The sequence below is a fragment of the Eleutherodactylus coqui genome, chromosome 8 (assembly GCF_035609145.1).
Source record: "Eleutherodactylus coqui strain aEleCoq1 chromosome 8, aEleCoq1.hap1, whole genome shotgun sequence".
Classification (NCBI taxonomy): domain Eukaryota; kingdom Metazoa; phylum Chordata; class Amphibia; order Anura; family Eleutherodactylidae; genus Eleutherodactylus; species Eleutherodactylus coqui.
The window spans coordinates 91,104,699-91,681,414 of NC_089844.1; the positions used below are offsets into that span (position 1 = coordinate 91,104,699).

Consider the following 576,716-nt stretch of genomic DNA (forward strand, 5'->3'; position numbering starts at 1 on the left):
TCCCTATATAACCCTTTATTCAGATGTAGTAAATGGTGGTTATTCACCACTCAAGGAGAGGAGAGCGTTAAGTGTCAAAGAAAGGACCAGCTGAGACAGCCAAAAACTGATATTAATAAGAGTGGGGTAATGGAGAGCCTCCACTTTAAATAACAGTATAGATGTGTAATATAAGGCCCAATGAAGGTTCAGAAGGTCCAGTTAGCAAAGGGTTAAATAGTGCCAAGAAAAAGTGGATAGGAAGAACCAGTGATAAATACAGAGAATGAACTGGTTTTTCTCTCCTAGTTATATATGCTCCTCATTCAAGCAACTTCAAATTATAATCAACCGAAATAGGTAGATCAAAAAGAGGAGAGGAGAGGGTTAACTAGTATATAGAGAGCCCTTCCACTCAAGAAATATATGGCACCAGTTCAAAACTACTACCCTGAATATTAATACACAATTCAGGGAGTAGTTGCTAACTTTTGCACCAAACCAGCACTTAAAGGGTTAAAAGTGCCTGAAAGTCTGCAGTGCTAAAGAGTGCTGTTCCTATAGTACAGATCACTTTAAATACTAATGAGGATGCAGGACTCTGGGTGAAAAAACCCTGTACTTGTACACAGCAGCGCTGTGAATAGGGAGAAGCTAAGTCGGCACCGATGTAGCTGCCCGACAGAGGGTATCGGGCAGCCGTCTAGTTCTAACACCTGAACTAACTATCTGGAAGGTTACTGACTCACTAAAACCACGTCATCGACAAGTTTCTACAGTGCTCTTTGGTGTATGCACTGTTTCATCAGGATGCATTAGTACGTAACAGAGGGAGCAGCCGTGATATTTGGCGGCATCCCTGTAGTGGTGTTATAACTAGTGGGCTGCCTGAGTATGTGGATCGCTATCTGCCAAGATTTGTTAATAATCTTCCAACATACCTTATAGATACTCAACATCTCTTGTCTCTGATTGAGAGTTTTGTGTGGAGGGAGTCGTTTGTCTGGGAGTCTCTTGATGTACACTAATATCCCTTCCATTCTGTGGGTGTTCAAGCGATTAAACACTTTTTAGACCAGGGCCCTCTTATACCACAACACCAAGGAACGTTTATTTTAGAAGCAATTGATTTTATGAATCCTACATTAAGCATTGGGTTGGACCCGATGACCCTGGAGGTCCCTTCCATCTCAACCATTCTATGATTTCACATAACAATTATTTTGTTTGCAATAATCAGCTTTAACTACAGAGAAAATGTACTGCTATGGGGACAAAATTTACCCCACATTTTACATCTCTCTCACTCTCCGCCCTGCTCCCCTCAGCTCTCCCCCGCCCCACGTTGCTCCCCCCCCAAGCACACTTGGAGGAGAAGGCAGTTACTTGGGATGAGCGAGGCTCGCTCGAGTAACTGACCTTACCGAGCGTGCTCGCTCATCTCTACATATGACCTGACAAGTATTGTCTTCTTGGACCTGGAATTCTATATTGTAGACAAGAGCATCCACACGAGAATGCACTTTAGAACTGCTGACTCAAACAGTTATCTTAACTTCTCAAATTGCCATGCTAAAAAATGGAAAGTTAACATTCCATACGGACAGTTCACATCCAGTGAGGTTTTTAATAAACAATCAGATATTTTAAAACGACATTCTTATTCTAGTGTTTTATAACAAGAACGAAACACATGCCTGCAGAGATCTGCCACTATTAAAGAAGAGAAAAAAGCCCAAAAGCCCTATTCATCACTCATTTTAACTCATTACCTTCACAACTAAAAAACATTATTTCAAGACATTGCAAAACCTTGAGGTGGTGACTAGAGATGAGCAAGCGTACTCGGATAAGCACTACTCGCTCGAGTAATTGGCTTTATCCGAGTATCGCTGTGCTCGGGGCTAAAGATTCGGGTGCCGCTGCGGCTGACAGGTGAGTCGCAGCGGGGAGCAGGGGAGAGCGGGTGGGAGAGAAGGAGAGAAAGATCTTACCTCCGTTCCTCCCCGCTCTCCCCTGCAGCTCCCCGCTCCGTGCCGGCACCCGAATCTTTAGCCCCGAGCACAGCGGTACTCGGATAAAGCCAATTACTCGAGCGAGTAGTGCTTATCCGAGTACGCTCGCTCATCTCTAGTGGTGACCATTTTACCACCAATAAATCTGTAAACAACCAACAGTTAATACAACTTTGAAGAACATTCTAGCCCTTTCTCGTCCCCGTAATCAAAGAACCTCTCTTGTTCCATTAATAGTGTCGTATGTTGGAATTTTAAAAGGCTCTTTTAAATGTGGGATTCGGAACTGTAAGTATTGTTATAATATTCACCATGGATGGAAGGAGATTTTTCTGGAGAACGAGAAAAGACCCATCCATCTGAAACAATTTTTCAATTGCAGTGCAAGCTATATAATCTATCATTTTAGAATGTCAGTGTGGTCTCAAGCATATTGGGAGGACTGTAAATGCCCTTAGGACCAGAATAAACAAACATAATTTTAACCCTTTCCGATCCACTGTCTGATGTCTAAAGCCATTATGATTTAAAGCTGTACAGCTCTGATGTTGGAAGACATCTGTTGGGGTTCTCTTACTGTATATTGCCAGCCTCTCTGCTGTCAAAGCCTATCCAACATGTCACCTCATGCAGTACTGGCTTTAGCCAGCATATAGCACGATTGTATAACAGCAGAAAAAGAGTAAGCCCCCTAGGAAAACCAGGATACAAATTGGATTGAAAAGGGTTAATAGCTTGAATGGATTTCAACAACACAGCGTATCCCAACACTTCTCCAGTGAGCACAATAAGGATCCCTCTTTGATGTGAATCACTCCACTGGAGAAGGTAACACAAGGTTACTTTTCAAGACTCAAATCTAAAGAAATGTATTGGATATTTCAGCTCAATACACTGCTGCTAAATGTCTTGTACGAAGTGTTGGAGAAATCTAATAACAGTAATATTTCATGATTTTATACTTTTACTCCACTCACTTTTTATCCTTCTGTTTTCCATTTTTAGTCTTATTTGCTCATTTTTTATTTTTTATTATTTTAAAGTTCCCAACAATCATTTTCCAGTACTATTCCCTACACTCTTCTGGAACATTATTCAATTATGTTTTTAATATATTATTTTTAAAATATATTAATTCATAATTTTTCATATATTTGTTTCTATATTTTGTATATCATTTTCATATATGCAGAGGCATTTTATTCATATTTTTATTCATAATCGTAAAACTTTCCCTTCATGATCACTCCCTGTTTGTCCATATCTTTATTTTACCTCATCCATCATCTCAGGTATTTAGCACCGCTTTTAACTCCAATATTAAATCTTTATGTTTTGATACAAAGTCTATAATTTTTATTATTTTTAATTTACTTTATATTCCATAGTCTTATTATGTTGGTCCCAAATCTCATCCCCACAGCTTTTAAAACATCTGCTGGCTTTTTCTTGTTTTTATTAATGACTTCTTATTACTCTGCATACTTTTTGTTTATGTTTTTTAGATACAGTGATCTATATTTTCTCTAACATGTTTTAATTCATTTTTGTTTCTCTACATATTTGAAAACTTTATGTGAATTATTCCACTTTTGGTATTTGGCACGCACGCCATACGATAGCCTGCCATTGGAACGTATGTCCAGATTTGGCGCCTTTGCGTTCGAGCGCATGCCCGGGTGCCATGTTTACTTATAAGCAGTATGTCCACTGTACGAATGTAGTTACATTCATTCTGAACCCATGTTACTGCCAAATCGAGAATAGGTCTGTTAAGTTGTGCTTCCGGGAACCAGTAGTTCTATGACTTTCCAGGAGCTCCCTTCCACAGCTGTGGGATGTTTGAGCTGGCCAGGTGTGGAGTTGTCCAGTCAGCCAACCTCCACCAGTCTGCTGTGGAGGGTGCTAGCTAGAGGGTGCTCATTTCCTCATTCCCCTCCCAGTACCCTTGTGTTTGCATCCATGGATGCCCAGCGAGCTAGAGTCGGCAGATGTAACTCAAGCAGTTTGTTCTAACTCAGGTCTGGTGACGGTGGTGGTTACTCTGCGTACAATGAAGGCCCACAGAGCAGACAGATTACACAAAGATAGACGTTAACCACAGTAGCAAAAGTTGTATGTGACGCCAGTGCCTCAGAATATGATGTAACGATGAAATAAAGAATTCAGACTCAAAGAACGTTAGTAAAAATGGAGGCACACGGTTTACTCTGTAATCGCAGAATTCACAAACAGTTCAGACTTTGCAGTTTCTCTAATAATGACAACTTCAGCAGATTTCCTGATAGGAAGAATAACAAAAGTTGATTATTTAACTCCCTCTCTTTCTCTCTCTCTTTTGGGGAAGAAGAATCCGCCAGTCTCAATTTTCTGGGGGTTGCTCCGGGTAGTTATTTCTGGAGAAGTGAAGAGAAGCAAACGGTCTCTCTCTCTCTCTAAGACACGCTGAGTTCTGACCTAGCCGGGTTAATTTACACTCACTAGACCAAGGCCTGTCTTTCTTCCAGATTCTGCGGGGTCCGCCCTGACTTATATTTCCATTTATGCAGGGAGGAAAAAGACTCTCCGATGCTTGTCTCCACAGCTTGCAACCCACTTTTTCCCTGGAGGGGTTTCAACCTAGGATTAGGCTGACTTTGACTTGCGTTTGGCTTGGACTGGCTGGTCTGAGCCTTAGCTTTGCCTCTTGCATCCTTCCTCTTTGACTACATTTTTACTTTTCTTTCTCTCTGGCTAACCTAACTCCACCCCCTAACCAATCCTAACCCAGACATGGACAACTGACAAGACACAGAGCAGGTTAGGGTGACAGGGGTACATATATATACAAGTTTGTTGACACTGACACCAGACAATGACCTTTTGGCAACCTGGGCAGACCAATACACACACTTCCATCACAATCAACAACACAGAGATACACACATAGACGTTCCACATGAGGTAGCCAACCAAGTACTGTGGGGGCCCTATCTATGGGCCTCTACACATGTTGTTCTGTATGTCTGAACAGCGACGTGTTTTGTGTGTCTGTGTAGGTGGACAGACATGTGGTGTGAACAGTACTGTACAGTGTGTATTGGTGTGAACAGCGACGTGTTCTGTGTCTCTGTGCAGGTGGCTGGACATGTGGTGTGAACAGTTTTGTACCATATGGTATGCATTCCCTTCTGTGCTGCTACAAATTGTATCCTGTGCTGCTTGGATTGTTTTACCTCTAAGGCAAACCAGGTCCTTAGGCTGCAGGGTGGGACTGTCCCTACTGAGATGATCGCCCCACTTGCAGGCAATACTCATGGGGTATGTTGTCTTGTGAGAGTAGGGACCCACGAGACAACAAGGACCCTTGTCATGGGCTCGTGGGCTTAAAGATATTGGCCAAAAGTACAAACCAATATCTCCTAGCAATTCCATCTGTTTATGTCTGCAGATGTGTTAGGTAAGTGTTCTGGGCATTTGTCAGTCATTGTGTCATGTCTGCTTATGAGTCCCGTCCACAGTCCACTAGTTCACTTTCTTTTGGTGTTTAGTATGTGTGCATTTCTGTGAGTATTTAAGGTTGCAGATCCAGCACATCCTGTTTGGATGTGACAACGTCACTATGTTAATCCTGCTTGACATCCCACCTGTAATAATCCTGTGCTTGAAAAAAGAGATATAACTCTCTGAAACATATTGCATTACCGCTTTACTTATCTTGTTTTGCAGTTAATAAATCTCTTAAAGTTTATACAACGTTGCATTGAGCCTTGTGTTAACTGAGAACATTTTTATCAGTTTGGCATTTCTGGGCACCAAGGGGAAGTGTTTCTTTGATTTCTGGAACCCATCCCCCTCCACTGAATGAGAACCTTAAGTTTGCCAATAAGGATTTTAGCACTTATTTTAACACTCTGAATGCAGGATTTTATTTGTTTCTGCATTATTTTCCCAAGGGTCAGGAGTTGTAGTGGTTTGGATATCGCATGCAATTTTGCATTAAAGTAGTCGTATTTTTAGAAACAAAGGTATATGGTAGATTCATAGGAGCCATTTTGTCAGACCTTGAATAACAGCATTGCGTAGGAAATATAGTGTGGTGTTATGTAAGATTTATATAGTAGTATTCAAGCATAGGAGAACAAATGTCTACAAATGCTGGTGCACAGATATAGCAGACAGTAACTTGACATTTAATGCATTGTGAAAACTGTAATGTACTGCAACGCTGTAAACTGAGTTTTCATGATGTCTTAGTCATGTTAATGATTTCTACATCTGTAGGCACACCCTACTTTACTTGCCACCCTGAGTCCTGTTTTCTATGGATAGCAGATACCCATCCATCCACACACCCATTTTCACCAATGGGCCACACATGTGGCCCATGTCCATTCTAATGTATGTAATCCCTTTAAAGGGCTCCAGCAGTCAATTGCCCCCCAGCCAAGTTCCACACAAAACCAAAATAGATAATATCAAATTAGCCAATGACTTCAAAAACACTTTTAGCAAAGGTTACTGTTCTCTGCTGATGTTTTAAGCTTCTCTTGTGCTATATTTGTCTAATAATTATGAAGAGATCTAATGAAATGCAGTTAATGGAGTTATTACTGTTAATGAATTGCTATCTTTAACTTGATTTAATAGATATGAGTTTGATTTCAAAATTGGTTCGATGCGTTTCCCTAAAAATGTTACGGTAATTACCATAGGATACAGAACGGAGGTAAAAACCTTCTTCTTGCAGCCGTTTTGGAGATGCTGTCTTCTTATTCTATACAAGTACATGTACAGAGCTTGTATGGAAGTGACATACGGAAATCACGGTAGAATTCTTCCCTTACAAAGCCACCAGGTTATTTTATTTAAAGATCAATGCAGTGAAATATGCTCGGTGTAGAGGCAGCTGCCGGGATTGATTTCTTGTCTACAAGACTGGAAACTGTAATTCTCTTTGGATTAGCCACACGCAACCTGTGACTTTCCAGCTGCTGTTGAACAACATATATTGGTTTGATCTACCTGTCAACACAACAAATAATATGATGCCAACATGCACACAGTGATGTGATCTGCTTCCTTCCGGACTTATTACAACTAAAAAAGTATCATCATTCTGTTGCGAGAAATGGTACTGCGATGCAGATTCAGGAACACGGAGTGGACGAAAGACTTACAAACACACAAACTATTGATTGTAGAACAAAGGATGTCAGAGGGGAAATATGATAATGGGAAATAAACAGTTGAACAATTATCATAAAATTGCCTCCCGCTAGCTACAGCTAACTAACTTTCTTTAGAACACATTTCAAACTCAAGGTCCACAGGCTGAACCCGGCCTGTCACGTCATTTTATGTGGCCCATTCGGTCTGGATGCAGAAGAGCCTCTTCCAGATCGAAGAACCCTGAGTTGTGCTGAGAAGACCCTTTGGCATACTTTGGACTCGTTTGCGTCCTGCTACCGGGTCCCAAAATTACGGCCAAAATTATCTTGGTCCTGCACTTTGATGTCTGGTGTATGTAGACTAAGTGCTGTGGCTGTTATTGCTATTTGGTGTTCATTGCCCTGTCTGCTCCTCCTGTTGAACCTATCTTGCAGTACAGCGCTGTTTGCCAGGGCTCAGACTGTGAGGTGGCTTGTACATCCTGGCTACTCTTCACTACCATCCTATAGAGGACAGTATGTACCAGCCTGCCTATCCATATCCTACATGGATCCATAAGGATGTTGAGTTATACTGCTGCTTAACCTGGTCAAGAAGGTCTATAATCATGGAAAGCAATGCTTCGCTGTACTTGTTATAATAAATGTCTCAACTCAGTCTCTTGAAAAAGCTAGTTGAGAGATACTCAGCAAAGTTCCTTTTAATGTTGCAGTCTCTCACCAGGTAAGAGGGCTTGTAATCAGTTTAGTGTGCAAGATATATCAGTTCAGTGTCAGTGTTGTCGTTACTATTTTACTTGCTGGCCTGCTACAACTGCCCATTCCGATGAGTACTTGTGTCAGCTTTTATTGAGGCTGACCTAACTTACAGTTTCATAGCGCAGTCTACTCACTGAATCCTTTTCTGTCAGTCAGTCCCAGTTTCCACAGTACTGTGTTCCAGAGTTTCCAGTGTTGGCTCTTTGACCTTTCATACTGTATCTGCAGCTTTTCACAACCCAGCTCCTCTGGTTCACTCTTGGCCTTCTGCGCTCTCATTGACCTCCACGTGTCTTCTGTGTCTGGGTCCTGGTTTTCATGAAGAGTACAGCATCTTTCCTGAATTAGTCCATCTGATGCATTCTGGCCTTCTGTAAGTCTCAGGCAGAACCTCTCCCCACTGTCCCCACAGTCTGTGCTCCTTTCTACTGTCCTGCGGTACCTCGGTTGTCTTTTATGGCACATATCCTGCTTTTTATAGGGTGCCTGAGGCACCAAGAATGTTCCCCTTGTTCAAAACGGTGAGCAGGACTTACTCCCAGCGGTTATTAGTCATGCATATAATGAATGGTACATGACTGGACTTAATCAGTGCTGCACCTAGGAGGAATGAACATTTGCAATTTACATGGTGTTAAAAACAACCAATCTAGAGTAAGTCAATAGGGTCTCTCAAGATCCCTTGTACCAGTGTAAGGCAAGCCTGTCGGATGCAGATGCCCAACAGGTCATCCAGTGATGATCAATTCTATGTAAAAGGGCCCTAAGTCAATTGTGTCTCACAGCAACTGTCAGGATCCATTGTTTGGCTGTTCTGAACAGAAGCCACAACGTAGACATGAAGAAAACCTTCTATAACAAATGATGTGTAATATTAATATAATACAGTTTTATTGCTGGTACAGCTACTGATGACATCCCTCAAAGACTCCTTTATGACTTTACCTCTTCAAGACAGCTCAGGAAGAGAAAGAAGTAACATGACAAGTGACTTTGTATGTTGCTGATTTCTTGTGTTCTCTCATATGCAAAGGAACTAATTAAAGTTTCCCTTCCCTTTCAGACTCTTTACTTTTGGGAATAGAATTATTTTTGAAGAATTGAACCAGATACTGGCACTTATTATAGATTGTTTGCATCTTGAGTCTTTGACAAGGGCAACAAAAGTTTAGTGCATTCAGGGACAAAAAGAGGAGTTTTTATGTTCTTACATATAATGAGGCAGTGATAGCTCAGGTCACTAACAGACTGCAAAGGCGGCGTATCTGCGAAATATGGTGGAGTTTTCTGGTATCATGTGCGTAATATACACAGTACACAGCAAATTCACATGTGCATGCATATTAGTTGTGTATCTTAAATCTCTGTAGCCTATATTGGAGTGTAATACCCACCAAAATAGGACAAAAAAATGCAGGTGTGAGTGGCCCAATGGAAATCAATGGGCTTTTAGCACTATGTATTGTGGGCGACATACATCCATATGAGTGAGCCCTTTCTCATTTTTGAAAAAGTTAATGTGGCTGTTCACAGTTAAGTGATCACAGTCAATAAAACATCCACCCTGGCCAGGGGTAATAACACATGCTGAATCCATATTAACACTGAAGGGTCACTGCTTTGGTTTATAGAGAGTATATTTTACAGTCTCTGGTGACACTTTAAAGCAGTTTTCCCATGACTTAAAATTGCTTCCCAGCCACTGTGTCCTTCCTGGTTGCTGCTGATCAGGACATGTGACTGCTGCAGCCAATCACTGGCTCTAGGAGGTCACTGCCATGGCTAGTGATTGGCTGCAGCAGTCACATGACCCGGTCAGCAGCAACCAGGAAGGACAGAGTGGTTGTGAAGCAATTTTAAAAACCCTTTAAGCAAATCTTGATTAATGCTATCCGTACAGTAGTTTCTTATCTTTTAACAGCTATATGTGATGTCCTTAGGGATAGTCCACATCCAGATGTAGGGGTATGTCTAGATGGCTTCGTAAGTAACAGGCTCACAGTATTTTTTGCAGTGTTTTGTATAGTGACTGTTATGTTCTTTCAGGATTCCTGATTATGATTGTGGTTCTGTTATTTGTTGTATGACTGTGACTTCTAGTGGTCTTTGTAATGTAATTGTGTTAAGTCTCCCCATAAAGTGTAATGATCTGGGCTATAATTGAGTCAGATGGGGTGTGCGGATGTGTGGGGCACAGAGGGACCATAGAGAGGTGCACTGGCTCTAGATGTGGCATAGTTAATTTCAAAAGTTGTTGCTGAGAGGATATGGCTGCCGCTTGGGTGCTGTATCAGGTCCTCTGGCATGGCCCTTAAAGGGTCCTTTTCTATCACAATTGATGACCTTTCTGCCTCATGAGACCCTCACTGATCAGCTGTTTGCCAGGCTGCTATGGCAGATGGTTCCATACACACTGAATGGTGTTCCAGGCTCTGCAGTGCATATGGAGCTATGTGTTTCTAGCTCCATACATTGACACAGCGCCTTGGCAAGCAGCAGATTGGCTGGGGTCCATTCCTGGAAGCCATGCCCATCAAGGATTGATGAGCTATCCTGAGGATAAGTTACAAATTGTCCAGCTCTGGAAGATCCCTTTAACACACAATATAAACTAGACAGTTGTAGAATAGTTCGGATATGCAAGGCCTCATTCTCTGTACACTGCTGTATTTCTGATCCAAATACCTTCCTACTATATAACAATGGAACCAAGCAAAATATAACACAACGATCTTTAAATGATCACATTTTTTATCATCTGCTCTGATATATTCCCTTTTGGCGCTGACAGATTTTCCGGTAATAAATCAATGTCTGCTCTGTTTCCACAAGGAGATTTGTGCTTAATATCCAGGTAATCATAAAGGTAGAGGAGTGTTTGAAGTCAGCGACTAAGTCATTGCCTTATTATATTCTTCAACATTCTTGTCTGGTTTTGCTGCATTTTTGCTACAATATTTTACTGAAATGCTGTGAAATGGCTTAAATGCTCTTACATATATAGATAGAAAATTTATATTGAAATCAATGGAAAACCCTTGCCGATCCTCCGACATGTGTGAAGCAAGCATCAGAGGATCACAGTTACCCAGAAATGATACAAGGTGTTTTTGGAAGAAAAACGCCTTGCATCTGTGGGTAAAACAAACGTTGACAAGTGCGATATCGGGCCGAATTTCTTGGCCTGAGATCATGCTGGCCCAAGTGAGGGTAACACAATTTATTTTTTTCCATTTTTGCACAGTAAAAACACTTTGTTTTTGGAAACTATTATTTTTTTACATAATTGCTTTCAAACTCCAATACCTTTTTTTATTTGCATGGACGGAGCTCTAGGAGGGCTTGTTTTTTGTGTGGCAAGCTGTAGTTTTTATTGTTACCATTTGTGGTCCATACAGCGTTTTTGATCATTTTTATTGCATTTTTTGGGGAGTTTTTCTGGGGAGGGGAGTTTACCATTTTTTACTGTACAGGATAAATAGCATGTTCAATTTCTTGCACAGATCGTTACAGATATGATGATACTAAATATTTGGGATTTTTAAACATTTTTTATCTTTTATTATACAGACAGGAAAATGTGCAAAATAGGTGTTTTTTGCATGTTTTTTTACTATTTTTAGTCTACATTTTTTATGTCCCTGTCGGGGTCTCAAAGCATAAAACCTATGATCAGTATGATTGTGCATTGCACTACTTTTGTACTGCAATGCCTTATCACATGCAATAGCGATCATAGGCTATGGCAGACCAGGACACCAGTGTCTGGTTGTCATCGCAACCCATCGGCTCTCTGCACTCCCTCTGTGAATCCTTTACATATAAATCGATCAAAACTTTTCTCTCGTGGCATTGAGGGGTTAAAGGTTCTGTCCAGGGGGAGAAAAACTTACCCAATCCAGTTCAGGTGAACATGACTTGTTTTTTTTCTTTGCAGGATATTCTGTAGTTTCTTTTTGTACCATTTTGGAATACATATGATGTTTTAGTCGCTTTTTATTACATTTTTTTCCTGGAGGCTGGGTGACCAAAAAAGCCAATTCTGGCTTTGCGTATTTTTTTTATTCTGATGACGTTGACCGTGCAGGATAACTAATACACTGACTTGATATATCAGACTTTGGCCGCCTGCACACGAGCGGGTCGGATCCGGCAACGAGAATTCTCGCCGCGGGACCCGACCCGAGAGCCTGCAGGGACGAGCACGTACTCACCCGCGCCTGGCAGCCCCGGCTCTTTCATGTGCCGGCTGCGGCGCAGCCGGCGCAAGCGCAGACCGGAGCCGGCGGCCGGGTGAGTGCGTGCCCCGCACAAAAATAGGACATGCCGCGGTTTGTTTGCCACGCGAGATTTCGCGCGGCCAAACCGCGGCCGTCTGCATAGGAGTGCGTATTGTAATGCACAACTATGCAAACTTTCAGTGGCGGAAATCCCGCGGGAAATCCCGCGGCGGGATTTCCGCCCGTGTGCAGGCGGCCTTTTACAGATGCAGCGATATTAAATATGTTTTTGTGTTTATTCTTTGTTTGTTGTTTTGATTTTTTGTTATAAATATGAGACCTTGAGCACCAATTAGGACATTTAAATGCCGCTGTCAGAATTGCGGAAGGATGTTAATTGCCAAAGATAGCCAGCACACGCTGTATTGAGTGAGATCAACTCCCGATCCTGCTCCATGCAAACACCATATGCCCAGAGTATAAATGTACGCCCTAGGGCGTGAGTGGATTAAAAATCTTTTAACATATCAGAGCAACATGTTTTGATCAGTGGGGATCCATATGCTAAGACCCTCCCTTAGTCGCAGAAATGAAGGGGCTGCTGTGTGTACCTGAGCACTGTGCCCCTTTGGCTGTCTTGTCTGCCTGTTGTTCCTCTCTGCAACTGAAGAAGGCCGTATAGATTTAAGAGGTTCAGAGCAGTGCAAAGGGACCAAGCAGCTAGATGCTCTGAGCCCTGACAGCGATGGAGAGGTGAGTATATATATTGCCGGCAGCCCATTGCTTTCAATGGGGTAGCCCACTGGCAGCAGCCGCGGCTCCATTGCAAGCAATGAGAGAACATCGTGATCCTCTGCCACAGCTGTCACAGTGTTCAGTGATGAGGTGACTCCCTGCAGGAAATACTTACACGCACCACGGACCTTTGGTGCAAGCATGTCCTATCTTTTGCAGGTGCGTGCGTTTGCACACCTGTAAAACACGGACATGTGAAACCAATGATTCTAATAGACACGCGGTTTTGTGCGCATGTATGTACGCACATAAACATGCTCGTCTGAAAGAGCCCTAAAAGTGTATTCGGCCATCTGCAACCGAGAGAAGCCAACAAACAATGATGACAGCCAAAGTGGCACAGAGCTCAGGTGAGAGCTGCAGCCCCTTCATTTCTGTAAGCAGCGGGGTCTTAGCACCTGGACCCAAAATAATCAAAACTTTTGACATGTAAAACAGTTTTTAAAAATGCAGTTATTCTTTGAATTTAAGAAGCAAATGATTAATTATTGTGTCCCACAACAGATTATACATTATTTTGGAAAAAAATGCACCAGAAAAAGGTGCACATACATTGATAAATGTGGGCTTATCTTTTTAAGATCATTGTCACACAAGCATGTTACGAACACATAGATATTTTTGATGCTCAAAGTTTGTCAGTAGACCCGTGGTTGGGCCGTGGCACTCATCCTTATTACAGGCACATAAATGCACCCGTGGTACTTTTCTTTGAAACTGACCCAAAAGGGTTGCACAGAATTAGAAACGATGTATGCTTTCTTCCTGAAACAGCACAACACCTGTCTATGGGTTGCATTTGGTATTGCAGCTCAGCTCTGGTGAAGTAAATGGATCTCAGCTGGAATATCACACACAATCTGAGCGGCACGGTGCACTGCCACCACTCACCTGTCCTTGGGACCGCAATCAGATGTTGTCATCCTCCACAACCTGCATGCTGTTCTCATGCCTCTGCTGCCTCCCTGCTTTCAGCTTCTTGGGGGCGTGCATGCTTGCTGTCCTTCCTCTTAAAAGGCCAGTGCACACATCCCTATCAGTTCCCCAGCAACCAACACCAACTTCTTGCTCTATTAGGTATCCTTCCTCCATAGAGGATGACTAAGCAATTTTTCTCCTACAACCATTGTAATAGCCATTGTTTGTTTTCCTGATCATTCTCACTTCTGTGCTCCTTGACCTCAGCTCTGTATTCTGGACTTTGTTATTCCTTACTGCCCTGATCTTTAACTAGGACCTTGTTATTGCAACTGTGCTGCCAGACCTGACCACAGCTAGTCTTCTAGATACTCACCTCAGTCCAGTATAGCATCAGCAGCCAGGCTACCAGGACTACCCGCTTCGGGACTCTTCCTTCGAAGGGTCAAGGGTAAAATCTAGGACTTCTCAGGTGCTGCCTCCCCAGATAACCCAAAGTCAAACCGATGTGTGGCAAGACAGATCCACATCCACCTGCATTACACTGAGTTTATGTGTGATGCCGTTTTTGGAACAAACCAGCCACATTTTCCTAGTCCTGTTCAACTCCTTTAATTAAAGTTAACATCCCGCTCAACTCTGAGTGATCATTTTCTAAGTTTTCTCAATAATTATACATTTCAATGAGGTGATTGCAATTGAACCTCCATCAAAATGACTGAATGCTGAGGGATTGATTGAGGTACAGTAACCTAAATTGTTGGGAGCGGTAGTTTAATAGCAGAGTAAGTGTCAGGCAGGAGTCAAATAATAGTACAGTGGCAGTAGTTTAAGTATATGCAATTAGCATAGTATGTGCTCCCTTGTCTTTTAGTACCATTTAATGGATTACACCCCAATTACAGCTCAACACACAAAACATATCTGACATACTTAAATGGTAACCTGCATGATCCCTGGGTTTTTGTGTATAATTATATCTCTCTTCTCCGTATTTCTAGGAGGGTTTTATAAACCAGGTTTCCAGTGTTGGGGGTTGTGATGAGACCTCAGCTGCTAAAACATTGTATTCATTATCGTTAAGCGTCCCAAGACATTTTATTAATTTCCTATGATTTGTTTTTTTCAAAACAGAATTGGCAGCTGTCCTTGCCATTAGGGCTTTGTATAAACTCAAGAGGTCTAAGGCCAAAATGACTGCTGAACAGTATTTGTAATCAGAAAATGTGATATTAATGAGACGCGCAGGTCTGGGAAGTGAGTTTGGCGATAATGGAGGCAAAAGTTAAGAAAATGAATATTTCATTAGTCAATAGTTACGTAAGGATGCAGTTCGCTCATGAAAGTTGCAGATGGAGCAAATTCATTTGCATTTTTCTTTGTTTTATTTATCTAAGTTAATGCTGAGTTGAGCTTTTGTTCTCTTTCCGCGTGTCGCATTTGCATATAAGAGAAAATAAGTGACAATCGTGATGACTTGGGTATTGAGTTATCATACATGTTGTAATACAGGACCTATATCTATGGTTTCCCAGGTTGATCTAGTGTATGAGTGTATATTAAAAGGTTTTGTAAACTCTCTATTATACTTTATGGTTCAATGCCTTTCCATTTTCAAGATATGTGCTTGATGTCAATAAATGAATACGGTCTTTTACAGAGGCTGTTAACCTGTGTAGATCTCAAGCTATGTCCGGTCTGTTGAAAATGGACCCAGAAAGATCACTACATAATAATAATTTTTAAAATTTTGTGAACTATGAATCATATGTGTTCAAATGTGTTACATACTGTGTTTTGTGTTCTGTCTTGAAAGTGGTGGCTTGAGCAAAGTATAGTTTAGGCACTCTTCCCCACGAGCTGCCGGAGAAGGGAGGTGGGAGGGAGTTTAGGGCGTGACTGCTAAACTCCCTCCCTCTTTTCTCCTCCCCTCCGGTGGATTGCAATAGGAGGGGGATGAACAGGGGCAGAACTAAGTGTCATCCTGTCCTGCCCCTCTCATTGCTGGCGGTGGGCAAGGGGCAGGATGGGGTGGTGCTTAGCTTGGCCTCCCCCATTGCAGTCCGCTGGAGGGGAGGAGAGAGGAGGGAAGCCAGCGAGGGGGAGGGAAGGCAAAGGGGAGACGGCATGGTAGCCGTGGCATATGTGCGTCGGGGCCCATGCTGTCTGAACAGGCACACAAATGTTTGATTTGTGCCCCTGTTCACGAGTCTTAATTATCAGATCATAGCGTATATTGTCCGGCCTTGAAAATGGCAGCCGATATACACTTGTGGGAACAAGGCCTTAGGAGGGATTAAACAGCCCAGGGACTCAGCTGCTTTTCAGACACCTATCCATCAGCCAAACAGCATTGGCCAGATGGGGGAAGCGAACATTATATAAGTTATTGTAAGGTTGTAGAAATTTCAGAATATAAAGAGAGTAGATAATAGTTTAGCGCAGTTCCAACTAAGTTAGCTGGTTTGAGGGAGGAGTTGCGAACAGCCCTTTCTGGATCTGACGTCTAAAAAAGAAAGTGTGCATAGTTCAGCCTGAAGATTCCAGGGTCCTGGTGAAAAATCCACATCACCATTATAGACCAGAAAAGCAGCACTTTCAGCCACCACCTTCAAGACTGGAATGTAAAGGACTTTAGCCTTCATTATCTGGATGCTGTTGGACTGAATTAAAATGAGTTAACTGTTAATCTTCCATTTTCCCTGACCTTTCTTTCACAGGGAGCATCATGCTACACCAAGATATCACACAAGGAAGCAGGGATGAGCCCTCTCAATCAAACACCTGTCTTTTACTGGAGTGCAGTCATTTGACCTACATTAAACTGGCCACTATGGGGTTAACACCAACAGCCCACACTATCACCCTCATTCCGTCTCACTACACTATGAAGCCATGACTGATTCACTCTAGTTCCTTCTAGAATGAAATGCTAATTTCTTGAGTTATCCACTTCTATCATGTTGGTAATAACTCAGTTCAGCCATTCTTTAGTTACATCTGTTCTTCAAACAGCTTGGTAAAAACCATTATGGAGATGGTGAGCGGGCACTGCATAAACAACTGCAGCCCTAACTAGTTGTAGTTCCCGACATGATAGCTTGGGGGCCCAATTGAAGTATGCTTATTTTTATTGTGCATCAAAGCATTTGTTGTGTAAGCCTCGGGCAGACTTTACCCTGACAAATTCTGACTTCTTTCTAGAACACTTTAAATTGCTTTTAGCCATTATTATTCCTCCTGGAGGATTTAAAGAAAATGTATGGAAATCTATTTGTTGGAAATTATCATATAATTACTCATTTTTTCCATAGATAAATCCCAGTTGGTAGCCTTTAGTGTGAAAGTAATTTGCATGGCAAAATACTAATATGGCACCATCACATCCCAAACCCCTCGGTAAATTGGGAACTAAAAATTTCAATTCTCGAAAAACAGAATCCAAAGATATGCAAATGGATCCACAATTAATTGTCAAGAGGGCAAGAAAATACACAGTAGATATTAGCCTTTGTTTTAACTGAAAGCAGAGTCACAGAATACAATTCTACTGAGAAATATGCTATAAGTACAATGAGCAAGTTGTAATAAAAAACAGTAAGGGTTCCGCATTTGGTTATTAGCGAAATGAGTAATACTATCGTACATCATTCTACTGTATACTTCACTGCATAATGTATATCGTAAAGAGCAAAGGCTTCTAAGTTATGACTCCCCAGTCGTTGTAAAGCTACGCTTCACAGCTGGAGAGCCACAGGTTTGGGACAACTTGTATATAGTACAGTTTATTATATACTGCTTACTATACATACAGTATATATACACTCCCCAACATTGAAATTGCAACACCAAGAAAGATAAGTCATGGGCTTATGGAAATGGCAGGATTGATAGACATGTTAATGATATGCAAATTATGCAAAAAGGAAACAAAATATTCAAATCATCTCAATTTATTCAGTATTGAGTTTGAGCGCCACACACAAAAATACACGCACCTACATGACTTGGCATGTTATCAATGAGGTTATTAATGGTTATCTGAAGAATGTTTTGGCACACTGAATGCACTTGAGTAGCTCCTTTTGCATTTACAGATCAATGACACTCAACAACATGTGGCCTGGTGTTGTCGTGTTCAAAAATGGCTCCTGGGACACTTAAGAGAAATGGCTATGCCAGTGGTTACATGACCAAATCAACATAATGCTGAGCTGTTAGTGTACCTGGAATGAAGGCTATTGGGGACTGGCTCTGTACATTATACCAACCCACACCAAAATCTCCTAAGAAGGAACAGTGTGCCACTGGTAGTTGTCCACGTAGTCTCCAGACCAATCTCTGGCTATCATTGTGTTTGAGACAAAAGCTTGACTCATTGCTAAAGAGGTTAGACTTCTATTTCTGCCTCCATTGCCATCTTGCTCTGCCACATGCTAGCCTTTGAGAGTGGTGACATGAGGTCAATAAAACACCTGTTGCTGGACGTCTGGGTTGTAGCTTTATATTATGCAAGTGCCTTCTGATGGTTTGTGTAGAGACTGGTATTCCCCTAGGCTTGGGATGTAATGTCCGATTTCACTTTCAATACAACATGGATCACACCATTCTTCTTCTAATCAGATAATCTGTCTGGGCAGAATTTCTCCTCTGTGCACCTATTGCTGAAATTCGAGTTCATTATTGCTCTCCCAACCACCGGGACATGCAAGGTTGAACAGTGCTAACATCTCAGCCTACATGCACAGCGATCTGCGGGAGTGATAAACCAAGGTCTCAGTTAAAGAATTCTGTTCCTTTCTGTTTGCAACAAGTGATGATAACTGGCATTTTAATGAACAGAAGACATCGCACAATCATATCAAAAGACTTTATTCGATTTTGAGGTTTCATGTGGCTGAAAAAACTTGCTATTTGGCTTTTATCCCATTGACGCTCCTTCCACATACCACAGATTGGAGCTAATGTGCTTGGAAATTTGATTATCTGCATAGTCTTCTAGCGACACCTTCAACTACCTCAATTTTCATAACCTTACGATTTTTCCTTGTTGGTGTTGCAATTTCAATGCTGAGAAGTGTGTGTATATTTTTATACTGTGTACTATATTATATATTTCGAACAATCACTGCATCAGAAACAGATTGTGTGTGAAAACGTTTAAAGGGGTTCTGACATCAAAAAAAAAAAATTGTACTCACCTTGCCTGGCCTGGCCCAATCGCCAGGCATGTCCCCTCCAGCCGGCATCTTCTTCTGTGCCTTTAAAGCAGAGCAGGAGCGGTCAAAAAGACCACTTCCTGCTCTGGTCCGTCCGTCAGGCACTTCCGAGGTGAACGGACGGACCGCCCACAGCAAGCACGTCACAAGCAGTGCTTGCTGTGGGCGGCCCGTCCGTCCTGCTGAACTCCGGAGTGCTGCGCATGCACAGTGGAGACGCAGCCCGTCCTGACTCCTGTCAGAGGGCACCTCTCCACTGCGCATGCGCGCGATCCCGGAGCGGCGCGGCTCGTGCAGACAGAAGAGGAGGAACAGCGCCTGCTGGGAGATGACCCCCCCCCCGATGTCAACAACAACAGAAGAACAGGTAAGTATTATCTTTTTATGCTTTAGCAGCCATTAAACTGTGGGTTCCCTGGGTCCCTTAGGCAGACCAGGGAACAATGGCTGCTAAAGCATAAAAACATTATTTGTGTCAGAACCCCTTTAATCTTGTAGTACCACATGATGGGCTTAGAACAATCTACTCTCAGATAATGTGCTGACCTCTTCTCTATGTCGCAGAAGGCAACATTTGGCAGTCATTGGTAAACATGATGACTTCAGTAACTTTGGCCATGGGTGAATTGTTGCTGCCCATAGGCGTGGTATTTCTGAAACAATTACACTTATCGGCTGTTCCCAAACCACAATATCAAGAGTGTACCAAGATGGTTGAACCATGGACAGACATGTGATAGAAGATCACACAATGGCAGGTCCTGTGTGGTTGATCCTGGAGGCAAGCCTTAGGTGTTACATCTGGTATCTCAGCATCAACATGTCAAAGTGGTCCAACTGACCCAGGGGTATAATAGTGGGGAAGTTATATAAATTTGCACAATGACTATGTGTCGTACGTTGTGTTGACTGGTGTTAAACAGCCAAAGACCGACGAAGGTGCCCCTGATGAACCAATGTTATCGCAAACAACGCCTCCCATGGTTCCAGTAAAGATGCCATTGGACCATGGACATATGGCAGAAGGTTATCTAGAGTGTTGAGTCCTGTTTTCTGCTAAACTATACAGATGTCCTATATGATGGACTGCTTACCTAGAGATGGGTTGCACCTTACAAAAACAGATAAGCATATATTTGACAGGTGCCTTGCTACACTCATCAAAAGAGCTTTAAACTAGAACAATATGGGAAGGGAAGTAAAAGGCCAGGTAAAAATATACAGCTAACGAATACATTTGAGAACCTTGCTATTAGAAGTGGAAAGAAAGAACAAAGACAAAATATTCCGAAGAAAAGTAGAGGAGCAAGAGACACAGAGCATGGAAAACAAACAAGGGGAATTGGAGCTCCTAACACAGGAAAGAAATATAATGTCATAGGCATCACGGAAATTTGGTGGGATGATACACATGATTGGAATACAAGGCTTGAAGGATACAATGTATTTATAAGAAACAGACCAAAAAAAAGAGTAGGAGGTATTGCGTTGTATGTTGGGAAAACATTAATCTCCACCGAACTTCAAGCTTCAGAGCATGGGAGCTCTGTAGAAATTGTTTGGGTAAGAATACAAGGAGAGAACAACAGAAAGGACAACATTGTAGGCGTTTACCATGGGCCACCTGGACAAGCAGAAGATATTGATGAACTCTTTCTACATCAGAGGGCCAAGCTTCTAAAAAAGCATGACATAGTGATCATGGGAGATTTTAACTATCCAGACATTTGTTGGGAATCTCTCTCAAGAAAAAAGTAATGGATCCAACAAATTCTTATCTGCCCTTGCTGACAACTTTATCTTCCAAAAGGTAGAAGAGAAAACAAAGGGATCTGCTATCTTGGACCTAATTCTTACCAACAGGGAGGGAATGGTTGAGGAAGTAAGTGTGGCTAGGACCTTAGGAGGCAGTGATCATGCTATCCTTGAATATTCTATAACAAGAGGAGAAAGACCTGGGAAGTCTCAGACCTCAAGGTTGGATTTCAGAAAGGCAAATTTTAATGGACTCAGAAAGAGGGCAGAAGAATCCAATAGCTGGATATTCTTAAGGACAGAAATGTCCAAGAAGGAAATATTACAAAATGAAATTCTCAAAGCACAATCGTTAACAATCCCTTAAAGAAGGAAGAATGGGAAGTATTTAAAGGGACCAGGAGAGATAAACACAGAACTTGCACACATGTTAAAAAGGAAGAAAATATGTTTATCAAATGGAAAGGGGGGGGGGGGGATATCTAAAGAAAAATCTAATGTGGTCTGCAGAAACTGTAGGGCAAGTGTCAGAAAAGCTAACACTAATAGTAAATTGAGGCTTGCAACAGAGGCCAAAAGCAATAAAAAAGGATTTGGGGGTATGTCAAAAGTAAAAGAAAAGTCAAAGATGCTATAGGATGTTTACAGGATGAAAATGGTGAATTGTTTAAGAATGATGTTGAGAAGACTGAACTTTTAAATTTCTATTTTGTATCTGTTTTCTCTCAGAAAGTAGATGGAACATCAACCAATCTTCCATGTGTTATTGGGGGAATAAAAGAATGTAGGCTATCTATAAACAGAGATCTCATACGATACTTACTGACCAAATATAGGATCGACAGGACCACTTTTAGGTGTCAAGTGGGGTACCACAAGGCTCTGTTCTAGGCCCAATGTTGTTCAACATTTTTATAAATGATCTGGAGGAAGGTATTGAGGGGAAACTGATCAAATTTGCTAACGACGCAAAGCTAGGAGGGATAGCTAACACTATAGAAGAGAAAGAGAGGATTCAAAAAGATCTGGATAAGCTTGAACAGTGGACAGTGACTAACAGAATGGTATTTAACAAGGAAAAATGCAAGGTCCTACATCTGAGCAAGAAATATGAAAAAAGCACATACAGAATGAGAGAAAATGGACTGAGCAGTAGCACATGTGAAAAATATGTGGATATACTAATAGATCTCATACTGAACATGAGTCAACAGTGTGATGCAGCAGCAAAAAAGGGCAAACACAATTGTGGCATGTATTAAGAGAAGCACAGAGTCTAGATCATGGAAGATAATTATCCCCCTCTTCTCTTCCTTGATCAGACCTCATTTGGAATACTGTGTCCAGTTCTGTGCACCCCAATTTAAAAAGGACATTGACAAGCTGGAGCGAGTTCAAAGATGAATTTCCAGGATGGTGAGTGGTCTGCAAATCTTGTCCTATGAGAAACAGTTAAAGGATCTGGGAATGTATAGTTTGCAAAAAAAAAAAAAAAAGACTGAGAGGAGACTTAATAACAGTCTACAAATATCTGAATGGCTGTCACAGTGCAGAGGGATCAGTCCTATTCTCATTTGCACAAGGAAAGATTAGAACCAATGGGATGAAACTGGAAGGGAGGAGACTCAGATTAGATATTAGAAAAAACGTGAGGTGGTGAGTTCTCCTTCAATGGAAGTCTTCAAACAGAGGCTGGACAAACATTTGTCTGGAGTAACCAGAAGAGTGTGATCAGCAGCACTCACCAAAAATCAATATAATTGGTAGGCGATATATACTTAGTGCACGTCTCAAGGAACCGAAGCCCAAGTTCCAAACGTAGTCCAATGATAGCATGTAAAGGGCACTCCAAACAGAGGGATGATATAGTCAACAGACTTTTATTTGCAGTTTATGGCATGAGCCAAGCAGCAATGTTTCGACCCAAAGGGTCTTTGTAAAGCTGACATTTGTCTGGAATTATTTAATGAATCTTGAATTGAGCAGAGGCTTGGACCAGATGACCCTGGAGGTTCCTTCCAACTCTACTGTTCTGTGATTCTACAAGATTTCCAAATGTGACATAAACCGCATGAAGCTCTATGGTTACATCATTGAGCTTGAACAGACAGTGGAGGTGGTGTCATCGTCTGGAGAAAGTTTTTCTGGCATGGCCTAGGACTATTGGCCTTCATACCGAAAACCTTGAATAGTGAAAGTTACAGGTCCTTTTAGCTGATCATCTGCACCCATATCTTCAGGAAGTCTTTTCCAAGCACACTGCAATTTTTTAACATGACAATGCTCAATGTCATCAAGCTTGGATCACTAGGGAGTTGGCGGAGTAACACTATAATGAATTATCCACCTTGTCTTGGACTCTGAACTCACTGGACTGTAACCCTATTAAGTATGATTGGGATATGCTGCAAAGGTCTGTGATCTCCTCCCACTTATCCTCAAAATGTGTACCAACTGTCGGAACTGATGCAGTGAGCATGGGTCAATTTAAGTATGGGGAATGTTTGCCACCTTTTGGAATCTGTTTCCTGAAGTCTGTAAGTCATAATCAACTAAAAAGGTGGAACAACTCGTTACTGAGTAGGTGGACTAAATGCAGTGATCATTCAATATATGTAGCATAGTACAAATCAAACTGCAGAGCAGATTTTATACATCATCTTACTTTAATTAATAATTAACCATTTTATGAACAAAATATTTTTGGGATTATACGTGTTTTTCACAATTCTTAGTATCTGTCACTCTTTGTTGAGTTATAATGAATGTTATATTACAATATATATAATATGTTACAGTATGAGTTAAATGAAGTTTCTTATATGTTTAGTGTTCCATTGAGCCATTTATCAAGAAATATTACCAAGGAGTGAATAAGTCTAAGGGGTTTGCCTGTCTCTAAATGAGTCTAAAGGCTGAAACTTCTCAAACATCATAATTTTACAGTACAAATGCTTCTGTTATAACACGAAATTATAAACTGTGAACAGACTGGAATATCCAACATAAAAACCTGTAAGCAATGCCCTTGGCAAAGAATTTCAGGCTATTTCATTGTTTTGTGCTCTCGGATGTCAGCAGGTTCCCTCCTGCCTAGTGTTACTCCTAGCAACACGGTCTCTTCTATAGGAGGCATTTCATTAAAAAAAAGTTAAAGAATAGAAATCAGCAACAATTATGGAGCTGTTATGTCTGTCTTGGAAATTTAGCAGCTAGAGGAATGGAGAGAAAGAAGAGGAAAAAGAGGAATAAGAAAGAGAAGGAAGGAAAGAGACAGGTGGGGAGGAATGGAGAGAAATGGAGGGAAAGAGAGAGTGAATGAGGAAGAGAGACAAAAAGAGGGAGGGAGAGAAAATGTGGGAGAAAGAAAAGGAGGAAATAGAGGACGGGAAATAGAGAAAAAGAAATTAAAAGTTAAGGAGTGAGAGGAAGGGAGAGAGAAATCGAAATAAGGATAGAGAAAAGCAAGGAAAAAGAAAAGCAGACAGAGTGTTAAGAAGGGAAAAGGAGTAAAGAGGGAGAAAGAAGGAGGGAATAAATAGGATAGGAGAGAGGGAGGAAAAGAGAGAAAACGAGGGAGAGAGTTGAAGAAAGAGGAGAAAGGAGGAAGGAAAAGAGAGAGAGTGAAAAAAGAGCAATAGAAGAAGGGAGGATTAAAGAGAGGGAGGAAGAGAGTAAGAGAGGGACAGTGAGATAAATAAGGAGGAAAAGAGGGAAGGGAGGAAAAAAGGTTAAAGGGCGGAAAAAGGAGAAGGAGGAGGGAAGAGATAAAGAGGAGAAGGGAGGGACAGAGAGGGGGGAAAGCAAGAGGGAGAAGAGAAAATGAGAGAGAAAGAGCCTTTTTACATGGAACAATTATCGCTAAAAAAATTGTTGAGTTATGGTAATTTGAATGAACATTGTTCAGTGCAAAAACGGTCAATGGTTGAATGATGAATGAAAAATTCATTCACTTCTCATTCATCATTCATTTTATACAAGCTTAAAAATCATTGTTTGCACATTTGATAAATAGCTGTAACTGGCTGAGCGCTTAGCCAATCCGCACAGCCCTTTCAGGAGGCGGGGATTTTTAAATCCTCGCCTCCTCAAAGTGCTGGACAGCAGTGCAGGGGAGCCAGCCGTAGAACCCGCTTGAGTGGCGAAGAGGTGAGTAAAGATTTTTTTTTTTAACCAGTTATATTTTAAGCCCTTCCCCGAAAATCATGCTGCGGGGGTTGCCACAAAATCACTGCTTTCAATAGGGCCAGCAGCTGTGGCAGAAGTCCATGATATAATTCATGTTTTCGATGGGGCTAGCGCTGCTGCCACTGGCCCCATTGAAAACACTGCCGATATTGCGTTTTTTTGCACTGCGAGGCAAGTATTTTCACTCGCTCTCGCAGCACAAGAAATAAAAACACCAGTGGGTGTGAGCCCTTAGGTGTTAATATGCTTAGCAAGGTAACCTAGGAGGGCTATTGATTTCATGGACCATTTATAGTGAATGATTTTTGACACCAAGTATCCTAGAAGTCTGTTTTTGCATGCTGTATTACCATCTCTTTAAATTAAATGAATCCCAATTTGTTGATAATAATTGAAACTGCATCATGACATTAGCTTGAAAGTGTCAAATGGTAAAATGTAAGTGGTCCGGTAAGAGGGTGGATGAGCGCCAGGTGATGGATCAAGGACAATGACTATAATTGTAAATTGATGTGTTAATATAGCTCCATTAAAATTATTAATGGTTTTGTACATTACCTGCAGTACAACAGATTTATTACTTTCATGTATTGTACAGCAATGATTAAAGAATAGCTCATCATCCGATACTAGATAACTGCCTAATATGCGAGTTCTTAACAGAGTGATTCTCTCACTAGGAAACCCAAACATTCCTTAATAACTTTGGAATTTCTGTATCGTTTCCTATGAAAATTGGCCTGGACGAAGATTATGGAGCAGATTTATGAAGACATGCGCCACATGCCCAAGGATTGTGATGCTGCCCAGTCAGTGTTGCATGGAATTTAAGTCAATGCAGTTGCAAATTGCCTGGTTGCAAACCAACAGTTGCAAAAAATTGAAACCTGCTTGATTTCTTGCAATAGTTGAGTTGTGACAACCTGCCAGTTGTAACGCGACCGTGCTCCTTAGAGACTTCTAGTATTCTTAGAATTTACAGCATGGCGAGTGTTGTGGTCCCGGCTCAGATTTACGTGCTTTAGTTTGTAATTATGTTTACCACTTACCATTACACACCAGACTTGCCGCTTGTTTCTGTGTGTCGGTTTCCACACTTTCAGAAAAGTTGAGTCTCAGCTTCTTTTCACACTGCATTAATGGCTTCCATTGAACACATGTGTTAAGAAAAGAGCCGACATATATATTTAACAAAGGTTGTGACGGATCCTTAATAGTGGCATCTATCACCTATAGGATATAATGGTTTACTGTAAAAAATATATGCATTGCAGATGCAGATAGCGCCAATTGAATGTTCAGCGTGCTAGACTGTTTGTCTGATACGCCGAGCATTTGTTCCTTCAGTGACCTACGCAAAGCTCAGTGTAGTCCAATGGCTTTTGGGCTATGCAAATAGAGCACCACGACACATAAGATCAAGCGTATTTCATCGGTAACTAGATTCCATTATGAGTGAAGGATGCCACTGTTAAAGGGCATACCAAGCAACATCCCTTTCATATGCCTATGTGTAGTAAAATAATAAAGAGAGCTGTACTGACCCCACCGCTGTGATCCAGCGATACAGTCCCGCCGTGATCTCTGTGTTTGTTGTGACAGCAGCTTTCACCAGAAGTCAGGTGATCGCTGCAGCATCAACGCTCATTCTCCTGGAATCAGCACTCACATCCTGAGCGCCATGATGCCATGAGTTTGAGAACGTGACGCTGCAGACTCTGATTGACTTCTCGTGACACAACAAATGCCGGTGCCACAGCGGGACTGCAGTGCTGGATCGTGGCGGAGGGGTAAGTAGAGCTCTCTTTATTATTTTACTACAGATAGGCATATTAAAGGGATGTTGTTCGGTAACTGGATAACTCCTTCAATGTATGTTCAGCAATTGAAATTTTGTTGGTAAAATTAGATGCAGATTTCAATGAAAACCGTGTCAAAAATCCATGCGTGTAATGGCGGATTTCTGCCGTGGATTTACAATTGTGGAGCTGTGGATTACATGCAGATCAGCCTCAACTCCATGGGAGTCATATGCATGCAGAAAATCCATTGTGGAATCTGCATCAAGAAGCGACATGTCTTTTTTTTCTGTATAAGGAAAGAAAACATTTTATAGGCTATGACATGGATACGGTATCAGATCTTCATCCCATCAGTCATATATAGGCAGTTTAATGGATACTTAATGAAAAGCTATTGAAAAGCTCATAAAATAACTGTTGAATAAATGCCTTGGATGGTTGCCATACTGCGACATCTGCCACCCATAGACTACTGTGATATCTACTGGGCTATTACAAATCATCTTCCTAATTTGAAACCCTCATAACTCCCGTTTTATGGCACTCAAATACAGATATTTAATATAAATGGAAATAGAAGCTCAAAAAGTTTTGTTGTAGATCATCAAAAATGTTTTCCACATCAGATGTGATCAGTGTGACCCCCTTTGTCACTAGACACACATGGAGTATGTAGTAAAGTTGTAGCGGATCACGACTGACTGATGCAACGGCTTCTGTGATGCCGCAGATCATATGTAGTGGGTGGTATTGGGGGCATGTAGAATAACACTCCCACATAGGAAATAATCACAAGGTGTAAAGTCCAGGAATGTGGAGGAAGGAAGAAATTCATCTGCACGGCCAATCCATCTGTATGGTAGTTGCCTATTGAGCTCACTTCTGACTTCATTGTAAAAAGGGGGGGTGTCCCATCCTATTGGAAGATGAAACCTGGGATTTCCTGTTCTGGCTGTAGCAGAAGTCGTATCTGTAGAGTCCAGTATGCTGTCCATATAATTTCATGGATAACATACAGTCTCCTTATGGTCTACTGGGCTATATACATGGGCATTTTTTTCCACATGGACTGATGATTTGCAGGAGAAAACTTATGTCATGTCCTGTTGCAGATTGTTTCACTGACGACGAATAGTACATGCCAATGCATGTGAATGGGCTGTGCCCATGTATATCGACAGCACACGGACTGGTGTTTATGTCCCATCCAATGTGAGTTGTGCTCAAGTTTCTTGGAGCCAAGTCATAGTCCTGGCTAGTGTGAACCTGGCCTAATGGATATGTTTTTTACAGGATGTGCCTGACTGGAATTGCGCAGTCTATTGCTTCCATACAGTGAATGGGGCCTGTAGATCCGTTTGACATATGCACCCTGAGCCTAACCCGCATATACATGGAAATCGATCACAAAAACACTGTAAAAATAGCCGCATTTATCAGAACTTTCTGCGAGGACAACTGGACCTCTTGCTTATAGCCGCCAGTGAAATTTCAACCCCATTCTTCAGATGCCCTTTGTAAAATGAAAGAAGCAACCTGATTGGTTGCTATAAGCAACTTGGATATTTTTCTTCTGGACTACTTTTGGTAGTGACCAATCACAACACAGCTTTCCTTATTCCAAAGCAGCTTAGGAAATAAAAGCTTAGCTCAGATTGGTTGTTGTGGGCAAAAAGGTCAGTTTTAATAAATAAGGATCAATCTACTTGTCCAATTTTGATAATTTCGCAATAAATGACTCACAGAATGCAAGGAAATATGGAAAACACAAAACTCATTATCTTTGTTTAATTCAAATCAATGTTGTTGGTCCAGAAATAGCAAGCAGAACATTAAACTGAGTGGACTGACGCGTTCCAGGGACCAAACTAAACTCTAGATTTCACTGAACTGTTTCTATATAGAAATCTTTTCAACAATGTTTTGGGGGTCATGTATCAATGTAAATATGATAGAAAATGGTGGAAATTAATCAAAATTTAGGTCAGAAAGATTTCCATATTACTAAGGTAAGCACCATCCTTCACCAATATTTCGGCCTCCTTGACAGTTTCTCTTTTCTAAATTTGTTCCTTGTTCAGTAATCACATAGACCTCATCAAGCAGATTGGGACTTAGGATCTCGTTCATCTAGATAATGTCCTTGTATCTAAATTTACTGGTTCAGGCAAAGTGGCTTGTTAGTATCTACCCTATCACCCACCTATGGTTTCCAAATTTTCCAATGAAATATACTGACTGGATTTGTATGAGTAACAATGGGGTGCAATTTTCGAGGCACTGCTTCACGCTGAGCTTGATATGCAACTTACAGATGTAGCAAGCACTAGCCGTATGGCTGCTGCGCTCCACAAGTACAATAGCATAGTCATGCACGATCTCTACACTGTTAGCATAGCACAACTGTTGCCATTCACTTTCAATGGCTGGTACTCCATATACAAATAGCATAGGCAAACTACACAACTGCCATACCACGCCAGCGTTATACGCATTAGTGCTGCTACATCCGTAGGATTATTGAAATATATAATTCCCTTAGGCTTCCTTGGTACCAACATGACTTTTTCTGACTCTGTGATGCTGTTTCACTGTGCCGCTAATTCTAACCTTAAAGTGCCAAAAACACAATCCCTGTTCATATACCCTATTAGGGCACATGAGTGTTATAGAGTTCCTATGACCTCTACAAGAGCTGTTCCCCTTCTGGCAGACTTTGAGACATTTTTGTAACACAAGGATGTTCATTCATCTGAGTGGTAATACCGCATTTTTCTGCAGTTGCCATAACTGGGGAAATATCTGGCAAGTAAAGGCTTCACCCATCAAGATTAGCTGTTTGTTGAAGGTGTCACGAGCAGGACCTGAAGAAATCAATTGTTCATTCTGGGGAAATATTCTGAAAGGGGTTGTCTATGATTTTACAAGCTCTGGGCATACTTATTTTGTGAGTTTTAAAAAACTGTAAAATAAGGACATCCTGGTTAGCCTACTAATTTCAAACCACACAGAGTTCTTTCTAATAGTCCACCCTGCATAGTTTGAAACTAGTTGGCTAACTGTGATGTTCTGATTTTACAATTTTTTAAATGCCTGCATGAAATAGAGCTTTGGTTTTATATTTTTCACAGAACCAGATGCTTGACTTTTCTCCTTGGAGTCTAGTGCTACGACCTGTTCCTGACACTGTATCATCTAGCACAACCAGTTTTTTCAGAGACCTTCAGAGATTTGATGGATTCAAGTTTGGTGAGCGGTATGCTGTGTTTGAATTGCTAGAAACATGCCACTAACAGCACTGGCCTTTTAGTGTTACCAGCTAGGCTGGTAGCTTACCAAACTGGTGACAGCCCTACACACAGCACCGAGGGAACATGGCATTCCATTCCATCCACCATCCTACCATCATTGCTCCTCTGATTTTAGGCCAATGTAACAGGTTACACCATTTCCAATAGGGCTTCATAGAGCAACAACTTTTTGAATTGACGTAAAAGACTTTAGATTTAGGGCATTGGGACTATAAGAAATATGTCATACACAGGACGCTCTTTATACATGAGCCCTTTCATGTCATAATGTATCCCAAAAAGCCCTCAGACACAATAAAAATTGGACTTGTGAAGACATCACAGTTGTCTATGCCCATTCCTGCATGTAGCTGGCTGTAGTTCATATCCTTAGTTTTTGTAATAAAATATTCTTTTGCACTACAATATATCCAATCTTCTCTCATGTAACATCTCTGACAAATATAGTAGATCCTGGGGTGTCTCGTTATATACAGCCTCCAGAGTACCCTTCTTATTCCTCCGGTAAATAGACACAATTTGCAGCTGGGCATGTAGAATCAGGTATCGGTAACGGAAGAATAATTAGAAAAAGTCCTATTTATGTCCTCCCAGGTGGATTCAAAGAGGTTTTTCAATTATTTCATTTCAGTTAGAGTGAAGAAAGTGTCATTTTTCATTCGAGTGTTCTTATAGCTGCTAATTAAGGTCCTCAGACTTTGCATTGGGGACTGATTTGTCAACCATCGTGGAGCTTTATGCGCTTAAGGTCATGTTACGTAACAGCCACTGCTGGGATCTGCTTCCGTTGCACTCTTTCATGGTGGGCACCATTTTATCATCATCTGTCGGCTCGTCCAAGCACTGGTTGCTGTTTATATGTCTCAGTACAAAATGCTGCCAAAAGAAATCAACAGATGTCTGTTAAATATTGCATGATATTAAATGCAGCGGGCTCAGAACAGTCATCATCTCTCATATCTATCAACGAATCTTAAATCTATCAACAGTAAATAAACCACAAATTAGAAAAAGAAAAGAGGGTTCAATTAATGTTCATAGAAATGAGCATAGTGTATATATGGAGTGTCTGTGCTGCATTTTGGGGGTGTAAAAAGTATAGCGTGTTCATCCATGATCTATGCTCATTTTATCTAGTCCAACAGAAAGCAAATGGGAAAATGTATTCTTGAGCCAGAATAATGTATAATAATTAGAGATGAGCGAGCACTCAAATGCTTGGGTCCTCGTTATTCGAGTCGAGCTTTTCATAAAATTCGAGAGCTCTACTCGAGTAACGAACCCCATTGACTAGAATGGGATTCTCAAGCATTTTTGTATGTGGGATCCCGGGTCCCGAGCTTTTTTTTTTTTATTGGGGTCTCTCTCTCTCCCCTGCCAGCCAAAAAATGTGCCATTGACAGGCACGTCACAGCGGGGAGGAGCCAAAAACTGGGGCGGGGTAGAACACGGAGTGATGCTCGTTCGAGTAACGAGCACCATCAAGTGTGCTAGTACTTGAATGAGCATCAAGCTCGGCAGAGTACGTTCGCTCAACTCTAATAATTATGTATCAACCTTGTAAATAGAAGCACAAAAACACAACAAATGCAGAAAATTTTACCTCTAGTCTAGTGTTGAGCGAACTGAACTGGTAGAGCCCTGTTTTAGGTTGAACTTTGCTAAGAATTCAGTTTGGCACAAATTTGAACCGAGGTTTTAGCCAAGTTCTACCCGAAAGAGGGCTCTACTGGTTTGGGTCCCTCAATACTAGTCCTGAACACTGTCTAAGAGCTATAAAAAACCCGTATAACACTATTAAACTCTATCAGAGTTTTACGGATTTTGGTGAACTTCTGGTTCAGTTCAAACTAATTTGCTCTGACCCAACTTTTTGCAAAAGTTTGGCGCACTCACTGAACTGAACTTTTCAAGTTAGCTCATCAAGTAAAACAGAATGTTTATTCCTGGAAAATAGAAACCTATGACAGCACCTACACCTACTTTCCTTATTAATTAAAGTGCATTTCCACATAAAAGCAAACATAATGTTTTCCGAAAGTGACAACTCTTGATGTCTCCATGACCTAATGAGTAAGCATTTTCTTGTCTGCATAAAAGATCCAATCAGCAGACGAATGGATGTGCCTGAATATTGCCCATGTAAAGGGGTCTTAAGACTAAAGTCACACTAATCAGTTTAGCCCAGTGCCAGGTAATGTTCCAACTGCCAGGAAATGCTGTTTTCTGTTCATCTTTATAGTAAATGTACTTATTTTTTCTCACTGACTTCTTATAACAAAGTTTCTGATAGAGCTAAAGTACTATCTGTGCCTATATCATTTACATGGAGAGATTAGGAGATGGTACAATCTGTACTTACATCATTTACACAGAAAGATTAAAAGGCAGTACTATATGTGCTTACATCACTTAGGAACCTTTTACATAGGACTTCCATTTTCATGATTAGTGGAGGGCCCAGTAATCAGATTCCCATTGATCAGTTATCAATATGATGGGAGATAACTTTCAATATTGGAAAACCCTCTTAACAATACTGATACATAGGCTTTTATCATGTCTGTTCGAAGTCAATCAGCCTCCCTCAGTTGTTAAACTTTAAGGGCTCAGTGTTTCTGCAGGATAAGACCGCTGCACTGCCGGTGCGGACGACTCTCCACACCGGACGGCAGATAGAACACATGGCCAGCAATGGAGCCGGTCATGCAGAGAGACGTCCGCACCCGGCGCGGCTGTTTTATCGTGCAGTAACACGGGCGCATCGGCGCCCGTGTCACTGAGCCGTAACAGGCTACAGTACATTTGCTCACTATGAAATATATCTTGTCCTTGTGACATTCAACCGGAATCTGCTATCAGATTTCTCCGAAATAGTTGCAAAAGTTTTCACCATTGCAATAAAACAAATTAAAATAGTGTTTTTGTTGCCGTTTTGGAAGTTATCATTTGGATCCATTCACAGAGTATACTGTATTTTTTGAAATTGCAACTGAATTTACAGAATTTCTGACTTATTACCCCACCCATACTTGGACTTCTGGGATGTTTTACAGAATGCATTATATTATGAACAAGATGTCATACCAACCTCATATAGCTTTCATAGAAAGTAATCAGTGGGACTGTAAAAAATATTTCTAAAAACCTCCAGTCTGGTATAATTCCTCAGTATCCAGGCTTGCCGGCTGTTGCCGTTACAGTATTCCACAGTAGGGCCAAATGTGCCATCCTCTATTTGGCTTAAAGTCAAGCATGATTGGGTTATGATATGGAGAAATGAATGGGTCTGTGCAACAGAAAAAGACAAGTGAAAGCAAAAACTCATAGCATGAATAATAAATGGTGTAGTAAAATAATGTTAACAAACACAAGGAGATGTAACACGTGCAGATGGGGGGATCGGATCCACGCAAACACATACAAAGCTCAATTAGCAGAACAACCACAAAATACAATGCAGGTTGTAGATACAGATGCAACAAATGTTACCTTGATTATGATTGGGTTATCTTAACCCATTAACAGTTATTGTTCTCTTACCTTAGCTTTTCTCCATAGGCCTCCTGCAGACGGCCGGGTCGGATCCTGCTGCGAGGATTCTTGCAGCGGGATCCAACCCGTTCCCCTGCAGTGACCACTGCAGTTCACCCGTTCCTGCCATCTCCCCTCTCTGCTATATGCCGACTGCCGCCCAGCCGGCACATGCTCAGAGTGGAGCTGGCGCGTCACTAGTGCGGAGACTCAAAAGGCCATTCATGCTCCCAGTCATTGTTACAAGGCTTGTATAAGGAGTCTAACTTTGGCTTGAAGGAATGCTGCCTTCCAATAGGTGGCACTGTGGAGGTAATATTCCATCTCCCTTATTTGCATAATACCCAGAGGAGCATGCATAGCCTTTTGAGTCTCCTCACTTACTGTCTAGGTGCTCCTCCTAAGGAGAAAAGATAGCGATTCTGACCCCCTATCCGAGGCCTCTCGCTAGCAAAGCCAGTCTCCTACTGTACACTGATGAAGGGCACATACCCTGAAACAGCTGTCTGTACATGGAGTCTGGCTTTGCTTTTAATTCCCAGTCATTGTTACAAGGCTTGTATGAAAAGTCTAACTTTGGCTTGAAGGAATGCTGCCTTCCAATAGGAAGTGGAGATACTATTCTATCTCCCTTATTTGTTCTCTTACCTTAGCACAACAAAACCCATTGTAAAGTAACTCAAGGTATAAATGAGCCATCCTGATAGCACAGCACACCGAGATATCACATCGCACTTAAGCGACGCTCCGGGAATGGAGAAACTAAGATGGTCACGCCAGCTTCTCTGACTACCTGATGCATACTGTAAAGGGTTTGTCTGCTTTCTCTTCACAGACTACCTATCCTCTGGATAGGTCATCAGTAGTTGATGGACGGGAATCCGCAGCTCAGGTCCCATGTCCATCATCTGTTCATCCGGGGTTACGTTGTCATTAGCCATCAGCACAAGAAGTGCAGGTGCCGGATTCGCTCCCATTGAAATCAATGGGAAAGCCGCCTGCTGCGATATTTCCTGCTCCTCTGCTAGTCAAGAAGTTATATCCAGTAATGACCAGGAGAGGAGCAGAAAATGCCGTGACAACAAGGCCCTTATTGATTTCAATGTGAGTGATGCCTGTGCACACACTTCCTCCCCTGGATAGTGGGCCAGACAATCAGTTGACAGACGGGGATCCGAGGTAAATCCCTGTCCATTGAGTATGGATGACTTACTGTAACTAGAGGATACGTCATCAATGACAAAATGGGCAGACAACCCCTTTAACCAGTGTTGCCCATATGAGCAGTGCTGGCCAGTCACAGCAGCATGTTATGTCTACCAATTCATACTATCCACAGTGTGCATCAGGTAGTCAGGGAAGCGCCTCGGCCATCATTGTTTCTTAAGGCCCCGAGGGTCGCTTTAAAAGTTAAAGAAAAAGACTTCTGTATGTCTGTAGTTTTTGAACATTTTTGTTCTTCATTACTCATAAACATATTAGGAACTTTCAATGATAATGACATGTAATGCACAATTTTCTATAAGGGTTCTTTGACATGGAGCAATTCGCTCTGGTAGACGAGTAACAATTAATGAGATCGGTGCTCATTTACTGGGCCTTTATACAAACCAATTCAGAGTCCATTAGGGGACGAATGATCATTAATATGATTGTTGGTCCTCATAGAGCTGTCATAAGTCGGCTGCATATTTCCCAATTTACACATGTCTAGCAAGCATTTTTTATGCTCACATAAACAAGGCAATCAGCTGAAGAAATGGTGTTAGCTTGTTTGGTAGCTGATTGTTTGCACGATTACATGGCAATGCTTCTTGCACTATTGTAGACTCATCTTCTTTGAGAGAACTCACCAGACATTTGCAAGATAGATTCAGGGAAATACCAGCTGAAGTGAAACAGAAGTTAGTAGAAAGTATACCATGGAGAGTATCTGATGTCATTAGGGCCAAAGGAGCCCCACTAAGTATTAACAGATGAAAATAAATACTAAAGTGTCAAATGACTTTTGGTAGGATAGAGTATTACTGATCCATTTAATACAGACGAGTAATTATTAGGAAATTATAGTACCAGTGTTTCTGGTGGCGCAATGCTCCACACAACTCTGCTACATGCACGTCACACACACAGCTCTGATACATGGGTGTTTGACAGACACACACAGCTCTGCTACATGACATGCGCGGCACAGAAACAGCTCTGCTACATGACCTGCGCGGCACAGAAACAGCTCTGCTACATGACCTGTGCATGAGAAACACATCTCTGCTACATGCCATCACAGACACAGCTCTGCTACATGACACGTGCAGCACAGAAACAGCTCTGCTACATGACCTGCGTGTCATAGACACAGCTCTGCTACATGACAGGCGTGTCACAGACACAGTTCTGCTACATGACATGCGTGTCTCAGACACAGCTCTGCTACATTACATACATCCATGTTGACTATACACATTACACACACAGCTCCACTACATCCATCCTGATTCCCACACATGACACACACAGCTCCTGGATACAGTGATCCACCCCTAGTCATGTGTTCCCTGACTCCACCTACACAGGTGATCACATGACAGTGATGTCATGACAGGTTCTGGTAGTTTCTGTCGGCTTATCCAGTATACAGTACTTTTTACCAAACTCCAGAATGGCTCCTCCCACATCAGTGACATCACCACAGGTCCTTCAGCCCACGTGATCTCTGTGGTGGAGGTAGGTCAGTGTCTCCTGTCAGGACCACTGTGTTGTGTCTGACATAATAACGGCTTAGTTGTTGTTACGATCGTGTGGGCAAAACTAAACACGGGGCCCACACGATCGTGACCAAGGAGAGGACTGGGTACGCACACAGGTTTCTGGCAAACTGACCCTTTGCTACTGGGAGGAATGGCAAGGCCCTACCTAAGCGGGGACATTGCCCCAACAAGGGCAGCCCAGCCGTCTTCGGATCTGGGCCCTAGCTGATCCTAGGAGCCACGCACCAGAAGAGGATACATTCACATGCCACATGACAGACACTGAACAACAGGACACACAGAGCCTAAATACACAGCATACAGCAGCCACAATGCAAGCACTAATAGCAGATGATAAGCTGAATATAAATGCGAGGTGTTAGTTCGTACATTGGCCAATGAACTTAGGCTGCAGGCCCCGGCAAGGCCCCTCATATCTTGTAGCCCCTACACTAGCATGACACATCTATTAGAGGGCCCTAGGGGCCAACCTAGCGCAGACATAGCAAACAAATTCAGCAGACCAAACTGACACAAAATAAACAGACATGAACCACAAGGCATAGATCACACAGCAAGCTGCAACAGAACACATTGCAGGTAACAGGACACATGTAACAGATACATCCAAACAGTACAAGACCAGCTTCAGACTGACCAGGAGCTGGCTTTATATGTGAGCACAGACCCAGGGGATTGGCTAGCAGGAAGTACCACACCCAGCCAGCTCAATCAATTAACCCTGTGAGGGCTGTGCTGCTAGGAAGCTTAGAACTACAGATTCCAGCAGCACACGTAACAGTTGTATTCTTAGTGTGTTATTTTTGTCCTTCCCTTTCAAGATAACTAACTTTGCTCTTTCTTCTGTCAGTCAGGCTCTGTGTTTTATATATACTGTAGGACCTGTGATGACGCCACTGGGGGGCGAAGTGATGATGTCACCATGAGTAACACAGACACGCACAAGGGGGCGGAGCATGAGAAGCACACACGCACAAACACACATACAGACAAACAGACAAGTAGTCGTTAGTAGTTTAATCTGTAATACCCTGAAGGTCCTTTTATACTGTCTGATTCTCAGCTGCTTCTATGTATGCTGGTTAAGAAATAGCATGTAATAGGTGTTCATTACTGCTGTTCACACTTAACAGAAGATCACTGGTATGGGGATGAGCAATCGTTACCAAATTGAATAGCGTTCATCAGTGGCATAGGGGATTATGCTGCTGACAAACAGGCATTTTTTTGCCCACATGAAAGATTGAATCAGCTCATTTGTTGGCTGATTGCTGGCATCTTTAGGGGGTCCGATGATTGGGAAAACAAATGTTCACGTCCTGTCATCAGCCTGTGTAAAAGGTACTTAAAGGGACTATATCACCACATGTTTTTTGTATTGAATCAAACCAGATAGTGAAACATTTTCAATTTTTCTAATCAGTTTTTATTTTCTGAATGTAGAATTTTTCTATTATATTCATGACTATGGGGGCAGCCATCTTTAGTGATATGTTTTACAGTAGCTTCGTGGGCCATCCACACAATGGACAGGAGAGAACCCATTGACTTGTATGGAAGACTGGTCTAGAGATGCTCTGCGACGTGTGCAGTGGTGATTGTGCAAAGGGGGGGGGGGTAGTCACAGCTGATCACCTCTTGTGAATGGTGGATCCTGTGTTATCTACATATCGGTGTTATCTGTCAGTGTAATCCTGCCTGTGATGTCAGTGAGAAGACTGCTGCAAAGCTTTCTTTGCAAATCAGAAAATGGCATATATTATTAGGCTCTGTGGTCAGTGTGAAAAATGCAGGATTTGGACTTTTTTTTTTCAATCATTTTTATTGGGTTTTATAATAAACAAAAAAATAACAATTTCTGTACTGTGATTTGGGAATTTTTTAAACCATAGATTGTGACTGAAAATGTAAACAAAAAAATCACAAAAATCATCAAAATTTAAAAAAAAAAAATTTGTTTAACACAAAAATGTTACTTATATAATACGTAATTTTCTTATAACACATTCCTTTTAAAGCTAAAGTCATACTATCAGTCCCAGGCCAAAAAAGTGACCACCATGTGGGTCCTGAAGCTCATATAACCCCACGTCCAAGACTGTAAATTAGCTGAACAGGATGCTACTTTGCTGTACATCTGAGGAAAAGAAGTGTTAATGATAAAATGATGATAGTATGAAAATAAAATTTGTACACGACTGCATTTCCTGCACTGTAAAAAGATAATCCCAATTATATCCCCCGAAGCTCTGCACAAAAAAAGACTGAAAGAAATCCACCAACCTCTTGATGTTATCTATGTTTTATATTATCTCCTGGAGCACTAGAGAGGGGATTTGTGGCTTAAAAGTTTTAGAAACCATTACAATATATTTTAAGCATAAAACTTTACTTTTGCCTTATTAGGACCCTACTGAAAACGATAGTTATATACAAAAGAAGACGTATAAAATATGTACTGTATCTATACATAGTATCCAACATCCAGAAATTAAAAACGGGTACGAAAACTGTAAGAAAGCAAGCCACTGGTGGATAATACCCCATACAGCCAGGTCCCAGAGCAATTAAATATGTGCTGGGGAAACTATCAGCAAGTGTTTAACCTCCCCAGCTGTTATGGATGAGCCCTCTTGGTTCTGAGGAAAAAGAACATTACAGTTTTGGATGAACAGAGCTTTAAAAAAGCTGTACCTCCGATTCGTGGCTTTAAAATTACACTAAATGCATGTCTGTAGCCTTTACAGAACCAGAGCTACAACTGCTTAAGAGACTAAGGCCAACAGATATCTGTGATGTGACATTAATTTTTGTTCATGTTATCAACCCTCGCATGACTCAGAGAGCATATGTGCTCTCTGATTGTCACATATAGGGTTTTCCCCAGAAAAGAAGTGAAAGGATGAGGATTTGCTGATAAAATCACTACTCCCCACCAATTAACCCTGCAGATGTTGTAATTTGTAGTCATTGCTGACTGTGGCATCTAAATGTTTTTACAGAAAAAAATTCCCCTTACACAAGGTTTTAATATTGGGAAAAAAAGAACTAAAAGAAAAATTACATACACTCGTTGTAGCAAAAAGATCCCCACACTCCAGAGTACAGTGCAAAAAATTGCTGACACGCTGAAACGCGTTGCATTAAAAATTTTTTAACCCTATGTAATACAGGTATACGGCTGCTTCACTCTGCACTCCGGAGCACGGGGATCTTTTTGCTACAACAAGTGGATCTTTCTTGGCCCTTAGTGGGTACATTCCCCAAGACGTCTCTCCAAGAAGTTGGATTGTGAGTCAGAGATTTATATTCAAGGAGATCCTGGATTTGGGTGCTGGTGGTTTCTCTTGCCAGAGAAGTCCACCGGGCACCAGGTTAGTGCATACCGTTCATTCACTCCAAGCTATCCTTTTCTTCTGATTTATGTTTTGTGATAGCGAGGCGCTTATCTAATGTTGTTTAAGAAATATTACATATAATTTGTAACACTAAATCCATATCAACTCCATATGTACTAAAAAATGGTACATTCTTTATCTAGAATCATAAATTCCACCAAAAATAACAAAGAAAAGACAAAATAGTAGTTTTCTAATCATCTTACTTCCCCAAAATAGGAATACAAATAATTAAAAAGTCATATGTACCTCAAAATAGTACCAATAACAACAGTCTGATACAGCTCTGTTGACTGAAAAATAAAAAATGCTCTGGTCTTAGAATGTGGCGTCACACAAAAACTCTTTGTGTAAAAAAAAGCAAAAAAAAACAAAAAACAAGCTTTCATATTGTGCAAAAGTGATAAAACCTCTATGAATTTGTGTTGTTAAAATCGTAATGTAACGTAGAATAAAGGTAACTGTGAACGCCATTGAAATAAATCCCAAAAAACAATGTTGAAATTGCTTTTTTTATATTGCCCCCTAGCAAAAAGCATTAATAAAAGTGATTTGATACATTATATGTACCCGAAATTGGTTACTATAAAAACTAGAACTCATCCAGCAAAATAATTGGTGTCATACAGCTACACTGACAAAACAATAAAAACGTTATGACTACTGGAAGACAAAGGGGATACAATTTACTGGTTCTTTAGGCTTAAATTCGTTATGTCACCAAGGGGTTAAAAAGGCACTTAAGGCAACGGAGTTCTGCATCAAATATTTTTAAATTCAAAAATCTACAATTAAAAAAGTAACATTTTTTGGAAGGGTATTTCCAATTGTAATGGGACTGTTGGGGGTTGATTTCTCTGCAGCGCCACCACAGGGGAAAGGATGCATTACACAGCTTCCATTGAAATCAATAAACTTTCATGCTGGGTCCTCCGAACAGAAGGATGCTGTTCCTAGTCATTTTACCCGATTAATAGAGGCCATGAATGACAATTTTTTCTGTATTTAATCAGAATTTCCAACTAGGGTATTTAAAAATGTTTTTTTTTTATATATAGATCAGAAAACCCTTTTATTAAAGGCATATAAACTGTTCCCAGCACAAGTGTAAACTCTTCTTAAACTTCTGACTATGAGTTTAGTGTATAGCTACATATCTCACACAATGAAGTTCTAAAAACATTTGAGCCTTAATTACTCCCAGTAATTAGGGATGTAATGTCCTCTGCATCTGCCTGAATCAAGTGCAATCCAGCCTATCTTTCAGCTGATGGACATGGATTACGCCAACTAAAGTACATCATCCACCTCTCCAAATGTAATTTAGCGTGTGCACAGAATAAAAATGAATCCTCTGCCCATAGAGGGAGATTTACAATGTACTTGTATGATAATTCAATGACTTAGTGTAAGCACATTGTGAATGGAACTACTGTGGACAGAGCATTAACATTCATTCTGTACATCTCCCGAACTACATTTGGTGAGTCTTGTGGATGATGTGAGGAATTGATATAGGAAGTAGATTAGAAAATTATATAATAACTAACTAAATTGTTATACAATAACTAACCTGAACTAAGTTGAGATACCCCTTTAGACAAGCTTTATTTGGCCATGTGAGAGTTGCACCCGAAACACTTAACACAACTTGCATCAGACAGTGTACACACACCTGTCCATGTGCTGTCTGAGCTCTGCGAATACTTCACGTTTTATGGCCTACAGTGATGAGTGAACTTTTGAAAATTTGGTTTGGCAGGTTGGCCAAACTTGGGTAAAGAGTTTGGTTCAGTCCGAATTTTCTTCTAACTGAAACAGGACTTCACCGATACCATCAAAACTAGTGTATTACACCATCTAAGTACCCTAAGAGCCCAGCATAACAGGCTTTCATCAACTAGGAGGGTATCGAAGTACTTCAAAGCTGTTTTTAAGGCCAAGTTAATAAAGAAAAAGAAGAAAAAAAAGGCGAATAAGAAGAGGGAAAAGGGAAAAAATCCTGAAGTTTGGATTCACACCAAACTGAACTTTTAGCAAAGTTTGACCTGAAATAGAATTCGACTATTTCGGTTCACTTAGCATTAATGATCTATTTTAATACGTGAAAACATACGTCCATGTGAAAAATTGTTCATGTAAGCTGCGTCATATGCTACCATGGGGCCGTGTGCTGTCCATGGAATACACGGATAACGCATGGCCCGAAAACATGGCTGTGTGAATTGGACTTAGGAGAACTACTTTGATGGCCAATCTTCATACAAAACTTTGAAGTCCCCTTGCGATACAGAGGCGCATTACTTATGTTGCCTTTGCTGAATATTTTACACTTAGTTTGTTCTCCTTTTTTAACACTAAATACAGGATAAAAAATATCAAAATCTAGACGTGAGCAGATGCCTCATCTTCACGAACAAGGATCAAATGCTCTAATGTGGCTGGTTCAATGACACACTATACATTAGTCTAGATACGTATTTCAGAACGCTGCAGATAAGTGGTAGAGATGTAAAGTTTTACAACATATTATAGCCCTGGCACATTAAGCTTGGAGGAGAACACTCTGAAAGTACAGAAGCATTAATGTTAGTCAGCCAGAAGCCTCATCGTCAGATCCATTACACTTGTTTTAATTCTATTACAGTCAAAAATGGAATAGAAGCATTCTGTTATGTAAACTGGATGTGGAGACAAGGACATTCAAAGGGCCCTATAGCAACTCTCAGACTGAGCTCCATTCACAGCAGGAGAGTATAGTACAGTACAATGTAATATATAGGTATGTATTGTGCCATCTCAAAGTTTAGGGTCTGTCTTCAAGGGTCTGTCCATCACTTTAGGCATTTTATTCAATAGATGATCGACAGGGATCTACCACTCCCTACCAATCAGCTGATTCCCGGTCCTGCTATCAGTATAGACATCGCAGGAAGCAGACTGAACTGTCCATAGTGCAGCAGCCTGGCCTGGTATTGCAGGCACAGCTCCCATTACATTCAATGGGAGCTGTGCTTGCAGTACCAAACCGGGCCGCTGAAATGTTCTCAGCACTATCTGCTTCTAGCACTGACTACGTTGACAGCAGCACTGAGAAATCAACTGATCACCACAGATACTAAGTGGAGGACCCCCAATAATCGTCTATTGATGACATCCCAAGGATAGGTCATCAATAGAAAAAATGCTCAAAGTCCCGGACAACCCCTTTAACAACTGAACTTCTGGGTAGGCAGTTACTGAAAGCTCATAGCCTACTATGAGCTCATTAACCAGCTTGAGAAGCTCCATATAATTCAATATGGCAAAGATCTATAAAACATGGCCGTCCAGCCCTCCACAGGCTAAAGGATGCATGTACTAAGTTGTCCTGTAGACATCTAAGCAGAATCAAAAATATTCATGAACAGTTCAACACATTGTAAGAAGTCGGGTAACATTAATGCAGATTATAAGAAAAGTCATTTTTTAAGCAGCATGAGAGATTTTGATACCAAAGGCCAAAGATGAAGAGTGCCTAAAAGTGTCACTAGGAAAAAGCAGTCATCTGGCCCACGCCCTAATGTTTTGGGTAGATTAGTGTAAATCTGCTCAGGTGTAGACAAAACAGCATTGCAGTATACACTGTAATTTCCAAATCTACCGTTTGGGCAGAGACTGTGTAGGTGCGGCAATCTCTGATTGTAGAGGTCGTTGTGCAGGGGTTAGTCCAGGGGAGATAGGAAACCCATATATTATTGGTTGGGTGGGATCAGGCTAAGTTAGACTAGTTAGGTAACTTCCTTCTGTATTATTTCTCTTTCCCTGGAAATTCTTCATAGCAGCCAAACCAGAGACTCCACAACACAGAAAAGTGACCCATCTGTACACAGCTGTTTTGGGCTTGTTGCCTCTCACCAGAACAGAGCAGATCACTGATTGGCTGGATGAGATGTTGCATAGGACAATTGTTTACTGGTTCTCATTGAAGAGAGCCAGTGGTTGTGTGGACACATATTTTAAGGGCAATGCACCATGGGAAAATTATGCAAATGAAATGATGTCAGCAAAACCAGAGATTCTTTTAAATAGAACAGAACTCTTCGGCTGACAGACCTTCTAAGTGTTCTTGCTCCTCATCAATATAGAGGAAGGTGCTAGTTGACTAGATGAGATGCCTCAAATTGAGCAAAAGGGATATACTTTTTGTCATAGAAGAGACACAGCGGGAAGACTTATTTTTAGGCAATAATTTGCATACTTTTTTTCCATGAAGCATTACCTGAAATTAAGTCTCTATACACCCACGAGATCTTTTCAATGAAAGCCACTACCTCCCAAGTGTCTTGATTTCCTGGAAGACATAGCATTTTTGCATTCCACCCACAATAAGTTTTTGCACTTATTTTGTTTTTCAGTTTTTGTTGTTATGATAAAAGTCACGAATTTAAACACAAAGTTTGTGTTCCCTATGTATTTGTTACTCTCATGTGGTGTTAAACCACAGCTGGTGGCAAAGATGGTTCAAGTATTGGGTGCGGCCAGCAGGTTTCCATCTATAGTTATATGACATTGTTACAGTTCTGTGCTTGGTTAATGGAGTTGTTCAGGATTAGAAAAACATGGATACTTACTTATAGAATTAACGCAACACTGCCTATAGATTGTCTCTGGTATTGCAGCTCAGCTACACTATCACTCACAACCCATGGACAGGTGTGGCTCTGTTTGTAAAATAATGCAGCCATGTTTTCTTAACTTCTTTAGTGGCACGGCTGGAAAATCTCCGGGACTTGCTGCATTGACCATGCAGTTAAAACCTGGAAGATTTCCGTGGACAGCTCTAGTGCTGAAATGTGCAGAGCACTGAGCTGTCATCTGGGATCTTCCGGGGTTTTTACTGCATACTCAGCGCAGCAAGCCCCGGAGATTTCCCTGCCATAATATCAACTGTCAAAGTAGTACAGTACTTTCAAATACTTGTGAGATTAAATTGCATTGTTGACTCATTTAAAAAACCTGCCCTGTGAGGCATAACATGGTAATAACAAACCTGCCACTGAAGGGGTTAATCTTGTACAACCTTTTACAGTGTTACAAATAAACACTGTGGCCGAGCCCGTGCATTAAGGGCAGTTTCACTCAGGCTGCATGCCACCGCCCTTTCAAACAATATGTGTGATCAGCAGCATAGGAGCCTATGGCAGTTTGGTACAGTGTGTTCCGTGTGCAAAACCTGCACACAGGAGCCCTAAAAGACTAGTTTTGTGCTGTTACAGAAATATAATAAAGGGTGTTGCCCAATATTGAATGCTGTTTCTACTTATGCTGCTATATAACTAGTGGAATCTACCACACATGTACCTTTCCAGGTGCATACCATAACTAGAGCTGCCATTCTGCCAGTTACTCACGTCCAAAAGCCGGTGCTGGTATTTACTTTTTACCAGTACATATTAATGGCCGGTAAAAAATAATTGTCAATCAAGAGCAGAGCCAAGCAGCAACCCGACAGCATCTAGCATGTCACTCAACCTCTCTCTCTCTCTTTAGCTCCCAGCTGCTGTAATCAGAGCTGTGACCCCTGATCTCCCTTCCTGGTGTTGGGGTCCTGCACCACAAACATCGGGAGGAGAGATCGGGGTTCACAACTGATTACAGTGGCTGGATGGGAGCTAAAACGCGAGAAGGTGAGTGAGATACTAGATATTGTGGGGTTGCTGCATGGCCACAGCTGCAGGGCATGGAGGGCACAGAAGGGGCCCTAATAATTTTGAGTCTGCTAACAGAAGCACTATTATTATTTGGATTACAACTGGGGGTGTATTACTACTGAGGGGCACTATAACCTTTGTGGCTACTACTGTGGACTCTATTACTATATTGAGGCCACTACTAAGGGTATTACTATTATTGGTGTCAATATTAAGTGCACTATTACTATTGGGAGCACTACTAATAACACTGCTAATACTGGGGCCACTACTAAGGGACACTATTACTATTGGGGCCACTAATGGAAGCACTTTTACTGTTATTGCTTTTACTGGGTGCACTTTTACTATTGGGGGTACAACTTGGAGCACTATTACTACTGGAGGCACTGTTAATATTGGGGGCCACAACTGGGGATACTATCACTATTGGGGCCACAAATGTGTCACTACTACTATTGCGGCTACTGCTAATCGCACTATTACAATTGGGGCCACAACTGGGGATGCTATTACTATTGGTGCCACAACTGGGGGTACTACTGCTATTGGGGCCACTACTGGAGCACTGTTACTTTTGGGCCCACTACTGGGGCACAGTTATTTGTTGTGGCCACTAGAATAACTGAGGTAATAACATACATTGTGATAAACCATGACCCTAACCACACCCTCTTTTACCCTGGCCAGTATCTTTTTGTGACAAAGGTGGCAACCCTAACCACAACACATCAAACAGAATACAGGAACAAGTGCAAAAGAAAGCAACTCTCTAGTGTTTGTAATCACCACTTTTCACCACCCAGCAACGTGTAGTATTTTTTTTGTTTGCTGCAGCCTGCCAGGTGACATTACCGAGGACCCACGTGGGACAAGTGCAAGAGAAAATGTTAGCGGATGGAGCATTTTGCGCTTTCTGTTCTCGTTCCCTGATGTCTCACCTTGCTCGCTTTTTGGTTGGACACTAACAGAGTTTATATGTGAGGACGATATGGATGCTTGTGGCTCTGTATGAGCGCTTGTTCTGCCGCTACTCTGTATGTGACGGGCTTAAGCCCAGAGCTATGCACAATGGGGCTTATTTCTGAAGCCATTTCCACCAGATTTGCACCAAAAATAACGGTCTATTGTTATGACATACTGACAACTGATTTGCGCCAAAAAGAATGAAAAGTTCCGAATGGTATTACCACATTATTTTTTCTTATGATTGTGGTCATAACAACAAATATTTACTTGGTCTAAACTGCGCTTACTTTTTGCACCTGTTTCTTGACATTCAGCTTCATAAATGTGTTGGAAGCATCCATCACAGAAGTCACACCCGTATTCGTAAGAAAAAAAGAAGGCAAAGCCATTCAGAACTTTTCATTATTTTTGGCGCAAATGAATTGTAAATATGTAAAAAATAGTATTCTAATTTTCTGGGGAAAATAGGCCCCAGACTAGACAGTCCTAAAATTTCATCATAGCCATTCTGATAAATCTGGTATACCTTTACACAGTATTAGTAAATAAGCCCCAATAAGTTTGAATATGCGCTTGACTCTGATTTGCTGGCTGGGGAACTGATTTGTCTGTACTTACTGGGGTGGTATTTTTGCGATGAGCACTAGAAGTGGTGATAATAAACAGTAGAGAATTGCTATCTTTTGTACTTAGACCTTTAGTTTTGAGCTGTATTATCAGGGGGTGAGGAGCTATCCTGTTTGGAGAATTGGTTGGGGAGGTTGCCTGTTCCCTGTAGTCTAGAAATGTTTCTGTTGGTCAATAGTGAAAAAACAGGGTATAGGCGCGACAGTCTTGGAGAAGCACAAGACATCTGGAGATCAGCTCAACTTCTCTGTTTTATTAAAACCAGCATAAGTAGACACGTTTCGAGGCTACAGCACCCCTTCCTTAGTATTTGCTGGTAACAAACTACATCAAAACAAGTGACAAGGGGACATTTTTACCAATACAAATATCAGGGTACAATTTCATGTGAAATAAGTTTAGGCAGAAAATAAAGTATTAGCAGGTAATAGGAAAAAATAGGGCTAAAACAACAACAAAAAAAGTAAATCAACATAAAAAAATAACAAAAATTAGTACATATACTCAATTTTTAAGGGGAAGGAGTTACCCTTGTACAATCTGATGCAAAGTCTGAAGTTGATAGTCCTTCTTTAAAACGTGGAGCGAATTTTGATAAAATGGCGCAATTGGAAAGATACTTTATTCACTCTATAGTTAAAATCATACTCCTCTAATAAAAACACACATTAAACAATATTAATAGTAATGGTAGAATAAAATCCGCCCAGAAGGATTACATTATTAGTTTGGTTCTCCCTTTTATTTAAAGCTGTTTCTGACTGGCCTTAATTACAACGCTGACTACTTTTTTACGTCCAGTATATTAGTTATTTAGGTATTTCTCAAGTCTTCAGAATGCATAGATTGCTGTTTGTTCTAGTGCGGTTTTAAGCCTAATTATGGATTTTATGGGGTCTGTGTTCTATCTATTATCACTGGAGGTTGGCTATAACACTTCTGGGTGGATTTTATCTGATTCTCCCAATACTATCCATATTTTTAATGCGTACTTTTAATATACCTTTCACAGTTTAGACAAAATAAAATAAAAATCAATAAACTTTATTTATTATATTTAAAACCATAAAACACAAATAGGGCACTACAGGAAGAACCTCTACGTGTAGAGAGGTGTACGAGTCTCTTATAGAAGAGACTACTACCACTTCTTGTCAATATCAGATGACCCCTAGTTTAGATACGGGCACTGATAAAGTGGTAGAAAAAAGGGGGAGAGGGAACGCGGGAACTAATAATAGAAAAAAATCCCTTTCTTAATTAACCTTCCCCATCCTTATATTATTCTTCTGAACATGTTAGTGTGTGGTAAGATTGTTTCACTGGGATATATTGAGTGTCACCGTTAGTACCCCAGTGTCTATTTTACTTCATGTTCCAGAAAAATCTAGTTGGGGGACAGGTATATCATCCCTTTATTCTGGGATTCTGGGAGTACACAGAAGGCATATATTCTTGATGTTAAACAGCATCCGGTTGTCACGGTATTGCTAGCCTCTATGTTCCCATAATAGAAATGGAAATCCCATAATAAAAGTAGCAAAGGAACAAATGGTAGCCCTCTTTCAAAAGAATAGATCTTGGGGCGACCACTTTTTATTTTCTAATAGCGATTGAACTTGGTTTCATCACCTATCAAATATGTGATACTTTCAGTTTATTTCTCAAGATACAGTATGGATATATTCTTTCTTCAACTTTTAGTACTATGTACAATCTCGATCTTGGTCTCTTGGTCTCAACGCGTTTCACCGTTCATAGAACGGATCATCAGGAGATCACATTGATTAGTACCATCTATATAGAGTTATAACTGTTCCAGCGTTTTTAGGACAGTAGCACATAGATTATGTATAACTCATATATTGTTCCGATTAGTAAATGGCAGAATTGCTTAATATCAGGTACTCTGAATATGCTATGACTATCAGCAAGTGAACACTCAGTACATAGGTAAATTCCTAGCTTGTCAGAGTGTATTCAGAGTTTAGAAAGTATTATATCAGGTGCAATTTTAATCAGAATCTATGATGCTGTGCACGTGATATCGATTTCACTTTCTTTTATTGTAGCTCTCATTTTGCGCTAGTGTCAAGCAAGAGAGTACCCGCATGCTATAATGATAAGCATATGTGGCTCTTTGAATATTCACCTAGCTAGCAAAGATAAAAGTACTTTGCAATAGATATAATTGATACATCAAATAGGGAGTATAACCAAGATATTGGACTTTGCACCAGACTGTACAAGGGTAACTCCCCTTTCCCTTTGAAAACTAAATATAAGTAGTCCTTTTTGCAATTATTTTAATTTTACATTTATTTTATTCATATGTTGATTTACCTTTTTTTCATTTGGGTTTTTTATCCTTATTTTTTCTGTGAATACTTTATTCTCTGCCTATACTTATTTCATGTGAAATTGTACCCTGATTTTTGTATTGGTAAAAATGCGTCCTTTCCTCTGGTTTTATTCATGTCACATATTCTGATATGATGTTTCACCAGGAAATACTGAGAAAGAGTTTGCCATAGTGTAAAACATGTCTACTTATGCTGGTGTGAAAGTAATCCAGAATAATGCTGTATTACATCATTCCTTCTCATCACAGTTCACAAAGCAACAAGTCACCACCTTGTAATGAACTCTTCTTTTGAACTAGACAAATGTAGTCATGTAGTCCAGATATACTGACACTATTCCTAGTTTATGTACTAGCCAAACCCTTTCAAGGCTTCATCTTCCCACTTTAATTGTTTTATGTTACATCACTGACAAAAAAAATCTCTCTCCAATGCTTATTGATGTGCTCACCTCATAACTTTAGTATGAGTCGCTATGAAATGCTTATTGTATTGTGATTGGATGCTGAGGGGTTGAGGTGAGCTCGTGATCAGCTCCTAGAAGTACAAAGTTTACTATTAGAGATGAGCGAGCACCAAAATGCTCAGGTGCTCGTTACTCGGGACGAAATTATCGCGATGCTCGAGGGTTCGTTTCGAGTAACGAACCCCATTGAAGTCAATGGGCGACTCGAGCATTTTTGTATATCGCTGATGCTCGCTAAGGTTTCCATTTGTGAAAATCGGGGCAATTCAAGAAAGTGATGGGAACGACACAGCAACGGATAGGGCAGGCGAGGGGCTACATGTTGGGCTGCATCTCAAGTTCGCAGGCCCCACTATTAAGCCACAATAGCGGCAAGAGTGCCCCCCCCAACAACTTTTACTTCTGAAAAGCCCTCATTAGCAATGCATACCTTAGCTAAGCACCACACTACCTCCAACAAAGCACAATCACTGCCTGCATGACACTCCGCTGCCACTTCTCCTGGGTTACATGCTGCCCAACCCCCCCCCCCCCTGCACGACCCAGTGTCCACAGCGCACACCAAATTGTCCCTGCGCAGCCTTCAGCTGCCCTCATGCCACGCCACACTCATGTCTATTTATAAGTGCGTCTGCCATAAGGAGGAACCGCAGGCACACACTGCAGAGGGTTGGCACGGCTAGGCAGCGACCCTCTTTAAAAGGGGCGGGGCGATAGCCCACAATGCTGTACAGAAGCAACGAGAAATATAATCCTGTGCCACCGCCATCAGGAGCTGCACACGTGGGCATAGCAATGGGGAACCTATGTGCCACACACTATTCATTCTGTCAAGGTGTCTGCATGCCCCAGTCAGACCGCGGCTTTTTATAAATAGTCACAGGCAGGTACAACTCCGCAATGCGAATTCCGTGTGCACCCACAGCATTGGTGGCTCCCTGGAACCCACCGGCTGTACATTAATGTATCCCATTGCAGTGCCCATCACAGCTGAGGTAACGTCCGATTAAATGCAGGTGGGCTTCGGCCCACACTGCATACCCCAGTCAGACTGGGGTTCTTTAGAAGTGGACACATGCAGTTACAACTCCGTGTGGACCGACAGCATGGGTGGCTCCCTGGAACCCACCGGCGGTACATAAATATATCCCATTGCAGTGCCCAACACAGCTGATGTAACGTCAGCTGTAATGCAGGTGGGCTAAAAATTAATTGGATTACACTGTAGGTGAGGGCCCCCAAAAATTGGTGTACCAACAGTACTAATGTACCTCAGAAAAATTGCCCATGCCCAACCAAGAGGGCAGGTGAAACCCATTAATCGCTTTGGTTAATGTGGCTTAATTGGTAACTAGGCCTGGAGGCAGCCCAGTTAAAATAAAAATTGGTTCAGGCGCAAGTTTCAACGCTTTAATGAGCATTGAAACGTATAAAAATTGTTTAGAAAAATTATATGACTGAGCCTTGTGGGCCTAAGAAAAATTGCCTGTTCGGCGTGATTATGTGAGGTTTCAGGAGGAGGAGCAGGAGGAGGAGGAGGAATATTATACACAGATTGATGAAGCAAAAATGTCCCCGTTTTTGATGGTGATAGAGAACGATGCTTCCATCCGCGGGTGCAGCCTACGTATTGCTTAGGTATCGCTGCTGTCCGCTGGTGAAGAAGAGAAGTCTGGGGAAATCCAGGCTTTGTTCATCTTGATGAGTGTAAGCCTGTCGGCACGGTCGGTTGACAGGCGGGTACGCTTATCCGTGATGATTCCCCCAGCCGCACTAAACACCCTCTCTGACAAGACGCTAGCCGCAGGACAAGCAAGCACCTCCAGGGCATACAGCGCGAGTTCAGGCCACATGTCCAGCTTCGACACCCAGTAGTTGTAGGGGGCAGAGGCGTCACGGAGGACGGTCGTGCGATCGGCTACGTACTCCCTCACCATCCTTTTACAGTGCTCCCGCCGAGTCAGCGTTGACTGGGGAGCGGTGACACAGTCTTGCTGGGGAGCCAGAAAGCTGTCAAAGGCCTTAGAGAGTGTTCCCCTGCTTGTGCTGTACATGCTGCCTGATCTCCGCGCCTCCCCTGCTACCTGGCCCTCGGAACTGCGCCTTCTGCCACTAGCGCTGTCGGATCGGAATTTTAGCATCAGCTTGTCCGCCAGGGTCCTGTGGTATAGCATCACTCTCGAACCCCTTTCCTCTTCGGGAATGAGAGTGGAAAGGTTCTCCTTATACCGTGGGTCGAGCAGTGTGTACACCCAGTAATCCGTAGTGGCCAGAATGCGTGTAACGCGAGGGTCACGAGAAAGGCATCCTAACATGAAGTCAGCCATGTGTGCCAGGGTACCTGTACGTAACACATGGCTGTCCTCACTAGGAAGATCACTTTCAGGATCCTCCTCCTCCTCCTCCTCCTCCTCCTCTGGCCATACACGCTGAAAGGATGACAGGCAGGCAGCATGTGTACCCTCAGCAGTGGCCCAAGCTGTCTCTTCCCCCTCCTCCTCATGCTCCTCCCCCTCCTCCTCCTCCTCAACGCGCTGAGATATAGACATGAGGGTGCTCTGACTATCCAGCGACATACTGTCTTCCCACGCCTCCGTTTCCGAGTGCAAAGCGTCTGCCTTTATGCTTTGCAGGGAACTTCTCAAGAGGCATAGCAGAGGAATGGTGAAGCTAATGATTGCAGCATCCCCGCTCACCATTTGGGTTGACTCCTCAAAGTTTCCAAGGACCTGGCAGATGTCTACCAACCAGGCCCACTCTTCTGTAAAGAATTGAGTAGGCTGACTCCCACTACGCCGCCCATGTTGGAGTTGGTATTCCACTATAGCCCTACGCTGCTCATAGAGCATGGCCAACATGTGGAGCATAGAGTTCCACCGTGTGGGCACGTCGCACAGCAGTCGGTGCACTGGCAGATTAAACCGATGTTGCAGGGTCCGCAGGGTGGCAGTGTCCGTCCTGGAGTTGCGGAAATGTGCGCAGAGCCGGCGCACCTTTCCGAGCAGGTATGACAAGTGTGGGTAGCTTTTCAGAAAGCGCTGAACCACCAAATTAAAGACATGGGCCAGGCATGGCACGTGCGTGAGGCTGCCGAGCTGCAGAGCCTCCACCAGGTTATGGCCGTTGTCACACACGACCATGCCCGGTTGGAGGCTCAGCGGCGCAAGCCAGCGGTCGGTCTGCTCTGTCAGACCCTGCAGCAGTTCGTGGGCCGTGTGCCTCTTCTCTCCTAAGCTGAGAAGTTTCAGCACGGCCTGCTGACGCTTGCCCACCGCTGTGCTGCCACGCCGCGCGACACCGACTGCTGGCGACGTGCTGCTGCTGCTGACACATCTTGATTGCGAGACAGAGGTTGCGTTGGAGGAGGAGGAGGAGGGTGGTTTAGTGAAGGAAGCATACACCGCCACAGATACCAGCACCGAGCTGGGGCCCACAATTCTGGGGGTGGGTAGGACGTGAGCGGTCCCAGGCTCTGACTCTGTCCCAGCCTCCACTAAATTCACCCAATGTGCCATCAGGGAGATATAGTGGCCCTGCCCGCCTGTGCTTGTCCACGTGTCCGTTGTTAAGTGGACCTTGGCAGTAACCGCGTTGGTGAGGGCGCGTACAATGTTGCGGGAGACGTGGTCGTGCAGGGCTGGGACGGCACATCGGGAAAAGTAGTGGGAACTGGGAACCGAGTAGCGCGGGGCCGCCACCGCCATCATGCTTTTGAAAGCCTCCGTTTCCACAAGCCTATACAGCAGCATCTCCAGGCTGATCAATTTGGCAATGTGCACGTTTAACGCGGGTGCGTGGAGGCATACTTGCGCTTGCGCTCAAACAGTGGCGCTAGCGACGTCTGGACGCTGCGCTGAGAGACATTGCTGGATGGGGCCGAGGACAGCGGAGGTGAGGGTGTGGGTGCAGGCCAGGAGACAGTAGTGCCTGTGTCCTCAGAGGGGGGTTGGATCTCAGTGGCAGGTTGGGGCACAGGGGGAGAGGCAGTGGTGCAAACCGGAGGTGGTGAACGGCCTTCGTCCCACCTTGTGGGGTGCTTGGTCATCATATCCCTGCGCATGCTGGTGGTGGTGGCTCCCCAGCTGATCTTGGCGTGACAAAGGTTGCACACCACTGTTCGTCGGTCGTCAGGCGTCTCTGTGAAAAACTGCCACACCGTAGAGCACCTTGACCTCTGCAGGGTGGCATGGCGCGAGGGGGCGCTTTGGGAAACAGTTGGTGGATTATTCGGTCTGGCCCTGCCTCTACCCCTGGCCACCGCACTGGCTCGGCCTGTGCCCACACCCTGACTTGGGCCTCCGCGTCCTCGTCCTCTAGGCCTACCCCTACCCCTCAGCATGGTGTATTACCAGTAGTGCAGAAACAGAACGCTGTAATTAAATGTGCCGCTTATTGGCCTGTGGTTGGAGGCTGACTTCGCTTACCGAACGCACAGCAGAGCCAGGAAATAATTTTGGGCAAGCCTGCTGTAACACTTAGCTGGCTGCGTATGAATTAGGAGGACAACTACACCCAGCACAGACCCAGTACACTGAGGACAGTCACAGGCAGCCCAAATAGATTTTTTTCCCCAAATGTTTTTGGAAAGGCCCACTGACTATATTCAATAAATATGTCTTCTGTCCCTGCGTCACCCCTACTGGCCCTGGAGTATGTAAAATAACTGCAGACTGTTGCACTGTGAACAGGAATACAGCGGTGATGTAACAGCCAACACAGAGCCAGGAAATAATTTTGCGCAAGCCTGCTGTAACACTTAGCTGGCTGCGTATGAATTAGGAGGACAACTACACCCAGCACAGACCCAGTACGCTGAGGATAGTCACAGGCAGCCCAAATAGATTTTTTTCCCCAAATGTTTTTGGAAAGGCCCACTGCCTATATTCAATAAATATATGTCTTCTGTCCCTGCCTCACCACCACTACTGGCCCTGGAGTATGTATAATTACTGCAGGGCGCAATGCTCTGCACGGCCGATATACAAAAAAAAAAAAATGTGCAACACTGCAAAAAGCAGCCTCCACACTACTGCACACGGTTAGATGTGGCCCTAAGAAGGACCGTTGGGGTTCTTGAAGCCTAAACACTCCTAACACTCTCCCTATAGCAGCTCCGGCACCAACAGCACTTTCCCTCCTCTATGTCAGAATAAATCTGTGGCGAGCCGCGGGAGGGGCCGATTTTTATACTCGGGTGACACCTGATCTCGCCAGCCACTCACTGCAGGGGGGTGGTATAGGGCTTGAATGTTGCAGGGGGAAGTTGTAATGCCTTCCCTGTCTTTCTATTGGCCAGAAAAGCGCACTAACGTCTCAGAGATGAAAGTGAAAGTAACTCGAACATCGCGTGGTACTCGTCACAAGTAACGAGCATCTCGAACACGCTAATACTCGAACGAGTATCAAGCTCGGACGAGTACGTTCGCTCATCTCTATTTACTATGTATTGCTTCAGAAGAAGAGCTTGGAAACATCACTTGAGTGTTTCTCATTGTTTTCTTCTCCAATACATCAACTAACAATTAGGCACACCTGATAAGGCTACAATACCCATTTAGCATCACCTGAATCAAGTGAGTACTTTAACAGTGGTTTTAATAAAATAGAGAGGTTGAGCTAGTCCCCTGATGTCTTGTGCTCTTCTAAGGCAGTCGCGCCTATACTCAGCTTTTTTTACGATTGACTATATACGTCTTCCTTGGAAGTCGAAATGTGATTTGGGTTGACTGCACATGTTCAAAAAATTTTAACCCCATTGGGGACTATATATAAAAAAAAATTTCACAGAGAAACCTGCTAGTTTTTTCCTGAGGGTGGCTCCACCCCTTCCTTTTTCTCTGCAGTCTAGAAAGATATTGGCAATTGGATGGCTTGTCATATTAAAATGTATCATAGAGCAGAAGGCAACAAACATACAACTATTGTCGAAGCAGCAACGGAAGAAATCGATTATTTACTAATCTAGGTTTAGAAATGTTGCAAAAATGTCTTACCTCAAAATTATATTCCCATTTCCCTGCGTACTGACAAAAGGAAAAACATACATAAATGAATCACAGAAGGTGTAAGATAACAATGTACTAGACTACAGCTGCTTACTTCCACTACAGGCTTAGCAACCAATCAGCTTCTAGTGCGTTTTTATTGCAATTTGGTATGCATTGTAATTGTGTTGACCCAATACATCCACTATTGTTGTAACTCTAGTACTTTGGGGCACTCTAAAACCACCGGACTTTCTGTTGTATTAAAGCCATGTTCGCACACGGTGGATTCGCCATGGATTTTTGCAGATTTTATGCAGCATTTCTCTGGTTAATATCGGCTTTAGAAATTCATTGCATCCGGGGTAGGTCTACATGGTGTGGATTTGCTGTGAATTTTCCATGTGGACCCTCTGCATTAAAAATCTGCAGCGTTTATAGGAGTAGCTAAGTGGATGAGATTTTCCAAATCTCATCCACACATTGTAGAAAAATTGACCTGCGGAACAGATTTTAGAATCGCAGTATGTCAATTATTGCAACAGATTGATGAAGGGTGGAATTCCGCACCAAAGTCTGCAGAAAATTCCATCCTATTTGGACATAACTCTGTTGTGGATTTTCAATGCAGAGAATCTGCTACAGAAATTTGCACTCCATATCTGCAGCTTTGGTTGCATATTTGTTGTGGATTTTGGTGCAGATTTCAGCCTCTCCATCGAAGTCTATGAAAGAAATCCACAAGTTTTCTGTACCAACTCTGCTACTTAAATTTAATTAACATGAATTTAAATTGGAAACCACAGGTGAATGCACACGGACGGATTTGAATTGCGGAATCCAGAGAGGGCGACTGCTTCCGGATTCCGCAGCAAATACCGCCCACAGCATGCAGTGCAAAAATGATTCTTTATGCACACAAGTGGAAACCAATTGCGGTTTCCACTCCGTGGATGAAAAATTGCAGCATGCTCCATTTTCCTGTGTATTCCGTATGGATGGCTTCCATTGAAGTCAATGGTGGCCATCTGACCTGCGGCCCGACCACATTTGACATTGCAGATGGGCCGCGGATTCCGTGGGAAAAGCAGGAGTTAAAAAAAAAAATCCGTACTGCGCATGTCCGATGGCGAGTCATGCGGACCATACTCAGTACAGAAAAGAAGAAAATACAAGTATGCACAGTCGCTGCCTGGGCACAGGGTCTGATTCTGCTGTGGGCTCCCTGATACAGAATCCAATCCACCTGTGTGCATATGGCCTTAGGGCTCAGTCACACAGGCGCATCAGCGCCCGTGTTACTGCAGCCAGCAGACGGCTGTACCTGAAGATGGCCGTCTCTCTGCAGCACCGGGAGGAAGAACATGTGACCGGCTCCATTGCCGGTCATGTGTTCTTTCATCAGCGGTGGAGAGAGACGGCCGTCTTTAGGTATGGCCGTCTTCTGTCAGTCACAGGGGTGCATCGGCGCCGGTGTATGGGTGCCGATGCGCCCTTGTGACTGAGCCCTTAGAGCGGATTTTTTCCGCAGTTTGTGGATGACATTTATAAATTGCTGCTACCGTAAAGGCTGCAGAGTTTCCATGAAGACATCTGCACAGAAATTCCAGAATAAATCCATGTGAACAAGGCCTTGAAGTCTAGGTTTTTTTCTGTCACTCGCTGCCAGTATTCTGTAGTATGGACTTATGTTGTTATTGGGCCGCAATGAGGTTTTATCCATAGTATTAACACTACATTGCCCAATGGCTCTTAGAGTGAGCACAATTTCGACGATTAAGATTTAATGTCTTTAGAGTAAAATTGGACAACACGGTCACACTATAGTTCATGTGGTTGAGAAGCCACTACAACTTAGTCATAGCAATAGATAGAGGCATACTGATGGCGGAGGTTGTTTTACTCCTGTCCACTATCACTTTACTTGATTTTCTGTAATGAAAGAATGTCCTCAGATTCAAAACTGTAAACTTAAAGGGGTTTTCCCATTAAAAACATTTTTCCCTGTTCACAGACTACTAATGTCTGATCACTGGAGCACAAACCACGGTGACCCCTGTGATCCCTTAGTGGTGGTGCGCACGCTTGACCACCACTCCATTTGCTTTTGCAGAAGAACATTGCTACGTAGATCGATCTCTCTCCAACCCATACAAGTGAAGAGAGCAGAGGTCGAGCATGCCAACCACTGCTCCATTCACATAAGTGCACATCTCGAGATAGCTTTGAGCCCAATTGTCTGACCCCGAGAAATTAGTCACATTTCTAATCAGTCAATCCACAGGATAGGGGATAAACTTTTTTAAGGGGAAAACCCCTTAAAGACTATGCTCCAGTTGTATATACTAAATAGGGCCCAGTTTACGCTAAAGAAGTGTCCTATTAGCATACTTATGGGTGGCATGCTTCAGCAAACCTTTATTCCTGACATATCACTTCTTCATGCGGATCCGCACTGAAACGTATTAGAAATTCCGCACATGGATTTTGCCCATTGACTGGATGAAATCTGCATGCAGATCTACAGCGAAAACTACAACAGTATTACAAAAGTTTTACAGATAGCAGAATCTGCCATGTGAACATGCACTAAATGCTTCACACCCTTAAGAGCAAAAACTCATGGCCGCATGCACAACTACGTTCTCCACTACGGAGCGTAGTGGCGCATGATGGAGTTTTTGGTTTTTTTTTCCTCTGAGTATTCAAACTCTATGCCATAATGTGCGGGTTTCAATAAAACAGTGGCACCTGTACTACTAATGGGCGAAAATACCGCTAATGAAAATGAAGATGGATAGGATAAATAGATAGATTAGATAGGAAACATACAAGAGGGAAACATGGAACATTTCTATACAAATTATAGCAATTGGGGTGCTTTCTAGACAAAGAAGAAAAAGAAAGAGAGAGAGTGAATGAATGAAATTGAAAGAAAGAGTGAAAGAGAGAAAGCAAAAGCAAAAACAAAAAAAGGGAAAAGAGCAAAACAAAGAGAGAGCAAAAGAAAGAAAATAAAGTGAAAGAAGGAAAAAGAAAGAAGGTGAAAAAAGAGAGAGAAAAAGAGCCAAAGAATGAAAAAAGAGTAAAAGAAGGGAAAAGAAAGAAAAGGAGTTTGAGAGAGAAAGAGAGAGAGAGAGAGAGGCTAAAAGAGAATGAAAGAAAGAAAAAGAAAGGAATAGAAAGAGAAAGAAAAAGAAAAAGAGAGTAGAAGAGAGGAAGTAAGAAGGAAAAAGAAAAGGGTGAAACAAAGAAATAAAAAGAGTGAAAGAGAGACCAAAAGAGAGAGAAAAACTTAAAGAAAAAGTGGAAGAAGAAAAAAAAGAACGAAACAAAGACAGACAAAGAGATTGAAAGAAAGAAATAAAGGGAGAAAAAGAGTGAAAGAAAGAAAATAGAGTAAAAGAAGGGAAAAGAAAGAAAAAGAGTTTGAGAAAGAGAGACTAAAAGAGAGAGTGAAAGAAAGAGCGAAAGAAAGAGAGAGAAAAAGAGTGAGAGCATAAGAAAGAAAAAACGAGAGTGGAAGAGACGGAGAAAGAAGGAAAAAGAAAAAGGGTGAAACAAAGAAATAAAAAGAGTGAAAGAAAGAGACCGAAAGAGAGAAAGAGAAAAGCTGAATGAAAAAGTGAAAGCAAAAAAAAAAAGAGCGAAACAAAGACAGAAAAAGAGAGTGAAAGAGATAGAAAAAGAGTGAAAGAAAGATGAGATTGATGCTATAGATATTGTGATTTCTAGCAGTGTACAGATAGATAGATAATAGAGATGATATACATACATGCAATAGACAGACATGGAACATACATATAGAGGTTGTAGAATAATTGTAGCACTAAGCAGATACTGCAGGATAGATAAATAAATAGATAATCAACTCATTAAGGCTGGGTTCACACAGGGCGGATTTGCCACGGAAACTCCGTCCGGAATTTTGCAGTGGCAAATCCGCCTGCGGCCACTAATCCCGGGATTAGCCAGCCATGTTGACGAGATTTCTCAGAAATCTAGTCCACACAGGACGACGAATCCGCTGCGGCAAAGCCGGCGCTGCGGAGTGGATTCGCAGGCTGCAGCATGTTCATTTATTTCCTTCTTCCGCTGCGTCCGCTCGCTCTCCTCTCCTCGGTTTTTCGCTGCGGCCAAACCGCGAGATTTCCTCCGGGATTCTGGTGTGTGTGAACCCAGCCTTAATGTGATTTCCGTTGTTCATCCCCTGCAGATTACTGCGTTTTTGAACTGCAGCGGAAAAAAAAAAAGAAAACACATCAAAAAAATTGCATGTGGTTTCAAAAACTGCCTTTTTACAAACTGCATGTGTTTGAAATAAACTTGTGTTTTTCTTTTCTGCTGCAGTTCAGAACTGCAGCAACAAGCGGCCAGTGTGAGCGCAGCCTTAAAGGATCGCGGGAGAGCCAGGACTTTACCGGCAGCTTTAACCATACAGTCATGGAAAATAACATGAACCCTGCAGATCCTCCAGCATTCAGGACATTGTCATATAAATGAGCCCCCTTCTTGCTTGGTCTACAGTTTCAGATCCTTTCCTTGTATAACCAGACAGCCCGGGGGTTGTCGTCGACCCGCGTATCATATGAAGCTTGTGTGTAATTCAGTGACTGCTGCAATTACTAGAGTTCATTAATATAATCTGCAGAATAATGAATAATTAATGCTGAAATGTTAATTAAATATTAACGTGTACCTGTCCTTCCCTAATGTGCTGAGCTTACTGTCGCTATACCGCTGCACTGGGATTTGTAAAAAGGCATTAGGAAAGTTTTTACCCCTGTTTCAAAGAGAAACATGCCCCGTGACTCACAGTGGTAGACAGAGGGGTCAGCTGTCTACCCAGGACTCTACATGTGCCAAACTCCATTGTATACTATTACTTATACGACCGATGTTATAAATGTATGGGACTGAAAAAAATCCAACCCGTCACATTGGCTTTGTTCCCAAACTGAAACATTATGTGATATTGCAGAATCCACTATTGATGTGGCGGGCTACTTTTCCATGGCCCAACCTGTATAAGTTAGTGCATTACAAAGACTATGGGACTGTGAAAGGATCAAGAACATGAGAGTTATTTTAACCCTTTACTACAAAAATTATATTCTATATAATCTGAAGTTGAACAGATTGCCATTTAGTGGCTGTTTTGAGAATCACATAGTAATACCATGAAGTGTCTCATATCTGTTACACCATGCAATAGAGAGGCAGAACCATTCCTTTTAGAAATTTACGGAAATATGTGTATCATATACGATACAAAATGCAGTGAAGGGTCAAAGAGGTTCTGTTAGCTTTCCTAACATGTGTGCTTAAGTAAATTCTTGTCACAGCGTCCTTCTGTTGCCACCACTGCAGATGGCTACTGTTCACACTCATCTGTTCCATGTGGCATGTCTTAGTGTCCGCCTCATACTTAAAGGGCCAGTGCGCACTCACTCTTTTAATGCTTCCCCAACCTAATTCTTGACAGTCCAGGCTATATTAGGCACCCTCATTCTAAGGGCAGCTTCACATGGGCGTATGCGCAATTGTGCACACTTCAGCTACCAATGAGGTTGATTTGCACGCATAGTTTGTCTGCATAGTTTACTGTACTTTTTTTGTGCACGTTGGGCATGTTCATATGCACATAGAACACACCCACGCTTAGATTTAAATACGTGAAAAAAGCGTACACAAAAATAATGTGTATGAACTCAATAATAATGATAATAATGACTCAATAATATCAATGGGTTTTATTCTCTGCATATTGCACATGCAAATTTGGCAAGTGCAAATACGCCTGTGTGAATCCACCCTAAGGTGAATGCCTAAGCAACTTGGTTCCACCTCATTGCACCAGTCGGATCAGTAGTTAGTGTGCTCTCCTGACTACTACTTGTTCCTGACTATTCTGACTTCTCCATCCGTGGCCTCAGCTACATTTCTTGGACTACTCTTTCTCCCAGCTGCCTCCCCACAGTTCCACTGTTTCTGGTATTGCACCTGTTCTGCCAGCTTTGACCTTTTGCCTGACTCCTGAACAGAAGTTTATGCTGCCTTCCTTGACCTCGGCTAAGTCTGCTCATTAAGGCCGCATGCACACGGGCGGGTCAGATTCCGCACATGGAAACTTGCAGTGGAATCTGGCCCTAGCAGCAGTGGTATCCATGCGTACCTGCTTTCTTTTTCTCTTCCCTGTGCTGCAGATGGTCTACATGGCTCACCGTCGGACATGCTCAGTACAGATTTTTTTTTTTACTTCTGCTTTTCCCGCACAATCCACAACCTTTCCACAATATCAAGTGAGGTAGGGCCGCGAATCGCATGGCTTCCATTGACTTCAATGGAAGCAGTCTATACGGAATCCGCGCAAAAATGGAGCATGCTGCAATTTTTCATCCGCGAGCAGAAGCCGCAATTGGTTTCCGTTTGTGTGCATGAAGAATCATTTTTCCATAGCGTGCTGTGGATGGTATTTGCTGTGGAATCCAGTGGCAGATGCCCCTCCGGATTCCACAATGCAAATCAGCCAGCGCACATGCGCCCTCAGTCTGTGTTCACACCCTTAGGTACCACTCCTTGGACTCGCATAGGATCAACTGCCACATAACTTAGACTACTTCTGTGACTAATGACCTGCTCACCCTCACCAAAACATGGACACAGTAGTCCAATTTTACCTCCCCTACTGCATTGTCCTATGATGGCCTGCAGTTCTCCCACACCCCTAGATCAGACAACAGGTGCGGCGGAGGAGTAGGCATTCTCCTCTAGCCAAGCTGCACCTTTTAGGCCATTCTCTTCGGTACCCTCACTCACCTTCATTCGAAGTCCACACCCTACGACTCTTCTGTCCATTGTCCCTAAGGGTCGCTTTTATCTACTGGCCTCTGGGTCCCACCCGCCTTTTCCTAGATCATTTTGCTGTCTGGCTCCCTCACTTCCTATCCTGTGAAATCCCAACCTTCATCCTTGGTGACTTCAACATCCTCACTAAAGACCCCATCTTCCTCCCAGCTTTTAATGCCCACCTCCTCCCTTGGCCTATCACAACTCTCAGACTCCACCATTCACAAAGATGGCAACACTCGCAAACTAATTTTCCTTGGCCTCTGCTCTGCTTCCCACTTCACAAACTCCACCCTGCCGCTCTTCGATCACAACCTGCTCTTCTTCTTCATCACACACCCTAGCATCTTCCCGGACTCTCCCACCTATCGTACCTCTAGGAACCTCAAGACTGTCCACACCCAACAGTTCGCCGAGACCCTACAGTCCTCTCTGTTCCCCATCTCTCTCCTCTCATGCCCAAATCTGTCTGCCAAACACTACTCCACCACCCTCAGACATGCCATGGATAAAGTGGCACCCCCAGTGACCCAGCCACTTCTCAGATGCCCCTGCACTATGCCAGTCACTGCACTGGCTACCCATCCATTACAGAACTAAATTCATAGAATCATAGAATGGTAGAGTTGGAAGGGACCTCCAGGGTCATCTGGTCCAACCCCCTGCTCACTAAATCATCCCAGACAGATATTTGTCCAGCCTTTGTTTAAACACTTCCATTGAAGGAGAACTCACCACCTCCCGTGGTAACCTGTTCCACTCATTGATCACCCTCACTGTCTGATATCTAATTTGTGTCTTCTCCCTTTCAGTTTCATCCCATTGCTTCTAGTCTTTCCTTGTACAAAAGAGAATAGGGCTGATCCCTCTGCACTGTGACAGCCCTTCAGATATTTGTAGACAGCTATTAAGTCTCCTCTCAGCCTTCTTTTTTTGTAAGCTAAACATTCCAAGATCCTTTAACCGTTCCTCATAAAACATGATTTGTAGACCGCTCACCATCTTGGTAACTCTTCTCGGAACTTGCTCCAGTTTGTCTATGTCTTTTTTAAAGTGGGGTGCCCAGAACTGGACACAGTATTCCAGATGAGGTCTGGCTAAGGAAGAGTAAAGGGGGATAATTACCTCACATAATCTAGACTCTATGCTTCTCTTGAAACATCCCTTTATTGCTACTGCATCACAGTGTTGGCTCATATTCAGTCTATGATCTATTAGTATATCCAAGTCTTTTTCTACATTTGCTGCTGCTTAGCACAATTCCTCCCAGTTTGTATGTACTTTTTTCATTTTTTTGCCCAGATGTAGGACTTTGCATTTCTGCTTGTTAAATACCATTATGTTAGTCACCGCACACTGTTCAAGCTTTTCTAGATATTTTGGAATACTCTCTCTCTTTTCCCTAGTGTTAGTTATCACTGCCGATGCAAGTACAGCCAAGGAGGTTGATTTGTGCTTGTATCAGCACAATCTTCTGTGCTTTTTTGCACACAAAGAGCCTGTTCATATATGTGCAATACCACCCCCCCCCCACCCCCCCGATTGAAAAGACTATTTAGCCTAGTGAGATACAGATACGTTCTTTTCCCTGTGGTTTTGTGCAGTGTATTGCGCACACATTTGGGTACCTTCCATAGACTTCTCTGAGGACCTTTCCTGTGCAAATACGCAGAAAGATAGAGCAGGTCCTATTTTACTGTACTTTTTGTGCACGCAGGGCATGGCCATTCGCACGCGGCAGACAAACGCATCCTGATTTAAATAACGATTTAGCCTCGTTGAGTTCCAAATGTGTTCTTTCTTTCATGGAAATGTACAGCGTATTGCGCATCTGTGTGCATTGCCCATGTATTTGCATACCTCCCATAGACTTCTATGGGGACCCTTGGTGCACAAATGTGCACAAAATAGAGCATGTTCTATTTTTCTTGAATGCGTACATAAAAAACAGAAATGGGAATGAACCCATAGAAATCAATGGGTTTCATTCTCTGTGTATTGCACAGGCAATTTTTGTGTGCGTAACTATGCCCCGTGTGAATGAGTTCTGAGAGAAGAAGATCTGGTTGGAGATGAAATACAAAACCAGACAGTCCATGAAGAAGAGAGGCGGTGCCGAGAACTGGACACTGTATTTCAGATGAGGTCTGACTAAGGAAGAGTAGAGAGGGATAATAACCTCACGTGATCTAGACTCTATGCTTCTCTTAATACATCCCAGAATTGTGTTTGCCTTTTGGGCTACTCCATCACACTGTTGACTCATGTTCAGTCTATGATCTATTAGTATACCCAAGCCTTTTTCACATGTGCTGCTGCTTAGCCCAATTCCTCCCATTTTGTATGAGGTTTTTTTTTCATTTTTCTTGCCCAGATGTAGTACTTTGCATTTTCCTTGGTAAATACCATTCTGTTAGTCACCCTACGGGGTGCATTGAGGCCGTGTTGGTAGTGCCATGCCGTGGACATCCTTACGTAAAGGATGCAGGACTCAATGAGCATAAAGGATGCAGGACCCAATGAGCATTAAGAGGATGTACCTGTCACCCAGGTGCACCGAGTTCGCATACACGGAGCTCTAAGAGTGTAATATGGAGATCAATATTTAAAAAAGCGTGAGTGTGAGTTCCGATCAAAGTTAGGCTTGGTTCACACGAGCAGGTCGGGTCTTGTGCATGTAATTCGCTGTAGTAATCAACCATATAGACGGCCATGTTGACGCCCACACGACTTGCGTGCGCAAGAAAGACCACAGCATGTCCTATATTGCAGCATATTACACGAGCCTACACGCCAAGATAGTACATGGCGATGAGCAGCATGCAGCCAGTTCACAAGGCCATTGCGTACTGCCTGCATGCCACATACTTATATCTCAGATCCTGCATGCTGCGAGTAATGCTTGTGCGAGCCTGACTTTAACATTAAACCACAAAGAGTCCTCCCATGGAGCGATATAAAATAAGTTCTGTTAAGTAAAGTTTGCTTTATAAAATGTGCCGCCTCCATTTGTGACCGCCGCGCCATACAGAACACCACAGTAAAGTTTTATTGTGTGCTGCAAAAACTTTTATCCATCTACTGCCGCACCATCACAACTCTGGCCCTGGGTGTGGATGTACTATTCTGCCATTCCAGGTCATATTATTTCCGTATAGATGGCTTTTGGGTGTGATTCCTCCTTTTTCTCACTTTCTATTGTCTGACTATCGCTAATAAATCACCTTCTCCGCCGCATATATACAAGCAAAGTCATTTATGAGCCCAAATCTCAGTATAAACTGCACTCCGCTCTCACTGTGGGTTTAACCAGAAAGGACGCCCTCGCTCTAGCAGGATAAAGGCTCCCGCTTATTGCCAGCAAACAGTCGGGGATCATCAGAGAATGGCCAATTAGGACAGGTACAAAGAGGGAGACTAGAACTGCTGGGTGTTTTTTTTTGCAGCATTTATCTCCTGTGGAAATTCTCCCTCTGTAGCATTGTTGATGAATGGACATTTCAGATGTCATGTCACTTTTCACATCTCAATGCGTACTGCTGAGTAAGGATCGTCTGCAACTAAATTCGCCACTTACATAAAACTATTTCCTACAGGAACGCTAATAAAAAGCTTTCATAATAGCGCCATCTAATGGTCGTATGGATTATTGCGGGTCACAATTAAACAGAGGGATAGACTGGCCTCCCTGTGACACACAAATGCTGTTGACTCAGACTACATACGGTAAGGCCGGATTCTCACGGACATATTTGCGTGCTTACTATGCAGAGAATAGAACCCATTGGGGTTCATTCCCATGCGTGTATTTTGTGTGCGCATTTTGGTCACGCGAAAAAAAACACAGCGCGGTCTATTTTCCTGTGCGTTTGCCAGGGAAGAGAACCTAATAAACTCATTAAACTAAGGGCTTCTTCACACGAGTATAGGTGCAATAATGCATGCGATAGCGCGGCTTTTTGCGTAGTGAAGGATGCAGTATTGCGCATGTACACCTGCGTTTTTTACTGTATGTTTTGCGCTGCTGGGCACCATTCACATCTGTGCAGGACACAACCACGCTATGATTTAAAAGGCTGTGCAGCCTTAAAAGTCCCCGTAAAATTACGCAGTTCATTGCGCAATTTGTGAGGGTAGCGGGTGACTACTATGGCGCTCCCTGGTGCGCAAATGCACACCAAAATAGAGCATGTTGCATTTCATTTTTGCAGGTGCGCAAAAGCGGGCGTGAGAATGAGCCCATTCTGTGTGCATTGCATGTGCAAATTTTGTGCATGCAAATGTGCGCACAAACACGCTCATTTCTAAAAGCCATAACTGGTCATCTCAATGGCTGAGATTACGCATGCATAGAGTAAGGTAAAAAATATGTAACACCCATTGTGTTAAAACTTGGGCAAATGCATGCATAAGTACGCATAGACTTGTGTGAATCCGGCCTAAGGGCGGCTTCACACAAACGTATTTGCACTCAATACGCAGAGAGTAGAACCCATTGGTTTCAATGGATGCATTCACATTACTCTGTTTTCTACGCACAAAAGAAAAGCACATCATGCTCTATTCTTGTGCGCATTTGATCACCAAAGTTTTCTATAGAAGTCTATGAGAGGTGCACAAATGCAGTTGATGAAATTCCATTTGCTGATCGTTCTGTTGTTCACATTCACCGTAGCAGTGACTGAGCGATCGCACTTTACAAGTAACGAGTGAATGATGATTTGTATGCCTGCTTGAAATGAGCATTAAGAGAAGGAATTACCATTTGTTGTTCATTCGTTGTCTGCGTTTACAGTGAACGGTTATTAATCTAGCCATCTGATACAAAGAAGCTTTATTATCACATTAGTGTATCCAAGGCAAGCGGGGGATAAGGACATGGGGGCACGTCCGGGAAGGGGGTATAAGAGTCCCTGGCATCTGACACTGCCCGCAGTCTGCAGGCACTGGCAGATTGTGCCGTTTTCTGCTTCTCCCAGCAGAATGCAGAGTTTCTCTTCCTCCTCCGTAGAGATGAAGTCTGGGAAGTGTTCAGAGAGTCTCCTGCTGAGTATCTGGGGCATCGCAGCAGGACGTGCGCCTTCCCCTCCACTGCCACCTTTGGCACAGTCTGCTTCTAGCTCTGTCTGTGCCGCCCTCATTTGATGACCAGGCTGTAGGCACTCAATCTGCAATCTCAGAAATCTGTCAGTCTCCAGCTTCAGTACTATATGTGGAACATCTATATAATTATCTATCTAAGGCCGGCTGCACATGACCGGATTTGCATTGCGAAATCTGGAGAGGGCGTCCACCTCCGGATTCCACAGCAAATATCTTCCCTACCATGCAATGGAAAAACCCTTTTTCCTGCACACAAGGCGCAATAAATTGCAATTTTTTAAAGGTTTCTATTTTTACGTGGATTCCATGTGGACAATGGAAGCCATCCGACCTGTGGTCCTTCTGCAATTGAAATGCAGGAGTTTAAGAAAAAAAAATCAGTAGTGCTCATGTCCAACGGCAAGCCGTGCGGATGAACTGCAGTGCAGAAGAGTGGAAGTAATGACAGGTATACGCAGACGCCAGGAGGGCACCGGGTCTGATTCTGCTGCAGGCTCCCACATGCGGAATCCGACCCAGTCATGTGCAGTCAACCTCATTCAAAAATAGGTTATTGGCAGGAAGTTACATGTAACATTTGATTTATTGCTGAAACATATACAGTAGCTGCAAAATGTGTTTGGTAACACAGGCATATTGTCAATACCTGCCGCACGCAATTTTCCCATGTGCAACATGCAGTGCCAGTAGCCCATTGATTTTAATTGGCCACTCACACCTGTGTTTTACCTGCGCATAAAAAATTGCAGACTGTTCATCTATCTATTTTATATTGTATCTCATATCTATCGATCTGTCTTTTTTATATCTATCTCATATCTATCTATCCATCTATATCATATCTATCTATCCATCTATATCATATCTATCTATCCGTCTATCTCATATCTATCTAGCTCATATCCATCTAGCTCATATCCATCTAGCTCATATCTATGTATCTATCTATCTTATATCTATCTATCTAATTTCTATCTAGCTCATATCTATCTATCTATCTCATATCTATCTATCTATCTATCTATCTATCTATCTATCCATCTCATATCTATCCATCTCATATCTATCTATCCATCTCATATCTATCTATCTCATATCCATCTAGCTCATATCTATCTTATATCTATCTATCTATCTATCTCATTTCTATCTATCTATCTAATATCTATCTCATATTTAGCTATCCATCTCATATTTATCTATCCATCTCATATCTATCTATCTATCTATCTATCTATCTATCTATCTATCTATCTATCTATCTATCTATCTATCTATCTATCTAATCTGTTATCTATACAAACATTTCCGGATGTTTTATAATTAGAGTAGCAGCATATCCAACTACTGGCAGACTCTAATGAGCTGTTGATTAGATCTTGTTACAGTAGAAAAATATCCTTCCACATGCACTAAATCTATATTGATGAGGCTACAACATAATGAGCAGCATGCATCTTTATGTAATAATTGATTTGCCTTAAATGAGTCATGTGGGATTCGGCTTGTAGTGATCCGTCTCCTGAGTGTTCCTCTCGTGGGGAGGGAGTTGACACTGACTGCTAGAGTATCTATTTACCATAGGGAATATATATTTTCCCTACATGTGTGATCTCTTGTTAAGGTTGTGCGTTCTGGGACCTGTGGTTCTACAGGTATCCTTGTGCACACCTTCACAGGTAGGGGTTAATGGAGCTGGCTGGGTGCGGTATTCTCCACCAGCCAATCCTCCTTGTCTGCTACAGATAAATACCAGCAAACTCTTGGGAGAGATTGCTGGTCATTTTAGTGCTTTACTGTTGTGCCCTGTGTTGAGCCCACTCAGATCTGGTGGTGCATGATTGTCTGTAGTATCCCTCTCTCCTCCCCTGAAGATGGCCTGGGCACCTGCTGTCCCGCCCCTCCTGGCTGTTTCTGGGGTACATGCATTGTCTAGTGTGTGGTACGGTGATCACACAGGTGCAGGCGACTTGCAGGTTTCTCTCTATCCCTGGGCAGGTGTGGCCTCCAAACGTCTGATGTCATATGTGTGTGTCAGATGGGTGATGCCTGACACTGTTCCCTATCTCAGCACACAGTTAATTTTCTATTCCCCTGGTGTGAGGACGCTTGGACTAGCTATGATTTATCATCTGTATGCATGTGAGCTCTGGGTGGGGTTTGTGTTATATGTTGCATACACAATCATGTTTGTTGGTGTGAATAGTGATGTGTCCTATGCGTGTCTAGTGCATCTCTCCAGGTTCCTGATTAGGGATAGCTAGGTCCCAGATGGGACTGACCTTATCAGGATGACTACCCAGCTTTTAGGCAGGTGTTCCCCACTTTCCCTGATTATTAAGGGACAGGGGTCCTTCCATCTATGCCTGGAGAGGTGCAATTGGTCTATGCAAAACTGTGTGAGTGATTACGGTTTTAAAAGGACACAATCCTGCGTTCACACGGAGGGCGTGGTGCTTTAGTGCGCCAAGCGGGCATAACATCTCTGTTCTATGTAATACAGCACTTCTATTCATCAATCCAACTACTGATGAGTAAAACTTTGAAGTCCTAAAGAATTCCACTTTAGACAGTCCAATTTTATTAGAAGGGTCCCTCAATGATAAGTTAATTATGGGGCTTTCTGCCTCTGTGAGCCCCAGCGATTATTTATTGGGAAACCTGCCAGCAAGTGTTTAGTTCTTCTACAGCGCCTCCGCAGGTAAAATTAAGAAATACTCTATTCCCATTGAAATTTAAGGACTATTAATGTAATGTACTAACATAATGAGACCTCCAGAATAAGAGACTGTTCATGTAGTTACTCTCCACTGACTAAAGCTATATTCACACGGGCAAGCGCAATTACTGACCCAAAACATTTGGGCCAATATGGCACTTGCCAGTATGCAATTTTCACGGCATTGTGAAGCGTTTTTCACCTGCGTAATAGTATCACAAGTGTTTTTTCATTGACTTCAATGGGAAACATTGCACCGCACTGGCATGCACATTGCACAGTGCCATGGGATGTCTTTTAAGGTCCTATTGAAAACAATGGGCAAGGCTTTCCGAAGCAACTCTGAAAGATAGAAGGTGCTGCAATTGTTTTTCCTTACAGTGAATTTACTCAGAAACACACTGCGAGTGTCAGTTTTACCCTATCTTTAATTGTTTTGCAGTTAGGAGAGGACAAAGTTTCACAAAGTGCTCCACATGACGTGTTCGATGTGTCCACCACTCTGCTGAAGTCCAAAGGCATTAAGTCCAGAGACCTTGGTGGCCATTCTACTGGATCTTTACACTCAATCTAGACATTTGTGTATAGCTACAGGAAAGAACTGGACACAGTTTTCCAGAGGGGGTCTGATCTAGACTCTATGCTTCTCTTAATATGTCTCAAAATTATGTTTCCTTTTTTGCTGCTGCATCACATTGTTGACTCATATACTTATGGTTTAAAGCTGCTTTAGATTAATATAAAATAGTGATAATTGCTGTTTCTTCCCTGCAGGCAGAGATTGTACAGTCTCTAGCTGCTTATGTGATGTTGTGCTGATGCATCACTGGATTGATAGCACACAACAGAGGCAGAGAAGGCAGGGAGAAATCTCAACATCAAGATGGCATCTGATAAGCATCACACTGGAGGCTGTGCTGCATGGAAGTGATTGCAATATACATAGGAGATGTCCAGACTGTGACATCAGGTGAGGGGGGTATGGAAGGAAAAAGGTCTTTTTACTAGAGTGACCCTTTAATCTTTCAGGTCAGAAAGCTATGCCCAAGTCAAAATGGCAAAAAAGTCACTTTTTTTGTGCAAAAACCTGTTTGCAGCGAAATTGGGAATTTTTGCCACCATAATTCTGGCAAAATTGGGTTAATAAATAACTGCCGTTGAGTTTTAAAACAGTACTCTTTTTTGATGGACGTGTCCCTTACCTGCTTTTATATGGGATGAGATGTGTCTGTCTGACAGTATCTCAGGAGGGGATCACAAATTCTTGCAGGTTTTTGTGTCATGTCATGTAAATGCAAATCTGATATTCCGATGTGTTCCGGATTCTACCGCAGACCCCCAGAAATGTACAGTTCACAGAAAGTATCACAGCAGCTGATGAAATAATGTTGTGCTTCAATCATAGACACTTGGCAGCCGAAATGAGATCAGCTGTGACTTTCATTCCGCTCTCTGTGTCAGTAAATCTAAAGATCTATTTCCATGGGACATCTTTCGTCTTCTTAAATGCTATCTAAAATGTTGAAAGGGGAGAGTGGGCGACCTTACATTAGGGTCAGCTTTAATCTATAAAACCATGACAACAGAAAAGAGAACAATACAACGGAAAACATGAAATTACAGCCTTGTGCTGGGGGACCACGAAAGTGAGCGAGGCTTTCATTTTCTGCTAACACCGCTATATTGTAACAATCTTTTTGGCAGTTTTTAAATACTTGTTACGGTATAAATTCATTGCTAATGCCTTGGGTTTCTATATATTATTAAAACTATGAGAAATGTTGGACTGGAGAAGTGATTCACCAACCAGGTCCGTGGCGCCCTGGTGGGCTGTGATAACCTGCCAGGGGTGCCACAGAACTCAGGAAGAAATCAGCTGTCCACATTTTCCTATTTCCCTTCTTTATACTAAGTGGCAATTGGAGAAAAGACGAGCCATAACTGGTTGCCTCCAATAACATCCAAACGTGCAGAAGGCACTTAGCTGAGGTCCAGTGATGGGCAGGACTGTAGAAGGCACCTAGATGTCCTACAATCACACGCGATTCTGTAGAAGGCGCCAGGGAAAAGGACCACCCGTGAAGTTTTCTGATGCACTTTGTAAAGAGGAACTATGAGAGAGGCAGCACATGCATCCATCTGGGTGCAGAATGGGAGGTATCGGCAGTGGGTGCTGAGCGGGGGGGAGGGGGCAGAGAGAAATAATGGTGCTTGCAAATTGTTATTTGGGGAGGAGGGCCAGTGATATTTGGGAAGCACAGGGGAGAAACCTTTACCCGGAAATTGCTGTTTTGGGGAGTTTCAGTGACAGTTGCACTTTCCTGTTTTGGAGGAAGGAGCAGTGAGGCCCGCACATTAATGTTGGGAAGTGTGAGAGGGGCAGTGAGACCAGCATATTAATGTTGGGGGAATTGAAGAGGGGCAATGAGGCACTCTTGGGGAGTAGGAGAGGGAGAGTGAGGCTGGCACTTTGCAGTTGGGAGAGAGGAAGAGGGGTAGTGAGGCACATTTATTGCTGTTGGAGGAGTGGGAGAGGGACAGTGAGGCCCGCGTATTAATGTTGGGCGTATGGAAGAGGGGCAATGAGGTGCTGTTGGGGAGTGGGAGAGGGGCAGTGAGGCTGGCACTCTGCTGTTGGGAGAGTGGGAGAGGGGAAGTGGACTGCATTTTGCGGAACATTTTGTAGAATTTCTTGCATTTTTTCCCCATAGAGTTTAATTGTGGAAACCTGCAAAAACAATTCTGCAAGATGTTGTTAACTCCACAGCAGAAAGCTTTTCCACTGGGGAATTTAATCCTGTGGTTTGCAAATAAAGATGCACAGATTTTAACAGATGTGGAATTCAAGTCTCATAGGGATACCATCATGATGCACAAATGTCCACGTGGACTAACTGTGCCCCATATAAAAGCACCCTTAAAGGGGTTTTCCAGGGAAATACTATTAATGACCTATCCTTAGGATAAGTCATCAAGACCTCGGCTGATCAGAAGCCCACTGACAGCACTGCTACACACAGGGGTATGGAGTAGAGCCAGTTGGCTCTAATACCTATGTAGTGGCCAGCACTTGTAACTACAGTTACAACTCCCGCTGATTTTAATGAGACCCCAACCTGCTGTTACAAGTAGCAGCCACTACACAGGGTTCAGATTCCTTCTCCCTACCCCTTGTGTTGTGGCGCTGACAACGGGCACCAGAGCAACCAGGATCCTGAGTGGCGGACCCCAGACTATCAACTATTGATGATCTATCCTGAGGTTAAAAACAATCACAGAAAAATGGCCGTTACTTACTGACTGAGGAGTGCATATAGATGCATCCTCTCACCGTGCAGGTATCTTGGCCAACATCCAACCAATGCCTTGCATTTATTATCTATCATTCACATGCAGTGTGGCATTAAGACTCCAGGGGGAGCCCAGGTTGGCAGTACCAATGTGGTTCACTGATGGATATGCAGGGCAACCCGCTGAATTATCATGGCGTCATTAATAGGTTGCTGGTCTGCATGGTGAACTACATATATCAGAATGGTCTGGCACCCTGTATCCACTGTGTGTGGGAGTATACACCAAGCAGCCACCCCCCTCATTATCAGGAGGCAGTGTGAGTGGGGGCTTTATCGGTGTCCTGCACAGATGTTATTGGCTCCTCCATTTGGTAGTCAGCTACCTGCAAGGTGAGAGGAGGATGCATCTATATGCACTTCTCAGTCAGTAAGTAACGGCCATTTTCTGTGATTGTTTTTAATTTTTGATTTCTCCTTCTGTGATACATCTATCCTGAGGTTAGTTCATCCGTAGTATTTCCCTGGAAAACCCCTTTAATAACTCATAGACAGTAAAAGAGGGTGCAGAATGAAGTAGCACATGACTTTAGGATCTGACTGAACATAGGAAATGCATTGGTCTGCACAGGAGCTGTGCACACAAAGCGGTGGATATTTTCAATCAAAATTATTTTCAGATTTGCTTATTAGGTGCATTGGAGCATTTTAAAAAGTTGCATATACTGTACAAGTCCATGATATTCACTGCTCACAGTCATGGGATGACGTGAGATTTGACAAGCAGGGAAGAGCAGCGAGCAATGGAGACCACCTACTTTACAGATTCAAAGTGCTAGGAGCCAAATCTAATAGAGACTGATGTTGGAGAACAGGGGGAAGGAGGGGAGTAGAGACAGACAGTAGGCTGCACTTGAGTCAGCAGATTCACAGCTGCAAAGCTATGCTGCCAATCCCATTGACCCAAAGACCTCATTGGTCTTTAATCTTTAATAGGACTCTAAATCTTATGGACCCCCATTAACCAGACATTGGTGCCATATTCAATATATTCCATATATAACTCATGTCTTGAATCAACCGCTTTAATATATTTCACAGATGTGAGCTTGCAAGAATTGTACCGAATTGGCAATCCACCATGAATTCAAGAGTAACTGCACTTTAAAAAAATTTTGAGTGGGGTCCGGGTGCTCAGACTCTCACTGATCACTGAAACGAAGGGGCTGCTGCGCTTACTCAAGCACTGTGCTCTTTGGCCATCTTTGCTTCCTGCTGGCTCCTCTCGGCAGCTGAAGACGGTCACATAGATGTCTATTGAAGTCTATGCATCCATCTTCAGCTGCCAAGAGGAGCCAGAAAGCAACAATGACAGCCAAAGAGGCACAGCATTCGGGTGAGAGATGCAGCCCCTTTTTTCAGCCACGATCTGAAGATCTCAGCACCCACATCCTTACTGGTCAAAACGTTTGCCGTGCGCCAAATTTCTAACAATGGTGGACACTGGCGCCTATTTACTTAGGCTAGCATTTCATATACTAGGCTTTCATATTAAGAGGCTTTTGCATATGGCGTCATCTCCATGCCCCAGATGGAAACCTAGGCCAAATATGAGCCGAAGTGGGTTTCTGCTATAATGCACAACAGTTTCTGCTGTACATTATAAAAAAATGTGACGGGCTCCACTAACTTTTAGAAAATTGGCAGGGCCCGGCATCAGAGTGCAAAAAGATGTCATTTTGTCATGTGCACCAAAATTGAAAGTTTTTGTATACCAAAAATATTAGCATACAAAGGATAATAAATATCCCCCACTGTATGATAAATTTGGCGCAGCATGGTACACACATTAGACACTTTTCTCTTCCTTGCGCCACCCCTTAGTTTACACCAATATTTTGCACAATAATAATGGCGCACACCATTAATAGAACCTGTGAATTTTTGGCCTCAGCCATGTCTCCTTGTCTAGATACTTTTCGAAACTGTCAACTGAGGCAAAAAAGTTGTCTAATACACCATAAATCTAGCCCACGGCTTATATACCAGTTCATTTGCGCAATTTGAGCTAGATCTCTGCCACATTTTGCATAGTAAATCTACGCCAGTATTCGCAGTGAACAGAGATGTCGAAAATGGTGAAGAATATAAGTCAGTAGGAAGAATGGGATGGGTGGGAGCAAAAGTGACTACAAGACCAGACTAATGTGATCATGCAGAGCTGAGTCTGCCTGGAAGTTAGATGTCTCCTATAGGAAATGTGAAGACGGTTGGAGTAGTAGTACATAGTAGTAGAACATGGGGTTAATTCTTAGTTCAGTATTTAAACAGATCAATACAATCATCGATTTGGTGTCACATACTGTACATGACCAGCGGCAGACCTACCTCAGCGTCATATTCCCAGAGTTGGTTACCTCTCATGTGGTGACACTTCAGCATGATGACTGGGCCATTCAGTCGAGATACATCCAGGCATAAATCATCTGTACGAATTTCTTTATCGGCCGTGTAAGAAAAGACCTGAAAAATAGGTAGAAATAAACAAATGTTTTTGTGACCCTAGAACCAATTTCATTATAGGTAACCACCATCCTTTGTATCTTGCATCACCTCCCATAGATTAGAAGGGATCCTTCATCGCTTTGGCGTCCTTAAACTTGTCTACATCGGTAAAACAATAAAGTAATGTACTTTTCAAAACATATTTTGTTATACTTTTTGATCAATGCAGGGGTTGTAAGCAGGCCAGATTGTTTCTATTGTAAGGGGGGTGAGCAGTGCACCTACCCCCATTACACCTGACATCAAGAATTCCCACTTTCCTATTAGAGCAGCAGTGAAAGGGAGATGAATAGGCGCAGTGAGGTGTCATGATTGAAGCGCTAGGAAATGCTGGTAATAGAGAAGGGAGGCACCACCCACTAGCATGTCACCGCCTGGAAGATCCGGCCACAGTAGGGCAAAGTGTGTGAGACTGAGTCTCGTCCCTCTTGTGATAGTTGCCAATGGCTATTTAAGATATAAAAAGGATTAGTGTTGTGCCACTAGGAAGAGTAAGAGTGATGCAGCTGCTGAGTGCATGCAGCAGGGAAACAGCAGAAGCCTCTTTGTGTGTGATGCAACCAAGCAAGGTATGTGGAGTAGCCAGCAGAGCTGTGGAAGTAGTGGAGGCCATCCGTAAGGAGCTGGCAGGGCCAAATAGGGATGCTTAAAGAGCCTGATGACCTGGGGGCCAAAAATTACATCATGCCATGTAGAAGAAGAGAACGTCCCCATTCCCACAGGGATTCAATCACTGAAGAAGCAGACAGTGCAATGGAACTGGATTTCATGACAGTGCCATTGATCCAGGTGCGACCAAGCTAGGGAGCATGTAAGAGCAGTCCAATTACTATTTTGTATGAGTACACTAGGGACTATCACAGAGTAATATGGGTTATAGTAATGCGGGAATCATGATGCAATGTTTATGAACTCCCGGTTTACAAGAGGGTTTGACATTTATTAGTAGAAAATGATATGTTATGAAGGCATTGTGTGATGTACTGATGCCTTGTACCTATGTTATATGTAGAAATTGTACTGGGGATAACAATGCATTTTGGAAGTTGTGATGTTAGATGCCAACAAGAGATTACATGAGGCGAAAATGTTTGGGAGAGGTATTTTTACACAAACGGTGCGTTGAGTCCGCAATAACGCATGACTCCTAAATCGTTAATGTACTCTGCACCTAAAGTGCGTGAGCTGCAATGTTTACCGGCTTCAGACCTTAGAGGATGTAGTATGGAGTATGAGGACAACTATGGAGTACTACGAAGACAGTGATTATTCATGATTCATAGTGGCCATTATAAAAAATGTGACGGGACACGCGTGGTCACACCTGCTAACGTTAGGCTCCACTAACTGTTAGAAAATTTGCGAGGCCCGGCATCAGAGTGCCAAAAGATGTAATTTTGGCATGTGCACTAAATTGAAAGTTTTTGTATACCAGAAATTTTGGCGTACAAAAGCTAATAAAGATCTTTTGTAGAGCTTTGTCTTGATAAAGTGATCCCCTGATATGGATACGCGATCTATATATGTTGTGAGTGTGAATTTTGGTTAAAAATACATAATCTTTAAAAAACTAGTGCCCTCCTATGGAGTAAAACCAATTAACCTTTATATTCGTTAAATTAAGTTTATTTTAGATTTTAAAAAATGTATGCTGCTGCTGCAGCCCAGTATCATCCTTGGCGCTGGGGAAGATGGCGGCATAGAATACTTACTTTAGTCACGGGTGATTCTACTTTCCCCTTCAACGCCCCAAAGTGTAGTTAAACCAGCTGCTCACAGGTCCCTTAAATAACACCTGCATAGTGAACCATTTAATACTGGATTGTCTTCGTGACGCCAGTGCCCCTTTCCAATGTTGGGTGTACAGATAAAGGAATAATTTTTCTAAAACCAAAGGCACACAGTTTTTTTCTTTACTCTTAATTCAAACAGTGTGGTTTCATTACACAATTTCAACAGTCTTAAGCAAAAGTATGCAAACACGTATTCTTAAATTCTTCTGTCACCAAGTTTATATCCAGAAGTCACTCTCTCTTTTGATGCATCTCCTGTCTAAGTTATCTAATGGACTCTTGTTGGAGTGCCCCCATTGCAAAACTAGGCACACATTTCAGTACAGTTCTTCACTCAAATAACTCCATACTCCTCAACTCCAGTTATACAGTCTCCCTCACGTGCACTCCTTAGTAAAACAGATGTATGGAGGAACCATGTACACGCCACCACTGACTCCAGGAAAACAGAAGCCTTATATTGCTATTGGAGGATGCCTGGGACACGGCATAGGTAAGCTCCAAGATTCCTGCCTTCTCAAACAGCTCCTTTTCGTCATCGCATCCCCACTCTCCTCCCACTTCCTTTCATGTGTTTTTCCCGACTACTACTCCACAGACTAACTCCTCCTCCAATCAACTGACTCACTCCACATCATGGGCACACACAGAAGGTTATGAAGGACAATATACAGAACCTGACTAGACTGATACAATACCAGACACCATACATTAACCTTTTTGTGACCTGTCTGAGTCAATATACATCACACTACACAATTCACAACTCTGAGCAGTAACATGAGACAAACATAAATACACCACAGGAATAAATACAAATACACTCTCACTTTGGGCCACTACACTGCCTCCATCTGTCACGCCATCATGTGCCATCCACCTGCTTCACTATGGCCCTTTAACACCACCCCTCTCTGACACTGTAATGTGGTGACATCATCCATGCTCTGCTCAAAATCTGGATCTGCTGAAGCGCCACTGATCATAGATCTCAAAGTGCGGGTTTAGCAGCCTGTGTGCAGTTCAGTCTAGCAGATCTTCCCACGAAAGGGCCAGATGAACCACGCAGGCATGAGTCTGGTATCTCCTAACGTGGACACGATACTTTGAGCTCTTCGTGGGTGATTCCTACACTATCAATGACACAGTGCCAGAGAAAGGTGATGTTAGGGGACATAGTCCAGCCAGGTGAAATGGTCCGGCCCGCCCAACGGACTGCTTGGCGGGAATTTCCATGCAAAAGTTTTCATGTTCTTTTTAAAGGTATGCATTGATTAAAAAGTCTAACAAAACACATATACAACTTCACTGTTTTACCGATGTAGGAAGGTTTAAGGATGCAAAAGTGATGACAGATTCCCTTTAGCATTAGCGGTATTAATGCAGAACACAACTGTGACATCCTCCATCTACACTGCCACCTCTTGTCTTAGACAAGTAATGCATTATTCTGTTCTAACACTTTTGTTGTAAAAGTTAGCTGTAACTCTTTATGTAAGGATAATTGCAATGCCATACTTGATGGGGGCTGTCACGTTTTTTGTCAACTTTGCAGTACTTTTGACAAGAGGAACAGTACTTCTTGTTCAGGAAGGAGAAGGTGAACGTTGTCCGAAAAAAAATTAAGAACCCCAGAAATGTGCTTTTTTGGTCATTCTGTCCCCCCCCCAAAAAAATACAATAAAAATTGATCAAAAAATCATATGTATTCCAAAACGGTACTAACGCAAACTACAGGACCACAGCACAACTATGTGGATAGAAAAATAAAAAAGTTATTGTGCGCAAAAGATGGCGGCAGAAAATAATAAAAAAAATATAAAATGTCTTTGAAAAAAAAATAAAAGTAGTACAGCAAAAAAAACACTACATAAGTTTGGTATCTTAGTAATCGTACTGACCCATGGAATAAAGTTATCATGTCATTATGTTGCAGTTTGTGGGCCATATAAACAAGACGCACCGAAAGATGGCAGAATGTCATTTTTTTCCATTTTACTCCACTTAAAACTTTTTAAAAGTTTTTCAGTACATTAAATAGCACCATTGAAAAATACAACTCGTCCCGCAAAAAACAAGCCCTCATACAGCGACGTCAATGGATAAATAAAGGGGTTTTGATTTTTTTAAACGAAAAAAAAAAAAAAGCTTGGTCACTGAGGGGTTAAATAACTTCAAAGTGAGACGTGCGGTTATTATTCAGTTTTACCAGTCTAATCAGCAGGTTTTACAGAAACGTATCAATCACTTTCTGTTAATGACACTCAGATACAGACATTTGATATTAATGGAATAAGGAAAACAAAAAGGTTTTGTTGCGCAACATCAGAAATGTTATTCCTATCAGAGGTGATCAATGTGACCCCCTTTGACACCGGACACACATGGAGCCTGTAGTCAGGACTGACGCAATAGCTTCTGGGATTACGCAGATCATACATGATTTCAATGCGTTCATTCATACTTTAGTTTTTTTTTTGCACGCACATTTCTCTCGCATGCAAAAAAAAAAAAGAACATGGTCCCCATAGAAGTCTATGGGAGGTACGCAAATGCATTTGCAATGAGAACATAAGTGTGCAATATGCTGCACCATTCCGTGAAAACAAGATCACATATGAACCTTATAAGGCTACATAGCCATTTAATTTTGCACCATGCGTGCGCAAATAATACAGTAAAATGCGCCAAGACGAGCGCAAATCAGACTTAAGCAGAGACTCACACAGACAGGCTGCTGGAGTTAAGTGATTTACTGTCCCGCTGCTACTAAAATCACATCTACACTGTTCAGTGCTGCTCTACAAAGTCCTCCATGAGGCTATTATTTATGTATGTGTGCTACTGGCAGTTAGGGAGTACAATCTGCTGCTTTCTCCATATGCTGTGTATAGAAGACATCATAACAGCTATCTTCTCTCAGCAGTTAGGAGAACTGAGAATTAGAGATGCAGCCAAAAGAGAAAACTGGATATAAATACAGGATATGGTGTTATTCCTCATGTACACATGGCAGCTTATTTTGAAGTCACCTGAAAATGTAGGTACTCTTAAAGTGGAATCCTCTTATGTATGGAGTTAAAGGGGTTCTTCCATACACGGATCTACAAGCAACAATCTAGTCTCTCTGGAATATACGCTAGGCCGGCACCTACATGGGGAATAGAGCGGCACTTCCTATTTAGGTCTTATCCCAGAGAGACCAAATTGTTTACTGTGTGGCTGCATAGCGGGCAGTCATTAATGAAGAAGCGCTTTAATTGCTCTGTACAAGTGAAAACAATCAATGGGACTTGTGGTTGCCATGGAAACACCGTACACTCCGATAGTGATAGTATGGAGACGCGTTTTTGAATTACTAAACATAGAAATGTCTTAAAAATAACTCGGCAGGCTTCACGGTGTTATACAAACACGTACATTACTATTCACTGCTAAAAATACAAGAGCTGCAAGTTATAAACGTACCACAACGTAAGCGATCACAGATGTGCCAATACATAATATGGTACTGCTTAACACCCTTAGTGATGGGCCCTGCCATGCCTTATCACAGCGATCATCAGGGCAGTGTTGTAAGTCCCACACAGGGACACAAATTGTGTAAAAAAAAAAAAAAAGATTAAAAAAATGAATTAAAAGAAAATGTAAAAAAAAACCCTTTTTTATGCTTTTTCTCATATTAGCATAAAAAAAGGTTAACAAAAAATTAAAACCCCACATATTTGGTATTGTCGCGTCCGTAACGATGCGTACAATAAGCTGCACATGCTTTTGACTGTGCACGGAAAAAAGCGTTTAAAAAAACGCTTAAAAAACTGAGCCAAAATACTAATTTTTAGCATTTTGCCTCTCTAAAAACGCAATAAAAGTGATCAAAAAAGCCTTATGTACCCCAAAATGGTACCAATCAAAAAAACAGCTCATCTTGCAAAAAATAAGCCCTCATAGAGCTCCATACATTAGCAAAATAAGAAAGTTATAGGACTTTGAATGCAGCGATTTAGAAAAAAAAAGATTTCCAAAAAAAGGGTTTTTATTGCAGAATAGTGGAAAAACCTAAAAAAAATGTAAGAATTTTGGTATCGTTGTAACCGTACCGACCCGCAGAAAAAATGGATTGTGTCATTTATGCTGCATGATTAACGCTGTAAAAAAAAAATTTAAAAAATCTATGGCAGAATTGATGCGTTTTCTCTCCCTGCTATCATAAAAAAAAAAAAAAAAGTTTTACAATATAGCCAATGTGCCCAAAAGTGGCACCGATAAAAAACTACAGTTCACCACGCAAAAAACAAGCCCTTATACGGCCGTGTCGACAGAAAAATAAAAAAGTTATGACTTTTGATAAATGGAGAAGAAAATTCGCCAAAAATCGTTGCATCCTTAAAGGGGTTGTCTCGCGGCAGCAAGTGGGGTTATACACTTCTGTATGGCCATATTAATGCACTTTGTAATATACATCGTGCATTAAATATGAGCCATACAGAAGTTATTCACTTACCTGCTCCGTTGCTAGCGTCCCCGTCGCCATGGTTCCGTCTAATTTCGGTGTCTTCTTGCCTTTTTAGACGCGCTTGCGCAGATCCGTCTTCTCCCTTCTTCTCCCTTCGGCTCCGCTCGGCAGCATCGGCATTTTGGCTCCGCCCCCTTGTACGCATCATCGCGTAGCTCCGCCCCCGTCACGTGCCGATTCCAGCCAATCAGGAGGCTGGAACCGGCACACATCATGGGGCGGAGCTACGCGATAATGCGTACAAGGGGGCGGAGCCAAAATGCTGATGCTGCCGAGCGGAGCCGAAGGGAGAAGAAGGGAGAAGACGGATCTGCGCAAGCGCGTCTAAAAAGGCAAGAAGACACCGAAATTAGACGGAACCATGGCGACGGGGACGCTAGCAATGGAGCAGGTAAGTGAATAACTTCTGTATGGCTCATATTTAATGCACGATGTATATTACAAAGTGCATTAATATGGCCATACAGAAGTGTATGACCCCACTTGATTTCGCGAGACCACCCCTTTAAGCCCAAAAGAGGCCATGTCCTTAAGGGGTTAAAGGGAATGATGTATTGCCGCTAGAGATGAGCGAGCACCAAAATGCTCAGGTGCTCGTTACTCGAGACGAATTTTTCGCGATGCTCGAGGGTTCGTTTCGAGTAACGAACCCCATTGAAGTCAATGGGCGACCCGAACATTTTTGTATTTCGCCGATGCTCGCTAAGGTTTTCATTTGGGAAAATCTGGGCAATTCAAGAAAGTGATGGGAACGACACAGCAACGGATAGGGCAGGCGAGGGGCTACATGTTGGGTTGCATCTCAAGTTCACAGGTCCCACTATTAAGCCACAATAGCAGCAAGAGTGGGCCCCCCCCCCCAACAACTTTAACATCTGAAAAGCCCTCATTAGCAATGCATACCTTAACTAAGCACCACACTACCTCCAACAAAGCACAATCACTGCCTGCATGACACTCCGCTGCCACTTCTCCTGGGTTACATGCTCCCAATTCCCCCCCCCCCACGACCCAGTGTCCACAGCGCACACCAAACTGTCCCTGCCCAGCCTTCAGCTGCCCTCATGCCACGCCACCCTCATGTCTATTTATAAGTGCGTCTGCCACAGGAAAAGCAGGCACACACTGCAGAGGGTTGGCACGGCTAGGCAGCGACCCTCTTTAAAAGGGGCGGGGCGATAGCCCACAATGCTGTACAGAAGCAATGAGAAATCCAATCCTGTGCCACCTCCATCTGGAGCTGCACACGTGGGCATAGCAATGGGGAACCTATGTGCCACACACTATTCATTCTGTCAAGGTGTCTGCATGCCCCAGTCAGACTGCGTTTTTTTATATATAGTCACAGGCAGGTACAACTCCGCAATGGGAATTCCGTGTGCACCCACAGCATGGGTGGCTCCCTGGAACCCACCGGCGGTACATAAAAATATCCCATTGCATTGCCCAACACAGCTGAGGTAGTAATGTCATGTTTAATGCAGGTGGGCTTCGGCCCACACTGCATGCCCCAGTCAGACCGGGGTTCTTTAGAAGTGGAAACAGATGCATTTACAACTCCCTGTGGACCCACAGCATGGGTGGGTGCCAGGAAGCCACCGGCGGTACATAAAAATATCCCATTGCATTGCCCAACACAGCTGAGGTAGTAATGTCGTGCTTAATGCAGGTGGGCTTCTGCCCACACTGCATGCCCCAGTCAGACTGGGGTTCTTTAGAAGTGGAAACAGTTGCATTTACAACTCCCTGTGGACCCACAGCATGGCTGGCTCCCTGGAACCCACCGGCGGTACATAAATATATCCCATTGCATTGCCCAACACAGCTGAGGTAGTAATGTCATGTTTAATGTAGGTGGGCTTCGGCCCACACTGCATGCCCCAGTCAGACTGGGGTTCTTTAGAAGTGGACACATGTAGTTACAACTCCCTGTGGACCCACAACATGGGTGGGTGCCAAGAAGCCACCGGCGGTACATAAATATATCCCATTGCATTGCCCAACACAGCTGAGGTAGTAATGTCATGTTTAATGCAGGTGGGCTTCGGCCCACACTGCATGCCCCAGTCAGACTGGGGTTCTTTTGAAGTGGACACATGTAGTTACAACTCCCTTTGCACCCACAGCATGGGTGGCTCCCTGGAACCCACCGGCGGTACATAAATATATCCCATTGCAGTGCCCAACACAGCTGAGGTAGTAATGTCGTGCTTAATGCAGGTGGGCTTCGGCCCACACTGCATGCCCCAGTCAGACTGGGGTTCTTTTGAAGTGGAAACAGTTGCATTTACAACTTCCTGTGGACCCACAGCATGGGTGGGTGCCAGGAAGCCACCGGCGGTACATAACAATATCCCATTGCATTGCCCATCACAGCTGATGTAGTAATGTCGTGCTTAATGCAGGTGGGCTTCGGCCCACACTGCATGCCCCAGTCAGACCGGGGTTCTTTAGAAGTGGAAACAGATGCATTTACAACTCCCTGTGGACCCACAGCATGGGTGGGTGCCAGGAAGCCACCGGGGGTACATAAAAATATCCCATTGCATTGCCCAACACAGCGGATGTAACGTCAGCTGTAATGCAGGTGGGCTAAAAATTCCTTTGATTACACTGTAGGCGAGGGCCCACAAAAATTGCTGTATCAACAGTACTAATGTACATCAGAAAAATTGCCTATGGCCAACCAAGAGGGCAGGTGAAACCCATTAATCGCTTTGGTTAATGTGGCTTAATTGGTAACTAGGCCAGGAGGCAGCCCAGTTAAAATAAAAATTGGTGGAGGTGAAAGTTTCAACGCTTTAATGAGCATTGAAACGTATAAAAAGTGTTTAGAAAAATTATATGACTGAGCCTTGTGGGCCTCAGAAAAATTGCCCGTTCGGCGTGATTATGTGAGGTTTCAGGAGGAGGAGCAGGAGGAGGAGGAGGAATATTATACACAGATTGATGAAGCAAAAAGGTCCCCGTTTTTATGGGGATATAGAACGATGCTTCCATCCGCGGGTGCAGCCTACGTATTGCTTAGGTATCGCTGCTGTCCGCTGGTGGAGAAGAGAAGTCTGGGGAAATCCAGGCTTTGTTCATCTTGATGAGTGTTAGCCTGTCGGCACTGTCGGTTGACAGGCGGATACTAGAGATGAGCGAACGTACTCGTCCGAGCTTGATATTCGTGCGAATATTAGGGTGTTCGGGATGCTCGTTACTCTTAACGAGCACCACGCGGTGTTCCGGTTACTTTCAGTTTCCTCTCTTAGCGTGCTTTTCTGGCCAATTGAAAGACAGGGAAGGCATTACAACTTCCCCCTGTGACGTTCAAGCCCTATACCACCCCCTGCTGTGAGTGGCTGGGGCGATCAGATGTCACCCGAGTATAAAAGTCGGCCCCTCCCGCGGCTCGCCTCAGATGTCTTGTGAGTTAGCTGAGGGAAAGTGCTGCTGGTGCCGGAGCTGCTGTAGGGAGAGTGTTAGTAGTGAGTGTACTCTTCAAGAACCCCAACGGTCCTTCTCAGGGCCACATCTATCCGTGTGCAGTACTGTGGAGGGTGCTGTTACCAGTGTTGCACAAATTTTTTTTTTTTTAAATCGGCAGTCTGCAGAGCATTGCGCCTTGCAGTAATACTACAGGGACAGAAGTGGTGCTTAGGTAGGGAGAGTGTTAGGAGTGAGTGTAGGCTTCAAGAACCCCAACGGTCCTTCTTAGGGCCACATCTATCCGTGTGCAGTACTGTGCAGGCTGCTGTTAGCAGTGTTGCATATTTTTTTCTTTTCAAAATCGGCTGTCTGCAGAGCATTGCGCCTTGCAGTAATACTACAGGGAGAGAATTGTGTAGGCAGGGCCTGAAGACAGATATTATTGATTGAATATAGTCAGTGGGCCCTCCGTTTCCCAAAAAGGGAAAAATTGTATTTGTCCTGCAGTCTTGCGCCAATTTATTTCCTGCCTGGGAAAAGTAACCGCTGTGCTGCACTTCATATAACTGCATTTCTGTGCAACACATATCTTATCTGATTGAATATAGTCAGTGGGCCCTCCGTTTCCCAAAAAGGGAAACATTCTATTTGTCCTGCAGGCTTGCGCCAATTTATTTGCTGCCTGTGAAAAGTCTCCACTGTGCTGCACTTCATATAACTGCATTTCTGTGCAACACATATCTTATCTGATTGAATATAGTCAGTGGGCCCTCCGTTTCCCAAATAGGGAAACATTCTATTTGTCCTGCAGGCTTGCGCCAATTTATTTGCTGCCTGTGAAAAGTAACTGCTCTGCTGCACTTCATATAACTGCATTTCTGTGCAACACATATCTTATCTGATTGAATATAGTCAGTGGGTCCTCCGTTTCCCAAAAAGGGAAAAATTGTATTTGTCCTGCAGTCTTGCGCCAATTTATTTTCTGCCTGGGAAAAGTAACCGCTGTGCTGCACTTCATATAACTGCATTTCTGTGCAACACATATCTTATCTGATTGAATATAGTCAGTGGGCCCTCCGTTTCCCAAAAAGGGAAACATTCTATTTGTCCTGCAGGCTTGCGCCAATTTATTTGCTGCCTGTGAAAAGTCTCCACTGTGCTGCACTTCATATAACTGCATTTCTGTGCAACACATATCTTATCTGATTGAATATAGTCAGTGGGCCCTCCGTTTCCCAAAAAGGGAAACATTCTATTTGTCCTGCAGGCTTGCGCCAATTTATTTGCTGCCTGTGAAAAGTCTCCGCTGTGCTGCACTTCATATAACTGCATTTCTGTGCGACACATATCTTATCTGATTGAATATAGTCAGTGGGCCCTCCGTTTCCCAAATAGGGAAACATTCTATTTGTCCTGCAGGCTTGCGCCAATTTATTTGCTGCCTGTGAAAAGTAACTGCTCTGCTGCACTTCATATAACTGCATTTCTGTGCAACACATATCTTATCTGATTGAATATAGTCAGTGGGCCCTCCGTTTCCCAAAAAGGGAAACATTCTATTTGTCCTGCAGGCTTGCGCCAATTTATTTCCTGCCTGGGAAATCACTGGTAATACAGCATGCTGAGGGGTAGGGGTAAGCCTAGAGGACGTGGACGTGGCCGAGGACGCGTAGGCCCAAGTGAGGGTGTGGGCACAGGGCGAGCTCCTGATCAAGGTGTATCGCAGCCGACTGCTGCACGATTAGGAGAGAGGCACGTTTCTGGCGTCCCCACATTCATCGCCCAATTAATGGGTCCACGCGGGAGACCTTTATTAGAAAATGAGCAGTGTGAACAGGTCCTGTCGTGGATGGCAGAAAGTGCTTCGAGCAAGCTATCATCCACCCACAGTTCTGCGCCGTCCAGTGCTGCAAATCCAAATCCTCTGGCTGCTACTCCTCCTTCCTCCCAGCCTCCTCACTCCACTACAATGACACATGCTCAGGCAGACTCCCAGGAACTGTTCTCGGGCCCCTGCTCAGATTGGGCAGCAGTGGTTCCTCTCCCACCAGAGGAGTTTATCGTCACTGATGCCCAACCATTGGAAAGTTCCCGGGGTCCGGGGGATGAGGCTGGGGACTTCCGGCAACTGTCTCAAGACCTTTCAGTGGGTGAGGAGGACGATGACGATGAGACACAGTTGTCTTGCAGTGAGGTAGTAGTAAGGGCAGTAAGTCCGAGGGAGGAGCGCACAGAGGATTCGGAGGAAGAGCAGCAGGACGATGAGGTGACTGACCCCACCTGGTGTGCAACGCCTACACAGGACAGGTCTTCAGAGGGGGAGGCACGGGCAGCAGCAGGGCAGGTTGCAAGAGGCAGTGCGGTGTCCAGGGGTAGAGGCAGGGCCAGACCAAATAATCCACCAACTGTTTCCCAAAGCACACCCTCGCGCCATGCCACCCTGCAGAGGCCGAGGTGCTCTAAGGTCTGGCAGTTTTTCACAGAGACGCCTGACGACCAACGAACAGTGGTGTGCAACCTTTGTCGCGCCAATATCAGCCGGGGAGCCACCACCAACAGCCTCACCACCACCAGCATGCGCAGACATATGATGGCCAAGCACCCCACAAGGTGGGACGAAGGCCATTCACCGCCTCCGGTTTGCACCGCTGCCTCTCCCCCTGTGCCCCAACCTGCCACTGAGATCCAACCCCGCTCTGAGGACACAGGCACTACCGTCTCCTGGCCTGCACCCACACCCTCACCTCCGCTGTCCTCGGCCCCATCCACCAATGTCTCGCACCGCACCGTCCAGCCGTCGCTAGCGCAAGTGTTTGAGCGCAAGCGCAAGTACGCCGCCACGCACCCGCACGCTCAAGCGTTAACCATCCACATAGCCAAATTTATCAGCCTTGAGATGCTGCCGTATAGGGTTGTGGAAACGGAGTCCTTCAAAAGTATGATGGAGGCGGCGGCCCCGCGCTACTCAGTTCCCAGTCGCCACTACTTTTCCCGATGGGCCGTCCCAGCCCTGCACGACCACGTCTCCCGCAACATTGTACGCGCCCTCACCAACGCGGTTACTGCCAAGGTCCACTTAACAACGGACACGTGGACAAGCACAGGCAACCAGGGCCACTACATCTCCCTGACGGCACATTGGGTGAATTTAGTGGAGGCTGGGACAGAGTCAGAGCCTGGGACCGCTCACGTCCTACCCACCCCCAGAATTGCGGGCCCCAGCTCGGTGCTGGTATCTGCGGCGGTGTATGCTTCCTCCACTAAAGCACCCTCCTCCTCCGCAACCTCTGTCTCGCAATCAAGATGTGTCAGCAGCAGCACGTCGCCAGCAGTCTGTGTCGCGCGTCGTGGCAGCACAGCGGTGGGCAAGCGTTAGCAGGCCATGCTGAAACTACTCAGCTTAGGAGATAAGAGGCACACGGCCCACGAACTGCTGCAGGGTCTGACAGAGCAGACCGACCGCTGGTTTGCGCCGCTGAGCCTCCAACCGGGCATGGTCGTGTGTGACAACGGCCGTAACCTGGTGGCGGCTCTGCAGCTCGGCAGCCTCACGCATGTGCCATGCCTGGCCCACGTCTTTAATTTGGTGGTTCAGCGCTTTCTGAAAAGCTACCCACGCTTGTCAGACCTGCTTGTAAAGGTGCGCCGGCTCTGCGCACATTTTCGCAAGTCCCACACGGACGCTGCCACCCTGCGGACACTGCAACATCGGTTTAATCTGCCAGTGCACCGACTGCTGTGCGACGTGCCCACACGGTGGAACTCTACGCTCCACATGTTGGCCAGGCTCTATGAGCAGCGTAGAGCTATAGTGGAATACCAACTTCAACATGGGCGGCGCAGTGGGAGTCAGCCTCCTCAATTATTTTCAGAAGAGTGGGCCTGGTTGGCAGACATCTGCCAGGTCCTTGGAAACTTTGAGCAGTCTACCCAGGTGGTGAGCGGCGATGCTGCAATCATTAGCGTCACCATTCCTCTGCTATGCATCTTGAGAAGTGCCCTGCAAACCATAAAGGCAGCCGCTTTGCGCTCGGAAACAGAGCCGGGGGAAGACAGTATGTCGCTGGATAGTCAGAGCACCCTCCTGTCTATATCTCAGCACGTTCAGGAGGAGGAGGAGGAGCATGAGGAGGATGAGGAGGAGGGGGAAGAGACAGCTTGGCCCACTGCTGACGGTACCCATGCTGCTTGCCTCTCATCATTTCAGCGTGTATGGCCTGAGAAGGAGGAGGAGGAGGATCCTGAAAGTGATCTTCCTAGTGCGGACAGCCATGTTTTGCGTACAGGTACCCTGGCACACATGGCTGACTTCATGTTAGGATGCCTTTCTCGTGACCCTCGCGTTACACGCATTCTGGCCACTACGGATTACTGGGTGTACACACTGCTCGACCCACGCTATAAGGAGAACCTTCCCACTCTCATTCCCGAAGAGGAAAGGGGTTCGAGAGTGTTGCTATACCACAGGACCCTGGCGGCCAAGCTGATGGTAAAATTCCCATCCGACAGCGCTAGTGGCAGAAGGCGCAGTTCCGAGGGCCAGGTAGCAGGGGAGGTGCGGAGATCGAGCAGCATGTACAGCCCAGGCAGTGCAACAGTCTTTAAGGGCCTGGACAGCTTTATGGCTCCCCAGCAAGACTGTGTCACCGCTCCCCAGTCAAGGCTGAGTCGGCGGGAGCACTGTAAAAGGATGGTGAGGGAGTACGTAGCCGATCGCACGACCGTCCTCCGTGACGCCTCTGCCCCCTACAACTACTGGGTGTCGAAGCTGGACACGTGGCCTGAACTCGCGCTGTATGCCCTGGAGGTGCTTGCTTGTCCTGCGGCTAGCGTCTTGTCAGAGAGTGTGTTTAGTGTGGCTGGGGGAATCATCACGGATAAGCGTACCCACCTGTCAACCGACAGTGCCGACAGGCTTACACTCATCAAGATGAACAAAGGCTGGATTTCCCCAGACTTCTCTTCTCCACCAGCGGACAGCAGCGATACGTAAGCAATACGTAGGCTGCACCCGCGGATGGAAGCTACGTTCTCTCTCACCATCCAAAACGGGGACATTTCTGCTTCATCAATCTGTGTATAATATTCCTCCTCCTCCTCCTCCTCCTGCTCCTCCTCCTGAAACCTCACGTAATCACGCCGAACGGGCAATTTTTCTTAGGGCCACAAGGCTCACTCATATAATTTTTCTAAACAATTTTTATACGTTTCAATGCTCTTAAAAGCGTTGGAACTTTAACTTGAAACAATTTTTCGTTAAACTGGGCTGCCTCCAGGCCTAGTTACCACTTAAGCCACATTAACCAAAGCGATTAATGGGTTTCACCTGCCATCTTGGTTGGGCATGGCCAATTTTTACTGAGGTACATTAGTACTGTTGGTACACCAATTTTTTTGGGCCCTCACCTACAGTGTAATCATAGCAATTTCTATGTTGTTCGCCTGCACTCATGGTACAGAAAGGTGTGTGGGGTTGGCCTACACTTTAGCTACATAAATGTAACTTGGGCCTTGGCTATACTGCAGCTACTGAAATGGAACTAAGACTGCGCTCCCACTATACTGCTGCTTCGGAATTGTTCCTGGGGCCTGTGTAGGCTTCTACTATTACTTAAATGGAACTTAGACTATGCTCCTCCTATACTGCTGCTTCGGAATTGTTACTGGGGCCTGTCTTGAGTGCTACTATTACTGAAATGGAACGAAGACTGCGCTCCCACTATACTGCTGCTTCGGAATTGTTACTGGGGCCTGTCTTGAGTGCTACTATTACTGGAATGGAACTAATACTGTGCTCCCCCTATAATGCTGCTAGTGATATGTTAGTGGGGCCTGTCCTAATGCTACGGCTGAAATGTTACGAATTATGGGCTCTGCCTATACCGCTGCTAATGGTATGTCTCTGGGGTGTGGAAACAGAGGCTTCCCAAAGACATGATGGCGGCGAGGCCATTTCCCACCAACGTGGTTACTGTTAAGGTGCATATAACCACGGACACGTGGAGAGGACACGTAGTGCCTCAAAAACATCCCCCTCCTCCTCCAACAATGAAAACATTCTTGGCAAATGCCTTTGCATTGGTTCGTCTGGTGGCAGTCCAAGAATTTCACCTTTACCGACACAACAAGAGAGCCCCCCCACCATCCCCCCGCCACGGCCCACTTAATCCTGGCCACATTCCGAAAACCAACAAAATAAAACCGCGCTACTAGGTCCGCAGTCACCACCACATTACCACCAACGCGGTTACTGTTACGGTGCATATAACCACGGACACATGGAGAGGACACGTAGTGCCTCAAAAACATCCCCCTCCTCCTCCAACAATGAAAACATTCTTGGCAAATGCCTTTGCATTGGTTCGTCTGGTGGCAGTCCAAGAATTTCACCTTTACCGACACAACAAGAGAGCCCCCCCACCATCCCCCCGCCACGGCCCACTTAATCCTGGCCACTTTCCGAAAACCAACAAAATACAACCGCGCTACTAGGTCCGCAGTCACCACCACATTACCACCAACGCGGTTACTGTTAAGGTGCATATAACCACGGACACGTGGAGAGGACACGTAGTGCCTCAAAAACATCCCCCGCCACGGCCAACTTAATCCTGGCCACATTCCGAAAACCAACAAAATACAACCGCGCTACTAGGTCCGCAGTCACCACCACATTACCACCAACGCGGTTACTGTTAAGGTACATATTACCAGTCTGACTGGGGCATGCAGACACCTTGACAGAATGAATAGTGTGTGGCACATAGGTTCCCCATTGCTATGCCCACGTGTGCAGCTCCTGATGGCGGTGGCACAGGATTATATTTCTCATTGCTTCTGTACAGCATTGTGGGCTATCGCCCCACCACTTTTAAAGAGGGTCGCTGCCTAGCCGTGCCAACCCTCTGCAGTGTGTGCCTGCAGTTCCTCCTCATGGCAGACGCACTTATAAATAGACATGAGGGTGGTGTGGCATGAGGGCAGCTGAAGGCTGCGCAGGGACAGTTTGGTGTGCGCTGTGGACACTGCGTCGTGCAGGGGGGAGGGGGGTTGGGCAGCATGTAACCCAGGAGAAGTGGCAGCAGAGTGTCATGCAGGCAGTGATTGTGCTTTGTTGTAGGTAGTGTGGTGCTTAGCTAAGGTATGCCATGCTAATGAGGGCTTTTCAGAAGTAAAAGTTGTTGGGAGGGGGGGGGGGGGCAATCTTGCCGGTATTGTGGCTTAATAGTGGGACCTGTGAACTTGAGATGCAGCCCAACATGTAGCCCCTCGCCTGCCCTATCCGTTGCTGTGTCGTTCCCATCACTTTCTTGAATTGCCCAAATTCGGCGAAATACAAAAATGCTCGGGTCGCCCATTGACTTCAATGGGGTTCGTTACTCGAAACGAACCCTCGAGCATTGTGAAAATTTCGTCCCGAGTAACGAGCACCCGAGCATTTTGGTGCTCGCTCATCTCTAGCGGGTACGCTTATCTGTGATGATTCCCCCAGCCGCACTAAACACCCTCTCTGACAAGACGCTAGCCGCAGGACAAGCAAGCACCTCCAGGGCATACAGCGCGAGTTCAGGCCACGTGTCCAGCTTCGACACCCAGTAGTTGTAGGGGGCAGAGGCGTCACGGAGGACGGTCATGCGATCGGCTACGTATTCCCTCACCATCTTTTTACAGTGCTCCCGCCGACTCAGCTGTGACTGGGGAGCGGTGACACAGTCTTGCTGGGGAGCCATAAAGCTGTCAAGGGCCTTAAAGAGTTTTGGCCTGTGCTGTACATGCTGCCTGATCTCCGCGCCTCCCCTGCTACCTGGCCCTCGGAACTGCGCCTTCGGCCACTAGCGCTGTCGTATGGGAATTTTACCATCAGTTTGTCCGCCAGGGTCCTGTGGTATAGCTACACTCTCGAACCCCTTTCCTCTTCGGGTATGAGAGTGGAAAGGTTCTCCTTATACCGTGGGTCGAGCAGTGTGTACACCCAGTAATCCGTAGTGGCCAGAATGCGTGTAACGCGAGGGTCACGAGAAAGGCATCCTAACATGAAGTCAGCCATGTGTGCCAGGGTACCTGTACGCAACACATGGCTGTTCTCACTAGGAAGATCACTTTCAGGATCCTCCTCCTCCTCCTCCTCCTCAGGCCATACACGCTGAAAGGATGACAGGCCAGCAGCATGTGTACCCTCACCAGTGGGCCAAGCTGTGTCTTGCCCCTCCTCCTCATCTTCCTCCTCCTCCTCCTCCTCCTGAACGCGCTGAGATATAGACAGGAGGGTGCTCTGACTATCCCGCAACATACTGTCTTCCCCCGACTCTGTTTCCGAGTGCAAAGCGTCTGCCTTTATGCTTTGCAGGGAACTTCTCAAGAGGCATAGCAGAGGAATGGTGACGCTAATGATTGCAGCATCGCCGCTCACCACCTGGGTAGACTCCTCAAAGTTTCGAAGGACCTGGCAGATGTCTGCCAACCAGGCCCACTCTTCTGAAAATAATTGAGGGGGCTGACTCCCACTGCGCCGCCCATGTTGGAGTTGGTATTCCACTATAGCTCTACGCTGCTCATAGAGCCTGGCCAACATGTGGAGCGTAGAGTTCCACCGTGTGGGCACGTCGCACAGCAGTCGGTGCACTGGCAGATTAAAGCGATGTTGCAGGGTGCGCAGGGTGGCAGCGTCCGTGTGGGACTTGCGGAAATGTGCGCAGAGCCGGTGCACCTTTCCGAGCAGGTCTGACAAGCGTGGGTAGCTTTTCAGAAAGCTCTGAACCACCAAATTAAAGACGTGGGCCAGGCATGGCACGTGCGTGAGGCTGCCGAGCTGCAGAGCCGCCACCAGGTTACGGCCGTTGTCACACACGACCATGCCCGGTTGGAGGCTCAGCGGCGCAAGCCAGCGGTCGGTCTGCTCTGTCAGACCCTGCAGCAGTTCGTGGGCCGTGTGCCTCCTATCTCCTAAGCTGAGTAGTTTCAGCACGGCCTGCTGACGCTTGCCCACCGCTGTGCTGCCACGACGCGCGACACCGACTGCTGGCGACGTGCTACTGCTGACACATCTTGATTGCGAGACAGAGGTCGCGTTGGAGGAGGAGGAGTGTGGTTTAGTGGAGGAAGCATACACCGCCGCAGATACCACCACCGAGCTGGGGCCCGCAATTCTGGGGGTGGGTAGGACGTGAGCGGTCCCAGGCTCTGACTCTGTCCCAGCCTCCACTAAATTCACCTAATGTGCCGTCAGGGAGATATAGTGGCCCTGCCCGCCTGTGCTTGTCCACGTGTCCGTTGTTAAGTGGACCTTGGCAGTAACCGCGTTGGTGAGGGCACGTACAATGTTGCGGGAGACGTGGTCGTGCAGGGCTGGGACGGCACATCGGGAAAAGTAGTGGCGACTGGGAACTGAGTAGCGCGGGGCCGCCGCCTCCATCATACTTTTGAAGGACTCCGTTTCCACAACCCTATACGGCAGCATCTCCAGGCTGATAAATTTGGCTACGTGCACGTTTAACGCTTGAGCGTGTGGGTGCGTGGCGGCGTACTTGCGCTTGCGCTCAAACACTTGCGCTAGCGACGGCTGGACGGTGCGCTGAGAGACATTGGTGGATGGGGCCGAGGACAGCGGAGGTGAGGGTGTGGGTGCAGGCCAGGAGACGGTAGTGCCTGTGTCCTCAGAGCGGGGTTGGATCTCAGTGGCAGGTTGGGGCACAGGGGGAGAGGCAGCGGTGCAAACCGGAGGCGGTGAACGGCCTTCTTCCCACCTTGTGGGGTGCTTGGCCATCATATGCCTGCGCATGCTGGTGGTGGTGAGGCTGGTGGTGGTGGCTCCCCGGCTGATCTTGGCGCGACAAAGGTTGCACACCACTGTTCGTCGGTCGTCTGCACTCTCAGTGAAAAACTGCCAGACCTTTGAGCACCTCGGCCTCTGCAGGGTGGCATGGCGCGAGGGGGCGCTTTGGGAAACAGTTGGTGGATTATTCGGTCTGGCCCTGCCTCTACCCCTGGCCACCGCACTGCCTCTTGCAACCTGCCCTGCTGCTGCCCCTGCCTCCCCCGCTGAAGACCTGTCCTCAGTAGGCATAGCAAACCAGGTGGGGTCAGTCACCTCATCGTCCTCCTGCTGCTCTTCCTCAGAATCCTCGGTGCGCTCCTCCCTCGGACTTAATGCCCTTACTACTACCTCACTGAGAGACAACTGTGTCTCATCGTCATCGGCCTCCTCACCCACTGAAAGGTCTTGAGACAGTTGCCGGAAGTCCCCATCCTCATCCCCTGGACCCCGGGAACTTTCCAATGGTTGGGCATCAGTGACGATAAACTCCTCTGGTGGGAGAGGAACCACTGCTGCCCAATCTGAGCAGGGGCCCGAGAACAGTTCCTGGGAGTCTGCCCGCTCGTCAGAATGTGTCATTTTCATGGAGTGAGGAGGCTGGGAGGAAGGAGGAGCAGCAGCCAGAGGATTCTGAGTTGCAGCAGTGGACGGCACAGAACTGTGGGTGGACGATAAGTTGCTGGAAGCACTTTCTGCCATCCACGACAGGACCTGTTCACACTGCTCATTTTCTAATAAAGGTCTACCGCGTGGACCCATTAAATGTGCTATGAATTTGGGGACGCCAGAAACGTGCCTCTCTCCTAATCCCGCAGCAGTCGGCTGCGATACACCTGCATCAGAAGCTCGGCCTGTGCCCACACCCGGACTAGGGCCTCCGCGTCCTCGGCCGCGCCCACGTCCTCTAGGCCTACCCCTACCCCTCAGCATGCTGTATTACCAGGAATGCAGAAACAGAACACTGTAATTAAATGTGCCGCTTATTGGCCTGTGGTTTGAGGCTGAGTTCGCTTACGGAACGCCAGGAAATAATTTGGCGCAAGCCTGCTGTAACACTTAGCTGGCTGCGTATTTATTTGGAGAAATTTTACACCCAGCAGACACGGACCCACAACACTGAGCAGAGTGACAGGCAGGCCAAATAGATTTTTTTCAAATCTTTTTTTGCAAAAGGACCACTGCGTATATTCAATCTATAAGATGTCTTCTGGCCCTGCCTACACAATTCTGTCCCTGTAGTATTACTGCAGGGCGCAATGCTCTGCACGGCCGATATACCAAAAAAAAAAAAAAGTGCAACACTGCTAACACCAGCCTCCACACTCCTGCACACGGTTAGATGTGGCCCTAAGAAGGACCGTTGGGGTTCTTGAAGCCTACATTAACTCCTAACACTCTCCCTACAGCAGCTCCAACACGATACCACTGTCCCTCAGCTAAGTCACAACGCATCTGAGGCGAGCCGCGGGAGGGGCCGACTTTTATACTCGGGTGACACCTGATCTCCCCAGCCACTCACTGCAGGGGGGTGGTATAGGGCTTAAACGTCGCAGGGGGAAGTTGTAATGCCTTCCCTGTCTTTCAATTGGCCAGAAAAGCGCGCTAACGTCTCAGAGAGGAAAGTGAAAGTAACTCGAACATCGCGTGGTACTCATTACGAGTAACGAGCATCTCGAACGCGCTAATACTCGAACGAGTATCAAGCTCGGACGAGTACGTTGGCTCATCTCTAATTGCCGCATACAATACTTCTGTTCAGACGCCCTAAAAACTGCCCCAGGGAGGAGCCATACTTTATTGCTTTTCTGGTTGAACAATTTTGACAGATGGGGACAGAGTTATCTAAAAAAGTTTTGTGGACCAGTTTTGGTCCTGTTTTGTTACTGCAGCAGTAGTTCTTCATTGTAATATTTCCGCTATTCTTACTTTTTCTTCCAAAAATAAAATAAATGAGAGCTCAGCTACAATCCAACACTAGACAGTACTAGATTTATGGAGTCTATTACAGTCTATCCCTGCTCAGTGTATATTAGATCATCTGCTTATCACAAATGACTAAGAATCAATATTCAAATCTTGCAGGGTCAAGGAGCAAGGAGACCGCAGATAACCAGAAAGGCTTGTTATCCACCCCATCCATTTGAGGAGTCGGCACTGAGTCATCCATTCCTAGCTGAAAGCTCCGATAGTGTATACATTGTTCCAGAACAGATGGGTTACAAGAATCAAATCTGATCACAGAGCGGGAAGCTTCATTACATACACAAAGCACTCAATATTCCCTTAATATAGATAACCCAAACATAGCCACATTTACGGGTTATGTGCATGCAAAATAGCTTTCCTCCAGAAATACTTCTATCTCTCTAGTCCTACCTGCAGGTAGCTAACTTCTAAGTCAACATCCAAATTTTTGTTGACCTTTGAAACATAACTAGAAATATCATCCAAATCAGAGACACACATCTGTACAGATGTGTACGCTGTTGGTTGAGATGCCTTCATTGCAGCTTTTGGAAGGTATCCAACAGGCAGATGTGGATCTGTCTTGCCACACACTGGTTTGGCTTTGGCTTCACTGAGGTGGCAGCACCAGGAGAAACCTGATCTTCATGCTTTTGACCCCTCCAAGTTGGATACCGGCTTTGCTGCTGGGTCATTACATAACAGAACTGAGGTCAGGGAGCACAGAAGTAATCGAGGTCAGGGAGCACAGAAGTAACCGAGGTCAGGGAGCATAGAAGTCGGGAATAGCAGGCTTCAGAACCACTAACACACAAAGAAGGGCTTTGTCATAAAGGAGGAGGATACCTAATACAGCAGGTGCTGGCTGATGATTGGTGGAGCACATACTAGCCCCTTAAAAGGATGGCAGGCTTCCGCTTATAGGGTCCACATGCTCTAAGAGTGGAGGTTGAGGAGAAGCTCAAGCAATGGCAACCAACCACTCGCTCAGGAGCAGGTGAGCAGCGGATCCTCACAAGTTGATCCCAGAAATAGCTGAGGTGGTCAAGTGCTGTTCATTGTGCATGTGACTGATCAGCCAATCTCAGGCTTCAGATGTGATTATGCCATAAAGAACATGTGAATACAGAAGCCTGTGATTAGCTGAGCAATCATGTACACAATGAATGGCACATCACCATCTCAACTTCTTCCAAAATCAGAATGCAGACACTGCAGTTCCTATGTTGGATCAATGAACAATAAACAGAGGTGAGAATGATTATCTTTTTAACCTTTCTCTGCCAATATATTTTTTTACTCTCACAAAGCCATTTTAAAAGGGAATGATTCCTGGGAAATAATATGCAAAATAGATTTCCTTACAGTTTGCCTAACTTTTCAGGTGACTTTTCAGAATAGGCTACTATGTGTTCACATGCGAAATGACACTTTATATCCCCTCCCTTCCCTGTAGGGTATACATCTGATGCATTCTCAATGCCCCCAGGAGTCTTCTAGACTGTGCACAGAGAACTTCATATCCTGTTCTCTAACTGTCTGTAACATACACATAGATACATGCTATCATTTTGTAGGGCATTGTACAGCAGTACTGAGCAGTGGAGAAGTGATTTCAGTTGCTAACACATGGTAACAAGTGGTTTACTATTTGCTACAGACATAGTCTATACAAGTCTCTAATTCCCTCCTTCCCCTTTGCTCTCTAGACATTTCAGTGAGAATGATGACTCATTTCTCTCCTTTTCTTCTTCATCTGTCATCTACTGTCACTCATTTAAGAGCATGCTGTACATTGCAGGAAGGGTGACCTCTAGTGGTCAGAGCTTTAGAACACTTTTGCAGAACTAAAACATCCTTTCAGTTAAACAAAGTAACATTTTTCTAGTTATCACACTGGCTACTATATAAGCACAAGTTGTTTGATAAGTTAGTAACAATTTAAGGCTATATGCATTGTTTATAGCACCAGTGCAACTGAAATAAAACAGTGAAGCAATTTTCTAAATAGTCTTGTTTAAAAATCTATTCTTTGGTGTCTGTTAAGCTGCTTCTCCACAAGAGTTGCGATATCCTGCGCCGCGGGAGCTGTCACCAGGGACCAGGGGCCAGCTGACGAATCTCTGCGGTGAGCCTATCTGACAGAGGAGAATCGGGGCAATTCGCAGCATACTACGATTTGCCGGCAGCGAGCAGAGAATCGCTATGATTCTCCCCTTGTGGACAGGGGGGGCTGCGTTCCTCGCCATCGGATTATCGCTGCGGGAAACGCAGTGAAAATTTGCCCATGGACAGCAGCCCTTAGACAGCAGTACCCAAAGTGAGCTATAGCTTCTTTTATTCAGCTACTGGTTGGCTGTATCTACGACTATTTCTTAAAGAAAAACCACTGGTGGGTCTTTTTCTTAAAGGGGTTGTCTAGTTGTAAACTACTGATGGCATATCCTCAGGTTAGGCTATCAATAGTAGATCGTCAGGGGTCTGTCTCAAGGTACCCCTGCCGATCAGCTGTTCTCTGAGTCAGTGTGCTTTTGCACTGAGCTGATTTATGCAGGAAGCAGACAGATTTCTTCCAACTGTAGTGACTAGGCTTGGTATTACAGGTCAAGCTCCCATTCATTTCAATAGGTATTTTACCTGCAGTACCAAGCCTGGCCACTGCAGAGAGAACAGAGCTGTTTACTTGCTGCAAAAAATCAGCTCAGTGCATTGATCCAGAAATTAGCTGATCAATGGGGATCCTGGGCTATGGACGCCCGACAATCTACTATTAACGGTTTATCCTGAGGATACACCATCAATAATTTACAGTGTTTGAAGCTTCAGATGTAAAACATACTCCTGACCATGAAGTGACTTATCTTGTGTATTATAAGAGCTTCTCATGAGCCATGGTTTCCTCAGACCTAGTTTATACAGAGGTCTAGAAGTGCCATAGTACACTAGGGTGAAATATATCGTTAATGGTTTAAATTAAGCTGTCACTTCCTCTACATCCTCTACTGCAAGTCGCGTACAACAGCCATCAGTGACAAAAGTGCTCTGACTAGAAATCTGCACACAACGAGAAATGAAAATTGCACCAGAAAGCCATTCCAGAGAATAATCCAGCTGCGCTTTTCCAGCGGGATGTCAGAATAAGGTCAGTAACCCCGTGCACTTACCAAAGACATATCACCATCCTGACATGTCTGTTTTAGAAAGGGGGATTCAAAAGTCAGGGCCACCCGGAAAATCTTATAAAAGAAAAGAGATACAAGTAGGAAACTTCGTAGAACACTAAGAGCTTCTTCAGACGACCATATGCCTAATTGTGCATGCTTCATTGCAACGCATTTGTGCAGTGAATGAAGCTTGATGAGATAGTTGTATGCAGAATTGGGTGCGGTTTTTGTTGTGGATTTTGTATATGTAGTCACGTTTTCATTTTTAACTTGTCCTCAGGATAAGCCATCAATAGTAGATTCCTTAGTATCCATTGCCCAGGCCCCTTGCCGATCTGCTGGGCTGGTGAATTTGTGTGCTGAACCGAATTCTTCAGAAAGCCGACAGCTCCGTTTTTATTGTAGTGGTCAAGCTTGATATTGTTGGCCAAGTTTCCATCAAAATGAATGGGAACTTTGCCTGCAATACCAAGCCTGACCACTACAGTAATAATGGAGTTGTCTGCTTCCTGCAGAAATCAGCTCAGTGCACAAGCACGCCGGCCTGGCAAACAGCTAATTAGCAAGGGGCCCCTGCAACGGACTCCTACAAATCTACTAATCCTGAGGATGAGCCATCAATAGCTTACAACTAGACATCCCCTTTGTCTTGCCTTGTATTGTAAACACTGCAGAATTTCAGCACCGATTCCTCAAGAGAATATTGCACAATGTAGCTCCCTGTTTTAGGCACCGTGATAATGCCTGTCAGACATCGTGGATTCAGTCCAATAAACTTCAATGGAAAAGGTTGCATGAGATATGTAATTTAACCCTTTCTAATCCACTGTCTGACATCTTTCTACATTCTGATTGAAGCTTGTACAGCTCCAATGTCAGAAGACGTCCGACAAGGTATTCTTACCATCTATTGCCAGCCACTTCGCTGTCGGAACCTCTCTGGCACACACACATTGGCTTTAGCCAGCAGATGGCACCGTTGTATTACAGCAAAAAGAGAAAGCCTTTTAGGAAACCCTGAATCCAAAATTGGATTGGAAAGGGTTAAGGGTAGAATTTTATCAGAAATTGATAGGTGGCATCATTTTTTCAATACCTACAATCATTTTCAAGTTATTAATGTCAAATTGAGTATTAATAAAGTCGTTGTGTTGTATTTCTTATTCACTTATTACTCTGTAACTCCTCTAAACTTATGAATAAATTGGCCACAGGATGTTACTAGTTGGTAATTAGAGGGGAGGGGGGTGGCTTTCTTGCCCAGTCTGACAATAACCAATAAGTGCTCACAGTATCAAGCAGTGTAGAACACACCTCTTTGACAAGGGGAAAGATAACACCTAGTTGTCAATTTATTCATTGAAGCTCAGAAGGGAAAGCATTGGAACAACACAACACAGACTATGATAAAAGATTTTGTTTTGCTTTTCTTAGTATAAATATGGGAGGGGGTAGACTTCTATTACCTCTTATTTTTCTAATCATTAACAGGACTTTTTTTTAAACCCACTTTTACATTTTTTTAGTCCCTATAGGGAGATTGAACTTGCGATACCATAGTATTGCATTATAACCTATCAAGCCACACCAACACAGGCTTATGAGACCCCTCAGAAGGGCTCAGGCTATCATGGCAACCCTCGGACCCTTCAGAAGGGCCCAGGCTATCATGGCAACCAAACAGCACATTGTGATCTTATAGTGGGGGTGGGCCATTAAGGCCCCCTAAATACTGATTGGGGCATTTAAATGTTGTTGCCAGAATTAAATTGACAGCAGCATTTAAAGGGCTAACAGACACAATCAGTGTCCATGGTGATCATGGCTGTTGTGGGTGGCTGGCAGCTGTCATTGGTTTACTACATTATTAGCATACGTATTGAGTGGCTGTCAACTGAGATCTGAATGCAGTAACTGTCTGGGTGTGCAGGTCTTGGGCACTGGAAAAGTTTGGAGAAGACAAAAACTAGGATGGTGGTGAAGTCTGGTGAAGTCTGCAGAAAATATTCAGAAACTCTCAGATAAAACGTTGTTCCATATGATACCACAATGAGCTGTGTCAAATTCCAACTTTTGCTCTGCCCAAGATCATTTCCAGGTGTATGCCGACCTTTGGGTGACACTGTGGGCTTCAATAGTATAGACCCTACTAACCTACTGAATGTTACCAAAATCTAGTGGGCCCTAGCATCTATGTAGGTTTACCTGGGTCTGCTGCATCAGTTAGGGCCAGTATAGTGCAGGCCCATCAAGACAGTGTTTGTTGGGGGCTAGGACAAATCTTAAATGGTTAAAGATTAGTGAGGTAAGGTTAGAGAGTGGTTTGAATGTGGGGTTTAATTTGATTGACAGAGAGGGGACAAATAGGGGGAGGCTGGGAGTAGTACCTACTCAACGCCTGGAAGGAATTCGCCATTCCGGCAGGGAGCCTGGGACAGAAAGCAGCCTGCCCCTCCTGTTTATGTGAATAATCCTTGGTAGTAGTGTACAGATTGTGGCGGGAAGGAGGTCATGGATGGTGATCTGTGAGGCGGTTTAGGGGCCCATTGGAGGTATGGCAACCCGTCTTTAATAAGTTATTTGAACAAGTGTTGGGTCTTGGTTCCGCAGGGGCGGTTCCAAAGAAGTACCTCCAGATGAGCCAGGTAGTACTTAAGGCAGATTTGTAATCCCTTGGGTTGGCATAGTACAACTGGGGACCATGATTTGGGTATTGCAGTTTAGACGGACCTCCTCCATACCTGACAGTTCTTCTTAACTACATTATGAGTTTTTTGAGTTATTTCTATATGAAAAATATTTGCTAATTTTTGTATTTGTCCAATAAAGAGGCTACTGTGGCAGCTCAATTTTTCCATCATCACAAGTCTTTACTTATTGGAGTGCATGAAAGAAAGGGTTGGGGTATCGGCTGGTATGGGTAGGAAGCACATTCACAATACCCTACTCATGTTCTTCCCCTTTGTTCTCTACAAGGCTGAACAATCATTTATTTAAAATCCTTCCCTTTTTGCCGCACATCAAACGCTCGCATCTAAGGGAAAATTCGTGCCAAAGACAAACTTGGGAGAGTTTGATCTCACAGGAAGAATAAAGAACATCAGTTGAAGTGCTGTAACTTCTCCTCATACAGCCCGGCAAAGCTGAAGTGATTAAACGACCTTTCTTGTTCTACGGAGTATTATGTTGTCAGAAGCGTCTGCAGGAAAATACGACAGAACTATTTCTTTTATTGCAAGTCTCTGGGAATAGCCGTCACCTGAGTCTTACAATTCCTTCTCTTCTAATTATGATAGAAATGTCAGACTGATTTAATTATCTGTCATGACATTACTGGTGGATGTCTCTACTGCAGATCAGAACTAGAACTCACAGGAGAAGGGAGTAGAGAAATGTCTCTGCAGATCTACCAGAAGCTGCTATTAGCTTTTGGGATGAAATGTTTTTCTATGAAGTCTGTAAAGCTTAAAGTTTGGAACCACGAAGACAAGAACCTTTGCATGGGTTTTATTTCCATGCACATATTTCAAGTGCGAGGAAAAAAAACGCGACATCCTGCATTTTTGGGTGCAATTGCACGTCAAAGGCCACAGTCTCCCTGAAATCGGACATGGAACTGCACAATTTCACAAGTTTAAATGTTACCACCTGGACCTACTAGGTCAGCTAACACGCATACCGAGTCATCTGACCCGCTTACTGAATCAGCTAACCCGCCTACTAAGTAGGCTGTCCCGTCTACTCAAACATGGTACTCCTGGGACTGCCCCAATGTGAGCAATCTCTGCAGTGTAATAAAGAGCAGTAAACTGCGCCGATATGGGCGCAATAGCCCACGCACGTGCGCCCTGCATAGCATATCTCGCACAAAATCCGTGTGAGAATATCGCCCATGTGAATAAGAGCTTACTCCCCAATTTTTTAAAAAAGTATGTGGGCTTACTCACATAGGCGATATTCTCAGGCGAGTTTTGGGCGATGCGATGGGCAAAAAACTCACACAAATCGAAAATTTATGCTTTTGAATGGATTCACTTGAATCAAACATTAGCGATCCTAGCTCACACAGAAGCCATCAATTTTTAATCAAAAAAAACTTTGCAGCGTTGTGAAAATCATTCGTTGGCCTAACGTTTTTATTTTTCCGGTGACAGCTACATGACAGCTTGTTTTTTGCGGGACGAGTTGTATTTTTTAACTGTATCATTTAATTTACCTTATAATTAGAGATGAGCGAGCACCAAAATGCTCGAGTGCTCGTTACTCGAGTCGAACTTTCAGTGATGCTCGAGGGTTCGTTTCGAGTAACGAACCCCATTGAAGTCAATGGGCGACTCGAGCATTTTTGTATATCGCCGATGCTCGCTAAGGTTTTCATTTGTGAAAATCTGCAAAACCCAAGAAAGTGATGGAAACAACACAGAAACTGATAGGGCAGGCGAGGAGCAACATGCAGGGCTGCATTTCGGGCTCCGAGGTCTCACTATTAAGCCACAATAGTGGCAAGAGTGAGACCCCCCTTCCCCGCACTGTCAGCATAAAGATCGTTCTCCTCTGCCACAGCTGTAACAGCTGTGGCAGAGAAGAACGATGTTAGCCCATTGAATTCAATGGAGCCGGCAATACAGCCGGCTCCATTGAAAGCAATGGGCTGCCGGCGAGCGCGGGATGAATTTTCGGGAAGGGCTTAAAAATATAAGCCCTTACCTGAAAATCATCCTAAAATGTGTAAAAATTAAAAAAAATGTATACTCACCTTTCCGCTGCAGCCGGAGTTCAGCTGCGTCTGGCCGGCAGTTCTCCTGAACTGCTCTGTGTAGTATTCAGCAGCCGGGGATTTAAAATCCCCGCCTGCTGAATGAGCTGCCTCTGATTGGTCACAGCCTCACCAATCAGAGGCAGCTCTCACACCCATTCATGAATTCATGAATGGGTGAGTGCTGCCTCTGATTGGCTCAGTGCAGGGACCAATCAGGGGCAGCTCTCAGCTGTCATTCATGAATTCATGAATGGGTGTGAGTGAGAGCTGCCTCTGATTGGTGAGGCTGTGACCAATCAGAGGCAGCTCGTTCAGCAGGCGGGGATTTTAAAGCCCCGGCTGCTGAATACTACTCAGAGCAGTTCAGGAGAACTGCCGGCCGCCGCGGCTGAACTCCGTCTGCCGGGACCAGGTGAGTATATGTTTTTTTTCTATTTTTACACATTTCTGGATGAATTTCCGGGAAGGGCTTATATTTTTAAGCCCTTCCCGAAAATTCATCCCGCACTCGCCGGCAGCCCATTGCTTTCAATGGAGCTGGCTGTATTGCCGGCTCCATTGAGTTCAATGGTCAGTGCTCGTTTAATCGAGACGAGTACCGTGTGGTGCTCGTCCCGAGTAACGGGCATCCCGAGCACCCTAATACTCGAACGAGCATCAAGCTCGGACGAGTATGCTCGCTCATCTCTACTTATAATGTATTGGAAAAGTATTAAAAAAAATTCTAAGTGAGGCAAAGTGAAAAAAAGGCAATTGTGGCATTTTTGAAGTGGCTGTTTTTATGGCGTTCATGGTGCGGCAAAAATCACATTATTTTTAAGGGCTTATTTACATGAGCGTATATCGGCAGGCGTTTTCACAGCCGGCCAATATAAGCTACCATGTGATGCATGGGCTCGGCTAAGTTGTCTGCCCCTTCCCTCCCCAGCTCACCTCCTCTCCCCTTCCCTACGGCTGTTTGCAATGGGAGAGAGTGGGATGGGGCGGAGTCACGCTGCTAAACTCCCTCCCACCTCCCTTCTCCGGCAGCTGTGTTTGGCTCCCACAGGAGTCCATAGCAGTGGCCGTAGTCCAGACAGGAAGATAGTACCAGGACTATCCTTTCTGCCAGGTGTAATTATGCTGCGGAAATGCACCTGTGTGATCTGATGCAATGGAATCCAATGCATCAGGTTGTAGCGTGTATCAGCCGGCCGTGAAAACGGCTGGCCAATATACGCTCGTGTGAATAAGCCCTAATCCTGTAGTACAGCCATGTTTATATAGTTTTTTTTATGTAGGATTACTTAAAAAAAATACTTTTTTAAAAAATATATTTTTTCTGTCACAATTTTTTGACCTTGTAACTTTTTAATTTTTTTTGTTGATGCAGTTGTGTGAGGGCTCATTTTGTTGTGAGGTGACCTGTAGCACATCTTTTGGACTACATACAACTTTTTGGTTCCTTTTTTTTGTGCAAATTTTTTATTGGGAGACAGAGCGAACAAAACAGTCCAAATCTAGCGTTGCATTTTTTTTTTCCAACGGATGTGATATTCTAATGAATTGGACTTTTATGGCTACAGCAATATTAACTTTTATATAGTTTTTTTTTGTAACCCTTGATGCTAAAACTGGTAAGATTTTTTTTTAATATTTTTAATAATAATAAAAAAAATATTTTACTTACATTTACTTTTTTTTTAAACTCCCCATAAGGACAAAATAGGCAGACATTCATGGCAGCCTAGGAGGCCCCAGGATGCTATGACACTTAGGGGGCATCTAGTGATGGCATCGAGCTGACAACTGCTGTTTATTGTGCAGGCTTGGCTCCTATATCTCTTCCATACAATGACACCTGATGCAGTATTTACCCGTCCTCTACCAAGGGGATCCAGGAAAGTAGACCCTGGAGTCCTCCTGGTGCTTGTTGTAGAAAATTAGGAAATTACCTGAGCGCTGCGGCCAATCAGAGGCCCGGCTGTCACCGGTCTAAATTCCTCGGATTATGGTGCCCAGGATGTGAGCACTAATGCTAGGAGAACGGCTGGGGATGCTGCAGCCTGTGATTGGCTGCAGCAGTCAGGTGATGACATCTTCCACAACAAACACCAGTGGGGTCAACTGCGCTGGATCCCCATGGCAAAGTATGTGTAAGTTCTGCTCTATATGCTATTTTAACACAGTTGCAGCTATCGGTGAAATGTTGTACGGTAGCCGTACAACCCCTTTAAGGATAGACCATAAATGGTGTATTTTTCTCTTCTGACATGCGCCATACACATCAAGTGTCATTGTATGGAAGAGATTTGGGTGCGAAAAACGGTGCCTGGTCCACTAGTACTCTCTAAGTCATGCAGTAAGAAGTGGTGACCCATTACAGCCGGGTAGGTTCAGTAGATAAAGATGTAGAATAAAAAAATCCCCACTCACCTTTCCAATGGTCTCCCGGGGTCCTGCGCCGCGAGTCTGATACCAGAAGCAACTGTAGTGATCATGTGCCATCCAAGGCTCTTGTGATTGCTCTGCCAATCACTGGCCTCAGAGGGCATCTCTATATGTATAGCAAGTGACCGCCAAGACCAATGGTTGGCTGAGCAATCACAGGAGTAATGAATGGCACAGGATCACGGCAGGCATCAGACTGGCTGGGAACAGAGGGGCAGTTGTGGACTAGGGTGGGGGGCACTGGAGGGGTGAGTAATTTTTTTAACTTTATTTTACACTTGTATCTGTTTCTTTAAAGGGCCATTCTAACTAATGTCTGTCCCCCTCACCTGATTACCTGACACACTCTGTATATTCCAGTCACTTCCCTGCAGTGCAGCCCCCTGTCTGATACAGATCAGGCACCATCCTGATGGTGAGATTCTTTATTTTCAGTTTCAAGTCTATCCTATCATACATCAGCAGTCACACCGTTAGTTAAGGTTATGCCATTCTTGCCTCTGGAGGGCAGTTTAATTATTGTTACATTCAGCTAAATAAGCTACAGCCCATAAGTATATAGTCAGGAGAATGGACTGTGATCTCCTCTATTACACCTGTGTGACAGGAGCTGTGTGATCATCATTAGTAACTTTGACAGGAGTGTCTGTGGCCCCCTGTAGCTAATTTTTGTGGAAAATTGAATAGAAAATGAATCCATAAGGCCAATGTGATCTGAGCTGGTCAGAAATGAGTTCACAGGAGAAAAAAGAAAATTAATGAGATTTTCATACAGAAAGAAACAAGTAGCAAGGTAACACTAGCTCACTTATATATACTGGGGGGATAGCGGCATAATGAATGAATTTTTAAAAAATCATCGGAGTGGCCTTTTAACATTTGAGAATCCTTTAACATTTGGTGGCCCAGATCTGTCTCACTCAACCCCTTGGAAGAAGTAATGTTTTTCCGTATAAAATTGCACATTTGCAGCCAGTTGAGGGCCTGGAGAAGGGTAGGTAACAAAAATGGGTGCTGCAATGGCAATTGTTAGTAGCTGTCACTTCAGCTTCCATAGAATACAAAAACTCAGGAAACAGAAACTTATGTTATAAGAAAACTTTTTCTAAAAGCTCCAGTTTCAACTCTGCAAAATGGAAATTCAGTTTGTGTCTGTAATGCAGATGCTATAAGGGAGCAAAGCCTCTTCCTAGCGACTCCTGTAGAACCAAACTCCCTACGGGATGAGCATGGAAGAAGAATGACAGCAACACAGAGCCCATCGTTGCCACAAGGAGATGGATCAGCGGATCTCCCCGGTGGCTGCTGTAAATCACAGCGGCTGCAAGAGATCAGGGAGAGAGAATTCTCAGCAACCATGCCGAATAATTAAAACGGAAATACATGTTAACCCGCTAACAGTCCCGGTAAAATTGGAGAACTTTCCCAATAATGTAACTTTTTTTATTGTAGATTTTGAAATTATGCCTCATGTCAATATATTTGGCACAGAACTCAAGTCGTTTTAAGCGCATTTTTAACCCTCTAGGGCACCTTCACACAAGCAGAAGCCCAACTGCACGTGCCTCAGTGCAACAAGGCTTTTTTTGTGTATCAGCGTATGTTATTGTACTTTTTCTGCCTGCAGGACATGTTCATTTGCGCTCACCGCTTGAAATAGCTCATTTACGCCGAATGCACGCGGGCTAAAATGCATTGCGGAATCCGGAGCAATCGTCTGCCTCCGGATTCCGCAGTAAATACCGTCCATAGCATGCAATGGCAAAATACAATTTCCTCTATACGAGCGGGAACCGATTGTGATTTTCTGCTCATAGAGTAGAAATCGCAGCATACTGCGATTCTATGCGGATTCCACACAGCCGGCTTCCATTTAAGTCAATGGAAGGCATCCGCCCAGCGGCCCTTCCACAATCATCATTGCAGAAAGGTCGCGGGATCCACGTCATTGCCTAGCGATGGCGTGGCATTATCTGTACTGCGCATGTGCGCCGGCCGGGACACATACGCAATACAGAAAAGAAGAATCCGGACAGGTACGCGGGGGTCACCGGCCGAGCACAAGGTGGGATGCTGCTGCGGGATCTCACATGCGGAATCCGACCTGGTCTAGTGAGTTCCAGATGTGTTCTTTTTCCAGTATAATTGCACAATGTATTACGCATCTCCTTGCGTATTGTGCATGCATTTGCGCACCCTCATTTACTTCTATGGAGACCTTTTGGTGCGGAAGTGGGCAGGTAAATAGAGCATGCTACGATTTTTTTTTGTGTAACCAAAGTACACACAAAATTCAGAAATCAATGGGTTCTATTCTCTGCGTATTGCGTGTGTAAAATTGCGCCAATACGAGCGCAAATACATCCTTGTGAAGGAGCACTAAGTGACAAACTAATTTTAGTCTTAAGAACCAATATGTTGGTTCCCCTTTTGTATTCCATCAGTCATAAGTTTTTGTTTTTTTGTCTGTGTACTGCATGACACCTTGTATTTTGGGGGACGAGTTCTAGTTCTTGTAAGAACCAATTTCGGGTACATATAATGTAATGAATAAATTTTATTCAATTTTTTTTTTTTTGCAGTAGGATAATGAAGTAAAGCAATTTTACCATAGTTTTTGCTATTCATTTTGATGGTGTTTACAGTGTGTATAGCGCTGATCGCATTAAAGTGTAAAAAGGTTTTTAAAAAGTTAAATATTCAGCTTCCCTGATGGATCAGGTTCATGGGGTCAGCTGAGAGAACTCACCCCCATCTTCCTTGATGTCTCAGAGTGATCTGGTCCTTCAGGATCTGACGCCAGTCTTCTGCGCATCCGCGACAGGTGGCATTACATCAGCCGCATGTGCAGAAGACCGGGAACCCCAGCAGATTTGAAATCTCCTGGCTCCTGGCTCTTGAAGGCTCCTCCAATGGATAACGGCGATCACAGAAAAGTTTAAAAAAAGTTGTACCTCCCCTCATGAATTGGATCCATGAGGGGAGGTGACAATACTCACCTGTGTCCTCTGTGATGTACCGCGATTATCCTCAACGGACCTTACCCGGCTCCTGTGCATGCGCCCGCCGACAAAATGCCGGACACCTGCGCAGGAGTCGGGGAGCCCAGAAAATGTTAAATCTTCTTGCTCCCGGCTACCAACGGTTGCCGGGAGCCTGGAGCAGTGACCGGTGGCCTCGTTGAGCGGTCCTCTGTCACGTTATAAAAAGGTAGCGCTCTACCTTAGGCCGGTCTCACACAACTGGATAGAAATTGTAGATTTTGCATGCATTTGATCAGCGGTAATACGCGGATCAATCAAATACATTGGATTACAGAATTCTGCTAACACTAGCTAATTAAGTAATCCACTTGCAGGAAACAGAACGCAGCATGTTCTATTTTACTGTGGATATCCTCAACATAGAGCCCATTGTACTTTATGGTCGTTGATATACCCGCAGCCCATATGCAACTACAATATGTACGGGCTGCGAGTACCCGGTTCATCGCTAAGCGACTGTGCGGGAAATACAAACAAAAAAAGGTGTACTGTGCATGACTGCCTGTATGAGTACACAGTTATGCACGGTACATTACGTGACCGGGCTCACGGCTGGGATCCGCTGCGGGCCTCTGCAAGCTGATTCCACATATGGCCGTGTGAGCCCGGCGTTATTGTGATTGCTACTTGTAATATGTAATTTATAAGAAGCTCCGGGAACGCACAACATCCTGCAGTTCCAGGAGCAGCTTGTTGAGCGTCTTCTGTGTGAGACCGCCACACCTCAGCGAGCTTACAAAGCCTCAAAAAGCACCACTTTTTACACCCCATCCCTGCCACTGGGGTCAAGAAATTACCCCCAAAGAAGCATGGGAGGAGGAGGGATACCCAGTTTTATTGCCCCATGTACCCATCCCAACCAGGCCTCCATAATTACCCCCGTCTTCAGACATACCACACAGTTTACATTATTACTTTTATCTAAGATTTAGGGAACGCCAAAAAGGGCGCATGGGGGGGGGAGTATTTTAAGGGAGTCAATTTTTTTTCTGCACAAGTGGGTAATGGGGCCTGGAATTTATTCAGTTGTGCCTTAAAATCCAACAGGTGTTCCCTCCATTATAGGCCTAGTCACGTGTCCTGTAAGTAGATAAGGGCCATAATGGGTATGTGTCTGAACACGGGACAAACAGGGGGATCTATTTTGGGGTGTAAATTCCTTTTTTAATGTGCACAATAGAAAAAAATCCTGTCTTTAAAATGACATATTTGCAAAAATATGAAATTTTATTTTTTCTCCTCTAAATTGCATTAACTCCTAAAAACAAACTGTGTGGTCAAAATACTCCTGATACCCCTCAGTGAATAGATTAAGGGGTGTAGTTTTTAAAATGGGGTCATTTATGGGGGTATCTATCATTCTGACACCTATGAACCTTTGCAATCTTGGCTTGGTGTAAGAAAACAAAGTGTTCCTCAAAATTTTGATAATGTTAAATGGTTAAAAAAAGACGAACGTTTTTCAAATGTGCTTCCAGAATAAAGTAAAGAGATGGAAATATATATCTTATCAAAAATTTGAACAGTATGTTTGCACATATTTGAGATATTGCAATTGAAAATGTGAATAAAATGACCATTTTTAAAAATTTTTCCCAATTTTGGCGCTTTTAATAAATATACACTAATTCTATCAGACTCTTTTTACCACCTAAATGAAGTACATGTGGCAAAATATCAGAACATTTGGATATGCAAAACCTTTACGGAGTTATTCTATGTTAAAGTGACACATGTCAGATTTTTAAAATTTGGCTCGGTTATTAAGGCGCAAACAGGCTTGATCACTAAGGGGTTAAAGTAGGGTGGCGGTGAATTGAACTTTTGCACTTTTAATCGCATAAGTTTAAATGTATGTAAACACGAAGTTGGTGTTTACGAGTGAATATACATGTCAAGTATAGAATATTGATCCACAAAGTGACCGAAGGTCAGATGCGACTAAACGTATAATCATCATCATCATACATGTCAAGGCAGCTTCTAGGTAGACTTTTTGCCTGGATTATTGTTTTCAAGGATCCCCATATTTTGGCTCACTATAACTGACCTGATTTCCTCCCATGCCGTGACAATTGAAGATGCCGACTTTTTCATTCTCTTTCCGACCCATATTATCCAGACATTGGTTGGTTTCCACATTTCTGATCTGTGAAGTAAAGCAGAACAGAATTATGTAGCGGCTTCACTGTATACAATGTAACATAGTAAGGTTGGAAGAAGACTCAAGTTCATCTAGTTCATCCTATTATCCTGCAGAGCTGATCGGGAGAAAGAGAAAAACAACCACCGGGAGGAAGGAGCCGACTGATCTCATTGTAGCTAGAGAAGTTAAAGGGAACTTGTCACGTCCCCATATAAACTAAGTTCTGGCGCTGTTAAGGAATGTCCCTATGAGCCGGATGATCTATTTTTTATATTTACCCACCCGGCACAAAAATCTTACTCATTTAAGTTTCTTGCATTCATCGTGCATTCTCCTATGCAAGTCTATGGGGGAGCATGCGCATGGGATTCTGAAGAGAGTCAGATTCTGCAGCGCCACAAACAAAGACGCACCGACTGAAATAGCTAATTAGTCTTAATGAGTTCCAAATGTGTTCTTTTTCCAGCGGGATCACGCAGTGTTTCACGCATCTCTTTGCATATTGGGCACGCATCTGTGCACTCCACCATTGACTTCTATGGTTCACAAATACACAGAGCAATAGAGCATGCTGTGTTTATTTTTGCGCAACCGAAATGTGCAGGAATATTGAAAGCAATGGGTTCTGTTCTCTATGTATTGAATGCACAAATATTGTGCACGCAAATACGCTTGTGTGAAGCCGGCCTAAATGACACATCCCATACAGTACAATCATCACAGATAACTTGTGGCATCACTAACAATGGAGATTTGGGGTATATGCCTGGAGCCTCTAGTCCAGTGCCCCACATCCCCAGGCAAACACTGTTCTCCAGTGTATCAGCGTTCAATGGACACCGCTGCAGTTGATAAGTCATAAGCTCCCTGCTCTACAGTGACCAGAGCGGCACATAAAGGGGTATTCCAGTTAACGGCCATTAATTTCGAGTTTTCACCAATTTATTGGTTGAGTGAAAACTGATAGATTGTTTGGGATATGACCACTTGTCCCCAACGATTCAAAGAACAGGGGTCTCACACCCCCAGCCTCCATACCTCCTGTTTTCTTTTTTCACAGCAATGAAGGGACAGCAGGTCGTGCAAGCGCACCGCTGCTCCATTCAGGGCCAATGGGACTACTGGAAACAGGCGAAAGTTGTATGGGGTTTGTATGTTCTCTCTCGGTGCTGGGGTGGGTTTCCTCTCACACTCCAAAATCATACAGATAGGTGAATATACAGTAGATTATGAGCCACAACTGGGGCAGAATATTTCAAGAGATGTAAAGTGCTGCGTAACATGTATGTGCTATATAATAGTGTTATTATTATAAATCCAAACATATCTATCTATCTATCTATCTATCTCATATCTACAGTATCTCTTTCTATCTATCTATCTATTTATCTATCTCATATCTATTTTATATCTATCAAAGTTGAGAGGTGACTACTCCCTACTAATCCTCCTTGACCTGTCTGCTGCATTTGAAACTGTCGACCATAACCTCCTTCTCACTATGCTCCGCTCTATTGGTGTAAATCAGGATTCCCCAACTCCAGTCCTCAGGGACCCCAACAGGTCATGTTTTCAGGATATCCCATAGTAAGAACAACTGTAGCAATGCCTGAGGCACCGACAATAATTACATCATCTGTGCAATACTGAGGAAATCCTGAAAACATGACCTATTGGTGGTCCCTGAGGACTGGAGTTGGGGAACACTGGTCTAAAGGACACTGCTCTCTCCTGGTTCTCTTACTACCTCTCTGACCGCTCTTTCAGTGTCTCCTTTGCTGGTTCTATCTCCTCTCCACTTCCTCTCGCTGTTGGGGTAACCCAGGGCTTGGTCCTTGCTCCCCTTCTCTTCTCTATCTATACTGCCCCAATCGGACAAATCATCCACATATTCGGCCTCCAATACCATCTCTACGCTGACTACACCCAACTATACACCTCCTCTCGTGAGATCTCTGGACCATTCCTCCAAAATATCACCGACTGTCTGTCCGCTGTCTCTAACACTATGTCCTCCCTTTTTCTCTAACTAAACTTCTCTAAAACTGACCTCCTTGTCTTTCCACCTTCCAACCGACCTCCCCTCAACATCTCCATTCCAGTGTCTGGCACCATCATAACCCCCAGACGGCATGCCCGCTACCTTGGGGTCACACTAGACTCTGACCTCTCCCTCACCCCCCATATCTAATCTCTGGCCCAAACATGCCACATGCACCTCAGAAATATTGCTAAAATACAGCCATTCGTCACCACGGACACGCTAAAGACACTCGTGGTTGCACTCATCCACTCCCGACTTGACTACTACAACTCGCTACTCATCGGCCTCCCCCGAACCAGACTTGCTCCACTCCAATCCATACTAAATGCAGCAGCTTGGCTCATTTTTCTATCTAGCCGTTACTCAGACGCCTCTGCACTATGCCAGTCGCTGCATTGGCTGCACATCCACTGCAGAACTAAATTTAAACTTCTCAACCTCACCCACAAAGCTCTGCATGGCGCCGCGTCTACCTCCTGTCAGTACACCACCCAGTCCGCTCACTCCGATCTGCTAACACACTCAGACTAAACACCCCTGTAATACGAACCTCACATGCTTGTCTCCAGGACTTCACCAAAGCAGCACCCATCCTCTGGAACCCTCTACCCCAAGGCATCCGGACAATTCCCGATGCACGAAATTTCAGACGTGCCTTAAAAACGCACTTCTTCAGGGAAGCATACCAAATCTCCTGACCTCCCTATGGCGCCCCACCCCGTTTGCCTTCTAATAACTGATTTCCACATGAAATCCCCTATTGCCTGTGTTCCCCATGCCTTTCCCCTTCCCCCCTGCACCTCCTGTACCACCCCCAACCCATTTGTGTCAAACTGAATGTACCTCACATTGTAATTGTTGTAATTGTTGTATTGTTTTGCATTTATCCATGCCTGAAAGCGCTGCGAAATAAGTTGGTGCTATACAAATAAAGATTATTGTTATTATCTATCTAATATCTATTTCATATCTATCTATCTATCTATCTATCTATCTATCTATCTATCTATCTATCTATCTATCTATCTATCTCATATCAGTCTATCTACCTATCTATCTAATATTTATCTATATCATATCTATCTATCTATCTATCTCATATGTATCTATCTCATATCTATCTATCTATCTATCTATCTATCTATCTATCTATCTAATATATATCTATCAATCTCCTATCTGTCTAATATTTATCTACCCCATATCTATCTATCTCTCTCTATCTCCTATCTATCTAATATCTATCTATCAATCTCCTATCTATCTAATATTTATCTACCCCATATCTATCTATCTATCTATCTATCTATCTATCTTTCTATCTCTCTATCTCAGATCTATCTATCTATCTATCTATCTATCTATCTATCTCACATCTATCTATCTCATATCTATCTAATATCTATCTATCAATCTCCTATCTAACATCTATCTAGTCCATATCTCTATCTATCTATCTATCTATCTATCTATCTATCTATCTATCTATCTATCTATCTATCTCAGATCTATCTATCCCAGATCAATCTATATCAGATTTATCTATCTATCTCATATCAATCTATCTCAGATCTATTTATCTATCTCATATCTATCTCAGATCTATCTATCTCAGATCTATCTATCTCAGATCTAATATCTATCTATCAATCTCCTATCTATCTAACATTTATCTACCCCATATCTATATCTATCTATCTCATATCAATCTATCTCAGATTTATCTATCTCATATCAATCTATCTCATATCAATCTATCTCATATCAATCTATCTCATATCAATCTATCTCATATCAATCTATCTCATAACTATCTATCTCATAACTATCTATCTCATAACTATCTATCAATCTCCTATCTATCTAACATTTATCTACCCCATATCTATCTATCTATCTATCTATCTATCTATCTATCTATCTATCTATCTATCTATCTATCTATCTATCTATCTATCTACTTACTGTTCATCTCTGGCAGTAAACAGATTATTTTCTACAAGCTACTCTCATCTCACTCAAGCAAACACATTTTTGATGTTGTAGTTCCTGTAAGGCATTTCCACCATGCTCTTTTGATGCCATGAGACTTGTTTTCCGTCTGCGGATCTCTCACAGTGTTATATTCCTGGCAGAATACTGTCATTTCGGTGTATAAAACACACATGCCGTTTTCTGAGAAAATGTTAAATCACATCCTCCAACACAGTCACTGTACTAAATTAGGAACAAATACAACATAATTAAACACCAGGGGCCTTGTTTGCTGGAGATGCCGAGATGTTTGAGCTAGCACAAATGAGTTTGCAAGCTCTATTCATTATATGCAATTGTGAAATCTTCAAATAGCCTCACAGAGAACGATTTGTGGCTATGGGGGCAAATCATGTATTCATACATAAAGGGCTAAAAATCAATAGTGTTCTATGCTGTATCATCTGTGCATATATGCTATGTAGTTAATGTAGTTGCTCATGGGTGGGGATATTTGACAATTTAAAGGGCAAGTGTACCAAAAATTATAATTAGGCCATTGAGTCATCCAGTATTTAGCACCTTCACCACTTCACCTGTTGTCATCCAGCTCTTCAGTGGTTAATCTGCATAGTCATGCCATCATGTTGGGATGGGGTATTTTTAGTGCATTCTAAGACTCATGTGCATGGGTATATTATGGCTCTGTACAATTCCCAAGTTCTATAGAAGTCTATTGGCCTAGACTGTATTTCTTAATTTCATATCATGTGCCATCAGATATCGTATTATGGAGATATTCTCTTATTGAAACACTAATAAGAGAGAATACCTTTGCAATATGGTATCCTTCAGAGGCAACATGGAGTACCAAATAGGCGGTAGTAAAAATCTGCCTAGTTATGACATAATACTCCCATTTAGTGATGAGTGAAAGTTTTAAAAATTCGGTTTGGTTGGTTTGCCGAATTTGGTCAAAAAGCCCCGTATAACATTCTTGGGTCACCTAGAAGTGTATCCACTGTAAGGAATTTAGAGCTGTCTTTAAGGCAAAGTTGAGGAAGGAAAAAAAGAAAGAGGAAAAAAAGAAAATGAAAGAAAAAGAAGAAGAATCAAAATGGGGGCAATGGAAACAGAAGAAGGAAAAAGAAAAAGGAAGAAAAGGAAAATTAAGGAAAATTATTTTTTTCCCTCTTTTTTCTTTATTTTCTCTTACTCTTTTGAAAGGAGAAAACAAAACAGAGAAAAAAGAAGAAACACGAAAATGAAGAAGGACAAAGAAGATGAAGGAAGAGGAAGTATGAAGAAGAATGAGAAGGAGAAGAATAGGAAAGAGAAGACGGAGGAGAAGATTTTTTTGGCTCAGCCAAGACTAACTGCCAGTGGTTCAGGTTCGTGCCAAACTGAACTTTTAGCAAGATCGACCGAAAACAGGGTTCAACTCCCACTGACCCTAGAGTATTATGCTTCTTCCTCCTACCCTGCCTTCTGAGTTCCACTGTTGGTTCAGGATGTAAAACTCCTGGCTGTGCTTCACAACAGCATCTGATTCCTCTGTCGGTGCTGTCAGTCCTCATAGCCTATTTAAAGAGGCCTTACTTACCATGCTTTGGCAGATTGTTAATTTACTGTACACCCTTTTCCTAGCTCCTGTTCTTGTACATTGCTACTGATTACTGCTTCTCCCTGATCCTGACCTCTTTTGTATTGTCTTCCTGGCACCTGTTGTCTGCGTTTGTCTCCTTTACTGGCCTGTTGCATTCTGAGTGCATTTCTGATGACATCCACACATCCTTGTTGGGGTTTAAGGAAGATTAAAAGTTATCCGTTATCCACAGGATAAGTGACGACTATCTGTTGGTGGGGTCCAACTGCTGGGACCCCCAGAGATTCCCTATTACGGAGATACCATCTCCCCTGTATGAATGGAGTATGCGCTCCATTCATTTCAATGGGACTACCAGAAATAGAGGAGTGCTTCAACTTGGTTATCTTTGGCAGTTCCATTGAAATGAACTGAGCAGCAGTGTCCATGTTTGACCACTATTCCAACCTTTCAAGGACCTTCGAGTTCAAGGCTGCTGTTCTGATGATTGGTGGGGTCTCAGTGGTCAGACCACCACCACTCAGAGTTTTCCACTTACCTCCCTAATCTTGACACAACCCCGTTAACCTCTTCCTGACATGCACTGTACATGTATGGTGCATGCCACATGTACAGTGCACATCATGTGTAATTGTATAGAGAGTGTGTAGAAGCTAAGCTGGCTGCATACACGCCTGGTGTCAGCTGTCACAATTGGAGTTAACTCCAATTACAGCTGCTAGCCATTTAAATGTCACTGTCAACTATGACAATAGCATTTAAATGTTGCAATTAAAATGTCCTGAATGGAAACCCTTATGATGAGATTGTGGGGTGTCATCCAGGTGTCACTGTAGCCTTGGGCCTTCTGAAGACCCCCAGGGCGGATGTGCTCAATTGCCTATTAGCACGTGCCTGTGGCACGTCTTAATAGAACACTCGTCAAAATACAGTATAAGCAATCCAATGATCGCAAGTTCAAGTCTCCTATGGAGACTAAAAAATAAGTAAAATAAACGATATTTTAAATGCATTTTATTTTATTTTTAAGCGCCATTATATAAATTTGGTATTGCAATAATCATATTGACCCACGGAATAAAGATAACATGTCATTTTTACTGCAGCTTGAATAAGGTAAAAACAAACCCCCCAAAAATGGTACAATTGCATTTTTTTCAATTTCGTTCCACTTAGAAAATGTTGAAAAGTTTCACAATACATTGTATGGTATGTTAAATTGTACCATTGAAAAATACAACGTATCCCACAAAAAAGCCCTCATGTAAATATGCCACTTGGAAAATAATAAAGGTATGATTTTTTTGAAAACGGGGATGTTAAAATGGGCTGCAGGTGGAAGGGCTAGTGGATGAAAAACAAAGGATTGCTTAGACCTGGGACAACTTCAGTCCTCAAGGCAGCTCAACAAGTCATGCTTTCTGGATTTACTCAGTATTGCAGAGGTGATGTAATTATTGTTGGTACGTCAGACATTGCCACAGGTTTATCTTACTATAGGATCGTGGTGGCGAACCTATGGCATGCGTGCCAGCGGCTGCTCACCTCGGTAGTGAATACCAGCCAGGGTGCCCCGGCTCCCCGTCTGGTAATCACTTAGTTGCACTGATCCTGGGTGCACCCTGTGACATCAGTGTGCACCCGGGGAACCTCCTCCACTGACCTCTCCTCCTTAGCTCCACGAGAGCAGAAGGGAGGAGGTGTCCAGATGCACACACTGACGTCCACAGCAACACCAAGCAGAGGAGCAGCGGCACTTCAACGAGGAGCTGGCGGTAAGTACATGGGTCTTGGGGGCACTATTACTACTGGAGCTAATATAGGGGATACTATTAGAAAATGTGTCTTTTATAACATCTCCAGTAATAATAGTATTACTACTAGGGCCGCTGTGGGGGTCACTATTACTGCTGGCGCTACTGTGGGGGTCACTATTACTGTTGAGACCACTGTAGAGGTCACAATTACTACTGGAGCCGCTTTGAGAGACACTATTACTTCTGAGGCTGCTGTGGGGGGTCCATAATTCTGCTGGGGCTACTGTGGGGGTCACTATTACAACTGAGACTACTTTGGGGGGTCACTTTTACTACTAGGGCTACTGTAGGAATCACTACTACTACTGAGGCTACTATGGGGGACACTATTACTGTTGGGGCTACTATGGGGGTCACTATTACTACTGAGGATACTCTGGGGATCACTATTACTACTGGGGCTACTGTTGTAGTCACTATTACTACCCGGGCCACTGTGGGAGTCACTATTGCTACTGGGGCCACTGTGGGGATCACTATTACTGCTGAGGCTACCGTGGGAGTCACTATTACTACTGGGGCCACTGTGGAGGTCACTATTACTACTGAGGCTACTTTAGGGGTCAATATTCCTACTAGGGCTACTGCAGGAGACACTGTTACTACTAGGGCTACTATGGGGGGTCACTATTACTACTGAGGACACTGTGGGGGTCACTAGTACTGCTGGGGCTACTGGGGGTGACTAGTACTACTGCAGCCATGGTGGGGGTCACCATGATTGCTGGGACTACTGTGGGGGTCACTATTTCTACTGAGGCCACTGTGGGGGACACTATTACTACTGAAACCACTGTAGGGGTTACTATTTCCGCTTTGGCCACTGTAGAGGTTACTATCACTACTGGGGTATGTACACACGTAGCAAAAAGATTCTGCAGAATGTCCTTAGCTGAAATTTCAGCAAAGTCTGCAGCATTTCTGCATCCAAAAAACAGTCTAAATCTGCACCCTGTCTACTTTTTTAAAATAACAGCCCTGTCATTTTTATAATGATGGAGGTAAAATCATACGTTGTGATAAGCCCCACCCCCTGCTGTGTTGGCACTTTGTGATGAATAAGTGGGCTTTGGGTTACAGTTTGGACACTTGGTCTCTAAAAGGTTCACCATCACTGCTATAGGATATCCTGAAAATTTGACCTGTTGGGCCCCTTGATGACTGGAGTTGAGCACCCCTGCCTGAGGCCTCGGTCACACGGGCGATTTTTCGCGTGATTTGCGCATGCAATCTGCGATTTCATAGAACCATTGCTTTGCAATGGAATTGGACACATAAGCGCTTTTTATGCGCTTGTCCGATAAATTATAGGACAAGAAATTCCTTGTGTTCTCTATATGCGCTCAATGGGGCCGGCGGCAGCAGCGCCGACCCCATTGAGAACATATACTACACAAATCATTCTCCTCTGCCACAGCTGTAACAGCTGTGGCAGAGAAGAATGATGTTTGCCCATTGAATTCAATGGAGCCGGCAATGGGCTGTCGGCGAGCGCGGGATATATTTTCGGGAAGGGCTTAAAAATATAAGCCCTTCCCTGAAAATCATCCAAAAATGTGTAAAAATAAAAAAATATATATACTCACCTTGTCCCTGCAGACGGAGTTCAGCCACGGCCGGCCGGCAGTTCTCCTGAACTGCTCTGAGTAGTATTCAGCAGGAATTTAAAATCCGCGCCTGCTGAATGGGCTACCTCTGATTGGTCACAGCCCTCACCAATCAGAGGCAGCTCTCACTCACCCATTCATGAATGGGACAAGGTGAGTATATATATATTTTTTATTTTTACACATTTTTGGATGATTTTCAGGGAAGGGCTTATATTTTTAAACCCTTCCCGAAAATTCATCCTGCGCTCGCCGGCAGCCCATTGCTTTCAATGGAGCCGGCTGTATTGCCGGCTCCATTGAATTCAATGGGCTGGAGAGCGCTCCTGTGCTCGGGCCCGTTTTAAAGGAAACGCGGCTAGGAGCAGATTTTTCCAGCGATTTTTCGGCCCCGGTCACACGATTTGCGGATGCGCATCCGTCATGCGATCCGCAAATCGCGGCAAAAAACGCCCGTCTGACCGAAGCCTTAGAGTCTGCACACTAGTGTAGCCAGCAATAAATGGATTGCGGCTTTGAGAATACATACCTTTGATACAAGACCACCACACTTCTACAGCGATTTTTTTTGCATTGTCCAGTAGTATGCTGCCAGTGTTAGCAAACCCTGTGTCTACTATGGGGCCCGCGGGACAGAAGGGCCCGGGGCTGAATGGTGCAATCCTCTATCCCACTACTGACTCACTTCCCCCTTCCCCTGAATGTAGAACAGCACACATCTCACTTAGAATGAAGCTGCTCAGGATGCTGCTTTTCCACTCAGGGCAGGCAGTTCCTTGCTGGCCAGACATTCAGAAGAAGGGAAGGACATAGTGAGTGGGATAAAAACTTCAAGGGCAACAGAGGGTACACTAGGACTTTGCAGGGCCACAAAGAGGACCCATGGGCTTTGAGGGTCCACGAAAAGAACCAGAGGACTTTGCGGTGCCACAGATGGAACCTCAAGAGTTTGTGGGGCTACAGGAGGGAACCCAGGACTTTGTGGGGCACAGAGGGAATACTAGAATTTTGTGGGGCTACAAAGAGGATTCCAGGACTTTCTAGCGCCACAGAGGGGACCTCAGAATTTTCCAGAGATGGTTCATTGAGGGTATTGGTAGGATGGGGAGACAAGCTATAGCTGGAAGGCACCTTCATGGTGGTCTTGGCCCAGTTAAAGAATGAAAATGAAAGTCACCAATCAAAGAAGACACTACCCATTATCACTGTAAGTAACTGCACTGTAATCAGTATCACTGTGTGGAGTTGGTATCTGATTATTAGTGCACCCACCCACTGGCGTTTTTTTTCACTGCGAAATTCGCAGGTTTTTTTTTCTGCAGGTGGTCTATGGGACTTGTAATGTAAAAATCGCGATCACGCAAAATCGCGATTTTGCGCGATCGCGATTTTAGCTTTGTATGTCCCATAGCCCAAAGACCCCTGCAGAAAAAAAAAAAAACGCTGCGAATTTCGCAGTAAAAAAACGCTAGTGGGTGGGCACCCTAATGTGGTAACTACTTTATTTAGAGATATTCTAGGATTGAGCTGTTGTATATGTCTGCCACGTTATAAATATGCTTTCGCTAATATATATATTTTTTAGGGGGGGGGGGCTCAATTCTGAGTTTTGCTACGGGGTGCCATGAGTTCTGGGATTGACCACTGTATTATATGGCAACCATTCAAACGAAAGGCAGAGCATGTAACTCATGGCTATGTCAAGTGTATCACCGCAAGAGCTGATCCTTGTAGAAGCTCTGGGCAACAGAGGGGCTCCAGAATGGGTGACTCCCTCTGTGATATACATATGCACTAATAGGACCTATAGGCATACATCCCAATTGGACAACCTTTTTAAGTAAGCCATTTTTGGAAGACGACTGAGTTGTTTTCTGCCCGAGGACTCTATTCAGTGTATTCACAGTTTATGTGACTTCTGTATATTAACCTGACTGAAGTCTTCAAATTTCCTCCATCCTATGTAAATTGGTAATTTACATCCACAGGTGTCCAAGGAATAACAACATTAAGCTCCAAGTCTATTTCCCAAATATGAATTAATCATAATTCTGTAAATCTGTCAAGTGCAACATAATCCGTGGAGAGCTGAAATAACTAACAAGCTGCACATTAACTAGCAAAACGAGACAAAATAGTACAAAGAAAAAAACGTACCTCACCGAGAGAAAAGTAACGCCTTGGAATCTGGGAATCCGGGTAGACCGTTTCTAGATACCAAGAAAACGGTTTACATTTTAGCTTTTCTCGAAGGAATTTCCTCTCTGTTACATCCCCATAATCAACCTTGACAACACCTGGAACATCGAAAAAAAATGACTGTTTCATTTAGTGTTTTCACAAACCCAATGCGAATGTCAGATAAATGTTATCACATGATTCACCTCAGATGGTAAGATAAGTAAACTATTCACGGAAAGTTGGGTGACAACCAATATGTTTACTGTTTCAGTACCTACAAGAGTTGTCAGTTGTTAGAATCTATTCATATCAGTGCCATAGTTTGTATAACAACCAACAGTCTGGCTGTGTCGTCTGGAGCGCCCCCTGTAGTTAAGTAGTTACACCGAATGGTCACTTTATTAGAGACCCCCATCTAGTAGCGCGTTGGACCACCTTTGGTCTTCAGAACTGCAGCAATATGTCATGATGTTCATCCGCAGGTATCTGAGGACCCGGGATGTGCCAACAAAATATTTCCTGCACCATGACGGCACCCACACAAGCCTGACAGGAAGGGGTCATAGATTTGTGCTACTTGCGCAAAAGTCTGAAATCTGGAGTCATCTGACCAGGTAGTTTTTCCACAGCTCAGTGATGCAATTTTTGCACTCTTCTATTTCTCTTAGGGCTCTTTCACACAAGCATATTTGGGTTGTGTAATAAGTGCACAAATTTGCGCGCGTATTAGGCAATGAATAGAACCCATTGATTTCAAAGGGTTCATTCACATAAGTATAAAAAAAATGTGACACGACCCATATTGTGCCCATTTGTAAGAGCCCATTGAAATCAATGGGCTTGTGTAAATGCACATAACATATGCAGAAAAGTTGCGTATTCGCTATACATAAATGCACAAAATCAATGTGTGCAGACAAATACACACAGGAGTGGGCGGAAGTGCATTTAGTCGTAAACACGTAGCGTATTTGCATGGCTGAAGTGTGCTTACGTCCATGTGTGATTCCAGGCCTAGGGAATCCGAATGATTCTTGACATCCTTCTCTGACCCCTTTTGGCAATGAGTTGTTTCTGTTCACAGGATCCCCTTTCGCTGGATGTTTTTCCTCGATCACATCATTCTCAGTATATTCTCCACACTGTCACACAATAAAACCCCAAGTGGTTGGCAGTGACATCCGGGCCCCGGCTGGTCTAGCAGCGATGACCAGACCTAGTTGAAAGTTGCTCAGATCACTGGATTTTCCCCCTTAATGTGGATTTACTCTGAGGGCTCTTTCACGTGGGGGAATTCATATAGCTAACTTACATGCACAAAAAATGGTGAATATTAGAACCAATTGTTTCCTATGGAAACGTTCAGATGAAGGAATTTTAGCTGCGCAAAATACTCACACCTAAAAAGAGAGGACATCAGTGACTGAAATTCACACAACTCAAATTCCCTGCGGCATTAAAAGATAGGACCTGACTTATGTGTGGTGCAGGATGCGCAGGAGTTTCCATAGACTCCTATGGGAGCTGGACAAAAGGAAGGGGAGACAGAGTGGTGCCATACTGCTAAACGCAGAAGTACGTTTCAAATTTCCCACTGTATGCTCCTGTTAGTCCCCACGGGGATGAGAGGACTCCCCAGGACTTCCCTTCATCTCCACGGGGCTAGAGGGATTTCCCTGCAGCAGAGAGAGAGAGATGAAGGGAGTCCCTGGGGAACCCCCTTTATGGCTGGTGACTCCCTTTATCTGTGCAGGGCTGGATGGATTTCCCTGCATGAGAGCTGGAGGGATATCACTGCTGTGGGGAGAGAGGGATTTCCCTGCAATGGGGAAATGGGAGAATTTCCTCACAGCGGAGATATCCCTCCACCTCCCCGGCAGGGAGATCTCTCTCCACAGCGGGATTATCCCTTATTATTATTAATAATCCCTCCAGTCCCGTAGAAATGAAGGGAGTCCCCAGCGATGAAGGAAAACCATGCGGGGCTTTCCTTCATTTCTCTCTCTTTCTCCTCCTGGAGCAGCAGCACATTTTTTCAGCAAACTCAGCTCCCAATCGCGTAATGGGCAATTAAACTGCTAATTAACCTTGCGACTTAGTGTCTCATTCACACGATTTTCTCGTGAGTTAGACGCATTTTTTTGTGAGGCTAACTCCAGCATGATTTTCATGCTCATGTGAATGAGCCCTGAAACTGATCCATGAAAAACCTACTGCTTGATTTTATGCTGCACTTAGGGGTCATTCATATACAATGAAGAACCAATCGTGAGAGGGGTGTAAGGTCCACTACTCACGTCTTCCACCCTCATGCGGTTCTGGGCAGCTGCAAGCGTCACTCTGCTCTCTCTGTGTGTATGGATCCTATATGTCTGCTTTCATCCAGCATTGAGAGGGTTAATCAGATCTCTGTCTCTCAGCTCACCTGTGGGGTTAATAGATGTAACTTCTCTATTTAAGCTGGGCTGTGGCACTTCTCCTTGGCCGCAGAATTGGTATGTGTTAGGTTCTGATCCTCAGCTGTCTTAGGTTGCCTACTCCTGTGTGCTCAGTCTGCTCTGTGTCTTGTAAGTCTTCTTCAGCCTCCCTTTGTAGGCTTCTGGTATATCTTTCTTTGTATACGTTTGTTTTCTATCAGTTCCCATTCCTGTCTATGGTTTGCTCTGTCTTGCATCTGTGTACTCCTCGGTCTACTACCAGTCCCTGTGTTTATTACCCCATTACGGATAGTCAGACCTGAGGTTCCAGCGCAGGGCCGCCCTTATTGGGGCGATCGCCTTGCTGGTAGGTAGAGGCTTTCTATTCCCTCTGCAGCCAAGGGTCAGTCACGCCTTTCCTGGCATCAGCCCCCCCTTGTGAGGAGTCAGCTGCCAACCACACCAAGACCTGTATAGGCTTGGTCGGTTGGTCCAGTGGATCCACACTCTTATATCTGTAATACAGCGTCTCTAATAAAGTGGCCATTCAATGCGCAGTACCCAGTAAATATGGGGCCATGCAGTATACTACTATTTTAGAAGCCAGATAATTATGTTACAATGTAGTCTGTACTCCGATATTTAAAGATCTTTACTCCACATTTATCTTCATCGCTCAGTAATCCCTAATGACACCCTGAATATGTTGTCTACAACAACCTAAACAAACACTTCATTAAACATGGAAGGGTTTGATGTTCAGCAATGGCAAATGCAATTTTAATGAAATCCACTGATACAAGAGAGCGGTAAACTGCAGACATGACGGGCGCTCTCTCTAATTGCATTGTCCATGGATTTGTGTTTGCCATTCTAATCCATACGTCTTTGTTCTCGTTAATCTTTTTTGATGTTGCATTCTTTTAGATCCTTCTATTTATCTCTTAGAAGACAGAAGTAGGATGAAAACGAGTCAATTTCCATTAACAAGCTTATGTTTTCTGCTTTCTCGCTGCTAGGTTATGAAAGCGTACCGAAAAATATAACAGCAAAGAGACAGAATACGACGCAACCGGCCCCTATCTCTGTAGGATCTCAATTGATTTCTGCCTTAGAAGAGACTATCCATATGGTCGACATAGAAGAAGCCGTATTGAAGTGTTTCCTATAAGTGCAAATATTTCTTAAATCACTTAGCTGAGGTCTTAGATATCCTATTTTGAAGATCCTTGGTGAAGTGACTGCCCCCTTCTGGTAGTCCATATGATAGCACGTCCAATTCTCAAAACTGCAGATCAGTGATGTCATTGAGGACATTAATGGGAGTTGTTATTGAAGGGTTTTTCTGGGCAAATCTTATTGATGACCTATGCTCAGGATAGGTCATCAATAGTTGATCACGGGGAACCGTTCGCTTGGGATCCCCAGAGATGAGCTGATTGCTCAACCTGCTATCAGTGCAGCGGGGTTGGATGCTGTCATCGGGGTCGGAGATGGAAGTGTCAGGGGGCTTAGAAGAGATGGAAGTATAGTAGAAGACTTAAGCTCCCATTGAATTCAAGAGAGAGAAGCCTTCTATGATACTTTGTGAAACAAGTTATAACAATATGTTACAAAATTACATGTTATCGCTTTATGAAGCATATAAACTTTCACTTTCAATCACCTGGATACCCCTTTAAATGCCTTAAGAACCAAGCATGGTAAATATATGGTGCTTGGCCCTGGGCTCTAATCCGGATACAGTATTTAAGTCAGATCCAGCTGAGGACCCAAAGGAGAAAAGAGAAGTGTTTTTTTAACCTCTTCTGCCTTCCCCTTTCCAAGCTAAAAAGTGACAGTGGAAGTATTACTTGCACTATGCGACCCAGCGATCACGTGAACGCCAGGTGCCATCTGTTACATAAGAGCTGCAGGGTCCTAGCAAAGCCATATCAGCTCTTTTAGCAACTGATGCCAATATGAGGGGCTGCTTTCTCCTGTAACCTGGGCTCCTGTGTATGCCCTAGCTACAGTGGAAATAAATGGGGGGAAAAAAAACCAATGTCAATGACGCCCGGAGGCCTTACATGATGTCATTTGGGACATAGATGGCAGAAAAAGTTACAAAAATAAGTTAAAACATTTACAGAATAAAATAAAAATATATACAAGAAAATGACCCACCGCAAACACCAACCTAAATCATTGCTGTGTGCACCCTGTAATCCCAAACCATACATATTATATATCAAAACATCCAAAACAAAACAAGGAACCGTCCCTGGACTATATTTTAACATAAATATACTAATTTTAAAAATAAACTATAAAATAAAAAAAAAATTTTTACACCCAATAAAACAAAAATAATGGGAAAAACGTCAAAGAAAAAAGATATAAAAAATAGCCCTATATGTCATAGGAAAAAAAGCTGCAAAAATAATTTTGGCAGTTGAAGGAATAAAAATTCGTCAGTAAAACCCCACATGGGTAAAATCCCCAAAAAGTGTCTGGTCCTTTAGGTACAAAATAGCCTGGTCCTTTTGTGGTTGTAGTGGCCCAATACATCTATTCCTGGCCATCTCCATAAATGTCATACATGTAATGTCTTGTGTTGGTGCACTGTGCAAAAGTGTCTAGTCATTCTGTTATGTGTATTGCACAGCTGCAGCAAGTGAGGAGTTAAAGGGGTTGTCCCGCGCCGAAACGTTTTTTTTTTTTTTTTTAACACCCCCCCCCCCCCCCCCCCCGTTCGGCGCGAGACAACCCCGATGCAGGGGTTAAAAAAACAAACCAGGTAGTACTTACCCGAATCCCGGCGGTCCGGCGTCTTCATACTCACCTGCTGAAGATGGCCGCTGGGATCCTCTCTCTCTGTGGACCGCAGGGCTTCTGTGCGGTCCATTGCCGATTCCAGCCTCCTGATTGGCTGGAATCGGCACGTAACGGGGCGGAGCTACACGGAGCCGGCATTCTGCACGAGCGGCCCCATTGAAGACAGCAGAAGACCCGGACTACGCAAGCGCGGCTAATTTGGCCATTAGAGGCCGAAAATTAGTCGGCTCCATGGGAACGAGGACGCCAGCAACGGAGCAGGTAAGTATAAAACTTTTGATAACTTCTGTATGGCTCATAATTAATGCACAATGTACATTACAAAGTGCATTAATATGGCCATACAGAAGTGTATAGACCCACTTGCTGCCGCGGGACAACCCCTTTAAGTGTTTGCATGAGCCTGGGAGATGCTTGCAATGTATGCTTGTATTTGTGTTGTCATGTGGTGTAAGTGAGAATATAAATAGGATTGTCCGAGTGCTGGAAAGCACTGGAGTTGAGTTCTGAGGTCCATTTTTCTGTGTTCTTTAGTCTTCCGAGTGCCAGCCACATGGGAGTACCTTCAACTCCCATGTAGTGAAGAATGGAGAAAGAAGAGAGGTTCCTGACTACCTGTGTGACAGCAACCGTGGCAGAGTAATTCGCTTACGGGAGAGAGAGAGAGCGTGAGCAAGAGAAGGTACATACGGCCAGGCCTAGTGCAGAGGTACGACGTGATTATTTTTCTAACGCGGCCGTCCTGAAGTTTGGGATCACCGGGTGAAGGTACTCCTAAATCTACGTCTTTACCTGCACTGCCAATTCTGTGTAACCTGTACCATCATCTGGAACTTCTGTCTAGTAAAGTTTTGCCAGGCCCTGATGACCGTTCACAGGGACCTGAGGTACGTTACTGCGGCTCCATTATTTACCGGCAAGGGTCATACCGGTGGGTAACAGAACGGTGGCATCACCCGTGACATCTGCTATCCCTGTTTTACAGTTTATTGGCCATCCCTGTCCTAGGGGTGTCCGGGAGAGGCCCAGCGCTGCTCTGGCTGAGGCTATGTGTGTCCCTCCGGGAGGGAGCCTGGTAAGTGCCACCGTGACAAGTAACCCCTCTACCCTCCCAACTCCTCAACATGTGCCTTGTGTCTGGGGTCACACTACTGGACGCTGCAGGGTTATGTCTATGTAATAACATATCATAGCCAGCTGCGTTAAATTCTGCAGAAAGCTGCTTGTACATACGATTAAATTAAATGACGGCCATGTTGGACAGTCAGCGTCTGAAAAATTAACGCGGACGATCGTTCATGATGTCTCACAGCAGACTTCTATGTTCCAAAAATGTAATCGTCCAGTCGAAAACTTTGGCTATGGTTGGTCAAAAGTTCAAGATTATTGAATGATCATTTGCGCAAGCCAGTGGGTTTTTTCATCTAAACTGGACGTCTCTTTACATTTCTGTCTCTGGAGGGGATTCGGAGCGCCATAGCAGAAAGACAGAGCACTAATCAGCACAGGAGGTTGGAACTAATAACATGCTATCATAAACTGAACCCCCAAATGGTTAACCAGGAGCCGACTCACCCACCGATGTTGACTTATTAGATGCCAACTGGAGAGAATTAATTCTGCGCACCATTCAAGCATTTCTGTCAGTTAATTGAAATTTAATTTTCTCCCCAATATGTAGATTTGTATTAAACCATTGACAAGTAAAGTTGAAGGAAAATTGCTTTCAGTCCCCCATGCCCCGACGTAGAAGCCCCTAGCAATGAAAGCAGCTCGCTGGCGGCGCGCCGTATACATAATTGGAACTCAGCAGGAGGTCAAACCAGTACAAGACATGGTGGAGCGCTAGTCTACGGCGGAGACGCTTCCTGACAACATACAAGTTACTGCCTTCATGTCTGAGCAGAACCATCTATTAGTACATAGACAAGAATGTCAGGAGGAGGAGGCTGAAGCAAGTAGCAACTGATTGTGAAACGCGTCGAGCCATGAAGTTTCACCAGCACTTTCCTGAAGGGTGCACAGTCCAGGGTAACGAGGGGTCAGGCACCCCAGAAATAATAACCTATTGGCAGTCATGGAAAAAGGCCGAGACTCTGTAAGACGTGTATACAGGTCACAGGGAACCAAAGGGACTCCCAGAGTTCTTTAACAGTCATAGTATGGTTTTTTTTGTTTTTTTTTTAATAATATATGCAGCTGCTGGAGAACCTCTTTTTGAAAAGTAAAGAGGAGCTTTCAGTCCACAGTTGATTGATATGAAACTCCTTCATCTTTTTTATAAAGAGCTGCAGTAGCTAAAGTATCTGTTCTGTGGTTCTGCAGCAGCTTAGGTGTGTAATAAAGAGGTTCCGCAGCAGCTGAGATGAGCATTATGATGTTCCCTAGCAGTTTAAGGTTGCTTTTCACACAACCATTCAATTCGATGGCTGTGATTAGTTCATCGAGTGCTGCAGTGATTTGCTGAGCCGCGGCGCTGGAGAACCTATCAGAGCCAGCGCTTCCTAGAGGCGGGGATTTTAAACCTCCAAACCAGGAAGCGCTGGCTGAAAACTACAAGCAAGTGCCGGAGCTGCAAAGAAGAAGTGCGGCTGAGTGGACAGCGTCTAATAGGTGATGTATTGTTCTCTTTTTAGTTTTTAAAGGTAGATAGGACTTATTTTGGGGTAGGGCTTATATAAGCTCCCCCAAAAATCCTGGCATAAAAGTGCTACAAAGTTGCGTGACTTTGTAGCGACACAAAATTGCGATATTTCTTCGAGAAAATGGAGCGATATCGCACAGAACACAGATTTTCCCGCGGCGATATCGCTGTGAAATGTGTCCTATGGCCTAAATGTGTCTTATGATGTTCTGCAGCAGCTTAGGCACAAAAATTTATGTTTCCCACTGAAGCAAATGTTAACTTGACATTGAACTGCAATATCTTGCAATACTGTACATTGGCGTTATCGCGATGCGTCCGTGTTGGCGACGATTGCTACAACTGAGATGCAAAGCTTTCATAAACGTTTACAAATAAATAACAGAACCGTCTTCACAGCCCATCGATATAAACAAGGACTCCCAAAACTGCGCACTTCCATGACGCTTCACAGCCAGCATTTGTCCAGCAGGTGGCACTGTTGATCTATTCTTCTAGGTGGCGTGAGCAGCTCCTGCTGAGATCCTAATGTCTTCCCTCGCTGTCAATCAATCTTCTCTTTAGTTAGATTTAGGGATTTCTCTTTTCTGCAGTAGATCTTCCATTTCTAAGACAGCAGACATGAATATAAGAATGCGACTGCCAGACCGCGCCGGATGAGCGCTATTCAAGACACAAGCAAAGCTCACAGCACAGGAGGGAGAAGCGGCGAGGACGCTGCTCTCCACTGGCAGCTTAATAAAGAGATTGGATTAACAGCAGGACATAATATGAATCCATTGTGAATGAGAAGTGGGTGCCGCATTCTTCCCCGGCTCCATGACCTTCTTACTATATGCAGCGCTGAGTACACAGCAATTATACGTACACTGCTCGTATCATTTAACCCCTAACAGTCACATTAACTCTCTAAGGGCCAGGGTGTTTGGGTCCTAAAGGACCAGGCACTCTTTAGGGATTTTACGGCCCTATTTATTTTTTATTCAGGTACCAAAATAATTTTAGCAGTTTGTTTTTCTGTGACATATATTTCTTTTTGCACACATCTTTTACTCAGTTTTTTTTTTGTTTGTTTGTTTTATTAAGGGTAAAAAGTAGAGCTGAGCGAACGTACTTGTCCGAGCTTGATATTCGTGCGAATATTAGGGTGTTCGGGATGCTCGTTACTCGTAACGAGTACCACGCGGTGTTCCGGTTACTTTCAGTTTCCTTTCTGAGACGTTAGCGCGCTTTTCTGGCCAATTGAAAGACAGGGAAGGCATTACAACTTCCCCCTGTGATGTTCAAGCCCTATACCACCCCCCTGCTGTGAGTGGCTGGGGCGATCAGATGTCACCCAAGTATAAAAATCGGCCCCTCCCGCGGCTCGGCTCAGATGCCTTGTGAGTTAGCTGAGGGACAGTGGTATCGTGCTGGAGCTGCTGTAGGGAGAGCGTTAGGAGTTAGTGTAGGCTTCAAGAACCCCAACGGTCCTTCTCAGGGCCACATCTACTAGTGTGCAGTACTGTGTTAGCACTGTATTTTTTTTTTTTTTTCAAAATTGGATCTGCAGAGCATTGCGCCCTGCAATAGGGACAGAAGTGGGGGTTAGGCAGGGAGAGTGTTAGCAGTGAGTGTAGGCTTCAAGAACCCCAACGGTCCTTTCTAGGGCTACATCTATCTGTGTGCAGTACTGTCCAGGCTGCTGTTAGCAGTGTTGCATTTTTTTTTTTCTTCTCAAAACCGGCTGTGCAGACCATTGCACCCGGCATTAATACTACAGGGATAGAATTGTGTAGGCAGGGCCAGAAGACATACATTATTCATTGAATAGACGCAGTGTGGCTTTTCCTTTGAAAAACAAGGGAAAAAATTCTATTTCGCCTGCCTCTGACAGTCCTCAGGGCTCTGGGTACGTGTGTGCTGTGTGCAGAACGTTAAAAAAAATCAGACGCAGTCAGCTACGTTTTACTGCAGGCTTGCGCCAATTTTTTTCCTGCATGGGAAATCCCTGATCTGCTGTAGCGAATAACTTTGCATCACTGCAGTTCTCTGACACATTTGCAGGGCCACAACACAGTTATTAAACTTAGTAGTATTCATTGAATACACGCAGTGTGGCTTGTCCTTTGAAAAACAAGGGAAAAAATTGTATTTTGGCTGCAGGCTTGCGCCACTTTCTTTCCTGCCTGGGAAATCAAATCACTGGTAATACACCATGCTGAGGGGTAGGGGTAGGCCTATAGGACGTAGACGCGGGCGAGGACGCGGAGGCCCAAGTCAGGGTGTGGGCACAGGCCGAGCCAGTGCGGTGGCCAGGGGTAGAGGCAGGGCCAGACCGAATAATCCACCAACTGTTTCCCAAAGCGCCCCCTCGTGCCATGCCACCCTGCACAGGTCAAGGTGCTCTACGGTGTGGCAGTTTTTCACAGAGACGCCTGACGACCGACGAACAGTGGTGTGCAACCTTTGTCGCGCCAAGATCAGCTGGGGAGGCACCACCAACAGCATGCGCAGGCATATGATGGCCAAGCACCCCACAAGGTGGGACGATGCCCGTTCACCGCCTCCGGTTTGCACCACTGCCTCTCCCCCTGTGCCCCAACCTGCCACTGAGATCCAACCCCCCTCTGAGGACACAGGCACTACCATCTCCTGGCCTGCACCCACACCCTCACCTCCGCTGTCCTCGGCCCCATCCAGCAATGTCTCTCAGCGTAGCGTCCAGACGTCGCTTGCGCCACAGTTTGAGCGCAAGCACAAGTACGACGCCACGCACCCGCACGCTCAAGCGTTAAACGTGCACATTGCAAAATTGATCAGCCTAGAGATGCTGCCGTATAGGCTTGTGGAAACTGAGGCTTTCAAAAGCATGATGGCGGCGGCGGCCCCGCGCTACTCAGTTCCCAGTCGCCACTACTTTTCCCGATGTGCCGTCCCAGCCCTGCACGACCACGTCTCCCGCAACATTGTACGCGCCCTCACCAACGCGGTTACTGCCAAGGTCCACTTAACAACAGACACGTGGAGAAGCACAGGCGGGCAGGGCCACTATATCTCCCTGACGGCACATTGGGTGAATTTAGTGGAGGCTGGGACAGAGTCAGAGCCTGGGACCGCTCACGTCCTACCCACCCCCAGAATTGCGGGCCACAGCTCGGTGGTGGTATCTGCGGCGGTGTATGCTTCCTCCACTAAAGCACCTTCCTCCTCCAGCGCAACCTCTGTCTCACAATCAAGATGTGTCAGCAGCACGTCGCCAGCAGTCGGTGTCATGCGGCGTGGCAGCACAGCGGTGGGCAAGCGTCAGCAGGCCGTGCTGAAACTACTCAGCTTAGGAGAGAAGAGGCACACGGCCCATGAACTGCTGCAGGGTCTGACAGAGCAGACCGACCGCTGGCTTGCGCCGCTGAGCCTCCAACCGGGCATGGTCGTGTGTGACAACGGCCGTAAGCTGGTGGCGGCTCTGCAGCTCGGCAGCCTCACGCACGTGCCATGCCTGGCCCATGTCTTTAATTTGGTGGTTCAGCGCTTTCTGAAAAGCTACCCCCACTTGTCATACCTGCTCGGAAAGGTGCGCCAGCTCTGCGCACGTTTCCGCAAATCCCACACGCACGCTGCCACCCTGCGGACACTGCAACATCGGTTTAATCTGCCAGTGCACCGACTGCTGTGCGACGTGCCCACACAGTGGAACTCTACGCTCCACATGTTGGCCAGACTCTATGAGCAGCGTAGAGCTATAGTGGAATACCAACTCCAACTTGCGCGGCGCAGTGTGAGTCAGCCTCCTCAATTATTTACAGAAGAGTGGCCCTGGTTGGCAGCCATCTGCCAGGTCCTTGGAAAATTTGAGGAGTCTACCCAGGTGGTGAGCGGCGATGCTGTAATCATTAGCGTCACCATTCCTCTGCTATGCATCTTGAGAAGTTCCCTGCAAAGCATAAAGGCAGACGCTTTGCGCTCGGAAACAGAGCCGGGGGAAGACAGTATGTCGCTGGATAGTCAGAGCACCCTCCTGTCTATATCTCAGCGCGTTCAGGAGGAGGAGGAGGAGCATGAGGAGGATGAGGAGGAGGGGGAAGAGACAGCTTGGCCCACTGCTGACGGTACCCATGCTGCTTGCCTGTCATCCTTTCAGCGTGTATGGCCTGAGGAAGAGGAAGAGGAGGAGGAGGAGGATCCTGAAAGTGATCTTCCTAGTGAAGACAGCCATGTGTTGCGTACAGGTACCCTGGCACACATGGCTGACTTCATGTTAGGATGCCTTTCTCGTGACCCTCGCGTTACACGCATTCTGGCCACTACGGATTACTGGGTGTACACACTGCTCGACCCACGGTATAAGGAGAGCCTTTGCACTCTCATTCCCGAAGAGGAAAGGGGTTCGAGAATGATGCAATACCACAGGGCGCTGGTGGACAAACTGATGGTAAACTTCCCATCCGACAGCGCTAGTGGCAGAAGGCGCAGTTCCGAGGGCCAGGTAGCAGGGGAGGCGCAGAGATCATGCAGCATGTACAGCGCAGGCAGGGGAACATTCTCCAAGGCCTTTGCCAGCTTTATGGCTCCCCAGCAAGACTGTATCACCACTCCCCAGTCACGGCTGAGTCGGCGGGAGCACTGTAAAAGGATGGTGAGGGAGTACGTAGCCGATCGCACGACCGTCCTCCGTAACGCCTCTGCCCCCTACAACTACTGGGTGTCGAAGCTGGACACGTGGCCTGAACTCGCGCTGTATGCCCTGGAGGTGCTTGCTTGTCCTGCGGCTAGCGTCTTGTCAGAGAGTGTGTTTAGTGTGGCTGGGGGAATCATCACGGATAAGCGTACCCACCTGTCAACCGACAGTGCCGACAGGCTAACACTCATCAAGATGAACAAAGCGTGGATTTCCCCAGACTTCTCTTCTGTACCAGCGGACAGCAGCGATACCTAAGCAATACGTATTATGCACCCGCGGATGGAAGCATCGTTCTCTATCACCATCCAAAACGGGGACATTTCTGCTTCATCAATCTGTGTATAATATTCCTCCTCCTGCTCCTCCTCCTGAAACCTCACGTAATCACGCCGAACGGGCAATTTTTCTTAGGGCCACAAGGCTCACTCATATAATTTTTCTAAACAATTTTTATACGTTTCAATGCTCTTAAAAGCGTTGAAACTTTAACTTGAACCAATTTTTCGTTAAACTGGGCTGCCTCCAGGCCTAGTTACCACTTAAGCCACATTAACCAAAGCGATTAATAGGTTTCACCTGCCCTCTTGGTTGGCCATGGCCAATTTTTTGGATGTACATTAGTACTGTTGATACAGCAATTTTTGTGGCCCCTCGCCTACAGTGTAATCGTAGCAATTTCTATGTTCTTCGCCTGCACTCATGATACAGAAAGGTGTGTGGGGTTGGCCTACACTTTAGCTACATAAATGTAACTTGTGCCTTGTCTATACTGCAGCTACTGAAATGGAACGAAGACTGCGCTCCCACTATACTGCTGCTTCGGAATTGTTACTGGGGCCTGTCTTGAGTGCTACTATTACTGAAATGGAACGCATACTGTGCTCCCCCTATAATGCTGCTAGTGATATGTTAGTGGGGCCTGTCCTAATGCTACGGCTGAAATGTTACTAATTATGGGCTCTGCCTATACCGCTGCTAATGGTATGTCTCTGGGGTGTGGAAACAGAGGCTTCCCAAAGACATGATGGCGGCGAGGCCATTTCCCACCAACGCTGTTACTGTTAAGGTGCATATAACCACGGACACGTGGAGAGGACACGTAGTGCCTCAAAAACATCCCCCGCCACAGCCCACTTAATCCTGGCCACATTCCGAAAACCAACAAAATAAAACCGCGCTACTAGGTCCGCAGTCACCAACACATTACCACCAACGCGGTTACTGTTAAGGTACATATTACCAGTCTGACTGGGGCATGCAGTGTGGGCCGAAGCCCACCTGCATTAAGCACGACATTACTACCTCAGCTGTGTTGGGCAATGCAATGGGATATTTTTGTGTATCGCCGGTGGGTTCCAGGGAACTTCCCATGCTGTAGGTGCACACTGAGTTTAACCTACATGTGTCCACTTGTAAAGAACCCCAGTCTGACTGGGGCATGCAGTGTGGGCCGAAGCCCACCTGCATTAAGCACGACATTACTACCTCAGCTGTGTTGGGCAATGCAATGGGATATTTTTGTGTATCGCCGGTGGGTTCCAGGGAGCCACCCATGCTGTAGGTGCACACGGAGTTTAACCTACATGTGTCCACTTGTAAAGAACCCCAGTCTGACTGGGGCATGCAGTGTGGGCCGAAGCCCACCTGCATTAAGCACGACATTACTACCTCAGCTGTGTTGGGCAATGCAATGGGATATTTTTGTGTATCGCCGGTGGGTTCCAGGGAGCCACCCATGCTGTCGGTCCACAGGGACTTCACATTAGGGAGTTGTACCTGCCTGTGTCTATGAATTAAAAAGTCCGGTCTGACTGGGGCATGCAGAGACACCTTGACAGAATGAATAGTGTGTGGCACATAGGTTCCCCATTGCTATGCCCACGTGTGCAGCTCCTGATGGCGGTGGCACAGGATTCTATTTCTCATTGCTTCTGTACAGCATTGTGGGCTATCGCCCCGCCCCTTTTAAAGAGGGTCGCTGCCTAGCCGTGCCAACCCTCTGCAGTGTGTGCCTGCGGTTCCTCCTCATGGCAGACGCACTTCTAAATAGACATGAGGGTGGTGTGGCATGAGGGCAGCTGAAGGCTGCGCAGGGACACTTTGGTGTGCGCTGTGGGGGGAGGGGGGGGGGCGGTTGGGCAGCATGTAACCCAGGAGAAGTGGCAGTGGAGTGTCATGCAGGCAGTGATTGTGCTTTGTTGGAGGTAGTGTGGTGCTTAGCAAAGGTATGCCATGCTAATGAGGGCTTTTCAGAAGTAAAAGTTTTTGGAGGGGGGGGGGCCCTCTCTTGCCGCTATTGTGGCTTAATAGTGGGACCTGGGAACTTGAGATGCAGCCCAACATGTAGCCCCTCGCCTGCCCTATCCGTTGCTGTGTCGTCCCATCACTTTCTTGAATTGCCCAGATTTTCACACAAGGAAACCTTAGCGAGCATCGGCGAAATACAAAAATGCTCGGGTCGCCCATTGACTTCAATGGGGTTCGTTACTCGAAACGAACCCTCGAGCATCGCGAAAAGTTCGTCCCGAGTAACGAGCACCCGAGCATTTTGGTGCTCGCTCATCTCTGGTAAAAAGTTAAAAGGAAAAACTGATTTATTAAAATGTATAGTTCTTTATTTTTTAAATTAGTATATTTACGCTAAAATAAATTACATGAATGGGCTTTGAACATTTCGATCTAGTGTTGGATTACAGGTCATTTTATATATACATATATATAATGACGAAAGCCCTCACTGACTCGCCACTAATTCTCCAACTTGCTGATGTCATAGAAACATGGCACAAGCATAGCTTATGTGCAAAATAGGAAAAGTAAAGGGGTCCCAACTTGATTATTCAATTCTAGCGCAAAAGAATTAGCGTCCAAATTTTACGTACGGAATCTAATTCTCTCACTTCCCGATGTCATAGAAACATGAAATTTGGCATGAACATTGATTATGTCATAATTAGGAAAAGCGAATGGGTCCCAACTCGATTGTTCAATTCTAAGCGCAACAGACTTAGCGTCCAAATTTTACATACATAATCTAATTCTCTCACTTCCTGATGTCATTTTATATAAAGGAAACGTCACATGGTTACATCCACATGGTGTTTCCTGGGTATCGCAGAGAACCATGCAAAATAGTGAACATATTTTTTTCCTCGGTATCTCTAAAGACTTCATAAGATTTTCCGTGTGAACACCAGATAAACACCAGTACCAAATTAACTCGGGCGAAGCCGGGTATATCAGCTAGTGTATACATATATATATGAAAAGTTATACAATTTTCCAATATACTTTCTATGCCAGTTATTTGCCTTTTTTAAGATCCCTACTTGTTGGCATCCAATAGAAACCTTCATTTACTTGCGGTGGATACAAATCTGTCCCGGTCATGTGATGGAGGAGGTCCAGCTCCTTACAAGGCACCGCTCGGATAACAGTAATGAACTCACCTCTGTTTCCACAAATTTTCATCCTTTGAAATTACGCAATGGTTGTCATCCAATAACTGCAGGAGTGATAGGGAACAGGGACACGCCGCTGAAACGTAGGAGGACAGAAGTATCCAAGTCTTCACATTTTAGGTCGTCAGCGGTCTCTTCCTCAGGCGACTCGTTGTTATTCACAGGAGAATAAGTCCGGCATTTTGCAGAGAATAGTACCCACCGATTTAAATGGGTTCATTCGCATTTCTGTATTTTGTGTGCATATTTCAGTAGCAAAAAAAAGAGCTTGCTCCATTATTCTGCATATTTGTGCGCCAAAGTTACCATAGAAGTCAATGGGGGACGCAAATGGTCGCAAATAGGATGCGTGAAATGCTGCGTAATTGTAAAGGAAAAAGAAGATATCTGGAACTTATTAGCCATTTCAATCAGTGCGTCTTTGTTTGCCGCGTGCAAATGAACGTGTCCTGCGGGCCGAAAAAGTACCGCAAAATATGCCAATACACGTGCGCAAAAAAGCAACAAGAAGGTACAGCAAATGTGGCGAAAACAGCATGTTCTATTTCCCTAATTACCGCGTATTACATGCGTAAAAAATAAGCCCATAATCAGCCAAAATATGCTAATTTGCGTGAGCCCAGAGTTTGCGCCTCAATCGGTTGCTGTTCACTGGTTGATACCTGGAAAGTGTTAACTGAGTATCAGGAGTCACAAGATGTTTGGTGGGTCACATGACTGATTCCAATGTTTGTTATATAAACAAATACATTTAAAAAACCACCTGGAATATCCCTTTAACTCAATAAATAAATCAGCTCTGCATCACCACCTGCTGGCCACAGCTGGTATTACAAGTGTGTTGGGTTCCTTTTAATAAAGAGCTGCGGGAGTTTCTTGTAGTCCGCAGCGTGCGGTTCGGGGACGATTCAGTGAACATTATCTTAGAGGGATGAATAAGGTTGTTTAGTAACAAACACTCCTTCGCTGAGAGCGTTTCCATCGTGTTTTCTAATCTTGTGCCAAACGCACTCAACGCTGATTCACAAGAGCGAGCTAATCTCAGCCGCGCAATTACGTACAACAGATCTTTATATCTTCCGTGGCTCTTTGTAGCTGCGCCAATCTTGTAAGGATAAATCAGATTTCAATTGAAATGTTGAGAATAAAAAATGTTTAATTTCAAGCTCTTGAAAACAGATTTAGATTTAAAGGAGAAGCGACCCCACTGCATGGCCCGAGAAGATCTAAGATCCGTAATCAAGTCTTCTGAGACTATTTTAGAATAGGTTGAAGTTAGACATTTCTGCATTTAACATTCAAACATTTCTGCTTTTGTGCTTCTGTCCCCATGAGAACACTTCCTGTCAATGTGCTTTGAAAACTCATTGCTATCCAATCTTTTCTATATGTGTGATTTATTGTGCAACTGTTACTTTAATTTTTAGATTTTGTGCCCTCAGGTTGCCAAAGAGTGAAGGCATGAGATACAGGGAAGGAAGAAGAGCTGGGTTGCGACTATGAGAGAAGGTTGAAGGGACTCCATGTGGCTCCTGTGTATTCCGGGATCGTGGTCTACCGGTGGCCAAGTAGCTGTCTGTTAATTGAGGAAGTCTGTTGAGGTTTCGGGGTTTTGGAAGGACTCCAGTGTGGTGTGATGTATCGCCAAAGTGTCTACCAAGGATCGTGTTAGGGTGCTTTCACAGTTGCGTTGGGGATTCCGCTTTCCTGCTCTGTTTGGAGAGCTGGAAGGGGGAATCCCCACGTTTGAATGGCTGAGGACGGAACCAAACAGTGTTGGGCAAACCCCACTGACTATAAAGGGGTCTGCCCGCTTTACGCCCAGCTGCGCAAATACACATACATATATATATACACACACAAATACCCATTGCGCGTGCATAAAAGTGTTTACGCCCGTGAGACACCGGCCTCAGAATAGAGAACTGTTAAGGTAGAGCAATTTTCACTCACGTGGATGCAACTCATGATTTGACTATTTCAATATTTGGCATGTAATACTACATTCCGCCTGCAGAGGCCACTGCAGAGTGATAACATTTTTTAACTATTAGTAAATTTAAAAAAGATTAAAAGTTTTAATAAAACTCTTTAGCTAATTGTCACATTAAAAAAAGAATTGGTATCACTGCGTCCGTAAAAGTTCAGTTTATAAAAAGCTCACATAATTTATCCTGCACAGTGAATACTAGCATAATAATAAAAAAGAAATGCAACACCAGAACTGCAGTTTTTGGGTCAATTTGTAAAGAAAAAAGTAAATAAATAAAAAGGATCAAAAAGCCATTTGTATCATTAAAATCAGCAGGCCACTCTGCAAAAATTAGCCCTCACACAGCTGCACTGATAGAAAAATTTTAAAAATAGTTGTGCAGATCAAATAACGGTGACGGAAAGCATTTTTTAAGGTTTTTTTGTGTGGTTCATTATAAAAATTATGTAAAATTTGTATTACCGTAATTGTACTGACTTAAAGAGGAAAGATAACAAGTCATTTTTACTGTACCATGAACACCACAAAAAACAACTGACCCCCCTCTCGCAAAAAAATGGCAAAATTGCATTATTTTACCTTTCACCCACACTACGAATTTTTTTAAGTTCTTGAATACATTAGATGGTACGTTAAAGGGCCACTCTGGCAAAAACATTTTTCCCTCCCTGCGCCCTCGCCTGATCGCCTGTTACACTCTGGAGGTCTTCTCTGTGTATTCCAGTCACTTCCCTGCAGTGCAGCCCTCTGCCTGATTCCTTAGAGGCATTGTCTTGAGGCGTTATTCACACGAGCGTATATCGTACGCCATTTTTAGGGTTGGACGATATATGCTACTATCAGATGCATTGGATTCCAATGCATCAGATCAGACAGGTGTATTCCTGCGGCATAAAAGCGCTCAGCTGGCCAACATAGTGCCGGCCAGGGAAGATAGTCCTGAAACTATCTTCTGGATGGAATACGGCGGCTGCATAGAGTCCTATGGGAGCCAATGACAGCAACAAGAGAAGGGAGGTGGGAGGGTGTTTAGCAGCATGACTGCTAAACTCCCACCCCCTTCTCTCCTCCTCTCCGCCCCTTGCCAGCTGTTTGCAATGGAAGGGGGTGGGACAGAGGCGGGGCTAGTTACTAAGCTCCTGTCCCACCCCACTCCCTCCCATTGCCGGCTGCCGACAAGGGGTGGAGAGGAGGCGGGGGCTTAGCACACTAGCTCCTGCTCCATCCCGCCTCCTCCCCTTGCCAAGAGCTGGTGACGGGGAAGGAAGGGGGTGACAGCTTAGCAGAGCTAAACTGTCTGCCCCCAACCAACCGCATTATGGGCTTGGCGTTAATGCGCCGGGCCTGTGCCGTCTGAACAGGTGCACAAACGTTAGCTTTTTGTGCCCATTCACGCATTTTTACTCCGGCGGCGAGCAAATGTAAAAATGCCAACACCCATGTGAATGGCCCTGAGGCTGAGATTTTTTTACTGTCAGTTTCACATCTATCCCATGATGCACCAGCACTGCATTAGCTGAGTCTAAATTCATGCTGGGGACAGTTTAATTAACATTACCTCCTATATTCACCTATATAAGCTTCAGCCCATAAGTATACAGGAAGGAAGATGAGCTGTGATCTCCTCTATTATAACTGTGTGATCATCATCAGTAACTGTGAGAGGAGTGTCTGTGGCCCACTGTTTTCAATTTCTGTTATAGAACCACGTCACAGCATCACACAGACTGTGAAATTGACTAGAAAATTATTCATAATGCCAAATTGATCTGAGATGGTCAGAACTGAGAGCACATGACCATCTGAGGAGAAGGAGGCCGAGAGATTCAGACAGAAAGAAATAACTGACCTAGGTAACACTAGCCGACATATTGGAGGAATCGCTACATAATGAATGAAGAAAAAAAAATCACTGGAGTGGCCCTTTAAATGGTACCAATAAAACATTAAAAGAAACAAGCCCTCATGTAGCTATTTAACCAGAGAAATTAAAAATTTTATATATATATATATATATATATATATATATATATATATATATATATAATTTTTTTTTTTTAAGTAGGACTGCAGCAGGAAGGGGTTAAGGGGAACCTGTCGCTGGGTTCATGATGCCCAAACTTCAAAGTGTATTTGTTTTAAAACAGCGCAGAACCACTCACACACAGGGAAAATGAGTAAATCTGACCCGGCTTCCTGCTACCTCTGGTAACCTTTAACCCTTTAATGATACGGCCCGTCTTTTTTGAATTTCATTTTCGTTTTTTTTACCTCCTCATATTTTGCACAGATCAACTGTCACATCTGCTTCATGCGTGCAACAAGTGCCTGACCGGTCACAGCCACACCAGAGGATCGGGGAGTACTCCTATTGCTTTCAATGGGGCGGGGCTGCTGCAATCAGCCCCATTGGAATCAATAAGAGATCTGGCAGCTAGATAGGACATGCTGCGATTTGTTTGTGAATGGGGTTCATATTTGTGCGAAAAAATCGTGCACAAATCACGTGCGATTTTCTCAGCCACGTAAAACCATTCTGAGATGCAACTGCAGGTTTGCAATTAAATGACGACTTCCTCTAAAGGCTGGAATTTTTTTTTTACAAAGAGTGTATATTCCAAAAATAAGAATATGAACATAAATTCAGGCAAAAAAAATTTTAATTAAAAGAAAATGCGATTTCTTCTGTATCTGACAGGCAGATATTTAGAAAGCGAAGACAAATTGGAAACTGCAACTTGTTTGTGGCGGTCTATTAGTGCGCCGCGTGCGACTGCAGAAACAAGCCATCACATGAGTGATTGTAATGAAAAAGCCTCCGGCGCCTATTTATCTGCAGAATATCTTTTATAAGGAAGTTATTTGATAGTCGGGGTGTTCGCTGGGATACAGATATATGAAGACTGACAAAGGAGCAGCAAAAAAGATGAATCAGCACCGCAAAACCTTATGGAGCCATTCTGGAGAAAAAGACATTCTGTAAAACCTCATTTATCAAAACTGCTTTACAATAAGACTCTCCTTGTTGTGCATAGCCACCAATCAGAGCGCAGGTTTCACTTCCTATAGTTCTCTGGGAAAATTAAAGCTGAGCTCTGATTGGTTGCGATGGGCAACGAGGAGAGTCTTATTGTTAGGTAGTTTTGATAAATGAAGCTCATTATATATAGTTGCCTACTGTGACTGTAAGGGGATCTTATGCTTATACAGGTCTCATTGAACTCAGTAATAAAATGGTATACAGTAAGCGCCCTCTAGAGGTGACTTCTGGTAGCCATAATTATGGCAATTATAATTATGGTTTCCTTTAAAAAATAAAAATAACAAGGTATTGACATGCTTACAAATGTAATTTATTTAGTTGTGCCAACATAGAAAATTATCTTCTATCCACAGAATAGGGGAAACCATTCTAGGGGGGGATTCAGATGACCGTATCGGTTGGGTTTTTATGCATGGCCGATATACGGTGTCCCTCTGTGCAGAAGGGGGAGGCTGGAAGAGTCGGGAGCAGTACACTGAGCTCCCGCCCCCTGCCACTATTTACAATGGGAAGGGTGGGGCTAAGTCACGGAATTTAGCTTCGCCCCCTCCCATTGCAAAGAAAGCTGAGGGGTGGAGAGGGGGCAGGACCTCAGTGCACTGCTCCCGGCTCTTCCAGCCTCCTCCCCCTGCACAGAGGGACACCGTATATCAGCCGGGCGTGAAAATCCAGCTGATATACGGTCATCTGAATAATCCCTAATCCTGAGAATGGGGCTTCCAAATGTCCTGGCATGAATGGAGCAGGGATTTCTTTGGCCATAATGACATCAGATACTCTTCATGACATATTTTGTACTAACGTCTCATACACTTCAGCAGGGATTTCCCTTCATTCATCCTGCAAATGTCTGGCTAGTTCTCTCACAGAAGATGGATACTGTTCATATTTCCTGAGCCGACGTTCCAATTTGTCGCAAAGATGTTCAGCAGGGTTCAGGTTGGGATTCTGTACAGGCGGTCCAATCGTAGAACACCAACGTAAAACATTGTTGGATATGAGACAAGGCGCGTTGTCTTGTTGGAAGTATGGCTAATCATTCCCAGAGTATTGCCACATTGTCAGCAGCACATTATTGTCTAGGATGCCAAGGTACACCTCCATGTTCACGGTTCTTGTCACTACAACCAATGGACCTACACCATGCTACATAAAACATCCCAGGCCATAACGGAATCTCTGCTGTACTTAACTGTTGGCACAGCACAGTGTTCCCAGAATCCTCCACACCCAGGTACATCCATCTGATGTGAAGATGGAGCAGTGTGATTCATCACTCCATAGAACATTCTTCCATCGCTTAACTGTCCAATGATGATGCTCCTTGCACCATTGTAGATGGGCCAAGGCATCTTCTTTGAGAGCACTTGGCAGACATTTACAGGCGAATGGACGAATAAACAGCTGATGTGTATCAGACATTAGTAGAAAGTATGCCATGGAGAGAATCCGATGTCATTAAAAGTACTACAATGCATTTTCATAGCAATCAGAGCTTTTCTGGTTTAAGTTCACTACAGGGACATAAGGAAAACAAAAATATCAATAAAAAAACACAAAAAGATTATTAACAAAAAAAAAAATGTGATGCTCCACTTTCCCCTCTGTGTATAAAAAAAATAAAAATTAAAAGCATAAATATGTTTGTTATCGTTGTATCTGTGATGACCTGTACAGTAGATTGAACACACTATTTATCCTTCACCGCAAAAACTGTAAAAGAAAACTAAAAGTTTTGCCATATGTACCCCAAAATGGGGAAATAATAATTTCCAAAAAGGAGTTTTATTGTGCAAAAGCGGAAAACCTAAAATAAGAAAAAGTGTCCGTTTCGCACGCATAACATTTTCTCATGTGAGTGCTTCTTTAAAAACCTATTGTTTCCTAGCAGAAGCACATTCTGTGCGCTGCTAGCAGAGTGAAAAAAACGCTCGTCTGAATGAGGCCTAAAAAGAAAGAATAAATAATGGCAGAATTGATGTTTTTTCTCTCCCTCCTCTCCAAAAAAAGATTAATAAAAGTTTTACAACAGATTTTATGTACCCAAAAATGGTACCAATAAAAACTGCAGTTTGCCACGCAAAGAACAAGCCCTTATACAGCTGGTCGACGGAAAAATAAGAAATGTTATGGCTTATGAAAATTATAGATGTAAATCCCCCCAAAATCGTTGTGTCCTTATAGCCAAAATAGGCTGTGTCATTAAGGGGTTAAAATGGAGTCCAATAAAAGGCCATATAGCATACGCAGGCAGCCTGCTGTGTAATACGAACTGTAATACGTCTCTTAATTACATTTGCATCGTCATTATGTCTCATTTTTCTTCTGCATATTTCATTGATACAAGAGTAATTTTAAGTTTGGGCGCACACAATTACACTGGACAGAAGCGATTTAATTTCTATTGATCGCAGATGAGCATTCAGTCTGCGTTCCCTGTGGCGTTAATCAATTGGCGCTTAGTTGCAGAAGGAGTGAGCTGATCAATAAAGACAGAAAAATAAATCAGTTTTTAATGTGTTTTTAATAATTCCCTGAATTGATGCCAGTTATTGCTTTTATTAAGTAACCATGAGATGAGCAAAATGTAATCACTGATACAAGAAGGCTGTATGAATATACAGGGCGAGCCTTAGCTGGTCTGGTGTTCTTTGCAGTGCCTTATGTTGAGGTCTCCTCTTATGGTGTACCATACACTACCATGCCAAAAGTCATGGGCCGTGAACTAACATTGTGTAGGACCCCCTCTAGCCGTGTGGAATACAGCAACTCTATATGACATTGAGTCAACAAGTGGATGGAAGACATCTGGGGGGATGTTAGGTCTAGATAGCCACCTACAGCTCTGTGGAATTTATAGGAACAGGATGTATGGAGTGAATGGACCTCTCCACCACATCCCATAAATGCTTGCTTGGGCTAATGTTGGGTAAATGTGCAAGCCACACCATTGGTATGAACACTCCAGAATGCTCCTTGAATCAATTCGACTTGGACTCTATGGCATGGTGCATTATCCTGCTGGAATATGCCATCATTTGGGGAGTACAAGAAGTCTATAAAGGGCTGTACATGGTCATCAAGCAGTGAAACAAAGCAGGCAGCGGTCAATCATGTGTTTAGGTGGTCAAGTGGACCCAACCCATGCCATGAGAACACACCAGTATGGAACCACCACCAGCCTGCACAGTGCCTTCTTGACAGCTGGCTTCATAGGGTCTGTGCCACACAAGAACCCTACCATCAGCCTGGACCAAATGGTGCCATGACTCTATAAATTTTTCTAGTCCTATAGGGTCCAATTAGCAACCTCACAAGCCCAAGTGAGGCACTGTGTTTGGTTTCAACAAAGTCACTCTGGTGGATCTTCCTCTCTTATATCACTTGAAGCTAAACAACACTGAACCAACATGTAGGACATGTGTCTGGGGGCTCAACTATCGAATATGGATATGATTTCTGATAGAGTTGTCAGTCGTGATCATCAAGCACCCTTGGGCACCCACTGCACTGTCCACTGTAGTGTTAATGCCTTCAATGATGTATTCCCAGTATACATGTGACACTATGAAACAAGAAATGTTAAGTGACCACCCAACTTTGGAAATGAAGTGCCTCATCCGTCTGGCATCCACTATCATACCTCGTTCAAAGTCCAATAAGTCGCCTTGCCATGAGCAGTGTTCAACCCCACTCACAAGATAATGCTCCACAACTTATACTGGTGTGGGCGTTCCCAAGTGTCACCTGAGGTAACACCACTTCATAATCAATTTATATACTGCTATCCCATGACTTTTGGCACATCAATGTATTGTGCCAAAATAACACAATGATACAGCATACAAGACTCCACAACAATACAGTACCTAAATAGCACTGCCATAGTTAGCCAATGTTGTCCAGTCAATAAACTAGGCGCAATTCACACTTACACCTATTGTGTGGCTAGCCAAGTACATTTGGTAGGTTAGTAAGGAGTTAAGAACAGATAGAGACAACTATGACTGCAAGATCAGACTACACAGAGTATGTAGTCTGTAACCATGGCAGCACATACAGTATAGTAGATCTACATGGGAGCTGCAGACACAAAGTGATGGGACATTTTTAATTAAGATTATATGCAAGGTTGTTTCATTTTTCCTTAACTTAAGGTGCATTGGAACAATGAAAGTTTTTGGTTGCAAGGGTGAACTTTTCTTTTCAGCATAAACATCTAGAACATGTCCATGAAGGGTTAAACTATATGACTGCACATTGCTTCCACCAACTGACTGAATTGGTCTATTGGGCTTTACATTATTCAGAAATCAATGCCCAAAGTCATAGTAAGATTTTCCTTCACCAAAGGTAAAGGTTCAGTTCACTGCCCTATCTCTGCATCTAAGTACCCTGCCACCTGGCACACTCGCTGTCCCCAAGCCCCCGTTTAGCTGCACCCTGGCCCTACCTATCAATTTTAGGTTCTTCTTCACATTTGTGTCATGGTTTTTGCTATAAAAAAACCCCATCATGTTGTGCTGGAAGCACTGCAGGCTGATACCAACGGTGCCAGAAGAAATACAAAGGCCATGCATCGGGTGTGCTGAGTAGCCCTTGTTGACCCTTAATGGTCCATTTTCAGCTATTTAAAGTACATAAGTCTCAAAAAATCACTTAGGGCAGCAAAATACACTATCCTACCAAGAGTGATTGGAAACCTGAGCAAGAATCAAAAGTCATATTAATTTCCACATGTTAATACTTAGTGGGACTCCTTTGGTCCTAATGCCATTGGATACTCTCCGTGGCAAACTTTCTACTAATGTCTGATACACTTCAGCTGGTATTGCCTTCCATTCATCCTGCAAATGTCTGGCGAATTCATATTTCCTGACTAGAGATGAGCGAGCACCAAAATGCTCGGGTGCTCCTTACTCGAGTCGAACTTTCAGTGATGCTCGAGAGTTCGTTTCGAGTAACGAACCCCATTGAAGTCAATGGGTGACTCGAGCATTTTTGTATATTGCCGATGCTCGCTAAGGTTTTCATTTGTGAAAATCTGCAAAACACAAGAAAGTGATGGAAACGACATAGAAACGAATAGGGCAGGCGAGGAGCTACATTTTGGGCTGTATCTCAAGTTCCCAGGTCCCACTATTAAGCCACAATAGCGGCAAGAGTGAGACCCCCCCCCCCCCCCCACTGTCAGCGTAAAGATCGTTCTCCTCTGCCACAGCTGTAACAGCTGTGGCAGAGAAGAACGATGTTAGTCCATTGAATTCAATGGAGCCGGCAATACAGCCGGCTCTATGGAAAGCAATGGGCTGCCGGCGTACGCGGGATGAATTTTCGGGAAGGGCTTAAATATATAAGCCCTTTCCTACAATTTATCCAGAAATGTGTAAAAATAAAAAATATATATATACTTACCTGGTCCCGGCAGAACGATGTTAGCCCATTGAATTCAATGGAGCCGGCAGTACAGCCGACTCCATTGAAAGCAATGGGCTGCCGGCGATCGCGGGATGAATTGTCGGGAAGGGGTTAAATATATAAGCCCTTCCCTGCAATTCATCCAGAAATGTGTAAAAATAAAAAATATATATATACTTACCTGGTCCCGGTAGACGGAGTTCAGCGCGGCAGGCTGCAGTTCTCCTGAACTGCTCTGAACAGCTGTGAGTAGTATTCAGCAGCCGGGGATTTAAAATCCCCGCCAGCTGAATGAGATGCCTCTGATTGGTCACAGCCTGACCAATCAGAGGCATCCCTCACTCACACCCATTCATGAATTCATGAATGGGTGAGTGAGGGCTGCCTCTGATTGGCTTAACGCAGGGACAGCTGAGAGCTGCCCCTGAGCCAATCAGAGGCAGCCCTCACTCACCCATTCATGAATTCATGAATGGGTGTGAGTGAGGGATGCCTCTGATTGGTCAGGCTGTGACCAATCAGAGGCATCTCATTCAGCTGGCGGGGATTTTAAATCCCCGGCTGCTGAATACTACTCACAGCTGTTCAGAGCAGTTCAGGAGAACTGCAGCCTGCCGCGCTGAACTCCGTCTGCCGGGACCTGGTAAGTATATATATATTTTTTATTTTTACACATTTCTGGATGAATTGCAGGGAAGGGCTTATATATTTAACCCCTTCCCGACAATTCATCCCGCGATCGCCGGCAGCCCATTGCTTTCAATGGAGTCGGCTGTATTGCCGGCTCCATTGAATTCAATGGGCTAACATCGTTCTGCCGGGACCAGGTGAGTATATATATATTTTTTATTTTTACACATTTCTAGATGAATTGCAGGGAAGGGCTTATATATTTAAGCTCTTCCCGACAATTCATCCCGCGTACGCCGGCAGCCCATTGCTTTCAATAGAGCTGGCTGTATTGCCGGCTCCATTGAATTCAATGGTCAGCGCTCATTTAATCGAGACGAGTACCGCGTGGTGCTCGTCTCGAGTAACGAGCATATCGAGCACCCTAATACTCCAACGAGCATCAAGCTCGGACGAGTATGCTCGCTCATCTCTATTCCTGACCCAATGTTCCAGTTAATACCAAAGATATTCAGTAGGGTTCAGGTCGGGAATCTGTGCAGCCCATCCACATCCTTGGACCAACATAAAACAGTGTTGAATTTGTGACAAGGCGTGTTGTCTTGTTGGAAATATGGCCGACCATTCCCAGAGTATTATTACATTGTCAGCAGCACGTTATTGTCTAGAATGTCAAGGTACACCTCCGTGTTCATGGTTCTTGTCACTACAACCAACAGACCAAGACCATGCCACGTAACACATCCCCAGACCATAACGGAACCTCAGCTGTACGTAACTGTTGGCACAACACACTCAGGCGAAAGGCGTTCCCCAAGCTCCTCCACACCCAGGTACATCCATCAGAGCTGAAGATGTAGTAGCGTGATTTGTCACTCCATAGAACGTTCTTCCATTAATCAACTGTCCAATGACGACACTCCTTGCACAACTGTAGATGGGCTGATGCATCTTCTTTGATAGAACTCACCAGGCGTTTGCAGGATGAATGGAGGGAAATACCAGCTGAAGCGTATCAGACATTATTAGAAAGTATGCCACGGAGAGTATCCGATGTCATTAGTGCCAAAGGAGCCTCACTAAGTATTACCATATGCAAATAAATACTACTTATGATTCTTGCCCAGGCATCCAATTACATTTGGTAGGTTAGTGTATAGAGTTAATGTACCTCATAGAGGCGCAAAGTAATGTCTATAGGAAAAGTTTTTGAAAAGTTCTAACTAAAGAATTGTTTATGCATTTAACACCCGGGGAAATCAGCTTCTGCCTGACTAAATACTGAATTGTACATGTATTTGTATTCAAATATTTCCCCCTTGCTTCACACTAATTAATACCATCTCTCCTGTAACCTACTTGAAAAGGCTTAAACTCTCCTTAACCTGCAGTAATTAAAATGCAATTAAACTGAAAATTATGTAAAAACTGCCACAAGGTAATGGAGATTCCCACTTTGAATATAACTGTAGGGAACAGTGAATATTAGGTGAAAAAGTTTCTTCTGTAGTGGAAAGTGATGATGGGGCCTATTAGTCATCACTGTGTCAGTGGAGTATGAATACTTATCCTGTAATGTACCAAGAATCTCAGATCAGTCATTTAACATGGCAGACATTGCAGCAATATGGGGCGCCACCCAACTGACCCCTTACAAAAGGGCCCTGAAGTTTCGTCATACGCACCTATTACTAATATATCTTACATCCTGTTCTAGTAGATAATAAATAAGACCATTTACCTGGAGATATAATATAGAAGAAATCTTTAAAGTCATCCATCCACACCTCTGCGAGCCGTCGATTGTTTTTGTTGATCACATGACCCGTTCCACCAGGAAATGTATAAGGAGTTGCTTTCCGAAACACATGGCCAACATGGGAACAAGTTACAATTTCAAGTGATCCACCGCATTGCCAAATCTAAAGAAGTAAATATAAAACAAAACATATATTAGGTGACTTTTGTTGAAGCTATTGTTTATGTCCACTTTATAGATTTACTATTGTTATACTTGTTTTATTGCACATCTTAACTATATTGGTTAAGATTAGTATTTCTCCATAGGTATAACAATTCAGATATTCAGTGAATGGCACCCATATCTAGCAGTGCCTTGGACCTCCTTTGGCCTTCAGAATCCCAGCAGTTTATTGTGACATCCATACACAAGTATTGGAAGACCTTGGGTGTGCCAAGAAAACATTCCCCACTCCATGACTCCACAACCAGCATAAACTGTTGAAACTTGACAGGAAGGATTCATCAACTCATGCTGTTTGCGCCAAATTCTGACCTCCCATTGGCATAGTGTTGTCACATTTGTGCGTCACACGAGCTTCACGCTCAGCACAGACGCAGAGTGACGTTCTAACTACCGCAGTTGTAACACTATGCACCGCACCAGAAATCTGAAAGCCGGTGTATAAAGCCCATGCGGCACAAGAGCCCCACGTGCAGCACGGCGCAGAATATTATACACACTGGGGGAAAATAAGAAAACAGCATTCTATGCAGATCAGTAGCACCACTCCAGGGGGACAGGAAGCCTGGCCCTAACCTAGCAGGGAGGTGATGGGTCCCTGCCTAAAGCGGAGTCATTGCCTCGATAGGGGCAGCCCCACGGTCTTCTTCCTGGGCCCTGATTGTCCCTATCGGAGCCCCTGGGGAGATGAACCAACACAGCAAAGCAATAACAATAAGGAAAACCAAAATACAACTGATGGCAAACAACAGCACTTATCTGTATAAGAAGCAATTCACCTAGCCTAGAGGAACACCAAACTCCAGCCCTTCCTCTAGGGAACTAAATAAGCAGCATTGAGCAAAGGGAGCAGTGAGAATATAAAGCTACTTCACACCTGAGGACTGGCCAAGCAATTAGAGAACCCCACCTCCAACCTTCTCCCAGGCATAACTAATCCAACATGCATCCATGCAGCAAAGAGAGACAGCACCAGCAGTCTCTGCACATGGTGCAGTAACCCTTGTCATGCCATGATGCTGTCATGACCGACAAGCCATGCCAGGTGCACCAGAAATCTTCATTCATATGACCAGTGATCCAGTTTAGTTGGAGCACCAGTATTGTATTCTGTTCCAATTTCCTTGATTATGCACCACCTGTTCTTCAAAACAATTCCTGATATCCTCGTTTGACCACTTTCATTGACGAGTTGTTTCTCTCTACAGAATCCCCTTTCTCTGGATGTTTTTTCTTGATCGCGCCATTATTGGTATACTCTACACACCGTTACACAATACAGCCTGACAAGGTTGGCAGTGAAATCCGTACTCCACTGGTCTAGCTGATGACCGGACCTCATTGGAAGTCACTCACATTGCTGGATTTTCCATTCTAATCCATTCTAGTATAGATTCACATTAAGAATGTGTTTAATTCTCGTTCGTCATTCAATTTCTGCATGCGTAAAACTGAACGATGTTCGGCCTGCGTGAACAGGCAGTCGTTCACTTATGAACAACTGCCTGTTTGCTGTGAATGTAGGTGGGTGGGCTACAACATCTGGGCCCAATAGATGGTCCCATGTAAAAAGGCCCTAAGATTCAGATTTGCCTTGAACCAGACAAACTGAGTATATTCCAAGGCCCACTGTGTTTGTGAGGTCTATGGGGATCTGGGTAAACATCCTTTATATCCAGTGGGCCTGTTGGTGAACCAAGGGCCACATACTGTATACTTGGATTGAATGTAGAATTGTACCTCAACGTACTGCATTAGGTTGGCACATATAATACATATGATTGCTTCGTGCATCTCATCTTAGGAAAGGTCAGTCACATGCACATGCATATTTGTTGTGTATGTAGCGCGCCATAATTGTGGTATGCGTGTGTGATATTTGGACAGAAGGTAAAGAAAGCTTTTTAATGGTCTGTGATACAAATGTTCTATCCAACAAGATTAGAATGAAACTCCTTAAATTATCACAACAAATATCCAATTAACCTAACACGTTCCCTCTGAATATTTATGAGGTGCTACTTGATGAATGGTAAATGGCAATTTCTTCAGCCAAGCTGCTTGCGAGCGTTCTCTTGTATACTTAGATAAATTAAGACTTCATAAGAAATTACATGAAATAGGTTCATAATACAGCAGTGCTAGCTGGGAGCATCTGCCTGCGATGCTCATACATAACAGGGTTTTCCTCTTTCACCAAACCATATGAAGTTAAAGCAGTTGTCCAGTTGTAAACTATTTATGGCCTATCCCCAGGACAAGTTATTAATAAGAAATCAACAGGGTTCCTTGCCCAGGAGCCCACCAAATCAGCTGTCCATCAAGTAGTTGCATTTGTATACTGAGCTGATTTCTGCAAATAATTGCTAGCTCTGTTCTTACTCTAGTGGCCAGGCTTGGTATTCCAGGCCAAGCGCCCATTAATATCAATGCCTGCAATACCAAGCCTGGCCACTGCAGTAAAATGAAGCTGTTTGCTTCCTACAGATATCAGCTCAGTGCACAAGTATATCAGCCCAACTAACAGTTGATCAACAGGGGTTCTGTGTGACAGATACTCAATAATCGACTATTAATGACCTGTCCTGAGGATAGGCTATGAAGAATTTACAACTGGACAACCTTATTAAGATGATCACATGGAATCCTTTTGCTCGGACTCCTGGTGAGCATCTGTAAGGAACCCTGACACCAAACGTTCAATTTTCCTGTAGGGCCAACACAGAGGAAATAAAATATAGCTCTGCTCCTACTAAAACCACCGGAGCGGTTTAATACATGAGAATGACGGGTCCTCCAGAGCAAGAAACACTCTTTATAACTGCTTCCCAGCTCCCATTATTTACCTGTTGTAACGATTTGCGACCACCATTTTACCTCATCAGTCTACTGAAGGCCACGATGCTCACTCTCCTCCTGTCTTTGGAAGATGCCATTCACTGGCTTCCTGTCAGTCTCTCTTTGCAGCCAAAAGGGCATGCACTTGATGCCCACAGGCTTAAAGGGCCATGACATCTACCCTAATTCTATCTCTTGTCAATTCTGAAAAAACTCCAGTTATATCAGACATCCCTTCGAAAGCAGCTGTTAGCCTCCTCATGCAGCTGAAGGTTCTGCTTGTTTGTTCTGACTTCCTGGTTAATGGCCATACCTTGACTCCATTCTCCACTCATGACCTCGGCTTGTTTATCAACCATTCTCCTGTCTGCGGCCTGTCCTGGGTCCTGACTTTTTTGTATCATGCTAAACCTAACCTGACCTCTGGACTGTCTTGTGCTGAAGTATTCCCTGCTTGCCTTGATTCTGGACTCCTCTGACTAGGCCTCTTTCTACACGCCCAGATACCGCACCTCGGTCTTCGTTGCATTCGCACCCATATTACTGGAATTTTTTTCCAGTGTAACAGCATGAGGACTCCGCAGCAAAGCCCAGATCCTGATGGGTGGGATAAAAGAGTGAAGATTCGGATTCCTTATGTGTCAACCCTAGATTTGGCCCAAAGTCAAACTGGTGTATGGCACATAGTATCCACACCTATGATATCTAAACTGCAAAATGTTCAAGAATGAAGATTTCTGTAGCTATAACTTCTAGTCATATTCAAAGGGTCTCATTCTGTGTCATCCTTGAAATATCTTGGATGCTAGAGACTATAATTGTAACGATGTGGTGCAGGTTCAGAGCCTCTTGTTGTAACCCGAGTGGACAGATAGAGTAGTCAGTAAAGCAAGAGGTTGGTAAAAGGTAGATATTTGTCGCAGTACAGAGGCGCAGGCAGGTAGTGTAGTCAGGGAAAGCCAGTCAGAGGTCAGTAATGGGCAGGTATCTGTTGCAGTATAGAGGAGCAGGCAGGTAGCATAGTCAAGGGAAGCCAGAGGTTAGTACACAGTAGTAGCAGTTCAATTCAAAGGAGCAGGTAGGTGGTGAAGCTTGACTATGGGCTGGCTTAAATAGTGTGCCTACTCAAGAAAGCGGGGTGGAGCCAGACAGGGAAACAGGAACTGGATTGCAGGGGCAAGGAACATAAAGCCAGGTTTATGCAGGGAAGCTGGAGTACAGGAGCTCCTGGGTTCAAGACCTGACACTGAGAGGCTGCTCTGCATAGGGTCAGACTACAACCAGCAGCCTTCACAAGGAGAAGCCAAAGGACAATCCAACTAATCCTTTGGCTTCTCCAACTGTAACTTTCCAAGACGGCCTTGCAATTGGAGAGGCTGTTCTCCTGGAAGGAATTCCAGACATAAAGGGTATTGTGTTCCTGAGAGACACATATATGTGGAGAACAGAAGGGGAGAACTCTAGGGTTTGCAGAATGCCGTGGCGTGATCCGACCACTGAGTGTTCAGAGCAGAAACACCACAGGTGTGTCACCAGCAAAACAATTGCCAGTGTAGTGTAGCACAGGAATAGGCAGCCAACGTACAAAGTGCTAACACAGACAATGAGCCAGGCTGATACCAGAGTCCTCATCAGTGACCAGAACCAGCATGAATACAGCACCAGAACAAAGATGAAGTGTAAAATGTCCCCAAAGTCTGCTGGGATAAGGATAAGGGCACCTGGTGTATGTCCCCAGTGATTTAGAGAGATACACAGACTATTGAAAGACTGTTGACTTCCCATGGAACTACAATATAGATAACAGTGATAGAAAGGTGAATTCTATTCAGTTACATCCATGTTGTACCCCGAGTGTTGTATATCTCTTAGGAACATAGCCATTTAATATAACCCCTGCTTCAGTGTGATTATTGCCATCCACCAGCACCTTACTAGACAACACAGAGGATATTGTACTGTCAGGACAGGGAGGGTTTTAGGTGGATTAGTGTCCTGTGCAGTATTTTCTATTGACGCCTATACAGCTTATTATACAGTCATCCAATAATAAAATCGCACAGATAACAGGGCCAGACAGTTCCTGAAATAACACTTTCCAGCCCCAAATTATAGACTGTTACTGGATCAAATGCAGCTAACTTTCCATAGATTCTGCCCCAACGTGTGGGACCGGGGATGAAAGCCCTGGGTGCATCCTGCCGTAGTGGCAGGTGATACACCTGTATATGATGGTTGCACACCCCTAATTCTGTCCCTGTGTCAGCGCCGCCATAGAAGCTAACAGAAGTAAAATATACATTATAGTATGTTTTCTATTTCTATATGCTAATGACCTTCTAATTTTTTATTTAAGGTTTAATTTTCCGTTGGCCCCAATATCTGCCATACATGTTCAGCGGATGCATGCAGGGATTGTATAAAGCGGGGGGTTGGCTGCCTTTGACAGTTGACACCCAGTTGCAGCCATGATCAGAGATAATGCTGATCACATCAATTCTGATAGTAGCATTTAAATGTCCTGGTAGGCATTGAAATGGCCTAAGCAGCCTTCCGTGTGATGAGTTCACAGGGTGTCGCTCAGGTGTCATGCCAGCCTGGGGCCTTGTGAAGGCCCCCAAGATTGCCATGGATTTTTTGTCTGCAGTGTTCTGCAAAACTGAAGTATTGCAGTATATTATGAAAGCAAACAAATGATCGCAAGTTGAAGTTCCCTTAGGAGATGTAAAAATAGGTGGGAAAAAATTGTATTATTATTAGAAAAAAATAATACAAATTAAGTTTAAAGCCCCTCCATTTCCAATATTCCTACTTAAAAGAATTAAACCATTTGGAATCATTGCATCCATAAAAGTGTGATCTACTAAAATAACGTATTATTTTTACCGCCACACAGCCAGCATGATCAGAAATATACACAATGCCATAATTGCGTTTTCTTGGATAACCCATCTCCAAGAGTAAATATAATGAAAAGCGATCAAAAACTTGTCTGTACCCCAAAATGCTACCCATGTGAACCGCAGGTTGTCACAAAAAAACAAGCCTTCACGCAGCTGCAGCAAAAGTCAAAAGTGAAGGCAAAATTTTAAAGTTATAGCGCTCAGACAAGTTTTTTTTTTTAATATTTAGTTTTTTTTAAGTAGTACAACAAAAAATAAACTATATAAATTTGGTATTGTTCTAATTGTAGTGACCCGCAGAACAACGCTATCATGTCACTTTTTCTACCGTGTATACACAGTTAAAAACTAGACATTGTGAATTTTTTTTTCCATTGTACTACACTTAGAAATTTTTCTTTCAAGTTTTCCAGTACATTATATGGTATATTAAATAGTAGCATTGAAAAATAAAACTTGTCCTGCAAAAAAGAAGCCCTCAGACCAATACATACATAGAAAAATAAAAGTTATGATTTTTTGACAGTGAGGATGAAAAATCAAAAATAAAGAAAAAAAACAATATGGCCGCATTCCCAAGGAGTTAAAATGACCAAAATATTCCACCTTGGCTCATATGCACATTGCAGGTCCAAGTCAAACCGCTAGCTACCATTCCATTGGTTTCCCTAGACTTCCACCCCATCAGGGGGTAATAAAATTTGACTCATAGATCACTAGTTTTTCAATGTTTTGCAATGTGATGATCATTCCTCCCAATAGCGGTTTTACACTTGATGAGAGTTGAAAAAAAAAAAAACAAATTACCTAAGTGCAGTTCATGCAGCAGAACTAAGGTCATGTTCACATCTGTGGGGGAGGATCCATTTGGGGCCTCTTGCGCGGATTGGTATATGTACAGTTGACACAGCTGAGCTAAGGCTGTGTTTGCATCTGTGTAAGAGCCTCTGTTCGGAGCATCTGGGAAAAGGCCAGTTGGTATGCTGGAAGGTGGTCAGACACCATTTTAGTCAATGGAGTGCGTTTGGTGTCATTTGGGTTTGGAGTGTGCCAAATCTGGTGGGCCTGATATTTTCACTGTTTGGCTCCAAGTGCAGAGCTAATCAATGGAAATACACTAGACCGGAACTGCGGGTGCAGGTGTGAACGTGCCCTAAGTTCTCTCATTACCTATTGCAGAATGCAGTCCTAAGCTCTCGCTCACGACCTGAAAGTTGCGAGTTCAATACCCTCATGGCTCAAGGTTGACTCAGCCTTCCATCCTTCCAAAGTCGGTAAAATGAGTACCCAGCTTGGTGGGGGGTAATAAATAAATTACCTAAAAGTCCTGCGGAATAAGTTGGAGCTATACAAATAACAAGTCCCTCCCTTCCCTTCCTTTCCCACTTTATTGACATAGTAGCAGGACCCTACCTCATTGTGATGCCCAACCCCCTTTATGTTGTGACCTAAGTTTGTCAATACAGTTCAATTTGCACTAATTGACAAAATCCGCATTTCTGCCCCGACTCGTGTGAAAGGTCCCTATAGCAACTCATCCGGACAGCTTGATGCACATGAACTGCAGATAATCCACCTTAATTATCACGTTGCACGAAAGAATCGGTTCAATCCCAGTCTCAGCTCTACTGCATTTGTATATACACACCAACAGCCAGATCTGAATCCATAAGGAAACACATACTTACTCTAAAAGACATTTCTAGATTTTCTCCTCCCCAGATGTCCATTCCTGAGTCGTAAGTCCCCAGTTCTTCAAAGTAGTTTTTATCAATAGAGAACAAGCCGCCAGCCATTGTAGGTGTCCTGGAGAAAGTAGACAAAGCATGTGAAATAAAAATAATGTAATAATAATAATCAAAAAGTAACAAAAAAGAATAAAACTTTGAAACCTTCTTCTATTCCAGCAGAGGGCGCCAGTGTTCAACATATCCTAGGCATCTGCAGGCTGCATCTATAAACTACCATTATGTCTGACGTTGGAGATTCATAAACAAAGCAGCGTAGATAAACAACAACTGGCACGCAATGAAAGATGATACAGACTCCGGTGAGATGTATTGACATGTGAAGATAAATGACTGACACTTTCCAAAACCGAAAAGTGACGTCTGAAGGAGCACAATACTGAACGCTGCTTTCTAAAGTTTTCAAAACAACGGGATGGGAGAAAATATATGTTTTTTTTTTACATTTCACACTCGATTTGCTGCACAAAACAAAGTATTATTCACATCTCAGATCTTATACATTCCTTGGCAGCAGAGAAATCCTTGAAGACAATCTGATATCTTTTTATTTTTATCCCCTGTTCTATATTTACAGTAATTTGTACTTTATCATACTGTATATAAAAAACACAAAAGCTAGAGGAGTTGCACAAGATTATAGTCGCTTTTTTTTTGCAGACACAGCGCCACACTTGTCTGAAGGTTGTGTGTGTTATTGCAACTCAGATCCATTGATTCCAATAAGCAATACCAGACACAGCCTGAGGACAAGAGTGGTGCTATTTCTGGAAGAAGCCTTGTTTTTCTTATTGCCTTCCTTTGGCTGTTTACAATTTAAATACCGCTGTCATAGTGTCATTTAAATGTCCTGATCGGGACTGTGACGTCCCAAACAGGCTTCTGCCCTCACAATGGTAGGCAATGGCCTGCTATGACTGATTGCCTATGAAAAGAACTATAGTATAAGGCTATATTCACAATTGCAATTTGTTAAAATTGTATAAATGTACAGGCTCTTCACTTATTGGTTCTCCTAAGTTTTTGTTTATGGTCTCTTTGGTTACAATATATTTTTTTAATGCACCCTTTTGGAAAAAAAATGTGAGCTCCTCCTACCAGCTATACCCCTCCTGCAGGCACCAAGCAAACCCGTTTTATAGCTTAGTGTCCGTAGGAGGCAGACCTCATTATTCAACAGTCATCAGCTGTTACTTTTCTGGACTTCTGAATGCAGGGTTGGCACTGGACTCACCTTGTTACCCCAATGAAGGGGGGCAAACAGACCTCAGAAGACATGGAGGCATAGTAAACCATTAGTTTGACCGTAACCTGCCAGTCAAAGTGGCCTTGCCCATATTGGACCATTGTTTTCCTCTCCAAAGGCAGGCGAGCACACTGCTGGAGTCCCAAAACTATGTGATGTATAGTGTAAAGGTGAGTATTTCCACTGAGCAGTATTCACCTCCCTAAACCTTTTCTCCTGTTCCTTTTCTCTTCCACGGGCAGTGGATGCCTTCATAATTACCTGCTCTGACTTCCCATTTCCATACGTCTTCACTCCTTTCAACTCATTTCGTGACTTCTTAAGAAGATCAAGATAGAAGGCCTCCCAGTGAGTCTCATGGCTTCAATGCACATAGTACGTAGATCTTGTCAACACTCCGTGGTACATTGCTTCTCAAGAAGGTCTTCTCTTACAGCGAAACCTCTTCCACTACAGTTTGTCCACATTTCATTTAACTGGGAGCCCGTGGATTTACAGAACTCGTCATTCAGACTATGAGGACAGCTAGAAGGCCCTTCTCTTCCAGGGTTTACGATTGTGTCTGGAAGACTTTCTTCCTCTAGTGTGAACAAAAAACTTCCATCCTATGCATTTCTCACTATCCTGCCTTCTGTCCTTCCTTCAGGAGGGTCTGGACATGGGCTTGCCCTCAGCTCCCTTAAGGATTAGGTATCATTCTGTTTCAATGCCCTCTAGCTTCAAAGTCAGCCATTCACACCTTTCTACAAGGGCTTGCTCCCACTGCACCTCCATACCGTTTTTCTGTTCTACTTTAGCACCTCAATTTGGTACTGGAAATGTTGCAGTCTCATTCCTTTGAGCTTCTGTGCAACATCTCAGCATCTCTTCTGTCCTGGTGATCACTTCTATCTTTTTGGTGGTGATCAGTTCCATCTGCCAGGTTTATGAGCTTGCAGCCTTGGCAGCCAAACCGCTGTTCACCATCTTTTTTTTTCAGAACAAGGTGGTCCACCTTCCTAAACAAGTGGGTGTCAGCCTACCATATCAATAAAGCCATCATCTTACCTTCATTCTGCCCCTTTGCAAATCATCCAAGGGATGTGCTCTTCAGAAATTCGACTTGGTTCATGCCTTGTAAATATACCTCTCACAGACGTCTTCTTTCAGGCACTTGACTCTCTTTTTGTGATCCCAGATGGTCCAAGATGTTGCCTTCTGGCTTCCAAAACCATCATATCAAATGCAGGGAGTCTCCCTTCCGTGTTACTGCACATTTGACTCTGCCAGTGGGTGCTTTTTAGTGGTATGCAATGGTTCTTCCACCTTTCAAGTGTGTAAGGCCGTCACATGAGCCTCTGTACATACCCTGTTTCCCCGAAAATAAGACGCATCTTATATAAATTTTTGCTCCCAAATATGCGCTACGTCTTATTTTCAGGGGGTGTCTTATTTTGCCGCGGCAAATCCGTCTGTGGCTGCTAATCCCTCAATTGGCCAGCTTTGTGGACGAAATTTCTCAGAAATCTCATCCACATGGGACAGCAAATCTGTCACGGCAAAGCTGGGAGAAGCCGGTGTTGTGGTGCGGATTCACCGGCCACAGAAACGGAAAAGCGTGCAGCCAGGTCGCTTCAAAACAAGAGGCTGAGTGCTGTGGGTTTTGAAGCAGCGCTTTCCCGGCGGAAATCTCGCTGTTTATCGCTGTGGCCAAACTGCGAGATTTCCACTGGAAATACGCTCTTTGAGAACCCAGCCTTAAGAATCACACACAGGTTGCCTGACTCACACACAGAGCCATAAAAAAATAAGGGCTGTAAAGTAACGTACCTGTCTGCAGACAGAAGTTCCTGTACTATTTGTAAGCAGGGATGGTATTGCAGCTTCCGGCCACCAGGGGGAGCTCATCACAGCAGACATGTACAGCAGGAACAGAACGTACAGTATGGACTTTTCCAGCCAGCACACTCGTATAGCACAGCAGGGACAGGATAACAGCAGACTGTCTGCAGATCTACATATACATCTGGAGGTAGGAGACAACGGGGATGGCAGCAGGGGACAGGCCTCTTGACTGGCCTGCACACTTTACTATGCCTTACTATCGGGGGGTGTCTTATATTTGGGACTTCTGCAAATTTCAGGGGGTGCCTTATTTTCAGGGGGTGCCTTATTTTCGGGGAAACACGGTACTTTCTCAAAGTTCTACTGGGTGTATATTTCTGCATCTGCTGATGCGTCTTGTGGTCAAAGAGTTTTGCAGACAGCCATAAACTGACCGCATGTATCTTATATACTTTTCCTCAGCCCCTGGTGATCGGCTCTGAAATATCCCACTGTCTTTCGTATGGTCCATCATTTCAACAGATGAGAAAAGATTTTTATATTTACCAGAAAATCTTTTTCTTGTCACGTTCATTGGGGGGACAGAGCCCCCCCCCCCCCCCCCTCCCCCCCTAGGACTTTTAAAGAACTTTTCAATATCAATCTCCATTTTCCACGGAGTTGCACACGGTTCTAAACTGTCTTACGGGTTTAATGTTTTACTGTTTGACTTTAACTGTTTTAGTCTTTCCAGATCCTACTTGGCTGCTTGCATACAAGCTGGTTGGCATGGTGCCTGCAGGAGGGGTATAGATAATAGGAGAAGCTAACACTTTTTTCCCTAGTGTCCACCTCCTATTAGCAGTAGCTATACCCATGGTCTTCAGTTGTGTTCCAAATGAATATGATGAGAAAGAGATTTTATGGCAAGTACCTAACTCTTATTTTCTGTCTGATTTTTTTGGTCTGAAAATCGCTTGGAGAACTTGCCTGCGTGAATCCAGCCTCATGTAATACTATGGTATAGCATTAAACTGTATAAATGATTAGACAATCGCAAGTAAAAGACTAATAAAATATAAACATTTGTAAAATAAGGATTTTTTTAATTGTTAGAAAAAGTTTAAAAATATTCAAAAATTCCTTAACCAATCACTGTATAAAAAAAAAAAAAAGAAAGAAAAATTGGTATTACTGTAACTTATTAAAATACTACATTATTAATCCTACATGGTGAATGCATTCAGAAAAAAACGTAATGCCAGTATTTGCACCCCACCTCCAAGGAAAAATTTAATAAAAAGCAATCAAAAAGTCATATGTGCCACTGGTGGAGTAACAAAGTTATGGAGGTCAAAAAATGGCAATGGAAAACTAACTTTAAAAAACTGTAAAAATATTGGTATTACCATAATCATACTGACCCACAAAATAAAGATAATGTCTTTTACTGCACCGTAAATTCAACACCCAGACGATAAATGGCGCAATTGAGGGCTTTTTTCACTTTGCCGTACTTAGAAATTTTTAACGTTTAAGCATTTTCCAATACCCTATGTGGTACGTTAAATTGTACCATTGAAAAATATAACTAGTCCCATAAAAAAAACCCGTCATGTAGCAATGTCACTGGAAAAATAAAAAAAAGTATCATTTTTTGAAAGTAGGGACGAAAAATGAAAAAAGAAAATGTCTGCAGCGGGAAGCGGTTGACCCAACATGATCTATGATTTATGGGATGGGATTATTAGTACTTCCCGCCTGCCTCGGAGAACATTATTTTGCCGCCTGATGTAGGAGCCAGTAGAATATCGCTCGCCGTCTTTTCACTTTTGTTATTTTGTTTCCTTTTTACGGATTGTTTAGTCCTTGCTTTTTTATATCTATTGACTCCACTGTAAATATATGTGCGCAGGCCGCCGCGCATCTAATGGAGTATATTCCATTTACCTTACTGGTAATGTTCGGTCTCCTTTTCTTCTGTCCATTTCTCTCTGGGGAACAGGATACCAGCGAAAATTCAATTTCCAATTAAATCCACCGTAAGTCATGTCTGAGCCGGCCATGTACTCAAATGTGTCATCGCTTATTACATCGATTATTGGACAAACCACTGTTTTCCTGGAGTTAGAAATATGAAACAGAACAAAACAAAATGTGAGCTTTCTATACGTGCACATTACTGCAGGGTGCGACGACTCCCGTGTTTGTAAATACTGGTCAATAACACCAGATTATTCACCGGAAAATCACCTGTGCTGCTTTTGGGTAATTTTCAAAAAGGCTTGAAATATAAGCCCTACCCTGAAAATAAGCCCTAGCTGCATTACATTAAAAAAGCAATACATTACCTGGCAGGTCCACATCCCTCCCGCTGCTCCCTGGAGCTCCCCAAGCTACCTGCAATCCTCGGCTGCCCACAGAAGATCGCTTCCTAGATAAGGGATTCATAAATCCCACCTCCAGAAAGCAATGACTTTGATTGGTTCACAAGCGCTGTTTAGCCAATCAATACAGCACTCAATGAACCAATGAGATGGCTGTTATTGGTTCATCACAGCCATTGCATTGTTGGCCAATTCATGAATCCTGCCTCCACAATGCTCCGGAGAGCAACGGGAGGGAGGGAAAAATTGTATAGGAAAGGGTCTTATTTTCAGGGAAACATGGTAGTAACTTCTGTTAAGCTGTCAACCAGGTCTGAGGGCAAAAACACATGGGCGCTGTGTAAGGCATTGGCGCAGGAACCGTTTTTTTTTTTTGGACTATTCAAACTCTGTGCTATAGCACATGAGTTTGAAAAAAAAAAGCGGTGAAATAGGTCCTACCTTATCTTTCTTACATGTAATATTAACTACGTGCGCGAACATAAGGGCCAGTCCTATATTTTTTGTGCGTAACATTAATGTGTGAGAATCCCAATAGTGAAAAAGAAACAATTGAAATCATAACTGGACTAAAAAAGCTTATCTGTATAAGGCTAAGTTCACACAGCCGAGTGCAGTGCTGACCCCGTGTGAAATCAATGGGCTCACTTAGCCACTTTTTGTAGGTTTCACACGTGCAAAAATGGGCACATACACGTCTGTCTGTGTAAGCCCTAAGGGCTCCTTACCACAAGCGTAGGTGCAGATACGCTCGCGATAGCAGGACACTGTAAAGGTTGCACTATCACACGCGTATCTGTGCTTTTTACTGTACTTTCTGCACTGATGTGAACCATTCACACTGGCGCGGATACACTAACACCGTCATTGAAAAGGAATGATGTTACTGATTTCCCCATGAACTTGGGCAGTTTATTGTGCAATTTCACGGTTATCGTGTGAGCATTTGCGCACCCCATAGACTCCTATGGTGTCTTAGGTGTGCCAATGCACACAAAAATAGAGCATGTCACTGTTTTTTTTGTTTTTTTTTGCGTGCACTTGAAATGTGATATTGTGAATTAACCTATTGAAAACATGTTGTATTTTTCAGTACTTTTTGAGCTCACAGGGCAGCTTTTTTTGTGCACGTGACACAACCGCAGGCTATTTAGAGCAGCCCCACACAAGCACATTTGCGGCCCCAAGATCTGCACCCATAATGCGCAGCAAATAGAACCCATTGGCCTTAACAGGTTCCTGAACATGTGTTTTTTTTCCGGTGCATTTCGAATGCGGGGAAAAAAACACTTATACTCTATTTTTGGGTGCAATGGTGCACCAAAGGCACAAAATTGCACGCTGAACTGCACAATTTCGTGGGGTTAAACGATGCCACCTGGGCCTACTAGGTCAGCTGACTCACCTACTAAGGCTGACCTGCCTACTCAAACGTGGCGCTCCTGCTGTGAGCGGTCTCGGCAATTGCAATAAAGTGTGCCCTGCATAACGCATATACTCCTCACAATAGCGAGTGTATTTATGCTTACGCCCGTGTGCGGCCGCCGTTAGTCTAATGAGGTTCAGATTTTTCTTTTTTTCATGGAATAGCACAGCGTATAGTGTATTTGCGCACCTACCATAGACTTCTATGGGGAACTTTGGTGCGCAAATGTGCACAAAAATATAGCATGGGGTGTTTTTTTCTGTCTGCAAAAAAGAGAAATTTTAAAAAAAAGTTGAAATCAATGGGTTCTATTCTCTGCGTATTGTATGTGCAAATATGTCCGTGTGAAGCCGCCCTTATAGTGACTTGTGTATTTATGATCATCATCTGTGTGAAAATAAAAAAAAGATTCACTGACAGCAAGCAAATAGCCTAAAAACTAGGAGGAATTTTTTGAAAAAGTATTTTAAAAAATGCCTAACTTTATACTGTAAACTTCATTATTGTATTTATGAATATTAAAGCTTTATTGGATGAACGCCCATTTCAGACATCATGTCCCCTCCAAAGTCAAAACTTCTGTGCTGAGTTATACTTATTTGTTTCAGAGCTCCAGTCCCCTAAACAGTCATTTACAGCGGCAAGAAAAAGTAAATTAAACTTTTTTTTTGGAATTCGCTGGATTTCTGTATTGATTACTAATAAAATGTGTTCTGATTGTTATCCAAGTCACCATTATAGACAGACACAATGTAAGGAATAGCACACAGACACTTGGACTGTTCATGTGGTCTCTTGAGCACTTGGAGTAATATTCTGTAAGAGGGTGGTTGATTGCCCCGAGTTTTATGATGGCATTAAATATAATTGATGTACTGTCCTTTTAAGAAAGTGTTTTGTGAATGGGAAGGGCAACGCATTAAAAGTCCTGGAAACTAGGGATTGGTATAAAAGTTATGCCCTCCTCCCGTCAGAGGAGGTGACAACCAGGGTTCAGTAGGTGCCTGAGGAAGCCAAGTCTTAGGTAGTAGCAGCAAGTAAAGTGGGAAGAAGACCCTGCCACCCAATGAGTATGCCATCCCAACGCCTAGGAAGAGAACCTTACTGAGTTTCAATAAAGACCCGTTAAAAGTTACCATAGACGTGAGTGCATTTGCTACCAGTGATGATGAGTGCCGGGATGTAAATCGGTTACAGAGAACGGAGGTCGGAACGTCAAGCTGGGCAGATGAAGTGGATGCTGAGTCCCCCGAGGAGGACACTGCATTGCCTGATGCAAGTAAGCCCCTGACCCCATGAGGACTACAATTACTGTCAGCCAATACCTAACCTGGGGTGGAGGACTCTGTTGTAGCTTCCCATCCTCTACATCCACAGTTCAGGTAGTAAAAGTAAGTGAACCCTTACTCTGCTCTGCCTCCATACAGTGAGCGAATATTGCTCCTGTGTGAATGTACAGGAGCAATAATCAGTGGGATAGCCGTCAAATACCTAAATACCCTTCAGATGAGCATAGGTGCAGATAACTTTGCGATGCATCGACTTTTTAGGGTGTGAAGTTTGCGCTATCGCACACATCAGCACTTTTAACTGTACTTTCAGCGCTGCCAGGGACCATTCACATCAGTGCAGGACACACCTGCTCTGTGATTAAAAAGACTGTGCAATCTAATTAGTTGTTATCGATTTCCTCGTGAAATTGTGCAGTTCATTGCGCAATTTTGCAAAGATCGGGTACGCATTTGTGCACCCTCATAGGACCCTATGGGGCCTTAGGTGTGCAAATATGCACAAAAATAGAGCATGTCGTGTGTTTTTTTGCATGCACGAAATTTATGCGCAAAAGGGGGAATGAACCCATTGAAAACAATGAGTTCTATTCTCTGCGCAATGCGCGACATATTTTACACGTATATAGATGCTCATGTGAATAAGCCCTTTGACACGGGACGATTGCTGGGCACAAAAGCGCCTAATAGCCGTCTTAGTGATGATCGTACCTGTCTTTTCACACAAGAGCAACACCGCTCAGTAAATGGAGGCGGGACACGCCAGGTATCACTTCAGCCACCTTCCTCCAATCACAGCAAACAGGCAATTATTCATATATGAACTATTGCCTGTTTACACGGGACGATCGTCGTTCAGTTTTTAATGCCTGCTTGGACTGATCAAATTATCATTCATCATTCAGTCGCTGGCAACATTTACACTGAACGATTAGCGTTCAGATTCCTGCGATCCAGCGAGATTCTGAACGATTATTATAAAAGGGCCTTTAGTTTAGTTAAACTGTATTTATCTCTAACAATCAGACCACATTGCATTAGTAATCAACCCAGAAATCCAAGTAATCCCAAAAGGTTCACTTAGTTTTTTTTTGCACCTGTAGGTAAATGGCAAAATTCTGGCAGCCCACAGCTTCCACTAGGGGGAGCTTACTGAAGACAGATTGTTATAGAGCCCAGTTTGAGCTGTTATATGAAGTGGTTAAAACAAAACTTAAATTTAGCATCATTTTGAATAGTATATTAGGGCTTTACATAACCGTTAGCAGCAGCAGGGTACGTGAGCCCCTCGCTGCGGTGCGCTGCTTGCTGATGTGTTGGATACATACTGCTATTGTTACATCTATAATGTATTTGCATTCACACAGAGTTTAGAAATTGAAAATCACCAGTTTTATTTTCTGCTTGTGGATCACTATTGATGGAGCCGGATTTATTCATGTGTTCTGGAAGATTAATTGGAGTACTCTGCGGGCAGCAATTATAGCAAATCTGCAAGACATTACTGATGCTTTGATTATTGACCAGGGTACTTATGCAGGGTGCAGTCAAAAAGCCAGACCCAGCGCTATATCTCACTACTAGTGTCCTATATAGAAATAACAATAGTGTGCTTGAATAGGAAGGCATGGATGTGCTACACAATTGTATAGCGCACGGGGGCCTGGAACATGGATTTCAATTTTGTGTTGCGACCCCTTCAGGCATAGTAGGGGTCCCACAGGACTTAGGCCTCCCTCACACAGGCGTTTTTGTACAGCATTTAGTGTGTGTTTTCAGTGCTGCGCTAAACGCTGTACAACGCTCCCATTCATTTCAATGGGGCTGGTCACCAGGGCTGAAAACGCAGCATCTTCAATGCTGCGCTTTGACAGCGTTGCATTTTTTGGCCCTGTGTTGCTCATTGAAATGAATAGGCAGCGGTTTCAGTGCTGCCAAAAATGCGGTACAACTTGTTACTGCGCTTTTGACACTCTAAATGTCCTAGCTACACTGCCTGAGTTAAAAAAAAATAATCAATACTCATCTTGTAGGTGATGTCGTTGTCCCCGGTGGCACTCTCGAGACTTATCAGCCAGCAGGGAAACTTTTTCTCTGGTGACGGGGATTTAAAATTCCCGCCTCCAACGAGAGATTGCTCTGATTGGCTGAGTGCCGCTGATTGACAGCCTACTCAGCCAATCACAGCCAGCACTGGATGCGTCCAATAGCAGCCATTTATTCATTGGATGGCTGTGATTGGATGCATCCATTGCTGGCTCTGATTGGCTCAGCCAGCTGTCACTTAGCAGTGCTTAGCCAATCAGAGCAATCGGCCGTCTTCACAAGGTCCCGACAATGGCGCCGAGGACAGCAACTTCACCAGTTAAGTGATTATTGATTTTTTTTTCTTATATTAGCAGCCTTGGCTGCACTTTTAGCTGTGCTGAAAACGCAGCCAAAACTCTGGCATAACGTATGCCAGCGCTGCTGAAACCGGGCGGAATCTGCAGTAAACGTAGCGTTGAAAAATGCAAACGCCTGTGTGAGGGAGGTCTTATAGAGACACGGGAAGCGGATTACTGCTCATCACATGCTACTCTTCAACTTTGTAATTGGGTTTTACTCTCTATCTCTTATAGGGGCCACAACACTAAATTGAAATCCATGTTCCGGGGCCCGAGGGGTGCACCATACCATTGAGAAGTACATCCACGTTTTCCTATTCAAGTACATCATTGTTATTTCCATATAGGACACCAGTAGTGAGCTATAGCGCTGGATCCGTCTTTTTGACTTCACCCTGTTATCCACTTTTCCCATGTCGGACTAGTTTTCCTCCAGTGTTTCCCACGGTCCAAGAATATACTTCTCAGATAACCGCCTTTCTAAGAAATTCACTTTATTGTATCTCTGTTATGGAAATCAGGCTGTTAGCTCGACCAGAGCAAGGACTGATATGAATGAATACATTGTATATTGTAGTGGGATGTGTCAATGCCATTAGCATAAAACATGGTAATAAATGTTTTCCTGCTGGAGAGAATGATATGACTTCCTGTGACATCTGTATTGTAATGGACTGATTGCACAACAAATCCTGCATCACCAGTTAAAGGGCATTTAAATGGACTTTTGAGAGGTGATTTTCGTCACTATACAGAACTGAAGAATTGCCGTTGACAGGGTCAAAGCTAAAGACTCCAACTATAGCATAATGGTTGTTGTTGCCCCAACCCTGGTATTCAGCATCTGGGGCATATGTGCCATTTGCTTCACCAACCTATGCACTTGCCTATTGGTAACAAAGTGGCTCCTTCGAATACAAGGAAACAGAGGAGTCTGATCAGTTCTACATTTCTATTCCACAAACAGCTGGAGTTTGCATAAAGTGGATGATTTCAAATTGAATGCAGTGAAGAGAAGGATCTGTTGGCTGTCTTGAAGCATACTGTAACAGTAACTGCTAATGCAGAAACCACAATAAATGATTGCAACCCCCTTAAATGCAGTTCTCTTATACATTTTCTGCATTGGAGTTGCTCAAAGTTTGAAGGACCTGAACTGCGAGAAGGAAATATACACTATACAACCAAAAGTAATTGGGCACCTCAGGAAGAATCAAAAGTGGTATTTATTTCCATATGTTAATACTTAGTGGGGCTCCTTTGGCCCTAAAGACATTAGATACTCTCCGTGGTATACTCTCTACTAACGTCTGATACACTTCAGCTGAGTTTTATCAAAGAAGATGGACGCTCTTAATATTTCCTAACCTGATATTCCAGTTCATCCCAGAGATGTTCAGTAGGTTCAGGTTGGGACTCTGTGCTGCCAGTCCAATCTTGAAACATCCTTATCCTCAAACCAACGTAAAACAGGGTTGGATGTGTGACAAGATGCATTGTCTTGTTGGAAGTATAGCCGACCATTCCCAGAGTATTATCACAATGTCAGAAGCATATTATTGTCTAGAATGTCAGAGTATAACTCCGTGTTCATGGTTCTTATCACTACAACCAACAGACTGAGACCATGCCACGTAACACATCCCCAGACCATAACGGAACCTCTGCCATACTTAACTGTTGGCACAACACACAAGGGTGTCAAATTCATTTTCACAAAGGGTCACATCAGCATTTTGGTTGGCTTCAAAGGGCCGTTTGTAATTTTAAGACTGTATTTTTAAGGATATAAGGTTGGAACAGATGGACCAGGGCAAGGTTTTAGTCCAGAAAAATTGGGGCACAAGTGCCCCATCACAGACATAACTAAACAGCCAGGTAGTCAGAGAAAAGAAAGAATTATGGAAGTTAGCTGAGCCTGGTGAAAGGTCCCTCAAAATTTCTCAGGGCAGAGCCTGCATTCACTAGGTTAAGCAGCAGTACAGCACAACGTCCTCTTTGATCTGTGCAGCAGGCTCACAGGATATGGACAGGCAGGCTGGAACAGACTGTCCTCTGCAGGACGGCAGCGGGGAGTAGCCGGGATGTATAAGCTGCCTCATCACTTGAGCCTTGGCAAGTAGTGGTGTACTACAGGATAGGCTCAGTGGAAGAAGCTGACAGGGCAGTGCACACCGAAAGCTCTAGGGGCTGCAGTAACAGCCACAGCATTCAGTCTGCATGCAATCAACATGTGTAGGACCAAGATGGTGACTGTGTTCCGGATAACTAGCGGTATGTCATAAATGAGTCCACAGTGTGCCAGTGAGTCTTCCCCGCACAGTTCAGGACCCTCTGATCTAGAAGAGGCTCTTCTGCATTTGGACCTCATGGGCCACATAAAATGATGTGGCGGGTTGCATCAGCGCACGGGTCTTCAGTTTAATACATGTGGTCTAGAATGTCAAGGTACACATCCATGCTCATGGCTCTTGCCACTACAAATAACGGATGGAGACCATGCCACGTAAAACATCGCCAGACTACAAAGGACCCTCCACCGTACTTAACTGTTGGCTCAACACATTCAGACAAAAGGTGTTTACAGGAGTCCTCCATACCCAGGTACATCCATCTGATTTGAACATAGAGTAGCACAATTTGTCACCGCATAGCTCAACTGTCCAGTGATGTCGTTCCTTGCACCATTGTATGCATGTCACGGCATAACCCATATATCCAATAGCATGCTGTTTCCATCACAAACTATAGCTGACACCTTCAAGGGTCTGCATCTTATGTAGCATGGTTTAGGACACATGACATGCTAATAAAACCCAATCCATTCTACTGATAGGGGGTCCAAATACTTTTGCTGGGATAGTGTAAAGTGCATCAGTAGGTTTCCCACAGTGTATAGAGTGCATTGTACAAGCTGTTATTAAACAAAGTACAGACAATCATAAAGAACCACTTGTAATTAATCAACATGTTTCAGTAATAGTTTTTAGAATGTATTTCAAAGACCAGTCTTTTATCTGCTCTAGAGTGATTCTGTAATAGCATGTAGGCAGCAATGCAGCTATATGGGGTGCAGAGGTAGCAGTTACACCTGGTCCTGGTGCATGAGGGGATCTAATGACATTCTCACGCAGACATTTTTTCCGCGATTACCGTGGTATTTTGAACGCCATGGTAATTGCAGTATAACGCTCCCATTGATTTCAATGGAGCCCCACAGAGGCTGTCTGTTCTATTTTTCATGTTTAGTGCACCTTATCAATGATGGGGTGTGCTAAAGCCACTATTGGAGGCAGGAGCTTTGCTGGGGCCATATATGAGGGTGGCCTAAAGGATTTCATGACACATACGATACCAGTATTATACTGTAAATAGCACATGGTAAGTGGAACCCTGTTGGAGATTTTACAGTGGGGCCAATGTGCTTTTAGTTATGTCCATTGTATGTACAGTATGTAAAAGAAATGAATATTGAATACATAGCTGATTACTGTATCAGCAAGTTTATCTGCACCTTATGTTCAGCAAAGAAGTGTAATATTGGATGGATAAAGTTAAGATATTATACAAACCTGTCTTCTTTTATTCTGGCCAGTAGAGGCTCCAACCATCCAATTGTGCATTCACAATGAGCATCAAGGAAAGTTATCACTTGACCCCTTGAGACATTCGCCCCTCTAAGACGTGCCCGTATCAGTCCTGACCTCTGTTCCATTCGCAGAATTTTGACTGGAACTTCCAACTGTTTGACATAATTTTCCAATGGAGTCTTCAGAAAATCTTAAAAAGAGAAATAAAAAAGAAAATCAACATACCTTGCCTACCAGATCCTCCCACATTTTTTTATGGACACCTCACAATTGACCACCAGTAATAAATGTCCATCCCTGTGTCACTTTGGAGAACTGGTCCTTTCAGTCATGTGGAGGGTATAGGAGGCATAGGGGTGTAAGAAATGGTGTGTTGTACTTTTGATATTTAAACCCATTTCTGTCACCTTAAATGTTTTTTTTTAAGCAATCTTGATGTATCACTATTAGGGCTCCCACCCACTAGCGTTTTTTTCTCCACTGCGCTGCGAGAGTAAGTGAAAACTGTCGCAGAGCAGTGCGAGAAATTGCAGAGATATCGCTGCGACGGTCTTTTCAATGGGGCCAGCGGCAGCAGCGCTACCCCTCATTGAAAAGATATGGGGAATGCCGCGGACTTTTGCCACAGCTGTGACAGCTGTGGCAGAAGTCAGCGGCATGCTATCCCATTGCTTTCAATGGGATCGGCACTGCTGCTGATCCCATTGAAAGCAGTGGTTTCTGACAAGCCCTGCAGAATGATTATCGGAGAAGGGCTTGAAATATAAGCTAAGAGCTATCTGCCATTGGCTGAGCGCTCAGCCAATAGCTAAGCAGTAGCTGCTATTGGCTGAGCCCTCAGCCAATCTGCACAGCCCTTTCAGGAGGCGGGGATTTTTAAATCCCCGTCTGCTGAAAGAGCTCAGTAGCAGTGCCGGGGAGCCAGCTGGAGGACACGGCTGACAGCAGGAGAGGTGAGTAACTTTTTAATTATTTTTTTAACCACTTTTTGATGATTATCGGGGAAGGGCTTATATTTCAAGCCCTTCTCTGATAATCATTCTGCAGGGCTTGTCAGAAACCACTGCTTTCAATGGGATAGCATGCCGCTGACTTCTGCCACAGCTGTGGCAGAAGTCAGCGGCATTCTCCATATCTTTTCAATGAGGCTAGCGCTGCTGCCGCTGGCCCCATTGAAAAGACTGGCGATGTCGCAGCGATATGCCAGCGATTTTGGGATATCTGCCTGCGTTTTTCTTGCACTGCGATGCGAGACTTTAACTTTAGAATTGCATCGCAGTGGAGAAAAAAACGCCAGTGGGTGGGAGCCCTTAGAATTATCTTTATTAGCGATGGGTTCAACCAGTTGCTAAACTTTTGCATGACGTTTGGCTTAGTCTAAATTAGTTTAAATCAAACCATAAGTTCACCAAAACCCCTAGAAGTGGTGTGCAACACTGCCTAAGAGCAGTGAACCTGAACTAAGCATTTAAACAGGGTTCTACTGATATGGTCCGCTCAACGCTAGTCCTGAACACTGGTCTATAACACTGTCTAGGAACCATAAAAGCCCTATATAAGACTGAGAATATTATACAGGGCTTTTGTGGATCTTAGACAGAGTTATACACCAATGTTCAGGACTAGTCTGGAACAAACTGAACAAGTAGAACCCTGTTTCAGAGAGGACTTTGTTAAGAGCTCAGTTTATGTTCATGCTGAGCCAAACTTTTAACAAAGTTTGCCCAGAATCAGGGTTCTACTGGTTTGGTTCACTCAACCCTAATGTTTTTAGACATTTGATGAGCCATAAAAGCCCCGTATAACACTCTTGGCTCTTAGACAGTGTTATACACCATTGTTTAGGACTAGTGTTGAGTGAGCTGCCCAGTAGAACCCTGTTTCATTTAGAACTGTGTTAAGATCTCTATTTGGGTTCATGTTTAACAAAGTTTGACCCAAAGCAGGATTCTACTAGCTTGGTTCGCTCAACCCTAATGTTTTTAGACATTTCAAGAGTCATAAAAGTCCTGTATAATGCTCTTGGATCTTAGACAATGTTGTACACCAGTGTTTAAGTCTAGCCGAACCAGTAGAACCCCGTTTTGGGTACAACTTTGCTAATAGCTCAGTCCAGGGTTGTGCCGAACCAAACGTTTGATAAAGCTCTGCCTGAAACAAGGTTTTATTGACTTAGTTCGCTATACACTAATCTTTATCTTCACATAAAGATGAAACCTTGAAAAGATCTAACCTTAAAAAAAACAGAACTGCATACAAAAAATATACCAAACAGTGATACATGAATATCGATAGTTTTTTGTACCATGGAGTAATAAATTAGGATAACATTATGGCCATTACCTCGCTCACTCGCATCGTCAACCAAAATGATTTCTGATAATAGATGGTGTGGTGATCGGTTGATGACACTGTGGACAGTGCGTAGCAGAGTGCTCCAGGCCTCGTTGTGGAATACGATTACGATGCTTGTGTTGGGAAGCTCATCTGGGTAAACTTTAGTCTTACATCTGGCAAAAACAAACATATTAACAAAAATTTGAATGTCATAACACAGATCCAACTATGTAACACTGTGGTTATTGAAAACCTTTATGGTATAAGCTGATGACACCTTGAAGAGTCATCCCTCTAACTAGACAGAGCCCATGATAAGACAATGTGGTCCGATAAGGCTCCACCTGATGATCTGTTCCATGCATTGTGAATCTTAGGCTAAGTTCATGAAGAGGGGTGTTCATTATCCTTTTTAGTAACGTTGTAAGGTTGAGAAATATGTGCCTGACCCTTTGTGAGTATGTGTGAAACTACTGTAAATTGGGCATATTTTTGTATGTTACAGTCTTATTGCTATTCAATTGGCTTTTTATTGGGGTGCACTATTACATCAGGAAATATAAGATGATAATAGAGCGCTACATGCAAGGAGAGCTACATTCAGTAAGTTGTGTGAAGGAGGGGATTCTGTATCAGGCTCCCCTCATGGCACAGAGATCCTCTTGATGTTCTGCGGAATTGCTTGGTGGAACCCATCAGAAGCCATGTGAAGGAACTGGCTAGGCCAGAAACGCACCTATCCAGCGAATGTATAACGATATAGAAGGACTGTGATACCTGTCATGGGATGACTGTGGTGTGCTCTTGTTGTTACAGCATGGAATGCGAGTCTGGCATTGCATCTTCATGCCCACATCTGTCGCCGAGGTGCAAGGTATATCAGCCCTGTGACCGAGACCTTTCCTGTAAACATCCCCTCTAACCCAACATGTTTACAGCTCATCCACCAGTGTCAGCAGACCACTCCTTCCCCAATAGAATCCCTGCCCAAGGCCCAGAATGCCATCCAGGCAGGATCATGTACTGTCCTTCCATCTAACCGTATTGGCAGATGTAACATGCTGTAAATAATTATATACATATACACTTATATAGATCAGACACCGACTACCATAAAAAATGTATTCTGCATTTTCTATATGGTTGTATTGAAAAGCATATGGCCGAGTGGAGCTTTTAAATATAGATGTGTCTTCAGGGTCCCGATGTACAGTATCCCCGCCAAATGTATGCCAAATGGATACCCTGTTAACATATGCTTGTCACTGAAGCCTATGGGCACATCAGCATGCTAGAAGATTGAATTGTTTAATTATCTGTTATCCTCTAGTGATACCTGCCAAATATATACATCCCCTGTGTTGTGCATAGGATATACTTTACAGTTGCAATCAAAATTATTCAATCCATATGCAAATTAGGTTATTTCAAAATTTACAAACTTTCAGCTGTTGGCAAACAAGAAAAATGTAAATAGCTCAACACAACTAATAAAACAAGTGTTTTCTTCCAATTCGACACAAAATGCCACTTTTAATGACTACAGCAGTCTTAGAATTATTCAAACCCTGAATAAAATTGTTGATATGAGCACATTCCGTGTCTCCCCGAAAATAAGACACTGTCTTATATTATTTTTTGCCCCAAAAGGGCACAGTGTCTTTTTTTTGGGGGGAGGGGCTTATACTTACCTGCTCCGTGGCGTCCCAATGGTCTCCGGCAGCGCTGCGGCAAGTGTCCTCCCCGTCTGCCTGCTCAACTTCTTTCTGGCGACAGGGCTTTGAATACCTCGCCTCCAGCAAAGCGAGCACTGTGATTGGCTAAGCATAGCACCTGTAGCTAATCACAGTGATGTCATCCACTGAATGGCTGTGATTGGCTCATCAAGCACCGGCTGTGATTGGCAGATGGCGCTTATATTAGCCAATCACAAGGCTCGCTCTGCTGGAGGCGGGGTATTCAAAGCCCCATCACCAGCAGAAGCTGAGCAGGCAGATGGGGAGGACTCAGCCATTTGCCGCAGTGCCGCCGGAGACCATCGGGACACCGCGGACCATCCGTACGCTGCGGACCAGGTGAGTTGTTTTTTTTTATTTTTGGGGCACCTCAGCTACGTCCTTGAAATATAAGGCCTCCCCCGAAAACTCGATAGGTCTTACTATCAGGGTAGGACCTATTTTGGGGGAAACATGGTATTTACAAATTGGGTGTTGTGTCAAACACACCTGATGTAACAAATCAACGACTTCATTAGTTGCATCATTGACTGACTACAAAAGCGCTGCAGCAAGATCTGGTGGCAGCAGGCATATCATATGTATGGACGGCAATCGCAGAATCTGCAATTCAAATCAGTTCGTGCAAGACTGGCTTTAGTGTTTTCATTCCTGAACTCCAAGACATAGAGCTCTACTGACCCCAAAGCACAAGAAAAGTTGGCCTAATATGCTCAAAAACTATATAAATAAGCCACAGAAGTTTGGGGATTCTGTTCTGTGGTGTGATGAAACAAAACTGCAATTTTTCAGGCTTATGAATCAGTGATATGTCTGGAGGAGGAAGAATAAAGCACAATCTGAAAAGAACACACTGCCTACAGTGAACCATGGCTGTGATTCTAGGGCTGCTTTACTTCTCCTGACACTGGAAACCTGCACTGTGTGAAGGGTAATATGGATTCAATGAAGTATAAGGAAAATCTAGTGCAGCAAACGGGAGTTAGCGGGGAATAGAACTAGTGGGTGCCGGCAACTCTCACCTGGTCACGGTGGTGGCTCCCCGCCTACGAGGGTCGGATTGTAGGGGTGATTGTAAAGGAGTTTCTGGCCAAACTAATTGGTATCGGTTTATCATGACAACAGTGCCTTAAAGGGGTTTTGTCATTAAAAGAAAAATTCCCTGTCTGTCTCCTTATCACATCTATTCCTGGCTGAGCTTCTCCAGTGCCCCAGGTCAGCTCACTGCAGGCTGGGCCCAGCTTGTTATGAAGGCTGCTTATCACAAACTCCTTCCTGCTGGGTCAGTGAAGGTCACATTCCTGTGCTGTAGCTTCACTGCCTAGGAAGGAATTGTAATCTATTTCAGAGATAGCTCGCATGAGCAATCTCTGAAGAAGATAGGCAGTGCTCCTGCTGTACTGTGAGCTGTGACATAACGTACATTGGCAGACTGCCAACCTAATATACGTAACCTCACAGGAAGAAGAAGAATCAGGTCGCTGGAGCTGAAGTGAGCTCGGGACTGCAGGAGACAGGAGAACATGAGGGAGGTGAAGATCTGGTAAGTAGACTGATGGGGGGAGGAATAGATAAGTAGAGCATTTTTCTTTTTTAGTGACAGAACCCCTTTAATGTAATGTATTCCCTTAGTGGAATAAGGAGACAAGTTGGATGGTGGTAAAGTGAACCTGAAGGCACACAGTTTACTTAGACTGTTGCAAGATGAATTCAATTCACACAACGCTTGCTAAAGCAACCGGTAGAATGCACAATATAATCACACATGACATGGAAGATGACCGTTTAGTTCTCAGCAATGACTGTATAATAAGATTATGTTGAAAAACTGAATGGGACACATGCTGGACTCTGGTGTTATTCTCCCAGCTGAAACTTGCACTTTTAGGAATGGATTAAATTTGGGTGCTGAACTCCTTTGCGAGATGTGATGTATGGTGCAGGCTCTCTTGAGGGTAAACTAACTCCTGACCGTGCAGGGACTTCTGAAAACTCACAGCTGTGGTATCCGGTATCTTTCCGGCTTACACAAGAGTCTTCCCCAACTCAGGTGTATCCTGGCAGGGTTGCAATAGACTCCTCTCCCACTCAGCCAGGCCTTAGCTTCTACTCCTCTCTCCAAAGTGTTTGATACTGTGCCACATAAAAGGTTGGTATATAACGTGAGAATGCTTGGTCTGGGTGAGAATATGTGTAAGGGGGTAAGTAACTGGTCAGTGATAGAAAGCAGAGGGCGGTTATAAATGGTACATACTCTGTTTGGGTCACCGTTACTAGTGAGGTACCACAGGGGGCAGTACTAGAGGGTCACCGTTACTAGTGGAGTACCACAGGGGGCAGTACTCAAAGAGGCACTGATACTAGAGGTATACCACAGGGGGCAGTAATAGAGGGTCACCGTTACTAGTGGAGTACCACAGGGGGCAGTACTGGAGGGGTCACTGTTACTAGTGAGGTACCACAAGGGGCAGTACTAGGGGGTCACAGTTACTAGTGGGGTACCACAGGGGGCAGTACTGGAGGGGTCACTGTTACTAGTGAGGTACCACAGGGGGCAGTACTAGAGGGTCACAGTTACTAGTGGGGTACCACAGGGGGCAGTATTGCAGGAGTCACTGTTACTAATGGGGTACCACAGGGGGCAGTATTGCAGAAGTCACTGTTACTAGTGGGGTACCACAGGGGTTGGTTTTGGGCCTTATTCTTTTTGGTATATTTATTAATGACCTGGTAGAAGGATTGTACAGTAACATAGCAATATTTGCAGATGATTCAAAACCATGTAAAGTAATTAACACAATAGAGGACAGAATGCAGTAGCAAATGAATCTGGATAAGTTAGGGATTTGGGTAGAAAAGTGGGAAATGAGGTTTAACACTGATAAATGTAAGGTTCTGCACATGGGCAAAGGAAATACATGTCACCATTACACACTAAATGGGAAACCACTGGGAAACACTGACATGGAGAAGGATTTGGTGATTTTAGTTAACTGTAAGCTTAACTGGAGCAACCAGTGTCAGGTAGCTGCTGCCAAGGCAAATAGGATCATGGGGTGCATCAAAAGAGGTCTAGGGGTACATGACAAGAACATTGTTCTTCCTCTTTATAAGTAAGACCACACATGGAATATTGGGGACAGTTTTGGGCAGCGGCACTCAAGAAGGACATATCAGAACTTGAGCGGATACAAAGGCGGGCAACTAAAGTAATAAATGGAATGGGTGGACTACAATACCCAGAGAGGTTATCAAGATTGAGATTATTTAGTTTAGAAAGAAGACAGCTGAGGGCCGACCTAATAACTATGTATAAATATATCAGGGACAATACAGAGATCTCTCCCATCATCTATTTATACCCAGGACTGTAACAAGGGGGCGCTCTAATAACTATGTATAAATATATCAGGGGACAATACAGAGATCTCTCCCATCATCTATTTATACCCAGGACCGTGACTGTAACAAGGAGGATCCTCTACGTTTAGAGGAAAGAAGGTTTCTGCACCAACATAGAAAGGGATTCTTTACTGTAAGAGCAGTGAGACGATATACTTTCTTCCTAAGGACGCAGTGATGGCAAATTTGATAAATGAATTTAAGAGGGGCCTGGACATCTTTCCTAAGAGTTACAATATTATATGTTATATCACTGATTACTTCAGAAGAGTCGGTGATCCGGGGATTATTATTATTGGCTCCTACCCCATAGTCTTTTTTTTCCTTCCTCTGGATAAACATTGGAGGAGTAATAGGCTGAACTGGATGAACTGGATGGACATATGTCTTTTTTCAGCCAGCATACTATGTTGCTATGTTGTGATGACACCATCACAGTCACACCGGACTTTTCAGAGTGGATTCAATGGCAACATGTACAACCATCTTTTATCTCATCAGCAAGTCATTAACCGTCTCCATTGATTAATGTTAGTCTGGTCTAGGAAAACTAACATCTAATCCGCCGTCTACAGCAGGTGTTTACTATGTTCGCATTACAAAATGATCTTTAAATGAATATATCCTGTAGAAATTCTTCTACAGATGTAAGCTGATACATAACAAAAGTACGGAGACACAGAGCGTCTGCCAATAAATAGGACATGATAGCAAAATGTGGAGTGCTCAGGCTATACAGATGGCTAATGATTTAATGGAGCCGCTTTGGCGCTGCGGTAATACACTACACAGTGAATGGAAACTTTGCTGATATTACTTTGGCAATAAGTCAAACTATCACATATTTCATTTACCCCTACAGGATATTTTGTGCATCTATTTAGTATAATTGTTATTTGGCTACTAAGTGATGTTTGGTGTTTGTTGGAACTAAAATCATCATTGAATATGTTAGTGGAGTCCTTCATTATGCACAGCTAATTAACAAAATCTTCTGAAAAGAGACCTCGGACCTTCTAATTTGTAAAAAAAAAAACATGTTTCAACAACAACCAACATCAAAATGTAATTGATTTTAAAGGGGCTGTGCCACGTTATAAAGTTGTCCCCTATTCACAGTATTGGGGAAAACTTTATGATCGTGGGGGATCCAACCGCAAGTCTTTGCACTCTTGGCGCTTCCGTCACCGGGCACCCGGCGGCCTCTAATGAGCACAGTGCCACTGGTCAGGTGACGCCGAAGTGAGCAGTGGTGCTGTGCTCACTAGATGTCACACCTGGTGAAGTGCCGGAAGACTTCGTAGTTGAGAAGGAGCGCGGTTTCTTCTGAAATCAGCTGGATTTCTGTTTTGGATGCAGAATTTGCCATGGATTTTCCACTGTGGAAATTACGCAGCATTTCTTCTATGTTAGGCCTATTTAACACGAGCATTTTACCACGCCTATTTTGCTGCCGTAAGATGTTGGCGGAAAATCACGACTATCTGAAGCATTGGATTCCAATGCATTAATTTAGATTGCCATTTTTTAGGCGCATCAAAACATCGCGATAAAAGGGACATTGCGACTGAATATGCCGGGTGATGTTTTGCGCTTTCTTTCGGCCTCAGTCAACTGGCAGCTCCCATACACTTCTATAGGATCTGCCGCAAAGGGAGGGGTAGGGAGTTTAGCAGTGGCTAGTGCTGCTAAACTATGTCAGCTGGGTCTATTGAGCCATTAGAAGTATTTACGCCGGCCAAAGGAATTCCGGGATGTGGTGTCTATACGCTGCACTCGACTGTGTGAATGGGCAAAAAAACACCAGATTTAGCAGCGACATTGTTGCGGCTTTTTCTAGTGCATGTGTTTTTCATCCACCATGTGGCTGGCCAAAAGGCGCATCGCCCGCATGAAAGAGACCATAAAGTGATATATAGCTTACGACATTGTGACACGCATTGGCGCACATTTAGAACAATATATTAGGTAGAGTCCGCTGAGGCTTTCTTGTCGTACACAGTTTGTTATACAAGGTCGGGTATCTATACAAGCTTAGTGCATACCGGTTTTGATTTCCACTGGCGAACCGGGACGATTATAAAGCTATAATCTAAAGTATTAACACCCTTTAAACAATGATAGAGCAAATGCTGTCAGCAGTGAAGGAGGTTTACACCACTGCGATTCCCTGTCAAAATGATACGTTTCACTTTGGCACATTGTAGATTGGTATTTACCTCCAAATGTACATAAAAGCCTTCCCATCACGATAATAGTCCTGAGCATGGTATATTAAGGATGTGTCTGGCAGAGGATTGTCAGGACCAAATGACATGAAATTAAAATTCTTCCACCACAATATAGCAAAAAGCTGATTGATGTGTAGAAAGCGTTCTGTTTCGCTACTGAAACAGTCATGCTAATGCTTCCGTACCAAGCAGACACGGTTTTTCAAGCCTGGTATTACAACAGCAAATTGAATGAAGTCAAAACAATAGTTAATCAGAATGACAACATAAAAGGAGAAGACAAACAAAGAAATTACTTGTTCTATGGAAGAAAACTCATTAATAGCAACAACATTACTTTATGTCCTTTGGAAATGTATCGACTTTCTTTATTTCCTAGCAAAGTGACTTTCCAAAGTGTTTGCAGTTTCAACATTTACATTCGGCCATTTTTAATTGCCAAGTAGCAATCATGTAGAACGGCGATGGGCAGCTGTGTGCCACATGTCATCCCATCATCCGTTTGGCATAGAAAGGTTGGACACTATGGGTGATTAAACAAGATATCGTATAACATATCTTACAAACACTCGCTATAATCAGTGATTTTCTAATGTTGCACTCTGAGGCGGATTGGTTACTTAAAATGACCCTGGAGAAAAAATCAAAAAGTGGCCTTATGGCTGAATGCCCACGGACGGATTATAGCTGCAGATTTCACAGCCAGACGTCCACCGCAAATTCCACAGCAGTGTCCGTCCATAGACATGCAATGGGAAATGATTGTCCCCTGCCCACGAGCGGAAATCAACTGCGATTTTCCACTCGCGCAGGAGAATCGCAGTTTGTTGTAATTTGTGCGTAAAATCAGATGGATAGCTTCCATTGCAGTCAATGAAAACCATCCGCCCTGCCAATATTTCCGCAGCGAGCACTGCGGAAGTATCATGGGAAATCGCGTCACAGCCCTGCGCTGGTGCCTTATGCGCTGCAATGTACAAGCACGCTAGCTCACCGGCCAAGACGCTCGCAGCGGATCCAGAGAGGTGAGTATAGGGTCTCTGGGGGGTGCCGGGTCAGATTCTGCTGCGAGATTTTGCAGTCGGTATCCGACCCAGCTGTGCGCATGAGCCCTTAGTCGTTGGTGGGTCCAAATTACTAGCAGGCCAACACAAATAGGTGGGGTCATCAAAATTTTATGTATAGCCACATTGGTGGTAGGTATGCCTGACAAGATAGTATAGAATGTAGAAGGTCGTGGTACCGGCCACTTATATGATATAGTCTTCCCCCTCCTCATTGTCTGTCTGTCGCTTTCTCATGGGGGAGCGGATCTGTAGCCGGTGCTCCATCTTGCATCAACCTAAATTTAGCCAGTGTGCCCACTGTAGTGCAGTCGGTGCCATCATCTGCCCAAATGCTAATACAAGCCCTGACTAACCAGCTCATCCTTGCCTTGATTGGCCCACCAGGATTTTGCCCTGTAGAGCCTATGGCCAACCCGCAGCTGTCTTCAAAGGTTTCAACACCAAAATAGTAGTTCTTTACTGTAAGCGCAGTGAGACTATGGAACTCTCTGCCTGAGAACGTGGTGATGGTGAATCCGATAAAAGAGTTTAAGAGAGGCCTGGACGCCATTCTTAAGCGTTACTATATTATATGTTATAATCACTAATTAATTCAGAAGGATCGGTGATCCAGGGATTATAACGATTACCAGACTGGAGTGGGGAAAGAATTTTCCCCCTAAATGGGGAAAATTGGTTTCTACCTCATTGGGGTTTTTTGCCTTCCTCTGGATCAACATTGGTGATAATAGGATGCACTGGATGGACATATGTCTTTTTTCAGCCTTAGATACTATGTTACAATCACTTTAAAATATTTTGGATATAAACCGATGAACTATAATATTAAAGCCACTTGGCTAATACTGTGTAGGTCCCCCTCATGCCACCATAACAGCTCTAGCCTCTTGACATATGGACTCCACAAGACTTCTGATGGTTCCTGTGGTATCTAGCACAATATGTTAACAGACTTTGTGCTCTCTATGTTGCTCCAGGCAGCCTCTATTGTTTTCCCATAACACAGATGCTCCATCAGATTGAGATCTAGGGAATTTGGGTGACTATTCATCCCCTTCTTCTCTTTATCATGTTCCTCACCCATTCCTGAATACTTTCTGCAGTGTAACTGGGCACATCATCCTGCTGAAAGAGGGCACCTCTATTAGGTTATCCTGCTGCCATGAAGAGGGAACTTGTCTGTACAATGTTTAGGTAGATGGTAAGTGTCATATCCACATGAGGACCGAAGTACCCAGTAGAACATTGCCCAGAGCATGACACTGCCTCCAGCACCTTCTTACCTCCCATGGTGCCATTGCGTCCTTATATAACATACGCACATGCACCCAACTGTCTACATGATGTAAAAGAAAATCTGATTCATCAAATGCCACCTTCTTCCACTGCTCCATTTCTGATGTTTACGTGCTCATTATTGCTCTCTTGGTGGAGGACCGGGATCAGCGTGGGCACTTTGACTGGTCGATGGCTATGCAACCCCAAACATAGTAAGCTGTGTTGCCCTGTGAGTTCTGGTACCTTTCTATCACAGCCATCATTAACCTTTAGAGCAATTTGTGTTACAGTAGCTCTTCTGTGGGATCAGACCAGGTGAGCTAGCTTTCATTCCTCACACACATCAATGAGCCTTTGTAACAGGTTGGAGATGCAGAATATGAAGCCAGTTATGGAGAGGTTTTTCACCAGCTCAGTTGAACAAACAATGTCTTACTGAATGTGCAACGAAGAATAATATGACAATAACATACAGCAGTATGATTTAGATACAATGCAAACCATTTGACGGATCGCAGCACAGGAAAAAGACGCCTGTGATGTAAATGGGTATCTGTTTTCCTTAAACTGGGTTAGTGAGCTCTCTCTCTGGATGTGACTCACTTCTCTCCCATCCACTCTCCAGACGCTATGGGTAGTCGCTCTTCTTCCTCCATCTTCATCGACATGGAAGCTAAAGGTGCTTCCATGCGACACTGTGTTAGCCCACTGTAGCAGGCAAGATGGTAGCTTAACTCTAAGGCTTCTCTCACACAGGGCGTTTTCAGCAGTGTTTTCAGCCCTGTGCTAAACGCTGTACAAGGCTCCCATTAATTTCAATGGGGCTGCTCACACAAGGCTGAAAACGCTGCTTTGAAAAACGCTGCGTATTGAAAGCGCTGCATGAAGAAGACAGACCTTTTCCCGCTCTCAGACACTCACTTTTATCACCTCACTTGTACCACATGACACTAAGAATAGATACATACAGCATGCAGCAGAGCTGACAGGCAATGATTTTATGGGAGTTAACCCCTCAGACACTGCATCTGTGCAACACACATACAGAAAATGACATGACAACTTTGCACAGTGCATCCACATAGACAATACATGTATGACAATTATGGAGGGGGCCAGGATGTTATTCTGGGACACTACACTAGCCCATTAGCACCACATCATCACCTCCCTGGAGCCGATCAATGGGGTGCAGGACGCGGATGCCCCTCTAGCTAACTGTATAGACTTGCGGTCAATTTTGACTGCAAAATGTAAATCATCAACTGCTGCAATAAGAGTGAACTCTAAACATGGGCTGTCAGCTATCAAAAAATAGCTGAGAGCTGCTGGGTATGGGACCGAGTCTAGATATATGTATATACACATGTATTTATAGTGGTCATAAAGAGGTTAAACTGACAGCGAATCATTGACTCATTGAGCCATGGGAACTCAAACATGTAAGACAAAGTGTAATAACTTATTGCATGTAGTGCACCTGCTGCCTTGCCTGTGTGGTTATTCTTTCTTTGTCTTTTCCCTTTCCTGCAGCTGCATCCCCCTCCTCCTCCCTCTTTTCTATTTACTTCAGTACTCATGACAGATTTTGGGGAACCGATGAACTGAATATTTACCAATAGCCTAGAGACAGTGAAAAAAAAAACTATTGGCTGCTGGAAGTTGAGTAACATGCCGCTTTCTCCTTATAAGATATATGGCAAAATTCCCTAAATTCACATGTATTGCTAATTTATGCAAAATCATTCTAATGATCTGGCATCATCACAATCGCAGATGTGAAAAAAGTCAAAGGACACAGAATATAACTAAAGCACCCAAAGAAATATTTATGAGCCAAGATTATACCAAGAACTGAAGGGCCGCCTGGTAATACGGCAGCGTGGCTGCTCAGATAGCACTATATTTTCCAGCCTAGTAATAGAACAATACCAAAAAGAAGACTTTGGATGTTTTTAAAGCTTCGGAGTGATATGGACAACTGAGGTTACAGTAGAGATGAAGTAACACTGCTGTTCTTTCAGCTGCCAAGGAGAATCCCTGCTGGGTAAAAGCGGCTTTCTTGTCTATCGCAGCATTCTTGCATGCAGAAAAGATATTTCTAAAGAGTCTGCGAACGGTTCTAAATAAAATAATATACAAATGGAAATAATTACACCACTGTAAAGCGTCAGCGCTTCTGTCAAAACAAGTTTAAAGGATTTTTTCGTTTAGAAAACAGCCACAAAAATAAATGGATTTTTTTAAAGAAATTTAATTTTGTTTAATGCATAGACCCTCTTCCCCGATTCCCATAGTGATCTGCTGCAGCCAATAGCTGGCACTGTCTGTATATTGCTGTATATGGATGGCACCTGATGGAGTAGAAAAGGTGAAGATTGTGGTCGGGCAGCCTGCAAGCAAGATGCCACGTCATGTGACAATGAAATGCGCTATTGTCCCTTCTAAGCCTTCCCCTGTGCTATATAGCGCAAACCTGCTCCTCCTCTTCTGGATGCTGGAGATGAGTCCCACCCTCCCTTTACTTTTATAAGATGTTTGAGGCTGACTTCACAGGGGCGTATTTGCGCGCACAATAAGAGGAGAATAGAACCCATTGATTTCAATGGCTTCATTTACAATTCCGTATTGTGCTGGCGCATTTTGGTCATGCAAAGAAAACTAGAACATTATCTATATTTCTGTGTATTTATGCACCAAAAGTCGCCATAGAAGTCAATGTGGAGTGTGCAATTCATAAGGAAACGAGTGAAACACGCAATAATTCTGCTGGAAAAAGAGCTAATAATTAGCCATTGCAATTAGTGCATCTTTGTTTGCTGCAATGCAAATGGACATGTCTTGTGGGCAGAAGAAGTTGAGTAAAACACGCTGATGCATGCGCAAAAAAGCATTAATCATTCTGAAAATAGGAAATGCTCTCACACCCACGTGAAGCCGGCCTGACTGTTATATTATAAGGTGGTCTAACTTCCTTTACTTTTATAGTTATCAAGAAATTTTGGCAGTGTTGAGTTAAGTCACAGTTGGTGGTGTTCTGACAATGTTGGTGAAAACATGATGCTATGAAGCCACTCACTTAGACAAACTGAAACCACAACTGAAACCCTGGCAAAAATGTTCTCCTTGTGCAACCAAAAACTGGTGGCTCGCCACAGCGCTCCACAAATTTTTGAAATCATCAGAAGACCACTGGATGAAAATTTCTCCATCAATTCTTATAGCAGACAGCCAACATAAGAAGACGCATTTCGGGGCAAAACCCCTTCATCAGTTCAGCTGGATTACATACAGTTGGAGACTTGTGGAGGATGGCAACAGGGTGCCAGTGGGAAGTACAGGGACAAAGGGCTGGCAGGAGAAATGTATGTAACTCAGCTGAACTGATGAGGGGTTTTGCCGCGAAACGCGTTTTCTTATGTTGGCTGTCTACTATAATAACTAAAGGAGACATTTTTATCCAGTTGTTTTTTGATTATTCAAATAATTTGTGGAGCTCCGTTTTTGTTTTTTGCACTCCTCCATACACTCACATCCACTTAGGTGGGGTGTTCTCTAGTCAGCAGCACCTCCAGATTCTCTGACACACTGCTAACCATCACAGCCCTTGTCTGCAGTTTTGGGCCATTTATATTCTACCAGTTTTTGCTCCACCCCCTTCTTTCCATTTCGATTGTCTCTCCATACGACCTCCATGGAAATGACCTCATCCCTAGTGCAAGCAACTTGAGTTCATGGGCTTCGATGCAAAATGCGTACCAGGACCACCACCTGCCGTGTGCTATTCATAATACTATCGGCATGGCAAAAGGGCATTTGGGCCCCTCGAACACCAGGGCCCGTTGTGACGGCATCCCCTATTGATACCCTGGTTTAGAAATAGTTACTTAGTGGATGGAGCTCAATGCTGGAAAACTATTCATTACTCTTATAGATCTTCTTCCATTAATTCAGAATTTCAGCCAGTAACTCACATAATACAGAAAATGAGGAAATATTTTTGTCGAATTGAAGCTTTTCTCAGCGATACATAAAATTGTATTAATCTTGTCGCCTCTCCGCTCGGCTTTACATTCCTGATTCATTTCTTTATACATCAGACATTACCGGGTTTATTAGAATGTACATTGGTGACTGAGTCCTTGTATATACAAGAAGCCAGGAGATGTATTGTAGATGGAGCTCTATGGCTCATTGGTTTTTATCTTCGGCATATTTTCCTAAATTATTTGTAGTTTCTTGATCGTGTGACTGCGCAATTGTTAATAATGCTACAAAACTAATATACGTTGTTCTGCCATGAGATGTAAGTTATCCTTGTCTAGAAGATGTCTAGAGAAAGCCAGTAATGGCAGCTATTACCATGCGTAGAGGATGTGACTGTATGCTGTATATCCTCAGTAACGTCTCTCCTTCTGCGCTACGTCTGTCTCTACGGTATTCATGGCGTTAAAATTCATGACCTATGCATTTCAGGGGAAAAAGTGGTATAAGTTATATCCAAGTATTTTCGGAAGGATACAGGATATATTTGTGTAATTAGTGAGCCATGCTTTGGATTATCAGAAGCGCCTCCTGGACCCGCTGTTTTTGAAATTTTTGGACAACTACATCTAGACACAAGAGAGAAAGAGAGTACAGGAAATATTGTTCTAAAGGGTTTGTCGTACATGTGCATTACATTTATGCCCATAGATATAGGGGGTTCGAGTAGTTACAGTGACTACCGTGACCCCATCTATGTTCTTTTTAGGCACTTTAGGACAAGAATTTTTTTTTCTATTTTTGTTTTTTGTCCACCTCTTCCAAGAGCCATAACTTTTTTTAATTTCTCCATTTACATAGCTTGTTTTTTTTCAGGGTAAGTTGTATGATTTTTTTCATGGTGTGATTTAATGTACAGATGCGACACGTTTAACTTAAAGGGGTTGTCTCGCGAAAACAAGTGGGGTTATACACTTCTGTATGGCCATATTAATGCACTTTGTAATGTACATCGTGCATTAAATATGAGCCATACAGAAGTTATTCACTTACCTGCTCCGTTGCTAGCGTCCTCGTCTCCATGGCTCCGTCTAATTTCGCTGGCTCCTTGCTTTTTTAGACGCGCTTGCGCAGTCCGTGCTTCTGGCTGGTGAATGGGGCCGCTCGTGCCGGAGAGCTGGTCACCGCGTCGTCATCGTAGCTCCGCCCCGTCACGTGTGCCGATTCCAGCCAATCAGGAGGCTGGGATCGGCAATGGAACGCACAGAGCCCATGGTGCACCATGGAAGAAGACCCGCGGTGCACCATGGGAGAAAACCCCAGTGCATCCCTGGGAAAGGACCAGCGGCCATCTTTGGGAGAAGATTTTTTAAACTCCTTATTTCGTCGGATCGGTGAGTAGCAAGCGGTTTAAAAACTGCTTTAATTTGCTATTTTATGCCAGGGGGGTGATAGGGGGAATGGAGTAATTTAAAATTTTGATGCTTGCCGCGAGACAACCCCTTTAAATCACAGCGCAGAAAGTTATCATATCTTAACCCATTAAAAATCTATTGTTCTCTTTTAACCCTTTCCAATCCACTTCCTGACGTGTTCAGACATTCTGATTGAAGGCTGTACAGCTCCAATGTCGAAAGATGTCCGGCAGAGTATTCTTACTGTATATTACTGTCAGCTCTGTTGTCGGGAGCTTCTCCAGCATATCCCATGTCGCAGTACTGGCCCTAGCCAGCAGATGTAGCCATTGTATAATGGGAGAAAGAGAAAACCCCATAGGAAACCCTCAATCCAAAATTGGATTGCAAAGAGTTAACACAAAAAACAATTGTAACGAAATTTAAAGTGTAAATAAACCACCCTGATAGCACAGCGCTCCATGATATCATGTCGCATTAAGAGTCAATCTGTACTGTATGATGTAAGTAAAAACTCTTAAATTTTTTTTTAAATGGGCAGAAATGAAAAAAAATTGCAATTGCACCATTTTTGGTGGGTTTAGGTTTTACAGTGTTTACAGTGCAGTTCACATGACATATGAACTTTGTTGTATGGGTCTGTACGGCTACAGTGAAGGCAAATGTGTATAGTTTTTTTTATGTTTTTCTATTTTTTAAAAGTAAATGCAATTTTTTTTTAAACCAAAAATTGCTTTCCGTCACCGTGTTCTGAGACCCATAACTTTAAAATTTTTTCATCGATTGGGTTGTCGGCTCATTTTGTGCGGGGTTAGCTGTACTTTTTATTAGTTCCATTTTGGGCAACATGTCTTTTTGATCACTTTTTATTCAAATTTTGTTGGAGCCGAGATGCGAAAAAAAAGAATTGGCATTCCGTCTTTTTTTTATATTTTTCACTCAGTAGGATAAATATTGTGATATTTTAATAGTACCTGCTTTTATGTATAATGTGATAACAAATATGTGGGTTTCTTTAATTGTTCTGTATTTTTATGGGGAAAATGGGAGGAGTTTTCTTTTTTTAATTTATATTTTAAATTTTTTTTAACTGTTAAAAAAAACTTTTTGAGATTTTTTTAAAAACATTTATTTAGTCCCCACAGGAGACTTAAACTTGCGATCATTTGACTGCTTGTACTATATATTGCAATACTTTGATCATGCCTTTTAAACGCTGCCATAGACAGGGTCTGAAAGGCACTTACACATGGGCCCTGATCGCAATGCTGGAGGTGCTGATGGGGTGTGGGACGATGTCCTTCTGACTGTTTATATGTGTGGCTAGCTTTGACTGTGGCATCTCAACAGTTAACTTCCACGATGAGAGCAAACTCTGTTCATGGCAATTATCATTGGCTGTCAGAAAAAGCTTCCAAGCCCCCTCCATACACACTGCATTACCGCAGGACATTTGTTTGCATATGGCAGTCCTGAAAAGGTTAAGCTGTCCAACATGGCCATGCCTCTTCAAACTATAAATCCATTGGACATCAGGTACTGTACAAAGCTTTAAATTTTCAGTGCCCTAGACCACCAGGGATACTGATATTAGCCACATGAAAAGAAGAGCAGGGGATTCCAGCATTTGTCTTGACAATAAAGATATAATCTGGAAGCTTTATGTCTCGGCAGTGGATGTGGGTCTGTTGTGTCTAAGAACTGATTTGTCTGGGGGCTAGATCCAGGGCCAGTAACTGGGGCTCCCTAGTCATCACCTTTTCCCCCCATCAACTGGAGTATTACGAAGCAACTAACGGACTTAGTCAGGTTTTCCGTAATGCAGTACCGGAGTGTGAAGAGAAGGGCTAGTCATAAAACCGAGCCAAAGTCAGGACAGATTCATGACCTTGGCTTGTTATTTGATCACGCTCTTCTTGTCTGCTGCCTGCACAGACCTGACCTGATCTACATTATCAGGCCAGGGTCAGTGCAGGCAGCAGACAAGAAACGCATCATCAAATAACAAGACAAGGTCAGGAATGGAGAGGTCAGGAAAGCTGGGTGGTTGAGGAACAGATCAAATACCAGGAGAGCAGACAAACACGCTTGCATCTTAACACAGTATGGAGACTGAGGTGTGGGCATGTTGTGGCCCTTTAAAATACTTGAGTGTGTGCTCACACTATATGGGAACCTTGAAACTCACAAAAAATGTGCATTTTCTGCAGACAATATGGAGGACATGGCGCATGGCAGGAGGAGGTAGGACACACCTCTGGCCATGATCAGCAACCAAAATACTTTATTTCATTCCTTTAACCCTTTCCAATCCAATTTGTATTGTGGTTTTCCTAGGGGGCTTACTCTCTTTCTGCCATTATACAACGGCGCTATATGCTGGCTAAAGCCAGTACTGCATGAGGTTGCATTGGATAGGCTCCAACAGCAGAGAGGCTGGCAATATACAGTAAGAGAACCCCGATGGACGTCTTCTAACATTGGAGCTGTACAGCCTTAAAGGGGTTGTCCCGCGCCGAAACGGGTTTTTTTTTTTTCAAACCCCCCCCCCGTTCGGCGCGAGACAACCCCGATGCAGGGGTTAAAAAAGAACACCGCACAGCGCTTACCTGAATCCCCGCGCTCCGGTGACTTCTTACTTACCTGCTGAAGATGGCCGCCGGGATCTTCTCCCTCGGTGGACCGCAGGGCTTCTGTGCGGTCCATTGCCGATTCCAGCCTCCTGATTGGCTGGAATCGGCACGTGACGGAGCGGAGCTACCAGGAGCCGGTCTCCGGCACGGGCGGCCCCATTGAGAAAACAAGAAGACCGGACTGCGCAAGCGCGTCTTATCTGGCGATTAGACGCTGAAAATTAGACGGCTCCATGGAAATGAGGACGCTAGCAACGGAGCAGGTAAGTGAAAAACTTCTGATAACTTCTGTATGGCTCATATTTAATGCACGATGTACATTACAAAGTGCATTAATATGGCCATACAGAAGTGTATAGACCCACTTGCTTTCGTGGGACAACCCCTTTAAATCATAATGTCTTTAGACGTCAGACAGTGGGTTAAGAATATTGCAGTAAAAACATCTCTAGAAGATGCTTACGCGCTTTGTACCTGCCACATGAGCTCTTAGGCCATATTTACATGGGCAAGTGCAATATGGGTCCGAGAAACTCGCACCATTGTTGCACTCATAAACACATGAGAGTGCATTGCAGTACATGCGATTATCATGAGCATTTTTCATGCCTGTGAAAATCATTTGTTATTTCAATAGAAGAATTTAAAAACCTCATCGCACTCAGAAGAAACCTGAATGTACGTGTAAGTGCAATATCATTTTTTTAACTCCACCATAAGAGATAATGTGCAAGTTTAATGCAGCATTGCAGAAAATTTGATATGCTGCAATTTCTCTATATTGCAGCATTGCTGTGAGAGAAAAATTGCACATGTAAAACAGACCCATTTAAAATAAAGGGTTCTATTTCCGTGCACGTTTTGGGCGTCTTGCAGAAAAGAAAAGAAAATCACACATATATATATATATATATATATATCGGGCCTTAGTCATACCAATTCTTTGGGATTATGGTGAGGTGGATTATAAAGAATTACTTTTTATTTATTCATGCTCATAACAAGTCCTTTACTGCTCCGGACCACCAGGGATGTTGATATTAATGCCTTTACTACTCCAGACCACCAGGGATGTTGATATTAATGCCTTAACTACTCCAGACCACCAGGGATGTTGATATTAATGTCTTTACTGCTCCAGACCACCAGGGATGTTGATATTAATGCCTTTACTGCTCCAGACCACCAGGGATGTGGATATTAATTCTCTAAGGCCCTAGACCACCAGGAATGCTGATATTAATTTATTTACTACTCCAGACCACCAGGGATATTGATATTAATTTCTTTACTACTCCAGAGCACCAGGGATATTGATATTAATGCCTTTACTGCTCCAGACAACCAGGGATGTTGATATTAATGTATTTACTGCTCCAGACCACCAGGCATGTTTATATGAATGCCTTTACTGCCCTAGACCACAAGGGATGTTGATATTAATTTCTGTAATGTCCTAGACCACCAGGGATGTTGATATTAATTTCTTTACTACTCCAGACCACCAGGGATATTGATATTAATTTATTTACTACTCCAGATCACCAGGAATATTGATATTAATTCCTTTACTGCTCCAGACCACCAGGGATGTTATCATTGGCAAATTGAATGTTGTAGATCACCAGGAATGTTGGTGTGGAACTTTATAATACTCTAGACCACCATGAATATTGGCACTGCTCCCTTTTATGCCCTAGATGACCAGTGCCTTTGGTAATAATACCTTCAATACTCTAAACCTCCAGAGACATAGGCATTGACATCTTCAATACCCTAATCCACCAGGGTTGTTATCATTAATCCATTGTGTACCCTATACCACCAGAAATTAGAGATGAGCGAACGTACTCGTCCAAACTTGATACTCGTTCGAGTATTAGCGTGTTCGAGATGCTCGTTACTCGTAACGAGCACCACGCGATGTTCGAGTTACTTTCACTTTCCTCTCTGAGACGTTAGCGCGCTTTTCTGGCCAATTGAAAGACAGGGAAGGCATTACAATTTCCCCCTGCGACGTTCAAGCCCTATACCACCCCCCTGCAGTGAGTGGCTGGGGAGATCAGGTGTCACCCGAGTATAAAAATCGGCCCCTCCCGCGGCTCGCCTCAGATGCGTTGTGAGATAGCTGAGGGACAGTGCTGTTGGTGCCGGAGCTGCTGTAGGGAGAGTGTTAGGAGTTAGTGTAGGCTTCAAGAACCCCAACGGTCCTTCTTAGGGCCACATCTAACCGTGTGCAGTAGTGTGGAGGCTGCTTTTAACAGTATAGCACTTTTTTTTTTTTTTTGGTATATCGGCCGTGCAGAGCATTGCGCCCTGCAGTAATAGTCCAGGGACAGAAGTGTGGAGGCAGGGAGAGCGTTAGGAGTTATTGTTGGCTTCAAGAACCCCAACGGTCCTTCTTAGGGCCACATCTAACCGTGTGCAGTAGTGTGGAGGCTGCTTTTAGCAGTGTTGCACATTTTTTTTTTTTTGGTATATCGGCCGTGCAGAGCATTGCGCCCTGCAGTAATACTCCAGGGATAGAATTGTGTAGGCAGGGCCAGAATACATATATTATAGATTGAATATACGCAGTGGTCCTTTAGAAAAAAATATTTGAAAAAAATCTATTTGGCCTGCCTGTCACTCTGCTCAGTGTTCTGGGTCTGTGTCTGCTGGGGGTAGTAGTTCTCCAAATAAATACGCAGCCAGCTAAGTGTTACAGCAGGCTTGCGCCAAATTATTTCCTGGCTCTGAAATCACCGGTCTGTTGCAGTTAATAAAAGTGCAACACTGCAGTTCCGTGACACACACATCAGGGACAGAATTGTGTAGGCAGGGCCAGAAGACATATTATAGATTGAATATACGCAGTGGTCCTTTTGAAAAAAATATTTGGAAAAAATCTATTTGGCCTGCCTGTCACTCTGCTCAGTGTTCTGGGTCTGTGTCTGCTGGGGGTAGTAGTTCTCCAAATAAATACGCAGCCAGCTAAGTGTTACAGCAGGCTTGCGCCAAATTATTTCCTGGCTCTGAAATCACCGGTCTGTTGCAGTTAATAACAGTGCAACACTGCAGTTCCGTGACACACACATCAGGGACAGAATTGTGTAGGCAGGGCCAGAAGACATATTATAGATTGAATATACGCAGTGGTCCTTTTGAAAAAAATATTTGGAAAAAATCTATTTGGCCTGCCTGTCACTCTGCTCAGTGTTCTGGGTCTGTGTCTGCTGGGGGTAGTAGTTCTCCAAATAAATACGCAGCCAGCTAAGTGTTACAGCAGGCTTGCGCCAAATTATTTCCTGGCGTTCCGTAAGTGAACTCAGCCTCCAACCACAGGCCAATAAGCGGCACATTTAATTTCAGTGTTGTGTTTCTGCATTCCTGGTAATACAGCATGCTGAGGGGTAGGGGTAGGTCTAGAGGACGTGGGCGCGGCCGAGGACGCGGAGGCCCTAGTCTGGGTGTGGGCACAGGCCGAGCTCCTGATCCAGGTGTATCGCAGCCGACTGCTGCGGGATTAGGAGAGAGGCACGTTTCTGGCGTCCCCACATTCATAGCACATTTAATGGGTCCACGCGGTAGACCTTTATTAGAAAATGAGCAGTGTGAGCAGGTCCTGTCGTGGATGGCAGAAAGTGCATCCAGCAACCTATCGTCCACCCAGAGTTCTGCGCCGTCCACTGCTGCAACTCAGAATCCTCTGGCTGCTGCTCCTCCTTCCTCCCAGCCTCCTCACTCCATGAAAATGAGACATTCTGAGGAGCGGACAGACTCCCAGGAACTGTTCTCGGGCCCCTGCTCAGATTGGGCAGCAGTGGTTCCTCTCCCACCAGAGGAGTTTATCGTGACTGATGCCCAACCATTCGAAAGTTCCCGTGGTCCGGGGGATGAGGCTGGGGACTTCTGGCAACTGTCTCAAGACCTTTCAGTGGGTGAGGAGGCCGATGACGATGAGACACAGTTGTCTATCAGTGAGGTAGTAGTAAGGGCATTAAGTCCGAGGGAGGAGCGCACCAAGGATTCTGAGGAAGAGCAGCAGGACAATGAGGTGACTGACCCCACCTGGTTTGCTACGCCTACTAAGGACAGGTCTTCAGAGGGGGAGGCAAGGGCAGCAGCAGGGCAGGTTGCAAGAGGCAGTGCGGTGTCCAGGGGTAGAGGCAGGGCCAGACCGAATAATCCACCAACTGTTTCCCAAAGCGCCCCCTCGCACCATGCCATCCTGCAGAGGCCGAGGTGCTCAAAGGTCTGGCAGTTTTTCACTGAGAGTGCAGACGACCGACGAACAGTGGTGTGCAACCTTTGTCGCGCCAAGATCAGCCGGGGAGCCACCACCAGCAGCCTCACCACCACCAGCATGCGCAGACATATGATGGCCAAGTACCCCACAAGGTGGGACGAAGGCCGTTCACCGCCTCCGGTTTGCACCGCTGCCTCTCCCCCTGTGCCCCAACCTGCCACTGAGATCCAACCCCCCTCTGAGGACACAGGTACTACCGTCTCCTGGCCTGCACCCACACCCTCACCTCCGCTGTCCTCGGCCCCATCCACCAATGTCTGTCAGCTCAGCGTCCAGCCGTCGCTAGCACAAGTGTTTGAGCGCAAGCGCAAGTACGCCGCCACGCACCCGCACGCTCAAGCGTTAAACGTGCACGTAGCCAAATTTATCAGCCTGGAGATGCTGCCGTATAGGGTTGTGGAAACGGAGTCCTTCAAAAGTATGATGGCGGCGGCGGCCCCGCGCTACTCAGTTCCCAGTCGCCACTACTTTTCCCGATGTGCCGTCCCAGCCCTGCACGACCACGTCTCCCGCAACATTGTACGCGCCCTCACCAACGCGGTTACTGCCAAGGTCCACTTAACAACGGACACGTGGACAAGCACAGGCGGGCAGGGCCACTATATCTCCCTGACGGCACATTGGGTGAATTTAGTGGAGGCTGGGACAGAGTCAGAGCCTGGGACCGCTCACGTCCTACCCACCCCCAGAATTGCGGGCCACAGCTCGGTGGTGGTATCTGCGGCGGTGTATGCTTCCTCCACTAAACCACCCTCCTCCTCCTCCAACGCAACCTCTGTCTCGCAATCAAGATGTGTCAGCAGCAGCACGTCGGCAGCAGTCGGTGTCGTGCATCGAGGCAGCACAGCGGTGGGCAAGCGTCAGCAGGCCGTGCTGAAACTACTCAGCTTAGGAGATAGGAGGCACACGGCCCACGAACTGCTGCAGGGTCTGAAAGAGCAGACCGACCGCTGGCTTGCGCCGCTGAGCCTCCAACCGGGCATGGTCGTGTGTGACAACGGCCGTAACCTGGTGGCGGCTCTGCAGCTCGGCAGCCTCACGCACGTGCCATGCCTGGCCCACGTCTTTAATTTGGTGGTTCAGCGCTTTCTGAAAAGCTACCCACGCTTGTCAGACCTGCTCGGAAAGGTGCGCCGTCTCTGCGTACATTTCCGCAAGTCCCACACGGACGCTGCCACCATGCGCACCCTGCAACATCGGTTTAATCTGCCAGTGCACCGACTGCTGTGCGACGTGCCCACACGGTGGAACTCTACGCTCCACATGTTGGCCAGGCTCTATGAGCAGCGTAGAGCTATAGTGGAATACCAACTCCAACATGGGCGGCGCAGTGGGAGTCAGCCTCCTCAATTATTTTCAGAAGAGTGGGCCTGGTTGGCAGACATCTGCCAGGTCCTTCAAAACTTTGAGGAGTCTACCCAGGTGGTGAGCGGCGATGCTGCAATCATTAGCGTCACCATTCCTCTTTTATGCCTCTTGAGAAGTTCCCTGCAAAGCATAAAGGCAGACGCTTTGCACTCGGAAACAGAGCTGGGGGAAGACAGTATGTCGCTGGATAGTCAGAGCACCCTCCTTTGTATATCCCAGCGCGGTGAGGAGGAGGAGGAGGAGGAGGAGGAAGATGAGGAGGAGGGGGAAGACACAGCTTGGCCCACTGGTGAGGGTACACATGCTGCTGGCCTGTCATCCTTTCAGCGTGTATGGCCTGAGGAGGAAGAGGAGGAGGAGGATCCTGAAAGTGATCTTCCGAGTGAGGACAGCCATGTGTTGCGTACAGGTACCCTGGCACACATGGCTGACTTCATGTTAGGATGCCTTTCTCGTGACCCTCGCGTTACACGCATTCTGGCCACTACGGATTACTGGGTGTACACATTGCTCGACCCACGGTATAAGGAGAACCTTTCCACTCTCATACCCGAAGAGGAAAGGGGTTCGAGAGTGTTGCTATACTACAGGACACTGGCGGACAAACTGATGGTAAAATTCCCATACGACAGCGCTAGTGGCCGAAGGCGCAGTTCCGAGGGCCAGGTAGCAGGGGAGGCGCAGAGATCAGGCAGCATGTACAGCACAGGCAGGCCAACACTCTTTAAGGCCCTTGACAGCTTTATGGCTCCCCAGCAAGACTGTGTCACCGCTCCCCAGTCACGGCTGAGTCGGCGGGAGCACTATAAAAGGATGGTGAGGGAGTACGTAGCCGATCGCACGACTGTCCTCCGTGACGCCTCTGCCCCCTACAACTACTGGGTGTCGAAGCTGGACACGTGGCCTGAACTCGCGCTGTTTGCCCTGGAGGTGCTTGCTTGTCCTGCGGCTAGCGTCTTGTCAGAGAGGGTGTTTAGTGTGGCTGGGGGAATCATCACAGATAAGCGTACCCGCCTGTCAACCGACAGTGCCGACAGGCTAACACTCATCAAGATGAACAAAGCCTGGATTTCCCCAGACTTCTCTTCTCCACCAGCGGACAGCAGCGATACCTAAGCAATACGTAGGCTGCACCCGCGGATGGAAGCATCGTTCTGTATCCCCATCAAAAACGGGGACCTTTTCGCTTCATCAATCTGTGTATAATATTCCTCCTCCTCCTCCTGCTCCTCCTCCTGAAACCTCACATAATCACGCCGAACGGGCAATTTTTCTTAGGCCCACAAGGCTCAGTCATATAATTTTTCTAAACAATTTTTATACGTTTCAATGCTCATTAAAGCGTTGAAACTTTCACCTGAACCAATTTTTATTTTAACTGGGCTGCCTCCTGGCCTAGTTACCAATTAAGCCACATTAACCAAAGCGATTAATGGGTTTTACCTGCCCTCTTGGTTGGCCATGGCCAATTTTTCTGATGTACATTAGTACTGTTGATACAGCAATTTTTGTGGGCCCTCGCCTACAGTGTAATCAAATGAATTTTTAGCCCACCTGCATTACAGCTGACGTTACATCCGCTGTGTTGGGCAATGCAATGGGATATTTTTATGTACCGCCGGTGGGTTCCAGGGAGCCACCCATGCGGTGGGTCCACAGGGAGTTGTAAATGCATCTGTTTCCACTTCTAAAGAACCCCAGTCTGACTGGGGCATGCAGTGTGGGCCGAAGCCCACCTGCATTAAACATGACATTACTACCTCAGCTGTGTTGGGCAATGCAATGGGATATATTTATGTACCGCCGGTGGGTTCCTGGCACCCACCCATGCTGTGGGTCCACAGGGAATTGTAAATGCATCTGTTTCCACTTCTAAAGAACCCCAGTCTGACTGGGGCATGCAGTGTGGGCCGAAGCCCACCTGCATTAAACATGACATTACTACCTCAGCTGTGTTGGGCAATGCAATGGGATATATTTATGTACCGCCGGTGGGTTCCAGGGAGTCACCCATGCTGTGGGTCCACAGGGAGTTGTAAATGCATCTGTTTCCACTTCTAAAGAACCCCAGTCTGACTGGGGCATGCATTGTGGGCCGAAGCCCACCTGCATTAAACATGACATTACTACCTCAGCTGTGTTGGGCAATGCAATGGGATATATTTATGTACCGCCGGTGGGTTCCAGGGAGCCACCCATGCTGTGGGTCCACAGGGAGTTGTAAATGCATCTGTTTCCACTTCTAAAGAACCCCAGTCTGACTGGGGCATGCAGTGTGGGCCGAAGCCCACCTGCATTAAACATGACATTACTACCTCAGCTGTGTTGGGCAATGCAATGGGATATATTTATGTACCGCCGGTGGGTTCCAGGGAGCCACCCATGCTGTGGGTCCACAGGGAGTTGTAAATGCATCTGTTTCCACTTCTAAAGAACCCCAGTCTGACTGGGGCATGCAGTGTGGGCCGAAGCCCACCTGCATTAAACATGACATTACTACCTCAGCTGTGTTGGACAATGCAATGGGATATATTTATGTACCGCCGGTGGCTTCCTGGCACCCACCCATGCTGTGGGTCCACAGGGAATTGTAAATGCATCTGTTTCCACTTCTAAAGAACCCCAGTCTGACTGGGGCATGCAGTGTGGGCCGAAGCCCACCTGCATTAAACATGACATTACTACCTCAGCTGTGTTGGGCAATGCAATGGGATATATTTATGTACCGCCGGTGGGTTCCAGGGAGCCACCCATGCTGTGGGTGCACACGGAATTCCCATTGCGGAGTTGTACCTGCCTGTGACTATTTATAAAAAAACGCGGTCTGACTGGGGCGTGCAGACACCTTGACAGAATGAATAGTGTGTGGCACATAGGTTCCCCATTGCTATGCCCACGTGTGCAGCTCCAGATGGAGGTGGCACAGGATTGGATTTCTCATTGCTTCTGTACAGCATTGTGGGCTATCGCCCCGCCCCTTTTTAAGAGGGTCGCTGCCTAGCCGTGCCAACCCTCTGCAGTGTGTGCCTGCTTTTCCTGTGGCAGACGCACTTATAAATAGACATGAGGGTGGCGTGGCATGAGGGCAGCTGAAGGCTGGGCAAGGACAGTTTGGTGTGCACTGTGGACACTGGGTCGTGGGGGGGGGGGGGGGAATTGACAGCATGTAACCCAGGAGAAGTGGCAGCGGAGTGTCATGCAGGCAGTGATTGTGCTTTGTTGGAGGTAGTGTGGTGCTTAGCTAAGGTATGCATTGCTAATGAGGGCTTTTCAGAAGTAAAAATTGTTGGGAGGGGGGGGCCCCACTCTTGCCGGTATTGTGGCTTAATAGTGGGACCTGGGAACTTGAGATGCAGCCCAACATGTAGCCCCTCGCCTGCCCTATCCGTTTCTGTGTCGTTCCCATCACTTTCTTGAATTGCCCCGATTTTCACAAATGAAAACCTTAGCGAGCATCGGCGATATACAAAAATGCTCGAGTCGCCCATTGACTTCAATGGGGTTCGTTACTCGAAACGAACCCTCGAGCATTGCGAAAAATTCGTCTCGAGTAACGAGCACCCGAGCATTTTGGTGCTCGCTCATCTCTACCAGAAATATTACTAGCAAACTTTCACTCCCATAAACCATAAGGAAGACAAGGGCCAAACTGATCTTTTTATCCTAGGCCCATGAGCTAGATAATGGAGAATGGTTACCAATTCAGTTCCTTATTATATAGAAAGTCAACGCAGATACATAATAACTCCAGCATAGGCTCTGGCTCTTGGATGATTTTTCTGCTATGAAATATTAGTGGTTGGTATAAAGTGCAGACAAGCGAGGTTGTATCGGAGACGAGACAACAATGCTGTTCTTTCTGCTGACAGAGAGATCCCCTGCTGTCTAGAAAGCTGCTTTCTCGTCTGGCACAGATTCTCCAGGCGTTGATCCGCTATGTCTGACTGTCAGCGTTATGCAGCTTCACACGTGAAAAACCCTATTGCTTCTTTATTAACTGCCTAATGAATATGTTACATTTAAGCAGATCTAGGCCACATATCTCCATTAGTGGCAGAATACAGTAGCTATTAGGTAACCGGTAGCGCTGCAGTAGGCTAAATGACTGGGGTTGTAGTCCTTCTTAGTTCTGCCTAGTAGCTTTACTACAGGTCTCAGAAGTCCAGGATGTCTTCTCATATACATAATAATTTACAGGATGGCGCGCTTCATTGCAAAACATTATTCCTGTAAGCAATACAATGAAAAGTGAAGTAATTCGGCTGAAAATTAATGAGCCGAATAATATACACAAAATAATTGGAGGGCTCTTAAATATGCCGGCTGTGCTCTCTTCACAGGGCTGTGGCAATCTCAACATTAGAAGAAAGCTGCTTCTCTAGATGAGCAGAGAATGTGAGTGTCCGCTAAGTACTATTGAAATCTTCCAGTCTGTGATGATTGTACTGATTAGTTAATAAATGTTAGATTGTGGGGGTCCAACTGCCGGGACCCAATGATCACTAGAATCACGGCGTTGCAATTGGCTGTTTCTACTGCATGCTGCACCATTCAACACCCCTTTGCCATAGTCTAGTGATCAGTGGGGATCACTGAGCTAGACCCCCACTAATCTAACATTTAGTGTCTATCTAGTAGATAGCGATGCATTTAGTGGCTGAAATAACTCTTTAAAGGGTTAAAACATACAGACAGGTGAATTTAGATTGTGAGCCCCAGTGGTAACAGAACCCAATATCTGTACTAGTGATATAAAGTGCTGCACACTATGAATACATTCTTCTTCTTTGTCTTTTTTTTTCCTCTTCCTTTTCTCTCTTTCATTTTCTATTCCTTTTCGTCATCTTTTTCTTCTTCTGTTTGCTTTTTCCTATTTTTTCCTTTTCCTCTTCCTTTTCTTCTCTCCTTTTGTCTTTTTCTTTTTCCTCTTTCTATTATTTTTCCCTTGTCTCTTCATATTCCTATTTCTTTTCCCCTTTCCTTTTCTTCTTTGGTCTCCTCTTCCTTTCCCTTCTTCCTCTTCCTTTTCTTTTTCTTCTTTCTCTTATATCTCCTACTTCCATTTCCATATTCCTCTTTTTCTTTTTCCTATTGTATTCGTTTTTTCCCTCCTCCTCTTCCTATTCCTGTTCCTATTTTTTCCCTCTTCCTTTTCTTCTTTTTCTCCATTTTTTCTTCCTATTTTCCCTCTTCCACTTCCTCTTCCTATTTCTTTTCCCTCTTTCTTTTCTTTTCCTTCTTTTTCCTTTTTTCCTCTTTTCCTTTTTATTCTTTTGCTATACTAAGTATGCCTTAATATCAGCTAAAAAGTTCTTAGTTACATTCCTAGTTGACCTAAGAGTGTTGTATGGGGCTTTTATGGCTTTTAACAGTGTTATACACCAGTGTTAGCGGTATCAGTAAAGTTCTGCTTCATTTTAAACTACTTCAGACTGAAACAAACATTTTGTTGAAATTCAGCAAACTGGCCAAATCAAACTTTTGTAAAGTTTAATCAACAATGCAAGAACGACCTTAGTAGAGATCAGTCCAAAAATTCCAAATCTTAAATCAGAATTCCAAATAATAGCGCAAGAAAAAAATCTCTGTACTAAAACAGGGTTTCAAAACCAGGGTCCCAACACATTCCCCCACATATTATAGGTTCCTCAGAGAACCTTCAGCATAAACAGCACATACAGTGGGGAAAAAAGTATTTAGTCAGATACCAATTGTACAAGTTCTCCCACTTAAAAAGATGAGAGGCCTGTAATTGACATCATAGGTAGACCTCAACTATGAGAGACAACATGAGAAAACACATCCAGAAAATCACAGTCTGATTTTTAACGAATTTATTTGCAAATTATAATGGAAAATAAGTATTTGGTCAATAACAAAAGTTCATCTGAATACTTTGTTATATATCCTTTATTGGCAATGACACAGGTCAAACGTTTTCTGTAAGTCCTCACAAGGTTGGCACACACTGCTGCTGGTATGTTGGCCCATTCCTCCATGCAGATCTCTTCAAGAGCAGTGATATTTTGGGGTTGTCGCTGGGCAACATGGACTTTCAACTCCCTCCAAAGGTTTTCTATAGGGTTGAGATCTGGAAAGCGGCTAGGCCACTCCAGGACCTTGAAATGCTTCTTACGAAGCCACTTCTTCATTGCCCTGGCGGTGTGCTTGGGATCATTGTCATGCTGAAAGACCCAGCCACGTTTCATCTTCAGTGCCCTTGCTGATGGAAGGAGGTTTGCACTCAAAATCTCACAATACATGACCCTATTCATTCTTTCATATATACAGATCAGACATCCTGGTCCCTTTGCAGAGAAACCGCCCTAAAGCATGATGTTGCCACCCCCATGCTTCACAGTAGGTATGGTGTTCTTTGGATGCAACTCAGCATTCTTTCTCCTCCAAACACGACGAGTTGTGTTTCTGCCAAACAGTTCTACTTTGGTTTCATCTGACCATATGACATTCTCCCAATACTCTTCTGGATCATCCAAACTTCAGTCGGCCCCGGACATGTACTGGCTTAAGCAGGGGGACACGTCTGGCACTGCAGGATCTGAGTCCCTGGCGGCGTAGTGTGTTACTGATGTTAGCCTTTGTTACGTTGGTCCCAGCTCTCTGCAGCTCATGCACTAGGTTCCCCCGTGTGGTTCTGGGATTTTTGCTTACCGCTCTTGTGATCATTTTGACCCACAGGGTGAGATCTTGCGTGGAGCCCCAGATCGAGGGAGATTATCAGTGGTCTTGTATCTCTTTCATTTTCTAATTATTGCTCCACAGTTGATTTCTGCACACAAAGCTGCTTGCCTATTGCAGATTCAGTCTTCCCAGTCTGGTGCAGAGCTACAATTTTGTTTCTAGTGTCCTTCGACAGCTCTTTGGTCTTCACCATAGTGGAGTTTGGAGTGTGACTGCTTGAGGTTGTAGACAGGTGTCTTTTATACTGATAGCAAGTTCAAACAGGTGCCATTACTACAGGTAATGAATGGAGGACAGAGGAGCCTCTTAAAGAAGACGTTACAGGTCTGTGAGACCCAGAAATCTTGCGTGTTTGTAGGCGACCAAATACTTATTTTCCACCATAATTTGCAAATAAATTCGTTAAAAATCAGACAATGTGATTTTCTGGATGTGTTTTCTCATGTTGTCTCTCATAGTTGAGGTCTACCTATGATGTCAATTACAGGCCTCTCTCATCTTTGTAAGTGGGAGAACTTGTACAATTGGTATCTGACTAAATACTTTTTTCCCTACTGTATCATCATGATATAGTAGTATTTCTGAAGATTCAAAACCATAGAATACTCCCTCTGTTCTCTACTTAATTTTCATACAGGACAAAAAATCTAGACGAAAAGATATACTGTCAAAAAGTCATACACTGAGCAAATTAGTCATTCACATGTTTACCTAATTGAGGAATAGTCTAGTCCAGACTCAAAAGGTGTTGTGAAGTATTTACTCAATGAAAAATAATCAATCATGAGTGATTCCTCTGTGGTCCGCACCAGACGCAGCTCTCATCCACTATAGCTGGTGTATTTGTATCCATGGAAATCAGGGGTTGGACTATTGTAGCAGGCCGGAGAGACAGTGGGGTAAACCTGATGGTATGTCACGAGTGGCTCTACTGCCTCTTACCCGTGTACCCAAAACTGCAACCTGCCAAATCTTGCTCAGGGCCCGGTATTAACAACCATGTCAATCAGTCGGCTACTTATCTGTCACGTGATGCCAGTGCCTTTACGTGGGTGAGCTGTCACTTGTATCAAAGGCACACGGTTTTCTTTACTCACAATTTCAACTTTGATTTTCCAAGTATAAAACATTTTGACAGTCTTTAGACAAAACACTCCTTGTACATAACTCTTGGCTTACGCTCAACTTGACCCTGCATGATAGGATTTATATATATATATATATATTTATTTATTTTTTTTAAATGATCATTTTAAAAGCTACGTTTTATCAGAATGAAGGGTGACTATTTGATGTATATTTTTTTGGAGATTCCTTACAGACCCTTAGATTTATCTGAAGGATGCAAACTCCAATTATTGTTTTTTTAGTAAAACTATGTTAAACTGATGGATGTGGATCTGAATTGCCACACATCGGTTTGGCTGTAGGCAATCTAATGTGGTAGCACTTGCGGAACCCTATTTTTCTGCCTAACCCCTCCAAATGGGATACCAGATTTGCTGTGTGGTCCCCAAGCCATTACATACACAAATAGTCCCAATAATGTAGCTGCCGGCACTGTACCGAGCCAAGGTGTGGTACCTGTAGGTCTGAACAGGGGTGTGTGAGGAAACAAGCTAAAGTCAGGACTACCAGCACAGGTCACAGCATGAAGAAAACAATAGCAGAGGCCAAAATACAGAGCCGAAGTCAGGGAGCACAGAAGTCAGAATGGCCAAAAAACAGGCAAGGATCAGTACCAGGAATACAAATTAGCTGGGGCTTCATCACAATGTCTAATGAGACTAATTGATTAGGCATTCTCTTTGTTGGAGGATATTTAATAAAGCAAATGATGGCTAGTGATTGGTCAGGGATGGGATTAGGAAGCATGTGCTGGATCTTTAAGAGAGGGACGAAAGTCTGGGCAAACTCTATGGGCAGAGACTTGGGAGCAAACAGAGAAAAACACAGATTCTACGGTAGACATCTCATAAGAACTTTGTGAAAGGACATAAAGTTTGCCAATTTTTTTGATAAAGTGTTGCATTTTCAAGACAAGAGGATCTAAAGTATTACTCATCATTTCCTAATAATGGAGCATACATCACACAATGCCCTCTGGGCTGAAAAATCTGTGAGACACCACGTTGTTTACACTCCATTAATTTTCGCTCTGCATATTGTTCTAATAAATGACTGAATATACAGTATACACCACGCTCGCTTCCAGAGAACGTATTAGAGGTTCAGTATACAAAGCAAAACGCAACTTACTGTAAAACTCACATTAGGAGGTTGACGTAGAACAATGCCAATATGTCAAACTGGAATAAAAATAGGGATTGGATTGAAGAGCAGGTCAGCAGGTTGTAAAACCACCGCCAGCAAATATAATCCCCTTTATTCGCCAACCTGCAATGGATTGATTAAAAATAACTACTGATAAATTAATTTGCTTGGGGTATTGGGAAAAAATAGCACAATTCCTTTGTGGCACACTTTTCAAAAGGCGTATTTAATAGAGATGAGCGAGCACCAAAATGCTCGGGTGCTCGTTACTCGAGTTGAACTTTCAGTGATGCTCGAGAGTTCGTTTCGAGTAACGAACCCCATTGAAGTCAATGGGCTACTCGAGCATTTTTGTATATCGCCGATGGTCGCTAAGGTTTTCATTTGTGAAAACCTGGGAAATTCAAGAAAGTGATGGGAACGACACAGCAATGGGCTGCCGGCGATCGTGGGATGAATTGTCGGGAAGGGCTTAAATATATAAGCCCTTCCCTGCAATTCATCCAGAAATGTGTAAAAATAAATATATACTCACCTTGTCCCAGCAGAACGATGTTAGCCCATTGAATTCAATGGAGCCGGCAATACAGCCGGCTCTATTGAAAGCAATGGGCTGCCGGCGATCGCGGGATGAATTATCGGGAAGGGGTTAAATATATAAGCCCTTCCCTGCAATTCATCCAGAAATGTGTAAAAATAAAAAAATATATATACTCTCCTGGTCCCGGCAGACGGAGTTCAGCGCGGCCAGCGGCAGTCCTCCTGAACTGCTCTGAACAGCTGTGAGTAGTATTCAGCAGCCAGGGATTTAAAATCCCCGCCTGCTGAATGAGCTGCCTCTAATTGGTCACAGCCCGGCCACAGGCCCATAGGGCAGGGGGGCCTGAGGCCAAACGGTCCTGCTTCCTGTCCCACCGCTGACTTGTCTTCCTTGAAAGTTTGGCCAACAGCACAAGTCTCTTTGTAACTTGCAGTACTGCTGATCTGGACCCTGCTTAGTACATAGGCCAACTCTTTCCTCTCTCTCCGGCAGTACTATAATAAGAGCTATGTAACGTAATGACCAACAGTACTTTGAGTGACAAGGAGACTTGGGCAGATGGTTGTACTTTCAGCAAAGTGGTATAGGACACAGAGCAGACCGGGCACTATAAGTTTAAGGTGAAAAAGGATGCACTATAGGTTTCAGTGGCACAAAGAGGGAATTATAAGTTTCAAGGGGCACAGAGGGGGTATTATAAATTTCATGGCTTCTGAGATAACACTCTAGATTTCAGGGGCTACAGAAGAGGCACTATTACTTTGTGGGGCCACAGAGGAGGTACAGTTAGTTTGTAACTGTGCCACCTATGATCACTGGAGGTAATCCTATCGCTGTATAGAACTGATACCTGGTCATTATCTGGTGATTGCATTATTTAGCTGTATACTTGAGCTGAGCTTTTGTATTTAAGCTCTCCGCATTATAGATATGCTTTCTCCAGTTTTTTCTTTTTGTGGGGAGGAAGCAATTTGACTTTTGGTTTGAGGTCCCATGAGCTCTGGTCCCTTTGTCAGATTCTATGAATGCTTAATAAATCCCATCACATTATTTCTACCAACAATACACCAAAAAGTGCTGCACAGGGTTTATATGGGGCCTGTTACAGCCATGACATCACATCATACAAAGTTGGAGTTCAGTTGCCCAGGTGTGTTGTATTACAGTCCAATAGTTCAATGTAAAAATTAAAGTGTCACATCAGTTCTATAGTATTTATTATTGAGTTCTGGCTTAGATTGTTCCTTCTGAGTTGCCCTACCATCTGCTCTCAAAAACTACCACGTAGCCTAAGCCTGTTAATATGTAGTGCAAATGACAATCAATGTGAGTTACTAATGGGAATAGGCCTCTGCTTCTGAAAACTAGGACACGCCGACATCCTACTCACTATAAGAGATGCATTTCAATATTTAAATGAAAGATCATCTGCATCTAATTCTGCGGGATATGTCTGTAGTGACGGAGGCTACGCTCATAACAGCCTCATTCTCCACATTACATTCCCGGTAGCTGTCAGGGGACTCTGTGCCTCTGTGATTACACTATGATGATGGCGACTTAATATTTTCGCATAAGCGGCTGCAGTTTACTAATTAAAGGCTAAGCCCATTAATGTGCTTTGTTTATATAAGGCTGGCAGGACAGGTTTATTCTCCAATTAAACTGCTCATGTCGTGCAAACATCCTCGAACATTAAAGTATCCTCTGTTGAGTTTCAGGCTTTAACAGAAAATACACAATTTCATCATGCTAAATATGAACAGAATTGTTTCCAGTGCATTATGGACTTGTCTCTTCTGTATTCACTGCAGAAAAAAGTACAGTGTCAGCTTAAATTCATTATAAGGACCTCTACACCAAAAGGTGTCACTTGTAGCTCTTGGACTCTAAAGCTAATATTTGCGACAGCCCCCCACCCCCACCGCACCACCTACCATGTGCCATATACATACCACTCAACTTTCCAATTCCAATTCTACCCATTCAGTTGTGTCTAACTCTTGGATACTCTGTAGGCTAGTCCTCTCCATGCTTCTCTAATCTCTATGGCTGCTTTCAATTGCTTGATAATGAAGGATGAGAGGAAAAAAGAGGTAGCAAAACATGTACTTGAGAGTTCCAAAGTCTATAAACCGATTTGGTTTGGGAATTTTTTTTTTTTAAACATTGTTTTTTTATTGTATTTTCAACAGAGGGGAATTTTATTTTGTTTTCTCCTCCCTTATTCTATATATGGGAGTGAGATTGATCGATTCTTGACAAGTCTGAGAGAGTGTCTCGTCAGTCAGTGAAACAGCACACCTTTCAAGGACAACGGGCAAACACATGGAATAAATGTAGGAAAAAAGTGGTTGTAGGCACAATCCCTTTTCTTCAAGAGGCATGAGACATATTTCTAATCTTGACCCAGCAAACAATAATAGACACATTTCGAGGCCGTTGCACCACTTCCTTAGTATTTTAGCTGGGGACACAGCTGCTCTTCAAAGAGAACACACCAGTGCTGGTTGTGTGTGCCCAGCTAAAATACTGAAGAAGGGGCGCAACATCCCCAAAATGCATCTATTATTGTATGCTGGATTAATTCTTAATAAAAATAGAGGAGTCAAGCTTAAAAACACACCTCATGCCTCTTTAACATTTATTCTATTCAATTGCCTGATGTCCATTCCCGTGTCCTTCTTGAGGGTGTCCAGCCAATGTGTCCTTTGTCTTCCCTATTTCCTTTTACACTGACTATTTCTGCAGACGGACCTGATCAACGTGACCAAGTGTGCTGGTACTCCTACCTCCCTCAGTGCTTTCCAAAGCTTATCATGCTTAACGCAGTTAAAAGCCTTGGTGTAATCAATGAAACATAGGTAGAGCTTCACTCCAGGTTTGCAATGTGGTCATGGGTCCCACTGCGCTGGTGAAATCCAGCTTGAACATCAGTTAGTTTCTGGTCAAGGATATTGTCCAAGCTCTTGTGGATGATTTTCAGAAGCACCTTTCTGGTGTGGGGAATCAGAGTGATTGTTCTAAGGTTTCCACTGTCCTTGACATCACCCTTCTTTGGCAGTGGAATGAAAACTGATCTTGTCCAAGGCTTCTTCACCTGTTTTACAGAGGAAAATAACTCCCTTGTGTGACCCTTCTTATAGGCTAATTTAAGGCTCACACATCAGGCATTCAGGAAGTTGTTCGTATCTTTCCTGGCTTCTCTTTGGAATTTGGCATAGTCACCTCCCCCCGTCTAGCCTTCCCTTAGCCTCCCTCCTTTTATCAGCAATGCGGAGAGTGGTTGCAATTAGCCAGCTTCCACTGCAAACTGGCTTCTTGCATGGCACATGTCCTTGAGCAATCTTAGTGATGTTTTCCTTTATCTCTGCCCACAGAAAAGGAAATGAAAGCTGTCCATGCGGAGCCCACATGAAAATGGATGATTCTGCGATTTTTCCTCCACAAGCGGAAAATAGCAGCCACTGTCTGCTCGTGTGAGCGGACATGTGGATGCTCTATTGGTTTGAATTGGTACAGAATGCCGAGGATTGTCCACATGGGAGATGAGTGCCGATTCCACAACTCAAACCCAGTTGTTTGCAGGGGGCCTAAGGGATTCCCAGATTGTTATTCTTGCTCTCCGCAAGCATGTATTTATAAGGGCTTAAAAACTCATGTATTTGTATCTATGTATATTATTTCTGGACTTTATATAAATTATTTCTAGAACTTTCAGAAAGGTAACATGACTATGATTTGTACTCTAAATTTGCTGCTGTGGATTAACAGGGAGTGAGTAGCCCATTATTTTACTGATGGGCTGGATATAAAAGGCAGATCCTGTTCCTGGGCTGTGGTGTGTGATACGGTAGCTTTCACAGAGAGCAGAGAACCTTGCGAGGAGTGAGCTGTCCCACTGCAACTGGACAGCTGTGTTTTCCTGTGCTAGAGTGAGAGCACAACTCGGATTCCTGAGATAGCACTATCCAGCTGTTGCAATTAGAGCGCCACAGGGAAATCTGTCAATTGTCCAAGCAAAGGTTAGCTGCAATTAGCAACTGCAAGTTTCAATCCATCAACAAGAGCAAACAGACCAAACGCCAGTAACTGGATACCATTCCCCATGCTCCTTTCCAGTAAAACAGATTATTTTGACTTTATCACTGCACAGCCTCCCCAAAGCTACTGTGCTCATAAGTTGTTAAGGGGACAGTGATTGCATACTTTAATTAGTGGGTTTAGTTATTTTGTTAACTGAAGTTCCCCAAGAGTAAGTTACTTCAGAGAAGACTCCTATTTTCAAACCACATCTGTGGAGCTATTTGCTCCTGGCTAGAGTAAATCTCTCATTGACTGTAATTTTACTGACTCTCCTGACATTATATTCCACACCTGGAATCCATTTCAGTTTGACTCACTACATAAAGATCTTCAGCCGGACACAGCATTGATGACAGGACAGACACAAGATCATTTGGGGAACATGCCACATCACGGTTACCATGAGCACAGTTACCAAGAACACGGTCACTAAGACAGGACTGGAACATGATCACAAAATCAGTACTGAAATACGTCACAGGAGAAAGACGGGAATGTGGTCATAAGAGCATGGTCTAGAACGGAGGCAGGGGTGATTACTAGGAAGGCATATTAGAAACTAAATGTCATAACCAAGAGTTCAGGTAGAGATTAGTAAAAAATAGCCAGTAGTCAGTTAGAAGTACAAGTATCACTAATAACTTGGGACAGACTTGAGTAGGAATAGAGTGGCTTGAGGCAAAGTCAACAGGATCTGAACAGAACCAGAACAGGGTTTACTACTTGGCAACACTATCTCAGCTTGCTGGCACTTGCGGAATTAAGTTTCAGTCTCTTTATATGTTCACAGTCTCTTAAAGGGGTTGTCCCGCGCCGAAACGGGTTATTTTTTTTTTCAACCCCCCCCCCCCCGGTCGGCGCGAGACAACCCCGATGCAGGGAGGTAAAGAAAGCTTACCGGAGCGCTTACCTTAATCCCCGCGCTCCGGTGACTTCAATACTTACCGCTGAAGATGGCCGCCGAGATCCTCTGTCTCCGTGGACCGCAGCTCTTCTGTGCGGTCCATTGCCGATTCCAGCCTCCTGATTGGCTGGAATCGGCACGTGACGGGGCGGAGCTACACGGAGCCTGCATTCTGCACGAGCGGCTCCATAGAAGACAGGAGAAGACCCGGACTGCGCAAGCGCGGCTAATTTGGCCATCGGAGGGCGAAAATTAGTCGGCACCATGGAGACGAGGACGCCAGCAACGGAGCAGGTAAGTATAAAACTTTTTATAACTTCTGTATGGCTCATAATTAATGCACAATGTACATTACAAAGTGCATTAATATGGCCATACAGAAGTGTATAGACCCACTTGCTGCCGCGGGACAACCCCTTTAAGTACTTAGCAGGCTGGTGTAACTCCATGGACACTCTGAACAGCTTACAATGGTATGCACTGAGTCTTTTAATAGCGGACTTTCACTGTCTCAGCAACACAGTGGGTCCATGATTGGAGCTCCCTTAGCTATGACAAACTGGCTGCTTTCAGTTCTGATTAGAAGGCTCCAGGGCTTCACACAGCTCCCACTTTCAAGCTGTACCCAACTTTTTCCGTAGCAGGTTTTCAGGGCTTATCTTATGGTTCACAACTTGACTAACACCCAACCATCACCGACCTTGAGTACTTGCTGCTCACTTCACCACCGCGACCAGCACAATAATATCTAGCATGCTACTCCCTACTTTTTATACCAAAAGGGGCACCTGATATGTTCCAGCTTTCGTCCATCAGACACACATGACCCACTCACCACAGTATCTAATGGCCAATGGCCACCGTAACGCGGATCAAGATCACATAATGTCTACACAGGGCATGACAGAAACTAGTATAAATTGGTTCCACAATAAACCTTAGCCGTTATGCAATAATCCTGAATACTACTATTTCTCCTCAATCGCTATAGAATTTTCCCTAATGAACATTAGCATTTAGATCACTTTCCCCCAATAAACATTAGCATTCTATATCATCTCGCTAAATAAACTTTAGCATGCACAGTATTTTTCTAACTATATTAGGTGAACTTTTTCAGGCAACAGAATTGGGGGATTAGCTGAGTCTATATTGCAGACCTTGATAACCTTATCATTAGAAACAGCCAAGAGAAGCTTGATGTTGCATGGCAACAGACTCCAGACCCAGGGAAGGGTTAACCATTGCTTTATTGGCATAGCAGGGTGCAGCTGAGTAATGGAGACAGAACCACACAGGAGTAACTTAGAAACAAATGCAGACTTCAATAGACTACCAGGATCTAATGGCACCTTAACATTAGGGGCAAGGAGAGTAACAGCACTAGCAGCATTGTTTATGACACATATACGTGCCTGTTATGGAGTCTTGTTTGTCTGTGAGACAAGGAGACCTGATGAGAGACTGTGTGGAGGTAATGAGGTCTAGTGGCATAGAAGGCTTGGACAAGAGCTGTTAGCCATCTTGGACACATCCCTACCTCCTGGAGGGTTTGTGGTATAGCATGCTTGCCTCCAGGTCTACGACTGCAATGTGTTTTGCAACAGTTCATCTGTGCAAGAGTAATTGACCACCAAGTGTGAGAGAAACTATCAAGCGTACTGTACCACTCTGAAGTGACTGCAACTACTTGTTTTTTTTTTTATTACTGCCTGCTGCCAACTTTTGTGCACAATAACTTTTTAATTTTTCCATTGACATAATTGTGCAAGGGCTCATTTTTGAGGGACATCCCGTAGTTTGTGTAAGTACCATTTTTGAATTCATATGACCTTTTGATTGCTTTTTATTGCAATTTTTTTAGACACAGGGTGACGAAGAAAGCGCATCTCTGGCGTTCTTCATGTTCATCGTGCAGGGTAAATAATGTGTTGATAGATCATACTTTTATGGGCGTAGCAATACCAAATATGTATTTTTGTTTTAATATTTAGATTCAAAAGGGTTTTTTTTTACTTTTAATACGTTTTTTCAACAATTAGTAAAACTTTATTGTTCTTATTTTTACTTTCTTTTTTAGTCCCCCTAGGGGACCACATCTAGTGATGCTTTGATCGCTTCTGCAGCATGATGTAATACTATAGCGGGACGAGTTGTAGTATTCAATGGTTCTATTTAATGTATTATATAATGTACTGAAAAACATTTAAAAAATTCTAAGTGGAGAGAAATGCAAAAAATTAAATTCCGTCATCTTTTTTTTCTGATAACGTTCACTGTGCAGGGAAAATAATGTGTTACTTTGATAGATGTGACTTTTATGAATGCAGGGATACTAAATATGTTTTTTTTATTTAGATTCTTTTGCTATAAATATGGCAAAATGTTTTTTTCTTTTTAATGTTTACATTTTATTTTTTAATAATTAATAAAACTTTTTAAAACTGATTTTTACTTTTTTCCAGTCACCATAAGGGACAAGAACTTGTGATAGTTTGATCACTCCTTCAATATGATGTAATACTATAGTATTATACTGTACAGCGATCTGAAATGCAGTCTATCAAGCCACCCCACGGGGATGGCTTGATAGGCATACTGCCAAGACAGCTGTGGGCTGCCATGACACCCGCTCGGCTCCCTATGGTCACATTGTTCAAGGCATTTAAAGGTTTAACAGCCCCAGTTGGCTGCACGGCCATTCGGAGCTGTTGCCACCGGGTGTCGTCTGTAATAAACAGCTACATGATCTCTCCTCATACATACCCCAACCCCGCAGAATGTAACTGTACATCCTATAGCAGGAAGGGGTTAAACAAAACTCAGCCAACATGCAGAAGCAGTGTGTGAAAAATTAAGTACACCCTTGTTCCTTCCATAGGAATCAAGAGGGCAAGAAGCAGACAGATGCTGCTAATCGAATAGCCTTAACTAATTAATCATTAGCAAGAGTGATCACCACTGCCGTAACTATAGGGGATGCACCCTGGCCCACGAGCCTTATGGGCCCTTAAGGCCTCTGTTCTCCATATAGGGAGCCCAGTACTATGAATAAAGCATTACAGTTGGCGGCCCTGTTACAGGTTTTGCATTGGGGCCCAGGAGCTTCAAGTTACACCTGTGTGTTAAAGGGTTAAGAGAAGTTGACGGCCCCAAAGATAAACTTTTGCACCTGGGCCCATGAGCCTTTAGCTATGCCCCTGGTGACCACCTCTATGAAAGCAGATGTTTTGGCAGTTTGCTGGTTTGGACCATTCGGGTGTGTGTTAACACAATGCCAAGAGGGAAAGACATCAGCAATGATCTTAGAGAAATAATTTTGCTCCCATCAATCTGGAAAGGGTTATATACTTATTCCCAAATAATTTGGAGTTCATCATTCACAAGAGGAAAATATTCAAAACAGCTGACAATATTCCCAGAAGTGGATGTCCCTGCAAATTCATGCATGTTAAATGTTCAAGTTCATTACAGTACAATTAGGAAAATATTAAACAAGTATGGCCTGTGTGGAAGGGTTGCCTGAAGAAAGCCTATTCTTTCTAAAGCATGGCTACCGTCTACAAAGTTGCATCTGAACAAACAAAAGTCTTCTGCTACAATGTCCTTTTAACAGAAAGAGATCAAAGTGGAGACGTTTTACCATAATACCCAGCCAGATCAGAGTGGCAACAAAGAACATTTTGTATTTTCTCATCCATTATCTCAAAAGTCTATTGATTTCAAAGAGAACTGTGTAGAGCTTAATTTCCCCAGTGGTGGCGCTGCAGCAGAACTGCATACTAGCTGTTAAGTTTATCCACCTATTACAGCTTATTCCTGACCATTCTGTGCAAAACGTAAGCCTCCTAAAATCAATGAGATCCTTTCTATTATATCATCTGTTACCAAGTTTTCAAGAGTGAACACAAAACTTTCCGCACATTTCCCTTATGGCGCGCATCTTTGTTTTTATGTAGAACATCAGAACTGGCTTCAATTAGAGTCAGGGGAGAATATGATAATCTGTTTTACAAAGTATCAAGTAAATTGCTGATAGAATTCAGCCACTAGATTTTTCAATTAACGGAATAAATAAACACTTCACATCGAGGTTGAGACTAACAAAGAAATGAAGCGTTTTTCATCATTTCATTTCCCGCTGTGTCACCTGGCGATGCACCGGCTATTTTATCATAATTCTTCCTATCTGATTTCTCCTCTCTGTTAGACACGGTGGTGGTGGTGCCGGAGCATGTCTTTTTATTATTGCCTTCAAGGCCTGTAAGTGACTTTTCCACAGTTCCTTGGCCTCTGGATTGTTTTCTTACCTTTGAACGTTTCATTTGACAATATTCAACAGACACCGCACCAGTCAAGTGACGATCACTTGCTCATAGATACGTATGAAGGTCATCCTTCTCTAGATATTATCCTTGATCTCACAGAAGCGACATACATCAAACACCTTCTACGGAGTGAACTCTCGTGCTCCTAAGCAGCTGGCACCTTAGGGTTCAATTGACACTAACGGAATCTTCTTTTAAAGTCTGAGATTCTTATCGTGTGTTTGTACAAGTACAGTAAGGTGAGAGGATGTCGTACTCTATGGGATCGAAATAGGACTATTTATTTCAGTATGAAGTAAGAAAAGCAAAGTAAGGGCAAACTTAGTCAGTATTTCTGGGAGATTACAACTAGATCTTAAAGGGGTTTTAGGAGATTATAGAAAAAGGGTCTGTAGGGGGTTAAATGCCATGCATACACTGTGTTCGCAAAAGTATTGGGACATACATAGAAGGTGGTGTTGGGCCGCCTTTGGCAGTGATCTTCCTAGGCATGCTTTCCATTAAAGTCTGATAGATGTGTGAAAGGATTTGCCTCCATTGCTCAAGGAAAGCTTCAGATAGTGATGCGGGGGATGATGGGCGTGTTGGGCATGCACGGAAACAGCATTCTAGTTTGTCCCAAAGATGCTTCGTGGGATTGAGATTGGGGCTTTAGTCTTGCCAATGAACTTTTGTCAACATAGTGTACATATTCATGTATATTATTCTTGGACTTTATATGTGTTATCTTTATGACCTTCAAAAGGGTCATATGACTGTGTTCTTTTACTCTAACTTTGCTGCAATGGACCAACAGGGGCTGAGCGGCCCATTGATTTGCTGATGAGCTCATAGGAATAAAAGGCAGGTTCTGCTCCTAGCTATTGCTAAGCATTTTCAGGAAGCAGAGAGCCTTGTGAGGAGTGAGCTGCCCCACTTCTACTGAAGAGATGGGTTTTCCTGTACCAGAGATAGTGAGAGTATGCAACTTGGATTCCTGGAGTGGTGCTACCCAGCTACTGCAATGCAAATGCCGGAGGGAGATCTGCTGATCCTCCAGCAATCGTCAATTACCAACCATAGTGCTGAGCCATCACCCCAGAGATACCACCAGTGAGGAAAGATTAACTGACAGCCAGTATCTAGTTATTCAAGTAATTGTGAATACCATCTCATCAGCATTAAAACAGCTAGTTTTGCCTTCATCACTGTACAGCCTTCCCAAAAGTACTGTGTAAATAAGTTGTTCAGGACACAGTGACTGCAGATTTCAAGTAACAGATTTAGTTGTTTGATACTGCAAGATTAAGTTGCTTCAGAGGAGACTCCTATTTTCAACTAACATCTATAGAGCTTTTTGCCCCTGGCCAGGGTGAACTATTTATTGACTGTAATAACTTTATATTGCGTTCACAATATTAAGGAACCCCTATTTGTAGGGTACGGAGCGAGTGAAGCACTAATTAAATGTTAGGTGACTGTTTGCATTGTAGCCAAATAATACAGCTGATATTACTGCTATATTATTCTTTATCGTACTTTCAGTAAAGCATTGTTTTTTCAACTGGACCGGTGTAAAGCCTCTCCATCACGTTACAAAAGAACTGAAGCTGAAGGTAAACATTTAAAGGTAAGGCAATTGGTAGAGTCCATATCCTGAGTTATGCAACAGCAGGAGCGACTCTGATAAAATCAGGATATGGGTAATCTGTCACCTGCTGCTCCTTCCTTGGGCAGATGATGGACAGTCACCTTCTCTGGCAACTCAATTATGGACCAGAAAAGTATCAACTTTGGATGTGAGCACTGTCGACAATAATTATGCAGGATGCAATGACGTTTGTTTTTAATAAAGGGGTTTTCCAGACTAAAATATTGATGAGCTTAATTCAGGATGGGTCATCAGTATCAGATCAGTTGAAGTCTGACTCCTAGCAGCCACACTAAACAGCCCAGTGAAAAGGCGGGGGTGTCTGGGTGAGCCCTGGGGCCTTTTTTATTGAGTAGCAGGGACATCACTGTACATTCTTGGTTTTGCAGCTCAACCCCATTCACATGAGTGGGACTGAGCTGGATACAGCCAATGTGACCAATAGAAGTGACATTACAGGCTTAAAGAGAAGTGTTACTCACTCACCTAACTGCCAAACCCCATTCAAACAGCTGATCAATGGGGATGCCTGGAGCCGGCCTCTCATGATCTGAAATTGATTATATATCTTGAGTATAGGTCATAAATATTTTAGTCCTGAATTAGAGCAGCTTCAACCATAGGACAAACAGTGCATCTACACAGGGCCCTCTGGTAGCGCCACCACTTTCAATTGTATCTGCATGTATGAGTCATAGACACAGTTAAAATGTATTGCAGAGCATAAGAAAAACAATAAAACAAGTTTGTACTCCTCTCCTCAGTGCCCCTCCAGTTATCGCAGTCTCTGCTCACTTCCAGTTCCAGCAGTCATGGGCCTGTCCAAACCCATGTCCTCTGCAGCCAATCACCAGGTACCATGCCCACTGAGGCTAGTGGTTGACTGTAGTGGTCACGTGCTTGTATGGGCATGTGACTGCTGGACCTATAAGTTAGTGGAGATGTGGGAAAATAGTGCAGCCTGCTAGATTAGGTGAGCATTAGTGGTCTTTTTTTTTTTTTTTCAAGATATAAGTTTAGGGACAGAGAGGGTGGGACAATAGTGGAGGGGGCGTGCTGAGGTAGAGGGGGTGGGTGCAATCTGTTTTAATAGCCATGCACTGGGCTCATTCAGGTATTAAAATGGCCCTATTCCCTTATAACTTGTTTAATAATCTTGGCATCTGTATTGGTATCTTCATCATACTATAATTCACACTTGATGTACACGATCAATAAATAGGGAAGGAAAGAGAGAAAAATTGTACTAAAAACAGAGTCATTTGAGCTATTTAGTATACCAAATAGGAATAAAACATAAACTAGCACACGGGTGTACAACTTGCAGAAGGGGGATCACATGTAGCCCTCAATGGTATTCTGTGTAGCTCCAATCATCCGGACAAAGAAATATCTATGGTGGCTGCTCACATTTAGTTTCCATGTCAGAGTGTAGAGGAGGAGCACATAGCAGAGCAACAGGAATGGGCAGGTACTAAGGGTGCACTGTGTAGCCATGTCTGGGTCTCATATATATTAGGAATATAAAGTATCTTGACTCATTTGGCACTCCAGAAATGAGTATATGAGTTAGATGCATCATATATACATGAGGCTCTCTTCATTGTTGTTTATAGGACTTATGAAATGCCGGGCCATTACCTTGACATCCATCATCTACAATGCAGAGCGCCATGTGTATTGTTTCTTCCTCTCTGGGGTGCTGATTGGGGAGGAAGGTAACGATGGAAGTGGAACTTTCCATAGTTTATTATGGCATATACTTAGAATATACCAGAAATGTCTTGGATGGGAATATCCTTGTGGCCCTTGGAAGTGGTTCAGTATGGCAATGTGGGCCTCAGACCAGAAAACATTGTGTATCCCTAAACTAGCATATAGAAAATGATACACATTTAACTGTATAGCAAACATTTTCTGCTCCACCTCCAAGGGATAAAAATCAGTACTTTAGTTGACTGGTGGTATAAAGATGACCTTAGGTGAATTTAGAGTAACTTGTGTTAGATTAGTGCTTAGGAGCCTATAACCTCTTTTGCCCATAGGCGCAAGTCCCTGGCAACTGGTTTTCATGTGAACTGTTACCAAGCTAAAGAATTAGCAGTTTGTATTGACAGTACAGTATAAATCCAATCCGCCATCAGAATTCTAGAATTGTTGTATTACAAAATCAGGTTGCACAATTTAATTTAAGAATTTTTCGATATTCTGTTTCCAAAATCATGTCAAATAAAATAAAAACTGTTGTAAATAAACTCCCTTGGAAGTAGAAAAGACCTTCGATTAGGTGTTGTGATTTGGTGCTCTTACCTTGAGCTAAGCAATTGACTGAGCATTCCATCCGGCAGACTGTTGCAAGCGGCATCTATTTGGTATTCAGTCTAAGTGAATGTGAGAAGCAGACTCCTGAGTACAGATAGAAGCCTCAATCAGATACAGAGCAGGAGAAGAGGTGAACCGGGTCCAGTTTATTTTATTGTTGTTCTCTACTCATCTCCTATTTAGCAGGTTGTAAAGTCAAAGACTACACTAATCATTTCCTGGGCATTCCATAAGTTATCAGCAGAAGGCAAATGCAATAGCACGGGAAGTCAATTTCATGCTAGACTAACCTTGAAGTCTTAAATCTGCATTCACTTTGCAGGATGATGTATTGCCATTGAGAAACACTAAAGATTATGTACATCATTTGTTATCTAACAGAATGCCCTCAGCAAACCCACGAAAGTGTAAATCTCAAGGAACTGGGCCATTTTCTGCAGTAAACCTTCAACTGTGTAATACTGTAGTTGTGGGCACCCACTGTGAAAGTGGAGCTTTGGAAGTTCTGGAGATTAAAGTACAGTCAGGTCTCTGTGATAGAGTGCAAGAAAGAGCAAAATTGAGGAATACAAGTAGAGATAACGGTGTAAGAACACAATGTTAATAAAACGCAATATCATGATGGTGAGGGACCGTAAAAGGACATAAATTTAATATACAATTTATGAGAGGCATCGGCTCTTTCATGATTGGCACTTCCCTTTGTAGAAATTAGACCCATGACCCCGAAATGCAGCATAAAATCAAGTGAGCAAGTTTCGTGTGGATGAGTTTCAGTGGGAATCCATATTAGATGGAAAAATCCAGAGATCTGAGCAACTTCCAACAAGGTTTGGACATCGGTGCTAGACTAGCCAGGACTAGGATTTCCCTGCCAACCTTGTGGCGTTTTGTCGTGCAGCGATGCGAAGAGTATACTGAGAATGGTATGATCAAGGAAAAACATTGAGGAAAAGGGGCTACTGTGCACAGTCAAGCAAATTACAGCCAATTACAATGCTATGGTTTCAAAAAATGTTGACTATCACAGACACCAAGCGGTCAACCCTTTGGAAGGTCAATATATCCACAGTACATTAGCCTTTAACAGTAGTCACAGAGCAAATCGCTGACAATTAAAAAGATAAAACATAACTTTTATTACATTATAATAAAAAGAAACAGAAAAAGGGGGGAAGCACTAGCATACACTCTATTGCACCCTATTATCGTGATCACTAACAATATGGAGTACAAGCCCCGAAAAGGGCGCACCTGCTGGAATTTCAACCTAGATAATTGTATTTTTGCACTAATTTAAAAGGAAGAAAAGGAAAAGTTTGAGTCCAAAAGAAAGAGGGCTTAAAATTCAATCAATCAATATCACATCAGAGTGTTATACAGTTTTATAAGATCAGTACCAATTGATGTCAAAGTGAGTAAAAACTCAAAGAAATATGCCAAAAACTATCAAAAAAGATGTATATAAAGAGATCAAACAACACTTCCAAAATTCAGTACTTATCAACTTAAAAATTGTCTTGAAAAAATTTATGACATTCAAGCAAGATCATCTATTAAAGAAAGGTGTCATAGAGTGGTGCCTCATTTTGACATCAATTGGTACGGACTTTATAAAACTGTATTATACTCTCTGATGTGATATTGATTGATTGATTTTAATATTGATTGATTTAATTTGCTTTAAGTCCTGTTTCCTTTTGGCTGAAAATGTTCTCTTTAAATTAGGGTAAAAATAGGGTTATTTAGGTTGAGGATCTGACATGGGGTTGCCCTTTTCATGGTGGTTGCAATGTAATGTTAGTGGTCATAATAGGGTGCAATAGGGTGTATGTTAGCGCTCCCCCCTTTTTCTGTTTGTTTTTTGTATTGTGCAATGAAAATTATAGTTAATCTTTATAACAGTGGATTGTTCTGTGGATGGGTGTCACAATCAATTGCTACGGTTCTGAAGGCCAAAAGAGGTCCAAGAAGGTGCTAGTAGATGGGCATCTCTAATAAAGTAACCACTCAATGTATATGCCTAGTACTAAAGAAAATCAGTCACTCATTACAACAGAATAAGGCTCCAATGTATAGGGAAAATAAAACCTAACTGACTTAGGTGCAAGACTCTGCAGTGTCCCTATGCAATTAATGTAGAATGATTATCGGTGACCTCTGCATGGTCGCCAATACTGGAATTTGATAGCTGGAAGTAAGAGGCCATCGAATACACGGAAGGAAAAATTTTAATGAAAAATGTACAGCAGCTTATATCATATTTAGAAGAGCAGCTTTGCTAATGGAATTAGGCTTGAACCAGGTGACCATATGGTCCCGGCATGGATCCAGTGCCCCTTTTAGAATCATTGAATGCAGTCCAGGAATTGATTTAGGGACTGCTTAAATTTTCAACTATAAAACATAATGGACAAAATCTCTGTTGTATCCCACAAGGGCCCTCTTTTCTTACAATTGTTAAGTGAAATGGACCTCAAAGTTTATGCAAATATGGGTGTCTCTTGAAAGTTTTGTGGGTGCTCTTCAGCGTATTAAGAATACGGCGTAATGTCCCAAGAATGGGGATTCGAATGTTGGGAAATAGGAATAGAATGACAGACTTGTAATCTGAAAAAGACTAGGAGACCGGTCTTGAACCCCATGAGATTAATTTAACATATACTTTCTCATTTTTGGGTGAAGGTTTTCATTTCAGACATCTAAAAGGTCATTGAGAAGTGTCAAAAGCTATCATAATACATGTCGGAGTGCTTGAGCTGAGACCACAGCTGGAACACCGGAATAAAGGAGCCTGTGGTTCTCTTCAAACAGCCCATGTCCCTTTGGTCTTTAGTTGCACTGATGGTCATCACATCAAAACCTGCACTGTAGTCCCCATGCTGTGATCAAACTCTTGTAGTCTGGTGTCAATGCTTCTATTAATGATCCATATGCTGGGTTGGTTAGCGACTATGAAGAATTTTTGGATACCGGTCATCCATGCTTTACAAAAATTACAACTGTAACTGGCTTGCTCAAACCATCTGCTATGAATTACTTTGATCTGTTTACAAGAAGAGACCTGGAATAAAAGTTAATTAGGCCATTCTTTAATCGAGCATGGCACCGGTATTACTACACTCCAAGAAATGCTCCTCCGCATGCTGTTTCTGTAATGCACAGTCTGCAGATAAATATTTTAATTTCTTTCTTGATGTTTTTCATTTTTCACATCCTCTAAAACGCTTTATAAATGATTTGTTATTGATAATTTCTCCTAATCTAAGAAATCCATTAGTATCTCCTAATTATAAATATTTACTGCTGCCTTCCTTCCAGGCTGAATTGCAGCAATTACATTAAGAAGTGGGAAGTAAAAATGAAATATGTTTTTCAGCGTTTGCCACGGAAGATTGTTGTACATTTTTTCACATTAGCTCAAATTCAGCCTCAACTTTCTTTTTTTTTTCCTTTTTTTTTTTAATAAAAGAAGCTGACTAAAACTTAACTCGTGACTTAAAAAATCTGTGAGGCATCTTTCCAGCTGCTCAGTTCAATCTGATAAAAGAACCATATCAAACAGTGTGTAGATGGCATTATATAACCGCCAAGGTCATATAAGGGACGCTTACTTCTAAAAACGTTTTAGCTTTCAGCAAGATGATTTTGGCAAAGTAACTGCTATAAAATGTATCTAATTTGATGGTTTCTGCCTAATAAATTCCCTGTGGGCTTCAACAGGCCTGGTCTAGGCAATAGAGTGCAGTAGAGTACTGTTGCTTGGGGCTCTTTTTATTATTCAATAGACCTCACTCAAACAGGAGCCCTACTTACTTATCTGAAGTGTAGTATCATTGCACCTGAGAAGACATGGAAATAACCAGTTGTGATCAAACCCAATATTACCCCTTGAGGACAAAGAGACATTTTTGATTTTGCTTCCTTGTGTTCCATTGACCATAACTTTTTTATCTTACATCAATGAGGCTCTACAAGGCCTTTTTTGTTGCGAATGGAACACTACTTTTATGAGGACTGTCTTTTGGAACATGCACATTATTGTTTAATTTATAGTAATTTTTGTTTTGGGGAAAATACAGAAAAAAAGTTCAGAAATGATCTTCATCCATACATCTCTATGAAACCACCATAGATAGCTGATTATGGTACTCAACGATCTCCAGCAGTCGGATAGAGATGTATGGAGTGGCAGTGTAAAGCAAACAGACCCAACCCCTATCCTGTAGACTGGGGATAAGTTTAAAGATGTTCTATGGAGAACAATACTTACCTAAATTCAATGTGGAGTCAGCAGTACTGGGATTTCCACCTATGGCCCAATTCTAACATCTAGTCACGTAGTATAGATCCCTGGTTGGGTGACATAATCACAGTAGGTGGGTTGTTCGACTTATTTCAATAACTAAGTCAACCACCCTTGTCAGAAACTGAACATGCTGTTGTTTAAACCCTGATCTTCCCCGATCTAGTTTGTAATCTTACCATCATTCTATCTAAGGCCTCGGTCAGACGGGCGTTTTTTCGTGCGATTTGCGCATGCGTATGCGATCTGCGCATATATAGAACCAGTGCTTTGCAATGGGATCGGTCACATGGCCGCTTTTTATGCGGATGTGCGATAAATTATAGGACATGAGGAATCGCAGATCGCGCCTGTCTGTGTTCTGCGATTCCTTGTGTTCCATATATGCGCTCAATGGGGCCGGCGGCAGCAGCGCCGACCCCATTGAGAACATATACTACAAAGATCATTCTCCTCTGCCACAGCTGTAACAGCTGTGGCAGAGAAGAACGATGTCCGCCCATTGAATTCAATGGAGCCGGCAATACAGCCGGCTACATTGAAAGCAATGGGCTGCCGGCGAGCGCGGGATGAATTTTCAGGAAGGGCTTAAAAATATAAGCCCTTCCCTGAAAATCATCCTAAAATGTGTAAAAAAAAAATATATATATATACACTCACCTTTTCCCTGCAGTGGGAGTTCAGCCGCGGCCGGCCGGCAGTTCTCCTGCATCAAAATCCACATGTATAGACTGCTGCAGAGTCTGTGACCGCTGACCTCTCCTCTTGGCGTCTGCACTGCATACAGCATGGTGCACACAGACATGGGGAGAAGGGTTGGCGGTTGCAAACTCTGCATGGACTGTCAGCAAACTGGTGCTGCTGGCTGGGTGAGTGGAATGCCTTTAGGGATGCTGGTCAGCCAGAGGCCAATAGGGAGGTCACTATTACTACTAGGAATACTATGAGGGTAATTTATTACTACCTGGGCCAATATAAGGGACACTTACTACTGAAGCCACTATGGGGTTCACTATTAATACTGGCACTATTATGGATATCACTATGGGAGACCCTATTACTACTGGTCCATTGGGGGGGGTTACTATTACTACTGGGGCCACTCTTACTACTGCAATGACTATGGAAGTCACTATTATTACTGGAGTAACTATGGATGTCACTATTACTACTGCGGCCACTATTGGGGCACCTATTACTACTGGAGACATTAGGGGGGTTACTATTACTACTGCGGCCGCTATGGAGGTCACTATTACTATTGGAAAGACTATGGCAGTCACTATTATTACTGGGGTAACTATCATGGTCACTATTACTACTGGGGCCACTATTGGCAATCCTATTACTACTGGGGTCACTATTACTATTGGAGACACTGTGGGGGACACTATTACTACTTAGGTCACTATTACTACTGAAGCCACAATGGGTGACACTATTACTACTGGGACCACTTTGGGGGTGAGTATTGCTATTTGGGTCACTATGAAGAACCCTATTACTACTGCGGCCGCTATGGGAGTCTCTATTACTATACAGTCTTACAATGACAATCAGCCCTTTGAACACAACCATAATACTAATGTGACCCTTGGTGAAAATGAGTTTGACACCCCTGATCTAAAGAATATTTATGGTGAAAATAAAATTAACATGTTCACCCTGGTGGACATCAACTAGCTGCATGCTAATGCTGAATTCTAGCAGTTTACAGTGTGCATTCCCTTTAATTAAGGAAACGTTTTCTATAATCCTGAGATGAACAGAACAGAGGAAAAAAAATCATTATTTCCATATGTATATAATGCGGGAGAAGAAAATAAATCCTGGAGAGATTATCTTCAGTAAGATACTCACTATCCTAGTAAATAAAGTTTAATAGACGGCGATCATAAAAAGACAAACAAGGATTATGTCCACCGACACATTGTAACTGCTGTAAAATCCCATAAACCACCGTATCACACAGTCTGTAGAGGAGGTTATATAACTAACAAGGTCATACGAGGGACATATGATCCTAAAATCACTTTTAGCTTCCAACTAGATTTGATAATGTGGCTGCTATAATATAATCCAATTTGACGGCATTTCTGCCGCGTAAATGTTTACATCCATCAACATTTGTCTCGCATTGTTTGTTACAGATCTTAAAAGAGAAGAATTTAAAAACAAGTAGCGTTAGTAAGTCTCATAACTTTTTCTTCCACAACTTTTGACTGCCATTAGAAATTCAGTCTCGCCCACAATGGGCCGTTTACAGTGTAAACCATAGAGACCAGTATTCATGTAATACTTCAACATTTCTTCTTTATTAGCTATTAAAAGACATATAAACAGTAATAAAAGCAATCGGAACCACTCCGGTTTACGCATTTCAGATCAGTGTGGTCTTTATAGTCATGAATAAGGACCAAAAAGGTCTGAAACTGAGTATTTCCTATTGTCTTTACATCTGTTCATGTCTTTTAACCCATTAAGGACCAAGTACAGTAAATTTACGGCACTTGGTCCGGTCCTTTAATCCCAGCCGATAGTAAAAATACGGCGGGGATTAAAGCAATCAATTCTTCAATCAATGAGAAGCAGATCGTATTGTCAGCCATTATTCACAGCTGATAACCTGGAGGAGGGAGAAGTGGTTTTCAACCCCTTCTGCCTCCTGCTTTCTTTAGTACACAGCGCTCAATGAGTGCTATGTATTAAAGAGTAAAAGTGGAAGTGTTTCTTCTACTATGTGAGCCAGCAGTCACGTGACCACCGGGATCCCCTGGCACAGCAGAGCTACAGGGTCCCAGCAGACTACATGGGATGTTTTCCCTGTAACTGGGGCTCCTGTGTATCCCCCAGCTACAGTAAAAAAATGTCAATTAAAAAATTGTGAATGTTCCCCAGATATCTTATATGACATCTGGGGGACATAGATAGTAAAAAAAAGTAACTACATAACTAAGTAAAACAAAATTACAGAATAAAATAAAAATATATACATAAGAAAGAAAATAACCCAAAGCCGACACCAACCAAAACCGTAGCCACGACATGCGCCCTGCAAACCACAACCATACATATTATATATCAAAACGTCTGAAACAAAATAAGGAACCCATTCCCATACCATAATTTAGCGTAAATATACTAATTAAAAATGAAAAAAAACGAAAAATGTTTAAAAAAAATAACTTTTTTTAGCGTTTTACCCCCAATAAAACTAAAAAACGAGGAAAGAGTTAGTGAAAAAGATATTTAAAAAATTTGCCCTATATGGCACAGAACAAAATTGCAGCAAAAATAATTTTGGTAGCTGAAGGAAAACAAATAGGGCACTAAAACCACCACATGGGTAAAATCCCTAAAAAGTGTCTGATCCTTAAGGTACAAAACAGCCTGGTCCTTAAGAAATTAATAGCTAATAAAAAACATTTTGACCAGGATTTTTGGAAGTTGTTCAGATAGCTCGACATTTCCCATTCTAATGTGGACTCACACTGAAACTGATATACTTCTAACAAGGCCTGGTCATCGGTGCTATACTAGCTGCGGGCAGAATTTCACTGCCAACCTTATGGAGTTTTATCGTGAAGCAGTGTGAAGAATAAAACAAGAATGGTGTGATCTAGGAAAAGCATCAGCAAAAAGGAGAAGATTCTTATGTTTAAACTAGACGACTAAGTTATGTCATTAAAGGACGAATATACATGCAAAGTATAAAGGCAGATAGCACAAAATTATTACTGTGTTTCCCCGAAATTAAGACCTACCCCCCAAAAACCCAAGCTACATTACATAAAAAAATAAGAATACATTACCTAGCAGGCTCAGTCCTGGTCCCTCCCGCTACTCTGCAGAGCCCCGATGCGGTTACCTTAGTCCTCGGCCGCCCACACAAGATCCCTTCCTGGTTACAGGATTCATAAATCCCGCCTTCACAGCCATCGCTTCGTGGCTCTTCATCGCTTAATTGGATCTTCGAGCGTTGCATTGATTGGCTGAGCCACAGCGCTCGAAAAACCAATCACAACCATCACGTTGTGGAAGTGGGATTTATGAATTGGATGAGCCGCAGGGGAAACATGATACTAAGTAAACATAAAAATAGGGAAACAGAGGAACTGACTTTAACCTGCTGATACGAGTAGACCCTACGTCAAAAGCAGAGCACTTGCCATAATGAAGGCAACCCCACGTCAGGAGCCTGGGGCGAGCCTCGCTTTCCCTAGATAGTGACAGGAAATGTTGCAAAGGCTAGATGTTAGACAATGTTATGAACCACAAATTAATAGGTGAAAAGATGTAATAAAAGTTCGTTCAACCCTATAGGGACCGGCCTATCATTTTTTATGCCCTGCAGCTGCAGGACATGTATCAAGGGAGATCGCAGGGTGATCTCCCTCCATATAACACAGGCGCTGGCTGTTTCTTACAGCCGACAGCCAGCGGCAACAGCTCCAATAAGCTGCGCAGCTGATCAGAGCTGTTAACCCTCTAAATGTTGTCAACTCTGACAGCGGCACTTAAATCCCACCAACAATATTCGAGGGTCTCGTATGGCCTCCCCGCGATGAGATCGCAGGGGAGGGTGTCATGGCAGCTGGGGGCCTTCTGAAAGGCCCCAGGGCTGTCATGGCAAAATGCCTATCAAGCCATGCCCGTGGGGTGGCTTGATAGACTACCTGCCCGATCACAGTATGATGTAAGGCTATGGCATTACAACATATTGCAGGAGCGATCAAAGCATCACAAGTTGTTGTCTCCTCTGGAGACTAAAAAAAAAAAGTAAAATAAGATTAATAAAGTTTTACTTATTATAAAAAAAAGAAATAGAAGTTTAAAATTTTTTTTGCCATATTTATAATAAAAGAACAAAAATAAATATTTGGTATCGCTGCACCCGAAGAAGTCCGATCTATCAAAGTAATGCATTATTTACCCCGCATGATGAACATCGCCAGAAAAAAAAATGGTGCTCCCTTGCCCACAGGAACGTAACACTTGGTCACTAAGGGATTAAGAACCACGTGGGCCAAGACCGAATCCATGGCATCACCCAGTCCCAATTCTTTAACTCAGCCAGCCAGCTTGTGACAGAGATCTTGTGGACAGAAACAACTCGCAGACAAAAGGGGTCAGAGGAGGATGTCAAGAATTGTTCTGATGAACTGGCGGTAAACAGTCAAGCAAATTGCAACCAAATACGATGCTGGTGCTCTAAGCATTGTGTCTGAATGCACATCTCGTTGTTCCTTAGCACGGATGGGCTATAACAGCAGATGTCTAAGTCCATTGCTGTCTAAGAAAAACGGAAAGGTGAAGCTTTATTGCTCAATAGAGCACAAAAACTGGATCACTGAGCAATGGAAAAACATTGGGTGATCTGATAAATCCAGATTTCTATTGCACCGTGCTGATGGGAGGTCACGATGAATTGCTGCGGTTCGGGAGGCCAAAAGAGGTCCAACTTGCTACCAGATGGGGGTCTCTAATAAATTAGTGTATATCAGTGTGTGTTAATTTACTATATACTTTCTATATAATGTCTATTCTCAAGCAGGTAGCATATCATAGTAACTGGCACAGGTTCTACCATGCAAATACAACAGATGTATCTCTTGTGTTCTATGAGAGTGAGTGACAGACACACTGCAGAGTAGAGACATTCATTATTCTCCACTGTCAGCATCAAACCTCAGGCATATGGTCAGAATAAAGGCTTCTATTCTTGGATGGAAAAATAACATGATGTCTTTAGGGGATACTTACATTACTTACCCAACCATTGCCAGTGGGGAGCTAAATGTATGCTCACATTACCACAAAAACAAAAAAACAAAAAAAAACTTGCAATGTTTTTTCTTTAACTAACTTGAGAATAATACCCGCCTGACTGAAGAATAGCGTAGTAAAAGGATTATTTTCCAATGTGCCGTCCGTTTCCCTAGAAACAATATAAAGCCGTCCATCAAGTGAAGAATAGAGCAAGAAATCTATACTTACATATGATACTAATTGTCATGAGACGGTCTTACAGTAAATACTATAAAACGATAGTCACTGGTCCCAGAATATTTGGGTTCTTTTTTTAGCCTCAGGCTGTTGTGTTGCCATCAATGCTTCTTAAAACGCATAGGGGGATCTTCATAAAAGCTTTTACATCAGTAGCTGGCAGTAAAAAAGTAGCGCATTCTTCTGCAAGAGGGGATTTTCACACAAAAATGTGCAACTTTTCAACTTTTTGCCCTGCCCTAACCAGTTCCTAAAAGTGGGCGGGGCTTCTAAGGAGCAGGTATGGTCGCTTTGGACTGACACATCTATATATAAATATAATTTAAAGAAACTGGTGTAAAGTATACCACAAATGTAGGACAGGTGTACATTTCAGTGTAGGCGCACGGATATGCCAAGATACTCTTAAGATATGAAAACGCACGCAATTCTCTATGTATTAGGAGCATCACGCACCCGGGAAATTATATTGAGACTGGCATTTAAAATGCTAGTATTAATAAATTTCCTTCTTCTGCAATTTTTCCTCTCTTGTAGAATACGCAATTTATTTCCGTGGGTGTGAGTGAAAAAGTGATTTAACATGCTTTTTAATGCCTGCGTTTGCCACGAAACCTCCGTGCGGATTCCAATTGCGGATTCCATAATTGGAAGCCGCTTGTGTGAAGCCGGGCTTATACTTGTGTTTTATCATGTGGCACAGAGACCTCAGGGTCCATGTGTGACAGCTACTTCTGTGCCCCATATAGAGATACTAATGATTATTAGGAAATTATAGTACCAGTGTTTCTGGTGGCGCAATGTACCACACAGCTGTGCTACATGGTACATCTATTATGATCCCCACACATCACACACACAGCTCTACTACATCCATCCTGACCCCACATATTACACACAAAACACATTACACACAGCTCTACTACATGCCGCACACAAATGTAGTACATCCATCTTGATTCCCACACCTTACACACACAGCTCTCCTATATTGCACATTCATTATGATTGCCACACATCACACACACAGCTCTACTACATGCATCCTGATCCCCACACATCACACACACAGCACATTACACACACAGCCCTGCTATATGCATCCTGATTCACACACATCACACACACACACAGCTGTGGACATCACCAGCTCAGCAGACTCCTGAATACAGTTATCAGCCCCTGGTCATGTGATCCCTGACTCCACCCACACAGGACGGTCAAATGACGGTGACGTCATCACAGGTCCTGGTGGCTGCTGTCGGCTTATCCCATATACAGTACTTTCTACCAAACTGCACAATGGCTCCTACCACAGAAGTGATTCCACCGCAGGCCCTTCAGCCCACCAGATCTTTGTGGTGGCGGTAGGTCAGTGTCTTCTGTCAGGACCGCTAACTTGTTTCTGAGATAATAACGTATTTTGATTTTGTTATTTTTGTCCTCCCCTTCCAAGAGCCCTAACTTTGTTGTTCTTCTGTCGGTTAGGCTCTGCGTTTTATACATGTTGTAGGACCTGCAATGAGGTCACCGGGGGTCCTAGCAATGACGTCACTGGGGGGAGCGATGACATCACTAGGGGCGGAGTATGAGAAGCACCCACACACAAACATACATACTCACAGACAGGTGGTCTTTAGTAGTTTGATACTTAATTCACTGTATGCCTGTAAAGTTTGAAACATGATTTGGTATCAGAGGCTGTGTATACTGTATATCTGTCCCTCATATTGTTCATACATCACGTATGTGTGCAAGCCAGAATGTTCACCCTAAAGCCATCTTCACACGGGCGTATTTGCAATGCACAGCAAATAGGACCTATTGGTTTCAATGGGTTCATTCACATTCCCTTATTTTGCATGTGCATTTTAATTGTGCAAAATAAATAAAAATAGAGCATATTCTATCATTTCTGTGCAGATAAGGTCCCATTAGAAGTCAGTGGGGGTGTGCAAATGTGTGCGCAATGTGCAAAGACATGCATGAAACACTGTGTAATTGCACAGGATAAAAACACATCTGCAATTCATGAAGACTAATTAGCCATTTAAATTGGTGCTTCTTTGTTTGCCACATTCAATGAAAACGCAAGGCTCGAGTGCGCAGAATACAGGCCTTAGACAGTTATATGCCAGTGTTCAGGACTAGAGGTGAGCGGACTGAACCACTAGAACCCTGCTTCGGGTAGAACTTAGCTACAAGCTCGGTTTGGGTTTGTGCCGAACTTTTAGCATAGGGTTCTACTGAGTCGTTAAACTCAACACTAATTGGCCTTTGTAGATGCCATTTTGTGATCTGGTATCTTTTCCATGATGCACAATTTATATACAGTATTAGATTTCTATAACTGAATAAACCTTACTAGGAAAAATAAAATAAACGTCTATAAAAAATGTAACATGCATTTTGTTTGTGTACAAATCCCATCAATCAGAAAGAGCCCCATAACCAATATGAACTATCGGCTAGTTCAGACCATCAGATGCTACCGACCAAAGAACACTCAGTACATTTTATCCCCCTCTCCAGCTCACTTGTATTTGATTCTAGAAAGAAGAGTTTCATCACCCTTTCTTGCATTCTTTTGTTGCTGTGATTGAGTAAAGGGTGAGCCCTGAGCAACTTCACACAGCCAATAAAGGGCTTTTTACTTGGCCCGATGAACAAACATGAAAGTTTGTAAGAACGTTTGTTTACCCGATTATCAGGCCATGCAAAGCCTGATCAGCCAATTAATGAGCAAATGCTTGTTTATCGGCTGATCTTTTCTGCAGCCAAATATATCATCATTGTTTACAGCATATCTCCCCAAATGAGGGTTTTGTTAACCCATTTAGGACTAAGCACAGTAAATTTACGGCACTTGGTCTGGGGCTTTAAACACAGCCGATAGTAAAAAATATGGCGGGGGTTTAAAGCCCCTGTTTCTGTAATAAATCAGAAGCATGTTGGGTTGTTAGCTGTTAGTCACAGCAGATAACCCGGAGGAGAAGGCAGGAGGGGTTTTTAGACCTTTCTGCCTTCTCCTTTCCTTAGTACACAGCCCTTAATAAGTGCCATGTACTAAAAAGTGAAAGTGAAAATATAACTTCCACTACACGAGCCAGCAGTCACGTGACCGCTGGTGGCCCCTGTTACAGCAGAGCTGCAGGGTCCCAGCAGACCCTGATCAGCTCTGCCAGTGACTATTGTCACTACAGGGGATGTTTTTTCCCTGTAACTGGGGCTCCTATGGATGCCCCAGCTACAGTGGGAAGGTTTCAAATAAAAAAAGAAACAAACATATGAATGACCCCCAGTGGTCTTGTATGACATCACGATGGATATAGATGGTAAAAAAAATGATTACATACACAAATAAAACAAAATTACAGAATAAAATAAAAATATATACATAGAAAAGAAAATAACCCAAAGCCAACGCCAACCAAAACCGTCGCCGCATGCGCCCTGTAATCTAAAACCACTCATATTATATATCAAACCGTCCAAAACAAAATGAGGAACCCATTCCCATACTTTATTTTAGCGTAAATATACTCATTTTAAAACAAATAACCATAAATCTTAAACAAAATCATTTTTTTAGCTTTTTACCCAATAAAACTAAAAACGGAAAAAAAAAGTCAGTGAAAGAAATATAAAAAATATAGCTCTATAGGTCACAGAAAAAAAAATGCTGCAAAAAACATTTTGGTAGTTGAGGGAAGAAATATAGGGCAGTTAAACCACCACATCAGTAAAATCCCTAAAAAGTCTCTGGTCCTTAAGGTACAAAACAGCCTGGTCCTTAGGGGGTTAATCCAGGGATTACTCTGATTGCCAGATTGGGGTCAGGAAGGAATTTGTTTCTCTTAAAATTAGCTTTACCTCAATGCATGTTTTGCCTTCCTCTGGATCAACATTGGGGGGAAGAAATAGGCTGAACTAGGTAGAAATATATATATATTTTTTCGGCCTTATATACTAGGCTATGAAATGTGTGGTGGATGAATAATTGTATGTATGATCGTCCGTCCCCCCATAATCCTAAATCGGCATTTGTGAAGGCCAAATAAAGAAGTGCTGATGATCTTATCGATCGGCGCTCATTGCATAGCTCAGATCAAGCTGCGTGAAAGGACCTTAGAGAAGGGTATAGGGTGAGCCTATGCTGCCTCTATGGCATGTACAGTGTTGACTTAACCAATTGTTATAATCTATAAAATTGAACTTTTTATCACCGCTAGAGTTAAAACAACAAAAAAAAGGTTGAATTTATATAATACTTCTTACCCTTCCAGCCTCACATCCGGCAAACTTCTATTTAAAGCAATTAAGTCACTGGCCATGAGGTTAAACTGATTGATTTTGAATAATTCTTTCATTTTTTCTTGCTCATCTTTCGGAATGAGCACCGCCTTCCCCAACTCTCCGGGTCCTTCTTGGTTTCTTGATATAACAGCTAGAATTGAGACAAAGAAAAGAGAAATGTATCTTAATCTTGCTCTAAGCATCACATTTTGTTATTTATTCTAATATCTTTTTATTGGATTTAAAACGTAATATAGAAACCACAATCATAAGGAAAATATTGTTCTATAAACTGGTAATGCAGCACAATCTATCACACCATACAACAAGCAAATGATACCTAATATAAACCACAGGATAAAAAGAACCCAGGGATGTTGTTCCACTAATGAATACATTATGGGAAGGAGTACTGGTAATCCTAAAGGATAATTAATTTAATCCAGACTTTGAAAATTGATGGCCTATCCTCAACATAGGCCATCAATCTCTGATCAGTGGGGGTCCCACGGATCAGCTGAGTGAAGGAGCCCTGGCACTCATTCTACTCCTGCAGGCTCTTCAGTATTTACAAAACACCATATCATTTATTATGCCCGTTCCAAGTCCTATAGCCTTGTCCCATTGAAGTGAATGGGACAAGACTGTAGTTACCAGAATGAATGCTATACACTGACTTGCCAAAAATGATGGTACAGGAACTAATATCATGAAGGACTCCCTCTAGTCAGGTGTTGTACAGCAACTCAATGTGAGATCAATTCCACAAGTGGAGAAAAGATGTCTGGAAAACTGTTGAGCCATGCTGTCTGGATAGCTAACTACACTTCTGTGATATTTGTAGATGCAAGATCTCAGGGGAGAATGGACCTCTCCACCACATCCCATAAATACTCAATTCAGCTGAAGTTGGCTGAACATGCAGGTCATGCCATTTGTGAGTATGGGTATGGGTATTCCCGATACATCACCTGAGGTAATACCACTTCAAAATCAATTTACATACAGCTATTCCATGACTTTCGGATGTCTGCAAATTTTTGGGCTTTCTGAGCAAGAACTGGATCAAGCTTAGATGTAAAAATAGAAGAGGCATGAGCACCATGGCCACTTCAGTCAGCTGATTGTCAGGGATCTCAAGTGGCGGACCCCAGTCAATCAGATATTGATGGCTTATGGTGAGGATAGGCCATCGATTTGTAATGGTTGGATTCATAATCCTATAATCAACAAAAGAGGTTCCAATGTGTACTGGTTGTTAGGGGGAGCACTAGACCTGAAGGTCCCCGGAATAAAGAGAATCACCTCTTGCTAAAACCTTGAAAGTGATGAAACTCCAAGTGTTATAGTTCTTCAAACCTATTATTAGGGCCGCCTAGGTGCAGAAGACAACACAGTACTCCCCCAGATGTCTCTTCTGCCCATAGGGCGTACACACATACATGCCACATGTCTTAAAGGGCCACTACGCACACCGAGCTTTCCCATTCCCAGCCTATCCAGATGGTCCCCGGGTTTTTTAAATCCCTCTACCCCACTGTAAGGTATCTGAACAATGGATTCCTAGTGATTCTGTTAAAATTTACTTGTATTCTGCTTGATTCTTTATTCTCAACCTTGCCTGTGTACCCTATGTAGGCCATGCTGAATGTGCATGTGTATAAGGGGGTCAGGTGGAAGAGTTATTGGCCATCAGCTATCTAAGGTGTATGGCTATCTTTAGACATTGTCTGCCCCATTTCTCACATAAGCATTATCTATCTTGTAGAGCATGTACTATATGTCAGAGACATGTCATGTCACATTAAAGACCACATGTACCCGAAGTAAAGTCAGAATCTACCATTCCGCCTTGTGTTCTGCTTCCCCGCTGTTCCATTTTCGCTGTATGCCGTGTTAAAACATTTATGTTAAATCAGAAAAAAAGAAAGAAAAATGCTTGCTCTCAATGCTGACTGCGGCAGACTTCTTTGAGAAAGTTGAGTTTGTTTAACGAGTATAACCTTTCTCCTAGCATGAATGGCTACTGTTCTGTGACACAACGGCAGAAGAGTATTTAGTGGTAATAAAGGACAAAAAGAGGATGCAACCAGGATGATCAATAGTGCAGCAGTCCGTGTTCTCCACTTTTGTTTCCTCGTTTTGTATGTAGTTGGTGTTTGAACAGGACTTTGTATAGAGCTTTACTTAGTCACTATGGATTTGGCTGCAAGTTCCATTTTAGGTTCCAGGGTCACAGAGGAGATTTGTGCAGTATTTGCTTAGCCTTACATACAAAATTCTGTATCAGATGTTACATGAGAAAAAAGATGAACGTTCTTGAGCCCTTGTTGTGACCTTTTTTTATATGTATTTTGATCTGTTTGGAGCTGTTTTTCTTCTATTATATTTAACTTACATTTGTACTAAAATTTATGACATTGAAAAAAATTAAAATTAAATCTTGTTATTTGTATAGCGCCGCTGAGTCAACCTTGAGCCATGTGGTGATTGAACTTTCAACCTTCAGGTGTTGAGCAAGAGCTTAGGACTGCATGTCTGCTGTCTTAGCACTCCACGCCACATGGGATTCAATAGTTTATTGTTTGGTTTGGTCTCAAAATAACCCTATTAGGGGATTCTGAATTAATAGAGTGGTTCCCCCATCTAAGTCCTTCATATATAGACCAAAGAGGAGAGCAGCTACAGTACAAAGAGTGTCTCTCACACATCCATGCAATACACTGAAAGCACAGACTGAACATGAGTCAACAATGTGATGCAGCATCTGCAAAAAAAAAAACAAACACAATTCTGGGATGTATTACTAGAAGCATAGAGTCTAGATCACGTGAAGTAATTATTCCCGCCATTCACACGAGCAATTTTACAAGGCTAATCTATCCACAATAAAAATCGTGACCATGTGAAGCACTGGATTCCAATGCATTCATTCACATTAGTGATTATTAGCTATGTAAAAACGTGCAGCCAACGAAGATAAGACATAGGCAGCAAAATACGCTGGCTGATGTTTTGACACGGCTGGAAAAGATAGGTCTTGCCCTATCTTTCAGCCGCAATCAGCTGGCGGCTCCCGTAGACTTCTATGGGAGCTGCTGGCAAAGGAAGGAGTAGGGAGTTTAGCAAAGGTTAGCGCTACTAAAACATGTTAGCTGGCTGTATTTAAATAATAGAAGCCATGCTGAGCATTTATGCCGGCTGAAGGAACTCCAGGCTGCGGCGTATAAATGCCGTACACGGCCGTGTGAATGGGAGAGAAAAAGCAAGATTTAGCCGTGACTTAGTACATAGTATTTTAGGCCACAATGTAACCGAATGAAAGACATCTCCTGTGTGAAAGAGGCCTCAGTCAGACATCATCTGGAATACTATGTCCAGTTCTGGGCACTCCAATTTAAATAAGAAATAGACAAACTGGAGCAAGTTCAGAGAAGAGTTACCAAGATGGTGAGCGGTCTACAGATCATGTCCTATGAGGAACGGTTAAAGGATCTGGGAATGTTTAGCTTGCAAAAAAGAATGCTGATAGGAGACTTAATAGCGGTCTACTAATATCTGAAGGGCTGTCACAGTGCAGAGGGATCAGCCCTAGTCTCATTTGTACAAGGAAAGACTAGAAGCAATTGAATGAAACTGAAAGGGAGGAAACACAAATTAGATATTAGACAGTGAGGGTCATCAATAAGTGGAACAGGTTACCACGGGAGGTGGTGAGTTCCCCTTCAATGGAAGCCTTCAAAGAGAGGCTGGGCAGAGGTTGGACCCGATGAACCTGGATTTCCCTTCCAACTCTACAATTCTATGATTAAAGAGTAACTCCCATTTAATAAAACGTTTGACATGTCATAGTGACATATCAGAAACTTTGATTAGTAGGGTCTGGATGCTTAACCAATGATCAATGAAATGAAGAGGCAGAAACGTACAGTCAAGGGTTTGTTCACCTTTGGCTGTGATCATCACTCCTTGGAAGCTGAAGATGGGCTTATAGATCTCTATGGATTTCTATGAGTCTTTCATTAGCTTCAGAAGAGAGTTAATCCCAGCTGAAAGGGCACATATTTTGGTTTAACGCTTTTGTTTCTTTGAATCAATGATCAATCAGTAGGGGTCGCGGCACTCGGACTCCACTGATTAAAACTTCTGATATGTCACTATGATAAAGCAAATGTTTTATAAAAATGCAGCTACTCTTTAAAGATTTATTCTCCTTTAGGCTACAATTTCACAGTTACTCAGAGTATTCTGTTAAGAAGATGCCGTGGAGTAACAAGTTGGCAATAGAATATCGCTTGACACCAGTATCACACTAGGAATCCTTTGGATTCAATTCTGAATATGATTCAGAGGTCCAACGTTCATCTGTGGAGATCATGCACACATTAGTTCCTTATTTCACAGTGATCCTTTTTTGTTATCATTGTACACTTGTAAGAAGTAAAGTATCCATACATATATATCTATGTACATTATTGCTGAGCTATATATATATTCCTTCTAGACTCTTCATAGAAGTCACATGACTGTTTTTTTTAATCTAACTATGTTGCTGTGGATTTACAAGACCTGAGCTACCGGCTCATTGGCTGATGGTTCGGTATTAGAGATGAGCGAACGTGTTCTTAGCGAACACTTACGCTCCCGGACACCGGCTTTTTCGAGGACTTCAGTGTCCGCGCTTAAAGCTTCGGGGGGCGCCGGGGGGCGGGGAGAGGCGCGGCGGCGCGGGCGGCAGCAGCGGGGAACAGGGGGGAGCCCTCTCTCTCTCCCTCTCCCCCCCACTCCCCGCCGCACCCCCCCGCGCTGCCACGGCGACCCCCGAACTTTTTTCGCCCGAGCACGGAATTGCTCGCAAAGTTCGGTGTTCGGGCGAAAAGGGGCGGAGCCGAACACGTTCGCTCATCTCTATTCGGTATAAAAGACAAGTCCTGTTCCCAGGCTATGGTGTGACTGGGAAGTTTTTTTGCAGAAAGCAGAGAGCCTTGTGAGGAGTGAGCTGCCCAGGTGCTGCTAGAGAGCTGGGTTTTCCTGTACCAAAAAGTGAGAGAGTGCAACTCAGATTCTGGAGTGGGGCTACCCAGCTATTGCAATGCGAGTGCCAGAGGAAGATCTGCCGATCATCCAAGAAAACATCAGCAACAATTACCAACAACAAGTGCAGAGCTGTCACCTGAAGAGAGACAACCCACAAGACCAGATCGTGATGGTCATCACCAGAAAAGTGGATTATTTTGACTTCATTAAAACCTCCCTAAAGGTACATCCCATTGTCTTCAAAGGCACCTCCAAATGGAGTTGTTTTCTGCTGGACCTGTGGGCCCCATTATTTATCAGAGCCTTGGCCCACAGGAGGATCCTCTGGTGGGCAAAATTGTTTATATGCTCTGGAGAAATCTCTGTGCCAGTCGTTGGAATCAAGAGACCATGCCACTGCTAGTGAATGAGTCTGACCCTGCTCAATATAATATATTAGTGACCAATTGGTGTCAATATTGCAGCATCTATGTGCTCAGTTATTAAAGGGGTTATCCATGGTTTAAAAATTGATCACCTAGCTAATATGTCATATCCCCACCATTATGACATATTGATCAATGTCATATCGGTGAGGATCCTAATTGCAGAGGTACCTGAGCTAAGTAGGAAAAGAGCAGGCATTAAAAGTGATTAATTTCTCATCTCTTGCTGACCAGTGAAGTTAGTTGTGGGAGTGAGATGCTGGTGACAGGTTCCCTTTAAGTACTGGATTACGAATTTAAAGGGGTTGTCCAGGACTTTTCCTAAGGATAGGTCATCAGTAGTTGATTGGGGAGGGTCTGTCACTTATGATCCCTACTGATCAGCTGATCCTGGATTGCTATCAGTGCAGACAGCACTGAAAGCAGGTAACACTGTCTGTCTTGCAATGGCCCAGATTTGTACTGCAGCCACAACTCCCATTGAATGCAATACAATACCAACCCAGGCTGCAGAAATGTTGATGGTGCTATCTGCTTGCAGCGCTGTCTGCACCAATAGCTGGCTGGGCAAACAGCTGTGCGTCAGAGATTCTGAGCAGTGGACCCTTGCTGATTAAGTATTAGAGACCTATCCTGAGTATAGGTCATATATTTGTAGAGGAAAGTGAAAAGCATTTTGTTATTAATAGGCTCTTACATGCCTTGATGGTTTCACAGCCAAACTTGGTCCAGATACTCTTCATGATCCAACGTAAAACACTCGGGAAGTTGGGTGTCAACTGTTTGTTGCTTATAGTGACCAATCACAGCACAGTTTTCAATTTACCAGAGCAGCTTAAGGAATGAGGATTGGCTGCTATGTGCACCAAGGATAGTTTTTCTTTTAATACAATTTCAATACATAAGGCCTATTGTATAATCTATGATAAAATAAGATGTAATTCAGTGTGGTGAATAATTTAGATGTGTGATGACCCCAGAATGCTGAAAGCAAAGAAAGTAAGATTACTGCGAGCGAGTGAGACAAGTGAACAACATGACAAACAACTTAAGAATGAGCAGGAAAGAACAAGGACATCAAGGGCTGCAGAGACCCAAGAACAACATCAAGCCCGAATTCAAAAAGCGATGGGAAGATCCAGTGCATCAAAGGCGTCAAAAACCACAGAATGCACCCGACAGACTGCTGGCCTGCCCTGAATGTAACAAGCCACAAACAAATAACTTCCACAGCTTATGGAGCTGTCCCGAAGCTCAAATATATTGGACAGAGATAAGACCACTAATACACAAGGTTAAAAAAATCTTACTACCATGACACCCCAGGGTTTAAATATCCCTTTTTTCCCTGCTGAACTACAAACAAGACATTTGATCCATGCTGCTCTTAAAGTAAGTAAACATGGCCTATTAACACAATGGCTTCAGCCGCTAACTCCAAAACTCACAGACATAACAGAACAATTCAAACAATTTTTGTGTATGGAAAGATTGTAATTAGAACATAGGGTGGAGTCACGAGCTTCATTTTTTTTTTAATGGTGTGTGTTCATTGAAGAACGTTTCACCACACAAGAGATCGTAGGACGTATGAAGCCATTCAAGGATACTTCATGGTACCTTAAACTGCATGGCACAAACCAGTTGGGTAGATTAAGAGTAGACTGAGAGAGGGGAGTAGGAAATCAATGAACATCATTATATAGCTTACTGGAGGTTGTAATACAACCTTCATACCAATAGCAGGCAAAATTTCGATTTAGACGAACCTAGGGAAAAAAAAGCTCGGCACCCGGCGTCCCGCATGCAAAAATGCTCAAGTCTCCCATTGTAGTCAATGGGGTTCATTACTTGAGTAGAGCTCTCGAATTTTACGAAAAGCTGGACTCAAATAACGCGGACCCGAGCATTTGGGTGTTCGCTCATCTCTGTTAGTAGATTTAACTCTATGAATATTTCATAGCAGCATGGGACGATAATGGGAGTGATATAATATAACCTACTTCCATCTACAAGTCTCTATAGTCTAATGCAATGTAGTAGTCCTAGTTGGCTTGATACAATGATGAAGAATTGTATGACTATACAAGAAAGTGATACTGATTGTCACATGCTTTTCTTCAATATGCTGTGAAATGTTTTTGGTTATTGTAATTTGTACTATTTATATAACCTAATAAAAAGAGTTATTAAAAAAAAAACACGCAGAACTGCGTAAGGCCCAACTTTAAGTATTGTAGGAAAGAGCTTCTACTGTACACCAAGGACTCCAGAGACCGCAGAACAGCAAGAGGCCCAAATTCAAAAAGAGCCAGGACATCAAGGGCTGCTGAGAACTTGAAACAGCATCAGGCTCAAATTACAAAAAAAAAGACATAGCCAGTGCATCAAGGGTGGTAAGGCTACCTGGGCAACGCCGGGTATATAAGCTAGTCTATAGTAAAGGTTCTGGACAACCCCTTTAACCTTAGTTTCTGATCACCATCTGCAGAGACCACAGAACAGCAAGAGGCCCAAATTCAAAAAGAGCCAGGACATCAAGGGCTGCTGCAAACTTGGAACAGCATCAGGCTCAAATTCAAAAGACCTAATGACCTAGCTGATGCATCAAGGGTGGTAAGGCTACCTGAGCAACGCCGGGTATTAAGCTAGTCCATAGTAAAGTTCCTGGACATCCTTTTAAGCTTTGTTTCAGCTCACCATCCAAAATTGAAGATTCTAGGTGGATATCCAATCTATTGATGACCCCCAACAGCTTGCATAGGATTGTGTAGGTTGTGTAAATCTGAATTTGTCCGTTTTTTTAAACTTTCCTCTGCATACCATAGTCCAATACATCTATGGAAATGTTCTCTAATAAGAACTGTTTTCTATTAGACATTAATGATCTTTTTATAAAAAAAAAACAAAAGGAGGAAGAACGGTTTACAAAGATTAACAGCCGATGCCAATCAAACAATGATAAATGCAAAACTTTACCCTATTTTCCTGCCAAGCCATTTGACCTAATGGCCACATATTCTATTCCATCTTATCACTCCCAAGCCAAGAAGCACTTACAACATTTTATATACGATTCTGTTTCGGCAGGAAAAAAAAGGGCTGTCATTCATTCGCAACATTACTTAAATTTACAGAGGCTTTGATTAGCTATTTATTATGCACATGAAAGTATCATTAAATAAAATGCCAGAGCCCGTATAAATCATTTGCTGTAATTAGAGTGAATGGTAGAGAAATAGCCATTTATAAATTCAATCTATTCACATTAGTATTTCAGAAGGTTTAGGTCATTATACATCAATACCCCACTGAGCCTACAGGTGGCAGTACTGGAATCTTGCATTTAAAGGGGTTTTCCAGCTCATAAAAATAGATAACCTATCCACAGGATAGGTCATCAATGGCTCATTGGCAGGGGTTTACCGCCCAGGACTCCAGCGGTCAGCCTGTATGGAGCAGGAAGCAGATAGCGCCGTACATTGTACAGTGGCTGACATGGTATTTCAGGCACACCTCCCACTCACTTCCATGGGAGCTGTGCCTATAATACCACGTGGTGAATCTGCTTCAAAATGAGGAACATGGCACTTTTTTCCACAAAGAACACTAGGATCCCATGTTAATAATCTATGTGAAGAAACTCTGTGGACAAGACCTAAATGCCTTGCGCAAAATTATTGTCCTTATGCCACACACCCGCGCCATGATTGAAAAGGCTGCGCAGCCTACTTAGCCCCTGGTCTTATTGATTTCCCCACAAAATTGGGGTGTGCCTTTGATTACTGTGTTGCGCACAAAATAGAGAATGTCGCGGTTTTTTTTTAATACATATGCGCAGTGGAGTGTTTTCTGCGCCTGCGTAAATACTGAGTGTTTTTACGCAGACACCGCTGGCTCACAGGGCAGGTGAATCACCTCCTCCCTGTCGCTTTTTTTTGTGCCCAGACAAAATGCGCAAACTAAAAAGAACCGTGATAATGAAGCCATTAAAATCAATAGGGACTATTCGCTGCGTATTGTGTGTGCAAAAATTGCCCGTGGAAATACGCCCGTGTCCGGGAGGCTGCATTTATATAAATGCATTTTGCGCAGTGTATTACTCACCAGAAATTTGCGCATGCAGTATGCACAGATAATAATTTAGGGCTTAAACAGATGGGAGCATGCGCTAATACACTGACCGCTACAGAGTATGTTAACACATGAACCGGGGGATTTTTTTTTCCTAACTATTCAAACTCAGCACTATTGCGCCTGTATGTAAAAAAAAAAAAAGTATCTTTCTCGCACGTAGAAAAACGAATCCCGATAGTGAAAACGAAACCATTGCAATTAACCCTTTCCAATCCACTGTCTGACGTCTGAAGACATTAGGGTTTAAGGCTGTACAGCTCCAATGTTGGAAGATGTCTGTCGGGGTTCTCTTACTGTATATTGCCAGCCTCTCTGCTGTCGAAGCCTATCCAACGTGTCACCTCATGCAGTACTGGCTTTAGCCAGCATAGAGCGCTGTTGTATAATGGCAGAAAAAGAGTAAGCCCCCTAGGAAAACCAGGATACAAATTGGATTGGAAAATGTTAATGGTTTCATTTTGTCCCGTTTTGCGACCGTGCAGATCATAGTTCGTTCAGTCCATCGTTGGTCGGTCAAGGAACTCCGGGAATGGTTTGTGAATGGCGGACCGATGGTCTTTTACATGCAACGACTGGCAGACTTACAAACGATCTTTTTTATGTCTTCATAAGAAGAACGATGAATGATAAGCAAATTAATTATCGTTTGATCACTGACCCTGTTTAAACTGAACGATTATAGTTCATTTCTGCGCGGTTCAGCGATTATTTGAATGATAATTGTTCCATGTGAAAGGGCCGCAGTCATTGGAATAAATCCATGCGCAGCTGCCCAACATGGTTTCTGTCTATTCTTTTATTAATGGACTTTCTATACTAGTCTATAAAATGCTATAATGGCGCAAATACGACGCAGATGTGTGAACGGCGGCTAAACTTTGATAAGTAACACTACAGCATAGTTTGTTAACAGGTTTGGATTTCATGCCAATTTGCAAATTTCTGGTTATTCTCGAGGTATTATAAATGGGGTTTAAAACGTCAAGTTACAGGGGGTGGACAAAAATATTAAAACGACATCAATCAGGAGGCTGGAATCGGCACATGTGACGGGGCGGAGCTACGCGATGACGCATACAAGGGGCGGAGCCAAAACGCCGCTGCTCCCGAGCCGAGCCGAAGGGAGAAGACCCATCTGCGCAAGCGTGTCTAAAAAAGCAAGAAGACACCGAAATTAGACGGAACCATGGTGACGGGGACGCCAGCAACGGAGCAGGTAAGTGAATAACTTCTGTATGGCTCATATTTAATGCACGATGTATATTACAAAGTGCATTAATATGGCCATACAGAAGTGTATACCCCCACATGCTGCGGCGAGACAACCCCTTTAAGTTACACGGGATTATAATCATACTTCACAAGAATCGCATGAGCATCCCTCCTAATGATCCGGGATCCATACATGTGTATAGCGGATTTAGTTGGCGATGCTGTAGTTGTTGTGTGATGCAATAATCTGTATAACAACACCATTTGTCTTCAAGACAGCGTTCTGCACAGTTATGAGAGAATCATGACAGAGTGGTGATGAAAAAGAAGCAGACTACAGCTTTGGCATTTCCATATTTGTGTCCACCCGTGGTCTATTTTTAACTGAAATATAAATTTTAAAAAATCTCTCCCGTCTTTTTGGCACTTACAGCTTAAAAAAAAACAACAAAAAACTAAAAATTAGGCTGTTAGTAGGACAGATGTCAACAAGGCAAATATTTAATCCCAGACCCACATACGGTGTCTGATCTTGGCCATTGGGGACTTGTCTGTTCAGTTTTAATTGTCGGACTTGGCAGCGGCTGTCCAAGTAGAGATATTGACAAACAATCAAATGATGGAAAGTTGAAGTTACACAAACAGAATTTCATTATCCTGCATGTAATTGTTCAATTGGCACATGTTGTAAAATCAATATAGAAAGTGATACTAGTGTAAATAATTCAAATGCTGCTATAACTTCAAATTGGCATAGAGAAGACTTGCCATGTGGTTGGAAATATATACATGCTTGACATTCGATAATTATTATCTATCTTTCTTTAGGATTGGATTGTTTTTGAGTTTTTTTCCTTTATTATGGCTTGTTATGGATTATGTGTTATGGTGACAGTGGCATACCTTCTATATTGGCATGCCAGCGTACCTATGACCACCAGTAATGGAAAGTCATGTTGCCCCCGCCTACGAGTATCCCTTCGAAACTATTGCCTTCTGTCTTATAATGCTGGCACACAACGTCAGATGTGGATGTGGATATTGGCGCTATGGCAAAGTTGGAACCTTCCCGACAATATCTGTTAAATTTTGTTACCATGTAACAGATGGCAGCAGAGGGGCAATCTGACAAAATGGCATTTGACATGAAAGTGAATATAAAGCAAAAGTATGTAATTGAATTCCTCCATGCAGAAAAAATTGTACTCATTGACATTCATTGACACATACTGAACGTTTGCGGAGACCAAATAGTGGATGCTAGCACAGTGAGGAGGTGGAGGACCCATTTCAATAGTGGGGCAGTGACGTGAAAGATAAACCCTGTTCTAGATGGGCATGCACAGCTGTTAAACTGTGAAATTAAGAGCGTCCAGATCAGCTCACCTGTGCGGATCGGAAGATTATGACCAGGGAACGATGTAAAAAGCTGAATATTGGCTTCAAAAAATAATCTGCTCCTTCACACCGATGAGCTTGCAAATTCAGTATTTTGTCTGGTGAAAAAGCATGTGCCTCGAAACGCATTACCCGTTGGTTTTAAATAAAGCATTCATTCATACCTTACTACCTATATGCTTGTTTGGCTTATCTCACTACCACTGGGTTGTGGCACAGTCCTAGTCGTCAAGAAAATGAGATGTTCTTCTGCGTGGAAAATGACACTATTGGCCAAACATATTTGGACACCCCCATCAGTAGAATGGATTGTGTCTGATTAGCAGGTCACATCTCCTAAATCCTGGTACATACGATGCTAACCCAGGGTGGTGACAGCCATAGTTTGTGACGGAAACTGCATGCTATTGGATATACAGGTTATTGCACTGCACACAATCCATCAATTATGAAGGGCTATGCATTGGCCCATCCACAATGGCGCAAGGCGCATCGTCAATGGACAGTTGAGCAAAGTAAGAATGTTCTATGGAGTGACAAATCACGCTACTCCATCTTCAGATCAGATGGATGTACCTGGGAGTGGAAGATCCTGGGGAATGCCTTTTGCCTGAGTGTGCTGACCAACAGTTAAGTACGGCGAAGGTTCTGTTATGGTCTGGGGATCCTTTACATGGCATGGTCTTGCTCCATTGGTTGTAATGGCAAGAACCATGAACACAGAGGTGACCCTGATATTCTAGGCACTAACAGGCTGCCACCAATGTGACAATACTCTGGGAATGGTCAGCAATACTTCCAGCAAGACAACGTGCCTTGTCACAAATCCAACAATGTTTTACGTTGGTTTGGGGATATGGATGTTCCATGATTGGACCGGCTGCACAGAGTCCCGACCTGAGCCCTACTGAACATCTATGGGATGAACTGGAACGTCAGGTCAGGAAATATGAACAGCGTCCATTTTTTTAGAGAACTCTCCAGAATGAATGGAGGGAAATGCCAGCTGAAGTGTATCAGACGTTAGTAGAAAATATGCCATGGAGAATATCCGATGTCATCAGGGCCAAAGGTGCCCCACTAAGTATTAACAAATGGAGATAAATACTGCTCTTGATTTTATATAATTGGGGATGCATTGCACCAAACTTACCAAAATGGTGCATGTGGCATAATAAGACATTGTCTGCAAAGAAGCTTAGCATAGGGCACAAAAAAGCATATTGTTAGGTTATGCTTCTGGGACTTGTAGTATTATGGGTTTCTAGGAGCACATTTCCACATATGTGGCATGATTGCGCTGTATAGGTGTGGTGGTTCTCGAGCCAGGCAATCATCTCCAGTCTGTTGCATATAAATATCAGCCCTCTGCGTGGAGGGAGCTGTTTTTCCTCATTGCCCTTGTGTTTGCATTCATGCTTGTTGCTCTGTGGGTGTGCACTGCCATGGGTTCTGTGTGTCTGAGCTGTTTGTCAGATATGCAGTGTGGCCTATGTCCTGTTCAGTTGTGTATGCGATCCATGCTGTGTTGGTGTGAACTGTGTCCTATGTCTTGTGATGCTTGGATCGTTTACCATCTCTGGGTGAGTTAGGTTTCAGTGCAGGGCCGTCCATATCAGGATGATCACCCTGCTTGCAGACAGGTTTACGCGTGTGAAAAACGCAACACATATCTGCTGCATCTGTATATGCTTTCAAATATCCAATCATCTATTCCTGCTACTAAGGGCTTCTTCACACAGCCATATGCGCAACTATGCTCGCCACTACGGACCATAGTTGCACATGAACAAGATAAAAACATCTTTTTTTTTACCTTTCAAACTCCGCACTATTCTGTGCAAGTTTGAAAAAAAAAAACAGCGAGAAGATAGATCCTGCCTTATCTTTCTCACAAGTACTATTAACGGGTGAGAATACCACTAGTGAAAACTAAACCATTGAAATCAATGGTTTCGTCCTGCTATGTGGCTGTGATTATCGACAGCCAGTAGAGATCATCGACTGTTCTACCTCCATTCATAGAGCGACTATCACTCCTGTGAAAAAGCACAGGGCCAATAGTCACTGGGATGGCGGTCAGGCGCTTATGCACCCGACAGCTCTACCTTTAGACTGCACCAATTTCTATATGTCTTTTTTTCATGTTTCTGTGACCTTAATTTCCCTCCTCCCCATCGTAAAAAAACAAAAATCAATACATAGGAACATAATGTGGAGACACATTTATATTGGAGAGCAGTAATACACGCTGATTACCTGATGCATCTGTTCTGCTAATTGATTCTATTTAGAGAGCCAGCCAAGTAACACGATTAGCCAAAGTCAAGCAGGGTCACTTTAATGTTCACAATGTATTGCCTCTTTATTTAACTGCAAAAGAGATTTACCTATATCCAATAAGGAGGGGGTCACTAAACTCCAGCAGAGCATTGCAAAACCCGGTATATGCCAGTAGACCATAGCAGACATAGCATGTGTAGCCTTCACTGGTTGTCTATGAGTGCTCAGCAATATAAAGTAGTTTCCGCTGTGGAGCACCATATGACTTTCTATAATGCACAGTGATAATACACGGTACAGGGACAAAGCACACAGTAATATTACAGTACAGGAACAATAAGCCAGTAAAGGCACCATACTGATGATGATGCTCATAGTGACCATTGTCAGATTCCAAAACTATACAGCAATAATGCACCCAGTGAAGTTACAGAACAGGAATAACAAACAGTGATGTCACAGAACAGGGAGAGTAAATGCAGTAAAGGTATATTATAAGAATAATGTATCCAGTGATGTCACAGCACAAGTATAATGCACACAGTGATGTCACACTATAGGAATAACAGGTCATGTCACAGTACAAGGATAATGCACACAGGGATGTCACGCTACTGTCACAGTACAGGAATAATGCACCCAGTGATGTCACAGAACAGGAATAACAAACAGTGATGTCACAGTACAGGGAAAGTAAATGCTGTAATGGTATATTATATTAATAATGCACACAGTAATGTCACAGTATAGGGATAATGCACCCAGTGATGTCACAGGAGAAGGATAATGCATCCAGTGATGTTACAGTAAAGCAATAATACACACAGTGATGTCACAGTGCAGAAATAATGTACCCAGTGATGTCACAGTACAGGAATTATGTACACATTGATGTCACAGTACAGGGATAATACACCCAGTGATGTTACAGTGCAGGGATAATGTACCCACTGATGCCACAGTAGTATAGGGACGATATACACGATGTCACAATACAGGGATAATACACCCAGTGATGTCCCAGTATAGGGATAATGCCCCCAGTGATGTCACAGTATAGGGATAATGCACCCGGTGATGTCACTGAACAAGGATAGTAAACAGTGATGTCATAGTACAGAGAATCTATTTGCTGAAGTTACAGAACAAGAATTATGCAAACATTGACGTCACAGTACAGAGAGATTACATGCAGGGGAAAATTTACAGTATGTATGGAAAAAGTTGCAAATTTGGAGTATGCAACATTCATCCAAAATTTTGCTACTTTTTTCTCCATTTTTATGCCATAATTGCCACTTTTGTGGAAAGTGGATGGGGTTTAGCTGGAGGGGTGTGGGTTACTATAATTCATGCCAGCAATTGGTGTAAATTATAGTGCAAATCTACATCACCTCAAGCTGGCATTCATTCACCTTTCTGAGTAACAGACAAAAAATGTGGTAAACCAACAGAGGTGTCTGCCTTTTGATAAATCTAGTGCATCTTACTGCAGCTCTCTGCTACCGAACTAAGATCTGCTACTTTACTAGTCTTTAGTAAACTTCCCTCAGAGTGATTTCACGGTACATGGATAGTTCACTCCTGAATGATACATCTTATCAAAACAGAAAACAGATTTGTGCTACTTTACATTTGGTTCAAAACAACAAGGGATTGGTAAGGCTGGGCTCACACGAACAGGTTTGAATTGCGGATTCTGTGATTGCTGTCCACACGTATGATACGTGGTCATACACAGGCATTGGAATGCATGGACTTCCGCAAGTTCGCTCACACTTGTGGGTGGGAATTGTGGATTCTGTGAGATGAAGAAAAAATACAGCATACTCTATTATACTGTGGATTCTGCACTTATGAGTTCCATTGATCTCTATGGATGCATTTGATCTGCAGTGCATGCACAATTACATTGTGTATGGACTTGGATTCGTACATATGTTGCTAGGAGACCAGATCCAAATAGAATAAAGAAAGCAGGAATTTGTGGGCAGACAATGCAGGACAGTCTGGGGGAGCAGCACCCATCCAGGCTGTCTCTGTAACCTCCGCAAGTTCTTCTGGGCTCTTCCTCCACAAGAATAAGGCTAATTTCATGCAATGCTGTGCTGGCCACATTAAAAACAATGGCCAATGCGAGGCGTTCCAAGGGACCCCATTCAAAAGAATGGAGTTCATATTTGTCTCGCAGTGCACAAATATTGCGCGATTTTCTCAGCTGTGTGAAAATAGCTTTAGTGGGTTTTTTAACCCCCTTCCCGCTATAGGACGTAAAGTTATATCCTGCAGCATTGGGGTAGGTATGAAGGTAGATCGCGGTGCAACCTCTCCCCATACACCGCAGGCGGTGGCTGTTTATTACAGCTAACACCAGCCAGCAATCGCTGCAATCAGGCACATGGCTGATCGGCACTTTTAACCCTTTAAATGCCATTGTCAATTCTGACAGCGGCATTTAAATCACTTTAACAATATTTGGTGGCCCCGTACGCCCCCCCCTGTGATGAGATCACAGGGAGTCATGTGGATGTCATGGCAGTCGGGGGCCTTCTGAAAGGGTACAGGGCTGTCTTAGCAGACTGCCTATCAAGCCGTCCCCGTGGGGTGGCTTGATAGACTGCCTGCCCAATAGCAGTATGATGCAATGCTATGGCATTACATCATACTGTAGGAGCAATCAAAGCATCACTAGTTGTTGTGCCCTGTTGGGACCAAAAAAAAAAAGAAGTACAAATCAGAACAGTAAAGTTTTTCCAAATATTAAACTAAAAAAAAAAGTAATAAAAGCTAAAAAAAAAGCCTTTTGCCATATTTTTAATAAATAATATAAAATAATAAAACAAAAATGCATATTTGGTATCGCTGTATCCATAAAAATCCGATCTATCAAAGTAATGCATTATTTACACCGCACATGGAACGTCGTCTGAAAAAAATATAGAACGCATTGTGGGAAATAGTCCGATTCACACGGACAAAGTTTTAATTGCTGGACAAAGCATGTGTACCCTGCTATTTTTCTCATGAATATACAATATGTTACACATTGTGCACATGTATTCTCATGTACTGTTTACCCATGTAATAACCCAATAAAAACTATTTGTTAAAAAAATATAGAAAGCCAGAAATGCACTTTTTTGGTCACCCTGCCCCCCAGAAAAATGCAATAAAAAGTGATCAAAAAGTCATATCTATTTAAAAATGGCACCAACGCAAATGTAAGGACATCCCGCAAAAAAATGAGCCCTCGCACACCTATGTTGATGGAAAAATAAAAAAGTTATTGCGCACAGAAGATGGCGGCAGACAATAATTTTGAAAAATTAAATGTCTTTGAAAAAAATAAAAGTAGTACAGCAAAAAAAACCAACAAAAAACTATATACGTTTGGTATCATAGTAGTCATATAGAATAAAGTTATCATGTCATTTTTGTTGCCGTTTGTGCGCTGTAGAAACAAAACGCAGTTTCTTCCACTTTGAATTTTTTTAAAGCTTTTTAGTATAGTATATGGTACATGAAATGGTAACATTGAAAAATACAACTTGTCCTGCAAAAAACAAGCCCTCATACAATGACGTTGATGGATAAATAAAGGAGTTACGATTTTTTAAAAGAGGGGAAGAAAAAACAAAAATGGGGAAAAAAAGGGCCGCGTCATTAAGGGGTTAAAGTTATTTATACTCTTTTCAAAAAAATAGTATAGCCCAGAGGGCAGTATCCTGTTCTGAAGGCTCTCAGAACCGCTCTCACCACGTCAGCACAAGAGTAGGTCATCTGAGCGACAGAAGGGTGTTCCAGGGGGTCGGGTTACTTTCTATGTCATTCCCTGTTTGCGACCATTCTTCTGCGTGGGACACGTTCATGATATTTGCTTGGCGTCAAACAGCATGCAGCAGCCGCTCTCCAATCCCGATATCAATGCAGACAAAAGAAAGCGGCTTAACAGCCCTTTTAACAAGCTGAAACGCGTACCTTTCACTGCACTATTGCTTTTATTGTTTTTGAATGCTATGGCAAAGAACGTACAATTCACATCTCTAGGAGTAATATGATGTAACAAAGGGGGGTATGATTATATGGGAAATGGAGAGAAGTAACGCGAGGTACATTGTGCTACTATATTAATAGGCTCATGTGTTTCACATTAGCATCGAGAAATGATGTGCATTAATGTTACCAATGTGAGGCGTATCATGTTAAGGATATAGTCTCATGTAACGGCCGCCACACAACTAGGCACCATGATGACATGCAAGTCTGTGGAGCTTTCATAAAGATTATGGCCTCACTGTTCTCAAAGACACGTCATTGTCAATCAACAATCAGTCAACAGTCAGCGTGAAAACAGGGTGGACTTGCATCTCCATTGCAGCCAGGGCTCAGCCAATACATGAGACCGTACCCTCATAAACTGGGGCACATAGGGTTATTCATGTGGGGTACATGATACGGTTACTGACTATTATTTTTAGGCACATAGGGTTACTAAATTAATAGATTTATGCACCTAACATTAATAGTAAGTAAACCCATCATGTATCTCAAATTGATAACCCCAGTGTGCCCCTCATAAGGGTTACTACTATGTGAGGTACATGGAGGTACTAATTAAGAACCTTCATGTCCTATGCCATATACACGGGCCAATTATTGTTCAGAATTCTTCAAATGCCTGCTCTCCTGTGGGAATTTGATCGATAATCGTCCCGTGTAAACACGTGCAGCGACTAAATGAGAATTGTTCAGTAGTTCAGTTTTTGCATGCAGAAACCCCAACGACGAGCCGCTCATGTAAACAGCAGTCATTCACTTCTAAACGACTGTCTGCTTAGAGTGAATCAAGGCTGGTGGGGGGAGAATGCTCCGCATGCGCTCCACCTCCATGCCGGCAATGCTTTCAGTAATGCAAGTGATACTCACTCTTGGGTAACAGTGCAGGGGCAAGCATCACTGGAACGAGTTGCCGGGCATCGCTTGCCCAACAACTCATCCCATCTAAATGGGGAAGAACTCTGCCTGTGTAAACACACAGGCAGAGTTAACGAACTTTGCAGTGACGTCAGCGCTCGTGCAGTCGTTTACCCAATTGACGTCTGTGCTTGGGCGACAGTGTGCGCGCCATAGGTTCACCACTACTGGTCTATACCCACAGAGGCAGTCCTTGTGACTACCATGGGGCACAAGGGGAGGTTCACGCCATTTCTGTCTCCCACTCCCCTGCAGGTGTGAATCTGTGAGGGGGCCCTGGTATCTGGCTTAGGATTTGCTCGGTGATATGGAATGATGTTGGTAGCACGTTGGTTCTGGGGACACCTCTCATGGGGTCTGGGAGCTGATGTGTGCTTTTAGTAACAAACTTTAACTATTTATCTGTTTTTTTTATCAGATTTCATTAAAGTCACATTTCAGGCTACTCACGACCATGTTCCAGTTGGCTGTTACAGAGGTTCCGTATTAGTAGTATTGCATTAATCTCCAGTAAATGTATATCAGGTTTCTCAAAATATTTACCCAGTAACCAGGGTTTGAATCCACTTCCTCTTTTTTCCGTGTAACAGCTTTCTCAAAAGTCATTACTCGGTTACCAATATTGTAGTCTCTGGCAACTGTCTATCACATCAACGTTGTCTGTCAGAAAGGAGGAGGGAAACAAGGAAGCAGAAGTCTCTCAAATGCTTGTAACCAGCTTATCCTTTATCTAAAAGAAATGTCTGTTGTATAGAGTAGTTTACACCCCTAGGGCTAATCCTTCACACTGCAGTTTCCCTCACACTAGAAACATCCCTTGCTGCTCAGTTTACAGGCATAGAGGAGCACACCAGCTCTCCACACTGCAGAATAGCTGCACAGACACAGAGGAGCAGCCCCAAATACCTACACTGCAGCATAGCTGCACAGACACAGAGGAGCAGCCCCAAATACCTACACTGCAGCATAGCTGCACAGACACAGAGGAGCATCCCCAAATACCCACACTGCAGCATAGCTGTACAGACACAGAGGAGCATTCCCAGCTCCTCACACTACAGCATAGCTGCACAGACTACTTCCTCTCTCTTCTTCCTTCTCTTAGAGCTCCTCCTTGTTCCTGGCCCCTCCTTAAAGTCCCAGAAGTTTACATATCACTGACACAGCAAAACATCAAATGAACAATAAAACAGTCTGAAACCACCATACCCTCTTACAAATCTGTATGGGCCAAAGGGTCATACTTTCTTTTTATTATAAAGGCTATAATGCAAGGAAAATAACCCTCAGGTTATCCTCTCTTGGAAGGGATCAGGTGGGGGTCTTTTACAAGTGGTGTCTATAAACACCCTTGGATATCCTTTCAAATCTTACAAGCTATGCATAAAGTTTGTTTAAGAACAAATTAATTCTCAGCTTGGGATCTATACGAATCTACAAGGATGAAGTTTAAGTATTACCATAAAGTAAAACCGTACTCGTTTATGATTTGTATATCTACATCAATATGTTATACAATAAGCGCAAACAGCGGGGGTCTAATTCAATGAGGATTCAGTTCAGCCATTATTGTTTATGATTACATAGTGTCTCCTTGGTTCAGGAATCTTTGCCCCAGGCTTGAAAACTGTTAGACATGAAGTCAAAGTACCGTGTTCTGTTTTAGCAAATTGAGAAAAAAATGCCGCACACATTAGATTTCCAAAAGAGCGCAGTAAGACTTGGTTCCTCCACCCTGCAAGAAAGGACCTAGAAATAAGCAGAGCAAGTAAACTGGTCACTGCCAAAGCCGTCAAATATGCAAAGTTTTAATGTATGAAAGGGGCTTTCCCCAGATTTAGCTTATTCCCTGTCTGCAGACCCCCACCAAATATGAGAATGGGGGTCCCAAGTCTCCTGGTGTGAATGGAATGGTGGTCACAGATGTGTACAGCCAAGTCATTCATCTCTATGATACTGCAAAATTAGACTATAAGCGCTCAACTATCTCCAGAAGTTCTATAGAGATGAATGGAGTGGTAGTGCGTGTGCATGACCGCTACTCTATTCATATGGGGAGATTTGGGACGCCATTTCTTGTTATCAGTGGAGGTCCCTCACAGATCAGACACATCACGTGTCTTGCAGTTAGATAATTTGTTTTGGTGGGAAAACCCCTTTAATGTTTTGCTGCATGATGGTCCAAAATCTCATGAAAGCAGTGAAACGGATTCTCCAGGACTTTTACCATTCATGACCTATTCTGAGGATAGGTAATCAATATTTGATCGACATCTGTCTGCAGCTTTGGATCTTCACCGATCAGCTGTTCGGCACACTCGTTAGTGTGTACAGAATTGGAACCGGGTAGTGCTATCTGTATTGCAGTGAGCTGAGCTGTTATTGCATTGAATTCAATGGAAGCTGGCCTGTAGTACCAGACCGGGCCACTGCAATGTGGACAGTGCTATCTGCTTCCAGCATTGTCCAAACTGACTGTATAAAAAGTGTGGTAACTTTGTAAGTACATTACATTATTAATAGTCCTGAGTTACAGCCTGTATAGGACTTCAGAGCTGAAATCACATCTGTGCTGTATAATCTTAGAAGCACTTGACAAGTTGTCCACTGACACATCTGCACCTTAAAGGGAACCTGACACCACCATCTTACTCCTAAAACTAACTTTACTGGCCTTCAGGAGTTGAAAAAAACAATCACTTCTACCGGAGGTGGACAAAAATATGGAAACACTGTACAAAATACATGTATTTTACATGGGATTATAAATCATATTTCAATAAGACATGTGGAGACTGATTTTAAGCAGAGGTTATATGACACAGATGCTGCTGGGCAAAAGTGAGCATCTACCCAAGCAACAGGGTTTCATTGGTCAGGGGTTTGAGCCACTCAGCTGCTCTTACCAGCTGGCTCCCAAGACCACCCAGAGCAGGGAAAGAGGTGAAGAAAACATAATTTTGGTGGGAAAGGTTTCAGCCAAGCAGGGGTCAAAAGAGCAGCATAGTGCTAATTAATAAAATCCCATGCATTTCATATGGTGTTTCCATATTTTTGTTCACTCCCTGTACTTCCCTCTCTTTTCGTAACAAATTGCTGTGTCTCTGCAATGAGGTTCCAAAGTTAAAGGGGTTGTCCCGCGGCAGCAAGTGGGTCTATACACTTCTGTATGGCCATATTAATGCACTTTGTAATATACATTGTGCATTAATTATGAGCCATACAGAAGTTATCAAAAGTTTTATACTTACCTGCTCCGTTGCTGGCGTCCTCGTCTCCATGGTGCCGACTAATTTTCGGCCTCCGATGGCCAAATTAGCCGCGCTTGCGCAGTCCGGGTCTTCTCCTGTCTTCAATGGGGCCGCTCGTGCAGAATGCCGGCTCCGTGTAGCTCCGCCCCGTCACGTGCCGATTCCAGCCAATCAGGAGGCTGGAATCGGCAATGGACCGCACAGAAGAGCTGCGGTCCACGGAGGGAGCAGACCCCGGCGGCCATCTTCAGCAGGTAAGTATGAAGACGCCGGACCGCCGGGATTCAGGTAAGCACTCTCCGTTTGTTTTTTTTAACCCCTGCATCGGGGTTGTCTCGCGCCGAACAAGGGGGGGGGGGGGGGGGGGGTTAAAAAAAAACAAAAAACCCGTTTCGGCGCGGGACAACCCCTTTAAAGCTTTCTGTATGCAAATGAGCAGAGAAGAGTCATCTGTCCAAGAAGAGTCTTTTGGATTTGTGAGATATCGGGCTACACATGTTCCCTATCTCTGGATAGATGGGGTTTACTGTGTTAATGGGGAATGCAACAAGCTGTCTATGAAGAGTAAGGTGAAGATTCTGGTTTTGGCTTATATTCCTAGTCATTGTTAAATGACCTGTTAAAAAGGCTGACATTGACTTGTAAGAATGCTGCCTTCCAATAGGTTGTGCTGCAGTAGTATTGCTCCATCATGCATATATTTCCCATATGACCATGCACGACCTTATAAATCTCCTCACAGCTAATAGGTGGTTCACCTAAGGATAAAAAAATAACACTCTTGATTGCAAAAGTGTGTGCATATCATTAGTCTCAGGAAGAGTATAGTTTCTCCTTAGGGCTCAGTCAGAAGGACGTTTTTTACTGCGCCTGTTACTTGCATTTGCGATCCGCATCTATTAGAACCAATGCTTTTCAATGGCAGCGGTCATATGCCCGATATTTACCTGCGTACAAAAATGCGCAGCGGTAAATATAGGGCAGCGGATTTGAAAACGCAAATAACTGCGGCATTCCGCATTTTTGGGATGTGCAACCCCTTGATGTGACAGCAGCAGCAGTCACCTTGACATACAGAGAAGATCGCGATCCTCTGCCACAGCTGTGACAGCTGAAGAAATCCTCTGCCACAGCTGTGACAGCTGTAGCAGAAGAGTGCGATGTTCTCTCATTGAATTCAATGGAGCCAGTGCTACAGCTGGCTCCATTGAAAGCAGTGAGATGCTGGCAGCCCTGCATTGATTTTTCGAGAAAGGGCTTTAAATATAAGCCCTTCCCTGAAAATCATCCCTAAAATGTGCAAAAAATAAAAAATATATATACTCACCTCTCCGCCACTGCCAGTCTAAGCCACAACTGTGGGAGAGGACTGCAATGCTATCCCATTGAATTCAATGAATGGCTGAGTGCTGCCTCTAATTGGCTGAGCACTATGACCAATCAGAGGCAGCACTTGAGCTGAGTGCTGTCTCTGATTGGTCCCTGCGCTCAGCCAATTAAAGGCAGCACTCAGCCATTCATTGAATTCAATGGGATAGTATTGCGGTCCTCTGCCACAGCTGTGACAGAGGATTTCTTCATCTCTGCAGGGAGTCACTTTGTCACTGGACACTGTGACAGTGCTGTCACAGCGTTCAGTAATAAGGGGACTCCCCGCGGAGATGAAGAAATCCTCGGCCACAGCTGTGGCAGAGGACCGCAATACTATCCCATTGACCACAAGGTGAAACCCCTGGATGTGACAGCATTCAGGGGTTTCACATCCAAGGAATCCCCATAGCCGCAGCAGGGGATAGCGAACAGCGCACTTTATGTGCGCATAAATGCAGCTAAGTGTGTTTTTTTTCAGCGTGACATCGGCTTCCGTCACGTCAATTTTTGTGCGTTTGCGTTCTGCACAAAAAAATGCACAGCAAACCAATCCCCTTTTGACTGAGCCCCTGAGGAGCCTTATAAGGCCATGCATGCTTCTCTAGAAAATATGCAAATGGGAAGATAGAACTACGCCTCTGCAACACTTCCTATAAGCCAACGTCAGACTTTTAACAGGCCTTTCAGCAATGACTGGAAATAAAAACCAAAGCCAGAGTCTTCACCAGAAGGAAGAGACAACCATGTACAGACAGGTTGTTTTGTATTTTTTTCGCTCAGTGTACAATAGGTTGTTGCATAAGAGGCCTTGGTGTTAGTTAGAAGGGCTATGGTTTCTCCTTAGGGAGAGCATCTGGAAAGTGTAAGGAAAATTAAAAAAATCTTTTTTGTATAGCGCCATGTTATTCTGCAGCACATTCAAGTAATTTACTTATTACCCCCCACCAAGCAGGGTACTCATTTTACTGACCTCAGAAGGATGGAAGGCTGAGTCAACCTTGATCCGGCTACCTGAGCTATACTGGAATTGAACTTGCAACCTTCGGGTCGTGAGCGACCTAAAGACTTAATAGGCTAGGCATGCTCCTCTGGAAATATGCAAATGAAAAGAGTGAACAATGCCTCTACAGCGCCACCTATTGGAAGGCAGAATTCCTGCAAGTCAACATCAGACTTTTAACAAGTCCGACGTTGACTTACAGGACTGCTGCCTTCTAATATATGCTTTGTACAGGCATTATTCCATATTGGCATTAAAGGCTGGAGTCTCATTTAAATCAATGGACGCTGTGTTTGCAATTATGAGCGCCGGCCACTACACATGGGTCAGATCTGCGGCTACAGCTCCCACCCCAGGGCATAACAGCACTGACAGCGGGCGCTGCCTTAAATCTATCTCATTCGTTAGGCATGAGTTAGACTAAGGTATAGTGGTAATTGATTGTTTGTAACCTGTTCTATTGTGTCCAGATAATAGTATTGTATGTTATTGTCATATCTCTCTTTATCACATACTTGTAAAGCCTTGACTGTTTAACTGCACTTATATATAAAGCCTTTCCATAAATGGCGTCACATTCCGCACTTATTACAATAGCAAAGACAGGACTGCAAATTATAGGATTAGTGTTATAATGGTGGGTATGATCTGCTTGTGACATGTTCTGCATCTATATACCCAAAAAGCATCTTTCCAACCTACTTGTAGTCTTCTTAGCTTGAGTCTACCTCCATCTTTTCTAGTCTCCCCATGTTACCTAGTTACACCTCTTCTCATCAGTCCTCATTATTAAGCCTGTTTCCATTTTTTCCTCTTCCACTCCTATAATGGCCTCTGCGCATTCTTTGTCCTTCCGCAGCATAAAGCGTTTTGTACTGCAGACAGTTCACCGGCTCTCCATGAACCAGTTCATCTGTTTTTATTCATGACAACACAATAAATTCATTCGCAATAACAAATATGTTAAGTTTGGTCTCTAAATAATCATCTCATCAACTCCGTGACCTGTAAGAGCCGGAGAAGAATAGCGAAAGTGACATGCGGGATACCTGGATATATAAAAATACAGTAGTGCTCATGCACTGCGCCTCCAGTCATTTTTCATCATCTGTCAGGGAGACGGCTCTTTGTGAGCGGAGAGGAGCCGCGCCGCTTTACAGCAGAAGAGCTTTTGCTATTGGCTATAAAACGACAGCTAATATCGCTTTATTGAAGCTTCTTTTGTGCAATTGTAAAGGACAGCGTTTTTTCCCTGGGAGACGGAAGATGTGGTGCTTGCATTTATTTGAAGCATTTTTTTTTACATTGTGCAGCTACAGCAAAGAGGGGAAAAAAAGCCATGCAGGCGGCGGTAGGAAAGGGTGTGCTTAGTCTAGAAATCCCATTTTCTAATATCCTTTTATACAGTTCTGAGCAATAGATGGGGAATCCCTGTTAATGACTCTGACCTACTGTATTATCCAGAGGGAAGAACGGCTAGAAAAAGCTCAGGCACAGAGCTGGGGTTACTGGGTGCCAATGGCGCCAACAAGCCTCTCTGTGTTAGCCAGGGCATTTACTGTAGATACAATGGTTAGGGCAACGAACTGAATAATTGCCCTGGGTGAAGAAAAGCCTAGCTACAACTCTGATGAATGTCATTCACTCTGAAGGATCTGTCACATCCCTGCAGTATATGGACAACCCACTGATTTCAATGAGCAATATGTAAGGCTTCATTTTCCTCATGGCGGCGCTCCAAGGGAACACTTTTTGCCTTCCTTTCCTTCTTTTGCCTTTTTTTTCCTTCTTCTTTTACCTTCCATTTCCTTTTCTTGTTTTTTTTTCTTCTTTCTTTTCCTTCTTTTAAAAAAAGGAAAAAGAAGAAGGAAAACGGAGAAAAAGAAGAAGAAATTTTGTAGGTTCAGCCTTGCACTGAACCAAACTTTTGGCAAAGTTCGACCTGAAAAAGAGTTTGACTGTTTCGGTTCGCTCAACACTACACTATAGGAAAAGGTGATCCTCCAAAGTGGACAACCTGTTTAACAGTGACACCAAAATGTGTAGCTAAATTAAAGCAACCGTCAGTTCCTAAGTCCAAATTCGGCCAGAGTCTGGGAGGAAGTTATATTACTTGGCGCCTTCCTTTTTCCCCGTCTGCCATTGATTTGCCTGTCCTTGGATCCCCTTTTAATTCTTCCAAGATGTACACACTGGTTCTTAGACTAATTGATTACGAATGACTGCTGGTGGTGCACTGGTAGTGTAAGAAGGGGGTACCAATACTGTTATTCTATTCATACAATTCTTCTAATGGGTGGAATAATACTGTTTCTTTGAGGCGTAGTGTACGAAGTATGCACAGGTTGCATGGAAATGATGAGTATTGTTGAGCAAACTGAACCATCAGAACCCTGTTTGTACAATTTGGCTAAAAGTTTGGTTCAGCACAAACTGAAACTGAGCTTTTAGCATAGTTTTATATGTAACAGGGTTCTACTGGTTGATTCACTAAACACTCGTGCTGGACAATGGTGTATAACACTGTCTAAGAGCCATAAATGACCTTTATAATACCCTCTGAGTGTTAAATAGGGATTTTATAGCTCTTAGACTGTGTTCTACACCAGTTTTAAGGGTTTTGGTGATGGTTCAGTTCAGTTAAAACCAATTCGGACCAAACCAAACTGTTTGAAAAAGTTTGGCGAGCTCGTTGAACCGAACTTTTCAAAAGTGTACCCATCACTAGTGAGGAGGCGACTGGAAGTAAAGGGAGTGCCATCTTGTGGCACAGTGAGGCACTAGCTATTCGGGTAAACAGATGTGTACCAGTGTGCTCCAGGGTAGAAGGAGGCGATGACTAGTTTTTCTCCACAGGCTACCAGACTGGACTGCTGCCAATTCCAGTGGAAGTTAGAACAGTGGTAGAGAAGATCAGAGGAAGTTATTACTGAATCTAAATTTCCCAACCACTTGCTGATTCCAACACCAGATCCTGTCCCAGTTTTGTTCCCGGCTGAATTAAGAGTTCAAGTTATTAAGCATGCAAAGAGTGGGCATGACTGCATCTTTAAACCAGACTGTATGTTACTGCCCATATGGACAGGATGAATTCCAGGTAGGTGCCCTGAAAGCCTATGTCTGGTCTTCTGTAAGTTGCTTGGCAAAAGCCAAGCCAGCATGCAGACGAACTCTTGAGGAGCCAAGGGAGATTGCATACAATTATTCTACTTGCTGTTGGCGTTCTGTGCTGATGCCCCTCTGATCCACTAGTTCTGGGTCCTGTTTTCAGCCATCCAAAATGGCCAACGACATTTTTAGATTATCTATAGTGCATTAGTAGTGTTAGACTACCAATGCACTATACCTGCTTTCTGATTGATCAACACTAGTCACATGACAAGAACGTGCTGGCCAATCAGAGAGCAGTGCATAGTGTGCACTTGATAGATAGAAAATTGTAGCTGCCATCCTGAATGGTTAAAAACAGGATCCCGAAGCTGTGGTTTGGAAGGATGTCAGCAGAGAAGAACAACAGCAGGTAATGTCCTGGGATTGAAATTTGTCTTGAAACCAGAGGTTTGTTTTAAAATGGTTGTCCAGTTCTAAACTATTGATGGCCTAACCTCAAAATAGGCCATCAATAGTGGATTGGCATGGGTTCGTTGCCCGGGCCCCCTGCCAATCAGCTGTTTACCAAGCTGGTACACTTGTGTACTGAACTGAATTCTGCAGGAAGTAGACAGCTCCATTGTTACTGTAGAGTCCAGGCTTGGTATTGCAGGCTAACTTCCCATTAAAAAGAATTGGAAGTTTTCCTGCAGTACCAATCTTGGCCACTGCGGTAGGAACAGAGTTGTCTGAAATTAGCTCAGTGCACAAGCATTCTGGCCTTGCAAGCAGCTTATTGGCTGGGATCCTGAGGCTTGGCCATCAAAAATATGCCTTTTTTCAGCTTGGCACCCAATGGCGGAAGAAGGAATGTAAAACAAATCAGTCCCAATGCTAAATGAGTTTAAGAGAGTTAGCCAATCCATATGCCATAGCAGCAGACAGTATAGCTGGTGTAGGGCCTTGGAAGAAGGGTCTCCTTTCAAGTTTATCTTATTCGGAGAAACAGACAGACAGCAGCACCATAGGTGGGCAATCCTGGTCTTTTTGTCCTTAAATTATGCATGCAGCCCTTTGCCTTAGAGGAGTATTCCAAGGAATTAACTATTGAGGATCTATCCTCAGGAAAGGGCTTCAATAGTTGATCAGTAGGAGTCTGCCGCTCAGGATCCTTGCCAATCAGCTAAACCTCTGGCTTCCTGTCAATGCAGCAGAGCTGGACGTTGTTGTTGCTGGTTAGGGCCAGAAGTGTAATAAAAAGGCTTTGCTTCTATTGAAATCAATGAGAGAGATGCCTTTCATTACACTTTACCTTCTTGTGGTCAGAGCCAAAGTGTAATAAAAGGTACTGCACCCATTGATTTCAATGAGAGCCTTTCTATTGTGAGGTGAGCCTGGGGAGGGTGGGCTGGGGCAGTACCACCTCCGCCAGAGAGGATCAGCACGGTAATTCAGGCCATTTCTTTTCTTCTTGGGCTGCAGACCACTCAGTCTACATCGGGGCTTGTACCAGAATGGGGGTTATCATGGACTTATTCTGGTAAGGGTGTAAAAAGACTCTCATGCCCTGAGTTTTGCCACTCCTAACTGGTTTTTGGCCAATGCTGATATTCTTGGAAGAGTCCCCGAGGCACAGCAATATATCTGGGACTATGAGATAACACAATGAATCTGGTCTTCTTGGTCATTATGCTCAAGAACAAAACTTCAATACGAATGCTCAAACACAGTAGGCTGAAACTAGCTGAACAAGGTCAAACAATGATTCCTAGGAACCAGGTTGCTACAAACAATCAAACTTCACTTAAGGCTGGGTGTCCGGAGTTACTTAAAGTCCATTTGCAGTGATTAAACTCATATAGTCTCTGCCCATAAACTGCGTACACAGGAGTCCTACCACATTATAGGAGTTGCAATGGCCAACTATTCTTTCCATTGGTAGGCTCGATGGGAGAAACCCGGGAATTAAGCAGGTTGTAGCGTATGTCAAAGAAATGCCCATAGGGCTCTCAACATATTCTGTTCCAACAGTCCGTAGGACGATTCGGTCACTCCACTTTTCTCAGTTACCCCGAATCTACTGCACTGTCTCGGCATCTCACCACACCTCTGCCACTTCTGGGTAGTGGAAACATGGAGAGCCCACCAAAACTAGCCAATGGCCGAGCCCTCAGCACCGGCCATAAAGAAACAAACTTAATATACTCAACATGCACCAACATTAAACGAAAATACCCATCACACTCCCTTACACTATTACACTTCCAACTGTGACTACCGATGATGACGGCTGGTTCGGCCAACCTGACAACGACTTGAGAATCAGCAAGGGATCTTGAGCTGCGAACCCCCACCGATCACCTATTCATTAACTATCCTGAGCGTAGGTCATCAATAGTAAAAGCCCGGAATATCCCTTTAAATATACCACTGTCTCATAGCGCTCAAATAGGTGAAAGATCCATAGCTAAACATTTAATTCCCTATAAAACATTGCGCTGACAGTCTTTGGACGTTAACTGAAGCTAACGCTCCAAATCCTCTCACTTCAGGGTTATTTCCGAACGTAAAAAACGCCAAAACAAACAAACATATGTTAGTATGTCTATAGATAATGCTCACACTGACAGTGCTATAACTTACATCTGCTGCCGGAGTAATTACGTACAACACTTTAGCTGCACAATTCCCAGATCAATCCATTCGCTGAATAAAGAATGTTGCACAACTCTCTCCGCCACTCGCGAAGCCTTGTAGGCGCCTCGGAACCTTCTAAATATATCCATCCAGAGCATCAACCCAAATACGGGCTGACAGTGTTTTGATCATCGCACCTAATTTTAATATGTTGACTTTTAGACGGTTGCGTGCCGCACTTTAATTGAGCTACCTTAAATCCCCTGATCGAAATGCAGTTTAATTTACCTCTAATTAATGGTAATAAGCAGTTTCTCTGAATCAGATGAGAAATCTGGACAGCGAATATCAATCTGAAGAGCAATTAAAATGCAGAGCCATTGTTTTAGGAAGTAGAAACGCGTCTCTTGGCTGCCGGTATGACGGTTATCGCTGTCACGCCATCATTTTGCCGCGGATGCACACAAAAAAAAGAATTAATTTGATGGCGGCACCTTGTGAGCAGGAGGGCTGTTTAGTTTCACACGTGTTAAAGTGCCCTTTTCAAACATCATTATTATGATCTCTCAGGGTGTTTGGCAAACACATAAAAAGACCGCTTCGCCGAATGCGAATGGGCAGAAATTGTTTCTTTTTTTCAGACATCAAAGAGGGAAAAAACAAATAACGCAGAAGGTCCAGATGGAGCAGAGTCGTTTCTGTGTTATTTTTGCGTGTTGATGTGTTATTTGAAGTTTTTTATTACTAAACCGAAATTTTCTTTTTTTTTCTTTTTTTTTTTAACTCTAAATGTAAATTCCAAAATTCCGGGATACGTAATTCCATAATACAGTACAGGATATTTTTAAAGACGCAGTTACGTTTTTTTCTTTGGATGCAGAATTCCAAATCTCTTGCTTCTCTTCATTGGGCCAATTTTGACTGCCTCAAACCACCAAGTATTATTATGATTAAGGCTTTCTTCACACCGGCGTGAAGGACGGCTTAAGGTCCTTTTATACAGGACAATTGTTGGGCACTTAAAGGGGTTCTGTCATGAGAAAAAAAGATTCTATACTTCCCTATTCCTCCCCTGCCAGTCTTCTTACCGCATCTTCTCCTCCCCAATCTTCTCCTGGCTCCTCCAGTCCTCCCTGGTCACCTCACCTCCAGCCAGCCGGATCTTCTATTACATGTGATGTAGCGTCCATTCGCTACATACTGCTTCCTACTGGTCAGTGTACGCTACTGCACATGCATGATGTCTCGCTGCGAGTGTTCATATGCTATATGACCCTACGCATGCGCGCTAAAGCAAGCTGCCGAGGATTCGGCATTCCCTGCTAGGCAGTGAACACTATGTCACTAGTGACCAGGTACACTGACCTGCAGGTAGTGAATAGTAGCGAATGGACGCTACATAACAGGAAGAAGAGGATCTGGACGGCTAGCGGTGATATGACCCGGTGGACTGCAGGAGAAGATCGTCGGGAAGAAGATGCAGTAAGAAGACTGACGAGAGAGGAATAAGTGAGTATTGATTTTTTAAGCACCCGCTGGTCGTTGCAACGATCATCACTCCTATGCTTTCTCAGTAAATGGAGGTGGAGTGCGCCAACGATCTCTTTCAGCTGCTCGTGTCCATTCACAGTAAACAGGCAGTCGTTCATAGATAATCGACATTTGAGTTTTATGCCTGCCTGCTCTGAACGATGAGCCATCATTCATCACTCTGTCGCTATTATCATTCAGTTTCGCATGATAAAGCAAAAATCGAAATGATAATCATACCATGTAAAAGGGCCCTTACACTGAATGGTCCAAGTATTAGAACCCTTTCATACTTGGGCTTCCCTGTACGGAGATTCTCCCTGTGACCCCGGAGTGCAGCATGACATCACATGACGAGTTTTCTGTGGATCAGTTTCAGTGTGAATCCACATCAGATGGGAAAATCCAACAATCGGAGCCACTTCGGGCCATTTTACACATTCGGATCCTTGCTGGATCGCAGGAATCCAAACAATAATCTGTCAGTGTACATGTCTGAACAATTGGAATGGCAAACAAAAGTTTTTTGTTGTTTGGATGGTGCAGGCAAAAAAAAAATCAACCAATGATCAGCCCGTGTAAACAGGCAGTCTTTCATCTATAAACAACTGCCTGTTGACTGTGAATGGATGCAGGCGGGCGGAACGATCCCTGTCAGTCTCTGTCTCCATTTACCGAGTGATGATTGTTGCTGTGTAAAAGCAGGGGAGTGATTGTTGCTGGAACGGCTGTTGGTCATTTAGGCACCCAACAGTCATCCAGTGTAATAGGGCCCTTCCAATGAAGCCTGAGCATCGGTGCTAGACTACCCTCGGCCAGAATTTCACTGCCAACCCTGTGGTGTTTCTCATGTAACGGTGCAGAGTCTAACTGGCGTGATGAAAGAAAAACATCCAGCAAAAGGGGATCCTGAGGATGTAAACAACTCGTCACTGAAAGGGGTCAGAGGAGGATATTAAGAATTATCCTGATGAACAGGCAGTGCACAGTCAAGTAATTCCATCTACACAAGACACTGGTGCTTCAACTAACTGGCCCAAACACACAACTCATCGTTTCTTAGCACCGATGGACTATAGCAAGCTATTAGTCGCTAGAAAACGTTGGCGGAAATCGCGACCATGTAAAGCAGTGTATTACAATGCATTCATTTACATGGGTGGTTTTTAGCTGCAAGAAGAAAATCGCGACTGAAAATCGCCAAATCACCGGCAATATTTCTTGCAGTATCAAAAGACAGCCTATGACCTATCTTTTGACCAAAATCGTAGACAGCTCTTGTAGGTTTCTATGAGAACTGAAAAACAAGGGAGTGGGAGGGAGTTTCCCTGGGTCCGGCGCTCGTTGCAGAAGACAGCTGGCTCTATTTAGCTATTTAAGTTAATAGAGCCATTTACCGACTGTTGCTGCCGCTGGATGACAAAACGCTAAGGGTGGTTTCACACGAGTGAGAAAATTGCGCGCTTTTTGCCTGATGCGAGAGTCAGTAAAAATCAAGATTATGAAACCAATGATTTTCAATGGTTTCCTTCCCAGCTGCGATGTTTTACTGATGCGATCTTGAGAGATAAAAAAAATTGTGGCATTCTCTATCTTTCTGCGATGTGCGATTTTTTAATCTCCTATGTTTCCCTATGGAGCCTCCTTTTTATCGCATCACAACACAACAAACTTGTGATGTAATTTTAACATTAGAAAGTTGTATTGACTTTTGCGAAAATATTGTGCGTTTTTATTGTGCGATATTATCGCGGGCGGCAGAAGTGCGATGCGAGATTATTCTAAAAAAAAGAAGCATTGCTGACGCCCAAAAATCATGGGAACAAAGACGCGATTTTACCGCGGCAAAATTGCGATCGCCTTTGTAAAACTAACCTAATTCCTTTTGAAATTAGATCGTGGCAATGTGGCGTTTCCGTGATTTTATGACGAAATTCGGCCTGCGCAAAAACTCAACAATGAGAGAAAACAAATGAAACCAACGGGTTCTATTCTCTGCGTTTTGCATACGCAATCTTTGTGTGTGCAAAGACACGCTCAAATACGCCAGCGTGAAGCTGCCCTTATTTGTTCCCTGCTACAAGATATCCTCGCGTCACGTGGCGGTTCTCATGTAATACCGCTCTATGCGCCTAAGCAACCATTCATTTCCATAATCTATAATGAAGCCTTTTTATGATCCGTCAACCAGAATCCCAACTACTGGGGCGAGTCAGAGAGCGTATTAACGGCTACAATGCGGTTTGGGCGATTTTACTATACTGCGCCGTAATGACCTAATTAAATGTAATTTTATAATGAAGTTGCACTTCCCAGTTTCCCATCTTGGCAGCAACATAAAAAATAACATTAAAAAATGTAACTTGTCTGCACTGTGACTTTGCATCCAATTAGGGGTTTCTATGACGGCGCATCCTGCATGTTAGTAGAATTAATGGTCACGTTCTATTCTGCATTCGAATGCATCAATAATAGCAAAGCCTATTAATTAGAAGAGGCGATTAGATTCTGGGGGCTCGTGGTCATAAGACAGAGCGGCCGTGGGGGCCCCTGGACAATACATTGATCATAGGGTCTCCGGGGCCAACTGGGTTAGCAGTAGTCTGCATGGAAACGCAAATAAACCAAATGAAAACAATGGGCTCTATTCTCTGCGCAAAACAGTGCGCTAAAACGGTCGTCTGAAGCCACCCTAAAAAGCTGTTCAGCCTAATGAGGTGAACATGTGTTCTTTCCCCTATGATTTTCGCGCAATGTTTCACGCTTCCCCTTCTGCACTTGCGCACCTCCCATACGCTTCTATGTAGACTTTGCTGCGCAATACGCACAAAAATAGAGCACGGCCGACGTATTTATGTGTGTGCAAAACACGCTCGCGGTAACACATCCATTGACAAGATAGAACATGCTGCGATTTCTCTTGTGCAATTGCTAATGCTTAAATAGAGGCAGCCATCCTCTTTTCCGAGTGCCAGACGCAGGTAATCTCCCTCCCCATCCCTTTTTTTCAGCTCCCATAGTAGTCGATGGGAGCCTCTGGCGTTTTTCATCAAAAGATAGAGCAAGACCAATCTTTTAACGCAGCGAGAAAAATCAGCAACCGAAAATGGTTGCCAATCTCACGTTTTGACAGTGCTATTTTTTCATGTGGCCAAAAATGGCCCATGAGAATGAATGTATTTGGATCCAACGCTTCACATGGTCATAATTTTTTCGCTGATGTTTTAGCGCGGCTAAAGAGCCGAGTAAAAACGAGCATGTAAATAAGACCTTAGAATACGACGATGCAGATTCAATAGCTTTTCTTCAAAAACATGTTTTTCATTGTGCTAGATTAGTAACAGAAATATTACATAAGCCTGGTATCGCAGTGATCGTGGGGATCCACATAAGAAAGTTATCTTATTGTCACCAAACGGACGCTGAAAAAAGAAAACCCCAAAACAATGATGGAATTTCTAGACATCTTTTCTATCCCCCTCTCCCTCCCCAAAAAATGTAATAAAAGTTATACAGCACATTATATGTACCCCGGAAATATATACAACTCGTCCTAAAAAAAAACAAGCCCTCATAAACTCCTGTATGTCAGTGAGGTGTGGCTCCTGCAATACGACAATGAGAATCACTTGGTCTGAAGGTACAAAATAGGCTTCGGGTTGTGTGGAGAACTGTGGAGGACAATGGGAGTTGTGTGGAGGACTGTGGAGCACGGTGGGGGATTGTTTGCAGAATTTCAGAGGACAATAGGGGTTGTGTGGAGGACTGTGGAGGAAAATGGGGATTCTTTGGTGGACTGAGGAGGGTGATGGAGATTGCTTGGAGGACTGTGGAGGACAATGGAGGTTGTGAGGACCATGGGGCTTGTGTGGAGGACTGTGCAGGACAATGGGGGTTGTGTGGAAGACAATGAGGGTTGTGTGGAGGACTGTGGAGGACAATAGGAGTTGTGTGGAGGACTGTGGAGGACATTGGGGAATTGTTTGGAGGAAGATGGGGATTGTTTGGAGGATTGTGGAGGATGGTGGGGGGTTGTTTGCAGAATTGCAGCAGACAATAGGGGTGTGTGGAGGACTATGGAGGACAATGGTGGTTGTCAGGAGGACCATTGGGGATTGGTTGGAGGACTGTGAAGGACAATGAAGATTGTTTGGAGGAAGATGGGGATTGTTTGGAGAACTTCATTGGACAATAGGGGTTGTGTGGATGACTGTGGAGGAAGATGGGGATTCTTTGGAGGACTGAGGAGGGTGATGGAGGTTGTGAGGACGATTGGGCTTGTGTGGAGGACTGTATAGGAAGATGATGGTTGTGTGGAGGACTACGGAGGACGATGGGGATTGTTTGGAGGACAGTGGAGGATGATAGAGCTTGTGTGGAGAACTGTGGAGGATGATGCCCTACATTGTTAGTATTTGTATATTTAATGTGTGACCCAAGATAACTCTTCTTCTTCCAAAGTAGCCCAGAAATACTGAAATGTTTAACCCCTTCATGACCCTTAAGAAATCATAACTCCTTTATTTATCCATCAACGTCGCTGTATGAGGGCTTGTTTTTTGCGAGTTGTATTTTTCAATGGTACCATTTAATGTACCATATAATGTACTGAAAAACTTGTAAAGAATTCTAAGTGGAGTAAAATGAAAAAAAAAGACATTCCGCCATCTTTCAGTGTGCCTTGTTTCTACAGCACACAAACTGCAACAAAAACGACATGATAACTTTATTCTATGGGTCGGTACGATTGCTACAATACCAAACTTGTATAGTTTTTTTTTTTTTACTATACTACTCTTTTTTTTTTCAAAGATACTTCATTTTTTTCAATTATTTTCTGCCGTCATCTTGTGCGCACAATAACTTTTTTATTTTTGTGTCGACGTAGACGCAATGGCTCATTTTTTGTGGGATGTCCTGTAGTTTTCGTTAGTACTAATTCGGAATACACATGACTTTTTGATCGCTTTTTATTGCGTTTTTTTTTCTGGGAGACAAGTTGACTGAAAAAGTGCATTTCTAGCGTTCTATTTTTTTTTCAGACGACATTCACCATAGGGGATAAATAATGTGCTACTTTGATACATCGGACTTTTACGGGCGCGGCGATACCAAAGATGTATTTTTATTTTATTATTTAGACTTTTTAATTATAGATATGGCAAAAGGTGGGTGATTTAAACTTTCATTACTTTTTTTTTTTTTACAATTAAAAAAACTTTATTGCTGTTTTTTTACTTTACTTTTAAGTCCCCCTGGGGACTACAATATGCGATACTTTGATCACTCCTGCAGTATGACGTAATGCTATAACATTACGTCATACTGCATTCTAACAGGCAGCCTATCAAGCCACCCCACGGGAATGGCTTGAGAGGCAGTCTTTCAGATGGCCCCTGGCAGCCATGACACCTGCACGGCTTCCCCTATCTCACCGCGGGGGGGCGTACGGGACTTGACAGCAGCATTTAAAGGGATAATAGCCACGGTCGGCCAAATGGCCAACAGTAAACAGCTGACGCCTGCACTGTATGCAGAGAGGTCGCCCCGAGACCTCTCTGCATACATACCCTGACGCTCCAGGACGTAAATGTACGTCCTGGAGCGGGAAGCGGTTAACACCCCTGACCTGGGGGAATCTACACCACAACAAATTGCTGCAGTTCTGAAGGTCAAATTAGGTCTAAAACGCTACTAGATGGGGTTCCTAATAAATGGTCCATTTAGTGCACGTGCTATATAGTGTTAGCACCACCATACACTGCAAAAATATTATTATACACAGCGCCATGAAAAAGGGACCCTGATGTCCTCCTGAACACGCTTTCCCCACACAACGAGATTGCAAGGTGCTGTCTAGATGTCATGGCAGCTAGAGAGACCTTCTAAAGACCCCAATCGTTATTGCCTTGAAAGATTGCCTATCTAGACATGCCTGTGGCACATTTTAATAGAATGCCGTTCCGAATGCAGTATAATGCAATACTGTGGTATTTCAATACTGTATAAGCGATCAAACGATCACAAGTACAAATTCTGTTTGGGGACTGAAAAAAAGTAAAAATCAGTGAGTAAAGATTTTTTAATAACTGCATAAAATTAAAAAATATTAAGAGTTAAGAAAGCAAGCATTTTTAGGTATCAAAAAAACATTTTAAAAACTGCTATTTCAGTGTCATTAAAAGTCCAAATGATTAAAATGTCACATTGTTAATCTTGCCTGGTAAACGGCGTCTGAAAACAAAATGCAATGCCAGAACTGCACTTTTTTTATTACTCTATCACCGAGAAAAAATTTAATACAAAGTATTTAAAAAGTTGTATGTACCCCAAAAATGGTATCAGTAGAAACTACAGGTTACCTAATAAAAAACAAGCCCTCACGCAACTGCATAGACAAAAAATAACGACAATTTTGGCGGTCAACAGCTGGCGAAAGAAAGCAAATTGTTTTACAAAGTATCATATAATTTTTGATGCACCGTGAACACCATAAAAAATAAACCCACCAAAAATGTCGCAATAGTGTTTTTTTTTCCATTTCTCCACCACTTAGAAATCTTTAAACGTTTTCCAATACATTCTATGGTATGTAAACTAGTACCATTTAACCCTTTCCAATCCAATTTTGGATTCAGGGTTTCCTAATAGGCTTTCTCTTTTTGCTGTTATACAACAGTGCCATCTGCTGGCTAAAGCTAGTGTGTACGCGCCAGAGAGGCTCTGACAGCGGAGTGGCTGGCAATAGACGGTAAGAATACCCTGTCGGACGTCTTCTGACATTGGAGCTGCACAAGCTTCAATCAGAATGTAGGAAGACATCAAACAGTGGATTGGAAAGGATTAACGATGCAACTCATCCAGCAAAGAACAAGCCCTCATGTAGCCATTTCACAAGAAAAATAAAAAAGCTATGATTTTTTGAAAGTGGGGAGTTATGGTATGAAGTAAAAATAAAAAACAAATAGGGCTGCAGAGGGAAGGGGTTAAAAAGGTATTTGACAACTCATTTTCTAAGCAGTGGCTCCCATAGATGATGAATTTCCAGGTTTGGGTATTCTGCTATTAGATAAACAGGTCTTACAAGAGTATCCGGAAGGCGTTCCCATAACTTGCCGGCTGGTATTGTCATTGATGCGCTTCCCGCCGCGTACAGCACTGGAAGTGACAGGTGTCTTTACAGCCGAAAATATAGGAAGAAATCTATTAGAAAAAGAACTTTCTAAGTCTGTATCATCATAAATGTCATACTGGGTGGAAGGCATCTAGATAACATATAATGTAGCTTTCCTGCGGTGCCAGCAGCGATATACAAAGATGAACGGAGAGCTTTATACGGCATAATGGATGGGATTTCACTATATCTAAAGAGGACTGGGAGTTTTGTTCATTGTGCCATCAATTTTGTTGAATATGTTTTCCATTATCGCCGCGCCTGTTTTTTTTCTTTTACCAATTCTGACAGGAGACATATTATATAGTAGAAGAAAAGACTCTATTGTGCGCGCGATAAATGGTAAAGAATAACAAAGTATAAAATGGAAACGAGAAGGAGATAAAAAAAAGAACACTTTGTAACGTGCAAATACAGAATGCAAATACAGCGCCATAGAATATAATGTCTCCCCTCCCCCAACTGAATGCATAGGTGCCAGCTCACCATGAATAGAGGTGAACCATAGTGCCGTTATTTCACACCCCGTTTCTTAAACAATCGGCTTTATAGGTTATGCCGACGGAATCTTTGGCATTTGTTCATCTCGCAACTCTGTCCATACATACACAGGGGTACCCGAAAAACAGGAGTCTTCTTCTGGTGGAGGGGCATTACTAGTACAGGTTACTGTTGCTAGGTGAATGTCTGTGAAACCCTTCTTCGGCGGTATGCCAGCCAGCGTTGTTGGGGAAGGTTGCATTTAGTTTAAGTGATTTTTTTCAACTAGTTGTTCAGTTTTTCACCTATTTTATGATGCTGATTAGAGATGAGCGAGCATACTCCCTGAGGACAATTACTCGATCGAGCATTGTCCTTAGCGAGTACCTGCCCGCTCGGAAGAAAAGGTTCGGCTGCCAGCGCGGGTGAGAGGTGAGTTGCGGCAGTCAGCAGGGGGGAGCGGGGGGGAGAGAGGGAGAGAGATCTCCCCTCCGTTCCTCCCACTCTCCCCCGCCGCTCCTCACCTGCCGCTGGCAGCCGAATCTTTGCTTCCGAGCGGGCAGGTACTCGCTAAGGGCAATGCTCGATCGAGTAATTGTCCTCAGGGAGTATGCTCGCTCATCTCTAATCAGCATCATAAAATAGGTGAAAAACTGAACAACTAGTTGAAAAAAAATCACTTAAACCAAATTCATATGGACAATGTGTAGCTGGGAAATGTTATTTCCTTGTCCACTGCTCTTGCAAAAAGTTCTGGTAAATATGTAGAGTGAGACAAGCGGGTCATGCTGTTTTTAGTCAACATTTTTTACATTTGTGCCTAACGTGTGTATCACTCCATCAGTGAGTCACTGGAAGCATTGGTGCACTTCATATGCAAGCTAATTTTAATGTAAATCTCTATCTTTTACCAGCATTCTGTGTTTAGACCAAACTTCTGCACTGGGTCATTTCTTAAAGGGGTTGTCGGGGTTATATATTTTCTTTGTAATACGTTGGCCATGCTTGAAGAGTAACTGTACTTTTCACAAACTTTTGACATGTTAGAGAGGCATATTAAAAGTTTTGATCAGTGGGGGTGCCGCCATTGAGACCCCCACTGATTGCTAGAACAAGGGAGCTGCTGCGCTCACTCAAGCATCTTTGCTGCTTTTCAGCTCTTCCTGGCAGCTGGAGATGGCCACAGAGAGGTCTATGGAAAGGTTCTGTAGATCTGTATGCGGCCATCTTCAGTAGCCGAAAAGCAGCAAAGATGGCCATAGCGGCACACTGTTCAGGTGAGCGCAGCAGCCCCCGCGTTCTAGCAATCAGTGGGTGTCTCAGTGCCGGGAGCAGCGGGGAGCCAGGATGGGTGAATATAGGCTGTTTTATAGATAATAAGCAGGGCCAGGACATTGGAAAGAAACATATATAATTCAGACAATCCCTTTCATATATCTTTATAGGAGTCAGAGCGCCAAATCTCCTGCATAGATACAAACGTAAAGAGACTGTCAGCTACTTTGAGCCCATAAGTTAAGCTTATAGCAGCTTGAGTGTGGGGATGTAAGTTTTATAGTTATTTTAAAGCAGAGTAGGTGAGTCAAAAAAAAAAACACATCTAAAAGATGGTTTCCTATTGGTTCTTTCAGACAAATTTTTTTTTGACGCGCCTAAAAAATTGCGTGTCAAAGGATAGCTCAATAGGTGTGATTTTTTTGATGCCGAGATTTCTCTATCAAAGGATGGGAATAGTCCTATCTTTTGGCAGCACAATACCGGCGGCTCCATAGTCTCCTATGGGAGTCCATGTGGGCCAGCCAGCAAAGGGAGAGGGAGGGAGTTTAACATCCACGCAGGGATGAAGGGAATCCCCATGGGGACTCCCTTCATCTCTGTGGGAATGAAAAGAATCCCCATGGGAATGCCTTTCATTGTTCTGGAAGCCGAGGGATTTCAGGGCTGCTAGAGGCCGCAGCCAGCCTGGTAAAATTGTGAAAAAAATATACGCACCAATTGAAATAACTACTTCATCTACTGAGCTCCAGATGTAATTTTTTCCCTGCACAAATACACAGTGTTTCACACATCTCCTAGCATATATTCAGCGTATTTGTGCATCCCCATTGACTTCTATGGACTGAAACGCTCAGGAAAAATATGCACATATGAACGTCACAATTGGTTCTATTCTCTGCGTATTGCGCGCATATTGTGTGTGCCCTAATATGCCCGTGTCACGCCAATCTAAGGCCTCTTTCACACAACCATATGCGTTTTTCCGTTCAGCCGTATGCTCTAAAAAACAACACACGAATGAAGAATAGCTGCGATCAAGTCACGATCTCTGGCTGCATATTTTCTGCCATTCACACTGGCGGCTGCAATGTAATGGCAAAGAAATACACTTTAGCGTAGAAATCCTTTGATCAGCGGAAATCCTCGGAATGACTGCTAATGCATAAATAGAGGCAGCTGTCTTCTTTTCCCGACGTTGGACGCTACTAAACTCCCTCCCCCTCCCTTTTCTTCCAGCTCCCGTAGAAGTCTATGGGATCCTCCAGCATATCTTGTCAAAAGATAGGGCAAGACCTTCAGATGGTCGCCATTTTTGGACGCAGCTACAATAGCTGCATATATACGGTTGTGTGAATAAGGCATTAGGCCATTTTCACACAGCCGGGAAACTCGCTCAAGATTTGTGCATTGCAAGACGCAGAAGTCTCGTGCGAATATGAACTCTAATCTTTTGAAAAAAATGGCTGCATGTCCTAGCTTTTTGCGTTCCTCAGCAATGGGACAGTTAAACACACTGCACGTTGTGCGATGTGCACGCTAGTGCGACGCGAGGGCACTTTAGCTGATTATCTAACGCACCTGAAAGCCACGCCGGAGGATCACTACTTCACAGAAATGATGGGAGGCGTTTTTGACAGAAAACGCCTCACATCACTGTGAAAGTGCGCGTTGGCGAACACAATATCGGGCTGAGTTTCTTGGCCTAAGATCACACTTACCCATGACTTGCAGTCACCACTAGGGCGAGCTGGTGAGCTTACAACATACTGAACAGTAGTAAAGGGTAAGCTCCTCCTAGGAGCAACTACAGGGATAGCGGTATTACCTACCCAAAGTAGAAATAACTGCCCCAGTCCTGATTTCAGACAATTGTGTGTTTAATTTTAGTAATAAAAGTTTCATCTTCTACTAATTACCTCGTTCAGCAAAAAAATCTTTTTTTTTTTTATTAAACATATTTTTCTGACTCAGTGATTTGTGGTAATTATAGAAAGTTGTTGACTAACTTCTGACGATGAACCAATGTGGGTGATGAGGCCACGGAGCGGCTCATTAAAATTGTTCAATGCAGATGACTTTTATTCCAGCAGACACAATTGTATTAGATAAATATTTTGTCATTATAAAATACTCTCATTAACGCGCGAATTATATTTGCACGGCTCTAATTATCTGAGCAGACATGTTAAGCAGTGTTTACTTTGTATTATCAGATTGTGTTTCTTTACGATTTTACTGTGAGGCCACTTTCACACAACCTCATGCGTTTTTACGGTCACGTACACACTGAAAAATCGCATGAATGAAAACTAGCCGCGATCACACCCCGGTCTTTAGCCATGTATTTTCTGCCATTCACAATGGCGGCTGTAGCGTATCTGCAAAAAAAAAAAAAATATGCTGCAGCGCAGAAATCCTTCAATCAGCAGAAATCTAATGCTTAAAGGGGTTGTCCCGCGAAAGCAAGTGGGGGTATACACTTCTGTATAGCCATATTAATGCACTTTGTAATGTACATTGTGCATTAATTATGAGCCATACAGAAGTTATTCACTTACCTGCTCCGTTGCTAGCGTCCTCGTCTCCATGGTGCCGTCTAATTTTCAGCGTCTAATCTCCCGATTAGACGCGCTTGCGCAGTCCGGTCTTCTCTGTGTTGAATGGGGCGCTCGTGCTGGAGAGCTGCTCCTCGTAGCTCCGCCCCGTCACGTGTGCCGATTCCAGCCAATCAGGAGGCTGGAATCGGCAATGGACCGCACAGAAGACCTGCGGTCCACCGAGGGTGAAGATCCCGGCGGCCATCTTCACAAGGTAAGTAAGAAGTCACCGGAGCGCGGTGATTCGGGTAAGTACTACCCGTTTTTTTTTCTTTTTATCCCTACATCGGGTTTGTCTCGTGCCGAACGGGGGGGCTATTGAAAAAAAAAAAACCGTTTCGGCGCGGGACAACCCCTTTAACTAGAGCCAACTGTCGTCTTTTCCCGCCGCTGGACGCAACTAAACTCCCCCCTGTGGTGCACAGGCCATGGGGGCCCCAAAACATGGATTTAAGTTTTGTATTGTAGCCTCTGTAAGAGATGTAGAGTAAAACCCAATTGCACAGTTGAGGAGTAGCAGGTAAGAAGTAGAAATCCTCTTTCCGCATGTTTCTATGTCCCGTGGGACCACTGCTATGACTGAAGTAAGGAAAGGGTACTCCAAGGGGTCTCCTTCCGCTACGATGGGGGCAGATAATCCAGGAAGTCATCCACTGTCACCTGCAGGAGATTCAGATACCGATCCGCATTGAGAGTCCTTGGAATGGACACAGATCCGAAGATGACTTCATGCATCTATCATAGTGGAAGGAAGCCACATGGAACACATTTTCCTTCACAGGAGCTGGTGCACATTTCTGGTATTACATGAATCTGTCCATCCTTTTCAGGAAAGTGCCGAGGGCGACGTGAAGGCAAGAAAAGTTGCAAATTTTGTCCGGGGCTTGTGACAATATTTGTGAATTTTTAATGCCAGAAATTCTGGCGTAGAAACCGTCCTAAATTCCTCCCAACATTGTTTATGGGACAACCCTTATCCCATCAACCGTTTGTCACATGACCCCTTTATCATATCCAACCTTTATCATATTGTTAGGTTGTGCATCTGGGACCTGTTGTTCTACAGGCCTCCTTGTGCACACCTTCACAGGTGAGGGGTTACTTAAGCTGGCTGGGTGTGGCTGCTCAGGTCAGCCAATCCCGTGGGTCTGGGTGTAGATATATACTACAGCCCCTCTGTAAAAGGAAGCTGTATCTCCTCAGTCTTTTTTGCCTGTATATTTGTCATGTCTCTGTGCAGCTTGCTGTGTGTGTAGTGTCTGGAAATTGTGCTTTGCAGCTTGCTAGGTGTTTGATGTCCTGTGCTGCTTGATTATGTGTCTTGCTAGAGTAGGGACCACAATACACAAGGCCCCTTGATCGTTGGGCTTGCGGCTTAAGTTCATTGGCCAATGCACGAACTAATCCCTTGTTTTTATATTCAGCTTTATCATCTGCTTTAGTGTGCGAGGTTGTGGGGTAAGTGTTTTTGTCTTCTGTCAGTTTCCTGTTTGTGCATTTCGTTTGTCCATATTTGTCCTGGTTCCGTGTACCACCTATTCTGGGAGAGCCAGGGCTGAGGTTCCAGCATGGGGCCGCCTTTATTGAGGCGATTGCCATGCTTGTAGGTAGGGCCTTGCCATCTTCCCTGCAGCATAGGGTCAGTTTCTCTGTTCGTGTTCTGACAGCCTGCTCTGTTGTTTACGCCACAGTCTGTCAGTTGTCTGTAATCCATTGTTGGCATTCCCTATCCTTGGTCCCCACCTAGTCCTTGGGTCACGTTCATGTGGGCCCGGTGCTTGTTTGCCCACACAAAGATAACACATATCAACCCTTTATCACATGAACCATTTATCAAAGAAATACAATAGCATTTATTAGTACTGCTTATTTTTAAAGCAGTAATACTTCGGAAAGGGTTTCCATCGATAACACAAAATGTAAGAACATAACTAAATGATTGACAGGCTGGGACAGAGGACCCTGAGCACAAGGGCTTATAATCTACTGTTCCAAAAAGGGAGCATTAAAACTAGAACTTCATATTGAAAATGTGCTTCCAAATAGGCAATCACTAAGTCACACTACTATAGCAAAAACTCATAAGAAAGCTGCACGCCAGCGCTGAGAACTAGTGAGACAAGACCGAATCACCTGAATCAGCAGCAATGACTTTCATGCTACTTGCTTATTTCTAAGTACTTTCTGCCAGGAAATAGGGGGAACTAGCTAACTGCCTATGACATTTTACTATTGGAAGACCTCAGACGATATTACTGCCAACTCACAAATACTTTTTTAGATGTACTTGCACAAATTCCCAAACTCCAAAATCTTGTGGAAAATTGCCTCAGAAGAGTGAAGGCTGTTATAGCTGCAAAAAGGAGGCCAACTCTATGTTAATGCCCATAGTATTGTCATGGGATATCCAACAAGCTCATATACTATACACCGAATGGCTACTTGAAGACACCCATTTAGTAGCACATTGTCCCTTCCTTGGTCTTAAGAACCACCGCAATTTGTCATGACATCCATCCACAGGTATCAGAGGACCCAGGGTATGCCAAGAAAACATTCCTCATACCATTACTGCCCCCACCACCCTGAACTATTGTCACCTGACAGGAAGGGGTCATTGACTCATGCAGATTGTGGCAAATTCTGATCTCCCATCAGCATGGTGCAACAGAAATCTGGATTCACCTGACCATTGCTCCATGATACAATTTTTGCACTGTTTTGCCGATCGGAATCGTTCCATTCTGTTCCTCTTAGGCATTGGAACTAGTCATCTGCTTTTATAGCCCGTCTGTGCGAAGGAAGGGTGAGCTGTGCACTCAGACACGTTAGTTAGAGCACCAGTGATGAATTCAGCTGCAGTTTCTGTAGATGCACGTTCTTTAGAATGATTCTTGACATCCTCCTCTGACCCCTTTTGTTAAGAAGTTGTTTAAATTCGTTAGATCCCCATTCGCGGGACGATTCTCGCATACTCTTGACAGCGCTGCACGAAAATACCCTGCAAGGTCGGCAGTGAAATCCTGACCCTGGCTAGTCTAGCACCGATAACCCGGCCTTGTTGGAAGTTGCTACAATCACTGGATTTTTTCATGTAGTGTGTATTTGCATGAAAACTGATCCACAGAAAACTTGTCATGTGATTTTATGCTACACTCTGGGGTCACAACTCTAATTGCGATATAGGGAAGCGCCAATCGAGAAAGGGTTGGTGCCTCTAATAAAATGTATTGTGTGACGAGTGTTCACATACTTTTTTTAGTCATATAGCAGGGAATTGGTGTCTGAGCACTGTAACGCATCCAACTAAGGCCTCCTACACACGGGCGGAAATTCCGCAGCAGGATTGCCCACAGAATTTCCGCCTGTGACCGCTGCCATAGGATTGCATTAGATAATGCAATCCTATGCAGACAGCCGCAATTTGACCGCATGAGAACTCGCGCAGTAAACGAATCGCAGCATGTCCTATTTCTGTGCGAGCCTCGCAGAGGCCCACGCAGAAACGTCACGGCTGCCGTGCCGGCTCTGCTCTGCGCATGTGTTGGCTGGGCGGCAGCCAGAACATAGCAGAGAGGAGAAGACGCCGGGAGGAGGTGAGCCGTGGTGGAGACTGCAGGGGCACGGCTCGCATCTCACTGTGAGAATTCTCGCAACGGGATCCGACCCAGCCGTCTGCAGGCAGCCTAAATCACCAGCTGTTGATCATATGCTCTGTATTACCAAATATGATGCCAATACAAGATATCAGTAAAGAAATCAGAACTGTAACAACAAATAACGAAGGAGAGAAAAATGAAAAGAAAAATCCCAAAACGTTGTGATTAATTGCGGCAACACAAACAGCTTGATACAAGCTTGACTCAATACTGAAAATCCACGACTACCGCATTATGCTCAGAGCGGCTCACAGCCTTCATTGGATCGCGCCGGATCGTTATCATCCCTTGGAAACAAATATTAACGCGACAAAGACTCAAAATTGTTTGTGTTCGATAAAAGACATCATTACGCCTTTAACCCTTTGTACGCCGCATTTACACCCGATGCTTTTACTGTCTTTATGTCTTCTGTATCCAACAAAGGGGATTCGTACAAGTCTTACTCTTAAGCATCTTTATTATTAGTAGTAGTAGTCACACTGGAAGAGAAGTTACTGTAGCTGGTGCAGAAGGAGTGGTCACCACCAATGCCTGGTGGTGCCTAAAGGGGACCAAAGGCTTTTTAGTTACATGATAGGACAACAGTATTATAAATGGTGCATGGAGGGTAGTTGGCCCCTTTGAGAATTTTGCACAGAAGTTTCAAGTTATGCCTCTTCAACCTGGTTTTGCCCAACTCAGATTGGCACTGTAGGAACAAGCTCCAACGGCACACAGTCCTACCTTAAGAGTTAGGCCACCTGAAGACGGGCAAAAATTCCGCGGCGGGATTTCCCGCGGAATTTCCGTCCTTGGAAGCTGCCATAGGATTGCGTTAGCAAACGCAATCCTAGGCAGACGGCCGCGGTTTGTCCGCGTGAAATCTTGCGCGGCAAACAAACCGCAGCATGACCTATTTCTCTGCGAGGTTCACAGAGCCCCACACAGAAACATCACTGCCCAGCCGTCGGAGCCGCGGGCGCGGGTGAGTACGCGCTGCTCTCTGCAGGCGCTCGGGTCGGGTCCCGCGGCGAGAATCCTCGTAGCCAGATCCGACCCACCCGTCTGCAGGTGGCTTTAGGCTACACTCACACAGGCGAGCGCTACATAGAGCCAAGAAACTTGGCCCAATATTGCACTTGGCAAGATGCAATTTTCACGGCAATGCAAAGTCTTTTTGATTTAAAAAAGCATTGCATGGCTTCCTTGAAATTGCAATCCTCAGGCGCGTGTTTCATGCATGTGATAGGCTTGCCAGTGTTTCCCAGTGACTTCAATGGGAAGCATCGCATTGCACTCACATGCATATCGTACGGCATGACAGTGCCATGCAATGTCTTTAAAGGTCCCACTGAAAACCATAAACCAGGCATTCCATGGGAACGCCAAAAAATAGAACGTGCTGCAAATGTGTGAAAGAATCCATTTAAAAGAATGGATTTCACATGGATGGAAGTTTTGTGCACATTTTATCAACACGAAATGCACTCAAGAATATTGCTCGTGTGAATAAGCTCGTAGGCATTGTTTGCACAGGGCAGTTGTGGTGTAAGGTTTTAGTGAAAGAGGTTTTCCAGCTCTTCAAAATTGAAGGATAGGTCGTCAATGGTTGACTAGCAGGGGTCTGCTTACAGGGACCCCAACTGATCAGCTGTTCACTGTGCCAGCTGTCATCCTGGATAGAGCAAGAAGCAGATGAACTATCCAACCACAAGTAATTGGACACATAAGCAAAAATCATAACTAGTATTTATTTCAATATGTTATCAGTTGCTCTCAGTGGCATATTTTGTACTAATGTCTGATACAGTTCAGTTGGTATTTTCCTCCATTCATCCTGCAAACATCTAGCAAGTTCTGCAAAGAAGATGGAGGCTGTTCATATGTCCTGACCCGACATTCCAGTTTATCTCAAAGATGTTTAGGAGGGTTCAGGTCAGTACTTTGTGCAGCCAGTCGTGGAACCTCCATGTCCTGAAACCAATATAAAACCAACATCCAACGTTGGATGTGTGACAATGTGTGTTGTCTTGTTGGAAGTATGGCTGACCATTCCCAGAGTATTGTCAGATTGTCAGCAGCACATAGTTGTCTAGAATGTCAAGGTACACCTCTGTGTTCAAGGTTCTTGCCACTACAACCAACGGACCGAGACCATGCCACGTAAAACATCCTAAGACTGTAACGGAACCTCGCCTGTTCTTAACTGTTGGCACAACACACTCAGGTATAAGGCATTCCCCGGGATCCTCCACAACCAATTAGATCCATGTGATTCAAATATGGAGTAGTGTGATTTGTCACTCCACAGAACGTCCTTTCATTGCTCAACATTCCAATGACGACGTTACTTGCATCACTGTAGATGGGTCAATGTACTGTGCTTCATGATGAACTGCTTGTGTGCAGCAGCATAACTCATATCTAATAGCTTGCAAATCTAGTCACAAACTATGGCTGAAACCTCTAAGGGTCTGCATCTTTACAATATTGTTTAGGATACATGACATGCTAATAATAATTCATTCTACTAATAAGGGTGTTCAAATACCTTTGGAAGGATAGTATTAGGCCAGCTACTCATACTTGCCTTCCTCCAGCTATTTCTGGCAGATGTGGGTGTCGTCTTGCTTCTTCTGTAGTATGAACTGCTGCACATTTCTCACCAGCACTGCAGGGGTTACCTTCTCCAGTGTTCCCAGCTCAGCTGTAGGGTAATGGGCAATTACCTCCCTATTTAGTTGAGCTGGGAACCCTCACTCATTGCCTAAGTGTTAGTGTGCTTTGCTTCTGCTGCCAGCGCAGGTCCTCTGCCTTGCTTGTATGTCTGCACCATTCCCTGCCTTGTTATTTGTCCTTGTCCCTGCTCCATTACCTTCCCATTTGCTCTTTGTTAGTCCAGTCTTTGCTCCAGTTTCTGTCTGAACATCCTGCCTGTTTGTACAGTGCCTGCATCGGTGCTTCTGACCCTCGAGGGTCAGCTGTCAACCCCACAGGGACTACACCAAGAGGTAGTAGCAGGCTGCTTGACTCTCCGCAGTGGAGGCCAGATCCCTGTACAGGGGTTAAAGGGTGAAAAACGGAGAGTCAGGATAACGCCCTCAGGTTTACAACCAAAGTTAAACCTGTTGGTTAGCACAGTGAGTCCACACTCTCAGTTCCGTAACAGATAGTGTAGCTATGTACATTTTGCAGTGGCCCAGTGTCATATTACAAGCCCTGCTCCCATTCACTTCAATGGGAGCTGTGCCTTCAATACCATGCTGGACCACTGCACAATGTATAGCGCTATCTGCTAGCTGCTCTGTACACATTAACAGCAGGCCTGGTGAACAGTTGGAGTCCTGAGGAAAGTCAGCAATTGTGAACAGCTGGTAAACGCATTTTAAACAAGCAAGAAAAAGATCTAAAGTAACAAAAATGTATGGAAAACAGACTTTTTGGATAGAGGGAAAACCAGGAATAAAACCTGGTTTGTAGGAATTATGGGAGGTATTTACCAGTAGTGGAATTTTTTATGCCAGTTTTTACCAGCTTTAGGTATTAGTCACTCAAGCGCATATACGCTGTATTTTTACACCCGATCGTATATACCGGACCATCTGAGACATTGGTTTCCAATGCATTTATTCACACAGGCGAATATACGGCTGGTGAAAACGTTGACCCGCTGAAAACAGAACATACGCGACCGAAATATGTCCAGTGTATATATGGTGGCCAAAAAGATAGTTCTGGAACTATCTTTTGGCCAATATGCGGCGGCGGCTCCCATAGACTCCTACTGGAGCAGGGGAAAAAAGGGACAGTGAGGCATTTTAGCAGCGTCCAATGCAGTGAAAAGCTTACGGGTGCCTGTATATAGGCATTGGAAGGCATCCCGAGGATTTTTACAGAGCAAGGTTTTCCGGGGTGAAGTGTATTTTTTTGCTAAAAACAGCATTCACAGTTGTGTGAATGGGCGAGAAAACGTTGGCCAAAATCGCAGAAAAACGCCCATTCACACGGTTTTACGGTGGCGGTGGACAAACGTAAAAACGCCTACGCTCGTGTGAATAAACCCTAAAGATGCAATATATTTATCAAATTGTGAATGCAGCTAGGCCTCAAGCTACTCTATTTTGTGCAAGTTGGGTACATTCACACGAGCGAGCGTGATAAAAGCCCGAGAGACTCGGCCCAATATCGCACTTGCCAACGTTCATATTCCTCCCTGATTCAACGTGTTTTTGATTAAAAATCGCCTCCAATCGCTTCTGTGAAATTACAATCCTCATGCCCGTGTTTCAGGCCTGTCAGAGGATTGCAAGTGGTGCCATTGAATTCAATGGGAAACATTGCATCGCATTTACATCGCATTCAAGGTCCCATTGAAAGCAATGCGCGAGGTGTTCCGAGGGAATGCCAAAAGATAGAACATGCTGCGATCTCTATCCACACAGCATCGCTTTAAGGAGAAGAAAAAATTACTCATGTGAATAAGTCCATTTAAAGTAATAGAGTTCGTCATGCAATGCACAAAGCCCGTGCGAGGTTCTTGCCTGTGTGAATAAGCCCTAGGGTAGGTGAACCTTTAAGATACAGTATTCTGCATGTGTTCCTTGAATCTTATAAATGCTGAGAACACAGAATCTTGTATCCTGATGAAGTTCGGAACTACTGCAGATGCGATGGCAGGGATCCCAGAATGTATATCTCTGAACGTGAACTGTTTTTCATTGTTTGTTCATAACGGACTGCGTCTTGTTCCTTTGTTATCTATCCTTCGGATTACATTCTAACAAACAATTCTGCTTTGCAGGTGGGCCGACATCTGCTTAGTCTATGTGCAATATTGTATCCAAAATACTTCATTCTTGACTGTTGTAACAAAATGCTGGACAAGTTTTGTTTCCCCTGGTATATATGATATGATAAATGCAGGCGCAGTAGGATCAGACTGATAAGAATCCTCTATCCTTTACAATGAACCATGGAACATTTGGGTTAATCACCAGTGTGTGATGCCTTGTTTCCTGCCTTAGGCCTCTTTCACACGACCATATGCGGTTTTACGTTCTCCGCGTGCGCTGTAAAATCTCATGAATGAATAATTGTCGCGATCGAGTCCTGAACTTTAGCCATATTATCAGCCATTCACATGGGGAGCTGCTGCTTACCGGCAGAAAGATACGCTGCAGAGCAGAAAACCATCGGTCGGCAGAAATCCTTGGAATGACTGCTAACTGCCTCCACCGCCCATAGTAGTCTGTGGTAGCTTCCTGTGGATCTCGGCAAGACCTATCTTTTGACGCAAAAACTTCCGACAATGTTCTATCTATGCAGGCGCAATTTTTTTACACGCCCAAAAATTGGGCATGTGAATGAATACATTGAAATCCAATGCTTCACGTGGTCACGATTTTTGGGTGATTTGGCTAAATAGCGGCATATATACGGTCGTGTGAATAAGGCATTAAGGAGGGTCTCTCCTCTTGGGCTCATTCCCCTTTGAACGCAAGGTGGGAAATCCGTAACCAATCTTCGGTAGAAATCAGCGCAGTGTGGATTTTGTGGATTTAAATATCTAGACCGCAGTTTAATTTCTAAGTGGATATTTCCCGCTGCACATGGATGAGATGTGCTAATAAAACCGCGTCTACACGGCTACTGCTGTAATCCCATATGGGTTTTCAGTGCATAATTCTGCAGGAAAATCAGCAGAATTTCTGTGATGTGTCAATTCAGCCTGAAACAGACAAACGGGGTGGGGTGCGGTGATGTACTTGCTCCTTTTCAGAGGCCATACCAACTTTTTTGCAGGCCATGCTCTTATTAAAGGGGTATTATGGGACTTTTACTACTATTTACTATTATCAATTGTTGACTGGCATCGGTCCACCGCTAGGGATCCCGACAATCAACTATTTAAGACTAGAGATGAGCGAACGCGTTCGTCCGAGCTTGATATTCGTGCGAATATTAGGGTGTTCGGGATGTTCGTTATTCGTGACGAACACCATGCGGTGTTCTGGTTACTTTCACTTCCTTCCCTGAGACGTTAGCGCGCTTTTCTGGCCAATTGAAAGACAGGGAAGGCATTACAACTTCCCCCTGCAACGTTTAAGCCCTATACCACCCCCCTGCTGTGAGTGGCTGGCGAGATCAGGTGTTCGCCTAATATAAAAGTCGGCCCCTCCCGCGGCTCGCCTCAGATGCGGTGTGAGTTAGATGAGGGACAGTGCTGTTTATACCGGAGCTGCTGTAGGGAAAGAATTGGTAGTTAGTGTAGGCTTCAAGACCCCCCAAAGGTCCTTATTAGGGCCACTGATAGCTGTGTGTTGGCTGCTGTTAGCAGTGGGATTTTTTTTTTTTTCTCAAAATCGCCTCTGCAGACCGTTGCACCTGGCATTAGGGACAGAAGTGCTGCATAGGCAGGGAGAGTGTTAGGAGTGAGTGTAGCCTTCAAGAACCTCAACGGTCCTTTCTAGGGCCATATTTATCCGTGTGCAGTACTGTCCAGGCTGCTGTTGGCTGTGCTGCATTTTTTTTGGGCTTCTCAAAATCGCCTCTGCAGAGCATTGCACCCTCCATTGATACTGCAGGGAAAGAATTGTATAGGCAGGGCCACAACACAGTTATTATTCATAGAATATACGCAGTGCTGCCTGTTGGTGGGAAAAAACTGAAAACAAATCTATTTGTCCAGCCTGTGTCCGTCCTTACGCCTGTGTAGACGTGTGAGCTGCGTGAAAAACATTGCTAAATCATACGCAGCCAGCTACGCTTTACTGCTGGGTTCGCCATTTGCTTTCCTTAATTGGGAAAAAAAAATACCTGCTCTCCAAGAGTTATAATAACTCTGCTACCCTCACGTTCTGTGACACATAAGCAGGGACACAGCGCAGTTATTAAACTTCGCAGGTTCATTGAATATACGCAGTGCTGCCTGTTGGTGGGAAAAAACTGAAAACAAATCTATTTGTCCAGCCTGTGTCCGTCCTTACGCCTGTGTAGACGTGTGAGCTGCGTGAAAAACATTGCTAAATCATACGCACCCAGCTACGCTTTACTGCTGGGTTCGCCATTTGCTTTCCTTAATTGGGAAAAAAAATACCTGCTCTCCAAGAGTTATAATAACTCTGCTACCCTCACGTTCTGTGACACATAAGCAGGGACACAGCGCAGTTATTAAACTTCGCAGGTTCATTGAATATACGCAGTGCTGCCTGTTGGTGGGAAAAAACTGAAAACAAATCTATTTGTCCAGCCTGTGTCCGTCCTTACGCCTGTGTAGACGTGTGAGCTGCGTGAAAAACATTGCTAAATCATACGCACCCAGCTACGCTTTACTGCTGGGTTCGCCATTTGCTTTCCTTAATTGGGAAAAAAAATACCTGCTCTCCAAGAGTTATAATAACTCTGCTACCCTCACGTTCTGTGACACATAAGCAGGGACACAGCGCAGTTATTAAACTTCGCAGGTTCATTGAATATACGCAGTGCTGCCTGTTGGTGGGAAAAAACTGAAAACAAATCTATTTGTCCAGCCTGTGTCCGTCCTTACGCCTGTGTAGACGTGTGAGCTGCGTGAAAAACATTGCTAAATCATACGCAGCCAGCTACGCTTTACTGCTGGGTTCGCCATTTGCTTTCCTTAATTGGGAAAAAAAAATACCTGCTCTCCAAGAGTTATAATAACTCTGCTACCCTCACGTTCTGTGACACATAAGCAGGGACACAGCGCAGTTATTAAACTTCGCAGGTTCATTGAATATACGCAGTGCTGCCTGTTGGTGGGAAAAAACTGAAAACAAATCTATTTGTCCAGCCTGTGTCCGTCCTTACGCCTGTGTAGACGTGTGAGCTGCGTGAAAAACATTGCTAAATCATACGCACCCAGCTACGCTTTACTGCTGGGTTCGCCATTTGCTTTCCTTAATTGGGAAAAAAAATACCTGCTCTCCAAGAGTTATAATAACTCTGCTACCCTCACGTTCTGTGACACATAAGCAGGGACACAGCACAGTTATTAAACTTAGATAATTCATTCACTAGAGGCAGTGGGGCCTTTCGTTTTCCAAAAAGGGCAAAAATTATATTTGGCCTGCAGTCTTGCGCCAATTTATTTCCTGCCTGGGAAATCTAATCACTGGTAATACAGCATGCTGAGGGGTAGGGGTAAGCCTAGAGGACGTGGACGTGGACGTGGCCGAGGACGCGGAGGGCCAAGTGAGGGTGTGGGCACAGGCCAAGCTCCTGATCCAGGTGTGTCGCAGCTGTCTGCTGCGCGATTAGGAGAGAGGCACGTTTCTGGCGTCCCCACATTCATCGCCCAATTAATGGGTCCACGCGGGAGACGGTTATTAGAAAATGAGCAGTGTGAGCAGGTCCTGTCCTGGATGGCAGAAAGTGCTTCGAGCAACCTATCGTCTACCCGCAGTTCTGCGCCGTCCACTGCTGCCAATCCGAATCCTCTGTCTGCTGCTCCTCCTTCCTCCCAGCCTCCTCAGTCCACTACAATGACACCTGCTCAGGAGCGGGAACACTCCCAGGAACTGTTCTCGGGCCCCTGCTTAGATTGGGCAGCAGCGGTTCCTCTCCCACCAGAGGAGTTTATCGTCACTGATGCCCAACCATTCGAAAGTTCCCGGGGTCCGGGGGAAGAGGCTGGGGACTTCCGCCAACTGTCTCAACAACTTTCTGTGGGTGAGGAGGACGATGACGATCAGACACAGTTGTCTTGCAGTGAGGTAGTAGTAAGGGCAGTAAGTCCCAGGGAGCAGCGCACAGAGGATTCGGAGGAAGAGCAGCAGGACGATGAGGTGACTGACCCCACCTGGTGTGCAACGCTTACTCAGGAGGACAGGTCTTCAGAGGGGGAGTCAAGGGCATCAGCAGGGCAGGTTGCAAGAGGCAGTGCGGTGGCCAGGGGTAGAGGCAGGGCCAGACCGAATAATCCACCAAGTGTTTCCCAAAGCGCCCCCTCGCGCCATGCCACCCTGCGTAGGCCGAGGTGCTCTAAGGTCTGGCAGTTTTTCACAGAGACGCCTGACGACCGACGAACAGTGGTGTGCAACCTTTGTCGCGCAAAGCTCAGCCGGGGAGCCAACACCAACAGCCTCACCACCACCACCATGCGCAGACATATGATGGCCAAGCACCCCGCAAGGTGGGACAAAGGCCGTTCACCGTCTCCGGTTTGCACCCCTGCCTCTCCCCCTGTGCCCCAACCTGCCACTGAGATGCAACCCCCCTCTCAGGACACAGGCACTACCGCCTCATGGCCTGCACCCACACCCTCATCTCCGCTGTCCTCGGCCCCATCCAGCAGTGTAGTTCAGCGCACCGTTCAGCCGTCGCTTGCGCAAGTGTTCGAGCGCAAGCGCAAGTACGCCGCCACGCACCCGCACGCTCAAACGTTAACCGTCCGCATCGCAAAATTCATCAGCCTTGAGATGCTGCCGTATAGGGTTGTGGAAACGGAGTCCTTCAAAAGTATCATGGAGGCGGCGGCCCCGCGCTACTCAGTTCCCAGTCGCCACTACTTTTCCCGATGTGCCGTCCCAGCCCTGCACGACCACGTCTCCCGCAACATTGTGCGCGCCCTCACCAACGCGGTTACTGCCACGGTCCACTTAACTACGGACACGTGGACAAGCACAGGCGGGCAGGGCCACTACATCTCCCTGACGGCACATTGGGTGAATTTAGTGGAGGCTGGGACAGAGTCAGAGCCTGGGACCGCTCACGTCCTACCCACCCCCAGAATTGCGGGCCCCAGCTCGGTGCTGGTATCTGCGGAGGTGTATGCTTCCTCCACTAAAGCACCCTCCTCCTCCTCCTCCTCCTCTGTCTCACAATCAAGATGTGTTAGCAGCAGCATGTCGCCAGCAGTCGGTGTCGCGCGGTGTGGCAGCACAGCGGTGGGCAAGCGTCAGCAGGCCGTGCTGAAACTACTCAGCTTAGGCGATAAGAGGCACACGGCCCACGAACTGCTGCAGGGTCTGACACAGCAGACCGACCGCTGGCTTGCGCCGCTGAGCCTCCAACCGGGCATGGTCGTGTGTGACAACGGCCGTAACCTGGTGGCGGCTCTGCAGCTTGGCAGCCTCACGCACGTGCCATGCCTGGCCCACGTCTTTAATTTGGTGGTTCAGCGGTTTCTGAAAAGCTACCCACGCTTGTCAGACCTGCTCGTAAAGGCGCGCCGGCTCTGCGCACATTTCCGCAAGTCCCACACGGACGCTGCCACCCTGCGCACCCTGCAACATCACTTTAAGCTGCCAGTGCACCGACTGCTGTGCGACGTGCCCACACGGTGGAACTCTACGCTCCACATGTTGGCCAGGCTCTATGAACAACGGAGAGCTATAGTCGAATACCAACTCCAACATGGGCGGCGCAGTGGGAGTCAGCCTCCTCAATTCCTTTCAGAAGAGTGGGCCTGGTTGGCAGACATCTGCCATGTCCTTGGTAATTTTGAGGAGTCTACCCAGGTGGTGAGCGGCGATGCTACAATCATTAGCGTCACCATTCCTCTGCTATGCATCTTGAGAAATTCCCTGCAAACCATAAAGGCAGCTGCTTTGCGCTCGGAAACGGGGGCGGGGGAAGACAGTATGCCGCTGGATAGTCAGGGCACCCTCCTGTCTATTTCTCAGCGCGTACAGGAGGAGGAGGAGGAGCATGAGGAGGATGAGGAGGAGGGGGAAGAGACAGCTTGGCCCGCTGCTGACGGTACACCGGCTGATTGCCTGTCATCCTTTCAGCGTGTATGGCCTGAGGAGGAGGAGGAGGAGGAGGAGGATCCTGAAAGTGATCTTCCTAGTGAAGACAGCCATGTGTTGCGTACAGGTACCCTGGCACACATGGCTGACTTCATGTTAGGATGCCTTTCTCGTGACCCTCGCGTTGCACGCATTCTGGCCACGACGGATTACTGGGTGTACACACTGCTCGATCCACGGTATAAGGAGAACCTGCCCACTCTGATTCCCGAAGAGGAAAGGGGTTCGAGAGTGTTGCTATACCACAGGACCCTTGCGGACAAGCTGATGGTAAAATTCCCAGCCGACAGCGCTAGTGGCAGAAGGCGCAGTTCCGAGGGCCATGTTGCAGGGGATGTGCGTAGATCGAGCAGCATGTACATCCCAGGCAGTGCAACAGTCTTTAAGGGCCTGGCCAGCTTTATGGCTCCCCACCAAGACTGTGTCACCGCTCCCCAGTCACGGCTGAGTCGGCGGGAGCACTGCAAAAGGATGGTGAGGGAGTACGTAGCGGATCGCACGACCATCCTTGGTGACGCCTCTGCCCCCTACAACTACTGGGTGTCGAAGCTGGACACGTGGCCTGAACTAGCCCTGTATGCCCTTGAGGTGCTTGCTTGTCCTGCGGCTAGCGTGTTGTCGGAGAGGGTGTTTAGTGCGGCTGGGGGAATCATCACAGATAAGCGTAGCCGCTTGTCAACCGACAGTGCCGACAGGCTAACACTCATCAAGATGAACAAAGGCTGGATTTCCCCAGACTTCTGTTCTCCACCAGCGGACAGCAGCGATACGTAAGCAATACGTAGGCTGCACCCGCGGATGGAAGCTACGTTCTCTCTCACCATCCAAAACGGGGACATTTCTGCTTCATCAATCTGTGTCTAATATTCCTCCTCCTCCTCCTCCTGCTCCACCTCCTGAAACCTCACGTAATCACGCTGAACGGGCAATTTTTCTTAGGGCCACAAGGCTCACTCAAATAATTTTTCAGAACAATTTTTATAAGTTTCAATGCGCTTAAAAGCATTGGAACTTTAACTTGAACCAATTTTTCGTTACACTGGGCTGCCTCCAGGCCTAGTTACCACTTAAGCCACATTAACCAAAGCGATTAATGGGTTTCACCTGCCCTCTTGGCTGGCCATGGCCAATTTTTGGGATGTACATTAGTACTGTTGATACAGCAATTTGTGTGGGCCCTCGCCTACAGTGTAATCAAATTAATTTTTAGCCCACCTGCATTACAGCTGACGTTACCTCAGCTGTGTTGGGCAATGCAATGGGATATTTTTGTGTACCGCCGGTGGGTTCCAGGGAGCCACCCATGCTGTAGGTGCACACTGAGTTTTTAATACATCTGTACACTTCTAAAGAACCCGTCTGACCGGGGCATGCAGTGTGGGCCGAAGCCCACCTGTATTACGCACGACATTACTACCTCAGCTGTGTTGGGCAATGCAATGGGATATTTCTATGTACCGCCGGTGGCTTCCTGGCACCCACCCAGGCAGTGGGTCCACAGGGAGTTAAACCTACATGTGTCCACTTGTAAAGAATCCCAGTCTGACTGGGGCATGCAGTGTGGGCCGAAGCACACCTGTATTACGCACGACATTACTACCTCAGCTGTGTTGGGCAATGCAATGGGATATTTCTATGTACCGCCGGTGGCTTCCTGGCACCCACCCAGGCAGTGGGTCCACAGGGAGTTAAACCTACATGTGTCCACTTGTAAAGAATCCCAGTCTGACTGGGGCATGCAGTGTGGGCCGAAGCCCACCTGTATTACGCACGACATTACTACCTCAGCTGTGTTGGGCAATGCAATGGGATATTTTTGTGTACCGCCGGTGGGTTCCAGGGAGCCACCCATGCTGTGGGTCGACAGGGACTTCACAATAGGGAGTTGTACCTGCCTGTGTCTATGAATTAAAAAGCCCGGTCTGACTGGGGCATGCAGACACCTTGACAGAATGAATAGTGTGTGGCACATAGGTTCCCCATTGCTATGCCCACGTGTGCAGCTCCAGATGGCGGTGGCACAGGATTCTATTTCTCATTGCTTCTGTACAGCATTGTGGGCTATCGCTCCGCCACTTTTAAAGAGGGTCGCTGCCTAGCCGTGCCAACCTCTGCAGTGTATGCCTGCGGTCCCTCGTCATGGCAGACGCAATTCTAAATAGACATGAGCGTGGTGTGGCATGAGGGCAGCTGAAGGCTGCGCAGGGACACTTTGGTGTGCGCTGTGGGGGGGAGGGGGTGCGGTTGGGCAGCATGTAACTCAGGAGAAGTGGCAGTGGAGTGTCATGCAGGCAGTGATTGTGCTTTGTTGGAGGTAGTGTGGTGCTTAGCAAAGGTATGCCATGCTAATGAGCGCTTTTCAGAAGTAAAAGTTGTTGGGAGGGGGGGGGGGCCCACTCTTGCCGCTATTGTGGCTTAATAGTGGGACCTGTGAACTTAGGATGCAGCCCAACATGTAGCCCCTCGCCTGCCCTATCCGTCACTGTGTCATTCCCATCACTTTCCTGAATTGCCCAGATTTTCACACATGAAAACCTTAGCGAGCATCGGCAAAATACAAAAATGTTCTGGTCGCCCATTGACTTCAATGGGGTTCGTTGTTCGAAACGAACCCTCGAGCATCACGGGAAGTTCGTTACGAATAACGAACACCCGAACATTTTGGTGTTCGCTCATCTCTATTTAAGACCTAACCAATAGTAAAAGTTCCACAATCCCCCGTTAATGTGTATTTGTACTCCGGAGCAAAGCTTGATGACACAATGTCCTGGGGTTACATACAATAACCATTCATGGAGTGCTGCTCCTGCAGAATTGTCATCCCTTCCTGGAGTCCAGCCGGTTTCCCGGACATTCCGACAGAGTTGATGAGTAAGAGCATAAGCCTTTCACTATGCAGAAGAGATATAAGGAACTGAAAAACTTTTAAAATATTTTAAGTGGAGTGAAATGGAAAGAAATGCAATTCCATCATCTTTAGACGCAACTTGTTTCTAGGGTGTACAAAAAAATGATATGATAGTTTTATTCTGTGGGTCAGTCCAATTACAACGATACAAAGTTTATATATAAATACTTTTGCGTTACTACCTGTAGTTTCTATTGGTACCATTTTGGAGTACATACAACTTTTTATTACATTTTTTCTTGAAGATGGAGTGACCAAAAAAGCGTAATTGTGATGCTGTGTTATTTTTTTGTTTGACAACAGGATAAATAGTAGGTTAGTCCGACAGATTATACTTACAGATGCAGAGATACCAAATATGTTTTTTTTTTTTATTTTATTTTATTTTTTTTAATTATAAATATAGGAAAAGATTTTTTTTTTCTTAACATTTATTACCTTTTATTTTTTTTAATTAATAAAAAGTTTTTAAACTTATTTTTCCATTTCTTTATAGTTCCGACAGGAATTTGGACTTGATCATTTGATTGCTCCTAGCCAAAACGCAGACGAAGGCTTCTTTCACACAAGCGCATATTGGCCGGCTGTTTTCACAGCCGGTCGATATATGCTACGTTGGGGGCGAAAAACATGGTGAACGGTCGCACAAATCAAATGTTTGTGCACCCCTTCATATGGCCAGGTGAGGCCGGCGCAAATGCGCCAACCTCACCAGGCCATCTCCCATTTCCCCTCTCTCCCCATCGCAGGCTTACCTGTCTTCCTCTTAGCTCGGTCTGTGCAATGGGAGGGAGTGGGATGGGGGTGGAGTCAAGTGCCAGTCCACCCCGCCCCCTCCTATTGATGGCTATGGACAAGGCGCGGGAGAGCGTGGGTGCTTAGCTTCGCCTATGTCCCACCCCTTGTCTATAGCCATCAATAGGAAGAGGCTGGGCAGATCTGCACTTAGCTCCACCCTCACTCCGCCCCCTCCCATTGCACCAAACGAACAGGGAGGAAGACAGGTAAGCCTGCATGGGGAAGGGGAGGAGAATAGAGGGAGGGAGTTTAGCAGCCACGCTGCTAAACTCCCTCCCACCTACAGCCACTGCCATAGGGGCCCATGCAGCGGCCGACGTATTCCGGCCCAAAACATAGTTCAGAACTAGGTTTTCGGCTCAATGTAAAAACGCTCGGCGCTATATTGGCCGGCTGGGCGTTTTTACGTCTCGCAAATATGCCCATGTGATCTGATGAATTGGAATCCAATGCATCACATCACAGTGCATATCGGCAGGCCATGAAAACGGCTGGTCGATATGCGCTCGTGTGAAAGAAGCCTAAGGGTGCCTACCCACTAGTGATATATTTTCCCGTGATGCGAGAGCTAGTGAAAACACATGATTATGAAATCAATGATTTTCAGTGGTTCCATACTCATTTCTGATTTTTACTTCAAAATCTTACAGTGCAGCTGGAAGCCTGCATAGGATTGCGTTAAGAAACGCAATCCTATGCAGGCGGCCGCGATTTGGCTACGCAAAATCTCATGCGGCAAACAAATCGCGGCATGCTCTATTTCTGTGCGGGGCTCGCAGAGCCGGAGCCGCCGGCGCGGGTGAGTACTCACTGGTCCCTGCAGGCACTCGGGTCGGGTCCCGTGGTCACCCAATCCGGCCCGCCTGTCTGCAGTCCTTAACAGCCACAATCTGCATGAGCTATGATTGTGGCTGTTGCAGGTCCACCAATTCCGCTCCATTCAAACCCTAAAGCTCCATGATGTAAATGTGTGTCCAGTCCGCACACCATATGGGATGATGCAGCAGAGTTGTGAAGAAGGGCACATTATACACTGAACTCACTGAGGGATTTCTGGCAGATTACACCTCAGGGGTCCTCTGCAATGGCAGAAAGGAGGAGGTACAAATGTCTTCATTTGTAAGTTCATGGGAGTCTTCCACACAGGGAAATTCAGTCCATGGACAGCTTAGGTCACTTGGCCCGGGGCTGACATTGTGGTATTACCCTGGCTTCACTTCCTGACTGCGGCCGAGGTGCCACAACATATAGATTGTACGAGTCCAGGATTTTCAAGTTACACTTTTTGTTCCCATTCCAGTACTGTAAACCTAAAGTGGCGCGGTTAGAGCAGATTTAGTTAGAGATAGTTAGGAAATGTTCTGAAATTCTGCCGTTTAAACCTTTAATGCTCCAGGATGTACACTCACGTCACAGAGGCTCATGGTTTGTATGAAGCGGGATCGGAGGTTGATCCCGCTCAATACAATGTGGGTGCTGGCTGTTTCTTACAGCTGACATGCACCCGCAACAGCTCCGATCAGGAACGCCGATGATCATAGCTAACTATTTAAAAACCTCAATCAATGTTGAGTAGTCCTGAACATTCCCTGTGATGATCCTCCTTAGTTCTACCATTGCAGATTGCCGATCAAGCCTCTGGTGTGGTTTAATAGATTGCCTGTCAGATCGCAGTATAGTGTAATACTATGGTATTTCATCATACTGCAGGAGTGATCAAACCATCGCAAGTTCTTGTCCCCTCTGGGGACTAAAAGAAAAGTAAAACTCAGTTTAAAAATGTTTTATTCATTATTAAGAAAATGTAATTTAATCAAAGTTTAAAAAAGCCTTTTGCCATATTTATAAAAAAATAATCTAGATAATAAAAAACCCCAAAACATATTTGGTATCGCCGCGTTCATAAAAGTCTGATATATCAAAGTAACGCATTATTTACCCCGCACAGTGAACATTGTCAGAGAAAAAACAAAAACAGCAGAATTGTGCTTTTTTGATCAGCCCGTCTTCATGAAAAAATCAAAAAGTCAGATCTACTCTAAAATGGTACCAGTAGAAACGACAGGACGTCTCGCAAAAAACAAGCCCTCGCTCAACTATTTTAATGGAAACATTTAAAAAGTTATGGTTGTCAGAAGATTGTGGCAAAAAATAGTTTCATTTTTTTCCAAAGATCTTTTATTTTGTAAATGTACGGTACTACAGCAAAAAAACCCCAAAAACATAAATTTGGCAAAAAAAAACATATACATTTGGTATCATAGTAATCGTACTGGCCTATAAATAAAGTACTGGCCTATAAAATAAAGTCGTTATGTCATTTTTGCTATGGTTTGTATGCCGTAGAAACAAGACCCCACAAAGATGGCAGAATTTTTTTATTTTTTTTTCCATTTTCCTCTACTTCAAGTTTTTCAGTACATTATATGGTACTTAAATAGAACCATTGAATACTCCAACTCGTCCCGCAAACAATAAGCCCTCAGACATCTACTTTGATGGATCCATAAAAGAGTTATGATTTTGTAAATGTGGGGCGTTAAAAACGAAAACGAATTTTAAAAAAATTAAAGAACGTCTGCGTCCTTAAGGGGTTAATATTCTACTTTGAGCATTTTTTTTACGGTAGTGTTACTGTTTTGGGCTACACTACAGCCGTGTGTATAAATATACCCCGGACATAGCTGTAATGAGATTTACTTGAATGACAAAAGAACAGCAATTTCTTAAATCTAATTCTAATTATAGTTGCAGCTATAAAGCCTTGAAGACGCTGCTAATGACCAGGGAAGAAAGACCTCTGCGTCTCCCGTAAAGTACACAAGGTTGGACGCTGTAACCTTGATCATTTAAATTCAATCAACAGTTTTATTGACTTAATAACACTATTTTTACTCTGCATATCAGATTATGTAGTTTAATCATCTAAAATAACTTGGAAAAACTAGTTCACAATTTGCATGCAAATATATGTAAAGTGCGCGGAATAGAAAACCGCTTAATAGTGAGAATGTGATTAACCATGATTCAGGTAATTCCCCTAAGACAAGATGCCATATGGTCATAATTCTTTCTGCTATCCTTTGGGAAATTATACTAATATAAAGGGATGAAGCAATCGTCAAACATCTTCAATCCAACAGGTGTTCGAGCCCTGTAGGAAACACTTCTTCAAATGCAGATGTCACAATTAACTTTATAATGTAGGCAAGTTGCAATCTCTGCCGGAGATGTCTAAATACAGCGTGTTATTTGACATTTAGTGGATGGAGCTTACCAGGGGATTAAGGCAAAGAAAAGTACATTATGGGGAATGCAAAAAAAAAAAGAAGCAAAACAACTACAAAAACAGCCAAAAGAAATATGCAAGCCTTAAAGAACTGATAAATGTTCTGCACCAAGAGTCAATTAACCGTCTTTTCTAAATAAACCGGAACGGCGTGAGCCCGCTAAGGAGAACTGAGAAAAGAAGCGCCATGCTGAAGTACATAATTATATTTCCAACAAAGAAAACCAAGAGAAGAGCGAATGCAAAATAAAACTTTGGGTAAACTTATTTACTGGCGTTAAATGTTTGGGGTTTTTTTCTGGGTGATTGGCAGCTAATGGCTAAAAGTCTGTGAACAAATGACCATCAACCTTATGGCCCATTTACATGGCCGTAGGTGTTTTATATGTGCGTCCGCCAACGCAATAAAAATGCCTTATCGGCAAAGGGCCCGGCGCATATACGCCGAGGCCAGAATGCCGTGGGGCCTGGGGAGACATTACCCCTTCCCGGCTCACCTCCTCTCCTCTCTCCTCCAGTCGTTTGCAATGGGAGGGGGTGGAGCAGAGCTAAGCTCCCGCCCCTTGTCCACAGCCTGCAATGGGAGGGAAACGGAGCCGGCTGAGCTTAGCTCTGCCCCATCATGCCCCCTCCCATTGCAAACATCGCCAAGGGGCAGAGAGGAGAAGAGAAAGGGGAGGGAGTTTAGCAGTCATGCTGCTAAACTCCTCCCACCTCCCTTTTCCATCAGCGAGCATAGGCTCCCATAAGAATCTATGCAGCTGCCGCCACCGACGTGAGAATGCCCTGCCAGACACTTTTACGCCATGGAAATATGCCCCTGTGCACAGATGCATTGCAAGCCAATGCATCAGAGGGGCAGCGTATATCGGCCAGGTGTGAAAACCCGTCCGATATATGCCCGTGTGAATAAGCCCTTTTATGAACTTGTTGGATATCCCATTTCAAAAGCTATTACAGCCTTCACTCTTCTGGGAAGGCTTTCTACTAGATTTAAAGTGTGTGTAAGGGGTTAAAGAACACAGTGTATATATGTATATGTTTCAGTAGTGCTATGTGTATGGAGCTGATAGAACCTTTAGGGGGCACAAATAAAAAAGAAATAAGTCAGCACTTCCCAAATAGAAATCTACAGATGCACGTTAAACAGCGGAAACACGTCACAACAGCACTCACTTTATACATAACTTTAATGTATACACTAGCCACATTAAAAAACGCAAGGTTCTTAGTACATAGTTTGATCAAAGTACATTGGGCCATCCACCAACATCCAGGTATCCTACTTTAGGGCGCCTGCACATGAGTGGAAATTCCGCGGCGGGATTTCCACCACTGCAAGCCTGCATAGGATTGCGTTAACAAACGCAATCCTATGCAGACAGCAGCGGTTTGGCCGAGCGAAATTTCACGCGGCAAACAAATCGTGGCCTGTCCTATTTCTGTGCAGGACTCGCAGAGCCCTGCACAGAAACGTCACTCACCCGCCGCCTGCTCCGGTCTGCGCATGCGCAGGCTGCCCGGCAGCCGGCAGATCAAACAGCCGGAGCCGCGTGTGCGGGTAAGTACGCGCCGCTCTCTGCAGGCGCTCGGGTCGGGTCCAGCGGCGAGAATCCTCGCCGCCGGATCCGACCCACCCATCTGCAGGCAGCCTTACTTTGTTTTATTTGCAGGCTCAGGCCCAAGAGCGATGTATGCTAAAAGGTAATCTTTCCCAGGTTATAATTAAACTACCTGGTATTAGTGGTAGGATCCATCTGGAAGCATGGTCATCTGGATGTTGGTGCATAGGCCAATAAATGTTGTTTAAACTATATACTAATAACTTGATTTTTTTATGTGCTAAGATATGCATTACATTTATGCATTTCTCAAATGTATTTGAGTGCTGTTGCCATGTGTTTCTGCTAGGACCTTTAGGGAGGTCACATGAGGCATATTCATCATTGCACTCCAAGCATGCTTGGAGTGTGGCAAACATACAAACAAGGAGTAGGGAGAGGGGAATACAGCCAGCCAAAGTGGGAGGGATAAAGCCAGCAGGGACCAATCAGGGGCAGCTCCCAGCTGTCATTCAGCTGAGAGCTGCCCCTGATTGGTCCCTGTGCTGAGCCAATCAGAGGCAGCACTCACTCACCCATTCATGAAATCATGAATGGGTGAGTGAGAGCTGCCTCTGATTGGTGAGGCTGTGACCAATCAGAGGCAGCTCATTCAGCAGGCGGGGATTTTAAATCCCCACCTGCTGAATACTACAGAAAGCAGTTCAGGAGAACTGCTGGCCAGACGCAGCTGAACTCCGGCTGCAGCGAAAAGGTGAGTATAATTTTTTTTTTTTTTTTTACACATTTTAGGATGATTTTCAGGTAAGGGCTTATATTTTTAAGCCCTTCCCGAATATTCATCCCGCGCTCGCCGGCAGCCCATTGCTTTCAATGGAGTCGGCTGTATTGCCGGCTCCATTGAATTCAATGGTCAGTGCTCGTTTAATCGAGACGAGTACCGCGTGGTGCTCGTCTCGAGTAACGAGCATCTTGAGCACCCTAATACTCGAACGAGCATCAAGCTCGGACGAGTATGCTCGCTCATCTCTTGTAAGGACCCTACCAAAAGGTTGGATGCAACAGTTGTGTACAATGTCTTTGTATACTGCAGCATCAATAGTACATTTCACTGGAAGTAAATAGCCAAATCCTAAAAAATAGCTCGCTCCTCAACCAAATGTTAAATTGCACTATTCATCTTAGTAGGTAGTGTTCTTTAAGCATCTGTCATACCCAGATTCATCCATCCGACCGCCAGATAGTGAAAGTTGATTCATCACTCCAGAGAACAGTCTGTTCCAGAGTCCAGCGATGATGTGCTTTATAGCATTCCAGCTGACACTTGGCATTGAGCACGGTGATCTTAGGCCCGTGTGCAGCTGCTCTGTAACAGGGACTCCCTGTGGGTTTTTTCTTTAGTATATATATATATATATATATATATATATTGTTTTGTTAAAATCTACTCTGCTACCTTAAAGATAAAGCCGGGTTTTCTGGAAACCAGAAAATGTGGAAGTGCCGTATTGTGGAGCAGTATAGCTCCGTTGAAGTAAAGCTGGATGTGAGTAGCAGAGCTCCAAAGGCCACATGCAGAGGTGTAACGTGAAGCTTCTGGGCCCCAATGCAAAACCTGTAACAGGGTCCTCAACTATAATGCTTTATTCATAGTACTGGGCTCCCTATATGGAGAGGAGAGGCCTTATGGGCCCCCTAAGGGGCAAACCACATCTTTTGCATCACCTATAGTTGCGCCCTTGGCTACATGAGAGGACCAATGGAAAGCAAGTTAGATCCCGGTATCCTCAGTTTGGTTCGGCAGAAGAGAGACGGCTGTTATGCTTACTGGCTCCCATGAACACGTGCCAACCACCACATACGTTACTGTGTTAAAAACTGAATAAAGAGGCTATACAGTTTTAAAGGGGCTGTGTGGTTTCTATATAGTATTTTTTAAGAGCAGGACATGTGTTTAAAATAATGAAATAAAGCATACTCTCCTGCCTTCAGTTTTTTGCTGGGGCATGGCTAACCGGTTCCCCTGCTCCATCCCTGTTCTCTGCTGCTGAAAGTCAAGTAACCACTGCAGCCAATCAAAGGTCACAGCTTCACCTTTCGAACTCTTGGCATCAGCACCCTGGGCACCATTATGCCAAGAGTTCACTGTAGCCTCTGAGTGGCCACAGCAGTCAACTGACTGACAGGGACAGAGCAGTGGAGATGGTTATTGGTGCCTTGGGGCATTGAAAGCAGGTGACTATGCCTAACTCTTTTCTTTTAACAGATGCCCAGCCATTAAGCATTTTTACACTGAAACCACATAACCCTTTTAAGCGAAAATGTGGAACTGTTGTGAATACCAGTCAACAGGGCAGAGGGCTTGCTATAACTATGCAACCGGGTATTCTTTCAGAACCATAACCCGACACAACGTCCTTGGGCCCAATCTCTAGATAACTCAACACCCAGACGAAGAGACAACGACCGGGGACAGAAAGAAAAAGAATGATGGTGGGTAAGCCCAAGTAGCCCGGCAACCTTGTGCCCTATGCCTAAAAATGCTGGAGGTAGTGCCAGCCCCGAAGCTGCTTCAGATTAACCATGAAAGCCTATTTCATGAAGTTCCCACTGCAAAGTTCTTGTAGTGATGATGTCACTTCTAGAGGCAGTTTGGGATAACAGCTTTTTACGTGCCACACATTTCAGCACTTGGCAGCCTCTCGCTGTGAAGAGGCATGGTCGAAAGCTTCATCACTGAGCTGTTGTTACTTCTAGATGCCTTTATGTCATGTACTGTCATAACACTTGCAATTGACAGATCTAGCAGATTAGAAATTTCACTGACTTGTGACAAAAGTGGTATATTCATATATTGGCCATGCTTCAAGCATTCTTTTGGGAAAGGGCATCAGCTCTTCAGGGTAAAGACCTGATTATAGTTCATGCAGTTGCTTTTTCCATTCAGCACATACATAAATGCAATATTGCTTTATGCTATAATGCTGATATACTAACATAAAAATACTCCGTTTTACTGCATTCAATCATTTGTAAAAAATATTTCCGTATCTACGAAGTCCTGGATGTGACTGACAGTTTAAAGCTCCACCAAATGCTGTGCTATAGCAATGAGTGCTGCGGTCCTGACAAGCGCCCCAACAGACAGTCATCAAAATAACCATTTTTTATGTGGAATTTGCCATGAATTAAGAGAGAAAAAATAAAAGTGGCACTCTAGAGCAGTATATAGTGTTAAAGGACAGACAGAGCCTGTGCATTAAGCGGTCCTCCGGTTTCAGGATCAGCGGGGGCAAGTAGAATATTACCTGCTGTTGTTTTTCTATGTAGTCCCACTAATCCTCTGGTACGGTCTCATTTTCAGCTGTCCAAGATGGTTAACACAATCTTTAGATGGCCTAATCCATAGAATGTATAGGTAGTGTCTGACTATTAATGCACTATGCCTGCTCTCTGATTGGCCGGAGCTGCTCACATGAACAGCACTGGCCAATCAGAGAACAAGGCACAGTGTGTATTAAGTAGTTCGAAAATTTCTACAGCCATCTTGGAAGGTTGAAAACTGGGCCTGGAACCAGGTGACTGGAAGGCAGCAGAGAAGAACAACTACAGGTAATATACCCGCCGCCTCCTCATGTCCTAGGACTGAATCTTGTCTGAAGACCAGAGGGTCACTTTAAATACAATCAGAGGTTTTTAGTAAGTGGTCTAGCAGCTCATCCAATTCAAAATGCTTCCCTATTTTTTAGAGAGAAGGACGGTGAAGATCCCAAGTCACTAGCTAAGCAGCTTGTTAAACGAAGAACAAAGTGGAGTGCACAGCAATCGAGCTTTCACTTTTTGCCTTGGACGCAGACGATGCATTTTGAGATCAATCCAGTTTGGAAATACATAGTCTGCTTTCAGTAAAAAAAAGTTAAAGATTTAATTACTGTGCAATCCATCGTTTTTCTCCATGCCACAAAATGTTTGGGATCTTCACCATCCTTTCCCTGCCAAGTAATTCATGCTCATTATAACTGCGGTGGAGTTCACAGTAATATACTGTTAATGATCTTCTACAAGTTGTGTGGATCATAGATCTTACAGGAAAGCTTGAAACATGTTTGCAGCCATCAGTCAAATATGGTGGATCATCCAGGCAAGCTTGAAATATCTAAAAACATTAGGGTCAAGCGAAACAAACTAGTAGAACCCTGTTTCAGGTCAAACTTTGCTAAAATGCGGTTCAGCACAAATCCCAACCAAGCTCTTGAAGTTCTACACAAAACAGGGTTCTACTTGATCTGTTTGCTCAACACTAGTTCTGAATAGAGATGAGCCAGTATACTCGCTAAGGCACATTACTCAAGCGAGTAGTGCCTTAGCCGAGTATCTGCCCGCTCGTCTCTAAAGATTAGGGGGCCGGCGGGGGGCGGGGAGGAACGGAGGGGAGATCTCTCTCCCCCCCCCCACTCCCCCCTGCTCCCCACTGCAACTCACTGGCGCCGGCCCCCGAATCTTTAGAGACGAGCGGGGAGATACTCGGCTAAGGCACTACTCGCTCGAGTAATGTGCCTTAGCGAGTATACTCGCTCATCTCTAGTTCTGAACATTGGTGTATAACACTGTCTAAAAGCCATTAAAGCCCTGTATAATACTCTGAAAGTCTTGTTCAGGGCTTTTATAGCTCTTAGACACCGATTTTAGGGGTTAAGGTGAACATCTGGTTCAATTCAAACTAATCTGGACCAAACCAAACTTTTTGCAAATGTTCAGCAAACTGCTGAACCACATTTTCAAAGGTTTGCTCAATACTATTGGTGATTAAAGGGGTTTTCCACAACTAAAGAATAGGTCATCAATTGTTGAATGGCAAGGGTCCACCTCTAGTGATCTCTTACAATCAGCTTGCCTGAAGTAACAGTGACACTTGGGTGAGGGTTGCTGTCACTTAAGTCTATACCAGGCACATCGCCGTATACTGTATAGTGGCTTTTTCTGGTATTGTAGCTCAGTCCTATTCTATTGAATGGGACTGAGCTGCTCTCAGGCCATGTGATGAAGGAATGTTTCATCACTGGCTTGAGAAAAGGCCACTGCCCTCATCTGAGCACCGCCACCTCTTCAATTGTCTGAGTGGTGGGGTTTATAAGTGTCAGACTCTGTCAATCAACTATTGTTGACCTATCCTGAGGGCAGGTTATATAGGTCATAACTAGTGTAGTCCTGGAAAACCCCTTTAATGTTTGATAAGCAGAAATCAGCTTTTAAAAAAACATGATAACGTTTAATTGGGAAGAAAGTGATTTGATGACAAAAGAACTACTAGTGATGAGTGAACGTTTGGTTCAGTTGGTTCCTCCAACGTTTGCAAAACGTTTGGCTCAGTCTGAATTAAAGGGGTTGTCCCGCGCCGAAACGGGTTTTTTTTTTTTTTAAGCCCCCCCCCCGTTCGGCGCGAGACAACCCCGATGCAGGGGTTAAAAAAACAACCCGCACAGCGCTTACCTGAATCCCGGTGGTCCGGCGTCTTCATACTTACCTGCTGAAGATGGCCGCCGGGATCCTCTGTCTCCGTGGACCGCAGGGCTTCTGTGCGGTCCATTGCCGATTCCAGCCTCCTGATTGGCTGGAATCGGCACGTGACGGGGCGGAGCTACACGGAGCCGGCATTCTACACGAGCGGCCCCATAGAAGACTGCAGAAGACCGGGACTGCGCAAGCGCGGCTAATTTGGCCATCGGAGGGCGGAAATTAGTCGGCTCCATGGGAACGAGGACGCCAGCAACGGAGCAGGTAAGTATAAAACTTTTTATAACTTCTGTATGGCTCATAATTAATGCACAATGTACATTACAAAGTGCATTATTATGGCCATACAGAAGTGTATAGACCCACTTGCTGCCGCGGGACAACCCCTTTAATTGGAACAGAACCAGACATTCATCTAAGTCCCTAAAAGTTGTGTACAACACTAAGAGCCATAAAAGCCTTGTATAAAACCTGGAGAGTATTATACAGGGCTTTTATGGGTCTTAGACAGTGTTATACACCAGTGATCAGGACTAGTGTTGAGCGAACCAAACCAGTAGAACCCTGTTTCAAGTAGAACTTTGCATAAAGATCAGTTGAAGCTAAACCAAACTTTTTGCTCAGCTGTAAACAGAACAGGGTTCTACTGGTTCAGTTTGTTCAACACTAATAACGGCCACAAGAACATTGTTATGGAGCATATACTAATAATAATAATAATATATAATAATCTTTATTTGTATAGCACCAACTTATTCCGCAGCGCTTTCAGGCATGGATAAGTGCAAAACAATACAACAATTGCAACAATTACAATGTGAGATACATTGGATTAGACAAAAATGGGTTGAGGGTGGTACAGGAGGTGCAGGGGTTGGGGAACACAGGCAATAGGAAATTTCATGTACAGATCATCTATTAGAAGGCAAACAGGGTGGAGCACCATAGGGAGGGGCGAGGGACTAGGTTAGGAGATTTGGTATGCTTCCCTGAAGAGGTGCGTTTTTAAGGTACATCTAAAATTTCGTGCATTGGGAATTGTCCGGATGCCTTGGGGTAGAGCATTCCAGAGGATGGGTGCTGCTCTGGTGAAGTCCTGTAGGCGAGCATGAGAGGTTCGTATTACAGGGGTGTTTAGTCTGAGTGTGTTAGCCGATCGGAGTGAGCGGGCTGGGTGGTGTACTGACAGGAGGGAGGCGATGTATGGTGGCGCAGCGCCATGCAGAGCTTTGTGAATGAGGTAGAGGAGTTTAAATTTAGTTCTGCAGTGGATGGGCAGCCAATGCAGCGACTGGCATAAAAGATGTTTGAAATACAATGAACCCTCTCATACCACAGACCATATCAATGGATTACTGTATTTAAGGTATCACTGAAATGATATTGATAAAATACAACTTTTAATAATTCTAATTAAAAATCAGGAACTGATCATTCATAGCCAATAGTGATGACATTAAAGTATTAACTCAAAAACAAAAAAACTGAAATAACGCAAAAGACAAGAAGGGAGAGGGAGAACACACGAAAGAATGGCTGGATCTCCCTCTATAGTTGGTAATCCCCAAAATGTATACAAATATGGGCTCTAATGGATTTTCAAGCACAAAATGTGATAATTTGTGTGATACACACCACGAGCCTTAATGTATTAAATTGTGTGCATTACAAATCAACAAGTCAAAGGGCCCTTGGCATCACAATGATTGTCCATGGAGGTGAGAGCTCACTGTTTATCGGTAGACACCACTGTGCGAATGCAACCTCATAGTTCATAGACACCAGATGCCCGGATCAAACGTTAGTGTTAAATGTCCTATAGTTTAAATTTTGGTTTTATAGTGTTAATAAACCAATATCAATAGACACAACACACATTCGTTCTGGTACCCATCTAGTGACATAATGAGCAATAAACTCAATTTATAACAGCCGTTACCTGACCCTACGTTCATTTATTTCAACCAAATTAATGGTATCAGGGGTCCTATATCGGAAAGTGCCAGTTTAGTTTATTGGTTAATTGATGCTGGGTACCTCACATGCCACTGGCAGTGGTAGTTCATTGCCAGCAATGTGGATGTAACCTTTATAACAGTAAGTGTAAAATGCCTCCGTAGACCTCAAATATGATATAAACGAGGGAACAGGGAATCACCCTTCACCTCCAAATATATGAGGAGTACCCAGTGATGCCAAGAACTGATGCAGAAATATGAGGGTTAGACCCAGAAGTTCCAGGGTCATTAATTACCTCAGTAAACACCCTATGCTGCACTTACTATCTGACTAATAGTAACAAAGGAGCTGATTGCCATGAGCCAGATGTAGCCGTTTTTAGCCTGGTGTGGCTCGATGGCAGCCAGCATAGCTACTCTGACTAACTGCCCTCTCTTTGCTAAGCCGGAGTTTAGACCACAGTCAGTTCTGAAAAGGACTACCAATGTGTGGTGTTGTGGAGGAACCACCTAGCATGGCTGCTCCCTAAAATGTCATCAATAGACTGCTGAACAGGCTTACCTATTTATTCCATATGCTCCACCCCTTCAGGTGCTGGAAGAACCAATAGAGACATAGATGCACACCTGTAAGCTAATAGCAAAAGTTCATGCAAGACACCATCCAGATAGTAGACATCTGTGCAAATCACAGACTTCAGAGACTGAGATGAAGTTAGCTCAGTCAGTAAGAGCACAGTACTGGCAGCAGCAAGGTTGTGAGTTTGATCCCCACGGGGGGCCAGTTACTTGGAGTACTGTGTTAATGAGGGGTCCCCAAGTTCTGAACTCCATGGTCTTTTTAGACCATTGCTATGCATTGATCCTTTTTATGTGCCAAACACCTATATCAGAGCCTAAGATAAAGTTAGCTCAGTTGATAAGAGCATAGAGCTAACAGTGGCAGTGTTGTGGGTGTGATCCCCACATGGCCAGTTATTTGGAGTACTGCACCAGCAGGAGGCTAGAACCCACGATCCAGGACACCATAGGGTCTTCAGATTTTAAACTCCATGACTATTGCTATGCATTGCTCTTTTTATATGTGCCAAACACTGACATCAGAAACCGAGATAAAGTTAGCTCAGTCGGTAAAAGCATAATGCTAACAGACCGTTACCTGGTGTACTGCAAAAGGTAGGAGGCCAGACCCCAATAACCCAGGACATCCCCTCCAAATTTCATGATCATCTTAGACCACAGCTATGCATTGCTCCTTTATATATATCAGTCCGGTGATGATTGATAGTGTCAGCAGACCATTATGCCTAGTCAGGATATGAACATTGCTCCTGCCCCTTATACAGTCTACAGTCCTTAGATCGGAGAAGACGCCTGATCCCTGTCATCACCCAGGAAAACCGCATCATGATTGGATTTATTAAGTGGATGTGAAATTGGTAAATCTATGGTAAAGACGGTATACAAGCTCTTAGACAGTGGGATGCCATTGCCTTCCCACAATTCAATGGCATAATCTCCAAGCACAAACTGGAACAACAGAGATACATTAAAAAGAAAAACACACTTTTGTAGTCAACTGGGGAACAGAATCGCAAAATGGATATATTAATCAGGGCTAAAACAGGTAAAAGGACTGAATCTCATTCAACCCTCTAGGATGGACACAATCCAGCCTAAAAATCCATTGGGGTTCTTTTTTCAGAATGTGATTGTCCCAATTACCTCCTCTTAGTAAGGGCTGTATTTTTTTAGCACTTGGAAAGAGATCTGTCCACAGTCACCACCATGAACCTCATTGGCATGTCTTGCCAGCGGTTTGTCATGTTTGTTCCTAATATCGCAGATGTGGTCCCTAATACGTGTGTTCGGAATTGTCTGATCGATTTGCCAATGTAATCCATTGGGTAGGTAGGTACAGGTAGCAAGGTAGCCTATTCCCATGGTCTTACAGTCGACGTATTGTTTTAATCTATACTCCCGATTGGTGATCGCGCTCTTGAAATTATTGACCATTTTTACAAAAGGGCAGGCTGAACACTTGCCACATCTGTACATACAGGCCTGTTGTCCAGATGTTGTGGTTTACATTTGGTAAGGTGATGTGAACCCGTCTCCTTCCAAGACTTTTTCCTTTCATATAGGTAATTAATGGGAACTCAGAAATGTTATTTGCAATAAGAGGATCAAGTTTTAAGATCCCCCAATAAGACTGTAGGATGTTCTGCACTTCTTTATGTTTATCATCAAAAAGTCCTCGATGAACCAATCACAGTCATCGTATTGAATGGCTGTGATTGGTTCATCAAGCGCTGGCTCTGATTAGCAGAGCCGCAGCGCTTGAGAACCAATCGCAGCTAGCACTTCCTAGAGGCGGGGAATTTGAACCCCTGACCAGGAAGCGCTGGCTGAAAACTACAAGCAAGTGTTCTGGGGGCCCGCAGAGAAGATGTGCGGTGGAGCGGGCAGCGGCTGTTAGGTGATGTATTTTTTTTATGCAGCTAGGGATTATTTTAGGGCTTTCACGATAGGATTTCCTACTGTAAAAGTTGCATCGCATTGCATGAAAACTGCATTTTTGTGCTATGCGATGCAAAAGAAAGAAAGGCTCCATGGGGAAACCTGGGCTACAAAACATCGCAAATCGTGGCAATATTCAGCATCCCACAATTTTTTTTCTCGCAATGTAGCAGCCAACAAAACATCGCTAATGTGAGGGAACCCATTGGAAAGCATGGGCTTCACATATATGCGATTTGTAGTACTGTTGCATCGCGAGAAAATTGCATGATTTTGTCACCCGTGTGAAATTTGCCTTAAACAAACCAGCAGAGAAACTAAGAAAGTGCTGTGCCACTTTCTCTCTGTCAGCTATCTCATCTTTTCCCAGAGGCCAAATGGTCGGACTCTAATGAGCTGTCTATATGGCTTCCAAAGAAGCCGAGTGGATTTGACTGCTGACTTCATGTCAAGGTGCAGAACAATGATGCCATATTCTAGTGATATGCCATTAAAGGGATTGCCTGAGTGCTCAGTGAGGATGACCGCAAGTACGTGTCATGGCGCTGCTGGTATCGGGTTCTTTTGTGTCTCCATTTGGTGACATCACAATATCGGTTTTGGATCACGGGATGCACCTTCAGGTGTATTCATGTTTCATTCAGTCCTGACATTAAAGGGTAAACTTCTCCTTCCCAGTGCCATCTTAACAGCATTATGGGCCCCCGGGCAAAGCAGTGTACTGGGGCCCCTACGTCAACTACTCATAGGAATAAAAATGTAAATTGTCGATAAAATAAAACATATATTTTACTGGAACTTCATATTCATTTGGAAATATATATTATATGGAGATGCAGAAAGCACGGGACAAAGTCGAGAAAACTGGGAGGACGAGCGAGTTAGTAACCGGCGACGTAGACCAGAGAACCGGAAGTTTAAGTCTCTAGGGTCCATTTTCCACTTGCACTGTAGATGTCTCTTTGTTCAATAATTTACACTAGAAAATAACGAGATGATGTACTACGTGTTACGTCCAATTGGATGCGCCTGATCTGTCACTCGCAGATCTACGAAAAATGCAAATAAACAACAAAACAATAATGGAACAAAAATATGGGAAACACTGTCCCTATACAAATAAACACTGGGAAGGGCCCTGCTGCAAAATCAGGACGATCGCCCCGATAAGGACGGCCTGGACCGCATACCTTGGCCCCTAGTTGACCCTACGTGGGCAAAGGGAACAAAACCAGAAAACCAAAATAACAACACAAACAAATCAATAATTGGCTTTAAGCTGCAGCAAGTAACTGAATGATCCAGCAGGAACCTTCTGACTGCTAGCCCAGTCAGGGAGAAACTGAGAATTAACCACAGTTCAGCTCAGTCTCCAGCCAGGTTAAATAGCCCAAGTAATCATCCACAGGTGCGACCAACCATGCCATACCAAGTAGCACACCCATTGAGCCAGAAAATGTAGAAACATCTCCAAAACCATCACCAGACTATTAGCAAGGTGGCAATCCCAGAACCGCCGCAACACTACGCTACACAAAATGATCCACACATCCATTTGGCAGGAAATCTCTCCCTATGCTTGTGGGGCCCTGGGCAAGTGCCCATCAGGCCCATGCATTAAGATGCCACTGATCCTTGCTGTTGCTTAGCTGATGGGATGATTGTCAGTCCAGCCAGTCAGCCAGTCAGTAACCTTATTAGAGCTGTTTAAGTAATGGGCAACCTGGGATGATTGACAGCCCAGTCAGACTGTCAACAACTTTCTTATGATATATTAACCGACTCCTCCTTGCTGAGGATGTTGGTTATATTCCCAGTATTCTGGCCCTGTCAGGACTCTCAGCAAACCTGTCTATTATCAGTTCTGTACTCTCAATATACTTGAGTGTTAGTTCTGTACTCTCTGCATACCTGTCTGTTGTCAGTTGTCGGGTTGTCAGTGTTCTGCATCCAGTCCCATAGTATCTTGTCTGGTTTTCTAGTCTAGTTCGCTAGTCTGGAGTCCTGGTTCCCCTCTGACATTAGACCTTGCCGCATGCAAGCAGTGGGGTTGCACATCTGGAGGCAGATACTCTGCTTCATGGTGGGTCCAGTTGGGAAGTGCAGAGAATTCTGTTCAACACTTAGTTTTTACCCCCTGTTATCTGCCTAGTCCTGCGTCTAGTATCTTCTAGTCCTGTACAGTACACACTGTCCAGACTGCTCCGGTATCCTGCTCTCCTTAATTTTGTCAACTGTTCTGGAGAGACATGACATTAGGATACATGATCATTGGGGTTGCAGTGGTGCCATGCCAGTGCAGCACACAGCAGGTGCATGGGAGGACTATTGGAGCATTTGTATTGAGTCAGACTGGGTTTGAAGAGGTGAGGACTATTTTTTTATTGTATTTTAGTACATTTGCTACAATATTCTATGTTTCAAATCTTGGACAATCCCTTAAATGTTTGATCATCAATTTTATGATCATCCTGATACTTTGATGACTGAATAACTTGATGGCCATTTTGAGTCGAAATTAAAGAAACGACGGGTGTGGGGGGGTTATTTCTGAACAGAACTGGGCAAGTTTGAAATTATATATTGATCCTATATCTTTAATAGACACTGAAATGGCTTTGTGCATCTTTCCAACAGCACAGGGCACTCGGATTTTGTTTTATCTTAATATCTTGCTTCTTCTTTAAGACAATGATACAAGAAACTAATTTTCTCAACAGCTCTCTTAGTGCAACCTGTAAATCTCTTAAGACCTGATAATCATTTAGCTCATATGTTGTATATCTTGTCATTATTTTCCAGGGCGAACAGATAGTGGCCGAGCGTTCCATCTAAAATATTACATCTAAAGTACAAACGAAGCCCCAGAGGACATTATTTCAGCCCACTACGGTATTGTACGTGCTGACATGGGTTGACATCTGTTGCAATAATAAAAGAAAATAAAGCCGTGACTCTCGAAAAACCATCTGTTTCGACTGACCAGAAGAGCAGAAGGATATTGGCGGCGGCACCTTGGACGGTCAGGTCTTAGTAGAGATGTGGAATGAATCTTCTGAAATGGGATGTAATAAGTAGAAAGGTTACCTCTGAAGATGACCGCTGCTCATCAGAACATCGGAGCTATTATTTCTCAACAATAGGAAATAGGACAAGATGGCTTTCAAGTGTTTGTACCCATACAGGAGATATTATATTTCAGTTGCGCTAACTAGAGGCAAAATAGCTTCCAAGAATTCCTTGTCCGGAATGAAAAGAAGAAAATAATCTAGAAAATTCAATATATAAATCAATAATAGAGGCTCAGGTGGTCAATCTCGATATGCTGTGGTAGCTATATTAGGTACTACTGGAGAAATTACCTTATACATTGTATTGAATGGCTGGAATCCAAATTTGGGTCACATTGAAAGACCAACTCCAAAGCGATCACCAATATAACCTCTAAAAAGTAATATATTTCAGGGAAATGTTTTTTAAGCTTCAGAAAATTGGTGGTATTACTCATCGACATTAGGGAATTGGGCAACATGGTCTACAAATCTTTCATATAGATGGGAGTGCATAGAGGCTATGTTCATTCTGGTGACTATGTATTGTAAGGGGACTTTAATAGGCATTGTAATATTAAGCATTGGCTTAGAATATGTTCACTATGTGTTTTGCAGTTCTCCAGAATTTCGGTGGATTCCAGGAGTCTCAAGCTGATCTCAGTGTCTCTCAGTACGTTGTGCTCTCTAATATGGTCTTAATCCTATATTGCAAACCATAGTATTGGCATATTTATGTCAACTATAGACTTTACTTCATCATTGCTCAACTGTAATGGGATTATGGTTGAATGCCATCGCCGGTCATATAATGCATGGCACTCATGCCTCAGGTCCTTCTCGGGGCTCTGCACATCGGGCACACATGTCAAACACAAGGCCCATGGGCTGAATCCGACCTGACACCTCATTTTATTTGGTTCGCTGGACGTGCTTTAAACCTTAACCAGGGTTATCCAGTCAGCGTCCACTGGGAAACACCGGAGTCGGAGCGGGAGCAGCACTGTGATTCCTGTGTAGTGGTTGGTCTTCGTAATTGTAAGCACAGCTAATCTTGAAATCAATGGGAGCTGCGCTTGTAATTGTAGGCTGGGGTCCCGTTGATTTCAAAGAGAGCTGCGCTTGCAATTACTAGCATTGGCTACTACACAGGGGTCAAAGCAGTGATTCTGCTAGGGCCATTATGGAAGTCACTATTACTACTGGGGTCACTACAGGGCTCACTAGAAGTGTAACTTTAAGTTCCTGGGCCCCAGTGCAAAACCTGTAACAGGGCCCCCAACTATAATGCTTTATTTATAGTACTGAGCTCCCTATATGGAGAAGAGAGGCCTTATTGACCCTCTAAGGCCCCTGGGCCCGGGTGCAACTCAATCCCCTGCATTTCCTATAGTTACACCAGTGGGGCTCACTATTACTACTGGGACCACTATGGGAGTAACTATTACTAATGGGGCCATTGCGGGGATCACTATTACTACTGGGGCCACTGTGGGGATCACTATTACTACTGGGACCACTATGGGTGTCACTATTACTACTGGGGCCACTGTGGGGATCACTATTACTACTGGGATCACTATGGGAGTCACTATTACTACTGGGACCGCTGTGGGGGTACTATGACTACTGTGGCCACTAGAGGGGTCACAATTACTGAGGCCACTATGGGGGTCATAATTAGACTTATTCACATGTGTGTAAGCATATATTGTTCATAAAAATCCGCTGCATAATTGCGTGACCAAAAATCAATTACGCCGCTCAGGCATGTTTTTATGTGCACAAATACACAGATCGGCTCATTGAAATGGTGCACAAATGTGCAGTGTATACACAGGTTTCCTGCATATTTTCCCAAACCCACTTTAAAATCAATGGGTTCTTTTTTCGGCATATTGTGCGCACAAATACGTCCATGTGAAGTCGTCCTAACAATGGTCTGTAGACGCGGTTCTCCTGCCAGCTTGGTTATTACAGAAGAGATTATAGGGAAAAATACCAGAAAGAACGCATGCTGTGTTTTAATAAAAACTACAACGCCACTGACCCAAAAGCGCTACAAAAATGCAAAAAGAACAAAACAGTGACAATCCTTGCCATAGACCTTATAGTAAAAACGGGCTGCAGTGGTTTTGAAACTTAAAATGTGGAAAAGGAGCTCTAGAAAATGCATTAAAATGATGTGCTTGGAATTATCTCTGGGGCTTATTTATACCGGCGATTTTCCCATGCACGTTTTATGCGCTGTGAGGCGCGCAAAACTCGTAAGGCCATAGAAACCATTATTACTAATGGATTTATTTACATGAGCGAATTTCCAAGGAATTTCTCGCATGAAAAAAATGCAGCATAGCCTATCTTTCTGAGCGATCGCAGAAAACTCTCCCATTATTTGCTTCGGGCAAGTTAAAATAATCACAACAGCTTTGTTGCAAATGTTTTATTTTGTTGTTGAAAGAAATAATGCAATTTTCACGCATGAAAACTCTCACAAATCCCGCTTGCCTAGACAATCACATTTTAAGGGCTCTTCCACACGTGCATATCGGCCCGCTTTTTTCACGGCCGGCGGATATAAGTTGTGGTCTGATGCATTGGATTCCAGTGCATCAGAGCACAAGGCCGTATTCCCGCATCGCAAAAGTGCACGGCCAGCCAATATAGCACCGGGTGCTTTTACGTTGGGCCCAAAAGATAATCCTGGAACTATCTTTTGGGCCGGAATACGTTGGCCCCTGCATGGGCTGCTATGGGAGCCAATGACAGCGGCCGGAGGAGGGAGATGGGAGCTAGTTTAGCGGAGTGACTGCTAAACTCACCCCCTCTCTCTCCTCCTCCCCTCCAGCTGATTGCAATAGGAGGGTGCAGAGCTAAGTGCCACCCTGTCCCGCATCCTCCCATTGTTGGCTGCGGACAAGGAGCGGGGAGGAGGTGAGCCGGAGAAGGGGAGGGAAGGGGCAACGGCATGGTGGCCTCGGTGTATATGCACCGGAGCTCATGCCCTCTAAAGGGGCGGACAAACATTAGATTTGTGCACCCGTTCATGAGTTTTTACGCCTGAGATGGTAGTGTATATCGGCCGGCCGTAAAAACGGCATCCGATATACGGTTGTGTGAAAGAGCTCTTACAAGCACGATATCGGTCTGAGTTTCTTAGGCCCAATTCACACTGACGAGTGCAACTTTGGTCAGTGAAAGACTGGCGACTTCACTGAAAGTGTATGTACGCTTTGCATCAGTTTTTGCATGTTTAATGCACAAATGTCATTCAAGTCAAATACGTTTTTCACATGGGAGAAAAAAGGGAGGAGGCCCAATGGATGCCATGTACAACTCCAACGGGTGCGTGAAAAGAACGGAATGCACTCGCATGCCATGTCAGCGCAATCTGTTTTTTCTTAATTGACTTAAATGGGCAATTCTGGTCGGAGAAACCAAACTAGTATAAGGACTATCAGTCTGTGAAAACACACCTTGACTTTAATGGGTTCGAGTTCAAATTCGAACAGAACGCAGACATTTAAACCACCTGTGTGGATAAACCTTTATGCCGTATTTACTCAGGCGAGCGCGATGAAATTACGCTTGCACACATACAATTTTCTCTGCAATGGTAATGTATCTTGCAAGAAAAATGCATCGCATCGCGTGTTTGCACGTGTGATCTTCGCGTTTCACATTGTTTCAATAGGAAAAGTAAAAAATTGCATCGCACTCACATGAAAATGGCATCTGCATACAAGTGTGACGCAAATTTTTTTTTTGCCCCCATAGAAAATAGAATATGCTGCAAATTTTCTATCTCGCAACATCGCTACACGAGAAAACGCACGCATAAAAAAATACACCCATTGGGTTATTCCAACGCGGGAGTTGTATGCATCTCGCCATCACACAGAACTTGCGCAATTTTTAAAAATGCTTCTTCAGAATCCAATCCTAGTTAGGAAATATATGTAGAAACTGCACGGCGTGAAGCGGTCTGCAAGGGTACAGTGAAGGGGATACAGCATAGCATCATCACATTTGATAAGTCGCATCATAACCCTGCGGGCTTTGGGACAAATGGATATGACAGAAAAATCATAACCGGTACGGTGCTTTTCATTGCGGAGGAAACCGTAGCCAAAATGGATGAGCCTTGGCCCTATCCAGCAGAAATGAGGCTGATAATTCAGACTGAAGACCTCATTTAGCTGGAGATGATAACGATCTAATTGGCTCGGATGGTAGCGTTATCTGATATTGGTTGCCTTCTGTACGTTTTGCTGCATTACTCCGGCTGGTGCAGTGCTACCTGCTGTGATTCTATAACAGTAGTGACCTGTGTTTGCTGCTCATTATGAAAGTCGTCATAAGTTACAGATATTTACGTTACCATTCACCATAATTAGTCATTAATGGCACTGGATGGGATGCTAATTAGTGTGTACAAGAGTATTTGGAAAGCCTTAATTAGTGTAATCAATAGAGAGTTAATATATTAGGAGGCTTTTTATGCGGATCTGAGGAAGCAATAAGGGTGCTAGTACATGAAAGCTAGCGGACACCACTAATGCTTGCAGGTAAGTGCACCCTGGTAATTACTGATAAAATACAATTGGCGTGAACTAGCAACAGTAAAAGCTTAAACTAAATGATAATTTTTCGGGTACAGATAAAGCATGGTCCAACTGAAGAAATCAAGTCTGACACCACATATGGCTAAAAATTGCAAAAATGTATCGATATAAAGATTAATAAGGTAGCGGCATCCATTAAGGACATAAGAATAAATATCGAAGTAAGAAAGAATCTCTCCTAGCTGACACATTTCAGACCCACACTGGCTGTAAGTAAAAACCAAGTGTAGGTCTGAAGCGCATCCGAGTAAGGGAACAATGCTCCGAGCTAACACAGTTCAGACCTAAACTGGGTCTTTACTCTTCGCTATCAGTAAAGACCAAGTGTAGGTCTGAAACGCATCAGATTAAGGGAAAAAACTCTCTTGGCCAATGCATTTTAGACCTCTATATTGGGTTTCGCTCATAGCTATGAATAAAGACCAAGTGTAGACCTGGAACACTTTGGAGTAAGGAACAAAATGTTCATAGCTGATACATTTCAGACCTACACTTGGTCTTTACTCATAGCCACTAGTAAAGAACAAGTGTAGGTCTGAAATGCATCGAAGTAAGGGAAAAAACTCTTCTAGCCAATGCGTTTCAGACCTCTACATTGGGTCTTCACTCATGGCTATGACTAAAGACCAAGTGTAGACCTGGAACACATTTGAGTAAGGGAAAACACTCCTTACTGATACATTTCAGAGCTACACTTGGTCTCTACTCGTGGCTATGAATAAAGACCAAATTTAGGCCTGAAACGCATTAGGGGAAGGGAAAAATGCTCCCAGTCTAAATGTTTCAGACCTACACTTTGTCTTTACTCGTTACTATGAGTGAAGTCCAAGTGTAGGTCTGGAACATGTGGGGGTAAAGGAAAAATGTCCCCTGTTGACTCATTTCAGACCTACATTCGGTCTCTACTCATGGCTGTTAGTAAAGACCAAGTGTGGATCTGAAACGCATCACTTGTTTAACTCTTACTCAGATATGTTTATCGTTGTCTTTTTGATGGATGTCTGTCTTTTTAATCTTGTTATTAATACATTTTTACAAATTTCAGCTGTCAGCATTGCCAGGCTTCATCTCTTCAGTTGGATCTTGGTTTATACCACAAAGGAGATGCTGAAATATCATATGCACACACCTGAAGTGAGCTGACTAAACATGAGTAAAGACCAACTATAGCTCTAAAACTACTCCTGGTTGACACATTTCAGACCTACATGTGGTCTTTACTCAAGGTCTTAAATGAAGACTAAGTGTAGGTATGAAGAGTGTCAGCCAAGAGCATTTTTCTCTCACTCATATGGGTTTATCCTTCTGGTTTTTTATGAATTCCAATATTTTTTTGATCTTTATATCTATACACTTTTGTAATGTTTAGCTGTCTGCTTTGCTAGGCTTCATCTCTTCAGTTGACCCTCAGCCTATACAACAAAGGAGACATTGAAGCTTTATATGCACACCCCTGAGGTGAGGAGAGTTCTTCAATTATTTTAGTTTTTTCCCTGCAATAACACTAAGCTATAAACATTATCTTACCAAAAGTAATTGAACACTTGAGCAAGAATCAAAAGTAGTATTTATTTCATGTTTTAATACTTATTGGGGCTCCTTTGGCCCTAATGATATCAGATACTCTTTGTGGTATACTTTCTACTAACATCCGATACACTTTAGCTGGTATTTCCCTCTATTCATCCTGCAAACGTCTGGGGAGTTCTCTCAAAGCAGATCAAAGCTGTTCATATTTCCGGGCCCAACGTTCTAGTTCATCTCAAAGATGTTCAGAAGGGTTCAGGTCGGGACTCTGTGCAGCCAGTCCAAATGTGGAACATCCTGATCCTCAAACCAAAGTTCCACAGCAGAAACGCAGCAAAACCACAGTTTAGAGAAACAATACAGTTACAGAAGACCATCTGCAGTGGGGTTTTTTGTCTATATGTGAACATAATTTGCTTCAATCCAATTCAATTGAATAATAAATGTTCTGTTGCATTTTTTTCTGCAGCATCTTTGTCAATGCTGGATTTGTAACAAGACACCTTGTCTTGTTGGAAGTATGGCCAACCATTCCCAGATTATTGCCACAGCATCATATTATTGTCTAGAATGTCAGGATACACCTCCGTGTTCATCGTTCTTGCCACTACAACCAATGGACCAAGACCATGCCAGGTAACACATCCCCAGACCATAACGGAATCTCCACCATACTTAACTATTGGCACAACACACACAAGCGAAAGGTGTTCCCCCCCAGAATCCTCCAAACCCAGGTGGGCCCATCTGATCTGAAGATGGAGTACCGCGATTGAATGTTATATAGAATGTTCCTTCACTGTCCAATTATGATGCTCCTTGCACCATTGTGGATGGGACAATCCATCTTCTTTGAGATAACTCACCAGATGTTTGCCGAAGGAAAAGGAGTATCCAATGTCATTAGGGCCAAAGTAGACCCAACTAAGTAATAACATATGGCAATAAATACTACTTTTGACTCTTGCCCAGGTGTTTTGGTAGGATAGTGTATGTATGTGCATATTGTTATGGGAAGAGGGGAACTATTCCAAATTTAGCTATGTAATTTACCCCTGACCACGACTTTGGGTCATTTGCCATACAAGAGCAATTTACTTTAAAGATTGTCTTATTTCTGAAAGCTTCTACTGAGGAGCGATTTCTATGCAGAAACTGTTCCATCGCACATGTTTAGTTAAGTCTGCACATAACAGAATGTGACACCAGATAGCACATCTCTCCTCCGGGGTATATGACCCAGTAATTTCTATGCCAGTGTCTCTTCTTAGGAACTGCAGTGTAGACGTAAAATGTAACAAGCTGCCACATAGATGTTATTCATAGATTTTACACAATTAGCATACTGCGTAGATAATAATTTACATGTTACCCTGTCCAGCACTTATTAGAACAGCTCATATCCAATGTAATATAAGCTGGAAGTCATATTTTGCAGAGCTTCTCTATTACACATGAATAATGCTTACACCGTGAGGGGTATTCTCATCATATATTGCTATGGCATATTGATAAAGTATGCTATAAGATTATGATTAGTGTTGAGTGAATTTGACCAATTGGACTCTGTTTCGGGGTCGAATTTTGCAAAAATTTTGGTTTGGTACAAACCCGAACTGAGCTTTTAGCAAAGTTCTGCCTGAAACAGGGCTCTACTGGTTCGCTTCACTAAAGACTAGTCCTGAAGACTGGTGTATAACACTGTCAAAGGCTTTATTCACATGAGCGTATATCGGCTGCCGTTTTCACGACCGGACGATATACGCTACCATCTGATGCATTGGATTCCAATGCATCAGATCACAAGGGCATATTCCTGTAGCGTAAAAGCGCCTGGACGGCCAATATAGCATCGGGCGCTTTTAAGCTGGGCAGGAAAGATAGTTCTGGAACTATGTTTCCCTGCCAGAATACGGCCGCTGCCATAGACTCCTATGAGAGCCAATGACAACATTCAGAGAGGGAGGTGGGAGAGAGCTTAGCAGCATGACTGCTAAACTCCCTCACATTTCTTTCCTCCTATCCGCCCCTTGCCAGCTGTTTGCAATGAGAGGGTGTGGGGCGGAGCTAATTGCTAAGCTCTCGACCCCTTCTATTGCTGTCTGCTGACAAGGAGCAGAGAGTGGGCGGGAGCTTAGCACACTAGCTCCCGCCCTGTCCCGCCACCTCCCCTTGCTGAAAGCCAACGAGGGGAAGGAAAGGGAAGGGTGAGATAGTTTAGTAGAGCTAAACTGTCTGTGCACTTCCAATTCAGTTCAAACTCATTTGTACAGAACCAAACTGTTTGTAAAAGTTTGCAAACTAGCCAAATGGAACTTTTAAAAAGTTTGCTTATCACCAATTATGATTCAATTTTAGAGGCTCCCCGCTGACTGCAGGAGCTAAGAGGCTGCGCAATAGGTTGTAATGGAGGAAAAACTCCTTTAAAAGGGAGCTTGTAAGCAGATTTATGACTACGAACAACTCTCACTCCCTGGTACAGCACTTATAAGTATGCGGATACCTACATTTGTGTCTCTTCAGAGCTTATCAATTGCTGAGAAAATTAAAGGGGTATTCCGAGCCATCAATAGATGATTAGTGGGGATCTGACCACTGTTCAGCTGATTCTCAGAGATGCTGTCACTGCGGTCAGCGCAGAAAGCACTGACCATAGCACAGCAGCCCAAGTTGGAACTGCAGGTGTAGTTCCTATTGCACTTAATTGGAGCTGCACCTGCAATACCAACCTGGGCCACTGCACCTTGGTCAGCGCTTTCTTCTTTCTGGACGATTATCTATTATCTAGAGTCTAGACTACGTGAGGTCATTATCCCCCTCTACTCTACCTTAATCAGACCTAATCTGGAATACTGTGTCCAGTTCTGGGCACCCCACTTTAAAAAAGGCATTGACAAACTGAAGCAAGTTCAGAGAAGAGTTACCAAGATGGTAAGCGGTCTGCAAATCATGTCCTATGAGGAATGGTTAAAGGATCTGGGAATGTTTAGCTTGCAAAAAAGAAGGCTGAAAGGAGACTTAATAGCTGTCTACAAATATCTGAAGGGCTGTCACAGTGCAGAGGGATCAGCCCTATTCTCATTTGCACAAGGAAAGACTAGAAGCAATGGGATGAAACTGAAAGGGAGGATAAACAAATTAGATATTAGAAAAAACTTTCTGACAGTGAGGGTGATCAATGAGTGGAACAGGTTACCACAGGAGGTGGTGAGTTCTCCTCAATGGAAGTCTTCAAACAAAGGCTGGACAAATATCTGTCTGGGATGATTTAGTAAATCCTGCACTGAGCAGGGGGTTGGACCCGATGATCCTGGAGGTCCCTTCCAACTCTACCATTCTATTGATGACCTGTTGATCCTCAATCGAAAAAACAAAAAGGTCCTGGAATACTCCTTTAGCTTTATTGCGGTATGCAAATTTCATGGCAAGTGCTATAAGGGCAGACTCAATCCCAGCAAGTGCTTTGGGTGTTGCTTGCTAACCATGCCAAGTGCTGCACCCTTTGCCCTAATGGTCAGTGCGAGCCTTTTCCAACTTCAATGCACAGTACATTCCCTCATGGAAGTGAAAAAGCCAAGTTGGGGTTCAGCTCGCCCTACGAGGGATGGGAGACACAGACTCTGGCAGTGTCTTTGATCAGATCAGGAAAAGGGGTTGCAAGATGCAAGAGGCCTCACAAGTGTCCGCACTCACTGGGCCAATCTCCTTCTGAGCCCATACACCCACATTGGGAACCGGTGAGCAAACTCCCAGTTACATGTTTTTCCACGACCTGGCTGATTTGTATGAAAAGATCTTGGATATATTGTCTTGCTGACCAGTGAACTTTATTAACAACAAAGACATAAGCTTGCATCATCTGGAGACTGCGAGCATCCGTCTGTTCTCACCACATCTTCCTTGATCAATGCAATTTGCTTCCACAGGTGTAACCTTTCCTTGCAGCTTGCACATCAACAGGGTCTCCCCACTCTGAACCCATCATGGTAGCTATCACCTTTTTATATGTCATATGTTGCTTAACAATCAGCATGTCATGTGACTGATCATGTGGGGAGTACCAGACTCAGAGGGTATACAATTTAAACATTACAAACAATTGTAAAACATAGTTAACACAGTCAGAACACTGAACTCCCTAGATGCCCAAAAGTGTAGTCTGACAATGTAACACCTAATGCTACAGTCCTACTTGCAACAATGGGACAACCACCCAGATAAGGGTGATCCCGCGCAGAAACCTAAGTACGTTTAAACTGATACATTCTGCAAATAGACTATAACAATTAAAAAGTATTGGGGAATCAGGCTTACTTCCTCACACTCATGGATCCTGTCTTTTGAAGAAGTAAGAGCAACTGAAAATGCATCAAGTGGGGAAATATTTAGATTCCTTCAGCTTAAGAATTGAATCTTATTCATACATAGTAACAGACGAGGCCTCCGGGCTCTCTCCTTTACATAATACTTTTGACACGACACATCCAAAGATGAAGGCACATGCATATGTGAATAGTTGGCACTCTGACTTGGACGCTACTATAGAAGTGGCAGAGTGGAGTTCTGTTTGCAACTCAGTTCCCCCATTAGTGCCACCACAATGAATTCAATTTACAAGGTGAGTTGGTATTTAGTTTCAGATCATATTGCCCATTCACTGCCAAATTATTCTGCAATGTGTTTCTGTGGTTGCTCAGCAATTGGGGATGTTTTAAAATATTTGGTGGTCCTGTCCACGATTGACTAGGTTCTGGAGTCAAGCATTTGGACTACTTCAAAACCCTTTCAGCTTTTGTAATACACAAAGATCCCACGGTGGCTTTTCTACATGCTGACAAGGTGTAGAGAAGAAGGTAGAGCTAGCCAAGAGTGGACGAGTTAATTTGTCAAAATGTGGAGGAAAGGATAAAGGGAGTGCTGCCAACCAAGAGAGGCACCTCAGCCACACAAGGGAGGGGGTTACAGAGGGAGAATAAAAGTGAAAAACTGGTCACGACGGCGCACCTCCATTGACAGTAAACAGGCAGTCATTCATAAATAAACGACTGCCTGTTTGCATGAGGTGATCCATCATTCACTTTTATGCATGTAGAAACTGAATGATGAACAAGAAGCACACAAATTCTTGTTCGTCGCTCAGTCGAGGCATGCATTTACACGGAACGATAACCGTGTGAAAGGGCTCTTACCCACTTTTTTTCTAGCCATAAGGGGTTCTTCACACAAGTGTTTGCGGTTTTGTGGTCGCCGTTAAATTGCGTGAATGAAGAAATGACGCAATCAAGTACCGAGCCTAATTAGCATTTTCTCGTCCATTCACACAGCTTGGTCTGACGTATTAGAAAAAAAATACGCCGCAGCCTGGAAATCCCTCGCTAAGCATAAATTCTAGGAATGACTTCAAATGACTAAATAGAGGCACCTGTAAGCCTTTTCCTGCGTTTGATGCTGGTAAGCTCTCTCCCTATTTTTCCAGCTCCCATTGGAGTCTATGGGAACCGCCAGCGCAAATAGGTTGAAAGATTAAATCAGAACTATCTTCTCTAGCCATGCGTAAAAGCGCCCGCTGGAATCGGCAGCGTATGTGCTATTTTTCCATTGTTCGTTGCGCAAAAACGCCCATGTGAACGAATGCATTGGAATCCAATGCCTCTGATGGTTGCGATATTCGGCCGGGCATGAAAAAGCGGCTACATAGGCGTGTAAAAACGCTCATGTGAATGAAGCCTCAAACAAATAACTGCCAAAAGCTATAAAGAAAGGCATGGTTCTTTTTCACAAAGTGAAAGGGAATCGGTTAACTATTTTTAGCCCTAAACTTATGTGCTGAGAGTAGGTGACCGCTGAGTCTGAGGACCTAAGGTATACTTATCTCCCCCATTGTTTCCCGGTGTGAGCGCTGAAAGCCGCCGCTCAATTCATTGAGCGGCGCTGCTAAATAGTCCACCCATACTAATTTTATAATGGGAGGACTACTCAACAGCATTGATCGCTGGCTTTCAGCACTGACACCGGTAAAACAACGAGAAAGGTAAGTACAAAATAACATCCCCGGACTAAGCAGGTCAACTTCTTTAAGTCCATGAACTTAACTCATAGGGCTAATAGTAGGTGACATAATCTCATTAAGTCCTGCTTAGACAACATTAGTGCCCATGAGAAACAGACCAGTATCCTTCTGGATTCTAATGGCAAATATGAGAAAATCTGTCTTCTGTAAATTCAATATGCATATCCAGAGCTGCCAATTCAATCGTTGACAGAATTATAACTTTTTATGATTTTATATCGTCTTTCTTGCCACATCAAGGTAGCGAGCTCCTCCCCCCCCCTTTTTTTTCTCTTCTTTTCCCAAAGTCAGCTGATATTGGCCATGTGTTCACATAGGTTTTTTTCCTATTTTTGTATGCTATATTGATCTGTTTATTAAAAAGTCATACTTGTCAATATTTATTTTGTTACTTCCACTATAGAGATGAGCGAGCATACTCGCTAAGGACAATTACTCGATCGAGCATTGTCCTTAGCGAGTACCTCCCCGCTCGGAAGAAAAGGTTCAGCTGCCAGCGTGGATGAGAGGTGAGTTGAGGCAGTGAGCAGGGGGGAGCGGGGGGGAGTGAGAGATCTCCCCTCCGTTCCTCCCCGCTCTCCCCCGCCGCTCCCCGCCCGCCGCCGGCAGCCGAACCTTTTCTTCCGAGCGGGCAGGTATTTGCTAAGGGCAATGCTCGATCGAGTAATTGCCTTTAGCGAGTATGCTCGCTCATCTCTATTCCACTATTATGTTGAGGTCGGACATCTTGCAATATTATGGTTTATTATCATTGTTTTCTATACCATAATATAATGATTATTAAACTGTTAACACATTTCTATTTTCAAAAACATCCAATAACAATCATTGACCAGAACGGCTCATCAGATACGGTACCAGCTTATGATCATACTGTATTCTTAGTTATCCATTGATGCATTTGTCTGAGCGTTGCCTATTTTTTGTTCTTTTCTTACAACCTACAAAGAGATGATTCACTGAAGGAGGTTAGATAAAGAAATGTCTATGCATCATAATCTATGGAATTGACCGTCCAAGAGGAACAAATAGCCTCCAGATATCATGCTGCTTAGTGGTTTACAATCAATAATGGTACAGATAAAAAATATAAGTCCCTTAATCAACATATAAACTAGTTCGTAATGCCTCCAACGTCTTTCCCCCGGGCTAAACCTTAGCAACCCAGGAGGTATCGGCATTCGGCACATAACTATATCCAGTAATACAATGGAGGTAAAAGTGTTGCCCTGCGGACACTACTCCTAAATAAGCAGCCATCAGTAGGAGAGAGCATCATACCATAGACCACCTTGTAAGTTGGAGGCTCCGTGATGTATAGAGGAAGCCATATAGAAAACTTCAGTATTGCTGATGGACATGGTTGGTAGATTTATAGATTTTGCATTGCGGCCCAGGAGCTTCACATTACACCTCTGCCTTTAAAAGGGTTGTCCCACTTCTAAGTGTTCTGCTGCAGGAAGCAGACAGCACCATACATTGTGCAGTGCTCCAGGTGGGTACTGCAGGCTGAGTCCTATTGAAGTGAATGGAACTCAGCCTGCAGTACCCAACTGGACCACTGTACAATATATGGCACTGTCTGCTTCCTACAGCAAAACTAGAAGTGGGACAACCCCTTTAAGGAAACCTTACTGTAGTGAGCATCAACCCCTAAAATAAAAGGTTATTTTGTCTTGTGATGTAGTCATCTGCTTCTCTGCTATATCCAGGTTGTCACCCTGCTTTCCACAGCCCCTGTGAAGACCCCCATGTGCAAGAAAACATAAGAGAAACAAAATAACTTTATGGGGCACTTTCTTTTAGGCTGGGATCTCACGGGATGGAAATCTCGCGGCTTGGCCGCACCGAATAACCGCAAGATTTCTGCGGGAAAAGCGCACCTTCAAAATACATGGCCGCAACCATGGGTTTTGAAGTGGTTTTGCTGCCTGCATCTGCGCTGCGGCCATCTCTCCCCGTAGAGAGCAGAGAGGCCGCTGCGTAAAAGAAAAAAGAATTGACATGCCGCATCTTTGTTTTCTGCCCCACATGGCTTTTTCAGTGCGGCTTGGCCGCAGCATGCGGACAAAAGTTTTGTGAAGTCTCGTCCACTTTGCTGGCTAATCCCGGGATTAGGAGACATTCTGCAATGAAATTCCGTGCCAATTCCTTCCCGCGTGAACCCTGGAGGTTCAAGGTTTGCATGGAGGAGAATGAAGAGCCAATCCCGCAGCATACAATGTGGGTGACGGCTGTTTTTCACAGCTGACACTAGTCGTTAAAAGCCGCGATCAGTGCTCATGCCAACTTTGACTGTTAACTCTGTAAATGCCGCTATAATTTTTGACAGCAGCATTTAAATGCTCCGATCAAAGTTCAGGGCTCCCGAACCTCCCATGACACACACACTCACCGTCAAGAGACTATAGAGTGCTGTTTGGTTGGCATGGCAGCCAGGGCCTTCAAAAGCCTATCAAGCATACCTGTGGTGTGGCTTGATAGACTGCCAGTCAGAACACAGTATTACGCAATACTAAGGTATTGCATAATACTCTATGAGCGATCAAACAATCACAAGTTCCAGTTCCCTATGGGGACTCAAAAAAAATGTTATTAATTATTAACAAAAGAAAAGGTAATAAAAGTTAAAAAAAACTTTTGCTATACTTATAAAAAAATAAAAGCATATTTGGTATCACCGTGTCTGTAAAAGTCAGATCTATCAAAGTAACGCATTATTTGTTCCCGCATGGTAAATGTTGTCTGAAAAAAAACCCACAATGTCAGAAATTTTAGTTTTGGTCACCCCATCTGCTAGAAAAAAAATGTAATAAAACGTGATCAAAATTTTGTATGTTCTCAAAAATGGTTGCAATAGAGCCAGCAACGAACCCCCAGACTGGTGCTTGAAAAAGGAACTTGTCAACTTATCTTCGCTTCGAAACGCGTTGCACACTATGTCGCCCATGTCTGCATCTGTTTTATCAATAAATAATTGAAAGCTACCAGGATCATCTGGTTCTTTAAGGACATTCCCAGATTTAGAGGAGCCCTGTTCATTGCCTATAGGTTTCCTCTACGAAGTAAGTGTCACTCCCCACTTAACTTGCATTCTGCACATCATCCTATGAGCATGGAAGCACAGGGTTCCTTTTTCCTCTATTTCTTACTGGCTATTACCGAGGTTTCTACCCACGGGCTCCTCCCTTGACACTCTTCCTAATAAACCAGGGATTTTTTTCTCCTTTTGACCCCCTATGAGACCCTTTAGGACTGACTGTGTGAACAATATATGTTTTGCTGCAGTGAATACACTATAGAAACAAGAGCCCCACAAAGATGGCAGAATTGTGTTTTTTTCCATTTCACACCATTTAAACATTTTGAAAAAGTTTTTCTATACATTTATATGGTATATTAAATAGTATCGCTGAAAACTACAACTCGCCCCGCAAATAAGAAGCCCTCAGAGAGCGACGGTGATGGATAAATAGAAGAGTTATGATTTTTTGAAAGTGGGGAGGAGAAAAAGGAAAAAAGGTCCGCGTCCTTAAAAGATCTAAGGCTGTCTGCACACGGGCGGATTTGTATTGCTCATTTGCATTCTGCAGCAAATACCATCCCGTAGTATGTTATGGAAAAGTGATTCTTCCTGCATACAAGCAGAAACCAATTGCGGTTTCCGCTCATGGAGGAAAAATCACAGCATGCTCTACTTTTGCGCGGATTCAGTGCGGATGGCTTGCATTGATGTCAATGGAAGCCGTCTGATCTGGGCCCTTTCACAGTTGACATTACAGACAGGTCATGGATTCTGCATCATTGCTACTGCGCGTGTCTGATGGCAAGTTGTGCGGACCATCCGCTTTGCAGATGAAAGAAAGCAAGACAGGTATGTGCGGATGCTACTGCTACAAGGGCCAGGTTCCGCTGCGGGATTCCGCATGTGGGACCCAGCTCTGTCGTGTGCAGGTAGCCTTTGGCTATGTTCACACGAGATGGATTTGCTGTTGATTTTCTGTCCAGACTCTCTAAATGGAAAATCCTTAGCATTTACAGTAGCAGCAATATGGATGAGACTGTAGACTGACTGACCGCAGTGACATACTAGACTGTAGACTAACCAGAGTATTAGAGTAGCCTACAGACTTTCCTCAGTGTTACACTAGTGAAGTTACTGCATTTATCGATCCCTTTAAGCATGAGAGAGCTGCTTCAGTCCCCTGTCATCCCATGTCACCCCCGCTGCTTTGATCTGAGTCTACAGCAGACCAGAAGTGACTTTCTCCCTTCATTACTATGGGACTCACACTGCAGTTCTCATAGGAATGAGTAGAGAAAATGTAAAGCCGTGCTGTTTAGGATCCAACAGACTGCTGGTTTTTAATATCCTCTTTTCCAGAAAAGTTTCCATTAGTTTAACTATTTCAAATGTCAAACTAACCGGCCTGTAGTTCCCGGCTTCTCTACTATCCTTCTTATTGTTATATAGCATTAACATGTAATAGGGTGGTGGCAGCCTCCTGGTTCCTTCCGCAGTGACTGAGTGGCTGCTGGTGAAGCGGCTGAGCCCCTCTGACAGCAGCTCCAGATGCCATGAATAAGCCCTGCCCCCAACCTGTGATGTGGCCAGATGAGAGAAAGAAAAGAGGTGCTTGTCAGTGTCGGGTGAAGGAAAATTTGCTCCCAGCCAGCAAATCACCCAGACCAGGGACATTAGAAGGCGCTTCATCTACTAGGAAGAGGTTCTGCCCCCTCAGTGATGCAGGGGTGACATGGCTGGCGTATCACCACCGTGAAAATACAGGCCCCACATTAGTGAATAAGGGCTAAGGCCACCCCCTTTCCAATCAGACAGGAACATTCTGGAGACACAGTGAGCACCATATAAAAGCCAAAAAAGTGGGGATACAACATAAGAAAACGATGATGCAGCAGCAGAAACAAAAAGTGACTTAAAGTGGCGGAGGCCGTTTTAGTGAGTTATAATGGAGGCCACAACTAATAGAGGCCTTTAGACTGCATAGACAATGAAAAGGCCTGCTGTATTATAAGGCAAATAAGTATCTGGAAATACTTCTTCAATGGAGGAGCGTTCAGATCACCTGGGCCGAGGACCCCGCAGTGCATGGGAGTAGAGGAAACCTCACTTCCCACCATTACCCTGAGCAGAGACAGATTGCTGTAAAAAAAGTTGGTGCAGCGACCACAGGACAAGCCGAGAAAAGTGCAAGTGAGCCATGGTGCAATGCAAGCATTACAAAGGGTTGTAAGCGCACTGGTTCCCTAGGACTGCATTGTGCAAAATCCCTGGCCAGGGTGAGGGTCTTGTTCTGTGTGAAACTACTTTAAAGGGTTAATTTTAATGAGTTCAGTTAAAGATGGTGCCATAGTTAGTGCAAGGCCTTGTATATGGGGTTAAAACGAGTTAACAAATGTAACAAGCTTGCATATTTATTGGAAAGGATTATGTAACGTTCTATGTTTATCATACAATAGGATGTTTATTAGAATTGTCAAACCATCTGATAGTGAGTGGCAAGTTATATTTAGGCTGAGGTCACACGGGTCGTATGTCCGGCGGAAATTTTATGATTTTCTGCAGTGAAAAAACACGAGATGCGGGTTTTGGAGCTGCTTGGCCACATACTTTTCCATTGCAGCCGGCGCTCCCATAAAGAGGAGCGCGGCCACAATGGGAAAAATAGACATACTGCGGCGAGGGAATCTGTGCCGCAGCACTGGCTTCTACGGGGTTTGCAGTGACAAATCTCATCCACGTGGCTGGCTGATCCCGGATTAGCGGCTGCAGCTAAATTCCGCACGGAATTTCCGTGGCAAATCCGCCCTGTGTGAACCCAGCCTAAGAGTTATGTCATTTTGTGCTAAAGCCACGGACAGTAATATTCTAGACACAATGTCTACGATCGGATTTGATTTGCGAAACCCGTGTAGGGCATCCGCAAATCAAGTCGCCCATAGGGATGCATTAGCGTCTGCAGGTCAGAAAAAAGCTTGCAAATGCAATTTTTTTTCCGACGTGCGGATCGCACGCGCGGGAAGAAATCACAGCATGCCCCATTTTTCTGCGGATCCCGCACGGACAGATTCCATTGAAGTCAATAGAAGCAATCGGATCCGCGACACGACCGCAGGTAACACTGTGGACGTGCTGTGGGTCCGCGGGAAAGCAGGATTTAAAAAAAATGAAATGTTCTGTGCATGCGCGCGCCATGCCGCCGTGCCGAGCGTGTCCGCAGTGCAGAAGAAATAAGATCCGTCCATGGACAGAGAAAACACGCACCGGCTCCTGAAAGGTAAAAAACTGTCCATGGCCGAGAGCACAGGCAGATTCCGTGCGGGATTCCCTGCACGGAATCCGTGCATGCATGTGGACATTGGGCCATGGAATGCCCGCAGCGAGACCGCAAGGAAATTCCGCTAAATTCTGCAACAGAGAGGCAGCTTTGGTTTTGAAGCAGCTTGTCCACATATTCCGCTTGTATTCCACTGCAGTCATCTCTCCCCATAGAGAGGAGAGAGCTGGCAGAGGAAACGGTGATACAATTGACATGCTGCTGCTTTGAATTCCACGTCTCATGTCAGTTTTAGCACGGCTTGGCCACAACAGATCGTCCGCAGCGTGTGGAGGAGACTTTTGCAAATCTCGTCCACTTCGCTGCTTAATTCGGGCATTAAAATTGCAGGCGGAATTTCCATACAAAATGTCTGCACGGAAATTCTGCGGCAATTCCGCTCCGTGTGAACCCGGCCTAAGATCAGGCTTCTGCACAATGCTGAGACTGTTCCACTGTATGCTTTGGATAAGAGTGGGTATATGATTATATTGTATAGTAAATCACATTACTTTCAGGGAATGGCTTTCGTATGTGTATTTTGTGACAAAATGCTGTCAGGGATCAATAAGCGCGCCAATCATGGCAGAAGAAAGCTGGAATCATTGCAGTTATCAGGACAAGTGAAATCATGGTTAAAACCTTGCATGCAGCGTGATCAGAACCATTTAGAAGTGTGTTGCCAAATGTAGTATAGATCAGGCATATTTAGAGACATATGCCTTCCTGATATACAAAGACAAGAAGGGCAGCAAAAAAAGGTGCAACAGACATCCACCAGGATGTATCGTTATTTCCTCATTTTCCTTGCTGATGTCATTGGAGAATCTGTGCGGTGATATACCGGCTGATGTAGTATGCTAGCAGGTAGGTATGCCGGATAGTGTATATCATATTTGTTTACTGTGGCTTTAAGAGATTGAGACCGAAATGCAAAGTTATGATGCAACAATGAAGTAGGAGTAATATAATGTAACACTGTTTTTGTTTAGCACAAGTTTATTTTTGGTAAACCTAGCCGCCTCTGTTTCCGTCTGTCACCACCGTGCCATCCCGTGCCATCCACCTGTTACATATAGCTACACATTTTTTAAAAAACATACATTTTACTATATTTATGGTTCAAACTGTAACAAATACACATTTTACTATGTTTTACCATAACTCTCTTAGCTCAGGGGGTTAACTTGTTCAACCCCCTAACTAGCATGGGTGTAATTCACAACTTCATTGTGATGCAGAGTTACAATCTATAAGAAAGCAAAGTTATGTGCCATAAGGGTCCTATAATGGATGCTATTAGTGGTTGTCACCCACCATCTGTTACCGTGTAGGAGACAGAGATAAGAAGTGCCTGAATAGAATATTACAATGATTTCACAGAAGAAAGAAATTGTATTTTAAGGTATTTTTCTCTAGTGATACTTCCTTCACTTTTGTATCATTGCATAACTAGGTAGATTTGCCATTAAGGAACCTAGAAAGCTGATTAGCAGCCATTGTAATATCTGTAATAGAATCACATAGGTTGTTACCCTGCTCACCATGCTAGCAATTATGCTAATAGAGATACAAAGATATTTAATAGCTATGCCACCTAAACTGAATGCCCACTTTAAATGGTCAAAACAATGGAGACTGCAGTTTAATGTTTCAGGTGTAAAATAATGCACTTGGGGAGAAGAAATTCTTAAACTAAATATCATATCGGGTCTTCAGAAGAAAAGGATTTAGGTGTTCTGATTTCTGACAGCCTCAAAATAAGTCCACAGTGTCGTCAGGCAACAAAGAGAGCAAGTAGGCTGCTTGGCTACATAGGCAGAGGCATAACCAGTAGAAAGAGGGAGATTGTGATCCCCTATTTAGAGCTCTGGTAAGACCCCATCTGGAATACTCTCCACAGTTCTAGAGACCTACAGAAAAACATTGAAAAAGTGGAACAAGTTCAAAGATGGCTACAAAAATGGTAGAAGGTCTGATGAACAAAATTCGCCAGGAAAGACTTAAAGAACTTAATTTGTATAGCCTGGAGGAGAGAAGGGAAAGGGGGAGGGTGTGTAGTGGGTATGATAGAAATGTGTATATATGTTACAGGGGGAAGAAGTGAGAGACATGATGGAAACTTTTATATATTTTACAGAAGGAGAGAAGGGAGAGGGGTGACATGATGGAAACCTATATATATATATATATATATATATATATATATAGATATAGATATAGATATATATATGTTACAGAACGGAGAGGGGGCCATAGAGGAGGAGAGAAGGGAGAGCGGGGCATGATAGAATCCTTTATATATGTTGCAGGAGGAAAGAAGGGAGAGGAGGACATGATGGAAACCTCTATTTATGTTACAGGAGGACAGAAGGGAGGAGGGTGACATGAGGGAAACCTTTATATATGTTACAGGAGGGGGAAGGGAGAAAGGACATGATGGAAACCATTATATATGTTACAGGAGGAGAGAAGGGAGAGGAGGGACACGATGAAAACCTTTACATATGTTACAGGAGGGGAGAAGAGAGAGGAGAACATGATGAAAACCTTTATATATGTTACAGGAGAAAAGAAGGGGGAGGGGGACATGATGGAAACCTTTATATATGTTACAGGAGGAGAGAAGGAAGAGGGGGACATGATGGAACCTTTATATATGTTACAAGAGGAGAGAAGGGAGAGGTGGGGACATGATGGAAACCTTTGCATATGTTACAGGAGGAGAGAAGAGAGAGGAGGACATAATGGAAACCTTTATATATATTACAGGAGGAGAAAAGAGAGAAGAGAGAAGAGGACATAATGGAAACCTTTATATATATTACAGGAGGAGAAAAGAGAGAAGAGGACATGATGAAAACCTTTATATGTGTTACATGAGGAGAGAAGGTAGAGGGGGACATGATGGAAACACTTATATACATTACAGGAGGAAGAAGTGAGAGGATTGATATGATGGAAACCTTTATATAAGTTACAGGAGGAGAGAAGGGAGAGGAGGACATGATGGAAATCTTTATGTATATTACAGGAGGAGAGAAGAGAGAGGAGGACATGATGGAAACCTTTATATATGCTACATGAGGAGAGGAGGAGAGAAGGGAGAGGAGGACATGATGGAAACCTTTATATATGTTACAGGAGCAGAGGAGGAGAGAAGGGAGAGGAGAGACATGATGGAAACCTTGACACATGTTACAGGAGGAGAAAAGGAAGAGGGGGACATGATGGAAACCTTTATGTGTGTTACAGGAGGAGAGACGGGAGGGGGGGACATGATGGAAACCTTTACACATGTTACAGGAGGAGAGAAGAGATAGGAGAGACATGATGGAACTCTTTATACGTGTTACATGAGGAGAGAAGAGAGAAGAGGACATGATGGAAACCTTTATATGTGTTACATGAGGAGAGAAGGGAGAGGGGGACATGATGAAAACCTTTATATACATTACAGGAGGAAGAAGTGAGAGGAGGGATATGATGGGAACCTTTATATAAGTTACAGGAGGAGAGAATGGAGTGGGCAGACATGATCAAAACGTTTAAATATGTTAAAGGTATAAATAAAGTTAGGAAGGAAGTGTTTTTATTGGGAAACTAGAACAAGGGGCACAATCTGAGATTACTTGGAGGAAAAATCAGAAGCAATATCAGGAAACATGTTTTTTAACTGAAAGATTAGTAGATGCTTGGAACAAACTTCCAGAAGATATGGTTGGAAAATCAACAATGAATGAATTCAAGCATGTTTGGGATAAGCATAAATCTGTCTTGAAAGAGTAATAAAAAGGGCAGACTAGATGGGCCATGTGGTCTTTTTTGCCATCAATTTTTTGTTTCGATATTTCTATTAGAGTCCCCCACCCTTTCATGATTGGAGCTTCCCTATTAAGAAAATCCAGCGATCTGAGTGATTTCTAACATGGTCTGGTCTTCTATAGAACTAGTGAGACCAGGATATGACTGGCAACTTTTTGGGGTTTTCTCATGCTGCGGTGTGGAGAATATAGTTAGAATTGTATTGTCACATCCTGCCAGCACATCTTTACTGCAGTTGATTCTGTCCAGACCAGTTAGGGTTAATAAATCCCTGCTGCTGTTAGCTGAGGTACTGGCTGATGATTGACAGCTCTGTCAGCCAACCAGTTGGTTCAGTAATTATGTCAGCCTCTGTGCTGTCTGTGTTGATTGACAGCTCTGACAGCCAATCAGCCTATATAATTTGGCTTCCCCTTGCCAGAAATACTGGTTATTCTTCTGTATCTCTGGTCTAATCAGCTTGCTCAGATTACTTGTCTGTTGTCTGGCCCCTGTCTTCTAGTTAGTTCCTTGTTTTTTTTTGTATTCTGTGTATTCTCGTCTTTTATTTGTTGTCAGTTTTTTTTTGTTTCCCTAGTCTCATTACTCTGGTTCCCCTCTGACTCTGGACCTGGCTTTGTGCAAGTAGTGGGGTTGTCCCTTTCAGGATGGGTGCTCTGCTTCGACGCAGATTCTGTCAGAGGGGTTCAGAGTGCCCTGCTCTGATCGGTACCTCTTTTTTCAGCCTGCTCCTGTGTCTAAGCCACCTTAGACGGACAATTTGTCATATCCTTCAGCTGATCATCTGTTCAAAGCATGTCAGCAACTACAAGAAGCTTCCTGTCCGCAGGGGCCAATATTCCTGCAGAACAATTTCATCATCTAGTAGAATCTCCACCATGAGGAATTGCTACAGTCCTGAAGGTCAGGCTATTAGACGGGGACTCTAATAAAGTGTCCATTCAGTTTCTATCACAGTTTTTGATATTACACAAGTTGTACGGGTGTTAGATATTTTTGATTTTTAACCCCTTAACGCCACATAACGTAAGGTTGTGTCATGGCAGCATAGTACTTAATGCAACATGATATCATGTAGATGGCGCTGGTTCAGAAGTAAGCCTACACCATCTGGCAGTGGGAGCCAGCTGTTACCGATAGCTGGCCTCCCACTGCAAGAGCGGGGGTACATGAGGTCAGCGACCCCCACTGTTAATCCCCTACATGCCACAATCTATGTAGATTTAATCGCAGAGGGCCGACAGGTTGGCATGCCAATAGGACATCAGATACTGGCGTCCCAGCTTGCCATAGCCTATGATAGGTTTTACAAGAGATAAGGCATTGCAGTACAGAAATACTGCAGGTCCCCCACAGGGACATAAATAGCGTAAGAAAACAAAATAGTGTAAAAAAATAAATAATCTTTTTTGCTCATTTATATTTCTATTTGTATAAAAAATGTGAAATTTAAGAAAAACCTTATGTTTGGTAACATTGTGTCCATAATGAACTGTACTCATTGGCATACGTATAGAGGGTGCAGGGGGTGTGGTCGCACCGGGGCCCAGGAGCCCCAAGGGGCCCATAAAGTCTCTCTTCCAAAAATTGCAAACCAATACTATCAATAAAACTTTATAGTTGGGGGCCCAGTTCCAGATTTTGCACAGGGGCCCAGCAGCTTCAAGTTACGCCTCTGCCTGTACTCTAATTAGAACACACTATTATCCCTTTCCAATCCACTGTCTGACGTCTGAAGACATTACGATTTAAGGCTGTACAGCTCCGATGTTGTAAGACATCCGTCGGGGTTCTCTTACTGTATATTGCCAGCCTCTCTACTGTTGGAGCCTATCCAACGTGTCACCTCATGGAGTACTGGCTTTAGCCACATTGTATAATGGCAGAAAAAGAGTAAGCCCCCTAGGAAAACCAGAATACAAATTGGATTGGAAAGGGTTAATCCTGCGCAAGCAAAACTCGTAAAAAAAAAATGAAAGCAAAATACTTATTTTGGGTATTTTACCTCACAAAAAGTGTAATAGAAGTGATCAAAAAAGCCCTATGTACCCCAAAATGGTACAACTAAAAGCTATAGCTCGTGACACAAAAAACAATCCCTCACAGAGCGCCGTCCATGGAAAAATAAAAAAGTTATGGGACTTTGAATGCAGTGATGTACAAATAATTTTTATTGCGCAAAAGTGAAAAAACCTAAATAAATTCTAATATTTTTGGTACCGTTGCAATCCTATCGACCCACAGCAAAAATGTAGTGCCATTTATGCTGTGTGATTGACACTGTAAAAAAAACAATGGCAGAATTGCTTTGTTTTCTCAAAAACAAGCCCACATACGGCCTCGTCGATGGAAAAATAAAAAAGTTATGGGTTTTGAAAAGTGGAGATGAAAATACCCTAAAAAGTGTTGCGTCCTCAATGCCAAAATTGTCTGTGCCCTTAAGGGGTTAAACTAAATTTTCAAATTATGCAAAAAATGTTCAGATTTTGAACCTTCACATTAATATTATATTCGGTCAGAGACCAGATTTCATTTCATGTGACAAATATATAATATACAATGAAAGAGAACATCTGGAAGGCGCAAACACTTTTTCACCGAGCAATACTTTACAGAACCCAAGAAAATAATATTAGATGCTGATTGTTATATGGGATTTATCCTCTTTGTAGGAAGCCTAGGTGAGAACCAATTCTGTCTGCCATAACAGTGCCCGGAAGAGTTGTTGGCAGACACTGTATGGCATACATGTCACCACTGTTATGTTACAGGCCACAGCTGAGTGAATGGAGTCTACATACTGGTACATGGAGTCCCTACAGTTGTATGTAATGGAGGAATAGGCACTGTAGTTTCCAAATTGCACCACATTGTCATTTGAAGCAACGTTATGCCGAATGTAATGAAGCATGGGACAAATTTTGTTCCATTGATTTCATACTGCACTGTATGTAATTTAAGATTTTTTGTCATTGAAAGTGTAAACTTTCTGACAGTGAGGGTGATCAATGAGTGGAACAGGTTGCCACGGGAGGTGTTGAGTTCTCCTTCAATGGAAGTGTTCAAACAAAGGCTGAACAAATCTCTACACTGAGCAGGGGGTTGGACCCGGAGACCTTGGAGGTCCCTTCCAACTCTACCATTCTATGTTCTGCCACAATTAATTTGCTTCAAAGCATGTAAAAAAAAGACGTTTTGCGTATGCAGCTCCTATTCAGAGATATGCGCTTCCATAGTTACATACTACAAACAACTCCTCTTACTAACATACAGATTGCAGAAAAAGTGACAGATGGAAAAGAGTAACATACAACTGTAGAACCAGGACCAGACTGTAACCACAGAGACACCGATTAGCATAAGAGCTGTATACACAAAACGGTAATTTTTAAAAATCTTTGATGTTTGCAAAATGGCTTAATTCTTTTTATTGTACATGTATTACAGCAGAGGTTCCCAATCTTTTGTACCTTTTGTGCCACATGCAACTTTGAGTGTTGTTTGGGAGCCACAGTGAACTTAAGAGGGAAAAAGGGACATATTAAAGGAAATCTGTCATTAGTATTTATCACCATAAACCAATTCCAACCAGCTCCCATACTTCATTTTCTATACTAGCTACTGCCGTGCCCTAAAATCACAGTCTTTTTTCCTGACATGTGCAATACACTATCCTACCTAAAGTAATTGGACACCTGAGCATGAATCAAAAATAGTATTTATTTTCATATGTTAATATTTAGTGGGCCTCCTTTGGCCCTAATGACATTAGATATTCCCCATGGCATACTTTCTACTAATGTCTGATACACTTCAGTTTGTATTTCCCTGCATTCATCCTGCAAATGTTTGTCAAGTTTTCTCAAAGAAGATGTATTGGTCCTTCTACAGTGTTGCAAGGGACATAGTCATTGGACAGTTGAGAAATGGAAGATCGTTCTATGGTGTGATAAATCATGCTACTACATCTTCACATCAGATGAACCTAGCTGTGTGTGGAGGACGCCTGGGGGATGCCTTTTGCTTCATTGTGTTGTGCCAACAGTTCAGTACAGCTGAGGTTCTGTTATGATATGGGGATGTTTTACGTGGCATTGTCTCGGTCCGTTGGTTGCAGTGGCAAGAACCACGAACACAGAGATATACCTAGACATTCTAGGCAATAAGATGCTGCTGACAATGTGGCAATATTCTGGGAATGGTCAGCCATACTTCCAACAAGACAACGCGCCTTGTCACACATCCAGCACTGTTTTATGTTGGTTTGAGGATATGGATGTTCGATGATTGATGATTGGACCGGCTGCACGGAGTCCGGACTTGAACACTATAGAAGATCTTTGGGATGAACTGGAACATCATGAACAGCATCCATCTTCTTTGAGAGAACTTGTGAGACGTTTGCTGGATGAATGGAGGTAAATACCAGCTGAAGTGTATCAGACATTAGTAGAACGTATGCCATGGAGAGTATCCAATGTCATTAGAGCCAAAGGAGCCCCACTAAGTATTAACATATTGAGATAAATACTACTTTTGATTCTTGCTCAAGTGTTCAATTGCTTTGGTAGGATGGTTGTATGCAAATCAGCTTCAAACCATCTGATTTGTAGTCCATTGGCTTACATTAGTTCAAGCTCTCTCCCCTCAGCCTGCCCAAGCCAGCCCTTCCTAAATGACTGACATCTTTGGCTCCTGCCTGGCTTAGGACACACAGACAGGTCTAGACACATACATGCTTTCCTGTGGGTATCGGCTTCTATGACAGAACTGCATATGACCTAATACTGACTGTGCACTGCAAGCAAGAGCTGCCAATGTCTGTCAATCAGCAAGGGAAAGAGTTCTGGAAGACAAACTAGACAGAACCCAAAGCAGTACAATTTAGTCAATCACCCATCAGATGGTCTGGAGCTGATTTGCATATCATCGTGCCTAGGGTTAACAACGTGATTTTTTTTTTCTGGGCAACTTATCCAAAAATCAGGGACAGACAATATTTTTACAGACACATTAGAAAACCGTACCAAATGATAATGATTATAAGTAGCAAATGTCTATAGGTCAGATTCTAATGTGAACTCATAATCAGCATTTACTATGAGCTGTAAAGTAATGATAACTACAATCACAATAACCTATTATAGTATCACCAGCTTAAATAAAATCACGTACAAACTATTTTTTGTTTTTCATAGACATTGGTAAAAAAAAATTTGGATAACAAGAGGAGGAAGACCTGAGAATACTCAGACCTCAAGGTTGGATTTCAGAAAGGCAGATTTTAATGGACTCAGAAAGAGGGTGGGAAGAATCCAATGGCTGGATGTTCTTAAGGACAGAAATGTCCAAGAAGGTTGGGAAATATTGCAAAATGAGATTCTCAAAGCACAATCGTTAACAATCCCTAAAAGAAGGAAGAATGGGAAGTATGTAAAGAGACCAGGATGGATGAACACATAACTTGTACACATGTTGTTAGGTTGTGTTTCTGGGACCTGTAGTACTATGGGTTTCCATGAGCACATTTCCACAGGTGTGGCATAATTGAGCTAGATGGGTGTAATGTTCTCCAGCCAGCCAATCATGACTGGTCTGTTGCATATAAATATCAGCCCTCTGGCTGGTGTTCCTCATTCCCTCTTGTGTTTGCATTCATGCTTGTTGCTCTGTGGGTGCGAGCTGCCATTTGTTCTGTGTGTCTGAGCTGGTTTCCAGACATGTGGTGTGAATAGTCCTGTTCAGTTGTGTATGCTTTCCATGCTGTGTTAGTGTGAACTGTGTGCTGTGCTGCTTGGATTGTTTACCATCTTGGGGTGAGTTAGTTCCTTAGGTTCCAGCGTGGGGCCATCCTCATTGGGACATTCGCCCTGTTTGTAGCCAGGTTTCCTGGTGTTAGTTTTCTTGTTAGAGTAGGGATCTACAAGATAACGAGGACCGCTGTCACTGGGCTCGTGGGCTTAAGTGACTTGGCCAATTCACAAACTAATACCTCATATGTTAATTAGCAATTCCAACTGTTATGTCTGCAGGCATGTATGGTGCATGTTTTGGTTTCTAGTCCGTTAGTTATGTCCACTGTCTCCATGTTCCGCTGGAGTTTGCCAGTTCGAGTGTGAAAGACGTAGCACATGCTATAAAGGAAGAAAAATATGTTTATTAAATGAGGGGCATATCTAAAGAAGTGTATAATGTGGTCTGCAGAAACTGCAGTGCAAGAGTCAGAATAGCTGAAGCTAATAATGAATTGAGGCTTGCAAGAGAGGCTAAAAACAATAAAAAGGATTTTGGGGGTAGGTCAAAAGCCAAAAAATAAAATCAAGAATGCTATGGTACGGTTATAGGATGAAAATGGTGAATTGGTCAAACAGACAGAAGCCCTCTCTCAAAATATCATACTGCAGAAGGACCGTTGCTATGCTGACTTATAACACAGTTGGACCCAGGGATAGTAGCGGCATAAAGACCAGAGAGAGGGATTATGCTGCAAACCACAGACAAAGACCAGAAAGGACATTGGAGCATGAATTAACAATAATCCGTAAGTGAGGCTGCCCTCAGAAAACCCACTAAGTGTGCCTACCACTAGAGAATAAATAGTTAGTCAGAAGGCCTGGTACAATCAATGACAGGAGAACCTAGTGAGTATTGGATATCTGTTACCGAATTCCGAATATCAAGTTGTATTTCAGACTTACCGAATTGCAAAAGGTGGAGAGTCATTTCCTTAAAAACTAAATGTGAATTACATTACTTAGCATGTCTTTCTGCTCTACAGAATTGCTCTTGAAACTGTATTATTGTTAACACTGTCTGCATTGCTTTATATTGTGCAAAGAGCATTACTAATCCTCGGATTTAGATAGCCGTAGCTAGTGAAAGGTGATTCTACAGAAACCGTTTAATTGCTTATTTGTTATTACAACGGCATTCATTTCCATTCTTTTGTTCATAAATAAATAGTGAAATTTTTTGTAACTCCTTCGTCTGCATTATATACTAAATCTGCATTGTAATACCACCACACCTTGACAGGACTGGATGGAAGTGATAAAAGGGATGTGATCCATATATGACTCCAGAGCCACTATGTGAGGAGTATTGCAATGAAAATCGTTACAAAGCTGATCTTAGCCTCTAAGGGGGAATCATTTTGAAACAAATACACAATATAATACACAAAATAAAGTACTCGCATATTTCACTGTGATTTGTCTAGAGAATGTCAGGAGAAATGTTCCCAGCTCTGGCATTCATGTCAACCCTTGCTGAGATTCACCTGCGCTTTGAAGAAGGGTAAAGAGAATGGAGTCTATCTCCTCAATGATCTGTCAATCATCCGCTATGGCACAAAGGAGCGATGTATAAACACATTGTAATAAATGAAACAATATGTAAAGTAAATAGATGAATTATTCATCCAGCAGCTAAGAAGAAAGGAAGCGGCAGAGTTTTCTGTTCACGAGGGCCAATTGTAAATATTATCTGGAACAATCCCAGCAGTTATCCAAGGGTATTTTTAGCAAAAGGCAATACACCTGTAAATAAGTGATGAATGCCACTTCAGAGCACAATCACAAGCAAAAATCAGATAAGAACTCCCTGGCATCATGTTATTAATGGAGCTGGCACACGTAGCCGGCATTGCGCTATTTTAGGCACATTACAATGAAAAACAAGTATTATTTTCTTCTGCAGAATTACTAATGTCGCCACTCAGATTTTCGGCTCCAAATATTTTCAAATCTTGGCTTAGGATCAATGTTAATTTTAAGAAAAACGTATCCAAGATGTAAGAGATGTGTATTTCAGCGAGAGACGAATTGTGGGAGCAGCCTGGATTTGTATCCATATTTTTGGAGTAAGTAGTACACATATTCCTCAGTATGAATGAGGATTCAGAGTCATATTGCACATAGAAGCAATGGAATGAAACTGAAAGGGAGGAGACAGATTAGAGATTAGACAGTGAGTGTGATCAATGAGGGGAACAGGTTGCCATCGGAGGTGGTGAGTTCTCCTTCAATGTAAGTCTTCAAATAAAGGCTGGATAGACATCTGTCTGGGATGATTTAGTGATCCTGCATTAACAGGGGGTTGGACCTGTTGACCCTGGGGGTCGCTTCCATCTCCATGAGTTTATGATATTTGGTTTGCCATGAAGACAACCCCTATTCATGTGCTGCATTAAAATTTCGGCATATGGACATCATAATGGGATGGCCCGCTGCTCTGGAATAGAATGAGGAGACGCTATGTAAGAGAATCTTCTATATTCACAGACTTGAATCATCCATGATGGGGCATCTCATGTAATACAATATTTACCCTCCAGTGGTCTTTGCAAGGGAAATGTTTGTCTGGCTGCAGCTTACAGTTGCAAAGTCAGCTGTTCAACACGGGTGCTAGGAGCCAGTCCCACAGTGATCCGCTGATCACCGCATCGGTTCCAAAACTGATAGGGGTTTTCTCTCATTACTGGGGCTGGATAATGATAATCAGTATAATAGTCAGACCCTGTTTTGGGTTGAACTTTGCTAAAACTTTGCGTTAACATGAAGTCGGATCTCTGGCAGTTTGTCTCGGCCGAACACACTAAAATTCTTCCTCCTTCTGCATAATTGTGGTTACCGCTGTTGCCTTGCAGCACTAGGGTCCTAGGTTCAAATCTGACCAAGGACAACATCTGCATGGATGTTTATGTGAGTTTCTACAAACATTGATACAAACTCCATGCAGATGTTGTCCTGGGTCAGATTTAAATCTAGGACCCCAGTACTGCCAGGCGACAATGCTAACCACTGTGCCACCATGCTTCTTTTTCCTTTTGACAAGGAGATTACTTTATGGCGCTCAGACAGTTTTATACCCCAGTTTTAGAGGTACTGGTGAAATTCCGATTCTGTTAAAACTAATTCGGACCAGAATGAACATTTTGCAGAAGTTCATCAAACCAACTGAACGTAACTTCTCACAAGTTCACATTGCAGTTTACAATGCAGCAGTGTTCCCTGAAGTCAATAGGGAAAACTGCAACTGATAACATAGCAAAAAAGTGTAAAGAATGACTTAGTTATCAGTGTTACATTGTTTAGTACTGGGAACATATATAACATCCTTTCTGCATTTTACATAAAGGAATGACCTGACACCAGGCAGTGATTTTTTATGGCTAAGTAAATTTTATTGAGTGAGGGTTTCGCCTCCTTTGACTTTTACCATCCTGTTAATAAAACATGCCACTGGATCATGAATAAGTTGTGCATCCAACAGCCAAATAGTGCCAGCAATGTTAAGAGTGTTAAAGTTGCATTAATTAAAAGGGTTATAGCACAAAAACAAGGTATTCCCAATCCATAGTAGGGGTCCAAGTGCTGGGTCACCAATCGATCCCAAGAATGAGGCTAAAGAGCATCCCCGAATGAATGGAGTGGTGGCCGTACATGCGTACCGCTTTTCCATTCATTTCAATGGGACTGCTGGAGCTGGCTGAGTCCAAACGCTCAGCTATCTGCAGCAGCTCCATGAAGATGTATGTAGCTTGGGCGTACATGTGCAAACACCACTCCATTCATTCAGGAAGCTTTCTCGGGATTGGTGAGTGTCCCAGTGGTCAGAACTCATCGATCAGCAAGTAATTCAATTTGTATACGTAGGAGATAACTCATTTTCATTGCGCAACCTTTTTAAACCCCCACCACAAACAGTTACATTAAATTTGGAAAGACCCTCCCAAAATGTCATGCTTTTATTGGAGATTTAGAATTTTTTGCTTCATATAAAAATATTTGGCACAGTAATTAGTTGCCTTAAAGGGGTTATCTCGCGCCGAAACGTTTTTTGTTTTTTTTTCCATAGGCCCCCCGTTCGGCGCAGGACAACCACAAGGGATGTGTTAAAAAAAAATTACATATTACTTACCCAAATCCCCGCTCTGCGACGTCTTCCTTCTTCCTTCTTCTTCCTTCACCAAGATGGCCGCCGGGATCTTCACCCGCGATGCACCGTGGGTCCTTTCCCATGGTGCACCGTGGGCTCTGTGCGGTCCATTGCCGATTCCAGCCTCCTGATTGGCTGGAATCGGCACACGTGATGGGGCGGAGCTACGCGATGATGCGTAGAAGGGGGCGGAGCCAGAACGCCGCTCGTGCCTGGACCTAGGAGAAGGGGAGAAGACCGCACAGCGCAAGCGCGTCTAAAAAAGCAAGAAGACATCAGAATTGGACGGATCCATGGAGACGGGGAAGCCAGCAACGGAGCAGGTAAGTGAATAACTTCTGTATGGCTCATATTTAATGCACGATGTATATTACAAAGTGCATTAATATGGCCATACAGAAGTGTATAACCCCACTTGCTGCCGCGAGACAACCCCTTTAAGTGCATTTTTAACCCCTTAATGACACAACTAATTTGAGAAAGCCGTTTCCCGGTATATGTTTCAGCAGTCATCATTTTTTTAATAAGTGTATCTGTATGACACCTCCTATTTTGCGGGAAGAGTTCTAGTTTTCATGGAAGCCAATTTCGAATACAGATAATGTATTGCATAACTTTTGCTGTGGGACAATAGGGAAAAAGATATTTTAGCATTGTTTTATTAGGATTTATGTGGTATATTCTATGGGTCATTACGATTATGACAACATCTAATTTATAGAGGTTTTATTGCGTTTTACTGCTTTTTTAAAGACATTTTGTAAGGCATCACATTCCAGGACAAGAGCATTTTAAATGTCTATCAACAGAGCTGTATGCAGGCTTGCTTTTTGCAGAACAACTTGTAGTTTTTATTGGTACCATTTTAAATATTAATAATGACTTTTTAATTATTTTCTATTCTCGTTTTGCCGAAGCAAGGGAAACATAAAATGGTTATTCTAGCATTTTCTTTTTTTAGTTTAGTTAAAATTGAATTTATCATACTAGATAAAAATGTATCACTCTATAGTAAAGGTTGTCAAGATGTGGCAATAACAATAATGTGTAGTTTTTTTCTTTTCTCTTTTTTCAATATGGAAAGCATTGTGTAAGGGGGAGAATTAAAAAAATCCCTTTAAAAATGTTTAGATGCCATGGTGAGCGATGACTGCTGCATATGCAGGGTTAAATGATGTAAAAAAGTGATTAGATAAGCAAGTGCTCACTCCTTTTCTGGGGGAAAAAAACATGTGACAATCAGAGAGTAAATATGCTTTCCCGATTGATGGGGGCTGATAACGTGAAAAAAAAATCATATTAGAAAGATGAGAGAATTACAAATCCTTCTCCTCTGTAGCTGATCTAATCTTCCCCTCTGCACATCCAATGAAAAGTGACAGCTGTAAATTCAGTATTCCCAACCCCACTTCAAACAGCTGGAACTCAAGTGCGGTAATGTTTGTTTTTAAAATTACACAAAAAGCATATTGGTAGCACTGATAGAACTGAAGCTACAGCCATTGAAGCCCACAACTATAATGTCCTTTCCCTGCAGAACAAATATAGTTTGTCCTAAACTGTAAGGGTTTTTACCCACTAGTGTGTTTTTAACACTGTGATATCGCTGCGTTTTTTTACTGCAAATGTCAGTGGGACTTTCTAATGTTAAAAATTGGAAGTTTGCGCTTCTGTGATTTCTGTGCAATGCGATTTTAACATTAGAAAATCACATTGACATTTGCAGTAAAAAAAAACATAGCGATATCACAGCATAAAAAAAACCGCTAGTGGGTAAAAGCCCTTAGGGGGTTAATATCTGTTTGCCATAAATGACATATGTGAGACCCTGAATCACCAATTTGCTCCACATTTATTGACAGCAAGCTGAGATCTTGAATGGAGTGGAAAATCGAAAGACATTGAGGAGAATTTATTAATACTGACATTCTACATGCTATACTTAATCTGAAATCTGCTGGAATAAGATGGGCCAAATTTATTAAAGGGGTTGTCCCGCGCCGAAACGGGTTTTTTTTTTTTTCAACCCCCCCCCCGTTCGGCGCGAGACAACCCCGATGCAGGGAGGTAAAGAAAGCTCACCGGAGCGCTTACCTGAATCCCCGCGCTCCGGTGACTTCTCTACTCACCGCTGAAGATGGCCTCTTCCTCCGTGGACCGCAGCTCTTCTGTGCGGTCCACTGCCGATTCCAGCCTCCTGATTGGCTGGAATCGGCACGTGACGGGGCGGAGCTACACGGAGCTACACGGAGCCCCATAGAAGACTGCAGAAGACCCGGACTGCGCAAGCGCGGCTAATTTGGCCATCGGAGGGCGAAAATTAGTCGGCACCATGGAGACGAGGACGCCAGCAACGGAACAGGTAAGTATAAAACTTTTTATAACTTCTGCATGGCTCATAATTAATGCACAATGTACATTACAAAGTGCATTATTATGGCCATGCAGAAGTGTACAGACCCACTTGCTGCCTCGGGACAACCCCTTTAACCCTTTCCAATCCAATTTTGGATTCAGGGTTTTCTAAAAGGCTTTCTCTTTTTGCTGTTATACAACGGTGCCATCTGCTGGCTAAAGCTAGTGCGTGTGCACCAGAGAGGCTCCGACAGTGTAGTGTCTGGCAATAGATGGTAAAAATACCCTGTCGGACATCTTCTGACATTGGAGCTGTGCAAGCTTCAATCAGAATGTAGGAAGACGTCAGACAGTGGATTGGAGAAGGTTAAAAGCCCCACGTCTCTTGATACATTTGGTGCATCCAAAAACAAAATCTATATCAGCTATGAACTATGTTATTTTTTTTATGCCAACTTTTGGGTCATGGAAGGGATACGTCCCTCCTTCTAAGCCTCGCCTAGTTTTTGGATAAATAGCAAGAATGGCATGAAATTGATAAAAGTAATTAATTTTATGCAAAAAGTCATGCCCTAAAATGGATGACTTTTTCTCTGCCTTAAAAGCTGAAGCAAGTCTCTTACAAATTTCCTATAAAAAGTTGCAGAAATTTTTCATTAATTGCTAATAATAAAGCATTATTTACAAAAAAAACCAAACGCATTTAGTTGCTTTATTAAAGTTTTTCAAGGCATAGACACCGTTTGTTAATCCACTAGTTAACGTAATTGCTTAATTTAGGTGATACTCAAGGGGTATCATAGCCTTATCAATCAGGTATTGCTAGTTCTTTATCAATGCATCAGAAAAAAAGATGTTTCCAAGCTCTTCTGTTTTATTGTTGCAATGCAAGTGGTTTTATTGCATAACAACCCCCTCACATCTCCCACAAGGTTAAACAATTCAAAGTCTACAGCATGTATGATTACAAAAGTAGACTTATATCTTAATAAAACATTACAAAAGGTTGTTATAACAAAGCTGGACCTTAAATACACTGGAAAATATTCTACTGGGATCATTGATGTGAAATGTAGCTACCATTGTACAGAGAAGTACAACCTTCATAGCAGCAGCATTCGCCAATGGTGGTGCCCTCTTTCAGCAGAATATTGCATCCAGCCACATTGAAAAAACTGTTAAAGGATGAAGAACATGAAAAAGCTCAAGGTGACAACTTGGCCTCCGAATTCCCCAGATCGCCATCCAATCTGACTTCTGTGGGATGTGGTAGAAAATCAAGTTGATCCATGGAGGCGCATGGAGCAATTTGCAGGTTGTAGTTCTCTGTACAATGGTTGCTACATTTCACATCAATGATCCCGGTAGAATATAATCCAGTGTACTTAAGGTCCAGTTATGATGCGTATGTGTCCATTGTAGGCATATAGATGTTAAAGGGGTTATGCCACTTCATGCCTAGGACAGAATATCGGGAACAGAAACAGGAAATGGAATAGCAGCACAGCATTCCCATTGATTTCCCTGTCCACTGATGACAAAATCCAGCCCATTGCACTGGACAGTGGGCCAAATGATCAGCTGATAAAAGGGCATCCCGAGTGGCCAGCCCCGTCCATCAACTACTGATGGCCTTTCCAGAAGTGAGGTCATCATTTGAAAACATCCCTGACAAGCCCTTCAATCCCTTTATGCCACAGGACATAATTTTAAGTCTGGGCAGGGAGGTAGTTAATGCAACAGGATGTAAACCTACGTCCTGTGGATGGCGCATGCTGAGAAGCAAGTCTGCGCCATCCTGCAGCAGGAGACGGCTGTGCCGGATGGCCAGCCTCCCTCTGCAACAGCGGGGATCGATGGGACATATGTCCTTTTCCTGCCACACCAGCTATGTTACATTTGGATGCAGAGACAAAGGTGCGGACCGACTAAATGCAGATCTCAATACTCCTGTTCATTGTGATTTCTCTAAAATACATCAACACATAACAATTATGAAGCGGGAAAGGGGCGCTTGAAAGAACATGCTCGCCTTATGTTGACTGCAAGTGCCCATGAGACAGATACATTTATTTGCTTCCCATTATCTGCATGGTGCTACTCAACTTCTCAGGGATCGCTGGAAGACTGCTTCACTGTGTTCTGTGTGCATGGTAATTATGTCTTTTCTTCAACTTGTCTGACTTTTGTGATTGTGCTCATCAGTACGCCGTGCCATTACCATTCTCTGCATGTAGGTGGTTGTTAATTCTCAACTCCCACACGGACTATTTGTGTAGACATTTAATAAAGCCGGACGCAGATGAGAGAGATTCCTGTCCATTGAAGATAGGCTGTCATGTTGTATAATGTCACGTACCTGCTCACTATTATATGACGCTCATTTGTCTTATAGCAGCCTAGTGGGAAGTTCACAGGCACAAAGAAAGATGTATTAATGATAGTAAAGCATTGAAATCTACATGGAATATAATACTTTACTTTCCTGGTATTGAGGTAGAAATATTGTGCTGGTAAAACTAGTAATCCATCACGATTAAACTAGTAATGTCTTTATATGTGGCAGAGGGGGCTTTGGGTTTCATGTAAAACCCCCTTTTCCATACCTGCACCCCTTGCCTGAGGGGTCTTTCACACTCTGGAGGTCTCCTATGTATATGGAAGTCACTTCCATGCAGTGTAGCCTCCTGATATGTATTAGATGCCATCCTGATTTTTAGATTTCTTTCTGCTTTCTATTCCCCTGTGCTGCCCAATGATGCATCAGCACATCATCACATGACCAGCTAGAGCTACTACCATCTCTGCCTTCTGAGAGGACAGCATAATTATAATTTCTTTCTATATTCTCCTAAATAAGCTACAGACCATAAGTATGCAGTCAAAGGCTGAACTATCACTACTTTCATTATCCCTGTGTGGCAGGAGCTTTTAATTATCACCAGTAGCGATGAGCAAATTTTTGAAAAAATGGTTCAGCTGGTTTGACGAACTTTTGGAAAAAGTTTGGTTTTGTCCAACTTAGTTCAAACTGAGCCTGAAGCTCACTCAAACACTTAAAACTGGTGTATAACACTTTATAAGAGCCATAAAAGCCCTGTGGTTTTAAGGCTCTTAGGGTGTCAACAAACAAACATATGTGCAAAAATGCATGCTGCAACAAGGGTTGTATGCCGGGTCACACCCTTCTCCTTGCATTCTTTTTAACCCACTATAGATTTGTATGGCATCTATCTGCGTATCACGCAGAAAGATAGCGTAAGTCCTATATTTTCTCTTACGCAGGAATTGTGTGTGAGAAACACGCTCTTGAGAATGAACCTATTGAAATCAATGGGTCCACTTTTTCAAGTTTTGCAGGCGTGAGTTTCACACACGCAAAAACGTGCACAAACATGTTCATCTGTTTAAGCCCTTAGACAGTGGTATACACCAATGTTCAGGACTAGTGTCGAATAAACCAAATAGTAGAACCTTGTTTCGGGTAAGACTTTGCTAAAAATTTGGGGTTCATGCCAAACTGAACTTTTAGCAAAATTCGACCTGAAACAGGGTTCTACTGGTTTGGTTGATTTAACACTAATCAGCAGATCCACGGTGCAGGGAGACAAAGTGCAACTATGTGTTAAAAACATTTCCGAGAGCTAATTGGCAAAAGGTGCTTCAATTAAGGGGATTGTCACAGAAGCAGTTGTGTATCTGTGTACCATAAAACTTGGTTTAGGGCTAAATCTAGGGTCCCTCCTCTAACCTCTCCAATTTTGACTTTGAGGAATCCCAGGTCATTACAGAAATAGTCTCAGTTATGTGGCTGCTGATGCAATGGAGTCAGAACTACCATAATGCGGTACCTGAGGGTGTAGGCAGTAATGTGGTCAAGGAGCAGAGCTGGAGTCAGAACCCATGGAATTCTTGTACAAGGTTCTGTGTAATGTTGCACAGGAGGGTGTAGACAGAGTTGTACTTGTGAACAGAGCCCAAATCAGGACAGGGGGAATATTTTTATAAAGATAAAATAGGCCAAGGATCAGGGCAGGCAGCAGAACGAGTAAGTGTGGTCAATAAACAAGTCAGGATTGGAGGAGTCAGGAAAGCTGTGTGGTTAAGGCAGACATCAAATACCACAAGACCAGACAGAAACACTCTTACACCTTCACACAGTCTAGAGATAGATTGCTCTGGCACCTACTAGCAGGCTAAGGTAGCTTACCTAGCGAGAGGCCTCCCTGGGTTGGCTAGGTGTGGATAAGCTGGGTAATCACAATGGCCTTTCAAGAGGTGAACAGGCCACGCACATGCAACGTATGGGAACCAGAGAACAGACAGGAGATGCGGCGTCTGCCGCAGACAATACAAGGATCATGGTGCTGGCTATGACCGATGGTAGGAGGAGGTAAGGGGTGCTGCTGCCAGTGGCCATAACAGATGAAATTAGAAATGTGGATTTCATGAGTGCTTTGCCTATTAAATAAAAGCACACAAAGCCTGGTTATTAACAAATCTGTTCTTCTCAACAAATACTGCTTAATATGAAGCGTTCCTCAAGGCAAACAACTTTCTGAAGACTTCACAGCATCTTTACAAGAGAAAAATTGCCCATTGCAAATAATGGGTACTATTTTTGTACAGATTTTGTGCATCCCGCAACACATAAAAATCGTACAATAAAATCATCCGTGTAAATATCACCAAAAATTAAGGAAAAAATTAGATACTCACCTGCTCTGGTGGCTCCTCGTCCAGGACTGAAGCCCCAATGCCCACCACGCAAAATCTAAAAGAAGCCAATTGGCGGTCACATGCTGGTCATTGTGCATGTGACGGCTCAGTCACTTACAAACCTTAGCTGGGATTTTTCCATGGGTGTGCAAGAAACATTTTTTAGTGGCAAAAAACTGTCTTCCCTGTGCTAGGTCACACCAAACGGGGCAAAAATGAAAATTAGACAAACCTTGTCAGACACCAAAGTCTACATGGCTTCAAAGCCTGTGGCTACCTGGGTAAATATGCTCTATTCATATCAAGTTGATGGATGGGGTAGAAAGGACAAGGACCCCCATACAATTAAAGCTCATTCTTTGCTTACAAGTTGCATAGGAGACACCTAGGTGTGAATTTATGAAGGGCTGGGTGCCACATTTCTGGTGCGCAGACAGGCAGAGAAGTGCCAAATTTATTTAGGCTGGCTTCACAGGGGCATAGGCATATTTATGCACGCATTGGCACTGCGTATTTGCGTTATAGGCGTTGCGATTTTACACGTGTATTTTACAGCATTTTTTTCCGCTGCATTTGCCAAAAAATTTGCAAGCATGCTCCCATTGATTTCAATGGGCAATTAAATCTAATTAATTTAATGTGTGCTATATCTGTGCGCTATACGCACAAAAATAGAACATGCTGCATTTTTCTTGTGCGAACGAAATGCGCTCATATAAAAACCATGTGTGACCGAATCCATTAATATCAATGGGTTCTATTCATTGCATATGGCATGCGCAAACTTTTCATGCGTAATATACCACGCAAATCTGTTCAGGAGGGTTAGCCATTAGAGATATGCACCGTTTAATAAAGTTATCACATCTTACACTTAAGCTCACAGCGCTAAACCGGGTGCATTAAATTTTAGGGCTTTTTTCACACGAGTGTATATTGGCCGCCGTTTTCATGGCTGGCCAATATACGCTACCATCTGATGCATTGGATTCCAATGCATCAGATCAGATGGGCGTATTCCCACGTATTGCCCAGCCAGCCAACATAGCATGCTTTTACTCTAGACAGGAAAGATAGTCCTGGAACTATCTTTCCTGGCCGGAATATGGCTGCTGCCATTGACTCCTATGGGAGCCAATGATCGCTGCCGGAGAAGGGAGGTGGAAGGGAGTTTAGCAGCGTGACTGCTAAACACCCTCCCTCTTCTTTCCTCTTTTCCGCCCCTTGCTGGCTGTTTGCAATGGGAGGGTGCAGGATGGGGCAGAGTTAGTTGCTAATCTCCACCCCCTTCCAACCCCATCCATTGCTGGCTTCCAACAAAATTTGCGTGTGCAATATAAAGTGAATAGAACCCGTTGATTTCAATGGGTTTCTTCTAGAGATGAGCGAACGTGCTCGTTTAGGACAATTACTTGATCGAGCATCGCTTTTTTCGAGTAACTGCCTACTCAGGCAAAAAGACCCGGGGGCGGGGGGCGGTGCGGGGTGGAGCGGGGAGTAGCAGGGGGGAACAGGGGGGAGCTCTCTCTCTTTCCCCTCACTCCCCACCGCAACCCCCCGCTCACCCCCGGCGCCCCCCGAATCTTTTCTCCCGATTAGCAGTTACTCGAAAAAAGCAATGCTCGATCGAGTAATTTCTCTAAATGAGCACGTTCGCTCATCTCTAGTTCCTTCAGTATTTTTTCTGCACAAAAAAAAAAAAAACGGAGCATGCTCTATTTTCCTCACCACAAAATACACTAGCAGATGCGTAAAACAATGTGTAATTGTACAGGAAAAAGAAGACACCTGTAACTCATTAGACTAATCAGCCATTTCAATAGGTGCGTTTTTTTTCCCCGCTAGCAAATACACATGCTTTGTGCGCGGAAAACGTACAGTAAAATACGCTGCGCATCCTTCAGTCTGCAAAAAGGCTCATGCACGCTTAAATACGTATACGCCCATGTGATTCCGACCTTAGTAAATGTGCCCCTATATTTGTTTGCAAAATGAATGCAAATTTCTGGACCGGAGAGCGCGCTGTAATTTCTAGTAATTATGGGAGTCAACATTGAGAATTTAGCTTCTGTACGGAAAATTTCAACCCAAAATGAATGACCATAAATCTGTCCCCGCTGTATTTAATATTACATAATAGGCATACCGATATGTGGAAAGTGAACGTTTCTCGAGTCACTTGAATGTATCAAGATATGGAAATGTCGATAGCCTAATACAGTCTCATGTTGTGCTTTGACAGATAAACGTGTTGCCATGGAAACCATATAAATGAATGCCTCTTTATGTGCTAAACCTGGCCCTAACCTCACATGCTGGCTTGATCACAGCCAAATGCTTCCCTGACTCTCAAGTCAATTGCTCTTAAAAATAGAAAGCCATTGTGTAACACTCTACTAGCGCACAACCCTCATTAGGAGATGTTATTTTGATTGTGATTTTTTAATTACGGATTTGTTTATGTTAAACGTCATGCAGCATTAAATCCACCGGCTGATGACTGGAGATATTCGCTGCTTTCCTACATGTTTAGCGCATCCTAGTATCTTACGAAGCCAAAGATACTATTATTGTTAAGTGGTTTGATCGGCAATGTGGTGCAAGATATCCATCGGAGATCTACAGGATTACTGGTTCTCATACACTGTCCTAGCAAAGGTAATTGGACGCCTGCAAGGATCAGAAATTGTATTCATTTCCATATGGCAATACTTAACGGGGCTCCTTTGGCACTAATGACATCAGATACTCTCCATGGTATACTTTAGGTTGCATTCAGACGAACGTATATCGGCTCGGTTTTCACGACGAGCCGATATACGTCGTCCTCATCTGCAGGGGGGGGGGGGAGGATGGAAGAGCCAGGAGCAGGAATTGAGCTCCCGCCCCCTCTCTGCCACCTCTCTGCCCCTCTGCACTATTTGCAATGGAAGGAGGCAGAGAGGGGGGCGGGAGCTCAGTTCCTGCTCCTGGCGCTTCCATCCTCCCCCCTCCCCCCTGCAGATGAGGACGACGTATATTGGCTCGGCGTGAAAACCGAGCGGATATACGTTCATGGGAATGCAGCCTTATACTGACATCTGATACACTTCCGCTGGTATTTCCCTCCATCCATCCTGTAAACGTCTGGCGAGTTCAAAGAAAATTCATAAACCCATTTACAATGGTACAAGAAGTGTCGTCATTCAACAGTTGAGCAACGGAAAAACATTCTTAGAATGATGAATCACGCTACTCCATCTTCACATCAGATTTGGAGGATGCTGGGGAACCCATTCTGAGTGTGTCAGTGTAGCGGGCCGGATGTTGTCGTTTGTGGTCAGAGGAGGAAATTGTAGAGCTGACTTCACTCGCATTGAAATCAATGGGAGCACTGTGCGTTTCCTGCTCAGGACCATGGTCAAGACGTCATATATTGTTCTGAGCATGAAGTGTAAGAGCAGCGCAGCGCTCCCACTGATTTTAATGGGAGTGAAGCTAGCACTCAAACTTTTTCCTCTGATTACTGATGACGACGACTGTCCCGCTGCACTAAGAGCTGGACGGATGATCAGATGATGGATGGGGGCCCTAAGTGGTGGACCCCCATCCATCAACTACTGATGACTTATCCAGGGAATAGGTCATAAGCTTAAAAAGGCTGTTATAATCTGGGGATGTTTTACGTGGCATGCTCTTGATTTGTTGGTTGTAGTGACAAAAAACATGAACACAGAGGTGTACCCTGACATTCTAGACAATAGAGTGCTCCCGACAACGTGGCAATACTCTGGGAATGGTCAGTGATACTTCCAACAAGACAATGCGCCTCGTCACACATCCAACACAGTTTTATGTTGGTCTGAGAATATGGATGTTTCACAATTGGATCATCTGCACAGAGTGCCGACTTGTACATTGAAACAGAACCACTGAAAAATACGACCCACCCCACAAAAAATCAGCCTTCAGACAGAAATGGATAAATACAAGAATTATGATTTTTTGATAGTGAAGAGGAAAATCTAAAAATTATAAAAGAAAAGGATTGCATCTTTAAAGGGTTAAAGGGGTTAAGTAGGGAGGAGATATCCTTACCCAGACCGGCTGTGTCAGAACGTTTACTTCCAACAAAGTTCTGACACAGGGTCATGTGATATGAATAGAGATGAGCGAACGTACTCGTCCGAGCTTGATGCTCGGGCGAATATTAGGGTGTTCGGGATGCTCGTTACTCTTAACGAGCACCACGCGGTGTTCGGGTTACTTTCACTTTCATCTCTGAGACGTTAGCGCGCTTTTCTGGCCAATTGAAAGACAGGGAAGGCATTACAACTTCCCCCTGTGACGTTCAAGCCCTATACCACCCCCCTGCTGTGAGTGGCTGGCAAGATCAGGTGTCACCCGAGTATATCAATCGGCCCCTCCCGCGGCTCGCCTCAGATGCGTTGTGAGTTAGCTGAGGGAAAGTGCTGTTGTGTTGGAGCTGCTGTAGGGAGAGTGTTAGGAGTGAGTGTAGGCTTCAAGAACCCCAACGGTCCTTCTTAGGGCCACATCTATCCGTGTGCAGTACTGTGGAGGCTGCTGTTAGCAGTGTTGCACAATTTTTTTTTTTTTTTCAAAATCGGCTGTGCAGAGCATTGCGCCCTGCAGTAATACTACAGGGACAGAAGTGGTGGTTAGGCAGGGAGAGTGTTAGGAGTGAGTGTAGGCTTCAAGAACCCCAACGGTCCTTCTTAGGGCCACATTTAACCGTGTGCAGTACTGTGCAGGCTGCTGTTAGCAGTGTTGCATATTTTTTTTTTTTCAAAATCGGCTGTGCAGAGCATTGCGCCCTGCAGTAATACTACAGGGAGAGAATTGTGTAGGCAGGGCCAGAAGACATATATTATTGATTGAATATAGTCAGTGGGCCTTTTCTTTAAAAAAAAGGGAAACATTCTATTTGGCCTGCCTCTGACAGTCCTCAGCGTTCTGGGTACGTGTGTGGTGGGTGGAGAACGTAAAGAAATCATACGCAGCCAGCTACGTTTAACAGCAGGCTTGCGCCAATTTATTTCCTGCCTGGGAAAAATCACCGCTCTGCTGCACTTCATATAACACTGCAGTTCTGTGGAACACAGTTCTAATCTTATCTGACTGAATATAGTCAGTGGGCCTTCCCTTTAAAAAAAAAAGGGAAACATTCTATTTGGCCTGCAGGCTTGCGCCAATTTATTTCCTGCCTGGGAAAAATCACCGCTCTGCTGCACTTCATATAACACTGCAGTTCTGTGGAACACAGTTCTAATCTTATCTGATTGAATATAGTCAGTGGGCCTTCCCTTTAAAAAAAAAAAAGGGAAACATTCTATTTGGCCTGCCTCTGACAGTCCTCAGCGTTCTGGGTACGTGTGTGGTGGGTGGAGAACGTAAAGAAATCATACACAGCCAGCTACGTTTAACAGCAGGCTTGCGCCAATTTATTTCCTGCCTGGGAAAAATCACCGCTCTGCTGCACTTCATATAACACTGCAGTTCTGTGGAACACATTTCTAATCTTATCTGATTGAATATAGTCAGTGGGCCTTCCCTTTAAAAAAAAAAGGGAAACATTCTATTTGGCCTGCAGGCTTGCGCCAATTTATTTCCTGCCTGGGAAATCACTGGTAATACAGCATGCTGAGGGGTAGGGGTAGGCCTAGAGGACGTGGACGTGGCCGAGGACGCGTAGGCCCAAGTGAGGGTGTGGGCACAGGCCGAGCTCCTGATCAAGGTGTATCGCAGCCGACTGCTGCGCGATTAGGAGAGAGGCACGTTTTTGGCGTCCCCACATTCATCGCCCAATTAATGGGTCCACGCGGGAGACCTTTATTAGAAAATGAGCAGTGTGAGCAGGTCCTGTCGTGGATGGCAGAAAGTGCTTCGAGCAAGCTATCATCCACCCACAGTTCTGCGCCGTCCAGTGCTGCAAATCCGAATCCTCTGGCTGCTGCTCTTCCTTCCTCCCAGCCTCCTCACTCCACTACAATGACACATGCTCAGGAGCGGGAAGACTCCCAGGAACTGTTCTCGGGCCCCTGCTCAGATTGGGCAGCAGTGGTTCCTCTCCCACCAGAGGAGTTTATCGTCACTGATGCCCAACCATTGGAAAGTTCCCGGAGTCCGGGGGATGAGGCTGGGGACTTCCGGCAACTGTCTCAAGACCTTTCAGTGGGTGAGGAGGACGATGACGATGAGACACAGTTGTTTTGCAGTGAGGTAGTAGTAAGGGCAGTAAGTGCGAGGGAGGAGCGCACAGAGGATTCGGAGGAAGAGCAGCAGGACGATGAGGTGACTGACCCCACCTGGTGTGCAACGCCTACTCAGGACAGGTCTTCAGAGGGGGAGGCAAGGGCAGCAGCAGGGCAGGTTGCAAGAGGCAGTGCGGTGTCCAGGGGTAGAGGCAGGGCCAGACCGAATAATCCACCAACTGTTTCCCAAAGCGCACCCTCGCGCCATGCCACCCTGCAGAGGCCGAGGTGCTCTAAGGTCTGGCATTTTTTCACAGAGACGCCTAACGACCGACGAACAGTGGTGTGCAACCTTTGTCGCGCCAAGATCAGCCGGGGAGCCACCACCACCAGCCTCACCACCACCAGCATGCGCAGACATATGATGGCCAAGCACCCCACAAAGTGGGACGAAGGCCGTTCACCGCCTCCGGTTTGCACCGCTGCCCCTTACCCCTGTGCCCCAACCTGCCACTGAGATCCAACCCCCCTCTGAGGACACAGGCACTACCGTCTCCTGGCCTGCACCCACACCCTCACCTCCGGTGTCCTCGGCCCCATCCAGCAATGTCTCGCACCGCACCGTCCAGCCGTCGCTAGCGCAAGTCTTTGAGCGGAAGCGCAAGTACGCCGCCACGCACCTGCACGCTCAAGTGTTAACCGTCCACATAGCAAAATTTATCAGCCTTGAGATGCTGCCGTATAGGGTTGTGGAAACGGAGTCCTTCAAAAGTATGATGGCGGCGGCGGCCCCGCGCTACTCAGTTCCCAGTCGCCACTACTTTTCCCGATGTGCCATCCCAGCCCTGCACGACCACGTCTCCCGCAACATTGTACGCGCCCTCACCAATGCGGTTAGTGGCAAGGTCCACTTAACAACGGACACGTGGACAAGCACAGGCGGACAGGGCCACTACATCTCCCTGACGGCACATTGGGTGAATTTAGTGGAGGCTGGGACAGAGTCAGAGCCTGGGACCGCTCACGTCCTACCCACCCCCAGAATTGCGGGCCCCAGCTCGGTGGTGGTATCTGCGGCGGTGTATGCTTCCTCCACTAAAGCACCCTCCTCCTCCTCCTCCTCCTCCTCCTCAACCTCTGTCTCGCAATCTAGATGTGTCAGCAGCAGCAGGACGTCGCCAGCAGTCGGTGTCGCGCGGCGTGGTAGCACAGCGGTGGGCAAACGTCAGCAGGCCGTGCTGAAACTACTCAACTTAGGAGAGAAGAGGCACACGGCCCACGAACTGCTGCAGGGTCTAACAGAGCAGACCGACCGTTGGCTTGTGCCGCTGAGCCTCCAACCGGGCATGGTCGTGTGTGACAACGGCCGTAACCTGGTGGCGGCTCTGCAGCTCGGCAGCCTCCCGCACGTGCCATGCCTGGCCCACGTCTTTAATTTGGTGGTTCAGCGCTTTCCGAAAAGCTACCCACGCTTGTCAGACCTGCTCGTAAAGGTGCGTCGGCTCTGCGCACATTTCCGCAAGTCCCACAGGGACGCTGCCACCCTGCGGACACTGCAACATCGGTTTAATCTGCCAGTGCACCGACTGCTGTGCGACGTGCCCACACGGTGGAACTCTACGCTCCACATGTTGGCCAGGCTCTATGAGCAGCGTAGAGCTATAGTGGAATACCAACTCCAACATGGGCGGCGCAGTGGGAGTCAGCCTCCTCAATTATTTTCAGAAGAGTGGGCCTGGTTGGCAGACATCTGCCAGGTCCTTGGAAAGTTTGAGGAGTCTACCCAGGTGGTGAGCGGCGATGCTGCAATCATTAGCGTCACCATTCCTCTGCTATGCCTCTTGAGAAGTTCCCTGCAAAGCATAAAGGCAAATGCTTTGCGCTCGGAAACGGAGGTGGGGGAAGACAGTATGTCGCTGGATAGTCAGAGCACCCTCCTGTCTATATCTCAGCGCGTTGAGGAGGAGGAGGAGGAGCATGAGGAGGATGAGGAGGAGGGGGAAGAGACAGCTTGGCCCACTGCTGACGGTACCCATGCTGCTTGCCTGTCATCCTTTCAGCGTGTATGGCCTGAGGAGGAGGAGGCGGAGGAGGAGGAGGATCCTGAAAGTGATCTTCCTAGTGAAGACAGCCATGTGTTGCGTACAGGTACCCTGGCACACATGGCTGACTTCATGTTAGGATGCCTTTCTCGTGACCCTCGTGTTGCATGCATTCTGGCCACTACGGATTACTGGGTGTACACACTGCTCGACCCACGGTATAAGGAGAACCTTTCCACTCTGATTCCCGAAGAGGAAAGGGGTTCGAGAGTGTTGCTATACCACAGGACCCTGGCGGACAAGCTGATGGTAAAATTCCCCTCCGACAGCGCTAGTGACAGAAGGCGCAGTTCCGAGGGCCAGGTAGCAGGGGAGGTGCGGAGATCGAGCAGCATGTTCAGCACAGGCAGTGCAACAGTCTTTAAGGCCCTGGACAGCTTTATGGCTCCCCACCAAGACTGTGTCACCGCTCCCCAGTCAAGGCGGAGTCGGCGGGAGCACTGTAAAAGGATGGTGAGGGAGTACATAGCCGATCGCACGACCGTCCTCCGTGACGCCTCTGCCCCCTACAAGTACTGGGTGTCGAAGCTGGACACGTGGCCTGAACTCGCGCTGTATGCCCTGGAGGTGCTTGCTTGTCCTGCGGCTAGCGTCTTGTCAGAGAGGGTGTTTAGTGCGGCTGGGGGAATCATCACAGATAAGCGTACCCGCCTGTGCCGACAGGCTTACACTCATCAAGATGAACAAAGCCTGGATTTCCCCAGACTTCTCTTCTCCACCAGCGGACAGCAGCGATACCTAAACAATACATAGGCTGCACCCGCGGATGGAAGCATCGTTCTGTATCACCATCCAAAACGGTGACATTTCTGCTTCATCAATCTGTGTATAATATTCCTCCTCCTCCTCCTGCTCCTCCTCCTGGAACCTCACGTAATCACGCCGAACGGGCAATTTTTCTTTGGGCCACAAGGCTCACTCATATAATTTTTCCAAACAATTTTTATACGTTTCAATGCTCTTACAAGCGATGAAACTTTAACTTGAACCAATTTTTCGTTAAACTGGGCTGCCTCCAGGCCTAGTTACCACTTAAGCCACATTAACCAAAGCGATTAATGGGTTTCACCTGCCATCTTGGTTGGGCATGGCCAATTTTTTCTGAGGTACATTAGTACTGTTGGTACACCAATTTTTTTGGGCCCTCACCTACAGTGTAATCATTGTAATTTCTATGTTCTTCGCCTGCACTCATGGTACAGAAAGGTGTGTGGGGTTGGCCTACACTTTTGCTACATAAATGTAACTGGGGCCTTGTCTATACTGCAGCTACTGAAATGTGAAAGAGACTGTTATCTCCCTAAACTGCTGCAATGGGAATTGTTACTGGGGCTTGTCTTGAGTGCTACTATTACTGAAATGGAACTAAGACTGCGCTCCTCCTATACTGCTGCTTCGGAATTGTTACTGGGGCTTGTCTTGAGTGCTACTATTACTGAAATGGAACTAAGACTGCGCTCCTCCTATACTGCTGCTTCGGAATTGTTACTGGGGCTTGTCTTGAGTGCTACTATTACTGAAATGGAACTAAGACTGCGCTCCTCCTATACTGCTGCTTCGGAATTGCCACTCTTGCCGCTATTGTGGCTTAATAGTGGGACCTGTGAACTTGAGATGCAGCCCAACATGTAGCCCCTCGCCTGCCCTATCCGTTGCTGTGTCGTTCCCATCACTTTCTTGAATTGCCCAGATTTTCACACATGAAAACCTTAGCGAGCATCGGCGAAATACAAAAATGCTCGGGTCGCCCTTTGACTTCAATGGGGTTCGTTATTCGAAACGAACCCTCGAGCATCGCGAAAAGTTCGTCCCGAGTAACGAGCACCCGAGCATTTTGGTGCTCGCTCATCTCTAGATATGAACCATCATTTTGCTCGTCAGGTCATCTTAGGGTCTGGCTGGTGGGCTCATTGTAGTAAATAAGCCAGCCTCCTCATTAACTGTAAGGGGGAAGTGTACCCCTACTATGTGCCCGCTGTGCCTTTAGGTGGGGTAGTGGTGGCACTGGGGATGTCTGTTCAAGCAGGAACTGGAAGAAGCAAAGCCTAAGCAGGGAGAGGACTCTGAGAGAAGGAGTCCACGATTTCCGCCAGCTCACCAAGGAAGATCCCACTTTAGTGAATGTAGAGATTGGACTCTATCCATACCCAAACCCTCTAGGAGGGGGCAACACTCCATAAAAGAGAAAGGTACTTCAGCCTGTAACTTTTTAGAGAGTGAAACGCAACCAGTGCCATTGAATATAACGCATTCTACTTCTCTACTGGTGAGCAGAAAGCATTGAATTGCTGCCAAGTTTGGTCACTAAAGCAAAGTTAGGAGGTCCCATTCGAATATGCGTATGCAATTTGGGTGCATGTAGTTTTAGGGCATATGCATTTTTATACGCACGTTATATCCATATTCACTGCATTTTTAATGTGTGCAAAAGGCTACAAGATGACTCAATTGGCGTCATATTTTCTACCCACTGTCTCCTACCAACATACGTAAAAAGGCAGTCAATACATATGCAACCGCATACTCATATTTGCTGCATTTTTATGTGATGCCATAGACTCTAATGGGCAATTTTGGACACAATACGGACCAAAATAGAACATTCCGCATGCGGAAAATACACGCATGAAAAACCTAAATTACATGAACAGAAAATATGCCCATGTGAATGTGCCGTCATATCCAGTGTGATACCGATATACTGTGTTATGTCTACTGTGATGCCGGTGTAACAGAGTCTGGGGATAGGCCAGCCAGGAAAGGCTGCTAATGAGGACAGCAGTTATCAGGGTAAGGGAAGGGTATAATGGAAGTTGTCCAGCAGAGGCCATCCACTTCCATGCCTTCCCAAAATAGGGGATTTGGAGCACAGGAACCTGTGACAATCTCCACACACTTCAATGTCTCTCTGCAACTTCCGGAACAAATCAAGCTTGTGAGATCAAGACTTATATATTGGTTGAATCACGCGAGAAGACATAGTCACCAGCAGCATCACTCCTCCAACCCTGGTAATTCTAAAAGAGACAGTATCCCAAACAACACATAACTGAAACGGCATTACAGCATTCCCCTTTACACTGATACACTATAGTATGATAATGATGCAGTGTGTTATATCTAGTACTAGCTGATATACCCGGCTTTGCCCGAGTAAATTTGGTACAGGCATTTACCTGTTGTTCGCATGGAGAATGTTATGATGTCATGATTACTTTAGGGGAACAAAATAGGAATAAAATATGTATACACTTAGATTGAGGAGCGTTAGATTCTCCTCAGACTGCATGTACCAATGTCCCTCTGCAGAATGTGCCAACCCTCCCACTCTCCTCACTTTTTACCCTTATAGCTAATGCCCCTTTTCCTACTTGAATAATCAAGTTGCGGCCCCTTTATTTTTCGTATTTGGGACCTAAAGAATGCTCCTGCCAAATTTCACGTTTGTACGACCCCAGGAAGTTAGAGAATTAGTGGCCAGTCAGTCAGTCAGTGAGGGCTTTCACCTTTATATATATATATATATATATATATATATATAGAGAGAGAGAGAGAGAGAGAGAGAGAGAGAGAGATGGATGATGTGGATATACTGTGTAATATCTATCTAGTATGGTAATCATACACTGTTATATCTACTTTCAGGTCTGAGGGGTGTTGCCTGACACGGGGGGTGAAAGAACACCAATGATCATCACTATGCCTAGCTCCGCCCCTTAGAAGCTTGGACCATACATAACACAATACATCAGTTTTGCCAGCAGTGTTCCTTATAATATAGGCTAGAAAGTATCAGAGCTTTTGAGGAAGGTGATATCGAATGAGCAATATTGTTTCCGTTGTGAAGGTAATGTTGCTGTTCAAAGCCCACATTTTACAACCTCATTTCCTCTCCCAAGACAAATGACAGATCATGATTCATCTCCTGACAAATATCTGACACGAAGACAAATCCGAAAAATTGAAAGACAAGTAACACAGGCAGAAGATTCCAAGGTAATTAATTACTCAATTAAGTAATTATCTCTGAAAGAGCACAAAAATCAGGAGATGATGGAGAAGACAAACGCTTACCGCTGGGCGGCCTGACAATCACAATTTCAAAGTAATTACAATTTATCAGCAAGAAAATAAAAAATGTCAGAATACCTTCTGTGTGTCATTGTTGTCTTCAGATTAACAAAGTATATACAGGACACGGCTTAGAATTGATCCCCCACTTCATTCCATGTATCCAACCTCATGTATTGTAGGATATGTCAATTAACTCTTATCCTGGAAGAAGAAAGCAGGCTCTCTAGCGCCACCTGTTAGACAGAAACCTTGTAAGTCAATGGCCAACCTTCTATCAGGCCTTGCAACATGACCAGGTATATAAACCAAACCAAAGACTTCTTCAAAGGGAATGAACAACCATCAGCAGACAGCCAGTGTTTTCCTTCTCATCAGTGCAGAGCAGGGTGCTGGTTGGTTGGTTGAGAGGCTTTCGAGATGGATTTAGGCAAACAAAGTTTTGCCTAGTTGGTGCAGGGAGTCTTATAGGCAAGGCTGTCTGTAGATGGGTGTATATACATATGACGAAGACTGGGGTTTGGCTTACGTACCTTGTCATGTTAAAGTGTTGGACATTGACTTACAGGGTTGCTCTCCAATAGGTGGCACTAGAGAGCTTGCTTTCTTCCTCTGTGATGAGAGCTTATTTACATATCCATTTTGCCAGGGAAAATCGATTGGCTTATAAGACATCCAACACCAATTTGGCGATCTCCACATGGAAAATTACTTTAGACCAGTCTCATATAGGAAAAACACCAATATATCATTCATAAACTCTATTTTTGGCTTTTGTTAATAAAGTTTAAAGTGAATCTCCACCTTTTTTACACCATGTCATTGTAGTGAATTCAGTGAATTTAATGGGAGCTGTACCTTTAACACCAACCAGGATTGCTGCACTACGGATAGAACGGTCTGCTTCTGGCTCCATCTGTAATGATTGCAGGTCAACGAACTGCTGATTGGCAGGAATTCTAAGCAGTGGACCCCTGCCACTCAACTATTGTTGAGATATCCGGAGAAGAGGTCATCAACAGTAAAGTCAGAGACAACCACTTTAAAGTAGTTTTCCCGAGCAAAAACCCAGGATAGGCCATCAATAGTTGATCTCCAGGTACCCGTTTCTCAGCTGATCGCCTGACCCACTTTAGTGTAGGGGGGCCACAAGTAGTCATCAGGGTCATAGGGGGAGCGTTATAGAGGGCTTCACTCTTATTGAAATCAATCGGAGCGGTTTCCATCACACTTCTGGCACAGGAAGGAGTCGGACAAGGAAACGTAATAGGAGGTTTCAGCTCCCATTGATTTCAATTGGAGTGAAGCCCTCTATAGTGCTTCTGCCTCCGACCCTGATGTCGATGACTGGTCTGACATCCTAGCAGCGGGCCGGGCGATCAGCTGATTGATGGGAATCCCAAGCAGCGGGTCTCCAGTGATCAACTATTGATGACCTATGCTGAGGATAGTTAAGTCCAAGACAATCCCTTCAGACCCCCAAAGAACCTTATGATGGAATGAGTTACTCATGGTCCAATAGAATCTCATGGGGATTAAGATATCATGACTGCAATACTGGTGCCAAAATGTGACCGCATTATGACAATCTGAAACCGCCCGTTACCAATGTCAGTGATTCTGTGCCTTACACTGGATCTATATGCTCGTTATACATCTGATATTACCCCCGGTGATATCTTCACATCTCATTCTGCTGCACTTCAGATACTGTTTAAAATGACAATTATAAATTCAGGGATTTTAGAGATTAAAAAAGGGAAAAAAAATAAAGTTGTTAAAGCCTCTTGGCCATCTGCTCTGTGTGAGGGCTCTTAATAAGAACATTAAAGTGGCTTTCCTAGGTACTGCCACACTGGTTGCACATCTTTGTAATGATTGCTTAGAAGCATAAGAGAGGACTTGTGGGAAATATCAAGAATCCGGAGTGCAAGAGAAGAGGGAGAGGAAAGAAGAGGCTGAATATGTATGATAAGATAACGGGGCACATTTACTACTGGTGCTGTGCTAGAATTCTCATGTAAACCGCACTTTTTTGGTGCAAATCAATTTAGACAAATTTAATATTGATTTATACCCATAAGAAGAACAGATGTTACTCCACTTTTCAAAAGTGTCTAGAAAGGGGGCGGGGCTTGAGTTGAGGGAGCTTTTTAGACAGATTTAAGAATTGAGACGTTTTAAAAAGTTACAACATTTCTCACAGTCTAAGGCTGCATTCCCACGAACGTATATCGGCTCGGTTTTCACGCCTAGCCGATATACGTTGTCCTCATGTGTAATTCTCGGAACTTAGCCCCGCCCTCGCCCCGGCTCTCCCCATTGCAAATAGTGCAGAGGGGCGGAGAGGAGGCAGAGAGGGGGCGGGAGCTCAGTTCCTGCTCCTGGCTCTTCCATACTCCCCCCCCCCCCTGCACATGAGGATGACGTATATCGGCTCGGCGTGAAAACCGAGCCGATATACGTTCGTGTGAATGCACCCTAACTCCAGTAGGTGGGTGATGCGCAAAGTGACTCCACATCTGTAGACGTACTAAAATATGTAACACATTTATCAACATTGTGCAGCATTTGATAAATTTGTAATATTTTAAACCGGAGAAGGCAAGAAAAGCTGCAGAATACTGGCATCAAAAATTCCCCTAAAATGTTCACTGCATTGCAAATATCTGTCCATTCCTTTGTTTCTCTCTATCTATGTAATATCTAGCTATTCACCGTTTTATGTTCTATCTATCCATCCATCTAATTACCTACCAGGAATCTATCTATCACTCTAAAGATGTAGCAAGTTTCAAAGGGGTTGTCCAGCTGCATACTATTAATGGGTCTATGTGCAGCATAGACCATCAATAGCAGATTGGTGGGCGTCCACCACCCAAGACTGCCACCGATCAGCTGTTTGCCGATCAGCGGTGTGCTTCTGCACTGAGTTGATTCCTGTAGGAAGCAGACAGCTCCATTTCTGCTGCAATGGCCAGGCTTGGTATTACAGGCAAAGTTCCTATTCACTTCAATGGCAACTTAGACTGCAATATCAAACCTAGCCACTGCAATGGGAATGGAGCTGTCTGCTTCCTGCAGGAATAAATTCAGGTCACTGGCTTGGCAAACAGCTGATTGCCGAGGATACGAAATGGCAGACCCCTGCTGAGCTACTGTTGATGGTCCATTAATAGTTTGCAACTGGACAGCCTTTTAAACTTGATTGCTTCAAAGGATTCTATTGCATTATTATTAATTTAAACATTGCTACTTTTCTTGCTGCATCTCTATCTCTCTGTCTGGCTATCTATCTATATCTGTGTAAAGCTTTATTTACATGAGCATATATCAGCCGCCGTTTTCACGATATACGCTACCATCTGATGCATTGGATTCCAATGCATCAGATCACACGGTCGATTTTCCACCACGTCCTGTAACTATCTTCCTTGCCGGAATATGTCGGCTGCTGCATAGACTCCTATGGGAGCCTATGACAGCTGCTGGAGAAGGGAGGTGGAAGGGAACCCCCCTCCCCCTTCTCTTCTCCTCTCCACCCATTGCCGGCTGTTTGCAATGGAGGGGGAGGGATGGGGCAGCAGCTAGTTGTTAAGCTCCCTCCCCATCCCACCATCTCCCATTGGTTGCTGCCGACAAGGGGCGTAGAGGGGGAGGGGGCTTAGCACACTAGCTCCCGCCCCACCTCCTCCCTTTGCCAAGTGCCAGGAAGGTAAGGGGGAGACAGTTTAGCGGAGCTAAATTGTCTGCCCCTGACAGCATTGCACGCTCGGTGTATATGCTCTCGGCCCAGGCCGTCTGAACGGATGCACAAACATCCATTTGTGCGCCCATTCATGCATTTTTACGTTGGTGGCAGGCGAACGTAAAACCACGGACGCCCATGTGAATAAGCCCTAACATCTATCTATTCACCATTTTATTATCCATCTATCACTCCATCTACCCACATCATATCTATCTGTCTGTTTATCCATTCGTTCACTATGTCATCTTTATCTATCTGAAGATGTAGCAAAATTTAACTTGACTGTTTCAAAAGACTTTTGTTCCATTGTGTCAATTTAAACATTGCTACTTTTCTTGCTACATCTGTATCTATCTATCTATCTATCTATCTCATATTTGTCTATCTATCTATCTATCTCATATCTATCTATCTTATATTTGTCTATCTATCTATCTATCTATCTATCTATCTCATACCTATCTATCTCATATCTATCTATCTATCTATCTATCTATCTCATATCTATCTATCTATCTATCTATCTCATATCCATCTATCTATCTCATATCTATCTATCTCTGTAGTATTTACTTATGTATCTCATATCTATCTATCTATCTATCTCATATCTATCTATCCCATATCTATCTATCTATCTATCTATCTATCTATCTATCTATCTCATATTTGTCTATCTATCTATCTCATATCTATCTATCTTATATTTGTCTATCTATCTATCTCATACCTATCTATCTCATATCTATCTATCTCTGTAGTATTTATCTATGTATCTCATATCTATCTATCTATCTATCTATCTATTTATCTCATATCTATCTATCTATCTATCTATCTCATATTTGTCTATCTATCTATCTATCTCATATCTATCTATCTTATATTTGTCTATCTATCTATCTATCTATCTATCTATCTATCTCATACCTATCTATCTCATATCCATCTATCTATCTCATATCTATCTACCTCTGTAGTATTTACCTATGTATCTCATATCTATCTATCTATCTATCTATCTATCTATCTATCTATCTATCTATCTATCTCATATCTATCTATCTATCTATCCCATATCTATCTCATATTTGTCTATCTATCTATCTATCTATCTATCTATCTATCTATCTATCTATCTCATATCTATCTATCTTATATTTGTCTATCTATCTCATATCTATCTATCTATCTATCTATCTATCTATCTCATATCTATCTATCGCTGTAGTATTTACCTATGTATCTCATATCTATCTATCTATCTCATATCTATCTACCTCTGTAGTATTTACCTATGTATCTCATATCTATCTATCTATCTATCTATCTCATATCTATCTATCCCATATCTATCTCATATTTGTCTATCTATCTATCTATCTATCTATCTCATATCTATCTATCTTATATTTGTCTATCTATCTCATATCTATCTATCTATCTATCTATCTCATACCTATCTATCTCATATCCATCTATCTATCTCATATCTATCTACCTCTGTAGTATTTACCTATGTATCTCATATCTATCAATCTATCTATCTATCTATCTATCTATCTATCTATCTCATATCTATCTATCTATCTATCCCATATCTATCTCATATTTGTCTATCTATCTATCTATCTATCTATCTCATATCTATCTATCTTATATTTGTCTATCTATCTCATATCTATCTATCTATCTATCTATCTATCTATCTATCTATCTATCTATCTCATATCTATCTATCTCTGTAGTATTTACCTATGTATCTCATATCTATCTATCTATCTATCTATCTCATATCTATCTACCTCTGTAGTATTTACCTATGTATCTCATATCTATCTATCTATCTATCTATCTATCTATCTATCTATCTATCTATCTATCTATCTCATATCTATCTATCTATCTATCCCATATCTATCTCATATTTGTCTATCTATCTATCTATCTATCTCATATCTATCTATCTTATATTTGTCTATCTATCTCATATCTATCTATCTATCTATCTATCTATCTCATATCTATCTATCTCTGTAGTATTTACCTATGTATCTCATATCTATCTATCTATCTATCTATCTATCTATCTCATATCTATCTATCCCATATCTATCTCATATTTGTCTATCTATTTATCTCATATCTATCTATCTATCTATCTATCTATCTATCTCATATTTGTCTATCTATCTATCTATCTATCTATCTATCTCATATCTATCTATCTCTGTAGTATTTACCTATGTATCTCATATCTATCTATCTATCTCATATCTATCTACCTCTGTAGTATTTACCTATGTATCTCATATCTATCTATCTATCTATCTATCTATCTCATATCTATCTATCTATCTATCCCATATCTATCTCATATTTGTCTATCTATCTATCTATCTATCTATCTCATATCTATCTATCTTATATTTGTCTATCTATCTCATATCTATCTATCTATCTATCTATCTATCTATCTCATATCTATCTATCTCTGTAGTATTTACCTATGTATCTCATATCTATCTATCTATCTCATATCTATCTACCTCTGTAGTATTTACCTATGTATCTCATATCTATCTATCTATCTATCTATCTATCTCATATCTATCTATCTATCTATCCCATATCTATCTCATATTTGTCTATCTATCTATCTATCTATCTATCTATCTATCTATCTATCTCATATCTATCTATCTTATATTTGTCTATCTATCTCATATCTATCTATCTATCTATCTATCTCATATCTATCTATCTCTGTAGTATTTACCTATGTATCTCATATCTATCTATCTATCTCATATCTATCTATCTTATATTTGTCTATCTATCTATCTATCTCATACCTATCTATCTCATATCCATCTATCTATCTCATATCTATCTATCTCTGTAGTATTTACCTATGTATCTCATATCTATCTATCTATCTATCTATCTATCTATCTATCTATCTATCTATCTATCTATCTATCTCATATTTGTCTATCTATCTATCTCATATCTATCTATCTTATATTTGTCTATCTATCTATCTCATACCTATCTATCTCATATCTATCTATCTCTGTAGTATTTATCTATGTATCTCATATCTATCTATCTATCTATCTATTTATCTCATATCTATCTATCTATCTATCTATCTCATATTTGTCTATCTATCTATCTATCTATCTCATATCTATCTATCTTATATTTGTCTATCTATCTATCTATCTATCTATCTATCTCATACCTATCTATCTCATATCCATCTATCTATCTCATATCTATCTACCTCTGTAGTATTTACCTATGTATCTCATATCTATCTATCTATCTATCTATCTATCTATCTATCTATCTATCTATCTATCTATCTCATATCTATCTATCTATCCCATATCTATCTCATATTTGTCTATCTATCTATCTATCTATCTATCTATCTATCTATCTATCTCATATCTATCTATCTTATATTTGTCTATCTATCTCATATCTATCTATCTATCTATCTATCTATCTATCTATCTCATATCTATCTATCTCTGTAGTATTTACCTATGTATCTCATATCTATCTATCTATCTCATATTTGTCTATCTATCTATCTATCTATCTCATATCTATCTATCTTATATTTGTCTATCTATCTATCTATCTATCTATCTATCTATCTCATACCTATCTATCTCTGTAGTATTTACCTATGTATCTCATATCTATCTATCTATCTCATATTTGTCTATCTATCTATCTATCTATCTCATATCTATCTATCTTATATTTGTCTATCTATCTATCTATCTATCTATCTATCTATCTATCTATCTATCTCATATCTATCTATCTATCTATCTCATATCCATCTATCTATCTCATATCTATCTATCTCTGTAGTATTTACTTATGTATCTCATATCTATCTATCTATCTATCTCATATCTATCTATCCCATATCTATCTATCTATCTATCTATCTATCTATCTATCTATCTATCTCATATTTGTCTATCTATCTATCTCATATCTATCTATCTTATATTTGTCTATCTATCTATCTCATACCTATCTATCTCATATCTATCTATCTCTGTAGTATTTATCTATGTATCTCATATCTATCTATCTATCTATCTATTTATCTCATATCTATCTATCTATCTCATATTTGTCTATCTATCTATCTATCTCATATCTATCTATCTTATATTTGTCTATCTATCTATCTATCTATCTATCTCATACCTATCTATCTCATATCCATCTATCTATCTCATATCTATCTACCTCTGTAGTATTTACCTATGTATCTCATATCTATCTATCTATCTATCTATCTATCTATCTATCTCATATCTATCTATCTATCTATCCCATATCTATCTCATATTTGTCTATCTATCTATCTATCTATCTATCTATCTCATATCTATCTATCTTATATTTGTCTATCTATCTCATATCTATCTATCTATCTATCTATCTATCTATCTATCTATCTATCTATCTATCTATCTATCTCATATCTATCTATCTCTGTAGTATTTACCTATGTATCTCATATCTATCTATCTATCTCATATCTATCTACCTCTGTAGTATTTACCTATGTATCTCATATCTATCTATCTATCTATCTCATATCTATCTATCCCATATCTATCTCATATTTGTCTATCTATCTATCTATCTCATATCTATCTATCTTATATTTGTCTATCTATCTCATATCTATCTATCTATCTATCTATCTATCTATCTATCTATCTATCTCATACCTATCTATCTCATATCCATCTATCTATCTCATATCTATCTACCTCTGTAGTATTTACCTATGTATCTCATATCTATCAATCTATCTATCTATCTATCTATCTATCTATCTATCTATCTCATATCTATCTATCTATCTATCCCATATCTATCTCATATTTGTCTATCTATCTATCTATCTATCTATCTCATATCTATCTATCTTATATTTGTCTATCTATCTCATATCTATCTATCTATCTATCTATCTATCTATCTATCTCATATCTATCTATCTCTGTAGTATTTACCTAAGTATCTCATATCTATCTATCTATCTATCTCATATCTATCTACCTCTGTAGTATTTACCTATGTATCTCATATCTATCTATCTATCTATCTATCTATCTATCTATCTATCTATCTATCTATCTATCTATCTCATATCTATCTATCTATCTATCCCATATCTATCTCATATTTGTCTATCTATCTATCTATCTATCTATCTATCTCATATCTATCTATCTTATATTTGTCTATCTATCTCATATCTATCTATCTATCTATCTATCTATCTATCTATCTATCTATCTCATATCTATCTATCTCTGTAGTATTTACCTATGTATCTCATATCTATCTATCTATCTCATATCTATCTATCTTATATTTGTCTATCTATCTATCTCATACCTATCTATCTCATATCCATCTATCTATCTCATATCTATCTATCTCTGTAGTATTTACCTATGTATCTCATATCTATCTATCTATCTATCTATCTATCTATCTATCTCATATCTATCTATCCCATATCTATCTCATATTTGTCTATCTATTTATCTCATATCTATCTATCTATCTATCTATCTATCTATCTCATATTTGTCTATCTATCTATCTATCTCATATCTATCTATCTCTGTAGTATTTACCTATGTATCTCATATCTATCTATCTATCTCATATCTATCTACCTCTGTAGTATTTACCTATGTATCTCATATCTATCTATCTATCTATCTATCTATCTATCTATCTATCTATCTATCTATCTATCTCATATCTATCTATCTATCTATCCCATATCTATCTCATATTTGTCTATCTATCTATCTATCTATCTATCTCATATCTATCTATCTTATATTTGTCTATCTATCTCATATCTATCTATCTATCTATCTATCTATCTCATATCTATCTATCTCTGTAGTATTTACCTATGTATCTCATATCTATCTATCTATCTCATATCTATCTACCTCTGTAGTATTTACCTATGTATCTCATATCTATCTATCTATCTATCTATCTATCTATCTATCTATCTCATATCTATCTATCTATCTATCCCATATCTATCTCATATTTGTCTATCTATCTATCTATCTATCTATCTATCTATCTATCTCATATCTATCTATCTTATATTTGTCTATCTATCTCATATCTATCTATCTATCTATCTATCTATCTCATATCTATCTATCTCTGTAGTATTTACCTATGTATCTCATATCTATCTATCTATCTCATATCTATCTATCTTATATTTGTCTATCTATCTATCTCATACCTATCTATCTCATATCCATCTATCTATCTCATATCTATCTATCTCTGTAGTATTTACCTATGTATCTCATATCTATCTATCTATCTATCTATCTATCTATCTATCTATCTATCTATCTCATATTTGTCTATCTATCTATCTCATATCTATCTATCTTATATTTGTCTATCTATCTATCTCATACCTATCTATCTCATATCTATCTATCTCTGTAGTATTTATCTATGTATCTCATATCTATCTATCTATCTATCTATTTATCTCATATCTATCTATCTATCTATCTATCTCATATTTGTCTATCTATCTATCTATCTATCTCATATCTATCTATCTTATATTTGTCTATCTATCTATCTATCTATCTATCTATCTCATACCTATCTATCTCATATCCATCTATCTATCTCATATCTATCTACCTCTGTAGTATTTACCTATGTATCTCATATCTATCTATCTATCTATCTATCTCATATCTATCTATCTATCTATCCCATATCTATCTCATATTTGTCTATCTATCTATCTATCTATCTATCTATCTATCTATCTATCTCATATCTATCTATCTTATATTTGTCTATCTATCTCATATCTATCTATCTATCTATCTATCTCATATCTATCTATCTCTGTAGTATTTACCTATGTATCTCATATCTATCTATCTATCTCATATCTATCTACCTCTGTAGTATTTACCTATGTATCTCATATCTATCTATCTATCTATCTATCTATCTATCTATCTATCTATCTCATATCTATCTATCTATCTATCCCATATCTATCTCATATTTGTCTATCTATCTATCTATCTATCTATCTATCTATCTATCTCATATCTATCTATCTTATATTTGTCTATCTATCTCATATCTATCTATCTATCTATCTATCTATCTATCTATCTATCTCATATCTATCTATCTCTGTAGTATTTACCTATGTATCTCATATCTATCTATCTATCTCATATCTATCTATCTTATATTTGTCTATCTATCTATCTCATACCTATCTATCTCATATCCATCTATCTATCTCATATCTATCTATCTCTGTAGTATTTACCTATGTATCTCATATCTATCTATCTATCTATCTATCTATCTATCTATCTATCTATCTCATATCTATCTATCCCATATCTATCTCATATTTGTCTATCTATTTATCTCATATCTATCTATCTATCTATCTATCTATCTATCTCATATTTGTCTATCTATCTATCTATCTATCTATCTCATATCTATCTATCTCTGTAGTATTTACCTATGTATCTCATATCTATCTATCTATCTCATATCTATCTACCTCTGTAGTATTTACCTATGTATCTCATATCTATCTATCTATCTATCTATCTATCTATCTATCTATCTATCTATCTATCTCATATCTATCTATCTATCTATCCCATATCTATCTCATATTTGTCTATCTATCTATCTATCTATCTATCTCATATCTATCTATCTTATATTTGTCTATCTATCTCATATCTATCTATCTATCTATCTATCTATCTCATATCTATCTATCTCTGTAGTATTTACCTATGTATCTCATATCTATCTATCTATCTCATATCTATCTACCTCTGTAGTATTTACCTATGTATCTCATATCTATCTATCTATCTATCTATCTATCTATCTATCTATCTATCTATCTATCTATCTCATATCTATCTATCTATCTATCCCATATCTATCTCATATTTGTCTATCTATCTATCTATCTATCTATCTCATATCTATCTATCTTATATTTGTCTATCTATCTCATATCTATATATCTATCTATCTATCTATCTATCTATCTCATATCTATCTATCTCTGTAGTATTTACCTATGTATCTCATATCTATCTATCTATCTCATATCTATCTATCTTATATTTGTCTATCTATCTATCTCATACCTATCTATCTCATATCCATCTATCTATCTCATATCTATCTATCTCTGTAGTATTTACCTATGTATCTCATATCTATCTATCTATCTATCTATCTATCTCATATCTATCTATCCCATATCTATCTCATATTTGTCTATCTATTTATCTCATATCTATCTATCTATCTATCTATCTCATATTTGTCTATCTATCTATCTATCTCATATCTATCTATCTTATATTTGTCTATCTATCTATCTATCTATTTCATACCTATCTATCTCATATCCATCTATCTATCTCATATCTATCTACCTCTGTAGTATTTACCTATGTATCTCATATCTATCTATCTATCTATCTATCTATCTATCTATCTCATATCTATCTATCTATCTATCCCATATCTATCTCATATTTGTCTATCTATCTATCTATCTCATATCTATCTATCTTATATTTGTCTATCTATCTCATATCTATCTATCTATCTATCTATCTATCTATCTCATATCTATCTATCTCTGTAGTATTTACCTATGTATCTCATATCTATCTATCTATCTCATATCTATCTATCTTATATTTGTCTATCTATCTATCTCATACCTATCTATCTCATATCCATCTATCTATCTCATATCTATCTATCTCTGTAGTATTTACCTATGTATCTCATATCTATCTATCTATCTATCTATCTATCTATCTCATATCTATCTATCCCATATCTATCTCATATTTGTCTATCTATCTATCTCATATCTATCTATCTTATATTTGTCTATCTATCTCATATCTATCTATCTATCTCATATCTATCTATCTCTGTAGTATTTACCTATGTATCTCATATCTATCTATCTATCTATCTATCTATCTATCTATCTATCTATCTCATATCTATCTATCTTATATTTGTCTATCTATCTATCTCATACCTATCTATCTCATATCTATCTATCTATCTCATATCTATCTATCTATCCCATATCTATCTATCTATCTCATATCTATCTCTGTAGTATTTACCTATGTATCTCATATCCATCTATCTATCTTTCTCATATCTATCTCTGTAGTATTTACCTATGTATCTCATATCCATCTATCTATCTTTCTCATATCTATCTCTGTAGTATTTACCTATGTATCTCATATCCATCTATCTATCTTTCTCATATCTATCTCTGTAGTATTTACCTATGTATGTCATATCCATCTATCTATCTTTCCCATATCTATCTCTGTAGTATTTACCTATGTATCTCATATCTATCTCTATCTTTTGATCAACTCCTTTAATCTATCATCTGAAAAATTGAGAAATTCAGAAATCCCAACATCCCTCTAAAATGGCTTTATGAAGTAACACTATTGTGCTGTGCTAACTCTGAAACTTCTTTCATCATTAACATTTTCCTAGTATTATTATTTTTAGCTGTGGCGGCTTCATTAGCAGAATTGATGCAATATTCACAGTAATTAAAGTAATTTTTACTTCAGAAAATATTCATCACAATCCCCTATCCTCCACTCTTAAAAGACTATGGATCTAGATTTATGTAATTAGAGTTGATTGAACTCCGCATAAGACTCTCTTAAAGATTCTGATACATTATACAGCATGCCCTAATGTGCTCCCCGAGCTCTGATCTTGGGGTTGGGGTTTCTATTCATTTCAATGGAAGGAGCAATCAGGTAGAAAACAGATGGTAACATAACACATTTTATGCAAAAACTAATTTCTACCTTAAACCTCTCATCCATCCAACCGGTTAATGGCGTAATTGTTAATTGACAGTGACAAACCCTGTTGGCTCTTGATTACAGCAGTCTCAGTAATTCATCCTTACAGTCTACACTTACCACTACATTATATATCTCTGCTTTGTTATAGATTTCTATGGCAGTTTCAGAGTCTATCGTTTATCATATACCCAAAACTGAGCTGTAATATTAGGAAGAAGGAATCTCAAAAGTATTGCATTTCTAAATAGTTAAATTAAATTCCTTCATTATACCAGGATCCATCTGGTTTACCATCTCCAACTAATTATAAATTGAATATTAGTGCCTTTTAATGGTAATCTGCTGAGCTCCTAACAGAAAATCAATAATGATTAGGAGTATGGGAGGGAAGTCACGGTTGCAGAAATGGCTTCTGGGATACAAAATAGAGATAAAGTATAAAATAACAAAACCTGAAATAACACAATAACTAACGATATCTCTTGTTAAGACAAGATAAAAAACTTTATATATTGTATTTCGAGAGCCTCTATGGGGACACACTAGGCAATGGGTGAAGTCGTACATAAGGCATTTCCTGTACAAGGACAAAACAACCAGTAACTACATGTCCCTCAGGCCAAATTCATAAGAGTATAAAAACTTGTCCGCGTTGTATCTGTAAAAGACCGCAGGCAGTGGGTTCAGGGATTTCCCTGTTTTCCGGGTTGATGTCAGCCTTCCAGACAAAGGGTGCAGAAGTCGCCATTGCTGAACAAACACTATAAAACAGTAAAACTTGTGACCCGGTGCTCCGGGGTATCTCAGTCTGTCAATAAAGTTTAAGAGTCCGTATAAATGGTTGTTAGAGTTCTAGCCTGGCTGTCCGCGATTAGCAATAAATTATAATTATCGTACTAAACAGTCTTTAGGTCCGTTAGCGGGGAATACCTGACCGGATAACCGGGGATGACTCTCTTCCAGGCCTGCTGGAGAGGGTTCAGCATCGGGTGCGTAAAAACGGTTGGCTGCAAAAGATAGCACAAACAGTGCGCATTCCGGTCGGCTGTTTTTACACCAGCCGGAAAAGATATTTCTGGACCTAGGCCTATGGGAGCCTATGAGAGCTGCCAGAAAAGAGAGGTGAGATGGAGTTTAGCAGCGGCTCTGCTAAACTCTCTTCCCCTTCCCTCTTCCTTTCCGCCACTTGCCGGGTGTTGGCAAAGGGAGGGGATAGGACGGGGCGGAAGATTAGCACACTAGCTCCCCTCTCAACTCCTCCTTTTACTGACAGCCAGCACGGGGCGGAGGCGGGCTCGGCGTATACTCAACCGAAAATTGCAGCGCCCGTGTAAAGGAGCCTTCAACCTCAGTCCTGCACCAAGCACCTCTCTCCTCATCTTCCTGCTCAGTTGTTTCTCTGTTTCCATCCCTCTTAAAGAGACAGTACCATTACAAATAAAACACCATATTATCATTATTAAACAATGATAAACCATACGCTTCTTACAAAACCATAAAAACAAAATATTTTTCTTCTGAGTGCAATTCCATATGCCATGCGTATATTTTCCATGTGTCCTCTTTTACTTCTGGATGTTATCTGATTCATGTTTGCCTGTCACAATACTGAAATATTGTAGTACATTGTATAAGCAATCAAACAATTGCTAGTTTAAGTCCCCTATGGGGACTTTAAAAATAAAATATATAAATATATATACCCTGTTTCCCCCAAAATAAGACCTACTCTGAAATTTGCCCTACCCAAATTTTTCAGAATTTTTGTGGAGGCTTAAAGGAGATGTCCCGCGCCGAAACGGGTTTCTTTTTTTTTAAACCCCCCCCCCCCCCCCGTTCGGCGCGAGACAACCCCGATGCAGGGGTTAAAAAAACCACCCGCACAGCGCTTACCTGAATCCCGGCGGTCCGGCGTCTTCATACTCACCTGCTGAAGATGGCCGCCGGGATCCTCTGTCTTCGTGGACCGCAGCTCTTCTGTGCGGTCCACTGCCGATTCCAGCCTCCTGATTGGCTGGAATCGGCACGTGACGGGGCGGAGCTACACGGAGCCGCTCTCTGGCACGAGCGGCTCCATAGAAGACTGCTGAAGACCCGGACTGCGCAAGCGCGGCTAATTTGGCCATCGGAGGCCAAAAATTAGTCGGCACCATGGAGACGAGGACGCTAGCAACGGAGCAGGTAAGTAAAAAACTTTTTATAACTTCTGTATGGCTCATAATTAATGCACAATGTATATTACAAAGTGCATTATTATGGCCATACAGAAGTGTATAGACCCACTTGCTGCCTCGGGACAACCCCTTTAACAATATAACCCGTCCCCTAAAATAAGCCCTAGCTGCATTACATTAAAAAAGGAATACATTACCTATCAGGCTTTGTCCAGGTTCCTCCCCCCGCTCTCTAGAGCTCCGACTTGCTTCTTGCAGTCCTGAACCGCCCACAAAAGATCACTTCCTGGTTACAGGATTCATAAATCCCACCTCTAGGAAGCAATGGCCTAGATTGGTTCTCAACCGCTGCTCAGTCAATCGATGCAGTGCTTAATGAACTAATGTGATGGCTGTGATTGGTTCATTGAGCGCTGCATTGATTGGCTGAACAGCGGTCAAAGAACCAATCAGAGCCATCACTTCCTGGTGGCGAGATTTATGAATCCCAAAACCAGGAAGTGATAATGTGTGGGCAGCTGAGGACTGCAAGACGCGCATTGGAACTACAGAGAGCAGCAAGAGGGACCTGGACTGAACCTGCTAGATAAGTATAATAAGACATCCCCAAAAATAAGACCTTTCGGGGTGAAAATTAACATAAGACAGGATCTTATTTTCGGGGAACGCTGTATATAGAAAGAGAGTACTGTGCAGAAGTTTTAGGCAAGTATGGAAAGATGCTGTAAAGTAAGAATTCTTTCATAAAATAGAAGTTTCAGTAATTTATTTTTGTCAATTAAACAAAATGCGAAGTGAATAAACAAAAGAGAAATGTAAGACCTGCAGACCATCCACCTCTTCAGCCAATCAGCATGAGGTGGCGTCACCCCGCTGTCTATCTTGACTCCACCAGTACTTCCTGGTGGCGTCAAGATACACTAATAGCAGTGAGTTCTCCTTCAATGGAAGTCTTCAAGCAGAGGCTGGACAGACATGTCTGTCTGGGATAGTTTAGTGACCTTGCATTGAGCAGGGGTTAGACCAGATGATCCTGAAGGTCCCTTCCAACTCTACCATTCCATAATTGTATGAGCCACTATGGCATTACACCAGATGCATTGATTTGTTCATCTCCGTGCTCCAATCCCACTATAACTATGCACATTTCGTTCTGCTAACTACCATCTCCAAATTTGACCCAGAGATGTGGCATCCTGTTGAGTTTTTGCCAAAAAAAAATGCAAAGAACAACTGGCTTTCCTTAGCCCTCCTATGAAACTTTTAGAATACTTCTCCACTTGATAAAATGGCTCTCGATGGCATCTTAAAGAAATGTTTACTCTTGACCCTTTATCTAGAGGTACAAAATGATAACACAAAGCAGTTTCCATGGGTGTGACAATATCTCCACGTTAGCTTCACAGCCTTTGATCATGCGACAAAACCTTCATGGTGTGGCATTTTCTCTGGGATGCAGCTATTGTGTTGCATAATATCATTTTGCAGACCTCCAGCTGAATCCGATGCAGAAACATTCAGCTCTTCATTCAAGTCTCGTCTCCATTTGACCACAGCCTAAAACAAAATCCAGTGAAGAAGCCAAAGGCCGATTCATTGAGCTCAGTATGCTGCTTATTTAAGCAAATCAGTAATATGCCAATCATGACACAGCCGGGAACAACATACAGCTAACGGCAAGTCTTCAGTGTCTGAATCTATACAAGACAGCCAACTGCATTATTTCCTGTAAAGGAACATTAGAAGACACCCAGTGAACTAAATGGATGTCCTTGCCACCTACAGTTTGCAATGTCCTACAATAGCCGAAGTAGATTGCATCCTGTGTTGAGAGTTGTGTCTCTCAGCTTCAAGGAACAATCCATGTGGGACATCCCTTAACCCCTTAAGGATGCGTGCGATTTTTTTTTTCATTTTTGTTTTTTTCTCCCCACTTTTAAAAAACCATAACTCTTTTGTTTATCCATCAAAGTAGATGTCCGAGGGCTGTTTTTTTGCAGGACAAGTTTAGTCTTTCAATGGTGCTATGTAATGTAGCATATAATGTACTGATAAAGCTTTAAAAAGGTACAGTGACGGAAAAAAACCCTCACAATTCCGGCATTTGGGGGGGGGGGGGGTCATTTTTCCTGCAACGTAGAAAAAGGACCCCCCCCCCAAAAAAAATGATGGAATTTTGAGGTTTGTAACTTACCAAACCTATATAGGTTTTTTTGCTGTACTACTTCTAAAAAATAGAAAATCTTTTGAAAATAATAAACTTATTTTCTGATTGCCATAACTTTTTCATTTTTTTGCGGATGTCCAGTAATTTTTCTTGGTACTATTGTAGAGTACATACAACTTTTTGATAGTTTTTTATTACATTTTTTCTTGTGGACGGGCTGAACAAAGAACAATTCTGACGTGTATTTTTTTTTCTAGCAACGTTTGCTTTTTCATTACCGACTATTTTTTTAAAATAATCAATACAACTCTTTCTAACTGATTTCTACATAGTTTTTTTTTTGGCCCCATAGGGGACAAGAGCTTGCAATGGTTTGATCGCTCCTGCAGTATGATTTATTGTCATAGCATTACATCATACAGTGATCTGATAGGCAGTCTATCAAGCCATGTCAAAGGCAATCCAATAGGCAATATGCATTAGCAGCTCTGGGATTTCTGGACCAGGGCATTTAAAGGGTAAGGCTACCTTCACACGGGCGGATTGCATTGTGAAATCCGGAGCGGGATTCCGCAGCAAATCCAGCCCATATCATGCTTTGGCAATCCGCAATTTCCTTTCCATGAGCGGAATTCGATTGCGATTTTCCGCTCGCCAGTGAGAAATCACAGCATGCTACAATTTTTTGGGATATGCGTGGCCGACTTCTATTGAAGGCAATGGAAGCCATCCATCCTGTCGGCACTTCCGCAGTGGGCACTGCGGAAGTATTGTGGGATATGCATTACTGTAGAGCGCCGGTGGCTACTGTGTATGCGCAACGGAGTTGCGCCCAGCACATTGGCAGCGTTGTACAGAAGTCGCCGGACAGGTACACAGGGGTCACCGGCCAGGCACCAGGTCGAATTCTGCTGCGGGCATTATGCAAGAGGGGTCCGACCCGCTGGTGTGAAGGTGGCCTAAACAGCTGCAATCAGGGGGAGCGTTGATCATAGCTGTTGCGGGTTGGTGTCAGCTGTAAGAAACAGCCGGCACCTGCAATGTATAGAGTGTAATCGAACCCTGATCCCCCTCTGTCCAAAGGCCAAACCTCCATGACATAACTATACTACATGGAGCATTAAGGGATTAATAAATGAGCTGATAAACCTAAATGTGAATGTTGACAGCTGGGGGCTCTTTAAAAGAATGCATTTGCGTGCTCGTAAAATATAAGTGTGCAATACGAAGAGAATAGAATACATTGATCTCAATGGGTTCTTCTACATGAATGATTTTTTTTGCACAGATTTCAATCACGTGCAAAAAATAAGACCTGCTCTATCTTTCTGCATATTCGTAAAGCAAAGATCCCCATTGAAGTCTATGGGAGGTGCGCAAATGTGCAATTCACTATGCATTTCCATGAAACAGAACACATCTGGACCTCATTAGGTTAAATAGCCTTTTAAATCAGGGTGGTCATCCTTGTGTAGGGCATGATGGAGTTTCTTTGTGGTTTTCCTTAGTACCTCTAGCTGTGAATTGTAGGTCACTACTAGAGTTATACATCCGTTTTCTTCCTTCTCTGTGTATTGGAGTAGTTGATTTCTGGGTGTCCTGGAGGCTCTGATGATTTGGTCATCAATTGAGGTTGGATTGTAGCCCTGATTTACAAATATCTTTTTAAGATGGTATAGATGCTCCTCTCTGTCTGTTGGATTGGAGCAGATCCGGTTGTATCTGATGGTCTGGCTGTAGACGATGGACTTTTTAATGTGTTTGAGGTGGAAGCTCCCAACTGGGTTATGTGGGGCAATCAATGGGTTTTCTGTACAGAGAGGTCAATTTATTCATGTCATGTCAGTCAGCATTTATGAGTGACCCGAAATTAAATGTATTTATATTACAAGCATTGTTCCCATCAGTTCAGCTTAGTTCTGAGTGTTTTATGGGTCTTGGTGGTCTTCAACAGATGGTTTTCAAATACATTGTGTGAGACGGTGACCGGCCAGGTGCTGGAGGGCAGGTATGTGTCGCCTAGGATGCTCTCTTATGCTGCCTTGGGGAGCGCTTGGGCAGATACGTGCCACCGAGCAGCCTGGGCTCGGTGGAGGAAGCCGGCAGTATAGTGTTAGTAGCATTAAGCTACTAACACGTTGTAGTATGTAAGTGGCTCCAAGCCACATAATCCGGGCCGGCTTTTCCTGGAGTGACCAAAGTGAAGGGTGGGATGGTCACTCCCACGTACCATGTGGGGCTGGTACCAGGCCATAAAAGCCTGGGCCTACAGGGCCTAGGGGAGAGCTGAGACCTCTGCAGGTCTGAGAGTCCTGGCTGGCTGTGTGCAGGAGCCATTTGTTTACCAGTACGTAGACAGGGACGCTACATGTTTAGTAGGTGCTCGGACGAGCAGGATTTACTTTATGTTTGCCTGATGTTAAGGCCTGTATTTTGCTTTGTTTTGCTTGGAAATAAACCCAGGCAAAGCCTGGACTAAAGACTTTGTCGCAAGTGTCACTGTCTCTGACTGCTTATGCCCCGGTTGCTACCGATCCTAAACGCTAATCCCTCACAATTGGTAAATTTCAAGCTGGTTTACATTTTGACTTCATATAACCTCCGAGTTGACAAAGCTGTAGTCTGGCACCCCCTAGACTTTAAGGGTATGTTCCCATGTAGTGGAATTGGTGTGGATTTTCCTTCAGCAGAAAATATACACCAAATTCTGCGTCATATTCTGCATTAAAAACGACGTCATATTCAACACCATTGGCGCAAATTTTGATGCCTTTCCACAACCAACTTCACCTCTTCAATTAAAAAGGTGAAATAAGCTGTGGATCCACACCAAAATCCGCACCAATGGTGTGGATGTTGACACAGCTCTTGACATGAAATTTGATGCGGATTTTTTGCACCAATTCAACCATGTGTGATCCTATCCATCGTACTATAATGTACCTTCAAAATCTAGGGCACTAGGACCCAGACAAGAAGACAAACAAGCCAACGGAATAACGACCCAAGGCTGAACAGATGCAAAATAGAAATGAGCAAACAAAAACAGAGGCTAGGAAACAAGATTGGACAAGACAACCACAAGAAAAAGACTGCACTGACAAGGACAAACAAGGCTAGAACAAGTTATTAGAACTTAAGCAACTTTAACACATTGTTAAACTATTACCAGGAACCACACTGCAGAAGCCAGGGATCCTTAAAGAGAGGATAGCCAATGAGGAACTCTTCCCTAAAAAAGGTTGGCTGAGCAATAAGATCAGCTGATCCACTTCAATCAGTAATGATTTTAGGTTAGATCGCACCCTGTGTGGAATTTTTTTGCACCCCCTTGTCCCTAAAAAAATTATATATATTGCACTAATAGCCAGTCTGCCTATATAACACTTCTGCAGAAAGCAGCAAGTTAGCAGCATACCCACACCAGTTTGGTGAATAAATACTGTACCAGAACCAAGGTCAGCATGTAAATATAGCCCCAAAGCCAAACTCATAACATATATACAGCACCAGAACCAAGCTTATAACATATATACAGCACCAGAAACAAGTTCATAACATGAATACAGTAGCGCAAACTAAGATATTGTGTTGTCGGGATACTGATGGGCTGACAGGCGTGCCTTGGAACATCAGATGGGAAGGGGCAGATGAGTTATGCAGCTCCACAAGACGAGTGATCATGTAGGAAGATGATCATCTGCCCAGAAGGACTTAACGGACAGGTTGTGATCACACCCCATCTACATCCATCTAGTACCCCCAACAGGCTAGTGTAGCTACAAGTCACACATAATTTAGGCCGGCCATGATTCCAATAGGTGAGTTGTGGGAACAGTTGCATAGCAGAGGTTAGACAGCAGGAGATGACAATATACTAGGACCATTCCTGCTGCTTGTACACCAATGAGAGAGGTGCATTTAAATATTCTAATTGGGCTATACCCTGTGCATGCTGGTGCCCATGAATTTATTGTATACAATTAGGTATACAAGGTGAACTTTTGATCAATTTAGCAAAACCCATATTACAAAACCAGTCCAATGTCCTATCAAATAAGACAAGTTCCCATCAGCATCTACCTCATAAGTTTTCTTTTGGGGAGGTGGGTAGGGGTACTTCATTGTCAATGTCTGGCCCTTGACATGGTTCATTTATAATCTCAGTATTATCAATACAAAAGAAAACACATTTGTTTTTGTGAAGGAAAAAAAATAGAAAAATAAAGCTGGAACTCAGAAAGTCACATATGTTTCATCGTTGTTAACATCAAAACATTTATTTGGAGAGGGGCGATGTAATCTGTTAGAAGCGTGATACTCTACTCATTTAAATAGATTAACATAGACTTATCTTCATCAATAATAACATGTATACACCGTCCTGCCCAAAGTATTTGGACCCCTCTATCAGTAGAATGCATTGTCCTAAAGCATGCTGCATAAGCTGCAGACTCTTGGAGGCGTCAGCCATAGTTTGTGACGGGTACTGCATACTATTAGATAGACGGCTTATACTGCTGCACTCAAGCCGTCCAACACACAGCATGATATATCAGCCCGTCTACAATGGTGCAAGGAGCCTCATCACTGGACAGCTCAGTAATGGAAGAACCTTCTATGGGATGAAGGATCACGCTGCTCCATCCTCACATCAGATGGACGTACCTGGTGGTGGAGAAGCCTGGGGAACGTCTTTTGTCTGAGTGTGTTCTGCCAACAGTTAAAGGCATATTCCGGGCATAGACTAAGGCCGATTTCATACAAACATGTTTGAATTGTTGATTCCGCGATCATCATACATGTGGACAATATGCGGTAATACGCTGGCATTGAAAGGCATGGACTTTTGAAGTTTCGCTCACACTTACAGGTAGGAATTGCGGATTCCGCAAGTGGAAGAAAAATCAGAGCATGCTCTATTTTGCCTCTTATGTATTCTATTGATCTCTGTGGATGCATTTGATCCGAATTAACATTGCATATAGGCGTGGATTCTTACACATGTTGCTAGAAGATAAGATACTAATGAAATAAAGAAAGCAAGAATTTGTGGGCAGACAATGCAGGATGGAGTCTGGGGAGCAACACACCCAACCAGCCTGCTGTCTGCAACCTCAGCTTGTTCTTCTGGGCTCTTCCTCCACAAGATTAAGTGGGGTTTTTTTTAAGTGGTTTATACTACTTCCAAAAAAAAAATAGTATTAACCAGCCAAGCCTAGAGTGCAGTATCCCATCCTGAAGTCTTTCAGAACCTCTCTCACTAAAGCAGCACAAAAGAAAGTCACCTCAGCGATAAAAGGGTGTACCAGGGAGTTGGTCAACTTTCTGATGTCATTCCCTGTTTGCGATCTTTTTCCTACATGGACGGTACGCTGTCCATATACGTACATCCATATGGAGAACCACACGCATAGTTGACCATTTGCAATTCATCATTTACAGGTCTTTCGCTGTGGATATCTGCATGCGGAATCCAACCTCATAGTGTGAGCCTGGCCTAAGGGCGGCTTCCCACGGGTGTGTTTTTGCATATATTACTGGAGTGTACTGGAGCAGTACACTCCATCAAGCACTGTGTGTACTGCCTTTGCAGATGTGAGTTTGGTTGCTTGTTTGTCAACCACACTATATCTCGAAGTCTTCACAACCTAGGTTCTGTGTATGGTTCAGATAACCAGGGGGTAGGCAGCCTGTAATTGGCAAATAAGCCCTCCCCACAGGTTGGTTTAGGAGAAGCAGATAAAAGGAGACAGGGGTGTGGTTTTAGAAAGTCTGAAAAGATAGAAATGTAGTTGAAAAAAAAAGCAACATCAAGCAGGAAGCCAGTGTGGTGAGAAGGAGCAAGAGTGAGTATAAATAGAGTTTTGGGTTCTCAAGATTATAAAATGAGAAATAATCAGTTATAGCAGCTACAGAAGAAGAAAGGATCACCTAAAGGAAATAGTAACTTGAGGAAGAAGAGGATAGAAGACCAAAAAGAGAGAAAAGCAGGAGGGCAAAGGATAGCGGCTAGGAAATAATTTCCATGCTACTCACTTCTCATAGTGCCCAAGCAAAACAGACAAGGTTCTTGTACTTAATTCCTGCATGTAACTGGGTGTGCATATTCCTCTCAAGCAATGAAGTATGGATAAATGTATACAGTATGGAAGATCCTTCTTTTGTTAAATAAATTGTTTTCAGCTGATTCAAAGTTCAAACTCTGTCTCCTGGAGTACCTTCTCACCACTGCAACATCTGCACTGAGGTACCACACTACACTCCAGGGGAAAGGACAAATCCCTTTTTTTTTAATATTTTCTATTTTTATTATTATTTTGTCCAGCACAGGTCTCAGCCTATATATGGACTGGCATCACAAACTTGACGAATTACCATCTTACCTTATCTGACTTTACGGGTAGTCCAAAGACCCAAAAAACAAATTATTATTTTTCAATAGTGCACCGCCTTCCACTAGTGTGGGAAAGCAGTGGAGCGACCATGACTACCACCATTGCTGCCCACCCTATCACAGTCTGGCATGTTGGATTACTGTACTTCTTGTGCTGGCTGGGACATTTTTCTTGGGCAAAGGACACAGCTGTGCCCCAAGTTAAATGTCCATTTAGCCTAATTAGTTCCCAATATGTTTTTCTCTCCACCAAATGGTGCAGCGTATTGCGTAACTGGGCGGGTATTGCGTGTGCATTTGCGCACCCTGCATAGACTCCTATGGTGCCTTTGGAATGCAAATATGCAGGGTGGACTTACAAAAATGTATTTGCATGCACAAAAATTACATATGCAATATGCTGAGAACAGAACCCATTGTCTTCAATGGTTGCATTCTAAATTTCACTTTTGCCAAAGAATAAAAAAATGCAGCGTGCTCTATTTTAGTGCGTATTTGCCGGAAAATGAGAATGAACCCATTGAAATTAATGGGTTCTATTCTCTGCGTGTTGCGCGTGCAAATAAGTCTGTGGGAAGCCGCCCATTCATTTTAAAATTGAATGTAGATCACCACAATAAGTCATGTTGTTATAGGGTCACTATACCTGGTCTAGCTACTTTCTTCATTTTCTGTCTATGTCACGTGACCCTCCACCTGAAAAATATTTCTACTTCCTCTGACGTCTTTTCTGCATTTGCTACTCCCTTGTCCATAGCCTCCACCATCCTGTGAGCAGTTCATGATGGGAGGACAGGAACGGAAGTATTGCGCTGTATTACTCATGTGCAGTTTAGTCCTGTCTATCTGCTTGAGCAGACTTTCTCCCGCACTCTCAGGCTGTATTCTCATGGCAAGAGAGAGTTGTGCCCAACATTCTCAAGCGCGGCCTGTAACGCATAGGACACGAAAACTCCGTCCGTGTGCTGTGCAATGTGCAGGAGAATGCACATCTGCTTGCCCTGTGCACGACTCGTTTTTAATCACATGATTTTGCTACGATTTCCATTAATAGGAAGGAAACCATTGTAAATCATTGGTTTCATATAATCTGCTTTTTTACGGACTCTCGCATCATTAGAAAATCACGCAATTTTCTACCGTGTGAAACCACCCTAAGGGCGCCCACCCACTGGCGTTTGCGATTTTTGTGCGTGAAAAACGCAGCATTTTTGGCGCGTTTTTCGCGGCATTTTCGCGGCTTTTTCGCGCCTTTTCCGTTAATTTCCATTGACATTCATGGGTGCATTAAGAGAAAAATAAGGACACATATGCAACTGACAGTTCCTATGTTAAAAATTGCAACGGACCGAAAAAAAAAACGCCAGTGGACAGGAACACATTCAAAACTAATTGCTCTTGAGAAAAAACGCAAAACACAAAGGAAAAAAAATCGCCAGTGGGTGGGCGCCCTAAGGGTGACTACCCACTAGCAGTTTTTTTTACTGCGAAATTCGCAGAGTTTTGTTTTTTTTTTCTGCAGGGGTTTTTGGGCTATGGGACTTGTAAAGCTAAAATTGTGATCGCGCAAAATCGCGATTTCGCGGTAAATCGCGATTTTGCGCGATCGCGATTTTAACATTACAAGTCCCATAGACCCCCTGCAGAAAAAAATAACGCTGCGAATTTCGCAGTGAAAAAAAAAACGCTAGTGGGTAGTCACCCTAAGGGCTCCCACCCACTGGCGATTTTTTTTCCTTTGCGTTTTTTCTCAAGAGCAATTAGAATTGAATGTGTTCCTGTCCACTTGTGGTTTTTTTTTCAGTCCGTTGTAATTTTTAACATAGGAACTGTCAGTTGCATATGTGTCCTTATTTTTCTCTTAATGCACCCATGAATGTCAATGGAAATTAACGGAAAAGGCGTGAAAAAGCCGCGAAAATGCCGCGAAAAACGCGCGGAAAACGCAAACGCCAGTGGGTGGGCGCCCTAAGGCTGCGCTCCCACGGGGAAGATTTCCAGTGGAATGTCCGCAGCGTACATTCTGCTGCAGATCAGCCACGGAATGCTTGCCTCCAAGCCTGCACCATTCGGTGCGGGTTTTGAAGTGGGTTGAATCATGAATTCCTGTGCAGAACTCGCCCCCTCATTGAGAGGAGTTCAATTCCATAGTGGAGATGACAACATAATTGACATGCTTTGGATTTGAATTCTTCGCCGAAACTCACTCCATGCACGGGTTTTGTGCGGGTTATTTCCGCAGCATCTGGATGAGATTTGAAAAACTTTGCTGCTTCTGTAAATGCAGTGGAACTTCTGTGTGCGCAAAATTGGGAAATGTGTACGAACCCCTTGATATCAATGGATTCTATTCTTTGTGTATTGCGTGCGTAAATTTTATGCATGCAAATACGCCCATGCAAAAGAGACCTGATCCAACCGAAAAATGCTGAACTGAGAAATGGGCATAGGCTAACTTCACACGGCACAGCCTGATATGGGGCGGTGAATTCCGCCCCCATATTGCGCTCTCCACAATGTGAAATCCCCGCAGATGCAAGGCGTATTTATGCCCAAAAATTGGACATGCAGTGATCCTTTGGCACGACTATCAATGGGAGATCTTGCATTGCGTGCACCAAGACGTTCTGGTAATGCTTGTGTCACGCTCCACTTATTTGCATATTTCCCAGTGGAGCTTGCATGGCCTTATAAGTCTCCACACTCATCTTCTAGGCACTCTCCTTAAGGGCAAAAGATATCATTCGTGCTCCATTACTCCATGGTGGCGGATTTATACAGATTTTTCTGGTTACTGGTTCGTTTTAAGGGCTTCCTAAGACAACCGTGATTGTGTCCCGTTAGGTGGCTGCAAAATGGGATGAAACGACAGTTGATTTCAAAGGTTTAGTTTTCACTAGCGGGATTCTCACACTAGGCGCGAGAAAACATAGCGAAAGACCTAACTTCCCAAATTTTTTTTCAAACTCGCGTGCAATCGTATGGAATTTGAATAGTCAAAACAAAAAAAAACAAAACAGGTTCATGCGGTAATGTGCTCCATAGCGGCGAGTGTATAGCACATGCGCCCAAGTGTTTTTGCCCCTATGTTTACCATAGGCCACCCCCCAGCAGCAGTTCCACATTCACAAATAGATGCCATTTCTGTCACACCACGTCACATTTACTCAATTACAACTTCTCAAGAATCCTTTTTACGTGTGTGCATGCATGTGTTCGTGTGTGTGTCATTTCGCTTGCATCCCTACACCCCTTTTTTCAATTCTTTATATTTTTATATATTTTTATTCATTTCTTTATATTCTATTAAATGTTATTTTGCTTTTATTCTCAGACTACTTGCTATCTGACATGTTTACTACCATCATCCACCATCTTTAGATCACTCTCACATGAGCATTTGCTACGTATTAGGCCTCATGTCCACGGGCACGCACAGATTTCACATGGGGAGACCGCAAACAGAATCTGCCTGTGCCCACGGCCGCCGACTTGTCTGTGTGTTCATTCTACTGTACTGCAATGCGCCGACGCACATACGCAGTACAGTTTGTTCGTTTTTTTTAAACTCTAGTTTTCCTGCGCAACCTGCGGTTCGTTTAATGGAAGCCATCCATGCGGGTATCACAGTAAAATGGAGTATGCTGCAATTTTTCAACTGCTAGCAGAAACCGTAGTTGGCTTCCGCTCGTGTGCATGAAAAACCTTTTTTCCATAGCATGCTATGAAGGGTTATGGCTGTGGAATCCGGGGCTGAATGTCCGCTGCAGATCCCGCAGCAAAAATCTGTCTGTGTGCATGAGGCTTTATGCTCATTTTTTTTTGCGCACACATAAAACGCAGCACTAAAGCTCCATGTATTTCAATGGGGCCTCTCACACTAGCAGGAGAGGATGCCAGGCTTCTACTGTAACACATTGAGGACTTATTCACATCACCGCATTTCGGCAGGTATTTTGGCGCGTAAAAAAATCGCATCCAAAAATACGACCGTGCTTTGAATTTCAATGGCTTCATTCAGATGAACGTTTGAAATTTCCACATAAAATATATGCATGTGAAAAAATAGGACATACGCGATCTTTATTTAGTTGTCTTTTTTATGTGCAATGTGAAAAAATAGGTCTTGCCTATCTGTCGTCGTGTTACGCAGTAAGCTCCCATAGACTCCTATGAAAGCTGGAAAGAAGGGAGGAGGGGAGTTACCCTGCATACAGCGCTGGGAAAAGAAGACAGCTCACCGTAATTAGGCATTTAATACCATTCCGAGGATTTCTGCCGATCGTTGCTTTAATGCTTTTCATTGCTTCTGCGAATTTTTTAACATTCATGCAGCAACCCCCCGTGTGAATGCTTTAAATATGCAAATTAAGATCGGAACTAATTAAGATTGTGTCAAAAGTCAGCTATGCGAAAATACGCTGCGTATGGGCGAACGTAAAGACGCATACGGTCATGTGAAGGAAGCCTCACTCATAGGGATGATGGTGCCGCCTCATTGACTAAGGGCAGCTTCAGACAACCATACTTGCGCACTGTTGTGTGTGAAAATTTTGTGTACTTCGCACATAAATCGCCCATAAAAATGAATAGGGACCGTAAAAAATGCAGCCAATACGCAATAGCATTGTACTGCGGTTTCTATGCAGGTTACTATGCTACAGGGAGGGGGAAAAAAGTTGTGACATCAGTGGCTTTCTTCACAATAACCAAAATAATAACTACTAACTGTGTGCTGCTCAACATCTCTTTGTGCATCAGTAGCTTGCTTGTCTGCGTATTCATTGCTCAAAGATACATGTACAAAACCGCAGCTCTGCGTGCAGTAAAACGCTGTATGAAAAACGTGCAACTGCACTCTGTACTGGCAAGGGTATTTGTGCATGCAGCCCTGTGTTTTTGCCCTTACTATACATTTTAGATATTATGCTTTCACTAGTACTTGTTACTATCTATGCCTGCCTGCACACAAACAAATCGGATTGCGAGCGCCTGCAGTGGAATCCGACCCTGTGCTCAGCCGTCGTTCAAGCGTACCTGTCATTTATCTTCTTTTTCTGTACTGCGGATGGTCATGGCGAGCAGCTGTTGGACATGCGCAGTACAGATTTTTTTTTAATGTTTATTTTTCCTGTGTGGCAGCCGAGCGCAGGGCCCTGGGAAGAGACAGCGGGGATAAAGATGATGTCAACAGCAGCTCTACTGTCCCTCCCTATAGCACCCAGGCATGGCCCAGCCAGGAAGCTCACAGCGGTAAAAAATAATAGCAAGATGATAAAGTTGAAAATATTCACGTGACGCCAGTGCCCTTTAAAGTAATGAAACAGACAATTTGAATCACCCTTCACAGATATAGATTAAAACTAATAACTTTTATTATCAACTAATTAAAATTAGGGCCACATACATCATAGAACAAAACAGACGTGGACTAACAACATAGATCGTGCTCAATAACCCAGTGACCGGGTGGTGTGAGGGTATCGATTCCCCTCCAGTAGCCAGTCAGGTTAGACCCTATTAACAATATTAGGGGACTGGGTCACTAGTCTAGAGCGGCACGTCACGTTTCGTGGACTAGTCAAAGTGTCAGACTTCCAATCTTTAGGTAATAGAGTGACTCAAATATTCCTATTCATGGTTCAGGAATGGAAGCTAGCTGACTGTACGTGTCGCCGCTTAGATGTTACTATATACCTTTTCACAGTAGGGATTTATGTGACTGCAGATGTTTTTGTATGTTTCACCATTAAAGGTAATGTAATCGCTCAGATGTTTTTGCGTGTTTCAACGTAAAGGATAGAATAGTTGCTCGACGCGTTTCTCCGTCCCTGTCTAGGGCGGTTCCTCCGGAGCGGGGCCAACAATCGCCCAGAAATGTGCGTGATTATCCCTATTTGTCCTATCACGGTGATTCAGACCTTTGTTGATAGTCCTTTAGAAGATTAAACTTTGTCATTGATTTAGACAAGATTCTCCTATCACTCCTCTACCTGCCCTGACTCAGGACCTTGGTGTAGTAGGTCACTGTGCCAGATGAATTAGCACAGGGTCTAAATTTACCCTAGATATATTTATCGGAGGCCCCACCGAATCGCTCCGAGACACCGGTTGGGGTATTTTAGTCTCAAAGCGGGTAGGTGGGAGTTAATAATCCCAATACCTCCCCACAAAAGAAGAGTCAGGAGGCAGAGATGTATCTCCTATTTGAATCAAGAGTCAATAATCCAATTGTTGGTTAAACTGGAGGCACATGGTTTACTTAGCATCTGTAACATGGGTCTCTTCACTACATATGGTAACAATCTTAAGTAACAACAGATCGGAATCATTTTCTCCATGACAGTCACCAACCATTTTCTGTTTGCTAACACTCTGTCCCAAAAACACACTTGCCATCAGTCTCAGTTATCTGATGGTGAATTGCCTGAACGAGTGTTGTCAGTGCAACAGGAAAAATAGATGGACAGTCTATCTGTTTTTTAGCTTCTCTCTTCTCAAATATAATGAGCACTTCATACACTTCATACACTCACTCAGGCCAGACTTGCAGCCGGACCCATCGCACTCTTTTGTGGGGAAGCAGAGGATGGATTTCCTTTTGTCTCTCTTCTTGACCATGACGTCCTCCCTTCCCGATTACATCTCGTCTCCACTTTCTCTCTCTCACACACCATGCCCCCTAACCTGCCCGCTCACTAATCCACCAACCATGAGCAGGTTAGGGTGACAAAGACAGACACGTTAAAGTTAATGACATGTACACCAAACACAGACAACACATGACAAGGGAAAGACGAAAGAGCTTTGTGGGGTCCCTACTCTACTCTGGGACACTACACATGCACCATCGCTAGGCCATGATGTTGAATCCGCGACCTGTCCACAATGTCAATTGCAGACGGGCCACGGGTCGAACGGCTTACATTGACTTCAATGAAAGCTATCCGCGTGGAATCCCCACAAAAATAGAGCATGCTGCGATTTTTCCTCCACTCGCGGAAATCGCAATTCGTTGCAAGTGTACAGGAAGAAGCGATATACCATAGCATGCTATGAATGGTATTTGCTGCGGATCCGTAATGTGGACACCGACAGCAGGTTCCGCGATGCAAATCCATTTGTGTGCAGCCGGCCTATCTCATCATATACTGGCAGGTGACAATTTCACTTACCATTTATTTTACTTTTCTCCTTGTTAATATTAGCTTTTAACTGTGTATATATGTATTCAGTTACCATTCCGTATACTGTATAGCCTATAATTTTATTTTTTACATTTTTGATTCTATGTGATTTCGTCTTATCTCACATTTCCCTCTATCTCCCTCCTACTACTTGCATCTCAAACCCACATCCCCCATTTCCTTGTAGCATATATATCTATAGTGTGTCACCAGCAATACTGAAGAAGAACTCTATTGCTTCAAAACACATTTTTTAGCTGGCATCAGAGTTTTTCAACTTTTATTGATAATAACACTTGTGTATGTACATCTCCAACAGAGATCGGGAAGGGTATCAACTCTCCTTAAGGAGAGCACCTAGGAGGTGAGTGAGGGGACCTTTAAGGCCATGCATGCTCCTCTGGGAAATATGCAAATAAGGAAGATGGAACAATACCTCTGCAGCGCCACCTATTGGAATGCAGCATACCGTTAAAGGATTGTGCCTCACTCCCAAACTCTTGGTCTAGATCATTTGGTGCATTCATACATTTACCTACGGGTTGAACGTTTCCTGGGTTGGCTGCCCCTGGCACTCCATACATATACTTCTCTTGTCGCTTCAACACTAAGATACTCAAATAGGACAAAAACAACTCCCCTTCACCCAGCCTCCACTGAGGTAGCTTCATTCTTTTTTCTGAACCCTAATCTGATCTAATGCAATGGCATTTCCTTACAATTTGCTGTCACTTTATGGGATGGGAACACCTGTCATGGTCCGACGGCACCAGCAGATGAACTAGATTGGGGTGGCAACATGGCATCACTCCTAGTCCATGTGATCCTGTTTCCTGCGCATGCGCCCTATCATTGCAGGAGGTGTCTTCTGTCATAAATCTACCAGTAGGCTCAGTATATAAGGTGCCCTATATGTCAACCATAAGGGCTCCTGCACAATTTCGTTTTTCTTGCACGTTTTATTCACGCAATTGTGCAGCATTTTTTAACGCAAAAGTCAATATGACTTTCTAATGTTAAAAACGCATTGCATGAAAATCGCAATGCGTTTTTAACATTAGACAGTCCTATTATCTTTCGCGTTAAAAAAATGCAGCAAAATCGCGTAAAAAACGTGAGAAAAACGCAAGTGGTCAAGAACCCTAGCAGAATGTCTTCTCTCGTGTATGGGCTGATTGGCCAACACGGAGGTGTCTCTCCTAGCTAGCCAATCAGCCATAGTGAGCCATAATGGAAGTGTATTTATTCTGGGCCTGGTTATTGGTTATTGTCCTGCCTGAGATGTTTGGTGAGACAGTGGACACCTGTGAGCCAAGTACCAGTGCGTCCCTCATTACTTCTACATTATACATCTTTACTATCCCCTATCTAGAGAAAGACTAGACCCCCTAGGTTTCTGACGTGGAGTCGCCCCTATCGGGTTGATCACCCTGCTTCTTGGCAGGATCTGTCACACCACAGTTGGTTAGGGATAGTGTTTTCATCCCCTTATACCTGTTACTGTTATTTGCTCTATCTGGTGTTCTCCACATTTTGGTGATATATCTCTATATTGGTCCACTGTCGAGATTTAAAAGAATAAATTCAGTTGAAAAAAACCTTTTTTGCACTCTCCTTTATTCCGGCTTGAAGAAGGTGTATATAGCACCGAAAGGCGTTGCCCTACACTCTTATTGGAATAAAGGAGAATTTATCTTATACCTCACTTTGTCTGGGGTAAACTCTGTGGCCGTATTGGAAAACAGGAGGGGGTGCTGTGGACTTCATATCCCCCTCCTCCGAAGTAAGTGTCCTCAAAGTGACATTAACATCTATAGTATTGCTTTTGTGTGCAAATCCTATGAGCGCAAAAAAGGTTGTTTTCAACTGAATGTATTCTTTTATTTTCATATGGGGGGTATCCTCTGTGGGAGGACCCCTACAACCTTTGCAGCTCTCCCTTGATCCAGTGGATGCCATTGGGCATGGGAAGAGCATAGTGGGAATATCCTCATAGAGGTGAGGCAGCCGGCACTATAATAGTGCTGTGCTGTCCACACCAGGTGAGAATACACTAAGACTTACTATATCTTTGGCGCTTTCCATTTCTTTCTGAAGATTACCACTGTGGAGATTTGTCTCGCCTTGATCTGACATGTTAGAGCCGTCCGTGGAGAGCGCCCTACTTGCGCCTTACACAAAAGTAACAATACCCCTTTAATTCCATATTAGTGTTTATGCCTGTTGCTTTCCATCTTGCAAACAGTTGCTAGGCAATGTATACTCATTCCATATGTAAGAGATGTTAGCAAATGTTGGGGATAGACCTTTGTGGGATCCGCAGCATGAAATTATCCTTTGTGACAAAGTGTTTGTAGCTGCTTTATATAAATAAGCATTTGTCATTTTATCTCTTTTCATTTAGCAAATGGCAATTTATTCATCTCATTCTGTAAAGACATTAATCTTGGAAATGCTGCGTAATCACTTTTATCTTTCGTGTATTTGTTCAGTATATATATTATATTGCATTACACCCAAATAAATCACATATTAGAAATGTCACTGCGTAATTCACTGGAATTCTAGAGACCCGACGTGATGACACCTTGCAAAGCAAGGATTTTACATTAAAAAAACTCGCCCGCTCTGCTGTCATTAACTAATCCGCAAAGAAAATAGTAATAATGCAATAATTAAAGGGATTGTTTGCAATCACCTGATCATTTCCCTGACAGCGGCCACTACAGGGGAAACGCAGTATTGCATAATGGATATTCAAGTGAATGACTGTCCATGTAACATATAGATGGCTGGAGTCTGTCAGAGTAAGAGACCCTACCCTGGCTCATTTGGAGGAATTCTGAGCATAGGACCCCTCCTCTCTGATGTTCATACACCCTAATAGAACATATATATATAGACAAGTATTGTCCTGATGGGACTATCCCTTTAAATAAATTTAAAAAATGCTCATAGCATATTATCATACTCATTATTGAGTAGTAAAGGTAAAGTCCCCTGGTGCAGGTATCAAGTCATAACTGACTACTTGGGAGGCATGACATTGTGTCTTTCCCCAGTCATCTTTCACCCCTCAGCAAGCTGGGTACTCTGTTTACTAACCCTGGAAGGCTGTATCAACCTAGAGTCAGCTACCTGAACCACATGGGGATTGAACCTACAACCTTCAGGTCGTGAGCGAGGGCTTAGGACTGTATTTCTGCTCCCATAACACTGTGTGCCAGACAAGGCTCTATTGAGTAATAATGATACTTAAAAAGCCTTTTTAGTACTGATGGCCTATCCTCAGCATAGGTCATCAGTAATTGATCATCAGGAGCCCACCGCTTGGGATCCCCAGTGATCATTTTATCTCAGCCCCCGCACTTACTGCAGCAGGACGGATGTTGATAGCTTCGTACGCATTGGAGTCGGACCCGGAAGTGCTATAGAAGATAAAGCTCACATTAATTTCAACAGAAGCTATACCTTATATAGCACTTACAGCTCAGACCCCAATGCAGACATCCAGCCCCACCACAGTTATTATGGGGGCTGAGATAAGTTGATCGGCAGGGGTCCCAAGTGTCATAAATCCCTGAGTGGGTAAAGTAATGTGCCCTTTTTCTCAACTCTGCTACAACTTCTACTATGGTCTATGAACTGATTGGCCAACAGCGAGGTGTTTCCCCCAGTAGGCTAATGAGCCATAATGGAAGTGTATTTATTTCAGGCCCGCCTTTACATGGGCGCTGGTTATTGTCCCACCTGAGGTGTTTGGTGAGGCAGTGGACTCTTATCAGCTAAGTACCTGTGTCATATACATTACTCTTTCCTTCTGCATTATACTTCTTTATCCTCCATCTAGGGTCAGACCCTCAACTGATCAAGTACTGATGACCTGTCCTGAGGATAGCTCATTAGTATGAAAAGGGGTTTGATGCCCGGAATAAACCTTAAATGTTAGTTAATAAAAGGGTTGTGTGCTTACAAAAAAAATTCTGTTTCAAGCTGGTCTCACACGAACGGATCTGTGGTCAGTGTCCAAACAGAAGATCTGCAGCAAATGGCATGCATTTAAAGGTACAGATACTCCCCTACTTGCGAACATTGGATTTACGAATTTCACAAGATGCGAACAATCTGTCCTGCACAGTATGATGTAATGCTATGGCGTTACATCATGCTGTGCAGGGACCGGGCAGGCTTCTATCAAGCCTGATAGAAGCCTGTCCGGTCAGATCGCGGGACACTGTGCAGTTGCTAGGCAGCCGGGGGCCTTCTGAAAGGCCCTAGGGCTGTCTGTGCAGAGCGCCTATCAAGCTGTGCGCTTGATAGACACTCTGCATAGGCAGCCCTAGGGCCTTTCAGGAGGTCCCTGGCTGCCTAGCAACCGCACAGCGTCCCGCGATCTTATCGTGGGACGCTGTACGGGCCCCCTGAACGTCGGGTGCAGGCTGTTTCTTACAGCGGGCACCCGGCGGCAGCAGTTCCGACGAGCCGCGCCGCTCGTCAGAACTGTTAACACTTTAAATACCGCTGTAAGAACAGCCGGCACCCGACGTTGCATGGAGCGGGATCCACCCGTGATCCCGCTTCATACAACCATTTGTTCGGACTTGCAAACAGGCTCCTGGAACGGAACTTATTCGCAAGTAGGGGACTATCTGTATATATATTTTTTTAAAAAACGCTTTTTCCTTCACATTCATTGTGTATTCTGCGAGTGGAGGAAAAATCGCAGCATGCTCTACTTTGTGGCGGACGACTTCCATTGAAGCACATGGAGGCCTTCTGACCCGCAGCTCATCCACAATTGACATTTCAGATAGGCTGTACGTACCAGCGTCATCGCCTAGTGACGGCCGGGAAATACAAATATTTTGAAAAAAAATCTGTTCTACGCATGACCATCAGAGAGTGTCCGCGGTCATCCCCAGTACAGAAATAGCAGATACGCGGGATCGCCGGCCAGGATCACAGCCGAATTCCACTGCAGGAACCCACATGCGGAATTCGCGTGAGCCCGGCCTAATGCTGTACAGTATCCACACACTCAACAGCACAGTGTGCATGGATAGTAAATGAGGCCGATGGAGCGGATTACAAAAGTTCCTGTGCGTAAAGGAGTTGTCTCTGTTCTTTTCTCCTTTCACAGACTCTTTTATAATCTAACCAGATCTTTGGGTTAAAGATAAACTCTAGGAAGGATCCAAAAACTTTGAAAAACTTTCCCTATCACCCAGCGGGGTAACCCTGCATTGTTAAATATTCACCTGAACATATTGTAAAGCTCTCCCATGAATAATTGCAATGAGAAACCACAGTTATCCTCGGAACATTCTAACTAGAGGGTAGTCTGGGACTAATTACATTGAAGTGTAAGGTCTTGGTTCAGAGGCGTAACTTGAAGCTCCCGGGCCCCAATGCAAAACTTGTAACAGGGCCCCCAACTATAATGCTTTACTCATAGTACTGGGCTCCCTATATGGATAAGAGAGGCCTTATGGGCCCCCTAATGCTCCTGGGCCCGGGTGCAACCCCATCCCCTGCACCCTCTATAGTTACGCCCCTGTCTTGGTTTAAATGGGTTGTGCAAGAACAGAATGAGGGGCTGCTTTTACTCCAAAAACTGTGCCACACTTGTGTACAGGCTTAGGCTTTATTCACACGGGTGTATATATTCAGCTATTTAACCGCATAAGTATGTCGCCCATCAGAATGAATGCATTGAATCCAATGCATTTATTTAGTTGCCCTGCGTATCTACGCGGGTAAATAGCTGCGTATATACGTCCATGTGAATAAAACCTAAGGCTAGTTTCACACAAACATTTTATTGCAGCTATTTTGCCGCAATAAAACGTCATCCAATAATCGCAACCATATGAAGCATTGGATTCCAATATATCTGTTCAGAAGGGCAATTTTCCGGCACATAAAATCGGTTGGCCGGAAAAGATAGTGCAAACCGTGTACATTCCGGCCGGCCTCTTTTACACGTCACCGTAAAGGATAGGACTTGTCCTATCTTTTGCGGGAATATGCTGGCCGTTCCCATAGATTCCTATGGGAGCCTATGAGAGCTGTCAGAAAAGGGAAGAAGGGGGGAGTATAGAAGCATCTCGAATTGCTAAAGTCCCTCACCCTCCCCTTGCCGGCAGCTCCCATAGGCCTAAGGGCTCTTTCACACGGGCACTGCAATTTTTGTCCGAAAATCGCATGAACGTAAGGCAGCAGTGACCAAGATGCAGCTCCTTTTCCCCTTTTCTCGCTCATTTAGATGGCCAGGGGGGTTGAGTTCAGCACTGCTAAACTCCCTCCCCCTTTCCTCTCCTTCTCCGCCCCTTGCCAGCTTCAGGGAAAGGGAGGGAGCAGGAGCTTGGCAGAGCTAGTGCGCTAAACTCCCTCCCTCTCTCCGCCCCAGCCCATGGGAGCTGCTGGCAAGGGGAGGGGCTTTAGCAATGCGAGCCACTGCCAAACTTCCTTCCCCTTTCCTTTTCTGATGGCTTTCATAGGCTCCTATAGGAGTCTATGGGAACGGCCAGGACATTCCCGCAAAAGATAGGCCAAGTCATATCTTTTCCAGTCGCACGTAAAAGCTGCTGGACGGAATGCGCACCGTATATGCTATCTTTTCTGGCTGGCCAATTTTACGTGCCAGAAAATCGCCCATGTGAACAAACGCATTGGAATCCAATACTTCAGATGGTCTCACTTTTCGGCCAGGATTTTATCGCGGCAAAGTAGCCATAATAAAACACTCATGTGAAACTAGCCTAAGTCTGGTTTTGCAATAATCACTTGAAGGAGTCTGAGCTGCAATATCAGGCACAGGTCTTTCTCTGTATTCTCGTAAAGCCCCAATAAAAACTACTTCTAAGATGCACATATGTCATATAACATAACGCATGTCTCCTTTAAGAAGCAGTGTAATATTATTTAAAGGGTTATGCATCAATAAAGTTTATTGACAAGAGCTCAAAATATTCCAGCACTTATTGTATGTTTTTTGCCTCCGTTCAATCCCTACGTTTAGGAAGCACTTCAAACCCTTCTGCATAAATCGCTCATCCATTATATTTCCAATTTCCGAGATTAGATCTTAAGGACTGTTTTGGGACCTCATATCCCTTCTTCTCTACACTGAAAAAACCTAGAACAATTCCCTTTTTTAAAGAAGCACTAACTTTAAAAAAAAAAAAGCCTGCTCCTCTACTAGCTTGTGTCAGTCTAATAATTTCTGTAATACACTTGCATTGCAAATCTTCTTTCTCCACCATTGTAAATTATGTTTGAAGTGGCTGCCACTAGGGATCTCCCTTCCAGATTCTCTGCAATCCACTGTCTGTCATTAGGTGCAGAGCTTCTGTAGTGACAGGCGCATAGGAAACATTTTCCTCAGCAACATGCATGCACATTATACTGTGTTTACTCACAATTTGGCCAGAAAGCCTGAATCATCCTGGAAGTGCAGGGGGTGGGCATTTAGATACTGCCTCCTTGCTGATCAGACCACAGTCAGTGCAATGCAGCATGGGAATTAAGTGCAAGGAAGTCAGGACAGTGAACTACTGGCAGAATGCTAGCCTTGCTACACATATCCCCGGCATGTAAGTGGATTGCAAATAGCAGGGCAACAGAAAAATGGAGACCAGCTGAAAATCAGACATGAAACAGGGTGAAAATGAGGGTAAGGAGAACCTGGTGGATTTTAGAAAGCTAGTTGAAACCTCAGGTACACTTTAAGAGCTCATTCATTGGGCGTATTTTCCATGCATATTATGTGCCTATTTTTTATGCATGTTATACAGTCATCATACAACACTATTATTTTGCATTAATGCATTCTGACCTGCGTTTCTCAGGTGTGCATTTTAAACATGCGAAAAAAAATTGCAACATGTCCTATTTTGGGCTGCATTACGATCAAAAATCGTCCATGTAAGTCAATGCGAGCGTAAAAAAGCAGATTGAATATGCATGTTACATGCGTAATCACTGCGTTTTTCACTCAAGTTGCTGGGAGACAGTGTGTGTTTTATTTACCACCTTGAAAAACAGGGTGAATGCACATGTAATGCGTACATTGAAAAGATGCATACACATAAAAAATGCATATATACATGCAGTGAATATGGTGCATTTTTTACAGACTCAATACGCAAACACCCATGTAAAAGAGCCCTAAGGACTATATTGGGACCGCATTGGCTTTCGTTACAACACTTGATAAACCTAGAACAATCTGCCTTTAAAGCTCCCTGTCCTGCCGCAAAATAAATTATTTCATTACATTTTAAAGTTAGTTGTACAGTACATTGTAATGTTTCCTAAGCCAACTTCACACTCTGCTATACCATCACGGAACTACGCAATATACAATGTGCAACATAACCTGAGCAACCCACAAGCAATCACAACATAGAAGCTCAACCCAGAACCCAAGGGACCATCATTCGGAACTTGCATAAAGGACAAGCAACCTGCATAACTTTAGCACCAACCCTTATTTGATCATGGCATCAAGACATCCAAATGTGGCTCTACCACCTGTTCATTGGACCTTGACTGTCATAGATGCCATGGCCTCTGTTGGAACCATTTTTTTTATACTACATATATAACTGAATCTAGAACCAAAAGAACCATCATTGGCAACTTGCATAAAGGACAAGCAACTTCCATAATTTGAGCTCAAACCCTTCTTTGATCAGTCCATCAAGACCTCCAACTGTGACTCCACCACCTGTTCATTGAACCGTGACTTTCATAGGAACCACAAAACATGTTGGGATGACAACTTAGATCCTAGAACAAAGGTGACGGTATGACAATAGTCTCTCATGACTCTTGTTTCTGGACACATGTTGCTCAGTTGACCAACATGAAATCGAGAACTCAAAGCAAAACGAATATGCAACTATATCAATACATGGGAATCATCTCAAACACTTTAATGTTTCTTGACTTCTTAGGCATGCATTAGTTATTTTTGGCAGGCGAGTGAAACTTTGGAGCCCACAGTTCCCTAATCTATTCACCCCCCCTGTATCTATAGTCTGCATTATGCACAACAGAAGGCTTTCTGCAATGTCACCTGAAGCTCCCAGCACGGTGTTCCTGTCTGCAGCAGGTTTTCTATCTAAAGTGACCATGCAGTGATAGAGTTGTAGCTTACCCCTCAGTGCAGGCAGTAAAGATCTGTCCTTCCTGTCATCACATTTGTTACATTCACTGAAGTAGAGGAGTAAAAAGACATCCACAAGCACCCACACCAACGATGTGGCCAGGACCACTTTGCAATAGATAAATCTTCTCATGTCCTTAATAGGATTCTACTTGTCACACTATATGAGAAGGAGCCACTGCTGAAACCGGTCCAAACCTCCCAGATATAATCCAGCATGAAAGCACGGAAAAGGACATCCCAGCGTAATTAAAAGCAAAAAGACGACTGATGAACTTTTAAAGCTAATTTATGGCCTCGGGATGGTGACGGATGCTAATTGAAATGCATTTGTCACGGCTGATGGATCCAGCCTGGGCACCTTGATACGCGATTTTGCCCGCAGCAGCTAGAGGTGACAAGATGCAGAAAAGGAGAACTGTACGGAATTGCTGATTCTGTGTTGCCAGGTTACTTGAGAGAAGAGGGGGCTTTTATATATTTTTTTTCCTATAGCTATCACTTGCTCGGCCCCTTTTTTTCCAATTCTGGCTTCATGTCTTTCTGTGAAATTAGCATCTCCTCTGCATGCATCCGTGCAAATACATACAGCCAAGAGGAATGTAAAACACAACCTCCTTACATGACTGATTCCTCGCCAAGGAATCCTTGAGATATGAACCAGGATTCAGAATGTAACCAAGGCTGTGATTGGTGGGGAGTCTCGGCTTCTGATTGGCTGCAAAATATTCCCATTTTGGAAGTGCAGGCGACAATTTAGTTTATTACTGCAGTTTGGAAAGCAGAAGGTTAAACAGAGGGAGCTTAGAATAATGCTGAGCGCTTTGTGTGTCTGCAGATCGGCTGCACATTGAGGTCACAAAAGGCTGCAAAAGACAAGGCAGCTGTGTAATAGACTAGACATAATAGAGGCTAGAGGCAGCGGTGGAGGGAGGCAGTACTGCATTTAATATCAGGGACCTGACTCCTGTGATTGACGTTGCAATTTATAGACAGATGATACATTTATTACAATTGTATCATTTTACAACACGATATTTAGAAACAACATAGAAGGCAACAGTAAATAGAAACATGCCCTATTATATCCCAGCTAGGAGGGTGTCTGTCATCTACTTGCATAGTAGGTCAGAGAGGACACTCTAAGGGACAAGTTGTAGCTATATGGACACAATCTAAAATTAAATATGGCTTTATAGTGAATGGGATTTCCTATTGATAAGATGCAATAAGGTTTGGATTCATGAACCTGCATATATACTACATAGTCAAAAGTCAGGAACCATCCAAATGCAAAGATCTGAACGCTACCATTGATTAAAAGGTTAAAGTATATGATGCATCCAGTTAGCGAATACAGTAGGTGGTAATTATTTCTCATTCTGTAAGGGTTAACTCCGCTCTCACAGATGGGTAATCCAATTACAAGCTGTTTACAACACAAAAAAGGCCCTTAACCCATTCTTGACTGTAGAATATTGCTTACTGTCCTTGCAGGGACAAAGCGATTAACACATTTAACCCTTTGTGATGCAACAGTTCATATATTTACAGCCCAATGTCCCTATCATGAAGGGCTGACAGTAACACCAAGTGCATAACAGCCTCTGACAGCCTTGAAAAGGTTAATCTGCAGCAGCATCTGTATAGCCAAATCAGGGAACTGAATGCAGAGGAGTGGAAACTGAATTCCTTAAGGCTTCCTTCAGAAATGGCCTTTTTCTGGAGTTTTTTTTTTTTTAAAAAAGGAAAGGAAAACAGGAAAATTGCACGTGATTTTTTTTCTATAGGCGTTATTCTTAGTGGCTTTTTTGGTCACACGTGAATGGACTTTTACCGGTGGAGAACAGAATGCCAGTAATACTGTAGTTACAATGGAAATCCACGGTGGCCAAACCTGCACCTAAATTGTATTTCCAGGGTTGAATGAAACAGCATAGGGTCGGCTTCACACGAGCGTATGCATATTCGCACGCACATGAGCATTTTTGTGGAATGAGTTATGATTTTTTTGTACGTGCATCACCATATTTTACTGTACTTTTTGCACCTGCAAGGCATGTTCATACGCATGCGCCAAACAAAGATGCACCAATGGCTAATTATTCTTAATGCGTTCCAGATTCAGTTTTCTTTTTCCAGCAGAATTATGCAGCGTATCATGCATCTCCTTGCATATTGCGAGCGCATTTGAACACCTCCTATTGACTTCTATGTGGAACTTCTGTGCACAAATACGTTGAAAAATAGAATATGCGCAAAATAGTGAAATATGAGCAAACCCATTTAAATTTATGGGTTTGATTTTCTGCATACTGTGCACGCCAGTTTTGTATGTACAAATATGCCAGTGTGAAGTAATTCTAAATCTGCAGCATGAGTAGACCTGGTGCGGATTTAGGTCACCTTTACACCGGCGGTAAATGCAACGGAATTTCTGTTGGTGGATTTTACAGTGGGAATTGTGTAGCATTCACAGTATAAGGACTTATTCACATGGGCGTATATCGGACGGGTTTTCATGCCCGGCTGATATACACTGCCCCTCTGATGCATTGGTTTACAATGCATCAGTGCACAGGGGCGTATTTTCGTGAGATAACAGCGCCCGGCCGGCCAAGATAGTGAATTTCAGTCGGGTGCCTTTGCGTCGGGGGCAGCAACTGCATTGATTCCCAAGGGAGCCAATGACAGCTGCAGGAGAAGAGAGGTGGGAGGGAGCTTAGCACCGTGACTGCTAAACTCCCTCCCCTTTCTCTTCTCTTCTCCGCCCCTAAGCTCTGCCCTGTCCCACCCCTCCCATTGCAAACAGCGGCAAGGGGCGGAGAGGGGGCGAGAGCTCAGTACACTAGCTCCCGCCCCGTGGCGCCTCCTCTCCTTGCAGAGAGCCCATGAGGAAAGGGGAAGACAGCCTAGTAGAGCTAAACTGTCTCCCCCCTGCCCGACGGCGTATACGCTGCCCCGTGCATCACACGGTAGCGTATATCGACTGTCTGTTTTCACGGCCGGCCTACATACGTTCGTATACGCTCGACCTATTGTCTTGCTATATTTTTCAAACATATTTACGCTATATTTTAACGGCTTCATTCTCACTTCCTTTTTTGGGCTTTCATTTCTTGCGTGCCCAAAGGTCCCAATAGAAGTGAATGAGATTTGTGCAAATGCACTACACGCTGCGCACGTCTGTGAAAAAAAAAAACATCTGGACCTCATTCAGCTAAATAACCCCTTACTGATCACCCCATAGACTTTGTACATCCTGCTTTAGGAGGCTTTAATCCCCAGGTCTGTACTCGCCCCGTTCTCTGTGATGTCCTGCGACGTTCTGGTCCTTCCTGGAATTGATGCCGACTGACGTCTTACATCGGCGCGTGCCCAGAAGGGCTCGCGGCCCGGGAAATTTAAAATCCCTCTGATTCTGGCTAGCATGTGTAGCCGAGATTAGTGATATCACTGGGTACCGCTGTATGTCACATTACTTACCTTAGGCGTCTGGCGATGTCACCCGACGGGCACTTTATCCGTGGGCCTTTTCCCAGCTTTGGCACATGTGCCCATTGCCAAAATGGCGGATGCAAGCCCAGAAGCTGAGGAGGACCCGGAAATTTAAAATCTGCTTGCTCCTGGCTAGTAAAGGTAGCCGAGAGCCTGGAGCAGTAACTGAGGGCCGCAGTGAGCGGTCCCCGGTCACGTGATCACCGTTATCTAATGGATAATGGCAAACACGTTAAAAAAGCAGTTTAAGTGTAATGCTCCTTTTGATTTGGACCCCTTTGTGCATAGAGACATAAGATTAGGGCCACAATGGGTATGTTTCTGAACACAGGACAAACAGGGGTATCCTGTTTTTTTAAAAAAACGAAAATTGTACTTTTTCCTTCTGCTTTGCTTAAATTCATTCAAAAACTATGGGGTAAAATTATGTGAAACACCCCTAGATGAATTCATTAAGGGGTCTAGTTTTCAAAGTGCGGTCATTTGTGGGGTTCTCCATCGTTTTGGTCGCTCAAGGGGTCTACAAGTTGGCAATGGGGCCTAAAACGCCTTCAAGCAAAATTTCTGTTCTGAAAGCCTCCGGCTGCTCCTCTTGGTTTGGGCCCCATTGTGCATACAGACCTAAGATTAGGGCCACAATGTGTATGTTTCTGAACACCGGATAAACGGGAGGATCCATGTTGGGGTGTAAATCCTCATTTTCATGTGCATTATAGATTTTTTTTTTAAATTACATATTTGCAAAAATATGAAATTTTATTTTTTCTCCTCTAAATTGCAATAAATCCTGGAAAGAAACTGTGGGGTCTTAATACCCCACCCCCCCTCAGTGAATACATTAAGGGTGTATTTTTTAAAATAGGGGTCATTTGTGGGGGGAATCTATCATTCTGACACCTATGAGCCTTTGCAATCTTGGCTTGGTGCAGGAAAACAAAGTGTTCCTCAAAATGTTGATAATTAATGTTAAATTTGTACGTCTCCTAAATGGTTAAAAAAACACTGAAGTTTTTCCAATGTGCTTCCAGAATAGAGTAAACAGATGGAAATATATATCTTATCAAAAATGTGCACAGTATGTCTGCACATATTTGAGATATTGCAGTTAAAAATATGAAAACATTTTCCCCAATTTGGGAGCTTTTAATAAATATGCTTAAATTCTATCGGTCTATTTTTACCAACTAAATGAAGAAGAATACGTGTTGAAAAAACAATATCAGAATCACTTGAATATGCAAAACCTTTACGGAGTTATTTTATGTTAAAGTGACTCATGTCAGATTTCCAAAATTTGGCTCTGTCACTAAGGTGCAAACAGGCTTGGTCCCTATGGGGTTAACAGCAGTTTCAGACGAACGTGTTTTTCTCCCCTTATGCCGCTGAGATTACCACGGCCGCATATTGGGAAAAAACAAAACCTCTGATTTCAAGGTTTTGTTTTCACTAGCACAATTCTCGCCCATAAAAATTAATGTGCAAGAAAAGATAGGACTACATGCGGCAAAAATAGGGCAGCACCTATCTTCCTGCTATTTTTTTCAAACTTCTGCACTAGGGCTCGGAGTTTGAGCGGCCAGCGAAGGGAAAAATATTTCCCTCGCTCAGGTGCAACTACACTCCGCACTGGCAAGCATAGCTAATAGAGATGAGCGAGCGTACTCACTAAGGCACATTACTCGAGCGAGTAGTGCCTTAGCCGAGTATCTCCCCGCTCGTCTCTAAAGATTCGGGGGCCTACGCCGGTGACAGGTAAGTTGCGGCGGGGAGCAGGGGGGAGAGAGAGGGAGAGAGAGATCTCCCCTCCGTTCCTCCCCGCTCTCCCCCGCCGGTCTCCGCCCCCCGCCGGTCCCCGAATCTTTGGAGACGAGCGGGGAGATACTCGGCTAAGGCACTACTCGCTCGAGTAATGTGCCTTAGCGAGTATACTCGCTCATGTCTAATAGCTAAGCTTACGGCTGTCTGAAACCACCCTTTGGGCTTCTTCGTACAAGCGCATGTGAAAATACGCTTGCCTCTACCGAGCGTTTTTGTGCATGTACCAGTCAAAAGTATTTTTTTTATAACAGTCTAAACTCTGTGCTACTGCACAAGGGGAAAAAAAGCAGAAAGATAGGGCTGGACCTATCTCTTCTTGTACGTATGAAAACTAAGCGCAAGGAACATGCTTGCGAATTATTTAGCCAGTTGTGTTATTTTTTTTTCATGGAATTGCGCAGCATGTTGCACATTTGCATGCATATTGAGTGCATATTTGCTTACCTGCAATAGGCTTCTGTGGGGCCCCTGGAGCGCACATACGCAGGAAAATAGAGCAGGACCTATTATTTTGCGCACAAACTGTGCATGCCAACCACTCTCATGAGAACAATCCCATTGGCATCAATTGGTTCCACTCTCTGCACATTGCGCACAAATATGTCTAAGTGAAGCCAAACTCAGGCTTGTTTCTCACAAACAAATCTCAATTTTCCAACTGATTGTTAAATGTTGCAGGGTCTGCGGATGAGCGGCGGCAGGACCCCAAAAAATGAATTCAAGTGTGAGGCACCTGAAGCTTTCCAAGTCGTAACAGCTGATCACTGTGAGCTACAACTACAGGACCCGAGATCCTCATCATGGGGTATCCCTGTAGAGATGGGGCATCCCATGGGACTCTTGTGATGTGGTCTCATGTGAGTATGTAGCAACTTCATGCCATATCTCATCGCGGAACATCCTGCAGTTCAGAGCAAAAATATTCAAAGGCAAATTATCCAAATCCCAATACAATATTGTAATTGCACATATCAAAATGGGTTTTATAGGGCTCTGTGGGGTAGGAAGCATAGGATTTGCAAAAGTAATATTGTAGTCACACGTGATGCAACCCCATATGGCACATTAGACGCTGCTAACACGATTGCATTAGCGTGATAATCCCACCAGTTTAGTCACCAGGCTGCTCTGGCCTTGAAGGAGTTGTTTCAATCGACACAAAGAACTCAGGCAGTGCTAATACGAATGTTAAACTTCTGTCCATATGCCCTATTGCAGTCACTGCCAGCCTAAGGGCTCCCGCAAACGTGGGCATTTGCATGCATTTTGCACCCACAAAATTTGCACACGTAATGCGCACGAATACAACCCATTGATTTAAATGGGTTCCTTCACACTGTTTTTTTTTGGCGCACATTTCAAGTACAGGGGAAAAACGCGATATGGTCTAGTTTGGTTCGCAATCGCACCAAAATCGTGCCCTGAAATGAGCGATATTGCACGGAAAATTGAAAACACTTGGAATTAAGTCGGATGACCCGCCTACTCAAACATAGCTTTATCGGGACCAAACCATTGTCAGTGGTCCCAGCAGCGCAAAAAAGTGCAGTAAAAAGCACCAATACAGGCACAATAGAACGGGACCTTGCATATCGGTTATACGTCATGCTATCGTGAGCGTATGTGCGCTTATGCTTGTGTGCAGACACCCTTAAGTTAGATGACACCCTGTGCAGAATTTCTTTGTGTCCCTTCTGTAGTGGCCCAGAATTAGTGGGGCCCCTTCATCATGTTATATGTCTGTCCCGTGCTATTGTCTTGTCAGTGTTTTATGTGTAGTGTCCATTTGGTAAGTGTGTTGCACCTCTGCAGCACTGAATGGATTAATGTCTGGGTTATGTCTGGAAAATGTATCATGTTGTGTGTCATGTGACTATGCTTGATATATACGTGGTTGCAGGGATGCTATGCTAGAGAGTAGAGAGTAGAAAGAAGAGAGGAGCGTGAGAGAGGAGCAGAGAGAAGAGAAGAAGAGAGGAGTCAAGGAGAAGCAGACTTAGAGTGCATTACAGTCTGAATCAGACAATGAGTGTTTCTGACAAGTCTGCTGATTGGACCCCACAGACATTTACATCGGTCTGTATGTGGAGAATGGAGGAAGCTGAGCGATTCCCTTCTGCTTGGCCAGGTCCTACTCTACCCAGGGTATACTGATGCTACCACTAAATACTAAGGGAGAAAGAAGGACTGCCGCTTGAGAGAGAAAGGCACCAGAAGTGTGAGTGTTGACCGGTAGAGTGTTGGAGAGAGAAAGAGAATCACTGGGAGTGGGATCAGACAGATAACGAGGGCTGTGGATTGTCCGGATTCCCCCAAGAGTCCTCCCTGTAACACCACCTTCTATGAGTGTAATTGTGCCAAACTGCTGTTGTAAATTGGGATTTGCCAAAATTACAGTAAACGGACTTTATCGACCGTTACAGGTTTGTCCAGAAAGTTTCCATGTGTGTGGACTAAGTTATTTGCTTCATGGAGATTCACTGCAGAAGATGGAACGGTGGCGTCATGAGTGACAAAGAGTTTTAAGGTAACTCCTGGTTACTTTTCCATGTGACCTAACCCAGCAGTAACTAGGACGGGTCTCGAGCTACCCCTAGGCCCCTTCACATGACCGGGTTTGAATTGCGGAATCCGCGATCGTCTCCCGCACAGACGATCCACGGCATTACGCACCGATTCAAACCAAAGTTGCAGTCACGAGTCGGCTCACACGAGCAGACAGCAATTGGGGTTTTCCACTCGTAGAGAAAAAAAAAAATCACAGCATGCTCTATTTTTGTGCGGGCTCCACACGGACGGTTTCCATTAAAGTCACTGGAAGCCGTCCGACCCACAGCCCTTCTGCAATTGACATTATGGGAAGGTCATGGGATGCATGTCATCGCCTAGCAATGGCACAGGAAAAATAAACATTTGAAAAAAAAATTCTGTATTGCGCATGTCCGACCACTTGCATGGTCGCTGGGCACAGGGTCGGATTCCGCTGCGGGGTCCCGCATCCGCATTCCGACCCGTCTCTGTGCAGGCAGCCTTATGCTTGTGCAGAAAGCAACAAGATAGCAGCTTAACCACACCAGAATTGCTCAATAAATAAACAGTCTACCAGAACCAAGCTCATAATATAAATACAACAGCTGAAGAAGCTCAGAACATAAATACTGTACCAGAACCAACATTGTAACATAAATACAGCATTAGAACCAAACTGATAACATAAGTACAAATGCAACACAAACATTTTAACATAAATACAGCAATAAAACCAAGTTTAATACATAAATACTGTACCAGAACCAGCATTTTAACATAAATACAGCACCAGAACCAAACTCATAATATAAATACAACAGCACAATGAAGCTCAGAACAAAAATATTGTACCAGAACCAAACTAATAACATAAATACAGACCCTAAACTAACATTATAACATAAATACAGCACCAGAATCAGGGCTTATTCCAACATACGTATATCGGCCGGGATTTCATGCCCGGCTGATATAGGCTGTCCCTCTCTGCAGGGGGAGGAGGTGGGCCGAGCCAGGAGCAGTGCACTGAGCTCCCGCCTCCCTCTCCCCCCTCGCAACTGTTTACAATGAAAGGGGCAGAACGGGGGCAAAGCTACATTCTGCCCCGTCCAGCCCCCTCCCATTGCAAATAGTGGCAAGGGGCGGGAGGGGGTGGGAGCTCAGTGCACTGCTCCTGGCCCGGCCCGCCTCCTCCCCTTGCACAGAGAGACACAGCGTATATCGGCCGGGCGTGAAAACCCAGCCGATATACGCATGGCAGAATAAGCCCTCAAGTTTAGTACATAAATACTGTACCAGAACCAACATTATAACATAAATAAAGCACCAGAATAAAATTTTTTCATTTTTCCATAAAAAGCATGTTTAATTTATTGTACGCATCGTTATGGATACGACAACAATACCAAATATGTGGGATTTTAATTAAAAAAATTAGGCTAATATTGGGGAAAAGCACAAAAAACATTTTCTTTTAAATTTTTCTTTTTTTACATTATTTTTATCTTTTTTGTATACTTTTTGTGCCCCTGTAGGGGATTTGTACAATCACATCTATGATCGCTATGATAAAGCATTGCAGGACTTCTGTCCTTGTAATGCCTTATCACTTGTTATAGTGATCATAGGCAATGGCAATGCAGGAACTAGAGATGAGCAAGCATACTCGGTAAGGCGATGTGCTCGAGAGAGAGCATTGCCTTTTTCGAGTACCTGCTGGCTCGTCCCTGAAGATTCGGGAGGGCCGCGGGGGTGAGCGGGGGGAGTTGCATAGGGGATCGGGAGGGAGGGAGAGAGAGAGAGAGGGATCTCTCTCACTCTCCTCCCTGCTCCCCCTCGCTGCCCCGCACCGACCCCCCCGAATCTTCAGGGACGAGCCAGCAGGTACTTGAAAAAGGCGATGCTCTCTCGAGTATATCACCTTACCGAGTATGCTCGCTCATCTCTAGCTGGAACCAGTATCTGGCATCCTCTTGCCATGACAACCTGTCAGCACACCCGTGATTTCATCGCGAGAGTCCGATGACGTCACAGAGGGAACATGCTCCCTCTGTGAACCCTTTACATGCCGTGATCTACATAGATCGTGGCAGGGAAGGCGTTAACAGTGGGGGTCACTGCTCCGATGCACCTTCGCTGTTGCAGCAGGAGGCCGGCTATCGGTGACAGCTGGCTCCGATAGCTGGGATCTCTCCTGATCTTGCGCTATCCACAGGATGTAAGCGTACATCCTGTTGCGTTAAGTACCCCTCTGCCAGGATGTACATTTACATCCTGTGGCAGGAAGGGGTAATGCATAGATACAATACCAGAACCAAGCTCATCGCATACTAAGCAATTATGTTGTGGGTGTTGATTGGCTGACAGCAGTGCCTTGAAACATCAGAAGGAAGGAGATGAAGCCAGGAGGAGAATAAGTCATGTAGCCCACAAGGCACTGCTTGGTTCTGCAATGGTTGGCCATACATTTCAGCGGCTGCCTCGTAACGCTACATGTCCTTTGCTGCAGCCTCATAGAGGAGTTGGATTGGGCTTTTGAGACAACCCGCTTTGAGTATCATATGGTAAGAAGGTGACATCAGGACGTTAGATGTGACATTTGCAGATGTGGACATACTCATATTTGGAATGATTATCACCCTCTAAGCTGCTGGTAAATTTACTGTCTGTCAGCGGCCCGAGGAATCGTCTAACCTTCAAGTCTTGCCGCTCGGTTTTCGTTTTTTTTCCTCCAAAACAAAATATTGCTTTTCCCTTGATGCTCGTAAACAATACATCTCTTCTCTGCCATATTTCACATAGAAATTACAAGTGAAAATTTCTCCTCCACATTCAATGTCATCTTGTTGAGCGTCCATTAAAACGGGAACATCATCATATAAATAACTGCAGACATTACACGTTCGCACAGCGCCGTAAAATAATGTCCAGAATGCCCCGGTCTTCAGAGGACGTGCGTGTAATCCGGTCATACGCTGCGCTGTCTAGACGGCCTTCGCTGCACTATATTAACCGCAATGACCCCTAAAGACGGCAGCAGAGACACAGAGGCTTCCCCGATGCCCATCAGTCATTAGTGTTTACGGTCGTATTAAGGGTCCGTTTATACGGAGGCACTCAGAGGTGGAAAAAAAATAAGTTTCATTCCGTGTCATTTAGGGTCTCATTTACAAAGCATATTATGCATATATTTTTGAGGGTGGTTTCTCATGGGCACCTACACAAATGCGCACGCTTCAGCGCCACGTATCTGCGCTATGAACGAGGTTAATTTGTGTGCGCATTAGCGTATTTCACTGTACTCATTGCACATGACAGACAAACATGCCCCGATTAAAATGGCTATTTAGCTTAATGAAGTTCAGATGTGGTATTTTTTTTGTGAACTTTTTGTGTACAACATAGAGTGCATTTGCGAGCACATTAAGCGTGCATTTGCACACGTCCTATTGACTTCTATCGGGACCTTTGGTGCGCAAATGCACAGAAAAATAGAGCATTTCCTATTTTTTTGCGTGCGCAAAAAAGGAAGCGAGAATGGGTTCTATTCTCTGTGCATTGCGTGCACAAATATGCCCGTGTGAAGAAGCCATTACACGCATATTACGCAATGCTGAAACCCCATTGGTTTGCATTGGGACATTCAGACCTGCATTTTTTTGTGCGGACTTGGGTCCACATTACTGACGTAAGGGCAGACGAACACAAGCAAAATTTTCTTTTGTATGTATTGCACCTGCACAATGTATATGCACAGATGAACGTGTTTGCGCACCTTTTTGCGCATGTGAAACTCACTCCCGCCAAACATAATGAATAGAGATAAGCGAGAGAGGGAGAGAGAGATCTCCCCTCCGTTCCTCCCTGCTCTCCCCTGCAGCTCCCTGCCCGCCGCCGGCAGCCGAACCTTTTGTCTAGAGCGGGCAGGTACTCGCTAAGGACAATGCTCGCTCGAGCAATTGCCCTTAGCGAGTATGCTCGCTCATTACTAATAATGAATCAAACCCATTGATTCCAATAAAATCACAGAAAGAAGCTGTATACTCACTGATATGCTGATACAAGAGGGCAGGTATGGACACCACATATCCCTCAGCCTGCAGGCAGCCAGACTGCTAAATGGAGGAGCAACTAACACATGGAGGACACTCATGAAGAAACCATCCTTATATTGAAGAGGGTGGCTGCACAAAAAGAGTAGATACAGGTTGTCAGATCACATGATACTTGTAGTGCACCATGCAGGCTTACAACCTATTAGTGACGCCATATTTGAATCCAGCGGGTTACCCTGCACCTCACAGAAGAACCACACTGGCACCCTGGGCTCCCCCAGCATTTAAAGCTGCATTAATGTTATTGATAAATACGAGGCACTAGTTGATATTTTGACTGAAATATGTGAGCCCACAACAAGGGACCTCTTTTATTATGGGTCCCTACATTGATTTTGATGTGTTCGCTCTCGTGAGCAATTCCTGTGCGTCAGAAAAGATAGGACGTGCTTTATCTTTCTGCGTGTTACGAAGAAAGCTGCCGTAGAAGTATGTCAGGTTCAAAAAAAACAAGGGGAAGGGGGTGATCTGGTGGACAATACAGGAAAAAGAAGACAGCTGGCCCTTATTAGGTTCTAATAGCCATTCTATTCCATGGAAAGGGAGTACTATACACTGGCCTGCGCATATCAGCATGATTATTGCCATCTCCAAACCTTACTCATGCGCAAATATACTGCATCGCACCAAGCATATTTGTGCATACATTCGTCTATCGGAGCCCTTAATGCAGGAAAAGATGGAAAAAGGAAAGAAGGTCAAAGCACTGATGTTGTTTGCAAGTTGAAGGCAGTGGCACCAAATATTGATTGATCTTTTGTTCACTCACTTTGCATTTCATTAATTGACAAAACATTGCAGCGTTTTTTTCCACACCTGCCTAAAACTTTTGCACAGTCCTGTATGTGGAGAATACAGCAGACTGGAATTGGTAGGCTCTCACTCACCCAATATGTGCACATCCAGGGCTGGAGGCCCTCCCGGGATTTACCTTTTCTCCTTGTGGGCCAATCCAAGCCTGGAAGGATGTCAATCATCTATTGAGACCGCCCACTGGACTCCTTAGCATAGAAAGAGCAGGTAGTTTAATCAATAGGTTACAAGTTCGTGCACATTTTACTGTACTTTTGGCATTGACAGGGACATTTTAGTGCCAAAAGTACAATAAAATGTGTTTCAAATAGCCGTGATTTAACCCCCTAAGGACCAAGCATGGTAAATATGCAATGGTTGGTCTTGGGCTTTACTCCCCACTGATAGCAGAAGTACAGCGCAGGTTTAAAGCCTCTGCTTCTGTAATCAAGCAGGAGCAGATCAGGTCGTCAGCTGTTAGCCACAGCTGAGGACCCAGAGGAGAAGGGAGAAGTATTTTTTTAACCACTTCTGCCTTCTCCTTTTCTGGGTACATAGTGCTCAATGAGCACTATGTACTAAGAAGTGAAAGTGGAAGTATTACTTCCACTATGCGAGTCGGTGATCACATGACCGCCAGGTGCCCTCTGTCACAGAAGAGCTGCAGGGTCCTAGAAGACCCTGATCAGCTCTTCCAGTGAGTATTCTGACTGAAGGGGGATGCTTTCCCTGTAACTGGGGCTCCTATGGATGCCCCAGCTACAGTAGGAAAGCGTGAAATTAAAAAAACAAATACAATGTAAATGACCCCCAGAGGTCTTACATGGCGTCATGGGGGACACAGATGTAAAAAAAATGGTTACAAAAATAAATAAAATAAAATTACAGAATAAAATAAAAATATATACATAAAAAAGAAAACGATGCACCACTGACGACAATCAAAACCGTCGTTGTATGCGTCCTGTAATCCAAAACTATACATATTATATATAAAAATATCTGAAACAAAATGAGGAACCCGTTCCTTTACTTTATTGTAGCATAAATATACTAATAAAAAAAACAACTATACATTACGACAAAACCCACATTTTTTTTAGCTTCTTGCACCCAATAAAACTAAAAAAACGGAAAAAAAGTCAGTGAAAAAATATATTTTAAAAAATTGCCTATATGTCATGGAAAACAAAATGCAGGAAAAATAATTTTGGTTGCTGAAGAAAAACATAGGGCTGTTAAACCACCACATGGGTAAAATCCCTAACAAGTGTCTGGTCCTTTAGATACAAAACAGCCTAGTCCTTAGGTCTTATTCACATGAGCGTATATCGCCCGCCGTTTTCATGGCCGGCCGATATACGCTATGATCTCATGCATTGGATTCAAATGCATCAGATCACACAGACGTATTCCCACGGCGTAAAAGCGCCCAGCCGGCCAATAAAGCGCTGGGCATTTTTATGCTGGGCAGGAAAGATAGTCCTGGAACTATTTTTCTGCCTGGAGTACGTCGGCCGCTGCATGGGCTCCTATGGGAACTTATGACAGCCGCCAAAGAAGGGGAGGTGGGAGGGAGTTTAGCAGTGTCACTGCTAGACTCCCTCCTCCTTCTCACCTCCTTTCTCATCTGTCTGTTTGTAATGGGAGGGGGTGGGACGGGGGCAGAGCTAGGCTTTGCCCCTCCTATTGCTGGCTTTGGACAAGGGGTGAGGAGGGGGTGGGAGCTTAGCTCCACCCCCTGCTATTGCAAACAGCCGGAGGGGAGGAGAGAGGAGGGGAGTCGGCGAGGGAAGGGCGACAACAGCTTAGCAGCTTTTTTTGTGCGTGCAAAAACAATGGGTTCTGTTCTCTGCGTACTGTGCGCGCAAATACGCACGCTAGTGCCCTTAGATTAATGTCAGACAACTTCACTGATTTCAGTGGAATTGGCCAAAAATCTAATGTGCATGGGGATATATATTGCCAGCCACAGGGCTTCTTTAGACGACCGTACGCCCAAATATGCTCGCTTCAGTGCAATGTATTTGTGCTATAAACAACGCTGATTTGCATACATGTTGGTGTATTTTAATATACTTTTTGCGGACGCAGGACATATTCATTTTCGTGCAGCAGAGGAACACGCTCTGATTTAAATGGCTATTTAGCTTAATGAGCTCCAGATGTGTTCTTTTTTTCATGGACGTTTTATAGCGTATTGCGCATCTTCCAATATTCTTCTATAGGGACTCTTGGTGCCCCAATGCATACGAAAACGGAGCAGGTCCACATTAATTGTAATAGATTCATTCACATTTCCATTTTTTGCACGTACATTCCTCTAGCGCACAAAAAAGTAGGACCTGCTCTATTTTTGTGAGCATTTCCACATCAAAGGACCCCATAGAAGTCTATGGGAGGTGTGCAGATGCACTAGCAATACACAGGGTGATGCGTGAAACACTGTGCAATTCTGTGGAAAAGAGAACACATCTGGAACTCATTAGACTAAATAGTGATTTAAGGGCAGCCTTACATGAACGTATGTTCAAAACTCTCACGTAGAGTCAGTGCATTTGCGCCATGAACGTTCCCCTTTTTTCACATATTACTGTACATATTACTGTACACTGTGCTTGCTGGAGGATTTCACATGGGCATGGGACACAGCCACGCCGAGTGAAATGGCTATTTAGTTTTCTTTTCCCTGTGAAATTGCCCAGTATATTGCGCAATTTTGCGGGTATTGAGTGTGCATTTGTGCACCTTCCATAGACTTCTATGGGGCCTTCGTTGTGCAAATTCGCACAAATAAAGAGCATGCTGTGTTTGTTTTCGCGCACGAAAACGACTAATAAGAATGAACCAATTCTAATCAATGGGTTCTACTCTCTGACTATTGCGCATACAAATACAACCGTTAACACGCATGTGCAAAGGGTTCTGATTCCAATGACATCATCCAGATGGAACGCCAAGATGGAAACCAGAGACGAAGGCTAAAAAATTGGCTGAACAGGTCCGTAAATAGCCGTTGACCCAATTATCTCTGCTGATCCCAAAAGAGGTGATAGGGAAGTATGCCGCTGTCAGTTGCCTTTGGTTGTGTCTAATTTACCATGATAATAAAAGGTTTGGGTATACTGAGTCCCCATGCACATTAGATGGTCGAATGATGCTGCCAAAATCGGTAAGTTCAGCCAACATTAACATAGTAACATAGCATGAAAGGCTGAAAATAGATAGGTCCACCCAGTTTAGCCTATTACCCCCCACCCCAATGTTGATCCAGAGGAAGGCAAAAAAAAACCCAATGAGGTAGAAGCAAATTCTCCCCATTTAAAGGGAAAAAAAGTCCTTTCCGGCACAAATCTGGGAATCGAAATAATCCCTGGATCACCGACCTTTCTGAAGTTATTAATGATTATAACATATAATCTTGTATTGCCCAAGAAAGACATCCAGGCCCCTCTTGAACTTTTTTAAATCAAAATCTCCATCACCCCATCTTCAGAGAGAGAGTTCCATGGTCTCACTGCTCTTACAGTAAAGATCCCTTTTCTATGTTGGTGTTGAAACCTTCCTTCCTCTAGTCGTAGAGGGCGCCCCCTTGTTACAGTCTCAGTCCTGGGTATAATAGATGATGGGAGAGATGTCTGTATTGTCCCCTGATACATTTATACATAGTTATTAATCTAATATGTACGGCCAGCTTAAAGGGAACCTGTCATGTTAGGTACGGTGGGTGTCCGATCTGTTAGCAGCTTGTTATCGAGCAGGAGGAGCTGCTATATAGTTTTCTAGGAAAAGATTCGGTAGAACTTGTAACGTATTGATTGAAATACCTGCTTATTCTGCGCTAAGGAGTCCAGCGGGCATCTGATCACTGATTGACAGCTCTCTCTGTATGGGAAGGCTGCAGTGTTGGACTGGGGTGCCCAGGGCTGAGGAGTGCTAGTGTTTTCAAGCTGTTTTTAAGGCAAAGTTAATGAAGGAAAAGAAGGAAAGACAAGGAGAACGAAGGACAAAGACTACTTTCAGAAACAGCATTGTTAATAGTTTATTTTTGTCAATTAACAAAATCCAAAGTGACTGAGCAAAAGATCAATCAACATAAATTCTTTATCCTCCTTTCTCCTTCTCTTTCTCTTTCCTTGATTAACTTTGCCTTAAAAACAGCTCAAAAGTGCTAACCCTCCTCGGCCCTGGGCACCCCAGTCCAACACTGCAGCCTTCCCATACTGAGAGAGCTGTCAATCAGTGATAGGATGCCTGCTGGACTCCTTAGCGCAGAATAAGCAGGTATTTTAATCAATACTTTCCTACAAGTTCTACTGAATCTTTTCCCATAAACTATATACCAATCTACTCGGTTCCTCCTGCTTGATAACAAGCTGCTAACAGATCAGACACCCACTATACCCAAAATGACAGGTTTCCTTTAAGATGGCCGTACACATTAGATTAATGTCGGCCAAACCCACCAACTTTGGCAGCATCATCCGAACATCTAATGTGCATGGGGACTCTTGAACATCAAATTGCCCAATCCTTTTATTTTCAGGGGGAATTAGACAAGCAGCAGTATACGTCTCACCCGTTTTGGGATAAGTAGAGATAATTGCCTCAACGGCTATTTAGAGGGTCTGTTTGGTCATTGTTTTAGCCTCCATCTCTGGTTTCCATCTTGGGGTTCCATCTGGATGACTGAAAACAGCATACAAGCTGTATGAAACCATTAGATTCAATTGGTCAAACACCAATAAGGTCTCCAATTGAGCAAGGTTCGACTATGCTATTCCCACTGGCACTAATGCCAAAAACAACCAAAACCCATCTGTAACAAAGACCTCACGGCTCTGGGATTGAGAAGTGGAAGCCTACTGTTCTGTCCGGATGCCATTTTTGAGAATCCAGATGCATTCCCGCGGCGAAGGCTGAAACATGTATGGCCAGCATTAGACTGACCATTGAATCCTTTGCAATCCAATTTTGGATTCAGCGTTTCCTAGGGGGTTTTCTCTTTCTGCCATTATACAATGGCGCCATCTGCTGGGTAGAGCCAGTATTGCAGTATGGGACATGTTGGAGAGACCCCCGACAACAGAGTGGCCAGTAATCTACAGTGAGAATACCCTGTCAGACATCTTCCGACATTATAGCTTTACAGCTTTCAATCAGAATGCCTTTAGACGTCAGACAATGGATTGGAAAGGGTTAAAGAAATGTGATTACCTGCAAAAACTGGACTAATATTTCCCCACTTGCCAGTAGAGTTTTCTACAATTGCATCCAGTCTAGACAATCTTTCTGAGGGTGCAGATGGAATTAGGGCCCCCTGTAGCCTCCAGAGTCAGCAGGACAGCACCCAAAAATTAGTACAGTATCTCTGGAATTGGGACAGTTGTCAAACATGATGTGTTATTGGTTGTTTTGTGATATTGCCTCTATTAAAACCTACTCTTGCACATTGATGGTGAGTCATGGAGACATAGTATATAATGGAGAGGGGTGCAGGGACTAAAGGGGGTGGTTGATGGATTAGTGTTTGTAAACTTACTTTCTTGCAATCAGTAAACTTCAAATGTCAAAATCTACAAAAACATAACAGTTAATGGAGGAAACCTTGACAGTTTCAAGCTGTGAATGAGAATTAGGGACAGTTCCACCTCCGCTGTCCTCCATCGCCCATCAGCCACACATATACTGTATAGATTCCAGCTTACTGACAATAGGGACTCTGTCTACCGCATTATTGTACTTGTCAAAATGTCACATAGAAAATTGCAGATAACACAACTAGACTAGCAAAATGTTCTGCAAACCCTGGAAACAGTGTTTAAAGCTAAACTGCATATTCAATTACTTACCTTGTTTTATCGATTTTGATAAGCTAAAAGGGGTTTCATATACAGCATTTTCAGGGGAAAAAACTGTTTTCACTTCATTTTTCTTTTTTGCATTCTTTTTTTCTGCTGCCACATATTAGCTCTAGGGCAATAGGAAATGATGTAATGCACTACACAAACTGGACCTGTTTATCAAAAGTGTCTAAAAGGATCACTTTGTATTGCCCATAGCAACCAATCAATGCGCAGCTTTCATTTCTAAAACTGCTCTGGTAAAGTGAAGGCTGAGCTCTGTTTAGTTAATAGTTTTTCTTTTACACATTTTTCATAAATGAGGCCTGTTGTCTTTCTTGTACCAATTTTCTCAATTTAGGTGTATTTTGTCCAAAACGTAGCATGCTCTAGGTACAGGCTTTTTTTTTCCAAACATATTCCCATATAGGTCTCTATAGGTAAAAAAAAACTCCTGGTAACAGACATATGTGTGTTTAAAAAAATTGCTCCAAAACAATGCTAGTAAATGATGCAGGAAGTTGATGGCGTTTTTATACAAACTACGAAGAAACATCAAAAAGTTCCATATGTTTTCATTTCCCAGCAGAATTACGCAGCATATCACGCATCTCTTAATGTACCTCGCACATGTTTGCGCATGCTCTGCTGACTTCTATGGAAACCTTTGCGGCGCAATTGCGACAGAAAACAGAGCATGCTGCAATTTTTTTGTGCAACCGAAATGCGTAGGAATAAATTAAATGAAGCCTTTGAAATCAATTAGTTCTGTTTTCTGCGTATTGTGCGTGTGTAAATTTTGCGAGCACAAATACGGCCATGTGAATTTGGCCTAAGACTCAGTGCAAACTTAACCCTTTCTAATCCACTGTCTGACGTCTGAAGACATTCTGATTGAAAGCTGTAGAGCTCAGATGTTGGATGCCTCTCCAGCATGTCCCATACTGCAGTACTGTCTCTAGCTAGCAGATGCCGCCATTGTATAATGGCAGAAATAGAAAGCCCCCTAGGAAAACCTGAATCCAAAATTGGATTGCAAAGGGTTAAACTTGACAGTCTTAAAAAAAATGCTCCAGATTTATCCCAGCGACTCTGCTGGATGATAAATTTGTCGAATTTAAAAAAAGTCTAGTTTCTGGCACAATTTTTCACAATTAGACCACACACCCTTTTCCACGAAGCCATGCCCCTTTGTCGGATGTGTCAAAAATGCAACTTAATTGTAGTGCAAAGCACGTTAGACAATTTTTCAGCACAATTGCCATCAATCGATACATGTGACAAAAATAATAATTACCAGTCATATAGAACAGATTTTCGTTGACAGAAATTACTGAAACAATTCCGCCATATATGAGAAACAAGGAGGCTATGCATTCGAACAGACCCCAACATGCATAAACTGAACGTGCATACAAACAACCACGAAGACAACAGATGCCAAGATACTCACCAAAAACTACTACTACTCAAACAGATGAAACTATAAGTGCATATGTGGTATTGGTTTGTATTTTGACCAGAATGCGTAATTTCACAAGCTCACATCAAAGGTCCTTATTGTATTGGGAGTCCTTATGCTAACAGACAACTAAACCACAAAAAGGGAACCCTGCCCACAAGTGGGGTGATCGTCCCAATAAGGACGGCCCCACACTGAAACTTAGGTGCCTAGTTTGCCATAGATGGTAAAAGCCAGGAACACCACAGAAGGGAAATGCAGCATAAACACTGAAACAGGACAGTTCACACTAAGTGTAGTCACATGTTCATACATACACTGAACACACACCATGTGAAGTCCACATCTTCAGACATAAGCTGAAGAGGACTTTGTTGACCCTAAAGTCTGCTCACCTCACAGATGGAAGGAAGACACAACTCAGAATTTCATGCGTAGATAAACAGGAGCTAGTTCAAGTGTCCATGCACCGAGAAAGTGGAAGGAGCATCAGACACCAATCTGACATACAAACATGTTGTCAGATATCACCCACCTGACATCATACAGGGCGTTAGATGTCTGGAGGAGGCACCTGTTGAAAGGAAAGGGAGAAAGGGCTTGCAAAACATACTGACAGGAAGATCAGGTGTCCAGACCATCTTCAGGGAAGGTGGGGGCAGCAACTCAAACTAAGACCGGGCTCACACAAGCATGCTGTAAAACGCTGTGTGTATAGCCCCATGTTTTATTGCTGTGTGAGTCAGCATAATGCCACGTATGGCAGTGATTTTTCACTGCACATGATAACGTATGTCACGCACGCCATCATGCCCAGTTTTCCTTGTTACATTTTTTACCTTTTAATTTCCTGCTGTGATACTTAACGACGTTGCGTATAAACACCGCACATGTGCAATGTAACTGCGTATGTACAGCGTTTATGTACGCTCATAGATAATAGGGCTCTATCAGACATAATAGCTTAAAGAAACGGGTTTGCACAGATTTTTGAATGCATGAAACTGAGACCGGCAAAACGCGACAAGGCAAATACATTGGTTTCAATGGGTTCATTCTCATAAGCATGTTTCTCATACACAATTCCTGCGCATGAGAAAAGATGGGTCCTGCCTCATCTTTCCACATGTTATGGATTAAGCTGCCATGGAAGTCTATGACAGGCTCAAAAAAATCTGGGGGAGGGTGTGACCGGCGGACAATGCAGGGAGAGAAGACAGCTGCCTTTATTTGGCTTTAAACAGCCATTCTATTCCACGGAAAGTATCTTGCGCCCGTGTGAACTGGCATTGCCAGCGCATAATTTACAGTACTGTGCATATCAGCTGGATTATTGCCATCTCCAAACCTTGTTCATGTGCAAATATACTCTTTTGCGGCAAGCGTATTTGCGCATATGTTCGTCTGTTGAAGCCCTGATACGCAGTAAAATAGAACACACTGTGTTCTTTTTTACATACACTTATTATATGCAATGTGTTTACACAAGTGGGGATGGATCAATGAAATTCGATGTACTGTCGTTGACTCCATTCACCACATAATATGCTATTAAATTACGCTTGTGTGAGCCCGCTCTTGCAGCATGCATACCACCAAGGACTGAGAGAGAAAGGGATAAATGACCAGCACCCTCTAGTCAGAGGGGCTGGTATTAATATGCAGCAGTCTGTGGCGATTGGCAGGCTGGAAAACTCCACACCATCCAAATCAACCAGACCTGCAGCAGCGTGCTGCCGGAAACCCATAGTACTACATGTCCCAGGAGCACAACGTGACACTACGGATATAAAATCCACACCGCAGGTCACTTTACATGTGGATTTTTTGAAAATCTCATTCAGGAACCCGCTAGCCCCGCCCCCTCACTTGGCTAGAGAGAGATTACTATAATAACCCATCTAGCCCCACCCCCATCTCTCCAAATATGGGGAGATATGTCACAGGCGCCCTGTAGCTCCGCCCCCCTCTCTTCTCTCTCGGGTGGGCGTGGGGGTGGGGGATTCCTAGCCTGCTTCACGATCTTCTGTTGATTTCAATGGGGCCAGCGCCGCTGCACACCCTTTCCATGGATTTAATGGCTATTTAAGCCTAATGACGTCCAGATGTGTTCTTTTCCCTGCATTTTACACAGTGTTGCACCCTTCTCTTCCGTATTTGCTCACCACCCATAGACTTCTATGGAAGTTTTGCTGTGTAAACCGCGCTCATGCGAATGGTTGGGTGAAGAAGCCCTAAAAGCAAATGAGCTTTATTAACCCTTTGCAATCCAATTTTGGATTCAGGGTTTCCTAGGGGGCTTTCTCTTTCTGCCATTATACAATGGCACCATCTACTGGCTAGAGCCAGTACTGCGGTATGGGACATGCTGGAGAGGCCCCCGACAACAGAGCGGCCAGTAATCTACAGTAAGAATACCCTGCCGGACGTCTTTTGACATCAGAGCTGTACAGACTTCAATCAGAATGTCTTCAGACAGTGAATTGGAAAGGGTTAAAACCTCAATTACTAGCATTTTACTGTACTTTTTTGTGGAATTTCAAAGCACATTCGGCACATGAAATTCCAAAAAAAATACACAATATGTGAACCCTTAGGTTGGGTTCACACAGGGCGGATTTGCCACGGAAATTCCGTATGGAATTTCGCCGCGGAAATCCGCCTACGGACGCTAATCCTGGCATTAGTCAGCCATGTAGATGAGATTTCTCAGAAATCTTGTCCACATGGGATGGCAAATATATTGTGGCAAAGCCAGCAGAAGCATTGTGGCTCAGATTCCCCAGCAGCAACATGTCTATTCTTTTTTTTTCCATTGCGGCCGCGCTCTCCTTTAGTGAAAAGCGTGCGGCCAAGCCGCTCCAAAACCCACGACTAAGTGCCACGGATTTTAAAGCCCCGCAAGATTTCCACTGGGAATACGCCGTGTGAGAACCCAGCCTAATAGACCTACCATGTCAGAGGTAGACAGGTTGGGTTCCACAGAACAAGAACTGTTCCTTGTTTGGATGGAGAAAATAGCAGAGTCTGCAGCGCTATTCCTTCCGTTCCCAATAACGAAACCCTGACAGAATGGTCGATTCAGGTTTGCTTTTTACATTGAAGTCAATGGAAAACAATTGAAATTGCCTAACTAATCTGTTCTTCTAAAATGCACTTGCCCAGACAGAGAAGAATTAACGGATCTGTTACAGACTGATGGGAAATGGAAGCATAGCTGAAACAAATGTTGATCAAAGTATCCTTATGTTGATGGATCTGTCAAACTTTGCTGTTAAAAACGGACAGTTACATTATGCATCCGTTTTCTTTAATCCTACAATGGATCCATTAAAAAGAGATACCTAACACTAATGTGATTGGAGCCTTAGAGGTCAGGCAAAACAAGAGCTAACTAAGGTAGGAAATAATGGAACTAGTCTCAACAGCCAAGATAATCACTATATACAGCATAAGTATATCGCAACCAGTAGATACACCAACGGATGTGGACCTCTGCAGCCAGCACTTCACTACCTTTACTACATATAGATATTTACAACTCAAAGCTCCATGGTGTCTGTATATACCTGTATACAGGTATCTCCCATAGTGGTGACTACATACATCCAAGATAATCGCTAAATATGGTATAACTATATTATAACCACTGACTACCATCAATGTAGACCACACCAACAGTCATAGCTCATGTTGAATGAACTGGGTGCTTCATCTTAGATGAACCTGCTAAAAGAAGAAGGTCAAAGAAGAAGAAAAAGAAGCAAATTGAAGAGAAGATAGAGAAGAAGGTGAAAGAAGGAAAAAGAAAAAGAAGGAAAAGAAAGAGAGCCCGCTAAGACACAGAGAGACCATGCTACGTTCACAACCTGGTGGGTTGTAGGGACTGTGACAAGGATCCAAGATAATCATGGTAGAGTTATGTTCCCGACCTTGGTCTAGCCTGCGCCAGTGATAGTGACGATTCCCACATAATGAATTGTAAGTCAAGCTGGCCTCAAATCTAATACTAGGTGTACACAAAATTAGAGACTCAGCTAGTAGATGGCAGGCATATTGCATAAGAGGATAGCAGATCAAAGGACTTGGAATAGTTAAAGTTCCTCTGCTCACCATTATAGACTGGGATAGGATAGAGTGGGGTGAGCCTTCATAAAAGAAACGCTTTAATTAGAGTTTGAATGCCATGTTTATAGTAGACTGATAGTGACAGAGTGCTAAACCTTTTCAAGACAAACTCTGCATTACATTACGTGATTTATATTTCTGTTCTACAGGACTAATCTTCATACAGTATTTTTGATCACGTTCTGACGGTATTATTCTGTATTGAGCACAAGGTATTAGTAATCTTGGGATTTAGTTAGCTGTAGCTAGTGTTAGGTAAAATCTATGGCAAAAGTAAATAGCTTTTTTTTATCATAACATTACTCACTAGCATCACTCTGTTCTAAAATAAATCTTGCGTATTTTGGTTACTCCATCTGCTGTATCGTATTTGGTATGCTGCCTGGTTATTCCACTTCCCATGACAGGGGAACCGCTATTGTGTGTTAGATAAAGGAGAACACTATTACTATGCGGTTGCACAAAGTTGAATAGGCAGGGTAAAAGTTGGGGTAAGAGGCGGAGTTTAACACTTAAAAATTTGCACGCACCCTCTTTCCATTCTTTGGAAGTTGCATTCTGGATGTTTTTAAAAGAGGCCAAGACATTAGTATACTTTAAAGCCTGCACTTTACCGACTGGTGGGTGATGATATGTGATCTCCCCATTTCAGAAGCACTCAGCAGTGTAACATAACTTTTATAAAATGATGTTTTTTTGCTGTTTCATTTTACAAAACCCTGAGAAATCCATAAATGCCCGGCTTTAAGAAGACGTTCATATTTCACATTTAGTTGTTGTTATCCACATGACTCCTGTCTTATATCACACTGTTTTATCTTATTCACAGTACTTAGCTTCGGCGGTGATAAATGATTTAATGTGATGTGATAATCTATTAGCACTGTTCCATTATGGAGTGTGAAGGAAGGCAGTGATTTACTGTCCGAGAGGCTGGAAAAATTGACCTCATGTTCAAACTTGCAGGTTTTCTAGAACAAATTAGGAAAAATTCAATTTATGCAGATGATGAAACTTTTTCCTGCAGTCTCACTACTATGTTGTTAAAGGGAACCTGTCTGTTACATTTGTGCACCGTGCATCTACGATGCCCACCATGAACATCATCAACAACTCAAACCATGACGCGAAAATGTCCATAATCAACCAACTTTTACATACAGTACATAACAACACCACAACAAGGGTTTGACCAAAAGGCAGGAAAGGGAATGCCATCTCTAACCAACACTGGCTTGGTGAATCCTACCTATATGAGGGTGAATGTCCCAATAGACATGGCCTCATGTCTCAAACCTATGGAACCTAGCCTGTCCCTAAATGGAGGGTAGAGAAGGACACACACCAGATGGAAATGCCAGGAAAAGGCACATAAAAGACAGGTGTCCACAGCCACAACAGACACAACAAACAGGGCATGATTCAGGCATCCGCACACAAATGGACAGAGGAAGTTCTGCATTCTCACACCAGGGGTTTCAGGTGGCCACACACCAAGGGACAGAGTGGAATTCAGATAGGAGATATATCTCAGACAACTGACCACCATCTAATGGAGGAAACAGACAGAACTAGACTTAGGCATCCAACCACCATTGGATGGTTGGAAACACACAGAGCAAGACTCAGGTGTCTGACCACCATCAGACGTGTGGAACAAACAAGACAGGACTCAGGCTTCCGATCACTGGAAGGGTGGCTCAAACAGGAAAGGACTTTGACTATCATTTCAAATGGAGCTTCGAGTCATGGGGACTGGACCATGCAAGCCTCTACTCGCCTGGATGACCTCGAGTGACAGCTCTCTGCCTATACACAAACAGAGAAAGAGTGGTCAGTCTAGATGAAGCAAGCAGGAAGAAGCCAGTGTGGTCTTGTCCCCGGGACTCACAGGAATGAATCTTCAAAGTATTGTTTATTCTGAAATGCTGCAGCTATGCAGAACAAGTCACGCATGGGTGCACTGTAAATACCGGTCCTGAACCACAAGCAGCACGCACTTGGTGAAAAGTTCAGTTTAGGCCTCTAAAAGGGCCTTTTAGAGAATCATAGACTAACAGAATGGTAGAGTTGGAAGGGACCTCCAGGGTCATCTGGTCCAACCCCCTGCTCAGTGCAGGATTCACTAAATCATTCCAGACAGATATTTGTCCAGCGTTTGTTTGAAGACTTCCATTGAAGGAAAACTCACCACCTCCTGTGGTAACCTGTTCCACTCATTGATCCCCATCACTGTCAGAAAGTTTTTTATAATATCTAATTTGTGTCTCCTCCTTTTCAGTTTCATTGCATTGCTTCTAGTCTTTCCTTGTACAAATGATAATAGGGCTGATCCCTCTGCACTGTGACAGCCCTTCAGATATTTGTAGACAGCTATTAAGTCTCCTCTCAGCCTTCTTTTTTGCAAGCTAAACATTCCCAGATCCTTTATATGTTCCTCATAGGACATGATTTGCAGACCGCTCACCATCTTGGTAGCTCTTCTCTGAACTTGCTCCAGTTTGTCAATGTCTTTTTTAAAGTGGGGTGCCCAGAATTAGACTCACTATTCCAGATGAGGTCTGACTAAGGAAGAGTAGAGGGGGATAATTACCTCACATGATCTAGACTCTATGCTTCTCTTAATACATCCCTGAATTGTGTTTGCCTTTTTGCTGCATCACATTTTTGACTCATGTTCAGTCTATGATCTATTTGTATACCCAACTCTTTTCCACATGTGCTGCTTAGCCCAATTCCTCCAATTCTGTATGTGCTTTTTTTCATTTTTCTTGCCCAGATGTAGGACTTTGCATTTCTCCTAGTTAAATATCACTTTGTTAGTTGTCGTCCACTGATCAAGCTTTTCTAGATAGTTTTGAATACTCTATCACTCTTCTGCTAGTGTTAGCAATCCCTTCTAGCTTTGTGTCGTCTGCAAATTTCATCAGTTTCTTATGAATTCCCTCCTCCAGATCATTTATAAAATTGTTGAACAACACTGGGCCTAGGACAGAGCCTTGTGGTACCCCACTTAATACATTCCTCCACTTGGATATGCAGCCATTTATGACCACTCTTTGAGTACGATCACTCAACCAGTCGTGAATCCACCTAACACTTGCATTTTCAATCCCATATTTGGTCATATTTTCAATAAGTATGGTATGAGATACTTTGTCAAATGCTTTACCAAAGTCAAGATATACTATATCTACCTAATTTCCCTGATCAACCCAGTCGGTGATTCTGTCATAGAAGGAAATTACATTGTTCTGGCATGACTTGTTTGGTACAAAACCATGCTGGCTCTGGTTAATTACTCCATTTTCATCCAAGTACTTGCATACATGCTGTTTAATAATTTGTTCAAAGATCTTTTCAGGTATAGAAGTCAGGCTCACAGGCCTGTAGTTTCCTGGATCCACCTTCTTCCACTTTTTGAAGATAGTGACAACATTTGCCCTTTTCCAATCTTCTGGGACTTTTCCTGTTCTCCAGTTATTTTCAAAGATTATGGGGAGTGGTTCAGCAATCACCTCCACTGCTTCCTTTAGTATCTTAGGATGTAATTCATCTGGACCTTGAGACTTGAATCCATTTAAGTTAGCTATGTGTTCCCTCACCATCTCTCTGCTTATAGATAGTCTGCATTTTTTCATCTCCCCCCCCCCCCCAATAGGTGTGGACATAACCTAGTGGTTTGTAATGCAAATTACAGTCAATAATACACTGTAATATAGAAGTATTGCAGCATATTAAAGAATCAAATTTGCAGATTTAAAAGCATTTTTTGTGACTTGGATGTTGCTAAACCATCCTTAGGATAGGTCTTCAATATCAGATCGGCAGGGGACCACTGCCAGGGGCCACACTGATCAACTGTTGGAAGAGACTGCATCACTCAGGTGAGCGCTGTGGCCTCTTCACTGCATACCAGGCATAGCTGAGTTCACTTCATAGCAGTGGTGCTTGATACAGCAGCTCAATCCCTTTCACTTGAGTGGGACTGAGCTGAGCGTAGATCACATGACGAATGATCGTGACATTACTAGCCAGGAAAGAGGCTGCGGTGCTCACCTGAGCACTGCAGCTTTTTCAAACACCTGATCAGTGGAGGTTCTGAAAATATGCCATCAGTATTTTAGTTCTGGAAAACCCTTTAAGCCCATAGTGGAACTTAAAAATAATAGTTAAATAAATAAAGTTTATTTGAAAAAAAAATGTTTAAAGAAAAAAACACTGCAAAAAATTTTCTACACTAGTAAAAAATAAAAAAATAATACAGTACAGTACATATCAAGGATTGCTGCATTTATAATGATCTGTATAATAAAGTTAGAATGGTGTTCATCCCAAAAGTTTTAGCCTAACAATGAAAAAAATATTTTGCCTTTTTACTTTTCATTTATTTTCCAACATAGTCCCCTGACATCTCGATACACTTGGCCTACCAGTGTTCCAAGGCTAAGATACCAGTGGCATAGAAGTTTTCATCTAAGCATTGCAAAACTTCATCCACTAATAACATCATCATCTTACTTGAAATGCATCCCTTCCAGCTTTTCTTTTAGGGCTGGGAAAAATGAAAGTCTAAGGGGGGCAAATCAAGAAAGTTTGGTGGATACGGCATGATTTCATAGCCACACTCATGAATGGCAATGATAGCTTTGTACCTGGGTGCATAATCCTGGTGGAAGAGGATGCCTTCTGACAACTTTACAACTTGCTTTTGCTTGATCTCCTCAATGTAGTTGCCTCAACAGGTTGGTGTAGTATGCCCCCATTACAGTTTACCCCTTTGGAAGGTAGTCTACTATCACCACACTCTCAGAGTCCCAAAAAACATTGCCATGACCTTCACAGCTAAGGGCATTGACTTGGCCTACTTTGGTGAAAAAAATGAGGGGTGTTTCCATCTTGAAGAGTGGTGGTACTCACGAATATGCACCACTCAGATTACTTGCTTCAGTCTTCATTGCGGTTTTTACACTTGACATGGTCCTGGATGCCAGACTCCAGGTCTCTACTAGTCGTGTACTATGCCTGCAGATGTAGTTGATGCCCTTACATAGTACTCTGCGCTTCCAGTTCACATTAGTACACGTCCTTCTTGCTAATTTTGGAGTTGCTGCATCACACACTGTAGAAAAAAACGGGACCCCTTCTTATGAGTTTAAGGGGTTGTCCAGATTTTGAAAGACATGACTGCTTTCTTCCAAACACAGTGCCACCCTTGTCCATGGTTTGTGTCTGATATTGCAGCTCATCTGCCATTCACTTCAATGGAACTGAGCTGCAATATCAGACACAATCTCATGGACAACAGTGTTCCTCCTTTTCAGCGCGGCAGTTGACCATGGGTTCAAGCCCGCCTCCCTCTAGTCCGGAACCTAAGTGGGAGGGCAAGTAGGGTGGAAGAGAAGACCGATGCCTACCATGCTGTATATGCTCCCCTTCGCTAGCCTAGTGATATGGCCGGGGAGGGAAGCATCCAGGTGCACGTGGGCTCCATTTTGGAGGGCGCTGTGCAGTGCCATTTTACAGTAACCTCGGGAGAAGCTGAGGTAGCTGTGATATGGATAACGTGTCACTGCTACAAAGATCCGGCCCCATGGATGGGAAAGTGAAGAAGACTGGACTCGCCACCAGCTCAGAGCCCAGGAAAATGTTTTGGTACCACAGGGCGGACATATAAGATAAGTAGCTGTGTCACAGATGCAGACTCTAGAGAAAAGAGGCAGCAGCAGCGGTAAGGGAGAGACTGCGGCAGACACAGCCTGATTTACGTGGCAGCAGCCATTTCCGGGGCAGCAGAGCAGGGGGTATCAGAAATGGAGAGACACCTGATGGGGGGCACCTAATGACCTGGGGAATGAAGATGCCACAGTGACCGGGCCCAGGGACTGAAAACGAGAGACAGACCGCGTGGAAGGAGAGGGAGACTCCCTTCCTATGGGGCATTCAGTCCCCGATGTAGACAAGAGATGACGAATGCTGGTAGACACGTGAGACCAATCCAATGACAATAGTATGCACACATAAAGGACAGTGACTATGACTGATGGTTGCGACTGGGGGAGTATTTCCCTGGGGGGGATAACATCATGTTTAGGGTTACCAGTTAGGGTAGTTAGTGAGTAATGTGAGGTTTAATGATTTACTATGCAAAGCGTAATGTGACAAGGGACAGGGCATTTTGGGTATAGCAGCGCTATGTACTAAAATACGATAACGTGAAGAGAAAAGGGTCGTGAAACAGTAATGCTGTGATGTAGTCGACAATGCATTCTTATCTACGGTCCAGGTGAGTCTGCAGTGATGTGGAGCTCCAAAATTTAGGGGCATACTCTATTACCTATGGTGTATTAGGCCATGATGTTGACATGCCGCGAACCTTCGGTAATCTGATGTACGATGATGGATATGGAGTAATACAAGCATGATGGATTGTAATGATGGTTTTAAAGTGCCCTGTCACCCAGAAGAAGGGGAACAGCTGTACCCCAGCGCTTACAGTGCATTAGGCCGCAATGTTGACATGCCGCAGACCTTCAGTAATATGGAGTACAATGATGAATATGGAGTAATACAAGTATAATGGATACTAATGTTGGTGGTTAAGTGCATGCTGCAGAATACTGAGATGGAAATATGTGTGAGAATTATGGTTAATTATGTCACATTAAAAGTACTCATGCCCTCCTATGGAGCAAAAGTTTGATAAGTAAAAAAAATTTAAAAAAATAAAAATTGCTTCCACCTTCATCTATTATCAATGAATATCCCAGGAGTTGCCAGTCAGAAATTATAGTTTAAGCCTCGCATGTATATTAATTGCAACTTATTAGAGTTGCCAAAATTTGATTTAAATTGGGCATATATGGGACAGAACGCATATGGGAAAGATTTTGATGCTGCCATTTTGGAAATGCTGAGAGGAGATATAAAGGCCAATATGTTATGCTGAAGATTGTGGACAATATTTTGGGTTTCAGTGGGTGATTGGTCGCTCTGAGGATTGTTCTATTCTGCAACAAATTGCCTCCACGTCTGTCGCCAGCATGCCATCACATACCAAAAACGTCTTTCAGTTAGGTGGGCACTGTGATGCAGTATCTTGGTGCTACTTAGCTTTATTTTGGCATATTGCAGTACTATATGGACAAAGTATTAAATGTGGATATACTATAGACTATATCAAAGTATATCTGGACTACGTACTATCCATCTCAACTCCATCATACCCTACACTAGGATGACAGTCTGAAAACCATATTCCCAGAGCCCCCCTCCCTCCCCCCAACCTCCTATGTTACAGGCAACCCTCTAATTTGAGGAACTGTATAATCAGCAGTGCATTGCCCTCTGATACACAAAAAGGAACTTATCTCTTTAAGGTAAGGAGCTGCAAGACCTGCTTACATGCACTGACCACGGACAGGATAGAAGTCCCCAACACACAGCAGGACTATAAGATCCCAGGGACATTCACATGTTTCACGTCTGATGTTGTGTACCTGATCCGATGCAGTAAATGTCCTGTTTATAACGGGAAAACAGGACAAAAACTGAGAGCCAGGATGAGATCTCATCACCACTCGATTAGAGAGGAAAAGACTGAATTACCTGTGGCAAAACATTTTTGTGGTCAGGGACACAGCATAGAGCAGATGAGAGTTATCATACTGAAGGGCAATTTCAAGTCGCAGCGTCACAGAAGAATTTGGGAATACAAATTTATGGCCATGTTTGGTACTCCCAAGAATGAAATAAACCTCAGCCCTGGATGGTTGCATAAGTGGAGAATTTGAAAGGTATGAAGGCGGTCAAGAGTGATGTCCTCTTCTCAATCATTTTTTTTAATGAACTTCATAAAAATTCAGAACTTGACTTGTAAGAATGTTGCCATTCAAAAGGTGGTGCTGCATCTCTTTCCATGTGCAGGTTGAAGGAGAGATAAGACACATCATAAAACTGTCACATTCCTGAGCTCAGTTGACTGATTAAGTATTTATTTCTGTGCTGAGTTTGTCTGTTGTTTTAAGTTTTGCGTGCAAAACGGTCTCAAATTTCTGTGTGTGAACATTTGTATTTCAATCAAAAGGGGGTGTCCTCTCTGTATTTGTATATTATAAATGTGCCCCATTCAAACTAGTTCCATTTTAGCCTAATGGAGAATTGATAGATGATCCAAAAGCTTGCTATAACATCATGTATTTTTGTTAGCCATTTAAAGGTATCATATATACAAGATTACTTGGTTTCTCTTACTGAGAACAATCACACCATTCATCTCAACAACATATGCCTCTGATTTGTCTTCTGCCTACTCACAGTCCATAAGCTGCCTCTTTGTCTGTGTCTTTGATAGCAGTAGGGTGTTTTTGGATAGGCCAAATTACCAGAAATTGCAGAAAGCCCTATGCACAAAAAATGATGACTTTTTGCCCATTTTTCACCATCCTCTGACCTTTTCTAAAAACTGTGTAGGATTGTCGAAAGCAAGAAGTAAGGTGGAGCTCAAGAATTTCTAGAACTTACACCAAAAACTGGTAGAAATTATAGCACAAGTCTACACCAGCGCATAGTTCGCATAGATTTTATTTTCTAGTGTATGAATGGCGTGCCCCTGCTGACACATTTGACTCCAGTGCACTTTGGATTATGACTGACATATAAATTGCAGGTCCAAGTAAATTCCCACCATGGGGTTTTATGATCTCCGTAACTTTATTGCATTATGTCTTTTCTCTTGACAGGCAGTCTTCTCAGATGACCTTAACCTTTCCGTACAATGGTGGCAGAATGTGGCTTCGGATCGCACAGCGTGGCCCTTCAGTCCGATTTCTAAGCTTCTGTCATTATAAGATTTTAAAATTTAAAGCCTAACTAATGGCCGGGTCCTTCCGTCCTGCTGTGACATTAAGGATTCAGTGTATTAACAAGGATTCATTATGCTCCAACTATAAATAAATAATTCTTATTGAATCGTGTAGAAGGAGCACCGGCTCTATTCATCACTTTTCGGCTGCCTGCATAATTGAATGGAATGCTGTCTCACCTTTTCTCTCCCTTTAATCGTAATTCAGCTTTTAACATCATTTCAGAACTTAAATCTACATAAAAAGTTGAGGAACTTTGCAATTACTTTGCCTATTTTTGTGTCAATTTTGAGTTATTTCCCCCAGTTTTCTCCATTCTTGTCCATAGCGACTTTATAAATTCCGCTGGTTGCCCTTGGAAACTGACAGCGGTGTATTTTCACCCTGAGACCACACATCCCGCCTCTGGCTGTGTAGCTGTCATCTGAGCTCCCAGCAGGCACTGCTTTCTGATAATGAGATGTATATTGAAAAAAAAAAAACTGCTTGTAATACTAACTCAGAACAAGTGAGTAAAGCAAAGCAGAGCACTTGCAAATGTCTTGAAGGGTTTAGCTGGGAAACGGAAGCATAGTTGGGGGGTAGTGTGTGTGTGTGTGTGCTCAGTGCAAGGTATAACTAGAAGCTCCTGGGTCCCAATGCAAAATATGCAAATACGGGAGATGGAACAATACCTCTGCAGCGCCACCTATTGGAAGGCAGCAAGTCAATGTAAGACTTTTTACAAGCCTTGTAACAATGACTGGGAATTGAAAGCCAAGCAGGAATCTATACACAGACAGCTGTTTTGGGGTGTTTGCCCCTCATCAGTGTGCAGTAGGTTTCTGGCTTGGCTAGCGAGAGGCTTATAATTTGGGTCAGGAATTCTATCATTTCTCCTAAGGGAGAGCACCAAAAAGGTGAGTGAGTGAGGAATGCAAAATATATAACAGGTCCCCACCTGCCATATGCCATTTATAATACTGGTGTTGTTTTATGTGGCACAGGGGCCTTTGGGTCCTCTATGGCATCAGGACTCTTGTGCTCAGGGGCACACGTACCTTAGAGGCAGACTAGGTGGCTGCTATGGGGTCTATGTTGATAGGGGGCCCAGTGATGTTTGGCCATTTCTACTAGGTGGCTGGAACCAGTGCAGGACTTCCTTCTGGCAAGGAACTGAATTGCTCAAAAACAAGAGTGTTGTGAAGTGTCTTAAAGATCATTGTCTTAAGCAAGGAAATGGAGGGGAAAACAATACTAGACCCTTCTTTCCTGGGTGTCAAAATCCTGCACCTTATTAAGGGGCCCATTTGGATCTTGGCTACGGCGCCCCCTCCCTTCTGTCCCTACTGTTTATGTGCCTGTATACGGGACTTAGGGCACAGAACTAAATATTTGCCCTAAACCTAGCTATAATGATTTCACAATTTTTGCCTCTAAAATAGCAGTTTAGATGCACTTTCCCTGTAAAGTCTAGGTTTACTTTTAGAGGGAGTCTGTCATCAGAAAATGACTTGTTTAAATAATGTTTTTATACTAAACATTTTTTTTTACTTTTTTTGGAGATTTATTTATGTTATTTTTAATTATCTATATTAAAAAAAATTCTAGTATCTTGCAGTTTTATGCTGGCCACTAAGCCGAATAACAGTCTGAGGCTTTCTGTTATGTACAACAGCTTCATGGACCATAGAAACAATAGCCTGGAGGAAAATCAATGACTTCTATGGGAAGGTATTCTGGGCATGCTGTGACATAGCCAGAGGTCATTGTGCAGGGAGGAAGAAGAGGTAAACTGCGACCATCATGTATTGTGACTGGTGGATCCTGTGTTTTTTATATATAGGTGCCACCTTTCATTGTAATCCTGATAATAAGATGACTTCTTAGAAGTTTGCTCTGCAGAACAGGTAGTCTCAGACTATTAGTGGCCAGAGTGAAAACTGCAGGATATTAGAGTTCTGTACAAATGTACGGAGAGGCAAAAAAAATGTGAAATAAAAAAATCACCAAGAAGTTTGAAAAATGCATTTAATATAAAAACCTAATTTAAAAATTAAGTCATTTCCTGATGACACATTCTTTGTAAGATGCAGTTTTAAAATTATGGAAATCATTAACCAAAAGTTTTGGAATACACTTTATTGCTGTTTTGCACTTCATTAGCAGAAACAGGAAAAAATCCTCAGGCAACTTCATTAAGGCCGGCTTCAAACGGGTGTATGTGCAATTGTGCGCACTTCAGTGCAACATATTTACGTGCTAAATGAGTGTATTTTTGTGTGTGTATCGGTATATTTTACTGCACCTTTTCAGCCCGCAGGGCATGGAAATTTGCGCGGGACACAAAGACGCACCGATTGAAATGACATTCATCTAATGAGTTCCAGATGTGTTCTTTTACCAGCAGAATTACGCAGCCTGTCACGCATCTCCTTGCATACAGCGTGCGTATTTTCTTACCCCTCCCCCCCCCCCATTGATTTCTAAGGGCTCCTGCACACTTGCGTTTTTCTTGCATGTTTTTTTTAAAGCGATTATCAATGGGACTTTCTATAGTTAAAAACACATCCCACAAAAATTGCAAAGCACCAATTTGCGATGCATTTTTAACATTAGAAAGTCCCATTGGCAATCGCGTGAAAAAGACAAGTGTGCAGAAGCCTTAACCCTTTCCAATCCACTGTCTGACGTCTAAAGACATTATGATTTAAGGCTGTACAGCTCTGATGTTGGAAGACATCCGTCGGGGTTCTCTTACTGTATATTGCCAGCCTCTCTGCTGTGCATTGGTTTCTGGTGTGATTGTCCACACCGACCATCCCCACACTGTCCTAGACCATAAATATAATAATAAGACACTATTTCTTTTTGAAGTTTATTACAGATTATACAAAATAGAATGAAGCATAGAAAGTGATGAATAAGGAGTGAATTGATTTGAGCATGCCCAGAATATTGTACACTGGATTTAAGGTCATGTTCGCCTTTGCAACCAGTAACCTACAGACAAGAAGAGCACCAGGAGGGATTTCTGTATTTACAGAAGTCGGGATTAAGGTACATTTATGACATTTGCGCTCTTTGATACATTGCTTTAGTTCTTTTTTAATTCTGCAGGATATTTTTTGCTGGAGATCTGTAGAGATAAGTAAAAACACATTATCCTCAGTGCAGGTACTCGCAAAGACACTTTGGCAGCTTAGATTAAAGAAAGAGCAAGATCAATATTTACTAGGAGTTAAATCAATACTTCAACATCAACATGCTTATTGTTTTTAATGTGGAGTTCACTGAAGGACTTTAATGATTAAGCCACATTAGAAGAGACGGCCATAGCCACAGAGCAAACACAACGAAATGTTCATTTTTGTGTTTTGCAGCCTATCTGATAATAGTTCAACAGTCTGGAAGTACAGGCGCTCTTTACTCTTCTGTTACGGCACAAACAATTTCCAATCACGGCCGCTTCGATGAACAAAGTCCAAGGGGGGTGTGGTGTCAGGGCACACCAGCATGGGTCAAGGATAAGTGAAAAATGTCTGATGATTGGAGATTTTTAATGATTGTACTCAGTTTCTTTATTGCAGTCCCATACAGTTGATTGGAATGGCAACACCCATGTTTGGCCATCACTACATTCAAACTTCTCCCCATAGGGGTACAGTGAGGAGGAAAGGGGAATATGAGATATCATGATTGAGAACCCCCAGCTATCAGACATTTATCACCTATTTTCAGGGATCGAACCTGGGACTTTCTATGCTCTAGTGTTCCTAGGGGAGGACAGGCAGGGACCTCCGTACGTATGCAAGAGACTATTACCCACTAGCACCCACAGGAAAGGCAGATGACAAAACCAACACGAACAGTAAAAACAGGACAGAGGCAGATGGTAAGCCTGGCTGATAACAGAAAGTAAAGCAGACAATAGCAAGGTCAAACAGAAAGCTGCATGAAGCAGGATACAAGCGAGGCAGACAGGAAAACCCTGGCTGATAACAGCGAGGGCTAGCGGACAAGCTGACAGAAGCAGGATAAAAACAAAGGCAGACGGGCTAGCAGACTGAGGGAATGGCACGAGGTACCAGGACCAGATTACCAGCAAGTCAGAGTAGCTGGACTACTCAGCAGACCCTGAACAATAATCAGCCACTCCCAGGCAGCCAGAGCTGGATCTTATAGGGAGGTGGGAGGAGCTGATAGGTAGATCGACCTGTCAATCACCAGCACACTACTCAGACACATAGCAGGGTAATTAACCTGACTGGATGCCACAGGAGCTGTTAACGCTGGCTCGTCTGGACAGAACAAGGTGTGCTGGCAAAATTAACTATGAGCTGACTGGCAAAACATCTAGTCAGTAGCTATCACTACTGAGCTATCCAGAAATACCAACTCCTTCAATGGACGCACATCTCCAGGACTTATGACTACGGCCTGCATAACGCATAGCAGTCACAATAGGGAGCCGAAAAAATGCATAAATACCAACTCCTTTAATGGACGCACAGGACTTATGAATACGGCCTAAAAAGTAACGCATAGCGGTCACAATAAGGAGCGTAAACATACATAAATACCAACTCCTTCAATGGACGCATGTCTTACGGGACTTATGAATACAGCCTGAATAACGCATAGCAGTCACAATAAGGGTGCATTCAGACAACCGTATATCGGCTCAGTTTTCACGCCGAGCTGATATACGATGTCCTCGTCTGCAGGGGGGGCGGGGGGTGGGGGGGTGGAAAAGCCAGGAGCAGGAACTGAGCTCCGGCCCTCTCTCTGCCCCCTCTCCACCCACCTGCACTATTTTCAATCAGGAGAGGCGGGACGCGGTGGGGCTAATTCTTGGAACTTAGCCCCGCCCACGCCCCGCCTCCTTCCATTGCAAATAGTGCAGAGGGGCAGGAAGGGGATGGAGAGGAGGCAGAGAGGGGGCGGGAGCTCAGTTCCTGCTCCTGGCTCTACCATCCTCCCCTCTCCTCTGCAGACAAGGACACCGTATATCGGCTCGGCATGAAAACCGAGCCAATATACGATCATCTGAATCCACCCTAAGGAGCGGAAAAATACATAAATACCAACCTCTTCAATGGACGCATGTCTTACAGGACTTATGAATACGGCCTGAAATAATGCATAGCAGTCACAATAAGGAGCGGAAACATACATACAACACCTTTAACAGAACTTATTGCACCTACACAATAGGTCTCAGCCACAATAGTCTGTAAGGAGCAGGAAATGAGCGTCCACAACCAATGGATGGGTGGCTCAGACAAACAGGGCCCTACATTCGCCTACAAATGGACTAAGGGTCAGGATACAGATCGGCATCCACCCACCAATGGATGGGTAGCTATACAGAAACACGGGCAAAAAAACAAATTCACTCTGTTTGCCAGAAAAACGGTTTGGTAGTTCAAGCCTGGGTTCAGATGGTGCTGATAAGTCAGATGCAGCAGGCACTGACTTAATGGCAGACAGCTGCTGCATGATATCCGCCATCTGCTGCGATAACGCCAGCACTTGCTGAGCCAGGACTTGCATTGGATCCTGTACAGACATGATACTAAACTGTCTTGAAAGAGCCTGAGCAGGATCGACACTGCGTCTAGTGCAGTCTGTTTGAGATGATTATTATGTTACGGTACTAGTGGAGTGCTTAGGTACGCACGGCTCGAGGCTCCCTTATCTTTACCCACGCCACTGTCCCTTCCTGGAGATAGCCCTGATGGTGGTCACGTTCAGGCTGCCAACTCTGACCCTACGCTTCCTAGGGGAGGACAGGCAGGGACCTCCGTACCAATGCAAGAGACTACTACCCACTAGCACCCACAGGAAAGGCAGATGACAAAACCAACACGAACAGTACAAACAGGACAGAGGCAGATGGTAAGCCTGGCTGATAACAGAAAGTAAATCAGACAATAGCAAGGTCAAATGGACAAGCTGCATGAAGCAGGATACAAACAAGGCAGACAGGAAAACCCTGGCTGATAACAGCGAGGGCTAGCAGACAAGCTGACAGAAGCAGGATAAAAACAAAGGCAGACTGGCTAGCAGACTGAGGGAATGGCACAAAGTACCAGGACCACATTACCAGCAGGTCAGACTAGCTGGACTACTCAGCAGACACTGAACAATAATCAGCCACTCCCAAGCAGCCAGAGCTGGATCTTATAGGGAGGCGGGAGGATCCGATAGGTGGATAGACCTGTCAATCACCATCACACCTCTCAGACACATAGCAGGGTAATTAACCTGACTGAAAGGCACAGGAGCTGTTAACGCTGGCTCGTCTGGACAGAACAAGGTGTGCTGGCAAAATTAACTATGAGCTGACAGGCGTAACATCTAGTCAGTAGCTATCACTACTAAGCTATCCAGCCTGTGGACAATTCCCCTACAAGACTCTCTGCTGTGTTTCCTGATCCCAGTTACTTAGTTCCTGCCTCCTGGTCCTGAGCCCCACTCTGTCTTGATCGCACTTCCTATAAAAGCCTGGTCCTTCCACTCACTCAGTACAAGAATCTGCTCCACAGCATCATTTGATCAAGCTCCACTTGCCTGTTCCTCCACTATTTCTACATGACCTCCTGATACCGACTTCTAGCTTCCCTTCCAACTACGCTACCTGCCGCATCCATCTGTACTGCAAAATGAGACCTCCCATTGCTGACTCCTGGCTCTTCCTTGACTACTCTCTAGACCTGTGGCTATTACACTTGAGGCTCCAACCCAGTGCCTGAAACTGCCACACCTATTCTGTTAGTTCTTTAAGCAAAAACATAACTCTCCCAGGTCAAGGCAATTGTTCAGGAAGATGCTAGAGGGCATGCCAGAAGCCTAGTGGACTCCATTATAATGAAAGTGGTCTTTTGTGTTCCATGCGTTTCCAGCATGTGCTGGACTCAGCGCTTCTATTATTTTCTTATTCAGCTCCTATGACAGAGCCAAACAACGAAAACCAAAAGTGCTAGTGTGAGCCTAGCCTAATGCTACTGTTATCATTGCTATACAAATTAAGCTAAGCATTTCTTCACAAGATGGTACTTCTTATAAGGACCTGAACTGTGTTAACCATCTAGTGCCTTAGAACTTTCACTGAGGTTTTCATGTTTCACCAAGTATCGTGCACATTACCTGCTCCCAGCAGTCAGTCAGTTTGTAAAAAGGTAATAGAGCCACAAGGATCCACCCAGGAGGACAATATGTTCATGTAAAATGACTGGTGCAATCAAGAAAAGCCTATGCTGGACAGTATGTGGTACAGAGCTGTCTCCCTGAGATGCACTGTTGAAAGGACAAAGGTTGACAGTCACTTTGGGTGCAACCTGATTGTGGTGGACCTGTTGGAGTATCTCATGAGCACCATGTCAAGAAGCACTTAGAAACTTCTTGTGACCCAGTGTATAGAAAAATAAAGAACTGTTGGCCAGCCACAAAAGGTCTACACCAATCCAGAGAGGAGTGCGCCATTCACATAGTATAAAAAGGGACATAAGACAGTTTAATTGGATAAATAAAGGCTGCTGTGTTCATTATGGGTATCAAAACTAATAAAATTATGAAGTCACAGAAATAAATAATATACTTAATGGAATAGCCCATAAATCTTGTGACCAAGAATATAAATAATTTCCAGTGTTGGACTGGGGTTCTTTGGATCCATCAGAAGAAATGATGCCATTTGTTACATGTGTATGTCCAGATTTTGTCTATCATAAACTCTGTTGCTATCATTGTACACAAAGTACATATCCTCAATAAGATCTAATGGACTATTTGCAAACCATTTTATGTCTTCTGATGAACCTCTGTAAACCATGGGACCCATTACTGTCTCTGAACCAGGTCACATCCTCTGTTGGGTCAGTCCAGCCTTGAGCACACCTTGTCCACCCAGGTGAGCAGCCACTTGCTAAATTGCTGCCACAATGGATGGGGATGCTTCAGTCTTTGGTCTTCAATATTTCATTCCTGGGTTACATTAGCTTCATGGATTGCCATGAAAACCTCACTGGCCAATCATATGATAGACAAACACCCTTCTGGAAACTTCCCCTGGCTTATACGCAGCTTACAGTGTCTAAAAAGAATGGAAAACCAGGATTCTACCTTTACATGAAGTCTGTGTCATGTCGCCTCTACATATTTACTTGTATTGAAGCTGGGAGTTTAATCCTCCCCTATGGTAAAGCACATGTCAACCCTGTTCACTGGGAATGTGCTGGATCCAGCGTTTGCTGCTTTGTACACATCAGATCAAAGTCTATCAACACACAATACTGTAATATGCCGGACATTATAATATAAGGGAATGGGGAAACCCAACAAAGAGTTAAATAGGTTTTCATAATAAAATGCATACTTTGGAGGGAATTTAAGGACTGTGCTTCAGAATATTGGCGTAAAATGTTGTATACTTTTGCGCAATGTATACTTGCACAAATATTTGTGACTATTTGTCATTTGTTTCCACTGCTCTTGCCTATTTTCGAAAGCAATTCCTGGGGCTTGGCAGTAGGGTCTGGTTAACCCATGGCCCAACAAATTTGCTATAATTTATGGTAACTACTGGTTTAAATTATAGCGCAAATCTGAACCAGATTAGATTTGACTTTCTGGTACACAGTTAACCTCTTAATAAAATTGTCTCATCTGACTCGAGTGGGCACTGCATTAAGACCAGATTATGAAGCACTGGTCTTAGTAATTGTACCCCAATGGGCTGTGAGCAGAATCAGTACTGTGGCCCCTTCATTCTTAGGATCAATGACGGTCCCAGAAAAGAGGTTGGACCCCTACTGATCATAAAGTGACAGCTATCCTCATACATCATTACTTTACAAGATTGAAATACCTCTTTAAAAGCACCCTTGATTTCAGGACAAAATTGTATCCCTGGACCAGGAAGGAAGGGGATATATATATTTTTTGCAGTTGTCCTTCTCTTGTGTCTTTCCAATCTACTGATTCCAGTCCCCGTTTGTCGCTATATATCATGGCCGATGCAATCTTCAGACTATCTAATCCCCACAATGCAGTGGCAGTGTTAGACTACCAAAACACTATATTTCTCTCTGACTGACTAGAGCTGCTCACGTGATCAGCATTGGCCAATCAGAGAGCAGTGCATTGGCTAGTTTAAAAAAAATTGCTGCGACTATATTGGATGGCTGAAAACGGGGCCATGAACTGGTAGATCAAAGCGGCAGCAGAGAAGAACAACTACCGGCCCCCTGCTGTCCAGAATTTTCTCCCCAAACCAGACAGTCAATTTAACTTCCTCCAACTGTATGGCAAGATTACAGCTATATATTCTCAGAAATGTTGGGATCTGTAGATGCAAAAGAGACGAACCCCTACAACCCATCCATAAGATGTATACAGTACCTGTATTATATGTTCCAGGCCTGTAGGTAGGTGAGGGCTGACTGGACATGTGTCCAGAGTATTGGGTCCCACGTGGAGTGCCAAAAAACTACCATACCTTGGCCAGAGTACTTGGGTACTGGGCTAAAACAGCAAAGCGGGTGAAAGAAAGCATAGGTACTACTCTGCATGTGCTCATCTCTTATAGACGGTACATGTTGCCTATTATATAGCTATGAAGCGCTATATGAAATCACCCGAACGTTCTTCACTCTCCCTATGGAGATTTAACATTCTAGGGAAGCAGATATTTTAATGAAACCGCTGAGATGCTGAACATTATTACAGATGATATTTATCCTTTCCGGTTTTTATACATCGGGGAATACAAGCTTGCTTTTGTGTATTGTTATGTTTATGTGCATATACTATTTTCTCATTCTATTGATTATATAGCTCTGACTTATTCTTGGCTTTCAGCTACATTTTGTTACATTGGATATTTCTCTTTATGGCGTATTGACTCTATGGTTTGCAGATTATTTGTGGAGCTACAACATATTCAGATATTGATTATTATTACTTCCCATGTCCTAAGGAGATGCGGCACGGTTATTTTCTGTAGATGTTTATTCTACATTTTATTGCTTTAATTAATTGGATCCTATTTGCAGTTTGTTTTCTTTTTACTCTTTTTAGAGCAAAACATCCCTATACCCTAGAAATAACCTTAAGCGATATAGAGTTTGATAAATCATACAATATGTTACATCCTGTAGGGAAATGTCCTTCTGTATAATGATGCCTTAAAGGTTCTGTCCATTTTCTTCAACTACTCAGTGCAATTGAAAAATGAAAATGTACATTACAAGGCCTACAAAGTAAATAGGTGTGTGTGCTGGAGTATGATTTGGAGACTCTTCATAATGTAATAGGGTTTCAAACGCATCTTGCAAAGTGATACGTTTAATTTTTTCGTAAGACTATGTTATGGCTTTTTTTGTATCTGTTTCTTTAAATTTGGTGAGCCCCCAGGCTGCTGGCGGAGTGGCGCAAAAACAGGTGGTATCAAGATAAAAGCTTGGCGAGAGAGGAAGTGGGTTGTATACAGCATAGCTCAGGACGGTGTGTGTGTTCTAGTGCTACATTGTTGGTGGCCTGCATGGAAAATGAGCCACAATTGTCAAAAACACAAGAGAGGGTGTTCAAGAGGACTTTCTATCCATAGGACTTCCCAAAGTGTTCTGCTGATGGCTATGTACTAAACAGTCATGGCAGAAAGGCAATATTGATCCATATCCACAGCGGAAGTCAAAGGCCTCGATTAGTAATTGGACCAAGCACTTTCTGACTACTAAGTCCAGCTCTGGGAGACTAAAGTACTAGTTGTTTACCCAGACTCTAAAGTTGAGTTGATTGTGTCCTGTTTAGCTGTGAATAAAGAGACATTAACATGCACCAGCCCAATGACATTTATCGTCAAATGCCTAATTCAGGGACCTACGGCAGAGTGTTCTTTCACTAGCATGGTCAATACCTCAAAGTGTTCCAGAGTTACGGAAAGCCAGTGACAAAATTGCTGGGTCTGTATGTGGTTCAGTTCATGGGTAACAAAATACATATGGGAACATTTAATAACTAGGTTCATCATGAATACTGCATTCTCTTTGGGGAAGGTACTCCCCCATTTCACATCTATCTTTTTTCCTATAGTGTGCACAGTGAATTGCTCGAGACCGGTCTCACATGTCTCAAAGCTTGATCATTCTCCCGGTTCAGGGCATCATCATCTACATCTGGGACCAAGTCCTGAGCTGGAAGGGAGCCTCCCTCTTCTTCCACATGGTGCATTGTCATCTTCCTTTAAGGAGCAGGCACTGTATGGGCCTTTGCCCCTGCCTTACTGTAACCAGAATTTCCTAGTTGCTCCCAGAGGGCAGTATTCACACATGGCTTCAGGGCTGCTCCCCATAATGGGAATGCAGCCACACACTTAGGGCTCCCTCTCTTTTTGGATAAATTTCTGTGGCACAACAGGTTCCTCCTCTGTGATGGAAACTACCCAGCCTGGAGGTAAACCAGACCACACTCTACTATGATGACAGAGTCCGCTATTTTACATGGCTCCCCCATACACAAGAATGTCTAGCTCATCCAAATGTTGATGTGTTTAGGGTGGTAAGCTGCAGCCAGACATCTCTGGCGACAGCTTATGTTTTAGGGAATAAAATGATTGAGTATTGAAATTCAGTGTACCCTATCCTTTTTTTTGCCCATGACACCATCTGTCGGAGAAGAGTTGAGCCACCAGAGAGTCATCCGGCCCTGCCGTCATTGGTGGGTTCAGACAACTGAACTCTAATGTGCATGGGAGCCTTTAGCAAGTTGGAGATCTACCATTCTAACTTTGAAAACTCTTGAGATCTACTTGGGATTGAGTTGTGACAAGACTTTGGAGAGAACAGTGTGTAAGTTATCAGGAATGTTGCTAAGGGGTTAAAGAAGATTGCCCCTGGATGGATGCAACTTTTAAAAATTAGGTTCAGTGACACAGAACATACAGGAGAATATAATATTGATAGGATACAGTCAAAATATCCAACAGTTACTTTCAGTCACTTATAGATGATGTCTTCTCTGATTACAGATATTCTCTTTCCTCATCTTCTCCAGGAGGCCCAGACCACAATGAATGCTTCATCCAGTAACCACTTCTTGTCTCTGCAAAATATAGGTCTCAATCAGTAATAGTGCCCCCAAAGTAAGTGATCAGAGTGCCTCTATGGGCAGTGGAACTCAGATGTCACCGATTAACAGTGAATAGAGGAGACCACTCACAGTGCCAGGATGCAAAACTAACAGAGATCAGTGCAGGAAAAATGGGAGAGAGTTGACACAAAAGACAAGTTGTACTACAGTCAGTGGGGCTATAGCTGCAAAGCTATGGAGGCAGCCTCGTTGACTAGAGGACATGACAGGTCCTCCTTTAGATTCATTGTGGTCACAAGTCTGGGGTAGGTGCCAGGCGATCTGAGATGGCCTCTTTAACATGATGGCTGATATGCCCTGAGCATCCGCCATTACTTACATACAATCTTATACGCAGTGGGAAGCGTTTAGACTAAAAGTGGTTGCTATCGCCTACAAGTTGCACATAATGTAAGTGCACCTGTAACGTCTTACCGGCACAGGATAGGAGCTGCAGTTGTAGTAGACAATGCAGGTCACTAGAGAGTAGTCAGAATAGCCAGGAGTCCTTATCGGGAAGTCTCGGTTGCAGTACAAATGAATAAGGTGGAAGGCATAGTCAGATGGAAAGCCAGAGGTCAGCAACAAGTAATCATGGTCTACAGTACAATGGATGAGGCAGGTAACCTAGTCAGGAGGGAAGCCAGAAGTCGGTATCAGGAAGTCCGGTAGCAACAGCAGGCAGAAGAAAATCTGGATCAAATGCTGTGCAGCAGAATAATCATGTAATGCAAGAGTGTCAAAATCAGGCTTTTATAGGAAGTACAATCAAGACAGAGGGGGGTCAGGACCAGGAGTCAGGAACTAAGTAAACAGGAACAAGGCTAGGGTATGCAGGGGAATTTATATTAACACCGTATTTTGGTCCACAAAATACGGACTAAATACGAAGTTAAAATACGCTCGTGTGAAAGCGGTCTTTTGAGGACTTAGTTGATATACAAAAATGGATATCCAGATATGACTAGAAAAAGTATGAGACAACTTTTCTTCATGCGTGAACATTAAACTGTTGCCTTAATACGTCTTCCCAGCAGATGTCTAAGCTATTGTCAGGGAGCTGCATACTATTTATATGTGCATATTGATTACTTACATAGTTTATTGAATTCCGTCTTCGCTCTCTGAGAATATATTGCTTTAATCCCTCGCCCGTTGCCTGGTTACCCATCGTGGTATTTGCAATTAATAAAGTCTGAGTCTGCACTCCCACCTCAATTAATATCTGGTCTATTGTTCAGTCTGTGGTGTCTGCCATTGTCTCCAGCATTAACAGACCGCATCGTTCTTCAGACACAAGAAATCAGAATAGCAATGAAAATACACAGATTTTGCTCTACTAGTATTTTAACACTATCAATTGGGCATTAGAAAAAAAATATATTCATGGTAGAATTTTATCTAGGGAATAAGAAAGGCAACTTCATCTGCACAAAACAGTACGTTCTATTGTTATGGCACCACCGGGTTCTTCCGAGCCTCGTGTTCGATCCTGTGGTGACGTCACGATGGCTGTCTTGGATCATATGATGTGTCTACTGACACATCTATGCTTCTATCGGTCCTGGAATTTGAGGGTTTAATTTCTCTCATAGCTGTTTAGCTGTCTGGGATGATTAACAACCCAGCCAGCCAGTCAGCAACTTTCTTATGACATATAAGTGGCTCCTCCTTGCTGAGGGTACTGGTTATACTCCTCTGGCTCTGTCAGGGGTCTCAGAATGTATGTTAGTTGTCAGATTGTCAATGTTCTATGCTCTGCATCCAGTCTTTCTGTAGCCTCTGTTTCAGTTTCCGGTTCTGTAGTCTGGTTGTCCAATTCCCCTCTAATGTCAGAACTTGCCATGTGCAAGCAGTAGAGTCGTCCCTTCTTGGGCGGATGCTCCGCTTTCTGTCCAGTCAGGGAGGTTCAGGTATTCTATTCAGCACTTAGTTATAATCCCTCATTATCTGCCCAGTTCTGCATCTAGTATCTTCTAGTCCTACATATACATTCTGTCCATACTCCTCCAGTTAATTTCATCAGCAGTTCTGGCAGACATGATATTTACATGTAGCATATCTAGTCCAATGGCGCTTTCCTTTAAATGCAGCATTCAGTACAGGTAGTTACACTTTTCTCAAGTTAAAAATGATATCATTTTTACTTTCAAAGTTCTGTACTTATTAATTTCTCAATGTATCTGTATACTGGTCGGAATTTCAAATCTTCTGTGTAGACATAAGGATAAATAGGACAATTCTGACTGCCTGCAGCCACCTCTAGGGGGTGCAGGAGTTCACTGTATACAGTTTTTACATTGGACTAAATAATTAAACAGTATACAGTCTCCTTTCCCATCAGCGGCTTCATGCGGTAAAAATTTCACCATTTAACAATGTATATGGGGGATTTGAAGCTATGTATCAGAAAAACTGACCAATAGCCTTTATAAGGATATATTTAAAAAAAAGGCTAGCAGAATGTGTTACAAAGTGTCAGCCGAATGAAGAATCATAATTTGTGCATCTGCAAGTCATCTTGGCCAGTAAGATGACTGTATAGGTTCATATCATGGTGTTTCCTTAAAGGGATTGTGCCAAGTTATAAAATTATCTCCTATCTACAAGATAGAGGATAACCTTATGATCGGTGATGTCCGACTACTTGGACCTCACTGATCCTGAGAATGGGAGTCTGATCAGTTCATGCCTGAATGGAGTAGAGGTCTGCTCAATTCACTTCAATGACAGCACTGGAGATTAATCAATTCAAGAGCTTCAGCAATCTCTGGTGCTGTCAATGAAGTGAATGGAGCCAGAACAACATCCACCCAAATTCACTAGGGGACCAATGTTCTCGAGCTCAGTGAGGGCTCTAGCAGTCGGTCCCCCATCAATCATAACGTTACCCCCTATCTTGTAGATAAGGGATAATTGTATAACTTTGCACGACCACTTTAACATTAAGACTAACCTGAAGTACTCTGTTGCCTTTCGATAGTAGAAAAAAGGCAATGAATAAACAGCTAATCCGCAGCAGCTAAATTCACACCTAAATGGTGCAGATTTCGGTGTGAACTTGCAGCGGTTTTCAACCTTTGCATTACAAGGTTGTAATCTGCAAATTTAAAAGTTCCAGCATATCTCAAATACGCAGTGGATTCTGCATGGAATTTTTCTGTTCCAGGTGTGTGAGACTTTTAAAGCCTAGACCACATAGCTTGTATTCTATTAGCTATGGATTTTCCACAGCAATTTCAGCTAAAGAGATTCTGCAGTATTTACAGCCTGTGTGAAGGCACCCAAAGGTGTTGTAAGTACTCCGATGAGTTCAAACGAGAGACTTCAATGTGTATAAATGCAACTTCTGGCAATCAGAGGCATTTCCTAGTGACAGACTCCTCTAAAGGGGAGAATTAGAAAAGCATGCCTGCTTTTTGTTTTCACAGGAGCCAAAGGGCTGCAAACTCTGCAGAGACAAGAATTAGCAAGAGAAGTTATAAAGGTATGGAGCAGATGGAGAAGAAAAGGAGGGAGTCCAGAGGACATCACCCGTGAGTCACTCATTTTCACTGTGTATTCTGTCTCTGACTGAGTCATGTCAGTTTTGCAATCATTTGTAAGGTCTGCAGCATTCTAACTTGCTATACTACAACCCAGCATATCCTTAGTATTGTTAAAGTCCCACTGGGAGTTGTAGTTTCACATGATAAAATCTTCTATGGCACACAATGGGTTTCCAATAACGCTTTGGTGTACTAGGTATACCAAAGCATTATTGGCAACCCAGGTATGTAACACGACTTGATCGCACCGTCTTTCTTTCTCATTCTCACTCTCCCTCTTTCTGTTCTCTCCTTCTCTTATTCCTAAGTTAACCATGCCTCCTAGGTTAGTAATGCCCTCATAGACCAGCCCCATCACCTTGTGAAAGGTTGACGTCTCTGTACACCTGTACACATGTTGTGTGTGGTCCAGCAGCTCCTCCTTACTCACTTGAATGGAGCTGAGCTGCAATACCAGACAAAGCCCATAAACAGGTGTGGCACTGTTTCAGGAAGAAAGCAGCCATGTGCTTTTAAATCCTTTTTAACACCTTTAAAAGCCTGAATGCTAGAGGTTAGACAAAACGATTTTGTCTCTAAGAAAAACAAATAGCAGCACTTCTTCATATATCATATCCAAAGCTTTAAATGTCCTTCAAATAACGGTATTGATTAGACAATAGAAGTAAAGAGCAAGTGTTCCCTGCGCTTCCATAAAATTAAACTGCAAGAGAATAACAGTATTAAACGGATTGTACAGGATTAGAAAAACATGGCTGCTTTCTTCCAAAAATTCCACCACACCTGTCCATGGGTTGTGTCTGGTATTGCAGTTTATCTTCATAGATGGCTGAGCTGCAATACCACCTGCAACCAGTAGACAAGTATGGCACTTTGTTTGGAAGAACGCAGCTATGTTTCTCTATTCCTCTACCACATTCGGAAAAGTAGTAGGATGGAACAGGAGCCCGAGCTTCTCATTAGATATGAGGCAGATTTCACACCAGCACACAATAGACTTCCACTGAGACTAGTTTTATTGACTTGTACACAACATTTCCAGAACATCTCAGGGCAGAAGTATAAGATACTCATTAGTTCAGCTCTGAAGGTAGAAAAAAGTCCTGTTCAGTTTATAGCAGAATGAATTTTGAAGATCGGAGGAGTGGAAAGGTGATAAATCCAGCAGCACATAGAACGTTATAACTGTATTATAGACAGATAGAGAAGTGAAGGCAAAGTCATTTTAAGAATACGATACTTGGATTAAGGAGGATGTCTCATTGGAAACAGCTGTCTCTGTATATAGAAGCGTGTTACAAGAGTAGGTGTGGATGTAGAGCCGGCGAGGGGTCTTCCTGGACCCGACGCTCCTGCACTGGTATCAGGTGAGCAGTAGTGAGGGCTCAACTTGGGCAACTAGGGGTAGAGGGAGTCTAGGCCATGCCAAAGAAGCCTTTTCCTGTTATGCCGCTGAATATCTAGTATGTTCTTCGCTTTTGGCTACCAGTAGGTATTGTAGACTTTCTGCAGCAGGGAATCTGCACCAAAATCTGTGTCAATTTTCATATCAAAATCTGCTTCAAAATCCACATGGCTTTTAACACAGATCCACAGCAGCTTAAAGCCTCATGTCCACGGGCATAATACGGCCCGCATGGATATTTGATGCGGATTTCTGCAGCGAATAATCTCTAAATTGTATTTTTTTGGATTGTGGGAGATTGCAGATTGCAGATTTTTCATGCTCAGATGTACGCGGATGCACAGCTGATCATCCACACATGAAAAAAACAAATCCCAACTCCCAGTCTTTTCCCCACCTCCCTAATTTAACCTTCAAATCCGCAGTGCATCCGCAAATGTATTGGCGAATGCACTGCAGATCTCCCGCACCCATAGAGATCAATGGTCCCTATTCGCGCGTGAGCCGTGTTAAAATGGAGCATGCTGCGTTTTTTTTCTCAGCAAGTGAAATCTGCAAATCAAAATAAATCACATCCGCGGCTGTTAGATTAACTGTGGATGGTCAATGATTCCCTATGGGAAAATGTATCTGCGGATTTGACACGTGGGAGACACGCACGGATTTGCAAAATGAATTATGCCGTGGACATGAGGCCTTAACCTCTTCATTTCAAAGTGTAAAATCTGCTGCGGATCCACAGCAAAACACGTGTCAAATTTGCACCAAATGGTGCAGGATTTCGTTGCAGATCGAAAACAACATCCACAGCACAAAATATCCTGCAGATTTTGAATGCACATGTTAAAAAAATGGTGTTTTGGGTTTTTTTTTCTTTAGTCACCGCTGATGATTCTAGGAGATGATTTGAAGGCAGACTTGCCTGTTGGAGTCGACGGCTGGCTTATTGATTCCGGTCTGCATATGTTTGAGGTTCAGAGATATATGAGGGGCATCCATTAAAGATTTCCCGTGACCGATTTCCCGTGGACTCAGAACAACAAAACTTGGCACAGTTATTAATCCTTCTCTACATAGGTGCTACTTAGGGACAAACTTTTCCCATCTCTTTATGCAACTGTAAACACCTCGCTTGTAGTAGTCAAAAGGTTGTTCCAAAAGCCATGTTGTGACTTCGGAAAATCAGAGTCTCATCATCTGGAAAGTGCTTGACCTTCAAAAATGACTTCATGAAGTCCAATGGTGCGAGGTCCAAAGGTAGATGCAATAGAATCACATACCCGCGGTTGTGTGCTTCCATCTGGGCAACATGTGAGTTGTGAACTGGGGCATTGTCTTGCAGACACCTTTGGTGAGCATCCCACGTCTCTTGGTTTTAATGGCCTCCCGCAGTTTCCGCAGCAGTGCAGCATAGTATGCCCCAGTAATCATGGTACCCTTTACTAGGAAATCCATTATAACTACTCTGTGCTGGTCCCAAAAGATTGTGTGCATGACCTTGCCTGCCGAAGGTAGGGCAATTGCCTTCTTTAGAGGCGGTGACTCCAGATGTTTCCATTGCATTGAATGAACTTTAGTCTCTGGATCTTAGTGATCGACCCAGCTTTTATCCTGTGTGATCAGTCTGTTGAAAAAGTCCTCCTTGTTTCCATGGCACATCGTCAAAAGAGCCTGGAAGCATTCGACTTGTTCCTGCTTCTAGAAAGGTGTGAGCCAGCGAGCGTATACCTTATGCATATGAAGATGGTCTCGGGTGATTTTTTTCCACACACCCCACACTAATCTTGACCTTTTGGGCCAGGTTGAGAATGGTTATGCAGCGATTTTTCAAAATGCTGGATGGTGTGTTCATTGACAGCGGTGTGGGGTCGCCCTGGAATTGGAGCCATTTCCACCGAAGTCCGACCACATTTGAATTGACGATGCCAGTTCTTGACTACATCATATGATGGGGGAATCCTCCCCATAAACCTCTTTCATCTCATCGAATGTCTCCTTTGCTATGTGGCCTTTCAAATAAAGGAAATTGATGACTGCTCTGTATTCCACTGGGTCCATTATCAGACCTCACATCGTTTCAACACCTGCAAAAGAAAGACCATTTGTTAGGTTTCAGCGCAGCACAGCCCCTCACAGTTGACTGAGCTAGCTGGGTGTGGATTTCTCCAGCTAACCAGTCCCCCTCTTAAGGGGGAGGTACTGTTAGGGTGTGATCTAGGTAGGTCCCTAGGTTTCAGCGTAAAGCCGTCTCTGTCCAGATGATTACCCTGCATGTGGAAGTTGTTTCGTTAGATCCGCGTTAAAACCACGAGACAACAAGGACCCTTGAAGCGGGCTAACAGGCTTAAGTATCTTGGCCAAAATACGAACCAGTGTCTCGCATTGCATCTATTTACATCTGTTTATGCATGCAGGTATTCTTGGTCATATTTTGGGCATTTGTCAGTCAGTGTGTTATATCTGTCCACAAGTTATGTCCACTGTTTACAAGTTCCGACAGAGTTTCGCCAATTCGTGAATGTGAATGACGTAACAGAATGTACACATTTCAGGTAGGAGGTATGCATCTCCTTTGGGTCCCACCTATGTGTTTGTGGTATGTCCGTCCTTGAGTCCAGTTTGCAGTTTTCCGTGTTCCGTCTGAGTTCCTGAGTTCTTGTATGAACTGGACTTAACACTGATATTATTTCAGAGTTGCAAATTGGCACATAACCAATAGAGACCTAGATCATTACACGTGCAGTTTCAGCATTCTGTGATAAATAGAAGGGGGTCAGGGGAAATCTGTAAGGAACGCCTGTCGTACGTGAGTTATTTTACAATGTTTGAAGCTGAAATTTAAAGATGAATAGTATAACTGTGGTCGACCGTCACCCAGCAAGAAGTTGTGCTATGTCTTTATTTTGAAGAATGGCTAAATATTTTTGTTATGCTTTTTGTAGTCTATATTAATTATGTTGTCTGATCTGGGGTCTGTATTAATTCTGAAGTCAAATAAGGGGCCTGTATTAGAGATGAGCGAACGTACTCGTCCGAGCTTGATACTCGTTCGAGTACTAGCGTGTTCGAGATGCTCGTTACTAGAGGCGAGCACCACGCGATGTTCGAGTTACTTTCACTTTCATCTCTGAGACGTTAGTGCGCTTTTCTGGCCAATAGAAAGACAGGGAAGGCATTACAACTTCCCCCTGCGACGCTCAAGCCCTATACCACCCCCCTGCAGTGAATGGCTGGCGAGATCAGGTGTCACCCGAGTATATAAATCGGCCCCTCCCGCGGCTCGCCACAGATGCATTCTGACAGAGATCAGGGAAAGTGCTGCTGATGGCGGAGCTGCTATAGGGAGAGTGTTAGGATTGATTTTAGGCTTCAAAAACCCCAACGGTCCTTCTTAGGGCCACATCTGACCGTGTGCAGTACTGTTGAGGCTGCTTTTTGCAGTGTTGCACATTTTTTTTTTTTTTTTGTATATCGGCCGTGCAGAGCATTGCGTCCAGAGCATTGCGTCCTGCAGTAATTTTACATAGTCCAGGGCCAGTAGTGGTGGTGAGGCAGGGACAGTGAAAGACATATACAGTCTATATAGGCAGTGGGCTTTTCCAAAAAAATCTGGGGGAAAAAATCTATTTGGGCTGCCTGTGACCGTCCTGACTGTACTGCGTCTCTGCTGGGGGTAGTTGTCCTAATTCATACGCAGCCAGCTAAGTGTTACAGCAGGCTTGCGCAAAATTCTTTCCTGCCTCTGCTGTGCGTTCCGTAAGCGAAGTTAGCCTCCAACCACAGGCCAATAAGCGGCACATTTAATTACAGCGTTCTGTTTCTGCACTACTGGTAATACAGCATGCTGAGGGGTAGGGGTAGGCCTAGAGGACGTGGACGCGGGCGAGGACGCGGAGGCCCAAGTCAGGGTGTGGGCACAGGCCGAGCTCCTGATCCAGGTGTATCGCAGCCGACTGCTGCGGGATTAGGAGAGAGGCACGTTTCTGGCGTCCCCACATTCATCTCACAATTAATGGGTCCACGCGGTAGACCTTTATTAGAAAATGAGCAGTGTGAGCAGGTCCTGTCGTGGATGGCAGAAAGTGCATCCAGCAATCTATCGACCACCCAGAATTCTGCGCCGTCCACTGCTGCAACTCTGAATCCTCTGGCTGCTGCTCCTCCTTCCTCCCAGCCTCCTCACTCCAATACAATGACACATTCTGAGGAGTAGGCAGACTCCCAGGAACTGTTCTCGGGTCCCTGCCCAGAATGGGCAGCAATGGTTCCGAATCCTCTCCCACTGGAGGAGTTTGTTGTGACCGATGCTACGCCTACTGAGGACAGGTCTTCAGGGGGGGAGGCAAGTGCAGCAGCAGGGCAGGTTGGAAGAGGCAGTGCGGTGGCCAGGGGTAGAGGCAGGGCCAGACCGAATAATCCACCAACTGTTTCCCAAAGCGCCCCCTCGCGCCATGCCACCCTGCAGAGGCCGAGGTGCTCAAAGGTCTGGCAGTTTTTCACTGAGAGTGCAGACGACCGACGAACAGTGGTGTGCAACCTTTGTCATGCCAAGATCAGCCGGGGAGCCACCACCACCAGCCTCACCACCACCAGCAGACATATGATGGCCAAGCACCCCACAAGATGGGACGAAGGCCGTTCACTGCCTCCGGTTTGCACCGCTGCCTCTCCCCCTGTGCCCCAACCTGCCACTGAGATCCAACCCGCCTCTCAGGACACAGGCACTACCGTCTCCTGGCCTGCACCCACACCCTCACCTCCGCTGTCCTCGGCCCCATCCACCAATGTCTCTCAGCGCACCGTCCAGCCATCGCTAGCGCAAGTGTTGGAGCGCAAGCGCAAGTACGCCGCCACGCACCAGCACCCTCAAGCGTTAAATGTGCACATAGCCAAATTTATCAGCCTGGAGATGCTGCCGTATAGGGTTGTGGAAACGGAGGCTTTCAAAGGTATGATGGCGGCGGTGGCCCCGCGCTATTCAGTTCCCAGTCGCCACTACTTTTCCCGATGTGCCGTCCCAGCCCTGCATGACCACATCTCCCGCAACATTGTACGCGCCCTCACCAACGCGGTTACTGCCAAGGTCCACTTAACAACGGACACGTGGACAAGCAGAGGTGGGCAGGTCCACTATATCTCCCTGACGGCACATTGAGTGAATTTAGTGGAGGCTGGGACAGAGTCAGAGCCTGGGACCGCTCACGTCCTACCCACCCCCAGAATTGCGGGCCCCAGCTCGGTGGTGGTATCTGCGGTGGTGTATGCTTCCTCCACTAAACCACCCTCCTCCTTCTACGCAACCTCTGTCTCGCAATCAAGATGTGTCAGCAGCAGCACGTCGCCAGCAGTCGGTGTCGCGCGGCACGGCAGCACAGCGGTGGGCAAGCGTCAGCAGGCCGTGCTGAAACTACTCAGCTTAGGAGAGAAGAGGCACACGGCCCACGAACTGCTGCAGGGTCTGACAGAGCAGACCGACCGCTGGCTTGAGCCGCTGAGCCTCCAACCGGGCATGGTCGTGTGTGACAACGGCCGTAACCTGGTGGCTGCTCTGCAGCTCGGCAGCCTCACACACGTGCCATGCCTGGCCCACGTCTTTAATTTGGTGGTTCAGCGCTTTCTGAAGAGCTACCCACGCTTGTCAGACCTGCTCGGAAAGGTGCGCCGGCTCTGCGCACATTTCTGCAAGTCCCACACGGACGCTCCCACCCTGCGCACCCTGCAACATCGGTTTAATCTGCCAGTGCACCGACTGCTGTGCGACATGCCCACACGGTGGAACTCTACGCTCCACATGTTGGCCAGGCTCTATGAGCAGCATAGAGCTATAGTGGAATACCAACTCCAACATGGGCGGCGCAGTGGGAGTCAGCCTCCTCAATTCTTTACAGAAGAGTGGGCTTGGTTGGCAGACATCTGCCAGGTCCTTGGAAACTTTGAGGAGTCTACCCAGATGGTGAGCGGCGATTCTGCAATCATTAGCGTCACCATTCCTCTGCTATGCCTCTTGAGAAGTTCCCTGCAAAGCATAAAGGCAGACGCTTTGCGCTCGGAAACAGAGGCGGGGGAAGACAGTATGTCGCTGGATAGTCAGAGCACCCTCCTGTCTATATCTCAGCGCGTTGAGGAGGAGGAGGAGGAGCATGAGGAGGATGAGGAGGAGGGGGAAGAGACAGCTTGGCCCACTGCTGAGGGTACCCATGCTGCTTGCCTGTCATCCTTTCAGCGTGTATGGCCTGAGGAGGAGGAGGAGGAGGATCCTGAAAGTGATCTTCCTAGTGAGGACAGCCATGTGTTGCTGGGCAATGCAATGGGATTTATTTATGTACCGCCTGTGGCTTCCTGGGACCCTCCCATGCTGTTGGTCCACACGGACTTCACAATAGGGAGTTGTACCTGCCTGTGTCTACTTATAAAGAACCCCAGTCTGACTGGGGCATGCAGTGTGGGCCGAAGCCCACCTGCATTAAACATGACATTACCTCAGCTGTGCTGGGCAATGCAATGGGATTTATTTATGTACCGCCTGTGGCTTCCTGGGACCCTCCCATGCTGTCGGTCCACACGGACTTCACAATAGGGAGTTGTACCTGCCTGTGTCTACTTATAAAGAACCCCAGTCTGACTGGGGCATGCAGTGTGGGCTGAAGCCCACCTGCCTTAAACATGACATTACCTCAGCTGTGCTGGGCAATGCAATGGGATATATTTATGTACCGCCTGTGGCTTCCTGGGACCCTCCCATGCTGTCGGTCCACACGGACTTCACAATAGGGAGTTGTACCTGCCTGTGTCTACTTATAAAGAACCCCAGTCTGACTGGGGCATGCAGTGTGGGCCGAAGCCCACCTGCCTTAAACATGACATTACCTCAGCTGTGCTGGGCAATGCAATGGGATTTATTTATGTACCGCCTGTGGCTTCCTGGGACCCTCCCATGCTGTCGGTCCACACGGACTTCACAATAGGGAGTTGTACCTGCCTGTGTCTACTTATAAAGAACCCCAGTCTGACTGGGGCATGCAGTGTGGACCGAAGCCCACCTGCATTAAACATGACATTACCTCAGCTGTGATGGGCAATGCAATGGGATATATTTATGTACCGCCGGTGGCTTCCTGGCACCCACCCATGCTGTCGGTCCACAGGGACTTCACAATAGGGAGTTGTACCTGCCTGTGTCTATGAATTAAAAACCCCGGTCAGGTTGGGGCATGCAGTGTGGGCCGAAGCCCACCTGCATTTAATCTGACGTTAGCTCTGCTGTCCAGGGCACTGCAATGGGATACATTTATGTACAGCCGGTGGGTTCCAGGGAGCCACCCATGCTGTGGGTGCACACGGAATTCCCATTGCGGAGTTGTACCTGCCTGTGACTATTTATAAAAAAACGCGGTCTGACTGGGGCATGCAGACACCTTGACAGAATGAATAGTGTGTGGCACATAGGTTCCCCATTGCTATGCCTACGTGTGCAGCTCCTGATGGCGGTGGCACAGGATTATATTTCTCATTGCTTCTGTACAGCATTGTGGGCTATCGCCCCGCCCCTTTTAAAGAGGGTCGCTACCTAGCCGTGCCAACCCTCTGCAGTGTGTGCCTGCGGTTCCTCCTCATGGCAGATGCACTCATAAATAGACATGAGGGTGGTGTGGCATGAGGGCAGCTGAAGGCTGCGCAGGGACACTTTGGTGTGCGCTGTGGACACTGGGTCGTGCGGGGGGGGGGGGATTGGGCAGCATGTAACCCAGGAGAAGTGGCAGCGGAGTGTCATGCAGGCAGTGATTGTGCTTTGTTGGAGGTAGTGTGGTGCTTAGCTAAGGTATGCATTGCTAATGAGGGCTTTTCAGAAGTAAAAATTGTTGGGAGGGGGGGGCACTCTTGCCGCTATTGTGGCTTAATAGTGGGACCTGGAAACGTGAGATGCAGCCCAACATGTAGCCCCTCGCCTGCCCTATCTGTTGCTGTGTCGTTCCTATCACTTTCTTGAATAGCCCAGATTTTCACAAATGGAAACCTTAGCGAGCATCGGCGATATACAAAAATGCTCGGGTCGCCCATTGACTTCAATGGGGTTCGTTACTCGAAACGAACCCTCGAGCATCGCGAAAATTTCATCCCGAGTAACGAGCACCTCTAGTCTGTATTAATTATGGAGTCTGATCTGGGGGCCAGTGCAAAATCTGCAACAGGGCCTGGATTTTGGCAAGGTTTATAGTTTTAGTGCATAGGAAAGTAGTAGTAGCACCCAGGCCCTAGAGCCTTAAGGAACACAAAAGCCACCTCCCCCACAAAGAAAGACACCAATATTGTAAATGATACATGCTAGTCCATCTACCATAATAGACTTCCATGTATTATTTACAATACTGGTGTCTTCCTTTGTGGCAGAGGTGGCCTTTGTGTTCCTTCAGGCTCTAGGGCCTGGGTGCCACTGTTACCTCCCCATGCACTAAGACTATAATCCTGGCCAAAGGTGTCTCTGCAACAAAATCTCCATTCTTCAGGAGAAATCGCCAGAATGGTCTGGGCCGAATTTTCAGAAGAAAAGTAAAGTGAGTAACCGGATTAAATATTTATTCTGCTTGTATCTATTTTTGTTAAGATGTGCTTAAATCTCTTTCATTAGAGAATAAAGTAGGTTTTAATTAATTCCAGGGGCTATTTGGGAGAAAGTGTGTTGCAAATGGCCTAACCTAGGGCCCTATATCACCTTGTCCGGGTCCTGCATATCCTCAAAATAGATCAATAAATAGCAAATCAGCTGGATCCACTAGCTCACTACTTGTTTTTTTCTATTGGGCTGATGTCTTAGTATACAGAGCAGGCTGAGTACCATTCACTTCAGTTGGACTCCACTTGCAGCACTAACCCAGGCCACTGTGCAGTCTATGGAACTGTCTGCTTCTGGCAGTAAACCAACTCCAGACTCCTGCCAAACTGCTATTGATGATATCTCCTTAGGATAGTTAAAAGTGGAACAATTCCTTTTATCCCACCTACAGGCCATTATAAAAATTACATGTAGAATATATTGTTATACCCCACCTGTCTTATTGCCCAGGCCTGCATCATAATAGTCCTGGAATCAGGAAGGTTTAGTGTGACCAGTGCTATGATTTCATCCCAGATAGGAAATTACTGCATTGCACTGAAATGTGGGAGGGAACAAAAGCGCAAAATAGAATTAAATTGATAATTGTTTTTGGGTGTTTTTTTTTTTTTTTTTTTATAAAAGAAGCGTGATTATCACCAGTAAGCAATCCTGCAGCATATCAAGACTTATTGAATAGCGCTATTGTATCAGTGTAACGAAAGTCGTTTTTCAGGCTTTCAAGGGTTTTATTATGCACTGACCTTGTTATTGCTGTAAGAACAGTGCTCACCGAATCCTACAGTCAGAGAGAGCGTACTTCAGGCAGGAGAATAGAAAATGCTTATTTGTATGTAAGTGATGGCTCATGACTCAAGGACTTGTTACTGGAGAGCGCGGGGGGAGCTGTTTTATTAAGTTTTATTATAGCAGTAAAACATGCCACATTAAGAAAAGTTCAAGGTGGCTCAGTGGCTAGTTCTGTAGCCTGGCAGTGCCGGAGTCCTGGGTGTGAAGGGAGCCTGTCACCAGGTTCATGCTGCACAAATCACAAGGATCATGGACCTGGGACCAGCATGTACACTGCACTTGTGCATCTCTTATGCTAAAGCACTACAGCGTTTCCGAATAAACATACTTTGAAGTTTGATTTCAAACGTCGCTCTGAGTCACAGAGAGGCGCCATGTGAAGCAGGGGGTGCAGCCCCGACCATCTAGACACAGAAATATCTATGCATGGCTGCTCACATGTAGTTTCCATGTCAGGGTGTAGAGAAGGGGGAACATAGCAGGGCAGGGAAAGGATAGGTACTAAAGGTGCACTGCGTAACCATGTGTGGGCCCCTATATATTAGGAAAAGTACTAAGGCTGCACTGTGTAGCCATGTCTGAGTCCCCTATATATTAGAACAAGTAATAAGGGTGCACTGTGTAGCCATGTCTGGTCCCCTATATATATTAGGACAAGTACCAAGGGTGCACTGTGTAGCCATGTCTGCTATCCTATATATTAGAAAAAGTACTATGGGTGCATTGTATAGCCATATCTGGGTCCCCTATATATTAGGACAAGTATTAAGGGTGTACTATGTAGTCATGTCTGGTTCCCCTATATATTGGGACAAGTACTAAGGGTGCACTGTGTAGTCATGTCTGATCCCCTATATAGGACAAGTACTAAGGCTGCACTGTATAGCCCTGTCTGGGTCCACTATATATTACGAAAAGTACTAAGGCTGCACTGTGTAGCCAGGTCTGGGTCCCCTATATATTAGGACAAGTACTAAGTGTGCACTGTGTAGCCATGTCTGGGCCTCCTATATATTAGGACAAGTACTAAGGGTGCACTGTGTAGCCATGTCTGGGTCCCCTATATATTAGGACAAGTACGAAGGGTGCACTGTGTAGCAATGTCTGGGCCCCTTATATATTAGGACAAGTACTAAGGCTCCACTGTGTAGCCATGTCTGGTGCCCTATATATTAGGACAAGTACGAAGGGTGCACTGTGTAGCCATGTCTGAGTTCCCTTCATATTAGGAGAATTACTAAGGGTGAACTGTGCAGCCATATCTGGGTCCTCTATACATTTGGACAAGTACTAAGGCTACACTGTGTAGCCATGTCTGAGTCTCCTATATATTAGGACAAGTACTAAGGGTGCACTGTGTAGCCATGTCTGGGTCCCTTATATATTAGGACAGGCACTAAGGGTGCACTGTGTAGCCATGTCTGAATCCCTATATATTAGGACAAGTACTAATGGTACACTGTGTATCCATGTCTGGTTTCCTATATATTAGGACAAGTACTAACTGTGCATTGTGCAGCCATGTCTGGGTCCCCTATATCATAGGACAAGTACTAAGGGTGAACTGTGTAGTTATGTCTGGGCCCCCTATATATTAGGACAAGTACTAAGGGCGCACTGTTTAGCCATGTCTGAATCCCTATATATTAGGACAAGTACTAAGGGTGCATTGTGTAGCCATGTCCCAGTGGTCAGAAGAACCGCTGCAAGGCTAACTATCCCTGACAGGACAAAGGGACAATGTACTGAACACAGGGCACACAGAACAGGACTGACTTACCACAGAGACAGGAAAGATGCACAGACTAAAAGGAAATGGCCAAATGTACACAGACAAAGGCGTTATACAAACGAGCATTTTTACATGGCTATTTAGCCACGTTTTTCCGCTGGCCAAAAATCGCAACCTTTTGAGGCACTGGATTCCAATGCATTCATTCACATGGGTGATTTTGGGCCATGAACAATCGCCCGGCGGGGAAAAATAGCAAATGCAATGTTGATTGCACAGCCAGAAAAGCTAGAGGCCAGAAAAGAAAAACAAACACACAACAATATTGAGGCAAAGATGGAGGATTCCCAGTTTAGCTAAATAGGGAGGTAATTACCAATTCAGCTGCAGCTGGGCTGTGAGCACTGAGCAGGGTTGACTAGTTCAGTGCTGATAGAAAGTGGAAGCAAAGAGTCCATTAATACAGAAGGAGCAGAGTGACGCCTGCATCTGCCTCGAACAGCAAGAGGGCGGCAGACACAGGTTGCAGACCTAACGATGGGGGATATTGTATAATATGTTTGCTTTACAAGATGGCACAGTGAAAACTACAAAATGTGCATTGACCTTTGATGAAAATTTGTCCAAAATCTGTATTGCTAAAAATGTATTGCAAAAAAGTTTTTCATTGACACAGAAGTCTCATGTGAGGGGGGTTGTGGAAGGTTTGGTTCTGTCTATGATATGTTGAGAATTTGTAGAAATGTTCCCCAGTCTACACAGGTGAGGGCAAAGTCTGAACTGGTTGTTACAAGAAGTTCAGCCACCAACCATGTGGGAGTTAGCTCAAATATACCTCTCATGGTAGAGAGGAGAAATAGTGAAAGCAAGCAAGAGAGAACAGTTGCTGCTATAGTTCTAAGTGAAACTAAGTATATTCCTGCTACCAAAAGTCCACTTGGACTACAAACAGTAAAAGTGCAAAGAACAAGAGAAAAAAGACTGCTTCTAGTAAAACAGAAGATATATTCAGTGTAGAACTTGCTCAGACTTCAGGAAGAACTTGCCACAATTCATGCTGCCCTAAATGCTCTGGTGAAGCAAAAAAAAGAGAGGATGCTCTCAAAGAAGGAGCTCAGTTGAAAACAGAAAGTGTGACTGTCTTAAAGGAGAATGAGCACCTTAAAAGTTTAGCTAAAACTGAAGCTGATCACAGGTTGTTGCTGGAGGAGCAAACTGTTTATTGTGTACTACAAGTACAAATCACTGAAGGTAACTGAGTACAGGTAGAGCTGTCTGAGAAGGTGAATAGACTACAGGTGGAATTGGAAGCTCAGATTGAAGAGTCTCAGAAACTGGTGGAAGAAGAGACGCATCAGAAGCTTGGCCTTAGTGCACACCTGTAGAGAATGGAAGATGAGAGAAAGGTGTTCATCAAGCAGTTAGAGGAAGATGCAGAAACAAAGAGAAACCTATCAGAGCAGATTTCAACACTTCTAGCTCTGGTGTCAGATATGGAAAAGAAAATGGAAAAGAATATTGCATGCTTGGATTCTGTTGAAGAGCACAAGAGGGAAACTCAAAGAGAATTGGAAGCTACAAATCAAAGGTTGAAGAAAAATCAGCTGCTTATGATAAACATGAGAAGTTTAAAACAAGTCTTCAGCAGGAATTAGAAGATGTTACTGTGAAGCTCGGTCATCAATGTCAGATTGTGTCCAAACTGGTGAAGAAATAGAAGATGTGTGAACAAGGGCTTACTGAAGAGAAAATTAGGTCTGCGAGATATGCATTTGAACGTGAGTGTTAATATGCGGCGACTGCGGGTCCTCCCAAGGCGGCAGGGCGCTGGGTCCTGCGGTCGGGACGCGTCCTCCCCGGCTGGTCATCCGGCTGCCGGGGGTGCACGCGCTCGTGGGTCTGGGCGACGACGTGTGCACGCGCGCCTGTGAGTGCAGCTCCATGCATGAGCCCCTGTTTATGTCATTCTGCTGGGAGGTAGTCGCCTCCCTCTCTCTCAGAAACTGGTGGAAGAAGAGATGCATCAGAAGCTTGGCCTTAGTACACACCTGAAGAGAATGGAAGATGAGAGAAAGGTGTTCCTCAAGCAGTTAGAGAAAGATGCAGAAACAAAGAGAAACCTATCAGAGCACGCGCGCCTGTGAGTACAGCTCCATGCATGAGCCCCTGTTTATGGGATTCTGCTGGTAGGTAGTTGCCTCCCTCTCTCTGCCCCTGGGCGGAGGCTTCTGTTTATAAGGCTGGCAGTGAGGTCCATTCACTGACAGCTATTGGTTTCTGTTCAGTGTGCTAGCATCCTGCCTCTGGCAGTCTCCTGTTTGTCAGTTTTTGCTATATCTGCCAGGTGATCCCATCTGCCTCGGCCTGCGTGTATTTCCTGTTGGTATTCTACCCTGTTCCATCTTGGTACGCCAGTCCCCCCTCTCGGTCCCTAGTGAGAGCAGGGACCGCCGCCCAGTTGCCCGCCTGGGCTTAGCCCGGAGTGGAGGCAAGTAGGCAGTGATGGGGTTGCGGGTAAGTTCTAGGGCAACCCAGGCTGGCATATCATCGGGTAGGATACCGTAACATAATAACTGGCCCTTAAAATTGCCCAGCGGGTTTTGTTTTTTGCACTCCAATGGAGGCCATGAGTACCCTTGCAAGTCGGTTACAGGGTTTAGTGGGCATGATCCAAGACCTGTCCGGTCGTATGGTGGCCCAGGAGCAGCGGGTGTTGGTGCAGGTTCCTGCCACCCCGTCTATCCCTGAGCGCAAGTGTCCTCTCCCTGAGGTGTTTTCCGGGGAGAGAAGCAAGTTTTTTTGTTTTTCAGCAGGCATGTAGACTATATTTCTGGATGCGGCCCGGATTCTCCGGCTCAGAGTCCTAGAAGGTGGGATTGATTATGTCCCTACTGTGGGTCCCCACAGACATGGGCCTACTCCTTACCCGAGAGTTCGGCTTGCCTGCAGTCTGTTGATTTGTTTTTTTGGGAACAAGGAGGTATTTTTGATGAGCCGGACCGGACGGGGTTAGCAGTGTCTCACCTCATGGCTTTGTGTCAGGGGCAGCCATGTGCTGAAGACTATTGTTCTAAGTTTAGACAGTATGCCGGTCAAACCTCCTGGAACGATGGTGCCCTCAAAGATGTGTTTTTGTTGGGTCTTTCTGATGCTGTTAAGGATCTAATTATTTCCCATCCCGCTCCCATAACACTTAAGGAGGCGATGGAATTGGCAGTAAAGGCTGACAGGAGACTGAGATCTAGAGAAAAGGAACATCAGGCCTGTAAAACTAGGGAGTCCTGCAAACCCACTCCCACTTCTTCCATGCCAACTTCTGGGGCCGAGCCTATGGAAGTGGACCAGCTGGCGGGGACTGGCGACGGTTCCGGATGACTCACCATCTTTGCCTCTGTTGTGGGGAAGCCGGACATCAGGTAGCAACCTGTCCACAGAAGCAACAGCAACATCAGTCTGAACCGGCGGAACAACTACAGATCCTAGGTGGCCATATTAATGCACTTTGTAATGTACATCGTGCATTAATTATGAGCCATACAGAAGTTATTCACTTACCTGTTCCGTTGCTAGCGTCCCCGTCTCCATGGTGCCGTCTAATTTCAGCGTCTAATCGCCCGATTAGACGCGCTTGCGCAGTCCGGTCTTCTCCCTTCCGAATGGGGCCGCTCGTGCCGGAGAGCTGCTCCTTGTAGCTCCGCCCCGTCTCGTGTGCCGATTCCAGCCAATCAGGAGGCTGGAATCGGCAATGGAGCGCACAGAGCCCACGGTGCACCATGGGAGAATACCCGCGGTGCATCGTGGGTGAAGATCCCGGCGGCTATCTTACTAAGGTAAGTAAGAAGTCGCCGGAGCGCGGGGATTCAGGTAAGTACTGAACCGTTTTTTTTTTTTATAACATGCATCGGGTTTGTCTCGCGCCGAACGGGGGGGCTATTGAAAAAAAAAAAAAAAATGTTTCAACAACCCCTTTAAGTCCTATATCTCAGAGTCTCTGGCCAAGCAACATATCTGGCTGTCCAGGTCCCCTGCCGGGGCAGGTCTCTTCTTTGTTGAGAAGAAGCATGGGACATTGAGGCCTTGTGTGGATTATCAGGCCTTGAATAAAATCACAGTGAAGAACTAGTGCTCCTTGCCCCTGATTCCGGACTTGTTGAATCAGGTGGTAGGGGCCCACTGGTTTTCCAAACTGGACTTAAGGGGGCCTTACAATTTAATTCGCATTCGAGAGGGAGATGAATGGAAGACCGCATTCAATACCCCGTTAGGACATTTGAATGTCTGGTTATGCCCTTCGGACTCTGTAACGCCCCCGCTGTGTTTCAGGGTTTTATGAATGCGGTCTTCCACAACTTCCTGGGGGTGTTTCTGGTCATCTATTTCGATGATATTCTGGTGTATCCTCCAGACTGGGATTCACATGTGCGGCACCTGAGGTTGGTTCAGAAGCGTTTGCATGAGTACCAACTGTTTGTCAAGTTGGAGAAATGTTTATTTGGTACTAAACAAGTGTCTTTCCTGGGTTATATGATTTCACCCACGGAGATTCAGATGGAGTCGGATAAAGTAGCAGCAATCTCCCAATGGATCAGACCAGATAACCTTAAGGCTCTCCAGCGGTTTTTGGGTTTCGCAAATTTTTACTGTTTATTCATTAAGAATTACTCAGTTGTTGCTCAACCCTTGACTGACCTTACCAAGAAGGGGGCCGACTTGGTAAGATGGTTGCCTGCGGACCTAGAGGCTTTTAGTTGTCTAAAAAGAGCATTTACTACTGCCCCGGTGTTAGTACATCCGGACGCGCGGTGACCATTTTTTATTGAGGTACATGCGTCTGAGGTGGGGGCAGGAGCTGTATTGTCTGAGGAAGTCAGTGGGAAATCTGGGTACTGTCCCTGTGCATTTTTTTTCACAGAAATTTAGTTCGTCAGAAGGTAACTACAATGTGGGTAACCGTGAGTTACTGGCGATCAAGTGGGCTCTAAAAGAGTGGCGACACCAACTTGAGGGGGCTAGACATCCCATTACCATGTATATGGATCATAAAAACCTGGTATACCTTTCCAATGCTAAAAGACTCACTGCTCGTCAAGCCAGGAGGGCGTTGTTTTTCGTCCAGGTATAATTTTGTTGTGATTTATATTCTGGGAGAGAAGAATGTGAAGGCGGACGCCCTGTCAAGGAGTTTGCGCTAAGCAACCGCACTTGTTCTTCCACTGGGGTATCTCCATTCTTTTGTGTATACAGTCAGCATCCTCACTTCCTTACAGCGATTCGTACTCCATCTGTCTGTCCTGCAGCTGACGTAGCCACAGATATGCTGCAGGGATTATGGAAAGAGGTACAGAAAAACTTGGAAGCAATGGGGGCTCGTATGCAGTTGTGTAGTGGGAGGAGTCTGTTAGTATCTGAACCTTACAGGGATGGACAAAAGGTATACCTTTCTTCTAAAAATCTCAAATTAAAGGTTCTGACCTTGAAGCTGGTGCCACGTTACATGGGGTCCTTTGTCATCACACGTGTAGTGAATCCTCTCGCCTATGAACTGGGTTTGCCAGCTACATGGAGGGTTCACAGGGTTTTCCATAAGTCTTTATTGAAACCTTTTGTCCCTTCGGTGAAGGAAACCTATGTGACTCGACAAGACTGTAAGGGGGGCAATAAACGAAAAAAAAGAAAGCGTTTAAAGTACTAAAACAAGAAGGCAACAAAGAAGCACTAAAATCATACAGGGAAAAAAAATCAAAATATGTAAAGAAAAGATCAAAATTGCTAAGGAGGAGGCAGAAAGACTAATCGCCAAAGAGAGCAAAAACAACCCTAAACTATTCTTCAATTCTTCAATACTTTTTATTAAAAGTAAAAGAATTTGTGCGGAGAGTACTGGCCCTTTAACAAATAATGCAGGAGAAATCATAGAAGACGATAGGGGAAAGACAAACCTATTAAATAGTTTCTTTTCAGGTGTATTCATGAACGAATAGGAAATGTCACACGAGATGCAGGGGAATAAAATGAACCCCTCACAAAATAATACATACCTAATACAGGAGCAAGTGCAGAGCCGGTTAAAGAGGATTGAAATCGATAAATCACCGGGCCCAGATGGAGTACACCCAAGGGTATAAGGGAACTAAGTGATGTGATAGCTAGGCCGCTATTTCTAATATTTATGGATACTATCAAGACCAGGGTTGTACCACTGGATTGGTGCATTGCCAATGTAGTTCCAATATACAAAAAGGGGTCCAAAAGAGAGCCTGGCAACTACAGGCCCGTAAGTCTCACTTCAATAACTGGAAAAATATATTTGAGGGGTTTCCGAGAGCTGCCATCCTAGAATAACACAAGAAGAAAAACAAAAGAATAACTCCTCACCAGCATGGGTTCATGAGGGGTTGATTATGTCAGACCAATCTGATCAGCTTCTACGATGAAGTAAGCTCTAGGCTGGACCTGGGAGAGTCTATTGATCTCGTATATCTTGACTTCTCTAAAGCATTTGACACTGTGCTGCATAGTAGGCTGATATACAAAATGAGGCAACTCGGACTGGGTGAAAACGTGTATCTGGGTTAAGAACTGGCTCAGAGATAGAAAGCAGAGGGTGGTAATAAATGGTTCATACTCGGATTGGGCCACCGTCACTAGTAAGATGCCACAGGGTTCAGTATTGAGCTCTATTCTGTTCAATATATTTATCAATGGCCTGATAGAGGGACTGCACAGTAAAATATCAATATTTGCAGATGACACAAAATTATACAAGATAATTAATGCAACAGAGGACAATGTGCGGCTACAAACGGACCTAGATAAGCTGAGGGTCTGGGCAGAAAAATAGAAAATGAAGTTCAATGTTGATAAACGTAAGGTTATGCTCATGGGCAGGAGAAACGGATGTCGCCAATATACACTGAATGGAGTACTGCTAGGGAAAAGTGATATGGAAAAAGACCTGGGGGTACTAGTGGATAGTAGGCTAAACTGGAGTAACCAATGCCAGTCAGCTGCTGCAAAAGCAAACAAAGTTTTGGGGTATATTAAAAGAGGTATAGGGGCGAGGGACGAGAACATTATTCTTCCATTATATAAGTCACTTGTCAGGGCCCACATAGTATACTGTGTGCAGTTCTGGACATCTGTCCTCAGGAAAGATGTTGCATTGCTTGAGGTGGGTCAAAGAAGGGCAACTAAATTAATACATGGAATGAGGGGACTGGAATACCCAGAGAGGCTATCAAAATGAGGATTATTCACCCTGGAAAAAAGACGGCTAAGGGGCGAGCAAATAACTATGTATAAATACATGAGGGGACAATACAAGTATTTCTCCCATGATCTGTTTATACCCAGGACTGCGACGATAACAAGAGGGCATCCGCTACATCTAGAAGAAAGCAGGTTTTATCACCAACACGGAAGGGGGTTCTTGACTGTCAGAGCAGTGAAACTGTGAAACTCTCTGCCTGAGGACATGGTGATGACGAAATCCATAGAGGAGTTTAAGAGGGGACTAGACGTCTTTCTAGAGTGGAAGGATATCACAGGATATAAACATTAGGTGACCGGTGAGTTGTTGATCTGGGTCTTACAGATAGGTAGGAACTATAAGAGGTTGATCCAGGGATTATTCTGACTGCTATTATGGAGTCGGGAAGGAATTTTCCCCCCTAAATTGGCTAATTGGCTTCTGCCTCTTGGGGTTTTTGTCTTCCTCTGGATCAACAAGAAGGTTGAAACAGGCTTAACTTGATGGACATTGTCTTCATTCAGCCTAACATACTATGTTACTATGATGTACGGAGGTGCGGTGTCATTGAGAGCTTTGAGTGAGGGCAAGGAGTTTGAATTTAGTTCTGTAATGAGTGGGCAGCCAGTGCAGTGACTGGTATAGTGCAAAGGCATCTAAGAAGTGGTTGGATAAGAATATAAGTCTAGCTGCCACATTTAGTATAGATTGGAGATGGGAGAGCATGGTGTGGGGAAGGCCGATGATCAGCAAGTTGCAGTAGTCGAATCAGGAATGGATGAGGGTGACAGCGAATGTCATGGATTTTAACAATATTTCTGCGGTGCAGGTGGCATGTTCGTTCCAGAAATTGGATGCAGAGGTTGAGGAGAAGTCAAAATCTGGTGTGACCCTATGACAGCGGGTGTACTGACTGGGGGTTATGATACTGAGATGGAGATGTTGAGTGAAGGTCGGTGGGAAGGCGGGAAGAAAAGAAGGTCAGTTTTTGGGAGGCTAAATTTGAGAAAAGGGGATGACATGGTGTTAGAGACAGCAGACAGACAGTCGGTGATATTTTTGAGGAAGGGTGCTGAAATGTCGCTGGAAAGGGTAAATAGTTGGGTTTCATCAGTGAAGAGATGATAATGGAGGCCAAGTTTGCAGATGGTTTGTCCAATTTGGGCTGTGTAGATAGAGAAAAGTAGGGAGCCGAGGACTAAGCCCTGGGGGACCCTGACAGTGAAAGGAAGTGAAGAGGAGATAGAGCCAGCGAAGGAGATGCTTAAAGAGTGATCAGAGAGATAGTAGGAGAACCAAGAAAGAGTAGTGTTCTTTAGGCCAATAGAGCAAAGCATAGCAAGGAGGAAGTCGTGGTCAACAGTGCAGCAGAGAGGTCAAGGAGGAATAGTAGAGAGTAGTCATCTCTCAACTTCGCTGTCACCAGGTCGTTTGATACTATTATGAGGGCGGTTTTGGTCGAGTGTATGGAACAGAAGCCAGACTGGAGGGAGTCGAGGAGAGAGTTATTTGAGAGACAGCGTGTGACGCAGGAATAGACCAGGCATTTTAGTAATTTGGAGATGAAGGGTAGCTTTGAGATGGGTCGGTAATTGGCAGCATTGGTCAGGTCAAGGGTTGGTTTTTTTAGCAGAGGGAATATAATGGAGTGTTTGAATGAGGAGGGGAAAATGCCAAATGTCAGGGAAAGATTGAAGATGGTGGTGAGGTGGGTAATGACACCCGGAGGAAGGTACAGTAGGAGGTGTGAGAGAAGAGGATCGCTAGCGCAGGTGGTGTGGCGAGCAGCGCAAAACAGGCTGGAGACTTCTTCCTCTGTTGTTGGTTCTAGTATAAAAAGTGAGCAAGTGATGGAGGCAGTGCTGAAAAGACCGCGATCGGGGCTAGCCGTACAGTTTTCAGAGATTTCTCTTCAGATGTTTTCATTTTCTTCATTAAAATGAGCGTCTAGTTCTCTAGCACTGAGATCCATCATGGGGGCCTGTTCTTTGGGGCTGAGGAGGGAGTGGAATGTGTTGAAAACACAAAGAAAGTTGCAGTCATAGCCCTACACATGGAGTTCCCCTAGCCTGTAGTTTTGACTCCGGTTAGCTATGTAAGGCCTATGGCCTTTATCAGGGAGGAAGGAGGGAGAATTTTGTGGAAGGGCAGTACACAAAATGGCCTATAGGGGGTCTGTAGTCAGGCATTCTGTTACCAGAAAGGCACAAAGCAACATAAAAGTATCATTTCCTGCCACACTCGGGGAGAAGTTGGCTGCCAGCCAGAGTGAGCGGGTAGGTAAGCTGGAACACTTGAAGCCTCAGGTCCATGTCGACCAGTCTGAGCCCGTCACAAGTCTGCTAGAGGAGTACGCCCTTTAAACGCCCCGGGTGGGAGATGGTGACGGCGACTCTGTGGGTTGTGAACTTTGAAGAACTGTATGTACCAGTGACTGCTGTATGTGAAATAAATACTGTCAGGCACCAAAATGTAAAGAAACTGCAAGTCTCCTGAGCCTTTATGCAAATACATCAACCATCCTGATGTAAAGATGGCTATCCAATAGGCGAGTAATACCAACTTGCCACAGTACATATGCAGCATGAGCCTTATACACTTGTATTGGCAACATTATCATACGCATCCCCGCTTTGAAGAGAGCGGTGATTAAAAAAAATAATAATATCTGTGAGCATGTGATTCGCGGGCATGCGCAGTGCCATACACAGCCATACACGGTCTCTGCCAGCCCTTTGCCAGCAGAGCTTATGGTTACAAAATGTGTAAAATGCTGCAGGGAGACCCACAGCTTTTTACGGATACGGCCACAGACATGAACCATTTCTCTTTTTTTTTTTGCCTTTTTTTTTTAAAGGTAAAAAAAAGATTTAAAAAAAAACTTTTTTTCAATTTATGGTTTCAAGTTCATTTTTAAAATTAGTATATTAATGCTAAAATAAAGTAAATGAAGGGGTTCCTCATTTTGTTTTGATATATAATTTGTATAATATCAGATTACAGCGCACATACGGCAATATATTGATTGAAGTCTGATGGATTTCTTTTTTACATACGTTTTATTTTATTTTGTAATTTTTTGGTCTGCCGCCACCCCTGAAGTGATTTTCAGGGAAGAGCTTTAAATATAAGCTCTTGCCTGAAAATCATCCCTTTTAGTGTAAAAAATAAATAAAATAAATAAATAAAAAAAAAAAAAAAATTATATATATATATATATATTGTGGGGGATTAGCGTTTAGGGGCAGTAGCAGCGTGGGTATCCGCGGCCAGAGACAGTGACACCGGGCAACAACGTTCTTTAGTCCAGGCTTTGCCTGGGTTTATTGCAGCAGAAACAAACCCAAAAAACGGAAATAAACACCTGCTCGTCTGAGCACTCACTATACATATGCTTGTTCCTGACTACTCACTGTCAGAATACTTCTTGCTTGCTGCACACAGCCAGTCCGGTCTTCAGACCTGTGGAGGTCTCACCACACCCTTCTGGGTGTTGAGGTTAGGGGCGTCACCCTGTCAACCTCGCCTTTGGCGCTCTCAGCCCACACGCTGGGCTAGCTGGGCTCCTTGCTCCACAGAGCCCTCTCTCTGGCTCTCAGCCAGACGCTCTCTCTGGCTCTCAGCCAGACGCCTCCTCTCTCTCTCTAACCTGCAGGCCCAGGCTTTATAAGGCCTGGTACCAGCCTCACCTGGTACGTGGGAGTGGCCATCCCACCCTTCGCTTTGACCACTCCAGGAAAAGCCGGCCCGGACTATGCGGCTTGGAGCCACTTACCAAACTACAACGTGTCAGTAACATAGCGTTACTGACACAGAAATGCTGGCTTCCTCCACCGAGCCCAGGCCGCTCGGTGGCACGTATCCACCCTCCAGCACTTTGTCAGTCACTGTCTCACATACCCTCCTCCTCTGTTCGAGCCCGTGGGTTCGGTCACTTAGCTGTCCTAAAATGCGTCCTCGACAAGGCCTGGGTGTTGGGCCTTGGTCCCACGCTCAAAGTCTTTTCTTCTTGGCCCTCCAGGGTCAAAGCTCCAGGCTCGGGGGTCTCTTTCTAGTGCAAGAACCTTGTCTCTGTATTCTTCCACTTCCTCTTGTAGCTCATGCTCCAGCATGGCCTTGCTATGGATTACAGTCTCCACTTCATTTTGCAGTTCACTGATGAGTTGGTCCTTGGAGCCAGCATCCCTGTGATAGGCTTCTACCACTTGGACAAACAGTTTCTTCACTTTTGGGGTTTGCTTTTGTACGTCACTATTCTTTTGCTGCAGTTCTTTCAAGACTTCTGCGGCCAGTTGTGAGACCTTCTGAGCTTCAGTAGTCTCCCTTTGTAAACATAATTTGGCATTCTTTACTACTTGTAAATTTTTCAGATTCTTTAACAAAATCCCCTTTTTTCTTTTCTGTCTGAACTGGGTTTTAGACATGTCTGGTCTCAGAACACTTCTTTCAGCCGCTTGGCTATCTGATTTACAACATTTCATCTTCATGCGCAACTTCTCTGAGACCTGCTGAAGCTCTGCTCTGCCTGACACTACTTTCAGGGGGCGCTTCAGGGTTAGCGCTTCAGTCTCTTTCTTAATATTCTCCAGCAGGATCTCCATTTCTGCTACCGGTCGTTGGAACACCCCGTTTAGCTTTCCCCGTATCAGGGTTCTCTTTTCAGCATCTGTCTTGGTGCTTATCCAGTCTTGCATTTCAGTGCGCACCCGCTTGTTATGCTTTTCTTTTGCAACTTTAGGAAATACTGACTTCCCCTCAGTAAGCCACTGTTCACACACTTTTTGTTTCTTCTCCCAGTTGGACGCCATCTGACATTGGTAACTAAGCTCCACACTAATGTCTTCTACTTCCTGCTGAAGACTCACTGTAAACTTCTCAAGTTCATCATAGACATCAGTTTGAAGACAAAACAGCTGATTTAGCGCTTCCACTTCTTCTAGGATTTCGCTGTCTTGCCTGTCAACCGTGACCCAGCATGCAGAGTTCTCATACAGTTTCTCTTCCCTCTCTGACATCATTTTCAGGGTGTGCGTTAAAGTTAACACTTCGGTCTCTTTCATACAGACCCTTTCTTCAGCACGCTCACATTCAGTGACATATCTTGCCAACCTGATTTTCTCCTCTGTAACCTGCTGTTCACATAGTTGCTGCGTCTTTCTTAGTTTGGACACAAGCTCCTTTTGGAGACCAAGCTTCACAGAAGCACCTGCTATCTCTTGCTGAAGATGTACTTTAACCTTCTCGAGTTTATCACAGGCAGCTGTCTTCTCTTCACACTGCTGCCTTGTAGTTTCTAATTCTCCTTGTATTTCTCTTTTCTGCTCTTCCACAGAATCCAGACACAAAGCACTCTTCTCCAGTCTATCTTCCAGATCCACCACCTCAGCCTGAAGTGTTGCGATCTGCTCTGATAGCTTTTGCATCCTCCCCTACTTGCTTGAGGAGCACATTTTTCTCATCTTGCATAGCCTTCAGGTGTGCACTGAGACCAAGCTTCTGCTGCTTTTCTTCTTGCAGTAACTTCTGAGACTCTTCAGTCTAAGCTTCCAGCTTCTCCTGCAGCCTGCTCACCTGCTCAGACAAAAGGCGGTCTGCACACTGTCACCTTTCGTTATCTTTATTTGTAGCTCTTGAAGCTGCATCTCTACTGTGTCTTTCTTGCATTCATATGCATACTTGTCTTCCAACAACCCCTTCACCTTTTGGGACAGCTCAAGACACTCACTTTCCAATGTTTCTTTCACTTTTTCAAGTTGCGTCAACAGCTTGGACAGTTTCCCCACAGCTACAGCATGACTCCGTTCCAGCTCCTGGATTTGGGTTCCATGTACTTCAGCTTCCTCATCCAAGCTCATCTGTAGCTGGGACACCAGTCTCTCAAGCAGCACTTCCTGGTTTTTCTTGTGACCCAGTAAGTCTTCCAAGAACTCTGCTTGCTTTTTGGTCTGACTGCACGCAGCTTTCTGTATTTCCAGCTCTTCCTTGAGCTGACTTACTTGGCGCTCCCAGTCACCATTTTTCTTTGCTAGCTGCATTTTCAACTCTGCAACCTGATTCTGCAAACCTGTAGTTTGATTACGTGCATCTGTAGATGCTCTTTCTAACTTGCAACACGTCATCTCCAACTCTTGGGTTTTCATTTGCAGTTTCTTACAGTCCTGTTCATACTGCGCAGCTTGTGCCTCCAGACATACTCTGCATTCAGCCTCATCTCTGGCTACATCTCTGAGGTCTTGTATCTCTTCATGGGCTGATGAAAGATATTCCTTAAACTTTTCTTTCTTACTTGTCATCTCTTTTAAGCGCTGTTCATACTGAACATTCGTCTGTTGCAGCAACACTCGGCGATCAGCTTCCTCCTTAGCCAACCTCTCAAAATGCTCCTTCTCCTTTAAGAGAGCTGCACTTTTTGTTTTCAGCTGCTCCACCTCTTGAAGACTACTTTCTTTCTTAAACTGTGTTTTCAACTTTTCACACTTCGGGGCTTGTTCTTCCCACACAGCCGTGTGATCCGTTTCAGTTTGTCGTATAAGGGGCTCATTCCCTGTAGTCTTGAGTGACTCTGTCAGTGTATCCAACTGCTTTATTAGGCGTTGCCTTTCCTCCCGCTGCAGCCGCATAGCCTCTCCATGGGCTTTCAGCTGCTGAGCCATGGCCTCCTGTTGTGCTTTCCGCTGCTGAGCCATGGTCTCCTGTTGCTGCACCACATTCTCCTGTTGCAGCACTATCTCTTGCATCCATTGCTTTAGCCATTCCTCCATACTGGCTGTATCTGGTTGCTGCGCTGTTGCAGCGTCCACCCGGGACATGGGGTTGTGGCACGCTCAGACAATCTCTCTTTGGGCGGTTGCCCTTAGCAACGGTTCTCCAGTTGCTGCAGCAGAATGTCCATTAACTGGTGTATGTCTCTTTAAGACCGCTGCCCACATCCAAACACCATATGTGGGGGATTAGCGTTTAGGGGCAGTAGCAGCGTGGGCATCCGCGGCCAGAGACAGTGACACTGGGCAACAACGTTCTTTAGTCCAGGCTTTGCCTGGGTTTATTGCAGCAGAAACAAAACCAAAAAACGGAAATAAACACCTGCTCGTTTGAACACTCACTATACATATGCTTGTTCCTGACTACTCACTGTCAGAATACTTCTTGCTTGCTGCACACAGCCAGTCCGGTCCTCAGACCTGTGGAGGTCTCACCACACCCTCCTGGGTGTTGAGGTTAGGGGCGTCACCCTGTCAACCTCGCCTTTGGCGCTCTCAGCCCACACGCTGGGCTAGCTGGGCTCCTTGCTCCACAGAGCCCTCTCTCTGGCTCTCAGCCAGACGCTCTCTCTGGCTCTCAGCCAGACGCCTCCTCTCTCTCTCTCTAACCTGCAGGCCCAGGCTTTATAAGGCCTGGTACCAGCCTCGCCTGGTACGTGGGAGTGGCCATCCCACCCTTCGCTTTGACCACTCCAGGAAAAGCTGGCCCGGACTATGCGGCTTGGAGCCACTTACCAAACTACAACGTGTCAGTAACATAGCGTTACTGACACAGAAATGCTGGCTTCCTCCACCGAGCCCGGGCCCAGGTCTCACTATATATATGGGGGACACGGCAGCGACGGACAGGTAAGTATATATATATATATATATATATATATATATATATACTTACCTGTCCGTCGCTGCCGTGTCCCCCACAGGGATGAAGAACATATCTGCCATATGCGGCAGATGTTTTCTTCATCCCTGCAGGGAATAAAGAATTCCCTGCTGCACCAGTCACAGATGTGACAGATGCGACAAAAGAGTTCTTCATCCCCGCGGGGAATGAAGAATTTGCTATCGTAGCTGTTACAGATGACAGCTGCGCTGGAGGATCCAGCTGCCGGCACCCCTTAATTGTTTTTCAGGTAAGGGCTTTAAATATAAACCTTTCCCTGAAAAACAAGCCAAATTGGTGTAAAAAAAAAACATACTCCCCTTTCTTCAGCTGCCGGGGCTCAGCTGCATCCTGTCTCCACTGTCCCCGGATCTGCACTGAAGTTCTTTCAGCTGGCGGAGAATTAAAATCCCCGCCTGCTAAAAGAGCTGCTTCTGATTGGCTGAGGCACTCAGTCAATCACAGGCAGCTCTCGCCTGCCATTCATTGAGGATGAAGAATTTCTTTGTCGCATCTGTCACATCTGTGGCAGGTGCAGCAGGGAATTATTTATTCCCTGCGGAGATTAAGAAAACATCTGCTGCATTTGGCAGATGCGTTCTTCATCCCCGCGGGGTACACGGCAGCCACGGAGAGGTAAGTAAATATTGTAGTGGTGCAGTATCAAAATGACCGGCAGAGGGTGTTAGTCAGGCAGTCTGATACCTGGAAAGTAAAAGATAGGGTTAATAACTGGTGAGTCAAGCAGGAATTGGTTGCATAAAAGCCAGTTCCTGGTAGAAGCAAGGGGTAAGTTACAGCTTGGCAGTGCAGGGCAGGCTGCAAGCTGGGGTCCAGTGAGGACGAGCAAAGGCCCTGAGGTTGACAGGGATGACAACCCTAACATGACACCCAGGTGGGGTGTTTATAGACTTTGTTTTGGACCAGTTGGGTCTGTCACCCAGTCTGATGGATGAAGATGCCCTCCAGACGCCCCACGAGGGGTTAGTGACAGGACCCTGTGGGTTGTGAACCCCAACTTATGAGGACTGTGTATGAATTGTTGGATATGCTGTTAATAAAGGCTGGCCAGAGACAGATCTAAAGAAACTTCTGTTGCTGGAGCCTGTTTTCACGTGAGGTGGCCATTCCGGTATCCCAAAGTGGGCAATCCCGTGGCAAGCAGACCTGTTAGTAGCTAGGTGCGGGGAGATTTTAAATTACCCCACCAATCTGCGGCTTTTGCGCCTGCGTCCGCCATTTTGGTGACGGACGCGTGCGCAGAAGCCGGGCAAGGTCTGCGGATAAATCTGGGGGCTTTAGGTACCTAATTTCATCTCCCCCTTTTTTTTCTTCTTTTTTTTTCACTTCTTCAACTTTTTTGTTACTTTTACATGATCGCTGCTATCCATACAGCGGCTCCCAGTGACAGCTCCCTGCTCTTGGCTACTCATACTAGCCAGGATCAGGGAGTTTTTAAATTTCATGGGCCTCCCGGCTCTCTGCACATGCGCGTGACATAATGTGTCTGGCGCACATGCGCGTGACGTAATGCGTCTGGCGCGCATGCGCAGATGGCGGCAGGGCCGGGGAGAACCCAGAAGATGCCGAACGGCCCGGAGGACAGGGGGTAAGTACTCTCAGCTCCCCTTACGGATCCGATCCATAAGGGGAGCTGAAACTTTAACTTTGTTTAACTTTTCAGTAACTTTAACGTGATCGCCGGTATCCGGTGGACACCAGCGATCGCGTTACCGGGGGTAGGCTCCCGCAGCCCTGGATGCCAGCTCCATGCTGTCGGCTACCTCTGGCTACCTCTGGTAACCGTCAGCATGGAGCTATCACGTCCTGAGCCTGCAGGGCTTTCATTCCTAGAGGAGGCATGTTTTTACGTCCTCTAGGAATTAAAGGGGTTGTCCCGCGCCAAGACGGCTTTTTTTTTTTTTCAATAGGCCCCCCGTTCGGCGCGAGACAAACACAAGGGATGGGTTAAAAAAAAAAAAAAGTTTAGTACTTACCCGAATCCCCGCTCTGCGGCGACTTCTTACTTACCTTACCAAGATGGCCGCCGGGATCTTCACCCACAATGCACCGCGGGTCTTCTCCCATGGTGCACCGTGGGCTCTGTGCGGTCCATTGCCGATTCCAGCCTCCTGATTGGCTGGAATCGGCACATGTGACGGGGCGGAGCTACGCGATGACGCGTAGAAGGGGGCGGAGCCAGAACGCCGCGCGTGCCGAGACCCAAGAGAAGGGAGAAGACCCTTCTGCACAAGCGCATCTAATCGTGAGATTAGACACTGAAATTAGACGGCACCATGGAGACGGGGACGCCAGCAACGGAGCAGGTAAGTGAATAACTTCTGTATGGCTCATATTTAATGCACGATGTATATTACAAAGTGCATTAATATGGCCATACAGAAGTGCTTACCCCCACTTGCTTTCTCAGGACAACCCCTTTAAGCCCAGCAGGCCAGGACGTAAAAAGGCAATGGGGCTGTCACTAAGGGGTTAAGGCAATCTCTCAAAGTGAGGATGACATTGAACGGAGCGGCGGTCGCTCATACGAGTTTTCACTCCATTGATTTTCAGAGGGATTTCAGAAGCGAGATCCCCACTGATCAGACGTTTGTCACCTATCTTATTGACTCCTTCATGACCTTAACCATAACAAAGAGTACAACCATAGGCTCCAGCTCCTATAAACTTACAGATTAGTCCATTCCATCAAAGGAACGTCTTTACCCCAGCTTCAACCAAAAGGGCCATGACGATTGAAAACAGCAAAGATAACGGAAAAAGAGGGTGGGGAAATTTTCTTTACAGCTAACAATCAATGCTGGTGAGCAATGACAGCCACCAGCCTTGACCCCAGCTTTTATAACCCAACTAAGTCACATGGCCTTAATGTGAGCCCCAATGCCCTGCTGTTGATGCGGGGGCAGCAAAATCTGACCCCAGAAACAGCATCTGAAAAGTCAAAGATCTGATCTATCAGTTGATCCATCACCAAGCTGAAATATCTACCCAAAGATGGTCAGAAAAAGTGTGAAAAACTCCTGCCCGAGCTCTAAGGAGATCCACAAGGGATGTTTACAATCCCATGTGGAACCCTCCTAAATGTCTGGTTTCATATCAGTGGCTGGTACCCCAATGCTTACATGTATGATATTGTAAGAGCAACCTGTAATAGTGCTCTCTTTCAGGGTTATAATGGTCATAAATGACTCATAAAAGCAGTCAAAGACAGAAGTTACATGTTCAGTGTGGGAGGCTTTAGCACAAGTATACATACAAGTAAGGTTGAAATAATGTAACTACCAGGTCAATTGTAACTTTTAGAATAATTTGATTATTGCTGAGTTGGGGGAACCTAACCCCTCTGTCATACGATGATTGGATGAGAGCCCAGCGGTGTCTGCTCATGACCAACTTATGCTACAATGTATTTTTCTATAAATACCTTTCATACAATAAGGCCGGCTGCACACGGCCATGACGGGCTCCGCCGCGTAATTATGCAGCGGAGCCCGTCACGGCGCCCCCAGGCTCCCGCATGACGCTTCCCTGCCCACCGCCGCGTCACGTGACACACCTGCCGCGTCACATGACACGCCCGGCCACGTCATGTCATGCGCCGGCCGTGTCATGTGACACGCCGGCCGCGTCATGTGACGCGCCTGCGGTAGGCGGGGAAGCGTTTTCACGCTATCTTCCGCTGTGCTACAGCGGAAGATAGCGTGAACGGACGGCTTCCATTGACTGCAATGGAAGCCGTCCACGCGTACACCCGCGGCAAATAGAGCATGCCGCAGGTGAGGACAGGAGATTTCACGGTGCGGAATTCCGCGGTGGAATTCCGCACCGTGAGCACTGAGCTATTAGGTTCAATAGAACCTAATAGCTGCGGGCAACGTGGCGGATTTCCGACGCGAATTACACGGCGGAAATCCGTTTGTGGGAAGGAGCCTTAAAGGGCGACAGAGGAGAAGGAAAATCTTGAAACGCCACTTGTCTGTTTCACACTGTATTCTTCTCTGATGCATCGTATATACAATTTGGCATACTTGATAAGGCTACACTACCTTTTGAGTATCACTCCATAATGGAGTCAGCACAATCTTTCCTTTCCTCATCCCTGTCTGTTCCTACAGAGATCCATATTTTAAAGGGATTAGAAAAAATTCTGTCGCTTTTCCAGAAAACAGCGACACTCGCGCCCACAGGCAGTGTCTGGTATTGCAGCTCAGCCCAATTTATTTGATGATAAGTCTTCTAGTGATAATTAAAGTGTCTGAAGCCCAGAGCTTCACTTATCCTTTAATGGTCTAACAAGCTCTGACCTTACTGTCATATTTCGCCATGTTTCGCATTCACTGATTGTTATAGATCCCTTGTATAATTGCCTGCTTCACACATTGATTTCCAGGGACAGGTTGATGGGAAGTGTATTAAATGTGGTGCAGCCTCAGCCCAAAGCTCAGACGTGTTACATAAAGTCTAGTTACTTACCATATTTAAAGAATTTATGCTTCGAGGGTAAATGATAGAATCTTCATCATCCGGATTATGTTTTCTTGGAGTTAGTCGTGGCTGAGATTAACCCCTACAGTACAATGCACATGGTAACACTGCATGAATGATACATCTACTGTACTATATATAGAAGGTCTGTGCAAACATCTCATTGGGCAGTTTCTTTACCTCGATCCAGGACAGTATATAGGAAACATGAGATACCGTAGTCAATTAGTGTTCTCAGTCTAATCACCCAACTTCTGAACAACGAAAAGAGGGACAATTCGTGCCGCAGCACATTTTTCCATTAGGTTATGTCTTTTTTTTTTTTTTATTAACCAACAGCACACAGTAATAGTGCCGCTCAGTCTGGAGAGCACCTGGCCGTTTGGGGGAGGCTGCACACTGACTGCAAGGGGCACAGGGTGACACTTAAGAGGCCAGGCAGCTCTAGGGGCAGATAGCCAGTACTGCTGATACCCCCTTACCACATCCCCTGTTTTCTGCCCTCCTACTGATAGCCAGGCTGATCTTAATCCCTCTCACCATTGGCTGGCAGCATTTGGTATGCCTCGGGGTTTTTTTTGCCTATAATGAGTGGATTCCCATGCCCCTTATAGGCATATGTACTAGCCCCCATTTACCTACCCCTTTCTTTTTTGTGGAGGGCTGAAGTGGTCCCACCCTACTTCTCATTTGCATTTTGTTTTGGTCTGCTAATGTTATGTTTGTGATTATTGATGCTGTTATAGACATAAAAAAAAAATATTTATTTATTTAAAAAAAGGAATAATTATACAGTTATACTTCTGTCATTTAGGCTGCTTTCACACCTGCGTTAGGGCTCAGTTCAGGGTTTCCATCTTTCTGCTCTATTTCTGTAGGAAAGAAACTGAAATAAAACTGGAAAAAAAGGATCTGTTTTTTTCCTATCTATTTCAATGGGGTTAAAAAAAAAACAGAAAGCAATTGAAAAGGCTTCGGTTTGCTTCCATTCCATTAGCCAAAAAAAATGAAAAATAGCTCACTCTGCAGCATTATTTTTCCATCCCCCTCTCAGCAATTGTCAGTGACCATCATACATTAACAGTACAATAGTGCCCCTCAGTGATCCCCCCCACAGCAATAGTGACCCTCAGTGACCCCACTCACATAATAGTGACCCTCAGTGACCCCACTCACATAATAGTGGTCCTTAGTGACCCCCCGCACAGCAATCGAGCCCCTCAGTGACTCCCTTACAGTAATAGTGCCCTTTAGTGACCCTCCCCCTCTCTGAGTAATTGTATTCCTCAGTGACTTCCTCTCATTTAAAAGCACAGCAATCATGCCTTTAAATAATGCCCTCACATAATAGTGACCCTCTCACAAGAATAGTGCCCTTAAGTGATGCCCTCATAGTAATCATGCCCCTCAATGACTTCGCTCACAGCAGTCGTGCCCCACAGTGATCACTGAGCAGATCCAGCTCAGCTGTGTTAGTGATTATTAATATGCAATGGGGCCACTATAGCAAAGTCCTCCATTGCAGGATCGGGATTGTCTGATGTTGGGGAGGTCAGTTGCCTATCTGGATCTGGTGATGTAGAGTCTTCCACAGTAAACCTGGTGTCCACGTCATCCTTCCAGCTTATAAACTGTTTCTCTGCTACCATCTTATCTCTTGCTCTGTATAACCAGTGTTCCTTCCGATTTTCTTCCCTACGAGAAGTACCAGAACGCACATCCATGGTAAACTTTAACGGAACTTTATTGTGACACTTGGAATAAATGCAAATATTCCCCCAAAGGTTTTCTATAACATTATGGGGGACACAATAGTTACAAAAATACGCAAACAAATGTACAGAATAAAATGCAAATGTCTTATTATAACAGAAAAGAAAACAACCCACCGCCGACGCCAAAATAAGCCATCCCCACGTGCGCCCTGTAATCCGAGACTATACAAATTATACATCAAAACGCCCAAAACAAAATACTGAACCCATTCTTGTATTTAGCGTAAATTGCGGCCCTCGGTCACTGCTCCAAGCTACCTTTACTAGCCAGGAGCAAGGAGATTTTAAATTTCCCGGGCCCTCCCCAGCTTCTGTGCTTATGTCCGCCACTTTGCCGATGGGTGCATGTGCCGAAGTTCAGGAAAGGTCCGTGGATAAAGATCCCATTGGGGGACATCACCGGAGGGCTTAGGTAAATAATTTCACCTCCCCTCATAAATCGGATCCATAACGGGAGGTGAAATTTTAACTTTTTTTTACTTTTACGTGATTGCCGTTATTCATCGGATAGCGACGATCACGTGAATAGGGCCTGCGTACCACGTCCACCCGCCCCCTTTGCCCCGTGAAATCTCTAGGCTCTCAGCTACGTTTGGTATCCAATCCACGGCTTTTGCGCATGCATCCGCCATTTTGGTGACGAGCACATGCAGTAAAGCTGGGGTAAGGTCTGCGGATAAATCCAGGGGCCTTAGGAACATAATTTCATCCTTCCTCATGGATATGATGCGTGAGGGGAGATGAAACTTTAAACTTTTTTTTTTCCACTTTTTTAAACTTTTTTCTTACTTTACATGATCACTGTTATCCATTGGATAACAGTGATCATGTGACTGGGAGCTGTATACAGCGGTCCCTGGTGACCTCTCTCTGCTCCCGGCTACACATGCTAGAGGGATCTTAAATCTCCCGGGGCGAAAGCCCTTCTGTGCATGCGCCCGACGGAAACTTCGAGCGCAAATGTGCAGAAGATGACGTAGGGTCCTGGAAGGACCATATTGCTACGGGACATCGCGGAGGACGGCGCTGCGTTTCTTCCCCTCCCTCGTGGATCCGGGAGCCGACAGCATGGAGCTGTCAGTTCCACAGCCCACGTGGCTTTAATCCTCAGGGGAAGCATGTTTTTACACCCCTGACGATTAAAGACCACTTAGCTAGGAAGTAAAAAGGAAATGTCGCCGTCACTAGGGGGTTAATCCTAATCAAACAAAAGAAAATGAGAAAAAAAGCCATTAAATAATAGCCCAATATGTCATTAAAAAACACAGCTCAAATAATTTTGGTAGCCCAAGAAAAAAAAGGGCCATAAACCAACCATATGCATTAATCCACTAAAAAGTGTTTGATCTTTTAGGACCAAAACACTCTAGTCCTCGAAGGGTTAAACTCTATTTCCAGTGCGGTATACATCATCTCACAACCAGTGAGTACACATAGCCGGGCGATACAATGTAAAGTCTGTTCTCACCCTCTACTGGAGCTTTCTAGTAATGCAATAAAGGAACATCCTAATAACATTATATTTGTGTATGATCAGGGCCGAACTACAATGGTGCAGATGGAGCACTGGCACCAGACCCCAGGTTCCCCCCATGTTCAGGGGAATCCCTGGCTGGCTGCTCTTCAGGCAAATACTATTAATGACCTATCCTCAGTAATGGCCATCAATAGTTGATTGGCTGGGGTCCGTCACTCAGGAGCCTGCTGCCAACTCTACAACATGCAGAAGTATAGAGTAGACGCAGTTAGCTCCTACTCCTATGTAGTGATACAGTGGCCAGTAGTCTATGCTGCTGGCCCCTCCATAAATGTCATACATATCATGTCATTTGTAGGTGCGCTGTGCAAAGTTGTCTAGTCATTTTATGTGTATTGCATAGCTGCAGCAAGTGAGAGGTTAATGTTTGCATGAGACTGGGAGATGCCTGAAAATGTATCAGTTTATGTCCTGTCCTGTGGTATGTGAGCGATTATAAGTATAAGTGCTTTGGGTGTGGTAGTTCAGTTCTGTTCTTCTGGGTTCCGGAGTGAGAGTGCCAGCCACATGGAGGTACCTTCAATCCCCATGTGGTGAAGAATGGAAGAAGAGAGGTTTCCTGAGTACCCCAATGCCAGGAGTCCACAGTGACTGAGAACAAGTAAGAGGGAGATTAAGAGTGAGCGAGAAGAGACGACCAAAACTAGCGTGCAGAGGTACTGTTCCATGAGAGTGTCTATGGAGTGACCCTACCCCTATCCTCCTCTGGAGAGTTCTCCGTCCAGGAGCGGTTCCTAGCAGATAACTGCGACTGCAGGACCGGTGTCATCCTGCGTTTCCTTCCTGACCTCTAATCTTCTGTTTACCTGTACCAGTGTATTCTTGAGTGTATCCTGATAAAGTTCCAAGCAACGTTTTGCCAGACCTTGACCATTCCCAGGAACCTGCGGTACGTTGCACAGTCTGCAGCTGATTTATTTACTGCCGAGGGTCATTCCGGTGGGTAACGGAACAATGGCGTCACCCGTGACAACCTATTCTCCTGTTCTTATGTTTCTTGGCCATCCCTCTCCTAGGGGTGTCCGGAAGAAGCCCAGCGCTGCTCTGGCCGAGGGTACGTGTGTCCCTCTGGGAGGAAGCCTGGTAAGTGCCACTGTGACAAGTGACTACTGTACCCTCCCAGATCCTCAATGTATGCCCCGTGTCTGGAGTCACCCTATGGGACGCTGCAATTCTCGTGTTTTGGCGCTGACAGTGGACTTCCAATCAGCTGATTGGCCGGGGTTCCTAGCCGCAAACCTCAGCCGATCAACTATCAATGACCTATGCTGAGAACATGTCAGCAATAGTATTTGTCCAGAAAACCCCTTTAAAGATGGTTTTACTAGTCATGTACTACTGATGATCTTTCCTTAGGATAGGTCATCAATAGCAGATCAGCAGCGGTTCAACACTCGGCACCCTCGCCGATCGGCTGTTCACCCGCGCCATTGTGCTAGTGTCTGCTGTGGCCAGGAATGGAACTGCAGGCTCAGTCCATTCTAAGTGAATAATTAATCTGCAGGCGAGTCGAACTATCAGACCCCGACAATCTGTCATTGATGGGCTATCCTGAGGACAAGTCATTAATACTATAAGTCACCGTATTGTTCGTCTCGCTCAACCTGTGATTTATCATTTTCACCCTGCTGCCAGGGAGGGAAACTAAACATATGGGACCGGCTCCTGCAGTGTATCTTGCCATTACCGCTTGAGTCATTGCCTCACTCTGTCATTGCCATTAAAATAATTTTTTCTCTCTCTCCCTCTCTCAACGTTGCGACTCACAGTGTCTCCCCTGCCATTGCTATTTGAGCAGTTGTCTCTCTCCATTACCACTTGAGCATTTATCTCTCCATTGCCACTTGATCATTTATCTTTCCCCATTGCCACTTGATCATTTATCTTTCCCCATTGCCACTTGATCATTTATCTTTCCCCATTGCCACTTGATCATTTATCTTTCCCCATTGCCACTTGAGCGTTTCTCCTTCTACCCATTGCCATTTGAGCATTCATCTTTCTCCACATTACAATTTGCGCATTTATCTCAGTTGTCACTTGAGTATTTTATCCTATCTATTGCCATTTGAGCGTTTATCTTTCTCTCCTTTGCCACTTGAGCATTTCTACTTCTCTCCATTGCCACTTGAGCGTTTCTCCTTCTACCCATTGCCATTTGAGCATTTATCTCTCCTACATTGCCACTTGAGCATGTATCTCTCTCTATTGCCCCTTGAGCATTTCTTTCTTTATCCATTGCCACTTTAGCATTTTCCTTTCTACCTACTGCAACTTGAGCATTTATCTCTCTATGTATTGCTACTTGAGCATTTATCTCTCTTTCCATTGCTACTTGTGCATTTCTCCTTCTAGCCATTGCCAATTGAGCATTTATCTGTCTCTCCATTGCACTTGAGCAATTCTCCCCATTGCCACCTGTACATTTATCTCTCTATTGCCACTTGAGCGATTTGAGTCCTCGGTTTGTACTATATGTAGGAGATTCTGTTCTCCGATTTGAATGTATAGGGGTCTGAATGAATTTAGGAAATCTGAAATTAATTTAAGGGTCTGATGTGGGGTTTCATATCACTGCTTGTTTGAGTGTGCATGTTTATGGGTGTTCGGGAGGAATAGTCCGGGGTGTATATTTCTCCTATATATCACCTGTATATAGTGATATGGACCATGCTGGTATAACCTGGGTATTTTCTGTATATAATTATATATGTACAGCTGGTATATGTTATACATCTCCTGTATATAGTGATACTAGTAATTATTAGGAAATTATAGCATGCGTGATTTACGAACTTCAGCAGCGCGCTGAGGAGACATGTTCGCTCGTAGCTTTTGCATATCTGCTGCACAAGATTTACAAACTTCAGCTGGGGTGAAGATGTGACCATTGCTTGTTGCTGTGTCATGTAAGCTGCATTATCTTCACGACGGCGTTGAACCCTCTGTGGTGACATGTTTGCATGACAACAATGGTTTGTTTCAGCACTGGACAATGGTTGACGATTAGATGAAGACTGGACTGGTGTTAGCGGCATTAGCACTTGAGATGACATGATATCATGTTCAGGAGATGTGAGTATAGTGGGGAAGGACTATGCTTCAATGTTGTTGGTCAGTATGCACTGCCAGCTGTGTATGTGGACATTTGTGAGGTGTCATTTATTGGCGTCTCCACACAGGTGTGCAGCTGTCTCACAACCAGCTACAAACTGCCAGACTGAGTACTGCTGTATCCATAGCAACTGAAGCCATGGGGGTTTGTGGGAGATGTAGTCTGCCCATAATCCCTCATTCAGCTCAGAGACCATGTGACTGATCACATGACGGTGACATCATCATAGGTCCTGGCAGCACACAAGCTATGCATGTGTAAATTTGTGAGGTATCATTTATTGGAGTCTGCACACAGGTAAGCAACAACCACGTACAAACTTTCAGACTGAATACTTGTGTATCCATAGCAACTGGGTCCGCAGAGGTTTGTGGGGGATGTAGTCCACCTAAAATCCCTCATTTAGTGCGCAAAGAGGATAAAGGACCTGTGATGATGCCATTGTCATGTGATTGGGGGGCGGACCTAAGAGCCGGTAACTGACATCACAGGTGCTGTCAGGCTCTGAATGTTAGTCACACAACACACAGAGATGGACAGACAAGTGGTTGTTAGCACTTTGATGCACCATGGTGGTATAACCTGGGTATATACTGTATATAATTATATATGTACAGCTAATAAAAGTAATACATCTCCCTGTATATAGTGGTATGGACCATGCTGCTACAAACCAGGTATCTCATGTATATATGTACATATGTATATATGTACATATTATATATGTACACTTGGTATCTGTTATACATTTCCCTGTATATAGTGATATGGACCATGCTTGTATATCTGGGTATCTCCTGTATATAATTATATATGTACAGCTGGTATAAGTTATACATCTCCTGTATATAGTGATATGATGCATGCTGGTATAACCTGGGTATCTTCTGTATTTAATTATATATGTACAGTTGGTATATGTTGGTATATGTTACACATCTCCTGTATATATATTATATATATATATATATATATATATATATATATATATATATATATGTTTTTGATCATGTATGCAGCTTCTTAATAACACTTGTAGTTTTTGAATACCGCATGCAGTTTTTTAATTCTGGTTCAAAAATGCAACTAAATGTATGAACACAATCTAAGGGGCTAAAAACACATTTTCATGTAGTCCAGAAAATGAGTCGTATTTGGAAAGCTTATGCCAGAAGATAGATCATGTTTCTAAAGTTGTTTTGCAGCTGTATGTGTGGAGGCCCAGCACATGGTTTCCTGGCACCCTCCATAATGTCATACATGTATGTCTTATGTAGATGCTCTGTGCAAAAGTGTCTTGTCATTCTGTTATGTGTATTGCACAGCTGCAGCAAGTGAAAGGTCAAGTGTTTGCAAAGCCTGGAGGCTGTCTGTAAATGTATCAATTTATGTATTGTCACACGGTATGAGAGAGGTTATAAAAGTGATTGTGTGAGAGCAGGAAGAGAGTCCATGTCTTCTAGAGTCATAGTCAAGAGGTCCAGCTACATGGGGGTACCTTTAGCCCTCATGTAGTGAAGCATGGAAGAGGAGGAGAGGTTTTCCCAGCTTGGATGTGCATATGAGGAGGAAGGAGTGAGCCCCACCTAAGCAGAGCAAGAACAACCATAAGTGAGTGCTTGTCAAGGCCCAGTGCAGAGGTACAGTCTACGTTATAATTTCCTATGCGGCCGTCTGGATCTATTGGATGATCGTGTAGAGGTACACCCATTTTGTCTTTCACACCCGGCCATTCTGAATTCTGGATCACTGGGTGGAGGTACTCCTAAGTCTATCGTTAACGCGCATGTGTTCTGAGGTCTAGATCACAATGTGGAGGTACTACTGTTCAAGTGTATTAATTTCCTGCAGTGCCATTGTCATTCAAATTGTGCCTTGTATTGTTGAAGTTTTCCAAGTAAAGTTTATTTCAGGCCCTGACCATTCCCAGGGACCTGAGGTACTTCATATCTGTCTGCAGCTCATTTTATTCTCTGCTGGAGTTCATTCTGGTGAGTACCGGAATGGTGGCGTCACCTGTGACAAACTCTTTCCCTGTTCTACCATTTATTGGGCATCCCTATCTTAGGGGTGTCCGTAAGATGTCCAGCTCTGCCCTGGCCTTAGCTGCATGTGTCCCTCTGGGAGGGAGCATGGTAAGTGCCACCGTGACAAGCCAGCATCCTACCCTTCCAGCTCCTCAGCGTATGCCATGTGTCTGGAGATACCCTACAGGATGCTGCATATGCAGCACAGTTCAGGTATGGGTACTGGTACAGGTGGGGAGGGCCTAGCTGAACTTTTGCACTCACTGGGGTAGATGAGGGGGAGGATGGTAGTTCAGAAGAGCAGGACAAGCACGTAGCTATCTGGATGTCAGTTAGAAGAGGTAGAGGGAAGAGAACCAGGGAGTCTAGTCCTGAACTGGCACACCCAATAAGTTTGCTAAGTTGGCAGATGAAAGGGCTGCTATTACAGAGCCAGTATCTCTGCACCACAACATGCCCTCTGAATGCCAGGGAGATGACTGCTCTAGTAAGAAGGGGAAGGGGAGGGCAAGGCAGACTAGACAGGCCCAAGCGGTGGCAGGCTCAAGTATAAGGGGGACAGATAAGGCAATCTGCCACAAAGACCGGGATCGTCGAATGGTGTGCTATCTTCCTGGCACTTGAGTTCAACGCATCACGAATTGGATTGACAGATTACTGGGAGGGGCTGGTGAGGATCCTGTGGTCATAGTACTCATTGGCACTAATGACAAAGTTAGTGGTCAATGGAGGACCCTCAAAATCGATTTCAGGGATCTAGGATCCAAGCTTAGGCCAGGGACCTGCAAAGTAGTTTTCTCTGAAATGCTACCTGTACCACGAGCTACACCAGAAAGGCAGCAGGAGCTTAGGGAGGTAAACAAGTGGCTCCAGAGTTGAAATAGGAAGGAAGGCTTCGGGTTCCTGGAGAACTGGGCTGACTTTGCTTTCGGCTACAGGCTCTACAGAAGGGAAAGGCTGCATCTCAATGGGGAGGGTGCAGCAGTCCTGGGGGAGAAGATGGCTAGAAAGTTGTAGGAGTGTTTAAACTAGGGACTGGGAGGGAGGGCAAAAAATGTAATAGGGGGGAAGACAGTGTAGACAGTGACTTGGGACCAAGTAATGGAAATGGTGGTCGAGTGGGGGGTGGGATTAATACGGTTAGAACTGACAGAGCAGCTAATAGGGCCATAAGTAGCATAATAAATATAAAGAATAACAACAAACATATAAATTGTATGGCAACAGATGCAATAAGTCTGATTAGTAAAGTGAGTGAGCTTGAAGTGAGAATGTCTGAAGAAAATTTCAACATAGTAGGAATAACGGAAACATGACTTGATGATAAGTGTGATTGGGTGGCGAACTTACAAGGTTACAATCTCTTTAGAAGAGACTGTGGGAACCAGAAAGGGTGAGGGGTATGTCTGTATGTTAAATCCTACTTAATGCTCAGGCTACAAGAAGATATAGGTGTAGAAGATGAACACGTGGAATCTCTGTGGGTAGAAATACAGGGGGGAAAAATAACAAAATTCTGATAGGGGTTTTCTATAGACCACCAAAAGCAACAGAAGAAATTGAAAAAGTGTCAAACTGCATTGTCATTATTATGGGAGACTTTAAATATGCAGATATAATATGAGAAGACAAAACCTGTAAATCTCACAAGGGCGATAAGTTCTTGAGAATAATTAAGGATAACTACTAGAGATGAGCGAACGTACTCGTTACGAGTACTTACGCACCCGAGTACCGCCATTTTCGAGTACTTCAGTACTCGCGCGCAAATATTCGGGGGGCGCCGGGGGGCGGGGAGAGGCGTGGCGGTGCGGGGGGTAGCAGCGGGGAACAGGGGGGAGCCCTCTCTCCCTCTCCCCCCCACTCCCCACTGCTACCCCCCGTGCCGCCACGGCGGCCCCCGAATTTTTTCGCCCGAGTACGGAAGTACTCGGAATTCGCGGTATTCGGGCGAAAAAGGGGCGTGGCCGAGCACGTTCGCTCATCTCTAATAACTACCCTACCTAACTTGTACGGGAGCCAACTAGAGGGATGGCCATTCTGGTCTTACTATTAACTAACAAATCACACTTCTGTGTGATTTGTTAGTTAATAGTAAGACCAGAATGGCCATCCCTCTAGTTGGCTCCCGTACAAGTTAGGTAGGGTAGTTATTAGAGATGAGCGAACGTGCTCGGCCACGCCCCTTTTTCGCCCGAATACCGCGAATTCGAAGTACTTCCGTACTCGGGCGAAAAAATTCGGGGGCCGCCGTGGCGGCACGGGGGGTAGCAGTGGGGAGTGGGGGGGAGAGGGAGAGAGAGAGGGCTCCCCCCTGTTCCCCGCTGCTACCCCCCGCACCGCCACGCCTCTCCCCGCCCCCCGGCGCCCCCCGAATATTTGCGCGCGAGTACTGAAGTACTCGAAAATGGCGGTACTCGGGTGCGTAAGTACTCGTAACGAGTACGTTCGCTCATCTCTAGTAGTTATCCTTAATTATTCTCAAGAACTTATGGGGTGCAGGTTGAGGGGCACTTGGGAAATAGTGACCACAATATAATTAATTTCCATTATTGTCATTCAATAAGAAACCTTACCAGGGAGCGACAAAAAAACTAAACTTTAGTAAAGCAAAATTTGATCAGCTCAGAACTACTATCGGCAACATTAATTCAGACAGCATCCTCAAAAATAATAGTACAGGTTACAAATGGGGGAAGTTTAAATTACCTCATGTGAGCAGTTCATACGCTTTAAAAATAAAAGAACTACAAGTAAAAGGAAACCAATGTGGCTCAACAAAACTGTAAGGGGGGCAATAAACAAAAAAAAGAAATCATTTAAATTATTAAAACAAGAAGGCAGCGAAGAAGCGCTAAAAACATACAGGGGAAAAAAACAAATTATATAAGGAAAAGATAAGAACTGCAAAGGAGGAGGCAGAAAGACCGGGAGGACCGGAATACCCAAAGAGGCTATAAAAATTGGGATTATTCACCCTGGAAAAAAGATGGCTAAGAGGCTACCAAATAGCTATGTATAAATACATTAGGGAACAATACAAGGATCTCTCCCATGATCTGTTTATACCCAGGACTGCGACGGTAACAAGAGGGCATCCGCTACGTCTAGAGGAACGAAGGTTTCATCACCAATATAGAAGGGGGTTCTTTACTGTAAGAGAAGTGAGACTGTGGAGCTCTCTGCCTGAGGACGTGGTGATGGCAAAATCCCCAGAGGAGTTTAAGAAGGGACTAGATGCCTTTCTAGAGTGCTATGATATTACAGGATATAGACATTAAATAACCAGCGGGGTTGTTAATCCGGGTCTAGGAGTCAGGTAGAACTTTGAAAATGCTGATCCAGAGATTATTCTGACTGCCATAATGGAGTCGGGAAGGAATTTTTTCACCCAAATGGGCTAAATTGGCTTCTACCTCATTGTCTTTTTTTCCTTTCTCTGGATCAACAAGGGAGGGTACTAAATGGATATTGTCTCATTTTCGCCTAATATACTACGTTACTATGTCCCTCGGAGCCTTTAGTTATGCCTCTGTAGCAGGGCCTAGTTTTACGCGAACCGCTAACCTACAACACCTCCCCAGATCACTCCGGCTACTTTACTGCCATTGTACAGTTGTGGAATATTGTAAGTAATCGTATGGTGAGAAAATGTGAATGTTATAAATCTGTGGCATTCTGTAAGCCATTGCAATGGGGTTCTACTACAACCCTCTGTCTCTGCCTGACTCCTTCTCTCACAACTCTGTGCTGTATAGCACTGGCGTCACGACAAATTATCAGCCCACTTATTAATATCAGTAAACCCCTGCAGACGCTGCTGTTTGGGAAATTTCTGGTGATAGCCGCTGTGACACACTTTAAGATAACTACCACTCTCATCATCCACGTCCCATCTAGCATACTGCAGAGTTTAAATGTCATGGACAGGATATTACTTCTGTGAACTTGCAATACGCTCTGTTTATGTTTAAAGTCATAAAACAGTTAATTAACCATCTTGAAAGTTGAAAAATTGCATATTGCCATTTTGCAAAAAATTCTGAACTGCTTGCATATTATTGCATATAACTTTGTCCGATTCCAGTGACAACAAGCAGCCCAGTGGCACTGGGTCCTCAGCAACTGCTTTACCACCCATAATGCCTCTCACTGTGCCGTATTATTCACAAGCCATATGGTTGCCACGTTATGGCAGGGAGTTGCTTAAGTTGCGAAATTTTAAAAAACAAAATGAAGGCCATGTTCTGTCTATACCCTATTGCTACCGAGCTGAAAATAGAAATTTTTGATAGGCCAGTTAGAGGGAGCCACAGCGAAAGAAGTAAAGTCATGATCCAGAGATTATAAGAAAACTGTAGAACAGATTTTTGAAAGACTTCAGAGTAGTTTTGAAACCCAGACAGTATCTGAGGTGAAAAAAACTATTTTTTAACAAAAGGCAGAAGGCAGGTGAATCTCTGAGAGATTACGCACTATCCCTGCAAGAAAGCGTGAAGGCTATTATCCATGCTGATCCTAGAGAAACAGATGGAGCTGATCAAGTACTCAGAGAGCAATTTATCGAAGGAGCAGCTACCGTGGACTCACATAGACAGTTAAAAATGTTTCCTGTTCCTCCTTCCTTGACTTTAAATAACTCGCCATACAAGTATTAGGTCGGAAGACCTAAAAAACTCCTAGAGATCCCCCGAAAACCTTGTTCAATATCTTAGGGGACATATAACAGGTTACCTCTTCAAAGAGCGTATCTGCATTACAAGCTGGTCAATCCCAGGCTGTTACAATGGACATTTTAAGTGAGATGCAGAAGCAAATGGCTCAAATGGCCCATAGTGTGGCAACTTTATGTCAGAGAATGGGAGAGTTAGAGACTTGTTCACCAGATTCCTGTTGTAATTCGTGGCCTAAAAAGACACCAACCAGCAGTCTTAATAAATCTTATACCCCATGTCGGAGCCCAAGTACAATGACAGATATGGATGACCAGAAAGACCCATCTGCAGGCATTGTCATTGGAAAGGACATCCCCTGAGGCCAGGAAACGGCCCTCGGATGGACGAAGAATAACCAATTCGTTAACAAACAACAGAAAGCATGAGAGCAGTTATTCATGCTGACCCTAGAAAAATCGATAGTGCTGATCAAATGCTCTGAGAACAGTTTGTCGAAGGAGCGGCTAGCAACGATCTAAGTAGACAGTTAAAGATGCTATGTATACAAAACCCTAATACTTCATTCCTGGACTTTAAGGAATTAGCCATACAAGTTTTAGGCAAAGAGGCACAAATAGTTCTTAAAGAAACCCCAGAAGCCATTTTAGGAGATATTCCATGAGACACTCCTTCAAAACTGTATCCTCATTACATGCTTGATAATGCCAAAATGATCCAACTGTTAGATGTGGCTCAAAAAATGTTACAAGTGGCTCAAAAATTTCATTCAGCATTTAGCAAATATCCTTTAGATTTCAAGAGAGCCCAAGACATTCATCACACCATTTCCACAAATATACATCCACCAATTAAAGAAATACATCGCCCAATACTACCGGCCATGCACCAGTCCGTTAAGAAATTGATCTCCAAGATAAAAGAAGCTAATGTCATTAAAGAAAATTAGTCCATGGGCGGCACCACTGGTCCTAGTTTAAAAAAAAGATAGAAACATTCTGTTTTGCTTTAATTATCGCAAAATAAACAATATCACATACAAAGATACATATACTTTACCCACATTGAAGAGGAAAGCCAATGGGAAGAAGTTGAAATACCAGACTTTCAGACTTCGTATATCAAACAAAACACTATCAGTGTCTCCCCTTCCAATTCTAATAGTCCTGTTGATAAAAAACAATGGATTCCCATCCAAGCAGACATTCATGTCTTAGGAGAATTACAAGAAGTCCTCATAAGTGGTACCTTTCCAAAGAGGGCATGTAGAAGAAATGCTGACCCAGAATTACACCGGCTATGGAGACAAAGAAAAAGATTGTTTTTAAGAAGAGAATTAATTTACCAAGCAACTATTAATCCTATTATTGGAAACCAAGTACATCAGGTTCTGATTCCTCGAGGAGATCCTAATCTAGTCTTCACTGCTTACCACAATCAATCTGGATACTTTGGTGTATCTTAGACAGAAGCAACAGTACAAAGACTATTCTACTGGGTAGGGACTCTGAGACCAGACATAGATAATTAGTGTCATGGATTTACAACCTGTTAAGCAATAAGTTCAGTCTAGATGATGAAGGATGCACAGAAGATATTTGGCTTTTTTGTGGACAAGACTCGAAAAATCGACTTATTCAAAAAAATGTAAAAAATTACTTTTTAACTGTGATTTTGTTGTTCGTTGAATTTTTTGCATTCAAACACATCAAAGTAATGTTTCAATATAAGTTTTTTAAATGTATATTTTTTTAAATATTATATTTCTTGTTTTCCAGAGCTGTAAGAAATAATGCATTCAGAACCTTCAACTCCATCCTTTTTAGCTACAAGTGGTATAAGTTCGAGGCAGAAAGACAAGATTTTTCTGATTTGGCTATATGTCCCATTAAATTACTGGCATTTAGCTGCCATCCAATGGTCAAGTTTTACGCAGTTTTACAATAAACGGCAAGTTAAACTAGAAACCAGAAATACTGCAAGGCTCACAATCCAGGAAGTTCTACTTTTTTGGCAGAGATATAAGATACCTACCAAAGATTTGAAAGATTGTATTGCGAAGCTTGAAAAACTTCACGAGGAGTGGAAAAAACTCCCCTCCCTAAGATTGACATGATGTTTGTTGCCTGAAAGGTGGAAGGCGGCTTCATCACTAAATACTAAAGACACCATGAAACCTTCGCTTTCCATTACAGTTTGTATACTCTTTCAAAAGGAACATTGCAGCGCTCTGTTGTCCGGTTTGAGGGCCGGTAACGATAACAATTGGTAGGAATAGCATCACAACCGTTTACACAAAATCTTTTGCACAGTCGGTGGCGGTACGTCCAATTCTCATGATTGAGGACGCCCTGCGAGACTTGCACGGACACGCTCCACTGTTTCCACGCTTACTGGTGAACGGCCAGATGATTATGCTTACATTATTTTCCTTAAAATCGGAGTACCACTCATGAATTGTCTGGCTGCTCATGGATCTTCACCAAACTGTGTTAGAAAATGACATTGCACACTAATAACAGATGGGTGGACGTGAACATCAAAGATACAAAACTTTCTCCTGTCTTGGTTGTCTTCTGAGCGTCACTAAACATGAGTTATGAGTTTAAGATCATCTATAACACCTGTAGATTACAAAGGGTTACTTATTTACATGTATGCAAAAAAAAATGGGTACATGAAGAATGTTACTACTGAAAAACATTGTCACATTTTTTCTACAGTTCTTCAGATCCAGTAGCAACACTGCAGTAATTGAGTTTGCGCTGGTTCTATAGTATTCAGTCCACACAACTTTTAGAACAGAGAAACTCCTATTTCCCAATAAGCTGTGTGTTGGGACTCATCTGGGCAGCTTCTCTGTAGGGCCGGAGATTTCATTGCCATCCATATATCATTCTTACAAGCCATGGGGAGGAGTGTGCACGTAAATAAAGGCTTACTGAGAGTTGATTATCTCACACGGTTTTAGGATGTAATGTAATGTAATAAAACGTGAGAGCACAGAGTAGGATGAGTGTTACATCTTCCAAACAACCAAACTCAGGAATTCAGACAGAACTCGGAATCAGATGGAACTAACAGAACTTATATGCAGAGAAAGAACTCAGACGGCATTGCACAACTCAGGAACTCAGACAGAGTACGGACACTAAGAAACAGATATCACACTCGCCAAACATAGAATGGTAGAGTTGGAAGGGACCTCCAGGGTCATCGGGTCCAACCCCCTGCTCAGTGCAGGATTCACTAAATCATCCCAGACAGATGTCTGTCCAGCCTCTGTTTGAACACTTCCATTGAAGAACTGACCACCTCCCGTGGCAACCTGTTCCACTCATTGATCACCCTCACTGTCAGAAAGTTTTTTCTAATATCTAATTTGTGTCTTGTCCTTTTCAGTTTCATCCCATTGCTTCCAGTCTTTCCTTGTAAAAATGAGAATAGGGCTGATCCCTCTGCACTGTGACAGCCCTTTAGATATTTGTAGACAGCTGCAACACCCCAGAGGAATGACCCTGGGCACCTGGCTAATGTGAAGAGTTGGGAGGTATAAGTGCTGACTTCTCACGGCGGCACTTACCAGGCTCTGCTTCCGGAGGAATGACATGTAGCCAAGGCCAGAGCAGTATCACAGGCCAGCTGTGACACCCCTATGATAGGGAATGCCAATAAACGGGATGGGGGAGTAGTAGTACTTTTCACTCGTGATGCCATCGTTCCCACACACTGGTATGTTAGGCGGCAGAGAAATAAACACAGAGACTTGCGTATATTACCTCGGGTCCCCAGGAATGGTATGGGCCCGGTATAACTTTTACTTAGGTAATAAATTTCTTTACAACAGGTAATGCAGGTACAATTCACTTTAAATGGTAACAGGCTATAGCTCAGAGGTAGGGAGGATACACAAGAGGAATATGGTCCTACAGTCCACATTATCTATATGTCACTGGGTCCTGGATTGGGAACACTCCAGAGGAGGAAGGGGGGTAGGGGTCACTCTGTAGACACTCTGGCAGACAATTACTAAAAAAGGCTTAGCCAATAAACACCCCGCATGGCAGATGCAGGGGTGTCACATTAAAGTACCTCTGTGCGGTGATTCTAACTGTGGACGGCCATACAGAAAAAGGCTAGTTGCACCAGCTGAAATGTTGTTTCCTTGTGTATGTGGAATACAATAAAGCAACATCCTGGAGCTCGGAGGATGTTTTATTTTGCACCTATCTGCTGCTCCTGAACCTTTTTTGCAGGAAAAGCCTGTAGTGTGAACTTTGGTAGGGCTCTCTCTCTCTCTGCTGACGGGACTCACTCCTCTCACATCCACACTCCAAATGCTATGGGATGTCACTCCTCTTCCTCCATCTTCACCTACATTGAAGCTGAAGGTGCTTCGATGTGGCTCTGTGTTAGCACTCTGTAGCAGACAAGATGGATCTCCTTTCCCGCTCTCAAACAATCACATTTATAACCTCACTTATACCACATGACAAGATAAAACTGATACATCTACATGCAGGCAATGATTTTATTACTATTAACCTCTCAAGCGCCACAGCTGTGCAACACACACACTGGATATGACAGGACAAGCTTTGCACAGTGCATCTACATAGGACAAAACATGTATGACATTCATGAAGGGGACCAGGATGGTGTTCTGGGCACTAAACACAGCTATTGAGTCTCCTCTCCGCCTTCTTTTTTGCAAGCTAAACATTCCCAGACCCTTTAACCGTTTCTCATAGGACATAATTTCCAGACCACTCACCATCTTGGTAACTCTTTTCTGAACTAGCTCCAGCTTGTCTATGTCTTTTTTAAAGTAGGCTGCCCAAAACTGGACACAGTATTCCAGATGAGGTCTGACTAAGGAAGAGTAGAGGGGGATAATTACCTCACGTGATCTAGACTCTATGCTTCTCTTAATACATCCCACAATTGTGTTTGCCTTTTTTGGTGCTGAATCACATTGTTGACTCATGTTCAGTCTGTGATCTATTAGTATACCCAAGTCTTTTTCACATGTGCTGCTGCTTAGCCCGATTTCTACCATTCTGTATGTGCTTTTTTCATTTTCCTTGCCTAGATGTAGGACTTTGCATTTCTCCTTGTTAAATACCATTCGGTTAGTCGCCACCCACTGTTCAAGCTTTTCTAGATCTTTTTCAACACTCTGTCTTTCTTCCCTAGTGTAAGCTATCCCTCCTAGCTTTGTGTCATCTGCAAATTTCATCAGTTTCCCATCAATTCCCTCCTCCAGATCATTTATAAAAATGTTGAACAACACTGGGCCTGGGACAGAGCCCTATGGTACTCCACTTGATACATTCCTCCACTTGGATGTGCAGCCATTTATGACCACTCTTTGAGTACAATCAATCAGCCAGTTGTGAAGCCATCTAACAGTTGCCTTGTCAGTCCCATATTTGGTTATTTTTTTCGGTAAGTTTGGTATGAGATACTTTGTCAAATGCTTTACTAAAGTTAAGATATACTATATCTACCACATTTCCCTGATCAACCCAGTCAGTGATTCTGTCATAGAAGTTAATTAGATTTGTCTGGCTTGACTTGTTTGTTACAAACCCATACCGATTCTCGTGAATTACTCAATTTTTTAATGTTTAATAATTTGTTCAAAGATTTTTCCCGGTATAGAAGTTAGGCTCACAGGCCTGTAGTTTCCTGGATCCACCTTCTTCCCTTTTTTGAAGATAAGGACACATTTGCCTTTTTCCAATCTTCTGGGACTTCTCCTGTTCTCAAGGAATTTTCGAAGATCATGGCGAGTGGCTCAGCAATTACCTCTGCTGCTTCCTTTAGTATCCTAGGATGTAATTCATCTAGACCTTGAGACTTGAATTCATTTAAGTTAGCTAAGTGTTCCCCCACCATCTCTCTGCTTATAGATAGCCTGCATTCTTTTATTCCCCTAATGGCACAGGGAAGATCATTTGATGTTCCATCTACATTCTGAGTGAAAACAGATACAAAATAGGAATTTAAAAGTTCGGCCTTCTCAACATAATTCTTAACAAATTGAGCATTTTCGTCTTGTAAGCATTTAATAGCATCTTTGACTTTTCTTTTGCTTTTGACATACCCCCCCCCCATCCCCCCCAAATTATTTTTTATTGCTTTTGGACTGCAAAATCCTTTAATTGCAAACCGCAAACTAAGACAGAACACCGAAATAGCCAAACAAACCAAAGACTGCCAAGCACTCAAAATACTCACCTGCATACCTGCACAGCTAGCCAGATGGAACAACTATAAGATGTACGAGGTATTCGTTCATATTTTGGACAAGATAATTAAGCGCGTGAGCCCAGTTCACGGGTCCTCGTCTCGTGGGTCCCTACTCTAATAAGACAACTATCCCCAGGAAACCTGCCTGGACTGGGTCCAGTTTACACCAGAAATAGGAACTCAGAAACTCAAGAACTCGGAAGTCTGCTATGTACAGATCACATGGCAACTCAGAACTCAGAGAGAACATGGAAATAGCGAACTGGACACATAGACAGACATACCACACTTAGAGGAGCACAAATGAAACGCATGACTTCCACCTGAAACGTGCAAACTGTTACTTCCTTAATAGAGATGAGCGAGTATACTCGCTAAGGCACATTACTCGAGCAAGTAGTGCCTTAGCCAAGTATCTCCCCGCTTGTCTCTTAAGATTCGGGGGCCGGCGCCAGTGACAGGTGAGTTGCGGCGGGGAGAGAGGGAGAGATCTCCCCTCTGTTCCTCCCCGCTCTCCCCCGTCGCTCCCCACCCCCTGTCAGCCCCCCGAATCTTTAGAGAAGAGCGGGGAGATACTCGGCTAAGGCACTACTCGCTTGAGTAATGTGCCTTAGAGAGTATACTCGCTCATCTCTAATCCTTAACACTCATGAGAGTACAATTATATTCTGTTGACACACATAGCTCCCACCTAAGTCGTGTTTGCTTTGTTACACTTTCCAAATGACTAAATTCCGGAATTCAGACAGAAGTCAGATGGCAGGAACTCAGACAGAATCGCAGGACTGAGAGATGGACTACATGTGCATGGACAGGCATAAACCAAAGACTGCCAAGCACACAAAACACTCACCTGCATACCTAGCCAGATGGAATAACTATAGGATGTATGAGCCATTTGTTTGTATTTTGGCCAAGATACTTAAGTCTGCAAGCCCACTTCATGGGTCCTCGTTGCCTCATGGGTCCGAATACCAACGAGACAAATAACCACAGGAAACCTTCCTGAATGCGGGACGATCATCCCGACAGGGATGACCCTGCACTGGAACCTTGGGACTTGCCTCATCCTAGATGATGAAGGATCCACAGCAGGACACAGTTCACATTACACGAAAGGCAAACTGCACAGACACTCAGGAACATGACACTGATCACACTGAAGACACTGAAAGCTGTGCAGACACACAGGACCATAACACTGTTCATACTGAACAAACAGAGAAGCTGGTATATATGAGCAGTAGACACAGGAGAGGAGCTGGTATATATGAGCAGCGGACTCGGGGGATTGGCTGACTGGAGCAATCCACACCCAGCCAGCTCAATCAACCACACCTGTGAAGCTATGCTGCTGGGAAACCATGTAGAATATATCCCAGCAGAATGCTCTAACAATGAGCTGCTCACAAGCTATAGTAACATGGTGTGTAAGATTGGAAAAAAGACATATGTCCGTCATCTTCTCTATCTGTTCAGACAGGGCCGACTCTCAGACACTGTATGGATCAGCCCTCTCCACGTGGTTCTGTTTTGTTCTGCTTCTTTCAGAATCACTTGTATGTTGGTGTCGGCTTCGATTTTATCAACCAGTGTGTTCTTTGGTGGCCGCGGTCTTCTTTTGACCACTCCAACTATTAATAATGTTTCTAATGAATTACCTCACATTATGTGGCTGGAGTATGAGAGTCTTTGTTTCGTAAGCAAAAAAGTAATAAGAAGCAATCAAAAACTCCATAATGGTACCAATAGAAACTACAGGATGTCTCACAAAAAAACGAGCCCTCGCACAACTATGTTGATGGAAATATAAAAAAGTAATGACTGTCAGAAGATGGCGGCACAAAAATTACTTAATTTTTAAAAGTTTTTAAAAATAATAACTCTTTTTTTAATTCATGGACGTCGCTGTATGAGGGTTTGTTTTTTTTGCGGGACGAATTGTATTTTTTAATGGTGCTATATAATGTACTATATAATCTACTGAAAAGCTTAAAAAAAATTCTAAGTGGAATGAAATGAAAAAAGAAATAAATTCAGCCATCATTCAGTGCATCATTGTTTCTATTCCGTACCCATTGCAACAAAAATGACACAATAACTTTAATAATATTCTGTGCATCAGTATGATTAGGAAGATACCAAATTTATAAAGTTTATTTTTTTGCTGAACTTCTTTTAAAATATAACATCTCTTTGAAAAAAAACTGAAAATTACTTTCTGCCGCCATCTTCTGACAGCCATAACTTTCTATATTTTTCTGTCAACATAGTTGTGCGAGCGTTTGCTTCTTGCGGGACGCCCTGAAGTTTCTATTGGTACTTTTTGGAGTGCATATGACTTTTTAATCACTTTTTATTTATTTTTTTCTTGGAGACGGGGTGACCCAAAAAAAGCGCAATTCTGGTGTTGCTTTTTTTCTGACGACGTTCACCGTGCGCAGTAAATAAAGCGTTACTTTGGTAGATCGGACTTTTGTGGATGCAGCGATACCAAATATGTTTTGTGGTTCCTTTTTAAGATTTTGTTTATTGTAAGTATGTCAAAAGATTTTTTTGAAATTTATGTTTAATCTGATTATTGATTCATTTTTATTTTCTTTTATTTGTTAATTAATAAAACTTTTTAAAACTTGTTTTTACATATTTTTTAGTCCTTATATGGGACAAGAACGTTCATTATACTGCAATTTGACAGGCAATCTATTAAACTGACAGGTAATCTGCAATAGCAGCCATGGGGCTTTCAGAAGGCCCCCACCTACCAGGGCAACTGAACTGCACCCCACAATCTCATCACGGAGGGCTGTGTGGGACACCGGAACATCAAATGTGGCATTTAAATAATACTGTCAAAATTGAAGGCTGCATTTAAAGGGTTAACAGCTGTGATCAGTGGCACTGCTGATTGGAGGTATTGTGAGCGGGTATCGGCTGTAAGAAACAGACAGCACTCACTTGTATGGAGCCGAATTGACCTCGATTGCCCTCCATACATACCCCAAACCTCCAAGACAGAAATTACAACTTGGAGCATCAAGGGGTTAATTCTACAAAGATGGGCAATTCAGTCAGTGAAATCTTTGCACATAATTATCACACCATTGTTTGTTTTGATAATCCCTTTTAGGGTCCCTCCATGATAAACTGATTACACTGTATTCTGCTGCATCAGCTATAATTTATAGAGTGCCCAGCAAATATTCAATTACCCTGCAGCGCCTCCACAGGGGATATAAAGCATTACAATGTTCTTATTGAAAACAGTAGGCTGTCTATATAATACATGGAGTTGCTAGGTCCTCAAGAACAAGAGATGCTCTATGGTCTACACCTCTCTAGATAATAGATGAGGATCTCGAATTGTCTTAAAAGTGGTTTTCTATTCTAAAGCACCGCTTTCAGCTAAAGAAAATCCACTTATCTGTACTGACCTGCCACAGACAAACCCAATAGAAAGATACCTGTATCCATCCAAGAATCTACTATGTTTATCCATCAATGATATCTGTAAAATGGTGTTCAAAAGTGAAACACACACATTATTCTATACGAGTGGTAACACGCAATACCAAACTGTGCCACTAGATGTCAGCGTAACATATGTTATTTCGTCAGCAGCTCTTTCTGTATTAGACAATGTTGTAAGAGCTTCAACTGAGCACAAAGGTACAAAACTAATGGCAACTAAATCCCATTTACTAAAAAGTATTGCATACACTGAATTGCCCTTTCACGATTGGAGCTTCCCTGTGTGGAAATTATCCCCGTGACCCTGGACTGAAACATAAAATCACATGACAAGTTTTCTGTGGATCAGTTTCAGTGTGAATCCACAGTAAATGGGAAAATCCAGCGATCTGAGTGACTTCCAGTGAAGCTTGTTCATCGTTGCTAGACTAGCCGGGGCCGGGATTTCAGTGGGGTTTTCTCATGTAACAGTGTGGAGAGTATACCAAGAATGATGCGATCGAGGGAAAAAAACAGCAAAAGAGGATCCTGTGGGTGGAAACAATGCATTGCCAAAAGGAGTCATAGGAGGGTGTCAAGAATTGTTCTGATGAACAGGCACTGCATGGTCAACCCCCTTATATCTCTTTAACAATCTGCCCATTTCTCTTAGGCTGCCTGTCCACGGGCATTGCGATATCCCGCTGCGGATCTCCGCCGCGAGAACCGCTGTCCGGGAGTAGGAGCCAGCTAACGGATCTCCGCGGTGAGCCTATCTGACAGATAGGCTTACCGCAGAGAGTCACGGCAATTCACAGCATGCTGCGATTTGCCACCTGTGAGCGGAGAATCGCTATGATTCTGCGCTTGTGGACAGGAGGGCTGCGCTTTCCATAGCAACGCTATTGCAAGCGTGCACTGTGTTCCCTGCGGTCGAAATATCACCGCGGGGAACGCAATGCAAACATGCTCATGGACAGGCAGTTTTAGTGTAAGGGGAGGCGTAAGGGGTGAAACGGACGGCTCCTGCGGCTTCCATTGCAGCCTATGAAAGCTGTCTGTATCTGTGGCACAGCCACAGCTGTTTTTGTGCTGTGCCGCGGATAAGCAAGAGTTTTAAAAAAAAGCTGTGCACATTCATCCGGCCTGCACGTTGCAGAGTCCCACAGCATCGGGATAGGTAAGAAAAATGTATTTTCCCTCTCCATGGCCACGGACACGCATGGATTTCTCTGCGGGATTCAGTTTTAAAGGAAAAGGCTTCACAAAGGAGGTTGCCGATTCAATCCCCATGTGGTTCAGGTAGTCGGCTCAAGGTTGACTCAGCCTTCCATGGTTAGTAAAATGAATACTCAGCTTGCTGGGGGTAAAAATGACTGGGGAAGGCAATGGCAAAACAGTCTGCCAAGAAAATATCACAATATGATGTCACCCAAGGGGTGTTTTTAGTCACTGTTAAGCCCAATTTACACACAAATATAATCTTTCAAATGATTGAAAGTTTTAGCAATCGTTTTGCATAAAGTGTTAATGGACACTAATGTCCACTAACACTTTATCACCTTCATTTGCATATAAAAGGGCCTCCAGGAGATGTTTGCAGAGCCCAGCATGTGGGCTAGGCTCTGGGCACAGCTGTATTGTTCTCATCTGGGCTGCAGGCAGAATACAATGTAATCTTCCATATTCCCTGGAGAACACAGCATGCGGTCTATTAAGAGGTACTTTATCTCTTTTTAGTTGAAGGATGGATTTTAATCTTACCTTATAGTCACTGTTCACATGAAAAGTGCACAATGGCAGCTTTTACATGCAACAATTATCGCTCATTTGCGGTTGTTTGGACAGATTTTGAGTGATAATCGCTGCGTGTAAATGGGCCTTAAGCCATGAAACTTATTAGCTCAGTCCTTTTTACACAAATTAACAGACAGGATCAGAAAAAATGAAGAAGGGTAATGTAACCAGGTGACCGTGACCAGCTCCATCTGTAACATGGCAGACAAATGGCAACTTCTTGTTAATAAATTAGGGTTAAAGGGAGGTTTGCAACATGAATGACTGAGGTTTAAAGGAAAAGGCCTCACAAAGGTGCTGCACATGAGGATCTAAAAGCGTGTGATGTTTTCATGTTTTACTTTAAATGCAAAAATTGAGCATTTGGAATACATTTACCGATGGCTTTTGATTTTTTCCTTTCACTCATTTGAAACGGTCTAAACACTGAGCTCCTCCTTGAGTCCCACAAGCGAGGTTCTCTCGGCATTTTATCCTGTGGATCACAGAATAGATATAATTGGAACTTTCTGCTATTCTGTCTCAGTAAGATGAAACACAAAGCTTCACAACATTAGGTTTTTTTTTCTCCTTCAGCAAAAATTTCTGTCTTCTAAGATTGAAAGGTCTGAGCAAAGGAGTCAAACTGAACAATGGATTGTACTGGGGATTTTCATTGGCATCGCTGCTGGTGAGATGTTCTGCGTAGAATGTGATGTGACATGTCTGCCAGTCATGGGGCGCATCTCTTACTGCTAATGTATCTCTGCCCGTGTGCATACTCTTCCAACGTAATCATGGCAGTACATTACCAATCGCTACAATTAGCAGGTTGGCAAGGCGCTGTTATTCAGGAGTGTTTTGTCCCTTATGTCTAATTGGGCATGGAAATTAATTAACCCTTTAGGATGATATTGGTTTTGCATGACACCAAGTTGTGAATAACTTTTTTATTTATTGGCGGGTGGGGGATATCTAACCATAGCATCTCTGGGAGGAAAGGGTTAAAGGAAATAATAGCTGCAGAATGTACCTGACACTAAAGAACCCAACCAATGAAAAAACAGCAATCGTTATGTCTGTCGGCATTATGGCGACACCTAGAAAAGCGGGAAAACCCACTACAAGATAGGATAGGGATTAACTTGCTAATCGCCAATCTTGAGAATGGGGGTCCCATGTTCCCCTTCTTTCTCACTGTGGGCTGCTGAACCACACACAGACTGAATAGAGCTGTGGTCCAACTCCATTTCCTTTAACAGAACTACGGAGATATTGGAGCGGCAATCATTCAGGTAATTCTACCAGCCCCATTGAAATGAATGGAGTGCCAACTATGCATGCTCGGCTGGTGGACGATTCATTCTGACATTACTGCGAGGAAAGGAACAACTGACATAGTGACAGGCAGAGAGGGACATGGGACCCCCATTCTTGAGATTGGCAAGAGTCTCAGCAGTAACTCTGTACACTGCAAAAAGTATAATAACCCCTTAAGCACGCAGGACGAGTCATATTTTTCAATGATACTATAGAATGTACCATATATTGTACTGAAAAAACTTCGAAAACATTCTAAGTGGAGTGAAATAGAAAAAAGATGACTGGGGAAGGCAATGGCAAACCACCCCGCAAAAAACAGTCTGCCTAGGAAATATCACGATGTGACATTACCCAAGGAGTCATGACTTGGTGCTTGAACCAGGGGACTTTACCTGTACCTTGTTTCTTCAGCGTACATACTGCAACAACAATGACATGGTAAATTTTTTCAATGAGTCAGTACGATTATTACTAGAGATGAGCGAACGTACTCGTCCGAGCTTGATGCTCGGGCGAATATTAGCGTGTTCGGGATGCTCGTTACTCGTAACGAGTACCACGCGATGTTCCGGTTACTTTCAGTTTCCTCTCTGAGACGTTAGCGCGCTTTTCTGGCCAATTGAAAGACAGGGAAGGCATTACAACTTCCCCCTGTGACGTTCAAGCCCTATACCACCCCCCTGCTGTGAGTGGCTGGGGCGATCAGATGTCACCCGAGTATAAAAGTCGGCCCCTCCCGCGGCTCGCCTCAGATGCCTTGTGACTCAGTTAGCTGAGGGAAAGTGCTGGTGCCGTAGCTGCTGTAGGGAGAGTGTTAGTAGTGAGTGTAGGCTTCAAGAACCCCAACGGTCCTTCTCAGGGCCATATCTATCCGTGTGCAGTACTGTGAAGGGTGCTGTTAGCAGTGCTGCAGAAATTTTTTTTTTCAAAATCGGCAGTCTGCAGAGCATTGCGCCCCGCATTAATAGTCCAGGGACAGAAGTGGTGGTTAGGCAGGGAGAGTGTTAGGAGTGAGTGTAGGCTTCAAGAACCCCAACGGTCCTTCTTAGGGCCACATCTATCCGTGTGCAGTACTGTGCAGGCTGCTGTTAGCAGTGTTGCATATTTTTTTCTTTTCAAAATCGGCTGTCTGCAGAGCATTGCGCCTTGCAGTAATACTACAGGGAGAGAATTGTGTAGGCAGGGCCAGAAGACATATATTATTGATTGAATATAGTCAGTGGGCCCTCCGTTTCCCAAAAAGGGAAACATTCTATTTGTCCTGCAGTCTTGCGCCAATTTATTTCCTGCCTGGGAAAAGTAACCGCTCTGCTGCACTTCATATAACTGCATTTCTGTGCAACACATATCTTATCTGATTGAATATAGTCAGTGGGCCCTCCATTTCCCAAAAAGGGAAACATTCTATTTGTCCTGCAGGCTTGCGCCAATTTATTTGCTGCCTGGGAAAAGTAACCGCTCTGCTGCACTTCATATAACTGCATTTCTGTGCAACACATATCTTATCTGATTGAATATAGTCAGTGGGCCTTTTCTTTTTTAAAAAAGGGAAAAATTCTATGTGCCCTGCCTCTGTCAGTCCTCAGCGTTCTGTGTACGTGTGTGGTGGCTGGAGATAGTAAAAAATTCATACGCAGCCAGCTACGTTTTACAGCAGGCTTGTGCCACTTTCTTTCCTGCCTGTGAAATTCCTTGCTCAGCTGTAGTTAATAACTCTGCAACACTAAAGTTCTGTGACACATTTGCAGGGGCACAACACAGTTATTAAACTTATTATTCAGTGAATAGACGCAGTGGGCCTTTCCTTTTACAAAAAAGGGAAAAAAGTATATTTGGCCTGCCTCTGACAGTCCTCAGGGCTCTGGGTACGTGTGTGCTGCGTGGAGAACGTTAAAAAATCAGACGCAACCAGCTACGTTTTACAGCAGGCTTGCGCCACTTTCTTTCCTGCCTGGGAAATTCCTTGCTCAGCTGTAGTTAATAACTCTGCAACACTAAAGTTCTGTGACACATTTGCAGGGGCACAACACAGTTATTAAACTTATTATTCAGTGAATAGACGCAGTGGGCCTTTCCTTTTACAAAAAAGGGAAAAAAGTATATTTGGCCTGCCTCTGACAGTCCTCGGGGCTCTGGGTACGTGTGTGCTGCGTGGAGAACGTTAAAAAATCAGACGCAACCAGCTACGTTTTACAGCAGGCTTGCGCCACTTTCTTTCCTGCCTGGGAAATTCCTTGCTCAGCTGTAGTTAATAACTCTGCAACACTAAAGTTCTGTGACACATTTGCAGGGGCACAACACAGTTATTAAACTTATTATTCAGTGAATAGACGCAGTGGGCCTTTCCTTTTACAAAAAAGGGAAAAAAGTATATTTGGCCTGCCTCTGACAGTCCTCGGGGCTCTGGGTACGTGTGTGCTGCGTGGAGAACGTTAAAAAATCAGACGCAACCAGCTACGTTTTACTGCAGGCTTGCGCCACTTTCTTTCCTGCCTGGGAAATCAAATCACTGGTAATACACCATGCTGAGGGGTAGGGGTAGGCCTATAGGACGTGGACGCGGGCGAGGACGCGGAGGCCCAAGTCAGGGTGTGGGCACAGGCCGAGCCAGTGCGGTGTCCAGGGGTAGAGGCAGGGCCAGACCGAATAATCCACCAACTGGTTCCCAAAGCGCCCCCTCGCGCCATGCCACTCTGCACAGGTCAAGGTGCTCTACGGTGTGGCAGTTTTTCACAGAGACGCCTGACGACCGACGAACAGTGGTGTGCAACCTTTGTCGCGCCAAGATCAGCTGGGGAGGCACCACCAACAGCATGCGCAGGCATATGATGGCCAAGCACCCCACAAGGTGGGACGATGCCCGTTCACCGCCTCCGGTTTGCACCACTGCCTCTCCCCCTGTGCCCCAACCTGCCACTGAGATCCAACCCCCCTCTGAGGACACAGGCACTGCACCCACACCCTCACCTCCGCTGTCCTCGGCCCCATCCAGCAATGTCTCTCAGCGTAGCGTCCAGACGTCGCTAGCGCCACAGTTTGAGCGCAAGCGCAAGTACGACGCCACGCACCCGCACGCTCAAGCGTTAAACGTGCACATTGCAAAATTGATCAGCCTAGAGATGCTGCCGTATAGGCTTGTGGAAACTGAGGCTTTCAAAAGCATGATGGCGGCGGCTGCCCCGCGCTACTCGGTTCCCAGTCGCCACTACTTTTCCCGATGTGCCGTCCCAGGCCTGCACGACCACGTCTCCCGCAACATTGTACGCGCCCTCACCAACGCGGTTACTGCCAAGGTCCACTTAACAACAGACACGTGGACAAGCACAGGCGGGCAGGGCCACTATATCTCCCTGACGGCACATTGGGTGAATTTAGTGGAGGCTGGGACAGAGTCAGAGCCTGGGACCGCTCACGTCCTACCCACCCCCAGAATTGCGGGCCACAGCTCGGTGGTGGTATCTGCGGCAGTGTATGCTTCCTCCACTAAAGCACCTTCCTCCTCCTCCAACGCAACCTCTGTCTCGCAATCAAGATGTGTCAGCAGCACGTCGCCAGCAGTCGGTGTCACGCGGCGTGGCAGCACAGCGGTGGGCAAGCGTCAGCAGGCCGTGCTGAAACTACTCAGCTTAGGAGAGAAAAGGCACACGGCCCACGAACTGCTGCAGGGTCTGACAGAGCAGACCGACCGCTGGCTTGCGCCGCTGAGCCTCCAACCGGGCATGGTCGTGTGTGACAACGGCCGTAAGCTGGTGGCGGCTCTGCAGCTCGGCAGCCTCACGCACGTGCCATGCCTGGCCCATGTCTTTAATTTGGTGGTTCAGCGCTTTCTGAAAAGCTACCCCCACTTGTCATACCTGCTCGGAAAGGTGCGCCAGCTCTGCGCACATTTCCGCAAATCCCACACGCACGCTGCCACCCTGCGGACACTGCAACATCGGTTTAATCTGCCAGTGCACCGACTGCTGTGCGACGTGCCCACACAGTGGAACTCTACGCTCCACATGTTGGCCAGACTCTATGAGCAGCGTAGAGCTATAGTGGAATACCAACTCCAACTTGCGCTGCGCAGTGGGAGTCAGCCTCCTCAATTATTTACAGAAGAGTGGCCCTGGTTGGCAGCCATCTGCCAGGTCCTTGGAAAATTTGAGGAGTCTACCCAGGTGGTGAGCGGCGATGCTGCAATCATTAGCGTCACCATTCCTCTGCTATGCATCTTGAGAAGTTCCCTGCAAAGCATAAAGGCAGACGCTTTGCGCTCGGAAACAGAGCCGGGGGAAGACAGTATGTCGCTGGATAGTCAGAGCACCCTCCTGTCTATATCTCAGCGCGTTCAGGAGGAGGAGGAGGAGCATGAGGAGGATGAGGAGGAGGGGGAAGAGACAGCTTGGCCCACTGCTGACGGTACCCATGCTGCTTGCCTGTCATCCTTTCAGCGTGTATGGCCTGAGGAGGAGGAAGAGGAGGAGGAGGAGGATCCTGAAAGTGATCTTCCTAGTGAAGACAGCCATGTGTTGCGTACAGGTACCCTGGCACACATGGCTGACTTCATGCTAGGATGCCTTTCTCGTGACCCTCGCGTTACACGCATTCTGGCCACTACGGATTACTGGGTGTACACACTGCTCGACCCACGGTATAAGGAGAGCCTTTGCACTCTCATTCCCGAAGAGGAAAGGGGTTCGAGAATGATGCTATACCACAGGGCGCTGGTGGACAAACTGATGGTAAACTTCCCATCCGACAGCGCTAGTGGCAGAAGGCGCAGTTCCGAGGGCCAGGTAGCAGGGGAGGTGCAGAGATCAGGCAGCATGTACAGCGCAGGCAGGGGAACATTCTCCAAGGCCTTTGCCAGCTTTATGGCTCCCCAGCAAGACTGTGTCACCGCTCCCCAGTCAAGGCTGAGTCTGCGGGAGCACTGTAAAAGGATGGTGAGGGAGTACGTAGCCGATCGCACAACCGTCCTCCGTGACGCCTCTGCCACCTACAACTACTGGGTGTCGAAGCTGGACACGTGGCTTGAACTCGCGCTGTATGCCCTGGAGGTGCTTGCTTGTCCTGCGGCTAGCGTCTTGTCAGAGAGTGAGTTTAGTGTGGCTGGGGGAATCATCACGGATAAGCGTACCCACCTGTCAACCGACAGTGCCGACAGGCTTACACTCATCAAGATGAACAAAGCCTGGATTTCCCCAGACTTCTCTTCTGCACCAGCGGACAGCAGCGATACCTAAGCAATACGTATTCTGCACCCGCGGATGGAAGCATCGTTCTCTCTCACCATCCAAAACGGGGACATTTCTGCTTCATCAATCTGTGTATAATATTCCTCCTCCTCCTCCTCCTGCTCCTCCTCCTGAAACCTGACGTAATCACGCCGAACGGGCAATTTTTCTTAGGGCCACAAGGCTCACTCATATAATTTTTCTAAACAATTTTTATACGTTTCAATGCTCTTAAAAGCGTTGAAACTTTAACTTGAACCAATTTTTCGTTAAACTGGGCTGCCTCCAGGCCTAGTTACCACTTAAGCCACATTAACCAAAGCGATTAATAGGTTTCACCTGCCCTCTTGGTTGGCCATGGACAATTTTTGGGATGTACATTAGTACTGTTGATACAGCAATTTTTGTGGCCCCTCGCCTACAGTGTAATCATAGCAATTTCTATGTTCTTCGCCTGCACTCATGGTACAGAAAGGTGTGTGGGGTTGGCCTACACTTTAGCTACATAAATGTAACTTGTGCCTTGTCTATACTGCAGCTACTGAAATGGAACGAAGACTGCGCTCCCACTATACTGCTGCTTCGGAATTGTTACTGGGGCCTGTCTTGAGTGCTACTATTACTGAAATGGAACGCATACTGTGCTCCCCCTATAATGCTGCTAGTGATATGTTAGTGGGGCCTGTCCTAATGCTACGGCTGAAATGTTACTAATTATGGGCTCTGCCTATACCGCTGCTAATGGTATGTCTCTGGGGTGTGGAAACAGAGGCTTCCCAAGGACATGATGGCGGCGAGGCCATTTCCCACCAACGCTGTTACTGTTAAGGTGCATATAACCACGGACACGTGGAGAGGAAACGTAGTGCCTCAAAAACATCCCCCGCCACAGCCCACTTAATCCTGGCCACATTCCGAAAACCAACAAAATAAAACCGCGCTACTAGGTCCGCAGTCACCAACACATTACCACCAACGCGGTTACTGTTAAGGTACATATTACCAGTCTGACTGGGGCATGCAGTGTGGGCCGAAGCCCACCTGCATTAAGCACGACATTACTACCTCAGCTGTGTTGGGCAATGCAATGGGATATTTTTATGTACCGCCGGTGGGTTCCAGGGAGCCACCCATGCTGTCGGTCCACAGGGACTTCACAATAGGGGGTTGTACCTGCCTGTGTCTATAAATTAAAAAGCCCGGTCTGACTGGGGCATGCAGACACCTTGACAGAATGAATAGTGTGTGGCACATAGGTTCTCCATTGCTATGCCCACGTGTGCAGCTCCTGATGGCGGTGGCACAGGATTATATTTCTCATTGCTTCTGTACAGCATTGTGGGCTATCGCCCGGCCCCTTTTAAAGAGTGTCACTGCCTAGCCGTGCCAACCCTCTGCACTGTGTGCCTGCGGTTCCTCGTCATGGCAGACGCACTTATAAATAGACATGAGGGTGGTGTGGCATGAGGGCAGCTGAAGGCTGCGCAGGGACACTTTGGTGTGCGCTGTGGGGGGGGGGGGTTGGTCAGCATGTAACCCAGGAGAAGTGGCAGCGGAGTGTCATGCAGGCAGTGATTGTGCTTTGTTGGAGGTAGTGTGGTGCTTAGCTAAGGTATGCATTGCTAATGAGGGCTTTTCAGAAGTAAAAGTTGTTGGGAGGGGGGGGGGGCCCACTCTTGCCGGTATTGTGGCTTAATAGTGGGACCTGTGAACTTGAGATGCAGCCTAACATGTAGCCCCTCGCCTGCCCTATCCGTTGCTGTGTCGTTCCCATCACTTTCTTGAATTGCCCAGATTTTCACACATGAAAACCTTAGCGAGCATCGGCGAAATACAAAAATGCTCGGGTCGCCCATTGACTTCAATGGGTTTCGTTACTCGACGATAATTTCGTCCCAAGTAACGAGCACCCGAGCATTTTGGTGCTCGCTCATCTCTAATTATTACAATACCAAATTTATATAGTTTTTATTTTGCTGTACTACTTTTGCTGTACTACAAATTTTTTAAATTATTTTCTGCTGCATATTCTGAAAGCCATAACTTTTAGGTTGTGCTGCTGGAGTTTGTTGTTCTACAGGGTTCCAGGAGCACACCTACACAGGTGATTGTTAATTGAGCTGGCTGGGTGTGGTTGTTCTGGTCAGCCAATCCCATGGGTCTGGGTGTAGATATATACCCCAGCCCTCAGTCTTGTCTGCTGTGTGAGTAGTGTCTGATCAGCTTGCAGTTTGCTGTGTGTGTAGTGTCCTGTGCTGCCTGTTTAGTGTCTTGCTAGAATAGGGACTGCAAGACACAAAGAGCCTTGTCGTGGCCTTGCAGCTTAAGTTCATTGGCCAATGTATGAACTAATCCGTCACTTTTATATTCAGCTTTACTATCTGCTTTAGTATGCAAGGTTGTGTGGTAAGTGAGTTTGTGAATTTTGTCAGTTCCACCTAGTTACGAGTATCTCCTTTTCAGGGAGAGTAGACCTGAGGTTCCAACGTGGGGCCACCTTTATAGAGGCGATCGCTCCACTTGTTAGGTAGGGCATCGCCATCTTCCCTTTAGGACAGGGTCGGTTGTCCCTAATCCATGTTTTTCGGGTCCCGTTCATGTGGGCCTGGTGCTTATTTGCCCGTAGAAACGTAACAATAACTTTTTTTTATTTTTCCACCGACATAGTTGTTTGAGGGCTCATTTTTTGCGGTACATCCTGTAGTTTCTATTGCTATCATTTTGGAGTACATATGGCTTTTTGATCGCTTTTAATTAAATTTTTTCTCTGGTCATTTAAATGCTGCTGTCAGAATCAACAGCAGCATTTAAAGTGCTAACAGCTCCAATCAGCGGTGGTGCTGATCTGAGTTGTTGCGGGCAGGTGTCTGTTGTAAGTAACAGCCAGCACCCACATTGTATGGATCAACCTACAGATCCCCCTTGATACAAACCCCAAACCTGCAGGACATAAATGTACGTTCTGTGGCGTTAAGGGGTTGAAGGGCCACTCCAATATTTTCTGCTATTCATTCATTATGTACCTATCCCCCAGTATATATAACTAATGTAGTGTTACCTTGATTAGTTATTTCTTTCTATCCAAAACTCCCAGCCTCTTGCTCCTCAGATGGTCATGTGATCTCATTTTTTACCAGCTCAGATCTACTTGGGGTTATAGATTCATTTTCTAATCAGTCTGTGTTATGCTGTCACATGCATCTACCACTGAAGCTGTGTCAAGGTAGACACAGATACTCCTGTTACAATTGCATTTGATAATCACACAGCTCCTGTCATGCAGGTATAATAGAGGAGGTCACAGCTCATCCCTTTAACTGTATACATATAGCCTGAAGCCTATACAGGTGAAAATAGAAGATAATGACAATTAAAGCATCCCCAAACAGGCTAAATGATATAGCCTCAGCTAATGCTGTGCTGATGCATCATGGGATAGATATAAAACTGAAAGTTAAAAATCTCAACCACAACATGGTGCTTGATAAGCATCAGACAGGAGAAGTAGCTGCAATATACAGAGGAGACCTCCAGAAAGTGACAGGCAATCAAGTGAGGGGTGGAGCTGGGGGGGACAGGGATGGATGCAAAAATGTGTTTACCCAGAATCAGAAAGTCCTATTCGTACAAGTACAACAATTATTGCACATAAAAGAAATTAGCTTTGCATTGAAAGGGTTAAACAGAGTGTGTGTAAGTGAACCTTGTGATGTCAGCATATTATAAGTCACTTAGTAAAAGTGCAACCATCTCCTGCTCCATAGGGACAATATCATGCGGTGTTATCACCCTGGGACTCACGGCATCACAGCAACAGTGCAGATCAGAGCTACTGTATTAGTTCAGCCGTATCTTGGAAATGCTTCTGCGGTCTCTGAGCCGCGGCCAGAACAAGGCTGCTATAGAAATCAGGTGGAAAAATCAGTCCAGAGCGAACACTCCAAAGAATCCAAGCCTCCCTCAGTCACTCCCAAGACGTCTTAAGAGCTCGGCTTACTTTTTGCTACAAGATTTGTTCCTTGCAATCCTAAAGACAGGTGAGCCATGTTTTATTCTAGGGACGTTCTGCTCCTAACTTTGATTTCCATGTCTCTAGTAAATGCTTTGTGTTGTTTTCAGAGATGCTATAAGCAGACAGTTCCAAGGTAAGGCAATTAACCCCCTGGATTGTAAAGAGAGGACTCCCATTGTTTGAGCCGCCCAAGGACAGCCATCATAAGAGTGATAGGGGATCTGATTTCTAGAAGTGTGGGAGTAGTGGCATACAAATTAGGAGCACTAATTGCTTTCCCTTGCTTTGTAGCTTTTATTATGCATATTCAATTCCCGCTCTGTTAGATATGTTTATGACAATTCTGACAGTTCTGCTACATTTGAGTGAATGTACTTCTGAGATTATTGTCTGATTTATGGAAATGATGGAGAGAGGATGGGTATGATACAGGCATACAAGATAGCAAAGGCGCCAGAAAATGGAAAGATTAGATAGAATACACTATCCTACCTAAAGTATTTGTACACCTCTATCAGTAGAATGGATCGTGTCTTATTAGCATGTCACGTGTCCTAAACCATGCTACATAAGATGCAGACCCTTCGAGGTATCAGCTATAGTTTGGATATACCGGTTATGTCGTGGAAATCGAGTGGTCCATCATGAAGTGCATTAGTTGTTTTTGCAAAAAGGATTGTCCCATGCGAACACAGTCTAAAGCTTTTAAATTACATTATAGTGAAAATCAAAGGAAAATCAAGTCTAGAGAGGCCCCAACATATCGTTTTTGTACAAAGTTTTTGTTGACTGCACTTTAAGTCAAGAATACTATGGATGAGTTTACTGGCCTTGCCACAGGTCTGCTGACCTGAACTCACAGTATTGTGGATTACTATCAGTAGATCCTCAGTTGTCCAAGACACTTGTCTGTAATATAGGCACAACAAATACACCCATGATACGCTCGTCTGAAAGTGGCCAATGGCTTTATTGCACATGGCAGTGTCATACAATGGCACATGTAACTATTATAGAAGTATTCTCGACTGGAGATACTAGTAGCTATTATGAAGAGAATACCTCTATAACTTGGATACTCATGGATCTTGCATTATTTGGTGTGCTGTATGATTATTTATGTTTCTAAGCAATCATGGAAGCAGGCAGAGGCACAGTATAGGCTCATAGACTACTGTAGGTACTATATTACAACCTTGTGACTCTAGAAATGTATAAAGAGTAGAGATGAGCGAGTATACTTGCTAAAGGCAATTGCTCGAGCGAGCATTGCCTTCAGCGAGTACCTGCCTGCTTGAGACAGAAGGTTCAGGTGCCGGCGCGGGGGAGCGGTGAGTTGTGGCTGTCAGCAGGAGGGAGCAGGGGGGAGAGAGGGAGATCTCACCTCCGTTCCTCCCCGCTCTCCCCCGCAGCTCCCTGCCCGCTGCGGCACCCGAACCTTCTGTCTCGAGCGGGCAGGTACTCGCTAAGGGCAATGCTCGCTCGAGCAATTGCCTTTAGCAAGTGTACTCGCTCATCTATAATAAAGAGCCATTATACAGATGAGTGCAAGAGGCCTAATGGTCAATATGTAGCAAATTGTTGAGTTCATATACAGAAAAGCAGCAGCATGGTGGACATTATACAGCAGGCAGTACTGAATAATGTAGATGTGATCCCAGTAGCTGCGAGGCAGTAAAACATTTATCATTGGCTGCAGCACCATCTCAGTTTATCTCTCTGCTTCTTTATCTCACTCTGCTTTTTCTCTTCTCTCAATAGACATCGATGGCCAGCATATAATCTGACCTATCAGTAAGTCGTTAGTCTCTCTTTTCTACTAAGAGAGCTTTTAGCAGTATTTCAAAGAGAGAGAACAGTTTGGGGGTTAAAGGAGGACTGAAAAGTGGTAAAAGCAGCATCTTTCTCTGATAAGAATGTTTTTTTTACATTCGCCTGTACTATTGATTCATGCCATATTTTTTCGAAAATCTAGTAACCGTTTTAAAATCAGAAACAATTTAGAGCAATACATATACAATAATGCATCTGGAAGGGGGCAAATACGGTTTCTAAGCCCTAAGAGATCGGATCTCAAAAACGACACAGCTACACAGGTATGGGGTACACAGCAGATTAATGGAGAATATAGAATTTTGGATGTTCGATGAACATGCAGCAAATCAGAAATTCATATTTAAATTATATATATATATATATATATATATATATATATATATACGTGCTTCGTAATTTGCAGAATGTTCATAAATTTTCCAAAATCTCTACAGGTAGGAAATAGTTTGCTTTACGTAATGTGTTTTGCTTAAAAAAATACTCTTCTTTAAATTGTAATTTACCTTAATGATAGAATAGTCTTGTACAAGCTTAACTTTGACACAGTTGATGATTAAAAGCGCTATTTCCTATCTATATTCTTAAGCTATTTTTAATGTCTCTTTAATGTGCTCGTTGCATGACATAAGCCATTAATTAGTGAGATATAGTGAAAAATACAATTCCTTTCCAATCCTAAGAGGCACTTGCAGTACACTACCTTAAGGTGGTGCTGTGCCCTTATATCTCTGGTAGATGTCTACTAATGGATTCAAACACCTCCCTCTGGTTAATGGTTGGATCCGGAGCTTTATAATAACCATAGACAGATAAAGACAGCAGCTTTCTTTTCTGCTTGGCTGCATGTGAACTGAAAGAAACTGATTAAAATTGCAGAAAAAAGGCACTTTAAAGACTAACTGTGAGCAAGCTGAGAGGCTTTATTCCATGCTATAACATTACCACCCTCACTTGGCGAAGCAGCAGGAGAGGGAGGAGAAGGAAAATCCAATGATTAATGGGTTCTTTTCTTTGAATTCTTTCCTCCAGTTGCAGCAGCGGGACCACCTGTTTGACTTTTCCTTGCTGTACAATAACTTTGGGACCATGAATCAGACGGACGCTGTGGTTTTGCTCACCAACAGTAGCAACATGTTGGGTAACCTACTGGGATGTTGCACCCAAGCTTCAGTGGTAACAGACGATGGCTTTCCCGAGCCAGCTTTGGACGAAAAGAACATATTTGTTATGAGGGTGGTTCAGATCGCAGTCATGTGCGTTCTGTCCCTCACCGTGGTGTTTGGAATCTTCTTTTTAGGATGCAATCTTCTCATCAAGTCTGAAGGGATGATAAACTTTTTGGTCAAAGACCGAAGACCGTCCAAAGAAGTTGAAGCAGTAATTGTTGGTCCCTACTGAGAGAACCAAGAAAAGAATATTGTCAATGTCTTCACAAACGTCCGAAGCAACGCATTTTGCCTTTTGTTTCTCCGTCCCGTCTGTCGAAAGGACCAAGAGTGATGGCCAAAAAAATGAGGAGGAGATTTTTTTTTTTTTGGATGATGGATAAAGAAGGGGGAAAATGGACAAAGGCTCGAGAAGTTGCTTTGAACTATTTCTCTGATGGAACGCCTGAAGGGATGCTGAGAAGAGCACTTTAAAAGAAAGGGGAAAATGGGTCAAGCCACTGATTATCTTCAGAGCAGAGATTGTGAGAGTGTAAAGTTCAGTTGTGTAAAGCACAGAGTTTACTTTGTTTCTAGCTTGAAGCGGGGTATAAGTTCAATACTTTTGATTGTAACATTTTTTTTTTATTACTGCAAATTGTTCTTTTTGTTCTTGTTTTAAAGACAAAAACTTTGATACTGTATCTTTGATAACATTGAGGCATTATTTAATAGTCCTGTTATTTTGGGAAATTTGGAAAATTGTATCGGATTGTTTTTCAGTATTTTTTTTTTTTAAGGAGAGTGTGAATGTTTGCTATCTTTCTAATATGCCATTTTCTATACTTAATATGGTACTTTTGCCCCTTTTTTTGCTTTTTCTTTGGTTTGAAGGATTTATTTAAATGTATGTCCATGAAAATTAAAGGGAAGTTTCTTTAATCCTAGGATTTTTTTTTTTTGCCATACTTTTTGTGTACTGGGATTGAGATTGAAAACAAACAAACTGTTGATTTACGATTCAATCACAGACCCCTTAAAATATTTGAAATATGTGATTATCATACTTAATAGAAATATAATTTTCAATCAAGAAAATATATATTGAAGCAATTCCAACTTCTGATTAAAATAAGAAAAATAAATGTTTTTTTTTATACTGTGCATGCCTGTAAACAGAAAATATACACGTAATTGCCTTGGATCTTCAAATTTTAGTTATTTTTTAGTATTTTTGTGCAATGTTTTGTGATGTTTAGCCTCATTTATTACTACTAACTAGTTTACCAATTTTGATATTATATATAATTTTTTTTTCATTTCTCTGAACCTTCGGGGTAAAATCCTTAGTGGTTAATTAGACTTATTTAATGCATTTTGCCATCATTTTTGTAAATTTGGAAAGAAGGAACAATTTTGGGGAAAAAAAAATAATGTTTCTTTAATGGCTCAATCTCCATCTGGAAACGGAGATGAGAAAAAAAAGCTGAATTGATTATTATAAACAGTTAACAGGGAGCAGGTGCAATTTAGATACGACAGAAAGCCAAATAGTGAGGGGGGGAGCTATGGCATTGTATATTAGATTTGCCTATCTTTAGACCCGGCACCTTATGAATATTTTGACGAGAAAAAAAAAAAGCAGGAAAAACTATAATTACTATTCGCACGCATGTAATTAAATCAATCGCACGTGGCAAGTCAGCAATGAATATGAAAGTATCTCTTTCTGAATCTGTAATTTAAATTAAAGGATCAGAAGTAACGTGTTGAATTTTTAGTCTGTACATGAATCAGGCGTTGCGCTATCTGTATTGTGATAGACGTCCTCGTTCTGACATGTGACAGATGGAACAATTAATAGGTCATTCTAATTCGATGCCTCTGTACAAGGCTATAGTACAACAGTACAAACACAAGTGGATCAACTTCAACTGCGCATCTGATAAGCATGTAATAGTCTTTTTTTTTATACGATGGACGAGGCATTATACTTTTACACTATGACATTTCATAAATAAATGATTGGTAAACTCAATGTTGTGCTGGTCTTATTTAAAGGGGCACAGTGTCTGCAAATGTGACCTACAAGGGGTAGTTCAGTGTAGCCTACATGTGTTGGGGGTCTATGTACTTATTTTTCAGTATACAGTGGTGCCTTGGATTAAGAGTTTAATTAGTACCGTGATGGAGCTCTTCACCCAGAACGCTCGTAAGTCAAATCCATTTTCCCCATTGAAATGGATCATGAAGCTCTCCCACTGATTTCAATGGGGATGGCATTGCCCCATTGAAAGCAATAGGACGCCGGCAGCCCCGCAGTGATATTAAATATAAGCCCTTTCCTGAAAATCATCCCTAGCTGTAGTAAAAAAATAAAAAAATATATACTCACCTGTCTGCCAGGGCTCAGGCGCATCTAGCTGCCGCTTGTTCTACCTGCACAGCTCTGAAACCTTTCAGCAGGCGGGGATTAAAAATACAGGGAGAACAAGTGGCAGCTAGACACGCATGAGCCCCGGCAGCAGCAGACAGGTGAGTATATATTTTTTATTATTGGGATGATTTTCAGAGAAGGGATTATATTTAAAGCCCTTCCCAGAAAATCACTGCAGGGGTTGCTGGCAGGCCATTGCTTTCAATGGGGCCACCGGCAGCAGCGGCGGCCCCATTGACAGCAAGGCTCAAAACCCAAGTTTTTGCTCTTACATCAGAGCAAAAATTTAGGAAAGAGCCTGCTCTCAAGTCAAAAAGCTTGTAAGCTGAAGCACTCTTAACCCAAGGTATCACTGTATTATCAGATTCCTTCCTATTTCTTTATCAGGCTGTTTTATGTGTCTGCTGTCCTATAGACCAGGGGTGTCAAACTCCTTTTCACCAAAGGCCACATCAGCCTTATGGTTGCCTTCAAAGGGCCAACTGATACTGCGTCATAACACAAAAGTCATACCGGTTTTTTTCCTAGAAGCAAAAGAAGAAATTCGCTCTCCCATCTTTCATTAAATTGCTTTGCTTCTGCATCATTTTTTCTTTTGTTGGACATTTTGGGATTTAAATTGTTCCACCAGAGATATTATGGTGCCACCTAAGTAACAGACCAAGATGTCCTTTAGAACCAAGTTAGATAATAGTCAGCCCCTTCCAAGACGTTAGCACCAAGCTATGTCCCAAATAATGCCTCCATTGGTGCTCTGCATAGTAAGAGTCAGTTGGGGGGAGTGGTAGGTAGAACTCCCATTGGGTAGATGCCCCCGATAGGTGTCCCTGGTAGGTAAGTAATTCTCCCCCTCAATAGGTAGGTAATTTCCCCTAGTTGATAAACACCCATATCAATAAAGCAGCATAGGGGTAATAATTACACAGAAAACCCCCTATGCTGCTTTATAGCTAAGCGCCCCCTAGCCCCCAAGAATTGTGTTGCAGTCAGTGTCTGTGCTAAATTACCAAATTTTGGAGGTGCTTACTGTTCCCCAACGTACTCAATGGCTCAGTGGCTTCCGGTTTACTGGCTGCTCCTCCTGCAACCAGGAATGAAAATAAAATGGTGCCTGGTGCATTGATGGCAGCAATGCGCTGCGGCTCCACTTGCACGCTATATTATGTAGATGGAGCTGGGGCCTGCTGCGTCACAGAGAGAGAACAAGTGGATGGGGGAAATATGTCGCCAGGGCGTGCAGGAACTTGCTGTTGTTGCGCTGCATGTAAAAACAATTCAGGTTTATACATGCATCGGAGCCAGTGGGCCACATAAAATGAGGTGGCAGGCTAGATTTGGCCTGTGGGCCTTATGTTTGACATGTGTGCTATAGACAGTATACAGCAAGCGATGTACGGTAGCCTGTATTCTTGTAAGGGGTTAAAAGAGAAAATTGATTTCCTTGCTGAGAAATATTGAATCAAACCTGTAATTAGAATCAATTTGGGCACTAAAGTTCTAACAGGGCGCAGTAAAGCCGTGCTTATATGGCAGTTTTCCATGATGCAAAAATCAGATGCCAATCTGCCACATAATGTGCAGCAATAATCCGAAGCTCAGCTTTGTATTTACAGCTACCGCAGATCGGTACGCGGATTATCTCTATTCAATTGGGCTAATCTGCATGTGGATAACCCAACGCGGAATCTGCGTCAGGAAGTGACACGTTTTTTTTCCAAATTTTAAATCTGCACGGGGAAAACAAATTAAACTATTGCGCAGATTCCCAATCAAACCAATAGGATGCAGATTTGACACGGAATCTGCACCAAACCTGCATAACATTTCCCAGTGGGCAAGAGGGTTAAGAGCTCCTTCACACACTTGTTTGTCACTGCTTACCAGGACCCGAATATTGCAGAAAAATCCACCATGCGAGGATTTTGCTGCAAATTAGCGGTGAATTTCACATTGAGGGCAGTTTCAGACTAACGTGTTTTTCTCCACTTGTCCGGCCGTGATAATCGCAGCCGCATAACGGGACAAAACAAAAGCATTGATTTCAATGGATTTCAGTGGTTGCATTTCCAACAGCAGGATTGTTGCTCGTTAATTGTACGGGCAAAAAAAAGATAGGACCTGCCCTATCTTCCCGACACGTAGTATTAACTAGGCGCGGGAAAGATAGGGCAGGACTTATCTTTCCACTATTTTTTAGAACTTTTGTGCTATGGCACGGAGTTTGAACAGCTATCAAGCGAAAAGAAAAACTTGTTCAGGTGCAAATATGCTTCGTATCAATGAGCGTAGTTGCGTCTACGGATTTCTGAAGCCATCCTAGCAAACATTAAATCTCTGTGTGTGAATCCAACTTGTTGCACCAGTACCCTGTGCAACTACCTATGCTTTCACCACAACTGTGCTAATAGTTATTACTTAAAGTGCACCGTGCTTCCACGCAATTTTGCGCGGTGCAGTAGTGTTACGGATCACTGCTTCACCATTATTTTCCCGTATGAATATAACTTTTACAACATTTTTTACACAGCAATTCCCTAATGTATCAATGGAAGGTGGCTGAACAATACTATAGCCTCTAACAGGCACTTGTCAAGTTGTTGGAGCATGGTAAAGTTCATGGGCTCAAAGATCCGTGGATGTGGAGTTCGGGAGGGGGGAGATCCATACTTACCAGCCTACCCATTCTCTCACTGTCAGCCTAGAACATCAGACTCATCTCTGCATTCAGGGTAATTGCACACACTGGGGGACATTTGACCGATGTTTTACATGCTGGTCTTAGATGAGTGTCGCCAGAGTAAGATATGCCAAATTCAATGAGGCACAGACCTTTTATTAATTTTGGCACATCCTGCGGAGGCTGTGCGCTACTTTATGAAATCTATAGCAGACTACAGAGAAGAGTCAGATGGATGGACCAAATGCCGGCAGCGAGGCAAGTCTTGTACCGGTGTCGATCATCGTGACTGAGTGCTCATTAGTGCGAACAGTGCAGCTGTTAACCAATAAGTGAGAACACACTCGTTCATCACCTAATGCTTTTTTTGCGCAGTCAGTAAAATAAACATTCACAGAAGCACATCGCCCCGTGTAACACGGGCGTATCTGATTTGTTGAACCCGCACGAGAGATCCGCACCTCTAGCCGCCTATAGGGATGCATTAGCATCCACAAAACAATTTAAAGCATGCGGGTTTGTTTTATTTCCCGGCGTTCACGCAGGAAGAAATCGCAGCATGCTCCATTTTTTTGCAGATCCCATGGGACTGTAAATGGAAGCCGTCGATCCACAGCACTGCCATAGCTGTCACTGTGAACGTATTGCAGATCCGGAAAAAAGGCAGATTTTTTATTAAATGTTGCACTGCACATGCGTCCGGACACATCCGTCGTGCTGAAGAAAGAAGATCCAGCCGGCATGGAGGAGACCCATGCTGGAGCTGGACAGGTAATAAAATGTAATTTTCTGTCCATGTCCATGGGCATGGCTGGACTCCGCTGCGGGACATTATCACAAATGTGGGATGCTCTGCCGAAAGTGAGTAGAGGACGCGCAGGATGGACGATCGTTAAGATGAGTATTCATCTCCCAGTAGAGTCCGAATAGGCCTCTATAAGAGGCAAATGAGTGCTGGTCTTGATGATCCCGCTCATCAGACACCAATTTTAGCCAGTGTATAAGGACCATTGTGCCATCACACCGATAGAAAAATACACTAATAATTATATAATAACCAGCAACAGGCAGCAGAGGGGCAACAGGAAGTCCCTAGGCCCCAAGGCAAAATCTCAAACACATCCCAAAGTCTCTTCTTCTACCATTGTGGAAATGGCACTCAGGGGAACATACAGTAATATATATATATATATATATATATATATATATTGTGGGGTGATAGCTTGGTAGCGTGTGGGTTTCGTGATATATAGAGACGGAACACCAGCGGATGTAGTCCAAAGCAGGTGTGACCTGCGTTTATTTTATAACAGCAACAGAAAGTCCAACCTTAGCTTCAGGCAAAACAGCAACATAACTGTTTAAGCCTTATCTTCAGGCAAACAAATAACAGTCCACAATCCCGCTATCAGGCCGTCCTGGCCTGATCAGGTCGCACTTAGCAGGTGCAGTGTACCGCAGGGCTTCTCTCTCCAGCCGGTCACACAGGCTGCCTGGGTCCAGCAGCCATCTTAGCAACCCTGTGTCCGTGCACCTGCTATTTATGTGCACCCTGGCTCAGCCTCAGCCCCTGGGCTGATTGAGTTCGTGCTACACCCTGGAGTGGAGGAGGTAGAATGGACAGCCCCACTACCAACCTGCCATCCATTCCAAAAAAACAGGCCCGGATATTTTTAAAGAACAGATCTCCAGCAACTACTTGCTGGAAACCACATTACACTCCTGGTTTCCTACGTCTCCAATAGCAGGACGTTACCTTCCTCCAGTCCCCTTATGCATAATACCGGAACCGAGGGGCGACGTAGCGACCATCCACTACTACACCCCTCAGTACCTCACATACGCTCCCCCTCTGCTCGAACCTGTAGGGGCGAACACTTTTACTAATCAAGCAGTGGGTTTGGGACAACGCATCAGCATTTCCTTGTAGCTTGCCAGCCCTGTGCTCTACATTAAATTTAAAGTTTTGTAGTGAAAGGAACCACCTCGTCACTTGAGCGTTTCGCTCTTTGGCCTGACTCATCCAAGTGAGAGGGAAGTGGTCTGTCACCAATCTGAAATGTTGTCCAAGCAGGTAGCACCGTAGGGACTCTAAAGCCCATTTTATCGCCAGACACTCTCATTCCACAATGCTATAACTTCTCTCTGCGGGGGTACGTTTTCTACTAAGATAGGTGACTCGGTGCTCCTCACCTCTAACCGCTTGGGAAAGGACAGCCCCCACACCTACATCAGATGCATCTGTCTGTACCACAAATGTTTTGCTGAAGTCGGGAGTAATTAAGACCGGCTCTCTACACAGGGCTGTCTTTAACTTCCGAAATGCCTGCTCTGCCTCGTCACTCCACTTGATCATGGTAGAACTTCTTCCCTTTGTTAGCTCTGTCAAGGGCGCTGCTACGGTGACGAAGCTAGGAATGAACCTGCGGTAGTAGCCTACAATCCCTAGGAACGCTCTCACCTGTTTCTTGGTCAATGGTTGGGGCCAGGTTTGGATGACCTCTACTTTATTAATTTGGGGCTTAATAACTCCTCTTCCTATTACGTACCCCAAATAACGTGCTTCTTCCACTCCCAACGTACACTTCTTGGGGTTTGCCGTTAACCCTGCATCCCTGAGGGAATCAACTACCGCCTGTACTTTTGCCAAGTGACTCTCCCAGACTAAATATAATTATGTCATCCAGATAGGCGGAGGCATACCGACGGTGAGGCCGCAGGATGATATCCATCATTCTTTGGAACGTAGCTGGTGCCCCCTGTAGCCCAAAACGTAGGCAGACTTACTGGAAGAGTCCCTCGGAAGTAGAAAAGGCAGTCTTTTCTTTGGCCTCGTCAGTAAGTGGTACCTGCCAATACCCTTTAGTCAGGTCTAAGGTAGAGAAGAACCGAGCATGTCCTAGCCTTTCTATTAGCTCATCTACTCGTGGCATCGGGTAGGAGTCGAACTTAGAGACTTCGTTCAACTTTCTGAAGTCGTTGCAAAACCTCAAGGTGCCATCGGGCTTAGGAATCAGGACAATGGGGCTAGACCAATCCCTTTTTGACACTTCAATGACCCCAAGGTCCAACATCTTCTTTACTTCCTCTGATATAGCCTGTCTACGTGCTTCAGGAATTCTGTAGGGTTTCACTCGGACCCTTACGTAGGGTTCCGTGACGATGTCATGTTTTATTACTGACGTACGCCCCCGCAGTTCCGAAAACACATCCATGTTTCGAAGCACCCACTCCTTTGCCTCCTGTTTCTGTACCTTAGATAGGGACCCTGAGATAGCTACTTCAGGAGCTTTGTCCATGGACTTTACAAAAACCTGGCTGCTCGGTGCTTTTACCGCTGCCAGAGACCCTTGTTCTTTCCAGGGATTGAGCAAATTCACATGGTATACTTGCTCCGGCCTCCTCCTGCCAGGCTGGTACACTTTATAATTGACTTCTCCTATGCGCTCCAGTACCTCATAGGGCCCCTGCCCTTTTGACTAAAAACTTGCTCTCTACTGTAGGCACCAAAACTAACACCCTATCTCCCAGGCAAAAGGTTCTGACTTTGGCTGACCTGTTATAGACTCGTCTCTGTGCCACCTGTGCCTGTTCCAAGTGTTCCTTTACAATGGGCATGACAGACTCTATCCTATCCTGCATTACTGAAATATGTTCTACCCCACTTTTGTATAGGGTGTGTTCACTTTCCCAAGTTTCTTTGGCGAGGTCCAGAAGGCCGCGTGGGTGTCTACCATACAGTAGTTCAAACGGAGAAAAACCTGTGGAGGATTGGGGAACCTCCCGTATTGCGAACATCAGGGCTGGCAACAAACAATCCTAATCCTTCCCATCTTGGCTGACCACCCTTTTTAACATACTCTTTAAAGTTTTATTAAACCTCTCGACCAGGCCGTCAGTTTGCGGGTGATATACTGAGGTATGCAGTTGTTTAATCTTTAGAAGTTTGCACATCTCTCTCATTACTTTTGACATAAACGGAGTTCCTTGATTGGTAAAGATCTCTTTGGGAATACCGGTGCGGGAGAACATCTGGAACAGCTCTCGGGCAATGAGTTTGGAGGAGGTGTTTCTCAGGGGAATTGCCTCCGGGTCCCGCGTGGCATAGTCTAGAATGACCAGTAAATACTGATGTTCCCTAGCGGACTTCACTACTGGGCCGACTAAATCCATGGCAATCCGGTCAAAGGGTACCTCGATAACGGGTAAGGGTACCAATGGGCTCCTGAAATGAGGTTTAGGGGCCGTTAATTGGCATATGGGGCAAGAGGCGCAATACCGCTTAACCTCCTCATGTACCCCGGGCCAATAGAACCGTTGCAACACTCGTTTGCGGGTTTTTTCTGCCCCCAGGTGACCTCCAGGCACATGTTTATGTGCCAGGTCGAGGACTATCCGGCAATAGGGTTGGGGTACCACTAGCTGTTCCAGTTCTTCCCCGCGCACCTTATCCACTCGGTACAACATGTCATTATTCACAGCCATATACGGGTATGCTTCACTCCCACCTGGAGTTTGAGATACCCTGTTCACTTTTTTTACGGCCTCCCGGGCCCTGATCAAAGTGGGGTCATTCAGCTGAGCAGACCCAAAATTTTCACGAGACACCTCAAGTTCTGGCATGGCAGGAACTTCTGCTGGGCTTTCAGTGTCGCCAGCCAATACAACTAGGGGACCATCGTCATCGTCCCTGATGGTCACCCCGACTGCGGGCCCAGCCGTGTCCGGGTCATACGGCTCAGGGCTTACCTGCTGACATATAACATTATCAATCACATTTTTATTGACCGAGGTCCTTTTTCTCCACAAGGCCCAGAACAGTGGAAAGTCCCTTCTGATTATAGCCTCGTGCATTAGGGAGTTAACCACTCCTACCTCGTGGGTAGTGGTGCCGCAAGGGGTGGCTATGGGTATGGTAGCGGTCGGGTATTCCCGAGTGTCCCCGTGGATGCACAGTACACCCACTCGGCTGCCATTGTAGGAGATTGAGTTCACCAATAAACCATGCACAAGGATCACCAGGCTCCTGGAGTCCAACAGAGCCTGTACCAGGAAGTCCCCAATGTTCACCAAGCACACCTGCGGCTCATCCTCGGACAGGTGTTGGGCAGCTAGCGCGGGGCGTGCATATACTGAGACCCTCCGCCCGGAGCTGCAGTCCATGTGCTCAGCGCCTAGGGGGCAATGTGCCGCGACCTGACCCCACTTGTGACACCGCCAGCACTGTAGGCGTCCGGGGTCCCGCTCTCGAGCGCCCGGGTGTGGGCCATTCATTGGCTTGCCTCCTGAGCCCTCTCCCTTCTTCCACACAGGCCCCCTGGGAGCAGAATATGGCACCGTCTTACCATCTCGACGGGGACCCTTTTCTTCTCTGGCGCGGCCCCGTCTCATAGAGGTTTGTAATAACTCCTCCGTGGCGCAATACCTCTCCACTAGGTTCACCAGGTGGTTGGCATCAGTCGGCCCGGCTTGTCCCACCCAACACTGTACCGCTGGAGGCAAGGAATGTTGGAAGAGATCCATGATGACTCTCTCCACCATCTGCGCAGGAGTGCAGTCCTCTGGCTGAAGCCACTTGGAGACAAGGTGGACCAAATCATGCATCTGGGACCGCGGTGGTAAGCTCTCCGAGTACCTCCAGGCATGTACCCCGCCTGCACGCACCTGTATGGTGACTCCCAGACATCCCAGGATTTCAGCCCTCAGTTTGGCGTAATCACAGGAGTCCATTTCACTCAAGTCGTAATAGGCTTTTTGGGCCTTCCCCAACAAAAAAGAGGCCACAACATCTGCCCACTGGTCCGAGCGCAGCCCTTCACGTTCCGCAACCCTCTCAAAGACGTGAAGGTAGGCTTCCACGTTGTCGTCGGCGGTCATTTTCTGCAGTGTAGCTTGCACCGAGGCCCTTGCGGATAGTGGTCCTCCCTGGGCCCCCTGGTGGTGGGTGCTTTGACTTGCCGTGACCGCCGGCCGCTGCATCACCACCGCCTCTCGCAGGGTTGCCATTTGCTCCATTAGGAGGCGATTGGTTTCCTGTTGTTGTAGATTGCCTGCACCATCTGTCGCACCAAGTCCTCATTGGCAGCAGTCTTTTTAGATAGGGTACTAGCGGCATTTATCCAGGACATGCAGTGTTAGTCGCCGGTGTCTACTCGTTGCCCGTATCCGAAAGACCATATGTGGGGTGATAGCTTGGTAGCGTGTGGGTTTTGTGATATATAGAGACGGAACACCAGCGGATTCAGTCCAAAGCAGGTGTGACCTGCGTTTATTTTATAACAGCAACCGAAAGTCCAACCTTAGCTTCAGGCAAAACAACAACATAACTGTCTAAGCCTTAGCTTCAGGCAAACAAATAACAGTCCACAATCCCGTTATCAGGCCGTCCCGGCCTGATCAGGTCGCACTTAGCAGGTGCAGTGTACCGCAGGGCTTCTCTCTCCAGCCGGCCACACAGGCTGCCTGGGTTCAGCAGCCATCTTAGAGACCCTGTGTCCGTGCACCTGCTATTTAAGTGCACTCTGGCTCAGCCTCAGCCCCTGGGCTGATTGAGCTCGCGCCACACCCTGGAGTGGAGGAGGTGGAATGGACAGCCCCACTACCAACCTGCCATCCATTCCAAAAAACCAGGCCCGGATATTTTTAAAGAACAGATCTCCAGCTACTACTTGCTGGAGACCACATTACACTCCTGGTTTCCTACGTCTCCAATAGCGGACGTGACCTTCCTCCAGTCCCCTTATGCATAATACCGGAACCGAGGGGCGACGTAGCGACCATCCACTACTACACCCCTCAGTACCTCACAATATATATATATATAGTAGCAGGGCAGTGTCAGACTAGCCTGCAGAGGGTGCTAGATAGGCATTCTGACACCTGCAAAAGGAAAAGATAGGGTTAACACCTGATGGGTGTAGCAAAAATTGGTTGCATTTAAGCCAGTTTCTGCCAGAAGCAAGGGGTAAGTTACAGCTTGGCAGTGCAGGACAGGCTGCAAGCTGAGGTCCAGTGTGGATCAGTTGGGTCTGTCACCGGGTCGGATGGAGGAAGACACCCTCCCGACACCCCAGGAGGGGTTAGTGACAGAATGCTGTGGGTTGTGAACCCTAATACTTACTTTTGGACTGTGTATGTTTAAGTTGTTATGTGCTATAAATAAAGGCTGGCAGGAGCCAGATTTAACCCTTTCCAATTCATTTAATTTTTTCTTATCCATTCTCTCCAGCTCCAAATAAATTGGAGCTGGGGAGAATGGATGAGAAAAAATAAATTCTCCCTGATCTGACAGAGTTCAGAAGGGTGCCGGCGGTCACATCACCATCGGGGGAATGCGGAGGTCTCCCTTCAGCCTCCTGGCTCGGCGATCATGTGACAGCTGAGGTCAGGTGGCACCCGGCAGTTATATGATCGACGGGCAGAGTGCGGAAGTAATACTTCCGCATTCTCCCTTCAGCCTCCCGGCTCGGCGATCATATGATAGCTGAAGTCAGGTGATACCCGCCGGTCACATGATCGCCAGGGGGAATCTCTGTGCATTACATAGCGCTAATTTAGCGCTATGTAATGTGTAAAGGAGAAGGCAGAAAGGGTTAAAGACCCTTTCTGCCTTCTCCTCGGGGGTCCTCAATGAGGACCAGTGTAGGAGTGCATCTGCACCCGATGTGTCTGACGATCAGGTGCAGATGCACTCCTGCACTGTAGTGTCGGGCCGCTCCTGACATTGGAGCTGTGGAGGAAAATGATGATGTCGGGACTGTCCCGACATTGGATTGGAAAGGGTTATAGAGAATCCACGTCTCTGGAGCATTTCTGCACTGCAGGTGGCCATTCCGGTACCAAAGGTAGGCGATCCTGTGGCAAGCAGACCTCAACTTGCCACAATATATATATATATATATACACCGTATATATGTGTATATGTATATATGTATGTACAGTATATATTGTGACGCTCAAGGGGGTTTAAACACCAGGCAAGCAACAAAAGTCCGTTCGTGTTTGTTTATTCACACGCGAGCTGGTATCCCAGTAAAAGTGGAAGAAATCAAAAGTCCTTCAAGTTCAATGCAGTAAGTAGTATGAACATCTGAATGTCCTTTTTATCCATTGCAATAAACCATATAACAGTGGTAGTTCTGTTTCAGGCAGCTTTTACCAACTTGAAGTGGGGCCTCCTTGGTAGCAACCTCTTAGTAGACTTGTGAGTAGCTTCTTCTAGTCAGTAGTAGTAGGGACAGGGATGTCATTAGCCTCCTGGGAAGACAGACTCCTGTTTTAGTCTTCCACAGAGCACATGTCTGAAGCTCTCAGACATACACACACCACACCCTGTTCTGCAGACTGACTCCTTTCATATCTAGCAGGTGCCTAAGCTCCACCTGGTTCCCTGGCCCAGGTGAAAACCTGTACTGGAGAGAGGATGAGGGTGCTAGTCAGGCAGTCTGATACCTGGAAAGGGAGAGATAGGGTTAACACCTGATGGGTGTAGCAGGAATTGGTTGCATATAGGCAAGTTTCTGCTAGAAGCAAGGGGGAAGTTACAGCTTGGCAGTACAGGACAGGCTGCAAGCTGGGGTCTGGTGAGGACCAGCAAAGGCCCTGAGGTTGACAGGAATAACAACCCTAACCTCACACCCTGTTGGGGGGTTGTTTATGGACTTTGCATTAGACCAGTTGGGTCTGTCACCCTGTCTGACGAAGGAAGACGCCCTCTAGATGCCCCAGGAGGGGTAGTGACAGGACCCTGTGGGTTGTGAACCCTAAAATGATATGGACTGTGTATGATGTTTGATGTACTGTGAATAAAGGCTGTCAGGAGCCAGAGATTTAAAGAAACTTCAGTCAGCTAGAGCCTGTTTTCGGGTGAGGTGCACCACATCCGGACCGCGATCCAGAGGCGAGTGAACCCTGGCTTGTCACAGTATATATATATATATATATATATATATATATATATACATATGCATATGTATGTGAATATATATATATATATATATATATATATATATTTATATATACATATATATATGGTGAAAGCCCTCACTGCATGACTTGCCACTAATTATTTAATTTCCCGATGTTGTGGTAACATGAAATTTGGAATGACCATTCTTTAGATCCTAAATAGGAAAAGTAAAGGGGTCACAACTCGATTATTCAATGCTTCTTCGGCCGTGCCCCCTAACAGGGGAACTCCGAGCCCGGCCACCGAGGCCCCGCCCAGCAGCGCCGCGGACCCCACGCCCGACGCCGGCCCGGATGCCAACCACCCCAGCCGACCCCCAAGCGACAGGAGGGACGTATCTCTTCAGCAAAGATTTATGAAAGACTTTATGAATCCTCCATGACTCCGGTAACGCCAACTCAAAAGCCCACCGGATTGATGACTCTGGTAACGGGGAAAGGTCCCACGAAACGTGGGGCTAATTTCAATGCGGGGACCTTCAATCTCAAATTCTTGGAGGATAGATACACCAACTGACCAACGGAAAAAGAATCCGAGATGGTGCGTTTATTAGCATCACCCTTTAACATAACTCTCCTGGCCTGTTCTAAATTCTGTCGGACCTCACCCCAAACCTCTTGTAGTTTAGCAATCCTAGCATTAGCTGTGGGTTTCTCAGAAACAGAAGAAACCCCCAACGAACATCTGGGGTGATAACCCCCATTACAGAAAAACAGTGAGGTACTGGATGCAGAATTGCAATGGTTATTAATAGCAAATTCTGCCAACGCCAAAAACTCTGCCCACTGCTGTTGCTGATCGCTCATGTAGAGCCTGAGATACTGAATAAGTTCTTGGTTCAGGCGTTCCGTCTGTCCATTGGATTCAGGGTGAAAGGCCGTAGAGAATGACAACTCCACCTCCAAGTTCTTACAGAACGCATGCCAAAAACGGGCCACAAATTGTACCCCCTGATCAGACACTACATCATCGGGGATGCCATGCAACCATACCACTTCCTTAATAAAAATGGACGCCAATTCAGGAGCCGACAGTAACTTCTTCAATGGAACAAAATGAGACATCTTAGAAAAACGGTCAACTACCACCAATATTACCGAATATTCTTGAGAAAAGGGTAAGTCGGTAATGAAATCCATGGATAAGTGCGACCATGGTCTGGATGGAATAGGCAGCGGCAGTATAGGCCTCTCAGAGCATCTCCTCCTACTCTTCCCACGAGCGCAGATGGGACAGGCCTCCATAAAACTCCTGACATCCAGGGCCATCTGCGGCCACCAGTACAAACGTCTGCATAAATCTAACATGCTATGGATTCCCGGGTGATCCGCTAAAGCTGATGTATGGACCTCCTCCAGTACCTGCAACCGCCAGGCACTGGGTACACAAAGCTTCCCTTCTGGAAGAGAAACTGGGGCGTCTGCCTGAGCTGCTAAAATGTGGTTGGATATGTCTGACGTCAAGGCCGCCACCACTATCCCAGGTAGCAAGATCCCCTCAGAGTGGGAATACTCCTGCTCGGGAGCTCCAAAACTGTAAGATAAAGCATCAGCCCTGACGTTCCTAGACCCTGGGATATATGTAACAACAAAATTAAAGCATGAAAAAAGCAAGGCCCACCAGGCCTGTCGTGCATTAAGACGTTTGGCAGACTCTAAGTATATCAAATTTTTATGATCAGTAAATACTGTAACTTGATGCTTAGCCCCTTCAAGAAAATGTCTCCACTCCTCAAATGCCCATTTGATGGCCAATAATTCTCTATTGCCAATATCATAGTTTCTTTCTGCCAGACCGAATTTCCTGGCAGGTTAAGATCAGGTTGTATCAATACAGCGTCTGACGAGAATGCCTTCTTCAGACATACAAAAGCCTCTTTTGCCTCAGGTGACCAATTAACTAAATCAGCGCCCTTCTTGGTTAGGTCCGTCAATGGTTTGGCCACCACAGAAAAGTTCCTGATAAACTTACACAAAAAATTTGCAAAACCAAGAAAGCGCTGCAGAGCCTTTAGACTGGTCAGTTGGCACCATTCAGTTATGGCACAGACCTTATCGGAATCCATCTGAATGGTGGAAGGGGTTATAACATAACCCAAAAACGGCACCTTCTGCACTCCGAACTGGCACTTATTCAACTTGGCAAATAATTTATTATCTCAAAGACGCGAAAGAACAACATGTAAATGCCTTACATTATATTCCCAATCAGGAGAGAAAATTAATATGTTATCCAAATATACCACCATGAAAGCCCATGTGATATTGTGAAAAATGGTGTTCATGAAGCCCTGGAAAGCGGCCGGAGCATTGCATAATCCAAACGACATTACCAAGCATTCAAAATGCCCAAATGGAGTATTAATTGCGGTCTTCCAATCATCCCCTTCATGGATTCTAATCAGGTTGTAAGCTCCCGTCAAATCGAGCTTGGAGAGCCATCTAGCCCCCACAAGCTAATTAAGTAAATTGGGGATCAATGGAAGCGAGTATTGATTCTTTACAGTAATCATGTTTAACCCCCGATAATCAATACAAGGCCAGAGACTATCATCCTTCTTTTCCACGAAGAACAGTCCGGCCCCAGCAGGAGACTACGAATGGCATATATGACCCTTGGCCAAACTCTCGGTCACATACTCTTTCATAGTCTCCCGTTCTGGTACAGTAACATTGTAAATACCCTTTTTAGCAATCTTACGTCCGGGAAGGACATCAATCTTGCAATCCCACTCCCTATGAGGGGGCAAAGCTTCCGAAAGCTGTTTGGAAAATACATCTGCGAATCCTTCTAAATACTTAGCTAGGCTGACCACCTCACAACCAGAGGAATGCAACTGGACAATTGTCCAATGGTCCTGTGGCATCCTGTACCCCACTGTATCAACTCGAAAGCTGCCCAATCGATGATGGGTTTATGTAGCTGCAACCACGGTAGCCCCAAAACGACATCAACCGATAGACCTTCCATCACCAAAAATGTACAGATCTCTGTATGTAGAGCTCCCACCGAAAACCTTAGTTCCAGTGTAATCTTCTTTATCAGACCCGCGGCCAGTGGGGTGGCATCAATTCCAGAGACCTGTACATTGGGATTTAAATCTAGCAACTTAGAAGCTACTGACTTGACAAACTCGAAATTCAGAAAATTAACTGCCGGTTCTGAGTCGACAAAAGCTTGACCAGAAATGAGACAGGAACCCAACAGAATAGAACAGGGGAGAAGCAACTTGGAAAAACCTGGAAGTACCTGAGCTCCTAGGCAATCCTTCCACAGCGGAAGTTTTCCTGCTGCCGTCTCTGGTCACAGGTGGCGACACGATGTCCAGGGTCCCGGCAGTGGAAGCACAACCTGTTTCTTTGTCAGAAGGCCCGACGCTCAGATGCTGACCGGTATCCCAGTTCCATCTTCTCAATCTGGTTACCAGGGGAACTGAGGTGTGACTCTTTACAGGCCACGGTGAGACTCTCCGGTCTAGTGACCCTTCTAGCCCTCAGCATCTGGTCAGATCGTACTGCTAACGTCATTGCCGTCTCTAACGTCTTAGGCTCCAGGTGACCCAACAACAAGTCCTTTACCAACTCAGAAAGCCTGGTCAAAAAAAGGTCTTTTGAGGCCAGATCATTCCACCCAGACTCTACACAAAACTGTTAAAACTGTGAACAAAACTCCTCAGCCATCATTTTACCCTGATGCAGGCTCAATAATTTAAAAACCACATACTCTGCACGATCTGGCTCATCGTATATCTGACCTAAGGCAGAGAAAAAGGCATCCACCTACTAACGAAAGGGGGAATCTGATGGTAATGAAAAAGCCCAATTCTGTGGGTCCCCTCTTAGTCTGGAAATAACAATTCCAGCCCTCTGCTGTTCTGATCCAGAGGATTGTGGCCGCAAACTAAAATATAGTCTACATCCCTCATGGAATGCAAAGAATAACTTACGGTCACCAGAAAGGAAGTCAGGTAAAGTCGCCTTGAGTTCACAACCATACAAGGGTCCCTGTGATACCATTGCCGGGACCTCCAGCAGCATCGCGGACCCCACGCCCGACGCTGGCCCGGACGCCAACCACCTCAGGCGACCCGTGGGCAACACCATCATGCCCCCGCGCCGCGCATCACCACCGGCGACCGTAAGTCCCCCCTGACAGTGTGCAGACCTGAATACTCGGCTCTTCTCAGAGACAGACAAGGGTTAGCAGTGGAGTGTTGGTGGGATTGTACACTTGACAGTTCGCCAAGTAAAGTTCTGTTAAACATACGGTGGTTGAGTATTGTATCTCATGGTCTGAGGAATTTGTGGCCACAGCCCACCCTCGTCCACCTCCAATACCAGCTCGTGACCCATCTCCAGACCCCTCTATCCAGATGTGTGATGTTTTCCTCTGTCCATACAGCTTCAGTGAGGGACCAATCTTGCGAGCCCGATTCAAGAACAAGTTAAATAATAAAATAAATGAAAGAAAAAGGTGTTAATAAAAGAACACACAAACAAGTCATGTGACTGCAGTCAGAACCACTCACGTCCTCTTCAGCTAAGGATTTGCTTAGTTATTATAAGTGACTTAGGAGCTACTGCCTAGTAACTAAGCTCCATACCTGATAACCCTTCACCTCCAACAGGAATTCAATCAAGATCACAAATCAAGTGAATATGAGGATATATACTGCACGAATGGCAAGTGTAAAGCAAAGTTATACTTACCGGAGCATTAGAAATTAAATGTCAGATACAATGTACCCCTTGAGGATGATATTGTATATAGAAACATCCTGTGCATTCTGCACTTATAGCAATACTCCCTCTTCGAACATAAGTCCAGAACCTGCTCCTAACGCAATGGCAAATTCTGCGCCCTCCTCAGGCCCATCATACTCAAACCCACTCCGGTCTCCTGATGCCCCCGGGGGGCATTTTCATTCTGGCATCACTCATGAACTGGATGGGGATTTCTGGAGAGGCACTATCAAAAGAAGTGGAGGACAAGTTGATGCTGGTAGACCCAAAGGAGGAAGAGCAGTTCCTGGCTTTGGAGGAATAGAGAGCGCAACAGTGTTTTAACTGGGAGTACCACAAGGAGCGGAGAGAGATAAAACAGCAGGTACTTGCAGCCTTTTCTAGTAGGAACTGTGTGATGAAGACCCGTGGAACCAAACTATGGTTTCAAATCTTTAAGGGCTACGGATTCATCAGGGATCCAACAAAACATGATATAGTGTTCCTTTAGCCAAAATCTGGACACCCTATTATTCAAGATCCTCAGAGCAGAGACCTAGTCTATTTTACTTTGATCCAGGCACCTAGAGGGGCATGGGCAGCCACGGTGATGCCCATGCTAATAAAAGAAGTGATGAACCTCAATGGGCCAAGGAATGTCATAGTGATGATGATGTGCACTTTTGGAAGCCCTTAAGAGACTCGGCCTACTGACATACCTGCTGTTTCTGAGGTGTCTAACCCTCCAAATGAACCCTTGAGGGCAAAAGCTATATTGAGGGATCAAGGGCCCATTCATCAACCAAGGCCAGATGCTCATATTATTTACATCCCAGGGGTAGTTCCAACTGGGGGTATGTACACCCTCCAAATCTGTAGTAGAGTACCTATATGAACAGTATATTTCCTAGTCCATTCATTTGTTACATTAAATCATTCAAAGTATTTTGTTGTTATTCCTGGGATTTGTGACTATTTGTGACCGGGACACTTATCCTTAAAGGGAGTGAGAATGTAAGGAGGGATTGATTCGTCACTCTTGTATTAATGTGTGTTGCCTTGTATCTTTATGTTCATGGAAATATACCAGTACTGTTGCATATGCATAATTATCGGCATCTCATGGACATTCTCAGAAATGCCCTCGTTAATCGTTATTTTCACCCTAAGGAAAGTGGTGTGGCTAAAACTGATCCCGGAAGTGCCTGGGTAACCCAGATGCACAGGTAGAGCAGAGCTGCATCAGTGAGGGATGCATTGTTTTCTATAGCCTCCATCCAGTTTTATGGTATTAATGAGGCATGCTGCTCTGCAATACCCAGCCTCTACGAGAGAGCACTGCAAGCTAGCAAGACGACAGGAACTTCAAAACTGATCTGAACTATTGCACCTGTACTATGCTCGACACAATCTTACAGCTCTAGATCACACGCCCTGGGTTCAGTGCCAGCCATGCCGCCAGCCCAGAGGGACTGTGAGTGATCATTCCACTCTGTTTGAAAAAAATTAAAGTCCCGGATCGTCAGCATGCAGCCATATCTGCCTTTAACTACCAACTCAGCCAAATTTCCTGTGACAGAGCACATTATTAAAAAAAGGCATCCAGTGGTGACAGGCACTTATAGCAATACCCCCGCTCCGAACGTAACTCCACAGCCTACTTCTAACCCAATGGCAAACCCGGCACCCTCTTCAGGCCCCTCATCCTTGAACCCACTCAGGTTTCCTGATGCCACCTGGGGGCAATTTTCACCAGCTGTGCCGAGCTGTAGACAGGTGAAAAGCTATTGAATGATCTCCTCAATTGGAGCAGGGCTAGGTGAGTTTATGTTTTAAGCACTAAAGGGGTGCAGCATAGCGGGAGGCATCATAGTGTATGGGCGGTACGAAAGCAACATCACTAGATGCACTTTGTGTGGGAACTCTAAGAAGACATTTTTATTGGATGGGGCAACACTGGAGGTACTAAGGGGGCATCATATTGTGTGGTAGGCACAAAGGGGGCATCTTTTATGAGAGGATCCTAAGGGTGCATCCTTATTGTATGGGAGGGCATTAACACGGTGAGCAGGCACTATTACTGTGTGCCACAAAAAAAGAAGGCACTATGAAATGTGTGAGGAATAAAGGGCACTGGACAGGGTTAAAGGCATGAACTAACCTAAAAAAATTGTTAAACCCACTGAAAGTACCCCTCTTTTTGTTATTTGAAAGTTGGGAGGTATGTATAGCTATGCCGCTACATCTTATATGTACTATGCCGTGAGATCATGAACTCAGACACTTTTCATGATACAAACAACAATAATCGCTAATTGCACGTGTGACATCATGTTGAGGCGATATTATTTCGAGCTCGCTGGTTATACAGCACTTTGTAACTAATGATCATGTTGCTATTGATTAGTAGTCAGCAAGGCTGTTAAATATTAATGAGAGGCACTTTGTATTTGTATGTGATGTTTTTGTGATCAATGCAATGAGTGGTCCCTGTAGAGGAATGAAGTCTGGAGAGCTCTGTGCTATAATAATGCAGCACTTATGGTCTATTTAAAGGGGAACTCGAGAAAAAACAACTTTTAATTTACACTGTTAAGCTTTACTTTGGCATACTAGTCACGGACCAGGAAACCGAAAATAACCGACCTTACAGATCTCATGTAACAAAGTGGGAAAAATCATTAATTCATATCTTTTCTATTTCCTACTATATTTCCTAACAAATTGAATGCAAGCCTATAACAGGAACCTGAAATACGTTGGATTTTCACAACACGAAGCACAGCAAGTGGCTTTTCTCAGTCTTTGAACTGCCAATTTTACCTCCCTAACCGGCTTATGAGGAATAGAAAGAGGATGTAAAATATTCCTAATTGTCTGAACCGGTCAGACAGCTGCCATTATTTTCACCGTCTCCATGTACTGACACAAGACAGTGAAGATGTATCGGCACAAGTCTAATGCTCATAGATTCAGACCGGGTTCGCCAAATGTGCCGAGGAAAGGTCAGCTTTTAACTGCATTTCTGTTCTTAATCTCTAGTTTTTCAAACCTGAACTGTAAAACACAGTAAATCTCTTAACCTGCGAACTGATACTGCAACAAATTATAATGCATCCAATTATAATGGATATTAGCAGCATTTCATTTTGTCTTCTCTACCCTTATTCAAGATGTAGTCAAAAAGACAGATCCGACTCTATATATCCCTACTAGTGTCCTATATTGGAATAACAATAGCGTATTTGAATAGGAATACGTGGATACGTTACACACTGGTATGGCCCCTAGTGGCTCCTGGGACATGGATTTCAATTTTGTGTTGTGGCCCCTATAAGAGTGAGAGAAGAAAACTCAATTGCAAAGTTGAAGAGCAGTATGTGAGGAGTAGAAATCAACTTTCCACGTCTCTCTATGTCCCGTGGAACCGCTACTATGACGGAAGGAAACATACATGATACATGCATGGAGCAGTTCAACAGTGCAGTCCAGGGTTGTCGCTATCATTGCGGGACTGGGTTAGAGCACGCCGAAACGTGGATTCAGTGCAGATGCAATGCAGATTACTAGTAAGGGCACGACCCAATCAGAAGACAATGCAAATTTCAGCATCAACATGTGGGTTGGAATTTGGCACGATCGCCTTGTTGAACCTGTTTTTATTTCAGCGATTCTCATCGTGGATCGGTACCTGCAGATGATGGTGGATGACTTCCTGGTTGATCTGCCCTCATCGTAGCGGAAGGAGGCCACTTCCAGTACGTTTTCCATACATCAGTCATAGCAGCGGTCTCACAGGACTTAGAGAGATGCAAAAAGTGGATTTCTGCTTCTTGCATGCTACTCCTCAATTTTGCAATCCAGTTTTACTTTCTATCTCTTTCAGGGGCGACAACATAAAACTGAAATCCATGTTCCGGGGCCCCCAGGGTCCTGGGCTCTATACCATTGTGTAGTACATACACATCTTCCTATTCAAGTACACTATTGTTATTTCAATATAGTTCACCAGTAGTGAGATATAGCGCTGGATCCGGCTTTTTGACTTCACCCTGTATAAATCTTGTTAAACATTTTCATAAATATCTAATTATCCTAAATAGAGATGAGCGAGCATACTCATTAAGGGACAATACTCGAGCGAGTATCGTCCTTTTCGAGTACCTGCCTGCTCGTCAGAAAAGATTTGGATGCCGGCGGGGGTGAGCGGTGGGTGCGGGAGTGAGCATGGGGGAGCTGGGGGAAGGGGAGGGTGAGAGAGATATCTCCCCCCGTTACCCCCCGCTCTCCCCTGCCGGCACCCGAATCTTTTCTGACGAGCAGGCAGGTACTCGAAAAGGACGATACTTGCTCGAGTATTGTCCCCTAACGAGTATGCTCGCTCATCTCTAATCCTTAACCTATTAGGTATCAGATTAAATGAATTTTAGAGACTGTGACACAAATGAACCAAATGAAGAAACAATGATTATACAAAGGAGTGTTATACTCTGATTTATCAGTCCATATCCTCTAGATGGAACTTGCTGCATAATGTTTTAATATGGAGTCAAATGTATATGCAGAAAGCCCTTAACTCCCCCTAGTGGAGGCTGTAGGTAACTGGAATTTTAACACTTAAAAAGGACCTGTCATGACATAGAATCAGCTGGTCTGGATGCAATGCTCTGCAGCCGCATTACTCTATGCCTGTTTTTTTTTTTTTAATACTCATTTTCCTTCGCCTGGATGGGCTCTTCATAGTTCCAGCTCCCAGCACCTTCAGTGAGTCAAGTGTGGGACCCCGCCACTCACTGTCAGTGGGTGAAATCAGACAGTTTTGGACCATGAACAAAAAAATGGTGTCAAAGGGTTGACATTCACTTTAGGCTGCCCATTCACAAGATAGTTCTTGACTTGGAAGGTGCAGGTCGACAGTGTCAGAATCAGATTGTGATTGTGTTTATTCTCAATTTGCTGTATACATTTTAGCATGCAACTCAAACTGTAATTGTAATCGGCTCTGAAGGCAACACATAAATGCAGATATAACACTGGATGAGTCTCTCTGTCTTTTACACAACAATGTGAACAGTCCTTTAATTATCACTAACTTTTGCATACACCGGGTACCCTTTACTTAGGAATATTTGCTGTGAATGGGCAATTTGCCTGTCTCTGCCAATAGTGCTTCTATTGACAGCCTGTCCCTATGCTTCCTTGTTCTTTACTTGCAACCTAAGACTCTAGTGTCCAGCCACTCTGACAATCACCTGCAAATATTCTGTAACACAGCCTCATGTCTGTGTGGGCAAAGTTGATCGCCCCCTTACTGTCAGGAGCAGCTCTAAGCTTTTGTTACAAGCAGATCTGTCACAGCCACTAGACTCTGTCCTTTCCAGGCTGAGACTGGGTCATGTAGATTGCCAGGTGGAAGTCCCCACTACCCTGTCAGTGCACCATCAGGAAGCAGGGAATAGAGTGAGCACTAGCAGTCCCGAAGATAGATGCAGAGAGGCACTATTGAATGCTGAGATACTATTACTTTTTTGCTGAACTTTTCATATGAATTTCGTGGTGGACTGCACGGCTTGCCAACAAGTTGGATACACAGCTGGAGTATAAGGATCGGGTGAAAACAAGAGAGGGTGAGAACATATGTTTTCTTTTGTCTTCTACCTATTTTATAGGGAAAAGTGTAGGGCTAAGCTTGCCTCCAGCCTGAAGGTCTTGGAAGGTTTGTGGTGCCTCAGAGACACCTAATATGTAAGGAAATAAAGCTGTGGATGCAGCAAGAAAAGCAGCAGTGACAGCCAGAGAGCTGATAGATGCCATTGTGGAGAGAGAGCAGCACTGTTCCCATGCTGGAGAGCAGGAAGAAGAGGACCAAAAGGGCCCTGATGACTGGGAGCTGAATGCAAAGGATTTAAAAGGCCCTAGTGAAGGGGAGGGAAGAAAGAGGGCCATGATGATTGGGGCCTAAGGTGGAGGATCAGCTAGAGTCCAAGGAAAAGGAGCGGAGCTGTGGTCCCAACTTGGGGGGGGGGGGGCTGATGGACTGGCACTGCGACACGGAGCATCGGTTAAGGTTGTACCTCCCGCCAATAAGAAGTAAGTGAGGCAAGCTTCAGAAAAAGCCGGCAAGTGTGCACACCTAAAGGGATGGGGGTAGCAGGCATACTAGTGCGTAATGCCATGGCCAGTAGGTGTATTACAGTTTCTGAACACTTGAGGTATTTTGCAAGTACTAAAGGGGTTGTCTCACGAAAGCAAGTGGGTCTATACACTTCTGTATGGCCATATTAATGCACTTTGTAATATACATTGTGCATTAAATATGAGCCATACAGAAGTTATTCACTTACCTGCTCCGTTGCTAGCGTCCCCGTCGCCATGGATCCGTCTAATTTCGCTTTCTTCTGGCGTTTTTAGATGCGCTTGCGCTGTGCGGTCTTCTTCCTGGTGAATAGGGCCGCTCGTGCCGGAGAGCTGGTCATCGTAGCTCCGCCCCGTCACGTGTGCCGATTCCAGCCAATCAAGAGGCTGGAATCGGCAATGGACCGCACAGAGCCCACGGTGCACCATGGGAAAGGACCCGCGGTGCATCATGGGTGAAGATTCCGGCGGCCATCTTGGTGAAGGAAGAAGTAGGAAGAAGGAAGACGGGGATTCGGGTAAGTAATATATATATATATATATATATTTTTTTAACACATCCATTGGGGTTGTCCTGCACCGAACGGGGGGGCCTATGGAAAAAAAAAACCTGTTTTGGCGCGAGACAACCCCTTTAATATATTTGAGTTAATAGCGTAATGTATAAAGAGTATAGCAATTATTGCTAAATGACGTTAATATTAATGATGTTTGCTGTATATAATGGCGCAGCAAGACACCGTATGGGGGCTTATTTTTTGCAGGACTACCGGCAGTTGCATTTTGTTAATGATCTTTTTTTTTTGGGGGGGGGGGGGGTACAGATAATGTATTGTATAATATTTTGTTTTTTTTTAGGGAATTGGAAAAAAATAAATTCCATCATTGTTTTTTGTATTTTAGTTTTACAGGGTTAGGCATAGAAAATAAAAAATGCAATAACATTATTTTCTAGGTCAGCACGACTCCGGCGATACCAGGTTTATACAGATTTTTTATCTTTTGCTATTTTTGTACGCTAGACATTTTTTTAAATGATTTGCTTTTGTGCCATAGCATTTTTATTTTTACTTCAACAGGGGTCTATAAGAGCTTGTTGTTTGCAGAATGAACTCTAGTCTTCATTTATCCAGTCTTTGAACATTTAACATTTTGATTGCTTGTTATTCCAGTTTTTCTAGAGGCAAGTTTAACAAAATCTGCAATTGTGGTATGTTTTTTTATTTTTAACAGCATTCACCGTGAAGTATAAATAATGTGTTAAATTGATTCTGTAGGCCACTACGACTATGTAAATACCAAATTTATATAGGGTTTTCTTTTTTCAACTTTTTCACACTCCACTTTTTTTTTATCGCTGCATTCAAAGACCCCTAACGTTTTTTTTGTCAATGGTGCTGTGTGAGGGGTGCTTTTTTGGGAGGTTGAGTTGTACTTTATAATGGTACCATTTGTTGATCCATACAAAGTTTTGGTTGCTTTTCTATTCCGTTTTTTTTTTAGTGAGATAGGCAAAATCAGCTATTTTCGCCATGTTTTTTTGTATGGTTTTTTCATGGCGTGCATCATGCATGTTAAATTATATACTAACTTTTTTCTCTAAGTCATTATGAACATGGCAGTACTGGATTTGTGATTTTTTTTTTTACATCGTGAGTAGAGATGAGCGAATATACTCATTTCGAGTAATTACTCGATCGAGCACCGCGATTTTTAAGTACTTCCGTACTCGGGTGAAAAGATTCGGGGGGCGGGGGGAGGTGTGGTGGAGCGGGGGGTAGCAGCGGGGAACAGGGGGGAGCTCTCCCTCTCCCCCCCACTCCCCGATGCAACCCCCCACTCATCCACGGCGCCCCCCGAATCTTTTCACCCGAATACGGAAGTACTCGAAAATCGCGCCGCTCGGGCGAAAAAGGGGCGTGGCCGAGTACGCTCGCTCATCTCTAATCGTGAGGGCTTTTACCCACTAGCGTTTTTTTTTAATGCGGCGATATCGCTGCATTTTTTTCAATGAGAATTTCTAATGTTTAAATCGCATCGCACAAAAATTGCAAAGCACAAATTTGCAATGCATTTTAAACATTAGAAAGTCCCATTGACATTTGCGTTAAAAATCGCAAGTGGGCAGGAGCCCTAATGCTCACACTATCTTACATACATACATACATACAGTGACCGCCACTACTCTGCACCTTCACTTCCTGTCCCAGCCAAATCTCCTTCTCCAGCCTTCCTGAGCAGAACCTTCTGCTCTGCAATACAGGTACGCCATATTTAGGTAGTGAAACAACATTTCTGTGTGTTACAAACTGCAAACTCGCTATTAACATGCACACTTGGCTGAGCATGCATGGTTACTTCAATGGAAAAATGGTGATAATTAGAGATGAGCGAGTATACTCGGTAAAGGCAATTGCTCGAGCGAACATTGCCTTTATCGAGTACCTGCCTGCTCGAGACTGAACGTTCAGGTGCCGGCGCGGGGGAGCGGTGAGTAGCGGCTGTCAGCAGGAGAGAGCGGGGGGAGAGAGGGAGAGAGAGATCTCCCCTCCGTTTCGCCCCGCTCTCCCCTGCAGCTCCCTGCCCGCCGCCGGCACCCGAACCTTCAGTCTCGAGCAATTGCCTTTAGCGAATATACTCGCTCATCTCTAGTGATAATCCAACTGCAGACATTTGTGATGGCAACTTATCTTACCCAACAGAACAAATGATCAGGCATTTTGAAATCAATCGTGCACAACCCTTTTTCCCCGAGTAGGCACACAAACCAACAGATTTGATTGTTGGTTTAACTACTATAGACCCGTGTGCTATTGGTTAGGGTACTTTTATGTGGCCTATCCTCAATGCTACATCACTGACCACTTCATCCTTTTGCAAAGACAGCGTTAGGCTCTGCCTGTCCCTCATGCTTTATATTGCAGCTGTGCTTACTGACATGGACTGCTATGTGTAAGCTCAAGTTGCTTGCACCTCCCCTCTTTCCAGCTGGTCAGCGCCCCGAGCAGTCACACCCCAGCTCAGTGGTGGAAACGGCCATACACAAGCTCAATAGAGCAATGACAGAACAACTGAACCAAAAAACAACTAAATGTAGCAATTTTGTAGTATATCTGCAAACCACTGAATTTATACATACAAAATAATTCCAATAGTAATAACACTTCTCTGAAACTACTGATTTTGCCCGTGAAACGTTGCAATGCCAAAAATAATTATACCTTCCTATGCAATAACTATAAATGGAAGCGAGTGTGCGGGGCGTGAATAACTGCAATTAGTCTCCATCACATGAATTTGAATTCAAGCTAAATTTGAACAATTCATTATGAAAGACTCATAGCTCGATCCTACAACTTATAGTGGGGGATGGGAAGAAAATTCCCAAGACGAATATAATCAGACGTATGATAGATTCAACGAGAGATGCAGACAATAATTCGGAAAATCTCTTTTAACGAGTCGCTCAATTTAGAAAATGACCCGTTGTATAAATCAAGGTTTTTATGATAAACTTTTTTTTTATGTAGCTGATTGTTTATAATTTTCAATCAATATTTTAATTAAAATCCTCAAACCCTGCAATATTACACTGACCACTAAGCCTAATAATGGTCTGACACTTCCTGTTCTATAGAGGAAACTTTTTAGCAATCATCTGGTTATCGCAAGAAGGATTAGGGTGGTTATTAGAGATGAGTGAACGTACACGTTTAGAGTGATTTCGCAATCGAGCACCACTTTTTTCGAGTAACTGACAACTCAGTTGAAAAGATTCGGGAGGCGCTGGGGGTGAGCTGGGGGGGGGGGGAGAGAGCACCCTCTTGTTCCCCACTGCTACCCCCCGCTCCACCATGCCGCCCCCCCGGAGCCCCCCGAAACTTTTCGCCCAAGTAGTCTGTTACTCGAAATAAGCGGTGCTCGGTTGCGAAATCGCCCTAAACTAGTACGTTCGCTCATCTCTAGTGGTTATACATCTACTCTAGGGATTCCGCTTTCCTGTTCCATTCGAGGAGCAGGAAAGGGAAATCGCCGCGGCCAAATGGTTCAATCTCTGGATGTAACCGAGCAGTGTCGGAGGAACCCCATTGACTATAATGGGGTCTATCCGCTTTCTGCTCAGCTGCAACAATTTTTCTTCTAATATTTTGAGCAGAAGTTCCAACGCAGATGTGAATCTGGCCTTATACTGAAAGGCAAAACCTATATATGCATAGGAGGCACCATTCACAATAGGTGATGGTCATGTATTACTTCCTCCCACTTATTGCACAATGGCTTCCCACGGAGCATGCTTTCAATGCTATTCCGTAGAAGTCAATGGGTCCTCTCCTCTCTACTGTTTCCTGTAGTCCTTGACGCTGCTGTAAAGTATATTTCTGAATGTTGTTAAAGCAAACGTGCAGTTTTGAAACAAAATTCTATACCTGATCTGAAGATGGAAGGGTATATTACTTGTCATCCTTTTCTCTCGATGTCCCTCTGATCCACTGATTTGGGCTTCTGTTTTTCAGCTGTCCAAGATGGCCAGTTCAATGTTCTAGCTACCTAATGCACACTTTACACTGCTCTCGGATTGGCCAGTACTGATCATGAGAGCAGTGCTGGCCAATCCAAGAACAGGTATGCTGCACTGGTAGTCTAACACTACCAATGCATTGTGGGGATTAAGTAATCTGAAGACTATGTTGGCCATCTTGGAGTACTGAAAATGGGACCTGGAACCTACAGATCAGAGGGACACCAGCACAGAAGACCAACAACTGCTAATATAACTGCCCCTTCGATCCCAGAACAAACTTTTGTTCCAAAACTGGAGGATCACTTTAATTGCTGCTCAAGCAAGATCACCTCCCCCACAGTCATGTATAGAAAATACAATAAAAAAAAACTACAATCAGAAAAAGAAAAAAAAGATTATAAAAATGGAACATTTTTCACTATTGGGTTTCAAATAGGAAACAATATAGGTGATGCATTCTCTTTGGCATTTCGGAGGTCAGTTTTGAGTCACAACTCATTTTAAAAAAATTATTCAAATGAGTGAAAGTGAACGATCGTTCGGTCTAAACGTGAGCCCATGACCAAATGACAAACAATAAATTTCACTTTTCACTCATCGGTCATCGTTGTCTCATTCACTTATCGTTTAGTTTAAACAATGCTCATTCAGTCATTCTCATTCACTTTTACAGCAAATGTGAAAGACTGAATGATTCTGAACGATTTCTCATTTGAACGAGCCAACGATCTGTCTAAACACTCTGCACAAGCAAACGAGCTGGCATTGATATCACTCACTCGTTCAAGCGACAAATTGGCTTGACTAAAAGTATCCTTAAATATAAGCACAATAGTGCATGGTGTCTAAATAGCAGTGCTATATGGGGGAAGAGTAACAAACAGAGAAGTCTTGAATCATATAAGACCCGTTATATCACCGGAGGACAAGATGACCGGACTCAGACTCACAGAGGACAAGATGACCGGACTCAGACTCACGGAGGACAAGATGACCGGACTCAGACTCATGTATTTTGGCCATGTAATGCGAGTGGAGTTGCTAGAAAAATCTATAATGCTTGGACAGATCAGTGGCAAAAGACCTGACCGCCAAAGTACACAATGGCTGATACTGTCAAAGCTGATACTGGAATGGATATCACACAACTAAAAGAAGCAGTGCAAAACCAGAAAACATGGAGGGAGCTCGCCTTTAGGGTTGTCGAGGGTCGTGAATGACTAAATGGCTAACAACAACAACATGGGGTAGAAAATACTTTTTCTAAATTAAATCTGTGAAGTAAATTAGAAGTCAGACCTGTACACTGAAAAACATAATTTACATTTCTAGTAGATAAGCCATTATTTGAGATAAGTTACAAAACCGTTTTCAATCAGTCATTAGAATGACAGTACAATTAGCGTTTGCAGTTACGAAATTGCTATTGATCAAGTCCTTGGGCCTTGGGAACAAGTTACTTCAAGCTTTGGCTTCCCACACGTTTTCAGTAGTTTATTGTTTAGGAACAATGGAACAGACATACGGATACAGATGTACTGAGGAACAAACCCTGAAGAGCTAGGAAAAAAATGATACATATAAAACTGTGTATTCATTTTTTCTAATGCAAGCAGCGCATGAATGGGAAATGTATTGATACAGCGGGGGGGGGGGGGGAAGTATTTAGTCAGATACCAATTGTACAAGTTCTCCCACTTAAAAAGATGAGAGAGGCCTGTAATTGACATCATAGGTAGACCTCAACTATGAGAGACAACATGAGAAAACACATCCAGAAAATCACATTGTCTGATTTTTAACTAATTTATTTGCAAATTATGGTGGAAAATAAGTATTTGGTCACCTACAAACGAGCAAGATTTCTGGGTCTCACAGACCTGTAATTCTTCTTGAAGAGGCTCCTCTGTCCTCCACTCATTACTGGTAGTAACGGCACCTGTTTTAACTAGTTATCAATATAAAAGACACCTGTCCACAACCTCAAGCAGTCACACTCCAAACTCCACTATGGTGAAGACTAAAGAGCTGTCGCAGGACACCAGAAACAAAATTGTAGCCCTGCACCAGACTGGGAAGACTGAATCTGCAATAGGCAAGCAGCTTGGTGTGAAGAAATCAACTGTGGGAGCAATAATTAGAAAATGGAAGAGATACAAGACCACTGATAATCCCCCTCGATCTGGGGCTCCACGCATTAGAAACTGTACATTTTAAAAGAAAGCGTAATAAAGTAAACTATATTTCATTTTGAGTTTTGAAAAATATTTAAAAGGCCACTTTGGCAAAAACATATCTTTTTCATCCCTGACCCCTCACCTGATCACACTCTAGACATCTCCTCTGTGTTCCGCAGTCACTTCCATGCAGTGCAGCCCCCTGTCTGATGCTTATCAACCACCATTTTGAGTGGTTAATTTTCACTTACACTTTCAAATGAATCCCATAATGCCTCAACACAGCATTAGCTAAAGACTATGCCATGTTTACCTGCTAGGGGTACAGTTTATCATTGATGGGTTTCTAGATTACCCCTGTATGCCAGGCTGGTCAATCCCAGGTGGCATCAACAGGAACTTCCAGGTCCGCTATAGTTCGGCCGCCTGTAGAATTCTCACAGCAGGATGCGGACCCGTGCCCCTGCAGAGGCGTGCGGTTCACCGGCTCCCATAATCTTCCATTTCTGCTATGTGCCAGCTGCCGGCCAGCCGGCGCATGCGCAGAGCGGAACTGGCCCGTCACTACTGACATTTCTGTGCAGTCCTCTGAGAGACCCGCACAGAAATAGAACATGCCGTGATTTGTTTTCCGCGTGTGTTTTCATGCGGACAAATCACGTCCGTCTGCATAGGATTTCCTTTTTTTAATGCAATGCTATAAAGGCGGGCACGGGCGGAAATTCTGCGGGAAATCCAGCTGCTTAGTTTTGGCTTAGTTACTAAAATAAGCCAAAAGCCAACTCCCTTCAGGCTATGATAGGCATAGAGGGATCATACCACGGGATCCGATGTTGGAACTCATTCGAAGTGGAGGTTCCGATATTCCGCATACATGTACTGTATGTACTTAGCCTCCGTAAACAAGGGGAGAAGTCATACCACATGATTCAATATCAGGACTGAGCCAGAAGTGGAGGTCTTGATATTATGGTTCTATGTAAGTGTTTAGCATCTCTAAACAACCCCTTTAAGCTAAGATAACTTCTTGCGTAAAGTTACCACTGTCAAGTTAAAGTTTGCTAAATTTGTACCATTTACAAAAAGTCTCTCTTGGAATATAAGGGTTTTATGGTAAAGGAATACTACAAATATTTTTTTTGTGTGTGAAACTAAAATTTAAATAATTTTCCACCATAATTTCTGTATCAATTCCTTGTGGTTTTCAAAATCTCTACTTGTTGCCATTCAATATAAACTTTCATTGTTTATGGTCATGAGATGGACAGACAGCTGAACAAGTCATTACAATTACATTACAGTTATGAGAGCTCTTAGTACTAAGGATCGGCGTACCTGTGTGTCCATCACCTGACCAAGACAAATTTTTATCCAGTAACTAATGAAGGTTCCTATAGAATGACTGCAAGTAGAGATCTTGAAAATTATGATACTGTAAATTGACTCGAAAATACATAGAAAAATAGTAATAAAATAAACTCTTAATGATGATGAAAGAATAAAGGTCCTTTTACATGGACAGATGTAACAACCCCATGGTAAGGATCACTGACCAACAATGAGCAGGTCATTCCCTCTATGTACATGAATAGACTATCTTCTCTATGGGGACAGCCGATTGTTAACGCGATCGTTCTTCCCCATACAGCCATCAGTAAAACAACTACACATCTCCAGGAGGTGGGCAGCCAAAGAGCAAGGATTTTTATGCTCAACTAGACGACACGATCAGAAGATGAACGGATGTTTGCTCGTCCATCAGCTAATTGTTTGTCCTTTTACACTTCCCAATTGTTGAGTGAATGAGCGTTTGTAGGAACATTCAGACCCAATAATCGAACTGTGTAAAAGAACCTTTACCATTTTTTTTTTTGCTGAAACTGGAATGCCCCTCATTACGACAACACGCTCTCTAAACACAAGAATTTTTGTTCAGCCATACATTTTTCCTGCAGTGCCCACTACAGGGGAAATGTAGTATTACAGTCTAGCCTTTCAAATGAGTAGTAGTCATGTAATACATTGATGTGCCGAGTCTGCCTGAGTGGGAGTTCTTCTTCTCAGCTCTGCATTCTGACTCATAGAGGATGATCTTAAGCAGAGAATTCCCCGCTTTGAAGCTGATGTGCTGTAACAGGATGTATAGGTAGAAGTTCTCGCAAATAGACAATCCCTTTAAAGGTCTTTTTTTTTTTTTTTTTCAAACCTGAAATTTGATCTTTGCAACTTGTCTAATTAGTTTGATAACCGGACAGAAACTCGTAATGAGAATCAAATTCTACTGTATTAGGGTATTTATATTTATGGGATTTTCATATGATAAGCTTTAATATTGTTCCATACCAAAGCTTCGTGGGATTGAAGTAGTGGGATTGTTATGCACAAGTGTGAAAGCATTAAAATTACCTGTGTTACTCTTGTTTTTCAGGGGGTCAATACAGTTTATTTCGAAGCTTGTAAAGTGGAGTATACTGGACTGGTGTCACATTGTGCTCCTGAGACCTGTAGTTCTATGGGTTTCCGCTAGCACACTTCCACATCTGTGGGATGATTGAGCTGGTTGGGTGTGTATTGCTCCTGTCAGCAACTCATTACCACCAGTCTGCTGCACATAAATGCCAGCCCCTCTTAGTAGTGGGTGCTGGTCATTTATCTTTCGCCTCATTCCCTCCTAGAACCCAGGTGTATAGAGTCTTGCATGTTTTGCTTGGTGTTGCTGCATGAATGAGGTTCTGGGTGGGATTCCCTCGTCTGTTGGTGTGAACAGTGTCCTGTTCAGCTTGTACGCCGTTTACCATCTATTGTGAGCCGGACCTCTAGGTTCCAGCTTGGGGCTGTCCTTATTGGGACAATCTACCTGCTTGCAGACAGGACCTCCTGGGGGTCTAAGTTGCCTTGTTAGAGTAGGGATTCATAAGACAACAAGAACCCTCATCATGGGCTCGTGAGTTTAGGTATCTTGGCCAATATACGAACCCATACCTCGTATTTACTTTAGCTATTCCATCTTCTTATGCGTGTTGGTCTTCTAAGTAAGTCTTTTGGCATTTGCCAATCGTTGGGTGTCTGCTAGCAAATATTATTTATCATTTTCAGTTCACTTGGTCATAGTGCTTGGAGCGTCCAAGTCCTCCAGGAGTTAGCAGTACATCAGTCACTTAAGTTACTGTTTGTTTTCCACACGATGGGTTATTTATACTGTGGTTCAGTCTTCCCCCTTACTGGCTGTTACGGTTAGGTAGCAGGCCAAGAGGCATTCAGCAGGTTCGCACTTTTCATAGCAGATCTGCATTCAGGTAGGGACCTTTCCTGGTTGTGAGCAGGGTCAGTTTTCCCATTTATCCGGTGTTTACACAGCCTTGCATCTGTTCTGGGCATGGTGTACATTGCGTCCATGGCGAACGTGATAACTGGAATGTCCTTGATAGTCAGAACTTTGGCGTTTCCCGGAGACCATATTTAGTCGTTGTATCTGCAATTCCTATCAATGTAGTTAATATATGCACACATTGCATTAGACGTTCATTCATCAGTACTAAACTTTTGCAATGATTTGGTACTTTTCTACTGCAATATAGTGTAACTTAGGCTGTTGTCTCCCATGATTGGACCAGTAAACATTTCTTGGTTCTACTTTGCATTATTAATAAAGCTAACACTGAGTTATGGCCCATTTACCAGTAACGATTATCGCTCAAAATTTGTTCAAAGGAACGAATTTGAGCAATAATCGCCTAGTGTGAATGTGAAGAAAGTTGCTGACTTGTCTGTCATAGTCACATTGTTGGATCGCTGGCTTCTCATCCTCTATAAACTCTCCCTGTGCAGTTCCTCACATAGGAGGTGAAGCATTGAGCAAGAAACGGACGTGCAACCCGCATTCCAATGACAAGTCTATCTGTGTAAACACTCTGCAGAGTGCTGATGACCTTGGCGGTGACGTCAGTTCTCGTGCAGTCGTTTAAACGACTGTCAGCCCATGTAGAAGGGCCATTAGCTCCTCAGAAAGAGGACAATAATGACTTCACACATAGTTTATCTCTCTTGTTCTTTCTCTGATAATCTAATGATAATAGTGCCTTTCGATGACCCCCTTAATGGCCCCAGTAGTAATAGTGACCCCCATAGTTGCCCTAATTGTAATAATGAACCCCCACAGTGGCCCCATTTTTAATAGAGACTTCCATTAGTAGCCCAATTAGTAATAGTGACCCCCACAGTGGATTTCCAGCCACCCAACAAACATTTAACTAACTTGTAGTCCTGGTCTAGTGGCAGTGGCATAGCTGCAGTAATCAGTGTAACCTCTGACCTCTCCGCTAGTGTCAGTGAGCTGAAATGAAGCAACTAGTGACTAATAGGCAATTTTTCACTCACCCTGTCAGGTCCCATGTTTACACAGGGCAACTATGCCTTAAAATTGCATGTTTGAGCGATTTTTTTTGGGGGGGGGGCAGATAGTTGGCCCTAGTCAATGTACCGTAAAGGTGAGGCCACAGGGAACTGTCATCACCATTATATCCATACGAAAAGCCAAACAGAGTTCATACATGTATGGTATTTCCTCTGCAGGAGACATGTGGGGACAGATATCAATCAAGCAAAAAGAAGTACAATTAGTTTTGAGTATCAGAAGAAAACTGGATTCATCAAGAGCAAAAACACCCAGCAGATTCTCATTACTATTCGGTGCAGGAAACACAATATTGAGGTACAAGGACTCCTTTAGAAACAATGTTAAGAATATGATTTTTTTAACACACTTCCCACTTGTACTTGTATTCAGGCGATGAAAATGTGGTCCCGGGTTCTCTTTAAGGGTCTGGTCTGGGGTCTATATGTAGTATTATAGGAGGACTGGTTTGGTCTCTGTATTTGTATATGGGGACTGGTCTGCGGTCTGTGTTCATTTAGGTGTTTAGTCTGGCGTTTGTATTCATTCTTGAGTGCCATGAAAGAAGCCACTTGCACTACTTCTGACTGAAACGTCTTCACTTTGGAGCGCGCCCTTATTAAAACAACCTTCCAGTTTCTGAACAAAGTTTTATCCCAGGATTGGAGGGTGAGGTATACTACCTGATATTATTCTTCTCAGCAGATATCCCTCTTGACCAATGTTTTGGGATCCTTTTAGACATCCAAGATGGTGGATACAATTTTCTAGCAACTCAATGCACACTGTGCACTGCTCTCTGATTGGCCATTGATGATCATATGAGAAGTGCTGGCAAATCAGAGAGCAGACATAACGCATTGAGTTGTCTAACACTACCAATGCACTGTGGGGATTAGGTAGTCTGAAGATTGCATCAGCCATCTTGGATGGCTGAAAATGGGCTGCGAAATCAGCTAATCAGAAGACCTACACCTGGTAGTATAACTGCTTCCTTCAGTCCCAGGATAAGATTTTGTCCTGAGACCAGAGGGTTGCTTTAAATGGCTGTGACATATGTTAAAAAATTCTATATTTCACTAAATTTAAAGCTTCTTAGAATCTCCTTCATTCTCAAATGCTGCTAAATTATGCCTTTACCATTCAGTCAAGTGTTTACAAGCACCGACGTTGCCATGACTTCCTAGTTTGGTGACTGGTCTATGGCAACATATGCCCAGTATCATTTTGCACTGGCTAACTAAATACCAACATCTCTCTTTCACTCCAGCGCTGATAGGCTGGTTGGACTGTCTTTCAACCTAGTTAGCCTTTCAGTTTCTTAGAGAAGATATTTAAACTGGTCCCTATATGTTAAGCGCAGAGATTATACTTCCTGTGTTCTGGCCAATGTACTCAGTGTTCAGTGGACCTGTGCTCAGAGGTTCTGTTTTTAGCACTTCAGTTCTAAGAAATTTAGCAGCTAGTACTCTAAATTTTGGTGTTCCATATTAGTGCTACTTGTTCATCTCAGACCAGTTCCTGGCTTCTCTCCTACAGTGGGCTTGCTCATTTTGGGGAGGGTGCTCCGCTTTAGTCACCGGTCCAATTTGTGTGGCTTAGGCAATACCTTGTGGCCATAATCACAGTTCCAAGTATTTGTCCATTCTAATCACCTACGTTTCACCTTACATACCCTGGAAATCCATCTTCCAGTTTGACCCCATGCTTAGTTACAGAATTATATCAACTAGTCAAACCATACGTGACAAGTTTTTAACATTTTATTTTAGTTGTGTTGACCCCAAAAGCAGTCACATAATGGTGCCCGTATTCATTACATCAACGATCCATTATGTTATCAGCCCTGTTATTTTTGGTGTTGATTCCCCTTCAAAAATGAATCCTTCTCCCTATTTTTATCACTCTAGGCTATTACCAGCTCCTAGGAAAAATAAATGCATAACGTTATCTCTGCAGAAGTGTGAAGTCAATTTAACTTAATGGAAAAAATATTAATTAATGCATTAGTCATTATCATCCCGTCAATGGGCTCTAATGGTTTGCACGAGGTTGTCAGAAGCCGCACACAGTGGTAGGTTTGCAAAGGGAAAAAAACAAGTCACAGACACAGGATTTGTATTGTTTGTGTTACATTAATGGTCTAAACCCGCTTGTTCTGTTTGTTGGATGATATCTTGTGTAATCCGAAATTATCTCTGGCAACATATTACAGAGGGAAGGTTTTCTATTTCTGTCTTCCATCCATCAAGATATATTATCAGTATACTTAATCCAGTTGAGATGTTGTTTCTTTAAATTCCATGTCTGCTGTGCTTTCTTCTAGGATCGTGTCACTTACACTGACAGTGTTATGACATTGACCCCGTCACGCGTCTTCATGCTCACAGGAAATGTGCAGAAATCAGAAATGGAATGAAAAGTCTGTCTGCTAAGAGATATGGAAACTGATTTTTTTCCTTGCTGATGAAGTAATCTGCTTTGCTACTTAACTCTTTAAGGTCCATTCATATGGCACGCTCAAATAGCATTTTCTTGTCATCATTATCATGGAATCGTGGTAAAAGGCACCAATTTTGCACAAAAACATGTTTTTCAGCAGTGTTTGAATAGGCCCCTTAAAGGTTTTTTTATTATTATTATTAAAAGCATTGGTGACAATGGGGATATGAGTTGTATAAAAAAAAAAAAAAAACCCTCTCCAACTCCATTCTTTCAGTTGTTCTGTTTACTTAGGCTGCAATGGTCACGTGGTCATTTATTCACCATGACTGCTAAAGTTAGGGTGGATTCACAGGAGCGTGTTTATGTGCGTACAATTGTGCGCACAAAAACACGCTTCTATTAGAACCATTGGTTCCCTATGGTGTGTTCATATGTCTGTGTTTTACTGGCATGCAAAAGCACGTGCCTACAAAACATAGGACATGCGTGGTTCATAGGTCCCTGGTGCGTGTCAATATTCCCCCGCGGGAAGTTCCCTTGTCACTGAACACTGTGACAGCACTGTCAGTGTTATCAGTGCCAAGGGGACTCCCCGCAGGGAGTAAAGAATCCCCTGCCAGAGCTGTTGCAGCTCTGGCAGTTGTGGCAGAGGATTTCTTCATCCCTGTGGGGAAAAAAGAATCCCCTGCTACAGGGGAGTACCCTGCTGTCACAGTGTTCAGTGACAAGATGATTCACCGTGAGGAATATTTACACAGCAGTGGCGGAGAGGTGAGTATATATATATTTTTTGTCTTATGTATTTTTTTACACATCCTTGGGATGATTTTCAGGGAAGGGTGTATATTTAAAGGGGTTGTCTCGCGAAATCAAGTGGGGTTATACACTTCTGTATGGCCATATTAATGCACTTTGTAATATACATCGTGCATTAAATATGAGCCATACAGAAGTTATTCACTTACCTGCTCCGTTGCTAGCGTCCCCGTCGCCATGGTGCCGTCTAACTTCGGTGTCTTCTTGCTTTTTTAGACGCGCTTGCGCAGATGGATCTTCTCCCTTCGGCTGGTCTCGGAAGCATCGGCGTTTTGGCTCCGCCCCCTTGTACGCGTCATCGCGTAGCTCCGCCCCATGACGTGTGCCGGTTCCAGCCTCCTGATTGGCTGGAATCGGCACATGTGACGGGGCGGAGCTACGCGAAGACGCGTACAAGGGGCGGAACCAAAACGCCGCTGCTTCCGAGACCAGCCGAAGGGAGAAGATCCATCTGCGCAAGCGCGTCTAAAAAAGCAAGAAGACACCGAAGTTAGACGGCACCATGGCGACGGGGACGCCAGCAACGGAGCAGGTAAGTGAATAACTTCTGTATGGCTCATATTTAATGCACGATGTATATTACAAAGTGCATTAATATGGCCATACAGAAGTGTATAACCCCACTTGATTTCGCGAGACAACCCCTTTAATGCCCTTGCCCGAAAATCACTGCATGGGTTGCCGGCATCCCATTGCTTTCAATGGGGCCGCTGGCAGTAGCTGTGGTCTCATTGAAGGCCATGGACATGGACCTGCATTCACATGTGTTTGTGCACGTACGTGGGAGTGCGGTTTTGTGCACACCTATGTACAGCACACGGTCATGTGAATGCACCCTTAATAGAAGGTCCCAACACGGAACATAATCAGTAATAACACGTAAACCAGCCAGGGCTTCTACACTATAAGTTCAGATGACAGCTTTACAGGGTGTCACAAGGACAGAAAACCTTGGATTGGGAGCAACGGTGAGTATATTGTTAATATAAGGGCTTGGGCAGGGTGTACGGGGCCCAAAACCATAGAAAAGAATTAAGTTGGACGACTCCTTGAAGGTGAAACCACACACTGCGGTAAAATTTACTGGCGAAATCGTGAGGCCATTGGCCACCATGGGGGGGCATTATTTGGCCATGTGTGGTCAGTTGCACTGTGTGGTTTCATCCTTGTTGAAGGGCTTGTCGCGTTACAAAGTTTTTTTTTAAATTAGATCCAAATGAGTTAAAACAAAAAAACTAAAATCCAGCTGTGCAGCCCCGCGATTCCTCTGGTCTCTTCTGTCAGTGGAAGTCAGATGACTGCTGCCTGCCAATCAGAGGCTGCAGCATCACCGCCCATTCTCGTGACATCAGTGTTCACATCCTGAGCACCACGATGTTAGGACTTCTGAACGGTGACACTGGGGCTTGGCAGAGAAGGTAATACGCAGTTGGCAATTTTATCACTCATTTCATACTTGCCTCAACCTCTAACATTGTGAAGACTGATTACTTGAATCAGTGCTGATGCTGCTGTGATCACAGAACTTTATAACCCAGCAAATTTCTTCTACAGACACATACACAATGCATAATTTTCCAATTTCGGCAAGGTATTCCAGTTATTTTAGTTATATCTGTCTGTCTTCCTAAGGCCTCTTTCACAAGGGCATTATGATTTTTGGCCGCTCGCATCGCAGCTAAAAATTTCATGAACAAGAAAAAGCAGCAACTAAGTCACGGCTAAATCTTGCGTTTTCTAACCCACTCGGAAGGACGGGTGCGGCGTACATACGCTGCAGCCCTGTATTCCGTCGGCCGGGGAGAGATGCTAAACTCTTTCCCCCTAATTCCCCCTCCCTTTGCTAGCTGATCTTGGCAATAGAGCCGCTGCTAAAGTCCCTTCCGCTCCCTTTGCTGGCAGCTGCAATAGGTTTCTATGGGCTTCTATGGGAGCTACTGGGTGATCGCGGCCAAAAAATAGGGCAATACCTATCTTTTATGGCCACACAAAAAAGAAGTCGGCCGTAATCCGCAGCATATGTGCTATCTTTTCTGGCCGATATTACGAAAAATGGCCGTCTGAACGACTGTATTGGAATCCAATGCTTCAGATGGTCGCAATTTTCAGCAAACGTTTTATCGCAGCAAAATAGCCGCGATAAAATGTTTGTGTAAATAAGGCCTTAGTAAGATAGTAATTCATGTCTCCTGTATTGAAAAGAATAAAGTTTAAATTAAACTAACAGAGCTGATACTTTTTTTTCTAGATTAGAAACCTGAATTTACAAACTGAGGTGCTTTGTACCTAATGGTTTTAAGTAGATTACTGGAGGCATTATTTAAAGGGGTTCTCCATGAATAGAAAATGGCCCCTAATCAGTCAATCAGCTGATTAGGGGCCATAAGCTCCTACATTGTTTACCAGGCACAGCTCACTACTTTTAGCATAGAGTTATGCCTGGTAAGCAATAAACAGGACATAACACTCTATCCTTTAGGTCGAATGCCCACGGCCGGGTCGGATTACGACTGAGAAATCTCGCAGCAGAATCACACCCCGTGCCCCGGCATTGACCCTCGGGTATCTGTCTTATAGTCTTCTTTCTGCTCATGCGCAGTGCGGAGAGTCATGCCGGTGATGAAGCGGATCCGCTGCGACTCGCCACAAGACAGACGGACGGCTTCCATTGACTGCAATGGAAGCGGTCCTTGAGAGGTCCGCATTAGAATAGGACATGCTGCGATTTTCCCCTGTGAGCGGAAAATCGTAGTTGATTTCCGCTCGTGGGCATGGAAAAGCGTTTTTTAGAGCATGTCTAAGGGCAGTATTTGCTGCAGGATCCGGAGGTGAACTCTCGCTGCAGATCCCGCAGTGCAAATACAGCTGTGGGCATTGGCCCTTAATCAGTTGATCTGCAGGGGTGACAGAGTCATAGTCACATCTATCTTATATTGATACCCTACTCTAAGGATAGACTATCAATATTCTAGCCCTGGGTATGGCTGCCTTCACACAAGCAGTAAATGCTGCCGAATTTCCGCTAATGAAATCTCTGCAGAAATTCTGCAGTGTCCAAAGTACAAACCTTGTAGAGGAGATCTCAGAAGTCTCTTTCAGAGATGGTGTGGAAATTTTCCGCAACAAACCAGCATGTCTATTTATGCTGTGGAAATACAAGAGTTGAATTACAGAGCTGTTCTGAAAAACTACATCATTAACCTCTTCGTGACGCGGCCCCCTTTTTTTTTTCATTTTCGTTTTTTCCTCCCCCCTTTAAAAAAATCATAACTCCTTTATTTATCCATTGACGTCGCTGTATGAGGGCTTGTTTTTCTGGGAGACAGAGTGACTGAAAAAGTGCATTTCTGGCGTTCTCTATTTTTTTTTCAGACGAAAAATAATGCGCTACTTTGATAGATCGGACTTTTACGGACGCGGCGATACCAAACATGTATTTTTATTTTATGCTTTAGATTTTTTAATAATCAATATGGCAAAAGGGGGGTGATTCAAACTTTTATAACTTTTTTTTTTTACAATTGAAAAAACTTTATTGATTTTTTTTTAATTTTACTTTAAAGTCCCTCTGGGGGACTACAAGCAGCGATGCTTTGATCGCTTCTGCAGTATGACGTAATGCTATAGCATTACGTCATACTGCCATTTGACAGGCAGTCTATCAAGCCACCCCACGGGGATGGCTTGATAGGCAGTCTGCTAAGGCAGCCCTTGGGCCTTTCTAAAGGCCTCCAGCTGCCATGACACCTGCACGGCTCCCCCAATCTCACCGCGGGGGGGGGGGTCGTGCGAGACATTGTTCGGGGGATTTAAATGCCGCTGTCAGGATTGACAGCGGCATTTAAAGAGTTAATAGCCGCGACCTCTCTGCATACATACCCCGATGCTCCAGAACGTAGATGTACGTCCTGGAGCGGGAAGGGGTTAAACTAATGTGCGCATCCATCAAGAGAGGGTGGCACAGCGCAATTTCCACGTCATGTAGGGCTGTAGAGGTGGACTATGATGAAAAGAATGCAGCTAGGAGATTCGGTCCGGTCCGCTCAGCTGCATTTACATACGGTGCCGGAGATTTTAAAGCGCCAATTATGCAGGTATTCTTTTAGTGACATTGATAACAAAGGCAGACTAGGAAAGCCCAGACATCAGTAATGCAGCACTGGTATGGGTTTAATGTACAGAAAACTAGTGACAGCTTCTCTTTAAGGCCTATTTCATGCGATGGTTGTGATTGGTTCATTAAGCACTGCAGTGATAGGCTGTGCCCCGGCGCTCAAGAACCAATCAGGAAGCAGGGATTTTGAACCTCCAAACGAGAAAGCGCTGGCTAAAAAATAGAAGCAAGTCTGCTGGAGCTGCAGAGGAGAAGCGCGACGGAGCCAACAGCGCCTGTTAAGTGATTTATTGTGTTTTTTTTCTTTTTAAATGCAGATAGGGGTTATTTTAGTGCTTTTACAGTTGGACTTCCTACTGCAAAACTTGCATCGTACCACACGGAAAGCATGTTTTCATGCGATGCAATGCAACACATAGGAAGACTCCATAGGGAAACATAGGCTACAAAACAGCGCAAATCACGGCTATAGAGAGCATGCCGCAACTTTGTATTCTCGCAATGTAGAAGCCTACAAAACATCGATAATGTGAAAGAACCCATTGGAAAGCATGGGCTTCACATACATGCAATTTGTAGCGATGTTGCATTGTGAGAAAATCGCGCAATTTTATCGCCCCTGTGAAACTGGCCTAATATTATGTCCCAAATTTCAACTTATTTTTAGATCTAGAACTGTATGACAGCTCCAATGGGGACTATATTAGTTGTCACCCAGATCTTCCAAAATCAAATAAAGAAATGGTGAATACAAGTTTTGATAACGTGAAAGAGAAAAACGGATGTCCTTGTGGTTATTTGCAGTTTTCATGGGTTTATCTTTGTTTTACGGGAAAATATCACAGCAATAACATTGGGAGCGGGTGAGAGAAGAGAGGGGCCGAAAACTAGGACAATGTATTGAGTTTAACAACACAGAATAGTAGATCCATCAATCAGCAGATAGTGAATTAGCACAGAAGATAATGGGCAGCCAGATAATGCTATCAGAGATCTCTGTTGGGTCTTTGCATGGGCCGGCTAATAATACACACGTAAGTCAATAAACTGAGTCTTTGAAGGCAGAATGACAGAAATCGTCATCATCTCAGGTTATTACATTATGTGGAAGTCAGGGAGGAAGTAAACAGCTTGTCACTATGGTCACCATGTCGGCCAGCACCTGTCTACTGGATAAATATGGGAAGCGCTCTGCTTGTCCGCCTGCATGTTGAAAAAAAAAAGTACATAGGATAATCTAATAAAGGCTTCATTAATTTAGCATTGCAACTTGCATGGGCCATGTGCCATTGGAGGATCCACTACATGGGAACATAAACTAAGGTCTCATTCACACAATCAGCAAACTGCGTTGGAAAAATTGATGTGGACTTCAATTAAAAATTTACAGATTTCAGATGCAGATTTTCATTTGATTATGCCGTGGATCTGAATGCAAATTATCCCTATTTAATGGAGCTAATTCACATGCAGCTTTGCCTACACAGATTCCATCTCAAGAATGAGAAATTGTAATGACCCCAAACGGTCGCTACATAAAAATAGTATGCTATTTTTGGGTCTTTAAAGAATTTTTTTTTTGTACTATTTTTTGTTCTGCCTTGAAAGTGGTGGCTTGAAAAAAGTTTAGTTCGGGGGGGGGGGGGGGGTTAAACAGCCCAATGACTCAGCTCTTTCAGGTTAGCCAATTAGCTTTGAGTTAGTAGGAGGAGCAAATATTATATGAATTCTGGTAATCTTCTAGAAGTTTCAGTTTAGATGAAAAAAACTCAGTGTCAAGAAGGGTTAATGGAGAAATACTTAAGGCCCATTTAGACACAATGATTATCGCTCAAAATTCCCTTAAAAGCCATCTTTTGAGTGATAATCGTTGTATCTAAACGCGCGGCTATCATGCACTGTTCATGCAATGTTCATTCATTGCTCATTTCTAGCCAGTTAGAAATGAGAGATGTGCCTTATCAGCATTCTTTCGGCTGGTATCCTGCTGGCAGTTTTCAGCGAGACACCAACTGAAAGCGCTGAGAACAAAGCAGCTGTTTGCATATACAAAACAGCTGCATTATTCTATGAGCTATCGTGGAGGTATCCCACTCCGCCTGCATAACTCTTAAGTAGCTAATTAGCTACTTAAAGTTATGCAAAGATGATTGCTCAAAACTGTCACTCAAACTGTTGTTTGAGTGAATATATTTCTGTGTAAATGGGTTTTTAGCGTGTCTATGTAAAAAATCAGAATATCAAAAAGGTATGGTCTGAGTCTATTACCTATTCTAAAAACGCAGATCAAAATTATGGCAATGTAGCTGAGACTTTAAAGAGAAGGAGCATTGAAATACTCATGTAAGAGATAGAGTCCCCTTGTTCTTCCGTCACGGCTCACCTGCTCCTGTGAGTGGTTGCCGCCATGCTGCTGCTACTTCCTTTGCTTGCTCCCTAAGTTTTGCCTGTAGGATGCATGCATGCTGCTGCCCAGTCTCTTGAAGGGTCAGTGTGCACTCCCTCTACTCCTCCTCATATGCTTTTCCTGCTCCACCTTTATTAAACATCCACACCCAAGGGTGGATGCCTAAGCAATTAGTCTCCTTTTGACATTTGTGGCAAAGCCCCAGTTTATGTTTGTTCAAGTTCTGACAATTGCCTGACTTTGACTATTCTGACTTCTGTGCACCCTGGTGTACTCTGGACTTAGCTACTGCATGCTACCTGCCAGCCTGGACCTTGTTACTGCACCTGTGCCGCCAGCCCTGACTGCAGCCTGTTTCTCCACTATACTCCAGTTCAGGCCTTCAGCTACTGCATCTATGCCCAGGGCAGAGTCAGCAGTTAAATTACGGGGACTATCTGTGAGTATAACAGCTTGGGTACACTGCAACAAAGCCAGAAGCTCACCTGGAGGGGTCAAGCATGAAAACCAGGGTTCCAAAGATACTGCCATCTCAGATAGCCCAAAGCCAAACCGACGTGTTGCAAGCCAGATTCATATCAGTCTGCTTGACCAATAGAGAGAGAGAGATATGAGAGATAGAAAAAAAAGTTTTATCTAAAAGTTTTAGGAAATGTAAATATAACTGTTTCTGTCATTAAAACACTATAGCCAGCACTAATGATCCGCAAATACCCCCCTGTTAGAGATGTTCCGTTTATTTTTCCAATCTTTGCTATTAAATGATACTCTAAGACCATTAAACGATAATGTTGGCTCATGCTGCGAGTCTCCTTACACATGTGAGTCTGATCCCAGACGATACTATAAGCACATACAGTCTATGCTCAGTTACAGAAGACCATTAATAATTAATGACCAGTAAAAACCAGTGTAGTATTCTTCATTATAGACATCCCAGGAACCCATTATGAAGGTTGTAAAGTGCATTTCAAAGATAATTATCCTTCACTTATTGATTACAATACATACAAGGGCAATGGGTTGATGTAACGGTTAATGCAAACTATTTTAATGGGTATTTCATGTTTTTTTATTGAAACATGATGC

The 576,716-nt window shown here is 43.8% G+C and overlaps 2 protein-coding genes across 3 annotated transcripts; one reads left to right on the forward strand and one right to left on the reverse strand.

Moving 5' to 3' along the window:
* Positions 1 to 29,868: 29,868 nt before the first annotated feature.
* GALNT13 (polypeptide N-acetylgalactosaminyltransferase 13) lies at positions 29,869 to 411,323 on the reverse strand. The gene is made up of 11 exons (XM_066577425.1): positions 411,020 to 411,323; positions 238,514 to 238,682; positions 177,741 to 177,907; positions 175,380 to 175,587; positions 166,269 to 166,439; positions 161,210 to 161,327; positions 153,538 to 153,718; positions 124,690 to 124,829; positions 113,389 to 113,487; positions 76,263 to 76,397; positions 29,869 to 30,987 (listed from the first exon to the last, which is right to left on the reverse strand). Exons 1-11 carry the CDS (start codon positions 411,159 to 411,161, stop codon positions 30,847 to 30,849), a joined length of 1,671 nt encoding a protein of 556 aa, XP_066433522.1. The 5' UTR covers positions 411,162 to 411,323; the 3' UTR covers positions 29,869 to 30,846.
* A 115,379-nt stretch (positions 411,324 to 526,702) lies between these two features.
* On the forward strand, positions 526,703 to 530,704 carry RPRM (reprimo, TP53 dependent G2 arrest mediator homolog). 2 transcript variants are annotated; one of them, XM_066577426.1, is made up of 2 exons: positions 526,703 to 526,859; positions 529,700 to 530,704. In XM_066577426.1, exon 2 carries the CDS (start codon positions 529,757 to 529,759, stop codon positions 530,066 to 530,068), a length of 312 nt encoding a protein of 103 aa, XP_066433523.1. In that variant the 5' UTR covers positions 526,703 to 526,859; positions 529,700 to 529,756; the 3' UTR covers positions 530,069 to 530,704. The 2 variants fall into 2 exon arrangements, with proteins under 2 accessions (XP_066433523.1, XP_066433524.1); XM_066577427.1 differs by lacking the exon at positions 526,703 to 526,859 and adding an exon at positions 528,594 to 528,628.
* Positions 530,705 to 576,716: the final 46,012 nt, after the last annotated feature.

Excerpts from the sequence above, each read along its gene's own strand:
- GALNT13 (XM_066577425.1), bottom strand. The coding sequence starts at position 411,161 with ATGAGAAGATTTATCTATTGCAAAGTGGTCCTGGCCACATCGTTGGTG. Across the intron at positions 166,440-175,379 it reads GCCAGAATAAAAGAAGACAG|GAAAACAGTGGTTTGTCCAA; the intron begins GTTTGTATAATA and ends TTCTAACTCCAG. Across the intron at positions 124,830-153,537 it reads CTTCTATATTATATCTCCAG|GTGTTGTCAAGGTTGATTAT; the intron begins GTAAATGGTCTT and ends TCGATGTTCCAG.
- RPRM (XM_066577426.1), top strand. The coding sequence starts at position 529,757 with ATGAATCAGACGGACGCTGTGGTTTTGCTCACCAACAGTAGCAACATG.